This window comes from Ammospiza caudacuta, chromosome 5, assembly GCF_027887145.1.
Source record: "Ammospiza caudacuta isolate bAmmCau1 chromosome 5, bAmmCau1.pri, whole genome shotgun sequence".
NCBI lineage: Eukaryota > Metazoa > Chordata > Aves > Passeriformes > Passerellidae > Ammospiza > Ammospiza caudacuta.
The window spans coordinates 67,833,158-68,357,061 of NC_080597.1; the positions used below are offsets into that span (position 1 = coordinate 67,833,158).

Consider the following 523,904-nt stretch of genomic DNA (forward strand, 5'->3'; position numbering starts at 1 on the left):
TTGGACCTTACTTCAGTAGAAATGTTGTCTTATTTATATGGAGAAGAAATCAAGAATGACAATACATAATATATATTAACCCTTGGAAAACCCCTGTGTAGCTTATATGGAACTGACATTGATTAAAGGAGAAATCCCACGTGTGCTTTTGTCCTGTTCTAAATTATTCAGGCCCTGGCAAGACAGCGTTTCATGCACATCCAAAAATAAATAAATCTTTGAAAAACCAACCTATTTTTGAATGCTGGATTTTGAAAGAGGAAAAGAGAAATTGTGTGTCTATCCACAAAAAATAGGAAAATTAATTTATTGTTGGTTTGGAGAAGATTTGTTCCTTTCTGGAAAACAGAAGGATTTGCCTTGTTATCTTAATAAATTCCAAACCTTTAGAAATGTCAGAAGCACAGAGGGCTGCACTCTTCTGTTTAAATCAGTTTTAGCTTTCCTGCCTGGACTACCTTTACAGAATTCAATAATTCATATTTTTAAAAATCCAGTCATTTCCACTGAGGAAACATAAAGATTCTTAGGAGTCAGGCCCTAGGTAGACCTAAAGCTATTTACCATAAAACTGGACTAAAAGTCACACTTTTTTGTTTACAGAACTGCACAAGCCTTGACCTACACTTCCCCAAGAGAGTTCTCTCGTTGTCTTCGACTCATAGCTATGCATTTTTTTATTATTTTAACTTTAAATCATTCTCAGTGTTTCACCTCTTCAATGTGTTTGAAAGAATATTAATAAAAAAGTAGCTTGGCATTAAAAATTACTGCAATGAGCATAACAGTTCATAGCTCCAAATTGGATTGTGATTCTTCTTAATTGAAGATGATCACCTGCCCTGGCCAACACTCAGTCTAACAGGGCTTCAGACAGGGGTCTGAAAACCTTTCACTATATTGTGATTAGTGAAAGGTTTATATATGGCTAATGGGCATGAAATTATGAAATTATTATCTTTTGCCAAAGATCCTACAGGATGTCTGTGGCTGAACTGGGCATACAAAACAATTTAACTGCACGGGATAATTCTGAGCACAGAGTGTAGCCTGTGCTACTGTGAAAGTGTACAGCTGTCTCTTATGCTTAGAAGACAGAAGCAGGCATTTTTGGGGTCAATGTCCTCTCATCCTAAAATGAGACATTGAAGATAAGGTAGAAAATGCCTAAACCCATCACTTTGAACCTGGCAGAAAGCCAAGCATTGAGCTCAATAGTAAACATCTAGGATATAGACACAAAATTAGGGAAAATGAATCTCACCTCCTGCTTTTATATTACAAAACTGCTCAGCTTCAGCTTTTCTTTGGCTCTTCTTTAAAATTTCCATTTTAAAGATGAGAAATGGAAAAGGCAAAGATAAGGAAAGGAAAAAAAAAAAAAAGACAAGAAAATAAAAGAAATAATATGGATGCTGTTGCAATTTCTTTGTAGACAAGAAAATATTTGAATGACATCCAGAACCCTGATGGAGCAGTGAAAAGGCACAATTAGATTTCTCAGAAATTGTTTAAATCAGCTATATGGCATTGGGACCTTTTGCATAGCATGTATTTTTCTTTTTCAAGAAAGAGACCCCTGTATTCTCAGTGCCTCAGTCCTCTACACAAGGCTTTGGCTTTCTCAATTGCCATCTCTTCCACTTTCTTTGGACAGTAAATCTTATATTTGTAATGACACCAAAGTTCAACCATGGACCAAACTTTTTTCAGAATTCAGAGATCTCTGCAGTGGTAAAATGTGGGCCTTTAAATAACAAGTCCCTTCAAGGAAAAAGATACTCAGTTTCTACAAAACCTCCATCACCCTTAACTCTCCTCCCTATTAAAACCACAATCTCATTCTGCCTCATAACTTTTCTATTCATCTTGCTACTTGCCATCTCTTTCTGCCTTTCAAAAGCTTTAGGTAAAGTTGACAATTTTGGACTGCAGGCTGTTGAGGACATGGCTTCCAATTAAAGCATTACATGACACAAGCTGTGACCTTCCAGAATGCCCCTATATGACTCATTTCACAGAGAAGTGTTGTTACCTGGAACATCTTCATTTTCTTTTTTCAGTCATGAAGGAATAGATTGTGATAGCAGCTGATAGCACGAACAAAAAGGAGGTAAATTCCCAAGCACTTCCCACAAACTGTGCCTCTTGCTCTGTAGAATTGTTCTGACATAGGTTTTGTCAGGCTGCTGGTGTGGAGGCTCTGCAGAACATCAAAACATCTCCCAGGACTGCTTCTCTGACAGCCTGGCACTGTGTAGTGCTTTACTCGACTCAGATCAGCTTTGGACTGTGTATATGGCTGTGGAACACAGGCCTTTGAGTAAAACAGGACCTGTAAGCAACTTCCAGACATGTGGGCACTGTAGCTGCATGTCCTAATGACTAAATATTAAGGATTCTCAAGATTTCCTTTACTTAGTTTCTAATTAAGTGATTAATTTGAAAAATAAACATGACAAAGCATTTATTCCAATGGGTGTTTAATTTTGGAAGACTCTTAAACAAATGCTTTTCTTAAAGAAATAAAATCACTAAGGAATTCAATAGAAACCTGCATGGTTTCTGGCAGAGAAATAGGCTTCAGAGCTAAGCTTTACTCACAGCTCAAATCAAACCAAATGCTCAGCCTTTCTAACTCTGAGAAACTTTGGCTAAGTTTCTATTATGTACCTCAATTTTGCCAAAGATGTAGAATACCTGAATTTTTTTTCAACTGAAGATATTTTTCCAAGATAAAAGAAGCCAAACTTCTGTCCGTATGTCATGGCTGAATATCACCCAATTTTCCTTTCTCGTCTTCATGCTATTTACAGCATAAATGGTTAACATTAGAAGCAGCTGCAAACTAAAGTGTGTGTATCTAAGCCTTGGTTTATTGAATTTGCATTTTAAAAGCCCACAGTCAATTTGAATTCAAAATATGCAGTAAAGCAATCAAATTATTCTTTTAGCTTTCTTCTCCTCAGTCAAAAAACTGCATACATAGAAAACCAATGGCCTAGTGTTAAAAACTGACCCTTTTTTTTTTTAATTTTTTTTCTTTCCCAGAGCTTATGGGAAGTTTCAATGCCTTTGCAGCCTGGTAATCTGAAATGAGAAAGCCAAAGGACTGCTGAGCTGTTATTTCAAAATTAAAATCATGAGTAAGAGTCATGAGTGCTGGTGCAGCCAAGCATAGACTTCATCAAAGTTGTAAAGATTTATACTGAGAGGGGCTGTCTTTCTGTTTAACTGGATCATTGTCAGATAAACTGTCAAGCCATTTTTTTCTTTCCCTATCCATCTTTCCTTTTATACCCTCTGGCATAAACACTGAGTTCTCAGAGTCACCAGGGCACTGTTTTGGATGAGGGATGTTTCCACTTTTAATGACTGACTCCTCTTCTCTTGATACTGGTACCATGCTGACATTGTTGGAGGATTAGTGTGGATTTCACTTATTAATGGCTCTTTGGCTTTTTGGCTTTTATATCAAGACTAAAGTACTTGGAGCAAATGAGATGCCAGTCAAAATTTTGTGACTTGCATTTTCTTCGAGGAGTTGTGCCTAAATTGCTGAGATGCTGCTTTCTAAATCCTGCCTTGTGGCAACCCAAGTCTGTGATTTGCAACAAGAAAAACTTGCCTGTGAGGCTGCACTCACTGGGACGTGGCTGCTGTGCTCATGTGGAGTCCCAGCCTGTACCAGAGCAGCTCACAGCTCTCATAAACTTGCACTGCAGTTTGCTTGGAGCCAGCAACTCCTCAGTGTGGGTGTCACACTGCGAGTATTTATTCCTGCCATACACATCTGAAGTGACTTAGCTGAGCTGCCCGCTTAACCTTTTCTGTTCACAATACCTGGGGGAGGTGAATGGACTTGGTTTGTGCCAGAATGGTTTTATATCATCTCTCAGCTCCTGCTGTCTTTGTAGGCAGACTCAGACTTCAGCCTCAGGCCCAAACAGAGCTGCTAGGGAGATTCCTGCAAGTGGAGTTCACAATTGCTGTACATATTTATTTCCAGCACAAAAGATAAAGCAGCCCTGAGCATCCTGCCTGTAGATGAAAGTAGGCAAGCCCTGTGGGCAGGGAGTGCACTGTGTCAGCACTGAGTGTGAAATGGGAGAGAAAATACAGTCCTATGCAAAATACAAGCAAATACAAAAAAGCAGTAATTAGCTGTGTAGAAATGCCAACAGATTCTCAGAGAGATGCATTTTATCCCAGATGAGTTGTGAATATGAACTGGGAGTGTGACTCATACATTTTAAGGATAGAGAGCATATTATAAACTTTTGGGTCAGTCACCTGCCTCACTGAGGTTGCACTTGTGCAACATAGTCATGCATATTCACATGGTTGGGTTTGGGCCCTTTTTGGGCTTCTCTTGTTTCTTCCCTTAGGCTGATTGTAATTAGAAATGGGATCAAGGCTCTGAAGTACAGAGTTGAAGTACAGAGTTGAAGTACATCTGATGTACCCCACATCCACAGGGCTTTGCAATTAGCATTTACAGCTGGATCTATCCACCAGCTGCATTTTTAAATTCATTCTAACTTCACAGAGTAACTAGAGAATTGTCCCGCATTAGGAACTTGGCTGGTGCTACATGTCTGGTGAAACAGCTTTATCCCTGCAGTCTCCCTCTGGAGGTGTACTGTCAGCCAAGGCTGTAGCCTGTGGTGAGCCATTGATAATGGCTTAGGGAAATTTCCCTCCAATCTAGGAATTAGAAATTATTTGTTTTAATGTACAAGTTTTTGCCTGGACTACTCTCACCAATTCCTACTTCTAATTCACTGCAATTAAAAGAGCAAAATATTTGTGGTCATGAGGCCTAGACAAATTGCTTCTGACCAACAGAAACCTTGCAGTGCCTTGGGTTATATTAGGAGGATGCTGAAAGGACTGGGACCTCCTCTGCTGCTCTACACAGATGGCATTTTGGTTACAGACAGAATGTGACCATGCTGGAGAATTTTCCTCCTTTCCAATCTGCATGAAGCAGATGTCTTCTGATACATCCCATAGCAACCACTCCAGCCCAAACTGCAATGATAAAAGTTAGTTTTATGAAACTGCAGAAGTTACTGATATTATGGATAAAGCAGCATCCAATAAACAGTGGACAAAAGTTAGTTTTATGAAATTGCAGAAGTTACTGACATTATGGACAAAGCAGCATCCAATAAACACTGGCTTTTTGTTGGCAATGGCTCTTGATAGCTTAGCCATTCACAAGTGTCACACCTGTCATTTCTGAGTCCTACACAGGCACTTTTGCACTGCTAGGAGAAGTTGTCTACACTGTTATGGTTGGGGAAACATAGCAGCAATGTCATAAACCTGTCAGCATAGATGTAAACCAGAAAGGAGATAAAGGTCTCATCCAAAAGAGAAGAGCAAAATAAAATTTCAAATCTGCATAGCTTAGATTAATCCATATTATTTTGAAAAAACATTCAAAAGCACTAAGCTAGTGGAAGGATAATAAATATGTTTTTATTACATACATACATACATACACGTGAATTTTTTTTCTTTCTCTCTGTCAACAGGAGAAATTATCAGGACAGGACTGGAAAGGAGAATGGAAGTTGACTCTACACAACAGTTCCCTCAGTAATCTAACAGGAATAAGGTTTTAACAAGACAGGCAGAATTTACAGATAAACCTAGGTAGACAAGAATGGAGGTGAAGGTACCAACACATCCCCTGAGAGGTAGGTTCCTGCTATCAGGACCATCAGGTAACAAATTAGCAGTGATGTCCTTCTGAAGAGATGTCCAGGGAAGCTGGACAAATCTTGGCTGTTACCATAGTCCTTTCTGGCTTTAATACAATATAATGTTGGAATTTTGGGGTAGGATTTGGGCTCTTAGAAAGCTTTTTTTAGTTCTTAAGAAAGAATGGTCCTTCTCTGGTGTGTGTGCTGGAAACTGTGAGCAGCAGAGTTTTTGATAAATTCTGTGAGAAGAAAGGAAACTCACTGTAGTTCCCAGTTGACTATGAACCCTTTTCTTTGTTATTTTGCCATAAGCAGAATATCGGCAAACTGCTTTCTTAAACACTGCATGTCCAAACTGATGAGACACTTGATGCCACATTTGACAAAGCTCTGATATTTTCAAGGGAATGCAAAGGAATAACTACAAAAGGAATGATAAAATGCTGAACTTAAAGCAATGATCTCAAAAGTGTATAAAATAAATAGGAGTTTAATTTCTTTAAATTATTATTATTATCATTATTAATAAATTATTGTTATTATCTCCATGCATGAACTTTATAAGAAGCAGGAGTGCTCTGACCTCAATGTCACTTATGTAAAAAGACTCAGTCCGCAAAGAGAAAGAAGCAAATTATGCACTTTAAAGCCATTCCTGTGTCTAATGCAAAAATTTTTGTTTGGATAATTCAACAAATCAGGCAAGTTTTCCACTGAAGTCAGCAGGACAGCTCACATGAGATGCTCATGTGCCCTAAGTTGCAAGATACTGATCTCATATATTCATTATTTATTTATATATTGTCATGATGCTCTTCTTTCCTGCTCATATTTGTGTTTCCCTTGCACTTTAAACAAAACTCCACTTTACTCCACTCCATGATTTTGCATGGACAGCAAGATGAGTATTTGGGCTCAGATATGAGTAAGAAAAATGTGTCATTAGTCCATTTTCACAGGTCTCTGTAGAAAAGAAGAAACACCAATAGAAAAGACAATCACATATGTCTTGCATTACTCCTCATTTGTCTTCCTCAAACAGATTGTAAATGCTGCCCTGTGGTTATGAGTTATATTAATTTATTTGCTTAAAAAGTATTCTGAGAAACTTCATGAGTCACCCAACAACATCCAGTTTCTGGTGATCACTGGGTGATCGTTTGTTTTTGTGACAGGAAACACTTAAACTACCAAACACAGCTGGTTAAAAAACAGTGTAAAATGTGCAGGTGCATGGACAGAAAAAAGAAAAAAAGAAAAAATTAACTCCCTTCTCACTCCCAAAACTTTTATTTTCATAGAAAAATAAGAAGAAAATGGACTTTCAAAGCTCAGAAACCAAGTTACTGAACAACAGAGAATCTCAAATTTAGCTAATATTTTTTTATAAATAAAACCCACTTTGCTTTTATTGGACTAAAGTACTGGACCAGCACTCAATGTGAGAATGAATTTAGCCTAGATAACTGGACCTACTAATCCTCACAGACAACAGACTATTAAATGTTCAAATAAAGATCTGTGTTTTCAAGTTTATTATATGGGGGTTATTTTCAGCTGATTTACTGTCATTAAAACAATCGTTCCTGGTATTTGTCTGTAGTGGGTCTGTTCAACAGAGATTTAACACTACAAATCCCTTATTTATGAAGGTGATAATTTACATTTCTGAACCAGAACTGTCTTCTCTGTAAAGGTGGTGGGGGTCAGGCAGACACTTTAGGGTATGACATGGAATAACTCTCTGATACCAGGACCAGTCAGCAACTGCAAAAGGTGCTGATGCTCTTAAAAAGCAAACCCACATCCATCCTTTCACCTTCCACTGCATCAGGGGCTCAGAGCCCCACCCAACCTGGCTTTGAACACTTCCAGGAATGTTGTAATGTTGTCCCGATCTTCTAAGTTCTTTTAAGCCTTCTGATGTTTACATTCTTATAATGAACTTTCTCACACAATTTTATGTAAAAAATTATTGGTTTATATTCTTTTTTGGAGGAGTAATTTGGTGGACTGTCGGTTTGTCCAGTGTCATTGGAGAGGTGGCACTATCATCCTCCAATCCCCTGTCACTTTTGAAAATCTATAAACGCTGTAGTCAGAAATTAAACTTCCCTTCTTTTTACCTTGGAGTTTCCAGTGTGTGCGTCATTTTATTTCGTGTCCTATAGTCACACAGGAATGGGGCACCCACAACCTCTCTGGGAAACTTGTTCCAGTGCCTCCTCACCCTCACAGCAAAGAATTTTACTGTACAGTTTTATAAGTCCATTTTCTAAAAACAAACTAACAAGCAAGAGAACTGGAGGAGTTATTTCATGGCCTTTACCTTGCAAGTCACAAATGCAACAGCAGAGTTGTTGGATATGTCATCAGCGTTTCTTACACTGCACTCTAATTTCACTTGTTGTTTATCATCTTGCATCAGTGGATTACATCAGACCTCTGCACCTCATGCAAAGGAAAATACATTTACTTCTTCAGCTGTTGTAGAGAAAACACAATGTGATGGTGTTCACAGGGGTCTTAGGATGAGGGAAGAGATGAAGATCTGACTCCATGTTTCAGAAGGCTTGATTTATTATTTTATGATATATATTACATTAAAATTGTACTAAAAGAATAGAAGAAAAGGTTTCATCTCAGAAGGCTAGCTAAGCTGAAAATAGAATCAGAAAGAATGATAACAAAGGCAGCTGTCTCGGACTCTGTCCAAGCCAGCTGGGCTGGGATTGGCCATTAATTACAAACATCCAACGAGGGCCAATCACAGATGTACCTGTTGCATTCCACAGCAGCAGATAACCATTGTTTACAATTTGTTCCTGAGGCCTCTCAGCTTCTCAGGAGGAAAAAATCCTAAGGAAAGGATTTTCATGAAAAGATGTCAGCGGCAACACAATTTGCTTTGGAAAGTGATAGGAAGATGCGAAAGTGATAGGAGTATTTTCTGTACAATCTTTGCAACTGGAATATGGAATTTTTACAAAGAACAAAGTTCACAGTATTTCATCACAATTTTAACCATTATTTCATTTCCCTATCAAGGTTTGATGTGTTACCAAATGTCTCATAATTCTTGAGATGTGGTGTGATAATGATTCAAATAAGTTTTTATTGATAATGTTGTCATTTGTTGAAATTACTTCAAAAATTCTTGTAGAGAACACACTTTGTCCTTTTTATTACTTTTTCTTTTTGGCATTAGGAAAATTGCACTTGAGAGTTTAAGGTGCCATTCTTAAAACAAGTATTTTTACCCTTGTTTTTTAAGAATAAAAGTATGTAACACTAAAAAAAGTTGTAAAGACAAAATTGGCAGACATATCTCAAACAGTAACTTCATAAAGGAGAATAACAGAATTCACACTGTAGACAGAAATTCATAATTTTGTCAAATAATTTTATTCAGTGAAAGTATTCAAACACATACTTGGCCTCATGCATGTGCAGTGTTGCCCCCAGCAATATTGTGAATCAAGTGCTAAATGGTTTTCAGAAAATTGCCTGCAACTTTTTTTTCCTGGAGCAACCAGACAGCCTTACTAGAAACCTCAGAAAGCTTTTCCATAAATAATATTTTTCTTTCAGGACAAATATTTCTTGAATTTCTGCCACCAAAATTAAGAGGAGAACTTTGTCCTTTAATTGTTATAACTTACTACTAGTAATACGAAATGGGGAAAGAGACAGCATGCTGCATATATTCTACCTCTACCAATCACAGGTGTTGTGTCAAAAGTTGTTAATCTATTTGGCATAGTTATATCATCCACAGCAGGATATTAAAAGGACAAAAAATTCTTCAGCTTTAGCCTGCTTGTGAGAAAAAAAAGCCATCTAATTTTCTTTTAATATCTATAATTTATAACTCTACAGACTTTAATTCATGTTTTACTAATTAAAATATATTTTAAAAATACATTAAGCAAGTGATCTTCCTTCTCAAGCTCTATCAAGACTTCTTAAGGTTAAGTCAACAACAGTGGAACCTAAGATGAAAGATAAATAACCTTTAAAAATATTAATCATGAATTGTAAGAAAATATGAGGCAAAATATCAGTGAAGTCATTTAAAAAATATTCGGATCATTTTATAGTCTGCATCTGGTTCTATTTCATATAAATGCAAGTTGGACATCTATGACCTTTGGGTTAGTAACAGATGCTGTCATGAAGTTGATCATTTTTACATAAGGAAAAGCTAATCAGAATCATTTCAGGCCACCCAATGTTTCCAGAAGGCAATTGCCTGGCACAGCCAAGGATTGCACTGGTCCATGCAAAACTGTATCCAGACACTCTAGAAATAATTTTCAAACTTTATCATCTGTGGCTTTAATTATGAATTTCATATGTCAGGTTTTCTTCTCCCCAGTGGTGGGAAATGCCCACAGAGGCAAAGGCTGAGGGTGATGCTCTGTGTGCAGAAATGTTTGAAAGGTGCCTGCAGCTGCTGCGAGCAGCGCTGCTGGGCACAGGGGATGGGGTCTGTGAGCAGCCTGCATGGGCCAGGAGGAGGAGAAACAAGTCAGGCATGCAGGTGACAGAACAATTGTCATGGTTCTAAATGAAGTGAAGCATAGGGATGCCAACCTCACTGGATATCAGCATGAACCTCAAAGAGTTCCTGCTTGTGTAGGAACAGTCCCACACTGCGCATCACCCACACAGAGTCTGCATCTCATGGCTTTGTGCTCTTAAGTGACTCTTGCTGACATTGGCTCAGAGAAAGAGCAGCTATCTTCTCTAGTCCAGTTAGGATTCCCCCCCCAAGATAATCCTTAATTATCTCTGCTTTTTAGAAGTGGTTAATCCTTCAATCTGCTCTTTACGTTTCTGGTATTGAGAGGGAAATGCTGGGCAGTCTTGAAAATAATAATAACCCTTCCTTAAGTGCAATATGATGCACAACAGTGTCAGAAAAAAACCCCATACCCCAAACCCAAACCCAAATCAAAATCAACAAAACAAAAACAAAAAAAAAAAAAAAAAAAAAAAACAAAAAACCCCAAAAAACCAATCAGACAAACAAACAAATAAGCAAGTCAAGAAGTATTTAAATTTGGACAAGCAGACCTTTAAGATTAAATTGACAGTTCCTCAATCACAAGAAATATTAGAAGTAGAAATTGAGTCTCTACCAACAAAGTAAATACAACCTCCCTGGTACAGAATAATAGAATTTTTAAGGGTGGGAAAGACCTCTAAGAACATCAAGTCCAGCTGTTAACCCAGCATCCTCATGTTCACCACTAAGCCATGGCCCCAAGTGCCACTCCCACAAGTATTTCAAATACCTCCAGGGATGGTGACTCAGCCACTTTTCTGAGACGCCTGTTCCTATGGTTGACAACACTTTTGGTGTAGAAAATTTTCCCAATTTCCATCTAAACCTCTTCTGATGAAACCTGAGGCCATTTCCCCTCCCTTTTTCACTTGCTACTAGATAGAAAAGACTGAACCCTGCCTTGCTACAAACTCCTTTCAGGTAGTTGTAGAGTCTGAAATATATAGAGGGAGCAAAATACTGGTGATTGAACCACTTTGTTTTTCTGAGTCAATCAGATTTTAAAGTGACTATTTAGTTCAGCAAATATGACTTTAATTTTGCCAAGAATTAAAACTGTGTCTGATAACCTATAAAGCTATAGCTATAAATTCCCCATAAAAGGAATTTCAATAAAAGATTCTGTAGCTATTAGAGAAAGCTTATATCCTGTATAGCACTCATTTCATGTTGCACTTCAAAATGGAAGAGCCAGGCTTTGTTTTGATACAAGTTCATTACACAAACCTCATAAACTTTGGGAAAAAGCACCAAAACATAGTGCAGAAAGGTACTAATATGAAACAATGACAAACCTTGTGTTTCCTAATGGTAATCATTTCAATTATACATATCTTTTTGCTACCTTTTAAAGGACTTATAATCTGGGCGCTCTGAGTGAGTGGGTAGGTTTGGTGAGGGTAAAAAAAACCCAAACAAACAAAATATTTCCTCTGTTACTGCTATCATGCTCATCTACACTGTTTTGGAATTTAATTTTGGGATCTATTGGATTGTAAATCAACTGAATTGCAGGCAAAAGCCTCAGATATGGCGAAGACAGTCCAGGGTTAGTTACAGCTGGGTGAATACACCAAAGGTATAAAATAGAGCATTCCACACTATTCTGTTATTTTTAAATGGCAATTCAAGCTATTAAAAAAAATAAAGAGCTCTCTAGTAACAGAATATCCATTTACATGGGACAAGTTCTTCTGGAAGCAATAAAGGTGCCTATCTGCACAGTGCCCAGGATAGGTTTTCATTCAGAACAGGCCTATTTTCTATTTAAGGCACTTCACTCAACTAGAGATTCTAAAAGATCAAATATCACACTATAGGTTCTCCTTCATGCTTTGCAAAGGAGGCCTTACGTGCAAGCTGCTTTAAAGCACAGTTTTTACTCATGTCATCTGCCAGAATAAAGCACAGTGGGCTCTTTGACCTTGGAAAGCAAAGCACACTGACAGAAGCCCATGGGTAGCATCTAAAAGACATGAAAATATTTATGTCTGTGTTCACACTTCCTCCCAACATCCTAATACCTCAAAAACTTAGTTTAACACCTATATTCTCCAAGAGGTGTGGAAGCATTTGAAAGCTTTTGTGTCCGACCTACAATTTTTCGCAATGAAATTTTAGGCAGCTGACAGCTCAAATATTGTGTAGTTTGTTGAACTCGTAGCTGCTAATAAATGGAGACAGAGGAAGAGATGCACAAGTGTGCTCCACTTAGGTGGAAACACCCAACAGCCCCAACACGCCCAGAGAACTCTTAGGCAGTGCCAGCATTGCTCAGCAATCTCCTCGACCTGGGGAGAGCAGGAGGCACTACTGTGGTGCCAAGCGTGCCCTCTCTGCAGATGTTCTAGTTACAATTTACTTTCCTCTTGGCCATATTACCCTCACAGTTCTGGTGCAGTTCTGGTTTTTGAGAAAAAGAAACCTTATGAACTGTACCAGGATCCAGGAGATAAAACAATGTCCAACCTAAATACAAGCAATCTGTCACCACCGTTCTTCCGTGCTATTAGTTCAGCTAAGGGTTATGTAAAGTTGGATACCATCACAAGTGGTAAGAAAATTTTTTTATGAATCAAAGAGCAACATATTTTCCAAGCCAAAAATAGTCTACTAAAACCAAATCTGGGGTCAATAATACTTCCTACTTCTAATCCTAAATACTTATTTTTCAGCATGGCTGCTTTTCTTGTTGATGGTGAGACCTTCCACTCACTGAAAATTGAGGATTGATTTTAAAGCTTGGCATGGTATGACTTGCCAGATTAGACCTGGACATAAATATAAAAAATCTGAAAGTTCAAGTGATTAATGACATAAATACCCTTATCAGAAATGTCCTAGAAACACTCCATAATTTCAGAATCGCAAATCACAGCATTTATGTACCAAAATGTGACTTAGTCAAGCTTTGAGGCCCCAAACACACAAAACTGTGATATCTTGCACGTAGTTACAGATATTTAACTTTCCAGAACCCTCTAGAGCTTCAAGTTTATCTATCTCTAAATTTCTTCTCATTCCATAATGAAATAATAACAATTTCTATAAACTGTAATAAAATTTCATTAAAACACCAGACAAAAAATTATTAAAGGTGCTTAGTTGTCTTCTTACTGCTGACATATCTTCAACAGCCTGACAGCCAGACCATTCAAGGTAGCCATCCAACCTATAGGCTAGTGGTCATTGCTGCCTCTAAATGTAAGTGCTCAGATTCTCTCTCCTCTCTGAGAACAGATATTCTCAGACTAAAAAAGACTAGAACCAAACTTTACACTTTTGAGACACATATTATACGTGGAAGAACATGATTCAAAAGATGAGTGACATCCCCTTCACCCCCACTACTATCTCCCCTCTTCTCTGGAAGGCATTCAGGGTTAGCTCAGGCTGTGCTCCAACCACAGGCACCAAACAAGCTCCTCTCAGAGCCTGGAGTTTGGCATCTCCTCCACTGTGTCTGCATAGCAATGGCCTTTAAAGCAGATGTGGGTCTGTATCATTCCCTGGGAGCTCTGAGCCTAGATTCACATCTGCCTTGTCTCAGGGGGAATTTCCTGAGCCCAGGCATTGAACTGGGTTGATACAGAAAAACAGAAGAGTAAAGTTTTGAATAAATATATCTCCATTATTTGGATTTTCTCTGGATCTTGCACCCTCATGCCCCAATTTTGACAGAAATGTGTGTATGCTAACTTCAGTAAGACTCCCAGTGGCTGGTCATTGGGATAATTCTCCCTACTCCATGTCTATATATCATGGATCTCCACGGTCCAGCCCAGGAACACAGACATCTAGTGCTCACCTAGTCCATCCCACTGCATAAAATTTAGCCCCAAGTTCTCAAAGTTTCCCTGCCTGTTATTTCCCTGACTGGTATTCCCAAAAGATATCACAAGCAAACCCTACCACTATACGGAGTCTTTTCTCTTATGTGCAGACTACAGACAAACAGGACAAACAGCTCCTGACTTCCAACCCACTTGAAGTTAGGTACTACAGTATCTTTTTAGGCAGAGGGGACCCCAAGCATCTGCAATTTTCTCTTAGAGCTAATTAATTCCTGCAGATTAATTAATTCCTTAAGATCCCAGAGTTTATATGTCAATCTGACTAACATGTATCATAATGTGCAATACTTGGACTCCCAAAATAGCTAACAAGAATAATAAAGAACAAGCTGGCAATAATAATACATGCTAACCAGACATACCAAAATATTGTGCTGTTAGTCAGTGTTCCAGGCATGTTAATTAACATTTCCATACTGTGTGTATTACAATGCTCAAAAAAATTATTTTTTAATAATCAAGCCACAGAACGGAGGCTGAGATCACAAGAGTCTGGGTCACAAGAAGAGTCTGGGTTAAATCCACAGAAGCTAAAATGGAAATTCTGAGTGAGATTTCATTTCCAAATCCACATGTTTTATTTTGTTTATGAAAGAACTAATTTGGTGGCTGAAGAAAATAATTGAAAGATTCTCTTGAAAAGGAAGAGTGAATACCACTGAAATCCTATATTTCATATTTGCTTCTCAAAACAGCTGTCAGAAACTAGCAGTGCTAAGAACACACTAAAAAAAACCAAAAAAAAATTAATGCATGAAGTAGAACATGGAAATTTTGCTTAATATGTTAACTCTTCTCTTTGAAAAGGCATACAACTAAAATAGCACTAAAAAGTCTTTTTAAAGAATTCACTTTCCAATCATTAAGGCAGATGGTTAAAGCCAGTCTAAGTCTTGCAGCATGTGTAACCAGCTCCTAAACTCTGTTCACTCTTCAGTAACTTAAAAGCAATTGACAACAACAGCTAGGTGAGAGAAATCATAAACATGTTTATCACTTTCCTCAAAGGAAACACTGATTATCAAGTTCAAATACCTGTTCTACACAATATGGGCTGGAGATTTAGTCAAGGAAAGATTTATAACACACAGAGGAGAAAAAAGGTTAAAAACCCCAAAAGGAAAAGAGGGGCAGATATTCTCTTTAAAGGGAAGACTTCACTAAAAGGCATGTGGGTTTCTGAACAAGGTTTCAAAAGAAAAGGTCAGCTCCTGAGAATCTGATATTCTCAATCTGACAGAGAGAAATTATTAAATATTCAAAACAATTAGAAGAAATACAGTTAGAATGTAGATTTAGCCATTCTCCTGGAAGTCTCATTTTTCTTTCCTCTTCCCCCATATACATTTTGGAAAAAATATATTTGTATATTTCCAAATTATTGGAAAGAGAGACATTGTTCTCAATGTCTTAAGCAACAGAGAAAATGCTGTACCATTTAGGGTGGACATTTTTCAGTCAAGCATTACAAGGAGCAATGGACTAATAGATGTGACAATGAAGGCATTTTGTAATATTTTTGTTATATAATGTCTTGATTTCTGTAGATGGTTAGCAGCAATAGAGCTGCATTGGACAATGTGAAGTCATGTCTCAAAATAATTCAATATGACAGGCCAAGTGCATTCTGATTTGATTTGCACAAGGGATGAATATAGAATATCTCACTGCAGTGCAGCCATTCTCATATCAAACTGATGAGGTCAAAGATGCTTATAAGTTCCAGAAGTGTGGGGGAAAAACCTTGAAACCTTGTGTTGTCCAAGAGTGTCTTCTCCTTTACTTAATAACTCGTGCATTGTAATACAGCAATTAAACTAAACATGTACAAGAAAGGGATTTTGGGATTTATTTATTTCTACATCTCAATGGCAGTCAGCCTACAGAAATCATGGAGGAGTGCATTCAGCATGTGGGGATAATCATGTAATTAGCAAGCAATGTTTAATCTAGTTGAGGCTGGTAATCTCTGGTTGTTGATGCACAGTGTCATGCACTGCCTTGTAGCATTTCCACATGGGTGATCTATTACTTTGCAGCACTAGAATCTGCATTTGATTTCTTATTCTCTTATCTACTCCTCAGGGATCCAGTAAATCCATCAGAATTTTACAACTGCCATTCTCTCTAGGCTGTGTCACACTCGCAGTCAAGGATTAAATTCAGGCTTCTAAAGCAGTTGCTGCTTGCAGCTTTCTGCCCTGCACTTCAGAGATTGCCAGTGCCCCTGCAGGAAGTCTGAAACCCAGCAAAGACCTCCTGGGCACCCCAAGCCTGTTTATTGAGGTACACACCTCCACTTTAATTATAGTCCTCAGCTAAGAACAGCAGCAGCAGTACAGAAACTGACTGGATTGTGACTCAGTTTTGGTCAGAGGTGGGGACAACAGCTTGGGTAGGACCCATCTGAGCCATCTGATTTTGCTCTGCTTCTCCACGTGAATGAACCCTTGGAATTCACCAGTGTTTATAAGTTAGCAAATGGCAACCCTTCCAAAAGCAATTGTTTCAGGACAACAGGGATACTTCAGCTGTCTCAGACTCTTAATTGACTGAGAGCTTTACAGACTCTCAGTTTTGGTTTTCTTTATCTATTCCAATTTTTTTTTTAATTTTCAGAGTCACAAATTAAACAGAAATGAAGGTTGCTGCGCATCCTTCTCTGAACCCCATGAAGACCTGTGTTGTCACTGTCTTCACTCTCCTCAGACAATTAAGTTTAACTACATGAAACACAGAGGTATTACATAGCAAATAATATAGGCTTATTTACATGTTTTTATTATACAGAATAAACAATAAAATAGTTGCTGATTTTAAATGATAAACTTTTATTCTGAATATACTGTTTTTGCACAATAATTAACACAACAGTTCTAGGATTATAAACTTTTTATAACATTATTGTACAAATTTTTACAAAAAAATTATTTTTTTTCCAGGCTTGTCAAGTTCCACAAAAGTGTCAAGAGAACACAAGAAAAGGGAGAAAGACCTGCTTGCCTTGTGAGAGCAACCAGGTCTTTTTTTGCAGAAACGCACACTGAGCATTTCAATAAAAATATCCCAGAAAGCATGATCCAGACATTCCATACAACACAAGAAGAGAAGACAGCTTTGTCAGATCACAATCGCAATTTCATGGCATCTGAACAAGACAGTATCCCTTTAGCCTCAGTGAAATATTTCTTCAAGATGATGTTTTTCTTTTAAACCATAAACAGGACAGATGCAAGTAGCTGGGAACAGGGTGAGGCTAACTTTTCAAAAGTCTTGAATTGTATTCAGATGCTTTGTTTTAATCTTTTTACAATAGTGTACAATGAGTATTAACAATATTAACATTGTGGTATGAACAAAATAATAATAAATGTGGCCTTTGTTAAAGGCTTGGATGTCTGATGAAGTTAGGGTAAAATTTATCCTAAGAAAGGAGTTATTAAGATTTCACCTTAGGTTGACATTCCAAAAACACTCAAGTGCATTGCAATGCCTTTTTGGCATTAATATATTTCTTAATAACCAGTGTGCTAGCATCTGAATTTTTGGATCAGTGGTACTGAGGTTGTGTTTTGGAATTAAGTCGTGCTAAGCATGTTTGTTATGTGTTAATGGGAAAAAAGGTTTTAATGTCTCTTCAGTGACAGCAAAAAGCTCTCAACCACAGCAAGTAACACTTGGGTTGCAAAGGTCACTTAAAAGGGATACTGCCTATTTGAAACCAGTAAGGCCAGGTTTTAAGTTAATAAAAGGAATATTGTAGGAAAACTTACAAATGACAGCAACACTGTTGTTTTTGTCAAGTTAAGCAGTAAAGCCTCAAGCATTAGAAACATGAAAAAGATCATACTAAAGTCTTAAAGGTACAGGACCTAAAAATCTTGTCAATCAGACCTGCTATGTCATGTTAAAAACCTGTTACAAATATGGACCACGGTCAGTGTTTCGGCAGTAATGCTGGTTGTTTAAAAGAAAAAAAAGTAGAAAGAAACCTTTCATGTTAAGTCCTCAGATCATGTTCTGCACAGTACCATGCTGTAACAACTTTACTGGTGGTTACTTGTCAGATGTACAATACACTGCATGACTTTTGTGTGAACTGAACCAGTCCCAACTGTTCCCTTCATGCTACTAAAGGAGTTGAGCATCCATTGACAGAGCCTTGTATCTGACTTTAAAAACCACAGCTTTTTACAGTATATCATATCTTGAAATATTTTAATTTAAATTTTAGGCTCAAGCTTCTTCTTTCAAAGACAAGAGTAGATGACTATGATGCACTGTGAGAATAAGGATACTCTTCTGCATGAGAATTTAGTAATGCGAGTTATTTCTATCAGACTGGTATTGACATTTTGAGATAGCTGAAGTTCAGATTGCATTTTTGGTCTATGTTTTGAATTTTGCAGATACTGGAGTATTTTAAAAAAAAGTCTTGACAATCACTTGAATATACTATAATATATAATTTCAAAGTATTTAAAATACTACTTTCTAAAGTATTAATAAGATGGGAATCATATTGACTAAATGTTTATATACAACGTCATAATGTTAGCTGGAAGGCCAAATATTTATATAGAAACACATTTTTTCAGGTAATGTAGAGGGGCAAAGGTGAGGAACAAAGGACATTTCCCTCTTTGGATCTCCCAGGAGGGCTGAGTGTCTGTATGGCATGGGCTTCTCCCTCCTCTTGCACTGAGCACTCTAAGGGAAGTGGGATGAGAGCAAAAGCCACAGATGTTTCCTGCGGCAGCATGAATTTGTGCCATCTATCTTTCTTTCTTCCAACAAACTTCAATCAAATACTTATTGAGTCACTCTGAATATGGCCTACCAGCAAAGGCAAAGTGTTTTAAACAGTGCAACTTGTCCATGAAGGGTTTCTTTGGGAAGCTAAGTGAAAAATATAGAGAACTTATTATACTAACGTGAAATTAAAAGAGCACAACACAAACCAACAAATACTTAAAGTAACCTCAGAGTAAAAGCAGTGAGTGCAGTAATTATTGGCCTAATCCTAGAAAACTTGCTCCTCCCACAAAACAACAATTGACCACATTAGGAAAATCACTGGATGCAGTCTTGGCATTAGAAACACTCAAACCAATTTTTTATCAGGTGGTAATTGGTACTAGAGTGAACAGAACTACAGCACTAAGACTAGAAGGAAGAGCTCCAAGTTTATCTTCACCCTTATCATCAACATTAGCTCACCTTCCCTGAGGAGGACCTGAAGTCATCCAAAACATTTAATTGTACTTTTAACCCTATGACATTGCTAGGTATAATTTTTTTTAAACCTAGATTTTATCACTGATCAAAAGGTCAGGATTTCTGTTTTTCACTCACTGTATCTCCAAACATGAGAAAATACACAGCTGGAGCCAAGGTACATGAAAAACAATGAACCAGCCATGAGTACAACTACAGTAGACATCTGATTGTTCAAGCCATGCCATGGCTTGGAGTAGCTTCTTCAGTTTTCATAGGATATTAATGCATGCCCAATCATTTTTTTAAGCTTTTGGCATGATCAAAATTATATCAATCAATTGCCAGCATATACATACTGATGATTTGCATTTTTTTTACTTTTTAATGAGCTAGTGTATTGTGCCATATTAATATTTGCATATTGCAGTTGTTAGCAGAACTGTACAATACCAGCAGAGTTGCACATTCATTGGTTTAGCTGTCTTGCAATACTGTTTAGTTCTGAAAACTAGAAAAAAAAAGCGCAAATCATATTTTGCATCAACACTATGCTACACTGTAATATTGTAATTTACTGCACCAACCTGTATCACCAATGAGGTTGTATAAAAACAACTTCTAGAGTTATTATTCACAATCAAGTATCAATGTGCATACATATAGATTCAAGGCTCCCCATTTGTTTATATTTTTTCTAATCGCAGCAACCACGTAATTTTGCTGTTAAATACGCTATTTTCAATAATAAATAGCAACAGCATAAGTTTTAATATTATGGGTAGGTTCATATGAAGAAAACAAAGGGGGAACCTGATATGAACCTTAGAGAACATATACTTCCAAAAATAAATGTGTTAAATCTGATTTTTATATTCTTAAAATATCTGTACACAGGTTTTCATGAGATCACTATTCTGTAAAAAATCCACCTCAACCCTTTTGTTACAATAGCTATATTTACCCTATTTTCTCAGCTTTTTCATTGCACAGTATATTCAGAGCTCTGTTTCATAATATAATGTAATATGATTTGATTGCAACACATTGCAATGTTCAATTTCTCACACAATACAAGAATCACTCTGTTATCTTTTCAATGAACTATACTCTACCATCAAAGAAAACAAACTGAAAAACAATAACTTAGCATCATCATCATGCAAAATACCCCTGGAAACCAACATTCAAATATCACAAAGACATTTTTTATTCACAAGCATTTTTGTTTCAGCCTTTGAAGAATTTCTACTAGCTTTATATGTAACTGCATTGTGAAAAGGAGGTGAATATTACATTTAAATTAACATTTTTTTTCTGACAGAAGATTACACCAAGTTTAAGATGAAAATCACTTTTTTAGTTACACTCTCCAGTACCTTTGAATTTTGAAAAACAGTAGTTTTCTCCCTCTCCTCCTTTCTACATACAATATCAACCTACCAAAGCTTAGCTGGCTGTAGGATTCATTTTGGAAAATTAACCACTCATCATAAAGCATTCTAATCATGCTGAACTTCTGGTGAAGACTGGCCAATATTTTCATTTTACTCAACAAGTTTGGACAAAAGTGATGTTAAAAGCAGCCATTGTGGTGCTAGTAATTTATATTGGGGAGAACGTTTTCCTTTTTCCTTTTCTTTTTGGTTTTTAAACTATTCATGTAAAAGAATATAAATCTTCAAGATATCCAAAGCTTAAAAGAAACAAAAAACCATATACATCAGCTATTGTTAGGGGAGCCCTTTTACATGAAGTCATCAAGATTACAACAACAAACAAATGAATAAACAGAAGGTTTTAGCTTCCCCCAGTGGGGCAGGTACAGAAGTCAGTTTGGATGGCGTGGATGATGCAGCATTCACACACGGGTAAGGATCTGGCGCCCCGGTGAGTCCCACAACGCGCGGTGACCAGACGCGAGCACGGCTCTTCTGCTGCTCTCCCAGTGGCTGACCCTTTCGGAAATGGAACTGAGGCTATCGTTTTGGCCAGGTCTCGGTTAAGTTATGCAGGTTTTGGTTTAGCAAGGTCATAACTGGCAGTGTCTGCTGCCAGATAACAGCCAGAGCAGGACCAACTGAATTGCTACCATAGACCACAGTGATGGACTCAGACCAGAGGCCCCACCGCAGTCAGCCGAATCCTCCTGCCGACAAGAAGAGAAGAAATCATTTATTATTAGTTACAGGGAAGCTGCTGTAGAGGTAACCTATAGCTTAGTTTTCAATATTTTGAACTAGAATTGAGGCATCATTTTTGATCTTATATGTGTTATTTTGCTAAAACAACAGTAAAATAATCCCTGGAAGTTCCCCTGATTTTTGGTACAAAGACTGGCGCTATTACTTTAACTATAAACATCGGAGGATTAAATACTTTCAAGGTTTACAGCACAAAGTTATGAACTAGATGGGATACTTACACCATCCATCAAGAAATGCTATGGAACATACCTGGGGGCCCCAGTAAACATCATCCATATTGCTTAAAATTGCATTCATTTTAAGATTCTGAGTATGACTTTATTGTGAGAAAAGACAGAAGAACAGATAACTTTTCAAGTTTAGAAAACAAAGAGAAATATATGTTTATGACCATTTCATCAAATGATTGCACAATAAAATGAATATGGTCTGCAGGTGAAGATATGATCAAAGAGAATGAAAATCCTTTCTCTGCCTCTGGTGCTCTATTCAAGTACAACAAGGAAATTTTCCATTGCACTACTTGTACATGCTGGATGCAGTTTGAAGCTCTCTCTGATCTGCACTGCTGTCATGCATCAGTAACTATTCCTTATGCCACACAGCAGTCACACCACTCTTCCTCATTCCTCTCCAGCATTAATTGCTGATCTTTGATCTCTCTTTACTTATAATGGTTAATACCATTTACATTTTGGACCTATTCATTAGTCTGGCTGAAATACATTTGATACCTGTTCTGGAGCCTGTAACACCTTAAACCTTGTTTTTCAAGACTGATACAAACTCTGATTGGTACCTAAAACACCAGGAAAATTTTCCCCTCTCCACTTTGTCTGAGAAGTCTGAGATTCATGGGTAGCTCTAAAGGCTGAAAATATTTGGTCTTTCTCTTGTTTTCACAGTATTCTGCACCCATGGTATAAAAAGACACTTTCCATTTTCCAAAAGATTCCAGGCCTCCAAGGGCAAGAAAACAATGTAGGTGGAAAGGAATTTAGGTATGTTAGCAACTGGTGAAACTTCTTGAACAGAAGCAATATGTGCAGGGAAGGACAGACAACTGAATCTGAACAGTAACAAAGTGCATGCTGGCACAGAAATTAAAAAGTATATATATATATATATATATATATATAACAAAAATCAGAGGAAAGCCAACAGGCAGGGAAAAACTGGTTCAGACTGACATGCCACTGAGGCATATACAATTAATATTTAATATACCCCAGACAAGGCTGGGGTGGGTCTGTGTGTGTGGGGGTGTGTGTGTGTGTCTATAAAAAGTAAAATCATGATAAATAAGAAAGAGTCATTAAACAAGCTTTAATTTATTAGCAAATTTCCTTAAGCAAATTTTGCATTCCTTAAGCAAAACTTCCCAGCTTTGTAAGAATAGCAACGCCGGACATCAAGTTTAATCAAATGGGCAAGAACAAGAAAGTACATAAAAATGGCAGATCCAATATAAACAGGAAATGGACAGGGGGGGATAAAGTGGTTCTTTGAAACCTCTTTGCAGAATACACTGAAATGATAATAGAAATTTTTTTACTAAATTAAAAACACAAAGCCAAATATGATGTTAGGACAACTCCTTCATAACAGAGGTGTAAAGACATAATTTGGGAATTGCAGGGCATAGGAAAGACCAATGAGTCCTTTATACCAGCTTTAATGGGTGAGAATTATGATGTTATTTATTTTGCACACAATGCATTCTTTAAAGCTGGTAGGTTTCCAAAATAGTTTGGGAAAAAATATGGAAAATCAGATAAAGCAGACAAAGTAGACCCAGTGCATTATCAGGAGTTATAGCATTGACCAAGAGTCTCTTTTAGAAACTTGGATGCAAAAAACTGCAACAATCCCAAGCCCAAACACCCCCCCCCCCAAAACAGCATTCAATTTCCTTAGAAAGAAATAAAAATTCATTTTGTCCTAAAGCAAATACCTCATGTTGGTTGCCATTCTTTATTAACAGTAGCTTTTTCCAGATATAGCTCTTTCATGTGTAAACTTTATAATTTAGTTGTATAGTTTTGGCTTAGGCCTTTTGCTTTGTTTGGTTTTGTTGTTGTTGCTTTGGTTTGATTTGCTTTTTCGTTTTATTTCTTTTTAGTTGATTGCACTCTACAACTTCAAAATTCCTAAGATTTCTGGTCAACAAGAAGTCCTAAGTGAACTCTCCTAACACCAGATTTGTACAGGATGCTAAGATTTCAAGATGCACTGAACATTCTGGTTTATTTAGTTTGGCTCTGTCACTATTTGCATCTGCATTGTGTCTTGTCATGCAGCTTTATTTCTATTTAAAGCACTTAAAAATAACCCTGTTGCTTCTTCCTTACAGTGAATACCATCAAAAACAGAATTATCAGTAAAGGTTTCCTCTCACAAGAATTCAGTGAATCGTACTCAGTGTTACCTCTTGGTATTTATTATTCTTATCACTGAAATTACTTGGAAGAGTCATCTTTGAAGAAAGAGTTGAAAGTAAAGCAGGAGATTTAAAATTTCCAACAGACAGGAGATGTCTGGAGAGTATAAGTAGTAAACTGAAGGTCTTAAACAAAATTGTGCATAACATGAAGGGAAAATACCTTTATAGCAAAAATGGCATCCAGTATAGACAGAAAGCAAGTAGGCCTCCACATATAGAGTTATACAGGACTCAGCTTACATCATCTTGCATTAGGCCAAATATTGCAAATTATGTTGATAAATTAATCCTACCACCATATCTTTTTGAAAACACCTTCCATTCTGTTGTCCATTTCTATTTGCTCTATGAGGCTTTCTTTTAAACCACACCACAGTTTCTCAACCGCTCTTACATTCACCAGTCATACAATGTAATCCTATTGGGTTGAAATGAAGTATTTTGGTATCTTTTTTCCCCTCTCCCTAAGACTACACAGGGAAGTTTTTAAAGGACTCACAAGTCACAACAGTGGAGAATACCTTGGAAGCCTCATGCAGAACAGTCATCATCTTATTATGAACGACAGCATTGAACTGCACTACACAAAAGCATACAAGGCTTATACACATATTTAAAGCTTAGTGAGATCTTAACCTCATATTGATCAAAGCCACATCAAATTTCTGAGGTTTGTAGACCAATTTGCAGTGGTAAACCAGCAGTTCTGCCAAGAACAATTTCTAAATATTGTCTCTGGAATCACTTAATTCTTTTGTGTCGTAAGCTAAAACAAAAATACTTGTGGCAAAGAAGGTACAGTAAATCCTATCTAAATTAATTTTTTTCCCCACAGAATTTCACACTGTAATTTTCTTCTGTTCAGCTCTCACTGTTGTCAAAACTACAGGAAATGTGAAAATATAAAATAAAAAAGAGGACAAAATCTGATTTTGTTTATTTACATGAATTAAAACAATCAACAGTCCTCTTGAAATAAGCAGGATTCCACCCCAATTTAAAACTAGATTGAGAAAAATGTCAGTTTTGAATGGTCTTCAAAATGCCTTTTTTTAATAACACTTCCCCTCTACTTGAGCTTTAAGAAAACATTTCAGCTGTTTCATGTTAATGTTATTTTTGAGATTTCTTCTAAAGAATCTTATAACAAAGATATACAGCATTGTTTTATCTTCTCTTTACATTATCTTATCTTTACCTCTTCTAGTGCAATTAGACACTGAACTATTTTTAAGCAGTTTCACTGAAATTTTCCAGCACATGACATTAATCACACAAATCCTGAATAACAGATCAGCTGGGGATGTCCTCTCTTTGTTGTCTTCAAAATTATGTCTGTGTATAAATTCTCTTTGAAGAGAGAGAGACTTGTAAAAGAAATTGGAAAGAATTGTTGTAGGCTGCTTTCATTTCACCAGAAGTGTATGAGAAATTTCTTGCATTCATTACAGCAAATTTTCTTGCATGCTTGAGACAGAGAAGCGTCAGATCCAAATGTTATGTTCTTCGTGTCATGCCTTACTAGGACAAGTCTAGGTAAGGCTGTTCTACAGCATCACATGCCATGAAAATTATTTAGTATTTCAGAATGGAAATGAATGCTTTTATAAAACCATACATTAATTTTTAAGTATCAAAACAACATACTCATTGCTATACATCAGCATTTCCTTGAAGACACTGCCAGTCCAGTTTTAAAAATACACTTGGTACTATAAATACATATATACACTAAGGCTATAAACACACTTGTTTCTCCTTTAGAAGTGCACTATAACTATTTAATGTGCTAAAACTTTGGTTTTAAGTAATAATAATTCATTAGAACCTACTGCGCTACTCCGACTTATAAAACAACGTCTGCCCAAAGAACTTCTGATGTGGCCTTGATACCAATGGATTACCTCAGTCATACCTTCTCTAAGCATGTATTATAAATGTTTCATATTACACTGTGAACAGCTTTGCTTTTACTCAAGAGTAATTTCTAGGTCCAATGCATGGTCATTCACAAATTTTGGGTTGCCCTCCTTTGGACTACCAGACAAAGCTGTCAAAGGTGTGGAGCTCCCCATGCACAGACTGGGGACACAGGCAATAACATTGGGATACATCCAGTTGCCTGGACTGCTAATCACCCTCAAAGCTCCCACTGACATACCTGGGAGCGGATGGAAGGAAGACATTCCCAGTGGGGGCTAAAAACTTGTACATTTCCTTTCTTTAGTCTCAGGCATGGCAAACAAAACCAGTGTGCATGTACAAAGTAAGAGCAAGCCATTTGAGGCAGTGATAATGACTATTTTGTTATCCTTGATGAAAAGTAAAAAAAAAACCCGTCAGGTTAGTGAACCTGATCAGCTGGATTGTATCTGTGTTGGCTTCAGTGATTTTAATATAACTACACAGATTAATGTCCAGAGAGAACCCGTTTCCAAAATCACAAAGTTATTAAAAATAAGATGGATGAACAAAATTACCTTTATAACTTTCTGCTGCCAAAAGCTTATCAGCTAAAATTATATTCTGAAGTTTCCCACCTTCAGTAGAAAGCACATTTTGGGCAGAAAGAATTCAGCTCAAGGTGAGTCTCTGCTGCTTTATGTACATTGGACAGTATCTTTTTAATTAAAGAAACTATGTGCAGAGCAAATTGCATGAGCAAGAACATGAGATGCTAATCTAGATTTTAATGTAAATTACTACTGGCTTAAAGAAAGGCCTTTCACCTTTTCCTACAATCTTTTGCCATGGTTGTGCAAGTTCCTAGGTTTGCAAGAAACTACGTCATTTAAATACAGAATAAGAAACTTCAAAATTACTCAAAAAAGAAACTGTTAACCAGAATTTAAAGATTTTTTTTTTCATTTATGTTCAAGATATATAATTGAAAGTTCCCCTAAGTATAGAGAGAATATAAATTACTGTTAACATAACTGTTCTAAATTTCAGTTAATTTTAGTATTTAATTAATTTTTAATATTTCATTACATTAACTCAGAAAAATGCCCTGAAAGCTTTCAGCTCTGCCTCAGTTTGCTTTACTGTGATAGACATGTGAGTATCTCCCTCTAGTGGTTTTCAGGACAATGTTGATCAGAACCCCTTCAGACACACACTTTTTGCTCTCTAGCCCAGCAGTTCTCTCGCAGACATGTGGCTCGCACAGGGACTCGTGATGCAGCCCCACACCACCAAATGCAGCACAGCCCAATTGCCAAGGCTTTACTTGGAAACCCCAGAGCCTGCACTTGGTCAATATACAGAAACTTACATAGTTAATTAGAAGTAAAACTTCACCTTCTGCTGTAATCAGGCAATTAATATGTTTAGTTCGCCAAATATTAAAAAGTAAAAAAAAATATTATTTTACTGAATTCCTAGTTTAACCAAATTGATTCACACCATTATCTTCAATTATTTACTGTTGTGTTGGTTTGAATGCAGTGAAAACTCCTTGCGCTTCTCAATAACAACACACATATCACTCATCCTTTCCACCCCTAAGTAAAGCTTTACTTTCACAGGTATGCTGTCTCTTCTATTTGCTTTGTTTCTATTTTTATCTGTGAAAAAAACTTTCTTCTTCTGCTCATTTTAACAAGGACAAGGAAAAAATTCTTAGAAGTGAAGGATGCGGACTCAGCTGGTACATGTGCAATCTCAAAGAGCCAACCATGTAAATCCAACAGGTTCCCTTGTCTTTGTATGTTCTATGGGAGAGGCCCTCATGTTTAGTAATTGTGATTTATAAGGCTCCAGACAGGTTTTTTTCATATTTAATTTCCCTTAATATTGCGACAGTAATTTACTCCAGATTGCTGCTTTTGGGACTCGCTTCATTCTGTTTTCTTTTGTATGCTCAGTAAATAAAAAAGTCTGCTAATTTTTTAAGCCAAGAACAAAACAAAAATTAGAGAAAGTAACTGACCATCCACACCACATGAAAACTTGCAGAAAAATGAAGATAGGAGCGGACATCATGGCAGAGGCACGACTCGTTGTGCATATAGGCTGATCCTATTAATAACGGGCAAAGTAGCAAGTAGAGGAAAGGAAAGAAAACACAGAAAAAAAGACATACAAGATGAGATATCATGCAGATTGCTGGCAGTTAGCAGAGTTAATGTGAAAGCATCCACCCAAGAGCAAGAGATTCACAGCAAATTTTGCAAATAAACTTAATCAAAACAATCCACTGTTACAAAACACATGACTTACACATTGATCAGCACATCAAGCTAGTGAGCAAGAGTTGTACTTTCACACACAATCATATCAGGGTCGTTTGGAATATTTACAATGGCTGGATAGCTTTTGGATGGGTTTTCAACTTTATTTAATCTTTGTTGGCCAGTAAGAAGACTTCCTCTTTAAAATAAAATTCGGTTACCAGAAAAATGCATTGAATACCAGTTCTCTAAACTTTTTAAATACTACTGACATGACAGTAATTGTGCCTCGTTACAAGAAAAGCAGAGAAAATACTGGAACAAATTTTGGTATACAGCAGTTATAAACAATTAAGTGCACTGGTTTGGGACAAACTTTCCACTGCAGAAATTGCAGGATTGCATGAGGCATCCAAAAACGCATTTATAAATTTTTTATTGTAACAAATGCCAGGCACTTCCTTGTTCAGTACTATTTAAGATTTATTCTGAACAACTTGAATTCATCGTAATCTCTTGAAAGGTAACATAGAAATAAGATTAAAAATAGTTTAGATATGTGGCACAGTTATAATTTTTCTCTTTCAAAACTAATGCATTCAACACAGAAGTACCAAACAGCATAGTTTTGGTGATTTCAGTAAAGCAATGCACTTTTAAACCTGCTAAGAACATGACCTAAATTTGCAGAATTTGCAAATTACAATTTGCAGAATTAGAAACAATGTCCTAAACCATAATAAAAATTTAAATAATTTAACAATACCTTAAATAATATTTGGAAACATTATTATAAAAAATACTACTTCTAAGCCAAGATTATTGTATACTTGTGCAAGCCATTGAAGAACTGAATTTCACAGTACCATACAGAGATCAGCAGTTTTACGCTCACTGATGATATTTTAGTGGGAATCATGTGTGAAAGTGCAATGGTTATAGGACAGGCAGATAAGAAAGCAGCTGTTAAGTTTATGTTAATTGAAATAAAGTGGCTATGGTCTAGAGTGAACAGTATGTTTAGTGATAAAAAGGTTACCAGGCACCAAGGTACAGCTAAACACATTTTTCACTGATTGTCTAAAGCTGCTCTACAATTGTTTATAGGGATATTCTTAGAACCTTACAACTTCAATTTTACCTGTTTGGCTTCATCAAAACAGATTTCGGGACCCTTTCTGTATCTCGGTTGCTTGACCATTTCACATGGATTTGGCCCTTCATCTGTTTCTCAGGTTAAGGAGTCTCACTCTTTTTCATGAATTGTACATGAGCAGGATCAACATTCTGTTTTTATTTTTATGGCAGGAGAGAAGATTTACACTAATTCAGATAGTGCTGAAATAAACATCAATATTCACAGCTCCTTGTTTAAATTCAAGAAACCAAATCCAACCATTTAGATAAATCAAAATTAAATACCTTCTTTTATACTGCTATAATAAAGAAAATAAACCTTCTGCCAAACTTTTAATAACATTTTCAGAACTGTAAAGATAAATAAAATAAAAGCTGAGTTCTTTTAACATTTTCTGTATTTCTCTTTTATCATTGCATAAATATTTCAGAAAATATTTCATAAAACAGTAAACTTTCAACGGTGCTGATTAGTTATAATTTATGTTACCCTGCCATAATGAAGATACACAGTAAAAGCAATGAAACTTTTTTGGAAAAGTAATGTCATATACAGGTTGAAGATAGCAGTGAAAGCCTACAAAAACTATTGGTTCTATTATGGGTACACTTATATTACACCAAATATCGTAGAAAAGAGTGTGCAACTGTAGGCTTTGTAGTAAATGACAGGAGAACTACTGAGATCCCATTAGCATTTCAGTGATGAAGGCAGACAGAGAAAATGCTGTCCATACTACCAGCAGAACAGCAGGAGAGAAAGGGAGCAGTGACATGCTATTAATTAGCCAACTGAATATATGAGGCACTGCTTTAGCTCACATCTCTGAAATCTGTAATTGCTGGTGTTAAAGTGTTCTTCACATTGCACTTCATATGTGCCACTGGCTAATGAGGGGCCCAAGTCATTGCAGCAGATTTGAAAGGCATGGATATGGCAAACTGCAAAACAGCCTTTGGGTGAGACCTGCTTAAATTACCATTCAGTATGCTAAGCTTTCTTTTTGTTCCACTTGAGATGGTACACATATTAAATCTATTAAAAGAATAGAGTGCCAGAACATATCTTAGTAGCTCTAATTTACACTTGAATCAATCCTGTTGATGCACTACCATGGAGTAGTACAGCAGCTTCAGTGCAACAAGTAGAGATGCCAAAGCAAAGAGAGGGCAAGATGATGGGAATTTATTTCTGTAGTCTGCATCTGCCTTCATTCAGACATTGTCAGACTCATCTCCCCTTTTCTCAGCTGTGGCTCAACTGAAAGGCAAGTTGAAACACAAAAATGTTCCAGGAGGCTGCATAAGCCAAGCTGCACCAGCCAAAAGGAAGCAAAATGTAATAATAATCATCTAAATAGCACCCAAAGGTCATTTTGTCTGCTTGGGTGATGTTATGCTACATCTGCATTTCACTATGTACCTTAGTTACAGAAAAGAGTTGAATAGCTTAGTACTGCATAGTTGAACAAAAATAAAACAGTTCCTTTAGTCAATATAAGCCCCCCCAGCTGTTCTGACTGCCATTTTAGATAATTTACTTCTTTCTAGTAGTTTTGGGCTCCACAGGGAAATGCAAGTCATGTGCCCCTTCCCATCCATCATGCTTCATTTTCTATAGTGAGTGCTGTCCATAAATTCAGAAAGTGGAAACAGTTGATCAAACTGTCATGGACTGAAGCCAATTAGAATATTAGGCTAAGTTTACATAGCTCTGTGATGACACCCCAATGTAACTTCCTTTTCAGCCCAAGCGTAGATGGAATTCCCGTTTTATTAATGTGGCAATGAACCCATTGCTTGTGCCAAAGAAACACAGTCATCTGTACCACCATCTGCTTTTCTTTCAGGAGTGGGAGAGGCTGTCTCAACTAACTTCCTGACGAGGACGGAGGTATTACTAATTGTTTTCCTTGTTCTGTCACAGTAATCCAAATTATGGTTTGATTTACCACTTCTGGCATGCTCTCCTCAAGCCCACATAGAAAAGAATGGCTGAGGTGAATTTTTCCTGACCTAGAATTGGTTTTATGTATTTCCATTACCATCACCTGCAGTTATCTACTGCAATGAACAGCTAAAGCAGAGAGATTGGCATAAAGGTGGTTGTGAATTAAAACAGTCTTTCACATGCTTTTAACTTCAATGCTTGTGTTGCAAGAACTCTGCCTAGCATGTAAGCCACCTGTGTCTCCAGCCAGCTCTGAAAAAATTCTGTACAGCTGGATGAACTCTAGCCTTTGATGGCTGATGCAGTTACCACTAGAAGTAAGCTTGTCTTTGACACTGGCATACAATAAAATGCCTTCATCAATCAACCAACATGCAGCATCTCAACTTTTCATGGCCAAACACTCCTATCTGGCCTTTTTTTTTTTGTTGTTATTTCTCTAGACAGACATGCCCTTGTCTTTTCTTAAGGCTGAACAAACCCAGGACACTCAGAATTTCCTGCTTGCACTCTCAGATCCCAACCTCCCTGGTGACACTACCCTAGACTCCCTCCTGTATGGCAGCGTGGTCCTGGGGAGCACACAGAACTCCAGATGTGGTCTCACCAGTGCTGAAGAGTTGGGATGGATCAGTTCTCCCAGTCTGCTGACTGCACTCTTGCTGTCATAGCCTGGGATGTGACCAGCCCACTTCTCTGCGAGGGACAGCGCCAACTCCCATTCAGCTTCCTGCCCACCAAGAACCTCCACCTTTTCTCTGCAAATCTTCCTGTCACTCTGTCCCTAGCCTGTCCAGCTGGGCAATTAATCTGTCCTGGGCCCAAGATTTTGTATCTGCTTTTTTGAAACTTCATTAAGTTCCTGTGAGCCCATTTCTGTGTAAATATTTGTATTTCTCACAAATAACAGCTTTGCTCTCTACCTCAATGACTGCTGCCTCACGTGATTTGTGATATCACCCACAAATACCTGCTACTTCAAGTATTCCAGTGGCAACCATGGTAATAACGTAGATAAGTGGTTCATTTCTCCCCAAATAGATTCCAGCATCCCATGGCCAAAAATCAATCCACACTATTAAATAACATGGTTTTTAAAGGATACCCGGCTTCTCTGCTTGCATCAGTGGCTTTGGGTCACAGGAACGGCACAGCAGTTGGCTGTCACTAATAATGAACACTAGATTGGTGTTTGAAATCTTCTCTGCATGATAAAGTCTGGGAAAAAAGTCAACAAAAACCTATGTTTAAATTAAGTAAGGAAAATCATATTTGAGAAGGACACACAGTATTGGAATAACATAATCCAGCTTCACAGATTTAGTCTGCTTGCTACTGTGTATCTTTTTTATTAACAAACAGTAAGAAAGATTTATAATAAGTTTTGTAATCTTTTTGACATTTCCATCGTACCCTTTTTCAACTAGAGTTGTCAGTGGAAAAAATGGAAAAGAGCATAAAATGACTTTGAGTTAACAGTTAGCTCTGTACTGCTACCACAGTAGCTGTACTGAGAAATAACATCAGTTCAGCATCAATTAACACACACAAAAAACAACCCAACCACAAAAACAAACAAGCAAAACCCCAAAACGTAAACCTGTCTGTAAGAAGGTTGAGAGAGAAGCATGGAGTATTCATGTCATGTATTGGATGTGAATTTCTTGTATTTTTATGTCCAAATAATTCTGCAAAAGGTATTTAAGATAGTAGGGTCGTTTTCAGTTTATAAATAAACCCAATGCATACTAGAAACATGGAGGAGGAAGTACAGAGGTATAAAAAATGTCTGTGTGTTTTGACCATTCTCCAAAGCTCTCCCTCTTTCTTTCCTGGCTTGAAATACTGTCTTTTTCTTCTTTTTTTGTTTGAAATCTGGCTATTAATTGTAATTTCTAAGATGCTTTCAGAAGCTCAAAATGTATGCAACACCCCAGCAGGCTCTTGTATGAAACAGAAATCTAGGTCCAAGATGCTATGTCTCTGTAGAATAAATTTTTTTCACTTATTATTGAATATCATCTTCAATAGGCCTCCTTAGGGTGTCTGGAGAGTAATTCTTTTAATAAAAAGATATAATACCTTCGTTTGCTTTATACGACTCGTGGCTCTTTAATCATAAGCACTATCAACTAGAAGATAAATTAGAAGATAAATTGTATAATCTTCTTGACTGTCAAAAATTCTGATATAAAACCAGATGAGAGAAGATCATATCCCTTGGGATACTGCAGAATGCTTTTAAGTTGACATAATAAATTAAAAGAAAACAAATTGGGACAGAGATAAAAATACAATTTTCATGGAGCACAGACTATAAAACAAAAACTGACCAAAGCATTTCTACAATTCTTTAATGACTAAAATTAAAATTAATTCTAAACAAATAAAAAGAGAATGCAATTTTCCTGCCTCTATTCTTCTCTGTCCTGCTTATGTGAGTTTGGTGAAGTTTATCCAAAATATATCTTTGCTTTTTAAATTAGTGGCCCTATATTTTGCAAAATAAATAAAATCCCAAAGTAATTACTCATATTGAAGAAATTTTACCTGGAGCAGTTTATGCAGTCTACAATCCCACCAAAGGATTTATCATTGTTTTCAAAGAAATATTGAGTTTGCTCAGTGATACAGCTTGTTTTAGGCAGGGCAGCACCGAAATCATCATCTTCCATATCAGCTGATATAAAATAAATAAATAAATAAATAGATAGATAGATAGATAGATAGATAGATGGATAGATAGATAGATAAACAAAGAAATTACATTTTTAAGTCACAGACACAATGGGGAGACCCAAATATGTCCCCTGGCCCAGATTCTTACCTTCTATTTTACTCAAAGTTGACTCTTTAACATTCTTTTGACTTACCTGCTTCGAGGAACCGTGGAAAAGTCAAGCTCAAAAACAGCTGCTGTAAGATAGACCTGAACACAGAAAGACAACAGATTTATTATCAAAGGCTCTTTTCTTCTTTGTATTTTAATGCGTACTTTAATACTACTCAAATATAAGTTATTAACAATAATTTTTTTATGCTTTTGCCAGTTATCAAAGCTGTATTTCTTTAAACCTTCCAGCATGACTCTGGTTTTCTTTTTCCCACATTTTCACAGGTCTTTCACACTAATCTTTTATTCTACTGTTCAGATTTGCTGTAATGTGTGCCCACGAGTCACATGATGGAAATGTTATCACACCATCCCTGCCCCCCTTTTACACCTCTGTTGGAGGTGGAAGAGGCATGTTGGTGTTTCTCTGCAACTTAAGCCAACTGGAACTCCTTTCTAACACTCAGGGAACATGCTCCTGAATTAGATCCTTTACACTGATTAAGGTTCATTCAATCTCTGAGGAGGAGATCAACACTGGAATACTATATTTTAAAAAGCACAACTGTAAGAGTTGACTTTTAAAATCATCTCTATTCTCGCTCTTGATCTATGGACTACATTTTCTTCCTATATATGCTGCTGAAATACTTAGGCTTAAAGAGCTCTATTTATTGATTCCTTTTTCTTCACTGATGATGGCATTTTTTCCAATTTTATTTGCTTAAAGTAGGTACCAGCTTGCCACACACACAGACCTTTTCTCCTCCATCAGCCTATCAAAACAGGAAGTGCAACAGGAATATTCTCTGACTCCCTGCTTCTCCTTAACCTTACTAATTGTATTTTCCAGTTGCCAAGTTTTAGGCTTGCTTCTACCCACAAATATGACCCAATCTCATTCTGTTCTAACACTTGTTCTGTAGAGAGAAGGGACTGTATAACTTCATTCAACCTAAAAGTTTTTTCTCCTTTTCTAGCGTGATTCCTGTGTAAAGAAGCTGAACATGCCTATCATCTTCCCCATGGTGGCATTCCCCGAAGGAGTTCTGGATTCACATCCACAACTCTGTGCTTTGAATCATCAGAGGGACAGCACGGAGCAGGTATGGACCAGAAGAGACCTGATTCTATTAAATAGTAATGCAATTTGCTGACAGAAAACAGTAATCCTTTGTAATGGCTTACCTCAGAGTTTACAGGGAACTGAACAAAAAAGGCAGCCTGGGAAAACTCCTAAATCTCCTGACTTAAAGGAGCATGAAGGAGAAATGACACGCACTCTCTTAACCAAACGCTGATGTATCCCGTATAAATTTTGAAAATGATAGCTCACACCTTTATCCCACATTTTTTGCCTGAAACACTATAGCTCTCTTTAACAACCTGGTTTCTCTTATTTCCCTGTACTTGCTTTTGCCAGGTGCCTCACCGAATCCATTTTTTGGTCATATCTTTTCACTTTGCTTGCTTAATGGCCTTCTCTGCCTGCTTCTGACCTAGATTCCATTAAAAACATGGCCATAGTAAAGTACTTTAATGCTGTGCTTTCAAGTTAAACATCACACAAAATAAACCTCAGGTCTAAATTGAAACCAGACCGCTGAGTCTGATTTGAACACTGATAAACTGAAGTTTCTCTGTTTGAAAAGAACTCAAATTTCTCTTCTGGATTATTGCCCATCTCCAATTTTTGAAGCAAGAAAACCAAGATTATTTCTCTTCCTCTTCACTAAATGTAACCAACAATAAAAAGCAACATACTGTCTTCATAGTGCTTCTGTGGGAAAATTATTATACAGTTTTTCGGCTGCTACATGTTTTAACACTTCGCTTTGTAAAGGAGGTAATTTATTCCAGTTTGGTAGTTATTATTAGGAAAAAAAGTATCATGAGTCTTTAGAAGAAGGACCGGTCTCCAAGGGTGCAATTCCCACCACAGCAAAAGCACCATGTCCATGCCAATTCCTTATCCCCATAGGAAGGTGCTGAGGGAAGTAGCTGCTATGAGTGTCAAGCAACATGGCTCTGAAACAGGTAAAATGCCCCACCTGAGCCCTGTGCCAGCCCTGCAGTCCTCAGCAGAGAAAAACATGGGCCTGTAAGAGGCTGCAGATGAAGGCCACAGAAATGATCAGAGGATGGGAGACTTTTGCCATAAGGAAAGGCTGAGAGAATTGAGGTTCACTCTGAATAAAAGGAGGCTCCCAGGAGAGCACCTTCTTTGTGGCCTTTCAGTACTTAAAGGGGGTTTTTAAGAAAGATGAAGACAAACTGTAGCAGGACCTCTCCCAGTAGGACAAGGGGTGATGGTTTAAGCTAAAAGAGGGAAGATGCAGACTAGATGCAAGGAAGATATTTCTTACAATGAGGATGGTGAAACACTGGCTGCACACTGGTGAAACACAGGTTGCACATAGAGGTGGAGATGTCTCATCCATGGGAACATTCAATGTCAGGTGGGATGGAGCTCTGAGCAACCTGATCTAGTTGAAGATGTGCCTGCTCACTGTAGGGGAAGTGGATTGGATGACCTTTGAATATCCCTTCTAACCCAAATGATTCTATGATTCATGTGTTTTGTAAAATGATTCACTGAAAAGCAAACATTGATGTTCTTAGGACTTCTTGCTAGAAAAAGGCAGAGATTATATTCTGAAATAGGGAACCAAGTGATCAATAATTCAAAACATGAGAATTTAGACTTCACAACTGCTCATCATACTTAGGCCATTAATCCAAACTCTGCTTCCTTAAGCTGATTTTGTAGTCAGAACACACAATCATAAAACCTGTCAAGAGCAGTTCTTAATTGAACTGTTGACAAAACAGTCATGTTTGAGACATAGCTAAAAATTTTCATTATGAGAAACTGCAGAAACAAAGGGTCCAGAGAACTTTTATGGAGGAAAAAATCCAACTCAAATAAAGGTTCAACCCACTGAATAATTAGAGTTTGGATACAGAGATTTCCTACACACTCATACTTACCAGGCTGCTGCTGAAGCCCACCATCCAAGCTGCAAAATATCTGTTATTGTAGGCTGGGGAAAAAAAAAGCAAATAAAAGAGGTTATTTTATTTATGTAAACAAGTGCAGACTTTCAATGGATTGTCAGCCACTGCACATGGGACTACTGACCACATAAGCAGAACGAAGTCCAGCTCCTTGCTTTGGTTCTTCTTCAGGATCACAGACTGACTGATAGTCATAAGACTTGTTAAAGGCATACAGGGACATGTTAATCAGGTTTCTCATCAGGCCAGGATCAATTTCACCAAAGAATCTTCCAATCTGATGGGGGGGCAATACAGAGAGATAAGGTAAAACATTTCCAAATATTTTTCTTGTAACAAAGTGCACAGTTCTAAATTCCTCAGTTAGACAGTGACTCTAAAATGTAGTATCAATGAGACCTTGCCTGGGGAAGAGCAAGAAGAATATGAGAAAGAAGGTGTATGGATAACATATTACTTGTCCTCACCATCTTAAGTCCATTGGCAGCCTACAAGCCCAATGGCAAAGCACAAAGAATGAACCTTGGTAGCAAGTTTGGTGTCTTCATCTATAAAGAAAACTGTAAAAAACACTAACAACCCCCCTAGAACTTCTGATCCAGCAATATTTCTGTGATTCAGAAATCTTTAAAATTTTTAGAGTAAATTGAGAGTTAAATGCTTTTTTTTTCTTTCTCTCTTTGAACTTCTTCCTATTGGTTTTCATGTTCAGCTCTTATAGAATATACATACCTGTTGTGTATATTCATCTCTATTGGACATCAAAAGAAATCCACCATCATCAAGGATAACACAGTCCACATGCTATTGTAAGAAAGTGAAATATGTTTACAGGAAAGGTTTGTCAATAGAACACTCTGTAAGAAGCAACTTTTAATTTATTTTTTTTTCCAAGACATCTGAGTATCTTCAAATCACAAACCAATAGCCAAGGGCCAATTTTAAGTTATAATAATTAGCATTATCAGTATAATAAAAGTTTGAACAGATCAAAGGCTTATTTGTGGCTTAATTTCATAAAAGTTGTTTTGCAAATTCTTATTTGCTCAATACTTTGTTAGTTCCAAGAGTGCTATATCCTCACTAAATCTGATTATAACTGGAATTCAGTTCATAATAAGGGGCTACAACTTCTCATATGCTTCAGCCATGTTAAAGTACTTTTCCATTTGCAGATTTCAATGGAAAAATCTTAAGGGCAGGCTCCCAGCTTGCTAGGTGTGATTATTTTCACTTGTCAAGGACTGCAGTGGGATTATTCCAGGTGTCAGGTGCAGGAATGGGAAACCCACTGATTCCATCCATATGCTTTGCACTTTGTAAAAGATCCTTGCAGCCAGAGATTGGAGAGATAGCAGTGAGGTCAGATAGATAACTCCCCACAGTACCCTTTCTGCTGTAATTCTTGCGTTTAATGATCTTCACATTCCTCAAAAGAGCTCCGAAGACCTGAGCACAAAAAGCTTTTAAGCACATGGCAGAACCTGATCTGGTGACAGTCCCTGGATCTGAGTGCCAGCAGAGCTATGGGGTCCCCTGATCCTGAATGTGCTGGGAACCTGTGACTGGAAAGGCACATTATGGACTTCGGTGCTTCTAAGTTTGCACTTGCCCTTCTCTGAGTTACTCTTTTCTTTTAGAATTTTAAAAATTATTTTTTTTTTCCTCAAGATTTGTCTCTTGTTTTGCAAATTACTGGTATATTTTTATCACTTTTTTTGGACAAAATTCTCTTTTGCTTTGCCTGTATATTCTTCTTTACACTTGTTCTCATAACTTCATCACCATAACCACTTCACCTGATTTTATGCCCTCTTTCTCCTTTTCCCCTCCTGACCTTCACCCTTCTCAAGACACAAACAACTAAACCCTGTTTTCTGTGAAATTAACACTCAAATAATAATGATAGGATCTGTCTTACATAGATCGAGAGGGAAGGAGTGAATTTCAATACCCTGTCAGAAATTCATAAACTGAACATTTTCTTACCATGCTATTTCTTTCACAGCCACAGATCTCACTGTTGCACTAAAAAACAGAAGTATGATAATCTTCAAAAAAATGTTACAAAAAAACCTGTATTTTGAAGTTATATTAATCATTCAAGAAAAAATTATTCTATTTTCAATATCTGTATATAAACTTCAATTTTGAGTGTGTTTCATTTATCAAAAATATCTCTCTTAACAACCTGTATTCTGTAATTATCAATAGCACAATCTTGACTGCCTTTCTCAAAGACTCTGATACCCTTTAACAGTATGCTCAATATACATAAATAGTTTGGAGTTCTTGTCAGGATGTCAGTGATGTGAACATAAAGAAAACCAGAAAGAATAGGAGCGTTCCCATTGTGTTTGGAGTTTGGAAGGAAAGCCTTCAAAAGTATCTTTTTTGACCATGAAATGCTTCAAAGCATGGGAATCCTGTGTGGCAAAGGAAGCCCATCAACCCACCTGGCTTTTATGGCTTTGATTCCTGACATGTTTTTCAGTTCTTGCAGTATGGGTACACACACACAACTGTGTCCTTGCATTATGTCCTCAGCAAAACAACTCCCAGGTGATGCTGCAGTCATCAGTGTTCTTTCTGAAATATTCATCCTACTTTCCATCTTTCACTTATGTATTTTTGTCCCCAACTGTTCTGACTCTTAGGCAATGCATTTGCCTCCCCATTGAACTACAGCTCCAATACCCAACCAGCCAAACTCTCTTTTTGATTCCCTGAACATACAAGCAACATTGCCACACCCAGTAAGAAGGAAATTTCTTTAAGTTTCTTCATTTTGTGCCTTTCCTTCCACAGTTCACTATCAATTCCATATTTTCTTTTCATTTAACCTTTCCTCCTTCCCATTTAAACCTCAGATGCATTACACATCAGATGCATGGAATGAAATATTTAAGCACATATTTCACTAAGTTCTGCTAAAATGCTGTGATGTTGGATGCAATACAAATCCTTACTGTTCACTGCTTACCCATCCTGGATATTAAATAAGAAAAGATTCACCAATTGTTTTGCAGATTTTATTCACTGCTACTGCAGAGTCTTACTACTAGCTAGAATATGTCATTTTTCTTTGTCCCTATCCATGTCTTATAATTATGAAAGCAAGACACGTACAAAATATGGCCTATTTCGACATAGATTTATTTTGTGCATTTGGATGATTTAAATACCACAACAACTTGGCAACTATGCATCTGTGTGACTCTGGCACAAAGAGACAGTAAACCTATTTGCATCTGAAGCTTTGAGAAATGCAAATAAAGTTCAAAAAAGACTTGGTCAATTGCTTACCAGGCTCTTGATTGTGGTTTTTGTGAAATTGTCCATCCAGCTGTTTGCATCAATTTTTATTCCAACAACTAACAAGAAATACATGAAAGTTTTTTTGAGTAAAATGAAGGGGAAAAAAAGGTAACTGTATAATCCTAAAAACATGGGGGGGGGGGGAAATTATAAAGACAGCTAAATCACTGAACTGGAGAAGGATAAATTACGATTTTTGTTGCCTGATCACCAACATCATTCATGAGACTAATAAATTTAACACTCTTACTCAAATGCAAACAGATTTCCTCTAGAAAGATTAAAACTGTCTCAGAGAAAATAATGTTAGTGTAGAGTGAAGTTGCTTTGAAATCTCAATTAAATTTCCAATTTGCTGTTGAGCAACAACCAAATAAATAAAGTATTTCAAGTTTCAGTCCCACTCTATCTTACCTGCTGGCTTCAGAAGTTTCCCATCAACTTGTATTTCCACAGCCTTGCTTACCATAATACCTGATTCATAGCTATTGGCACCACTTTCTGACAGTACAGAAGAAAAAAAAAAAAAAGAACAAACAGAAAAAGAAGTTAGGGTGACATGAAAGCCTCTTCCTCTGGAAAATATATCATTATTCAAATACCAGGCTGATTTTAAAAAATCCTTTTCCAAAAGCACTGACCCAGGTGCATTTATCACCTGTGACAGCTTAGATCACTAACACTGGCATCACTAAGAAATATTTGTGTTTACTTTTCCTCTTTTTGTTCTTTTTTACTGCTTCATAAAGTTACTATAGCCTTTTCTTCTGCAAACAGAACCGTGAATACTTGTGCACATGTGAACAGCTCTGTTAAAACCAGGATCAGAACCAAAGATTTTATCCTGATGTTATCTGTGTATTTTTCAATGCACAGCATACTGACACCACTCACTAATGTACAATTTCTGCTCTGACTGACTTGAAACTGTTTTCAACACTGCTTAATTTGAAAAAGCAAGTTAAAAGTAGATTGCCTGGAGCTGTTTGAGGAGCAGCAAAGGCTTCAGGGAATTTTATTAATTAAAATCTTTACATTTTACTGAGAAAAAAATGTAATAAATAATTACGAAATAAAAGTAAAGAAGGATTCCATATGTTTAAGAGAGGAGTAAGTGATTTGTGGTCTATTTTTTGACATCTATTTTTTGACAAACATTTGTTTTTTGACAAACCTGAGAAGGGTAATGTTGCTCACATCAATAAGGAGCACTTGCTATTGTGCTTATGTCGGTTTTAAATGTCACAATATCTCAGACCAACTGGTTTCGGTGAATAAGTGCAATTCTAAATAGAATTCAAAAGCAAAGTTTAAACTAGGTAGTGGTGCAGTGGATGGAGTTATGGGCTCTGGACCCTCATGCCTGGTCCCCCAAGTCAGTGCTGGGGGTGCTGAGACATTACACAGAACTCAGCTCTGTTAAGACTTTAGGTAGTGTTTCTGTCTATGAGTGCAATTTTATTTCACTTTCTCTTAAAATAATTCTGCCAAAGCATCTCTCTAAAGCAGTGTTTCAATACACTGAATGAACACCAGTGCTCTCTATGTTTTCACTTAGGGTAATTCTGAGCACACAGGGCCACCAGAGTAGTTGACAAATTATGATGACCTTGTTTGGTGCCTCCTAGCTTTTCCTTAATAATGGAAATTATCCCAAGACTTCCTTCCTTGTGAAGTGTCACGCTTGAATCTTTTGTCAGTGACCTCATCTAGTATGGGGAACTTCCACTTGTACTGAACTAGCTAACTCTGGCATTTCTAAACTGTGATGACTTACTGTTGTAGTATGGAGCTGTGAAAATATAGTTGTCATTATCTAAACTCCTCTTATAGAAGCTGACTTCATAAGTTTCAGCATTTTCCAACCAGTCTTCTCCTGCCCTACATTTAAAAAAAAAATCAAAAAAATACAATTTAGAGTCTCATTAAATCTGTTCTGGGAGTTGTTTTCTTTCAGTGTTTCACAGTTGGAAAACATGAGATTTATTCTTAAAGTCCTCAGGATCTTCAGTTTTCACTGGTTAAAAGACAGGTGTAATCATTAGAAAACCCCAAACAAACAAACTTTTGAGAAAAAAAAAGAATTAGTATTCTTGGAAAACCAATTTAGTCTCATCACTTTTAGATTTGTTGTGACAAATACAACTGCAACACTACTTACAACAAAATCTAAAGGAACCCTTACAGCACATGCCTACTTTAAGCTTAATCCTAAAAGATTTAATATAGTGAATAATCCCAAAATAGGAAACAAACTCACTTGGGAGGTAAAACTCATTGCCATTTTCACATTTTGGGGAAACACAAAACAACCTAAGGAAACAGATAAATCTGCCATTTACCAGTAGATCTGTACTGGGGCCCTCACTATTCCCAGTCACTCGTGGGGAGTGTGTCTAGTTTCATATCTAATTTCACATTTCCTTTTTGTCCTCTGTTAATGATACATTTTTCCTCTCTTGAAGTCCCTGGACCTTTAGGTCTAATCTTGGTCTTAAAAAATAAAATATCACCCACTACTTTCCAGTATTTGCAGCCTGACAAACAACTGAGTGCTTGGGGGTAAATAGGAATTAGCATGGCCCCACTGCTGCTACAAAGGCATTGCTGTTACTGCTACTCAACCCTGATTAGAAACTTGGATTACAAGGGCCTGTCATGAAAATAATGGGACAGATTAGATTCAAGCAGTGACATGGGTAAAATAAAAGAAAATCAAGGCATTCCATCAATTTCATAGCTATGAGTACAAATTAGACCCTAGGAGACTGTAGCTTTTCATTCAATAAAGACACTCTTTAACAGTCCAGCCTCTCAGGCTTCAAAATATCACATTATACTATTTTGTAATAATTCTTACCTTTTGGGGAACACTCTAGTAATTCCACCATCTGTAACAACAAATTGTGCAACAACTCCATCTCTGTAAATAAAAATAAGATTTAAAATTAAAACTGACTGGAATTCTCAAAAATTTCTATGTCAAGGGTTGCCATTAAAGTGCATAACTGTGAATAAATACCTGTTCTCTGTAACACTACCTGCATATCTGTATATTCACACAAATGTATAAGATTTTGTTTCCGAACTCTGAAAGGCATAAAAACCCCAAAGTCAATAAAAAGAATACTTACAGCGACAGTTTACTCCAATAATTTTGGGCAAGTTCATTTGTAAATCCTGCATCCAGCAAAACTCTAATGACCATGTCAGTATTACCTACCAAAAGAGTTAAAATGTAAGTCATCTGAAACCATTAGAGATGGAGTTTCAATAAAAGCCTAAATCAAAATTCTGAGTTATCAAGATTCTCCTTGAATGTTAATAGTGGCTATTAATAGTTGACATTCTGCCTAACTTCAAATGATGTCAGATAATTAGAGCTGGATAGATGCTCTCACACTGTTGAGTTCAGTTAAACATTTTCTTTGTATCCTAAAAATGTCTTTGTATCTCAGGAATAAGGAAGGTGATAAGGGCCACAGCTTTGTAAAGCCCCTAAAACTGCAAATTAACCTATTTTTAAAGCATGTGTTCATTAAAACACTTTTTATCTCAGTTGATGCAAGGAAACAACAATTCCTCATGATGTTCAACTACATTTTAAATATATTTAGATCAATTAAGTCCCAGGCTCTCAATTAAAACACATTTGTCATCTGCAAATGGATACAGGGAAATAAACTCGTTTTGAATCAGTAGCTTATACAGAGATGCCATGCTTAAATTTCTTTTAAAGGATGGTTTGAAGCCAGTGCTTCTCAAACATCTTTTTCAGTAACACTTTAGCAGAGTTACTGAAGATTATTTCAATGTGGGAATTTTATTTGTTTTTTCTTCTGAAGAGCATTTTTAGCTGAGATAATTTCTATGGCCACTCAGTCCTTTAACTCTGTTAACACTGTTTATTTATTAAGGAGGCTATTTTTAAAGTAACCTAATTATTAGGAAAAAAAAGAAGGAAAAAAAAATTGCTGCATATTCCAAACTGAAATACAGCAATAGGTGGATAAAATTTTGGAATAATTACTTACTAAGCATGACTGTATACCAGAAAATCACTAAAAGCGTTCTCAATATTTGCTTAAATATTACACAAGGATTTTCATTTCTTATTAAATTTTATGAAATTATCATTAGTTGTTTTAATTACTGGAGGTGAATGTTTCCATTTCCAAGACTCAGTCAAGGTATTCAAATAAAATTTCAGTCAGTCAGCAATGTGTCAATGAATAAGATAATTCTATTATAACAACACCAAACACCCATACAAACACACAAAAATGTACTTTTCTGAGAAGTTATCACATCTAAGTGGACATTCCTTCAGTTACATGGTCTAGCACAGTAACAGAGATTCTTTCTAAATTGACCAGTTTTCTCTGACAACAACATGTCAAAAAGATGTCAGGAAGACAAGAAAAAAAAAAAAGAAGTTATTCCAAGTATTTATAAATTATTAATAAAGATAAACAGACGCGTATGTACCAAACTAAATTCAAACACTGATATTTCCTGGAGAAAGAGGCATTAGCACCTTACTGATGGTAATAGCTCTTCATTTATTCTAAACAGAGGTTAAGATTTATTCTAACAGAGGTTAATTCATCTCAAAATATGAATTAATCCCTTCCCAAAGGCCAGTGCTCACCACTGCAGCAGTTACATGGATTTGTGGTCTTCAGCTATTCAAGCCCAAGTGAGATCTCTTTAACCAGTTTGTGAACCACCAATACAACTTCCTTATCTTTTTTTCTGGTTATTGGGTATTTCAGCCTTGGACTTATTTTCTTTACTTTTTTTGGAATAAAATGTCAAGAAAGCAGGTTGAAGATTTCATTACGAGATTTTGCGTCTGTTTGAGACTGGCTGCTATGCTCAAGCAAGAAAATACAAACTCAAAAACATTTGGAGTGTATTTAAATGAACCAGTATTGTTTGATGCTTCAGCAAGATGCTGAGAGGAATTATGGAAAATATAGGATGCATAATGTCCTAAAAACTTTCTTAAATAATGCCAGAACTTGAAAACAAAGTTTACACTCTCTACCTTGATAGAAAATCCCAGCACTAGATAATTTCTACTGAAAAAGCAAACCCACAAAATTTGAGCATGAACTCTCATCCACGGGTAGGTATTTTCCTAAGGAAATATTTCAGTGAGGTGAGAAGTGTACTTACATGAGGAACTGGTTGGAGTATTTCTGTCAATGAATTCATTGAAATTTAATAGGAATTCAGTGTTGTTTTCTGATTTTTTTACATCGTTACAGTATTCTCTGAAAAACAACAAAACATCAGTTTTCTCTTTTTTTTCCCTTGTGCTACTAAAGCAGAAAATTTAAAAGTCCAAGCAGGCTTGCACAACTATTATGAAGTAGCTGGTATTGCTGTGTCAATTGGCTGCCATGATCAGTATTTATTGATTACCATATCAATCATTCAGACATCTACAGAAAATAAAGTGTTCAAACACCTGCCTAAGCATTTGTCAAGATTTGGATTGTAAGAAAACTGGATGCATGAAATAGGGATTAGATTCCCAGAAAAAAAGAAACTGAAGAGTAGTGTAGGACATATTAGGACATCATTATACACTAAAAATGATGTCCAGTGAATTTAAATTGCTTCTGGATTAACCTGTACTGGAAAGAACCTGGTGAAACACAGACACCCCCTGCTCAACTCAGGCCACATTTATAGCTTAAGGCCCTATCCTCGGAGAAGTTTTAAATGCAATTTTATTAGGGTACAAACCACATGAACATATGAACACTCTTTGCTTTGACATATGCAAAGCAGACAAAGAGTAAACTCCTGTCCCTGGTATAAGGAAATAAAGCAATATATCATTGGGCAATTCACTGAATGCAGGCAAGCAATGCAGAAGTCACTGGGCATCTTGGAGGCAAATATTATGTGATGAAGGGCATTAAACAACTTTAATTAAAATGTTAAGAGTGTTTAGCAGTAAAGCAGGGGGCTCTCTTTTTAAAGTGAGCTTTTATGTGAATTTAATTTTACACACAAAAGAAGTGTGTTCAAGTATTCCGTATGACTAAGGTATCTTATTAACCTTTATTTACCTTACCATAAGTCAGAGATACCACTGGCAGAATTTACCTTACTGTACCAATATTCACATTTAAGCAAAGGTACAAATCAAATAGACTTTGTTCTGTAGGACAGTAGGGACTTGCTGGAAGCTCTAATTGGTACAATTAATTCTCAATAAATTCAGTCTTTCACAAAAATTAAATTAAAGAGTTAAATTAGGATACATTTTAAGACAGAAGACTTTACATAAATCAATCTATTAATTGAAATCAATCTATTAATTGAAATCAATCTATTAATTGAAATTTAAAAGTATACAGAAATTTATCAGATAAAAAAGAATGCAACAATTCTCAATTATCTTGACTGTACATCATTCCCTTTCTTTATCATAATGATCTTTTAGAGGAACTCAATTTTTAGGAAGTCTTTTTCATATCAGGTTTTCCTTGCAAGCAAAATCTTAAGAGGGAAAAAAGAACTGTAGAATTTCACATGAAAAAACCAAAATCTCAGGAAACTAATGAATTTAATAAATTTTCAATTACTTAATAGTTTTTATGTTCAATTAATTGAAAATTTACTAATATTTAAATAATGGAGAGCTTTGAAACCCTTTGTCTTGAAGTTGGGAAATATGCTGTGGTCAGCATTATGAAACCTATTTTAAAAAAAATTGTAAAATCTTAGAAGTCAGAACCACAAGAAATGCCCAGATGTGAATAAGTTTTCCATTAAAATATCAATATCAGTTTTTGCAGTTCTCTGACTAATATGAGCAGAAATCAGAGCCTGAAGATGCTATTTACATTCCAGCATGAAAAAAGATTGGTAATTTTTTACCAAATGAAGCTTTATTGGTCAAATCAGTATTCTCCATGTGCTAATAATCAGATCAGATGCAGAAATAACACATTACTGGGAAATCCACCAACCTGGGTGCTAAAAATGTATAGCCAGATTGATCAAAATCCTCAGGCTTCAGTGTTTCTGTAACTAAAAACATGAAAAGTAAACACCAAGTAAGTAAACTGGAATTTTTGCCATTGTTTCTCCTATCAAACTATCTGGCTAACTTTTGCATGCATCCATGAATTTAGAAAGAAATGTTTTAGACACTTTCTCCCTAATGAATTCCAGGCTTCTCAGTATTTCACAACATAGAAGAAATTACTTGATTATTATATACAATGCACAACTATAAACAGTAAAATAATAGCTAACAATTTATTTAAGACATTTAATTAGAATCGCAACATGAGATATTTTCAAATATCAAACAAATATCAAAAAAATGAAATATTTTCCCTAGAAGTAAACTCTGATACAAATAAATGATGCTGAGTTTTTAGAACATGAAGAAAAATACTGCTAATATTTTCTGTAGCAAAATGTAAAACTCTCAATCGTTGTAGCATCACTGTAAATCCTACTAAAAAAATGGCTTTAATAGATGATATCACTGAACACTTATGGGACCAGACAAAGAAGCATTAGAGATCAGTAACATATTAAAATATACATGAAAACAGAAAAATACTTCACTTTTGTTTTTCCCTTTCTATTGCTATGGTACCCAATGATCATGAAGAGAATCCTGAGATGAGGAATACAGAGGAGAATATCCAGTAGGAATAGAAATATAAGAGAAAAATATCAACTGCAGTAAACAGAAGGAAATTGAGCAACAAGAATATACTTGCCCTTTTTGGATGTCACTATCCATCAGAAAGAGAAAGCAGGGAAACAGAAAAAAACAGGGTAAAGCACAAGGGGTCACAAACCAATATTTTATTCAAACAGCCCCTTGAATAAAAATATTGCACATAGATTCAAAGGTTCAATTTACAAACAGCTGTAGTCTGGAAAAAAAAAGACAAACATCTCTGAAGACTGAAGAATAGGTTCTTAGTTATTTCTCAGTACCTTCTATACACTGTGGCTATTTCAAGGGTCTGTTTTGCAGGTTTTATTGATACAAGTGAAAAAGCAGATGATCTAGTTCATCAAGAGAATCACACTCTCTGCTTAAAAAATTAAAATACTCCATATTGGAAAAAGTTACAAAATAAATCACTTATTATTAAAAGTTGCTCTATTCTTCTTCATTTGTGGGAGCAATGGTAGAAGAGAGTGATGCAGTGCTAACCAAGTTTCTCTAAACTGACAATATCTGTGCCTCTCTGAGGTTTTTTTTATGTTTTTCAAACTTTCTATTTAACTACATACTTTTTCTAAATTTATCACAACACCTGAAAAAAGTTACAAGGCTGTGATTGGTTCTATTTTGTGTACTACCTAGACTAAAATTAAACTACTCCTAAAAAAAAATAAAAACAAAAAATCCTTTGAATACTGACAAGTATAATTTTCAGCTATCACTTCAGAATCTGTAAATGGTTTAAAATCAGTCTAATATAAAACTACAATGCAAACATCCACTAAAACTAATTGTAAAATAAATAAAACCTAACTGCAACCCAAACCAAACAGGGCTTTCACATCATTCTAGCAGAGATAATTTGCTAAATATTATACTGTAACTAAAATACAAAAAAAAAAAGGTATACTCTTACAGTCTGTATCACTATATTTTACTAATAAAATAAAAAAAAAATAAAAATTTTTTATCCAGACCCCTGTTTTATCCAGACCCTTAAAATGACAGCAATAGAGGATACACAAAGCAATGATTCTATAGGCACAGAGCAAGGGGAAGGGGTGTCAGTGGGACTGACATGTTCTGCACATATTCTATTTTTATAGAATATTTCTTGCACCTCAGAGGTTACAACAGGTTAGAATCATTGCTGAAGATTTTGGGTACATCATGGTAACATCACTGAATTCCACAAAATTTATGAGTTTCAAACATTGCTTTTTAAGTGAATCTGAGACTTTGCAATACCAGACAATACCAGGGAATCTTTACAATACTTACATCTGGCTAGAACTATAGGTTCATCTATTTTGGCTTTAATATAATAAAAGCTGTATGATGGTAACACCAGTGCCAAACTGCAACAGAAATGAGACAAGTAAAGCAATTATGTTATTTGCAGCAGTTTTCTAGTTTCAGCTTCTTTGTGTTTTGAAAGTAATTAACAATTTTGTAATTTGGACTGTCACCAGATGAGGCACTCACACTGTGAAATATCAGCCTCACACTCAGTAATAGACACAAGTACATTTATGCCAATCCTGATCGTCCCTGAGTTTACTTTCATTCTTATTTACACTTATAAACACAAATATATCTGTAATGTTTAGCAGATACACAAGGCATTTCCAAATAAATATAAATAAAAAATACATGAATTTTGTATCTTCCTCTGACACACTTAACATCCCAATATAACATGTCATGGTAATCACTGACTGCAAAAATATCACCTAGGGCTGTGCTGATCTGCACACATCATATAACCAGAGACTCTCACTAGTAAAACAACCAACAATATTCTCCAGGAAATGCATCTGGCAATACTTGCATTAGCATCCATTGCATTCAGGATCCAAAAAAATTGTTTTCTTTAATCATGTAGTCACCACCAATAATTATTGGACATAATTGTAGATAATATTTAAAATTTGCAGAGCATTTGGAAAGTTTTCTTTTATATTAAAATTATTTTTGTTAAAAATGCAGGAATTATTTTTGCAGCTATATTCTACACATATGTAGAAGAGTTCAGTTCTAAAAATGCATGTAAAGGACAGGAGATATGAGTAATCATTAAATAAGCATCATCAACTCCTAAGTAACATCCTTAATTTTTACACTTGGATTACATCCATGCAGAACTGCAGCAGCTCCTAATGAAGAGCTGCAGAAATTAACATTAAAAATCTTGCACTGTTGACCCATAAATGAGCTGACCTTTAGTGACACATTTGCAATTTATACAGAATATGAGTGAGATTGCTGAATATTTAGTGATAGCTTTCTAGCAATTCTCCTCTAGGGAAATCAGTGTCAGTGCACCTGTCATTAACAGTTAATGCTAGCAGAAATTGCTAATTAAAATCTATAATTTTATGTTTAATAAGTTTTCTGCAAGGATACTCCGAGGATTTATTGCTATATCCCATGCCAGGAAGCTCAGGCAGAATTAAGAAGTCATTTAAATTTAATGTATTTCTCTAGTGATTGCTAGATGGCAGTCTGATGAAAATTTCCTTTTCTTACAGAGTATAAAGATAGAGGCAGTTCAACAGAAAAATGGGATAGTGAATAGAAGATCCTAGGTTTATGTTCTGTTGTTAAAATGGATTTGTTTGCATTTACATCCAAATTAGTGTTTGAATTCTCAGTGACTGTACACCTGTGCAGGATACAACAGAAATGGGAATCCAGCTTGTCTGAGGATTGCTATAATTCACCATAGCAGAAATAGCATTTTGGTCAAAATTTGACTCAATATTTATACCACTTAGTTTTTAACTAGAGTAGTTTAACTTTGCTGAGACTTGGAAAACCTTTCCTTGTTTTGGGTAATGTTAAGGAATGTTTCAACATTCCTTCTAATGCTACAATGTTGTGTGCTTAAATGAATTAGAAATAATATACACACCAATGTCACCTTAGCCAGTATAAAAATTGTAATGCTAAAAATATTAACCCAAATTAACCAAAAGGACACTTAAATAAACAAAGGAAGTCAGTGGACAGAAATGAGTTACCTGTAATCAGTGCCATTCACAGCAGTCCATGTATATGTTCTGTTTCCTTTATCAATATACCTCTACAAAGAGATTTTGGTGAAAAATTGAATTATTAAACTAAGGAGCTTCAATAATTGTGACCTTTCTTCGAAAAATACTATGTAAAATCAAGTACAAATCTTTTGTATTTCTATTTATTTTGCTAAAATCATGGGTTGAGCTGCAACTCTTTTCCTTAAATATATTCCAAACTTACATTTTGCAAAAGAATCAACCATATAATTGAACATGAGTAAACTTAAATTTAAATAAAATCAGACAAACCTGACCTGTATTTTTCACATTAGCCAGGCCTATACAAACCATTAAATGTGTGATTCAAATTTGATAGAAAATGCATTCTCTTTTATGGAGAATTTTGCACTTAAACTATGAAAAGACTGAAAAAAACCCCTCAGTTATAAAAAGTCTTTGTAGGTAAGTCTTTAAAAACAAAACCACCCATAGCCCACCCTTCCCACCCTTTCAGGTCACAGCACCACTGGCTTAATGAATTTCTATTTGAATCATATCTACAGGCACAGTCTGGTAATTCTGATTGTATAGACACCCCCTGCTAAACTTAACATGTGTTTCCAATCTATTTAGGAAGGTCTTGAATTTGGGAAAAAATGTAACATTGAAATAAATGTTTATTTTTAAAAAACTTAATACATTAGGATAATCTTTACCATTTGTTTTCTTGTGGTATGAAAAATAGCACGATAGGCACAGTCCCACAGTTCCCCATAGATTTAATCATGAATCCACCTGGCTGACATTGTTTTTCTCAGTTTTCCACTTTGAAAGCTGTACGATTATGCCAGCTGCAACATATTATTACTTTAACAATCAAATTTTTGTAAGTATGCCAGCAGTGAAGACTGTACAGCTGTTGCACTGCAACATTGCAAACATTGGTGAAAGGTACCACAGGTACACCTCTGGGTTCTTTCTTTCCCTATGGTAAAAGGATAGTGAGAAAATGACCATTTGGAAAAGAGGTGACTTGGATGACAATAATAAATTCAAAGTCTCTCATTACCTGGCTGCTGCTTTTCAGTAAAGCATGACAGGAAAATAATTTATTATTTTCATTTTTGAAAGAAAATTAAGAAAAGATGAAAGAAAATGAAAAAAAAAAGATCAAAGAAAATCAGAAAGAAGATGCATATAACAGTGTCTTGTACTCTGATACATTTTGTATTTAAGGTAAAAAGATGGTTGAAGAGATTCCTGTTGAAGCCTATTTATACTGAATGTGTACTTCAGGCTAAAGTCAGCCACCTGAACCTGGTGCCTCCAAATCAGGCACAGTGTCATGGGTAGCCCCACAAGAATAAAACAGTGCCCAAGGTGGGAGGGGAGGGAAGAGAAGAACGGGGCTGTAATTAAATCTTGTTGCCACCAGCATTGTCACAGTGCCTGAAAGCAAATTGGCTGAAAGCTCCCTCCCAAGCAGACCCAGCAGATAACACATCCTCACACCTCAGCTCCCATTCCCCTTTGCCAACTCCCTCAGTGGGCACTCTGAGCCCATCCCATCCCCAGCTGATCACTGCCAAGAACTCACACATGGCACTGCAGCTTTTGTGACCCTTCAGTTTTCACTGCTGCCCACCCCTGCTGCCAAATGTGGCAATGCTTTTGTTCCTATGGCATCTCCTCTGTTCCTTGGAAAGCCCCCGAGGCCTTGGAGACTCCAGAGCACCCCACCCACATTTGCTACGAGCCCAGTCTCTATGCTGTAGGATGAAGTCATCTCCCAAGACACTGCTGGGGCCAGCTGCAACACAAAAGGAGAGCGATGCAAACTTAAACCAAAAAAGCAAAACAAAAAGAACATCAATTTTAAGCCCGAAGACTGCAACTGTCAGTTCAGAGCAGCCGACCACATCAGCCCATTTTATAAGAAAATATATGAAGCTATCAAGTGCTAAGTGATGCATGGCTCATGCGTGGCCCGTGGTTTAAAGCAGCTTTTTTCTGGTTCTAGCAGCCTGGAGCTGGGGGCTGCAATGGCTGGAAGCAGTCATCACAGCCAGCCAGCTCTGGCTTCTCCTTTCTTCTCTCACAGAGGTCTGGGTAGAGGAAGAAATCTTGGGCCATGGTGAAAGGGAAGGTGAGGATAATTAATTTCATTGGCATTGAGACATCTGGGATCAAAGGCTGGGGATATTTTATTCCAACACAGATTGTGGTCTGGGCCGTGTGTAACTGGCACATTCTCATGCACCCAGGGATGTCACATCCTCCCTCCTGCCCAGATTCTGCAACTGACTTCAGCATTTCCAACACTTCCCTCCCTCTTTCTTTGGGCAAAGAGTTGCAGGACTAACTATTTCAGTTCTTGTGTAGAACAGAGCCTGAAAAATGTACAAAAAGCCTGAAATCTCTTCAAAATGTTTGCCATTAATGCAATTTCTTGTACAACCATAATAATATTATTGTATTTTTGTGACCTTCTAACCCTTCCTCTTCCAACCACCTACACAGAGCCTTTTTCACCCATAGATCTGGAAAGACACTCCTTAAACAAAACAACATAAATCTGAAAATGTGCCAGCATGGAGTCTCTTCCTTCAGCAGCAGTTTATCCTCATCTCAGATGCCAGCAGGGCTTTGGACTCCCTGACAGTGGCACAGGAATGACCCAGTTTCCCCTAAGGGAACAGACTGGTGGCATCCTAAACATCCTAAACTGCATGGGATCCTGACACAGGGGAGGGGGCAGAGCTGGCATCCACTGGGGCTTTGCCTCTCTGCCCCAGAAAACACCTATTTGTGCACCATCCTCCAACACTGGAACGCTTCAGGAAAAAACACAATTTTTTCACAGGGCAGGATTTACCCAGAGATTGAAAAGCAGTATTGTAAAGCTTGGTTTTAGCATTTTACTGTGAGAAAGCATGAAACGCTAAAAGGAGGCAAGGGCACTTTTCACACTGGGAAAAGGGGAAAGTCAGTATGAATTAACTGCAAGCCATTCTTCTAATTATTGTTACAGTGAGTTTATATCTGTGGGTTGTGCAGTGTCTGCTAAGTCATCAAATTAAATATCTTCAAACTGAATTATGGTCAGAGCAAAAGAGTTCCAAAAAGCTGTTGTGGAACTGTGACTGTGGGGCACACTCTGGCCAGAGCTGCTCCTGCAGCACACCAGGCATGATTTCTTCTCACTGAGGTCCCCATGAAGTAGGCACCCATGTAATGACCCATATCAAATCTGAGTATTTCCTATTGCTAGAAAACAGTATATTAGCATATTAGAGAAAACAGTAGCAATGTTTTTCAGGAATAAGTATTTTGGACAAGAAAATAAAGAACTCAACAAGCTGCTCAGAAAGTACATGATATAACTGTAAGATGAATTTGCTTATCCCAAAGAGTCTTCATTTATGGCTAAAAATATTACTTTATTATTTTTTTCTCACAATTTTCTTCCAATTCAACCACAATATAAACTACCAAACCCATCCTCACACATCTCTGCAAGCAAATTAAGCGCTTTGTTTTGGAATTCATGCACAGAAGTAGGCTGGGTCCATTTCCTGTTGAACAGAGTGTAAGACCTCATCAACAACTGCCTGATTAATGATGCACCAAAGAAACGAAGAAACAAAACAATTCTTTTTTTCCTAAGTACATATTTTTTTACTATAAGCCAGTAAAACTAGCAAATCTGAAAGGAAAAAATGGTACAAATTGTCATTACAAAATGAATATCACAGCATTTCACCATGTCACATTATTTTTCTGGTTTGGTTTATTCTTGTAAATGTAACTCTTTGGGTTCCTATCTTACCTCATCTTGGGACTTGACCAGTGTTTCAAATGTTTTTTCTCCACTTTCTCCATCTATCATTTTTTTCCGAATCTATTGGCAAGGAAGAAAAGGAGAAAGTGAAATAAAGAGAAAAAGTGTAGGTTTTGCATGTAACATGAATAATCATTCAAGTGACCAAAATATTTCTTAAAAACACAGAAAATGCTAATGCAAATGGAAGTCACAACTATTAAAAAAAAAGTTTTGTTTACAATTTTCTGATTTTTCCAATTAGAAGTTGTTTTATCCAAATATATACCAAATCAGTAGAGTTAAGAAGCAACAATTCTGATGTACTTTCAATTGCCAGACCATGCCATAAAACTCCTTGATGTTGGGCAGTGACAGAGAGAGAATGAATTCTGTGTGAAATGAAGTTTTCATTCTGCATGAAAAGAAGCTTTGCCTAGCGTTTCTTGTCCCTCCCAGCACATCTGTGTGATTCAGGTAGTAGCACTGATTCACAGAAATACTTTTGTACCAGTTCAAGAGTAACTCCCCTCTGAAGCAGCCATTTCAAAGAAACTTCAAGGCAGAATTAAACAGATACCAAATCAGGGTGATTACTGTCAGTATAAAAGAACAATTCCAGTCAAAAATATGTTAAAGATGTAAAATGTTTAAAAGCCTTTAATTTGATTTCAGAAAAATAACTAATTATCTTAAAAATTTATAACTTCTGAATATATTACAAAATCAGTAACTGAAAAATATACAGAGGAATTAATTTGCTGTCCACACTTAACTTTGTTTCTCAGTTCTCTTTTTTGTCACAGGAACAATATTGCATTAATAGGGAAATACTTTTAAAATATTTCAGGTAAATATTCTATTAAAAAGTGTTATGAAAAAGTGTTTTGAAAAATTTTTCTAGCTTCCTTCTCAGGAATTGGTACTTTAATGAAGAAGAATTTAAGTAGCAATCATGGTGGTTTTCAAAATGAGACGAATATAATACATTGCCCTTGCCTATGAATAATGCTGGGGTTTAATTTGTCTAAATATAACTTTATTTCTATATAAAGTTATATTTAGACAAATTTAAAATTCAGATTTATATTGAAATAGATACCTATTCAAAATCTAGAACATTGATTGGTTTGCAGTTATGACATGGTGAAACATGAACAGCAACAGGAGCTAAGAAACCAGGTAATCTCACCTCAACTTTAATATCATTTTCCAATTCAGCATCTAGAAAATCCAGCGTAACAGGTTCCTGGGATTTAGGATTCTGAAGCAGAAGATATTAAATGATCAAATAATAAAGACAGAGTACTTTAATATCACAAACCACTCTAATCCCTTCATTTCAAATTAGCCTACTTTACTGGGTTTACTTACCTGTCTATTTTAATCTCTTGTAGCATTACTAGTGGCCCTTTCTCATTTATTTTATTTTGTTGAACAGGGAGGTTAATTGGATAAGTGAAAATCAAATTAATACTAATTGCCAGTGTCTGTCTACAGCCTGTCATGTGTGGGGCTCAAGCAGAGGAAGCAGAGGATATGAATCTCTCACTTGATGTCCTGGCTCCAAGAAAGGAGAGAGAAATTTGGGAGAGTTTTCCACCCAACCAGCAAGCTGGGCAACTGTACTCTGCAATTTTACCAAGAGCAAAATACAACACAGGCTTGCTGATGTGAGGTGGGAATAGACTACAGTTCAAGATTCAAAAAGGCAGCAATTACAGCCAATTACTTGGGGTTTATAAAAAATAAACCCCACTTTTTTTGTCAGCATTGCAGGACTTCCCTGAACACCTTGGAGTTTCAAAAGCATTTCTCTTTACATCAGTACTGTTACCTCCGTTTAGAAGATGGAAACCTGTGGCACAGAAATACTGAAACCCAATCTTCCAGACCCAAGGAACATTGATGATGTAAACCCTCAACTGTGGAGCAGAGAGAACTTTGGTGATCTACATCTGTAGAAACCCTGGCCCCATAGGAGTTCTGGAAAGCCAGTGTAGCTCTGCTGAAGTAGATCAGACCACCCTCCAGCCCCTGCTCCTTTCTCAGCTGCAGTCTGCATTTACTTGGCCAGAGCCATCTTCCATATGAGTTGGAATCCAACATTTTTTTCTGGCAATTTCTCCTAAGCCCCATTGACTTTATATTGTGTGTGGTGTAAAAATAATCCATCCTCATCACCCAGTAGTTATTTAATGCACCCCCTAAAAGCAAGTGCATTTCTTTAGAACAAGGAGTATGGGGATCTATTACTTAACCATTCAGAGTGGAAGATGAAAAAAAAATAAAATTAAGGGATTTCAGCAATTCTCCTATACTGACATATAGATTAAAGGTAGACTAAAGTCCCTTCCTTCAAAATTACAATCATATTTCTCATATCTTAGCATTCTCTGGCAAAGCTAAATGACAAATGTACATGTGACTGCTCTATCAAGGAATGCATACATGTTTCATCACAATACATGTATGCACTGGAAGCAAGTAATATCCTGAACAAATGGTAAAAGATGCCTTCATGTAACAGTCTGGAGTACTAAGAGCTTAACAACAGCTCTTATTTTCAAGATTGTAATATAGAATAGTTCCAAAAGACAGAAGATTATTTCTTCTTTTTTTTGAGGACAAAATGTACATGTCTCTGGCTATACAGAATCATTCTTGTTCTTAACAAGACTTACTGTCTGCTAAAAGAAAAAAACAATACATTTATTCTCAGGAAGAGAATATGTACTGAAAAGACTGCAGACAAAGATTCTGGGAATATTCTAAATATTTCTTTAAAATATTTACTGAAAACTTCAAGAAAATTTTTGCATATCTATTTATATATGATTGATAAAACTAGCAACTTCAATATAATGGCATTAATGTATGCTCCCTACTAATTCAAAATTATTCAATTGCTCTGCAGTTGCTTTTCCCTCCCAACAAATCTACACTCTCAAAATAAGTAACAAAAGGCTTAAATGTAAAAATAAATAAAAATTTATATATCTTACATGCAATGGATAATGAATAGCATGGTCAAACCCAAACAGCATGCATGAAGGCATTGGCATGGCAGAGGAGGCATTTATGAAGTTCACATTCCATTCCAACACACAAAGGAACAGAGAAGAAAATAAATGGTAAAAAAAAAGAAAAAAAATAATAAAGCCATCACATCAAATCAAGGTCAATACTCATTTCAAATGATAACCTGGGCTAGTCATAGTCAAGGAGTCCCAAAGACAAAATAGCAAACTTTAATTCTGTAAAAATTCAAGTATGCATTAACTGTTCTTCTTTTTAAGATTTATATTATATCACTTCACATTTCTTATATGATACTTATTAATCACTTTTAATAGGCAAAAAAAAACCTAATTATGTATAAATGCATTCTTAGATGTGCCTGAGGCACAAAGACAGCCACTAAGAGCTAGAACAGAAAATTCCTACACTGCTACTTTAAAAGGGAAGACTAATTCCCCTTTATATCTCTTTTCTCCAAGAATGTTTATACCAGTATTTGGGCTCCATAATTTTTCTTTCCAAGGTTGCCATTTACTGGGGTTTATTCCAAGCCACGAAGAAACAAACTTACAGTTCAGTTTGTTCTTCTCTTTATCCAGTCATGCCCGTAACATGACTGGAATAAGCTCACCACCACCACCATATTCAGCAGCACAACTTAACAAAACAGAACAGAAATAAATCACCAGCAATGAAGCATGCAAACAAAAGGATTGCAATCCATTTTCAGCAGGACAAATAAAGGCAAGGATCTGTAATTTCAATGACAACTCATGAAGGAAACAAAGAAAGAAAGAACTGGTGCAGCAACATAAAAAAAAAGTTAACTAAAATGTTTTTGTGTGTTTTGGGAAGTCAGTTCTCACAAATTCTATGGATGACCTTGTTTGCTGTGTTGCAGGAGCTTAGTTCTTACTCATACCTGCAGTATTAGTGAAGACAAAGGCTACTAGGCTTTTAAAAGAATTTTAAAAGAAGTGATGGAAAAAAGTCACAGAGGTAAACTGAGGAGCATCTGGAGGGGATGGGAGCCCAGAGCTTTTGCAGTGCTGACCTCCCCGGGCAGCAGGCACTGCCTGGCAAACCCAGCAGCAGCCAGACACACCATGGCAAGCTCAGCAGCCAGGTGTGCTAAGAAAACCAAGATTTTTTATGATTCAGTGCTGATTTCTCCAGTGCACAAACAAAAACTCAGCCCTGAGGTGGCCTTCTACACGTGTTATAAACACAGCCACCCAATACTTGCTGAAATCACTGACCTGGATCAGGATTTTACACCATGTTTTACTGGTGTTGCTGTGCAGGCCACAAGTTTTGCATTACAGATTCCCATATGTGTAAGAAATCAAACTTGATATACCATGTTTAAGTTTATTATTTTTCTAGTTACATAGTTAATATATTCCTTTAGTGATTTTTAAATTTTCATTACATGTTTTTTGCTGAGGAATTGCATTACATAAACATGACTAGTTACACTGTTCAGGCTAATGGCAGTTAATTCTGTGCAGTTGGGTCTGCTAAATTGAGAAAATTTAGGATATAGATAAATAAATGGCAGATAGAACATATTCCCTACTCTGACTTCCCCAGGGGGAAAAAAAAACAACCAAAAAAAAACCTGAACAACTCATATTCTGTAATTTTATGCAGCATACACTGTACAATAAAACTTGGCAATAAAGTCACAAGAATTGTCCTCTGATCTTCTCTTGACTTTGGGTTTATGCAAGCAAAGCCAGCACAAGTAGTCTTTTTTTATTTCCACTCTTCAAATTAATTTCAAAATCTGAAGAAGAATTTTTACAGCACGACTCTAATTAGCACCTATTAGTAAAGCATCATAGTTTAATGGAATGCCCTTCACTACAGCCAATAGCATGTTTTCTATTATTTAAACAGGAAAGGATGCAAGCTTCATGCTTTGGAAGCTGTTTGTCACAATAAACAGTTCTCTAGTTAGATTTTTCCTAGTAAGCAGGGCAGAAGCTTTCTAATTATATTTCCAGGTCTATGCATTCTAATGCACTAATCACCTCCATCCAAAGTTACCTGTACATGGGGTCTCCTTTTTCTCAATTTAACTTTTGGTATGCCCACACCAATTTGCTGAAGTAACAAAAAAGCAGTAATTTATATTTTTGCACTCTTAGTTAATAGCCTACGTATAGAATGGGAATGTTTTCTCAACATCTGTGCTGTCCAGTGCATGTTTACTACTGCAAGCAGAGACCACCCCTCACCCTGATCATGAATTCTGAGCTCTCTTCCAGAATTAAACACAGTTTTAGGATAGGGAAACAAAAATCAGACATATGTTAATGTGAATAAAATTAACAGAGGGCTCTCCCTTCCACATATTCTGACAGAATAATATATAGAATGAGAATATCTCACTATTTATTTATATTTGATCCTAAAACCCAGCTCCTCCTAAGCTGCTTAAATAACCCTAAACAGTAAGAAAGAATATTGGGCTTCACTGAAGGCATATGGAGTTTTAGGTCTGCCATTAAATGGGTCTTGATCAGAACCACAGTAAAAATGAAGAGAAGGATTCTAATCTTTTCACAATGTAACTAAGATTTAGCTTGTTAATACATGCTTAATGGACTCACTTCAGTGACTACGTTTGTTTGGTGGTGCATCCACCTGTTCTCCCCCATAACAGTGGGAAAAATATATGCATATATGCGGACACACACAAAGAAAATTGACAATAAAACATAAAATTAAGTACTATAAAAACACTTGCTAATTACACAAACATAAAAATTATTTAAGCTGTTTAAAACTATATTAAGATGCATATTAAAAGTTTTCTTGTTATGCTTTGGCATAATTTTCACATATTTCAGCAAATAAGAACATGATGGGAAAGGTTTGAATTATTTTAATGTGCTTTTGAATTTGTTGTTTGTTGACTTTTCTCAGTTGTGCAAACAACGTTACAAACTTCAAGTCAATTTCTCAAAATATTGATTGTGTTGAACCAGTTGTGATTTGAGGAAATAGATTTTCAGAAGGAAAGCAGAAGACATTCAAAAGAAGGAAGAATTGGAAGTGTAAGAAGCCCTCACCTCTCCAAAGGTAAAGACGTAGTTATGTTTTATTTTACAACTATTGAAAAATTGCTGGCAAAAAGGGTTAAAATGATGTTTGTTAATAACTTAACAGCTACTGGGAGGTTCAACTAAAATTAATATGACATGTTAAAGAAAGTCCATGAATTCTAAATACATCTGTCTTTGTTGAGTACTTAGTTTTAAACTGTAGTTCCTGTATCAGCCTGAATAGCATGCACCACCCCACACAAACTGGGAGTGGAAAACTCTAGTCTGTGTAACTGTTAATAACAACAATAAAAATAATAATTCAAATGTTTAATGTTACATTTAGACATTGTTCTACAACATAACAATTGTTACTTATAAAACATCCTGTTTTACACATACTCTAAATCAAAGTTTTGAGCATTAAAGGAAAACATCTCAGGACTTCCATATCCTTTTAAGAGGAAAATTACACAGAGAAACCATGACAATTAGCATCCTAATAATCCACCTCAGTTTTCCTAGATTTATTTGGGATGAGCTGAGTTTTAAAAAGAATTTTTTAATCTTCAACGTTGTGAGGCAACAGTGCAGGATAACAGCACATCTGAGATGAACAGAGTCCATCAGTTTCTTAGAAGATTAGGTCTAAAATAAGACTATTGCCTTGCTTCTTTTTACATTACTCCTATGAATGAAAAGACAGTTTAATTTGCATACAAGGGAAAGATAAATAGGCCAATTACTAATAACCTCTAATTAAGAAAATATTGGGTCAGTAATGATGCAGATTTTTGCCTCTGAAGAATTCACAAAAGAAAAACTATCAAAACTTCCATTTTTTAAGACATGAAAATCAAATGCGGATAGCCAGAAACTGAAGTCCTGCTCAGTTATGGAGACTATATAAAACCCTTCTTTTCCATGGTTTTCCTTTCTATTTTTGAAGTGCCTTTTAAAATAAATCAAAAGGGATATCTCATTAAAAGTTACAGTAAAGTTATTCTTTCTCTTCTTCAGAAGCACTTTTTTCTTTCTTGTGTTACACACTTGGCAAAAGATTTCAAATGTATTAATTACTGCACCAGGAAATTAATTCAAATATTCACAAAGCTGACTTCTCCCAGAATAAGAATAAAATTAATCACTAAAATGATTATGCTAAGATGAATGCTTAATTTCTTCTTCTGTCTTGTTTAAACAGGTTAATCTACTAAAACTCTAGTGTTCTGGGAAGGGGTGCTCAGCTAAATCCATCCTAACTCTGAGATCAGGTTTCAGCTCTGGTAAACAAAAAAACAACCAAATAAATAAATACAACAATTCAAGTAAAATACATTGTGTTTTCCTCTGATTTCTTTGGTTTTGCAAGTACAAAAATTTCAATCTTTTAAATGAGAAAGCATCACAAAAAAAAGGTGCATAAAAGCTCAGTTTGCTTCAAGATGCTTCATAATGATTATACTGTTTTCACGATGATATTACAACTACTACTAATTGTTTTAATGTTAATAAGTATATTAAAACGCTTCACATGTATAAATATGCATTCAAAATATACATATTTTTATTTTATTAATAAACAAATTCGATATATGTTAAAGCTGGTGGATTTGGATGAAGCCATATATGCACCACAGATTTTCCTGACACAGACAAAACGGAGAATTTTCACTATTGCTGTCTTCTATCTTCTAATTTTTTCTGACAACATCCCCTTAATATAGAGAAGTAAATTAGAAGGTGTTTCATACCTTTGGTTGGAGATTTGGATGCAGTAGCACATACCCATTAGGATCAATTGCAAAATAGTATCCATTTGGACAAAGCTGGAATAAAGAAATGAAATGTAGCATTATATGGTTTTAAGTAATGAAGAAAGGGTAATTAATAGTTTTCAAGAAATGCTCACATTGTGGAAAACAGACGCCTCAGGCATCGTGAAGTATAAGATTACTAACACAGACAAAATAATTTCTTAATTTTTTACTCTTTTAGGATCATAAACTTGGAGAATGATTTAGGCTGATGAAACCTCTGAAGGTCAGCTGGTACAACCTCTCACTGAAAGCAAAAAAATGAAGTCCGACTTAAAAAATAAAGTCCAACTAAAAAAATCAACTTAGAAGTTGGACTAGGTTTCAATTCTTTGAATACCTCCTGTGCAAATTCCTCAACCTCAGGGAAGGGCAGTCTATTCTCCTTCTTCCCTAATTTCAGCTGGAATTTCCATTGGAAATGGAATTTCTAGTTACCTATGCTGGTAGCCTCTTTTTGAGGCAGTGTTAAGGTCCATTTTCTCCAGAATTCCCATTAGCTAACCCTTAGGCTCCTTCATCATCTCAAATGCATCTCAGCTTCTTCCAGGTACCAGGTACTGCAGACCCCCCAGCCAACTTAGTAGCTCTGCACTGGGCCTGAGTACTTATTACCATTCAGGAAATCAAATCTGGACAGTGTACTGATGCAGATGTTTAGTGCACAGCTGGTTTTTGCTGCCATGGCACACTGCTAATTTATGTGCTGTGTGTCCTCCACCGCGACTCCCAAGTCCTTTCCTGCCCTTTGAGGCAGCCTGAGCTGTGGTGGGGGATTATTCCATTCTAAATGTAGGACTTTGCATCTGCCTTCAGTAAACTTGTGATGCTCCTTTTCCTCCCCAGCTTTTGTTTTCCACAGCACCAGTTATTTTCATAGAAATTCCACAGCTAGATGTCTACATAAATAAATCAATCATATTGAGTAGGATACAGACAGACACCTATATTAAAAAAATTTTCTAGAAAGAGATGTTCTAGACAAATGGCAAATATTTTCAGCTGAAATGATCGTGCACTCTGCATTAAGAACCAAACATTTAACTAAAGAGCAGGGCCTTAAGATACAGGAAGATAATTACTTGTAATACATCCCCCAATGCAAAAGCTGACTTTTACACAGTGCACTCTGATGGACAAATCACACAGTAACACATATATGGCTGGAGAGAAAACCACCAGAAAATGAACAACAATAGAATAGAATATATGAAAAGAAGCCTGCTGGTATTTTGACTCAAATCCAGTCATTGCAGCATGACTTATGAAAGAGCATGCCCAGAAATCACACATTAAACACACGTGATGGGAAACCACCAGTGCAAGCAGCTCACCGTAAATCGGGGCGTCAGTTTCTTTATGTCCTCCAAAGAGACATCCACCCCCATTACTCCAAGAATCAGCTGATTCTGGCAAAATTCAAAAATGTTAGTATGTATTAGATATATTTACAATGCAGAATAACTGGAACAATCAGTAAAATTGTATTTCTGCCTTAATGTTTTTCTTGACAGATACATTTGTGAAGTTGCCTATTTAGTTATGTGTCTATTCTGAATATTTTAAATTATGTCAAAATGATTCAAAATAAAATTTAATAAATTTAGAATTTAATATAGAATATGAAAATTATTTCTGAAGATGGATTCCTTCCTAGATTAAATAATATATGTAAGAACAAAACAGCTAAAAGCAAAAGTGATGCAATAATATTGCCAGTTATGCAGATACTAAACTAGCAGCACCAGCACTTTTCATGTTGGGCAGCTGGTAAGTGAGACCTCAAAACAATTAACTCTTTGGGCTATAGTATAAAGCTCAATGAAAAATATTCCAATGCAATAAAAAACCCCAGTGAATAAAAGAATCATCAGCATTTGAAATCAGGGACTCAGGCAGTAAAGTTATTTTGCAAATAATTTCTTTTTCTACTACAAAAAAGGGAGGCAGTCATTTACATAGTGTGACCTGAATCCCTTTTCCATATAAAATAAATTTGTAAAATTTGCTTGAGGAGGAATCTTTCAGTCTATAAATAGATTAAGGTGGAGATACAAATTGAGTATCTCAATTAGAGATTGGAGTTCCCTTCTTGCTCATGTGTACTAGATCACGTCTGTTTTAATTCTCAGAATGACATCCTTTGATAATCAGTAGTCTGTCACTTTGAAGAGGACTGAGACAATTCCAGGCATTGTCTTGTAGATAAGATTAAGAAGCATTTTCTTTTTTTAAGGGAAGCTAAGAAAACTCTTCTGAAAGCAAGCTAAAGAAATGCCAAAACCTCATTGATTCATTCTATGTTATAGCTGAGAAACTGAATCAAATAATATTTGGTCTAAATTTCTGTATATTTTGACCTGAATGGAGTACACAAAAGTAAAATATTTTACTACACATTGTTCAAGCATATTCCAGGTCTGTTTTTTGTTTTGTGAAGAGGACACAGATTCCATGTTAGACAGTAATAGGAATGGGAAATTTTATTTATTCAACACTTAGAATTTAATCTAAATACGGTGCTCTTTTCCATTATCATTACTAATGATGTACTAATTTATATTTTCTACATCACTGCCTTTTACCCTGAAATGCCACAGCCTCAGAGATTTGCTAGAAATTTATCTAGACATTATTTCTTAGAAAGGTCTAAATAATATCATCATCTACTTCCCATCTATTGAGCACTTAGTGCATTCCCACTGCCACTAAGACAGAGGGAGAGACAGTGGAGATAGTGGAATGTCACACCCTGAAACTCAGAATGACAAAAGGTAAAATAATGCAGTGTATTTTCCTGTTCCCAGGAGGTGATCAGATAAGCAGATATGACCCCTTTGTTTCTGATGTACAAGACAATTACACTGCAAAATATTCTACGGAAATACACGTACTTCAAGGCATTTAATATTAAATTTAATTTATATAACTGCTATTTTTTTTCTTTGAATGAAAAGCTTACGATTTTCCCATTTTGTTCCCTTGTTAGATTGAAGACAGGCAGAGTTCCTGTAATCACAAGGCCCAGCTCCTAAAAAATAACCAGTAAAGAAGGGAGAAAAAGATTTTTAGTTAAAAAGCAAATGTTAAGACATGATATATTAGAACAATGGAAGAATGTGTGTAGCTAAGCAATTACTTTCAGTATTTGTAAAAAACAATTACTTTCAATTTTGTAAAAAAGAAAATAATACTTTACTGACTTGATGAATAAAAAGTTGGAATTATAAATTTTTTTGTCCACACATTATCTTTTTTAAAATTGATGATGGTCAACAACTTAGGATATAAAAGTTTCAAGAAACCTAAATATTATGAAAATATATTTGCAGCTACAGTATCCACTATGCATAAAACTATGGATAAGGAAAGGAAAGGAAAGGAAAGGAAAGGAAAGGAAAGGAAAGGAAAGGAAAGGAAAGGAAAGGAAAGGAAAGGAAAGGAAAGGAAAGGAAAGGAAAGGAAAGGAAAGGAAAGGAAAGGAAAGCTTAGAAATAGTAAATTCCAATTTGGAGTGATGGTGTTCGTGTTCCCAAGTCCCTTTCAGTGCAATGGGGCCCTCCTCTCCTGGAGATGGCTGAATTCCTGCTTTCCCATGGGAAGCAGTGAATTAATTCTCTGTTTTGCTTTGTTTGTGGGCACAGCTTTAATTTTCCTATTAAACTGTCTTTGTCTAAACCCACAAATTTCCCTTTTGATTGTCTCCCCAGCCCCACCAGTGGGGGTTTGGTTGATGGCTGGGGTTAGGCCACAACAGGTATATAACACATACAGGGAAAAACAACTGAAAAATACAACAAATAATTCCTCTACTTTTTCTATCATCACTGCTTTGGAGTGGTGTGCAATAATGTCTATATGGGCTTGGCAAAATCAGTCTCCTCTGGTACTGAGGCAACTGAGAAAAGGAATTTGCATTTTTTGGGAAGATATAAGAAAACTGGTTTTCCTTTAGTACTCTTCACAAATCATACAGAAAATAGGATCCAGAGCCCCATATGTTCAGATAGCCAGGAAAATTTAGTTTTCTATTCCAAACTGTCCATAGGGAGATTTCTACCTTTTTTTTATGTGATTGTTTAATTTTAAACTTTTCCCCTTCATTTATGCTTACTCTCCTTCTATCTAGTTTATTGAGGCGTCTTATCTCTTTTCTCCCTTTGTTTTACTTGAAAAGAAAAAAAAAGCTAGATCACCATATGAATGCACTGTGGTGTAATCTGTTCTCTCTTTTCCCAGCCCAGTAGCACCTTTTTGAATTTTACACCATCCTTCATGAACTCACATTTGTGTATCAAGTGAAAGGTCAGAGTTAGTAAAGCTACAAGCAAAGCGAAGTGGATTTTGTAGGAAAGTAAGAGAAATAGGGATGAATCAGTAGAGAAGACATTATTTAGAAGAAACATTGAATAGATACATAATGAAACAGGAGAGGGATGTAATATGGGGGATAATACCATCTCCCCAGTATTAAAAAAAAAAAAAAAAAAGAAGGTAAAGTTAGAAAGGATAGAAAGGATAACAATTATGAATAAATTTTGCCTAACTAGTAAACCTAAAAGTATCTGAAAATTCTTGGATTATCTTGAAAATGAAGCCAAAGCAACACAGAAATAGAATGTGAAGGGACAGGGCTAAAAAAGAGCTGTGAATTGCTACAAATACATTGAATTATTTAAGACAGTCTTGAAAGCCAGACTGAAATGAAAGTTCCTCTTCAGAATTTTATAACCTGAATTTATGCACTAATGTGGCCTCATGTAATAGACTTTGCATTACTTTAGTCTTAGCCACAAAAACAGTCACTGGACAGTAAGAACCAAATTATAGGGATGAGTCCTGTAAGCCATATGTGTGTTTGTGAGTATACAATTGTAAATATACAATTTTATACCCACAAGCACACACATGTAACACACGAAGGCAGAAAACCTTGAAGGAAAGACTGAATGAACCCACTGAGTATATAAAGGAACAAAAGAGATGCCTGCAGGTGTCACTTATTTTACTTGAATCAACAGATCTCTATTCCTAGTTACAAATTTATCTTTGGCTTTACAACAGGATATGTACAGAGCATAAGAACTTCTGTCATCACATCCTTTATGTTTCCAGTAAGTACCTCAAAAATAACAAACAAAACACAGTTAAGGAACTTCTGGACATTGAAATTTCAATGAAAAACTAGTTCCTCTGTGTCATGCTCTGTTATATTGACAGTAAAAATTATATGTTGATTAAAAAAAATAATTACAGGAATGGAAGATGTGCATTTTGACATGACGTTACACGGCTACGTGAGCATGGATAAATACGTGAGTCCAAATCACCATTTTGCAGTAATTTTTGCCTCAAAAGCAGGTTATTCAGAGCAAGAGATTAGATTTCCTCTAACAATACTTTTCCTCCTGTAGTTTCCTGAGTATGTTTGTTTTACAAGACCAAAGTGATAAATTCAGCACTAAGAAAGCTTTTCATAACTGTTTTTGTTTATATCCGCATTATTTACACTGTCCAATTAAAGGTTAAAGAAATCATTACCTTGAGCGAGAAAGCAATTACAACAACCCAAGTTCAAAGTTTGTGCAAATACTTAGTAATACTGATAGATTTAATTCTGCCTGGAATGTTCTTGGGAGGTGGAAAAAAAAAAAAAAAAAAGAGGAAAAACTAAGAATTCTAAGAATTCCTCCACACCAGAAATGTAACAAATGACCTTTACTGCTGTAGGTACAACAATGGAAAGCTATTTGCTTCTTTTTTTTTTTTTTTTTTTTTTTTTTTTTTTTGCTTAAGCTGAGAACAGCAGTGGCCTGTACTTCAAAGTCTGCAGAGAATAAACTGGTTTTCTCTGCTAAATTTCAGGTCACTTAGATGGATACTAGGTGCAAGTAAGACCAGCACATTATAAATAGATCTCTTCCTAGTGGCTGTTCTATTAATCAGCATAGATGTTAGAAAAACAAGAATATCATATTTGGAACTGTAAGAAATTGGATTAGTGGGAAAGCAGACCCACATAGTTACTGATTTTCTAAAATTCTTACTTTAGTAGAGACAAATACAGATCATACCAGAGCATCCAGATAGACATTTGTCCATTGGACTTGTTTGGCTTGCTCTCCAGCTAAAACCATTGGTCTTCCCAAAACATCCAGATATTCCTGTTAAAAAGTGTAATGAACTCATCAGAAGGCAATTCTTAGATCAAAGAGCACAAGCTATATTAAAATCAACAATAATTAAATAATAAAAATTAAAATATCAGGGGAAAAAAGGAAATCAAAAGTCACCATTACTACAGGAGAAGCATTTATTTACTTCTTAAAAATTGTACCACAAAATAATTAAGTCTTCAGTTTGCAGTATTTACTGAAGAGGTAATTCCTGTATTCCATTCCCAGTCACACAGAACTTACACACTCTTAACCACCACACTTTTTCCACAAACTGAGAATTACAACTATTTTTATTTAATTGCTAATGACATAAAGAAGTTGCAAGCAGATTACAGAACCATCAACCCAGAAGAAAGAGTGGATAATGGAGGGTGAGTGGTGTAACATCTGGGTATGTTAAGTTCCTAGAGCAACAATTTGTGTAACTTCTATTGGAATAACAAAAATCAGAATTATAAAACCTCTTTTTCCTGTCTTTCTTCAGTTTGCGAGTATGGCTAAAGCTGGTGATCTTATGAGATGTCAGGTTTCTGGACTTATTTGGGAGTGGATGCCATCAAACTTTTTTCAGTCATCAACTTTTTCTACTTGTCTGATCTTATTAGAGATATGTCTTGCCAGACACTGTCTGGAAGAGTTTAACAGAATCAAAGGTTTCTTATTCAAGCCAAAAAAGGATTCTTATTTTCTGCCAAAAAATGTCATGCCTGGCCTTGGAAGGACAAAGAACTGCTGTGATATTTCTCTGCTTTTCTGGACATGTGAGTATCTGGACTTTCAGACAATTGAAAAGAATAATTGTTCTTTTACACTGTCCATCTTCAGTCTGGAATTCATAATATAATCTCAGAGTCCTGTGCCTTTGTTTATCTACATGCAAGTCTGCTAAGATGCTCCTACATTCTTTTTGAAGGAAAGAAGTACAATCTCTTCTGAAAGAGTTGGATCCATCCAGGTACCTCTCCTATAAAGCAGGATTGTGGTGCAGCACCCACATGAGTTCAGATGCTCTAGCAGGGCTATCCCCTCACATACATCCACAGCAGTGATAAAAACCCTTTGGGTCATGCAGAAAGCATGGCAGAAGGTGAACTGTGAATGCCTAGACACTTTATAAAAAATTACTGGTTTTATAGAACTTTATGATGAAATTGCTGTCATGTCTCAGCATCAGAGTTTGAGGGACCATGTAAAACTTGGAGGAAAGCTGAGCCACAAGCTCAGTCCTTGTGCAGAGGCCTGAAGGACACAGAGCACTTCAGAACTTCAGACACTCCATGGTGTGCCCGTGGTCAGCCTGCTTTGGAGGAGGTGAATGTGAGCAGTGCTGTGACCAGGACACGAGCTGCTCTGGGCCAGGGTAACAGGGATAATGTTTTAAACTCTTTCTCGGCAACCACTTAAAATAAAAAGTAGAACATTTTAAGAGAATAATCCCTTCAATGTAGAAGAAACTCTAATTTTTTTATATTTTCTTAATGTAGTGTATCTTAAAATTTAATTGATTTTAGCAGAGGTGAAGAGCAAACATATCCACAAACATATATTACTCCACTTTCTGCATGTTAAAACTGCATCTGGATTTGGCCAACTCACTTACCTGTGTGTTTATTCTTATGGCTCCAATAGATGGGATTTCATAGTAATAACCTAAAATTTGAAACGGAAACAATGTCATTTTACCATAATAGATTAATGGCCCCTTAATCTTGAGGAATGTAATTTAGCTTATAATTTCTAGTCTAAATTCTATTAGAATTATTGTTTATGAATGGAATACATTTTAGTAGATGCTACCACAATGCATGGTCATATGATGGGTCACCATGTAATTCAGACCAAGGTAGTGACTCTTAAGTAATGACAATTATAATTTGTTTCTTTTGGCTGTTTTGTTTAAGGTTGTATCATATACTGAGTTTATCCCAGTTACTATGATGTGCAAGTATATTTAATGTTTGTTTTAATATGCTGTGACAGCAACATAATTACATGCTGAATGCATATAGGGATGTAAAAATAGCTAGGGTCTGCCACAAGAGTGAATTCATAGTATTAAAATATACGGCATTCTGTGGAATGAAAAAAAACTAATGGTATTTCTCCTACACAGAGAATGTACATCAGAAATGTCTTTATTTAGCACTAATTTTATTGCTCATTTGTTTGAATTAAAAATATTTAAAATACTGTCCATGTAATAAAACTGAAGCTGGGCACTGAGATCCATCTTCAGTCCATGAAATTTTTAAGTCAGATTGGAAGGAAGAGGCAGAGAATTAGAGAGGTAAACTATTGATATTAGTAATTTCCTTTGCTGTACGCAAAATCTTTTAATTTAGGAAAAAGTAAATAAAACTGCTTCCTGGGATGTGCAAACAAATAATCACAGGAATTTTAGACAGAAGATTAGGATCATTCTGCTTCAATAATAAGATGACATAGGTGGTTATGCTTTAAACCAGCTGGTCCTCATTTGTTTTAAAACAATGGCGGTCACATGCACACAGTATTTTGAGATATAAAGATGTTAAAAAAAATCTGTTCAAAACATAAATATCAATTTTCTGTTATTATCTAACAATAAAATCTGCTCTTCATGGTGTTGTAGTATCTTCTGCATGACTTGTCAGCATGCTGAGGGTTTCATGAGGTTGTGACACATATGTATGCTATTCACCCAGGCTATGGGTTCTTCTAGTTTGGTTTTTTTGGTGTTTTTTTTTGGTTTTTTGTTTTTTTGGGTTTTTTTTAATCTATGCCTTTCTCTCTATGTTACTCTTCTGCCTGAGCATGTCTTTATCTCCTTCCCTGGCAGTCCTAATTTTCAAGATCCTTTGTAATCACCTCTTGCTCACCTCTCACCTCTTGCTTCTCACCAATTTGTAAAATAGTTTTACATTTTCAGTCAGGCCTGCAAATTGCTCTATTTAAAACATAAGCAAATGTTTGATACATTATATATATTCCACTTATCTCTATTATTTTCCATTATTTTTTTTATTTTCTGATATATTTCTATATCTTATGACTTCTTGTGCAATTGTAAGACATTTGGGACTCATATTTTTTACACACTTAAAATGTTTCTGAGTACATTTTGAATGCAAAAATTTAATGTAGAAAACATTCTATTTCCTTACTTTCACCTTTTTTACTTTTTCTTTTTGTCCTACATAGAGAAAACATAATGAAAATAGAAAATATAAGAAGCTCTCAAAAACTAAGAAATCATAGCAAGAGCAATTTTGATATTTTCACTGAATAAGGGAAAAAAAATCCAAGTATCTTATCCCTTGTAAGTTTTGGAGAAAAACAGAAAGAAATGTAACCAGCCAACTAACCAAACAAAACTCCCTTTGTCCAGACCACTTAATTTAAACCAGCTTTGACTAATTTCTTATCTGTCATCAGTTCCAACTTTACATAGATGGCTATTAAAACAAATATTCTCAAAACTGAACCATAATGGCTTATTATTATAAAAACTACTGCGGTAGTTTTCATACAATATGAAGTTTTAAATAAAGTAATAAAGAAATAAATCTACCAGTTTCTCGTTTACATGTGATTTTTTCATGTATATATTATGTAATAAAATAACTTTTGAAAATTTTGATAACAAATATAATAAACTTAAAAACCAAGCTGAAAAATCTGCCATTTTTAGAGAGCAAAGATATCACCTAACCAAAGCTCTAGTGAAGATCAATTTAAAAGAAAGACACAGTACCTTTATTTTCACAGGCCATCCACTGTATGGGTCCTTTGTCATAATTATGTTGGCCAACAGAAAATGTGAACACGCGTACCTGTGCAAGTAAAAAACCAATGCATATAACAACTATTAATCATTTATTAGTTGTTACCCTCAAGGCAATGATACCTGATTTTTTCATAAATACGAATAGAAAAAAGAACACTATGAATTCTCCAGTTTTTGTATCCATAAAAGATATGAGAGATGCAAAAAATAAAAGATTGTGGTATTTTGTGTATTCCTATTATTTCTTCCATGATGTAGAATAAAGAAGAATGCTCTTTTACACAGTCTTTGTACTTTAAAAGTCTTACATTGGTGATTGTTCGTGAAGTGTTTTAATTTTTAGGTTCCTTATTCTAGGGTGGTAATTATAATTCTTCAGTTGTTGTTAAATTAGTTGACAAAACATATCAATATTAGATGCTTACCAACGGCTTAAAAAGAATATGTGTGGCAGTAGAATTCAAAGCAATGCAAAACTTGAGCTTTTAGGATTCAAAATATGAAATTTTCAGATACTACACAAAACAATTTCACTTTTTGCTCAGACTTGGTCTTCTTTATGTAAAACACTAAATTAGTTCAACAGACTTCCACTTCCATACAAAGGTTAAGCTTCTGATTTTTCACCTTAAGCTCTTGATATTCATTTAAGTTGTGGGTTTTTTCAGCAAAATTATATTATTTTTTCACAATGCTATACTCTAATCTGTCTCAGCAACTGTAAGGAGTTATGGTTTCAGAAGAATTTGCCAAAATCTCTTCAAGTTTTTGACTGAAAACAGACCTTTCAGCTGAAATTATTTTCCATGCAAATTTTCTGATTTGAATGAAAAAAATTTAAACCCAAAACCTGGTATTGCTTTAAAAATATTAAAAATCTTACCAGACAGACAGAAAAATTAGAAATACTATTTTTTAGTTTCTAGCTGAACATTTTGCTCTAAGTTTGAGTGCTTCTGTTAAAAGCTGGGAAAATTGTTTTCCGAACAGTTTTAATGAACTGCTCACTATATTCATGTCCCTCTGTTCAAGAGTCAGACACTTTTCCTTTTTAAGCATCCCTTTCTTTATTGATCTTTAACTTTACCACTTTAATGTACAAGTCATAAACCACAATTTGAAATCAGAATGAAAATTCCTTTCTATGGATTGGATGCTTCAAATGAAAATATATTACAATTAATTTGTATGCAGGCTGTGAGAAAGCAATAAGGTAATGTTTTTGTTAAATATTACACTCTAAATTTGCAGAGACTCCTTGTAAACAACTGATCATTGCTATGTTTGTTAATGACTATTTATAAAAATTTTCACCACATTATTTAGCATGTTCAATTAGTACCCAAATCTTCACTTCCAAAAGAATTGGTGTGATACAATCAGAGCTCAATTATTAACCAAGAGCTGTAGGAATGGCTTCACATCATCCATCAGCAGGTAGCAAATGGTGAAACTTTATTAGTGTTGACCCCTGTATGCAAGAAGGGCAAACAAAGCTTTGTGCTGGATGCCATTTTTAATTAACAATATGTTTTGATTTGCTTTATCCATACAACCCCTTTGTTTCTGCAGTTAAAAGGAGAATTAGAGTAACTGATTTAAGTGCTTGTTTTATAGTTTAAGACTACTCCATATAGGATCATTCCCCACTAATAAGTCATGCCAATTACATTTCTGGTTACACAGACAGGTATAGCAATGATTATGCCTCCATGATGGTAATTTTTTTCCTCATAGTTCATATAGATAAAGACAGATGAAAAATACCTTCTATTACCCTGAAAATATCAGTATTGACAGTGCAAAAATGACTTTATCTGGCATGTTTACATCTCATTTATTAATACTGTACCACAGTTGCCATTCCCCTTTTATTCTTGACATCTTTTAAAAAACGACAGCTATAATTCTTCTAATAGATCTTTCTTCTTCTACTTAATTAACATCTATTTTTTTCCTTTTCTGATTATCACCATGTTATTTTATATTGGCATCTCTCAGCTCACAAGTTCCCTGCCTCCTGTATTCCTGTTCTTTTTGAATTCACACTGCTCCCAGTCCATTGTCCACTAAACATTTGATGCAGAATAGATTCTTCTCAAAAAACTATGGAAAATCCCCACTGATGGTCAATAATTAGATACTTGAGAGACCTGATGTTTCTTTTGGATTAAAAGCTACCAAGTCATATGGGTTCTCTTGTGTGTGCAGAAAACATATGAGTCAATTAGACTGGACTGTCTAGCATTTGATCTCAAATGTAAAAATGAAACACTGAATTGGATTCAAGTTGCAAAATGCTGTGTAATTTAGGGAAAAACAGCAGTGTGTTAAATCTGCAACAAATCTATAAAGAATTTAGAATTTAAATTATTGACAACAAGCAGGAGACAATATATCTGATTTACTGTTCCTTGGATAATTAACAGAGATAAAGAACTGCAATGAAAATTGGAGATTTTAATTGTTACTTGGTTTGGCAAGAGGGTGGGATATTCAAAAGAGTATTCTTTTTCCTATTGCCTCATCTGGAATTGAGTAGGATGACAGACCAGCTGGAAAAATGAGTCAGCAAGTCAAATAATCAAGCCAATTTTAGCAAAAAAAAAAAAAAAAAAAAAGCTCTCTGCTAAATTTTCTGTGACAGGACCCAGAGTCAGCCAAAGTACTGAGACGTACTTTTCTATATGTTTTCCTTATCTCTCCAAAGAAGACAATAGGCTATTGATTAAAAAAAAAAAAACAAACCACAAAAAAAACCCCAAAAAACCAACCCTCCCCTCCCCCAAAAAACCAAAAACCCCAAACATTTAGTTATTTTTAATAGGAAATTTATGACTAAGAATACTTTAGGCAACCAGATCAGGCACAATGGGTACGAGCACCTCTCCCTTTGCCTGTCCTTTAAGCTTGGCTTCAACCAAGTGGGTTTCTGAGTTGAAGCAAACTGCCAAGTAGTCTTTGATGCCCAGAAGTTGTTTTCCATCACCACTGGTTATTGCTTCTCTCTGCAGCCTCTTGGGTCTGTGTAAGCTGCAGTTTTTGGGTGGTTTTGCCATGACATTTCCTCTCCACTACCCTCACTAGGGGATGGATGGACATTTGTGCTCCCCAACCCATTTCCTAGGGAAAGGGCAACCTTGGCTCAAGGCAGATCTATTAATCCTCTTCATAAAGAAACATAAGTTCCAAGGCAGTAAAATTAATGGAAAAATTAGATAAACAAATAGGAGCTGTCATGCTTTCTGATTTTCAATGGAACTATTAAAAGTAAAGTTCTTCTAGAAAACTTCAACCCTTAGAATTGAGCAAAACTAGAGATGGACACCAGCCTGCCCTGCCAGCCCATCCAGGCACTGTCTTGAAATTGTTCTGAAATAAAAAAAGTCCTAAGTTTTAGCAAAAGAGTTGAAAACTAATCCTCTGCAATTTCCTCACTGAGACTAACCTTAGAGAAAGAGAGAAAAAAAATCTTTATTATAATAATTTACAGTATATAGCAGAGGACTACACTAATTAGCAACAAATGTGAGTGGCACAGGCTGCCCAGGGAGGTTGTAAATCTGCTTCTATGGAGGTTTTAAACACCAGACTGGAGCAACCTGGCCTGTTCTTAGACCTGATATTGAACTAGAGACCTCTGCAAGTCACTTGCAACCTGGCTTATCCTAGGAACCTGTGAAGGACATCAAAGGAATACATGCAAAAATCCAACTCCTAAACAGAGCAAGTGATAGATAGAAAATAATTCTACAAAAGCAGAGGAAGATGTACTTTATTGAAGAAAATATAATTGTAGAATTATAAAATTAATTTCCTACTTGTTTGTATTTCTTTCTGGTGGAATAAGATCATAAGCACCAAGGTGAATAAAAAATTTTGACTGCTACAGATTTTTTGGGACAATGGCATTCCAGAGAGTTGTGGTGAAGACAAAAATGAAGGGGTATCTATGAAAAGGCTGCTTTCCCTACAGATCTCATTTGCTTTTCATGTATTCTATTTCTTCATTTTGGTATTGGACTAAAATTAAGAAAGATTAAATTAAATGCTTCCTTTGGGTATATCATGTTATGAGTATTACAAAAAAAAATAACTCTTGACTGAAGTTAATTCAAAGGGGTAATTAAACACAATGCACTTGCTGTTTAGGGTACTGACTATATGTGCAGACAATGTAGAATCCTTGAATCACTGAATGTTCTGGTTGGAGGAGAAATTAAAGAACATCTCATTTTAACTCCCCTGTTAGGCCTAAAAGCACTGCACCCACTCTGCATACCCCTTAGAGTGGAAGAAATTAACAGATAAATTTTCTGACAGAAAAATTATTTGTCTTGAATTCTGTGCTACTGGAATGAGAGAGCTCTCAATAATAATTTTTGTGCATCTCTTCACTTCTCTGTTTATGAAAAGATTAATTGACTTTTGGAGATATATATATTTATTTTACCAGATACCAAGAGAGCTACACAATTAATTCACTTAGTTGGATTCTACTTCATGCAGGCAAGATGAGTTCTGTCATTTTATGCCTAGTATGTAAAGAGTGCATCTTTCTGTACCACTAAATAAAAAAAACTGACTATGACCTAAAATTGAGCTCATCAAATCATTCAAATTTAGTTTTCATGACGGCTGTAAGATTTCAGGACATTTTACTCTGGCCTTTATAGCTGCAGGTAAAGATTCACAGATAATCATTTTTACTATACAACAAGGAAAACTGTGATAAAGGGGAATAAATAATTCAGTAATTTCAGCATGACCCAGGGAATTATCTTTCCCAGTAATGGGCTTACAGATTATCAGAGATGAGGAAAAATCGTTTGCAGTTTGTATTTAATAGGCACAGTTCTGAAATAAAAGGACAACATAAGAAGCCTTGCATTCTGAATAAAACCATAAAACTGCTCTTCTATTTTCCATTATGCATTCTGTCTTCTAAATCCCTTGTAAGTATAGCTTGTAAATCACTTAGTCAGTTTTGTGTTTTGCGGTGTAGGCCAGGGAGATGTTATGTAGTTTTCAAGCTGCCCCAGCTAAAATTTTGAACGCATTTTTTACCTTACATTTTTACATCTGTGGACAGAAATTTGAAGATGGTTTTGGATTTTGCTGTGAATTAGCTGAGAACAGATTATGACTGATTTGAACTGAGAAAGAGAACTGCAGAGGACAATCTGAAAATACAATATACCAATAAGGAAACCACCTAGGATTGGCCAATAGGATTCACCAAATACAGAGAGTCACCTAAATTATGCCTAATAATCTGTCATGCTGAACTCAGTTCAGGACATCCAGGGACACAGTCCTGAACTATTTAGGTTAGAGCTGTAAATGTAAAGCAAATTTATTTTTTTTTTTTCTTCCTAGAAGAGAAATAGAAGTTCTGAGCTTAACAGCAGGAGCAAGACTCACAACCGTGTGCTAGAGGACAGTTTTAAGATCCCTTAAGCCATCTTTTATGCATTATATAAAAGGGACATAACCCATTTTCCTTCTCAGGCCATGAGGGCAAGTGGCACAGTATGGCTCACATCTCAATGGCCACACCACAGTGCCATCCTCCCTCCCTGCCTGGCCCCATCTCAGGTCATCTCACTATAGGATTTTTTGGGAACATGCCCTAGCTCATGCCATCACTGAACTGAACACTGACATTGCTAAAAGAACTGACTGCCACAGGCCAGGAGCCATTCTGTTGGGTCTGTTAACAGCAGCAATTTTGGATAACTGGACATTTCTGCAGCCTGCACCTTGGCCCTGGACCATTTATTGGTTTGGACAGAGCTGTCTGGTTCACTCCTGCAAATAAGGCTGGTTTTCTTGTGATAGAGCCCTCAGGCCCAGCTTTTCAAAATTACTGGGACAGTGGTGCCACTAAACTTATAAATGACAGTTCAGTACTTGCACAAAAGGAGGGATGAGTTCATGATTCTCAGTTTGAGCACATTCTTAACTTCCCCAGCTTTGAATGCCAGGCTCGAGAAAGTTCAGAAGTTGGAGATTCAGGCTTTTGTATGTAACTGTCAGGCTGCTGATGCATTTTGCCATTAATAGTAGTTGGGAAAAAGAAAGAGAGATGACCTGAGCAGCAGGGAATGACACCTAGTCAGGTGCCAAAGTTCTGAAGTTTGAAAGGTCTAGAACTCAGAAAGCAGAATTGACACTTTAATGTCAAATTAGGAAATAAAAGTAATAGCATCACACAACAGCAGATATGTATCAAGTTATATTTTTTTTTTACATTTATGATACATTAAGATCTTTCCCTTGCTGTGGGTACTCTCCAAAAATATGTGTAGACTTGGGGTAACTGAGAAGAAAAACCCACATGAGAAACAATGAGAAGGAGAATTTAGCTCTCAATTATTTAAATGCAAAGGTAATTGCAGGCTGGACATCTTTGAATTTTTAGCCATGAAGAAAGTATAAGCCCATAGGATTTGAAAATCCATTTGACACCCCTTGAGTGTTTCCATAAGTGACCCTCTATATTCTGATTCAGCAAGGCACATGACTGTGCAAGTGTCCCCTTGAAACCAAAGTAAAATCTTTTAACTGAGGCATGTATTTAAAGAAAAATAGAGCACGTCCTTGGAAATACTATTTTAGACATTCATCCACAACAAATTATTTCTTCCAAACTTTCCATGTGTACTTGAAATCTTCCCTATCATTAATATCTTTCATTCACTACAATTAAACCTCAAACTTTAAACTGCAATGCTAGCTTATTAATTCATAGTCTAATTATAGTCTGTATAATTATAGCTTAATAACAAAAAGAAATAATGACACTCTAAAAATCAGCTCACATTACAATCTAATGCTAACCCTCCTTCTATCTTAAAATAGAAATTGCACTTATTGTATGTGATGAGGTTATTGGAGAATCTCACTTTGGATATATTTGGATATATATCAGCATATATCTGTACTGATAATATGGGCTCCAAACCATAAAAGGTGCATATTCATGGAAGTTGTGACTGCCATAAATCCATTATATATGTTTTGCTAACTGCAAAGTGTTTCAAAAAAGACAAAAGGGGGTTTTTTTGCTTGGTTTTTTTTTTTTTTCCCCTAACTTGTTTCATTCCCTCACAAAGAAAACATCTACATGAAAATGGGGATATTTTCTACTGCAGACTAATGGTCAAAACACTACTGTAGTTATACTGAAAAATTTCAGAACTAACATTCTCACAGAACTAAAAACAATATACTAATTCAGTCTCACTGTTCTACAACTTCTTAGTGCCACCTTGTGGAACCACAGCATCTCATTCCCTACTCACAGAAGGGCTGATGCGCGGTGCCCCTTCCTCTGCTGCCACACAGCTGCAAGAATGAAATTGTAAATTCCCTGCTGACACCTGCTAGCCTACCCCTGCTAAACTGATCCTAATTATATAGCATGGACCACTGATTATGTGATTCTTTAATTCTTTACCTAGTTTAGACATAATCTTTGATGGGCCTCAAGCATCACAGGAGTAGAAGCACAATTTCATGTGCTCACTGTAACACAGTTTTGGACTACTACATAATGATGAGGAAACAGTGTCCTCTGTACTGCAGAGTCTCCTCAAGTAAAATGAAGTTTTTGATCTCAACATTTTCTGGGTTTGGATATGAATCAGCTCTGTTTTATTAGCTTTGTGTAACATATTGCTTAAGAACAGCAATAAGAAAGAGAAAGGCTGTACTCCCAAAACCACCAGCAGGACTTCACATTGATGTGCTTGAATTTTATGTTTGAGTCTATGCCCATGCCAACCCTGCCAACAAAGTGGGGTTTGGTGCACTGCCCAGCCTTTGGAGCAGCTCTGTCAGCAGAGCTCATATGCACACACAGAAATCAACGCATTGCTCCTTCCCTCATCCCATTTTTTTGCAGCCACAGGAGCACAGGTGCAGTCCCAGCACTTTGTCTGGGACTGTGCCAGCTGGCACAGGCCAAAAACCTCCCAAATTTAACTCACTTAAACCCAGAAATTATTGAATAATTGTGGCTGTAGATAGCTCAAGGGATGTGGATGCATTGAGGGCACGTTCCTTCTCCCAGGATTTCCACCAGAAGGGCTGTCTTCATCACCCCAAATCAGAAATCCCTGTGAAGCACTCAGGTGCGTCAGGTGATTTTCCAGCTCCTCATCCTCCCTCCCAGACTTCAGATAAAGAACATATTGACATCTTTTTAACAATTCATCTGTTGAATGTTTTACTTGGACTCCCCATGTTCTATTTACTCAAACAGTTGATCTATTTTCCTCTTTGGGGAAATTTTCCCTGTTGAAATTAAAAACAATTAAATTCCTCCTTTCCCTAAGCTGCTTCTCCCTGACACTCATCATTTAGCATTCTCTGAAGAAAACAGGTTTTTTTTCTGAGAATTCCTTGTAAATTTGGTGGTCCATATCAGGAATCAGACAAGGGAGTTAACAAAGTAATTCCCACTGTACTCTGGGTTAAAAGAATTTCTGGCATTTCTTTGATAGTCAAAACAACATTTGGAGGCAGCTGAGCAGCTGGAAAGGACTGGATTAATTAGAGAGATATTTACAGTTCATATTGTGACACTAAGTCCTCTTTTCTTTTTTTTTCATTGTCCTTGTAAATCCCAGGGAAGAAGAGTTACAAATATCATCCAAGTACTTAAAGGAATATTTCAATGTGCCATTTCAAATATTAATTCTAATCATGTACTCTGCCTTTTTCCTTCCCACGCAAATAGTCTTGTATATTTTCTTCCTCAATTTTTTGCACCCATTTACTCCATTTCTTGTACAGCATGGAAAAGTGACTGAATCTTCACAGTTTCAAATGCCAGACAGTTTTACTAGGGGAGGGAAAAGAGTAGGTGGGAAAAGGAAGGACCCTAAAACCCTTATTTCCAGGAGAATCCACTTACAAGAAGTCTCCCTCTCTGGAATTATCAATTACACAAAATTCATGTCTACTTTTATAATTGGCTGATGCTCAAAGGAACATGAAAATTCTAGTTTAGACATAATCTTTCATGGGCCTGAAGTATCACAGGAGTACAAGCACAGTTTCGTATGCTCACAGTAATTTAATGTTGGACTATTACATAATGACGAGGAGACAATGTCCTGTGTACTGCACAGTCTCAGAATCACAGAATCACAGAAATTCTAGGTTGGAAGAGACCTTCAAGATCATCGAGTCCAACCCATGTTCTAACACCTCAACTAGATCATGGCTCCAAGTGCCACATCCAGTCTTCCCTTAAAAACATTGAGGGATGATGACTCCACCACCTCCCTGGGTAGATGATTCCAGTATTTGACCACTCTTTCTGTAAAATACTTCCTCCTTAATTCTAGCCTGTATCTCCCTTGGCACAGCTTGAGACTGTGTCCTCTTGTTCTGTCTGTTGTTGCCCGGAGAAAGAGACCGACCCCCAGCTCACCACAGCCACCCTTCAGGAAGCTGAAGAGAGTGATGAGGTCACCCCTGAGTCTCCTTTTCTCCAGGCTGAACAACCCCAGCTCCCTCAGTCGTTCTTCATATGGCTTGTGCTCCAAGCCCCTCACCAGCCTCGCTGCTCTCCTTTGGACACGCTCAAGCATCTCAATGTCCCTCCTGAAGTGAGGGGCCCAGAACTGGACGCAATACTCAAGGTGTGTCTCCTCAAGTAAAATGAAGCTTTTGATCTCAACATTTTCTACAATGAGTTTTTGATCTCAACGTTTTCATTTTTAGAACGAAAATTCTAAACACAAATGATTCAGTGAGCTTTAGAAAGGGTGTGCCACCCCAAAGAGGTGAGGGCACTTTGTCCATGCTCTCTTCCTCTTTCTGGAAGAGAATGGTATCTCTGAAGAGGAAGATTAAGGGATGAAAATGCTGCAAGTTTTCCTTTTCTAGGTGGAAAAAAACCCTAAGATTTACTGTATACTGATGGACACTGAGCACTGGCAGCCAGGGCTGTGCTGAGGGCAGCCTGACCTTGCCTCTGCTCGCAGGTCGGTGCCATCACTGGCCCAGGCAGGCGGCGACGACGCTGCCTGTCAGCAGCTGGCAGAGCCTGAGCAGGGCTGAGGGAGAGAGAGAGGCTCCTGTGCACCCATGGAACAGAGAATGTCCTTCACAGCTAATGATTAACGCAAGCAGTTCATGCCCACTCGCTGCACTTCTTGCCAAAGTGCGCCTGAAGTCTCAGGACTGTCAAAGAGAAGCATTGGATATGTACAGACAGCTGCCACCCACCCCGTGGGCTGTTAATGAGAAACACAAATTTAATCATGACACAGCTCACTCATACACTGGATGATATGCACTTTCATTTCTTTTCTAATCAGCTAAATAAATGAAATTTTCAGAAAGAAAATGCAAGTGATTTTTCCCCTGCAATCCACAGGTAAAACAACCTGGAGGGTTGGGGTGTCTATAGCCTTGGTGAGTTGAACAGTTTGTACCACAATGTTCTTAGTTAATTTAGATCTAAATTTTGCATTCCTAATGGCTGAAAGAGAAGAGCAGAGAAAATGTACTCCAATAAATCATACTTTATGTGACAAGGTGTAAGGAATTTCTCAGTCCATAATGTGACATAAATGGATTTTAATGATTTTTGAACAAATCTTTTTTTTTTGAAAAAGAAACAAGGAAAAAGGTCTTCAGCCCTAATTATAAATATGATTCTTACAGAGAAATTTATTGTAGACAAAACATTGCCTTAGAGGGTTTGTCTTTGTTTTTTGCTTTCAAATGAAATAGCATCTACAGACTAAGTTTGTAACTAAAAGCATTGAGCTGATTTTTTTTCCTGTCTACACATAGGGTTGAGAATACAGTATTGTCAGACTGCAGTATACAATTCAAAGAGATGGCTTTAAAAAAAAAAGATTTACAAATAAACCAAATTCTTCCCTGTAACAAGAAAGGGAATATAAATAAATTCAGAATTATTTAAAAAATACATTTTTAGCTGGCACTCCAGTTTCTGTGGTCATTATGGTTTAGATATTTTTGTTTGCACAAGATTTAGGATGAGATTATGAAGGACAGAATTCCCATCGAAGCCTCAGTAAACACTGAATATATTACTTTGAATTTGATACAAGGCTAACATGCATTTGAGTTAAACTAAAATTACTGACTTCAAACAGAAGTTGAATATAGAAACAGGAATGGAGATACATAATAGGATAAGAATTCAAAGACTACATATAGGAACTGATTCTCTTCTGAAAAAAAATGGTTTTGGGGTTCTTTTTTTCCCTCAATTTTTAGAGCTCTATTGTTTAAGCCTACAAAAATCTTTGTGAAAACCTTAAAATAATTAGAAGCTCATACTTCCCTCACCATGTAAGTACAAGATTGCAAAGTCAGTTGCTTGTTCTTCTATTATAGACAACCTATTGTTATAGCACATTCATTTCTGCATATTAAATTCTATCCTGTACCATACAAAATTGAGAATATAACTCTGACTTCCTGGAGATATGACAGAGCAGATTTTAGCCTTTTCTTTGAGACTAATCAGGATTCTGAATTCAAGTCTCTTTCTAAGCAGAGACTGGGGTATTTTCTATTTACCAGCAGACTCATTCCCTACTTGTAAGATTACTTTTTCCCATGTCTTTTCAAAATAAAGGGCGCAATATTTTTGCAAAATGCTTTAGAAAAAGACCTTCTAAGTGACATTTAGTAGTTCTTACTCTGGATAAGACTTCTCAAACAGAGCTCTTGCATCTCATGTGCTGATGTTCTCTCCTAAAAAGCAACCCCTCCTTACAACATCTGTATCAATCTTTAACACTCTACACTGAAGTTGCACAAGGTCTCCACTTGTCTGGGTGAAATGGGCAGTCCACCTACTTCACTTGCACTCTAACTTCTCATTTCACATTCCTGTTCTCTGTTATGCTTCTTGCATATATAAGCAGATACTTCTTGCTATCCAAATGGATTGTAACTTCATTTTTTTTTAATTTTTATTTTCTTAACTTCTTAACCTGTCACCTGTTTAGGCTGCTGAAAGCATTCAGCTTGTGCCACCCTCTGACTGTTTCAGCTGTTCTCTTATTCTCTTGCCCCCCAAAGAGATTTCTGTTCTGCACTTTCCCTCTTGGAGCTGCCCAGGTACAAATTCTTCACTCTGTCCACGTTTTCCAGCTGTGCATTGGCAAACCTTTCCATCTACTAACACACAAATCCTCAACACCCACCTACGGGACGGCCTAAACAACATTTATAAACTAAGATTTCTATCAAGTTTTAGAGTCAATAAATAATAGCTAATTATTTTTAAAATATTATTCAGTTGTACCACGTTAGCTACATTGAGTATTCTATTAAGTGGGAAAATTCTGCAATTTCTTCCCAGAAACTTGCATTTTAAACCAATGTTGTATAGTTAACCTTTGAAAAACTCCAGACTCAGTGATCATACAATGTCAGAATGCGCAATTTTAAATAAAAGCATCTCTTAATCTTCATAATCATATAAATGGATTTTTTTTCTTGCATCATTTTTGGCTTCTCTATCTGCAGAAAACAATTCCTAACTTTCAAATTTTTTTCACTCTTTGTATTTTTAAATGAAGGGGAAATGTGAGCCATTCTTATGTGGTCCTTACAGCAAAACAACTTAAAACTTCTCTGTCTTAGTTGTCTGCAACTGACTCATCACAGCCAGTTTTTACTTATTCCACTTCCCCTAATAAACACCCGAAGCATAGAAAAATATTTATAACTGTAAATATATAAGGTCATGAAGATAAACTTATAATTTGAGACATAATTACTAAATATCTTTTAGCAGGTTAGGAAAATTTCTTATTCTAGAAGATGCCAATAACAGTTAATTTATATCTGAATTTTAAAACAAAATTATCTGTAAATCTAGGAGAAAGAAAATAATTTGAGTGAAAGATCAAGAAGATATTTTAATTACAAGGGAAAGAAAGTTTCATAACACTAAAAAAAGGTTAAGAGACTGACTCCAACTAACACAGAGAATTAGCTAGCTGAATGAGTAATGTAGGAAGATAAACTAAAGAATGAAGGATTAAAAGAAAAATGGCAATTTAGGAAGAAGGAAACATTAAATACACAAGAAGAAACAGTTTGATGTAATGTAGGATTAAAAAGATTCGGAAAATCAAGCACAGATACTGAGACTGAAGATGAACTATTAAAAGCAAAAAACCAACAAAACCTACAACAAAAAATCCAAATATCTAGGGAAATAATATTCAGAATAAAGCAGATAAAACAAATATGGTTCAATAATATAACACAGTTCCAAAATGGTAAGTTATTCTCTATGATATATTTAACCAAATGCTGACATGGATTTGTCATGTATATATATGTATATATATATATATATATATATATATATATATATATGTGTGTGTGTATATATATATATATATGTGTGTGTGTATGTATATATGTATATAATGCTCTGTTCCCTTGATACCATTTAAGTTTCTCTCACTGTTCAAGAGTGACAATGTGCCTTTATACACAAAAGGGGTGTAAAGAATAAATAATTAATATAATCTAAGATACACAATTAATCTGAAAGAAATTAGCTTGTTTAGTTGACAAGAAATTAACTTGTTTAGTTGACAAGACAAAAGCTGCATAGCAAACTTGGATGAAAATTTCAACATAGAAATTGTTTCCTAAAATGTAAGGGATATTATTATGATAGGAATTAGTTGTTCTTGTTAAAGAATGTAAAATGAAAAGGAAAAAGAAACCCTAAACCCTCTAAGCCTACTTTGTCTTAAGGATATGGAGGAAAGCTTTCTAAACAGGTGGCTGTTGAAATAGAAGAATGTAAATACCTAAGGAAGCTGTGGAACTGGATACCTTAAATAAGCGGTTACATAAACATCATTAGGCATGGCCTAGGTATTAAAAGGCTTGTTGCAGAAAGTCCCAGACCTCCAATTCTTGAATTACAGGAGAACATAATCAAATGACAAGGCATTTCACAGCAATTGCAAATTCCCAGGAATGAATGCACAGTTAATGTGTGGGGAGGCTGAGACAGGACAGAGCCAGTGATGTCTAGCCTCAACCAGCTATGCCATATGTAGCATTCTGTTTGCATAAATAAGCAAAATGCAGTCTGACTCTCTTGCATTTGTCCCAAAACAAACATAATGTGCTTTCTATATTAACTGATATTCTCTCCCTGTTGCCTTGATTAATCATTTTATGCCATCTGCAGCATCAACCTCAATGTGATGCACTGAATCAATTGCTATTACTACAGTGTTTGGAATTGGAGATCAACAAAAATGGAAGTATCAAATAGCCTCCTCCATGCCAAATTTGAAGGGAACAAGCTGCCAGTTGGGTTTTATGTAACAGATACACATGACTTTAATAAAACTGATAAGGTTACTTTTCAACAAAGCTATATTAAAACTTTCATTAGTCTTCTGCAGTTCTCAACACTTCCACATGGATTTTTATCAGGCATGGGAGATAAAAACACCACGTGGCAACCTAGAATCATGCTCATAATGAAACAGCAGCATAAAGAGAAACTCACATCAACAGGAGATGTGTGTGCAGACACATGCATGTAAAGGTTCTGCAAGCAGATCTGCCTAAAAGAGCCCCACTCAGCCCTGCTGCACTTTCTGCTGCAGCTCTTTGGGTCTGCAGTGAGCTCACCCAGGTGTCCACACACAGAACAGCACAGGGGATGAAATGGCTGAATGGAAAATTGAAAAAAATACAAAAAAATATAATGGATATTATTTCTTTATTGAAGTCTCCAAAAAAGGCTTGGTGATGTTTGGTAATGTTTAAAGATAAAAGAGTCAGTGAATGATCCTGTAGGAAAGATGGGCAGGCTGCTGTAATCCAAGAGCATTGCCAGGGCATGGACACATGGTAGCCTAGCTGAGAAGATGACTGCTGAAAGAACAATGAATAGATATTTTTGAAAAAGAGTTTCTTAAAAATCACTGCACTCAGATTCCTAGCAGGGAAACAGATCTTCACAACCAAAAAAAAAAAAAAAACCCACTCATCTTCCCCCCAGACAGTTATTGCATGGATTTTGTAGTAGAATTAATTTATGTAAGGAATCCAGAAACTGGGACAGTAGGTATATTGCAAACCCTTAATTTATAAGTGGAGCTAAGAGATAAGAAAAAATAAAAGGTAATTTGCATTTAGAATAAGATTCTTCTTCTGTGAATACTCTAATAACAGTTTCCACTTCTTAATTTGACAGAAAAAGTAATGGATTATGGAAGTTTTGAGTACTGACCCAAGTTTCACCCAGAATATTTTAGATTTACTATTTGTGCATATCATGGAACATACAATAAAGTAAAATAACAGCTGGAAGGTGACAGATTCTTAAGGCAGAAGTGATTAGGAAAAGGTCTGGGGAGCAAGTTTAACCAGCCAGCTCAAGCTTTGTTCAACTGTTAATTTAATTACTTTGTGTTATATCCTGTGTCACAAGCCTACCACACACTCAGAAATGCCAAACCTGTTGGGATGCACCCTGACAGCTGTTCAGTTCTATTCAAAGCTGCCACCGGTGTTGTGAAAGATGCTGTTTCAATTTTTAAGCTCTGTAAGTGACCATATAAAGTTACATTTGGTCAGTCCGACCCCTGATGAGAATTCCACAGCTACCCAAAGTGGAAATGTCACTTTTTTGATGGTCCTTTGTAGTCATCTAGAACAATACATACACCTCTGCCTAAATAACATAATTCTGATTTTAGTTTTATTGACTTGCAATTATGCACTAATGGATTGAAACCAAAAAAGAAAATGGTTGCCTCCACTGGTAATGACAGGAGGAAGTTTGTGGGTTTTTTTTTTAATTTATTTTTTTTAAATGAAAGTTTTACAAGCTCTCTCTCATAAATATTTCATTCTATCACTCTATTGACATGCTGAATGTGTCCCATTTGGAAGAAGTCAGTGGCAGCTCTAAGCTTCCCAGGGGAGTTCCAGCAAGCTGGAGCTTTCTCCCATGGGATGTCTGCAACAGCAGCAATTCTGTGCCCATCACACACAGATATTCTTAATGGAACTGAGCTGATGGAAAGCTTCACATCATTTCCTCTCAAATGATACTGTCAGAAAAATCTACCAAAAAATGAGGTTGTATTAATTATGGAAGATAATGCTGTGAGAATGGGGCATAAGACCCAATTTATAGTTCTGCTCCCACCTGAGGGGTCAGACTAATCCCAGCTCTGTCAGGTCAGTTCATCCAACCCACAAACCTCTGCCATTCTGCAAAACTTCAAACGACTAAAAGTGCATGAGGTATGTTTAAGGTCTTTTCCTACTCACATAAATTGAGCAATCTTTCCAAATACAGATTCCAAGGGGAAAACTTGCCCCAAAGATCTGTGGTTTTCTATTTTCAACCTGGATCCAAAATTCTCACGATAAACGCCTACAGGGCATACATTTCAATTAAATTTATATTGCTATCTTCAAGTGAAGCCATCTGTAGGAGCAGTGCAAATAAAATGAAATTTAGCACCCTCATTCCTGAAATTTAGAGCATGTGTGGTATTTTACACATTTAATGTGAGTGCCCCAAATGTCACCATAAAGGTAAACATGCCAGTTTTTAAATATCAGGCTCAGCATGTAGTTGCAATATGTGACAATAAAATCTGGCTTTATAAAGGGAAAAAGGCATGCAAAGGTGAAACACAACTGTGATTTTCCTCTTCACACAGATAAGTGATCCTCCCCAAATCTGTGTTACATAAGTTTTATAATAACCCTCTTATTCACACTGTAAATTATTTATACAGACAGAAAACTATTATAAATATATCTGTATGCTATTTCAAACAGATTAAAATTTTGAATTTAAAAGGACTACTTTTCAGCTTCTAGATTCTAGGCTCTCTTTTAGTAGTTTTCAAGTGTTTATTGCATTATTTCACTTAACTTGAAGGTTGCACCAAGGACACTGCAAATGAGTGTACTAAATCATGTTACTTGATGGGCTGAAAATCAAGCTTATTTCATGGCATGGATTTACAAATTAATTGACATGAAAAAGAAAATACTTATATAGCTGAAGCCATTTCACATCAGGAAGATGGAAACAAGGATTAAGAGATTTGAAGAAATGGTCTTTTGTTAGTATAAGAAAAAGAAAGTAAGTTTACAACTCAGTGGTGCTAAGTGACTGAGTGTGACATAAGACAATAAAGATTCATCTTTTATATGCTTTATGCAAAAACACAAAGACAAGTGATCAAATAAATGCAGAGCCAGGCAAGAAGAGACATATGCTGATACACATTTATACCATGAACTGCTTCTTTGTAAAACACAGAAAAGTTTTTAACACCTTATTTTGAATAGTCCCTTTACAAATGATAAATATCAACATAGTCTGAAATCCACTGGATATTTATGAACTAAATTATAAATTAACTGCAATAAAGACAACAGAAACTACACCCACATCTCTTTAAAATCTGATCATTTAATATAAGAAAGCAGCCTACTCTGCAATCTCAGAAGGTAACACAATATTTGTGATTGTGTCTTAGCAAGATTAAAAGCGTATGTGTATTTTTCATGTTGTCTACCAATTATGCTATTCTCTACTGAAAATGAACTAACATTAAATTACATACAGAGGCAACAACAAAAGAGCTCACATGTCATCATTCTGGAATCAAGTGTAGCCTTACTAAGGAGAGCATTTACACAAGCATATTTTTTATAAGGCTTATTTTTAAAAATATTAGAATGTTATGAAAGATGTTGGGAGATTTCATTGTGACTCCTAAAAAAGAATTTAGTGGTGCAGTCTCATTAGATGTTCTCTAACCATAAATTTCCCTTCAACACTACAAGGATTGTTACTGATTGAAAGAGATAAGGGGAAAGCAAATTGTTCTTCACATTCCACCTGCATAAACTTGGTACTGCAATTCCAATGTCACCTTGGAGAAAACCAGCAAGGACTGATATATAGCAACCCAGTGCTTCATTAGACGAGTTACAAATTGGAAGTTAACTAAGATTTGAACTTGTAGATGCATAGACCATAAACAGATGTAGAAAATGTGCCTTGAATTGCATTGGCAATGCATTAAATTATCCATGATAATATAGAGACACACAGTGACCATTATTACCATTATACATTTGCTGTATGCAATAAAACCCTCAAAACTTCATTCACAAGAGGTAACAAGAAAGTGACTGTGCATAGTGTTGTATATTTAACATTATACATAAAGCCATCCCAACACCTGGCAGTGAAAATTTACAGTTTATAAGGTTGCAGTGAAATAATAATTTAAAATTAGCACATCCTACATTTCATTTATTATACTTCACAGAATAATCAACCATCAGGCATGATGTGAGTAAGATCAAAAATCTCAGCCCTCCAAATCTCTTTGTTGTTTGGACTGAATATTTTACTACAGTTTCCTCCTAACACAGTAAATTAAATGAAAAAAATATAATAAGAAATGAATCATACATCTTCCCCCCTATGGGGGTATTTCCAATAACTGATGGCTGTTGTTGTAATGTGATAAAAGCTACCACTATCTATCTACTACTATCCAAATTTGAAGAGGAATCTCTGTTTATTTTCAGAGTACAGCCATGTGCATCACACATGGCTATGACTTCCATTATCTTTTCTAACTGAGAGTTTGAAAAGTCCTTTCAGCTCAGACACAAAGATTACCTAAACCCCACCATATCATTCTGTGTGAAGCTGTAAAACAGCCACCAAATGATTACTCAAGACCAGTGATTGAATCACTGGTCAAGACACAAATTGAGCACTGCATCTCCAGCTCTACTTTTGAAAGGATTAATTCAAACATATGAAGATTTCCAATGAAATACTTCCACTGCTTCATGCATATACATCCAAGGCAGCTGCCTTCATGAATCACATTCTATCTTTCAGCTGCTTTTTTTAAATACAAAACAAAAAATAACTCACAAAACCCCACAGATGTAGGCACAACCCCAGGCACTGGAAAAGGTAAATGCCTAGTTGCAGTGTGAATCCAGCTAATATTAAATTTCTATTTGGAATATGATTAATCTTTTAATAATAATAAATAATAGTTTTCACTAAAATTTAATAGGAAACAACTTTATAATCTGCTATATATCAAGCACACATTCCTGCATTTTTAAATCTTTAAGTATGCAAAAGCCAGACCAGAAATTTGATTCGATTCAAAAATTAAATCCAAAACCAGCACAGCTAATAATCCAATTTTATCTAAACAAGAGAACTCATCCAGGGATTCTCATGTCAATGCCATAATTGTGCTTTAACCACAGATCAAATTTCATCAACAGAAAGCCATCCCACTTCTTGCTAAGACATTCAAAGGTATAATTAGCCTCACTGGGAAAAATGTGGGTTTGTTCCAGCCCAAATTATTCAAATTCAGATTCTAACCTTGAGTTCTCATTTGCCTTTGCCTGGCAAACAATAAAAGCACATAGAAGATATTTGCTGTGAGAAGACAGAGATACACATATATATCCTGTCATTTAACTGCCTATGTTTCTGCTGGATAATTCATGGATTACAGTACTGCAAGAAAAGTGCCAATAGAAAGTTGAGTTCTTTATGGCTTACAGTACAGTTCTGCATCACTTGAGACCAATGAGTCACAAAGTGTAAAACATTAAATATATTTTATGATTTTTCAAATAAATGTTATAGATTGAAAAAATATTTTAGTGTCCTGAGGATCAATACTAATAAGCTTTTTTAAAGTACTTTATACATTTATGCTGTTATGTTTCATACAATAAAATTTTTCATATATCACTTACTTTTTTGTCTTCATTATATTTGTGGAAAATTTCCTGTGCTCTTTCTTCACCACCATCTGTAAACAGCATAATAATCTTATTGCAGTTAGCTCTGGAGACACTGTGCTGTAGGAGATACAAACAGAAGAGTTTTTATATTTCAGGCTATAAGGAATAACAACTATTATATCTGATGGCTTTTATAGCTACACACTTACTATTTTATCATGGTAATGTCAAAGCATAAATCTTTTAGAATTTCATACAATACCCCCCACTGAACAAAAAATAAAATAAAATAAACCAAAGCTACTTTTCTGTTCTATAATACTTCAATATGAGTCACTTCAGACCTGGCCCAACAGAGTGGAATGGGGATTTGCTGGTTCCTGTCACCTCCACAAACACAAGAAGAGCTCTTTAGCTCATACTCATCACATCAACCCCAGTGTTCCTTGTCATATGTTCTGCATGACACTTGCACAGTGGGGATATCAGAATATTTTTTCTCTTTTCTCATCCTTACATTTTTTTTCCCTTATCATTACTTTCCTTGTGGAAATTAGGGAACAATGGACATGTAATCAATTACTGAATATGATTATTTTTTTCTGTTTAACTCCTACTCACAAAAACTTTCCAACTTGCTGATAGTCTGAATAAAAACTCTGTTAATTTAAGCATCTTACAGAATATCCACCTTATACCCTTCAAAATATTTTTGTCATATTTCCTTAAATTTGGCTTCATCTTCCAAATCTTTAATTCTTTCATGTTGTTCTTAAAATTATTAATACTCTCAAGTGAATAGCTAATCTTTAGAAATGTATTTTAGAATAAGGTTTACATAATATATTGTAGCCAAGATATGGCCACCAAGATTATTAAAATCTCTCCATCACCTACTTTTGCAACTATGTTGCATCTTAGAGCTGAAAAATGGAGCATGTTCCATTATTTCTGGAGAGCAAGCCTGAAATACAATTAAGAAGAAGCCTCTATGACTCCTAATTCATCAATGTAACTAGTAAAGCCCCTGAGAAAAAGGCAGTGTGTTTTGCAAAGAAATAACAACATTGCTCCACAGCCCAATCAATAGCAGTAAGCATGAATTTTGGCTCCTTTTCATTCTCTAAAAGTTAAAACTCTAGTCTAAAGCAAATTGCTTATTGCTTTTGCAGCCATTCCTTGCCCTTTGTGTTGCATACAAATGGCACCTTGATACTTCTGAGTGGCTGGATGTGACTGAGTAAAACCCTTAGAGATCCAGAGAAATAAATTCAACTTCACCTTCCACGAGCCTCAATTTTGCTCTATGAATTTACTACAGAATCAGGAAGATAAACAGGAGAGTTGTTCTTACAAAGTCCCCAGTTCCCTCCTGCTTTACTCTTTGTGGCTACAACAGGTTGGTCAGGTGTGATGATCCCACTCCCCTCTGCCACTTTTCTTTCTACTCATTGGTCTAATTTTTGCTAAATATTCAGTGAAGAATTACCTCTTTTCCTACTATTATTACTTTCAAATCTAATAATTTGTGGAAAAAAAAAAATTCAAGCCCAAAGAATTTAGCCCAGCATCCCTTACATGTAACAACATATAAAACCTGGCTATATATCAATACCTTTTCTCCAGCCTCATCAGCACGCTGTGTTTCAGTTGGGATTAAATAATTTATGACCATTTTTCGCTCATGAAATATAACTTGCAAGATACTGCTTTGGGCTGCAATTCTCTCGATATTAAAAATGTAATAAAAGTAGTGTTGGATCCCTCATAAATAAAGAAATTCACCTACATCTACAGTGATTTAATATATAGACCAAAATAATATCAGAGAGACAAAGAAGGGAACCAAACTATGCTCATATTATGGAAGTTTTCTAGGGATTTTGAAAGAAGCAGTACTATGGGCAATGGAAACTTGAGCTAGGCTTTGTTTTCACTGACTAAAACAGGACTTTTCTGTGGCTTACTGAGCGTATCACAGTATCACAAAAAAAGCAGTTTCCTCTCATTTCCTCATACTTAGAGAAGGACATTACTTACATTACATTGTTTAAACATTAAAGACGCTAATGTCACAGAAAAAAATATCCAAGATTTTAGCCTCCAAACATTATTGGAAAGCTGAACATGAATAAATTCAAATCATATTATACTACCCTATCCCTGTAACTGTTAAAGGCCAGGCTGAATAGAACTCTGAGCAGCCTGGTCTAGGGAAAGATGCCTCTGTCCATGGCAGGGGTGCTGGAACCAGATGATCTTTAAGGAATTTAAAACACATCTTCCTCCCCCCGCAGCCTCTTTTGGTCCAAAATAGAGATACTGGCTCAGGGAGTGAATCCATGACAGATTGTGAAAATCTGATGCTGTAATTTCATAATTTTTCTGAACAGTTTGCCTTAGCAGTCCAATGGGCCACAGTTGAATGGGAATGTGTTGTCTACACAGGAGCTCCCCCAGGACAAGAAACAGATTCTTAGCTATAATCACAAAAGAATAGAAGAGGAATTGAGCTATTAAATTTTTTTTTAATTCCTTCTTCTCTTTGATACAGGACTCATTTTTTCTTTCAAACAGGCAAGCAAGACATGATCCATTTTGTACTGCGTCTAAAATTGCTTTTGTTCTAAGCAAGTTTCACATCTTTAAAATTAACTCTGTAAGTGGCAGGTTACAATTATATTTTGTGACATGACACTTCAAGAATGCATTTTTCACTAATTTTTCTGTAGGAAACCATACATATTACAGTATGAGAGAAAAAATCCTCCTGAACTGCTGAAGCTGAAATATTATGATTTTCAAAGAAGCACCTTAATGTAACAAATAATAATATGAAAATTCTGTATAAACCTTATGGAATCCAGATTATTATTAATCACATGAATTATACTTATGCTGAAAAAACTTGAATGTCTATTTCCATTTAGAAACACATGAAGCAGCAACTTTTTCATGGTACCAAACATTAATTTGTTATACTGGAAAATTGTTCGAAATAATTGTCATCCAGAAACAGTACCCACAAAATTAATTTGAAAATTTGAGCAATACTGCATTTATATGGACCTTAAAGCAATTGGATTAATTGAATTCATATAACTGACAACTATCCCAAAGCATATTTTTAATTATTTATTTAAGCCTGTATTATACCATATTATTATATTGCCTTGTCAGCAGAGCCTTGGCCTGAACCCCTCACCAGCCCTTTACTCTTCCTCCTAAACAGATTTGGCAATATTTGGAGAGGATGAGCATACATCCATAAACTTGTGCAACCCACAACGTCCAGCCATAACTTCTAGTCTTGCAGAGATCATGTGAGGCCAATCAACTTCTGCCTCCAGCTACAAAAGAGATGGTCCCACGTTAACATTTGTCTCCAATTATTTTTTAATACTTTAGTCCTACAAAAGTTCCAGTTTGAGGCTTCCCCTGTGTTCAGCTTTTGTTAATGTTTCCTGTACACCAAGCATGTACCTGGTGCTGCACTAAATGAAATCCGTAACTTTAAGCAAATATCATTGTTAGGAGGAACATATTTGGCAAAATTTCTTTTCTTCCTGGTTCCCTCTGCATAAGATGTCAACAGGTGCAGAACAGGGGAAAATGCCACCCAGCCTGGTCCAAAATGTCCAACAGACTTCAAAATACTTTTAGTGGTTTTATATAAGACCACATCAGCGGAGGACACCCACTCATTTCCCCCACACCCTTCTGCTAATCTGAAAGTAGTATACTGAGAAAATTCTCATAAAAACATTGCATTTTCTTTTTCTCCATCAAAATTTTACAAGGCTATAATTTTTTTTTACATCAGATCTAGCTTTAAACTGCACACACAATGTTAGGGAAGTGTCCTGAATTTCAGAATCTGGCAGATTGGGGAAAAAAAAAGTAAAAAAACCAAAATAACCACAAATAAAAAACCCAAAAAACCCAACCAACCAAATGAACAAAAAAAAAAAAAAAACACCCCAAAAAAACTACACAAAAAATCCACAAAAAAAACAAAACAAAACTAAAACTAAAACCAGTAAGGATTAGAATACTTAAGCTATACCTTACTTGCTGTAAAGTGAAATAGCTTTATTTAAGCTAAGGCTTAAGATATAATATGCCTACTTCAGGAAGGTGAGAAGTAGAACTATTTTTTTAAACAACTACATAAATAATTTAAAATTTACTCATAAAACCCAAACATTTGCTATAAACGGGAAACATTGCTATTCAAAAAGCTTGTGCCTGGTTAGAAAGTGCAATGTATCTAAAAAATGGAAACAATGCTTTTAATTTTTGAGGAAATTATTCTTTTTACACATGAGAAAGAGAAAATAATTGGAATAGTCTCAGTGAGTGAGTACTATGCTTTAGGCATCATCAGGTGCCTAGAATTCCTCTATTAACTAATTCATTTTCTTCCCCTATCTTGCTCAAACCATGGTAAAGTATTTATGACTTGTAATAAGTATGAAATTGTAGGTTAACTAAGCATTGCTAGGCGATGATGAGGTAAAATTGAAATAATAACACAGTAACACAGATCTTTCCATTTTAAAATTAACTGCAAGTCAAGCACTACCACAAGTATGTGTCAACTGTGAATCACATGTCAAATGAAAAACCAGTTGAATGAATGAAGTAAAACAGCACAACAGATTGAAAACCAAATTAATTCCAAAGTCTTAGCAACCTGCTAGGGAAGAAAACATTGTTGGGATAAATTTACTTGCCAAATATAGGTTTGCACTTGTACCACTTAGTTACACAATGAAGGAGCATGCAGAGGCCTGCTGAATATTCCAATTCTCCTTCACTTGACAACAGACAGATCTTGCTTCAATACTTACATTTAGCAGCTGTTCAAAAGCATAGCTAAAGCCTTTTTTGTAATCTGTAATTCCTTTAGCAGAGATTTTATAGACAGCTTCTTTCAGTTTCTTCTTGTTCCTCACATTAGCTTGCACAAGATGATTAAAGCAACTGACATTCTGAGCATTGTTATTAAACTGCAAAATAAACAGAAATAGTATTAAAGACAGTTAATTTTCTTTTCTGTGTATTGTATAATTAAATATTTATGTTTTCTGGATCATCCAATAAAGAACGTCAAACCTAAATTTTCATTTCCACTATGCTGAGAGCAACCAGTAGTGACTGGAGAATCCAAAATGAATCTAAATATTTTAAAAAACAGGTATTTGATGCTTCACTCTGTGGCAACCCAAAAAAATCTACTATAGTGGAAAAATCACACAAATTTTGTTTCAAGTTTACATAAAGAAATCAAACTTAGAAATGCAGACTTGTGGAAATTTAAAAAAAAATAGATAAAGATATATTTTACCTTTTTTAACCCCCTGAAAAATATTGATTGAGTTATCAGATGATCCATATTGCATGAATTAGTTTGGTGTTTTACAATGTAACTTGCAGATCAGACTCAATTGGTATATATAAATTATGGAAAACAAAATACACTCTTGGAAGCACAGGAGAGTACAGCTGCAAATATGAGAGTACTGATGATAGCAATAGAAATTTGTGTCTCGAGAAAACACATATTTCTACTGTCTTACTCACATATCTATAAAGACTACTCCCTGAAAAGTAATTTATACGATATTCTGACATTACGTAAAAACATACACAGAAATTTAAGTGCAAAATGTTGTCTGCACAAGTGGAAATCAGTTTAAGGCTGCTTTTAAATTTGTCTCTGTATAAATATAGATGTATTCACGTATACTAAAATACAGATCTCACAATTTACATTCTGACTGAAAGCAGATTATTATGCCTCTTCCTGATTATGGACGTTCTGTGAAAGTAAACATAAATGTAATTTTATGCTGTCAGCCTGGTGCAAAGCTTTAAAATAACTTAAAAATCAAGCCTCACTGGCTTAAATCTCACTACTGCTAACTATTTCAATAGTGCTCTGTAGATAAAAGGTAAATAAAGTCACAGGTTTCAATAAATGCTCATCTACTTAAATGTCTAAAATAAATCACTGAGTACCAGGCATAAAGTACAGAAAGAGAAGTGTTTTCATCAGCAAATACCAACCTGTAAGTGTACGACACTTATAACAAACAAAACTTAAAATGATAAAAGGATTAATAATATTAAACCGCTTTTAATAACGCCTAGTATTTCAATTCATGTTATTAAGAAATATGAACATAAAGAACCGTATGTTTTTAATACATTCTGTATTGCCCAAAAATGAATGTTTTTGGGACCAAAACTACCCAACCTGTTTTGCTGCTTAAACAAAACCATGAGATGATCACACAACTGTAACCAGTTCACTCTGCTGCAAAACTCTGACACATCCAATGGTGCTTCCAATAAAAGTTTCTTATAGAACTAATCAGTAAATCACCTAATGATTATTGGAGACATAAACCATGTGGAAGTGAAAACAGTTATTGTGTTGTGGAATTATTTCAGTTTGCCTCAACCTAAATTTATAGCCGTGATAGGATAATTACAAACATAATGTAATTTTATAAAGACAAGGCCTGAAAACCAATTCAAATTTTGAGTTGGAGTAAGAGTACAGAAATTGTATCAGGAAAGTAAAAAAAAAAAAAAAAAAAATCTAGTAGGCAGTTCAGCCCTACAAAAGTCAATTTCATCTGAAAAAATAAAGTGAAAGCACTTCTTCAGTGTTTTCACTATATATCTAGTATATATATAGATCTCTCTCTCTCTCTATATATATATATATATATCACTAGTAGCTATATAATATCACTTCACCAGTGATATTATATAGAAATTATTTAATAAATTAATATAAAATAAATCCTAAGATCAATCCTATGGCCTGTACATGCCTTGTTTTGGCTACAAAAACAGCAGTTTAGACATTCAAGTGAAAATTTAGTGACAAGAGAAAATTTCTCCCTGGAATGTCACTAACATGAAACTGCCAATCTTCGTCACTTGCAAGCAGTCCTGAAAATATACCAGGATAATTATTTCTAAGAAGGCCAGGACGTATCCAGCACATGGATTGGTAATTATGGCTATAGAAATGATTTTTAAAATATTTTAAGGAATACTGGTTCAAACTGTGCAGGCAGCTGACAAGGAAACTGCTGTACTGCACTTATACACTAAACTGCATTGCACTCACACATTCTGTAAAGTGAACAAAGGGTCAAACCAAAGCATCTGCATCTGTAGATGCACAAATGCTGATGTAAAATGAAGGAGAGAAATGACACATTTGTAGCATGGAGACTTACATCAACCAAAGTCTGCAAATGCTCTAATTTAATTAAGCAAATGTATGAGCCAGCTGTTTGCAGAGGCATCAGTCAACATTAATGTCAGTGCCAGTCAGAGCGGCAGAGGAGCAGAGTTTGTGATTCGATGAAGGAATCACTCGATGGAACAGCAATCCTCCAGAATGAACATTTCCCTCTCTGCTAGGAGATGAAGGCAAGGTTCAAATCTGACTGATGAAATGCTGGTGAAGAAGGAAAGAAAATTCAGGGATGAATTTAATTAATCTAAACTCCAGGAAAGTACTGAAGTAATGGAAGGATTTCAACTGTAAACCAGAATATCCTTAAAACTGACTTTTTATACATGGCAAACGCCAGGACCATTCAAAACTCAGAGTTAGCCATACTGAGCCAGCTTTTAGTTATGCTCATATGAAACATAATAGCAATAGTGGCACTATTAATTTTTACACATTAAGATTTGTAAAATTTACACATCTTAATTTACAAGCCAAAATAACTCCTGTAACCCTTTATTGATTACTGGTCACATTGTCTGACCCTCAAGTACCATAATAGTGCTTATTTCAAGTTTACAAGATTTCTTGAAAACACAATCACTTAGGATTCAACTGAAGGAAGAACAATAAAGCTCTCAAAAACCAGAGCCATTTCAGAAAGTCCATGTTCTTACAAAATCAAATCCTATCAAAGGTGTAAAATTAATGTAATTACAATTCATACCTTATTGAACAAATTATTCTCAGTATATCTATATGAAATATGTCAGTTGGGTATTCATCAGCCTGGCATTCCCTCTAATTATTGCAGTAAATATGCAACAAAAGTGCTATCAGAAAGAAGGAAATGAATAGGTTTTTTTATGATGTTGTGGCCTCAGTGATTCATTTACAAAACAAAATATGACATTTGAGGGAAACCATTCAATTGTTCAAATGTAAAGTCACCCTATAGAGTCTGTCACCACCAATGACAGCTTCTATTTTTTCAAGTACATGAAAAGCTTATTCCTTATCTAAGCTAAAATAAGAGAGGCTTGCAGCATAACTGCTGTAAATCAAGGAAAACAGGATAACCTTGAGCTTTTTATTTTAAAGCTTCATGAAGTATTAATATAATTAAATCTGTCTTGTAATTATACCTGCAAGGTATAGGATCTAGATGCAGTTTCCACTGGCTTATTTCTCACTACCCCATTTATTTATATCCTATTGCATTCTCCACCTCTGGGATGTCCCAGAACAATCCTCTGCTCTGAGGAAATTAAGACCTTCTCCTCACAGGTTTGGGCAGGAATAACTAAGCCTGCTGCTGGGGCACAAAAAGTCTCAGGAGAGCTCAATCTCATTGACCTCAGACCACCAGTACAATCTCTGGGCATATATGGGGCAACTCAATAACCTGAGAGAGAAGAAAACCAATTCAGCTTTACATGAAAGTCCAAATGAAGGGCTTTGAGCCTATTGCTGCTTGAGCTTTGTCCTTCTGGAGAAGGTCTGAAACAGAAATACCAATCTGACAGTCTTACAAGGACTTGATCTTCTGATTCAAAAGAGGATCAACTTGAGAAAACCAAGTGAAAAAAAAACAGTGAAAAACTACACAGAAGTGCAGCATAAGATTTAAATGCTTGATTTAAATTCCCCTCCCTTGAGTAGCTCCACTGAGGCGTGGGCTCCTCCAGCCCCATGGATTCTGCAATCCCCAAGAGCTGAAATTATAGAAAATAGGAGGCTGTCATTCTGAAAACCTCTTCTAATTCCAAAATAGTTACTTAAGCACTGCTAAAAGCCTCCTCTTTTACACAATCACAACCTGGAAATCCTTCTAATAAAATCACTCAAATTTCTACCACAACATGAGGTTATTGGGGAATTCAAGGAAATTAAAACAGAAATATTGATTTATTTCCTATATCTGTTCCACTTTGTAGATATGCAGGTCCAGGTCAAAGAATGAATAACAAGACCTTACAGACAGGTGTTTTCATTAAGAGGGCAGTATGAGGAAAAAGATGGGAGGGTGAAAAAGAAAAAAAATCTGGAGAAAGCATCTGAAATGAAGGACGAAAGTATCAGAATTCAGCATGAACTCTGTGATTCAGTTGAAAATAACAAAATCTTGAAAATAACATTTGAAAATAACAAAATCTTCTGTAAATCATCTCATCACAGCAAAGTGCAAAACCAAACGCCAAAAAATCGAAAACTTCAAAAAAGTTTTCAAGTTTTAGTCACTAGGTGGCACTAAAACAAAAAGAGTTGAACTGATCTTAAAAGGACCATGAAACTCGGAATTTTACATTTCTGGTGGAGGACACTAGTGCTTTCTGTAACTAGCATAAAATTTTCATTTAAACTCAACCAATAAAATATATCCATGTTCTAAATGATTGAAGAAACACAAATATTAAAATCTAAGGTTCCTCCTTAAGAGAAATTTCCACATCTTGAACACAGGAGGTCCTGAATCTAGGAGGACAAAAATTATGGAAAAGCTGTAAACCATCTTTTAGAAAGCTGTAAACCAGATTTCTAAATGTTCTTCTGTGCCTCCAAAATCTGTAGAAGTGATTACATAAGGCATGTAGGACCAGATCTTTGTAAAACTTCAGATTTTCATAATTATCCTTATCTATTGCCTCCCTTTTCTGTCAGTTTGTTTACTTACATCTATTGATTCAACATATCATGTTTAATCAGAATCTTCTGGAATTGCATTTGTAAGTTAATAATAAAATTAAAAAAACAAACCAAATCAAACTTCAAACCAAACAAAAAACAAACAAACGAACAACCTAAAACCAAACCAAACAAAAATAATCTAAACCATACAAACAAAAAACCCAAACAAAAACAAAACCCCCAAACCAACAAAAATCTCCCTTTCCAAAATTTTCTGGCATGAAATGAGAACCTGACTTAAACTGCATGAAAGTGGTGCATTTTTAAACATTCATAAATCTTTATCTTTTACGGAAAATAATGCAAACTTGAACCAAGCAGCAGATTCTACACTTAAACTTGCTCTAGAAACAAAACACATTTAAGAAACGAAAATCCCAATTGATTAATAAATCAATAACATCATTCCAGGAAAACTGAAAGTTGAGGAAAATAGAATGACTTTGCTAAAGACTTATTCATAGTAGTGCTGTTGACTTTCAGTCTGCTGAGGTTTGGTTTGTTGCTATGCTACTTCTACCTCATGGCTAAATCAGCTTGGTGACCCAGTTGTATCCATATGTATTAAATGAGCAATAGTGAAATAGATCTGATTTCACCAGGCTTTCATTTTGTAGCTAAATCTGGCTTTGTCATTTTTTTTCCATTTTTTTTTTCTTCCCCTGCTGCTTTAGGCTTTCTAATAGGATTTCAGGGTTAATCCCAAGAATAACTGAATCTTGAATAAGGCCAGTTAGAATCTGTATTTGAGCAGTGAGAAGACATTATAAATATTTATCAGAACCCATTTAGAGAATAGCATGAAGGCAATTTGCCAAGTTTTATTCCCATGTAAATTCTCAGTACACAGAAAATCTGAGGTAGTTCAAGCAATAAAGGTTTGTAATTTGACGTGAGAGAAAATAATATGTGATATCAAAGTTCACCATTCATACCTTGCTATAGAATAGCTTATTTCTCTTATTCTATGATTTATGTACAGACAGTCTTCAGTACAATCCTACAGATACATGGTAGAGAAGTTATAAGAAGCCTATTCAAGCACTGAGAAGGAGAATATCTGCATTTGTTAAATTGTATTTCAAGTATCAATGAAACAATATTAGGATTATATGCCAATTTGCACTACTGGCATTCACTGAGATTTAAAATATATCACATTTCTTTTCTATCATTTCTTTTCATATACATGTCCATCATTCACCAGAATTAGCAGAATTCAACAACAACAACACTGTTAGATCAATAAAAAGCTGTTGAAAAAAATATTGCAGAATAACATAAGATAAATATTAGGGAAAAGACCAAATAGAAGGCCAAAGTGTGCTCTCAGTCAGCTTTTTTAACCTTTATAACCAATATTGTGTCCTGTACATAAATCAATGCAAAGCTCCCACTAAGTATGCGAGGATTAATGTTCAGACCATAAAGCATGATGCTGCACTGCCAATCTCAGAGTTACAGCACAGAATGTCAGTGTAGGCTTAAAGATGAATTTGCTTAGCAAGATGAAATTTATGGTCTTTTTTCTGCTGCTGTGGCTAAGTTAGCATGCATTATTTACTTGAAATCATGTGTTTCTGACTTGTACTGAAAAATTCAGTACTGTAAACTTCATCATCTCCCTGGGAAAGCTGGCTGATCTAAACGACAGCACTGCAGCCCTGCAGCCTGCCCTGCATGGCACTGCTCCCCAGACCCACTGGGGAAGAGAGCTACAACAGGAAGAAACTTCCCGGGAAATTATTTTGTAGACATTTTCTTGTTATCACTTGACAGGGAGAATCTTCCTTCAATCAAATTCAAGTTGTCTAAAACATGAAGCACCCTTGCCAAAAGGATGAATCATGAGAATATATCAATCTGGAAGGGATCCATAAGGATCATCAAGTCTAGCTCTCTACTCCATGCAGGACTACCAAACACTAAACCACAGGACTAAGAGCATTGTCCAGACACTCCTTGAACTCTTGGAGTAATGACCAATTCCAGGGGAGCCTGTTCCAGTGCCAGACCACCCTCCCAGTGAAAAATCTTTTCCTAATATCCACACTGAACTTCCCTGACATCCCTCATGTCCCCTCATTGGCCATCAGAGAGAAAGTTTTAAGTATTAAACTGTTACCTATAGATTGTCCTGATATGTGAGGTTGCTCCTCAGGGTATGAATGTTTAATTGGTGCAAGAAGTTACAAGACAGACACACATTTCAGCATTTTAGCATCAGCTCACAAGGCAGAGGGGCAGCAGAGGGCTGCAGCATCACCTCTGCATTCCCACATGTTGACTCCCTTGTGCCCGCTCCCCTTTGAGGGCAGAGCGCTGTGCCTGGCTGGGCAGGTGCCTGGAGGGGCAGGGCAGTGAGGAGGCTGCAGCAGCACAGTGCTGACATGGGAGATGCTGCTGAGGCAGGAACTGAGACAGGAGGGAAAAGGGAGAGTCTGGAAAGTGTGAGACTTGAGAACTCCATCACTATTTCATTCAGGCTTTGCCAAAGTTTAGAGATCATTTAGATTCACTCCAAACCAAGACACTGCCACACACAATTATTGCCTAACAAATAGATTACTGTTATAGAAAGTATGTTTTTTAAAAGGTGGATCACAGAACAAATAGCCTCCACCTTGTCTCAAAATTTATGTACAGCCTGAATTTTCTTCTTTTTTCACTAACATGGTGAGTCATCTTTCTCCAAAAGAATCATTACAGCCAGCCCAGCCCAGCCTCTTCTGAACTGGTAAGGAATGAGTTTATTGTTCAAGAAATCATTCTCCCATACAAATTTGTAATGATATTGTCACAATGCTTCCTGATGATAGTCTCCTAGCTGGAAAGCTGACTCAGCAATGCATTTTTGGTCCAGCATCTGACATGCCATAAAACATCCCAAGATCAATGATGTGTCTGACAAAGCAGGGGCCTCCTTAGTAAGATTTGTGATTTGCTGAAAATTAAGGAACTGGAAGGATTCAATGATTTATTAGCCAGGGGAACCATGAGGTAGAGTCATCAAATAATTTTATATACCACTAAACTACACATTTTAAATACTACTTTTTATATACTACTTTTTATACACTACTCATTTTAAATACTACTCATATCCTAGAGAGCTCAGATTTATTCTGGAAACCACAGACCCCCATGCCATGTGTTGTTAGAAGTCTGACTCCCTGACATTTGACAGCTATAAGAGGAGACAATAAAAATGTGTATTGATGCCCAAAGCAATCCCTCAAAGTAGGAATGGAGGTGACTTTTCTAGACATCTGGAGCTGTCAGCTATATGGTACAGTAATACATGTACAGTTTCCAGCAACATTCCTGCTCCTGACACCCTAATGTAGAATTTGAGCTTCTAATTTCCACTCCCTTTGGCTCTTCATGCACTCAAGCAAACTATTCCCTAGAACTAATGCTTTGTGACAGATACAAAATGAAACAGATCATGTTTTTATATTTGTACTATTAAATTTCCAAATCTTTCCATGTCTTTTTTACTTTCTTATATCCATTTTGAACATTTTCCTTCCACAGCAAGCTAAAGTTACAGTTAATACTGTAACGTGCATTTCAGGTTTGCACAGGATTTAGTATGGAATATTTAAGAGAAAAACCCTTATATAGAGTAAAGGAGATGTATTTAGTTGGTTTGGAGATTAAAAAGTTGTGTAAAACAGAGGTGCTAGTCCTAGGGTCTCTAACAGTGAAATTCTTATGTGTGCTCACATGAATGTTGTACATTTGTTTGTGTTACCTGTGGGGATATATATATATATATATATATATTTATATATTTATATATAAATATAGAAATATACGTGTGTGAGATATAGGTCTAGATATACAGATATATAGATAGATAGATATAGATATATAGATAGATATATAGATGATATATAGATATATGTGTGTGCATATAGACATATATTTAGGTATGTTTGTGTATATACATGTGCTCCATGCATATTGGACCAGTTGGGAAGACGTATGGGAGGAGACATGGCACAGAGCTGCAGCAGCCTCAGCTCTCTTGGGGTGTTGAATCTGGCATGATAAGCTTTCCCCTAGCAGGTAAATTAATAGATGTATAAACAAATAAATTCCAGAGTTCAGATGTCTTGGTTATTAATTTGTAATTCTAAAAGAAAAATAAAGCTTCTAAAAGTTTGTCAAGTTTATTTGTAGCTATGTAAGGCTCAGTGTAAATGAGAAGTTAAGAGAAAAACTGTTGAAACACATTTTTTCTTTCTAAATCCTGTAGCAATATATCAGGTATGTCCAGATGGCCTTTGAATAAAAACATGAGTAGCTTCTGTGTGGGCTCTGTCTGGCTGCAGCGTTTCAAAGGCTTTGCAGCTTGTGCACAGTTCAGAGGTGAACGTGGCAACTTGGCTTTTAGAGATGGTCCTGATCTGAGCTGTAATTCTCAGAGAGAAAAGAATTGACATGATTTTTATGTTATATTGTGTTTTTAAACACTGACATTACTATTTTAAGCCAGATATTCCAGAAGAAGCACAAGCAAGTACCACAAGGAATATTATCACTGGGATGGAAAAGTAGCACTTCATTTTCACCTCTCTGCCACAGGCTAGTCTGTATTTGTCTGCTTTATGTAAGCATTTGCCATTTGGTCTTCTTGCACAGACAGTATTGTAGGGCTTGTTAAAATGAAGTTAACAGGAAATTTTTACTTACACTAAGGATAAGAAAAAGCTTAACTACTGAATGTGTCTTTTGCTACATAGACATGGAAAAACTATGAAGTAGACAGAGGAAAGAAAAAAGGAATTGGTATGTATTTCCTGTTTGTAATAATGAAAGCTTTGCAATATTTCTTATTTTGAATATTTGTACCACACAAGGGTCATGAAGTACTTGCCAGTCTATTAATAACTAGAGTGGATGATGAACAACTACTTGGGACAAACATTTAAGTTGGCAGGACAAAACAAAGAGAAGAAAAAGCAACCAACAAAATCTTTACATATTCTTGATTTCAGGCGAAAAGGGACAATGAGACACTCCAATCTGATCTCTTGCCTACTGTCTCACTACTCACCTACCACTGGTCATTAAAATTCCCTTGGCTCCTTCTGCAATAAACCATAACAAATACATTTAGTGGCAGATGTTTGCTTAAAGTGCATCTTCCAGAAAGGCATTAAATATTGATATGAAGACAACAAGAATCTTTCCTTGGAATTTTAAAGGCATTTTAACTGGTTATATGCCATTCAAATTTATTTGGCTTCAACTCGTGCTTTTTGAAGTGTTTTTACCTGAAAGGTTTGAGAACCTATGGATAAAAGAGTTTCCCCAGAAACAGCATTCCTCATCTGTGATGACATCTGTCATTATTTATTTCTATACCCCAGAACAACCAAAAAAAAGCTCAAATTCTGTGAGTTTGAGAGCAGGCCTAAAACTCAGCTTCTCAGATGATGCACTCAGGTGTGTGAGAAGATGCTTTCTAGAGCCAAGCAATCACCTGTAAAACACTTTCAGTCCCCAGAGGAGACACCTATAGTATTTTTCATAATATCTGAGCCAATCAGTTTTGTGTTAAATTACTGATATGTTCCACATACATGTAACAGTATTCAGCCACAACAAAGGAGTCATACAGTAAAAATCTCAGTTCAAACACTTTTAATTTGCCTTCTAGTAGAGAAAGTGAGCCATCAATCCGTACACTATTTAGACAAAAAGTTGTCTCTAGCCATGTCACTGAAGCTCTACAAGCATTTCTAGTTCATCATGTCAGATGACAACTGCAAGAAGCTCGAGTCCTAGTGAACATGGGTTGGACTCGATGATCTTAAAGGTCTCTTCCAACCTAGAATTTCTGTGATTCTGTGATCCCTCACTTTTTCTTTTTCTTCACAAAAAACTGTGTAATGTGCTTTCCTGAGGATCAGGGTCCCACTGAAGCCAATCTTATTTTAAAAAAGTCAGCTTATATAATATTCCCCCTGCTCTAATCTTCCTCTCGACTCCAGCCCTCTCAACTCTCCCCCTGAAAGATTTCTAGCAGATCTTCACTGACTCCTTTCTTGACTTTCCTTTTAGAGAGAAGGTAAAAAGAAACATAATTCTACAAGCAGATAAATATTCCATGACACTGTTTATACTACTGTAATTCCTGTCACTAAAAATAAATCTCTTTCCAACTTCTTAATAATCCCTTGCTTTCCATAATTCCCAAATTTTCTCCAATTTTATTTGCAGATTACTCACCTTGATTACATTTGCTAGACTTGTCCTCCAGATATATTTCTCCTATATTTATTTCCATAGATACATAGCCTTTCTCTACCTGTAATTATTAGCAAGGTAGAAATTGAATACTAGATTTTGATCATAACTTCTCTAAGCTTTTCTTTAACCCTCCACCTACAGTGCTTATTAAATATATCTGTATTAAAAAAAAAAACAAAAAAACAAACAACTTTTTAATTCACTTGCCCCTTGAATATGGAAGATGCAAGATAATGACATACCATTTAGGAATGCTAATGATTTTCCATTAAAGAACATTGCTACCAAGATGTGTTTATCTGCAGCTATCATTGCTCCCCTTTTCCTGAAAATGAACCATTCAATTTAAGAGAAACTGAAAGGTCAGTGAGATGGATTGCTGTTAAGAGAATCAGGAATCTCAACACTCAGAACTAAACTTGCCTTTCTACCACTTTTCAGTGACTAGGAAAAAACACCAAAACATGTCCCCTGACAAAAGAAAACAAATTACAGGTATTTGTTTACTGCCTCACAGAGCTATGATGATGAGGATCCTGCACACTTAATTGCAGCTACTGTGATTCATTACCTGAAATGCTTCAGGATTAAATCATTAAGAGAGGCTCTTATGCAGACATATTTATTATAGAGAGAACCTGATTCTCTATCTAGTTTTTTATTTGTCAAATAATGAAAAAGATGGCAGGCATCTTCATATTTTCTCCTTAGTATTGTCCATTAAGGAAAATGAGAAATAAAGAACCAAAGTGCATTGGCAGAACCCTTCATGCAGGAGTCCTTCTCACTTCCTCTAGATCAACCAACAGAAACACTTCAGTTCCACTCATACCATGATCATGTTTAATTTCTCCCTCAAGTAGTGATGTTGTTTGGAAAAGACTAAACACTACCAAACTTTTCTGTTTCAAAATTCAAAAACACAGTAAAAAATCCTGTCCTACCATTTCAGTGCGCAATTTAATTTCACATCCACTAAAAATGTTACATTGAAATAATAAATGAAAAAAAAGTTTAAGTTGTTTTTAAATAAAATTCTTCAAGTTTTTGCCAACAGAACAGAAGTGCACTCCTACAAAGCTAAAATTTCTAGCGAAGCTTGTATAAACATGACCTGCTACCTGGCTGTAGAATCTAGCATCTTCCTCCCTCCACTAGGACTTCAGGTAAGGCTTCCACTCATGGCATGTTATTTAATTTTAAAAATAAACTTAATTTTAAAATTTTTAATTTTGCAAAATAAACTTCCTTCCCAGAAGGAAGGAACATCTCCCTGTATTTAAGAGAATACAGGTGCAATATGAACTGCAGAATACAGGATGGATCATGTTATAGAAAGGGAAAGGAGGCCTTTGACATATTGAAAACACTTTTAAAAAACTTTCTTTTCCCTCTGTTAGCATATTTAAATATTTTAATTAGCAAGGTGTAAAGATTTTACCAGTTTAGGAGTAAGAGAGACAAAGCAACAGGTTTGCAAACAATGAGCTGTGGAATTACATGAAAAACTTCTGTTAAAAATCAGTGGGAAAAGGGATGCATCATCCACAGATTTTTTTTTTTTATTCCCAACAATAATTTCACAGGCTGGCTGCACAGTTTTTTCTTTGAAATCAACTCATGTAGAAATCACCTTTTCTCTGAGTTTACTCAATGTGCAGAACTGCACAAGAGCAGGAGATGAGCTTTCAATTCTCCCAGAATATGATTCTGTTCTATCTCATATGCACTTGACATTTAATTTCCAGTTCCTAAGCAGTAAATACTAGTTTGGATTTTTACAAAGGCTAAGTGAATTTAAAAAGTACAGCAGCTCCTGACCTTTAACACATCTGTTGCAGTTAGGGAGGCTTCTCCTTTGTGTGGTTTTCTGCTCCTCTGCAGATTTGAAATCCATTTCTCCTGCACGCTACCCACAATCACAAACAAATTACACTCTCTGTGTCAGCATCTGAAACCAAGCCACTAAATCACGACGTGCTGGGATGGAATTGCTGCCCCCATCATCTACAGCTCGCTGCTATCAAAGCCTCTAACTGGATTAGTGGGAAAACAGCTGTATCACTCATTCATTTAAGCCCTTGCAAACAGCAGGTTTTCTCCCTGCAACAAAGCACAGCACTTCAGATAAGGAACATGCAAATCCCAAAGGAAACCATGATATGTTAACCCCTGGCTATCTTTTTACAATTCAACAGTTCATTCAACCTTTCTTTCCCTGGAAATAAATGCAGGAATGTCACCGTGATATTTTATGAAAAATCCCTTCGCCAGGATTTCTTCTCCTGGGAAGATGAGAAGCCTCAGCGTCTCTACGTTTTTCTGCTTTGGAATGTGATTTGGAGAATTGTTTACCCAGCATGTGAATTGTTTTATTTAATGAGCAATCACAGCCAGCTGTGTCAGACTCTCTGAGTCTGTCACAGGTTTTTATTATCATTCTTGTTTCAGCCTTCTGTCTGTATCCTTTCTCTTTCTATAGTATAGTTTTAGTATATGATATGATATGATATGATATATGATATGATATGATATGATATGATATGATATGATATGATATGATATGATATAAATAAATCAGCCTTCTGAGAACTTGGAGTCAAATTCTCATCTCTCACCTCATCCTGAGGACCTCACAACACCACAAAGGAACTACATTTATTCAGCAGAACTAATGTTTTTAGCACATCTACTTTTAAGCTTTTTTTTCCCTAGGATTTCCTCATATACAAGGCACAGTTCATGAAATCATCCTATCACTTTTAAGTGATTGACATGAGTTAAATCCATGTCTTTCAGTTGTGGGTATGAATCATCATGCACATGGGCTTTGTGGGACAACATCTTGGCAGAGGTTAGCACTGAAACAGCTCTCCAGCTAACTCAAAACCCCAGACCAAAGACTCCATGGTTATTAAAGCTAACAAGCCATTAAAAAACTGTCACATTTTAAGCCAAAAGATCCACGAGGGAAAGAAAAATTGTGGATAACTTATAAATAGTGTTAGTGTTCATGTAACCATATGCTAATGCTGTATTAACTTGACATTTTCACCTAGGTTTTTGGACTTTTTGATTAGCCTATCATGTCTAATACTGGGATGCTTCAGGAGAAAATGCTCTCAAGCAGAGACATGCAATATATTGAATAATTTTTAAAAAATAATTTAATTAATTTGCATTTATTTCACCTAGAACAAAATGTTTAAGTTGTTTTTTTGCCGTTTGGGTTTACTAAGAAAGCACTGGAATTGGACTTTAGCTAGTCCTACTCCATTATGGAATATTTTGTCAATCAAGATGATAGAATCGTGGAATTGTTTATGTTGAAAAAGACTTGAAAAATTATCTAGTACAACTGTTAAACTGATTCCACCAAATCTTTAAAAGCAAAAAAAACCTTTAAAAAAAAATCTTCAAAGACCAAACTTCTGGGTTCCTCTCTCTTGTATAGAATGTCTTATGAGCAGTACAACGATTTGTTTCTTATCTATAGCTAATTATTTCCTGTCTATTAGAGAAATAAAATACATATATGTTACAAATCCTCCACCACAATTCCATTCATAAACCATCTGAATGCATAAAAATATAGGTTATATCAAAGTAATTATAATACTGAAAAGTTTTAATAAGGACAATTTTAAATTATAAGGGAACAACACCAAATAGCAGTTTATGAAAGATTTAGAGGTGCCATTTTCTATTATGCACATTTCTGAGATTGCTGCCCTCCACTGATGATGAAAACAACATGACCAAAATGCCCTTTTTGGTTCAGCAATCAAATTTATGATGTGAACCTCTAAAGTTCATTCAAAGGGAAAAAATGCCCCTTATATATTGTAAGTAACAAACCCCTGGGGAAATATACTGTACAAAATACTGGGGGTTTCTGGTCCTTTTCTGACACAAATCCCAACCTCGAGGCCTCATTAGAATAATAGTGACCCTTAGCTAGTAAAATACTCACAGCCTAAGGAAGGCTTAGCATTAAGATGACTCTTTCTGGTCATGGAGAAAATGGAACAAAAGAGTTTGGAATTATGTGTAAAACAAGAGATAGTAGGGGTCTAGATATTCCAGCAGTGAAAACTGGCACAACTCCAGTGAACATAGTAATCAATTTCCATCAGTTTAGATTACAAGCTTTTTTTTTTTTTTAATTTAATTGGTGAAACTAAGAAGATTTTAATTCCCCAATATCATTACAGAGAAGCTTATTTCCTTTAGTAACTATAATTTAAAAAAAAATCAAGGTGTTTTTATTTTTATTATTTACTGCAATTTAGACCAAGGAAAATGGTCTTATCCACTATTAAAAACTTTAACAAACGAAATACCATTGAGAATAAACACTTATCTGCTCCTTGCAGAAAGTTCTAGCTAGACTGTCAGAAAATCATGAAGCAATAAGTAGTTTTAAAAAATATTTCTTTCAGTTAGATTCCAGGCCTTTCTCCTCCAGGCTAGCTACAACATGAATCTGCAAGTTGAAAATTATCTCCAAAATCATTCCAGTTACTCATCATTGAGGCTGTCTGTTGTTATTAAGAATATGCCAGTGTTCTCATCTTAAATCCATAGAATCAAAACTCTACAGTTGAATAGCTTAATTAAAAAAAAAAAAAATAAAAAGCTTTTCCCAAGGCTAGAACATGACATCCAAGGTATTCTCCTAAAAATGGAGAAGTTCCCATCCCTTCTTCATAGATTCTTCTCTCTATTTTATTATTTAATATGAGAAAAAATATTTTGCCACCCATCAAGTGGCGAAGAACTATAAAACTTTTCAGAAAAATTTCTTGGGTAGATCAGATAAATGGCTCCACATCTACTGTCATTATGCATCAAACAACATGAGCAATCCAAATATCTTCTGTGTAGAAAATCTGGGAACCAGCAATTATTTCAAGAGGATTTGCATACACCAATCTAATGGGAGAGGCTTTATACAGACAATAGAATAATATTGGAAAGGAGAATTTGGCTCTGCAGGAGTTTATTTAAATTACTTTTGCCCTTCACTCAAATGTATATGCAATATCATATCTAGGACATTCATTTTTTTATATAAGAAAGCAAATACAATATATTTTAAGTCTCTTTGCAGCTTGACATTCAAGTACCTCACGTCTGGTATTAAAAGTAGTTTGCTTTTGGCTTTGTTGACAATGCAAATTTTGTGGAAAGAACAGATACTCACTGAAACTACATTCACAAAGTCATCATCAGACAAGGTCTCCAACATCTCAATCACCGACGTGCGGATCAGCTTCAATGTCAACCCACTGACGCTCCCACTCCTGAAAAAATTCACAATGGAAAAGTTGAATTCATCAACTATTATGCAACATAAAAAGAAAATACAGAGCATCCACCTAAACACTAAAATTTTCAATTTTATAATAAATGAATAAAATTTATTCCTGAATTGTTCAACTCATCATTAGGGTTATTAAACTATTCATAATTATTAAAGTCCAAAAATACAAAGTCCCAGTCCTGTGCCTCGGATGACATCATAATGCTGCATCCTTTACTCATTCCCTTTTCAAGAAATCTGAGTTTAACACCTTCAACCAATGCATTATCTAAACATTTTATACTCCTACACTCAGATTTACAGCTCTGGATTTCCAGAAACACCAATGACAGCTTCTTTGATTCAAGGCAAAACCTAAGCTGAAGTGAAGAAATAACAAATGTTGATAAAACTCACTGCTGATATGAAAGCACTTCACCACGTGTGAAAGCATTAAATGCAAATTCTGTGCCTGAGAAGCTTTTCAGCATAAAGCAATCTGACACATCAGGTTCAATGCTCCCTTCAGTCCCTCAACTTTGCCTACACCACAGAAGCCTTGCTGAGGCAGACAGCAAGTTTTTATGCATTTCTTTGCTTGCTTTCTAGCAATTTTTTATAGCAACTGAACTTGGCATTTTTTAAATCTGTATTGTAAAACACATGAAGTCCACATACATTCTTATCTCTCAGGTGCATTAAATCATTGTCACATCTATTGAAATGCTTCTAGTCATTTGTTTTTAGGTTTGTGCTTTACAACAAAACCTGGCACACACAGGATATTCACTTGATATCAAATATCCAAATATTCACTTGATTGCTGCAGTAATTAATAAGTTGAAAACAGAAAAATATTGAAGTGATTTAAATAAACATTTCCTTGCCTCCAGTTTAAATAACTTTCATGTTTAGTTTAAGCTTTTTGGAAATATTTCCTATTATGTATTTATTTTGCTCATACCAAGATTTTTGAAGCTTGCATACAAGACCCCTTAATTGCCTCTCTGTTTTTCAGCATAGACAGATTTGTTCAATATAGCCAAGTACTTTTACCCCACTAATGTCAGTATTCAGACATTAAATACTCACGCATCCACTAAAATAAGCATGTCCTTGGGAGATGCTGCTCCTTGGATATACCTGAAATAAAAAAAATTACATGTTTGACACAAAATTGCATAAGCATTCTTTTGTGTGTGACGGAAGACACTCTGGGATCTCTAAACACAAAGCAGCTGGACCAATGAAATCCTCCTGTTGTAGCTAGTACAAAACCCATGTGTTGTTTTTTAACCCATGTGTTGTTATTTCCTCTCTTGCGGTGTCTCCCAGGTAAATCTAAGTCTAAACCACACTAGGGAAGTGTGGACATAGGATGCACTAATCAAAATTCACTGTTTTCATGCAACTGAAGAACAGGAATGCTGTTTCATAGCTACAGATCTTGATGACTGATGAATTATTACTCAGTCCAGCTTAGGCAGAAATACTTAGTCCTTTAGAAAGAAAATATGTCCGACTACATCCAAGTATCAATGTGCTTTATGTCTTGAGAGGCTTGTATTAAAAAACATGAGAAGTAATTCCACCTGGCTCCCATCTTTTACACACCTAGTGATTTTATTGCTGGTTTAAACCACTGAGGCATATTTTTTAAATATTTGCAAAAATCTAGAAGAATGGTTCAGTCTAATATTCAGGATTATAAATGATTTTGACACAAAATCAGATTTAACTGTCTTACACCTATTTGGCAGTTAGCCTCCTATGAAAAGTCTATTGTAATCCAATTGTACAACTACTATAGTAGATATTGCAAAACAAGGAGTATAATTTGAATTTTTTTTATTTAGAAAAACTAACTAGTTTAAAAAAGAAAATAACAATATCTAAAATGAGTACCGTTACAGACATACAGAAAAAATATTTTTACAGTAATATCTAGAAAGTAAGCGATGTAAATATATATATCTACTGAACCTTTAAAAAGAAAGCTTACCATGGTCTTCTGCGTACATCATACAGATCTATTTTGTTAGGTGTTCGACTTTTATCTACCCATGGTGAAGCTAAAAAGAAAAAATAAAAAATGTATGGAATAATATAAAACTTTATCTCAAGTATTTTAATTACAACATCATGAATCAGTATCACAGACTTTGCACTATATAGATATCAACATTTCATAGAGATAAAAAATAGTCTGTATTTATGTAATATGTTGTTGAAATATCTAGACATCCTTATACCCATTGCCACATAATACAATGCAATGAAACTATGTATGTGTGTATGTAAATGTAAATGTATATGTATAAATGTATATGTATATGTATATGTATGTGTATGGCCAAGTGTGTTGAAGAAACAGGTACTATAACTGACCACTGATTTCAATGGAACCAAAAACTCAACCAAAACACTTCAGACAATGAAACAACTTTTTTTAACAACTTATTTAATTAAAAAAAAATTATTGCTGTATATAATAATGGCATCTCAGTTATGAGCCTAAATAATTGTTCACTGACTCAAGAGCTTTACCTAAAAATGCATATTAGAAAAGGAACATGAAAATAGCATATTCTCTGAAAAAAAAAAGAGATGTAAATATTTATGTCTCTGTAAAGAAAATGCTAAAAATGATGGCCTTTTTCAAGTGCTTAATCTAGGCTTTACCATAATTTTCATCAAGGGTGGGAATTATTTCCTTACTGGAAGGTAAAATGACCCTTTCAAAACCATGTGGCAGCTTAATGAACACAAATAAAAATGTGAAAAGCTACAGGGAATGAGATAATGTTCCACAATTTGTTCTCTCGCTCTATGCCAAAAGCCTTGGGGGTGCTATTTCCTGACATCAATCATTTTTCTGTATAGGAAATAAAGAAAGATATAGGCAGCTCCAAGATTCTTCCTGAAAAATAATATACCTTAGACAAAATGGGAGATTTATATCTTCACCCATGAATATAAAAAAAGCCATCAGCTTTGAGCAGCTGCCTATTTTTGATTTTACAAAATGAATCATTTCCTAAGAGACCAAACCGTGATCTGGCCTATCACTTACTGGAACCTTTAAGCTGACTGTAACCCACATTTACCAGCCACAGATAACACTGTGTATTGTTGCACACCAGAAGAACCTCAAAATCTATACCAGTATTGGCTATGATTTCGGACTAGACCACTTGAAAGGTCCTTTGGGGCCTGACAGCATAAAAGTATTTGAAATTTTCAGAAAGGAGAGAATTTAATTTTTTTAAAATGGATATATGTTAAAATTCTAACTTAAGTATCATTACTTAGACATGCACAGGTTAAATCCACCAGTATTTTATTAGCCTACAAGGTTAGCACATGTTCAATGAGGGATTTTTTTTTGGTCTTTGTCCAGGCTATCCTTCCCATAGAAATTCCATCTGAAAATCCATCTTTCAGATACGTTCCCTGAGACTTGCAAAATCTTCACGGAATATGTTCATTTCGGTTTGTTTTATGAGTGGTTTAGGTAAAACAGCAAAAATAAATCAAGTTATAGACCAAGGCTGCCATATCTTTGCAAAAACTTCCAGTCATTTTAGTGACATCCAATAAAAAGGCTGTGCCCTACCAAATATGTCCCTCTTAATTGACACATATCTTGAACAGCCTTCATAAATACAGAATTATCTCAATTTATGATCTGGATTTATTTCAAAACAACAGAGAAAATTCAATTTACACTGGTAATGTTATTTTATTTCACACGAAAGATAAGTTCAATTCCTTAAGTGCAATCTGTAAAGCAAAAGGATGGTGGTTCAAAGAGAGTTTGAAGGGAGAAGCTGAATAAGGACATTTCCAACATCATCTTCATATACTACTGTGACAGCAAATGCTGACAGAGGTAGTCATTTAAAGCTGAACAAATGTTCTACAGGCAGAATGACAGAATGGCCCTTTAGCTAACATAAATTATCTACTGAAAACCATCATAGGAACATTTAGCTAGAATTCATCAGACATCACAATCTTCACATCTTAACTACAGGGTAATTTTTCTGAATCTAAACTAACATTTACAGAAATATGAGTTAAGATTTCATTTTAGCTGTGCAGCAGAAGACCATGAGAAATAATTCAGATACTTTTTTCTGCCAAATTTGAGAGCTGCCAATACATGTTAATGTAACACCACCTCATAGGTAAGCACATCACATTCTTAAGGCTAACATCAGTTTTCTCAACAATGCCCTTCAGAACCTTTAGACCAAACAGTATGTGGCAAACATTTCAGAAACATGAAGAAGCAAAATTTATACCCACTTGAACACCTAATAGCAAAATTTGAAATGCCTGAAATGTTCCCTAGTATTCCTAAAAGCACCAAATGATTGTATAACAACACTTGAGGGTTTTTTAACTGGAAAAATATCTCAACAGATTTAAAAATTCCTTTTCTTTGGTTTTGTTTTTTAAATACGGAGAGGATATTCAAAACTTCAGGTTGAGACAGTAAAATGAAGGATGTGAAGACAATTTTTTCCAAACTGATCTACAGCAGAATTCCTTTGGTAAAACCTTGAGCTGCTAAACCTGGGCTCAGTTCTACCATAGCTTTTCAGTAATAGCCAGGATTGCACTGAGGCCCAGACTGTCTCTTTTTGAATACATCTATATTAGCAGCTTAAAAAGAACAATGGAAAGGAAGCCATTCATGAGAACTAGGCTATAAACTCTAATAACAGTATAATTACACACAAAGTAAACTGAGCAGATCCCACTCAGCACACTACTTACAGCCTATCTGCTCCTTCTCTCATGGAGATTTAAATGAGATTGTGAATGGTAACAGAGCTTTAGTTTTGGGTAGATAGGCACAGAGGTGAGCACAACTAAATTCTACTTTTTGCTCATTAGCATGGCTCTTGCAGTGCACCCAGTCCTGGAATGACTGTCTGCAGCTTCAGGGCGATCTGCAGAAGGTCTTTAAAAGCATTATTTATTACCATGCTGTTAAACCACTATTTCCTGTGCCACGGGTCAATAAGTTTTGTTTTCCTAATAAATATATTATTTTCTTTCCAGAAAAAATGCAACAAGCTTCTATATGCTTAAGTTTCAATGACTGCACGATTTATCACAGGATATTAATGGCTGCTGGGTCACGCACTAATTAAGATATATAATGTATAATGAGAAAATTTGTTCTATTGATCTTTCTGATGGTTTCTACAACAATTTACATAATCTAGTAGAAAGTCTCTGCACAGCTCTGGCTCTGCACAACATAAATAAGGAGTCAGCCCTTAGTATCTGAAATTTCATTCACAGCAAAGAAGTGCTGAATTCCCTCTCCAAACTCAAGAATTAACATGACTAAATTACCCATTCCTCATAGTCTCTATCTGGAATAACACTTTTAATTTTAGATGGCTTTGAATGGCCTGATGTGTATTCACTGGTTTTAGTAACATTCTGAGTATTTATGGATATTGTTGAAATTGTTTTTAGTAGGAAACTGAAATTCCCTTACAATGTTTGATCTCCAGTGATCAATTTAAATTCTCCTGATTTAATATTTTTAAAACAACCTTTTTAAAAGATGATAAATTCTTTTTATGTAAAAATAAGTAAGTATGCATTAATAATTTTACAGGAAATAATTAGAAGGGATGGAGACAAATGAGAGAGATATGCTGTTTTTGGCCCATATACAGACCACACTATAAAGCCATTTGGGGAAACTGGCTTATACCTTACTGACAAAAGCTGTTATGTGGTCTAAAGTAAAAGCAAAATGAAAAACACAAAAAATATTATTCCAATTCCCCATCAAAAACTTAAATTGATCAAGGATTTTGAGATTTACAGTTTTGTTTATATAACATTTTTAATAAGGTTGTTTGGAACCTGGTTAACCAATATCTTCAAGAAATCAGCCTCATCACAGTTCATTGTTGCATATGAGCATTTTTGAGCTATGTCAACACTTCACAGTTCTCTGGTGCATACATCAGGCTTTACTCATGTTCCCTTTTGATGATTTTCCTGTTTGGCATGTGGATAGATTTGATACTTTATAAATTATTAATTAGGTTTGATATCCCTCCCATTTCTGTTTGCGTTATTGAGATACAAGGACTGGATATAATTCAAGCAAGAGCAAGCCTTGTTTTTCTGTTATTTCTGCACATTTGGAGTAGAAATCCTCAGGTTTGTTGGTTAAAAGCAGAACCAATTAATGCACTATAGAGACTGTCACAGCATAGAGCCTAAATGAAAATATTTGTTAGGAAAGGAAGACTTGGTTACAGCCTCCCATTCTGAATTCATGAGGTAATTCCAGAGGCATAGGTGAGTGTCAAGAGAGAAAATATCTTGAAAGTTCTGCCCTGTTCTGCTGGTTAGGTATGCATGTGCAAGGAACAGAGAGGCAGAGATGAATCATTAACAGCTTTACACCCCTTTACATTATTAACACATTTGAGAAAAGAGGCTAAAAGCTGATATTAAGATAGGTAACAAACACCAATTATCAATCCCAGACTGCATAATTTTATTTTGATTCAAACTCCAAATTTTATCTTGCAATGTCTCAAATTAACATTCACGTGTATATTCAAAACAACCAAAACCACAGATTATTCAATTCCCTGAGCCAGATTCAGCAAAGTCTTCTCAGATGGAGCAAAGGCATAAGATACAGAATATACTTTGTTGATATTTCATAATTCTGTTAGTGAACTTATGTGAAAAAAACTGATTGTAGATATGTGATAGCCCAGACTATTTGAGAAATCTGATACCCCTCAATTTTCTACTCAGAAAGAAGTAATTTGAATTTCAGTGTAGCAGCACCACTTCTGTAGAATTACTTAGCTGTTTTTCAGTATAAGGTGAGACATGGTAGCTAAAAAAAAAAAGCAGCCATAACTTTAAAAGCCCCTAACATTAATAATCATAAAGTGTTTTCAACTGCTATAATTAGTAGTCAGGATGTCTATATCATAATGGTGCCTTGGATTAATTCTGGTTAGTACCATCCTCCCAAGAGAGAGATTGTTACAGATCAGCTCTGTGCTACCACTCCAGATGTTCAGTCAGGACTGAATGCAGCCATTCCCTTGTGATTTTCTTTTCTTAGTGACTGAAATTGCCAAAACCTTAAAATGTGTTCAGGTAAAATCTATCTAAGTTATACAGGTCTGTGCAATATCTTCAGTAACAATACAGAAAAGAGAGGATAATAATAATGAGGTTTTGTAAATGTATTACCCATGTGATAATGGGTGATTATGTTATGTTATGAATACTGCACTCAGTTTTAACACAAATCAGTTAAGCAAAGATTTGATATGGGAATAGTCCATACACAAACAAATATATTGATTTTTGATCCCTATGTAGCAAAACACCCAAGAGTGATTAGAATGTGCAATACCTGCTGCAGCTTGCCACTTCAAATGAACCTCTTTCTGTTATCTTATTTCAGAGGCAAACATTTCTCTTTCTGTATGTATAAACTGAATTTCATCCTAAATGTGTTGTTTCCATTAGTTTCACCTGGACTACCAATCATCTCCCCAAAGAGGGCTGGAGTATCAGAGCTTGAGAAGAATAAGCAACAAGCTGTTTTATTTGGTCTGTTGTGGTTTTCCTTTTTCTCCTATAAAAGCACATTCTGGAGATTTAAATCTGTATCATAAAGACACAAAGATAGCCTGAATTTCAGCATGAAGGCATGGTGACCTGCAGTATGTAATTTCATTAACTCACTAGGAATAGCAGGTTATCCTGTAACTTGGTGGATCTGCCTGTGTAACTGCAAAATTCAGCACATCAGTTTTAAAAAATGAGCCATAACTGAACTCACTGTAAGATTTTTCATATCATGAAATGAGGTTGTAGTGAAGCAGTGTGTAGTGAAGGGTGTCAATCTCAAGTAACAAGGGACCAGGATGAGAAGACACAGCTTCAAGTTGTGCCAGGGGAGATTTAGATGGGATATCAGTAAACATTTCTTGCCAGAAAGGTTTGTGAAGCATTGATACATGCAGAGCAGGGAAGTGGCAGTCACCATCCCTGGAAGTTAAAAAAATGTGTGGATGTGCCATTTGAGGACATGGTTTAGTGGTAAAGGTGGTGGTGGGGCTGGGTTGATGGCTACACTTGATGATCTGAAAGGCATTTTCCACCAAAAATTCTATGAGTATGGTTAGATGCAAATCATGTCAGTTCCTGTTCCTCCCTCACAGATTTCAAAGGAAAAAAGGAAAAAAAAAAAAGTAAACAACACTCAAAGAGGCTTATTTCTATGAAAAAGTAGAAGTATCTGCCTCACACACACTAATTGCACTAATTGATAATTTATAAGCTGCATTACCAGGAAAGTGTTTGTGCTTTCACTTTGTTTGCCTACTTTAAAGGCTCCTTTAAAAGTTGAGCTGTTAACAGGAACAAACAGCTATAAAATATAAAACCTTTTGCAAAAAAAAAGTGACATTCTCAATTTTGCAAGGCTTTTGATTCATTTTCTATGGATTTTTTAGGCTTTCCAGTCTCTCAGTACCTGCTTCAGTAATTACTTTCTCTGGAGAGTTCAATATCATGGCCACAACACTATTGCTTGCCATTAATTGCTAACACAAGAGCAGCTGTGCACAGCAAGTTCTTCATTTTGAGAGATACCGTTTTATTTTATTAGAAATTGATTTTTAAAGCTCTTCTATTATTAATTTGTCTAAGCAGGGAATGCTCTAATAGCTAAGTGAAACTTGATTCACTAACATCTAGAAACAGGTTAAGGGTTGGTTTTTTGGGTTGGGTTTTTTTTTGGTTGGTTGTTTTTAAATGAAGGATAAGAGATAATCCTTATTCTGATAGCTCTGTTCTATCTATATTTTTAATCCCAAATTTTGAAGACTTTAGGGACAAGATTATTTTTCACTGATTATCATCACTGAAGTGCTGCTTTCTTTATGTGTTTTTCCATTTAATACCTCATAAGCTCAATTTCCATAGGAATACCCTAGTAAAATACTGGCATGAGCAATGCAAAGAGATTTTTTTCTAATTAATTAAAATTTCCATCATATTACACCTATTTATCACATAGATAAACAAAGGAAGACTAAGTAGAAGGCAAGGCTGCAGTAAAGAAAGGGAAGGATGCAATGGCTCTTTTCACTGTACTCTTCAGTACTGATATGACAAAGATCCAGTGGAGATTACCAGACCTGCTGATATTTAAACTGAATTTAAATATGAGTTAACATAAATGCACACTCAATGCTAAAAGAATTACTGCTATGCATACCCCTGGCTTGAATACCTAACCTTCAGAGGATCACTGAAGAGGACATTTTTTCTCTCTATACCTGTTTCTTTTATCTGCAAAATGAGGACAAAAGAATGTTTTTATTAGTTCTTTAACCAGAAGTGTTCTGCAGATGAAAACTTGTGTTTTATGTGCGGTGCAGCATGTATTTGACTTGTAGCTTAGCACAAAATAATCCAGGTGTCTCTGAGAACAGAAAGTCTCCTGGAACAAAACTGGAGAACTTTGCAGTATTTAAGAAAGAAAACAGCATTCAGTGCTGTCCATTGGGAAAAGCTGCCAGCACACGTCCCTTCAGTCACACCATGGGGCTGTCTAAAGAATTCCAATAAAACTCTGACTTACCCTGTTTAATAACACAGATACATCTTTAAGCTGAGGGAGTTGATGAACTTACAAATCACAGGTGTACATGATCAGATATACTTAAAGTAAGAATTCTTCTCTAATATAGGTAATACAGGTAAGTTCAAATGAAGAGGACAAGTGTGTGTGTCTAGGTGATGTGGTAAGGGAAGGGTGGGGAGCTGCAGGTTGGACTCTGCTTTCTTCTCTGTGAAAGACCCCAACAAAAAGACTCCACAAAGTCTTTTTGTGGAGAGAAGTCACAGATCCATGCAGAAGCCTGGGAGACTGGAAGACATATCTCTTGCCAGAATTAATTGCCAGAAATACCATATTTTGAACATAAGCTTTCAGCTGAACTTCCCATATGCCCTTGTTAAACTTCCAGGTAGAATTGGGAAGATTTGGGGCAGGTGGGAACAGGATAGTATTTCTTTCTCGTTTTTGTTTGTTTGTCTGTTTTGATTTGTTTGTTTGTTTGTTATGAATTGACTCAACTTTTCGGATCTTGACCAAGTGTGGCACATCCTCACCTTCAGACCTTTGGTCACTGTAGACCAAATACTGTCCCAATGTGCCGATGTTCAGCATTTCCATATAAAAGATGCTGAATCTACTCAAGCATCATCATGCCACTGTTATGGATATTTGTAACCCACTGGCTGAAATCTGAAACTATCAGCACTATCAGTCTCCCTATCAGTATTACCCTTTCTAAAATCACCCTTGGGAAAATTATTATTTAGTGTACTTCCCTGAGAGAGCTGAGTCAGTGCTGCTGATCAAACAGCTTTTACTAAACATTCATCTAAATCAGGAATGTGTTTTCTTTTCAGTAATCCTATGCAACCAATTTTTCTTAAGTAGATTTATTACTGTAGCTAGAAAGCCTCCTCTATCATATTTATCCACAAATAAATGTCTGCTGTCTGCAATCCAAAAAAAAACCCAAAACAAAAATACCCCAAAAAGACCCAACAAAATGAACAAAGGGAGAGATGGTATCTGGTAAAAGGCACATAAATACAAAGTTGTTTTTAAAGTTTGTTTAATTAGTATTTGCTGCAGTGTAAATAGTATGCCTCCCACTGCAGTATTTTAATGAAACATTAATTAACAATTATAATCCTACTTATGCCTATAATTAAAAAGAATTTCATGATTAAAAGTGGAACTGGTTACCTTATACCTACCCTTCCAAGTAGTCCACCAAAAAAATTTTATTAAATTGTTCTTTTAGATAGCTGCTTTCTAAACCTGGATAGATGCCTCACAAAATGTAAGTAACTTAATATCTGTCAAATCATATTAAACTACTTTAATTCAATTAATTTATTTTTGAGCAACAGATTTGACCAGTGCTCTGTGGTTAATTATAAATTAAATTTGAAACACGATCTATATTAAAATACCATGCTGTCCACACAGCACCAACAAAACACTACATATGCAAGCCCACAGGTGACAGATTCAATATTTATAAAAAAACAGAAAAGGTTTCAATTGGATTGGAATAAATTGCTAATTTCAATTATATTAATAAATCACTGCTAGATTACTGCTTTTATTTTGAAACAAAAATGACTGAAACCCTCTGTCTGGACTAGAATTAGTCAAGAGTCATCTTAAAATGACATCTTAAAAGCCAATACAGGGTTCTGGAATTAGACTCATAAAGTCAAATAATTAGGCAGGTAGATGTACATCTACTGCTACTACGGAGAAAGCAATTCAACATTTAAAATAATTTGGGCTCTCTTGCCCTATTGCAGAGAATCCAACTTCTGAACTTAGCGACTCACAGTTTTACCTAAGAAACTCCTCTGGTTTTGTTTACTGTTTTCATAACACTGCATTTCAGTAGTGTTTACGTAAAAGAGTCCCACAAAATACATTTCAACTTCCTTCCACAGCACTTTTGAAAACTGGCCCTGACTCTTGAGTTATACATTAATGATGGAAAACTGTCTGCTTGCAGGAAAAAAGGCTGGAAATTTCTAATATTATTAAATAATATTATTAAATTTAAGTTACCTAAAATTATTAATCAGATATTTTTAAAATAAATTCAATGAATTTACAATTTTTTGAGTCTGTTCACTTGTTATAACAATTTGACATATTTTAACTGTAATTAAGAATCATTAAATGTAATTTTAAAAAATCATAAAATACCCAAATTTTGTGCAATTGTTTATTCTATATTAAACTGGACTCTCTGCCCTTGAGGGGGTCGACAGCTCCTCCCAGTTTAGTGTCTCTGGAAAACTTACTTGGTATTCCTTTGAGTCCAGTTGTTTAAACATTTCCTAACTAAACCCTCCTCCACTGGCAACAAGGTGTCCTTATTCCAGAATTTCCTTTTGATTGCAGAGGCCTGTGATTACTGAGGGCTGCTCTTACAATGGATGAAAGACTAATTTGTGATTTGTGCCTTTAAACATATCAATGAGCATATATTACATCCTTCTTCAAAGTTTCATGGACTTTATATTCTTTTCTTTCTAGCTCTTTTATTAAATTGCTGTTTAGTTTTGAGTTCTTCAGAGTTCATAGAGTAGCTAATAAAAATGTCAAAATTGCTCTTGTCATCTTCTATCAAAATGGATGATTGCCAGTAGAGCAACATAGCTTAGCATTTCTCTTAAAAATATGCTGCCAATGAAACTAATGAGGATATTGATATTATTGTGAGAGAATGAAATGGTTAATGGCTTAAACATGCTAAAATCCTCTAAGAACAAGCTTTGCACAGCTGCAAAGGTTCTCCATCCCTGCCCACCAAAGCGCATCCCTCCCCAAATGTGGCTGCTCACTGGAATTGGGACTGCAGCAGGAACTGGGATAAGATAAAGGCAACACGATGGTCTCACCACCCCAGGTCTGGGGAGAAGAATGTACCCACAATGGTGGGGGAAGAATGGGGTGCTGGTGGCTCAAGCATTCATATTTTACACATTTTTCCTTCTCACAGGCTGCTCATAGAAAGATCCCTTCATACTGTTGGTTACTAATGTGGAAAGGACAGCCCAAGAGCAGAAGTGATGTGAGACCCTTTGGCCATGACTGAAAGCAGTGGGACAAGAGCAGATAAAAGAACATTAATAAACAAAAACTCTGTTTGAAAACACCCTTTGTAGTTTAGAGGTACTGAAATTTTTTTTTTAACATGGGAAGAAAGACTGGGAGAATACGTTCCAGATAATAATGAAAAGACTTATCTATGCATTTTGATTTTGGGTTTTGATATTTCCAAATTCTTTCACAAATATCATCACTGTGGAAAAATTCATCATTTTGAAACAGGCTTTCCAAAGGCCAATATAATGAAGCAATTTTTTTACAATTTATAATATAATTTTCAAAATGCAAATGTGAAAAGCATCCACTTCACCATATGAAACCTAAATTAATTTTTAGAACATCAGTTGTGTCAGCAAACTGAGATAAAGTTTACAAGAGAGGAATGGAGAGCCTTGCACAAAGATCTATTATACAAACCTAAAATGTAAAAGGCTGTTCAATTTGAGTTACAATGGGAAGCAGATGCACAAAACAACAGACATAACCTACAGAGTATCAAACTGCTCCACACTGTGTATGTATGTCCAGCATTTAAGAACTGGGGAATTACTTAGGAATTTATGAAGTTACGTTCTGACAGAATTGGACACCTATTAAATACTTAGCTGTGGAATAAATAGCAGGTGTGAGTATCTGGGTTTTACACTAAATTTAAAAAATTGTGTTTAGGTGAAGTATATACAAGTAACATTTGCACCTGCAAAAGAGAGAAAAGCTGCTCCCATTTTATACAGGTATTTTAAGGAAGAATGCATAGAGATTTTCACGCTCCTATGTTGTGTTGGTGAACTACTGGAGTAGACAGGTTAGCTAGATATAAGAATCTATTTTTAAATATATGGGAGTTATTTTCAAGTGAAATATTATTTCCTAGAGATTGGCTGAGAGATATATTTAAGAAACATTATTTTTCAGTACTAAAAAAACATCACATAGTGCTGGCCCCACACATGAAGGTAGATCCCCAAAGCATTGGAAGAGTTGGAGAACAAAATAAATAATACATTTGCATTTTCAATATTTTTTTCTGTAACATCTCCCTGTATTTATTTCACGATCATCCAGCATGACAAAACAAACAGGATTCAAGTGCTATGAAATATTCTTCCTGTAAACTAGCCTGAGGCAGTTTCCCTGCCTGTGCTAGCACTTGTGCTAATGATACAATAACAGCTTCAGAATAATCCCCTTCGCCCTCAGAAACACAAACAATCTTGTATAAACAGAAGAGAAAGGTTCTCAAAATTCTTCCTCGGGCAGTTGTAGGCATGAGTCAACATGCTTCACACAGCACGCTGTTGTGTGTGTAGTGGACACATTATTCAGGCTTTGATAAGAGCATCACTTAACAACAGCAGCAACACAGGTCTTGCCATAAAACAAGGCTTTCCATTACATAGCAAACAACAAAAATCAAATTCAGGCTACTCATCATCTAAATTCAGTAAAATATACATCTATTTAAATTAATTAGTGTGATCAAGTGATGAGATTCTTTGGTGAAACAGATGTTGGTTGAAGTAATCAAGTAGAATTGGCCTTAGCTCTAATAGCAAAGATGTACCTGTCAAGGGTTGTAGATTCTGAGAGAAATGAACATAGCATGGTGCACTCACATTTTCACTGATGTTAAACATGACTATATGTCTAATTTCCACATCACTATCTTTAAAACTAGACAAGTACAAAAAGGTCACTTGCAAATATTCAAGTGATTATTTACACAAGATATAGAAAATAATAGAAAAAAAATTAAAATCTTCTGCTTTTCAAAGGACATAATCTTCTGTACTTTTTACTTTAAAAAAATACTAATTACATATTTCACTCCCAGTTCCTTCCCCCTCATGTTAGCTTTATGCCAGAATAATTTTACAGTCCTTGAGTGTGTAGTTCTGATATAAAGAAACAGTGCCCATGTAAAAAAGCAAGATTTAGTTACATTTCACTGCTCATAGATAATTCAGAATATTTTCAATGCAATAAATGGCATAGCAGAGTTGTCTAGTGTGGAAACCCAGGGCACTGGGAATATTTCTCTGCCTGTTCTGGGGTGCCCTGACCCCCAGGGGAGCACTGACTTTGACCCGCATTCAGGGAGAAAGTTTCCTAGACTTCAAGATAGACTGGAATCCACAAAAGTGTGAAATAGATTGTAGAGAGTAGTGTAGGTGTATCAATAGGTGAGCAATATAGGTTTGGGGATTTTTATTATGTTGTGGATGGAAAAAAGATGGACGGCACAGGGTGTCATCCTGGGTTCCTTATTTGTGCTTCTTCTTCCTTCTTCTTCATGGGTTTGGGTGTCATTTTGTAATTGGGAAGAAATTATGCACTGTGGGCTCTTTGGGATCAGTTATTGGGTTAAAAGGAAAAATAATCTAGGTGTCAGTTCTTAATTGGATAATTTAGTCTTAAAAGACCTTTCAACAAGAGACTGTTGGCCATATTGTGCCTTCTAATGAAAGGCTGCCAAACTGACAGTAGTGAGGCTGCTTCACTGGTAAGAAATAACAAACTCTTGAGTCCAAACATGAATTACTGTCTCCAGTGCCTTCAATCCAGACCCAGAAAAACCAACGACTGGTACTCCCACAGTCTAGGACAGTTCAGTTACCTGGGTAATACCTTGCCAGGCCAGTGGCACTGCCAAAAACCTGCCATAATAACGTGGGGTCCTCTTCCCGGTTCCGCTTGAACACGTCATCCAGGGCCGCCGTCCAGTTGAGTTCATTTAACACGATCGTTGCTGTCAAAGACAAAGCAAATCTGCTATTAGAAAGTCACATCCTAACACAAGAAGCAACAGCTACAAAAAGCAAGCTGGAACATTAAGAAAGTGATAAGACTTAATGTAACTAATCCAGAAATTAAATAAGAAGCACACTTGTTTTCCTTGGGCATTTTCTTTAAATTCCTCACACTATCTTCTTCCTGTTGCATTATTTGCATGCCATGGTCCTTGGTTTATTTGCACAGACAACTGTCACCCTGTTCTTCTAAACTTCTTCTAAGTCTTCTGATGTTTACATTTTTGTAATGGAGTTTCTCATGCACTTTTCATGTAAATAATGATTGTTTTGCATTACTTTCTGGAGGAGGAAAGAATTGATGGTTTGACCAATGTGGTTGGAGAGGCGGCAATTTCATCCTCCAATCCAGGGTCACTTTTGGAATTCTATAAATATTGAGGTTTGGAAATAAACGTGCCCATTTTTGCCTTGGACATCTCAGCATGTCAGTGTCGCTCATTTCATGTCATATTGCAACAGACAATATCTTCTAAAATTACTTCTTTTCTGAGATGTCACTCTAATTGCACCTCCCAACCACAGAGAAGACTGTTTACAGAAAAACAAATGCTGGCTAATTACAGTGTACTGCAATAAGAATGAGTAGAATGGCATCAACAAATAGGTATAATATAAATGTAACAGAGATGTCCCTTTCAAAATGGATTATACGGGAAAAAGACACTGATGAGTTATTGCTACTATTAAGGTGAGGCTGTATGAACAGCAGTGCTCATTAGCACACACTAAAAAGATCTTAATATTCATAGATCTGGACTCTGACACTAAGGACAGCAAAGTGAATGTTAGCATTTATGACCTGGGTGAATTAACTTAAAATACAAGAAAAGTCACATTTCAGCTAAACAGTGTTTCTATGTTGCCAGTTACACGGAAACTTACATTCATAAAGTTCTCCTGTACCAATACTTGTTTTAATCAATGAAATAGTTTATATCATTAAACCAATATGGAATATTTAAACATGTTCTATACCTTCTTTAGAAAGACCTATATTGGGAAACTTTAAAACTGAACATTAAATGATCAACACTGTTGCACTAAAGAATCAATGTACTAGATTCAGTAATCAATCAAATTGCATTGTGAAACAAAACACCTTATGATAAATCATGCTTTTCACCTCAATCACTTGTAAGTATTTAATTAATTCTCCTCCCTCCCCCACCGCCAGTTTTAGGTAATTTCAAATGCAGAGTTATTTTTGAAAAGCAAAGGCTTTTTGATGGTTTGTTCACTAATTATTTCTTTTATGTTGCATACTGGATTGTAAGCAATATTTCTGAAACTGAAGCATCTAGTTCAGCAAGCCAAGAGTGGAAAGGAACCTAGAGGAAAAAAACCTCTGAAAAGAGCTAAAGATGTAGGTATAAATCCAATGAAAAGTGCCACTTGCCATAGAGATCTTGCTTACGTTATGGTATTGCACACAGGAAAGAAAATTCATCTTTTGTAAACGGGCAAGTCAAGCTGAAATAAAACCAGTTCACATTTAAAGGACCTGAGTGGCATTACAGAGAAAAATTTGGTATGTAGGTTCACATTCTAGCCCCCTGCTACATAGGAAAAAAAAAGATAAAAATAAGGATGGATTGAAAGTAACAGTTTACAGCCCATTTCCAAAGTAAGGCTCTCAAAAGGTACTAGAGAAATGAGATCACAACATTAAACTTTACAAGGTTGTTTTTAAAGGTTAAGGAGAAAATTGCTACACCATGTATTTTGCAGAAAGGTTTATCTGTTTTTTTTCAGAGTAGTTTTAAGATATTAACCTCTCAAGAGATAGCTTTCTGAAGAAATATCAAATGAAATTTCCAGCTCTTGAGATTTCCTGTAAGCAATAAACTTTTATTATATACCTCTCTTTTTGTCAAGTAGATAATTATAAATAAATATATATTTATGTAAAGAAGAAAAAAATCCCTGAGGCACCATGAGATGTTAATTATAATTTTTAAATGGTTACTGTTCAATTACATCTTAGATCCCGTTTGACTGTGTAATTAAAGATTATGCATGACTCTCTAAACTTGACTTTGTGTCAGATCTGGCCTCCAGAAGGCTCCATTAAGTCATTAGAAGCTTTGTCAATTTGGTAGACAAGATATTTTCAGCTTGATTTTGTTTCTTTTCATGCTACTGTTTTCTGTTTGGAGGGACAGGTACCAATGTCTTCACTCTTGTGACCAGTGAGGGGACTCAAGAAGAAAAACGGGAGCTGTGTCAGGGAAGGTTTAGGTTGGGTATCAGGGAAAGGTTCTTCATCCAGAGGGTGGCTGAGCACTGGAACAGGCTCCCCAGGGATGGGATTACAGCCCCAAGCCTGACAGAGTCCAAGAAGCCTCTGGACAATGCTCTAAAGGAACACAGGTCCTGGAGCCAGGAGCTGGAATTAATGATCCTGATGGGTCCCTTCCCACCTAGTATATTTTATGATTCTATGGTTGTAATATCACCCAAAAATTATCGCAAAGAATTATATCTGTATGCACACACCTCTGCACATACACAGTCATATATATGCAAATATGTATATCAAATAAATACATACCACAAAAAGGAGATAGTCTACAGATAGTAAAATAACTAAATACTGAAGTGTCAAATCCAAGAACCAGAACTGATAATTTTTGCACTTTATTAGACTTGTTGAGATTAGGCTATAAAGTAAGAGATAAGGATTTCTAGATCTTGTGTGTATTATTTGTGGGGAAGTGATGTTCTACGGTGAGATTTAAGAGTTTTATGATTTTATTTATGTCCCACTTTCCCCTTCCTCCTCCTCCTCTGTAACTTTCTCCTGGAGATAAATACAACAGCCTAGAAAAAAATCCAAGAACTACAGCAAAGGGAAAAAAACCCCAAAACCTTCAAATGGCCCAAGTAATGAAGCTGGAATCAAAAAAATAAATACTGTTGAATTCAAGAAAAGTAACAAGAACAGAGCATCTTAACAGAAGGAAACTGTAATAAATATGGAAAAAAGGCTACTAACAGTTTGCAATATATTCCTATTCTGCAATACTGCAGATATTCCTGCACCCCAGAAATTCACAGTTAAGTTATCAAGTGTCATTTCTGTAATAAACAATAACACGCGACAGGCTAAACATATATCACCTTCTTCTTAATTTACTTTCTCATTATGACCAAAAAAAATTGTATTTGGAACAGAAACACAGTTTATTTGGTGGGATTGATACTCAAATAAATGATTGTATGATCATCAAAATAATAATTCCTGCAGTGGTTTGCTATTTTTGTTTTTTGGTTGGGTTTTTTCATTATATCTAGAAGTATACTTGATATAGAATGCACCCACATCTGTGTTAACTAATCTAGTAATTAGTAAATGAGCAAAAGGGTGCTGGGAATTTTAGTTTGAATACTTTGTTTGTCTAAGTGTTTTTCCACAGCTTCTATTGTTTTCCTTCGGCTAAAGCATACACCCTGAACTCAAAAAAATGAGCTGTAAATCAAGTCCTCTTTTTTTCCCCTTTTTTTTTTTTTCTTGGAATGCAATAATAGGCAACTTCAATACATCTGAGTTCTGGTTTAAAGCCTACAGCAATGGATTTGAAGCTTTCCAAAGAAAAGCAAGCAAACCCAGTCCTAATCATCAAAAAACTACCCTTCAAATGATTCCTTATAAAATATCCTGATTCTCAATTGGCACATAAAAATCAAAGTTGTGGTACTTTCACTAGCTCATAGTACAGAACATAGCACCTGTCAGAATACCTTAATTGGAGAGATCGTTTATATTAACCTCATCTATGTAGTGAAAATTTATTTTCTGTTTGGAGAAAAAAAAGCATTTTACTAAAATAAAATGTTTAGAGGTGTTACAATCACACGTCTGTATATCTGCTTGTCTTTCTTTGAGTTAACTTACATACAGGAAAGAGCTCTTGACTGATAATTGGCAGAGAATCTACTTGGAGAAAACTCTCCAATAAGCTTATTTTCAGTTCTTCTAAAAGCAGTCTTTGAAGATGAATACTTAAGAGTACATCAGCTGCTACCTTTCACATGCTACAAGCAAGATGAAAAAATAAAATTCATCATCACACAATATGAAAGATCATTCTTTGTGGCTAATTTCACTGAACTCCATCCATCTTTTCATTTTTTCCTTCTTCTTTATGATATGAGGTTTAGGGGCCTTGACAAGGAATGGATTCAATTTTCCCCTACAAATGCAATCAATAAAAAATAGGGAGCACTGCTGTACCTTCTTTAAAAGAACTGGAACATGCTTCTGATGATTTATTCAATGTGGAGGCTCTGGCCTGCATGCAAGACAGGGAACAACTTTATTTGCAAAGCCTGAGAGTTATTTCCTATATCTGAAAATATGTGAGCTGCTGTTCCCTGATGTGGCAGGTACACAGACACTGGGGAGAAGTGAAGGGAGCTCCTTAGCAATTCATTTATCTTCTTTTAATGTCTGCAATGTATTACCCTTCCATACTATTCTTAATGAAGTTGACCCATTGATTTCTTCAAAATAACACTGAGTAGTAATTGTTATGGTTTAAATATATATTTTCAATCAATTATGGTATTCAAAAGTGGGCAAAGAGGGACAATACTTTTGCTAGTGCATATTTTTGTATATATGTGTGCAAACACAGATGCTTCCATCTGTAGCCATTTTCATCAGATAATAAAACTCTAATAAACTCTACTGAAGGTATAAACTAGTTTTTCATGACTTGTGTGTTTCACTAATTTTTAAAAATAATTTATTCCTTCACGTTTATGTTCAATTACACAGAATTTTATTCACCCCAGTGCCACTGGAAAGTTGCACTTCTGTCTTCTCTTATATGGGACTTAGAAGGAACAGATATTTTATGTCAAGATAATTTTAAAATGGATTTTTGCACTGGCTTATCCATATGTGTGTCTTTATTAGTATATGCATATACATGTATGTGTGTTTCACTAATTTTTAAAAATAATTTATTCCTTCATGTTTATGTTCAATTACACAGAATTTTATTCACTCCAGTGCCACTGGAAAGTAGCACTTCTTTGTTCTCTTATATGGGACTTAGAAGGACCCACAAACACATGAATTTTCTACATATCTCCCAAATATAATGTGAAGAACTGTTCTAGGAGTAACTTGAACTTCAACTCCTTGAATTTTGATGTGTGTTATAAGCCAGCTTCTTCTCTCTTGCAATAGCAAAAAGGCCAAAGCAAGGAAAAGATTTATAGTGGTTTAAAAGGAACATTTTCTCCAAGGTAAATGGTCCTTTGAGAAACCCGAATTTAGACATTTATGCTACTTATACAAAACCATAGGAAAGTGTCCAAGTCAAAACAGTCATCCAAAGAAATGTTACAGCTGATTAGAAAACAGGTATAGAAGAGGAACAGCAAAATTTCTAGAGATAAGGGAACTGGGTAGTATCCACCCTCTCTTTTAGACTCTCAAATTTGATCAGAACAAGCATATACAAATGCCAAGGCAACGCATCCTTTTCACTCAAAGCAAGGGAGCAAAAGCAAAAATAAGTCTTTGAATTCAACAAACAACCATTGTTATACAGCGGAATTTCCAGCTGGACAGTTCATTATACAATTCTCTTCTAGATCTTGCAAATATTACATTTCTTCAAATTTGCTACAAAATCTCACTTTGAATGAAGCATCTTAGTTTGAATGAAGCCCCTATCCCACCATATCATAATTCAAAATTACTGGATAATTAGAACTGTTTGGATAATATGCATTTAATGGTGAATAAAACCAAAGTATTAAAATACAGTTTTTAATACATGGAGCAATTATTGAATAAAATAATTTCAAGTTCTTTAGAGTAGATATTTTATGCTCACAATTACAGCAAAATGACAAAATGTCATGTACTTTTTTTTTAATGAACAACTTCTCCATGCCTCATTAGATATTTGTTATTATGTCTCAGACACTTCTATAAATAATTCCATTAAGAAGTCACTGAAGTCTAGAATACTGTTGTGTCTGTGCCAAATCAAGTAAATTAATTGGCAATGCTATATTTTGTCTGGTGTCTGGCTTTGCTGCCATATACCACAGGAAAATCTTATTAAAATAAGCAACAGCCAGGAGAGGGAAATGAGAATAAAAATGTCAAGAACAGAAGATGGAATTATGCTTCTATTATAATTCAACAAAAAGAGTTAATACAATGCAGAGACACAGACCCTTTAATACACAAGTTGTTTATCTCCACAAAACACAAAAGACAACCATATTCTAAACTATCAATCCATTGCTGGAAACAGCATTTGTGCATCTTACATGTTGTTGCTTCCTCTTATCTCAGAATATGCCAGGATGCATTTCAGAATGGAAAAATACACAATGTCAACCACATAGTGTTGTAAGGTTATTCTGGGAAGATGTCAAGAAGACAAAATGTGTGAAAAATACTGTTTATTAGAGTGGTTCAAGAGGACTTTTCAGATTTTGTATGTATTTCAGATATGCACAGTCTAAGAACCTTAAAAACCCTGATTATTATTTTATTATTATAAAAATAATAATTATAATATTCACTATTAGTTTTACAGAATACTTGAAAGTAGAGTCACTCTTTGGAAATAATTCCTTCTTTAAAAGTCCCAAAAACCCCAAAAACAAACCACCAGAAAAAATACAAACAGATAAATATGTTGTTTTTTAATGGAAATATAAGGGATTAATTATCAAAAAAATACACACATCTTTCATATATTAACTCTGCTCTTCCTTCATTTGCTCTATTTTTTTGTTAGCATTTCAAAGGATATCCTAGTGACATTGAAATTAAAGTACAGAGGTATGCTTGATCTTTAATGAAGATTCTCTCTCTAAAAAAAATTAATTAGGTGTTAACAAAACCAAATAAAACCAATCAAAACACTGTCTGAAAATGCTGTTCTAGAATCATTTATTAAGTTCTGTCATCATTCTGCCACAGTACCACCACTTCAATAACTTTCAGAGCACCTTAAAAGATCAGTACATCCCAAGCAAAAGTTGGCTTAAGTGAGAAGGAAAAGAACTAGGAACAGAAAAACTCATGTAAAAATGCTCTCTTACTTCATGCTTTCTGTATTTTTTAAACTATTTGGCTGTTTTCTATTATATTTTGTTTTAATTGTAGTCTGGAAACAGTTAATTCAGAACTGATGCCATCCTGTTTGGTTTTATGTAGATCACCTCTTGAAAAGTACTTAAAGTTTTTCTTACAACATGAATAATATCCACTGACATTTCCTTCTTTCCTCTCCCAGCCATGGCAAACTGGAAAGCACACATATGTCCAGCAAAAGCATAAGTGTGATAGTACAATAAATGAAGACCACTCATCATATTGGTTGGGATCTCTAAGTTTGCTTCATCCATCATGACAAGGACATGAACTGCAAGTGGACAAAAGGCTGAAAATGGCCACTAAGATGGGCTGTGAAGAACAGAAAATCTGTCCTCTGAAAATAGTGGTTCAGTGACACAAAAAATGAGTCAGAAAGGAAGCCCACCCTCAAAAATGGTATATAAGAGTAAGGGCAGAAACGGCACAACAAAAGGGTAGAAATGTACTTGAGAATAAATTAGAAAAGGCAGTTAGAAAGTCTCTTTTAGAGCAGAATGTCCTAAAATTGTCTTTTGCTATGAGATACCAGCAAGCAGCCCAGATCTTTTAAGACTGAGCTTGATCACTTTATTAAAGGAATGACACAAACTAGCTAGATAAAGGATTGGATTTGGCAAGCAAAAAGCTGCCCTACTCTGATGTGTCACCCTTTGTTACAAATAAAGAAAATGTCTGTTTAGAAGCTTAAATTTAGTAACCACAGAAATGCACTTTAATAAAGCACTAATAGCAGAGCAAGAATTGGAAGAAAAACCACTTCTTTATCTCTAATTAATGAATATTAAATGCTTTAAAATAAACTATGGATATCTATATTGACTTCATATATATTTCTAAATAGATTACATACATATATATGTTGTATATATTATAAAATATTAAAATCAATTATTAATGATTTTCGCACTGTGAAATTATTTTCCTATCTAGGTAATATATGGAGAACACATTTTTAAAAATATTAAAGTAATACAGAGGATTTGGGTAATGGATTCTAATCTAATTCCCATATATGTGAAATATTAAGGTATAGCAGGGTGGTTTATTTTATTTAAAATATATCTCTGGCAACAGAAATCTAAGACACACCAAATGTAGGGGAATATAGTGCACCAGCAGGAAACGTGAGAAAAATGATGATGAGACAAGTTCTGTTCCATCACCTGAGCTGGTAAAGATGTGACAGCTCCTGCTTCTCATCAATATTCCAATCAGCTCATGGATGAGTCCAGTGAATTAAAAACAATGGAATTTCTACAAGCATTATTTTTTGCTGTTTTTCTTCTTGTTATTGGTCACAGGCTGGTCCAAAGAGAAAGCAGACTGATATTTTCTGAAATTTAACTACCCCTCTCTCTAACAGATGAAAATGTTTACCATACGCAATTGCATTATGCGTTATCAGAATATAAGAACAGAAATTGTTACTCTTGGCCCTAGCATCATCATAGGTATTGTACTTCCACTGCTATATAGGTGTGCTTTGGTGTTGTTCTCCAGATTATATAGAGGGAGCATGAATAAAACTCCTCTCAAAGATTATGGGGCCATAGAGTACCAGCAAGTTCAAAGCTTACTGCCTACATAAACAGAGGTGCTTCTTGCTCTGAAGACATTTCTATTTCTTGCTATAAAGACTTTTCCTGTTCCTTTACAAAAGGAAAAACATATTTTTTTTCTTCTATAGTGTTTACACCATGTGGAAGGATACACAGGCTCCCAGTCCTGCTCTGGATGCCAAGCTGTGTTCCAGTGAGTCCTGGCCTCCCTGAAGATAATGACAAAAATTTTACTGCCTAGAGAACTGATTTCATCCCCCATCTTCAGAACACTCTAACTCTGCAGTGTTTAGCTACTCTTTCTGTACATTTTGTCACTCTGATCCAATAAGCAGATGACAATATTAGGAGTTGGGGCTTGTTGCTTTAGATGTTTTAAGAAAATTAAAAAAAAAATCCTTAAAAATCACTTCATAACAATCCAAATGCCTTTGAAATAATAAAAAAGAAAACCTCAAAAGGATCTTTGAGAACACAGTAAGATTAAGCTTCTTTGTAGTTGTTTTTGTCTGCTTCCATGTCATGGGTACTCTCATGAGTATATATTCATCTGAATTTTCTCTATTCGCTGCTTTAATCACTCAGTATAGAAGTTCTTTGTTCTACAATGTCCAGACCAAAAAAAAAAAAAAAAAAAAAAAACCAAAAAACTAAAATCTTGCTTGCTAAGGTCTCCTTGTTTTTAATTTACTTTGTCAATATAAAACCATAGGACAAGGCAGTAAAATTGCAGAAAACTGGAATGGGATGAAGAAAGACATGTTATCTTACATCTACTTTGCTGTTTAAGAAGAAATTTTATCTTGTTATAAATACCTACCCTAATGGCCTCATGTATACTACATTTTAATTACTGTAGCCTCCCATATTTAACTAAGGCACATAATCCTTCCTGAATGAGCAAATACTGCATAAACAGAGCTTTTAAAATGAGAGAAGATGCTGAGTTTGAGGTTTCTAAAGGCTTCTGTATGGATTGTTTCCAATTCTAGGGAGTGAACAGTGTGCTAAGGAAATAAAGACACAGCTGGAGCAATGGCTATGCAGTGAAAAAATGCATATGGAAACAAATTAGTCAAGAATATAGTATAAAAAAACTATGAAGTCATACAGCATTTTAAGCAGCTATTTTTTAACTGAAGTCAGAGAGTAAGGATGCCATATTTCCCAGGATAAAGGAGGAGGCTATATAAGTATGAACCTGGATTTAAAGTAAAGTGTAGGATTCATATGACATAGTGAAATAAACCAAACTTCAGATTCATTCTTTCAGGCATTTCGTCACATGTTTAACTTTCATATTTGATGAATGAAAGAAGCAAAACTGAATGCCAGCAGCTCAGCACCTGCTAAATCCCACTACGCTCTGACATTCTGCATCAATTCAGGTTGTACTCCAGGGAAATAATGGCCCAATCTGCTAACAACCCATTGCAACACTTGTTTCAAAAAATGAAGAAGACCTATTTTTTTTTTCATGTAACTTTCAGGAAAACAAACAAACAAGCAAAAAAACCCCAAAACCCAAAAGAACCAATGAAGCATAAGGAAAGCTTCTTGTAAGAAACTCATTATTTTGCTTTTCTAACAGTACCTTGGTTTCAGCAACTTCACCTGTATCAGCCTGAAGTGCAGGGCAATGGAATCAGCTATGTATATTGAAAAAGTTGCTGCTGGGGTTACAATTTTCATACAGAGGATTTGGAGATTTTATTTTCTGCTGCATCTGCCCTGTGCCGTAGTCTCAATGTCCATCACAGCAGATGTGGGCAGGGACACTGTGGGAGTGCATCTTCTCTTAGGCTGCATCACAGGGAAATCCAGCTGCACTCTCTGAAGGTTCAGCAGTGCCAGCTGCAGTAACTTGGGCCAAAATGTTCTTACAAAGGGCATTTCTGATCTGAACTACAGTCCTACCAGGGACAGATCCAGCTCTCATAAAGCAATAGTTGTCAAATAAATCAGGTAGCTGAGAATGAGAACAACTTGCTTTCCCATGGCAAAGAAGGTCACTGTCAACTGGCAACGCTTAACTTTGTACTCTAGAGTGTCATTCTGTCTCATGCACACTGTCACAGCACAATTTTCAGTTATCTGTAGCAGCAGATGTATTTGGAACATATATATATAATAGAAGATATTTGCAATAACTTCTATTATAACTGCAAGGAGAGTGCACTCAACTTACTTAACGAGATGGGCCTGAGCATGATAAAAAAACCCACAAAATATGTATTTTTACAGACATACAAACAAACTGTAACATTTAACATCAAACTTCTTATCTGAAAACCAACTGCTTCCTTTATACAAATATTCTGTTAGAGTAATGGTCAATTTTCCACCTGCTGCAAATGGACATATTTCCACTGAAGCCACTGCTATGTTATTCCAGAGTGTAACATGAAAATTGAGATGTAGAGTTTCTTTATTTCTGATCTTCAGGCTTCCTACCACTGGAAGAATGCAAAAACCCCCAAAAAATAACAACAAAAACAAACAAACAAAAACAAACAAAAAACCCCCCAAAAAACATACAAAAAAAATCGCAAACAAACAAACAAAAACCCAAAAAAACCCACCCAAAAAACCACTCAAACTATTTATTTTGAAGTCAGGAAATAAAAAATAGTAAATGTCAAAAATACTTATTTTTATTAAAATAAGGCATACATATTTTTTTCAGAAACAAACAAAAAACATTTTGTTCATTCAGCTATCTACAAGAGAGAGACAAAAAACTGTCAAGATAAAAATATTGTTCTGAATAACAAGCTCCTACAAGCTTGCTTCAGGGACGACATTTAAAGAAACATTGTAGGACTAGCCAAAGAAAATCTTTCTTGCAAAATGAGATTTCAGGTGCATGACCTAGTGAGTAATCACTGGGTATCTATCCCTTGTCTCCTCTCTTGACAGCTTATGCCACAGAACAGCATAAAATACTGTCAAAGGCATCCAGTTCACACTCAGTGACAACATCCAACAAACTGAAAAAGCAGACAAGTTATCCATCATCTGCTGAGGAGAGCATAACCCCTAAGGCAAGGCAATGCAAGAGACAAATGCTGCAGCTCTGCAATTTGTCACAATTAATTAGTTCATTATTAATGTATAATGATTTAATTTTGTTAAGCATGATCTAATCAAATAAGTAGAAATATTTCATGTCTTGAAAATTCTAAAATGAGAATTAAGACCCAATGTATTAAGACAAACATGAGCTGGGGATTCATCATGAGGGAAGAGCTCTATCAGCAGCAAAACAGAATTTCTAGCAGAGTTCTGCCATGTCCTTCAATTCCCTGCTGTTCTCCCAGTTTTGGAAAAGTAAAAACAACTACTCAACATCCCTCTGCCTCTGACCTCTCTTCCCCTGTTATCAGGGAAGATCAAATTAAGGACCAGTTTTGAAAAGTAAAGGAAACTTTACTGACTACAAATGGAAGTGCTCAAGGAAAAGTGGCGCAGAAATGAACCTGCTGCAGAAATCAAGAGTCATTCATGAAAAATCAGCTGACCAGGTGTGTTCTGTGCAGATACGTACTGAGATACCAAAAAAATTAAAATAAATTTCTGGGAGATCTATAATTGGAGGGAAAAAATGCAAGGTTTCAAGAAAGTAAGTCAAGAATGATATTTATGAGACAAACAGAAAGGGTTTCATAAAATTACTTAAAAAAATTAGCTCTGATTATTCTGAAAGAAAATGAGAAATAAAACAGTAACTCTATACAACCAACTAAAACTGAGCTACTTGCAGAGGTGCAAAAAAACAAACTTTAAAAAATTATGTATTTTGTACTATTTTCCATCATCAATCAAGCAAAGACATATAGAAATTTATTTTAAAAGCATAGCTACATAATTTGCAGCTAAATAAATTTTAAATGTTCAATCTCATCTGGATTATATATTAAATAATTTTGTAAATACATTATAAAGATATGTGTACCTATGCATATAATATATGTTTTCAAAAGCAGTCAGTAAGCAGTTCAATGTATGGATGAGACAAAAATTAGTTCTTACCCTGGAGTGGGAAGAAGCTGAGATAAACAACTACTTTATTTTGCCTCAGGTTGTGTTCAGCCCTAGTCTAGGCTTTCATTACCCATTCCAGCAATTTATATTTTGCTCATGATCTTGTTTCATCTGCCTAGAGTTTCAGCGCTTGCATCTACCCTTCAGTGCTAAGGATAAAATAAAATAAAAATTAAGAAAAAACCCCAAAAAACCACAAAAAAAACCCCGAACTAAACCAAAATATAAAACTGGAATGTTTGCTTGTTGTCTCAAAAAAAAATGCAAAAAAAACAGGTGAACCATTTTACTTTTTTAGAATTTTTTGGCATTGAAATCAGGACATAATTCACCATTCCATCCAGTGGTTATATTCACTGATTTAATGAGCATTGTGTTACCCTGAATATTGCAAATAATGCATTCTTCAGTGGGATCTCCTAGTTAAAACTGAATCAGCAGATACATCAGCAACCTAAAAATACAGATTTAGTGATGTGAGTAATCTCCCTGATATTAATGCATGTGGAATGCTAGGTGGGAGGACTTTCCCTCCAATGTGAGTAGCGAAACTGAATACTAACACTTTCAGGCACTATGTCAGCATTATTACTCTTTAATTATCTGTTAGGTCTATAGAGTATATTTAACAGAAAAACAGGCCAAAATTATAATGCAGAAGCTCTGGTTTCTCTTCTTTACACTGCTATGGAATCATGGGATGGTTTGGGTTGGATGGGGGCCTTGAAGATCCACTGGTTCCATCCTCTTCCATGGGCAGGGCCACTTTTTCCACTAGACCAGGTTGCTCAAAGCCCCATCCAGCCTGGCCTTGGACACTGCCAGGGATGGGAAGTGTCAATGTTCATCTGCCTCATGGTTCCGTTTAGTGACTTCATGGTGACCCCCAGCTCTGAAACACTCAGGTAATATTTCTGTCTTTTGAAAGTTTAACTGCCACAATGCATGAAAAATGCTAATGGATCACTCATGAGACACCATAAATTAAATAACTTATCTGAGCAAGTAGAAAAGGAATGTCAGCACTGCTACAATTCCAACCTTCAAGGATAAAAGATTAATTTAGCTCAGTGACAATCAGTCCCTTATTGAGAGCTCAACAGATTTAACTCTATTACCTTTTTTCCTTTCTCTGTACTTTTGTCTGCACATATTGGTGATATTTGAATTATTTTCAGTTGTCTATACTAGTGTTAAGAAGTCAAACCAACTTTCAGAGAGTGTGCTTGAAACATGAACAGCAAATAAACTACTTATCAGTGAGTGCCATAAAGAACTGATGCACTTTTGTGGAAACGGGCTGTGTCATTACAGTTATGGCTCCAAAAATCCAAAATACCACCCCCTCTCGAAACACAGAGAGAGATGCTGTATTTTCTAACAGGAAATTTCTAGAGCATCCTTCCAAAAGTCTCTGCAGCAGCAGATAGTGTGGTAGAAGAAAAGCAGACATTCATTTTAGTCAATATTGTCTTGTGACTTTAATAACATGGAACATCTTAAATTTCTTCAACTCCACTGAAACAAAAGGTCCAGAAAGATTTCTCTTGTGCTTTCCACTCTCTAGTCAGTACTATCAAACAGTGTATTCTTGCAAGACAAAGGATTCAATTATTTATAAGCAACACAACAAAGAATTGTCTAAGATTTTTAACTCTCAAACTGTGCCTTCATCTTTGAAGACACTCAAAACCCATCTTGGATTGAAGTTTAGCCCAGAATTTCTTGAACACAGCAGGTGTGACTTTCTGCAATAATGTCATTAAAAAAAAAAAGTATAAGCCACTGAAAAGAGATGATGTGGAGAATAAGAATGTGGATCTTCCCCTTTCAAGGATCATACAATATAATTTAAAACTCTATACCAAAATACTTCCTTCACCGCCCTTGCACCTTCCTGTGACTTTCAATAATTTACAAAAGCTACACAAGAAAGAAGAGAGAACTAAACATTTGCCACAAGGTGACCAAATAACAGCAGATTTCAATGAGCAACTTAAATTAAAATCACAATAAAAGAAACAAGCACACTAACATAGCATTATTCTTATTTACATGATCACATGCCTATTGCAATGATCTCTTTTTTACTTATTTTGCATATTCCCATATTATTCTTGAAAAAAACCCTATTTTAAAATTTTTTTAAGTTTTTGGGTCATTGCATTGTATTTTTTTACATATTGATCATATGCATTCAGCAATCTTTCATTTATGGGTCAGATTTAATTTGTCTCTTATTTATATTCATCTTATTCTAGCAAAAGGCTTTCACTTCTCTTGTCAGTTTCTATTGAATGTTGTTGTATTGATCTTCTCAAAGTAACTGCTTTCCAATTCTGTATCATTTTCACAGGTATCATGTTCATTTTTACATTGAAGTCATCATTTTGATTTTCCACTGCTTTTTTCCACACTATAGCCTTTCTGCTGCTAAAAGCACTTTAAACACTTGATTTTGACATTATTGTTATAACCTCTCAGGAGGACAATCCAAAAACCTGGTGATAACTTTGTTCAGTGTCTCTTACAGTGCTAAATTCAGAGTGCTCTTGGATGATACCTTTCTACCTTTACACCAAACACTCTCCCCTCTTCCAGGTAACACACTGATTCTGAGGAGAGGAAAAAAAACCCCTACAATTTTACAGTAGTATAACCTTGTCACACAGACACATCTGTCACACAGAATTGCACATCTGTTTTATGGTACAAGTAGGTTAAATGGCTTTTTTTACTTATTTATGAAGCCTTTACACAAGCAAAAGTTTCCACAAAGGTCAGGAAATACGTCTCAAAAAATAATTGATGCTTCTTCCCAAGGACTTCATCTCCACACCTCTTCACTTCCACCTACCTCATTGATAACACATTCTTCTTGTGGCCTGAAAATGCTGATTCTGACTGGTTTCCAGATCTGAGCCTTAAATCTTCTCAATTCCACTTCAGCCTAAAACAATTGAAAACTGTAGCAGCGCACAGCACATGTGCAAGCAGCACCACAGGTGAAAGAAGGATGGAGCAGGTGTCACTTTCTCTGGGTTATGACCATTGTGGTGACATCCCTTGATGAATAGTAAAAAAATCTCAGCCTGGCTAGATATTGTTACTGCAAAACTCATTTTTTTTACCATATAATAAATCTCAAACAACAAAAAATAATGACTGGCATTTAGAGGTTGCTACAGTGGAGAAGCTCTAGCCTAAGACATAACTGCTGTTTTCTCAATAAAGTAAATTCATCACCAAATTTTCTGCAAGTTAATACTAAAAGACCACATCAGGGTTTCATAATAACTATGTCACAGAGTCCAACATTTTAAAACAAGTCTATCTATGTATTTAATGAAAGACAATTTATTTTTAATCTAAAATACCACAACAGAACATTTTCTATCAATGAATTTGACCTCAAATTGTTTAATTCTCAGAGTATGACTCTTAGTAGCACACAGCATCTTGAGATGAATTCTTGAGTAACAAATAGAATAACAGTTCAGAAACATAAAATTAGCAGAAGTGAACAAAAAAAAATTGATAAAATTGGAAAATTAATAAACAAGCAGGCAACTCTTCCAGGTCACGTGAAATCTCAAAACAGCAGAACATTAGGGAGCAATTAATGTTCTAGAACAACAAATTTCAGTCTTGCTGATAGTCAAAAATGCCTTCCTTCAGCCAGAAGTTATCTATATAAACAGAGTCAATCCCACAATTAATCTTACCAATAATTAAATCAATATTTTCCCTAAAAAATGTCTTAAAAATTGTAGAAAGTAATTATTCACAATGAAAAAAATCAGTAATTACCGGGCTACATTAAAAACATATTTAAAAGAGACACAGGGAGAGCTACCCTGATTTAAGAGTTAAATAGTTACATTCACCATGATTGGTGACATAAATGGAAAATCTCTAAATAATTTTATTTCATACACTATAAAATGGAAATAAAGGAAATTTTCTTTATTTCTCATCAAAATTAACCTCACTGTAAAGTTATTGGGACAATTGGTTCCAATCCAACAAAGCAGACACCCATTTTTACTTCTCTGGCTGCACGTTGCACCTTAAATTGACATTATACAGTAATATAAGGCTTAGGTGCAGGAATGTAGTTTCTAAATCCTGTATCTGCACAGGCATATAAGGAGCAGAGTTTTCATGGGAAATACAATAATGCAGCTACTTCAATCACCATTCTTTCAGAATATAATCAGAAAGTTATCAAAACGAGAAAAACTAATCAAAGACCAACAAAAAAAAAGAAAAGAAAAAAAGGGACTTGGCCTAATGGGATCTAGGAGATGCTTTTCTATTTTATTTCTTCTTCTGAAAAAAGGTGATAAATAGACCAGTGTACAAATTTTAAGCTGCTTTTATTCCTAATGGAACACTGTTTTCATGTTTGAAGGTACATTGCACTGACTTGACATATTAGTAAGCACTCTGTATGGTTCAAATGATCCATTTATAGTGGAACCCGAAAACATTCATTTCCTTGCTGAAACTAGCACCAGAAGAGTATTTGAGCCAATTTTCTGCTTACTTGCAGTGAACATGCTGTTTGTTACAAGGTGGCTGTCATTACTGTTACATACACATTAAAGCACAAAAGGCAGTTTCTGTTCTTCCAGAAATTTCAATCACGGGTGCTTCTAAGCCACAGCATTTCCTGTAACTTTAAAAGGGGAGTTTTCTTCATAAACATGTACATCTCTGCCCAGAAAATAAAACAAGGAATCACCTCTTGTAACAACTGTCTACATTCACAGAATTTCAGTTACCAAAAACCCAAGCAGTTTTCTTCTGAATTTGTTTCTGATTGAAGCCAGCTACAGATGGGTAATCTATATTAGGCACATATATATGGTATATATATAGGTATAACATGTGCAGGAGTTATAACTTCTGGCTGAGAAAACCAATCCTTAGATTGGAAATGTCAGTGAGAGCAGCGATTAACATCAGGCCGGAATCACAGGTGTGATGGAAGGAAGGATGAATGGGACTGGACATAAAGCTGCTTGTAGTGGAACAGCTAAATCAAAAAACTGCGTGGTGCATTGGCAATCAGCAGGAGAAATGAATTACAAAAACAAGCAGAGAAAGACCTGCAAGTGAAAAAGCAACAGTATAAATCTGATGTCTTCGAAGATACAAAGGAAAAACAAGCAGCAGCAAATGAAGGAAACAGGAGAAAAATGGACAGTTAATTCAAAATGGGTGGATGATACTGTAATTCCTCTGATACTGCCCAAGACAGCACTTCTTTCAGTATGAGAGATGTCAGGATGATATATGCTTATATTTAGTTGAAAGAATTGGAGAGAAAATTCTGGAAAATCACACTAACATCACTAAAAGTCTTTGGAAAGCTGTACTAGAGAAAATAGGCTTACTATAAGTTCTGCAAATCAGAAAGGGTTCCTGTCTCCTGGGAACTAAATATATATAAAATTGGAGAAAACCCCAACAACAGCAAAACAGAGATTACAGACAGTTTTTCATGCTGGAATAAGTAATTAAGCTTTGACCTCCTTCACATTGATCTAAAGCAAGTGTCACAAGTGACAAAAGATGCTCAGACAAGTGAAGGCTCAGGTAATCCTCAGAAAGGAACCTTGCCCACAAAGGAAAAAACAATGGCCCAGATAACAGAGTCATCAGAGTTTGCTGATGTCTGACCACAATAAGCGCAAAAAACATGTGGGTGAGTAAAGATCTCAAGAGTTTACAAAATATCACTGAGAAAAGCAGGGTCAAAGTCCATACAATTTCTCAGCTAAAAGAGATGTGAGACACTTGTGCACACACCTAATGCAAAAACACAGAGAAGGAATTATATAATATATTATCAGTAAAGATAAGTAATTGAATATGGAGAACATGAAATATAACTAAAATTATGACGAGTGCAAAAGAATATAAAGTTATAATGCAGCAGCATTAAGTGACCAAACATTAAAATCTTTATTGATTTTTGCATTACTAATCCTATTCTGAATAGACAAAGCAAATATGGCTTCAAAAACCTATTGACACAGAGAAAAAAATTAAGGAAGGAATATGAAATACAAAGACATTAACCTTCCTCAGGAAGCACATGTAATTTCAGCAAATTGAAGATATATTAAGGGTATATGCTAGGTTTGCTTTGAACTCTTTCCTGGGAGTCTTCCAGTAGCTACTGTTATTAAAATTTTTTCTGAATAAAATGGTGATGTTTTCCATTTCACATTTTGAACTTGCAAACATACTGCTAGTGTGGGAATAATATGCTCTTAATCTTTCCTGCATTTTTTTCCTCTGACAGACTTTAATGGTGGCACTGATTTTCTACTTCTTAAGTTTACTACAAGTGGAAGGCAACTGGAATATACTTTGTGACCTGTATCTCACAGTGCCAAAAGTGTAGATAATTTTCGGGATGCGGACGTTTGAACTGGAAAACTGTTCCCCTTGGTGACATCAACATAGGTGACAGAGAACTAAGGCTGCAGGAAACTGGCCTTGATTGTTCATTTTGTCCCTTCCAGCAAAACACATGAATTATTTGTACATATATACATCATTTTTTAAATAGAAGCTTTAAATATTTCATTTTTGAAACAAGAAACATAAGTTGCCACCTCAAAGCTATAATAAAGTACCACATCTTTAAGTATCAAAATTCCTTAAACATCAGAAATGATTGTGTGCTTGCTTCTCCGTTCCTAGAAAATATTATTAAAATAAAATGGAATTATTCTCCATTATCAATCTGTACCTTCATTCATAGTAGCAATAATGAATTAATCTAAATGACCAAGTGATCAATAATTATTGACCTAGTAGTCATGAAAATAGTAGATTGGCTGTGATGTAGAAAATAGTAGGAAAAAAACTATCAGCATAAAGTATTTGATGTGTAAAGCTGTTTAAACAGTACCTTAAGAGGAGGACACTACAATGTAGTTAAGTGTTTTATCAACTATCCCAGTAACAACTATTTTAAGTGGGCAGTGAAATATATTGCCTTCAAAAAAATTCAAGCAGTTTTTCTCATTTTTAAATTGTAGGAAAACACACCTTCTCCTAGTAGAACATATAAAATAGTAAATATGCTCTTGTTAAAGAAAATTTGTGATACCAAATACTGCACTTTATGAAGTTTAGTGTTTGGTACAGCAATACTGTACCTGATCAGAATTATATCCCAGAGCAAGAACTGGGTGTTTTCAATAATCCAGCTAATGAAACATGACTCACCTCTGCTTACTGAGAATGTATTCTACCTCTAAAGAGAGCTACAGATGTTCTTTAATGGCCATCAGTCTTTTCATTAACATCTTCCACAAAGCAAATCAAAGCTCAGGATGATATATATTGCTTTTTTCTGTGAAACTTAAAGTCATGTGTGTTGTCTTGTCAATGCCATCTGAAACACTGCTTGGTTTTCTGGTTGTTTTTAAGCAAACACCAAAACCAACCAACCACAAAAAAACCCAAATCAAAACTAAACAAAAAATCATGGGAGATAATTAAAAAAATTTAAAAATAATGATGTTTGAAATTATGATGTCCCTACTTGGTATTAGAGCACAGAAAGGAGAAAGAACAAAGCCATTGATATGTTAAATATACATGCAGTTTTATATGATATTAAATAATACACTGCCTGAGAAATGAGCAGGACTAAATTGCCTCTCTGTGAATAAATTGATGCTTTAACACAATGCTTAGCCAGCACTTTGGCAGAGACAAGCTACCAGAAGGTAACTCTCCATATATACCTAACTAAATATCCTACATACATTTTTCCCTACGGCGAGTGCAGCGGTGTTTAGTGCTCCCCGCAAAAGGCAGATTACCTTATTTCTAGCGTGGAGAGCAGACAGCTCCATTCAGTAGATGGATTACTTTATTTTTATAGTGCAGAGTATGCATTCAGACAACTCAATTCAATAGATGGATTTGATATTCTGACCAGAGCTTGCCTTCTTTCAAATGTGTTTCAAAGGTGTTATCCTTATTTGCAAGCCCTCTCAGGGCTCCCTAAAGAGAGATCAAACAATGCAGTTGCTTGGCATAAGGAAGAAAATATTACGGTGTGATCATTGTGCCAAAGGCTATTAAGTCAAGATAAAAATACAAGCTGGCAAATGCATTACAGCTGAAGTTTTCTTTCCTACTAGTAGCTCTATTTCCTACAACAACTTATTTTTTTCTGTTTTCTCCTTTTCAGAAACACATTCTCAACCACTGTAAATGAGGATGCAGAAATACAAAACACAACACAGATAAATAAAAGTGTACCGCATAACAACCAAGGGAATGGTTAATCTTCATCAATAAATTCTGAAAGAGAGGGAATTTACAGGAAGGATTTCTAACAATAGCACCACAGTGCTTTCCAAATACAGGGCTTACACTTGGGAAGAAACAGGAAGGAGTAGTGACACATTTATGGAGATCTGTAATGAATGCTGTTAGAATGAACAGTGAAGGAGGGAAAAAAGAAAGATGAAGGGAAAATGTATAAATTCCAAATATATATTTATTTGATGTTTGGGGGATGGAGAGGAAGAAGGAAATTCAAATAATCTATCAGGTTGTCAGCAAAACATCCAAAGCTATGTCCATAGAACAACCATCAGTTAAAGTGAAGTGTGAAGGTGGATAATGACTAGCCAGGAAACTACACTGGTAAAGTGAATATGGGGTTAAGAAGACAACTGAAACTTGTAAATAATGCATTTTAAGCACAATTTCAATATTTTATACAAATGACACAATCTAAAAAGCCCTCTCAATGAGGAGTCATCATCTGAAAGACCTGTGAAGAGACTAACATCAAAGAAATGAGTGGTAGAAACAAGATTATATTTAACTGAATATTCTCTTAGAAGGTGCAACTTCTGACAGTCCAAAAACTCAAAAGCAGAAAGGGCCAGAGGTATTTCAGCTGTAGTGTCATTGCACAGATACTGATGCTGAAAGAAGATGCTTGTACCACAAGTAGAGCTGGTGAACCACTAGTAGAGCTGGCGAGTACATCTACAGGGATTATACAAAAAAAACCAAACAAAAAAACAACAACAAAACAAAAAAAAACCAAACAAGCAAACAGAGGGGAAAAAGGAGTCCAACATACATCACATCAGCAGAAATACAAGTGGTATGGAAGCAGGCAGAGCCTGACCCCATGAGCTGAGACACAGCATTGGGAAACTGCAGCTCACCTTGCACAGGAGCATTTCACAGATCCAGTCTGATGAACTGGAAACTCAGCAGTCAAACAACTCATCTTAACCCAAGCACCAGCCTTGAACAAATAGGTGAACACCCCACACATCCTGAAATCCATTCCACAATCTTAAACTTCAGAAGATGTAAAAAAATAATGTTTCTACAAATAAACCCACCCTCATTAAGGGGTTTGGGGCAGGAAAAAGAGATCAGTTATTGTTGCTGGTTTTTGTATTTCTTCTAGGATTAACAAAATTATAAAACGGTGTCTGAATGTTGATTTTATTTTAATTTTTCATTTGATTTTAAAAAGTTTTATTGCAACAATATGCAACGCATTATAAACCACAAGATTTTTTGAGATCTTTTCCACATTGGTAGAGAATTATCCTTATGATTATCCCTGTTTGTATCATGAACAGGTTTTTTATTTTGTCTGTTGAAGGACTTGGTATAGTCACCCCAAGCGTAATTTCCAGAGGCCTGAATATGAAATCATTGAGAACAATCATCCCCTCAATGACATCTATATTCAAACTCAGGTCCTGGCAATGGATCTGTGATACGTCTTTTGATCAAATTAGAATTTTCTTGAATATGCTGAAATTGCATAATTTAAAAGCAACCTTTTTTCTTCCTTTTGAGAAAGCAAACATCCCTATTCCTAAGGAGCTCTCACTATAAATTGGTTCTTTCAAAAACAAGATGTTAATGTCCAGTAATCAATAACAGACTGCAAGTGAATTAATGGGAACTGTGTAATCATCAAGGATGAAACAGCCTCTGGAAATGGAAAACTGAATTTTCTCTCAAATATATAAAGACAGATTTTTAGATGTGATGTTTCTGTCTACCTCAAATGTAGAGGAAGTGCTCCTTTGAGGAATTTATTTAAATATCAGCAGAAACCTGAAGCTTCTCATGACCTACAATATTTTTCAACTGATATATAAAAGCATGCATAGAATATTAGCATATGAGGGTAAGGTACAGGTAAAGTGATAAATCTTCTTAAAGCACTGCTGCATCATGTCAGATTTAAAGCTGCCCTGGATCAGGGTGTAACTTTTTCTAAGATATGAATATTGCTGGAGGGAACTTCCAACTCTATGCTGCCTTAGAAAGACTGTTCAAGTTTTGTTTCAATATTTAATGAGTTCTCTATGATATTTCAAAAGAATTACTAGAAAGAGACCATTACAGAAGTACTCTTTTATGGGTGACATGAAAGGGATATGGATAGTTAAATTAACAGTTAATCAGGGCTTCTGAGACAAGTCAACTAATGCATTTATCATTAACATTACAAACATCTCTTGCAAATCAAGGAGGTTTTTTTCTTTTCTCTTCTAAAATAGGATTTTGGTACATTTTTTCATTCATCAAAGGAAAAGGTTCTTGATACTTCTCAAGAACCCTTATACAGTGGAAAAAGTAACTCAGTTTTTTTTCTTTTTCTGATAGAAATCTTCCCATTACTGTCTATTTATTATTATGTAATTTTAAAAATATTTTCTGGCAGCTAAATTAAAAAAAAAAAAAATCTTCCTAGATATTTAGTAGGACTCCATTTGGAGGTACTGAGAAATGACAGCATAGAAGTAGTTAAAGCAGGAATGAATCATCTTTTAATGGACTGTTTATATTAGCTAAAACCAGATTCTGGCTCTTCCCTTGTACTTCTTGAGGAAATCTGAGATCAAAAGATGTTCTGTCAGACCAGGTCTTAAAAAAAAAAAAACAACAAAAAACTCACACTAGGAGAGAAGTCCTTCAAAACCTGCCACATGCTGAAAACAGACTTGTGATAATTCAAATTCCATTACAAATTTACAAAGAAGAGACAAATCCATCCTCCTGAAGTGCACTTGGGGAATGGTTTCTGATGCATTGCTAAGGGTCTGGGAGATTACCTGTACACCTTTTATTTTGAAGGCTGCAATTTCTCCACCAATTTTTGTGGGTGCATAAAATTTCTAATACTGTTAGCCACAAAGATTCTTTTTAAAACAGAAAAGGCATGCTTTGTTTACAAATAAAAAATTCAATCATATTAAAAACCCAAGGTCTTATATTTGTTTTATTCTTTTAAATTCTACATAAAAATACAAAATAACTAACATATAAAAATGCACACAAGTGTGCTCTCTATAAACCGGAATAAATTTATGTAAACTAGCTATTTAAAAAGAACACCAAGGAGTTTGACTTGTCTACTGTATGGAATTTTAATTCTCTGATTATCATTAATTTATGTAGCTCTACAGAAGTTCATGGTGTTTCAGCAAAATGCATTATGAAAATGTATTCAAGGAATGGTATCAGGAAATTATTATAATAGAAAATTCTAAAAGTTAAATGTTTCTAAACTGATGATCCATGACATAAAAATCCAAAATCCAGCATACAAGGTAAATGCTCCAAAAGGTTTTCTTCTCTGTAGAAGATAAATATGCATTTGGAGAATCTCCCATACAGCATTTCACACCAGAGAAAGTCTCTCTGTCATTTCTATATGGAGTAGGTGAATCCTCACCCTTTCAGAGCTTTGTGCTGTGTTACCCTAAAGGGATCTACCTGGATAACTCAATGTATTACTTTGAGTAGACTAAAAAAAAAAAGGTGTTTCCCAGTTTTCAAGGCTAGAGAAATCCAAAAGTTAATGAAAACATGTTATCTTCTACATGAATAATTTACATTTGTTTAGGAATTAGGCAAAATTCAAACAAACCACCCACAACTCCTGCCCAATTCCCCCTTCCCCTCCTTTATTTTCCTAGTTTATGTAAAAATTCTGCTCTAACTTCGAGCTGGATCTGACAAAGGCTGATAACCAACACACAGAAATTAAGGTTTATATGATATGGATCACATCTTTACTGTCTCTGATTCATTTTCTCTCTGCTTCCAAAATGTGCAAAAAAGTTGTCAGAGATTGCACTAAAGAAGTTACTTGCTGGATTACATGCAACCAACATACTATATCAATTATATTATTATATGCACTCAATATATACTGAGTTACTTTTCATATATTCCTTAGAATTTTGGATCAATTTACTATATATTTATGTATATTTATGCATTATGTATTTTGCCACACCTCAGTACTGTTTCAAACAATCCAAGAAACTGCAGGAAGTTACCAGGCTCTGAGAAAGATTCCCATTTTGACATTGTTCTCCCCCTTTCTCAGCTTCAACAGAATAAGCTCACTCCACAAAGAAAAACTAGTAGAAATAACCTTAAAATAAATACTGTAAAAAGCATAATTTTTTTAATCATATCTAAAATGAAGGAACAAAGTTTTTCTAGACGGGTAACAAAACTCTTGATAATGAAAACAATAATAACAAGGGATGAGATACTGGAAAATCATAAGGCAACAGATCTGTTTTATTACAATTTCCAGAGTGTGCATGTTCCCAGCACATCAAAGAAAAGAAAAAGGGAGGGGAGGGAGGATGGGAAAGAAAGAAGCACACTCTTCTACAATAATAACTGTGATTTTATATTTCCTGTAAGTGTGGTCCATATTTTAGATAGAAAGCCTGTTATTGGAGTCAAACAGCTTTTAGCTGCTGGACCGTGTAACTCATTCTGAACACACCAGGCTGCAGCAAACAGGGGGAAATGCTAACTTCTATATCAGTAATTTGCAGTAATATAAAGCTGTTACTAAATCAATGTCTCATCTGGAAAACAAACGTTTCCATTTCACCTTTCACTTAAGCTAGTGGCAAGAGGCTATTATCCTGTGACTTTCCATTAGGCCAGCACGATCTCAGACACCCATGTGCATCAAACACTGTCTAAAACACTAGACAGTATTTGCTAAGCTTGCCCTAAAAAAACCCTAATAAAGTAAAAAAAAAAATAAAGTAAAAAAAGAAAGTAAGAAACAAACAAGAAACCCCAAACCCAGAACCAAAAATCAGGGAACAGAGGTTTTTTTGCTGGTGGCCAAGATTTTTACTACAGTCAGACTTGCAACCTGTCAGCCTGGTAATGCCCAGGTAATTCCATATCCCCACATCCAATTTGTTGAAGGCAATCTGGATGCCTTCTGCACTACCAAAATTCTTAAAGTAATTAATTCTTGTAGTACAAATATTTAATCTAAGAACAGATGCCACATAATGTTAGATAACTGCTTGACTTCATGGCAGGCTTTCCCAAGATAAGGGACAACCACAATTACTTTAAAGATGGGCAGTGACTCCCCAGCATCATGGAGCTTGTTGAGGGGTTCCATAATTGAGACTTATATTTCTCAAGGACTACTAGAAACAATTAAGCTTAAAAAAAAAAATAAATCTGAGGAACAACTCAAATTGTGAAAAACTTTCCCACTTCTGTAATCAACCATTCATTTTTGCATTTTTTTTCCTTTTTTCAAAACCATTTTTCAGAACACAGAGAACAAGCTAAAATCAGCAAAAGTACATACAGAGAGTGGATAAGATGATGAAATTATAAATATGCCACAAATTGGCACTCTTACATACCATTTCATCAAATGCCTTGTCTTTAAGTTAAAAATGACAATATTTTTTGGAAGTTATTATCAAAAGAACAAAAGCATGACAGATCCTAGCAAGAGCTGCAATTCATTACACTTGACAAGATTGTAAAAGCAAAGTGATATATAAAACATCTTAGCACACTGGCAAACACATTTATGCAAGTATCTGGGAAAACTCTATTTAATTCTCAAATATCATACCATTTCCTCTGCATGTGAGCAAAAAATATTTTATCAAGTCAGATACAAACCCTATGATTAAAATCAAGTCAACAACCATCTACATTTGTTGACATAAGACTACATGTTGCAACTATCCAGACTATATGCCAAGACATGATTTTCACATTGAAGTAAGATTTGTAAAGCAGAAAGATTTTCCTAGTTAAGTAATATATATTTCTTGTGCTGATGAGAACTTCAGGAAACAAAATTTAAAGTCAATAAAGAATTAATTAAGCAGGGACACTATTCCTGGGCTGATTTTTTCTAGATATAGAGCAGGTATGAAATCTCATTTATTCACTGTCCATGCTGTTACATTTAAGCTAAAACCAATGAAATCTCCAGGACACAATTCTGTCTCACATATAATCACTTGATCACTTGATTTCACTAATATTTTACTGTCACAAGGCATCCAGAACTTAACACAATACATAATTTCAATACTAATTTAGGATGTTTAGTTTAATTTTTTCTATAATTTTACCTACTAATGTGACTATCTTAAAGTTCTCATAATATTCATATTCCTATATATTCATAGGAAAAGTGGTTAATATGCATAAATAGTATAAAAATATTAGCATCGTTTTTTTTCCTATTATTTAGATGCTTCAGGTGAAATACTAGTCCAAATAAAATCTGTGTACTGATTCTAAAAAGCTAAAGGGAATTTGAAGTAATTAGTTACTGTGTTCTATCTACATTTTTAGGTTTCCTTAAAAAAATCAGATTTAGTTTTACATGCGGGTTGAAAACATGTTAAGATCAGCAATTACCTTGACCTGCAATTACTGCTGAACAAAATCCTGTCAAAATGCAAACTCAGATCAAGCTTATGTAAAAAAGCAAAGCAACATGCCACTTGACTACAAAGCTGAAAAATCAGTATATATATACTAGATATCTTGCAAAACATGCAACTATCTGAGAGATTTAGAGAGCTTTTGCAAATTAGGAATGAAACCAATGCTTTTTTATATTTACAATGCTGTCCAAGGAGTTGAGCACTTCTATTTGGATTCAACTAAATGAGCCTGAAGCAATGTATAAAGTATGTATTTGGTATGTCCAGGTTTACAGTGATGAAACTTCAGTCAGATTCATAGTCAAGTGCTGATTCCTGAGATTTTTTTTTTTTTTTAAGTAAAGCAAAATAACATCCCAAATAACTAAGCCCCCTTTCATCCCCAGAAGATAAGTTACTAGGAAACACTAAATAAAACATCTCTTGGAACCAAGCTGCCAGTTCAGTAGCCCCTATGTTCCATCCTTCTTAGATCATTTAGTTTCTACTGTCTCACAAAGGCTTTTCAACTGTTAACAAGGTTCACATAATCCCATTTGGTCATTTCTAACAAGGAATGTAAGCACTGCTCTTCCATAAAGGACCATAGGGATATAGCATTATCATAGAATCACACAGTCGCAGAATGGTTTGGGTTGGAAGGGACATTACAGACTGCTTATTTCCAACCCCCATGCCACAGGCAGGGACATCTTTTCTGCAAACATGTGTAACAGGCAGTGCTGCTACCAAAATCTCCTTCCATCCTGCTGAACACGTGCAAAACAGAACACAGCAACAGGAATCCACCTCTTTAGACCTCCAGAGCTAACCAGGAAAACCTCAGGCTGCTCCAGAAACAAGTTCACATGAGTTCTTGAATTGAAAGGCTCTAAAGACTTAATTTATTTTGGCATTCCCAATCTCTGTTTCTTCTTCTTTGTCTTTGCCAAGCCCTATGTGCCATTTTTTAAAAATTTGTTTTGATCAGTGTTGTCAGCCTGCTGTGGAAGATTTTCTAATTTAAGACTTCATTACCATCTTTCCTTCAGCTCTGAACAGTCTGTCACTTGCCATACCCATCATGCTGAGCTACCCCAGTGTGCTTTTGATTTTCAGCTGCCAACTGGGAAGGCCAAGGTCTAGATTTGTTTTTTTCCCTCTTTGTTACTCTCTCCCTAGTCAGCAACTATTTACTGGTTTTCAACAACATAAAGTAAGGTGCTGACCTAAATGAGCCTGAGTGATTTCAAATGCAACTGAAAATAAATGGATACCACGGACATTGAGCCTTTCAAAGGAAAAGACCATAAAGTTAAAAATGTAAATAGCTTACCATGAAACACTTCTACAGATTGAACAGTTTTACAGATAACGGTTTTGAAGAGTGGTGTGTCTAACTGCAGAAATCAAAATAATTTAAATAAACAGCTTGTAAGCTGAAGGTTGACTTGCAATGAGATGTTTGACATTGTTAAAAGAAACCAATCTTATCATGTTGATTAATGGAAAAGTCCTGATCTAATTTTATAACAGATGTTTGAGCTAAATGTTTTTGTTGAAAATTTGAACATTTACTTGAAGGAGGTCTGACAGGCTCCAATGGCAAGGGCAGCTAATGGTCTTGAATGAAATGTTCTGTATGAACTTGGAAATCCTGCTATGAAATGGGTCCTTCAAGCACAAATGTACTTTAACACATACATAGCTTATTCAATTTCATTCAACTAACCCAAAATTCAGTGCAAATCCATGTAAACATATCCACTGGGTAATGTTCAGTGTTTTGTCCTAGAACACTTTTTCCACTGAAAATTATCTTTCTACAATAAAAATTATCAATATTTGTACAGAAAAAGGCAGAAATTAATATTATTTTTAAACTGATGGTATTAATTTTCAAATCTCTATATTATGGAAAATAACTAATAATAAAGACATTCAAAAAGACAGATGAAGCAAGAGGGCACTCCAGGGGCAAAGGACACACTGAAAATGACAGGATGCCAAAGCTGCAAGATGCCTATTATCTTAATCAGAAGTATGGCAAAAGTTCTTTATTATCCAACAGGGATATGAAAAAGCACTAGGATGCAATTTGAGAAAATAATAGAAAAATCCAGTATGCAATAAAGTGAGTCTGCAGTAACAAATAAACAGTATTCATATCCTTAAATTATATTCTGTATGTTAGTATCTTTCAAGACTCAAATTTTAGACATAGCGACAAAAAGCCACTAAGTGTACTCAAAGACACATATAACTACATTATCTTTTTTCTAGTCTTTCTTCTTCATTATCTTTCTCACTTCAAAACTAAAACTGAACATACTGTTTGTGAAGGTGATACTACTTTAAATATAGTAATAACTACAGTGCTGGATACTTCAATAATGCATGCACAAAAATTATATTATAGAAGATATAATTCAATCCATTAAGCTGCTCATGATTTTACATGTTATTTCTTGGTAATCAACCGTGATACATTTATCAACATGGATATCCCAGTAGTATCCAGATTTTTTACCTTTCTTTTTAATAAATAATCTATTGTGGTTATTAATTTTCAGAAAAAAATACTTTGAATCTTTACTTTTATGCCCTGTCTACCTAAAACTTAACAACTTTATTTCACTTTCTTCTGAAAGAATCAAATCAATGAAATATTTTTAGAGTATAGATTTATAAGGATTCATCATGTAAGTCTTCTAAAGTGCAATAACACAGGGATATAATTTTTAACCAGTAGAGGTTTTAAAAAAATTATAAGTTAGAGCTAGGCTGCTATAAACTCTGCAAAATTCACAGTTGTGGTATTACTGGCTGGAAATACAAGACATTCTTAAATATGAGGACCAATTATTAAAAAATTAATTTTACAGAAACCAAATTTCTTTTGCAACATTGCAAAGCTGAAAACTAGATTTCTTTCCAGGGGGAAATCTTTCATAGCTCTGTTGAGTATATCCCCCATATTAAGCATATTAAACCTCTTAGATATTAAAACCAAGACAAAACAGCAAGACAGTCATAAAAATTTTATGAGCGGAGGGATGGTTCCATACAAAATATTTCACACTGCCCAAGTGAAAAAAATTGATTGACATCAACAGATATTTTATTTCAATTCCTCATAATTTGTGCAGGTCAAGTATAGAATAAACTCTTGTTATTCGAATACATTATTTTTGTGTCATTTTTTGTCTCTGCGTGTATCAGGTACTTATTCTTGGCAATACACGTTAGTTATTTTCTGCAGCTTATATTTTATTACTGGCTTTAGATTACCTTGTCCTCACCTTTAAGGAATTGCACAAGTTTTTGCTTGGCTCATCTTTTTCCAGCACCATGAGATGGCACAGGGGCACAGAGGTGGAGGCAGGAGCTGCCTGCCCAGTTACATTTGCTGTTTGCACAGGGTGACAGCGGGTGTCACCTGCACAGCTCAGAGCAGAGCTGGCACCTTGTGTCAGACCACAGAAGGAAGGAAAAGGGGGAAGGTCACGGTTTCCCTTCTCTTCTCCTCTCCTGCCTCATTTAGCTCTCACACTGAACTGAAAAGAACATCTGAGAACAAAAAAAAAGGCAAACTTGTTTGAGGAGAGGAGAAAAAAAGAATTGACAGGCTCTCAGAGCAATCAAGGAATATTCCAAAGCTTTTGCACTTCCACTTAAAGTATGTTTTAAGAAAGAACATTATTAATTTTCAAATCAATTGGCATTTTCTTGTTAGATATAAATTACTTCAAGCAATTTAGCACTTTTTTTTCATAGTAGTTGTTGTATTATCGTATCTACTTGTTTAACAATCTGAAGCACCCCTAAGCATTTATTGGTGGATGTTTAAATTATCTTATATTTTTAATAAGTGGAATAATGAAGATATACTGATATTTGGTGTTCTGCTTAGCAGTCTGTATTGCAGAAAAATACAAAGGCCACCATTAGCTATTTTTACCATAAAAACATTGCCAATCATACTGCAGAGCCAACTTTTCCCTCTTGGTACAAGAGGGTTCAATACTAATTGCTATTCCAAGCTGTGCATAAGAGAGAAAATGCAGGAAAAGAAATGGAAAGGGATCTGAGGAGCAGCAATCATCTGTTCTCCAAAATAGATTTTGGCAGTATGTAGAGTTTAAACAATTATTACTCAGTCAAGCAGCCTAACAGACACTGGAATCTCAGGACCTGCTATAAAGTCCAAGATAATTCTGGATGCACACCATATTGCTGGTCAAGAAATCTGCAGAGAGAGGCAGCTATGCTGAATGCTAATGATAATCACCACTCCATTATTAAAAAAGTGTTTTTCACACTTCTGCTTTTTTTACAAACTCTACAAATTAATGTTATACATTTTGGGAAAAGAAAGTATATAGGGACACAGAGTTGTTTTGGCATCTTTGTGTTTAAACTCCAGAGTTTTCACTATCTACAGTAAGGAAAATCTCTGCATTGCATGGTATTCTAATTTGTTGAAGGCACATCACAAAGACCAGCTTAACCAGGTAACACAGCTTTGGCTTCTGGTATGGCTTGCCACACCTCACTGTGATATTAAAAATTCTAAACATGTAAGAGATCATAGCCTTTGAGTATTTAAGAAGACTGTATCATGTCAGTGGTCCATGCAGATAAATTTTTGGTTATAAGAACAGGAAAGACATGATATAGAAAGTTTGGCATTTGATGGTGCCCAGAGGGGTCACTGTGAAAAAAGCCCACAGCCATGGGTTAGAGCCATGCCTAAGGCTGGTATTGCTCTATTTAAAACTCAAACTCAATATTTTTTAGGTTTGCCTTTTTTTAAAAAGAGCATGAACAACAATAGCAAAGAGGAAATAAATTAACCATTTTCTCAACTTAAATAGAAAAAAAATTAATATATTTTATTCTATTTAAAAATAAATAAGGGCTAACACACCAAAATGTGATTTGTTTTTGTGGAATGTGGTTTTCATGGGGAATTGTGCGTCAGTACAACATCCTGACATAGTTACATTTTAGCAATATAGGGGTTCGTTGTAATTAAATCTATCTTAAAATATTTTTTCAATGAAAGTGAAATAGTCTGGAAAAGAGGTTTTTTTAAAAGATATCAATTAGAAGGTAAATTTCTGTATCTGACAAATAGGGACCTAGAAGATCAGGAGGCAACTATTCAGTGGCTTTCTTTAATGAAGTACAGATGTTAATCATGAAATTTGGTATTCTCTGGAAGCATGCTGAATACTGAAACAGAGAAAACTAGGATGTCTGCATGGGTGCAGATATGCTGTGTTAATATGCTCACTCATAAAAGAAAGTTGGCAGTGGAAATGAAAATATTATTTCTGCCAAGCTAGATCCATAAGAAAAAACCTATTTGGAAGTAAAAATAGCACCTGGTAAGAGAAGAACCCTGCAACAACATGAAGAAAATTTATTTCCTAAGGATCATGAAGTAAACCCTGTAACTTCTTTTCATCCCTATAACAAATAACTGTATAGGATTAAAGGCTTCATCATGATAAAGAGAAAATTCCCATAATGAATTGCTAGTGAGTTATGACTGTTTGCTTGAACGTAGTATTTAATTTCCCCAGGTTAAATTACCAGAATAGATGTAAAATATTTAAAAAACAGCTCTAAGCTGTAAAAGTCAAACTTTTATCTTAAAACTTAAAATGTTAAGCTTAAATAGTTATTTGAGAAAACTCTTCAACACAAAATAACAGAGAGAAATGTAAAAATTAGTATCTATTGTTTCCAACTAGAGACAAAAAAAACCCCATAGTGCAATTAAAACACTAGAAAAATTATTTTGGGCATAATTTATTCTGTTATATAGTGTCCTTCAAATGTGTCAAAATAAAAACTTATTTTTCAAAAATATTTAAAATAAAATAATTGCTATTTCAGGAAAGTTTCTGAGTGTTAAGTATCAAGACTCACATTATGATCTTTTTCAGTCAGCTCTCACACTAATATATACAAATAAATAAAATCAATCATACTGTTTATAAATAGCCAACACTTGTTTCATTTCAAATAAAGATTTTTCAGTTCAGGGGTAGAATATTTCAGAATACCCACTTTTAGTAGAAACTTGTGTTTAGACAACTGTGTCTCTATGAAAGCCTAAGGTATTTAGGTTCTAAATTTACTACTGAAAAAAAACCCCTTATTTTTATTTTGCAGAAACACATGAAAATTTTTATCAAACACCTTAAGACAAAGCAAATCTGGAAGAGTACCTGGAATTATAATAGAAGTGTGTTTTATTTCTAGTATATACTTTTTAGGATGCATCTTTATTAGGTAGATTGCTTTAAATCTATGCTGAGAATTCCTTACTACATCTGTATTTTCCAAATAGCATGTACCTACCAGTTCCGTCTTTCAAAGAGGAAAAATTTACCTTTGGCCACAAAAAGGTCTTTCCCTATTTTAGCTTATTATCTGAAATTTTGATAACTTTAGACAGAAGTCATGGTCAGCTTGATGTCAAGTGATTATGCTAGACCATCCATCAAATTAAATTAATGGTACTAATCCCAGTACCAAAATATAAATGCCTCCTTGCTATGGAGGATACTGTTCAAGTTGTTTGGCCTTCTGGATTGTGACAGAAACAAGCTTTTTCATCAAGTTAGAAAAGCTATTTCTTTTTGCTGATTATTCAAATAAGAATTTAATTCAGGGAGCTTTAGCAATCTGCCAGGGGCGGAAAAAATCCAACCGTAATTGTAGAGCATAAAAAGAAATACTGACCCTAGAGTTCTTTACTTAAGCTTCTGCACTGGTATTTTCCTTCCAGGTTTAATATTGAACCAACCAGGCAGTACTTGGGGACTTAGCTGCAACTAACATTTGCTTTATAGTTACCCCAAGCCATAGTCTTTGGTATTTAAAACAGGCTGACACTGAAATTCATTTGAAGGTCTACTTCACTCATTACATGTTTTCACAAATAGCTTTCTGATTAAAATAGCAGAGAAACAACAACAACAAAAAAGAAAAACCAACAACAAAAAAACACCACACAGAAGTTACAGTAATCTCACATGCTATTTGCATGAGACATCCATAATATCTATTTCCAAATTTAAAGGTGTAAACACACTCAAAATCAGAGACTTGAAACAATAATTTTTCAATCTCTGATGTAGTAAGCATGCGCTATTCATTTACCCCTTACAATAAACCAAGAGAAGATCTTCAGTTTGTCAGCTATAACAAAAAAAATATATCAAGACCACTAAGCTTAAAATAGGCTGAACCAATTAATTTAGGCAATAAAAGTGACTTGGCTGTTTGTAACAGCTATTTAAATTATATAGAAAAAAAATGTCCACAAACATTTTATTGTCTTTAGATATTTAAGGAATGCGGATGTAGCATGTAAAAATATTTACACAACCCTTTATCCATATCTGGATTTCTTAATAAATCTCATTTGTTATCCACACATAAGACCTTCAATGAATAAAATGATAGCACACTTTCTCCTAGTTTATTTAAATTGGGGGTTTCTTTTGGAGGGGTAATATTGTCACACTCATGGTTTCATTTCCCAGTATTTCTGAGGGTTTTATTCACAGAATCATAGAAAGGGCTGAGTTAGAAGGGACCTTAAAGATCATCGACTTCCAACATTCCTGCCACATGCTGGACCTCCTTCCACTTGACTGCTGTTCCCAAATGGCATTTCTTTTACTTTCAAGCTCTTAGGCTGAGATACACAAGATTAGCAGAAACTAATTTTAAACAACATTTTAAAAATTCACCAAGAAATAATATTATGGTCAAGATAAAAACCACTGTAGTATCTAACTCTTTTTTTTTTTTTCTAATTAGTTCTAAAAGTTTTTATTACCCTTGAGTGATATACTGGAGTACCAGAATGTCAAAATACTTTATCCATAACTAATTATTTACATATACGATGCACCACTAGAAAGACAAAATTTATATCCACTGTCTAACTTGATATCAAATAATATATAATAAATACAAGGCTTCAGACAACAGAAAAATTTTGACTGCCATGAAAGGGGAATATGAAGCAACAGTATTTATATTTTATTATTACTAAGGTAGATGAACCATCAATTACTTTTAACTCAATATTTATGCCTCGTTTGATGGCTTTGGAGACAGGAAGCCCTTTTTTCTTGCTGGTTGCTGTCCAAATATATTCAAAGTTATGTTGTCATGTTCATGACATATTACTTTCAACTTGACACTTTAATCACCTCTTCCACACTAATCAAGCAGTGAGTGACATGTGGAAACACCATTTCTGATTTAAAGGGAGTAAAGTAGGAATAACCACACAGAAATAAAGCAAACCTGGTATGTGTGCTTTGTCTAACACCTCACCTTGTTGTCATCTCATTGCAACAGTTCCCATACCCACTCAGTGATTTCTCATGGCACCTCCTCATAGCACTGACTTCTGCTTCACAGCAGAAGCCCCAACACTCTTCACAGCACAACCAAAAACTTCCAACCCTCTTCACCACCAGCCAACAAACTCCAGCTCTCTCCTCACCCAGCTAAGCCACTCTTTTGTAGCACTGTTCTTCTTACTGGACACAGCTGTGGCTGTTAAGGGCAGGCCTGTTCCTGATCTTTGGTGATCAGCACAGCTGCAACTCCTCAGGTGTGAGACTGCCTTCTGCACTATCTTTATTTTCTTACATTCTATCCCTCCACATCACCTCAAACCATAACACCAGCACAGACATAGACCTGGAGGAATCACTGCGGCAGATGGGAAAAGTGGATCCCAGACAGCCAGGGCATGTGGTATATCCACTGGGAAGATTCACTCTGCTTTCCTTGTGCCAGGGATTTCCTCTTCTGGCCTGCAGTTCCTATATTCTGCTTAGGGATAAGCAGGGTTCAGTTTTAATGAGGATTTAGAAACAAGACTTCAGCTATTACTAATAAGAGATGCATGACTAATTCCTAGTGCATGTGTTAGAAAGAGGACCTGAGGGTCTGTTCTGTTTTCAGCTGCAGATTGATTTTACTTCAAAACCTAAATGGGCCTCTTGAAAAATACTGAATTAAAAGTCTGATCTGGTTCTATTTTATTGGGATTGCCTCCTTGCTTCAATCCTCAGAAACAGGCAAGTAAATTAACTCCTTAGACTCTCTCCTGTCTCTGCATAGGTTTTGGCACAAGATCCAGGAAAAGAAAATAATAATAATAAAAAAAAGAACAGCTTTCATAATACTTCTTTCTACAATCAAATAACTCACAAAGTAATAACCTGGATGTAGTAAATGGATATTTTGTTATGATGCATGTCATATTTTTATGGTGAAATACATGAACTACTTCACAAGAAGCTCTTTCCTATGTTTCAAACAAAGCAAATCACTATACATAGAGGAAGAAAAGGACATTTATTTGTCGACCACACTAGATTTTAAGTAGTTTGTGTACCATTACAGAATTACTAGACAAAAAAGTTTCCCGATTTCAAAAATATAAGTGGACAGAAATTCATTATTTGATTCAATTTTAAAAATCACTAAAAATCATAAGTAATAAGTACAATATAAATGAAACATAAATAGAAAAAAATAATGGACAGCATATTGATTATATTAAAGGTCTCTTCCACCCCTAATGATTCGATGATTCTATGGTTAAGAGTTGAATTCCTTGCTCCATACAGAAAATAATTATTACATGAAAAAGCATGATTGGCAAGCCCAGCTGAAAATCCTGATCCCATGTGGCTCTAAAAGTAATTGTCCCTCTCCCCTAGGGACAAGAACCTGCTGCTGCAAGAGGCAAGAGAAGTGAAAACCAATCTCAAGGAGGAATAGGCAAGTCAAATATCTATCAAATCAAATATCACTGAAAACTGTTCTGTGAGATTCAAAAAGCAATTCCTTGTTTCTCTTGGCCACCTGCAAAGCATATACAATAAAGAAGAAAAAATGAAATCTGCTTGCCAAGGCATAATTCAGTCCAAAAAAATTGGCTTCCAAGCTGTAAAACTTTTGAACTGTGTCTCTTCCACTGATTTTCAGAAGGATTCATTGTAATGCCTGTTTTGCAAATGATTCCAAGCAGAGTGGGATTTAGACATGGAATTGCAGATAGCATTTTCAAATTTACAGCTGCTCCCTGTTATAGTGGACACTGAAACCTCCCAAGAAATGACAGGTTAGCTCCTGTGAACAGGCAGAAAAATGATAACAGTGTTCAAGATGCGTTATCTGTCTTTCTACAGTTATAAAAATTGCTTGTAGATCATAATGTGAAAAGAACAACACTACATTCTACTTTTGGAAATCTGTTGGTGAATGACTACCTCACAATTGCTCACTTGCATTTTCGATGACACATGAACTTTGTAACTATAAAATAGAACCTGGTGAACATTTTGTGTTTATTGACATGAAATCTGTCACTTTTAGGTATTCTCAAGCTGTTATCACTGAAAATTCCATCTGTAACACAAAGTTACCCAGACACACAAGAACATGATTTTTCTGACATAGAATTGTAGACTTCCTGGTAATTTTCTACACTTCTACTTCTCTGGTAATTAATATAAAAATCAGATCCAATAATCACAGACCATATATGCTGCACATGCGCATACATTTCTCCAGAAATGTACATTTCTTTCTGCTATCATCATTTTATTAGATACTAAAGTTGTACATTTCCTGTGGAATTCATAATCTGTCCTCCTTTTCAGATTTATGGGCTGTACAGGAACATTACATAGTATACATTTTTTAAGGGATATGTGTCCTCAGGAATTCCATTTAAGATGTTAAATTCAACACATCAAGGAAACATTTGATGTACTGTTATGATGAAAATCTTATACCAAAGTTCACATGGCATTTACAAATATCCTAATAACTGGAGTTTTTCCAACATTTTAACAGTGAAGTATCAATTCTCTTCCAAAAAAATGAAAAAAAAAGGAAATGGCCTGTCACTTCTCTGTAATCCTGCAATTAAGGTGCACTTTAGCACTTATTAAAGCCAGAATCCCAGAATAATCCTTTAGGTCTGTCAGTCAAGCTCACCATATAAGAATACAAGCTACTATGATTCTTTCCCCCATCACAGTGACATTTACATTTTCATCCCTCTGCCATTTATGGAAGCTGCACGCAACTGTGGCCATGAATTTTAAAAAGCTCAGGTCACACTAGGGTCTCTTTCCTCTTGATGAGACTTTAAAAGAGGAAAAAGACTGCATACTTGAAATTAGGACCTTAAATAAAAAACAATCAAAACTTAAAAATAGAAATTCTATTTAATTTTTCTCTCCGCCATTTAAAAAATATGCAGCTCCTTTGAATGCTGAAATGTCTTTTTGTTGTATAAAGATTTTTGCTTGATGATGAGCACAGGGACTTTTTTCCATCTTGAAAGATAAATACTTAGTTTTGAAATACAATTAAAGAATCCTCATCTGTATAGGCATATATATATATATATTTTTTATTTTTTGCATCGTTTAGAAAGACTTTATGTAAATTCTCTGCCACTCTGTTACTGCAGTTCTAGAAATGCACGGGATGAAATATTGGTACTACCAGCTCACACAGCTTGTTATTTCCCTAAACTGTACCAGCTCATGACATACTTAAAAATGTTTTCAGAACTTATCCCTGCCTGAGGCCAAACTGAGTGTAAAGAAGAGCTGTCAAGAATTGTTTGTATTAAATGCGAACAGCACAGACAAAGAATGGATCAGATCATCAGAATATGCAAGAGTTTTGTTTCACCTCCAGTTACATTTGTGAAACTCAGATCCAATCCTAACGGATCTCTTTAACTGCAGCACCTACCAATTCACAAAATTAATCATATCCCTAATACGACACATCTGTGAAGTAGCACTGAAAGAAGTAACGGTAACATTAACAGCAAACCTGTACTAAAAATGTAGAAAAACATTGTTTTAAGAATGGGAAACAAATAATGAGCTTAGTTTTAAAATATAAAATCACTTTGTTCACATGCCACTTACAGCCTTCATAAATATCTGTTGGTATGTGGACTGCTGCATGTTGGTAAGATGTTTGCCGTCGGAAAACAGGATCGTCCTCAAATACTGGTCTGATTCTCTGGCTGCCAGATTCAGTTTCATTCTTTTCAGGCTTTTAAAAGAAAAATATGTAAAGAGCAAAATATTAAAAAGTGTGCTTAAAACAATGCCACTCAGATTTTCTCTTTTTACATAAAAAAATCATCATAGCTTTTCTTTCACTGCTAACATTGAACACAATATAACATTTCTATATAAGCACAATTAGTTTCTCCAGGTCAAGGAATATTTATTTATAGTTTGCTTTCAGTTTTTATTTACCCAATGCTTTCAGTGAAATGAAAACCTGCAAAAGAAAAGTATGAGCCTAAACACCTTACACACTTAAATTTCATAACTGCATGGAATTTTTACACCTATAACACAAGGCAAATTAATTACCTTTTATTACATGTAATAATTTGCACCAAATCTTAAATGTTACTTTTTTTTCCTTCTGCAGATTATATCATAAATCACAAATCTGAAAATGATACCACACATAAACACTGCATAAACAGATTTTTCAGAAACAGAGGTGTGCATCCAGAAAAAGCAAGGAAATGAAGCCTTAGAATTTCTGATTGAATCAGGTTTCTTTCATTGATTTATATTAAGCACATCTCAGTGAAATTCCATGTACTGGCTACATCTATCAAAGGGGACAGGTCCCAAACACTCAGGTGCTCACCGTCTGCCTTGGGTTCTAATCTTTTCTCACCTGTCTGCACCCTTATACACATTTCTTGACTCCTTCTAATTCATTCAGTCAGTTTGTACTAGTTCTTAAACATTTTGAAAATCTGAGATTTTTTGAAGTGTGGAACCAAGGAGGTAGTGAACGCCAAAGAGGAGGTAGGAATGTTTTCAGCTGGAGCTGGAACAAGAGGCCCCATGCCATGGGTCCACTGCCACTTAAAGCAGTAATATAGCAACTATGATACCAAATGATTACTCAGGTCAGCTATTGGAGGCAACTATAAGGATATTTTTAATACTATAGAGTCATCAGTTTTTGAAAATGTGCTATGCTTGATAAATAGTGCTGACAATGGTCAGTAAGGCATGTGTGTGCTGAGGCCACTCTGTTTATTATCCTTTGTTTATCTATTTATCTATTTATTTATTACTTATTTATGCATTATCTATCTATTTATCTATTTCTCTATTATCTAAGTACAGACAGATAGACTTTACCTTATCCACAATGCCATATAATGAAATTGCCTGTTTTCTCATCTGCTTCATCTCAATGTCACAGAACAAGTATATGCCCTTTTAAGTAAAGGTTCAAATGCTGCCTGAAGTAAGCCTAACAACCTGGGTGGGTTTTAAAGAACTGATTTCCTTTAGAAATACAGAGGGCAGAACTCTAGCCAGTGACAGCCACTGATTTCAACAACCCAGCAGTGTTGTGCTCATCACTGCAGGCTGCCTTCAGAGTGAATGAAGAGGAATGGGAATGTTTAGAGTGCAATTCATCTTATCCTAATTAGACACCTATTTTCCCATGACATGAATCATGCTTTAGAAGTGCCTCCTAGTTTTGATTGATTGTAGAAGTAGCTCTAGTGCAAATCACCTGGATGTAGAAGTCAGCAATACAGCTGCCTAGAATTAGGTGAGATGAGTCTCACAAGTCTACTAAACTTCCAGAAGAAAAGAAGCTGGATACTCATTTTGATTATTTTTATGCAGCATAGCTACTACATCTTATGCTGACAAGCTCAATTTGTTGTAAATGATTTAACCCCATTCTGGGAATGAGTAAGAGTTTGGGAGGGTCAGCTGTGAAGATGATCAAAGAGATATTCCTTTCTAATGATGTTATGCTTAATACTACAAGCTCAGAGAAATGAGGAGAGAGGGACATTCATCATGAAGGTGGAGTATCTGTGGAGCAACTGCTGTGTGTCCTAAGATCCTACTTCCCAAAAAGCATTTGGACATTGCCTGCTGGTGGGAAGTAAAGAAGAAATCTTTTTTATTTCCATTGCTTTAATGTTTGGAACTTGCTTTTCTTTATTAAACTGTCTTTATCTCAATCCATGAGTATTTTACGATCTTATTTTCTTACCCCTCCACTGCTGGAGGGGGGTGGTACAGGAGAATGTGACAGACAGCTTTGTGGGCAGCCAGCAGCCAAACAAGGCTCACAACCATTCTAACTTACTTGGAAGGGTGCAGACTAAAGCCAGGATCAGTAACAGTTTATGCATTGTATGATTTGAAATGACACAGCATTATGACAGCTTCAGACAAGGCATTTTGGTTCAATTTTTCATAGGTTTCTGTTGTGTTGTTTGTTTGGGTGTTTTTTTGCTTCTATATTATCCCACAGGATTTTTTTCATGCCCCAAAACTGGCATGCAAAACATTACACAAATTCTGGAGTTCTTTCCATAAATTAACTTTTAGCTTCAAGTTGCACAAAGTAATGACTTTGTCTAATTATGCAAATACAATCTCAATAGTCAATCATTCATGTGGCAAAATCTCCCTTCTGTTGGAAAGTCATTTGATTAAAAGAACATTCTAACACTCTTATTTCTAAAAATTAGTAGCAACGACTACAAACCCTCAAAGCTTTCACAGTATAATTCAGAATTTCACTTCAGAAAATAATTGAGGACCATGAGGCCACAAAACCATACTGAAATACCTGAATGAGTGAATGTAAAAAGATTTATTTCAACTAAATTTCCGCAAGAAATACGTGGGTAGGAATGGGTATGGTAAAAAAGAAAGGGTGTGAACATAGAATCAAAGAATATCCTGAGCTGGAATGGACTGACTAGCCAAAGTTCATCAAAGTTCAGCTTCTGGCCCTACAAAAAACAATCTCAAGGATCACGCATTTTTCCATCCAGTCCATCTTCCATCTCAGCAAGTCTTGTACAGAAGTTTTTGTATTACAATACATTTAGATTTTTGCTTGAAATTCCTGAAGCATCACAACATAAAACGATCATGTTTCTTCTAATTGGTATTTCAATTCCAATAAATAACTACATCCTTTCAGTCTTTCCATTCATTCATATGCTATGAAAGAAGCTTTATGTCTACCGCCAAAATCTGATTAAACTTTGTTGAAATTGAAACCACTTAATTAATTATGACCTGAATGCCTTAAAATAAAATAAAAAAATCTACTTCTCACATTTCTAAGAGCACACACACACACTGAGGTCCCCCTGAAAAAGACTGTGACTCACTCTGTTGTTATTCCTACCAATATTCCATGATATAAAATCAAAAAACATTAATCTAAAAACTGTTCTCAACTTCATTAATGCAGGCAATGGATTTAAAACTACATAAAGTAATGTAGATGCTTTCACACTGCTCTCGTTGACCTTGGTGGCAGTATTTTATGATGTACAGCTCTGACACTAAAATAACACATCAATCTGCCCAAATATCAAACACAAAAAATAACAAAATCCTTTAAAAATTTTGACGCTACCCTCACACAGGAACAATTTGTTCTGTAAATCTAAATGGTGTCTGAACTAGTTCTGTACACAACAGGTAAGTATCAGAACCATTATTGGTAAATTAGTGCTGAACTCCTCCTGACAAGACAAAATTTATACTATAGTGGATTCTTCTACAGAAAATAAATCTAATTGGTTTTAATTTGAAAACTTTTGAATTTCAAGTAGCTTATATCAAAAAAAAAAAAAAAAGGAAAAAGGAGAAAAAGGAATGATTAAAAAGGAAAACCTCAATGTTATTGAATATTTTAATCTTGTATTTCTATGAAAAGCCTGACAGATTGTGGTGTCAGTTGGTACAGTTTTATACCCTGTTAAACTTTCTTAGAAAAGCAGCAAAACACCTATTTTGATGGAAAATGATCCAGCATGTGAATATAATTAAAACCCAACTCCAACCAATTTCTCTCTCAAGTCAGGAGCTGAAATGCAATCAATACTGGCACAGAAAAATCCCACAGGAGACAGTGGCTGAAGATTAATTTTCTATCCATTCAAACCTGGCCTTCACTTATTGCATTACATTGTTACCTACCACTGACAGTCAGCAAAATAACTCACTCATTTCGCTGCAATGAATTTCCAGACCAATTTCTTCCTCCCTTGAGAGGTAGATAAAATTCATTTCTCTTTTCAGTTCACATTTGCGCCATTTTAAGGCTTTTTTTTTTTGTTGTTAATAAATAAAGTTGGGGTTTTTTATGTGTCTATCATTCACCATCAGGATAAAAGGAAATTGATACAGCAGCTAAAACACAAGAAATGAGTTGTTTTGCGGCTATTCTTTGTGATTATTTCTAAATCTTTCTTGGCACGATGTCCAATAAACTGAAGGATACCTTCTGCATCATTTTATAAGCCAAGTACACAACAGAAATAATGCAACTTCTCTCTAGAGGGCTTTCTGAACATAAATTAATGTATTTACATGAGTTAACTGTAAGCTTTATGCAAAGAAGTTTTACTGAAATATTTGTTTAAAAAAGAAAACATCCCTTAAAACAAAATTGACAAAGATCATTTCGAGAAATTGTGACATAGTCCAGCTGCCCATTTCACTGCAGCCAAACTTATCCTGATTCCTGTCCACAGAATTCAGTTACTTTCCATCATCACAGCTGTAAAAAGATGAGTGGATTTTCTATCTCTACTAATATATTTTCATTTAGTTGAAAAATACTGGTTATTGTGGAAATGAGAATGCTTTTCCATTAGTATAAAAATGATTTTTGCTTTTTGCAGATGTTGAAAACACAACCAGAAAGCTGACATTATTTACAAAAAAACCCCAAAACATCAGCAAAACACAGAAAAACTCACCACCAAAGTGAAGCAATCTTCAGTTGTTTTCTGAAAGCAGATTTTTTTCAGAAACAATTTAGAAGTTGCTCAAAGCATAACAGTAGATTTAGCATCATGATGAAAGAATAAAAGTAGATTTGTTTCAATTCCTGAACTGATATTCAGCCATTAACAATGACACCTGCCTGCTTTCATATTTATGTAAAACAGAAAAGAATTGGTTGCGGGTATTTTCCATTGCCTTCATATCCAGGGACTGTGTTCTGCATAAAATCTCACTCTCCCTACCACCACCATTTTAAAAAATTAATGTAAAGATGGAATTATAATCATTGTAAATAATAAATACTCAAATTTCTTCCTCAGTGAAATTTATTTCTGTCTTACCTTGCAGAATTCTGGAAGTTTTACATTTCCATCTCTAGCTTTCAGCCTGTGTTTTATTTCTGAAAATCTGCTGAAATTTCTAAATGTAAATTTTTAAGCAATTGGGCTCACTTTTTTTAATTAACTCACAGATCTACTCTGTACAAATGAAACTGTCACATACAAAATAAGCACAGAATTTCTCCTAAGCTCAGTTCTGTACTCTTTTATTCTTTTTCTGTTTTCCTGGCTTTTTTCCTCCCTGAGGAAAATAATCCAGTAGAACCTCATACAAAACCCCTCTGAAAATGCCTGTGGCCCCATTAACAAGTTAAAGCTGGACCTAAGAGAGAGAGTAAAATGGGACATGGCTGGAAGCACACAGCTCAGCAAATGCCTGCAGCAAGCAGGGACTGGGGGCAGCTCTTCTAAGGACTAGGCGTTAATTTTCAAGAGCAGCTAGAATGAATTTCTAATTGCCACAGCACTTTTACAGCATTTTAGATAATGTAATGAGAGCATTGCCTTCTGATAACATTTTTTATTTCCTTTTCACTGTGATTTCCCAGTTGTGGGAAGATTGCTGAGTGCATTCAGGTGGTTGTGATGGAACTGTGAAGAGTTTATTTTGTTTTCACTCTGTGTCAGTGGGGGACTCAGGTCTTCCCTTTGCAACATGATGATTTTCAGTGACATCCTTCTGCCTACTCTTAGGGACAAAACAATTAAAAGGCTTACAAATAAAACAAGAAAACAGTTGGCTAAGAAGAACCAAAATATTTTTCCGTCATACAACAGGGAGGTGTTAAACATAAGAATGTATGCATACACATATTCACATATATAAACATAAGCATTTTTTTTTTCAAATATAAATAGGTCTGGGTAGCTTCAGAATAGGAACTAGGAGGGAATTTAGTGAGGAAATAATTTATATTTGCATCTCTCAGTGTGCCATTCTCAAGGGTCATTTTATTTAACAGAGATAAGAGTTGCTTTCACTATTTTCAATGTTTTCATATGCTTCTAACTGGTCAATTGATTACTCATAGTCAATGATAAAACAAATGGAACTCTGGATTGAGTGTTGATATTTAAAACAAATATAAATTTTCTTATAGAAGTAATTTAATTTCCAGCATTCTGCCAACTGAGTACGTACCAAATACAAAGTCACAATAATGTAAAAGTATTTATTTGCCTCTTCGGCTAATTTTATAATGCAGTTATCTTTTGTCTATGATAATTTCTGTACAGCTACTTACAGGCTTGTCCCTGTCTACTGTATACAAGACTATATCATATTTTATGGCTAGCACAAAACCATGTGGGGAGGTTATGCATTCATTTATCTAACTTTTATGGTTCACAGTTTCTGATCAGAACTTTTAGATAGGCACAACATTATTATATATCTCAAACATAATAGTGTTTTCTTTTTATTTGCATTTTGAACTATTCACAGAATTCAATGCTTCATAACTTTGGTTTCATGAATTAATGAATCCCTGCTGAAATTAATTGATCAAATGTAAAGACCTGAAAATTTGAGGACTTTTTACTTTTTTGTCTCTTGATACAAGACAAAGGGCAATAGTTTGCAACAAAAAAAGGGTAGATTCAGACATGATATAAGAAATAAGTATTGAGAAATTAGGGTGGTAAAACACTGGGAAAGGTTGCCCAGAGAAGTGGTAGATACATCCATCTATGGAAACATTCAAGGTAAACATTCAAGAATTCCACTCTATGGAAACATTCAACAGGCAAACATTCAAGACCTCCATCTATGGAAACATTCAAGGTTGGGTTGGTTTGGTCTCTAAACAACCTGATCTAGTTCATGATGTCCCTGCTTATTGCATAGGCTTGGAATAGATGAACTTTAAAAGTTCCTTCCAATCAAAACTATTTCATGATCCTGTGAAAATATCGTAACATTTCAGTGAGTTATATTCTATAAAAACAGAGGAAAACATCTGGGTTTTCTCAATTTCTTCAGGTGGAAAGATTTTCAGAATAGAAATCTAAGCTTCTGGAAGTCTTCTGTTTAAAAGCGTTGACAACTATGAGGGTGCCTTAAATACCATAATTCAGGTAATTATATACTTCTATAATTTTATTAATTTCTGACAAAAAAGGAACATTTATAAGGTATAATTTTTCAATAAGCTAAAAGAAACCTTTAGGATTAAAATATAGTAATAAAGAAATTGATGAAAATTTCTTTTTTGAATTATTACAGATTGCATGTGACCTTCACTACAAAGCTACACAGAGTCTGCTGTAGTAATATCAGTATGCAAAAATTAATTTCTGTCCTGTCCTATTTTCTCTTGAGCTACAATGACAGGTAAAATGAAATGTGTATTTAAATATTTAAGCACATAAGAAATGTAAGACTTACTTATCTTCCCAAAGGTAAATGTGACTTCCCCACCCCGAGGTCACTGAGAACCTCTCCAATTCCCGGAGTGTTTCAGGGATGATGGAGAGCTGCCTCACAATGATATGACAACCACTGGATCCATCTCATCTGCTCCCAAGGACACACACATGTCTGATTAGCCTCAGTGGTCCCTAACTCTATCCCTTCCATTCCTGAAGGTTCAGGCAACATCTCCATATTCCTCCTGGGTTATATATCCTGGTCATGAGATTGGGGATCGTGATGTGTAACCCCACCTGGGTGTCCCAGCCCAGTCCTCTTCTGTGACAGTGGTCACAGGGGTTCTTGGATGAGGGAAGAGACGAAAATGTTGACTTCATGTTCAGAAGGCTTGATTTATTATTTTACTATATATATATATTACATTAAAACTATACTAAAAAGAAATAGAAGGAAAAGGTTCATCTCAGAAGGCTAGCAAAGAATAGAATAGAAAAGAATTATAACAAAAGCCAGCTGTCTGGGACTCTGTCCGAGATAGCTCATCCTTGATTGGCCATTAATTGGAAACATCCAAGATGGGCCAATCACGGATGGACCTGTTACATTCCACAGCAGCAGATAATCAATCATTGTTTACATTCTGTTGCTGAAACTTCTCAGCAGGAAAAATCCTAATGAAAGCACTTTTATGAAAAGATGCCTGCGACACTCTTCCACATGGGGTGATGGTCTGGGAAAATTCAGGGCTTTGTGACCAAGGTGCTCACCAAGAGTGATCTTCCTGCCTGCCCTTAAAAATAATCAGGTGCTGCACAGATCCATCTACTTCAGCACTGACTGTAACAGTGTCTTGACTGGATAAAACCATTGGACAACCGTGGGAATAGAGAATCATACTAGAAGAAAAGCAAATCTCCCTTTAACTGATTGCAATGCTACTAAAAGTTCAGAAAAACCTAGTTAATTCTTAGTCAAATAAACAAAAAAATCCTTTACATTTCATAGCCTCCTTCACTGAACTTCCACATCCCATGAGTGTACTCAAACATATGTAATAAAATAAAAATATCCATTGTTGACAAAAGTCCTGTAAAATACTTAGTCATCTAAATTTCAAGACCAAAATGCACTCTAGAGAATTTCGATTTTTCATCACCCAATTAAATTTCAAACTAGGAACTGTTCCTCTCTCATTGGAATAAATTACCCTGTCCACCTTTTACAGTCCCCACATCTGATTAAAGATCATATCCCTGGAGAACAAGAACTGTTAAATCATCTTAATGCTTCATTGGGAATTAGTTATAACACCAACCATCATCTTAATGCTTCATTGGGAATTAGTTATAACACCAACTGAATGTGAACGCTTAATTAATTAGATTTTTTTCATCTGATGCAGTTGTCTTTGCCATGCTTTGCTAAGCCATCAACTGATCCTGTTTCACAGTTCATTCTTATCTTCAGTCATACTGACTAGGTCTAGATTTTTTACATCCTGCAGGATACTAATTTGTTATTGCTCCTTTTAATTTGTACCTTCTTCTGTGTCAATAGCAACATAAATAACAGCACAAACCTGCTTTAAGAAGAAGGTTGGACTACATCACATCCAGGAGGCCTCCTAATTTTTTAATTTTTAAATCTATTTTTTTCTCCACTAATGGAGCTTAAAACACTATATAAACATCATTGTCTAATTCATGGTCACAAAAAATGCAGCTTTTTACTAATTAAATGACAGCTGTATCAGGGCAGACCAAGTCTGTAGGTAACATTAAACCATGCACAGACCTATGGACCACAGACTTTCTCTGCAGACTAAACACCATACCATAATTTAAATAAAATGCCATAACACTATTGGGCTAATATATATATATTAGACTATAGTCACAAGACTATTTATGTGACTTTAAAATGCTAGTGTGGTGAAATCCATGTAATAATGAAGAAGAATGTCATTCACAGAAACTAAGGGAAGTTTAAGAAAGATAATCTGCCCAAGTAAAGAATCATATCAAAAGCCAACAAAAAAAAGAAAAAGAAAGTAAAACCAAAAGGAAGATGACACAGGTCAATCTGTAGATTTTGAAAGAGTTTTTAAAACGTCAGCAAATTAAAATACCTATGTAAAAGGTCACCTGAAGTTTGAGTTCTAAAGTTTTTAGGTCTGGGCAATGTGATTTCCCACTGGATTAAAATTTATTTTCAATACACACCATAAAGAGAGCTGCAATAATTCCTTTAACACTCTGTTTTACACACCAGCATAAAAACTCTGGAAGATTTAAACTCTGTTGATGATAATAGATATGACTGTCTCCTTCAATCTGTTTGTTTTGGTTTTTTTTTTCCTCCTATTCTCCAAAAAACAAAAGGACAGAACATGTTGAACATGGCTATGTGGAAGGGCCAGGGAATGTTTTCTGGCTCTTTTCAGATTGCATCAGCTGGTTCAGAAATGCTCCTGTTTGCAGTCAGGAGCAGGGCAGGGACAGGACCTGCATTTCATCACCTACACTACACCACACACCACATCACCACAGAGAACTCCATTTGAATATTAAAATATTGTAAGTGGTCCTTTCCAGGATTCTTGATCTGATTTGGAATTTTCAAAGCCTACCTCCACCTTTGATCAGTCCTACGAAAACATCAGACTGACTAATTTGTTTTGTTTTGTACAACTTAAAAGTGTCAATGTGACCCACACATTTCAAAGCAACACATCAGAACACTCACAGAACCCTGGGATCTGGCAACAAAGAGCTTGCTGAAAATCACTGCCTCAAATGCTATAAACATCCTGTGACAGGTTCAGATTTTGGTCCTGCTTTTATTTACCAATAAACAATTACACTGCATTCACTGCAATTGTTATCACTCATCCATTTGATATCAGTAGGAAATATCCTGAAGCAAGAAATCTTCCATTAAAAACTGATGAATCACCAGCTTTAGGGCTGAATTCTGATCTTTGATGTGGCATAAACTCAGCCTCCATGGGGAGACTTCAAGCACTGCTCTTTTGTGCTCTTTTGCCTTCAAGGTAGGACTCTCCACATTAAGAACATTCTCATCTTTTTTAGGACACTGGCAACTACAGTTATCATTCTTGCCATTATTATTTCATAACTCTGTTTCACAGATAGGTAGGAGATAGCTTTGGGGCAGTCATTTATTTCATTATCATGTATTTTTCAGTTCAAGCTAGAACATATGTTCATCTGGGAGAAGGGAAGACTTGCACAAATTTGAATAAAGGAATATAAACCTGACACCTACTTTTTTAATCATAATACTAGAAAAAAAAGAAAAAGAAAAGAATAAAATAAAAGTAAGATTTTCTGCTTTCTGTGGCAATAGATCACTACAATTGCAATAGGAAGCTCAAAGGAATCCCATTTCTCCCCTGTGGGCTGTACTCAAGCTTACCTGTAAGAGCATGAAATGGAAAGACCTGAATGTTTCCCAGTGATACTTGATAAAAGGAACACATTCCCTTAAACAATGTAAAAAAGCCTTGGTACTAAGGCAGACAAAGTCAATCATGCCCTCACTATCAGTTCCAATATTTCCAAAGAATGGCATCCAAATCACTGTCAGATAACACAGGATTCCTGATGTGAGAGAGAAATGAGTTCAACAAGAACACTCAAATTTTCCAAAAAAATCTGGAGGTCAAAATACAATGAAATTACTAATATTGGTAAGTCCTCTTGTATATAAAGAATGATGAGCAACAGATGAAAGATAAAACCATAAAAATATGGTTTTCCTGCTTACTCACTCCTTCCCATATATGAAAGTTAAAATCCTGTGCATTGTCTTGTAACAGAATTAATTTCTACAACAGAACTTTCATTTCAGAAAGAAGTGTGTATTTTAGCCATAAATACAATTTTATTGTACACCACAATGCACAAGAAGCAACACTCTGCAGTACAAGTAAATTAAATACATTTTAAAAAAAGATAAAATATGGATCTACCTTTTCATGGCAGTTCATTTGAAAACAGGTTAATCAAATTAAACTGTTTTAACATAAGTACCAAAGTATGTTCTATGCTATCTAGGATACTCTAAGTTATAAAATCTATGAATATGTTGCATATTTGGGAATCACAGGAAACAGGCTTGGAATACTCTCAGCAACCAAAAAGCCAAAAAGTACAACAACTAGGAAGTTCTTTTTTAAATGGAACTAGTAAAGGAGTCTATGTGAATATATCAAATTTTCTGTCCTCATTTCATAAAATGTTAGGTTTATTATACACTTTGAGTATTAATTCCAAGCAATAAATTCCAGTATCAAAAGGTTCATTTTCAAGATTATATATATATAATTAAAATTAAAATATAGCTGAAAAATATGACATTTACTACAGATTAGAAATTTTTGTTCCAATGAAACTTCTCTAAAGTTATCAAAATGTTACTTACACTGGTCCATCAGCAGTCCTACTCTGACAGTCTTTCATTATGAAAGATATAATTTACCTGCTCCAGGTCAGTTTAAGAGCAAACTACACTGACAAAATGTGTCCTCTGTCAATATTAAAAAAAGGCTAGAATAAGGCATTTTTCTGTGCAGCTAATACCCATTACATCACAATGAGGAACCAGAACAAACAAAAACTCCATAGAATCCATGCCATATTTCTAAGAATCAGAGTACCTGGCACAGATGCAGCCCAAGTTCTCAAAAAATTCAAATTCAAAATATCTCCATCAAACACCATCCAATTAACATTTCAGTCTTTTTACAAATTTAGTCACTTGCCCATTTTAGTATCACCATTCTCCAAGAACATACAAAATTTTGTCTAGAACAAGCAGTAAATTATGTTTTCCAGTGAGATTTTCACATGCCTAATTCCACCTCATACCATCAAGAGATATGACAAACAGAAAGTATAAGAACTAGGTATGTAAATATGTATAAATATTCCTTAATATGGGCTGGTAAAAAACCTTAGTAGGTTCAAAAGGAGAAGAAATTAAATCTAAAATTAGGTGTAAGTTAGACACATGAAGAACAGCAATCATAAAAAAAAAGCTCTAAAGAGAGATGCTGTGTGTACAACACCTACTTGTTGGCAACTTCTTGCCGGAGTGTCCAAATCACAATTATTATAGTGTTATCTAACTTGATTTTCCCATCTCTATGTCATAGACTTTGCCCATTTACTCATCATAAATGAGAATGGCAGCAATTCTTTATGACTAATTTTAAAAATTTCTTCAGTATCGAAGCAGTAAACGACAAAGAGAAGATGAAAAGAAATACAGCACATCATAGCTGTGACAGTAATGTCAAACCCTATTGGTTGTCATGCAATGAAAGCAGAGGGAATAAGAGACCTAAGGGAGATAAGAAAGTTAGCTGATTACTCTTCCTGGGCTGGATGACAAGAAGTTGACTAAAAACTTTCCTTATTGCAAAAGGAATCTAGATCCTCTACATCTTAGCACTTAAACTCATCCTAAATGATTTGAGACAAATTTCTTATTGGAAATACTATCCTTCACTGTCTGTGAAATATTGGAAAGTTAGTAGCTTTAGCTCAGAAAAAACCTGATGATTTGTAGTCCACCTCTTAGCTAAACCCAGGCAGTAGGATATTGATTTGGTTATTTGCATGCTGGCATCCAGACACAGGGAAAGCACAGAGACAGAACTACTCTTACATATGAAGAACAAAGGGAGCTTTATAAAGGTTTTATCTTATCAGAATCGGGTTTAAAAACATTGAAAAGCCAGAGAAAATATGTATCTGTTGGATAAGATGAAAAGCAGTCCCTGTCCCAGCTTTCTCTGTAGTGTCAGGGCCAGTCATTACAATCAGTCTCACTTTTCAGCTGCTGGACTTGCAGAGATCTGGCATCACCCTTTCAGTCTCTGGAAGTCTTTCAAACCTGTCACCTTTGAGGCTGGACCACTGGGGTCCCCCATCGGCCCCACCTCAGCTCCTGATCCCCTTCCAAGCTGACCATATTCACGTATTCAGGTGCCATCTCCCCCCAAGGGCTCCACCTGACCCAACACAGAGATCCTGAAACACTGCTGCACAGAGGACACTTCTTTTATTTTCTATGTCCAGCTATAGCATACACAGAATATCATACTTGTATAAATTCATTTTTCTGCAATTTTCAATGCTTGTGACTGGAGGGAAGAAAAAAAAATCCCAAAAAACAGCATTTCTTTGATCAAATCCATGGTAGATTCAGACTTGTTTACCAGCGAACCTGGGATATTTCATAAATAGACTTATTTTTACTAAATTAATCATAGGTGCACATATAAGAAGATTTTTCAACCTTGATACCATGAAGCAGTAGAAAAGGCAAGACTTGGTTCTAAGCAGAGACTCACTAAACTTCCAAAGCCACTATCAATGCCTTTTAAATGTCTAAGTGTCTTCCTGGGAAGAAGCAGACCCACACGGGAAATGCCTTTTAGATAACCATTCTAGTCTCTGCTTACTTCTGCCCAATATTTATTCTTCATTTAATTGTTAAAAAGGAAAAAGGAAAAAAAAAAATAGAAAGTTGAGGGGTGGAAATTATTTTGCTTTCTAAAATTTTTGTTAAAACGCACCATGATTTTTCTGAAGAATTTACATTCACGACCAATTATCTTTTCATGTTTTTACAATAGTTTTCAATTTGCTGTAGATGTAATTTTTTCATCAGTATTTATAAAGCCATAAAGTCCCAACTTGATAGCTTTATGCTATCAATTTATGCTGCAGTTTAAGCTCAAAGAGAGCTAACGTTTCACAAATAATTTCCAAATAACAAGACATCACTGAATTAGGAAAAATTCTTAAACCATGTGGCACAGACAGCTTATTATTTTAAAGTTTTCTTCTTTCTTTATTAAAAAGTAAATAAAAATACAAACACATAAAAAATGTATTTGTTTTAAAATCAACCATAGGAATGTTCTGGATTTTTCCCTGTAGTGGTACCGACACATTGACTCCCAGTCACATTCTGAATTGACACTTTGTGCAGACATTTACTGTCCAAAGGGACTCATAATTTTAGAGCCTCCAAGTTAGTCCAGTAAAAGAAAATATAAGATGCTATCACTGAGTATGTGATCAATAATTGCACCAGGAGCACAGCTCTGTTAGCCATGACTGCAAGCCCGTGTGAGACTACAGGGAGGCAGTGTCTAATCAATCATTTGTGCTAACCAGGGACACAGCTCCTGCCAGGAGACACCACTGGCTGCTCCAATTAATGCCCAGGGATTACAGGGAAACTGCAGACTTCCAATGATGTGTGGCTGGTTTCGTGTGAAAGACATTTATTTATTTGTTTTACTTAGTTCTTTCCTTCGAATCATTGAAAAAATTATTTTCTTAGGCTGTTGTAGCTTGTCCAGGAGCAACTTTATAAAACCATGACAAGAAATTATACTAAAAATTTTAGCAAAGGAGCAAGATGCAAAGAGAAAATGAAAGAAACATTAGGAAAGGAACTCAGGATATATGAAAATTAAGCAATTGAGCAATTCAGTGTACAGTTGAGTTGTTGATTACTTGAATACAAGGAAACAGAAAAAAAATAGTTTTAGGAATAAACTAGACACGGAATTACTGGAAACAAAATGGAAACCAAAATAAAGAAGAGGAAAGAATTGAGCAGTGAGGCAAAATTGCTATCAATAAGGTGGGGGTACAAAGGACAAGATGATAAAACAGGTAAAGCAACATGAAAACTAATGGGAAAGAGCAGCTTAATGTGGGACTACTCAGCTGCCCAATGAAAGCACTGCAGCATTTGTCCAATTACAACAAGCTGTTGACACCTGCAAATTAAAGTGCACAAACAGGCTGCAATATATCAAACTGAAAGGGCTCCTGGGAAAGGGACAGTGAATAGAAACCTGAGAGACCTACACTAAAATACATATTTGGCCATCATCTTCCTATAAGATATAAAAAAATGGAAATATAAAACCTCCTACCTTGTTGTGAGGATAAAACTCATTAATTATCATCAAGTGCTCACACATTACATGGAGCACTGGGGGGGAGGGGGAAATAAGCAAGCAGAAAATAATTGCTGTTGTAAGAAAAAGAGTACAAAAGGTCTATTACTGATTGATGGACTACAGGGTTACAAATTGATCATTTTATTTGAGAGACTGAGAAATCCAAAGGCCAGAGAATGATTTGCCTTCATGTGCTTCTTTATTTATTTTATTTTTTTAAGTACAAACAAGTCCAGTCATTAGATTGGAAAAGGCCAATATAGACAGCAGATTAAAAATGAGAGAAGGATCTCCTGAATGTGTTATGGGAATGGGAAGAAGGAAAGGAAAGTGTCCTGCAGCACATAAACATACACCAGAAGCATACACAGAATTTAAGGGGACTGCTCTTCTGAAAAGGCTTTAATATTCAAAGGATGAGTGGAGACAAAAACTGGCAGGCAAGACCTGTGAGATTGATTTCTTCTGATTCTTTAGCATCCATTAAGTTAAGATCTAAAAGGATCTGTTACAGGGACCTGTTCACAGAGAAACACACACCTAGAAATGATGCAGTTCAGATAACCTCAGACATCTGTCTCAAAACAAACTGAACAGCTCCCTAGAGATACCCACAGTGATTAGTTTAGATGTCTAATTTTAATAAATTAATTTCTGCTACTAATTATTCTTGATTGTACTCAAAGATAAATATAATATCATTTCCTGTGAATAAATGAAGGCTTTCAGCATGGAAGAGGAAAAAAGTGTGGACTTGTTAGACACAGAAAAGAATAGATTGCAAACACAGTTTTACTAACCAGTGCTTCAGAGATTATTCTATTAAAATTTCTAAATATATTAAGAAAAAAGCTGTCTAAAGCATTTTTTTCCAGGCAGGACAAGGGAAGAACCTGTGGTATTTACATACACAGTTGAGATCTAGATTAAGGTCTTCTCAAAAAAAAATCACTATCAGATCACTGACCATTGTATCCTTATTACTTCTCAACAATAAACATTATTATAAACTTCATTCTAATAAATGTTCAGAAAGACATAAAAAAGAAATAAAACTGAAACAGAAATAAAACAGTATAACTGGTCTAACAAACTTTGTTTGTTTTGGCTTGTGTGTGTACTTTTTTATTGAAGGGAAATAAATGTCCTGAAGAAAATAAAATATAAATATAAAAACCAAAGACTAAACTCTGAAATAGTATTTCCTTTCCTGCCTTGCCTAACAGATTTGTATTTTGGTTGTAAAAGTAGCAATCTGAAGACCTGTCCTAGTACTATTTAATCATAACAGACACACCACAGTTTTTACTTCACACCACAATCTACCATTACTATCTGGTATATTGAGATTAAAAATTCAATATTTCAGCTTTGTATTTCTGTTTCCAGAGAAGATTAGCACCTGCCATCCAGTGAACTGAATGAGAACAGAATAATATATCTCAAAATTAGGTTACTTCTAATGAATTTTACTTCAATCATACAAACTTTAAAACTCAGGACAGTAGTTTGTGGTATCTGAAATGAAGTACTCATAACTCTATATAACCTTATAAAATAGTTCTGCTTGACATGATCTATGTACCTTCTTTAATTGCCTTACAGGAGAAGCATCCATTAAATAGTGATGCCATCAATCTCTAAAGTATACTTGATTAAAAAGTGCAAATGAAGCATGCTGGCAATTCTGATTAATACATTTACAACATTTTTCTGTAGTCTTCTAAATTAAATCTATAATGAAGACAAGCAGTTGTATTATCTCCAGTGAAGGTGAGGATAGTTTGTATTGTCTCCAGAACACATAAAGATTTTTAATAGTTAATGTTAGATAGGAGATTTCAACCTTTTTAAAGTAAGAGTTTTAGTAAACCAGGAATTGAAGTATCTTACTTTTAGTCTAAATCTTGTGATTGGATTTTCAGTTTTCACAAATCTTATTACAGTCACATAAATTATCACAATGTGAATGAAAGCAATTATTCAGTAACATTTCACATCTTTTCCTCCTCATGCAAAAGATTTATTACAAAGAATACAGAAAAACACCACATGATCTTGGAAAATAAGGCCAGAAAATGATTCCTTCAAAGTGAACTGAATTATTTACATTTATCATTTTGATTCTCCAATCCTAGAATTATGATTTTATTACATTTTTAAAAAGTGAATTATACTGCTGTCAGGATCTTCATTGTCCCAGCACATTTTCTGCCTGACCAGTAATTCAAACTGTATGAAAGGAGACAGACTTTGAGAATTAAAACATAAAATATTGTCTGGCTCTTGAGGAAACTTTTAAAGACATTTTTAAGTTTCTTGCATTTTTGCTTCTGCCCAATCTTTAAATGATATTCTTAAAGTTTCATTAATGTTTTCATTCCCCTAATTTTCTGAGATTACAGGCAAGGAAATAAAATGAAACATATTACTTACATCATTCTGATCGTCTTTTGCATTGTAATAGATTATATCATTATTCTGTAAGAGAAAGAAAAGTAATTCTGTTAGTTTGAAATGAGAGAATAAATTTAAATAGCAACAATCTCTACTGCAAGATACATTTTTGAACTAAACCACCAGTTCTTTATGTATTCTCTTTGAAACATGACAAACTCTGATCTTTGCTTGCTCTCTGTTGCATGCGCAATTTCCCATGCTCGTGCTAAACTTCATTGATTAAATGCTCATTCCATGGGAGGCTGCATAAGTCACTCAAAACACAGCTAGAAAAGTGCAGATAACATTGGACAAACTCCAGAGCTCATAAAAGGCTTCCATGAGCTGTGTCTGTCACAGAAATGTGACTTTACTGTGCAATTAGGGGATTTACGCACCGTGGCATCCAGCAGATACAGCCAGGGACGGCCTTTGCTAAGTGGGGTAAGTGCTTGCTGCACACACGTTTATTGTTTTATTCACCTCCCACTGCGAAAATAAATCTGTGAAAATACATCACAGCAGAGCCTGGCTGTTGGAGTGTGCAGCAGATCCTGCCAGCTCTGTGGAAACTCTGTACCACGTAATTCAAGTAAAGCATAGAAGGAGAAGATTGCTCGTTCCCATTCTAAAATCAGTCAGAAATTCCATTCAGTGCTAGCTTCTACAGTTTGCTGAAAACTGGGGTACATCCTATGCAATACAGGTTCTTGTGTTTTCTTTTTTTTTTCCATGTTTAAATGTAACTGAACCATTTAAAAGCCTTGAAGATTTAGGTTCACTGGAGTAGTTTTCCACGAAATAAAGTGCTGCAATGTGCCCAAAGTTTTTTGAATAAAAAAGCTTTTAAGTGCATTTCTGTATGAAATAGAGACATGCACGAACACAGTCTTTTTAATTACCCTTACTGATTTTGAATAACTAAAGAAAACAAGAGGTTAAATTTTTTCATATCCAGCAGTGTGTTTAAAATAAGTGATTGCTATTGACCTCCAAAAATTATCTTATTTTTTCAGCTCTATTTATGGTAATACCTTTTATGTATCTAAAAAGTTGAACACACAACAAAGTGTTTTCTTTTATAAATACCAACAGGAAAGAATGCTTTCAGTAATCATTTTTCAAGTGGACAAGCCAACAACAATTTTTACTTTCACTAAAAAAGTATGGCATGTATTACAAAGTAATGCAGTTCATCTTTAAAAATGATCATTTTACTCACTCCATAAATAATGACATCATTTATTTTCCTTTGCGACCTTTTAGAAAGTCAAACATGAAATATATTACAGATGAGCTAAATGCCACTTTGAGGGAAGTGCTATTAACACGAATTCATCCTTTTCCCTCAAAATGAACTTTTCCACTTTTCCATCAAGACACTTTTCTATCCATAGGTCAGTTGGTTATCTCTATCTGGATATAAAAGCCAGACCTCCAGGCATTACAGACACAGGAAGAAATCCTTTTCATCATTAAAGACTAAAGCTAATTGTTTATTCACTTGATTGTTGTAAGGAAAAGACCATATAATGCTTGTGGAAGCCTTTGAGTAAGTCAGAAGAGGCAAAGGTTCCATTTCCTTGGTTCTTCTTCGCTTTGTAAACAACTATGTACAAAATAACTGTTCTGTAAATAAAGTGATTGGTTCAAAAGCCCCTCTGATTCTTTAGCAGGCAACATTTGAAGCTGCAAAGGATGCAGCCACAAATATTAACACAAGTGTTTTCATCACATGGTGATCTGTTTAGTTAAAAAAAAATTAAAATTGTACATTTTGTTCACCACAACTCTTGATATCAGGTTGTATTAGAGCAGTTCCTATGCAATCTCATCCCTAGAAGGTTTTGCCCAGGAAAAATGGGAGCAGGAAAAGCAAAATAAAAAGCAAAAAACTGTATTGTTTTTGTTGACAGCTTTTGTTTTTAAAATGAACATTTTCAGAAAATACAATTTCTATTAGGCCCTCTATTGTGTTGACTCTCAACTAGACATGAGTTTATTTCCTGAGTTCGTCTCCACTGCTCTTGTTTATCCTACTATCAAATCATTATTGTATAGGATTTTGAACACTGTCATCACCAGACACAATTCTCTTGATGCACTTCAAAGAAATACCTCTTTATTTTCCTTGTCTTTTATATTTTCATTTATTTGTTTAAATTTTTCAAAGCTGCCACAGCTTTACTATTTATCTCCACTGGACTGAACAGCATTTTTAAAATCTCCTTTTAGAATAACATTTCAGGAACATGATATATTTACAAGTTAATGAAAATAAACACTTCCTGCCCAAACGACTTAGATATTTTTGTAAGGTTATTCATATCTTGTTGTCCATTACCCTGCCTGGAGATATTACCTATATAATGAATAAACTGACACTGACATTGGGCATATCTCACTACTCTTAATATAGAAAATATGAGATACCCAGTGCTACAACAGACTGAATGCAGTATGGTTCACAAATTAGATTCATGGATCACTCAGATCTTTAGAGGACAATTTTTCATCATTTAACCACTTCCAGCTGGCAAGAACAAATTGCTTTGTTGCTGGCTCTCAAGCAAGTAGTTTAGTTATTTATTAACTGCTTGACACAATGAATTTGAATCTTCCCACTGCTGCACACTTTTGGCACCAAGTAATACTGCAAACTTGGTCAGCAAACTGTAGAGTGTAAATAGCCTAAATTTTACTTTTGTTCTTTATCCAGTAATTCTGTGCAAAAGAGGAGTAAAAGACTCACTATTACTTCTGTTCACCAAAGAAGGGATTTGGTAAGGCAGTCCTGAAGCTGAACTTTTATAAAAGAATGACTTTGGAAGACCATATGCATATAGGAAAAACTGTAGTGTACGATCAATATATGATTTTATGGTTTTCACCATCTTTAATTCTCCTTTCAAAGCAAAACTTTTTAGTATCTGCAAAAAACATCAGGAAAGCCATATAAAAAATACATTAAGGACCAGGTCATAAATGCTTTATTTTTGACTCTCACTATTTTCTTTTCTTTCCTAATCTTGTTTTTTCTTCCATGCTTTCATAGATAGCATTGTCTGTTGAAGCAAGATTATTCCACTGTCTTTAAATTGCTTTTCATTTCAATAGTTTCCTGTTTTCCAGATCATGGTATAAAATAATTCAAATGAGAAACATTACATATTAGTTGCTATCAATAAATTCTTAAATTTCAGCACACAGAATCTGAAGTTGATGGTCTCTATAATCTGTGTCTAGAGAAGAAAAGTGTGGGAAAACATTGGCTTTCAGAAAACCTGCAGATGAAATTTGAGCTCACACCAACACTAACTTACACTCATATTTTGCTTCTCTACAGAGCAAGTTCACAGACAGTCAATTGATTCAACACATAAATGCCAAGGTTCAGCTCAGGATTACATGAATGAAGCTGTAGTTGGCTTTTCATCTCAGGAAACAATGCTATTTTCAATCTAGTTCTTTCAAGAACAACAAGGGATTATATTGCAACAAGACATATGGACACTTAAGAGAAATATGTATTGCAAAAATTGTAATAGTATATCTGTGCAATTTTGCTGGTAGGAAATCTACATCCTCCTTTACAAAGTGCCAAAAAGAAAGCTCCAGGTCATTGCTGCCATGTAGTGGAGTCTACAGGAACCCCTCCTCTCCAAATCCTAAGCAAGAATTCCAAGAACTTCACACGCAGTTTGTGGGCCACCAAGCAGTCTAAAGATTCATTTTTGAAGTCTTTTTCAACAGACATTCAATGCAGTCTGTTCAGAAATGCTAATTTCACTGAAGCTGTGGTTAAAATTATATAAAACCTCAGATCAATCTGTGGGCTTCCTAAAAACCTTATAGGACCCAGAGCCTGTGATGCAGCCTAAAATGGTGTTAGACCTACAGGGGAGATTGGCTTGAAGTCAATTCTAGAACTTTATGAGACTCTATAATGAACCACAAGAAAATAAATAAATTATATATTTTTTTTAAAAAAGGGGGAGAGGGAAAAAGGTTTGCTGCAGCTTTTCCTATTGTAAGAAATTAATATAATGTATTAATTTTGAAATATATCACAGTTATTCTTTTTTTCCTCAAAAGCTGAACCTCCAGAATTGTAGGTAAAATGTTAAAGAAAAAAAAATTACACTTTTAGCTATTAGAGAGACACTAGAAAATCATTAACTCCCTCATAAAAGAAAACAAGAGCTTTAGTTAAAGATTTCCACAACTCAAAGATTTTCTTTAGCAAACCCCTGGAAGTAAACTTCAAATTATTGTATCAGATTCTATTGCAAATACAGATTACAGCATAAATATATGTTTTAAAATCTGAAATTACAACCAAATATGTTTATTTGGATTTTGTTTTAAAACAGGATACTTCCCATGACTTATAAGTATTTTACCCAAGAAGTTCTAAAGCACTCAAAGTGAGTCAATGTAAAAAAGCTGCTCTAAATTGCAGCTAATCTGCAAATAATGAGGATTCTTTTAATTTGCAGGTAAGAAGTAGAGAAAGAAATAAAATCAGGGAGAAACCAAACCATACAGCAAATAAAAGTCTGATCTTGACTCTTCAATTTTTTAAAAAAAGGTCTTAGAATTACAGATAGAAATTTGGTCAACATTTTAAAATCATATTAGCTCCACACACTTGGTAAAGACATTCACATTAGTGAAAACCTGGGAGTCCTTTTGTTTAGCATAAAGCAATAAAAATATTAATAATACTGGTTCATTTCATTCTTTAGGCAGACCAAAGAAAATTATTGTAAAGGCCTACAAATGCTAAAAAAACATTCCATTAAGTGTTGGTGAAACATCCATTTTAATTAAAAAAAAATAAATTCATTGTATCCCCTTGGATTAAAACGTGTGTTTAAAAAGTTCACTCTAATACCTTTGGGGTAATAAAGGTTTAAACCCATCCTCACAAATTCCATGAAAAATAACCCAGCAGTTTTAGTTTAATCCCTTACACAGTCTGACATGCAGTTTAAAGCACAATAGACACCTCAGAAAAGAAAGCTAAATATGTCCTACCACACATAAAAAATTACATCTGTTTGCAAAGAGGAAAATGTCAGGGAATAAAAGCCTGCAAACAGGAAAAAAAAAAGAATGTCAACTACTACTATCTCTTTTGTTACAGCTTTGTGATTTTACATAAAATTACATATAAAATAAGGAGGTTAGTTGCTAAGAACTTCTTTTTTGTCTTCAGTATCCATATGTAAAAATATTGATTTATCACTTGTCCTTAAAGTGAACAAAATTTCAGGAAATTCAGTAAACCAGTTGCAATTATAATTACAGTGTATGCATGCAATTAAAGTGCCTAAATATGGGCTGTAAGAAATTTTAAATTCATTTAAAACATGAAAACTGGACATAGAATCAAGATATTTTAAAAATAAAATCATTAAAATAAAAACAAAACTGTGAAATAATAATTGATCAAGAAATATGTCATTATATTACCCAAAATACAGACAAATGAGTCACTCGAGTTAGACATTTTTCCCCCAAACTTGATTTGATTAAATAACTGCTTGGTCAGAATATTAAATTTCATACACTAATTAAAACCTTCCAGGTCTGCACCATAATTTATGACAAGCCTTTTTCATCAGATTTGTGTAAAGGACTTTTCTCAAGATTCCACTGAGACTAATAATTGAAATGAAAAGATGAAGGTGAAGATTACAGGAAATAACATAAAGGAACATAAAAGGGGCTGCACAGTCTTTGTCATAGAATATTCTTTCTTTTAAATGGTGAGAAAGATCAATTTTCCAGCATTCATTTACAGGTAATTCCTTCAGTGAAATTATCAATCTAGAAACTTTCAAAATTTTCTGACAGTTTTCATGAGGGGGTCACTTGACCATTCACAGATGCATCAGAGTGATAAATAAATCATAATTTATCAATCACCAGCATGCTCAACAGCAGGACTAAAACATACATGCCTCATTTAAAAAGATGTTAGGTAAGTGTAATGCACACATACAGAATCCAGATAGAATACACTATAAGAAAGATATTCTTACAGGTCCTTTCCATGGATTCTGAGGATTTTTGATCTGAGATTGGATCCACAGATTGCAGCGTTGATGGTGGCCAGATTTTAGGCATCTGAGTCAAAAACTGAGATCTTGAAAGAGTGCACTGAAGTCTAAACATGGAAGAAACTTTTGAAATATCTGAGATTCCACCATAAATATTCTCTAGGTATGCCACATTACATGGCTGGGCTCTGCCAGCCACCAGTGCTGTGACCAGGACAGGTCTCAGAATCTCTCTGAGCAGAGGTGGAGCTGTCACCCCTCTGCTCAGGGTCCCCTCAATGGCTTGACCTCCACAGTGACACATTCCTTGTGCCCTTCTGCTCACTGTGACAGTATCTGATTACCTGCTGAATTTAACCACGCTTGATTTAATTTGTCCTGTGCAAATTATAATTAGCAAAGCTGAGTAAGAAGGTTTGTTTTTCTTTGTATCATATTCAAATCTCAGGGGGAAACCCTCCTAGTTTTCACAGGACACAAGGAGTAGGATGGTTTTTTTTCTTTGCCTCAGTGTCCATATTATGCTACATTATACATTCACTTCAAAAAAAGGGAAGCAGGGAAGAGCACTAAGGTGTACCTGCATAAGCTCAAAAAGGATAACAAATATTAGAAAGAGTACTTATGTCCTCAGATCCCTAGAATTCATCACATAAATGGTAAAAAAAAATAGGCAAAACCTCTCCATGTCAAAAATTTTCCATAATTTTAAGGTATTTTTCACTGCAAGAATAACTGTTAGACACTGCCATTGGACTTCTTAAGCTGCCAGGACGATACTTAACTTCATTTAAAAAATAGTTAAGAATACATTTCAAGTACTAATTGAACTTTGACATAGAATTAAAATCAAAAGTTGTTGAATGTGTGATGTTAAATGTAATAGAGCCCAAAAGATGAGAAATTCAAGTCAGACAAACACACACCCAAATCAAAATCTACAGGGATGTCTGTTCTGAAAGAATACAACATACTCCACAAAAAACTTCTGCCGAAAGACATCCTCTGGCTCAATGGCCTGCAGTGAAACTCCAGCCTTTGTTGGACATGCAATTGTTATATAATTGTTAATATAAAAATGGAATTTTGGCAATTTGCCTACTGGTAAGTATAGTCTATTTTTTTAATGAATTGTTTTTATTTTGGGGACTTATTAAATTTACTTCAATTTTTTAGTGCAACTGATAAACTAAGGAAATTAAATGTGGCAAACAATTAAGCACTTTGCTGGTTGTAAAGCATCAAAGGCCAAATACTTCATGCAGGAATGAAAAATTTAGTGACTGAAAATTTGAAGTTGCAAAACCACATTGATTTTGTTCTTTGGTACAGTTGCCTATATCACAGACAGACTCCTTTTAGTTAATCAAGCTGAAAAATTATTCTCAAGAATGGTAATTTGATCCATAGTAAAACCTAGGATTTTATGTACTTGCACGTGTGACAAATGACCAAGAAAGAAAATCATAAGGGAGACTCTTTTGGAGCTACCAAACTTAAAGAATCAGCTTTAAATTTAATTTAAAGAACTAGCTACCTATATAAAAAGATAGGAATAACCATCCTCTTCATTCTTCCTCCAGTACTCTAAGCCAAAAACAAGAGAGACTGAGAAACAAAAGCATTTCAAATCCATTTTAATTTTGGTAAATAAATTCTTCCAAAAGGTCCAGGAAACTGATAATTTTCTCATCACAATAGCTTCCTCAAAGTATAAGCAATTTCTTTTAATAAGGCTAAATGCAACTGATTACAAAGCAGATTTCCAGGTGGGAAAATGAAATTAATTTGTTAGCAGCTAATTAACCTCTATATCACACTATCTGATCAGTTTAATTAAAGCAGCAAAGTATGTTTACTATAATTTATTCAGCATTACTTTTAGTTGATGAAAGAATATAAAATAATTTTTTTGAAAATTGTCTATACTAATTGCCTATTTTTTATATTGTAAATAGTGCAAATTTAGAGTACAGGAGCCTAGTTAAACACCTTGGACATAAATTTCCTTTGGATTCACAAGAAATTGGCATTCTGAATTCACATCTGTGTAGGTGCTGGGATGCAATGAACCACTTCCACTATCATAACTGAATATAGAAAATATGCCAGTCCTTCAAGTCCAACAAATCTTCAAAAGCCTTTGAGAAAATTATTTTCTACAAAGCAAGAGGCAAACATTTAGTAGAATTTGTTCCCCCCAAAAAATGTGTGTGCATTTGTTACATTTCTTCTGTGTTCTATCCACTACAACCAACAATTAAGACCATGTTTAGCAATGCTGCAATCAGTTGTTACAAAAAGGAATAACATTTTAGGCATATGACACTACAATGGAGTAAAAACTCAAGGGTAGCTTCTTGGGGATCCATGACAGTGGCTGAAGTGTGTATAATTCAGGGTTATCTTCACAAAAAAAAAAAAAAAAAAAAAAAAAACAAAAAAAACCAACAAAAAATTGCGTTTTACAAGAAATGCATCACACAAAGAGTCACTGTAACTAAATGCTAAGCAATAGTACAGAAAAAACATAAATGTATTTTAAGAATCTCATTGGAATAGTAAAATGCCAAAATTTTCCACAACTTTCCTTAAATTGCAACAGCAGAGAGCCTTATACAGCTTTTTATTTACTCTTTCATCTACATGTAAAAACTAAATTTATAAGAAGATTTTAGGATACTTCTATGGGGTATTATGATACTGTGCACCACAGGAAAAATGAATTTTCATATATAAATTATGGAAGTATGATTCAAAATTTGAATCACGTTTTACAATGCTGACACTGACTTGTAATTTTAATGATCTCTAAAGTTTTTAAAAGCACTGATTTCTTTTCCTGTCTGGACCAATTCTTCACTGAGTTTATTCAATCACCCAAAATGTGTTCTTCAACCCCAGAGGGCTATAACATACCAAAAAATAATTTTAAAAATCCTCAAAACAATTGCTGTAACTCATCTTACACAATTTTCATGAAAATTAGGAAAAAAACTCAACCAAATATCTCCATTTCCTCCTAAATTGAAAAGTGAAAAGTGCCCTTACAAAAAGTAACAAAGTTCAAAACATGTCAGGCTGTGTTTTCTTTTCAAATTGCTTTGGCTTACCCGTGTAACAAATGCCTGGCATATTGATTGTTGATTTTTTTATGGGTCTCTTATAAAGACAAATCTTTCTTAAGACTTTAATCTAAAGCATTTTTCCTCTGTCTCTGATGTCTTAAAAAGAAAGCAGCTCCGGACAGCAATTCCCAGGTTCTAAGAATTATCCCAAGCTCACCTAATTAACAAAGAACAGAAGGAATCATAATTTAATTATTCAGCTTTGGCAGCTGTTTTATGCATGTCTTGCACTCAATCACTGCAATAAAGCAAAGATTCAGGAGCACACCTTATTTCAGAAGTAGCTCAGTAGCATGAGACAAGCCAGCAGCGGGAAAATATTCCTTTTACTATTTAGTATGAAATGATGAAAACTTTTCTAGTTAATCACTACAAGTAAAAGGTTCATATAAAAAAATAGAACAAAGTTATTTTTCCTCTTAATTATTGATGTTACATTGGTATGCTGGAAGTCATGCAGAAGAGAAATAGGATTTAAGAGTTCTATCAATATCTTGCTGTTATGTTTCTCATTCTTCATCTTAACAACAGCACTAAATGAAAAGGGGTTTGTGTTTCCGCCCATGGATCACAACAGGGGTTTTCATTCATCAGATATTTGATGTTTATGCCAAAAATTGCAAAGAAATACAAAGAAATCTTTGAAAGCCAGACTGATGGCTGCTGGCTGTCAGTGGGATGGGAACAGCAGTCTTTCCTGGGGAACAATCCTGGGCTTTACAACTCAGAGAAGGAAACATCTAGTTATGGATTTGCACATCCTTCTAGTTCAACAACTGCACACAATTCAAAAAATATTTTAAGCTTTTTATAAATGAATCTTATTATAGGCAGAGACTTACTAAGTTTATAGCATTTTAGCATTTCCATCAAAGTCTATGGTGACACATATAAGTTTGGGCCCTTACACTGTATTGCTCACTTTCAAATTCTCATATAAATCAGAACTTTGAAATTCATCTCTTTTTTTAAAATTCAGGGTGGACAGATACATCACAGAAGTGTGAAGACGTGAAGAAAGAGACAATGTGAGAAAATCTGAACAAGCAAAATAGCTCTCTCTTGTTAAAATAAAAAATGAAATGAAGGCAGGTATTTGTTAAGAAAAACAGAAAAGTTCCTGCAAACCTAACCAAGGCTACTGAAAAAAGAGCTTAGCACTGGAAGATCACAGTGAAAAAGAGAGAATGAAGTAAATTGCAAAGTATGTATTAAACTGACTTTAGTTTGAAGAAATGCATCATTTTGTTCCCTGAAATTTATGCTGAGTTGTTTAAAACTATCTCAGCTCAGCTCTCCACAGCACCTGCGCGAGGGCGTACGCGGCCCTATGTCCGGCTAGCAGAAGCGGTACGATGGCCAACGCCCCTAGAATCTTCCTCCTAGGGTGCTGAGGTTGAGACTCCAACCCCCGGGGAGCGCTGCCCCTATAACGGGGCCTGCTACTACCCGCGTAGCGTAGCGTCCAGAGGATCACTGTAAATCCAATTCCGCAGGGTCCGGTCAGTGGTCAGCGGTCAGTTGTCCACCTTTCGGGCCCCACATTGGGCGCCACGCTGCGCGAGGGCCCTGTGTCCGGCTAGCAGAAGGGGTACGATGGCCGACGCCCCTACGCATCGGAAGCCAACCCCCCTTGGCGTCGTGGCCTTGGGCTGGGCTGGATCGCGGACTTGGACTCACGCTGGACGGGACGAATGAGGAGGTGACCACTTGCTGAGGGTTAACGTCGGTTTATTGAGGTGCCAACAGGTGGAAGAACCAAGCAGCAGATGGCACCCAACAGATGGAAATGCCCACAGCAAATGGCCCCGATCAGGAGGAGAGATAAGGTCTTAAAGGGAAGGGGTGGAGAAGGGAGGGAAACCCAGCTAACCAATGGGAAAACAGGTGGGGAGGTACATGACATAACTGACAAGAGAACGTATCCAATAAACATGAAGTAAAGGAGGGACCCTGGGACACCAGCCAACCACAACCCCCAGTGAGAAGAAAGTTCTCGAAAGCAGGGAGGAGTGGGGGTGATTGACTGGGCCCAGGGAGGAGGGAAAACTAACTTATAAGGTAGGATAGGGGAGGGGAAGTTACATAACTTAAGTGATAGACAGCCATAGGGGAAGGTAGCCATAGCAACATAACTGTAAAAAGCTCTGTGGCGGGAAAACTGGAGAGGAGGGAACCATTTATAAAGAACAATAGGGGGAACATACATAAAATGGGGGAGCAAACTGCGAAACTTAAAAACACACCACAACAAGCACCACCCCACAGTACTACAGAAGTGTGAGATGAGATTGCAGAAAGCACCAGAGAGAGAAACTGCAAGTGTTTATAAAGGGATTTGGGAAACTCAGGCTGATGGGGAATGAAGAAGGAATGCTGCAAAGTGTCATGTCAAGGATGGTGTGATGTGCTCACCCACAGAAGACATAGCAATGAAAACTGGAGAGAAGGGCAGAGACTTTTGCAGCAAAGCTGTCATTCCAAACTGCTGCCATCAATGACCCCTTTGATAACAGCCAAAACTTCCTGGGCCTCTTTTCCCTTCCCTTCCCTTCCCTTCCCTTCCCTTCCCTTCCCTTCCCTTCCCTTCCCTTCCCTTCCCTCTTCTCATTTTACAAAATTCATGTTAAAAACTTTGCAATCCACCTTGCTAGAGATTGTTTTCTTTTGGTTTTACTTTAGGAAGTTTACTGAACGGGATGGGCTGACAACTCTTACAGCTCCAGAAAACTGTATAAGAAAACATCCTAAATTAGCCCCTCTTTGCCTAGAAAAGTCCTTCAAAATTATTTCAGCAGTTGATGTTGAACTAGTTGATGTTGAACCCCACTCTCCTGATGAGAGTAGCACAGGCTGTGTGTTATGAGCTGGAAATCACAGACCATGGATTCCTGCACAGAGTGAGTATTAGCCAACTGTACCAATTGACCCCAAGGGCTAGGATTTCTTTTTTGTAGTAAGCCACTGTTCACACTAAATGTGAAATATTCCTGGGGTTTAAAACATGAAAGTAAAATTTCAAACGTATGAGCACATAATAGTTTAACCATTTGAGCTACTCAAAGTATCTGAGCCCACCAGAGTCAGTCCTTTGTAGACCTCCAAAGGACTCAGCTAAAAGTGTGTTCCTGTTCATAGACATAAATACACAAACACATTAGATGATCTCTTTGAGAGATATTATATATCTCTCAAACATAAATATAATTACATGAGGAAGTATAAACACAGAGGAAAATTTATACAATTGATATCTGCATATAAACAACCCCTACCCACTTAAATAGGCCTGCCACAATCAAAATTTGTCTGAATCTCAAAATATCACCTAAATTTTGTTTGTGAACACTGAGCAATAGGGAAAAGCATATCTAGTACCTCAGATATCTGTAAGCTTTAATTCATTATCTAAAAGCAATAAAGACTATTTTGTCTGTTTCATATTAAAACATTTAAAGCTCTTGAAAATATAGTATTTTAGAGTGCATGCAGACATAAAACAATTTCATTAATTCAATTGTATTTATCTTAACATTTTCTTATCAGTATAGAAATTACATGAGGAGTTGAATTACTTAAGTGCATCCTATTCTTGACAAACATACACAAGTTCAATTAGACAGATGGATTTGCACTGCTCTACTCTTACTAGCACCTGTAAACACTTCAGAGAATTAGTACAATTTCAGTATTATAATTTCAGTAAAGCCTACTGATGTTAAAGGAAGTCCTGACCTGTCCATATCATAGTTATTTTTCAAAAAATCATCATTCATAGTTCACAATATTGTAATATAGTGAATATAACTATAGTTCATAATATTGTAAATATTTTCACAGAAATTGTGGGATATTTTCCCTACTGCTGTTAGTTGAATGTCTGAAGAACTTACTAGACTTCTGGATTTTGCCTTCCAATTTTCAAGGTTAATTTATCTATAACTGTTAAGTATCTATTGCTGCAAATAAAACTTATTTTATCTTGAACAATATTTCCTCTTGGTGCTTGTTCTTGACACAGGATGCATACTGATGTGTAACCATGGGACTTTTTAGGATAGACCATGCTTTATTCTTCAAAGAGAATATGATGTATGTGTTTCAAAATAAAACCCAGATCACTCTGCTTTCATCCAAGTTGTGGTTATTACATCTGTCCCCAAGACACCTAAGCAATGTCCAAACACATCCTGTGGTCCAGCATGCACCAGGAACCCTTCTCAACTCATCTGGCAGGTCTCTAGGAGGTAACACCCTGTCTGGCTTTCTGCATCCCTCCAACATCACCACAGCAGGTTTTATATGCTCACATACTCTTACATGTCCTGATTTAATTAATGTAGACCCAAAACATTAGAGAGAGACTGGAAGTATTTGGAATTAAATCACCCATTTGGTGTCATCCCCATATATTAAGGAAAGTAAGTAAACCACCAGCAGAGGAAATGGCAGCCATCACTTGGGATTAACAAACATATTAATGACATGGGTTTGAAAAAAAACTTCAGTCTTAATCCAGCTTTTCGGGTATTTTGCTGGTATTTCTTACCACAAATGAAAATAAACCAAACCATCCTTTTCTGCACCAACACAGCTCTAACAGAAAATATCTGCAAATACTGGTAAAATAAAACTTAACAATTCTATCTGAAAGCTGGAGAAGTACTATGGCAAAACTTCTATGATAATTTAGAATATTTTAAGTCTAAGGGTGATTTAAACTATGATGCCCATAGGAAATTAGATAAAACTTGCCTATATGGAGCATATTCGTCTGGTAGAAAACTTTTGCTGGAAGTTTTCTTTAAACTTTTATGTAGGAAAAAAATCTCACAGACAAAGCACAAGAAGTTTTATGAGGTGAAAACACCAGAATTTTGTGCAAGCACAGAAAAATATCAACTGAGCCAACCTTCTCAGTTTTACTGTACTCCTGTGTAACTCTTAAGAAATGCAAAACTGAAGTTACCCTCCTGAGAGGTGGAAATGCCCAAAGGAATAAGACAATCCTACCTGAATTAATAATTCATCAGGGATTATTCATCCATTTTTAAATGTGAGGATCTGGTCTGATCATTTTTATAGTTATTCTCACATTTTCAAGAAAGCTACAATTCACAGTATTTCAGTGCAATATAATTTGTGACTAACAAATGGGAAAATTAAAACAGAATGGTAGTGTGTTCTATAAACTCATCAATCACAAACATATAGATGACCCAGACTTCTTCAGACTTGCTAAATCCTAATGCCCCTTCAATGAGACCTAGACTTTGTGCATTTATTTAAAGAGTTCTAATGTGCTCATAGCAAGAATAACTGGAAAAAAAACAAAGCAAATGCTTAACAAATGCTTAATTTCTGGTCAAATAAGGTAGAATTTTTAAGCATTTCTTTGCATGATGTTAGCACAGGTTAGGATATTGCTAATTTTGAAGAATTTCTCTGCTCTGTGTTATGCACATCTCTTGCTTTGTGGCCAAGTCTACAAGAAATATCTGACAGTATTTCAATCACACATCAGCATTTGCAGGACATAAAAGAGACACTTTCACCTTTTGTTTAAATTCTACTGAGAATTACACTATACTCAGGAGATGAAAAGCTCAGAATTCCCAAATCCCTCAAGCAAAATGCCGCTCTTAATAATAGGATTGTCTTGCACTCCCAGAGCAATTGATAGTCTATGTAAAATGAAATAGCTATCAAAGTTTCTACAGTATTGCAACTGCAAAAAGAGTGCAGACATCAAACATTTTCTGTTCACATCTGCTGCACAAGCCTCTTTTCAAGGAACAGAGCTTCTTGGGAGTGCAGAGGTCTGCAAACTTTTCAATATGGAAACTTTCCAACTCTGCTCTTAGGTCCTTCTCTAAAGGTAATGAGCTTGGGCAAAGATAAGCTGAATTTTTATTTGGCATCTTACAGGAATCCTAGGACATAAGAAAAAAAGTAAAATATCAAGCCTGCATGACACCACTGGTTTTGTCATTTGAAAAAAAAAAAAAGTAAATGGAGTTAAGAAACCCACAAATATCTCCATCTCCAAAATACAACCCATTCAGTTCAGACTTTCAGAAAAGTTCTATTTTTAGTATGAAATAACACATGTAGAATCCCATATACACATATTCACAGTATTTGCTCTTTCTGGCAGGAAATATTTTAAAAATATCTGGGTTTAATTTCATTAAAAAAAAAAACCAAACAAAAAATTCCAAGGTTTGCTATTATGAAAGGAATTCCTTCTCTGAAGTAAGACTGAAACCTGTGTAATATTTTCTGAATTTCTCAAACTTGGAAGTCTGACTCCATTATGAAAAGCCATATTTGACTCTTACACCATTGATTAACTTCCTGTGCATATTCAATCAGGGTTTTTTATTTTTAAATTAAAAAAAAGGAAAAAAAGAATAAGAAACAAAAAGGCAACAAAAACAAAAAATCCCTCTCCCAATTTGTATATATAACAAAAAATTTCAATTTGTAAATATTGACAACAAAGTTAGGTTAGTTAATACTTTTTCCAAAACATTGGCACATTTCCTAAATTCAGTGTAAGAAGGGTCAGAATAATATGTGATAATCAACAGAAAAATGAGTTTTCCTGGGAAAGTGAGGAAACTTGTCATATCCTAGTTATACTGGCAAGGACAAAGCATAGAAAAAATATATTGTTAGTTTTGAAATTAAAATATTTGACAAAAAAAGCTTGCAGACAAACTAAACAGCAGCCTTGAAGTCCATTTCTAATTGATTTTACTTATTCACCAAAGGCATTGAAACAGTGCTATGAATTACTTATCCCCGAATGTGAGGGTGAAAGGTAACATCAAAAAACCAGTTAGCTTCATCTGATTCAATAAACTCTTAGAAAACGTGCACAATAGCAGCCAGCAAAAGCTTTTCTTGGCATATTGTACTTCTCAGTTTTAAACTGAAGAACCTACAGGATGTTAATAAATTGAGTACAATAGTATATCTTGCTTTTAATAAGGTGTTTGTTCTGAAAGCATATTAAAGCTTCATCCAAAATGAAGGTGATAATGCATATGTATGGCAGCTTAATAATAAAAATCACACCTTTCTTTCTTTTCTTCTTACCTAGATCCTTCCCTCCACCTCTTTCAGAAGCTGCACATTTTTTAAATGAGTTTCCTGGTCATTAAGTAAGAAAAGTGTATTAGATGTTTTTAACATATTTGATTTTTCAGATAAAATGGAATGCTTGAAAGCCCTCAACAGTGATTGAAGGTGTTTCTTTGCTCTACTCTAAAAGCTTTTTTGGCAAGTTTCCAACCAGTGAAGCACTTCACTGCACAGATGAGATCCGTGCAATGATTTATATTAAAAAGTTACACTCCTTTAAGGAAGGTAAGCGTAGTAAGAGGTGGTAAATAACCAGTATCTAAAGACCAAACACCAGCTGCTCTATAGCTACACATTTTATATCCCTGCTTATATATAATCTTAATTCTGATTATGCTGCTACCTCATCAACTCTCTAATCAGTTAAAATTCTTAAAGTGTGAAAAAGAAAAAAGAAATCAAGGATTCCAGTATGATTAATCAATCACACTAACACCCACTGGTGCAATTCTCATACAGGATTGTATCAGATATACAATGGAACAGAAGCATGGAAGAGCTGGCCTATGGCAGCCCACATTTGAGAGGTAAATCAATGATTTCTAGAGTGAAAGACTCATCTGAGAGACTGTAGGAAGTTATAAAAATCCAGGCAAGGTAGCAAGTAACTCTACTCTTAAAAAGATTTCTAATGACTTAGATTTTTTTTTTTTAATTTCCATTAAGATGTTTTTCTTTTATCTAACTACTACCTGCTAGATATTTGTAAACCAGAAGGCACACTGAGACTTTTTGAAATGAGAATTCAAGCATTAGTGGGAGGATGTTGGGGACAGACAGGCAAACAGAAGGATCTTGTTCCCAGGAGGGAATGCCAGACAAATTCTGCACTTACATGGTGAGGCTTATGCCACATCTCCAAAGAGGCTTCAGCACGGACATGTTCAAAGTGGATTTCTGCACTTAGATGAAATTCGATGAAATTCTCCTAACTAATGATGGAGATCCTGGGAAGGTGAAATCAGTGTGTTCCAAAGGCTGTAACTATCATTCTCCTGTCTCACTTTGACAAATATTATAGAGAACTGCAGATATGTTTGTTCCTGGAACATTCGCAGTGAATTTCCATGACTCCAAAAGGTGTGAGAGATTTGATAAACATCAGCTAAACACCAGAACAACCCTTAAACCCACCCAATTTCAGTAAACAGTATTTATCCTTATTTCCTCTTTACCTCACCTTCTTATTACTCTCAGAGTACACACACAGAAATTCATGCCCTGGGTAGAAAAATATCCAAGTGCAATCACTGGAAGAAAAATGGTACTTAATTCCTTTCAGTGAGATAGGGCACATTTAATTTAAATTATACACAAATGAAGGCTACAGGTCCCAGAAGGGGTGGCATACAGCCCTACAGAGAATAAAATATTGCCCTCCCTAGAACCTGTCAGTTTTAATTGATCATTTGGATGGGTTTTTTTTTCAAATCACAGAGGCTTTTGAAATGTGAGGCATTATCCAAAATGAATCAAAATTAAAGGAAGATTTATTTCACTCAGTTTTGGATCAAAGCTCTGTGTGAAGACACTGACAGGTTTGATACTTTGCCTGTGTTTCTTGTTATAACTTTCAAAAAATTATAAAGTGTAATTTAGTATTATAACTTTCACAAAATTATAAAGTATCCATGACTTACGAGGAAAGGATCCCACACCTGGTTCCCTGCACTGCAGCTCTGGTGCCAAACCTCAGCTGCATTTCTCACAGATGCTCTTTGCACAAAAAAGAATTATCAGAGGTACAAACCATGAGAGAACTGAATCATATCTCTGAGGAGATGAGAGAAAAAGGATTCTAGCTTGTTTTCTTCACAGAGTTTTTCTTCTTTCAAGAGGCAAAACATGTTTAGTAAACTGCTTCTTTATAATGAAAGCATGCCAAAGCTGAAAGTTTCATGTTTTGTTTGTTTTCCAGCTGAGGCTTTTAGGATACAGTGTTTTAGCATTGTTGTAGCATCCACAATAAACTACAGACAGTCCTGAAAATCTTCAAACTGCAAGATACGACAGAGACACCTACTACTGCTCTGCTCTGGTAGGTCACCTCTTGGATCAACTCTGGTGATAGGAAACCTGTTTTATCTTAGTTATCCTTTGCATCTTTTGTTTCTTTGCTGAGCGACTTTTCATTGAGTTTTATGCAGCCAAAATTTTTACTAGTAAAAGATAAACAAAAAAAAAAAACTCCAAAGGATTATTCCCATGACCTTTTGTCATTATTTTTAAGCCCAGTTGGTACATGAACATCAGCCTACATATTATTATCGGAGAAAATGCTGTCTCAAAATTACCAAGAGGTAAAAAACATCATTTACACGGAAGAAAATAAAATTACACTACTGGTTAAAAGATAAAGCATATTGAAAGAATTTTTCATGTGGCATTTTCATATGATAAATAAGTCTTAAAAGTTTGAGTTTCAGTCTCCGTATAAATAAGTGGATGTTAATAGGACATGCATACAGACTCCCCTTTTAAAATACCAATGAGATGTCCCTTATGTTTTTACATGTGTAAGTACAATTAATCCAGCAACCCAACTGGAAACAAAATTGCTTTAGTTAACCAACCATTGCAAGGCAATCAAGTGTGGTATCAAATGTAATTGTAGAAGATTCATTTGGGGAATAACAGCAATTACTTCACACAGAATTCTTCCTTTCATTCTTTCAGCTTGCATATATTTTTTTCATGAGTCTCTATCTCAGAAAAATAATTGGACGATCACAACTGTCAAAAGCATCCCCCTTTCAATCTGTAGTGTACAAGACATTTCAAACTGACAAGGCTGTTTCATTTAGATTTATTGGTTTGTACCTCTGAGTTGTAACTGCTTTAATCTAAAATATTCAGGCTTAATTCCTCCAGCTGTACAGGCAGCTGGGGAATTGGGCAGTACCAATGCAGTGGGAAATAGAGAATGGGATTTCTCCATTTGCCTGAAGCTAGGCATTTTTGATTTGCCTTCATAAACTTCACAAATATTCTCTTAAAACCTAATAGTTTTCTAACAGGTAAGTATTATTTTTGGGCCATACAAGTAAACTGCAGTTCAACTGTTTTAAATAACTTTGTGCTTCATCAAGAAATAACACTTTACAATCCAATATTTCTTTTTTTCCCTTTTTTACTAAGAAGATATTTGATATTCTTAGTTAATATTATTAATGTTACTTTGAATAATTTTGTACATTTAGTAAATTAATTAGTCATTTCCAAAAGTATTTGTCTATTTAATGCCCATATCCAAAATTATATTTTTTCTTGTCACTTAGTTAGAACTAATGGTAAATATGTAAGATGGATGCTCTTAACTCATTTTCGATTTCCAAAATATCTCTGGGAATAAATATGTTTTTTTTTTCCTTGTAGTAGCTTATTTCAAAAGACCGTATCTAAAATGCTGAATTTTTATTATATGGTGACATTAATCTGAAAATGAAATTAATGCTTGCACGTTTCTTTTGCTGTGAACTGTTCACAACCCACTCATATTTAGAGTAAGGTGTTAGAACAGGCACCCTGGTGTATTTGATTGACACATCCCTTGTAGCTCTGCGCAGACCTTGGTCTCACAGTCAGCCTTCTCTGCCCTTCCTTTTTTGCATATGTTCCACTCAAGGCAGCCCATATACACTGCCCCAGGAGGAATGCTTGGGATATTTTCTCCTGAAAACTCCATAGGCTTTTATTCGTCTGCAATCTGACTGTCAAGGACATTGCTGATCACAAGCTCATTAGAAGCAGAAATAGCTTGTCCCATGAGTTTCATTCTACTGTGACTCATGTGCAATGCTGCTGGAAGGGCTTTCATCACCCAAACCCAAATCCTGGATGAGAAATGAACCTCACTCAGCCTCATATAGACCATTCATAATGCTATCAGAAGAGCTTTAAGAACCTTTAACTGCAGAAAGTTGGACAGCCTATCTTCTATTTTCCATCAGAGCCATTAGGAGAATGATTCTTCCAGTGAAAATTAAGTTTATCATAAAGATCTGTGTGCAAACTAATTCAAGCAGGCATTTTCTAAAAAGTAGGCCAGAAGAGAAGAAAGATTACTTCTGGCAAAAATGGAACAAATTAAATTATAAGAGGCTTAATACATTTATTTGAAATTTAATTGCATAACCTAATGTCAAGGTTATTATATGGTGCACACTGTTCTGATCCAAATTCAAAACAGTGAAGTACAATATCAGCTTGCAGTTACTTTATTATAAATCCAACTGCATTTTTTTTTCAATGCTGACCATAGCCTTTCCCTGAACTACAACATCAATATAAAATCACATTTCCAAAATATTTTGAGATGTCTCCTTGGAAATGAACTCAGGTAAAACCTGAAGCCTCTTTACTATGACTGACTTGTACTGTGAAAAAAAGGATACAAAGAAAAACAAAAGCTGAGGCGGTGTTGACATGATGCCACAACATAGCAGAGAAGCAAAATGATTAGAATGAGATCCTGACTGTATTCACACAGCTCTGCACTGAGTCCATCAAGCCTGCAGGTTTTGTTTTCCAGTCACAAGAGACACAGATCAGCAGAAAAGGTCGCTGCAGCATTCTCGTTCCAGCACCTCCATGGAATATGCATTGTGTGTTTTGCTGCGTGTCGGAGGCTGTGCCTGTGCAGAGAGCACAGCTAAAAACATCCAGGCTGTGTCCAGACTCTCTGCACTCCTCAAATCAGTCACTCCTCTCTGAATTACATGGCCTGACCTCACCAGCTTTTTTGTCTGTTTTCAGATCTTCAAGTGCCTGAGTAACACTGGATCAGAGTGAACATTTCTGCAGGCTTTCACTGGGTTAGAACTAATTTTCTTCATAGTAGCTAACATGGGCTATATTTTGGATTTGTTCTGAGAAAAGTGTTGATAATTCTGGTGTGTTTTTTCTAATTTATTTATTTTTATTGCTGAGGAGTGTTCTTGTGCAGCTGAGGCCTTTTCTGTTTTTCACAGTGCCCCACCAGGGAGGAGGCTGGGGGTGCACATCTGTCCCCAGCTGACCCAGGGATATCCCGTGCCATACAGCACCCTGCTCAGTGTATAACATGCAGGAAGGAGAAGGAAAGGGGTAGAATTTTGGAGGGATGGTGTTTGCCTTCACAAGTCACCATTAAGGGCAAAGGAGCCCCATTTTCCTGGGGATGGATGAACACCTTCCTGCCCATGGGAAGTGCTGAAGGAATTCCTCGTTTTGCTTTGCTACTCCATGCAACCTTTGCTTTAATTATGAAACTGTTTTTATATCAACCATGAGTTTTCTCATTTTAACTCTTGCAATTGTCTCCCCTGTATCCTGACTGGGAGTGAGCAGGTGCCTGTGCAGTGCTTACTTGTCAGCTGGGGAAAAACCACAACAACATTGTTAGAAAACCACTGTGCATTTAACTGTGTGCTAAATGATTCTCATGGATGTGCAAACACAGTCAGGGTTTGCAGCAGCATCATGTAAAAGCACCATCTGCTTTTATTTCTGAAAGAACATGGAATAAAGGCATAATAAATAATTTTGACACTTAGCCAGGAACTATAGCCTAAAATTAAGAGGCTTAGAATCATGCAGCAAAATATTAATTTGGCTAAATTGGTAATAAAAACATCAAGGTACATTTTGAAATCATGCCACTTATTTTTTCAGTAAAGCCTGAAATGATTAAAGAAGATAATTTAATGTTTGACCAGGTTGGGCCTCTTTCAGCAGTACTAGAATATAGAAAAAAGATATGCAGTTATTAAAATACGGAAAGATATTCTATAGAAATGTCTTTGACTCCCAAGTCATGCAGAAAACCAAATCCTTCTGTATTAAGCTTTTCTTGCTTGGGTTTTTTTTTTTTTTTTTTTTTTTTTTTTTTTGGTTTGTTTGGGGTTTTTTTCTCTTTACACAAGAAAAAGACAATTTGTAAAAATCTTTTCAATGATTCTGTTTCGGTGTTTGGAATAAGCACACTTTTAACTGATAGCAACCATCACTCAAATGTCTTCTCTGTAATCATTCCTTGTCTGTCAAAGCAAACAGATGTCTTGTGTACAACTCAGAGCTACATCTCTGGGCTGTGAAGCTCCCTATGAGCTTCTGAAGGGAAAAGTTCATTTTATTCTCTAGGCACCCTGACAGAGACTCTGTTTACTGAATTAAATAACTGTCTATTCATAGTCAATAACCCTTTCTGTAGGAGATACATAAACAACATATTTGTAAGACTACAGTTAACATTTCAAAGAGGAAAAATCGAAGAAGGTTAAAAGGAGAAAAACTGAAGCTTACCCCAAACTCATCCCTCCACTGATGTGATGCTTGGTACTTCTCTGCTTCTTTAGCAAGGCGCTGAAGAACAAAGAGAGAGAACATAAATTTTAGTCTTTATTGATTATTTACACAAAAAAAAAAAATCTTTCTCTTTTACTTTTTTCCTATGCATATTTTCTCTCTAAAAATTCTATATCTATGCTTTTTTTCATTTGCTTGAAAATTATATGCATTTGAGTAAAGGTGAGCCATGTCATATAAAAATGCTATTTTCTGTATTATTTTATATTTAAGTACCATAACGCATTTGAAAATTTAACCCTCACTCCAATATAATTTAAAAAGTTCTAGTTAAGTTCAAAATCCATCAACATCCTGCTGAAAATACTCTCTCTTTACACACACTATCTTGTCTTATGTGCATTAATTGAATCTATTATCTAATGACAAGTACATATTAAAATAATAAAACACCATGTTATGGACATTTATTTCTCTGTTATATCATTTAGCTTCAATTATAGAAACTCCTGACAACCCTGTGATTACTAGGGATACATAAAAAGTCAATAATTTGGGACTGGCTGGAGTCTGATCTCATGGATTGAATTAGCAGCTGGAGAGTAACAAGCATGTTCCTAGAAGGAATTCACCCAATTTAATACTTTGAATAAATCCAGTCTTCTCACTTAGCCCCACAGAAAGAAAAGCACTGGAATTTGCTCTTTCAAATCAATCTCTTGTACAGATACATCCATTAGATTGGACCATGTGTTCCTCCTCATAAGTCTGAAAAAAACCTGTTTGGACACAATTCTTAGGACTTCACGACAATTTTGCAAACAGAATTTGCCAAGGTAATGCATGTTGTCCAGCAAAGCTGCACACTCATCCCCCATCCCACAGGTGCACCCATCCCTAAAGCAAGCCAGCTCACCCTGAAGAAGCAGCCACCTGATGTGAATGCAGTTCATGTGGACTCAGCCATGTCCTAATTGGTGAGTGACTTACTTTTAGACATAAATTATTTTACAGCCCAATAAAAATTTTAGCAACTGTTTTTAGGAGTTATGGTCCCTTTCTAGGAGACACAGCCTCACTATGTCCACCAGATAAGTAGGGATGAAAATGCTTACTGTGTAACAATAAATCTGATGACCCTTTTGTCCCTATAGGACACGAAAGAACACAAGCTCACACCGCTGTTCTCAAGGTGTAGAAAAAGGGAAGTTTATTCTCTGACTCCAACATTTAGAGTTTTCTGAGAGTGACAGTGGATTGGAGGGTGACAGTGCCACCTCTCCAATGACACTGGACAAACTAACAGTCCATCAACTTTCTCTTCCACCACAAAGGAATGCAAAACAATGAGTTATTTACAGAAAGGGTGTGAGAAAGTTCACTACAAGAATGTCAACATCAGAAGGCTTAGAAAATCTTAAAAGAACAGGGTGACACCCTTTTAACATTCAGACCAATCCTTACACAAGATGAACTGGTGTCTGGTTCACATTTTCAGTTGAGTCACCTTGTCAGTTCTTGCCAACAGCAAAAGGAATATGGCCAGAAATCCAGGAAAGCTGGAGTTCCAGACATGGATCTGTCAGAACCTCACCTCAGACCGTGCCACTGCCTGTGCTGCCTTATCCCCTGAGAGCAACCCTTCCTGCTCTACAGCTACCAGGATGATTGGCACATTTCAAAAGTCAGAACTTAGGATCTTTTCCTTACTTTAAGGTTTGGAATAATTCTTTAAAACCAGAAAAAATGTCAACTATGTCCTCTACTGCCACAAAATGTGTCCCCACTCAGTTGTTTTATTGTCAGTTCAAATGATCCCTATCTAACAGAAAGCTACCAGCATCTTACAGGCACTGCTCACTGGAGGTGCATCCAGAGTAACCAAGTACCACATTAACCAAAGGAAAACTATGATATCATTTCTTACATTATATTGGAAAAAAACACAAACTCTCTCTTGACTGCACTGGACAAACATGTACAGCATTTCACGTTTTGGTAATACACTAGAACAACTTTGTCCATCCAATTTATTCACTTAATCTAGCCCATTCTATATCTAAATTTGCATATCCTTTGATAAATTCAAGATGATTAAGTCATATTTCACCAGATTGTAGCAAAGCAAGATATAACACTTGCTACATGTGTAAATAGCTGCAGTTAACACTGTCCTCAGATTTCCTTCACACTCTGCTCCATTGCCTTAAGGAACTCTGAGAACCACAAAAGACAGCAGAACCCAGATGCACAAAATGATAGATGGATTATGGAGAGAAATATACACTCATCATTAACACCACTAAGAATTTTCCATGGAAAGAACTGAGGACATGCTTGAAGTTCCTCAGTTCAAATGGTAGATTTCTTAGCTAATCTGCACTATGAAGTGAAAACGCTTAAAGCAAATTAATAATAATAAAAAAAGTTGGTTTGGGTTGCTTTCTTTTGTCTCAAATGAAGGGGAAAAAAGAATATCCCTCACAAAATTCTAATCTTATTCTCCTTTGGAATTTTGCAGTCAGGCTTCAGCTAGAACCCATCCTAAGCAACCTTCTAAAGTAACAGTACATGCAATAGCTACAATGCTTTATATCTTAAAATAGCCTCCAAAATGAGAGGCTGGCATTCAGGGCATGTGTACAGAGCTTTGTTAACGGTGATCAAGCTCATATGAAAGTGAAAGAAAACTGTTTAAGAAATAGTAATAACCAATGAGAAAACAGTTGTTCCTTGTCTCCTAGAACCCCAAACCTGATACCATAATGAAAGTACACATGACAACAAGACAGGACCATGCATACAGGTTCCAGCAACAGGTTGAGATACCTTTTTGATTTCTTCATCACTTTTTACCTAAGTAACCTTTTGCTCTACTGTCCAAAATCAGTATTTTTTTTGTTGATGTTCCAGTTATTTGATCAATTAAAAAAAAAATTATCTGCAATATATCCAATACTTTAGCTGGAGTGTATATTTAGGATGTACCTCATATTACCCTGTGTCAACACTCCTTGGCCAAAAATAGCCAGGCAGTTAAGCAAACTCAAGTTACTTGTGCCTTTTACTGTGACACAAGGAGACTAATTTTTCATCTCAAAGAAACCATGAGATTTCTGCTTCCTTTTGAGGTATGCAAATGCCAGGTCTGGCCTTCCCTGTGTTGATGGAGCAGTCTCTGGGGAATGCTGACAGAGAAGCTGCACAACAGCTGGCTGGCACCTGGAGCTTCCCATTTTCCTCTCATTACAATGAGGGTTTAATAAGGCAACAGCTTCTTTAACACCATGACCCACTGCAGCTCCCTGCAGGTTTCTCCAGCAAATACTAAAATCCTGAGATATTAATTTTTATGTGTAAAAAAATAAGAAGAAATGGGCTTAAACAATATTCTTGTATATTAGTTTTTAATAATTTTTTCCTCCATGCTCTCTGTATTGCTTGTTGTATAGATGAAAGCTGAGAGATGTTTTCATGCCTTGAACAAACAGCATATTTTGGATACAGAGTAGGAAAAGAAGAAGAAAACTAAAAATGAAAAAAAGAAACAAAACTAACATGTAACAGGAGTGTTCTGGCTTACTTCATGATATTTAAAGAACTGTACTTCATGCAGTCTGCTGGAGAGCACAGATTTACTCTGAATTAGTAAATAAATTGTGGAACCATGACCAGGGAGAGAGGGCTGCAAAGGCTAACAGAATGCTGTAGCATCTCTTCATGTCCTTTGGAGGATGCCTGACAGCTGTGTGATGGTGCTTTTTAAGTGAGGGATCAGAGGGGCTGCTGCCAGATTTAGCCAGTGTGATTGACACAGTAGATGATGCCAAATTTAAGGTGCTTGGAAACACTTTGATTAAACATGCAATTTGTTTACTAAATTTTCCTAGATTAAACAATTACTTCTACGTATTTTTTTTCATTATTTTTCAAATTTTTTCAAATTATTAATGATAACAAATTTCTCCCCCCTTTTTTTTTTTTTTTCCTTAGCAGGGTGCAGAGCTCATTATTTTCAGGAATTTCCAGAATACTTAGCTCATTAATAAAAAAATTTTTAAAATATCCTTTATAAATCAGTCACTGCTCACAAATAAGTATTTTTAATCAAACTTTAAAAGGAGTCAAGAGGCACCTGCCACTAGATTTCCTTATATGTTTCAAAGAGAAAGGTGATCTTCAAAGGAAAACAGCTATTGAAAAGCTAGATAAGGTGCAAGTGCTAAATCACTCCACCAGCCTCTGAATCTTTCTTTAACTTTTAAAGGGATTATAAAAGATTATACACATACAAACACACACACAAATAATAGAAAAGGAAAACAACTAAAAGAGATCCAAAACCCAGCTGCTTAACAATCTCAAAACCCTCTATTTCCAAAGGTCTTGTCCCCAGTTTCCAAGTTCACGTTACTATCTCTGAAAGGCAGCCTTTGATGCAGTACAGACAGCAAGAATCTTTATCTGATCTGTAAAGATCAACTCCCTAGCCGGCCTATTCATCTTCCAGCTTTCATTTTTCTTACATTTATGTCATATTTTTATCTTGCCAGCACAAGATTCTGTCAGCAAACGGCCCAATTAAATTTATATTCAGTACAATGAAATAATTTTCTTTTGTGCTTCCCATTCTCCTTTAAGTGTTTTATTTGAAAATAATATTCAACTAGTTCCTGATGTATTAAGCTATTATAAAATGTGTAATCTTGAGAGTTAATAGATATCAGTAACCTCACAAACTTTTTAAAACACAAAATCTAAGGGTTTATCGGTTATTTTAAGAAAATAAGTACCATGGAAAAACATGTCAATATCAAGCTTATAAAGAACAACATAGAATACAGAATGACCTTTGAGCCTGGATTGTAGAATATTATCCAAATACTCAAACCTGTTCTTGGATGAAGGGCACAAAAGCCACAAGAACTATGTGTAAAAGTGGTGTAATACACAGTTTTCATATATGTGTCTGAAACACAAATATTTTTCTTCCATAGTTGATTATGAATTGGACATGAATTACAAGATGAAGAAGAGATTTTGTAAGACTCATGTATTGTTGTCTAAAGTGTCAATGCAAGACTGATACTGTTATTTCACTACAGGTTTAATACAGACTGACAAAGTCCAAAAGATTACATTCTCAGCTCAGTAAGCTGTTACATTCTATATTAAAACAAATTAGAACTATTTTCTTCTAGCTTGATTCTGTTTTCTTTAAGTGCGTAGCGTATGTTATATTTTCGTAGGAATTCTTGGTAATGAATTATCCAAATACCATGAGTCACCCTATTGAATAATTGTACCCAACTCTATAAAAAGACCACCCAGGTTATAACAGAGAGTTTGAGCTCAGCAAACAACTGTAAACTGGAAAGTCAATAACCCAAAAGTGAGCATAGATGTACTAAAGATGGCAAGACCATAACCCTCACATAAACACATCTGGATTTTTTTTCTTTTGTCTTATTTCCATACTTCCAGAGGGACACAGAAGGAGTTAATAGGGGCTTACTACCCTTTTACATGTCACTTATAAAGATATTTCCTATATGATCTTTCTAACAAGTGGGCACTGATAACAGTTATCACGACAAAGGCTCTCTAGATTTGATGATGCTGAGGCATGTCAGTTTGGGTAGGACAGTCCCAACCATAAAACAGTGTCTTAGATTGAACCAAAGACATGCTCAATTATTGTGATTTGAATTGTAACCATGAGTTTAAATGTTTCTTCTTTCAAGTAAATTCACTTGCTTTTAAAAATATTGTGATCACTAACACTGAAGCACAAAATTTCCCATGATAATTCATATTTCCCTATGTCAAATAAGGACTTTTTTCCCTAAGCTTTGCTGTATTCCATTATATAAAGGCCATAATCTTCAGCAGAAGGGTAACTAGAACTTTAAACATCTTCTTGAGAATATTTTTTTAATATAGTTACCAAATATAGTTTTTTGGGTTGTTTTTTCTTTGTGTGATTTTTTTGTTTGTTTGGATTTTTTGGTTTGTTTTTTTTTTTTTTTCTTTTTTGCTGATCTGCAGCTTGGTTACATTTGAGGTATTTACACTGCAAAGTCACAGCTTCTCTTTACTCTGACATCTGCTGTGACACATGATGGTAATGTGAGCTGTGCTCTGTTAATGAGGATCTCTGAAGCATTTAAGGTCACAGAATTACTGTGTTTATAAAAGGTCTCCTATATTCTATACAGAAAATGTATGTTGTATGCCTCAGCTGCTCTCTGGGAACATTTGAGTCATATCCATATGTCCATATGGGAAAAGGGTATACCAGGGGTCTGCTGACATTGTAATACTTACAAAAAGCAGTCTTCATATAAAATTACTGGCCTAAATGTCTATGTATTTTAAGACGATTGGGAATTAGTAAATTTTTTTGAAAAGCTAATGTTAAAGATAATGTTACAACTCTGGAAAACTGTTCAAAGTAACAATTCAATCCTGGTCTTCTACTTTATAAACAATTAGCAGCAACCTAAAATGCTACATTTATTTTTTTCTAATTCAGCTGTAGATTACAAAGCTCAACTTTAATTAAAAAGTAAGCAGAAAAGTATTTCCCACAGTTTGTCTGCTTTTCTAATGCATTTCAAGACATTTCTGCTTTATTCATATGAAAAATAATTCTATTTCAGACCTTAGTCAGTTTTTCTAACAGGATTACCTTATATACAAAGAAAGGCTGTCATGTTGGTTACAAAGTAACTTAATGGAAAAAAAAATCATCCCCTTCCATGTATTTAGAAGACAGAGCTTTAAAGGTTTTCAGTATTTGCTAATTGTTATAATGAAAATCATTATTTTTCATTCAAGACAACCTTTATTCCTCTTGTTTACTTAAATAAAAGAAGAAAAATTAGGGCTAATTCTCTACATAGAACTTTTACTCATGGTCTTGTTCCTAAGCAAATGAAGCCACTGGTCAAAATAAGATCAGAAATCAATGGGAAATAAAATCTGAACTAGAGTACTTGAGATTACCATATTGTAGGTAAAGTTAACACTTTCTGACATAACTAATCACATTTATTTCAACAGGAAAAACTGAAATTGGGATGCCCTAAATAAATGCATCCCACACGTGCTTTTGATGACTAAAGTGAAATGTGCAATCACCTGTCACTGACAAAAGTGTCATATAAGGAAAGTAAGAAAGGAAAAAGCCCAAAGAATATTTGTCACAGTGACACTTCTCCATTACATAAAAGCAGCCCTTCTCAAAAGCATGAACTAGAAATAGGTCTTCACTTATATTTGTTCCTAGCAAATTGAAAAAGAGAAGGAAAAAGTGGCATAGTGGCAGTACTTCAAGGCCTAAAAGAGAGCTGAAAGAGTATTTCAAATATAATATATTAGGATTTTCAGTTAAGTTTTAGGAAGAATCTCAAATCCTTCAGAAGTAGTCAAATGTACAGATATTGTCACTTTTTGTTTCCGTCCTGAAAACAAACCACAGAAATGCTGGAGCTATATACAATACTAAAAGTCATCCTTGGAGAAAAAATAACTAAATAACAAATAAATAAATAAATAAATAAATAAATAAATAAATAAATAAGCTAAACCCTATACATTTAAACTTCTGGAAAAGTGGTTTAGCTTGATAGGCACTTAGGTGAGTGCGCAGCCTGCAGAAGTTGCAGGGGATGATGTCAAGTACCAGTTTGTAGCTGTGAGAAAAGTCACTGGTGTCACCTCAGCTTTGTATGTAATGTCCATAATCCTTACTAGAACTAGCAAGACCATTGGTACATGATGAAAAGAAAGCTTACATGAGCAGTCAAAGGGAAAAATGAACCACAGGTCCCAAGGCACTGCTGGAGGAGCATCTGAGTCCCAGAGAACAGATCAAATACAGGCACAATGAAGAATGTAGGGAGCATAAAATTATTTTCTCTAACTGATGCACTGAGTCCTGCCCATGAGGCATGAAATATTATTTGTGTGAAATACCTGACACAATATGATGCAGTAGGGGTGTACAAATTTATTATATTCAACTATTATTAAGCAGCAAAAAGGAGAGTAGCAGATTCACATCAGAAGGTAGAGAAGCAGAATTTCCACATTTACAGGGAGAGGGAAAGAGGAAGGAAGTTCAGTTTCCAAGACAGAGTATATTTCTAGGATGTGTGCAATCAGGAGATTTGAGAAGCTGGGAAATGTTATGACAGCTTGATACTGCCAGAAATGTTTCAGTAGACAAGGGAGCACGATAGAGACAACTGTAGATAAAGGCATGAAGAAAAACTATTAGAAGAGTAAGATAGCCTGTCAAATGCATCTTGACATCTAGCAGTGAAATTTCACTAGAGTGGTGTATAAAAATAGCAGAAGACCACTTCTCTTAGGACATCATTCATCCTTCTCATTTGCAGAGGCTTAAACCCCTTAGAGATTATTACATTTTCACTCTAATAATTCATATGGCTTAAATGTAAGGCACATTAGTGTTATATTTTTAAACAGGCTCAAAGTGAAGGACACACACTGAAACCATTAGACTGAAATGCCAACTGCTCCAACAAATCTCAAATTGCATAACACCACCAGCTCCAGCTCACTGCCTGCCTTGGGAAACTCTTTTACACAGCTGAGCTAGTAACTTCACAGGCATGATTAGAAAATGACATGGATATTGAGTAGACATGACTTGTTAGCCTGTTTTTTTTCACAAACTTCCTATCAGCTCAAGGAGAAATCATAACTATACAAATGTGGGTTTTTTTAAATATCAAAATTAACTCATTAAAAAAAAAGTGTTCTAAAATGTAATAAGGGTAATTTTCCTCTGACTTAAATTAACTTGACGCAGTTCAGATTGCTTTACAACTCCTTTAATACCTCCTCAGTAGTTATGCACTTAATCATAAAGGAAAATAAAATTTACGAAAAAGGCACAAAATATAACCTATCAATTTATACATGTTGGCAAATTCACTGAAATCTGACCAATATCCAAATAGAAACAGACATAACTGAAATATGTACATACAACTCCCTTGTTATAAAAGGAAAAGAAGAACAAAAACCAGACAAATCAATTAAATATATCCTTGAAAAGTACAACGAAAAGAAAACATTGATACAGACTGGCATCACTTATGCAACAAAAACACCAAAGTCATTTACCTTTAATTCAATAGGGGATGCAAGAGCAGTTGCACTTTCTCTCATCATATAATCAAACAGAACAACAAATTTCACAGAATGCTAAAGCTTTATGTGAATTTAGTAACAATGTATCAAATAATATAATTTTACTGTCAATGGAACTCAATAACCATATTAAATATATACTGATTATTCAAAACACTGGAGTATTTTTGTTTAAAATGATAGCTTCTGATAAAATTAGAAAAGTAGAGTTCAGCTAGGTAGGAAACAATATAGAGAAGTGTAGTGAGTTCTAGATTTAGTCACACTTTCTGTGCTACAAAAGATGTTTAGATGTAATGCTGTTGTAATCCCAAAAGAGGATCATAAAGCTGGAGATTTAAAATCTCTGCTGAACTGATAAGCAAATATCTCTTTTGGCCATGTCACCAAAATTAAGCTCTCAGAGTCTGATGGGTATTTATAGAAAGAAGAGAAAAATCCAGAATTTCCAGAAATAACAGGAGTGAACAGAGCTCATTTATCATCTATTCCTCTGCAGAACATGACAGAAATGTTTTATTTCATTAAGACACATTTATAACCTAAACTATAATGATTAATTCCCAAGTAGTTAATGATTTATAATAAAATCAAGGCAGCACTGAAATCTGCAGCAGCATTTCCAGAAATGGGCCTATGAACAACGCAACTGTATTAATAATTAAATGTAGAGCATGAATAGTGGAACCAATTTGTGAATTTTAGAAAAAAATCAGCATGTTCACCTCAGCACTCCAATGTAGAAAACAGAATAACGAATTTGACTTATTGCAAGTCTGTTCAAAAATGAATCCACTTTTTAAATACATATATATATTTATATATATATATATATATATGCTTAAAAATACAGCTGAATACCAAATGTAGCTTTAACAAGGGAAGATAGTGTCTCAACAGCTTTGCATGTCAGGGACAAAAAAAAATATAGAGCAGGTGGTGGGCTATAGCTGCTGAATAATCAACTTGATCTTATCAGCAGTCAGGGGGTGAGAGCCAAGGAAACGTGTTACTGTTGGCAACAGCAGAAACAAAGGATACATTAATACTGCATGCTTTTTTTCAGGCAACATTTCCCTCATGGAAGTAATTCTAGTCAAAAGAAACAGAAAGAGTTTAATTGTGAGTCCTGGAGAAAACTGAGTACAAAGGGAAGGAAACGACCTTCCCCCTGCAAAGTGTAAGAGTGATTTTTATTTTCCCAGAGATGCTGTGCTAGCAATGCTGGGAACACAGCCCTGGTTGTGCCTGGCTTTGAGCTGGGGTAACAGGACACCCAAAGCCTCTGCATTTCCCTCTTATCACATGGGGTGTAATAGCATGCTGCTTCTAAACTTTCCCAATACGTTTTAAAAGAAATGTTGCACTCCCAACATTCTCTCTCTACTGGACAGGCTCAAGCTTTAATGTTCAAGTGTAGATACATCCAGTTTTATAAAAGCAATTAAGGTTCTTTGCTACTTAAACTTTTTCTATAAAGGACTAAATGGGATTTACTTGTTCTTATACACCATTCTTCCAAATTGTAATGTAAAAACACCTTAAAATTAAAGTAGACAAAAATGTAAGGTGAGAATGCTGAAAATGGTTTATTTTACATTTCCATGCATTGTGTTGGTCCTGATTTCTCTTCAGCATCTTTTGTCATGCACGTGTCATATACTGGACAATTTATGACCTCTTTGTTGCAGGCAGAACAGTCTCTTTCAGAGAATTCTTGTGATTATGCAGAAAATACAATCTATTCAAGGCATACTATTAACCATTAATCATATTTCTGCATTTTAAGACTTTAAAAATGGAATTATATGGGAAAAAATACTATTTTTCATTGTAAAACCTCCAGCTGTAAAACTAATGCATATTGTCAGAAGTATTTAATAACTTCTCCCATCCATTAAGAAGTAAATATTGCTAATTGTACTTAACACATAAGGGAAAGTAAAGCAGAAGGGTGACATAACCAAAAAGCATGACCAAAGTCACACAAAACATTAGTGTTAGGTGCTTAGTAACACCACAGTCCATCAGATTTATCCTCTGGGTGAATCCACTGTATTTTCCTTTCAGTTATTTTCCTCCTTTTTCTATGATTATGTACATGACCTATAGCTATGCTTAAGACATGTATTTCACCGGTTGTCTTGATGAGTAATGTACAGATCTGAATTGACATTCTAACAGTAATTCTCTTACATTTTTTACAAAACAAACAAGCAAACAAACAAACAATTAAGATTGTTTTTAGTATTTCTCTCACAGGTGACACATTTGATAACTACTACAAGAGGTTTGTGTTTGTGTATGATGACTTCCACCAAAAGGTGTTTAATTAGGATGTCTCACACTTTTCTCTGTATGAAAATCTAATTTCCACCTTCTAGCTCAAATAACACAAACAAGAAGCATTATCACATCTCAAAATTAAGTATCTTCCTCATGCCACATTCACATCTGCTGTTATTTTATTTTTCAGTCTTTTCTATAAAGGTAATATACTGAACCATGCCAACACACTTAGCCCCCTGCAAAAAGTGTGTTTTCTTTTATTCTGATTACAGCTACTTACTGAAAATCATCATCAGAATCAAACTGTGAATGCCAGAAAGAAATAAGAAGCAGCTAACCCAAAAGATAAAATGAACACACATCAGGAATGTCACAGGAAAAATAAAGCAAAACGTAGCAGTACTTTCCTGGACTGGATGTTTGATGCACCTAACTCAGGATGATGCAGTTGACTGCACCTGATCTGAGTTGCACTTAAAAACTCTGCCCAAGAAGGATTTCTTCCACATTTGTGTTAAACTGGCACATTCGATAGCAGAGATGATTTTCAGAAATCAGTCTGAATCTTAAATTAGGACACCTGATCTGATACTTAAGGGACTGGCAGACTGCTAAAGGTTTAGAGTTTTTTAAACACTGCAGGATGCTCTTGTAGGATTTAATGGAATTTCTTTCGAGCTATATTCTCAGGGAATACAGCAAAACAGACAAGTTCTATAAGTGGAAAGGCTGATTGTTCTGGGCACTTCCCTGTCATATGAAGCATTAGGATTTGAAAAATCAGATACTTTGTGCCCTCATTTAGGCAGCACTGAAATGCTGAATCTCCACTATCTGAGCTGAAAAGTGACTCAATGCCCAGGAAAAAAAAGGATCTTGCACTTTTATATGAAAACAACTATAGATTCCAATATATCTTTCAAATCTATAGATTTTGATGGGTTACTATACTGCATTAGTAAAGACAGAAAATGCAGCTTCACATTCCATCAGACAATGACTTTGACTCACTATTGATCAGTATGGCAAATAAATGACCGTAAAACACATTCACTTGCATATACAACAGAAGTCTCAAGCATATAAACCCTGAATTTAAAGCCTTATTAAATTAAATTACGGCTAAATTCAACCATACAGTGAACTCTTCACTGTATCCTGTGCTCAGGTGGTTTTAGCAAAGTTGAACAAACGGTGTAAGGAATTAAATAAAGGATTACAGGGCAGAAACTGGGAGACCCAGGTGAGAAGTGGCAACATGAATTCCTTCCAACATGCTGCCCCATGATAATCTCACTACTTAGAGCTCTGGTTTACAAAACCAAACATCTGGACACTACTTGTCAGTTGTGTTAGATTAAAAAGAAGATGAAGAAAAAGGAAAATCAACTTTATTTAGTAAATTATAACTGCAAACTGTATTTTCAAGATTTTTGTGTTTCTATCATTAGTCACTTCCAAGCAATACCTTTAGCAACACCTTTCTCCAAAACGCAGATCTTGAACTGATTTTTATCTGTGTTCCCCATCTTCCTACTCCACAAAAAAAAACCCCAAAACGCCAAACCAAACCAAAAACAAACAAACAAACAAACAAACAAGAAACCCCACCACCAACTACAAAAAATAAACCTGAAAGAAAACCCCTCAGATATATACCCCAGCTAATTCTGTGTGGAGTATATAAAAACAAACCCAAAACCAAGACCTCCAAAAAACCCCAAAACTCTAAAACAACATCACAAAGAAAAAATTTCCAACAAAACTTCAGATTTTTTAAGATTACAATCTTACTGAGATCATAGGATAAGTTTGATGGCATATGACTTTTACTTAAAATAACTACAATTCTAAGAGGTGCTACTTAAATGCAAAGCTGCTGTGGTTCTCAATCCAACAAAATCTTAAGAGGTTGCTCACATAGGTACTCAGTTGCTGGGAAGATCCTAGCTATGATTAGGAATTTAACAGGAAACAAAGTCACTGATATTCTGTGTAGTGTAAAAATAGTGAGGAAGGAAGATTTACTTGCACACTCTGTGCTGAGTTTTACAGGTACTGTATGCTCAATAAACTGCAGAACGTAGCACTGAATTATACTACATATGTTTGCTGAGCTTGTAGGAAACGTTCTTATATTTTATTTACATAATAAAGTATGAAATGCATCATGAAACATATGCTCATTTTTGGAAATCTACATGTGAGCACAAATATCTTACTCCAAGTGCTTCTTCACATAAAAATATATACACTAAGTAATGAAAAAACAAACAAACCCACAAATATTTACAACAGAAATAGTTCGATGTATCATTTTGAGCCAGAGTGTATAGTCCAGACAGATTATGCTTTTTTTACAGTAGCATAATGGGATTTGGTGATTAGAGGTTTATTAGCTGTTGAACTGTTCAAATGATTAAATAGTTTATTCATTTGTACCTCTTTTAATTCTTGTGCTTTTAGCCTCCTCAAAACATAAAGGAAAGAGAGAAAAAAGTCAATAAAAAACTTCAAAAGTCAAACAGAGAAAAAGAAAAAAAAAAAAAAAACCACAAAACCAAAAAACCACACCTTTTCTAAAGTAAAGAAATTTGAAGACTGCTCAAGTTGATCCTAGTGAATCCCTGCCTTCAAAAGATCATTATATTCTAAGATTAATATCTCTTTACACCCTGATTCATTAGTCATTGTCTTTTGTTATTTTCTTGCACAGGTAATTTTGTGCATAGCTTTTAGCCTGCTATTACCAAATAGGTTTATATATATTTGTGTTTAGGGTGATGGAGCATTCCAAGGTGAGCTGACTGCAGTCATTATAGCTATCTATGGTTTTTAAAATGGTAAAACTGCTCATTCTAGTTATAGCAAACTTTTTGATCCCTTACTTACAGAGAAAAACAAACAAAAAACCAAAACCAACAACCTTCACCTGGATTTAAAAACCCTTTACACTTTGAACAATACAAAGGATGAGAGGTTTATGAGAAACTTGAGAAAATAGGGTTGTAAAAATGTGTGTTGAATAAAAAATGTGTGTTGAATAAAAATCTCTTTTTAAACACCTCCTTGCCTCTGCTATGATTTGTACCAGTGTTTCCCAGATATAGTTGTGCTTATTTTTTTGTTAAGTATAAGCAAAGCTAGTTCAAAAAATTTTTTTAAGCAGAAGTTGAAGAAAAACTTTCCTCCCACTTTGGGCAATACTTTGCAATGTTTGCAGAAGGCTTCCCACCAGTCCCCGCCAATCCAGAATAGAGAATGTACCAAACAAGAATTTTACTTCACAGCATGTAAGTAAATAAAAAGCCTTGCTAAACCAAATGTTTTCCAAGGCTGATATAAAGTTGCACAATAATCAAGGTTATTTCAGTGGAAGGACTTTTGGCTAATCACCTCATGTATTTCATGTGCAACCAGAAAGGAATTTGTATTGGATTGGTATTTATGGGCTTGCTTTTACACACAAAGAACGATTTATCCTTTCCTTGAGCAGTAGCATTTGCAGGGGGCTAAGAGCTGAATCTTCAATATACACTTGAATTGTCAATACATGTTTTAGTATCACCCTCCCTCTCTTACTATAAACCTCGGAAAGAAAACATGTTCCACTTTAGAACAGGAGGTTACGTATCCTAAAAATACTTGAAATGTTTGTTTTTTAAATATGCAGTTTCTAGGTATAGCACATTTGGAAATGTCATAAAAATACTGTTCTTCCTTATTTTTGAACAATGAAGTTGTCAGATTTGTTTTAAGTGGAATCCACAGCGTTGCACCAAAATCTTCTCAGTCAGTAGCAGCTTATTAAACAGATCTAGATGTGTTTGGGTTTTGTTGTTGTTGTGTTTTGTCAGTTGTTTTCCTTGTTTGGGTCTTTAAGTTATGGAAATACTGCTCAGATGAGACCGTGAATCCCAAGCAAAGTGTGTTACTGCTGCAATTCCTAGGTTATCTCTGAGGGGCATGAAAGGCAAATCTGGGAAGCTGAAGGACAAGACAGTCATGACTTTCTTGCCCTAGACATCCAGGTGGCTTTCAAAAATCAGTGCCACTATTAGATACCACTATGTGGCATCTATAGACAGTTTAATTCTGGTCCAAACATACTCCTTCTCAAAAATCTAAGCAGAATCTCCATGGTTTTAATTAGGGATGTCAACATTTCTTAGTACCTTAAAACAGATGAGGTGAGCCCAGATCCCGTGCTCACTGAAACATCATTTAAGAGCCTGACCTAAGGAGGTCTGTGAAGAAGAGACCCCAGAAACTGATCCCCTACAGAACTATTTTTTTTATATAATTATGATCAAATGTAATTGCTCCGCATTATCCCCTTGCAACACTGCCTTCTCTCCTGCCTGAGACAAAGCAGCCCAATTCAGGTCCAAGAAAAATAGATCAGATTTTTAAATAGCACAATTTTACTGATGCTGTATTCAAAATACTGAATTAATCTTTTAGGGGTAAATCCACAACACCTAGCAACTGACAGTGAAGGAGGAGGTACATGGAGGTCTCAGAGCCACCTCATTTACACTGCTATTATTCAGTTTTACTCCCTTGTCAACTATCATTTCATATTCTGCATTTAGAACTCTATCCTCCCTCAACACACAAGGATTTGATGTCTGGCACAAAGTCTCAATAAACCGTATGTGTACATGTGGATACAATGCCATTTCTATCTCAGCCAATATATGCATGCTAATATATCTGGGTTTGAGAGCTCAACAGCTCTCCAAAGTACCCAGATTCAGTACTTAAACAGCTTTATGAAATCCAGTACTGCCTTACAAAAAAAGTAAGTACTTTTATGCATATTAGAAATGCTCCTTATTAGTGTATGCTAACAAAACCATTCTGTGCTATAAAGGAACCTGTTATTTGTTTCTACAGCACGTGAGCTCAGCCTCATTACCAGTCAGGGACCCATTTCTGTGCAGGCACCACAGCAATCACTGCAGAATTGGCATGCAACAACACAAAGCCAACTTCTTGTGCAGCCAAAGCCTTTGGATACCAGAACAGAATAGGAATCCCTGAAGAACAAGTGTTCAAACACAATATTAGAGCCCATCTTGAAGTGTAGCTTAGCTAATAGCACCGACTGAGCTGAATTGATTTTCTTCAGCTATTTAAATCTCATTATGTATGCTCTATTTAATTCCTTCTCCACCTAAATTGATACAAAATATAAAACAACCTCCAAATAATTTAGTGTGAAAAAAACATACAAGCTAATTAAAAGCTAAAACTGGAAACCCAAACACATTCTAAACCTCTCTTTTTTTTTTTTTTTTAAAGCGTCATCTTTTTTTTGTCTTGGAGTTGCCTTTTGGTTTCTTTGTTTTGGAGACAATGAGTGTCTGTAAGGCTTTTTTTCCTACAGTGAAAAATGCTTACAAAGAGGGCCCTAGGCTTCTGTTGCTTTGATTTTATGCCACCAGTAAAGGTTTGTGATTTTTGCATTTCTGCTGAAATTGCAATTTAGTTAATAAAATTTAAATGATGTATTCTTTATCCATATAATGCAACTTTTCAGAACTGCAAATTAAAATAAATCTCATTATGATTATTAATCACTCTCCTTTAATTATAAAGTGAAGAGTTAAATGTCACCTTACAATACAACAGTAAGGTCAGACTTTGCTCAGATGTCAAAAGGAAGGTTGGAGGGGGCAGCAGAAAAGGGAACATTAATGCAGCAGTGATTCCATGAGCAGATCTCAGACACGTGTGCCTCAGACATGTAGAAGGCAAAAAATAAAAATTAAAAATCAACTCCTGTCATTAATGAATTGCACTACTGTATACTTCTTTCTTGTGCCAAATAGGTCTTACAATGGATATTTAAAAATTCAGAGCTGAAGCTCTTTTTGGTCTTAAACCATTTTCAGTTAAAGCTCTTCCTGAGAACATAAGAAATGTAAGTAACACCTAAATATTATTTCCAATTAACTTCTATAATCTAGTTTCAAATTTAAAATAGTTACCACAGAAACATTACTGATCTTGTGTTATTCCGACTGAACCATACAATCCTCAATTTGTTTTCTTTTTACTTTTGCCTGTAATTTTTAAAGTAATTTTTGATCCTTCAAAGAACTAATTTACAAATGCATGCCATGATACATATTTTCACATTTTTGCATTTTACATTTCACCATGTATAGGGTTCTGCAAATACAGAGTTTCAAAACTTGCCAGTTCTATTTCTACTTTCCAATTTCTCAAATCTATTAATGGAAAGTATTAATCTATTACTTAATCTAGTAATGAAAATCTCTTTCTGAAATACGAGCCATATTTTCAAATAAGTCACAGTTTCTGATAAAATAAATCTGATAATTATTTCAAAGAAATAAAGGGATGCTTCAGTTACATAATTCCCAATACCACTATTCTTACTTGGCTTCCTAATTAAGATCATCCTGAAAACAAAGCTCTTCTTGAACCCATTCTCATTTATTACTGAAACTATTCTCTGACTCTTTCTCTCACACATACACACAGAAATTGTCACCTGCAATTGTCTAACCTACAAAGCCAAATCATGCAGAACCTGCCATCATCCCTGCTTTGTGTTGTCAATTGGAGCCTTAGATCTCAAATGGGAGAAGAGCCACCTAACATGTTTTTATTTGGAGAAGAGTTCCTTCATAGCTTAATTAAAGCACTGTCTGACAGTTCAGAAGATGAGAATTTGCTTCTTCTGCAAGGTTTGACAACATACTCAGCTAAAATGTGATAATATTGTGAAATATGACATTAAACCTTAGCCTCCAGCTTTAAAAAAATCAGCTTTAATAATTTTATCTTGCATTTATTTGCACTAATTTGCTTAACAGAAATACAAGTGCCTGCTTAGCAAGTATATCTAGAATCTTTTAATTGAAATTTTAATATACTTTAAAAGAGTGCCCACAGTTTTATAACTATTAGCAAACACCGAAAGAATTCTTTTCATATAGTAATACTATATATGCTATATATAAACTTTGGATGCATTTTACACATTCACAATTAAATATCAACTATAATCCAAGAGGCTCAGAAATTTTTTCAGCAATTCTTTGTGGGAGTTTTTGTTTGTGGTCTTGGTTTTTGTTTGGTGTTTATTGCTTGTTAATTTTGCTGTTGTTGTTTTAATTTTAAACAAGTCATTTTCCTGAATGAGAATTTTTTAATTGAAAATGGCAACAAATGTTATTAAAAAAAATACTTCCTTAAATCCATAATAAATTTATTGGCCCAAACAGGCATTGAAGAAAGGAAAAAAGTGGAAAGTGTGGCTCTGACAGCAAGCCACCTGCCTCTGAAAGCTGTTTTGTGTGTTGGCCAGATTAAGCAATAGAATGCATTTCACATGGATGCTTCCACACCCTTCAGTGTAACACAGCTAAACCAGAGCTTTCTTCCCTCTGGCATGTGTGACAGAAATAAATATGAACTTCCATTTAACCCAGTTCATATGAAATGAGAAGAGACATTCTGTACCAGTTTCCACAGGGAGAACATGGTGTGTCTAAACTTTCAGTCTCTCAGGTGTGGCTGAGAACAGCTTAAGGATACGCTCTGGCAGCAAAAATGGAATTTGCTTCCAATTGACTTCAAAGGATGACCTGAAGTAACCATCCTACAGAACATACAATTAATTATATTCCTTTTTTTTCTCCTCCAGCTACCTGACACACTGGAATACTGTAGGGAAAAAAGGAAAAAAAAATTAAATAAAAGGAAACATTTTTTTCCTGTCATATCTGCTCTCAAAACAGTTTTGATATTTCACCTATTTAGGTTTTCCAAATCCTGCAATTTTTCTGGACTAAGCATGTGCTCACTTTCAGCTTGCTGGCTATTGAGGGATGACTCCTGGATCTCCAGCAACACAAGGCACACAGTTCTCTTTTCCAGAAACAACAAATGGAAAAAATGCTGCAGCCCAATCCCCTGAGCTACCTGCCAGCCCTATAACTCAGAGACCCACAGGGCCAGACCTGTGCTCCTTGTCAAGTCTCTGTAGTCATCTCAGGGCTATAACAAGTGTAAAAAAACACCTGACAAGCTCCAGTGAAGTGTAAAAGGTGGAAATATCACCAAGACTGCATTTTGTCACCCCTCTAATGCTGCCTGGCAGAGGACAGACATGGTGAATAAGGCTTTGACTCTGCTCCTTCCAGTCCCTTCCACAAGAAAATAACTGGCAGCAGGCTGTCAGTGTATAGCTGTCCCTACACACCACAATTCCAGCCAGGCCAAGGCTGTCAGCACAAGAAGGCAAAGAGTCCATCACTGCTTTATGCTCCACCCTGCACAGCTTGATGAGCAGCAGGAATTTGCCTTGCTTTAAATTCCATGCGGCTGTCATTGGAAATGCACATTTGAATGCTACCGGGTTTTCTGAAACAAAGATCTCTTTTCTTAACATGCATGGATGGAGAAACAGGACAGATTTAATGTGAGATTAAATTATAATAAATTTCCCATTACTTTTTTTTAATTAAATATTTTGTTTATCAGTAAAACAACTAGGGATAAAAATCATAATGAATCTGCCTCTCCTGCCACATGCAATCTTTTGGTAGAAAATAATCCAATGAAAATTAAAATGAGAGATGGAAGATGCTCAAAACCGCTGAAGGCATGCTCTCTTATTTCTTTTTATTCAGCAAAACCTGTCAAAAATCCACATCCTCTGATGTACTTGCATTTAGCATAGGGACTTGTCAATTATTTATCGCAGAGAGTTCTGTCAGACTGGGATTAAGATGTCCTAAAACTCCCAGGAGGGTAATTCATCATAACACAATATAGTGTGTGAATAATGGACATCCACAAAGGCTCAGCTGACATGAGGGAAGTGAATGATAGGTGAATTGAGGTCATGGGCTTGATGAGAGGACATGGGACAATGCACAGCCAGGCTGCCAGGCAGGCCATTCAAAGGGAGAAAGTGCATAAATATGAAATAGCAAACAAACAGATTGGCTTTTGTTTCCTTGCTCCTAAGAGCTCAAAGAAAGGATGCTGGAGGTAATGAACACATCCATGCTGTGAGCCAGTGCACTCTACAGTGGCTGCTACAGCTCCAACGAAAAGAGAAATATACTGTAAAAGTTCCAGCTATGGATTAATAAGGCCAAGTGTCAGGTTTTCTTTTGCTTGTTAAAAAGTGGTTTATTTCTATGTTTTTCCACTCCCAACATACTTACTATGTTTCAGTAAAGAAGAGCATCTTGAATCAAATTTACATTACATATGCTTTACTACCTATTTTACTTCCACAAACCTGTAAATCTAGAAATACATTTGACCCTGAACTATTTCTCAAAAAAAGGAATAGCAAATAGCTATAAGGAAATAGCACCTGTCAAAACAACAGAAGTGAGGTGAAATTTTTGTCTCTTTTCAACCAAGGTGACAAAATCCCTGGTGTTCCAATGAGAAGTATCACTTCATATAGGAAGAGAATTAATATTATTCCACTTGTAACTGTAATACACTACTGGTGCACTACTACTACTACAACTACTGTTCTACACTACAGTCAGTGCACTCCTCCCCTTCAGGTGCTTTTGTCCAATAACAAAGACCTTCTCTAGTGCAAACACTAAGTACAAGTCTTCACAGGATCCAGCTGCTGTTTTGTCCCTGTCATCTCACTTCATCCACTTATGTATCTCAGTGATTTAATCTTTGGAATTAATAACACATTTCATAGAATAATAAAATGGTTTGGATTGCAAAGAATGATAGAATGGTTTGAATTGCAAGGGAACCTAGAGATCATCCAGTCCCAACCCTGCTTCCATGGTTCTGGACACCCTCCATCAGCCCAGCTTGCTCAGGGCCCCATCCTGTCACTGACACATTTTATGAAAAAATCCTTTCCTTGGGATTCTTTCTCCTGAGAAACTGAGAGGCCTCAGGAAAAAATGTAAACATTGATTATCTGCTGCTGTGGAATGCAACAGGTGCATCTGTGATTGGTCTCATGTGGTTGTTTCTAATTAATGGCCGATCACAGTCAGCTGTCTTGGACTCTCTGGTCAGTCACAAGATTTTATTATCATTCCATTCCTTTCCTTTCCTTTCCTTGCAAGCCTTCTGATGAAATCCTTTCTTCTATTCTTTTAGTATAGTTTTAATACAATATATATTATAAAATAATAAATCAGCCTTCTGAAATATGGACTCAAGATTCTCGTCTCTTCCCTCTTCTCGGGAGACCTGTGAACATCACCTCACCATCCAGCCTGGGCCTGAACACTTCTAGAGACTGGGCATCCACAGCTTCTCTGGGCCTGCTCCATGGCCTCACCACCCTCTCAGTAAAGAAACTTTTTCTAATATCTAATCCATACCTATATATTGCTACATACCCTTGTAAGAAGTCCCTCTCCAGCTCTCGTGTAGCCCCCTCAGACACTGGGAGGTGCCCTAAGGTCTCCTTGGAGATTTCTGTTTTCCAGGATGAACAGATCCAAGTGTCTCACTTTTCCTCATGGGAGAGATGGCCCAGATGGCCTCTGACTATCTTTATGGCCTCTGACTATCTCTATGGCCTCCTCTGGACTCACTTCTGTGTCCTTTTTTTGGGTGCCCCAGTGCTGGATGCAGTGCTCCAGGTGGGGCCATTTACAGACAGAGAAAATGCACATAAAAATAACTTTGCATTATTATAGTAAGTTTAGCATTGTAACAGCATAGCATAGTCTAGTCTACTCCATTAGTCTTAAATTGTATTCTCAAAATGCCTTATTGTTCCTGCTCTTGTGTAAGTTAGTGGGTCAACCAGCCAGGCAGGTGTGACAGTGTGTTATTCCTGTCCTCAAAGTTACTGCAAATGAAAAATAATTCAGTATCAATCAACGCTGGCGAACCAGCTTCCAGCAGTATCTTCTGCACATAACTTGCCTTCAGATTTTCCTATTTATCAGTTTCATACCAGAGCCCACCTCCTCGATCTGCTTTGTATCTGAGGATCCCTTTCAGCAGTCTGCACAGCTTCCAGTCCTGCCTACATCAGCCTCTAGCAGAACTAACCTGCTCCTTTCCACAGACAAATACTGTTTTCAGCTTTTCAATCACTCACAATTCTCAATTTCAGACACAAAAACTCTAAACTACCCTGAGTAATCAGCAGTCATTATGCACTATGGCCAGTGTTCAGAAAAACACTTACATAAATTATACCTTGATATCTTTTTCTCAATGGGCTTAATTTAGGATTCCAGGTCTCCCCTTTTGACTGCACACTTGAAAAACCCTAGTTCTCAGAGATCATAAAAAATTCAATAAAGCTTTGCCTTTCTGAGAAAAGTAAATTGTTATTAGTCTTTTCACTTTTCTTGAATTGTTATTGTTTATAAGTGCAACATTTACCTTTCTAGGACCCTCTTTTCCATGTGCATTGATCTTAACAAGGAGGGCAAGAGAAATATGAAGAAAACTGGATTAGAGTAGTGGAAGTTGGTTTATGCTTCACCCCAGCCTAGGGAACGGTAACGCAAGACTGTAGATATTTCCGATTTATGGCAGCCTGATGTAATGACCTGATCACATGCAATGGTTATGAAATACTCCAGCATGGACTCTGACAAAATGCTCATGGATAACTTAAATCCCATTTATATTCCATATGCAGATCCCTAGTTTTGTTCTGGAGAGGGACCAGGTTTAGATTACAAAGATGCCTGCTATGAAGTTAGAATGAATAAGAATATGAACTCTAGTGGGGAGATTTCAGTTTGGTTTGGTTTGTATTTTTTAATTATAATTCAAAGGGAAAATTACAATATTTTTGTCTTTCCTTGTGAATTGTCCTTGTTCTAAGAGATTGGGCTCTTCTGACAGTTTAACTTTGATTCTGTATTTTCTGCTTTGTGAGTCTTAGAGGTAATATTGATCTGAGACTTCGGAATTTACTTTCCCTAACAATGTTTGATATTAATCATTAAGCTGAGACCATTTGTCACTTTCTTTCACTAAAGTGAGTCATCCTCTGAACATCTCCTTTGTTGTTCCTAAGGTCTAATACAACTATTGATTTATTGCCAACAAGTTACATCTCCTCTGTTAATGGAATCTATAGACTTTATCCTTCTCACTCTTGTCTTCAACTGCCATCCTAGAAAGCTGCAGTCTCTTAATTCTGAAAAGCAAATGCCTATTGTGATAACCATGACATTTATTTACTTTCTTACTCCTGTCTGTGTGTTTTGACATCTTTTCCCACCACATACTGGATAATGGTTCATTTTCAGGTGTTAGAAGAATTCCTTCTGAAGGTGCTATTTAGTTTGTTTAAATATTTTAGTGAGCAGAGAGGCACATTACACACAGCCAATTTCAGGCTGATTTCAGGGGTCACAAAAGAAGTATGCTTACCCAAAGCAGAGTCACTTCAGAGTTAGATCAGGTGTCTTGGGCTTATACCCAGTTGTTTTTTTTTGTATTATCTCCAGAATGATGATTTGAAAATATGTCTGAACAAATTATTCCTGTTGACCATCCTTCATCTTAAAATTATTTTTCCCAGTTTCTAACCATAGTTTCTCCTATTGAAAATTTTATTCATTGCTCTTTTTCCTTTTTCTGTGAAATTTTTTGAATAGTGAAAATGAAAGAATTTGCATTTCAATAAACACCATGAATTTGTTTAAAATTCAAATTAAGCAAGAAGCCTCAAGAAAAGCAAGCTTGCCAGTTTTGTGTAAGTACCTTCTACAACAACATTTTAGGAGATCACTTTCTCCTTACCCACATTCTCAAAATATCCTGCTTTATTGAATTAAGATTTTTTGATTCTGGACCTTTTAAGGAGACAGTTTAAATACATTATCAAACAACTAACACTGTAGAAGGAACAAATGCAGATTTACTAGTGATTTCAATAATGACAATATCTTCCTCTTAGAGACTTCAACTAAATTAAGATAAGTTTGATACATGAAAATTTGAACAATCAGAAGAAAAACTGGAAGTTTTCATATAGAGGTTTACAGAGTATGTCTGTGACCACCTCTCCATAGGAACAGACATGTAACAGCTGTTTATGCCAATTAAAACTTTATGGACAAATTCCTTGGATTTTCTATAGAATTTGCATTTGCAATTTATTTGAACTAATTTAGTAAATTAATTTCAAAGTCATGATAAATAGACACCCGTATTTTGTATCTCTGAGTATGGTTCCTATACACACCAAAGGGAAACAGGCACTGTAGCATCTTAAAAGACACACAGCTTTTAACAAACTTGTTTCTTTCAAGGCAAGGATTTTTAAAAGGGAATGAAGAAATCTTCCTGGTAAATGATTCTGAGTACATACCTCTTCTGATTGATACAACTGTTCCACTATGCAATACAGTTTGGTGATATATCAGTATAAATTAATGTATTAGTAAAATACTAAGCAATAAAAATATTTATATCATCTTTCATGTAAATGGGGGATTTTTTGTATGAGCTCAGAAAAATCCTACTGGCAATGACAGCTAACTAATCATTTTACCAGTTCCATTTTTTTGTCCATGTAAGAAAATGAACGCAATTGTTATTCTTGATTTACAGATAGGTTTCTTGTAAAGCCCTAACAAATGCAGGTCAGGAGTAGAGCTGGGGAAAAACTGCTTTCTTGATGCATCCAAACTTTGTGGCATTTAAAAAAACAACCACTTTCCCCTACTGTTCATCAAAGAATCCTCTCTTCTGTGTCCCAAGGCTTACACTTACCTAGGATTCTGAAAATTTAGTACTCTGCAAAATGTTTTCTGGGAGACTGGATGATATCATGCTATGAGGAAAGAGGGATTCAGTAGCTCAAGTCCCCAGCCTGCATGAGCGTTCAAGCATTTTACTCTCAATTCATAAGAGAACTGGCAGTAAAAGAAGCCAATGCTTCTTCCAAAGGCGACTTATTACATAATTACCCATGACAGGATTCACATTCTAAATCATTACATTAAAACACTTTATTAGAAGAAAAAAAAAAAAAAAAACAAAAAACAAAACCCTCTAGAAAATAAATGAAGAAGTTAAAAATTCCAATCCATATTTCATACTGTGAAAACAGGAACTCACCAGATGCATATTTTATGAATATAGCAATAAAAGTACAGCCAGTTTTCCATATTCATGAAAAGTGTTGCTGAAAATATTCATCATATTCATCTCCAGGAAAATGCAAATTATCTGTATCACATTGTGCAACTTCTATAAAGGGAGAAAAGTAAAGGCTTTTCTTTACATGACAGTTTGTCTTATCTGGGCAATCCAGCTTTTTCCTCTTCATCTGACTTTATTAGGCTATTTCACCCTTCCAGTCTGTTCTCAGCTTTGTGTGTGCAGCTACTGACTGGCAGCAGTGGCCTTTCAAACAGACTTTGTGAAATTATTTGAAATATTTAATGACAGTAAACTGTTCAGAAGTTGTGCCTAATAATTGACCTTACGGTACAGTTAAACTTTTTTTTTTTTTTTTTTACTTTGCCTTGGGACTTCTAGCTGTCCAGGATATTCAATCATTGCCCCTAATCAGTGTTTAATTTTTAATATGTTAAGCTATTTGACACTTTAACAGGAAAGTCATTGAAGAAATTTTTGCTTTTTATGTGGCATGAGATTTAATGGAATCTCGCAGCCACCCAGGGCACCTCCAGTGTGTGGCTGTTCAGCTGGTGAGCAGCCACCATCTACATGAGGGGAGTCAAAGGCATCACTCTGAGGAGGCAAATCCTCATTTCTGGATGCTGCTTACAGGCTGAACTGACAGTGTCCTCCTCATGCCAGGCCATGCCACTCAAATGTATGAAGAGAGACATTCCTGTGAATCTTCTCCCTCTGTGGATTTCAAGCCCTTTTTCTTTACAAGATGATTCCTGAGATCTCTTTCCTGCCTGGTATACTATGATTCTCTTGAACCATCAACCATGATAAAATGTGACTTCCAAAGAAAGGCATTACTTCAGAAAAAAGTCTGTTTTCAAGGAGACCAGTCCATTTTACAGTGGGTTTGATAGACATGTTTAACTCTTCTGAGAAGTGAGCTTTTTAAAAATTCTCCTATTTGTGATACAAATCAGCAACAAAAATTACCTTATCATCTGAATATTCCATAACTGCCCATGAGTTTTCCTCTGAAAAAATTGGCATCAAACACAGTCAGAGACAGAATTCTGCAGAGAACAACCACTGACTCACCCAAGAATGGCCACTGCTGCAATATGGTTCAGACATGTCTTAGTCTGCCACCCAGAGATTTCCACTACAGCTCCCATATTAGGACAAATGTCCTTATAAATGACGACTTGGGATTCATCCTAGCAAAGGAATATTCCCTTCCTTGATGAAAAACTAAATGTTGACTTTCCCTGAAGATTTGCACACATTGTCAGTGGAATCTTACTCTTATCACACGGTTTGCTTATTTCAAAAAGCTTGGTATCATCTTTTGTTGCTTTGTTTTATTTGGATGTAGCTCTAGCAGGCAGCACTGCTGCTGAAGCTGCTGGTCAGAGCCCAAATTAATTGTGCTTCTCTGTCCCTCACTTGATTTACAGTAATAACATGCAAAATGGAAACACCATTTTGCATTGGTCAGAACTCTTGTAACCCAATCACCAGCCTGTCTGATTTATGTGTGAGGCTCCTGTCCAAATTTTGCATTTCTAACTCCTCTAAAAGAGCCTCAGTGGCACTGTCATTTTCCATCCACCCAAATTCAACCTTTAAAGACAGGAAGGTCTCAAGTCAAAGCAAACCAGAAGACTCTTGGCACCTGTGAAAACTGCTGTATTTCCTCTTCACTCATGGCAATGTCAGATCATGCAAATTGGCTGACACTGAAATACATCTAGAAAATAAATTTCCCCTTTCTAATTCTTCCCAAACTTTATAGAGGAGAAATATTCCAACCTTGCACTAAGATTAATATTTGCATTAGTAATCCTGCTGACTAACTGCACTACACTAATTCTTCCAGTAAAGGAAGTTGTTCCTCCTTTGAACCTCAGAAAAGTACCAAGTCAACCTGACTCCTGCCAAATCCTCATTGTGTTAAAAAATTTCCCCTAGGAATCAAAGCAGAAGAGATTGCAAAAACTAGATTTGACCACTAAAAAAAAAATCCATTCTAAATGGTAATGCAGTCAAAAAAGACCCAGTTGCATAAGTTTGCTGCAATTATTTGTAAGGAAAAGAATTAATGCAGAATAACGTCCCTGAGAAACAGCAGGGAAAAAAAAGGAGAATGGAGTTACCTGCCACCTGAGAGTGTCTGCAACAAATTTCAGCTGAGAAAAGCTAAGTTCATCTTTGTTTAGAAGCAAATAATATCTTAGTTATCCATGCTACTATTTACCAATTTTATAATTATGATGCTTCACACAGCTTTTTTTTTTACTGTTTTCATTCCTCAAGTTTTTTTTTTTTCACTGAAAATTTAATTTTCAAGTCCATCTGGTACAGTGGGGTGTTGTGAACATAAAATAAGCCTCAGATGTAACAACAACAATGCCTTTATGTGTCTTCTATGTACTAATCTTTGCTTTAACATAGTCAGGCTCTCTAACACAGTTTATTCTTATCCTGTCATTGTTTATTCATCTAACAGTTCTGCTCTAGAAGCATCTGATTTGGAAGTCAGAAAACAAAGACTGTTTCACAAGTAAAGCACAAGTTGAAGGCCTATGCAACAAATAAAACCTGATATGACTGAATTGGCAAGGACTGTCTGGACCCTGCATCTAACCTATTCTCAATCTTCTTTACAACGCGCATACATAGAATAAATATTTCATTAAATTAATCATTATCGCAGTGCCTCAAACAGAGCAGATTGTACAAGCTTCTACACACAAACCACCATCCATCCATGTTACAGAAATGGGCCCAGTTCTGTTTACTGTATATTTCACAAGTTTCAAAAGAACCATCCTCAATTTTTACCTAAATTTATACCTGAGCCTTATTCTAACCTTTTGTTCTGTTGGAACATATTGATTCCATAACTTCGGGCAGCAAACTGCAAGTCCCACTAGAAATAGCCATTAGGCTGGACAATAAATCAGTGTCTTGACAACGGCATTGTATACTCATCACAGTAAAAAGAAAATAAAAATTATTTTCAGAGTCTGCCAGCATGGCTACAAGTTATTTAGAATGTGCAGTGATATTAACTCTTACAACTGAGGGGGACCAAGCTCTGTCAGACCAGCTCAACCATCTCAACTTTGACAGAGAGAATGCTTTATTCAATAATAGGGAAATTCACAGAACTAAGTCCCTTTCTAACTCAGGCAATAAATAAAAAGAGATGGCAAAATGCACTGGAAGAGAAAGGTGGAGAGGGCACATCCTCATACTCCCTGAGCGTTCTTCATGACTGAATTATTTGTGTTTTTTTTTTTTACTTTTCTTTTAAACATGCCATTATTTAGTGAAGTTTCTGAGTTTCCAGAGGTGGCTCAGGCACACACTTAAGCACAATCTCTTTGCTTCCTAGGAAACAGATCTTGAAATCAGGATGAGATACCACATTTATTACTATAATGTCAGCTCATTTGAGAGAGAAAGGTATGTTTGTTCTGTATTTAATGCTCATGATGAAACTCCAGTCCCCGGGATACTCAAGAGTGGAGTTTTACAAACATAAAGAACAATTTCACATTTCCTTTAGCTGCATGATAGTCTACTGTCTTATTTTGTTCCAAATACAATATTTACTATAAACATGACTGGTTCAATCCACTCTTGTTGTGCTGCTCACATCTTGTTTGGCCCTGCCACATTCCAACTGGCACTACTGACACTTTCTGTTTCTTTGAATTAAGGACATGATTTAGCTGGAAGTTTCTATCAGGGGAGTGAATTAATTGCACTGAAGGTGCTAAGTACTGCAATCCTGGTGAGCCATTGCTGTATGTTACACATCTCAAGAAAAATTAGTTCAAAAACCACCGCTGAGGTGGACAGCGGAAAATCACACCACAGATCTCCCTTTACAAGATGTGCAGAAAACCAGCACGGCGTATTTGTGCCTGAAGAATGTCCCACCAGCCCAGAGTCATTGTCCATTCACAGCAGGTAGCACACATTACACATCCAGTTGGAAGCAGCTGTCGATAGCTCGGGCTGTGCGGAGCGGCCGTGGTTTATTGGCGAACCCTGCCCGGGAGGGCTCTCCAGGGAGGCTGGGATATTGCAGGCTCCTGTTAAAAATGCTGCTGGAACAAATACATTTCTGCTTGGCTGCAATATTAAAAAGTGATGCCTGACCAGTAATTAAAGAAGCTGCCAGATAACACAGAATGCGTTGGGCTAGTTAATGTATGCAGATGTCACTACAGAGAGTGATCTCATAAACAAAATGGGAAACAAAGCACTGGTGTGACAAATTAACCTTTATGGGTTAAGCAGCCTGTGAGCAATGAACAGGGATAGGATGTGCCTGTGTTGTTTGGGTTTTTTAATTAAGCCACAAATAGAACTTAATACTTTTGACAAACAGGATGAACATGAGCCTGCCATTAGAGCTTGTGACCCCTAATTGCTCCACAGCCACTGTACAGCAGCCATTATTCTAATTTCTGTAGCTTAGGACAGGACATTCTCACTGAAAAACTGTTTATTTTGGTTTGTGCTGAACAATGCAGTTACTTTTTTTTTCGTTTTAATCAGATGCCAGGTAATGCAAAAACTGCTGATAATACAGACTACCAGTTCTGCTTTTGCATAACACACATCAGTGTGACTGCTAGTTAGACACTGCCTAACTGATATGAAAGAACTTTTGTTTTCCTAGAGATAAAGCCAAGACTTGGCACCCCAAAGGGTTCAGATTAACACTGACCACAATTTTAATCTGGAAAGTTTACAAATTTGCTGCATACATACTAACATTAGGGTTCTTTTGAAACTTTGCTAGGATGTTTGCCTTCCATGTCCTCCAGCTGTTAATTCTTTAGGTTAATTACAGACTGTATCTGTGAATATTCTTCTAACAGTCATATGAAATAAATAGCAAGTCTGATGTGAATCATTTCTAGGAGCTTTCTGAGGTGAGAGACTCTTGAACCAATATATCATTACCGTCTGCCTTGTCAACTCTTCTTAGCTCATGCATTATTTACCTGCTAAACCATGGTGACAGTGGTGAAGCAATAATGCTCTGTTTTGAACCTCCAGCTGCCATCTATGCAAAACAGGTTGAATGCCAAAGAGATATGAAATATTCATGCTTTCACTTCTTTTTGTAACTGGCAACATCCTAATGCATAGGTGACTTTAAAGGCTCAAAATGTTGGTCATTCATTTACCTCTTCCACTCAAAATATCAAAAAGAAGTGTGAAGGGCAAAATGGGTATGTTACTTTCTGATAATATCCCTTTATATAGAGGTTAGTCTTCATGGAATAGTTTACTCTTATTATTTTTGTTATTAATTTAACTAGTCTTTAATTCATGGATTTATCTGAACAAGTCATGCTTTTCAACAAAATCTGTAACATCTGCTTGTAACCTCTTCTATGTATCAAATTTAAAAAAATTCTGAGATGTGCAGATTTCATATAGATGAACAGCACTTTCTTCAGGTTTAGTATTTGCCTTATCAGTCACATCCTATGGCATACTGAGAAATCAAAACCTGACTACCCTCAGACATTGTTAGCATCATTCCCATTTGCTCATCCAACATGTTCAGTCTTTCTCCCTGGTAAGATGTTTCTTTGTGAAATTCACTGTGCCACAGAGAGCTTCAGCAAAACAGCAGAGGATGACAGATGTCAATGAAGTTGTGCATGTCTGTATGTTTGTAACATGAAAACAGCTTTATTTTTAGCATATTCCCCTCCTCTTGAAATAAATATTTTAAATATTTCAAATATTGGCTTACCAATTTTTTCTCCATATAAAGAAAAATTAATGCAGCTTTTGGTTGCAATTAAAATGTGCTTTATCTTACTCCATTGTCAGTAAAAGGACTCTAGTGGATTCAAACAAAAGACTTCTTTGGAACAGTGTAATCCACAGTCTACAGTTAATCTTCGTTTTTTCCTGAGTTTTGGAATTGATGGCATTATGGACTTGTAGCGTTCTCATGTTTGTTTCTTGTATTGAATTACAAAAACTTTGAACAGGTTCCATGCTCTATTCTGAATTTAGTGAAGTATTTTGGGTTCATTGCTGCAGTGCTTATAAATAGGTTTCATCTTCTAGGGAAGTCACAGTTCCTATCTGAATGCAGATGTAGCAGAGTGAAATGCAAACCAAAAAAGTATCTTGTGTAAAGTGAGTTTAAATTTATAAGTGCATTAACTGTTATTTTTATAGAAACACTGAAAGAATTCTTTTACTATTTCATAAGCAGAAAAGGATGCAATAATTACCACTTACTATCAACCTCAATGTTAGGACTGTCAGACAGATTTACTGAAACATTCTGACTGCATTTAGCCCTAAATGTTCCATTTCAAACTCTCATAAAAGATTCCCCAAGTCACTCTCACAGAGTTGATATAAATACTCTTAAAGGAGCTTTCAAGGTTTAAGAATGTGAAACAGAGGACTCTAATGAACTATTCTGATTGGAGATACTTTGTAAACCATACCTTCTTTTTCTCCTCTAAGTTAGTGACATTTTTGAAAGATCTGAAAAGGTCAATGATCTGATAAGAATATATCCTACCATATTTACTTTAATTGCTAAAGTTCATTATTCTGTGAATAGTCTCTCTCTTTGGCTTATATCCTGTTTTGCTCCATCAAGAAATTAATTTACTGAAATTCTTTTTCAGCAGTGTTCCTTTGCTGTTTTTCTAGTTAAGCTCTGCAGATGGTCACATTTAAAAGGGACCATGGAGTCACGACAAGCCTCCCTTCCCTGTTCTAGTAATAAAAAATGACCAGAACTATGAGCAACTAAGAGGATTTTATACTTCCTTGTACCCCAAACTGACAAAAGTACTTCTGATAGAGAGAAGAAAAGCAACCAGTGAATGATGGAGGAAGTTCAAAAGCAAGCAAGGCCAAACAACAGCAAGAAATACATTTCAGCAATAAACAGTTGAAATACCAAGGTAACAAGAAAACATTACATGGATAGATAGAAATAATTCAACACTGCAGACTAAAAAGCAAGAAAAAGTTAAAAAAGCTGAGTGACCAAACTGAAGGAGAGGAGGAGGATAGTTTTCAAATACTATATTAGCGATTTTCAGTAATCACTGATTTTATATGTGGGGCAGAATCAGTACAACAGGAAATAAGGAAAGGAAATAAATAGAATTTAATTATTCTAGAGCTGATTTCAGTCAATAAAATTACTGCATTTTCTACAGAAATGTAATACTGCATATCCGATAATCACGTAGCAGTTAGCATGCACCAGAAAATAAACCCCATTTCTGCACTAACCTCACTGTATCCTCATTTGTATCAGTAAGCATTTTAGAAAAATGCATGAGGCAGGAGTCTGATAACAAATTCACACAGGAGGTTTAAACATTCAGCAGTAAAAGGGCACTGAGTACATTTAAAGTTGCTGAGTGAATTCTCCTGTGTATAACCCACAGTGGCTGCATTGATTTCACTTAGGAGTTTATGGACTCTGACATTCACTGAAGTCAACAGAGCAAAACCATTTGGTATCATCTACAGGTCTTGGCCTGTATGACTAAAAATAAGAGTTGGACTTTGCCTGCTTGTGTTCTGCACTGCTGAAAATATTACCTTTCTTTGGACACCTTTGATGTACATTGGTGGACCCAAAATCACAATCAGATATGCACGTTTGAAAAAAACGTGGTTGCTCCAACAGCAAGTATCTTCAAGAAGGCATGGGAGAGAAAAAGGGAAAGAAAATGGAGAGTGGTTGTATCTCTGAACCTTCTGTGGTCCCCAAAGAAAGCCTTGCCAAATCCAACATCTCATTTATTTCCATCTGCCTCAACAGGACCAATTCCAGAAGCACTTCAACGTAACACCTTCAGCTGTCAGGGAATTCTTGGGTTTGTGCCCTAACCTCCTCTGTCAAAATTTGGTGGGATGCAGCCCCCAGAGAGGAAGGTGACCACTCCATCTCTTATGGATCAGCTGAGCAGACTGAGAGGGAAAGGTGCTCAAAGTGAGCACTCTCCAATGGCAAACCACCAAGAGAAGCAGGCAAGAGAGAAACAGCATGAAGCAGTGGTCATGAACGCTCCAGAAAAGGCAGAGAAACCTCACTGAGAAATAGGAGCAGCCTGCCAGGTCTCTGAGACAAAACATATTCAGGAACCAGAATGGACTAACAGAGCATCAACAAAGCAAAGGGATGCCAAGGGAATTGTAGCTAAGCATAGAAGAAAGGACTTGCCTGTAGGAGTAAAAACAGGCAGGGCAGCAGATGTTAGTCCTATTAAAAAAATAATTTTTTCACTATTTACACATATGAAGTTGGACTTTTTCAAATGTAGAAGCCATTTGGATTTTTTGGAGGGAGTATTCAGAAGGAATTAGAGATTAACATTATAGATAACAAGGGATTCTTCCATTAGGCAAATAATTTTAACTGTAAATGGCGTTGGTAGAAAAAACCCTCAACAAACTGATACTGCTTCTGTCCTTTCACAGCTTTTCCCTTTAGAAAAACGGTAGGCAAGGAATCCTGCATAAGCAGAATCCTCGAAAGGATATCACAGTTTAGTCTGAAAATTCCCACCTATAATTCAAATCTCAAAGAGGCAAAGATTATAGCACGAGGGAAATGTTTGGAGCCACTGACTGGTTTTAAATATTTTTTTTCTTTTTTTTTTTATTTTTTCCCCTTCCCTAGTACATGGAGGAACTTACAACCCAATTTTGGAGAAACAGAACCATAAAACTGGACCCACGTGGCTCCAGGTCCCCAGACTACGCTTTATGTAGATCTGAAACTGTATCCTTCTCAGAGCAACTTGTTATCCATCATGTTGTTACTATTTATTTATCACAAGGCCATCTGCTCTACTCACTGATCTGCATCCTCAATGTGACAAAATTATCCAAGATTTACAATGAAAAATGAGATCCACTTCTGCTTCAGAAAATTCAAAATTCCTTGGGGACATAGCAGAAATGAACAGCTTTGTGATTGCACTGGTATTGCATTCAATGGAAGGTTTTTAATGTAGGTACAATGTGAGGGTAAACTGAGATGGACACTGTTGCCATAATGGTCTGGACCAGCATCAAACAGAAAAGTTTAACTGTCTAATACGATGAGTTCTGTAGATAGGAGTGGCATTAGTCATATGCTTAAACAACTTTATTTTTCTGGACTACCACTAAGTAATCAAAAACTGTCCTAATCACAAAAGAAATAGCTCAGCTAATGCAAGATACTAACCAGTTCCATGCTCACATACAAATTTCTGTATCTGTATCAGTATATCAGTTTATGTATAAATAATAATAATAAATTATATTTATTTATTTTCCATTGTATCAGGTTTGTGTTTCAAGGGTTTTTTTGGGGAAAGGGGGAAGCACACTTCTGCTGTACAATATTGTAGATGAACTAGTAAGGGGAAGGCAAGCAATAGACATAATCTGATTATTCCCTTCTGGAAGCTTCTTTCTGTCTCACTAAAGCAGTGACAGGTGTAAACTGATTTCAATCTGATATTGAAATTGTTTCTATCACAAGATTCTGTTGCAACCTTGGCTTTTTTCACACTGTTTTTTTTTTACCTGTCCCTAGACATGGAGATATTGACACTGGAGAAAAAACAAACTGGATGTTAGTGAAGTACACACAGTACAAGTACACTAGTATGTAAAAATGTTAGGAATAGAAGTTATTTTTAAATATGTACGTCTACATGTATTTTGGAATGGAATAACAAATGTATAATAAAAGATAATAAAATAACCCCATGTACAACCTTAACTTCAAAACATGTCACTTCACATTGCCCTCGGACTTCATTTTCTGATGCATTACTCAGGGAATTAGATTTTCCTATTCACTTTGGAAGTTATTAATACATGGCCTCATTATTTAATAATTTGCCATTTCAAAATACAATCACCCATATCTCATTATATAACAATCAGAAGAAAAACTGATTTAAAAAAAGGAAAACTAAATATAAAATCAAAGCTTTGTTGATTTTCTTAATTGCTAGTAATGCAGATCTTGTGCAGCAGTTATCCAAACAATAAAGTATTCAAATAAAATTATAATTATTAATATAATTATAATTAAAATATTATTTTAAACTAAGAAGTCTGCACAAATTTGAAAGAAACTTTAAAATACTTTTAAGTGCTGTAATTATACTATAAATAGAATATTCCATGCCAAATTTTCTAATTTGGCACAATACCAAGGGACACAGGGACAGCAAATAAACAGAGAGTAACATGCAGGAAGATAAAGATTTATAACTCCTCCCATTGCAACAAGCCACTGCCTCATTTACATCTTTCAATCTGTAGATCTGAACATAGACATGGAGCTCACTGGGAATGAAATTAATTTATCTGACTGTTAAGTGATTAACACTTCATTCTTCATCAATTATCACCTGATGATGGACTATGAATCCGACGGACAGAAGAAAAAATAGTATTTATTTAGCCATTTAGCCATATCTCTATTTCATATTCATAAACCCTGGAATAGATATCTTCATGAATTCCATGCATCCTAAGTTATTCCACATTTCTTAGAAAGGCAAAGAAGTATTTGACTAAAATAACTTTAAACGTCTAAAGCTTTTGAGTACAATCAAATTTGAAAAATATTCAATTGGCAAAGATATTGCCTATTAAATATATATAGAGAAAGATCTCCATATGCCATTCACTGAATTTCTATCTTAATTATGTGTCATATGAAATCAATGAAGTATTATCTGTGGAATAGATAAAATATTAATATTTCTCAAATTTGCATAAACACTGACACCTGTGTAACATTAGTGCCAAGAAATCCTTCTTCAATCTGACTTCCAGGTAGATCACTAGTCCTAAAAAACATTGGTGTTTCACATTAAAAAAAGGCAATAAAAAACCCAAACAAAACCAAACAAAAACCATTTTCAGGTTTTCTCTTTTTTTTTTTTTTTGTATTGACCATTCCTATTTTCTGTTCAAAGTGATGTTAAGGACAGCAGTTTTAAAAACAGAGGAAGAACACATGAGTAAAGAAAGCCAGAATAAATTGTACAAACCATCTGCAAATCCATATCTCATTTATATAAAATCAATAAGAGTTTTTTAAGCATACACTTGCTAGAGCCAAAATAATTTGGATTTTACAACAGTTTTTCATCTGATGGTTCAATGAAAATGAGGCAGGTTTAGGAAAAAAATGTTACTTTCAATTTTATCACAATTTTTATTTTATTCAGTATAATTTATTCCAGATAAGAGCAATAACCTTATTCTCTGCTAGTCCAGGTTAAACTCATGAAGGAGTATGTCCTGTTCCTCAGATTTATAAATCCGTCCTTTTCAGCAGTGTCACCGTGTAATGCATCAAGCCATGACAGCAATATCTTCTGATTTGCCTGTGAGCATCTATTCTCCCATTTTCAAGTGTCACAAATGACACCATAATATTGTGTTAAGTATTTCACTGAATTCTGCATTTCTTTATTTTTGATACAAGTCAGAGCAGGAGAGGGTCAGGACCAAAAAATACAAATACAAAAATACAAATGTTATGCATGCAGATGGTTTGACACACAAATATTTTAATTAGACAGCTACTCAGAGCCAGACTTTGGCAATGCATAGGAGAATAACTCTGAATGTGAAATTAGTGAAACGTGGACAGTGTGTAAGTACTACAGGAACATTCAGCATGGTTTATGATGCACAAAATACCAAGCTGAATACTAGGGGAGGAAATTACCCAAGGTAATTAAAGACATTGTTCCAGAACTCAAGAAGCATGGAGATGAAGTGGCTTTCAGCAAGACCTGTTTTATCCACCATACAGCTTCCCTGTGCATGTTTTCCTTTTACATATATACCCAGCTCCATTAGCAGCACGCCAGCTTTGGGAAATGTAAATACAATTGTTGCCTTAACAGCAAGTTATATGATGGAATTATTCTTTTGTTAATGATTGTTCTCCAGCAGCATTGAATAGTAGAGAAATTGGCAATACTGTGTGAGTATGAAAGATGCTTTATTCAAGTGAGCCTCATGTATTCTGTTGATTTTTTAAGTATCTAGGTGGCAAATCTAATGGTGGAGGAAGCTATTAAGAGGTAAGACAACCAAGTTGTTTTTTTTTTTTCCTGTATTTTATTTTAATGTCTTGAAGCAAACCACCATGAATAATCCATCTGTGAGCCCAGCTGACAGCAAAAGAGCAGCTCCCTTGTTTCAAACTCTGCCCTTGGTAAGATACTACTAAGGATGATATTGTTCAGCCTTTAGGCTACATGATCAAATAAAGAGGACCAGGGTGAGCACCTGTACCTGCAAAGCCACCATAACACAGCATCCCACTGCTTCCATAATTCTGTTGTCTAGTTTACTTTTATTTCTCCATCAATAGACAAGAACAGAATGAAAAGCTTCTCTCTGAACAACCAGTTTTCCCAAAGGTAGAAAGTGCTGACTTCAGTTTGTGTTAACTGTGGAGCAGCTGCTCTGTTGAAGAATCAGGTTTGGAATTTTCTGTGTATCTTTTCATTCAACTTTTATGGACTTTGAAAAGAAAGGGAGACTTTAATACTTTTTCCCATACAAAGAGCTCAGATTAAGATCACCTTGTAAAAAAACAATTTTTTGAGTGTTTAGGACCATTTATTTATGCAGTTTAAATACACATGCATTTGTCTGCCAACATTACTTATCAAATGAAATTAATCACATGAAAATGAGGATAGCTGCTGCATCAACAGCCTCAATTCAGAGGCAGAACCTACTGCAGATGTATTAAGCCTCACGAAACAGGCTTAATAAAGGCTTAATCAGACACTCATAAAATATTATGCAAACAGAACCAAGCATAAATTGATATAGTGGCTTAGTAAGTAAAGCACTCATTATAAATAAAATTTCCCCTTCACCACAGGACTTTTATTCAGATATGATAAAATCAGATACACTGTTTATCTGTGACAATTAAAAACTAAATAAAGATCCTTAATTTTCTGAAAAATCAAATTTTTTTCCAGACTTTGTCTCTAAGCTATTCCTTCCTATTCCTTTACTATCCTCCAGTTTCTCTTTAATTTGTTACTAAACATCCTCTGGCTTTTGATACTCTTTTGCAGCCTGTTGTAAAAGGATACATTGCTCATTGACTTTCTTTATAGAAGATAAGATTTTCCATGTTGTCACCTTTACAACCAAGGCCAAAATTTACCTAGTATTAATTATATTTCTTACTGATTAAAAAAAAAAAAAAAAAACGAAACCCACAAAAAAATGAAACTCCAAGTGCTGCCTTTCCTTTCATTTTTATTTCCTAATAAATTTTGTAGAGAATCTAAGCTAAGTAGGTAGAACTTAAATTTAGGGTTTTTTTTTTTAGTAAGATCAAGTGATGTAAAGCTGATAAAACACTGAAAACACAAGCCTAGAAAATAACATACACTCACAGTGACAAGAAAATGCCTATCAAGCTTAGCTCTAAAAGAAATATTGTCCCAATTAAATTAATTTTCCCATTCTCCTCGACAATGACAAAAAGCTTCGAATTGCCAAGTCATTAAATGTTTCTTAGGTGCTCTGCAATGCTCACACAGTGATTTTTTGCTGACAGTTACAGCTTATTTTCACTGCAAACTTCCTTCTTCTTCCAAGGGACAGACAAGGATAGAGTGACTGCAACAAACCCAACTCCATGAGAGCAGCATGGGCAACTTAAATTCATCATCATCAGGGAGCATTCTCCCATAGCAGGGAGGGAATCCTGAACTCCTAGCAAGGCTTATTACCACTTCCAGAAGTTTTTCAACCTTTGGGTTATCATATATTAAAATGGAAAATAACCCCAAAACTTTGTGAATTTAGCTTGTGGTGATCAGCATGAGTATTCAGCCACAATCAGGGACACTGGTAGCACAAATACCCTGTGTGTTTTTAGAACTGTTCGGGTTCAGTGCACCCTTTGGAAAGGTTGTGCTACAAGGTTTTAAATAAGGAAAAGACCATATCGAACCTATTGATAAAAGTAATAAACTGCAGAGAAATCAACAGCACTGATAAGCTTTGGGTCTTTACATCAGGCTGTGCCCTAAAGCATAATACAGAACCCTGGAGAAGCCCCATTGTGATAAGATCTGAGTACATGCTTTGACTGTAACCCTCATCCTCACCAAACCAAATTCTGTAATTAGTCTCGAGATTAGTTCTCAAAATCCTGCATCGTGGTTTTTAGTTTCAGCTGCCTTCCATCCAAATCTTACACCATTATTTTTCCCTCACTCGTCTATTTTCAGAGTTAATCATTACTTGCACAGTTACCCAAAGATATATTCAAACATATGAGCATCACTTTTGATCAGACGAAGAATCCTGGGCTGTTAATTACAACTCAGCCCATGAATTAGTGGCCATGTTGAATGAGAACAAGTCCCCTGCCAGAGACTTGGCTTGTTTAACAAGTTTCATTTTCATATCTGCCTATATTTCCCCTGAAACCCACTCTATCATTAAGCATCTTCCAAATAATCTCCCAGATCTAATTCCAAATAGATATTTATTATTGAAATGTCTTGTTTATTTTAATATGGATTGCAAGCTCATGCTATATTTAATTTCAAAGTGATTTACAATATCGCTTACAGAAAAAAAATGACATATTTCATGAAGACACACACACAAGCCTGGTTTCAAATTAAAACTGGACATCACATGACACTTCAGTGAGCTTTTCTGTTTGTGTGCTTATGAACTGAAACCAAGGAAAGTCCAATCAAAAACTGCAAGCTATCACCTTGCAGAAGATAACTTTAGGGATGCTGTTATAAAGCTAATTATGTATGTGTTGTTACAAACCTGTAAAAGACAATTAATTAGACATATGATCAAAGTCTATAAAAATATGGCGGGGACAGAAAGGATGGCCACAGACTGTTTGACCTCTCATTTTTTCCACTACAAGCTTAAAAGGGGTGGATTTGAAAGAAAGAGAAGTTAAGAATCCTTCTTCACACACCAGACTGGCTGCAGAACTTGCACAGAATACTGAGCGAATGAAAAGTTTACATCTGTTTAGAACAGACCAGACATGGGAGGAAAATCTACTGAGGGTTATTAATACAATTAAAACCATCTGTGACCAGAGAAATTCCTGGACTGCAAATGGCTGGAGGTGAGAAGAGCATTTTGAGGAAGTACCACAGTGTCTCTCCTGGTTCTCTGTCCTTTCTGGAATATCTGCTTTTGACCCTTAGAGAGAAGCTATTGAGGGATGGGCTGTGGGACTGCTCCAAGATGTCATTTTGGACTGAGAGAATCAAACAGACATACCCTGTATTCCTATCCTTCAGTGGGGTAAAATTTAGTAAAAAGATACTTCTTGGGAAATTTAGCTGAATGGAATGAATTCAGCTGAATGAATTTAGAGAATGGAAAAGTACAAGGCCGTGGCTAATTCCAAGTCCTGCACCTGCTAGATAGCGTGTCCTTGGGCCTAGCTGGGTATGATAACAAGCGGTGAAAGAGACATGAGAAAAGAGAGATGAAACCCCTAAGGAATGAGGAAGAGTTCATGGTATAGTTTAACCAATAGATTGCTTGGCTTACAGAATATTCATAAGCTTATTATTTGCTGTATAAGTGTTTGAAGCTTTCTTCAATAAACTGGACCTGTGATGAACCAGCTGGTGTCCTGGTCCCCTTCCTACGACAGATACTGATAAAAATTATGTTGGTCAAATGTATGTGTCTTCGTGCTCTCAAAATCTTTTCTATACAAAAAATTCCAGAAGCAAAAAAAAACCCCAAATGAAACAAATCTCTTTTCTGAAGACCTTAGCTAGGAAGACATGGGGCAATTCTGTCTTACAATGAAGAATTTAAGCTCTGGTCAGCTCTTTTCCAGTAGGAATTAGTTTTATCTTTTGTGCACCCAGGTAGGAAGAAACAGGCAAAATAAATACACTGACAGAAAAACAAGACCCATATTATGTCTCCTTGCCTCATTTCTACACAAACTAGTAATAGTTGTTAACTAACAATATATAAGCATGATGTCACATAAATAAATTCAGACCTCAGCATTCCTAAAACATTGCCACAAGCCTGAAGATTTGCAAATTTGAGAAAAATATGAGAAACAGCAAAACAATAAGTGCCTCCTGCTTTATTGACTGAAGATTTTTGACAAAGAGATTAATTCAAAGTCAAGACCAATGCGACAAGTTCAGGACAACAAAAAGCTGTCATACGCTTCCCATAAAGCACTGCTAAGGCCACATTCCAAATGTAACTCTGGTCTTTGCTTTGGCTTCCCCTTGCTTTTATGCAACATTTTACCAGAGATTCTAAAAAGAATTAACCAGTAAAACTGTTGTGGGAACATGTTGCTAAGCTACACTATGCTGTTTAGCTTGTGACCAATGAAATCCTGCAATTAGCACATCACTAATTTTCCTAAAATATGGATGCCTTAGTTTTTAATGCAATAAGTTGATTATTCTCATCCCCAAACCTTTATGCTATTCTCAAGTGCAAGCATTTTTGAAATAAAAGATAGATACCTGTTGCTTTGGTTCTCAGAAACCTGTAAGACATAGAGCAGCAAGTGTGCAAAGAAGCATTTCTCCAGCAAGCATGGACTCAGGAAGCTCAAAAAAGGTTCAGTAAGGAAGAGGGAAGAGTCAATGACCTGAGCCTGCACTGTGGCAATAGAGCTCTGCTTGTGCAGGAGAATCCATTGGCCTCTTCAATGCCCATGGTTTAAATTACCTTTATTAGTCAGATCTCTGTGGTGAAGCAAGAAAATGGTTATTTCAGAACTGCACTGACATCCTCAGTCACCTCAGAGCCACAGCACTGCAGAGTAGCAAGGAAATGTAAATATACAAACAAGAAAATAATTAGTATTTCAGCCAGCCTATATGCATTTTCCAATAATTCTCAGCATGCTCAATATTGTGTATAATGAACCTTGTAGCCTCTGGATAACAATCTGTTAGCTCCTATTTCAGGACTCTGATTTTCTAGTAGTTTAAGGCCCTCTGCTGAGGCTGATTTTGATTATATACATTATTTCCCACCAACAGAGGGGCTGCTCTGCTCCATCAGGTTCTCACACAGTATGCTAACAATGATAGAGATTTGCCTCAAACCACAATGTGTCTCTGTTAATTAACAGGGGGTTTCTACATTTTATTGAAGACTTAACTAGCTGTTTGTTTTACAAATCATGAGATTAGCTAACAGATAACAGATGCTGATTTTGCCAACTTTATCCTTCCTGCCATTTGTTACATTGCATCTTTTAAGACCAGTCATTGATTTAGCAGCAGAATACTGAGTCCAATTTTTAACATTTCATTTGCACAATATCAAGCATAGAAATATCTCAAATGCAAAGTGAAATCTGTTTATATTATTTAGACAATTTCCTATCCAAAACATGCTTTACAAGAGATTCTTAATGAAATGTTTCTGACTCATCTCAAAATATAAAACCTTCCACTCCAAGCTCTCCATGAATTTTGCAGGAAAAGCCTTTTTTTGAGACACACTGAATCATTGTTTTTTAATTTATGTGAGAATTTAGACTGGGAATTGAAAGAGGACTCAGAGTGAAGGCCAAACACCTCTTATTACATGAACCAGAAAACAAATTAATTCAAGAGCTGAACAACCATTCCATGGCTGTAGCACACAGTCAGTGAAATGCATGTGCATCATAAATATGTAGATGAAATATAAAATTTAGAATATCATGGTAATTTATGAAATGCTAACAGTGTTTTGGAACACATGCCCAGCACATGCTTAATAACCCTATTCCTCAGATGCAACGACATAATAATATGCTTAGTATTATTCTGTCCTTATTTTCAAGATGCAAACAAATTTTTAAAAATGCAATTATAGCTTCTGAAGCATTTCTTCATCATGGCTTTTTCTCCAAGTTATACTCTTGGATCAAAATATTACTTTCAGAATTGTCTTTCTCACATAGGTGCTTCACACCTAGAAATACATATTTGTACCTAAAGAATGAAAACAAAGCCCAGAGGAAGAAATTACTCTCATTCTGGAGGACAAAGGTAGAGGAAGAGTCATCTCTCACCAGCAGAGGCCTGACCCCAAACCAGTGTCACTCCCAACCTGGCTGTCCCATCACATTATCATATGCCAATCTTTCCAGGGTCTGTGACTGGCAATCACAACCTAAGAATTGTCTGCTTCCCTAACTGTCTCTGACACTTATGAATAAATATTTTCTTGTCTGACCTTGCCACATTTATCAAGGATGTAGGCTGCAGGACGGTGCTTTTTTAAAGGTTCTGGATGCTCAGGTTTGAACATTAAGAAAAACTCCACATCATGTGAGTCAAGTGCAGTTCGTTAATGGGGTGACCAGACAGACCTAATCAGATTTTCTCCTTGAAATATGCTCACCATAACATCTTTAATTCTTCTAATAATTTCTTAATAGACAGTCTGAAGAATCCATCTTCAGACTTTATCTTTCAAATGCATCACTTGCAGCACAAAGGGTCTCCTTAGACTATTTTTTACCAGTTTCTCTGATATCATCCTTTCCTAGTTCTCCCCCCACTACACTGATCTTTGCTACATCAAGATACACCATTTCTTCTGCAGGACTTTTGCAGGAGTTTTGTGGAGATTTGCAGTATTTTTACTATTCCCCTCTACATTATATCTCCTGGTTACATTATTCATGGCTGCACATTCCACTGTGAATCATCAGCTACCACTGATTATTCACAATCTTTTGTGTTAGTCACAAACCTGTAACTTGTCCAAACTTTCTGTGAGTGACTGACAACTGGCTCAATCTCAGTGCCTAAAATCAAATTCAAGCTTCCTGCTTCTTAGTAAAACAAAAGAAAAAAGCCCAAACCCTGACAAATGCCAGACTCGGGCAGTATCCTGAGGCAACTTCCACTGTCCCCGGTGGCACTGGTTTATTCATGCTTCTGACAACATCTGCTCTCCTTAGTTTATGCAGCTGGGCAAATGCCTTTATTGGAGCCGTGCGTGCAGCTCCTGCACCAGCAGGGTGTGAGATGCTCCAGGGTGTGACTCCTGGGATCATTCAGCCTGCAGAGCTCTCGGGCACCGCGCACACAGCGACCGGCACGGCTGCACGGGGAAAGCCCATCCCGTGTCGGAGCTGACACCGGGGAAAGCCCATGCCCATCCCACTCCAGAGCTGACAGTGGGGAAACCCATCCCACTCCAGAGCTGACAGTGGGGAAACGCATCCCATGTCAGAGCTGGCACCGGGGTGCGGGCATCGCTCACCGCGCCAGAAGCGCTGCGGGAAGCCGCGCGGGAGGCCGGGAGGGGATGCGGGGACGGGCAGGGATGCGGGGCCGGCGGGGATGAGGGAATGCGGGAATGCAGGGTCGGGCAAGGATGCGGGACCGGGCAGGGAAGCGGGGCCGGACAGGGATGCGGAACCAGAGGTGATGAGGAGCCGGCGGGGATGCAGGAATGCGGAGATGTGGGCCGGCGGAAATGTGGGGCCGGGCAGGGATACGGGGCCGGAAAGGGACGCGGGCATGCGGGGCCGGGCGGGGATGCGGGGCAGGACAGGGATGTGGGAATGAGGGGATGCGGGGCCGGGCAGGGATGCGGGAATGCGGGACCGGCGGGGATGCGGGGCCGGGCAGGGATGCAGAGCCGGGCGGGGATCCGGGGATGCGGAGCCGGGCAGGGATGCGGGGTTGGGCAGGGATGCGGGGCCGGGCGGGGATCCGGGGATGCGGGGCCGGGCGGGGATGCGGGGCCGGGCAGGGGTGCGGAGTTGGTCAGGGATGCGGGGTTGGGCAGGGATGCGGGGCCGGGCAGGGGTGCGGAGTTGGGCAGGGATGCGGAGTTGGGCAGGGATGCGGGGCCGGGCGGGGATCCGGGGCCGCGGGGCCGGACAGGGATGCGGGGCCGGGCAGGGATGCGGGGCCGGGCAGGGATGCGGGGCCGGGCAGGGATGCGGAGTTGGGCAGGGATGCGGAGTTGGGCATGGATGCGGAGTTGGGCAGGGATGCGGAGTTGGGCAGGGATGCGGGGCCGGGCGCGTTTTTGGGGCCGCGCTCCGCCAGCACCACCTGCCGGCAGCGCCCACGGGACGCGCTCCGCGGAGCCCCCGCGACATTGGAAACAAATAATAATAATAATTATAGTGAAAATATATTAAAATTTTAAAATTACAATAAGTATATTTAATAATAATATTTTTAATAATAATAGAAATACCACAAGCCAGACCACAGCAAGAGCTGAATGTCCCTAGTCCGTGCCCTGCCCCGGTCCCTGCGTGCCCTTATTCCCAGGAATGCCATGGCAATGAGCTACCCCTACTTTTTCTCTCACTGATGGAACCAGAATAAATCACAAAGGCTCTTACTGTCCCCTCAACCCCAAATTTCCGTATTAAGCAGTTTTTAAAGGTAAAATACCACCCCTGGTCCTGGGTGTTTCAACAAAACCTCAGGCTGCTCAAGCACTGAAACAGGCTGCTCAGAGATGCAGGTGCTCCATCCCTAGAAGTGTTCGAGGCCAGGTTGGATGAGGCTCTGAGCAACCTGGTCTAGAGGAAGTTGTCAGATGTTTCAAGTCCCTCCCAACCCAAACCATTCTCAGTTTGTATGAAAATCTGTGGCCAAACCCCCCCATCCTCACACTGCCACAGCTTCAGAGGGCCAGCTGCCTCTCCTGGTGCTGGAGGGGGGTGGAAAAGCAGCCTGGACACTGCTGCTGGAGAGGGAGAATAAAGACCAAAAAAAGATAATTTCAAATTTCTAAGAAAATCACAAAAAATCAAATCACTTAAAAAATAACAAAATCATTAGTAAATAAAACACTGTAACAGATAAACAAACAGGCAGTAACACTGCAAAATAGCATTAGCAAAGCATCGTGTATACACACAATCACTCTGCAAGCAGTGGAATCAACCCAAATCATTGCTGTGCATTTGATTTTTTAAAGTCCATTTTAAGTATGCTTACCAATGTGCTCTAATTCAAATATGGCCTTACAATTTGTTTAAATACATAGTTTCAGTTAGAACTTTTCATTAAAACAGAACAATTCAGCTGTAATGCCTTTTTCTTGAAAAATAAAATGTACTTATCATGTTAAATTGCAACTTCATGTCTAAAATTGAAAACACCATTATATGAATGATGCCAAAAATTAATATACAATCTAGAATTATATATACATATATTTTTTTTCCATTAAGAAACACCAGAAGCAACTTCAAAATCTTATTTTATAATTTTATTTTCAATTTTATTATTTTTTGTGAATTTTTCTCTTCTCTAGAAGGTTTTATTACTATCTGAGTCTCAGTGCAGTTTTTATTTGACAACAATTTTTAAGTAAGCACTCCAACAGTTATGCCTGATTTCTCTGCATTGGGTAGGAAAAGAAAATTCTGATTTCTGCATCATGAATAAGCAGCAGTAGCACTTCTCTGAGTTTGTCCTTCCTATATCAAGCAAATACCAGTGAAAGTGCAAAACTTGTCCAGCTATCCCTTTTTACCCAGCAGCATTTATTTTAGCAGTTCAAACTCAACAATTACTACATCACCCAGATACTCTATTCCCATTAGGTTTTAGGACTATAATAAGAATTCTGAACTACATTAATGTATCATAATTTGAATTACACTTTAACTGCTATTAAGTATATAGTTTTTTCATAATCACTGCAAGCAATAAAGAATATGTGCATTTTAAGGAGCAGCACTGAGAACTCTGAGTTTAATGTTAATGCTGCACACAGGGATGCATTTTCCCCTTGTGTATAAGCCTGCAACAGGTCAGCATCCTGGGCAGCACAGTCTGCATTCATTACTTCATTTCTTCCCAGGCTGGACATTTTGACTTGGCTATCCCCCAGTGTAGCCTGGCAGAGCTCTTTGCCCTCAAGACACAAAGCCACCACCTGAGGACAGACCCTTCTGCTTGCTTCTGCTGTGAAAAGAGTTGGAAAAACATGATACTCACACTTTACCTAACCAGTAAATAAACCAGTATAAATTACCATCTACATTGATGACAATGCTGTTAGCTCAATTCACTCTAATGGAAAATTTCGTCCTGGGTGTGTTCCTGGGTACAAGTTTGGGTGGATGTTTTTATAATTTTCTTTTTAAGTCAAAGTTTCTTTGCAGCACTACTTCAGTGACCACAATACTGTGGCACACCTGCAACATCAGGATAAATTTCTGACACATACCTAAATAATCACTTTTACTAAATGAAATGAGCACTTAGAAAACAAACAAACAAAAAAAAAAACACCCCAAAAACCAACAAAACAAACAGAAATAGAAACCAAAACAGTTGTAAAAGCTACTGAGCCTTTTAAGCTCGTGGCATCACAAAAACCACAAAACCACCTCTATCAGCTAACACAGCTCATTGCATTTACACTTAATTTGTGAAAGCACAACTCTCAGAATTTGGGGAGTAGCACATTAGCCATTTTACATATCAGTTTACATTACTGGCAGATTATGTTGGTATTTGTTTTAACTTGGTGATGAAAAAGGTTGAGATTTAATACTGTAGCTATAGACCAGTGAGACACTTTGCATACCACCACATGATTTTTTTTTCTCAGTTTTCATTACAGTGTGAAAAATTTGTGCAAAATTATTCATTTAAATATCTTTAAAATACTTTATCAATGCTATGATCTATGCATGGCTTATAAAACACAAAATACAGTAAGTTTAATGGAAAGGAAGTATTCAAGAATTGAAATAAAGCAATGAATGTTTTATCCAGATAGCATTATAAAACCAATAGTATAGGTTAATTATATGATAAAAATCCTCTTAATTAATAGCAAAATCAACACACATTAAAAAGCACTTCACAGTAACTGGTCCTACATCATCAAAAATTAGCTGATTGTAAGGCTTTAAACAGCAGTGGGGCTGCTCTACTGATCTAAATCTGAATGCTGAACTGCTGAACCCATTTTCCAGGATAAATTTAGCTGTTCTTTCGTGTTCCACTTTTCCCTGGTACTTGGATCAGCTATGCAGTGTATAATTATGCCAGTGCAGTTAGACAGTGCTTTCCATCTGAATGTCTCAACACGCTTTTCAGACTTAATTACTTTGGGCTTGGAAATCCTTCATGACGTAGATACAGTGAGATCCCACAGGGAAGGAAACAGAGTCAAGGAAGGTGGGAGTGCCTAGGAAAGGGCTGAAATGAAGCCTTGGTCTGCTGGAATTTGTTGCCATCTTGGTTTTACAGATATATGAAATCAAGATGCTCTTCAAGTTAACTTCTGGACAGATGAGGAAACACCTTGCTTTTGGCAATGGTAAGTAGCTTGGCACACACCTTACAGGTAAGTCCAAGTAAAATCCACATATTAAATACTTCTTTAGCATCCTCACAAGTACTTTAACCCATCTGCATTCCCAAAGGGAGCCCAACAACTACCTAGGAGTCCAGGGCAAGGCACAGGGGTATCCTTTCCACTCTTAAACACACAGCATCACTTAGTACTGGGAATCCAGCACTTACACAGAACATGAAGACAAGCTCCATCTTCTCAGATCATGACATAAAACTCACACTTTACCTTGCACCTCTCTGGAGAAAGTCCTATGATTTTATTTTATATTAAACACCTTTCTTTTTCAAGCTATTTTTCTTAGCAGAAATAGACAAAAATGTTTGGGTTTTTTTTCTGAAAGAAATCTAGAAAACTTCATTCAGCATTATTTCTTGGCTGCAGATGTTTTTACTTTAATAGTAAAGAGAAAAAGCTTTTAGATATACCTATGTTGCCAAGTTAAATGGTGAAATACACCTTTTAATTGTACATAAACAAACAAGACAGTTGAGACACTATGAATATACTTGAGGACTGAATTTCCTTATCAGCTGACTACTTTTAGGACTTGAATGGAAAATAAACTTCACATGTTCATTTTTTTACACATTTTATCACTTTCTTTATGCTGAAGAATTCCTAAAGCACAACATAAACTTGAGAACCGGGGAACCCTTCTCTGCTCAGCCCTAACCTCTCACTGTTTTAGCACCTTGGTTTATTAGGGGGACTGAAAATTACACCTCTGGCACCTGGAACCTTGAAACTGGTTTGTCAAGATTAGGGAGCTTTTTTTGATTTCCAAATCTGTTTCTCTGGGCTGTGGGACTTGCATTCAGAGGACGTGGCCCAAAGTCAGAATAGATGCTGTCCATAACAGCCATGCCCAAGCTAGGGGATGAACTGAACACAGGAACAGCCATTAATGCTGCACACTGCTTGTGCTAACAAGCCTAGCTGAAAGGCAGGGCTTATTAGGTGGGATCCAGGGTGATAAAAAGAAAGGATATCTGCATGGCAATGTGCTGTTTTAAATGATAAATCAGCCATGCAGAAAGAGAGCAGAGAGGTAAAATGCTTATTAGCATTTCCCAGACATATCTTGCTTATCTAGGTCACTATAACATAAGTACTCACTACTTTGTCTGCCAAAGCTTTAATTCTTTTCTGATTTCTAGAAACACATAATGAAGTAAAATAATTAACTGATTGTTAACATATGAGTAGCATTGTGTTTTTCATATGTATTTATGTAGTTTTGTGGTACTACTTACAAAGATGGATGTGGTGCAGTGCAAGAAAAATGAATCCAGAATACACAGCCTCCTTCTCATCCATCTGCACTTGCCTCTTTAAACCATCTTGCATTTTGCTTTTGGCCATGTATGCCTAAAGTATGGGCTGTCACCAAAACAGGAGTCCAGAGGCCAGAATGCTGGCAGGATTCAGCAACACAGACAAATAGAGCTGCAAAGAGAATGTGTCCATGGGAGCTGCAGGATACTCCTCCAGCAGGTGTTCCACAACACAGGAACACCTTTATTGCTCCTCCTCCCTGAATACAGCCATACAAGGGTGGGGATGTCTGCAGGATCCTTCACATCCTGCTGTGCCAGGCAAGCCCAGCATCTATTCCCTTTAATTCACAGTTCTAGTTAAGAGTTAGGGGTAGCTCAGAAGAGACAGCATTGACTCCTCAAGGATGTGTGAAGAAAGTCCTCTAAGCACCAGTTATATAGACATCATTCTCATTGCTTTTATTGTTTAAGTGCTGATTGCTAACTACAATTCTTTTGATCCCTGCAATAGTATTTAAACTCTTGAATATAACAGCATTGCAGGAATACATGAAGAGGTAAGAGAAAACTGGGTGTAGTGATAGATGCCCTTAATTCAGTAGTGCTCAGCTTATCCTTTGACTCCTGTGGTGCATGTGCACATATAATGTTCCTCCCTTATAGCCAAGCAAGTAATTCTCAGTGACAAAGAGTAATCTTATTACTGTCTTCCTCCATGCTAGGATGGAGAAGATTGGGAAACACACAGAATGTTTAATGATGCATGTGGCATGCAAGAGAAGCTATGTAATTTACTGGGAAAGACGCTGGAGGAAAGAGTGCTCAAATGACACATCACTGCTCCTCTTTCAAGAATAAAAAGAAGAACAAATTGGGGTTTGCTAATTTTCTTGGCTACACTTCTTTCACTGACTAAGAATTCTGCAACAGAAAAATTTGCACTGCTCTGAAATATTTGCTTGAATAGTGAGAGTCATATGAACCATCATAAACTTACATTCTTTTGGCATGGTGATATCCCATACTGAGACTGAGGTATAGTTTGCTACAAGCATAGCATGTGGATCAAACATTGTTAGCTGCAGTTTGTGCAAATTGTGCATGTTTCAGGACCACTGAACATTATCTATAAAAAGGATTTAAGGTAGATAATTCTGTGTCTCAAATCGTTCACACACTTCTGAGCACCAAAGATAACTTGTGAGTGCAAAGAGCACATTCAATAACACAGTGGTAGAAACAAAACCAGTCTGAACCTTGTGTGAAGTCTGGAATGGAATTTGGTACAGAGACCATAGTGGAAGGCAAATTATATCTCAGCTGTCCTGCAGAACTCTGCCCACAGATTCTGCAAAATGAGCTGCAGGACCCAGGGAAACTTCCTGAACATCCCTCCAGCCTGACCAATTAGAGCAGTCTGCAAAGGCTTTAACACAGTGTTTCATCTTCTAAAGGAGGGAACAGAACCTCAGGTAGTATAAATTACTCTTGTCACTTCAATTCCAGAACCTATTTAAATCAATTTACACCATTTGCCTTAGTGAGCAAAGCAGAAATTGACCCAGAAGTAGGTATTATGCTGTATTTGCAGCATTAAACCTCTTCTTCTCATGAAAGAATTGTGCCTGTAATATGTAACCCATTTTGTCTCTGATCTAGCTTAGACAGCCCATGACAGATGTGGTTTTTAAACATGTAATAGCACTACTCACTATGAACACTACTCACTTATATCTATATACAACAATAACAGAACTAGCAGACATGAGATACTTCCCATCCTAAATAACACTTTTGTTTAAACACACTACTTCCTTGGAAAAATGAAAATCTTCTGGATTAATCTTCAATTAAATAATTAATACCAGAGTTAACTATTTAGAAATTAAGTAAATGGAAATTTCCATTTTAGAGGAGTCATGGCTTCTAAAGCCCACTCAATACTATTTCTGAAAATAACCATTACAGATCTACAGAAGCCAACTTATTCAAGCATTAAGTCTTGCTTGCCAGGATAGATGCAGTCAAGTGTTATCACAAGGATATAATCTACTTTCAGGACTATTAACTTCCCAAAGCTCAAGTTACTTCTTTTAAAAGAGAAAAACAGCAAATGAACAGAAATCAAAAAGGCAGAGAAGATATTTCCAAATGTTTTGAATTTAGAATGAAAACTACGACTGCTATTTCATTATAAAATTGAAAGCATCAAACCTGACACACAGGCTAATTATATAATGGACATATCATGATGTGATTTGTTTGAAATACTTCTTTTCTGCTTTTTTTATTATTGGCATACAGGCTTTCCTTTCCTGATAGGCTCAAAAAACTTTGTAGACACATTTTCCTCCCTGTGCCTGCACTCAGCATTGCCAGCACTTCACAGCAGGCATATGAAGTCACTGATAGAGTGACTATTTTAAAGGGCTCACTGTCATCTTAGATTTCATTTCAGAGTTGACCTAAAGCAGTTTCTGAGCTGAGATGTTTTGTGTTTCCACAGTTACAGCCAGGCACAACTGTTTAGAGATTCTGACAAAGAGGCACCTGGTATAAACAAAAGACAAAGCACTTTGCACACACCAGTAGATTGACAATAGTCCCTTCCACTACTCTTGCTACAGAGTTTGAAGGCAGAAGAGACCACCTGAAGTGGAGCACAGGGCTGAAAAGAGGTGCAGGGCTCCAAGAGGATGGGTCCAGATGCTTCAGTGGATCACAGCACAGGACAAGGGGCAAGAGGCACAAACTGAAACACAGAAGTTTCACCTGAACATAGGGAAAACTTCTTTACTCTGAGGGTGGCAGAGCACTGAAACAGGCTGCCCAGAGAGGCTGTGGAGTCTCCTCCTCTGGAGACATTAAAAATCTACCTGGACACATCCCTGTGGAACCTGCTCTAGGTGAACCTGCTTTAGTAGGGGGTTGGTTGGACTGATGATCTCCACATCCCCCTTTCAGCCCCAACCACCCTGTGACCCTGTGATTAAGTGAAAGTGATTAATTCAATTACAGTGTTGAATAAATGACAGTATCTCTGAAATTATCCTGCTACTGGTGCCACACATTGCTGACACTCAGTTATTAAGTGCCTATACAAATAAAGGTCTCCAGAGTTCTCATTCCTGATACAGTAATTACAGCTTAAAGAGGTTAGAAAACAATTTATAGGCTTTAAGGAGCATGTGAGAGCAAAGACAAAGAAAATTTATTTTAGAAACCTTAAAGACAGTGAGTAATAGCTGCTGTTTTGATTTGCTAATGTATTCAAGCTGGGGATCTCAAGCAGGAATTATATCCTTAACTTTCATCAAACCTTCCTAAACACTTAAGTTTTCATCACTGAAAACTTAACAGGAAAATTAATTGAACTGGAGCACACAGACAAATTAAAAAGACTCACTAAATTCACTACAGCAGTTGATGAGGCCATCACCAAACAGAAGATACTAATGAAGAAATGTTTCTTGCAATAATATCCATCATCCTGAAATTGCTCTGGAATAAAAGAAACACTGGTAGTTTTCTTCTGAAGCATTTATTCCTGATTTCAACAAGATTAAACAAAAAAATTCCTGTTTCTTTCCAATAAAAATGATTATTCAAAAGAAAAAGCAAAATTGGACACTACAAGGTCATACTTGAGGCAAAGCAGTTCCTTAAGACATCTAGTGCTTTGAGACACCTGCCTCATTCAGGATAAAATATAGTGAAGTCAACAGATTCTCAATCCTAGAAAAGAAGATTAAAAAAAAGAAAAATTACAGCACTTCCAATTTGAGGCTGATGCAATTAATACAAATAGTTTAATTTGAGAATTTGAGGATTCATATTGGGAAAAAAAAAAAAAAAAGAACAACCAAGCTGAAGCTGAAGGAACATTTTCTTCCCTCTCTTGCAGGGAAATGTTCCCAGACCCACTCTTTGCCAGTTGCAGCATCCAAAATACTCAGTCTCAGTGGCAGCATCTAGAAGCATCCTTAATAACCCATCAGGTAAATGGGATAATAAATAGCCTTTGCCTGTCTCACAGCACTTTGGGAAGAAAGATGTAAAGAGAGGCTAAAATGCACAGAAATGTTAAATCTTAGCTATCCTTGAGGAAACTGTTTTCCAGCTGAACACATTTTACTTCCAAGATATTTTCCTGGCACTGGATTTGAATCTTTGGTGCTGTGGTTCCATTCCCCTCTCTCCAGTGATGTTACCCTGAACACACATCAGCCATTTTCACACGTGCACCACAATATTTCCAACACCTTAACTCCTGGCTGAAAATATATCTTACCTCTCCTACTTGGTACAAACTTTTCTAACCTCTGCTCTGAAATAAATCCCCTTTCACTTAATGCTATTGAAGTATTTGTAAGTTTTCTTTTGATTTCCTTACAATATCTCAATATTTTAACTTTTCCAGAAGCCTACAAAGTATGTCTCCCTGTTTTAAAAAATCAGAGGTGTGATTCCACTAATAAAAGAGTGCAAACATGATTTTTAATCTGTTATTATTATTTTTGGTAGAGGAGAAATCTTTGTCTCCCTCTGCATTACCTGAACTTCTCCTTCCTATTCTATTAATCATTACATTTATCAATCTACATTTTGCTGAGCTGAATCTCTTCTTTCTAGTTTATTTGAGGAAGGTTGGGGAGCTTTTGGTTGGTTCATTGGTTTATTTTTTGTTTGTTTGTTTGTTTATTTATTGGGTTTGTTCAGTGAAGTCTCCTTTAGCCTCATAGTGATTTTTTACCTTCCATAGTATTTGAAACCAATCTTGACATCACATGCAAGTTTAATGGACATGCTGCCTGCCTCCTTCTTCCAAATCATTAAAGATGATGTTAATCCAGGCCAAAATTAAAATCTATCTGTGCTACTTTATTAGACACTTATTAACAGTTTAACAAACATGGTCAAAATAACTCTTGTTATAAACAAAGGCTAATTTTAATGGATAAGAAAACTTGCACCAAGGTATGCAAGCAAGGACTCATGCCCATTTCCTTCTGTCAATAGCCTTTATTTGTAGGCAAGTGCTCAATTTATAACATTTATTAAAACTGTCAATAATTTGGCACTCAGTCATAGCCTGAGCCCATGTGGTGCTCTCCTCTTAAAGAGCCTTGATAGGTTTATAATACACAAAATAACCCCAAACCAACAAAAAACATTTTATCCAATTATCAGTATAATTATTATGAAAATAATTGGCTCTACAGCCCAAATAACTTTTAAGTTTGGAAATCCCTTTAAAGTTCAGGATGGGACTTTGAGCAATGGGTCTAGTGAAAGATGTCCCTGCCATGGCAGAGGAGTTGGAATCAGATGAACTTTGAGGTCACTTCCAACCCAAACCATTCTACGATTCACAATCTTTCTCCTCACTTCTGCCCATGTACTGCTTCTTACTTTACCTCTTCAAGGACTCTAAAATATGTACTCTAGGCCAAATACTAAAGACCAGTAGTGTCCAGAGACTAAAACACAATGAAATAGTTCTCCCTTTCCTTTAGGAAAAGCATTTTGTCCATTGTCAACATGGTAATGCACAAAGCTTGCCGGGCCAGTACATGGAGCTTTCACAGAAACAATGAATAATCTTTTTTCATTGATTATAAGAAGAGAAAACGGTTATTCAATCTAAAGTGAAACACAGAATAGATTTGCAGATAGAAGAACCAGCTGTAGTTCTGAGCATAGTATCTGTTTCAATTAAAAGAGGTGAAGCTCTAAAGCACAGAGGCTTTCACTAACCACCAATTAAATAGTTCTGCCAGAGGAAAAAGGAAAATGAGGAATGAAATACAAAACATCACCCATGCCCTTTGTTACAGAGACATTAATTTCTTGTACAATGAAAGAAGATCTATCTCAATGCAAAGCCACTGTCCAGCCCATTTGCAATTATTTTGTGGCTTCTTTTGCTAAATACAAAAAGGAATAGATTTCTTGAAGGAGGGAAAAAAAAGGGTATTTCTTATCCACTCTCACAAAGTCTATAATCTGCCTGTACACACCATGGGAACTGCATCTCTTTTTGAAGGGTTTACAAACTGCATCACAGTTTGTAAAGTGTAAAGGACACTTTAGGTGTCAAATAAAGTGAATTCCTTTTGTTAATCCATTTCCAAGGAAGTTCACACTTAGCTTCAGTGCTCAAGGTCTTTGATTTTCTGCACACAAATTTTTGGCCTGCTCTGTTAGTAGCACAGTAACCCCTATTTCATCCTATCAGCCCCACATCCAATTGCTTGGAGCCAATATAGAGATATATTTATATTACTCTCCTGTCTCATTTCTACTATTTATTTTTTTTTCCTCTGTCAGTATGTGCAGGGCTGGCCCCTATATACTTAGTCGTGTATTTCCCTGTCAGATTAACTTCCAATTAGTGATAATTGGATCTGGCAAAATTTTTGTTGATTGACATGTATCTGCTGTGAGACTGAATGAGAGTACTAATTAATTTCAGATAGGTCACTTCTGGCTGTCAGTTTTTCTCTGAACTCTAGATGTGTCCACATAACACTTTCCTCAAATTAAATTGGTTGGAAGCTATTTATTCATAAATGTAAAACTGAGAATAGTTAAACCTGCTGTATTTAAATCTGAAAAACAATGACTTTCTATGTGTGGATAGGTCCAGTTGACAGCTGGAATCCTTTTTGGTTTTTTTTTCTGTTCATCTACTCTGGAAGTCAGTGCTCAGGGATGAAACTACCTGAGTGTTTGCAGGTCCTTTCATTTCTCAGTTCCTCTGCAGGCTGCTGCAGCATTTGAACTGCAAAGACATCAAGGCTTAAATCAAATGATGTGGTGAGAAGGAAAAAGGCTTTAATTTCTAGTTTGACAGATTCTGCACAAATATTTCTACTAGTACTGAAATATCAAAGGCTAAACAAAACTATAAAAGTTAAACACCTTTAACAGTTACTGCACTCAGGCCTCATACAAGTGAAAGAATGAACATGCCAGACCCTGGAGACCCCATAATACTTTTAAATAAGCCTAAAATGTAGCTAGCCATCTTTCACTGGCAAATTTTAAAAGCTGTTTCAAGAGGAGACACTTCTAGTTCTGCCAAGCTCTTGCTGTTAGTACATTTTAGATATGATTCTCCAATGTCAAATTGTTCCTCTCCCGTTAAATCCTAAATCAGAGGCATTTTAGCACGTGCTGTAGTTTTTTCTTTCAGTGAAATATTAGTCTTTCCTTGGACAGAAGAGTATTTCAATCTTCTCAGTAATAAAATTTAAGGTAATTTCACCTTTCTGATCAGGCTTTCAATAAAAGTCATAAAAGAATTCTAGCAAAAAGTAAAATAAAATTAAATGACAATTTAAAAATATGATAATCCAATACCATTATTTTAGCTGATTACTAGGTTTGGCCCCTAATATTTTGAAGTCTAGTACATTTTACTAGATGCCCAGAAAGGTTTTTCAGCCTCTAATTATTAATTTACTTTCAAAAACCAGTAGTGACACTTTAGCTGCAACAGAAGTTAACACCATAAACACAACAAATTCCAATACAAATGTTAGTACTATATGATATTTTATGGGATCTCATACCTTTTTCTTGTCAGCCATTTCAGTAAGTATTTTGACTTCTTTTTAGAAGTAAATATGGTTAATATTGGAAGGCTGGCAACCAACATCATACTTAAATACTCCCTAGAATGAAAGAATAAAATCTCAAGCTTTTAAGTCAAATAATGCCTGCAAAATCACAATTCAATATAAAACTTGAGATTTTTTTAAATTATTTTGAATTTTGACAATCTATTTCAATTTCTATCTTTTATCAGGTAGAAGAAAAGTGCAAGTCCTAAATTTCCTCTGCAGAGAATTTCACTTTACCACTTCAGTGGTCTTGAGTGAATGGTGAGGATGGGGAGAACTTTGACTTAGATATTTCCCAGGGAAAAAAAAACATAGCTAATAAAAAAATGATTGGGTTTTGGGCTTTTTTTGTTTGTTGGTTGTGTTTTTGTTTCTAGGTTTTTTTTTGAGAGGTTAGGGTTTTTTGTAAGTAGTGATTTTCTTCTAGTGAAAATAGGGAAATATGGAAGTGATTCACTTCGCTTGTCTTGCCTTCTTTCACTGCTTTATAAATGTTTCATTCTACTTTATTTTGACTTTTAACATCAAATATACAAAATACATTTGATGTTCTGAAACTTTCTTCAATTTTCATTCACAGAAACTTAAAGGGTTTGGAAAATTTGAGACTTAAATATACAAATAAAGACCTTGATCTCTTATCAAATTCAACAAGGACATAAGACATACAGTTAGGTGACAGTCAACTCTACAGTTTTCCTCCCTCTCCTCCTCCAGGAAAAATGGATCTGTATTTTGCTGCTCCTTCAGTGACTATACCAAGCTGACAAAGTAATTTGATTTGTTTAAGAACGTGTATCAACAGAGATGATGGGAGCCACACACCCTGCAGAATTTATGATGTAAACTGATGTGCATGCATCACAGAAGATATGAAGTGCAGCAAAACAATTGTTGAGTGATGAAAATGTAATCTATGTTTCACTTTGATCCATTTAAAGCTGTTTATGTCATGTCATTCATCCTTTCCCTGAGAAATTAAAATAAAAATCAAAGAGCACAAATCTTCTTTCTCTGTTTTCTTTTTTGCTTAGAAAATAAGCTTTTCCTGATATATGGTTTATTATTTATATGTTAGAGCTAAATCGACCTGCACTCAGCAAAAAGTAGTGTAAGAAAGAAGAAAGTGGGGATTTTTTTTTTTTATTTCATTTCTTTACTTTAAACTTGGAAGATTTTAGTTCTAAACTTGTATCTATAAATCTGTATAAAACTCCTGGATGAAACCCAAGCCACTCACAATTCACATTCTACTTCATTTTAACTTTGTAAATCTGAGCTATGAGGATGGGGCAGGAGATCTGGACTACCTGAAATTTCTGCCAGAAGTCATTGCACACACAGACAAAAAGAGATGGGCAAGCAAAGAACTCTTGAAGGACATCCACCCTTTGCAACAAGATTTCCTTGCTGCATTGGCTGCACTGTCATCTCTGGAGAGCTGAACACTTTATTTGGATAAACTGTGCTTGCCTGCACTGAGAATTTGCCTCCCTGCTTATTTGGGATCCAGCATCCTCAGTAATCCGTACAGGGACAAACCCACACATCCCATGACTGCTCCATTCTGCCAAGGTCCACCTCAAATGAAGGCACTTTCTAATCCTCCTCTTAGGGATGGGAAAAGCCACAGGCACACATCCAGGAGACATGGGGCCCAAGCTGCAAAACTAGAACTCATTTTTATCCTAAGAACTACATTAAACATAAAGGTGAAAAGAAAAAGCTTTGGACCAGAAAGCACCCCACACATTTTTGGTTTATTATCAAGCCAAACAAGAGACAGGGAACCTCCTCAAAAGCCTTGCATAACTTGTTTTTGTTTGATTGTTGAAAATAACCATCCATGCCAGTCTCCATTGTTGGAAATATTCAGAAAACATCTGGCCGTGGTTCCAGTCAACCTGCTCTGGGTGGTTTTGCTGCATCAGAGAGGGGAGCCAGACAATCTCCAGAGATCACTTCCAGTTTCAATCATTCTGTGCTTCTGTGAATCCCTTCTGGATGCCCATGTCCATGGAACTAATGGATGCTGATTAAATTGAAGAAGATAAAACTTAGTTCATGAATGTCTACAGAAACTCCTTAGCAAAGTCATGGTGAATTCTCTATATACAAGGTTCAGATGCCTTCAAGTAGTGTGGGAAAACCTTGGGAAACAAAAAACAAAAGTTCCTGGAAAAAAAAGAACTCAATAAAAAATAAAATTCTTAGTGAGAGGCAATACCTTGTCACATTCCTATTTTCATCATGAAAAATCACAAGGCTTCAAAAAATATTAAATAATCTGAAAAGAAAACACAGCAAAACAGATGTCACTGCACAACTAGAGCTCCACAGGCAAATACACAAAAGCCCTAAAATGCAAACCTAAGTGTGTCACTTCACAAGCTCCCCCAGTGGACACCTCTGATGCAGAATACATTTCCACTCAATATATAATTAGCTGTTGAAACTCGTTGCACCAAATTAAAATGAAATTAAGACCTTGGCCTAATTCCAAAAGATACTGGGCATTCCTGTGTAAGTATTGTCATGGACCATTCAACAGCAATGCCCCGCTAACCTGTCCCAGGAGGCAGGAAAATAATATTATTCTTCAAGCCTCTGAAAGGCCAAATATAGAGCAAACGAAAAGGGCTTGCCCAAAGTCAAATAGGAAACCTCTGGAATAGTGAGGAGTTCTCAAATCTTGTGAGTGGCAACAAATAAACACAATTTTTCTGTCATTTGCATGAACAACCCTTTTTAACCTTTGGCAGCACTGCCACTGAGGGTGCAAGGACACTGATTACTTGAATGTTCTAAGCACTGGCTGCTGTGTGGGAAGTACTGAGCACCCAGACAGGAAAAAGCAGGGAGAGATGTTTGCAACTGGGCATCATAACCTCACGGCCACTCCCTCTCTCCTCCTACAGAGCCACCCTGCCATTCCCATCACCCTGAAGCAGCCCACTGTCATGAAACCTTTCATTGGTAGGGTTTCAAACCCTCAATTAGAAGGGCCACTATCACTGAAATTTCACCTGCTTGGCGAGAGGAATGATGAGGAGGACTCCATGATATTAGAAGTCTAATTAATTACTTTATTATACTATATTATTCTATACTATATTGCTCTATATTATACTACATCTAAACTGAAACTGCACAAGCACCCAACTCAAGAAAATCTCGTGACTGTCTCCTGACCGACAGCCTGGACACGTGCTTGGCCCTGACAGGCCAAGGAAACAAAACCCCATCACTGGGTAAACAATCTCCATATTGCACTCTGCTTTGGCACAACACAGGCACAGCAAATGAGATAAGAATTGTTCTGATCATTCTCTCTTCTGCTTCTCTCAGGTTCAGAGAATGTGAATCCCACAGGCCACCTCTGACTCCAGCCTTGCTTTCAGCTCTGCGCTGCTCCCATGTCCTTCCTGTGCACACACCCAGGGAGCACCTGGAAAGGCCTTCCCTGAAGGACATCATCCCACCAGCAGGGGAATAGTTTGTGATGAGCTCAACCCTTTCTCTTAAAACAAAATGGGTTTTTTTTGATCAATATAAATTAAGTTAAGGATTAACCAAATCAGCAAAGCTGCTGAATCTGGAGAAAAGATCTGCTGTGGGGCAGCCCAATACAGTCTGCATCAACAAACAACAGGCATGTCCCCAAAGAGACACCTGAGCCACCTTCTTGGAGTTGTTTGAAGATTCAATCTGGAACCAAAAACTGAGCTTACTGAGTTATAAGCAATTTTGCACTAAAATATTTTTTTTTCTATTCATAACATCAAAAAACATTTATTTCAATTTCAACTTGTGCGACGTGTTTACAGGGTCTTAGGATGAGGGAAGAGACAAGAATGTTGACTCCATGTTTCAAAAGGCTTGATTTATTATTTTATGATATAAATTATATTAAAACTATACTGAAAGAATAGAAGAAAGGATTTCATCAGAAGGCTAGCTAAGAATAGGAAATTAATGATCACAAAGGCTTGTGTCTCGGACAGAGAGTCTGAGCCAGCTGACTGTGATTGGCCACTAATTACAAACATCCAACATGGACCAATCACAGACCCACCTGTTGCATTCCACAGCAGCAGATAATCATTGTTTACATTTTGTTCCTGAGGCCTCCAGCTTCTCAGGAGAAAAAATCCTACAGAAAGGATTTTTCAGAAAATGTGTCTGTGACTAACTTGTACATCAAAACTAACCTATGAAATCTCTTAAGCTTTATTTGTAACTGTTTCAGAGATTATTTTTACAATAAGTTCTCCCTGGTCACCAGACAGTCTACGGACATATTCAAGTGATTACTAATGAAAGTTCTAATGCCATTAGACAGTAGCTGACACTCAGCCTTGCACACTTCAGTTGGGACAGCTACAGAGTTTATAGCATCTACATCTCTTTTCAATTTTCCAGAATAAATGTCTAACATACTCTCAGAAAAAAAATATGGTTCTTTTTATAGAGAGAGGGAAAAAAACCCAAAAACCACAACAAAAACTAACAAAACCAACCCCACAAGCAATGTAGTCTAATTTATAATTGAAAATCAATCATCATAAAACTGGTAACAGCATGAAAAATACAGGAATATTTTCGGGTTCTCTAAGCAAACCATATAATAAAGGCAACCTATAATGAAAGAATTATTAAGAAATAACCAATAAAGCAAGTAAATTTTACTTATGCAAACTAGCAATTATTCTTTTTATTTTCTGTCTGCTCTAATCTCAGGGTCTGAAAAAATAATTCTACAGAAACAGAAGGATATAGGGATAATCATTTGTCTGCAGAGTGAATTAAATGTAAGTACTCCTATCTGACAAATAAAATTGAGTTTTTATTCCTGCATTATTAGGTATTATTCCAACAAGCTCATCCCTCCCTGCAATCCTATTTCCCATCTGAACTCACCTGCAACATCACTCTAACTTGCTATTAAACTGCCTTTTCCCTTTCTGTGGCTTATGACAGATTATGTAAATTTTCTTGATTTCTCTAATATTTTCTCTCAGGGATTCAAGTGACTAAAGTAAACCATCCTACAAAAGTATTTTGTTCTTTCACTCATTTTTTTTCTTGTTAAATCCTTGCCTTGGTGAATAAAATTTTTATTCCTTCTTGCTGCATTCATCTTTTATATTACATCATGACTGTAGGGAAAGCACAACAAACTCATAAAATTCATTTATATAAAAAGCTTTGCTCAGTTTTATAGTATTTTTTTATTTAGATCTAATTACAGAGCACTCAAAAAAGTGCGAGCTTATAATGAAAAATATTTCATGAAACAGAATAAGGAAAGTCAGAGAAAATGGTTTATTTAGTGTATACAGCATCCCCTATTGGTTTCTTTTACTGAGGCTAAACAGCCCAAACTGTCTCATCTTTGCCTGCAGGTAATGTGCTTCTGATTAATTTTAGATTACTTTCTGGTTCATTTTGTTTAATTTGTTTTTGTAGCAGCCATAAATACATATGTGTGCATGTGTGAATACATATGTATGTGTGTATATGTATATATATAGATACACACATATATATGTGTATATGTATATACATATGTACACACACACATATATATGTGTGTATATATATGTGTGTGTGTGTGTATGTATATTTACATATATAAACACATACACACACATACAGTTTTAGTTACATACAGGTTTTAATTACATACAAGTTTAAGTTCCAGGAATGCCAGAATACTCCAGCATCAAAAACAAAGGTCATTATGGAACTGCAAGCTGTCCCTATATGCATCACTACATGCTCACATGTGGAAACAATATTCAAATTTTCAAAGTCTTCTACTTCAGGCTAGGCAACACTGGAAGTCCAGAAAGAGCCAGGTTATAACCTCACCCATAGTAAGAGACAGCATGGAGATGTCCCACAAAATGGGAAGAAAACTGGAAATGAACCACTATTTCATCCTATTTTTTAAGTCCTATCATTAAGGGAAAAAATTATGCCAACACTTTTCATGAAATGGATTTTCTTTGCATCTGGTTACTCATCCTCTGTAGCAAAGGTGGGAAAAGCATTCAGTGATTTTCCTTATCCTGTACGTTTGTCAGAGCAGGATGGAGCAGCAAGGTGGACAAGCAACACAGAGCAAGGTGATAAAGGCTTTCCTGTCACCTCATCTCATAGGAAATGCCCCATATCAGGAGATATTTACCTGTGGCATAACTTCCCTCACTGCCCTGTATTCCCACAGCATAATCCTGCTGCAATTGTAGAAACTGTCAAGCACTCTCTACAACTTCCTCAAGGGTGGTTGTGCTCAGGTGGGGTTGGTCTTTCTCCAAGCAGCACTGACAGAACCAGAGCACACAGTCTCAAGCTGTGTCAAGGGAAATATAGGTGGGATACTAGAGGAAAGATTTTACAGAAAGGGTGATAAAGTTCTGGAATGGTCTGCCTGGGGAGATGGTGGAGTGACCATCCCTGAATGTGTTTAAAAAAAGACTGGATGTGGTACTCAGTGCCATGGTTTAAGTGAGGTGTTAGGGCTGGGTGAGACTTGATGATCTTTAAGGCCTCTTCCAATCCAGTGATTCTGTGAATTCTGTGAAGAAGCCACCACAGACATTCACAATCAGCAACAGCCTGAGAATAATACTCAGGGATGGTTTTACTCCCATTTACTCACTGAGGATGGGGGAGTAAGGGCAAATGAAAACAGGAAAAGGAATGCAAAAACAAAGCAGCCCAAAATGAGACTGGTTTCCATGTCACAATGGAATACAGCATTTCCATGGTTCACAAGTTATTTTGTGCCACTACATTTGGTGCCTCTTTTCTGCAGCTACAGCTGAGAAAATATGCAACTGAGCTGGAGAACCGGGTAGGTTCCCAGCAAGGCTTGGCATTGCACACAGGAGCGCTCTGGCAGCGAGCCGACAGCAGACTATGTTTAACAACTAATGATATACATTACCATAGCCCTGACTCCAAAAACACAGATCTAGTGACAGCTATTCTGGTGCCATTTAAATTCATATACGTCTTGGGATGGCTTCCATCCACGCTGGCAGACAAACTGTAATGAATAAAGAGGCTGCGCTTTGCAGATAAATAAAAGCAAATGTGGGATGTACCTAAATGGATTTGACAGATTGCAGGAATAATTTAAAAATATGAGTATAACACAGAAATGTTGGCATTATCTGTAATGAGGACAAGAATTCCTGAATTATATACTATTGCTAGACCAGAAAAACAGGAATAAGTACTACAGATGTTCAAGTCCTTCCATTTACATAGCAGTAAAGTAAAAAATTCCTCTTGTTTCATATTCAGTAAGTGCATTTTCATTGCAAACCCCTAAGCTTCCTCTTAAAAAAAGGTGATTCTGAGCATGAAATATGGAGCAAAGAAGCAGCTGGTTTTGTCTCACATGGAAAACCAGTGCATAACTAGAAGAGATATGGCAAAAAACATTGTAGGCCATATCCCAATCTCTGAAAGAGCAATGCAATTCATGCTGGGACTGTCCCTGAGGACTCCAGGGACTGCATCTCATTAAGCAGCACTGTGCAACCTTCCTAATATCCACTACTTGTCATCCACTTGTTAAAGGCACAGTTCTGGCACAAAGCCTGGAAAGGATGAGCTAGCTCATAAACAAAAGCTAGAAAGCCTTTTCTAACATGTATAAATTTATTACTTTGCTTACGAGCAGGAGTGACATATTTAAAGGCTTGCTAGGTTGGACAAGATACTTTACACAGCTCAGTACCAAAACCAGAAGGGTACTAGAATAAAAACACAATAAATATTCTAAATCGATATCAATTTTTGTTAAAATAAACCTGGAAAACACCTTTAACAGCCATCCCCAAATTACCAACCTTACCAACCAGTTCTTAGAATATCCTACTGGTTTTCCTTGTACTTTCTTCTCATCTTCTTTTTTCTTGTATCTTTTCCTTCTGTAACAATGTCTTTTCATCATTTATTACTATTAAACTAGAAAAAAGGACTACAACTTTTGGACTTAGTTTTTTTCTAGTACCATCCAGTATGTCCTTTCAAGAACACAAAGGTAAAATCTTGGGGAAAAAAACAAGAAAGGTGAAAAACAAACACTCTGCCTACTTGTAGTGTGGCTCAGATTCTTTACAGATAGAAATAACATTATTATATTTACACAACATCAATATATTTAATGGATATTAGTGACCCCAGAAGGTAAATGTGGTAAAGGTAAGGTAAACCTGTGCTAGTCCAATAACAGGTAAATAGAAGAGGCTCTAGTTAGTTTATTTAGTTTTGCATTTTAAAGTGGTTATTCACAGAACCCTGGTTTAGGGATAACCAAAGAGGTTCACCCTTTGCAGGTATGTGGCTGTCAAGAGGATTCTTCAAAGTATTTTTGAAAATCAAGTTCCTTCAATGCTTTTGCATGTGAGACACCCAATGATCATAAAGACTCCAAAGCACAAACCTTTCTTGAAAATGTTGATTAGCTGCAAATAGTAACAGCTTGTGAATACTATGGGAACACCTCACTGATAAAATGAGTACTACACCACCTGAGCAGGAAGTGACCTTTTAGTTCATTGTGGCAATTACTCATTAACATAGACTAAAACATTAATTACCATGGGACCATTCACAGTAAATCATTGCAAACCATGAGCAAGACCATCAGAAATTATTTCACTTATACATCCCAATCTTGATTTTAAACAATTTGTATTAATATGATGATTTATCTCTGTTCTTATTGCACAAAATAATACTACTTTTCAGCTATCATGGGCTTAAAGCCCCATGCTGGAGTCTCTTAATTTACATGTACACCATACACATCTGCCAGTATAATGACAGAAGTACATTTGAAATGGATTTTAGAGGCTTACAGCTTGTATCAATCATGGCTCGAGAAGGAATTTAAAAACTGATTAAAGAAATAGGGGCAGTTCTATACCTTCTGGCCAGCCTACACATGCATATGGATCCCTGCACATTCAAAGAGGAATGAAGGAAGCCTGAACTACAAGCACTGAAGCAAGCTATTCACTGAATTGTATCCCTTCTACATGATACCATGTATGGTCCATTTTCCTGCTCACTCCAAACACCAGCATAGCAGGTCTATTGTTTCCATAGGGAATGGACTGTAATTATTTGCCAGGATGACCAAACTCAGTATGTAAAATCTGAGAAAGAGGGAGAACCTCATGGAAAGGAACTCAGCTCCTCCCTATGCCCTTTTATATTTGTTGGTTTTGTTGTTATTATTATTGTTGGTGTTATTATTAACTCTGCCTCAACAGGCTCAGAGTATGAAAATGCATAAAAAATTAAAACCCAAAAAAAGGTATGCAAAGCTATTTACTACAGAAATTAGGAGAAAAAGTTTATTCTTGTTCTCTTTTCATCCTTTCACCATATACCCAAATCTAGTAAAGCTATGACTAAGGCCACAAGCACCTCTAATAAAAGGTAGGGACCACTTAGCTTCATTAATTTAAATGACCTGCAATTGTGGCAAAAAAACCCCCACGATTTCTTACACTTTAAAGAACAATCTTTGGGAAGACTAACAGCAACAGCCAAATTGCACTCAGAAAATAGCAGGAAGCCAGCATTAAACAGACTTTTTCAATGGCTTCAATGTGTATTTCTCAGAGCACCCTTGGATAAGTAACTTTTATAAAGACAAAAATAGGAGGGCAGTTTAAAGATTCAACTTGGTTTGCCTTGAATCACATTTATTAGAGGGATAGATCTTATTTTCTCAGAGATATGCCCTTAGTATTACAGCAGGAAATATATAAAGGCCTCCTATGTTATTTTTAGACATACTGCTCATAACATTAGTTCAATACTATATGTCTTAGTGCTATTCAATGAGCTCCCACTGATTTTAAATTTCATTAAGCTCATAAACTCCTCTGTTTGGCAGAGAAATTACATTTTCTGGTTTCCAAAGCTGAGTCATGACCTATCCCTTCCCTTGTTGCCTCCCTTTTCTTGGTTATACTCCTCCATATTTTCAATTTTCCCCAAACACTCAGACAGATATTTACAAACACACAAGGTAATATTGCAGAGCATTCAATTTTTTGTTACAGAACTAGGAATGCTTTTGTATAGGCTTCCCTGCAGCCACTATGAGAGAAAGCAGCAGAGGAAAAGGCAGTTTCGTATCATATGTCTCCTGTCTTTGATTCATCTGCAAGCCACCCATTTTAATGAGACCTCATAAATAATTCAATTTCTAATTATGCTCTAAGCCCCCTAGCCTGGAGAAGAAAAAAGAAAGGTAAAAAGGTAGGGAAAAGTTAGGGAAAAGGGAGGGGAAAACTGTGCATGTTGGATCAAACAATGCCTGCAGCAACTGAGCTACTCATTCTTATTCTGGCCCTACAAAATGCACCTCCTGCCTGAACCTTGAAGTGATTCTCTAATAAAAATGACAGGATTGCATAAAAAGTTGGGAGTTTAAGACAATAATTGTGGAATCTGCTCATTTTCTCCCTTCCTTCCCTGTTCCACAGGGTACACACGTGCTTGAGGCCTGTTCCTACCCTGGGTGAATGGAGCATGCCTCAACTCTCATCCTCCTGTGCTGGTGGGACCAGCACCCTGAGCCTGTACATGGCCCTGACCACTCTGGCAGGGAGTAAACCAGACCCAGAAGAACCTCTGCTCTTGATTCTTGGTCCTTATTTCTCCTCTTTGATAGGGACTAGGGAATCCAATATTGGCTACTCTGTTTTCCCCACAAATTTTTGGAACTGCTCCTCTGCCCTCCCCCAGGAAATATTCATCTCCCCCGAGGCACAGATTGGCCAGGATTTGGGAGGAAACCATCATCAGCACATGAATGACACCTGCCTTCTCCTCACAGAGAACTTCTGGAGTTCCCTTTGCACCCCAGTCTCACTTTGTCACTGCAGAAACACTGCTGCTAAAACTCTTTTCTTGCCTCAGCCAAAATGCATTTGACATACAAAAAGCTGGTCAAGGTACAACTGAAAGCACACAGACAGCTGAATGATCTCCTCCTACCTACAACTATTTTTTAATTGCAAGGAGGTCTCTCAATACACAGCAGAGCATCTGCTCATTAGCACTACAGCACTATTTCTCATACTGACACTTCCTACCCTCCTCCTCTCCCATCTTTAACAACTACTCCTAAAACACATGCAAATTGCAAACTTGTGACCTGTGGGGTTGGATTTGTATTGTGCATATTAATGCGTTTTTCTAAAACTTCCTTAAAAAAATAACAAGCGATCCAAACTCGCTGTGGCTTTTGTCCAAAATCAACAAGATTTACTTTGAATGGCAGCTAATTTGGTTTGCCTTGATTCCTTCCTGGAACAGTATTGAACATTGTTACCATATACAGAGCTCCTGGACTTCCACGATTCTAATTTTAGAATTCAGGTTAGATAATTCAGCCAACACTGTTACACAGGCCAAAGCTCATTGTGACAAAGCTGCTGAAATGGTAATTTATAGAAGATAATGGTAAGGTGCTACAATTGTATTAATTATTTAGTAATCAGAAGGTCATGGGAATGGCCTCTATTAGAAGGCAGTGCATTTTATTTAGGATACACAGTTCATTTGAGACCACATATTTTGACTTCTCCAGTTTGTTTTACAGGCAAATACTGTAGTAATAAATAAAAGGCAGAAAAAATATATAAGTTAGTTATCTTTAGTTTTACTGAATCTTGTGATACATATGGCCAATCATCCTAGCAATTAAAGCTGCAGCTAAGCTGCTGACAAGGAACTCTTACAAATGTCCCATTTCCTCACACAGGTCCCCATGCAACACAAGTTCATGTATTAACACATGCTTCCATTTTTTGTATGTTTTACATAGAATTTGTTAGGACTGTTCATAATCATAAAATTACCATAAAGCACATTGGGTTCTTTTCAAGTCCAGGACCCAAGTGAAAGCCAACAGAAAGAAAAAAGCTGTAAGCTTTTAAAATAAATATTTTTTTTTTTAAATTCCATAGACTATGTTCAAGTCATGGCTATAAATATTATGTGTGTCAGATGGTTTCTCCTGGGCTAGATTCTTCTCAGATGCACATACTAAATAGTCCTAACCACTCTGTGCTGTATTCTTGAAGAATTAACAAAAAACGAGAGCACTCCCACAAGCTCAATTAGTATTTTGCATGTTTTGTGCACTGGTAATGCCCCAAACCAATGAATATATGTAATTCCAAGTTTGCACAAATCTCATGTCATTTTAAGACTTCGCAAAACCCTCCTCTTTCCAAAAAAACACACTTTAATTCTGAATTTCAATCAGGACTGCATGCCACTGGAGGCAGCTCATTTTTCTAATATTGTTCTTTCACTGCATGGAAGCTTCTACCCAAGATTGCTCTTATTGTTAAGAAAGATCTGTTCTGGACAGCAAAGGAGCTAATATGTTCTGCATAAACTTCAAGTCTTCAATCCCTCAATTTCTTTTGATTAAAAAACCCACAACAAAAGAAACAAAGCCAAAAACAAACAAACAAAACCAACTAAACAAAAAAAGACTCCACCAAAATAAAAAACAACCTAAATCCCAAACAAAACACCAACAAAATTCACAAAAAAATCCTCATGGAGGAGAACAGATACCTTTTAATCTGCATGTGTAGATTTGACCTGACACAACACTTTTTTTTTTCCCAATAAATGCCAGCAAATAAACACACTTTGTTTTTGTGAGCTGTCTCAGTGAGTCAGTCCTGAAAGTTCATTACAAACATTAAACATTTATTGCAGTAAAGGTAAATATAAACTTTGCACTCTGGAAGAGCTTGCTCCAAAGCTCAGTGGCTAAACCAGAATATAAATACCAGGTGGCTGGAAGACTATGGTCCTGAAAAAGTTCCCCTCATCTCACTATTAAAATATGAGAACACTCAAGACTGTTATGTAAATCATATAAAGTGAATATGGTGAACTCTATGTGTGTCCTCCTTTGTATATGTGAACTTTCCCAGGAAGCTTCGGATCCAGCATTTGAATTTTTGATTTTCCACATGGGTCAGGTTTACCCAAGGCTGAAGTCTCACTCACCATCTGTTCAGAAAATATCAGCTTTAAATGGCAAAAACTTTACATTTTCAACTTTTCCGATGGTGAGGGAGAGTGCAGCACCCTGGGGCCATGTATCTAAATCAAGTCCTCTCTCTCTCCCCAAAAAAATAGTTTTTATTTAATGCGAAACCAAAATCTGTAAAGGCAGATCTAGAGCTTGTTTACACAGACACAGAAAGGAAACTTGACTCCAGGGTATTTTAAAGTGGATAAGTTACACTATGCTTAACATCCATCCAGAGAGAATTAAAGTAGGCATGGTTAACATGGCTTTTTATTTTTCTTATTACTTGATTTATTTATTACTTGGTGGGTCTTTTAAGGCAATTACACCTATACCAACATAAGCCTGGGAAAGAGTATATTCCTCCCACTAGTGAGAACACACTGATTCCTGGGATAACTTCCTCAGTCTCCTTGGGTTTACCCACCACAGAATGACACTGAAAACCACAGCAAGCCAAGAAATCAACCACCGCAAACCCACTTGGCTGCTGCTACCCCTCATCAAGGCTCCCTGGTTTCAGATAAGCTAAAAGGAAAAAATGTAACTCAGATCATATCTCACAGTAACGTGAGCATTTTAAATGATGTCAGTATTTACCTAGAATGTCTGCCTCAAAAAAATAATTGAGGATTTTGCTAGTAAACATTTTGAAAAAATGGAAGATAAAATACATCAAAATTAGAGAGAAAATAATTAGGCAGATGAATTAAATTTTTTCTAATGACTTTTCAGTGTAAAAATATTTTCTAATGACTTTTCAGTGTAAAACATTAAACAAAAGCATTTAAACAAGAACCTTCTTTAAATGGTTATTTTAATTTCTTGGCCCTCCTAAAATGAGAACAATTTCAGAAGCAGGACAAAACACAGCCACAACAAAAAGATGAGACATTTTGGTCCCTATTCAATACTCAATTTTACATGTAGAGTGGCAAGATGATTATGAGGGCAAAACATACTCAAATGTGTACAAATTTACACAGGAAGGGAGGCTTGTGGCAGTGGCAGAGCTATCCCTGAGCTAAAAGCCTCAGAGGTGGAGATTCTACCAGAGCTGATGTTCTTGCAGGACTCACACTTCAGAGGGATTTCACCTCTTCAAACTGTTCACAGGTTACTGACTGTGAATTCTGGAAAGTTCCAGCACAGGTTGTCAGAGTGGTCTGTGTTGAAGCAGCTGCTAAGAGTTGAGCTGGCGCATCAACTCTGGTTTTAGGTAACATGCAAACTGAAGAAAAAGGAAAAAAAAAAGTATGTGCGGTCACTAAGAAGCTATTATAATTTAGTGGAAAGAAGATTATTCTTCACAACTTTTCATGTGCCTAAGCCAAAAAATAAACCTGGAATTGTAAACACATCTCCTAAAACAAGCAAATAATTTCAGACTTCATCTGAAATTCACAAGCACATTCCCCATCTGGGTGAATCCTGTGCCATCGGTCAGAGCCCTATCTGACAAGGCATTAGCACTTAGAAGAACAATAAGTCTCCTTTTCCTCCATCATCTAATTGGTGTCTAAACAGCTCAGACTGCAGCAAGCAGGGCTGAGTAAAACAAGAGCACGGCCGCCTGCCTTCCCCTGCCAGGACAGCCTGCACATTTTCTGACATTTCAGATCTCATACAGTGACCAGAGCCTCATAAAACTGTCTCCTGCTTTCTGCCCTCACCCATCTTCCCAGGGCAGAGCAGTCACCTGCCTCACAACAGCAATCTGGGAACATGAATCCCCCAGCAAATGAATCCTTCTCCTGCTGTCCCTGGCATTGGGAGCGCTCAAAATCATCTTGCCACTCTACATGTAATATTCAGTATTGAATAGGGACCTAAATGTCTGATCTTTGTGTTGGGGCTGCATGTCACAGACATCTTTTCATAAAAATCCTTTCGTTAGGATCTTTCCTGCTGAAGCTGAGAAGTTTCAGCAACAAAATGTAAACAATGGTTATCTGCTGCTGTGGAATGCAACAGGTGCATCTGTGATTGGTCTCCTGTGGATATTTGGATTTACTGACCACTCACGGCAGAGCTGGGTCTTGCTTTCTGCTGAGACACAGACATTTGTTATTGATTCTTTTCTATTCTTAGCTTAGCTAGCCCTCTGAGAACTTTTCCTTCTATTTCTTTTAGTATAGTTATAATGTCATATATATCATAAAATAATAAAGCAAGCCATCTGAACATGGATTCAACATTCTCGCCTCTCTCTCACCCTGAAGACACTGTCACAGCTGTGTTTTTCCCTGCTTCTGAGATTGTTGTCATTTTGGGAGGGCCAAGAAATTCAAATAACCGTTTAAAGAAGGTTCTTGTTTAAATGCTTTTGTTTAACGTTTTGCATATTTTACATTGAAAAGTCATTAGAACAATTTTAACTCATCTGCTTAATTATTTTCTTTCTGATTTTGCTGTGTTTTATCTTACTTCCATTTTCTTACAGTGCATTGTCCTTGCCATGTCTCACATGGGAAAGAATGCACTTGAAAGATCTATATGAACAGATCAGTGAGTTCACGTCCAAAGTTAAAGGTCTCAGTGTATTTAAAAAAAACACGGAATTTTTACAGATTTCTACCATCCTTCTCCTTGATCTGTTGCTTCAGTAAACAAATGCCTTGCAAGACCTTATTCTCATGAACTCACACAACCCCATTTAGACTGGGAATGACAAACGTACATGTTCTGAAGAAAATACAGACCACATAGAAAAAAATGCCAAATTTAAAAATCATTTCACTAGAACTACTTCCTGTAAAATAGATGTAGTAATTAAATTTGAATTTTATGGAAAAACAAATTCAGTTTCTTTATTTCTCATTCACTTTAATTCAGTTCCAGAAGCTCGAGCTTATTATCTGCTCGATCTTATTCTTTCTGCATAATTCTGCAGCATAGCCTGCAGCTGGGACATATTCCAGGGTACTCTTGGCCTCTGGCTGTGAACTTCATTTGGAAAATGTTAAGGGAGACCCTGAAGCTTCTGCTATGAGCTGGGCTGGGACCATGCCATCAAAAAGGACTGATTTAAACTCAAAACCAGTGAGTTATGCCTTTTCAGAGTGAAATAAAATATAAAATTTATTCTTATTTGCTGTTTGGAAGCAGTGATAAATTCAATTCTGTACTGAAACAAAAAAGGACTATTTAGGCTGAATTTACAAAGGAGAATTCCTAAGATGCTATACTTTTCATCTTGAAAACTGTAATTGCTCTCTCTGCAGCATGGCTAGCTGTCATTAACCATGGACAGAAAGGCTTTTGAGTAAGGTGCAAAATAAAAGCTTCCGTTAACTTAATATTTAATGATCTCATTCATTAATAATTTTTTGCAAAGCTGAAGTAAAAGCAATTGTATTTTGTGATTAAGTTCCAAGCTACACAGTCACAGCAACACCTTGGGAATGAGCACCAGGTATTCTCTTACCTTTGCAATTCAAAACTGAGTTTGCATTCCTACATGGAACAAAATGCTTTATCAATAATTCAAGTAACAAAGTCTGCTGGGTATTAGCTTACAACTGGAAGAGTAAACAAGCACTGAAGCTTAGCAAAATTGATTGACACTCCATTAGCAAGAGGATCCCTTTCTACTGTATTACTGTGGCTTTATTTTAAGTGTGAGATAATATCTCATGCAATGAGATCCCGGAAATATAGTGGTTCCAAAGAATGGAGCTCACCTTTTCTGTGGAAGGTTGTCAGATCACCATCCTGTGAAACCATAGATCACTTTGAAACAAGAACAATTCTTTGCATCAAACCCTTCATGAGTAGACACAAAAAAATCGGAATTTGACCTAATGTGTATTGTATTTGTGTGGACCCCTGTGGCAGGAAGGAATGATGAATGCGACTCCATGTTCTCAGAAGGCTAATTTATTATTTTATGATACTATATTATATTAAAGAATACTAGACTAAACTACACTAAAGGATACTTACAGAAGGCTAACAAGATAATAATGAAACTCAAGACTCTTTTCAGACTCTTGACACAGCTTGGCCCTGATTGGCCAAAGAGTGAAAACAATTCACAGAAGAAACCAATGAAACAATCACCTGTTGGGAAACAATCTCCAAACACATTCCAAAGGAGCAAAACACAGGAGAAGCAAATCAGATAAATATTGTTTTCCTGATTCTCTAAGGCTTCTCAGCTTCCCAGGAGTAAAATCCTGCGCGAATGGATTTTTCCAGAAAATGTGAATGCCACAAATGTGCTCTCCAGAATGAGCAGCCTTGCACAGCAGCACAATCCCTTTGCACCTGAGGAATGTGGCAAAATGAATGACTCAGCTTCATAAAAAGAACTTAAAAGGCATTAAACAATCCACAACATATGCACTGCAGAAAAAAAGTCAAGGACTGAAAGTTGCATTAATTGCAAGAAAAAAAGGTGGATTGTGAACAAGAAAATTACAATTTTGATGAATGCACAAGAGAGAGGTTTTGGAACCTAAAGCTTAAGAAAACCAAAAATTGAGAATCATTTGGATGCAGGCATATAAAAAACTAATACTAGTCTAATCTGCTTTTCCAGGGACAGGGAAGGAAGACAGAATAATTTTATTTCAAAGGTTGTTACTTGACTCAGTGATATAACCAAAAAATTAGTGATCATGAATGAAAAAGGCTAAATAATTCATACTAAATTCTCTGTGAATCCCAACATATCTATTGAAACTTAAGCATACCTCTTTGAGGGTTTTATTCACTTTATTATTCTGTCAAAAAAAATTTATATTGAGCAAGATTTTTAGAGTGCTTTGGGCTAATAACAGCTTGATCTGCTGTGGACATGAAGCCTATACTACCTTGAAAAATGTCTCTAGATCAATAAAAAAACCAACAAAACAACAAAACCTTGTAGTTACAATCTCCTTGGGGGGAAAAAAGGATTGTTCACTCTTTGCCCTTCTTATTATATGTAGAAATACAAGATTTGGGGACTCTGCTTTCTGTCTCTCACAAGTTCTCTTCAAAACTTCTTTGCATTTCCCTTGTCCATGGGGATTTTGCACTTTTCCCTTCCTAAAAACAAAAAATGAGCGTGAAGAAGAGAAGCACAGTTGTATTGTATTGCTGGGCAGCAAAGAGAGGGGCTGCCATGCTGAAAGCAAGAATTAATGCTTGGATCTCAGTGATGGCTGATAACAAGCAGAGCACATAGGTGGCTAATAGTGAGCCAAATGTTGTTTGATACCTTCACGGACAGACTGGATGATGAGACAGAGTAGATCCTCAACAAATCCAAATTTGACACAAAGTTTGGCAAAATGGCTGACATGCTGAATGGCAGAGCCTCAAACCAAAGAAATTTGAGAACTGAATCAAAAGAAACTTCCTCTGGATCAACAAGGAGAATGTCAAAGGTCTGCACCTAAAGTGGGATGATGCCATGCAGCAGCACCCTGTGGGTGCTAAAGAAAAGGACTTGGGGCAGAGGGCACACCAAAACCTCACTAGCACTTGTCTCTCATTGCATGGAAAGCAGCCTGGCTGTCAGCTGCACCAGCAGCAATGTGGATAGTAGAGGTAAGGAAGCTTTTGTTCTCCTCTGCTCAGCAAAGGTGAGGCAACACTTCAAATTCTGTGTCAACCCACACACTGCCCAGTCCAATAGGGATGTCATTTGTAACTAGAAAGTGTTCAAAAGAGGGGTACCAGGATGATCACAGACACAGAGCACATGACCTAGAAGAAGAGAGTGAGGTGTTTCAGTGCAGCAAAAGAGAGGCTGAGTGGTTTTGTCAAATCCTACAACCATTTGCCATATTGGCAGAAAACAGGGGACAGTGAACACAAACAGCAGCTGGGTAAATTCAAGATAAACATGAGGGGGAGGCAGGTCATTAAGAGAGAAGTGCAGCTCTAAATCCAGCCACTCAAAGAAGCTACTGGATCTCCATCCCTGGAGGTTTTTGAGACATGGCTGCTCTGTTTGTAATACTGGCAGCAGTCCTACTTTGAGCCAGAGCCTGGATTAGATGACTTCCAGAGGTGCCTTCCTACTAACATTTCTGTGATTTGATAGTCACTGCAACACAGATATGCTGGCATATGGCAGAAGAATTTAATCTATGAATTATTCACCCCCAGGGAAAAGAGCCAATGAGGTCTATATTTCAAAGCAGCATTCACAGAAATACGCAGCATTCTCACTCTCGAGCTGCCACCTGAGAGTGGCACAGAGAAAAAAGTGGGACTGAAGGGGCAACAGTGCCATGGGAGTACTGATTCAGACTGTGTGAGTACAAAGGATGGAAATCTCTAGGAGAAGAAATAGGGGAACAGAAGTCCAGGGAAAAAAGGGAAAAGATAAGAAGATAAGCCAGACGGAAGATTTGGAACTGCTGATGGAGGCAGATGGAGGGAAACCTCTGGAGATTCCTTCTGATCATGAGGACTCAGGCTAGGATAAGCAGCATGAGAGAGAAAGGCAGGATTTTCTATACTGGGAAACAGAAATATAATGAGGAGGCAGGTTAAGGGGGAGAGAGAAAAAATAAATAAGGACAAGCAGAGCAAGGTAAGTGCCAATTATATCTGGCAGTAATTAGGCAGAAGACATTCTACCTAAAGTAACACATTTCCCTACAGAGCCCTAAGGAGAGTTCAGGATTCACAAGTTTCACTAATCTGCTGTGAGCAAGGATTTGTGTGAAGTAAAGTAGCTAACTTGGAGAGTGAAATCTGAGAGTGATTTCCAGAGAACTGGTTTAAGAGAGTGACTGAGATAAAGAAAAAAATTATGTGGCAAGACACAGATGGAAGCTGATGCTTAAAGACAAGATTTGTGTGTTCACCTTAAATGCTGCTATGGTCATGATCAATGAATAAATACCTTTCAAAAAAGCTCAAAATACACAAACAAAAAACTCAGAAGAAGCCAATGCATAATTAATGTGTCAAAGCAGATACTGAGGAAAAAAATTTTTTTTCGTTTTTTGTAATATAAATCAACAGACACTGATGCAGAATTAATTAAGAACTACTGCTGACTGCTAAATTACTTCTTCCTAAACTCCTAAATGATCAGTCAGAATTTCTAAGTAAGTGAATCAAAGAGAAAGAATTTATTTTGACTATTAAACTCTTGCCTGTAGGAAAGGCCATAGGATCTAATCTTTCCCACCAAATGATCTGCATATGAGACAGCCCAATTTTACTCAGCAACAGAGATTTTATGGTGTATATTTGTTCTATATCTATGTATGGAAGAAGATTCTTTTTTTAATTCTAAAAAAAGATTGGCTAAATCAATATGGCAAAAGACTGGCTTTTTAGTGTGATTTTACTAAGTGTAAATTTTTTTTTCAAGACAGAATAAGGCTTGTAGAAACTCTGCATTACCTTTTTTCCCTAGACTCTGAAGTCACATAGCCAGTTGACAAGCTTCTCAAACTGCTTTTGACAGCCAAGATTTAAGTACTGTTGAGAAGTTTACCAAAGAATGTCCCCAAAAGTGCCTTTGCTATTTTCAGGGGCACAATGCCATGTACTAATGTATTGCAAAAGTCTTTGATAATATGGTGTGGGAGATCTTTTTCTCCTCTCCTTTTTCTTTCATTCTTCTGCTGTGATGAAATAAACCCTATAGATTTGTCTTCTATTTTCCCTTTTGTTGGATTCCTTCAGCCTCATAGGAATTACAGTAGCAGAGCATTTTGTCTGCAACTTTTCAATCATCTTTTCTATCCACCTCCCATCTCCTTGAGGTGATGTGACAGTCTGAAGTCTAGAGAAGCTACACAAGAGGCAAGAGATGCAAAGGCCTGAATTAACATCAGATGATCTGTCATATGTCCAGTGATTTCCAAATAATTGTATTCTTCAATTCTGAAAGGTTCTTTGCCACATTACTTGGAGCAGCACTTGTGTTGCCTATTCATCTTTTCTGAAGAAGCTTAAACTAATACCAAATTAAGAAATCTTACACTTTTGCTAATTTAAGAATTCATTTAATATTAACATTTCAGCCCCAAACAACAATTTCTGCATACAATCACATCTTTACACCAAAGTTTTGAAAACCTGAGATGTGCATCTGGCAAAAAAACTGCTCTTGGGAGGTGCAGGATGCATCCATATAAGAGCCAGGACCTGCTGTTTTGGCTTCAACAAAAATGTAAATCTACAGTAACAGATCCTAATGCTTGAGAATCACATATGAATTCAAACAAAAATATTGTAATGTAATTAGATTCAAGGGTCAAGTTAAGGCAGCATTAGGTATGGATCTGCAGTGGCATTGATTCTTTACTAAATATAAATATTCCATTGCCATTTCAAACCAATTAGCCCTGTCTGGCTCTAAATGCTGCCTGTTCTCTCCCCTTCTCTTGTCATATGCACTTTTGTTATTTCGCTTGACCTGACATCTTGTCAGTTGAAAAACCTTGCTAAATAATTCATGAGAAGATTAGGGTAGAGATTGTTCTTACTGCCCAGTCTTCTTCTCCAGACACATACTCCCATAGAGTTGTCCATAATGAATATTTTTATCACACTTCCTTCAAAATAAGCATTAGCAAGATAGGTAAGATCACAAAATAAACAAGAGAAGCCAAGGTTTCTATAGCATGAATACAGATAGCACAAAGGCCTTTGCAATTGTTATTAGATTCCCCTTTCTTGTGCATTCCCACTTCTTCTGGTACAAAAAGAACCAGCAGCAACACATTATTATCTCTCTGGATTTGCTCAAATGCAGGTTGGCAAGACAGGAAACTTTTATTATCTTGTGTATAGACTGTAAATAGAACATCTGTCTTGCACACACAAAACCTATCACTTCTCCCCACCCGAAGAGACAGTCTGTGAAAATTGACAACTTGTCAAACTAATAAGATTGCTTCTGATTTTGTTGCCATCTCATGTACTCTCAAAAAGGGAACTTCCTGTCTGTCTCTCCAGAACTGAGAAGTCATTTGCCAGCATTCATGCCAGAAATGTGCAACCAATTCATCCAGGCACTGATTCTTTTGATTTCATTTCTTGAGTGTTGGGTTTTGTTTTTGTTTGTTTTTGTTGTTTTTGTTTGGGTTTGGGGGTGTTTTTTTTGTTTGTTTGTTGTTTTTTTCTTGTCCTTCCTTCATTGTAACAGATTCCTTGAAAAAAATGCTAATCATTGGTTCTCAAATTCTCTATTTGTATACTCATAATTTCTGTACTGATTCATTCCTCTTTCATATTAAATTCATGTATGCATTCTGAAAGCAAACAGAGCTGATAAATTATTGATATATAATAATCTGTAGACAAATGCTCAATCCTAAAGAGAATTTTACAGGAGGAAAGCTGTACACTTACAGCCTGACAATTTTTCTACGTCTCTGCATTTGTGGCAACGACAGATTTTCAACACTATTCTGTATCCTCTACTCAGAAGATTGTAAGAAATACTGAAAACATAAAATGAAGTTTACTCTTAACTTGAAAAAAAAATAGTATTTGCAGATATTTTCATTTGAGGGTCCAATCCCTAATGCAATAATAATAAATACAGAAAGACTTTCATGCAACTTTGAAAGGAGTTCTCTGCACACGGACTTTAATATCCCCTAAAATTTATGGGTCAGTTCCAGAAAGTTCCACTAATTTCATTTGTCCTGATATTCCTCAGCTGAAGATTTGGCTCAGTAACCACATCCCTGCAGTGTGATCACACTAACAATAACAAATCAGGCTTTAACAAAGTCACACACTCAGGCACAAGCACTACACACTGTTCCAGCCACCAAGCAGGCAGCTCTCAATGGCAAGACCAATTAAGAGGCAATGTAAACCTTACCACATTAATTAAACATGAGAATTTACAAAGGACCTCCAGCAAGAGACTTGTATCTCTCAGAGCAGCTTTCTGAAAGAGCAGTGGAGAATGTAACACTTTTGGATGCTTCCCAGAATATCTCCAAGCCAATGAATCCCTTTTCATCAGAGTTTTTTGGAAGGCAAAGATCCCCCCCAAAACGAGGAGCTGGTACAGGCTGCCTGTTGTTCAGCATTTCCTTTTCAACCCTGCAGCTCCCTGGAAAGGCTCACACAGGCAGTCACACAAGCTAAAACTACAGATCCCACACCAGGATCCTAACCAGGTCCATCATTCCAACACAGAGCTCTATCATTATCCCTTGTGCAGAGAATACCACAGCCACTGTGTGTTTTTGTGCTCTCTCCAGTGAGACAAGTGCCATCTAGCAGGGTTTAACTCTGCCATTTTTGTTGAGAACCTGTAATTATCTTCCAAAGGCGACACTTCAGTCTATTTAGCTGATGAAAGGACAAAGACTCTCAATGGCACAAAGTGACAAGTCACAGGCAGCAAAGGGAATATCTCATCAGGGCTGACTCACATAAAGACACAGCATTTAATGGTGTTTGCTCTGAAGTTTAATGCTCTTCTTTGACTCTGGCTCTGCACATGTATTTCACTTATTTAATCAGTTCTACTCTACTCACTTTTTTAAGATATTGCTAAATATCCAATGCTATTTTCTCATAATGCTGTAGGAACCTTTATTGCTCCAGACCCACTGGATTGTTCTTAACAATCAGCAGTGGGAACTGTAGAAGAAAGGTGAAGTCTACAGGAGATTAATATTTATCAGGATCATCCTTATTAATAGAAAATTGCCATACAAATTCCAGGAAGACACAATAGTATATTCTCAGTCGTATTATAGGAAATAAACTGCATCAAGTTTACAGGTTTTTCACTTTGACAACACTTTGAGAAATTTGTCTGGTTTACAGACTTTACTTTCTGCACCAGAAAATGCTTTGAACCTTACTGCCATACCATGGTACACCATGATGGAATTTTTCAGGGTAGAATAAGAGAAGGTAAAAGCAGTGTGGCCAGCATTCAAGGGAGGCAATTCCTCCCCTCTACTCCACTCTGGAGACATTCCACTCAGAGTGCTTTGTCCAGCTGTGCAGCCCACAACATAAGAACCAACGGGACCAGTTGGGGTGGGTCCAGAGGAGGCCATGAAAATGATCAGAGGGCTGAAACAGCTCTCCTTATGAGGAAAGGCTGCGAGGGTTGTGGTTGTTCAGCGTGGAGACTCAGGGAACATCATACTGTGATCTTTAAGTACTTAAACCCAGTAATTAAAAAAAAAAAACAGTAATTAAAGATGGAGGGAATGCTGATAGCAGGACATGTTGCAATAAGACAAAAAGGTAATGGTCTAAAGCTAAAAGAGGGAGTTAGACTAGATACAAGACAGAAAACTTTTTTCAATAATGGCAGTTAAACACTAGCACAGGTTGCCCAGACATGTGGTAGATGGTCTAACCCTGGGACCTTCAAGGTCAACTTGGACAGGACTCTGAGCAATCTGATCTACTTGAAGATGTCTCTGCCCAATGCAGAGGGCTTGGTCTGGATGCCCTTTAAAGGTCCCTTCCAACCCAAATTATTCTATGGTTCTATGCTCCTATGATAAAATTGAGCTTGCCCTAAAAAAAAACAAAAAAAACCAATCTGGAATTTCTTCAGACAGCATCTAATCAGACTGCACATGAGGACCAAACCAATACAGTGGGTTTACAACACGAGCACAGTCTGAACAAGTCATTCACATTTTTGTCAGTGCTCCTTTGCCAAGACTCCAACTCTGACACCTCACGTTTTACCCTTGATAAAGCAGCATCCATAGCATTAAAAAGCAGTACCAAACAAGTTCCCATAGTCCTAAAATAAAAAAAAAATATGACTTTCAGTGCCTGATAATCATCTCTTTCCCTATAAACTCTCATGAGGAGTTTTAGTATGGAAAGACACTTAGACTTACCTGCTGGCTCATCTATTGCTCTTATAACCTCTCCTCTATGTGGACAAAGAAAAAGAGAGGAAACTAGAGTCAGTTTCTAAACTTTTGGGCTGTAGTAGTGTCCCATCAAAAACTCCCCATCTTCCTGATTTACAGTCTACTAGTAGAGAAAGGAATGGATAAAGGGAAGAGACCAAAAGAGAAGGTGATATCCATCTCATCATGGATCTACACTTGAGGCAGTCCTGACTTTATCTGCTCTGTAAGTAAGCATCTAAACTGGACCAAATGTATCACAGCCTAGAAAAGGCTGTTTCTCTCCGCTGCTTGCAAATTCTCTGCATACAACTAGCTCACAAGTGGACAACTGTAGAGCAGAAACCAGAATTTCTTCACAAGAAAGTGTAAGCAACAGTCCTGATCTCCCTAAGAAATGAGGCTCTGCACTGGCATATGCACTGTAAATCCTGGACCACATCAAGAATGAATGGCCACTAAATGAATGACCATTCAGATGACCATAAGGAAAACAATGAAGCACAAGTCCCACTAAGTGGGCATTAAATGGGCACTGAAACAGGATATACATACATATATAAACTCCTTGCTGGAATTTCCACTAAAAACCTTTGATGATTTGTGTCTCCATAATACTGCTCACATATTTTTGTGTTTCTGTATTTTAAACTTTCTGAGAAGTTTTTAAATTCAGCTCTGAACTGAGCAGGACTTTTTGTTTCTCTGAATTCAGAAAAAAAATTTAAAACTGAATGCAAGAAATAGCTAGAGTAATTATGTTTCCCTACAATACATTCTCCCTTGAGGGACCAAAATGCCCACTCTAATGAAATATCAAATCCCGGTAACATTTACTTTAGGAACTGAAGTCTTACAGCATCAGTCCTCGCTTCAGAAATCAATAAGAAACTATGATGTTTAATGTTTTATTGCTTTTTCCAGTAGTGACTTTCTCAGTTTTGAATGAGTTACTAGCTTTTAGTAAATCACAAAATCCAGAAAAGCCAAGAGAGGATTTAAAGCACTGTTTTGGTCTCTGGTACCACAGCCTTCATCTAAGCTGCAGTAGAGAAGACTATATCAAAGTCCTGCCTAACAGATGATAAATAAGACTTCCAGTTCTTACCTCTTCAAAATACGTTTGCTGAAAGAGCGAGCTTGCTGGGTGTTTGATGTCTGTTGTTAAAAGGATCAAAAATCAGGTAACATGCTAAAGGCTCACTCACTGTTAATGAGATTTACAGTTCCATCAACTAAGTATTGCTATCCCATTTATTCTGCATGACAGATTCAGATTTTGGTCCGTATTTGGAATATACTCAGATTTAGTGTCTAGTCTTATCAAATTATTGTGAACTAAAAAAAAATCCTTAACCTGTAGGGTATAAAACTCAGTTTATTCCTCAGAAACACCAATACAGACAGTATCTACTCTATGCCAACAGAAACCATGCAATTCCCTGATCCATCACCTCTCATCCTCCATGAAGAGTACATCAGTCAAGTCAACCAGCATACCATGGGGCACCCAGCCTTTCTGGTGTACAAAGCACAATTTATTCAGGCACCAGTTTGCCATTGCCAGATTTTCAACTGTTGGCTGCTGCATTCTCTGGTGTGAAGTTTCTCTTCAGAAGCCCCCTGGTTGCCAATCTGCAGGCAAACCACTAACAACCCTTCCCTATGCCACACAGAAATTACTTTTTTACTTTACTTTCTGTTCTCACCCATCTCACTAAGGTTTATGCGCACAGCCCCAAGTCTGCTTTCTTTCCAAGTCCAAGATTCAAACCTAATGATAATATCTTTAAGCCTGCAATCAAAAGTTAATAAAGAATAATTTATTTATCAGTTATAAAAGACAGAACATGAGGATCAAGACGACTATGAACATGGAGAAAATAATCAATTTCTGTGTGTTTTCTTCTTTTCCTTTCATCTTTAGGATTGATCTTTCCTATTTCAAGTCTCATCTTGCTCTCCTTGCACACCAATTAACTATTTTTCTACCCAAAACCACCACTGCTGTCTACCTTCTTTTGTAGTTTCCTCTTTGCTTTTAGTCTGTGTTTCTAGCTTCTCTTCTGGTTAATTTTCTCTTCTTTTCTTTATCCTGAGACAAATTTTAATAACATTTAATTGGAGATTGATATATGAAACCACTGTTGTCTAAGAGCCAGGTGTTCTGCCATTCTGCCACGGGATTCTCTGTTTACTTGACTCCTATGCTAATAAAATAAATTTCTTATGTGACTTTAAAAAAAAACAACACTAAAGGTTGAATTCCTCTGTAGAACAAAAGACTACAGCTTGATACTTTTCTGTAATTTATTTAATTAGCATCTTACTAATTTTTGTTTTAATTGTCTGAACGCACTTCATCCTTTTAATGATAATGCTGCTCCTTGACTTCCATGAACAGAAGGTAAACAAATTACCTGAAGGTCTCTGGTGTTGTTGTAAATGTCTGTTTTATTCCCAGAACCCAGATCTTTATTTCAATTAAACAACATTCAAGGTTTTTACTTTTATATAAGATTGACAAAAGTTAACACAAATTGCTGCAGTGATAACAACTTTGACCTTTTCTTTTCTCAATTGGTATTAAGGGCTTTCAGAAACCAAAGAATAATTTAGAGGAGTGAAAAGTATTGTTTCTTTCAACAATAACTCATTTTATAAGTTCATACTAAACACACAAACAAAAAAAAGTATAAATGTGCACATTTAGGGAACATGCCATTTCTCCTTTCTATTCCCCAAAATAAAGAGAAACATCCAAATGACAATATTAGCTCATTTTCCCCATATCCTCTCCGTAAAGTTATTCTGAGCAATCTGAAAAATACAAATGGTGAAGGACAGAAATATAGTCCTCAGGCTGGAAAATATCCATTTGAGTGTCGTCAGAGCCAGCAGAATAGAAAATAACACCCAAAAGCCCCCTCCAAAAGAGAGGAGAAAAAGAAAGAAATACGTAGAGAGGAACAATGAGGGGAAATGAGGACTAGAAATACTTGTTGTGATCTGGTTTTGAACATAGAGATCATTCCTACCTCCCTTTCCTCCAAACAAGGATGGCATGATGTCCCTTAGGCTAATTTGGGGAATCTGACCAACCTACAGCTTCCCACAGCACAGGGAGATAGCAGGGACAGCCTGGCTAGCTGGGAGGGAGAAAGGCAAAACCACCAAAATGTCAACTAATTTACAACCCATTTGCTACTTACTAAGCCTGTCCTTTACCCACTTTTTTTTGGTTTTCTTTTTTCATTTTCACTAAAATACCACCTTCATCTGAGGACACCAACAATAAGCATGAATACTTGTTTCTGCTTCCAGAACATGGCCTCAAGAGCAAGTCCCCAGGGATTGTCTGACGTGCACATCAGTGTATGGCTGTGCAGCCTTCTCTGATTTCCTGCATCCCTGCCACAGCTAGATTGCTCATTTATAGAGACTAATTTGCTATTAGCTAAATTCCTATAAAGCAGGCAGATCCAGACAAAATTTTCCTTTTTTCCTTTATTTCTGTTCTCTTTTATTCAATACAAAGCAGTTGTTATTGGGTTTGCCCCATGGATATTTTCATCCATTCCAGTTAAAACAGCTGAATCCCTGCTGAACACTGTTTGTGTTTCTGTGTGTGTTTGCTGCCTTTTCAGACCAGAACATCTGTGCAAGATACTTCCCTGCACCATCCCCATTGTGGATTCCATGCTTCAGAAGGGACTGAAAACCAAAATCCTCATCAGGAGTTAACCCTGCCTCTCAAATAGTAACACATGCCACAGGGAGTACCAGTGGATTGCAATACATCCAATGGCTCCATGCACTTAACTAACATGCCATTGCAAATTGCATCAAACCATTATTGTTTTTGAAATGGGAATAATCTCTCCTTGTTTTGTGACCATAATCTTCTGCAAAGTAACTTGGTCAGATTTCCAAGATTTTTGATTCTGAAAATTAACATCTGATGCCATGCACAAGTGTAAGAAGAGTTTGGATGCCATTCCCCAAATTAAAAGGACACTCAAGGCCAAATTGTATTCAGTGCTTTGAAAATCCCATTCTGTATAAAAAATCCCACTTCTTGCATATGTGACTGTTTCACCTTGGTAAAAGGCTTTTGGACCTTCTTTACAGCCTCTGCAGGTGAACTCTCTTCCATGAAAATCTCTTGAAAAAATGCATAGGGTATTGACAAATAAAATCCTTATTACTTGATCTAGTGCAATGTGTCCCTGCCCATGGCAGGAGGTTTTGAACTAGATAATCTTTAAGGTCTTTCCAACCCAAACCATTCCATGACCTATTGTATGATTTTGGCACTTCTAAGCTACCTTTTGCAGTCTTCTAAATTTGCCTCAAATGGTTAATGTCACATATATATATATACCAAAAAACCTCCCAAGAAGACATTGTCATAAAAGTGCCTTGACCCAGACCTACACATAAGAAGCACATTCAAGTTTAGCCAATAACAGATGAAAAATCTGTTGTAATTGGCACCATCTTTATTGGTCAATAGGGGAGAAAAAAGACAATGCTTCATTTGGTTCTGCCAGTGACAGAATTGATCTCTGATTGGCAGGACTTTATAGCTTTCATTCTCAATTAAAAGGGGAAAATATAATTCTGGAAAGCCTAATGAGCATAGGGAGGTTACAGAGATGTAAATGATGCCCAGTACCTATCAAGATGCAAATGAAAACTAATGCTGGGTTGGAGTTGTTTGACAATTTGGATAATCCATCAAATACATGAAAAAATTGGTATTTATACTTGAACATATGAGCTTGCACTTTTCAAAGGGAGTAAGGGTTTGCAAGGGGTGCAAAAGGGCTGCAGATCACAGCTGGCATTAAAAAAATTCACAAGGTAGGTGAGCAAAAAGGAGCCAAGCTGTGAAGAAATTTAAAAGCATCATACATTTTTCTTTGCCGCAAAAGAGGAAATAGCACCAAAGGGACTGAAAGAAGGTGAAATGAGTCCTCCACTCCATTGTGGCAGAGTCTATTTTCCAAAAGGCACAGAGGAAGCCTAGCTTAGACTCCTAGCTTAAACTTCACAACTATCTCTTAATGTAAGCAAAATGAATCATGCCACATGCTTTTTAATAATTTTTTAGTTAGCATTTTAGAGATAGAAAAACCATAGTGAACTTAAGGATAGCTTATGGGCAGTGCTGTAAAAATGAACCTGTCACTGGCACATCCTGTGCCAGGGATTTATACTTGCATGCTGCTCTAAAATGTATTGCAGAGGCAATAGATACATCACACTTAAACTGCACAATATAATGATGGTTCAGCAGGGGCACAAATACTGACACAACTGGCGTATCAGGATCCATTCTGAAAAATGTGAGAAATTGAAAAGTATCTGTAATCTTCCTCTCTGTCAGGTTCTCTGAGTACCCTGCCTTTAATATGCTGTGGGCTGCTGTGAAATGCTTCCAGGAAAAACTGCTCATGGGGCCAAGAAAGCAGCTAGAGACAGTTTCTAAGCAGTTGCCAAGCCCTTGCCAATGGAATTTATTTCCTGATGACAAAAGTTTTCCAATGTCTTTTACTGTAGTGCTCCATTTTTATTGTGGCCATTACAACTGCAGATAAAAAAAAACAGGTTGCGAAAATATCAGTGTCAGACTTTTATGTAGATGTTGTAATTGATTCTCAATATAGATCAAAAAAAGCTTCATTTCAATACTCCTTAATCTTTACATTTCTATGTATATTGATTTTACTGGCATTTTCCCTCGCATTAAGTGCCTTAAAAGTTAGCAAGATTACTATCAATTTATTTTTTATTTATAGCATAGGAGACTTGCACAGATGCAGAAATCCCTCTAGTACAGAGTAATATATATCATTGCTCCATGCAAACACTCTGCTTATAGGAAATAAATGAAAATTTGCTTCCATTAACATCTCTTACCTTCTCCTGCCTGACCCTTACAAAAATACATCAAAAAGAAAACTTTCCTGAGACTAGAGGCAATTTGAAAGGGCAGGAGTTTACCCTGACACGGTAAAAGAGCTTCTAATTATACAGTTATTCACTATCACTCATCTAATTCTATAAAATAGAATGGAATTCTGTAGCTTTCAAGCTGACCAATAGTTGTCAGTAAAGAAAACATCAGCAGCTTAATGTTTGTGTGAACACAGTGGGTATCAGAGAGCACAGAAACAAATGTAGAACAGTCTTTTCTGGGCATTGAGGCCACTGCAAATGCATTGTTGAAGCAGTAGCAGCATGTAAGGAGGAACAACGTCCAAGTCACTGCACAAGAGTAGCTTGACACACAGAGATCTCAAAGGAACCACGGGAAGAAGAGCTCCCCTGCTGAACTGAACATAGCTCACAGCTAAATAATAAATCAGAGCATTCTGCAAAAGCACATCTTGTTCCCACATCTCTGCCCCCTTTCTGTCCTTCCTGGAAATTCCAATCCGTGGCCAATAGTTGATGCAGATGTAGTTACAGCTGAGACCACAACGAGGATGTTTTAACAGAAGTATTTCAATTAAACAGCATAGCCAAGACTTTTACCAGTAATTCATGAAACTATGCACAGTGCTACTAAACATTGAGACCAAAAAAAATAAATCTCCACCAACCAGGAAAAAACAAGCACAGTATTGTCTTGTGATGAAGCTAAGAGAAGCACATATCTGATGAGCTATTTTATAGCAATTTTTGCAAGCCTTCAAAGCTCAAACCTGCTCTAAAGAATGTGAGTGTGTCACAGCACCAATCCTGGTAGAGAACAAGAAGCATTTGAATACTCTAAGGCCCATGGTGTGACTCTTGGGGAACAGTCCTGTGCAGGGCTGGGAGCTGGACTCTATGATCCTCATTGGTCCCTTCTAACTTAGCTAATTCTGTGATTCTGTGATATGTATAAAAATCTGAACCACTTGTTCAGTTTAGGTACAGACAATCTGACAAGCTTGAAAATAAGATGCATTTTGAAAATGAAGATTTGAGGTTGTAATATGCAGAGTACAGGGAAAATATACAGAAAAACCAGAAGATACAAAAAATAATAACTGAGGGTAAAATGACACAGTCTGGATTTCTACTGTGGGAGAAAAATAGCAATAAATTAATGAAATTTTTTTCAGATTATAACCTTAAAATTGAATTTATTTTACTTTCATTCTATACACATATTTTTACCTAATATTACATTACATTTGGATATAATGCTATTTTTTTACATAGAACTGATGCCCATGAAAGGTGTCATGATATGAAATACTGTCCCTAGAATTACAAAATGCCATGCTCTAGCCCTTTGACTTCCATTTTCCTCCACTGGTTATGAAAGGAATACCCTTAGGATGCATGCAGGCCTTGGGGAGGGAAGCAGGGGGAGGAAGGATAATTGAGGGGCCAGAAGGGACAGACAGCTCTGTTGAGCCAGTGGGAAATCTGGCATGTCATCAATGCTGTGGAAAAGAAGAGGGATTGGAAATGCTGAGGAAATGCCTGGTGGGACCACATGGTTTACACACGTCAGTATATTCTACGTTGCTAAAGGCTGATTCTATTTGAAATTGACCTGAAAATACTCACCCCTAGGATTTCAACTCAATCTGCTTTTATCACCTTGGGAGCAGGTAAACATGCTCCTCTAGCATTTTCTGTTCATTCACATTAATTTTTTTAAACACCTGGTAAAATATAAATACATCCTGACAACTCCAGAGTACGTGTAAACCTTTACAATAAAGAAAAAAAAAGGGGGGGGAAGGAGGAGGGAAATGGCACAACAAACACCAAGGGAGATTGCTCACTGCCTGCCCAGCAACGAGCGCGTTACCGCCGCCCACTCCCGCACCATCCGCCCAAACACATCCAGCAAAAACAAAATCACTGCTCGCTGCTCTGACTCAGGGAAGGCTCTCGGGGAATAGCCTCTGAATTTAGCAGCAGAGCCTGTCTGGTTAGTGCTTTCCAGGGGACTGAGCAGCAGTGAGTCACGGCTGCTGTAACACAAACCAACTTGGAGACGGCGTAACACGCCGAGGAGCAGGAACGCGGCCATCGCCAGCGTGCAGGCAGCAGCTGAAGCTGAAGGATTATGTAAGGGCTTTCTGCACAAGAGGGCAAGACCTAAAGGATCTTCTTGACCTTTTCAGTTTTGGCAAACACGCCCTGCTAACTTCTTGGTGGGGAAAAAATCCCCTTCACGACCAAGTGCAACCTTGCTGACTTCTGCAACAGGTTGCGCCACAAAAATAAAGAAATACCCTTGAAACAGCCACTGATCAATTTCAGTTTTGTTAACTGAATGGTAAGAAAGACATATTTTTTTTCCTCTGAAATGTCAGAGGTGGATGTAATGAAGGTGTTAATGGAAGAATCTAGAGGGGAACACCACTGTCATCCTCACTGGACCTGCCAAACTCCAGGACTGAACCCAAATGCCCTCACTCTTCTCCACCCTGCTCTTGTGAGCCCACAGCTGCACAGAAACATCTTCCCTGTACTATTTCAAGAGGATGCAAACCAAGAACTTCCTATCTTTGGTCTGAAGATAATTTCAGAATTCAAGGAATGAGGAGTGGGCATTATGAACCCAGGCTCAAGGAAAAGTATAAATTATGTAGCTCTTTTTTGTTCTGATATTTGAAGGGGAAAAAAAATCTAATTACTTCATCACTTATTTGAACACCAAATGAAAAGGAGCAATACATGAACAAGTAGACTTTTCCATAATTATACCTGTCATATTTTCATAGAACAAAATTTATTGCCTAGGGGCAGTTTTAATTACAATCAAGTGGAGGGTGATTGAAGTTTTAATAAGAAAAAGTGAATTGAAAATAAATTAAATCCCCAAACAATTCTATAAAAAAGTAGTATTTGTTTCAGGGTAAATTGAACCTAAAGATTAGCAGAACTTCTCTTATTATTAGGAAAGGCAGCCTTGAAATAGGTTAATGATGTCACTGTTAACTAAACATAGGCAAGGTGATAAAACCTCTGACAATGTATTTCTTTTAGTTTGGAGATAATGGACTCCAGAAAGACAAGGAAAAGAAAAAGAGGCAAACAAACCAACCAAAACACCCAAAACCCCACTAGAAATTTAAACTGCTTTTTATGCAAGACACAGACCATAAAAGAGCTATTAAACAAAATTACAAAAATTTGTATTTTCTCATAGCTAAACTACATATCATCACACTTTTTTTTTTTTGCTATATTCCGTAATCACCTAAGAGCAGTGGCTTTTAAATTATTTCTGTTTGTGAGACTAGTTTCAAATCAATATTGATTCTTAAGAAATTAAAAAATTAATATTAAATAAAAGTTAATTTCTTTGACAGTCACAATCTAATGCAAACCTTTGAAACATACTTGGGTATTCATTTCCCCCGCTCTTGAGAACTTGTGCTCTACACCTTCTGCTGACAGGAGTTTTGTTTGACAAAGATCACATCCATCAACTTCAAATAAGAAATTGACTGGCTTTGTGTTTGCAAAATATTAGCAGAATTTTGTAAATACAGTGTGAAAGACATAAAAGACATAATTTATAAAGGGAAAGAATTAATTTTTTTTTTTTTAAATAGAAATTAAGATATCAGAACAAGAATAAGGAGAAGGTGGCCTAAAAAAGCCCCAAACATTACTTAGAGGAAACCTAACATCAAAGGTTGAAAGAAGCTGAGCAGAGGCTTCCCTAGGTTAACTGCATTCCTGATTTTTGGGCATTAGCAGAAGTGCAAGAGCAGTTCCTCATGCTCCAAGTACCCATCTGCAGTGCCTAACACTGAGGTGCTCTGCCTCACACCCCTCCTGACCCACTGCCATCCTTCTTTGAAGCATCCTGCAATATAAAGAAGATGGTCATGACTGAAACAATACAAGACCAATGGGAAAATATTTTACTCTAATAACTGAGGGCTGTAAAAACTAAGATCCAAGCAATTCTGGTCTACCCTGCCTTCTTGTTTTGTGAATCCTCCATTCCTCTCACTGGCTCAGCACTGGGAGGATGAAGGAATAACCAAGGACAAGCAGGGCATTTTCATTCCATCTAGCTTGTAAAAGAGAAGTCATTTAGGAGGACAAATATAAACTTTCTTAGACTGAAGATAAATTTCATCTCAGATCCCTGATTCCTTAAACAGCCTTTGAGTTATAGAATCCTCTTTCAAACATATAAAAAAGAAAAAACTACCAAAAAAAACCTCTGACCAAAACAACAATCAAAGAAAAAATAAAAAAAAAAAAAACCACACACATGATCTCTGCAGCTACCAATCCTAAGCAGAAAATTTCAGTCTCTGATCCTAAAGAAACTGAAGTGTCATCTTGCAGCACTGACCCAAATGCAATGCTCCAGACAGAGGATTTCAGTTTCATCCATGTAAGACATCTTGTGCTTAGCACATATATATCTGTCCTTCAGCTGTGCTCCTCGTATGTCCAAATGCCAAAGGAGGAATGTGGACCTAGGTGACTCCCCAAGGACAGTCAGCTGTGTTAAAATCAAGCATGCATGGGAGACTTTTCAGCTTTTGGAGCTCATGCAAAGAGTCTCCTATCCCACTGTGCTGTAGGAAGAGATAGGAGTGAACACATTCATAGAGAGTCCACTGAGGATCCCTTCCAGCTCCATGCAAATTCACAAATCAAATCCCAATATATAATAAATCTGATCTCTTTAGGAGTTGAAGAACATCTATTTGATTCTGTTAAGCAACTTCATAAAAAGGGGTAAAAAATATTCCTGGGTAGTCCTTGGACTTTGAAGAAACCTTCATCACATCTTCATCACATTGACACATGATAAAATGTGTCATCACCTTGTTTCTTGAAGCTTCCCCATCAAAGAGAATCTTTTAATCCAACAAAAGGATTAACATGAAACACATATGGAGTACCTCAGCTTTTACTGATTAATAAAGCTTTTTGAAGTTGAACATTTGTTTATCAGCAAATTCACAGTTGGATCACAGAAAATTAGACTTTGAGAAAATAGCAAAAAACAGTTGATGCTTTCCCTCAGCATATTCTGCTTTCCAAGTTTTGCCACAGAGACTTCTGGTACAAAGAACATGCTGGGTTCCTGTGGAATTTTGCCTTTTGTACTAACAACTACATCAAAAGTCAGTGTTGCAAAGAAAGCTGACAGGAGCTCTCTTAAGGAAAGTTTTAACATGGAAATTTCACTACAAAGCCCAAAAGGTGTGACAGAGGTGACAGGTGGACACCTTAAACTGATAAGGAAGAAGAACATGAAAGAAAGATGCCAGGTGAACACACTCCATGAAACAGCTTCATACTTTCATGAAATTCAGTATTTCTTCTTAACTAACTGCAGCAAGCTGTGTCCAAGCATTGGGAACAGCTGATCTGATCCCTCTAAAGCTCACTAAGAAGAGCTCCAGATTTACCTGCACTGGTTCCTGAGGGGTCCAATTAACCACACTCCCAAAATATTGGAACAAAGTGTGCTACCAAAATGCTTGAAGAAAAACTCAAATATTCCAAGAAATGTATTACACGACTGAGCATACTGTTATCCAGACCTAACTGCATTTAAGGATACTGCAGCTAGAGAATAAGCATTATGGCCATGCCGTAGATAGGTACCATCACACTCAGAAAACACTAGCATTTACAGAAAGGATAAAAAAATATATGAGGAAGCCTGTTTGAAAGAACATATTGTTTATACTTTTTTTATACTATTGTATATACTTTTTTATACTATTTATACTTGTTTATACTATTGTTTTTACTCATTCTTGAATGCCAATTTATTAAATTATATGACCAGAAACCAATGCAAAAGTGAGGATTTATATTTTTCTTGTGCAAAGGACAGATTCTGATGTTCACTATGCAATTCAATAGGTTTTTTTATTGCATCAAGTTTTACTGAAGTCGAAAGTCTGATGCTTTTACATACTTCATCAGTCAAAACTGGCATTTCTAAATTCAATCTTACTCTGGTGCCACAGTAACAATTATTGCACTCAGCTCAGAGGCACTAAAAACTTGACCAAGAAAAGGTGGGAAATAACATTTGAGCTTTTTATCATGACATGCATATAAACAATTAGGAAGGGATCCATTTTAAACAACACAGCTTTTGTTTTGCATTTGTGCTTTAATTCTGCTCTCTGAAGCGAAAATTGAACTGAATTACAATTCAAATGTTTTGACAACTTTTACTAAAACTCTCTAACCAAGGAATGCACAGATTTTGTAGCATATTTTAAAAACACTGGCTCAGACACAGGTACCCTGGAAAGTACTTAAGTTGAATGGGGTGAACAATTCAGCACAGGTTAGTGTGATGTGACAGCAACACAATCTAATCTGAACTTTTAATATGGAGAATGTGGAAAGATGATAAAAGGGTACAAAAAGTTCCACTGAGACAAATACTGGAATCATGCATAGAGGCAGGTATCAATGCCCTAAAGCAAATATTCTGAAAGAGGACAGAAGTTAGAGTCACAGATTTAACCCAGTCGTGGAGGTTAAAAGGCAGAATGCAGGCTTGGGGTTGTGTACAACACACAGCTATTGTACCACAGTTTGTGTAGAATGTGTGTGTGCAGGTTTCCATCTCTGAAAACAACACTGGCACTTCATTCTTCTCCATGTTTAACAGAGCTTTCAGAAATTAAGTGGAATTTTCATTTCACAGAGGATTTAAAAACTTTTGAATTTGATTTTATTCTGGTTGAAAATGTAGATTTAATGACTGAAGAAAAAATAAGGAGTCTTGAGAGGGTTGACTAGAAAGCATAAGGGTATGGAAGCCAACACTTACAAATTAAACTACCTCTATGCAATATTATATTTTGAAAAATGTGGTTTACTGTGGAAAACCACTGTTCTGTAAAATTTTCAACCAGCCACAGAGAAAAACCATCAGTGTGTTTTTTGGCCATGAGCTGAATGGAAGGCATCAGAGCAAGAAATAAGGAAGATAACATCTCTTTGCCTATCAGCCAGAAGGTCATACAAGGAAAACAAAAATAACTTCAGGAGAAGAAGCTGCCTGAGGGTAAGAAGGCTAGCAAGGCCCTGGAGACAGAAACTCTTGGAACAAATCCAAGAAAAAGAACTACAGATGTTTGGGTACATTGTTTTATTTTTAATATTGAGCCTCCAAAGCTGAAAAAGAAACTTTAAAACCAAAAGAAACCAAGACTTGTTTGAGCAGTATTTCACCTTCCACAGTCAAACTCCCATCTCAGGGTGATGCTGGCCATGAATAAATGAGGCCATGAACCTGCAGAACATCTTTCACAAATGAAATTTCAGTATCCATAAACCTAGACGAAAAAACCTGCTTGTAAAACACTTATGAAGAATTTCTCATAGAGAGTAAAAAAAATCTGCAACAAAAAATCTGCAACAAAACTTCTGCAAAATTAACCATGGCCATTTAGTTTGTAAGTGAATTTGTGCAAGTGAGTACATAAAGGGATCTAAATGGGAGAGATCTGCTAAACCTGTCAGTGCGCCATATTTTTCTCCATATGGAATGAGAATGCAAAACAAAACTATGCTAACAGTGAAAATTTACTGGATAAGGAGAAAAAAAGTCACAATGAGAAGCTAGTCATTAAATAATATTATTTGCCACAAGCACTTTTTAGCTTTCTTTGTCTCAGTCACAGTTAAAGCTCCAAATGCAATGCACTGTGCTGCAGGATGGAGATTCAGCAGGTGTCTCTCTAAGCTTGCAGACTTGATGCCATTGCAGCACTATGTAGAGTTCAGGGCCACAGAAATCAAAATTATGACTGTGGCTCTCTATGAGGGCATGGGGAGGTGAGGGGATGACCGCCCTCTCTATCTGTCAACAAGAATACAAGATTTGCAGAATGCAGATCAAGTCAACTGTGAAAAGAAAAGCATGTAAACAGGCAATATTTGTAGGAATTTTCACTGCAAGCCCTCTGATTTATTTTTCCAGACTTTTATGATGCCTTGCAAGGTATGTGAGTTATGTGAATCCATCCTCTGAGGCATAATGTTGCATCCACACAACCTGGATTTTGGTTAAAAAACAAGACTCAAGGCAAGACAAGCAAAACCAAATTCAAACATCTGACATGTGGACAAGTTGACAAATGTTTGACTTCACAAGTGTTGTGTCTCACTAGCTGTCATTCCAAACCACTTTTGCTTCAGCAGCTACAGCTGACTTTCAAAATAGCCTGTATTTACATCTGGAGATTTAAACAATGTTCATACAGGCTAATAGATTCAGTACTGGAGTCTGAAAGAGAATATGTAAAACTTTTTCTGCTGATGTGCAAAATTCTAGTGAGGGTAATTTCAAAAATAGCAAAGCATTAGTCTTAAACTCACCTGCAAAGTTCCTGCCATATCTGAAAATGCTATTTAGACCAACTCTAGCAACAGACTGAAATCTAAATCTAATGCTGCAACAAGGAGTTGACAATGCCTATTTTAAATACTCACAGGAAGCATCCAGAAATAAAATTTAAAAATTTTCCACCTTAGTGAGCTACTTAGTATGTGGACAATTGATGGAGATATAAAAAGTAAACATGTGAATAGACCTGCAGTCCTAACACTGTAAAATTCTGCCAAATACGTAACAGAAAAAAGTTAAAGAACTAAGACATATTGTCATGTAAAAACACATGGCATGCGTGTTCTTACAGTCCTTAGACAGAAGAAAGTGTATTTTAGTTGTATTTTTTCCAAAGTGCAAGCATTTTTCTGGGAGGATCACTGCAATTAAAGCCATTTGCTTTATGATGGTGGTACACAGTTTGTTTAGTCTTCTCCTATAGCTAAAGAGCAACGCCCAGCTTGAAATTAAAAGTCAATAAAATATTTTGAAATATTAAAGAAAAGACATAAGCACAGCCAAACCATTTCAAGGGGAAAATTAAAACATTAGAGTGAAAAATAACATAAAACCTCTGTGCATGACACAAAAATATGCATAGACAAAACATTATTCATTTTTTTAACTGATAATTTACTCCAGTTAATTTGTTCTTCTGCATTTTTGCAGACTTCCTCTTCTTAGAAATCATACCTGAAATTATTTTGGCAAACTCAGCATACACAGTCCACTGCCAGCTTCCTTATAATGTTCAGTATTTCATAGAACTAATAAAAAATACTAACAAAATGTGGAAAACTCTTTTTGCTAGAAGACTAAGCACAGTTCAATATATATTCCTTCTCTGAATTTCTCCAATTTCAGCCCTTTGCAATAAAATTTTCTAACATTGCCTGCAACTCGCAGAGTCAAAGGAAGAAAAACGTCTGAAAATCAAAAATTGAACAGCAGCATATCTACCAAGACAGAGGTGATGCTTCTTTTTGTACTGACACCAGTTTTCAAATCAATTCTCAACAAGGCTTATGTTCTTAAAATCATCTTGGAGAGAGAGGAAGGCAAAGACATTTTATCCAGATTAACCTCTGATATGACCACAACTCAAGGGTAAAACTCTCTGTGGATTCTATGGGATATCACACACACATGTAATAATGAACAGAAAACATCAGAATCCTCCATCAGCTCAAGACCTTGTCCATCAGTGTCTCCTCATGACAAAATCACAGTATTTACTGTGTCACTGTTTGCAAAGCAAGGAGGGAAGTCAGAAGCACAGACTGCCACCAACTTTAGGAAAATACAAACCACACCACTGAGAATGACCTTGTTTACAGGCAAGGACTTCAGCCCTCACAGGCTGAGAAAAAAAGTAAATGGTTTTATCATTTGGAATGGAAGGGAGTCTGGAATTTAGTTAGGAAGCAATTTCAACACACCTGTTAAAGTGTGCCCATATCCAGATATGTATCCACGTGTAGTCACAGATATTTGCAGTTTAGAGACCTGGTCCAAAGCATCACAGATTGATCAGCTCTAAACTTTAGATTAGCATGCAGGAATGGTGGACTCAGCTGTGAGATGTGACTATTTAGGCCTCGTGGAATTCTTAGTGGAGCTCAGGAGACTGAGTTGTAACAGAGCCCAAAAGCAACAGATGTTGTCCAAAGTTCTGCTAAATGAGTGGAGAACTCAAATTTATCTACAGAGTATTTTTAAAGAATGGAAAGCTATCTTGTTACTACAGGCAATTTAAGATTAGCAGACCAGAAGGTGAGTGTCCCAGAGCGGTTTTGAGAATGCTATGTTGGTTTTAGATATCAAAACAAAACTCAAGCCAGACTGATGATACCTTTCAAGAAACAGTAGTATCAAGCACACCTACAAAATTTATTTTGCTTTTATAGGTCTTTCAGGATACGCAAAAATTGCCAACCCTATTTAAAGTGCACAGGATCTCTGCCTGGGAACCTCAAAATATGTTGTAACACATTTAAGCTTCCCAGTTTTATTGTGAGACAGTGAAGCCTTATTTCAGGCAGGCAGGGAAATACTGAGAGATTTGGACACACTTGCACAGCTGTGTTGAAACTGCATCTAAACCAGCAGATAAACATTCTGAGCTCCTCATTCAGGGACACAGTTGTGCACCTTGGACATTTCCCAACAGCACGTCGAGGGAACCGGTCTCCTAGCGCACAATCTGCGCCTCAGTTTCCATGGAAACCCAGATTCCTCGGTTTTCTTAAGACATCAAGGCAAGGAGGCTGCAGTGAAGATATTATGCCTCTGGTTGAGATGTCTGAAGAAATCTAGGCAATAAGGTGCGAATGTGCATGGAACCCATCTTTATCTGCACACAGCTCAAGGAGCCAAGGGTCCTGACTGGAGCCTTCCCTGAAGCCACCTTAACATGAGTTAGTTAAAATGACCCCAAAGCAAAACAAATAAATCACAGGCAGGAATTTGGCAGGGAAAATATGACTGTCATTCTCCACTGAAATACATTTTAGTGGAGCTTAAGTGTTTGCTTTACACTAATGGCTATGCTGTTGCCTTACAGTGTGGGCAGTAATGGATAATAAATGCACTGTGAGTGTACAACATAGGGTTGAATATCCTGACATTGAATCTTTCCAGAAAGAGGTTTTCTTTTTTTTGTGGAAATAACATTTTATTGTGGAAAAGACTTGCAGGGGAATATACATAAATTCTACTTTTGGATAAAATTATAATTAATATTAATTTCAAACTACTGCACAAACAGTAAAACATTAAATGATTTTCTAATGCAGAAAGGGATCTTAGCTAAGCAAGAAATAGGATGTTTTGATCCTTTTCCCTAAAGCTTCTGCAGTCTGGGCTTGAAAAGTCTGTTACTGGGTATCTGTTATTCCTAATTTTCTTTCTTCAATTTTCTTCTACCTAAAAGGTACAAATTGCTCACTATCTTCAACTCAAACATCTGAGCAAAAAGGAGAAGTGGTAAAACTTCAGATTTGCCTACTGTAGAAAATTCAGGATGCTTCCTAAAACATACTGATCAATGGGCAGAGGAAGGCCAAGGGCTCCACAGCTACCAACTTCATACTGGACAGGAGTGAAGCTGATGTTTAAATTGGTCTGCAGCACTGAACCAAATATTACTATTTATACACTCAATACATTATATAAACAAAATTTGTTTATATAACATTGATTGTATTATATAAACAAAATTTTAAAATATACTTAATTCCTCTCATGATGCAATGCATAAACTGTAAACAAAGCCTCAGAAGTATTTAAAATATACCTTTCTAATTTTAAAGTATGACCAAAAAAATTAAGATCTTTGCAAATCTTAAGATTACTACAGTACTTTACAATAGTAATAAAAAAGTATTAGTAATCCATATTTTATATTAATAACTTTAAAAGGGTTTAATTTTGTATAGTCAATGAGGAAATATTTGTAACTCCTCAAATCATGTTTTATAAATATAGTCCAATGCCAGGAGCTGTACTTAGTATTTCTAATGATACTTATCAAATAAGTATTAGTATCTTCCAAATTTTCCATTGGAATTAAAAGACTCTGATCTATTAGCATGGTCTACATATATCCAGAAATCTAATGCACTCTTGAATGAGATAGGAATGCTAAAACTGAAGCCAAGTCCAGCAAAAACGAACATTTTGGGTGTCAGACAGCCCTGTGGGCTAGGCATACTATTTGTTGGTATCCCTGGAAAGGCTTTGTGAGTTTTGCCAATAGTTATTGCAGGGTACATTTTCAGTGAACCCTCCACCCAGTACACACCTGAGGCTGCAGGCTGCAATGCAGCACAGCTCATCTGTACCCACCATTTACCGAGGCACACAGAGACTTCTCCAGAGTATCATAAAATTGCAGAATTACAGAATATCTTGAGTTTGAAGGGACTCATAGGAATCATCAAGCCCAACTCCTTGTTCCTTGCAGGACTATTTGCATATGGGAATCCATTATATTTAAAAAGAGGTTGTTCAGTAGGGTTAGGCCAGACAAATACAAAATACTAAAGAGCAGAAAGCTAAAAAAGAAATGGTCACTATTTCAACAACAGGCTCCACTGTAAAACAGTCTTTGACATGCTTCACTAGGAGGCTGTCGCCTCTCCCTCCCTACTACTCATACTACTCTCTTTGTCCACTGCACTTTGCTAGAAAATATTCCATTTTCTTTTCATTCTAATTTTTTGTTCTATTCATTAAATTTCCTAGTAAGAGTAATCTAGGAAAGCCCTGTGAGTTCAGATCAGGGTTTCCCCCTTTCTCCTTCCTCAGCTAGGTACCTATTTCAACCACCAGTTTTAAGCTTCTGTCAAGCAGAAACTCGTACCCATTTACCTGGTAATTTTTTCTCTCATTGGTAGAGATTTTTTTAGCCCATAGTTACATGAAAACACAAATAAGTCAGAATTCAAGAGATATTTCTCATTTAAAGTTGATCTTATGGCTCAAGGGAAGGCAACTTATTATTAGAAAATTCATCACTGATATTTATTATAACCTTGCCCAAAGGTTGTTTGTGTCTCATGCTTAGAGGAAACCATGACATCCCTGAGGTATGATAGTCTCTGAACAATAACACTGTTGTTGTAATTCACTGGCACCTTCCTCATGGCATCACTGGAGGATGCCTGATGCCCTTGCATCACACTCTTTTCAGGATTCAGGTCTTAATTAACACTTTGACTCATATTAGCCCCAGTGGTAAAACCTCTGTGCAGTCATTCTAACAGTTGCATTCAACTCCACTCCTGATTTCAGAGAAAATGTGACCCTCAGACTTAAGAAGACTGAAACTTCAGGTAAATAATTCAGCCTCATTACATAAAGTTTATGAACTGACAGCATAAAGGTAGTCCTTGTAAAAAGCAGAAAGAGAAATATATAAGGAAGGTGAAGAAATCATCTTAGTAGAAATCAATAGCTCAGGTGTAGGAGATAATAAAATAATGTGTGTATAAAAATAAATCTGTGTATAAAAAAATGTACAAGAATGTTTAAAATCAGAAGTAATCAAAAGTTCTGGCATACATCTGGGATAATTGCAAGAAGAAAATTCAGTATAAATATCTGAGCTGTTAGAACCTTCTGGACCAAAGCATCATCCTTCTCCTAATTTAGTCTTCTTTTACCTCAGGAAACTGAATCATACTGCCCTTTTCAAAATGTGACCATGTGCTTGCCTAAAGTGAGGTAGCACCTTTCTTCCACATTCACAGAAAAACCTGTTCTGGAATATTTCTTTAAGTAAGCATGAGATAATGATTTAATTTTCTTAAAATTTTAAGATCAAACCACCACAAACCCATATAAAAACTCCTACATTAATCTTGTGTCTTGAGAAAATATAAACTTTTGCTGTGATAACTTAAAAACATGAAACTTATATGGGTTGAAGAGAAAATGGTGGGGAAAATTTTGTATTCACAAAGTCTGCAAATGACTTACAGTATTTTGTAACAGTAATTCAAAGTCCACAGAATGCCACACAAACACTGAGGAAAACAAGAAAAATATTGAACCTATTTTCAAGTAATTTGATGGAATTAGAGAAGCTTTGGCCCAGATAAACCTGATGCACATTGTGCATTAGGTAAACAGTGGGAACTGCAAGAATGAAATTCTGCTGAGAACCAAAGGCAGGACAACAGGTACCTCTTGTGGTACCTATGCACAGACAACAGACTGTGCAAAAAGAAGGAGAGTCCTCAGGGCAGCAGCAGCAGCTTCACTCACACTGATTCTTCAGCTGCATGAAACTGTACTGATAAAAGGACTCTTTGGGTGGGACTCATCTCCCCCAGCTTCACACACTCACAATATAGACATTTAGGTTTGAGGCTTCTCCAGCTGAGAGAGAGAGAAGTTCTTCTCAGCTACAGTTCACCCCATTTTAAAGTCTTGCTCAGAAAATGTCAGGTCAGTCCTGACTGAGGAGTGTCTGTTTTATTTCATCGAACAAAAACTGAGCTTAGGACAACCAGCAGAGTAGACATCTACAGTTAGGTGAATTAATCTCAATTTCTCCTCTCTTTCACTTTAAATGATACATTCAGATTCATCTGCAAGCCTATTTGAATATGTAATTGCCCAAGGAAATCCAGACTGCTTTTCCATCCTTTAAACCTATTTTTAATAGTTCTGCTCTGAATGAAGTATGTTTATTAATTTATCCAAATCCCTCCATGTGTTTGGCCAGTAGGAACCAAAGCAATTACCCGGGTCTGGTGTCTTAGAGAAGAGAAAAGAAAGGGACTGCTGGCAAAAGCACCTTAAAAAAACAGATATTTTTAATTTAAATCATAAAGAATTATGAGGTCACAATGAAGCGTGGCCTTCACATAAATTACAATTGAAATACAGGTTAAATTAGCAAATTAGGAAAAAAAAAGAGAAATAAAGCCCTGTTTCTTCTTTCCCCAAGCTCATTTCTGACTATAAAGTACAGTGATCCTCAAGCCATAAACATTCATGTGCGTCACCTAGAGGAATATTTTCCAATCTATTTATAACCTAATTTCTTACTTGGCCCTGGTTCCTATCTGTCGGTCAATATTATAAACATCTGCCCTATGCCAACAAACGAGTTCATTTTTACCATGAAGTCAGGAGCCATCTTTCTACGTGTCATGTCTTATTCACATCACACTGACACTGCCTCTAAGTGTATAGGCAGTAAAAATAACCATGAAAGCTTGTTTCAATAGTAAATAAAGATTTTTTTAAAAATACTAAATAGAAAACTTGAATCATTAGTACTCACCACCAAGGCTTTAGATCTGTTACTGAGAAGTTTTTCAATGTCTCTGGCTGCAATTTCCACTAGCTGACGAGGGTTGTTTGCTTCTACAGTATACATTGCTGCATTTTTCAAATAAATCTGAAAAAGAAAAAAAATGGAAATAAATCAAAATGACAGTGCACATTCAAAATAAACCAAATGACTTGACAGAAGAGGCATCAAGATGTCATCTGTTCTTACTGGAGCTTCATAATGACTACTGCTAGGAAAATCCAATTGGGCCCTGTGAAAGAAGTACTTCACCTTTTTGTCTGAGAGGTAGAGGCTGACACTAAAAATCATTTAATAAATCTTCAAAATTGACCAGTTTTAGTGACAAACTAACCAGCTGCAAAATGCTCAAGGAATCTGATTCCCATGGTGTGCTAAGAGAGCAGTAAAATGGTGATCCTTTAAAATGACTGAATTTCAAATGAAATAGTTTTTGCTGAATTGCATTCTTCCTTGAAAGATGAAATACAAACATGCCAACTGAATTATTTAATTTAAGTTATGCTTAATCAGTTTAGTCCCTTATCTATTTATTCATATGATAGCATTAGTATTCACAAGGAAAGAGAAGGAGGAACAAATAGGAGGAAAAGAGGGAAAAGCACAAATACATAAGGGGAAATGGGGAAAAAAGATGAGGGGAAGAGGGGAAATACAAATTGTGAATAAAGGTTATCTCTGAGGAGCCATTAACTGTTTCCAAAGCAGAACATGTATATGAAGAAGATAATTTTATTTGTTAATCAAAGTCATACAGTGAAAAGCATGTAACCATAAGAAGGAAGAGAGAAAAAAGATGCAAAAAGTGTAGTTGCATTTGTACTACTAGAACTCAGTAATGAAAAAATTACTATATTTGGAGTAGAAAATAAAGGAAAAAAAAAAAAAGTGGATACCTTATAGCTTGATGGGCAAACAGGGAAAACTAATTTATGCAGCCAACAGATGGCCCGAGTTTACCCAAGCACTTTGCCTGTGCAGCAGTGCCTGGTGGGGCTGTGCTGTCTCCTGGGGAGCCATTCCAGGCTCAGGCAGGAGCGGGTCCAGCACTGATGCTCTGGCTGCCATCCAGCACGAGAGAGAGCCAAAATCTGCTGAGCAGACTGAGCCTGCCAGCCCCGCCAGCTCTCGGGGGTCAAACCTTTGGGGACCTTAAAGAAACTCACCACGCTACACCTCTGGTGCTTGCAGCTGGTAAGCAACACAAAAACTTTCCTGGCAACTGCAGTTATAGATGCAAATTGTTATCAGGCAGGTCCCATAAGCTGCCACAGATTTCAGCACTTACGAATTTTACTAAATTTATGTTGGGTCTTGGTTTGTTTATTTTCCTTCAGCAGTCGTTCCTTTCCACCAGTAACAGAGCAATTGGAATAAGCTTTATTCCTCATATAGGAATGATTATTTAAAAAAAAAAATCATTGCACCATGAGCAGAAAATTACTACAACAGATGACAGATCCTAATCAACTCAGATTGTAGTCTGGATACTTTTGAGGTGCTCGATTTTCAAAACAGCCACAGAAAAAGTTTATCTCTAGATAAACCCAAAAATCTCTTTTTAAGGGGTTTCTGGGTAGTTTTATTTTTGGGCTTGTGTGGGGGGGTTGGTGGGGGGATTTTTAGGACATATCTTAACAGTAGGACTGGCCTATAAGCCAATTATTAATCAAACAAATTTGGAAATAAAACCATTTTATTCTACCATTTATCACTTCAGAATTTCATTCTTTTTTCTCTGAAACACATTAAATTTGTAGTCAGCAAACTATTTCGGAGGTAAATTGACTGTTGTGACCAGTCCTACAGACCAGAGTAAAAATCAGTTTTATATATGCAGATGGTTTGAACCAAGACTGGAAATTTCAGAGGAATATCTAAATTGAAATGGCCTTCAAGTCTTGTAAAACTTTCAGGTTTTCACATTGTCAACAAACATTCACCCTGATCACACAAAGAACAGACACTGCAATATACCAGGTGTTGATGTCTTGGTCTTTAAAGAGATATGTAATGGCAAATTCTTTAAACTTCACTTGTGACTGCATGTAGTACAGCTTAATCAAAAGTTACTAAATTTACAGAAAAATAGAAACAAGATTTTGTAAATGGTGCAAAAAATAGAAATAAGTTTCACAGAAGTTTTAAAATAATAATTTTAAAAATAATTGTAAAGGGTTCATATGCTTCATTTTTGAAAATGTTTGATTGTTTGATTTTCTTTGTTCAACTATTTCTGGTCTCTTTTTTTCCAGATTTTTTTTACACAATTGCTGTTTATTTCCTACTCAATGGTGAAAGCAATAAGAAAAATTTAGTATAAACCCTTTCTATTTGGGGTTTCAATTAAGCAAAAAACCTAAAATTTGGAGAAAGAATTGCAAAAATGCCATTTCATAGTAATTAATCTTTTCACTAAACATGACAAACACTAAGCAAGCCACAAGAAATCAAGTAGAGGGAGAGTGAAATATGTGTTCAGTTAATGCAGGTTTAAAGCAGATGGATGACAGGGATGACCTGGAGATTGCACTGACCAGATATACAACTGCAAGTGCTGTAGTGCTGATCTCTGATATTTTAAAGCCCTTAGTGAAATTTGGTTTCTAAGAGGCTGTGAGCGAACAGCCTCAGTAAAGTTAAGGGTGATGTCATTTTGCATTCACACAACCACCAAAAGGAAAGACAATCACTTATTTGACTTAATCACAGAATCACAGAATGACCTGAGTTGGAGGGGACCATAATGATCATCTGGTCCCAACCTCACAGCCATGGGCCGGGACTCCTTGCACTAGACCAGATTGCTCAGAGCCCATCCAAGCTTTTCTTGAACACTTCCAGGAATCCACAGTTTCCCTGAGCACCCTTTGCAAGTGTCTCACCACATTCACAGTAAAAAAATCATTCTTATCACCCCATCTAAACCTACTGATTTTCAGTTTAAAGCCATTCCCCCTCACTCTGTCAGTACATGCCCTTGTAAAAAGTCTCTTTCCAACTCTCTTGTAGCCATTTTTTGGTACTGGAAGCTCTCCTCAAAGTCCTCCATGATGAACAACCTTTACTGTCTCAGTCTTTGCTCATAGGAGAGATGTTCCATCTCTCTAATCATCTTTGTGTCCTGCTGGACTGGCTCCAGCAGGTCTGTGTCCTTCTTGAGTGCGCTCAATGCAGAGCAAAGTCACAGTGAGCCATACTGGTAATGCATTGAGAACCTGGATGGAAAATTTCTACTTTTGTCCCTGTGTCTAATTTGTTCTTCCAGAAAAGTTTGACCCTATAAACCCCAATTTGAAAGCACCCACATTTTGCACACACCCAATTCCTATAGGGAAGTTATTCCCATATTCCCAGTTTGAATGGTTTGAAAGCTGCAGACTATCACAGCATTGGACAGTGGGACATTTTCAGGAAAAAAATGAACATTTTCATCTTTCTTCTCCAGGACCAGCTGTCAGAGAAAATTCAAAAGTCTGAATCACATAGCAAGGAGATCATCACTACAAGAGATAGGAGCTTCATTAAAAACTTTAAAACAGGCATTGTGAGTCCTACCACCAAGCAAGCCTGACTGAGGCTTGACAAATACAACTTGTATTTGTCCATGATTTCAAGAAAATAAAATTCAGAACAACTTCCACCCAAGATAAAACCCTTTGAGATTTACACAAGATTCACATACAGACCTGAATCAGTGATTTTCGTTCTCCCCTTCTTTGTTTTACCCTATGGCAAGGCTGGGAGCACCAATCTACCCTGCATCTACTGCCAGTAAAAGATTTATCCTGCAAGCTCCTGAACAAACAGCATCAGAAATTACTTGGAACTTCACACACTTCTTTATTTTCCTGAAGTGTGAGACCTGTCTCAACTACCAAGGAACAGTCTAATATTCATTAATTATTTAGGAAGTGTGTACATAATTTATTTGTTGCCTACTACCCTTTTCTTTAATTCACTGTAGCACTGCAGCAGTTCAGCACAACTCTACACAGGGAAATACACACTTCAGGATATACACGTCAGGATTTGGCACCCTGGAACAAACTTTTCCTTTTCCAAGCTTCCCTCAAAATTAGCAGTCTAAGAAAATTAGCAAATGCTCATCTCAAATAGCCATAAAAGGTGTTATTGGCAAAGGTGTGCTCATTTGTCTTACAAAATACTATTTGGCAGGCTTCATAGCTTGTTAAAAGGAGCTAATTTGAATACAATTTATTAAATTACTTTAACTAAATGAGTGCAAGTTTCTATTGGTTTTTAAATCTAAATTATTTTTTAGTACTTTTATCACTAATATTTTGCTAAAAGATCTCCAAACTGCCAGTAAAACCCTGTGACTTCTCACAGAATAAAGCCTCATTGCATGACTAAGCAAAGCCTGTAACGTCACAGCACAAAAATGCTTTAATTCTTTTCTGAAGTCAATAGTCATGCACTTCTTTATTCAAGAAAGACTGCATTAAAATTGCACATAATGAACTGCAAGGTTTTAGGGGAGAGAACACGATGGAGAGAGTCACATTAAGGTGAAACAACACAACAATAGTTGAATGTGACAAAGATTAGAAAAACTGCCAGCTCCTCAGCAGAACGTGCCCCTCTCTGTTCAGCCTTCAAGGACATGTTTATAAATCTCTCACAAAGAGACATTCTCCTTGCTTCCCTCAAAGCTCGCCAGGGCAAGTCAAGCACTTCTGCATAAATTGAGAGAGAATGAAAGACGTTATTACACAGCTCTTGCTGTATTGTGGCAGGCATTTGGGCTGGCCCTAGCACTGAAAATTTATTTAAACAGCCCTCATGCTGTAGCACACTCAGAAAAAGAATTATTTTCAACTGCAGTAGAATTCCTTTACCTCTTTGTTTGTTTGTTTGCTCTGCACATGTGAGTCACACAGTTTAAAAACAACAGAGCCTCTCCTTCAGGCAGTGGTAACTTGGCTGAGGGCCCAAACATAGGACATGAACATGCCAATCTCATTTCCATCACTGAATGCTTCCATGGACACAGAAATCATATCAGCCAATGTCCCCATAAGTTCAAACCCAGTATTTCAAAAGTTAACCAAAATCACTGTAATTTTTCCAGCTTTGGAAAAGAGAAATGAAATAACTCAACAATTTCAGTTATCTTTACAAGGTAAATCTATGGATGCTTTTATGATTTCCATACTCCTTTCAAGACCATTTAGCTCAGCTGGGCTGAGACATCTCTGTCAACAGTCACTGCCTTATCACCAAATGTTTTTCTGTCAGTCTAGACCAGGTGGAGACTGCCATGATGGCAAAATTTACTGCTCAAAAATAGTGCTGACCTTGCAGTAAAATCAATCAAAACTTTGTGCTGGGTTTTCCCCCATCTCTTCTGCAATCAACCACACCAAACTACTAACAGTACTTGTGAAATCCTGACCTAGGTTTTACGAGTTTGTGCACTAAAGTAATTAACCTATTTAATTTTCTTTTAATCCTTCTGAACAGAGTGAAACTTAAATAATGGCTGACTAAAGTATTCTCTTTCTGCCCACTCCTCATTCCCCCTGGTCCTTCCAATCTCTTGTTTTTCCACCACTTTGTGGCACTACCAGGGCTGAGTGATCCAGACCTGTCTCACCAGGAACCTCTGCCTGTACCCTGGGCCATCAACTCCATTTCAGTCTAGTCCTCAGCTGAAAAAAAAAGTTCATTTCTTACCGAAATTTTGGGTAATGCTAAAATAAAAATAAATAAATAAATAAATAAATAAAGTTTTTTAAAATAATATCCAATGTTTTAAAGTTTAAAAGTTTCTGTTCAAATATTTTTTTAGCTAAAAAAATATCATCTAATTACACACATATATTTAGTAATTTAGTTGCTGTTTTTACCAATGCCATGAAGTTACATCATGATCTCATTTCTGAGAGAAAGGCAGAAAGAAGAGGTCATGTGACAGACATCCAAAAATATGGTGAGATCCTGGGAGCAGGAAAAGTCAGAAAAAATAAATAACCACATTCTAATTTTATATTAAATTACATTATATCATTATTATATTTTCATATATTATACTATACTATATTACATTATATCATTATTATATTATATTATATTATATTATATTATATTATATTATATTACATTATATTATATTGCATTATATTACATTATATTTTTTATTTTTGTATATATTCTCCTTCAACTGAAATATTAGTAGCCAAAACCAATATAATCTGCCCAGCATAAGAAAATTCTACCTTCTTACTAGTGTATCTCATTCCCAAAGTTATATTTATAGTTTCTATTTATATATACATGCCAGACTAGTTTTCTTTCTCACAAGACACTTCTTTTAATCAGAAGCAATTCATTGAGAAACTCATTGAAAAACGCTCATTTCTGAGAAGCATTCTGTGCGTTCAGTGGAATAAGTCTGAGTATTTTATAGGTCTCACTCTCTGCTCCATATAGTGTATAAATAAGATCACAGCTGCTCCCTAGCAACTCACAGATGCCTTCATTCCTGGGATTCACGGCAACAACACAAAGGAGGAAACCACCCCAGTGGTTCAGTGTAGCTGTTGCTTTTCGGTCACTTGCCTGATCGCTGAGTGCTCTGAGGGTCTGGGGTGACAGTGACAGGGCAGCTGCTGGGCTGGAAACCATGGCTTACCACAGCAGAGCGTGTTAGGGGGGAAAAAGCCATCAGAGCAAGTTCATGCTTAAGCAAAACACTCAGAGTGAATTCTGCAAGGTGCTGGGACCACTCGTGGCTCAGTGCACAGCAGAGAGAGGGTAAGCAGCGCCAGAGCCAGCGGGCTCGCTCAGGTGCCTGCTCAAAGGGAAGCACATAATCAGGCACACTCTGCAGGAGTCATCAGCCCCTTTGGACTGCTGATAATTAAGAGAGTAGTCCAGAGGACTTTCAAATTAAGAAGCAATTTTTGTAATTGCCACTTTGTATTTAAACCTTTATAAAAGAGGAGTTCAGCTTTGTACTTCTACTTTACTCAGGAAAAGCAGATTTTACATCCCTCCCCATTTTTTTTTTTAAGAAAAACCTTTTTGAAGGTATTCAATTTTGCTTCCTAGTGATAAAAATACAGTATTAAGTAACAAGATGACATCATTTATTGGTTTCATAGCAGTTTTAACTCAAGATTTTAGCTGAGACTGAGTAAGAAGTCAAAAATGCCAATTCATGAGGACAAGTAGATCATTCTTTTAACAGAAGAACAATAGGAAGAAAATGTTTCACATTTATCCAGCACTTCTGGTATATCTGGAGATGGGCACTTATGTAATTTCTAAAAACTCATTGTTCATAGGAAATTTTGGCCTGCCTTATCAATTCTTAATGCAATTTGTCATCTACTGACTCTCTCCCCAAAAGTAATTTTAAATCTCAGAATTTAACTTGAGCTTTTTTTTTTTTCTTTTTACTAACCACAGGACTTAGAAAATACTTGCTCTAATGTTTGGGGTTTTGTTTGGCTTAGTGTGTGTGTGGTTTTTTTTTTTTTTAATTTTTAATTTTATTCTTAGTTTCTACCAAAAAAATCTGAACATAAGTACCAATAGGACAGAATTTATTACTGTTGAAGCCAACAGAACATCATAAATTAATCAAGAACAGTGCTTTGATCAAAGATTACCCAGATCATCAAACAGTAATTAAAGCTAGGGTAATATTAGGCCATGTCTTCCCTTGAGCTTGAGCAAGCTTTGTTAATGCAGCCACCTATTCTTAGTGACTTACAGCTGCTTTTGTTTGCTGGGAGAAGGAAAGCTTCAAAATGTCAATTTATTGCTAAGGGAGTAGAGAGAGAGTGGCAACTGCAAATACCAAATGAGGCTCCCTGTGTTTTGATGACCTCTTAATTTCCATTTGGATTACAAAGAAAGCTTGCAGATATGTATTCAAATTTCCCAGCTTGCATTTTTAAAAGCGATTTCATTTTCCTGACATCTCATCACTGGTCAGCAATGTGTAAACTCCACAGAATTTAGCATATACAAATCAAATCCAACTTGATACATACTTAAAAATAAATAAATAAATAAATAAATAATAGAGCTGGTAAAAAATAAATAGAATTTTCACCTCCATGTATCTGTTTAATGTTTTCAAAATATAAATCCAAATTTTTAGAGAATTCTACTTTTAATGGCTGCAGCTTTGGTATTTGGTTGCACACAGAAACAGAACATAGCAGTGGCAGTGGTACCTCAAATGGGACATACATTGTTTAAAAAAACTGTGAATAACTTTGGGAGTCCCTAACCAGGCTAACCCATCTCATACATTATTATCATCCTGTTAAATGGACTCTGACTCCTCAATAAATATCTCAATTGACTGCTTTTCTCTGTAGCAAACCTGTCATAACTCTATTCTAAAAATAATCCTGAGCTCCCTTCCCTTCACCACACCCCTCTCAGGGACAGCAGTGGTGTCCTCGCCTTAGGAATGAGGGAGAAGACAAATGTGAATAGTGTGCAATAGCATATTTGTGCTTAGAAAGAATTAATGTGTTTCAGAGGTTGGCTTCATACACTCTCACTCAGCCAAACTTCCTGATATCTATTTTATTACACATTACTAAGTTAATTAAAAAAGTTAAATAGAGTTGCTCTCTTTTTATCAATTTTTTTTTCCTTAGAAAAACAGCAAAACTGCACCTTAGTGAAAAACTTCATTTGTAGACAACCAGAACCACCCATAAATATGGCCTGAACTCAAGGATCTTTCAGCAAATATAAAACTGGTGACCCAACGAAGATAAAAGTGCTTTGACAACTTCAAAACAGTTAACTTTGAATTTTCATTTCAAGATTATATAAAAATGTAGTTTTGCTTTATATGGGTAAAATTCTTCTCCATGTTTCAAAATAAGTTGCTTAGTATTTTGTTTCATTGAGGACAACAAAAGGAGACAGAAGGAGAAAAGTAGGAATATAACACATTTCTGAGTTTTGAGATCAGTCATTGTGAACCTCACTGAGTAGCACAATTTGAATGAATAGAAAACTTTATTTATTTCCCAAATTTAACTCATTTAAACATTTGCCTTCCTTTCTTAGTGCACTGGAGAGTACACCCAAGATATACAGGAAAGTATAGTTACACCAGTTGTGTCTCCAAGTGTTGTGGTATCAGTTACATTTTACATTTTCAGGGTTGAAGAAAGATGGACTGCACAATACATTATCAATTTATATGTCAGAAGTATCTTGAAATTCAGGGTCAAAATAGTGACAAACTCCTCAGAATCTATGGCATTCAGAACATTTCAATCAAAATTTTCATTTTCTAAGAAAATTCAATCTTACAAAGTCCACAGCCAGGACCTCCAGAGAAATGTTCACCAAGCATAACAATTTGGGTTGTTATTCTTAAAATCAACGATCTTTAAGAAAAAAATCCAGTTCTTGCATTTTTCCTTTTTACTTTTCCTAATAATAAAACTTCTTTTTACTTTTCTTAATCATAAAACTCTCCATTAGTTCAACCTTAACAAGGGTGAGTGTAGCATGTTTTGGAATGTGTCCATTTATCACCTAGGTCCATCTGCTAGCTCATCAGAGAATAGCATGAGCTAAGAAATTCTTTGCCTTTGGGTGAAGCATACACAAATCAAATCCAACTTGATACACACAGTAGTTAAAAAAAATAACTAACTAAATAAATAAATAATAGAGCTGATAAAAAATAAATAGAATTTTCACCTCCATGTACCTGTTTAATGTTTTCAAAATATAAATCCAAATTTTTATAAAGCTTTTGCTAATGGGTTCATCTTACTTTATAAATGTAAAGAAAGAACCACGTAAGTATGCCAATCCTAGAGAAAAATAGTAGTAATTAAATGGTTTACTGCTAAATTATCTGCCAAATCATCTTCTTAAGCAGGATTGCAGGCTCTTATGACAATAGGGAAGATCATCCAGATACAAGTGTTATATGAATTTTAAAGCTGTTAAAGCCTCCCTTGCACAGACCTCTACACAGATAATGAATGAACAAGACAAGCACTATATCACATCCTCTCTATTTCTAAAGTCAGTGGTGCGTCTGTAGGGTTTCTAGAACACAGCTTCTAAGACTAATTAAGTTAAAATCTGTAGAACCCAACAGAAAGTTACTCCAGGTTATAATTCCTTCTGGCAGAGGGAAGCTTTCCTGAACATCCCTGCTCCAGGGCAGCTCAAATCAGAGATCAGTCTCTCTTACAAGCCATTCATCTCAGCTAAACTCCAGAGGCTGATCCAAGACCTGGAAAGCTCAAAGTGTGGCCTGGGAAGCTGCTGCCAATGTGAGTGCCTGAGCAGACTCGCACCATCTGTGCATGAGGCACACAGAGCTCGGGCTGAGATGTGCTCCTGCAGGATCCCAGCTCACTACAGAACAGCTCATTATTATAAAACAGCATTCAAAAGACAAAATAAATAAAAAACTTCTAACAATTGCTGGTGGACTCATTTGGTGAATGAAACGCATCACCACATATCATACACCCACCCATACCTCTTTTTCTTCTGTAGGATGAAACAGTAGGAATTTTTATCTCAGTAGGAATATAATTTACAGGCCAAGTCAGCCTATATGGATTCACCCTACAGCTCCTGGAACTGTAATAGCAGCATGCCTTATGAACATCATGCATGGATTGTTTTTGCAGAGATGTATCAAAAAGGAGACAGATTCAGGGAGTGGAGTTCCTTGGAGCTGCCTCTCTATATGATGCTTCATTCATTTCTGCCATTGCCTGAAAAGGTTACTCTGCACAAGATGGCAATTTTCTGGTGTAACGGCCATAGAGAAGCTCCCGTGTTTTTGTCACATCAAAGCTCTTTACACAGACCCACATTTTTTAATTCAGCGTGTCTGTAAAAGAGGATTCTCTTCAATCTGTTTGGAGCAGACAAGCTCATGCACTGCTATGAGGCAGATTCTCTAATCCAAGCCTTCCTTTCTGGGTACTGCAGGGTTCCCCTCCTTCTCTCTCTCCTGTGCCTAGAGCTATTTTAGAGCTGGATTCCACAAGCATACTTGTAGTAGTTTATTAGATTAAATGAGCTGTCAATTAGCTTAGTCATGAGTCTTTGCTGTGAACATTCTATGTAAAAATGGAAGTTGTGCATACTTTCATGAAAATGGAACTATGTACTTAAATCTGTAGTTCAGTAGGTCCTTCACCTTTATTTTTTCCCTGCATACTGCTGAGGTATTTAGTTTTTAGACCAGAATGTGAATTTGAACTTTGTACATATTTTTGTCTTTTCAAATACCAAATACCTACTGAGAAACGCAGCTAGTGAGATCAATCTCAAAATTTATTTTGCTACACGGACTTTAAAATTCTATTAAGCTGCTGTCTCTTCCCTTTTTTTTTTATTTCTAACAGTCCATTTGCTCGGTAGAAACCACGTGTCCTTCACACCAGAGCAGCTTTGCAATGCCTGAATGCACAGAGAGTTCACGGGTAAGACAAAGTTACATGAACCTTCTTAAGCTGAAATGACAATTACATGACTATTTGTTGCTGTTGCTTTTGTTGTTTTGTCTTCTTTAAACATAATACTTATAAAACAAAAAAATATACTAAGTTGTGCTTTGTTGAGAGACAGTTAAAAAGAAGCACACAGGACAAGATTTTCCTTGTATTCCTGCTTCCAAGTCTCAAGCTGTACATACAACACTTCCTTATAAACATTCCCTTTGCTCTTATAGGGGAAAAAATCCTTAGGAAGGACTAAGGACAGTACCTTCTTCAGCTGGGCAACTACAGCAGCAACAGCCTGTGCTTTTTGTATAAAAATCTGTTGAGGTTTTTTTAAATACTTTTTACCTGCTTGGCTTGTAAATCAAATGTTGTTAGTCATGATTCTTAGCAAACGTAAATGAGTGTAATCCACTGCAGTCAGTGGAGCTCTGCCAGCTTTCAACCAGCTGAGTATTTTGGCATCTTGAATCCCGACTTCCTGCCTTGTTGAAGCAATAATTGCATTACTGTAATGGGGATATTACACTGGTATTACGTCCAACTTGGAGTTCTCCCAGATCTCACCTAAACTCATAGTAATGTCCAAAAAAGCAGGATTTAAATATGTGCTTTAAATCTATTTTTGGAAGACTAATTTGAGACCATTCCCAGAGAGCATCCCAGAACCAGAGAATGTGCTGACTTGGAAGAGGCCCACAGGGATCATGGAGTGCAACTCCTGGACCTGTGCAGGACACTCCAATGCCACTGAGCCTCCTTTGGGCATCACAATAAACAACTCTCACCTGCCTCTCCACATCCTAGTTGCTTTTACCCCAGTTATGCTACTTTGCCCGGTTCAGCCTATGGATAAGAGTAGCCCCAACATAAAACTCTTAATTTTAAGGGCATCCAAACTTTCTTTTGCAGTTTTTCTTATTTACAGGCATTATAGGGCTGTCATCATTGCTAACAAGAGAAAATGTGTATAAAATATGCATCAGCACAAACATATTCCTATTTTCAGAGGCAGAATAACTAATGAACTAATAAACTCCCTAATATTCTGGTTTTTTAAACACTATGTGGAATGTTCATTACAGGTATTTTCAAAAGTTGTGATCAGTGAGAGTTACAATGGCTACATTATATATGCAAGAGAAAGAGTGATTAGTCATTAGGATAAGATTGTGATTCCAAGTCACTGTAAGAAAATTGTCAATGAAGAAAGAAAAGGGAATCCTCTTCTGAAGAGATTCTCCTTAAATATAATTCCATGAAATTTAGTACATGTTGAATTCAAACACCTTAAATGCAAAAAATTACTTTCCCTGGTTATCTACATCCACACTGCAGAATAAATTAGACTCTTGCTAAAGTACTGAAAGTGGACAACTATCCACTTTCAACATACCTCACCTGACTTTAATAGTCATCTACATTTTTTTCATTCCTTTGTAAGTACATATTACACTCTGAGTTTTATATCCTTTCTGTTGCAGCATTTCACAGTTGAGATGGCCATGATACACAGAGGATCACCATCCAATTTCAGAAGGGTTCAAGCATCTGCCCATACAGAGTAACACCATATCACTTCAGAAGGCTGCAGGCATCTGCCCTTGTCCTTTAGCCCAACATTTATATCTCCCATGTTGATGCCCTGCCCCTGTGTCCCTCTGTTCCTTTGGTGTCGGTCAGTGCCCCTGGGCACTCCCTGGCTCATTGCTGTCAGTGCTGCTCACCTGCTGCTCACAGCTGTGCCCACTGGGGATGGGGCTCAGCCACAGCCCCAACCCAATCACCACCTACATCCTTCTGCTCAAAAGTTCTCCCAGTCTAAAATCAAAATAATTGAGAATTAAAGTAGTACTTTATCCCTCTCCCTCCTGGTCATGAAAAAAAATATTTTATAGTTCTGCAGAAGAGATCATTGTACAGTGTTTGCATTGTACATTTCCCTGCAGCACAAAGACCCCCAGACATCCAAGGCACATCCAAACACAAACAGCACTGATGAACCCCAAGATACTTTCAGCAAATTATGGGAGCACCATTAGCACTGCAGCTAATTGAAAAATTTATGGTTTATGTTAATTCACTCTAGATGAGAACATATTAATTGTGCTACTTTGAGAGCTGTTTAGGTCACTTTAGAGATCTTCATAGAAGACTTAATTGCACAAAGCAGACACAGATCCTGACTTCAGCTGAATCACTGGGAATTCTTCCCCTGAGTCCAGGGAAAGATTGACCAGGCTGTGAAATGGTTATAATCTGTTACATGTTCTTGCTAAGAGCTTTATCCTCACACTTGGCAAAATTAGATATTTCTCCTACCAATCTGATTATTACAACTTTTGACAGAAAGTCATGTTTACTATTTTAAAATAGGAGCAATCTGCTCCTTCTTTTTAAAATTTTTACTCTGCTTTTAGAGAAAAAAGAAGAAGAAAACCCAAACAAATTATTTCTTTTTTTCAAGTTTACATGAAGACTACAAGTTTGGTCCAAATAATTCTGGAGCTGGAAGAAGAAATAAATCAGAAAAAAAGCTGAAAATTCAGTCTGACTGTAAGCATTTTTAAAGCTTGAGCATCTGAAGGCAAATTTTGTGAATAAAAGTGACAAGCGTGCAGGCATGCTGTTTTTCATGTCTTGTAGTCTCCATTTTTCCAAGATTGTGGTTCATTTCAGAAAGATCTAACTAAATGTTAATAGGCAGTGAGCAAGAAAAAAAAAAAAAAGATGTCATTCAGAAATAGAAATGGGCAAGTGACAATAGCCTGTAAACAAGAAGAATGGGAGGGTGCATGGGTTACACCTTGCAGGGCTTTGTGTTTTCCCTTGCAGCCAGGAGAGCTAATTAAAACCTCCTGTCTAGAAAAAGACATCGTGCCACATAGGTCAAACACATGGCTTTGATACAGTGGGATATTTTACATGGAAACATCTCCCTTTCATGCTTTTAATCCTGGGATTACAAGCACATATCGACCATCTTGTGAACATCATCTGAGATAACACTATTTCCTTCAAGTCTATTGCAAATTCTGGCTTTTCAAAAGAAACTTACCTATAGTATTCACACACTCATGTTTTTGTTTTTATCCACATGAATGGCACTGTGGCAAAGCTGGTAGCACTACAGATTATTAGGCTTGCCCAGTAGTTTTCATCATAAGACTGTTTAGTAGCTTGTAAATTTGCCAAATATTAACAACATAAACTAACATTTTCCTCAGGGGAAAAAAAAGAATGAAACATCAGTCTCTTGGCTTTTGATTATCTATTTTACCATATGGTCCTTGCACAAGAAGGCATAGCAAAATGGTTGAGACATTTCCTCATTGTTTTGGTCCAGTTAGAAATCCTATGTAACTAATTTTCCTGTTACCTATTGATTGTAGATTAAAACCTCAATACTGTGTTTTTAAAGATATATTTTAGTCTTTAGTGTTAAAAAAAAATTAGCCTGAAAAGGACCTGAAGATCACTGCAGAGATTAATCAGCTAAATTGCTGAGAACACAGGTGTATTTTAACTCAGAAACATCACTCCTAGAGAATGTCCCACCTCCTCTGCAGCTCAAGATCAGACTTGGCTGTGGTCTCTCAGGTCTACACAGCGGGGCAAGGAGGAGAGGAAAACTGAATGAAGGACAAAGGGCAAGAGACTGGAGATAACAGACTGGAAAAGGGCAAAGAGTAAAGAGAGACTGGAAGAGAAGGTGAGATAGAAAAATGATACAGGAGAAAATTACAGGTCTGGGACTGAGAATTAGTAATGGAGAAAAATGTGAGAAAGGGGAAGAGAAATTCCTGTGGAAGCAAAGAGATGAGCATATTGGAACAGACTGGCCACACACACCTGTACAGAATGTTTTGGAAATGCTGAGAAAAATGAAGGAGTTAAGAGAGAGGTGCTGATCTGGAAAAAGCTGAGGAGAAAGATCCCAAAATAGAGACAAGAAAGTACTGTAAAATAGAAAGGCAGACTGGTGAAGCAGCAAAGGCAGGAGCTGAGACAGAAACATAGCATAGGTTGAGGAGAAATGAAAGACAGCCAAGCATCACAGCAGGAAAGGAATGGAAAGCTGAATGGTGAATCAGTAGCAAGATGCTGAATGGAAGGGAAAAAAGAGACTCAGCAAGTGCAGAACAGACCAGTTCACACCTAAATTAAACAAGCAAAAAGAGACTTGTAGCAGAAAGTCCCCACCAGAACCTGGAAACTGATGGTTTGTAATTCTTTTTGTTCTCTGTCAGCAGAAACATGTGAAATCCACCTGCAGAAACTCCGATGAGAGTTCCATGCTTCCAAACCTTGCATTTCCTCTGGACATTTCTGTGCTGGAAACCAATGCTTCTACAAATCTGATGATTTGTGTTAGGATTTCAAGATTTTGTTTTCAGTTTTTTTATGTTTTTTAAAGATTAATACATGCATGTAAAGCATCTGCCTTAAATTGTGTTGCAATATGATGCAGTCAGATATTAAGAAAGGCCAGAACTAAAATGAACTCTGCAATCTTCATTTATGTTCATTGTGCATGCAGTGACACAGCCCTTCCTTTTATAAGACAGTGGTGATCTCATCTGAGCTAATGGACATCTGAGCTAATCATCCAACCTCCTCTTATAGCCAGTAAAGACAAAATGTCCTTCTGGGACAGGATACAAACAAGACATGAAGGTCATTAAAGTCAAAGGAATACATTAATACACAATGGTAAATCTGACAACTTCGCACCTTATTTTTTCTCTGTGTTTCTTAACACTTCAAAAACCTTTTGAAGCAATCTGCTCAAACCTCTGCTATCCATTTCATGGATTATTTGGAATCATTTTCTGAAAACCAAATTTCAAGGCTTCGCATCCAGTTCCCCAGCACCAGGGGCTTTTGCTGACAAACAATAGTTCAGTTTCCTGATGCAGCAGCAAAATTCCCTTCACCTTAAATCAGACATCCATCAGTTCAAATAAAGAGCCATAGCTCTTGTGCAGGGATAGGGAGAGGTATGATCATATGGTTGTATACTGGATTGTGATGTATACACACAAAATTGTATAGACAGTGTAATTATGACGTTCTTAATTGTGCCTTCATTTTTCTGCAATGGCACATGTGTTGTCACCATCTATGAATAAAAGAATAACACCAAAAAAAAAATCTCAATGAGAGATTTGTAAATTCCTCTCTAAAACAAACTTGGTGTTAAATCGAACAGCTGAATAAAAGTAGTTTTCATTCTCATCTGTGTTTCTGCTAACAAAAAGTTGCCTCAATTCATGAAATATGTGTCAGAAAGATAGGTGCCCTTGCTAATAGAGAGCAGAATTCACCACTGTGAATGGTTGCTTCCTGGATACCATATTTGACAAACAGAACATAAAAGTGCTTGCTTCAGTGGAAGTCTTGCAACAATGGCAAGCCTTATGTCAGATACTGCAAAGCTGATTAAATATTATCAATGAGGAAGTGCTGCAACACTGAGAGTGAATTGATGGATATCTGTTCTTCATTTCTCTCTCAGTAAGCACTACAGAGTTAAATTAATCCCCTAAAACCATTTTTGTATGTTGGGATGAAATGACTGTAAAGCCTGGAAGGTGCAAGCCCTTTAGTTTCTAGTTACAGCAGCCTAGGACACCTCTCCTTACTTCAGCAAGCTGGTCCACCCCACTTGCAGTTCGTGCGAGCGTCACGAGATCTTCTTGCATCTTATCCACCCATGCTTTTATCCTGCAGAAAACAGAAAACAAAACAGAGGCATCCAATCAGACAAGTGGAAATGGCATACAAGCATATAGCACAGAAAAAAATAAAAGGGATAAAGTTGAATACAAAACATAAAAGACTTGTCTTTGAGGTTTTTCTTCTATTTAGCTTTGCTGACCTGAATCTATTCATACAGCTGACTGTGGTGGCCACCATGCTGTGCCACCTGTAAAAACCCAAGAGTGCCATCATATATCTGTAGCTAAGCTGCAGCAAAGATCCCTACAACAGAGCTGGCACACTCCCTGCCAGTTAAACCCTTCTTACCTGCTGAGGAGAGGTAAAACCAGCGAGAACTGCTAATTCATATATCTGAGTATAAAACCTCGGTCTCCTTACTTTCAAAGGATAGCAGTAATCCAGTGGTCTTAGGAGCCACTCATCTTGGTGCAAGTCCAAGTAAAATAATGGACCTCTCATTAGTCCTAAACAAATTCATACCCTTGACCCTAGTAACCCTCTCCATGCCCATCCTATTTGCACTTCTATCCAACAACCTCAAGAACGCCCCCAACACAATTACAAACGCAGTCAAAACCTCCTTCTTAATCTACCCAATCCCAATAACAATCTACATCCACTCTGGAACAGAAAGCCTCGCCTCCCTCTGAGAATGAAAATTCATTATGAACTTCAAAATCCCCATCAGGACAACCTGCCTGCCCTGCAGCTCACTCCCAGAAATTCCTCTCCTGAGTGCCTCAAGGCCCTTCTCCCAACAGTGCAGAGACAAACAGCAGCTGGAAGCAGGCTCACAAACCACACCAGATTTTCTGGCCTGTAGCCTCTCTTCAAGGAAGGAACAGCAGGACAAGCAGCAGTGGCCACGAGCTGCTTTGGAAAGGCACGTTTGCTCCTGGCTGCTGTCACCAGGGAACAAGTGATTTGCTGCTGTGCCTGCTCCCCGTGCCCAGTGAACCTGACTCTCTGGAAAAGCATTGGATCCAACACAGTTTCTGTGCCACGTCATGTTCTCTAGCAGGAAAGGAGCCATGGTGAAAGTTTATTCCAGCAAGATCCATGTTCAGAAGGTTGTCTTGCTTGCCTAGCCAGAAAGTTTCACGTCCAACTCAACTCTCACATTGTCCCTGCCATTATGCCTGCTTTCTGCTCTGAAACCTAGAACAGATAAACATATTTGTCCCAGCCATTTCCCAGCCTTAATCTCATACCCCAGGGATGACAGCTTAGAATCATTCATTAATTAAGACAGCAAAAAGGAAAATTCCATTTTTGCTTCAAAATGGAAAATTTGGAAGACAAAGAAATAAGATGGAAGACTGATTTTACTCCTTTTTTCCATGTCTTTAATGAATAAATTTTCTGCTAATCCACAACCAATATGTCCAAAGATTACCAACTCTATTATGGTCTCAAGTTGGTTGTTTTTTATTAAAGGACCCTTCCTCATGCTTCCTTCACACATGAAAAATCATATTTGCATTGACTATAGCAATTAATTCCATTGTTGGTGTACTGCTCCCAAACCTTCCCTTCTATATTTTGCTTTCCAAAAATTGAAATAAAATAAATTAATTTCCTGGTTCAAATCTCCACAAAGCCCTATATTATATAAACATTTAGTTCTGTATAGAAATCAGATTGTTTAAAACCATGGTGCATTATGTTTACCATGGCTTTAAGACCGTCACCTGCATCTGTGTGAAGCACATTGACTCAAAAGCACAAGTACAAGCACAAACAAGAAAATGTTACCATTTTCCATTTTTAAATGGTTTCCGTTCTCCTGAGTGGAAGAATGAAGTAAATGAAAGGTGAAAAAGTGAAACCCATTACCCAAAAGTGTTTTCAAAAGCATAAAATAAATAATTGAACACTCTGAGATTTTTTTTTTTTATGATCCATTTCAGTTATAAAATTGTGGGTGTTATTTCTAGCAGGAGTCGATGGAAAAAATCAGGGAGGATTGATTTTTAAATTGACTTTTTCCATTTCCTACTGCTTTATATTTTTACTAGATATGTTCCTCTCTGTCTTTAAACAAAACTGGAATGGTGAAGACACATATTAGTTAACTAGTTACTTAGCTAGTGAGTTATTTAAATTCGAAATTTAAGAAGAAGCTAAACTTAAAATCAATATTTACTTACTATTACTTGCAAATGAAATATGCATTATATTTGCTCTTAAACATGAAAAAATATTGATTTTTCAATAAATACTTTTTATATATTGTCTAGAACTCCTGCCTCCACACAATTAGCCCACACCTTGCCTTTTGAAATTAATCACCATGACTAGTTTTTGTTTTATTTTGTGTTTGGTTTGATTTTGTTTTAATTTGTGTTTAAGCTAGGCTTCTGCTTCAATGTCAGTGGGAAAAGGCATGTCCAGAGCTGACTCACTGTCTCCTCAGCCAGGTGAGCTGAACCTATCTTCTAAATATCTTCTAGTGGGGCTCTGGTCAACTCTGATTCCAAGTCAGAGTTCTCCAGCTTGACTTTTAGTCAGGTAGAGTTTCAGTCTGTAAACTGGAATAGTTGGAAGTACACCTTCTTCCTAACTTAATGGCAATCTCCCTCCCCAGCTGTAATTTTAATGTAAATTATAAGGTTTCTTCCAATATATTCACTATATATTTACCTTGAGATGATTTTCTTGCATATTGGAGTTAGTCTGTTATACCTTCTCTAGTGAAAACTCCTTTTTTTTGCTTTCCTGTACATCAGGGTGCAACATTGTCACAGAATTATGGAACCATAGAATAGTTTGGGTTGGAAGGGACCTTTAAAGGTCATCCAGTCCAATCCCCCTGCAATGAGCAAGGACATCTTCAACCAGCTCAAATTGTTCAGATGGCAAAAAGCAATAACATCACAAGTGTTGAACTAGATTACTGTCAAAAGTAGAAACGATAAAACTACATTCCATGACTTTGAGGAAGCTCAGTATAATTCCTCCTGCTTTCTCACAAGAATTTGAATATGATTAGTAGTATTTATAAAGTCTAATGTCAGGATTTCTGCATCTCAATTTCCTACCTTGCTACCAGACAAAAGTGTACATTTGAGACATTTCATGCTCCACATAGGCTTTTTTCTCAAAAATGGACATACTCACATTCTATATGTGAGTATATGTTCTATATTCTTTCACAAGAAAATTGCATATAGCATATAAAATAAAATGGTTTTTGTTTCTCTTTTCCAGTGAAGGACTTGTAATATCTCATTGTGGTTTTGGGTTTTTTTTTAAAGTGTGTCTTTAAAACAAAATAAATAAGGGTCTTTAGGCACTGAAATGTTGTCTGGTGCTCCTTTTAACTGAAGCCTTCAGTGCAATATCTGTCTGACAGCTGCTCATGGTCAGAGTTTATTTAACAATTGGAAAGCTGTCACAGAAAATGGGAGTCCCCATGACTTAAAGAAGCAGCAGCAATTTTTTTTTCCTGCAAAGGGCACCAACAGAAAGCCTGCACAAAAGGCTGGTTTGTTCCTACCATTATTAGTTTGGCACAAACATTGCACTGGATGTATCACCTATTGTAAGGTGATCATGTTCTGCAGGACAATTGACAAACCCCCCTCTCCCACACACAAGCTGTCCCTGCATGAAGCAGTGACAAGACAAAAGGAGTGTGCACATGCCTTCCCACAGCAACTTCCCAGTGATCTGGATGATGGAGGGAGCTGTCTGATCGAAGGTAGACAGACACAGGTCATTTACTGGGGCATTGGAAGGTACAACGCTGCTCCTGTCACCTGGGCTGTGATCAGATTGATGATAAAGTAGCCAAAACACTAAAGAGCCACCAACCACATTACATGATAAGCCAACTTAGTGAAACATCTACTTTGACAGCACAGGAAGATTTTGTTTTCTTTCTTTTCTTTTTGTATTTTTTCTCATTTTTTAAGCAATTATATTTGCTAAAGTCAAAGGATTTTCACAGGTACACCCCTAGCCACACTACAGGTAGAACTAAATATAGAAGGTCCTAGACTAAAAAAATCTTTATTTTCATTTCATTAAAACCTATTTTTATATTAAACCTGTACTTGCAGAACAGAGCACTGCTCAATTACAAGGGTAAAAAACCAAGACATCTTAATGCAGAGTAACCTGGCTATAACTATAACCTTTTTTTTCCCCTACTGAAACTGATGCAGTATTTTTCTGCTGACTTCAGGGAAGGGAGATTCATGTAATGATATGCCAGATCTTTCTTGACCACTCACACTAATTTAAGGTCCATTAGCTGACTTCTGCTTGGATAATATGTTATAATCTAAAGAGGCAAGGTTAAACCTTAACTCTGAGAATTGAAGTCATGTGGTATGTTGGAGATCCACATCCAGTTCTCAACAGTTAAGATTACATTCAGCTCAAGTTCCTTTATAGCTCTTTTATATAAAAATAGCAACAACTGAAGTAATGAAAGCTGTCAGTAGTGAGAGGAATAATTGTTTTCAAAATAGGTCAATATTTCTCTGATTATCAGAAAGGAAAAAAAATACATAATACACTGCTCCTGATTCAATTGAAAAGTGATGTTCAGAAAATGAAGATAAATGAGATTAGTTTCGGAAACTGGGAGACAAAGCTTTCCTATATTTTTTCAGCCTAACCCCACTTTATTTTCTTGCTCAGAAAAAGCCTTCACTTTCACATTTAGATGTTTTTTATAAGATTTGCTGTTAGTGACGGAGGGGGAAAAGGCTACAAAATTATCATAGCAGCAGGCTTCATAGCTATTTTTTGTCATTATTAGGCAACACCAGAGGTCAAATAGAAATTCTTATAGTAATTTATAGAAGGCATATGAATAGAAGTCAAAATAGAATTACTAACATTCTGCCCAGAAATTACCCATGTTCTGCATTTACACCTCTCACTACTCAACTAGTGATTTTAAATAGCATTGTATTTTTTTAATGACCTAAGCTGACAGCACTCATCTCTCAGCATTTATGGGGATAAATGAATAGGTTATAGACAACCAGACTTTTGAAGAAGAAATAAAGGCAAGTTTTGTGAAATACTGAAGAAATTTTTATAATGTACCAAAATTCCACTGATTCTAAAACAGAATGAAGGGGCCTGGATATGAAGAAAAGATCACTAAAATCCCATTGTTATCACATTAATCTCGCCAATGTCCACTGTTCCCATAGCCAGAAAATGAAAAAAAAGAGGGATATACAATTTATATGTGACATTAAAACACAAGAAGGCAAAACAGTCCATCTAAGGTTTTGTGAATTTTCCAGATCTTACTACAGTGTTTGTAATAGTGCAGTTAGATTGCACAGAGGGGACTCAATTTCATCAGCCAAAGACAGGCTCACCTCATTCTATGACTTCTATGGTTATGAACACCTAAGTGTGATGCATAGTCCTCCAATACTTATTTCTCTGTTGTTTGAAAGTTTGCTAATGTGCTATTTAAAGGTATTTTTAACTATAAAGTAAAAGTACTGTACATAGTAAATAACAGTTTGAAATTAAGGTGAGGATTCAGAAAATTAGGTGAAAAGTTGTGTTCTGCAAATGTTGAAGACCCTTTTATTCCAATGCAATAATGATACGGGAATATATATCAAGTGCTAACTATCTGTTACAAATATATCAACACAATTTTGTATAAATGTTTGGAAGAATGTTTGAAAAAGCAAAGCAAAGATTAATTCATTATGTTTTGGCTGCACTGAGCGAGGAAAATACAGAAGCTATGCAATCTCTGTGCATAAGGATGGATGCACAAAATCTTCTGCTCCACAAGAAGATATATTGCTTTTGTTGGCAAGAAGAAATATTAGTACTTTGTTTCTTTGCCCTCTTTGACCGTCTTATCTTCCCAAATGTGACAAGCTGTTGGCCCTGCAAGGAGCTCCCAGAGATAAGACAGCCCCAGTGATCAAGGCCAGATGGCCCCTTCCATTCTTTCCTGTTTTCAAAGTGTAAAACCCTTGCTTGGAATAGTTGTTTTACATTTCCCAAATGGAAACATTTGGGAAGCAAGACATAATTTCTCTGTCATATCTGTTATTCTATAGCAAGAAAATGTCAATGTAGACGGAAATCTCTTCAGGATACATTTGGTTCTTAGTAGCAGACATCCTAATGTTCAGACTTGGGGGTTTAAAGCTTTTAATTTATGTAGTTAGGCCATCCAGTGACAGAAGGTATAACATTTTTCCATTTTTTCCCCCCAGCACTCCTTTTCCATATGAACATAGTTCATCTCAATCATGGTCTTCACAGAACAAGTTCTCAGGAGCATTCCAAGTTGACTGCTCTACCAACTGCTCTTTCAAGGACTCCCCCTGGACCACAGATAATTGGGAACAAGGAATCCAGCAATGCAGCATTGGTACAGACACAAAGAGAAGGAATAACCCTTTGACTGGGCCAGCAGCTCAGGATCTTTAAGTTCCACCACTGGCTTCCATGAGAAAGTCAGCAGCAAGTCAATTGTTCATGGCATGCGAAGGGCAGATCCTTTTCTGTGCACTTCTTTTTGAGAAAATATTGCTTTGAGAAGAATACTGAGTCCCAGTGGCAGGTTTCAAGATGGAAATGGTCAGCTGTGAATGGCACCATGAGCTGCTTAGCTTTTGTCCCATTGCCCATAGAAGAAGAAACCTTTCTCCGTTCTCAGCCAGGACCTCTAGGCCAAACTAACTCCCTCAGCCCAACATCTCTTTTGGAGCAAAGCCTGAATGGCTGTTTTGGTCTCACCTTCCACAAAACCTTGCCTAAATACCCCCATCAGAAGGCTTCACAGATGGATCTGGGAAGAATCTCCTCTGACCCAGTGGCTGGACCTGCTGACTGCTGCTCATTCTCACTGAAACAACCTCTCCTCATATTTCTACTCTTCATCTGCAACTTCACCTTACATTTTAACAGGTGTGTAGCAGATTCTTCAAAGCACCCAGATGTTAAGCAGAAGTGATGAAGCAATTCCTTCAATATGGTGTCCACTTTGAAGAGCATGGTCCTATTATTTTACAACCTTGTTCAGCATGAGCCAAGTGCCTAAGAGGTTTAACTACACATGTTCATAATTATAGTTTCTGCTTCACAAATATTTCCCTTTACTTTGCCAAAAGTGTTCTTTAGCAGTCTAAAGCTTCCTAGCAAATAACATGAAAAAATATCCTCTCACGGAAATTACAGTTGCACGAAATATCATTTAATAATTTAAGATCAATCTTTAATGCAAGTCTGACAGAGTCAGCTGCAAAATTGCTATAAGCTGTGAAAAGAACTCCTTAAAAATGATTGTGCTTTAATTATCAGAGATTATACTGCTAAAGCAGTTCAACAGAGAAGACATAACAAATTTTCAGCTCCTAATGACTGCCAGTAGAGCTCAGATATGTTTCATTAAAGGCTTTTACAATAAGATACACGTGTAGTACCATTTATTGTTTACCGTTAAGGAAGCTTTCCAAATCTTTCCAAATCTAGTTACTGTTTTTGTGACTGAGAAACATAAATTCAGAATGAAGACTCCCTAATTTGTTTCTCATCTGTACCAAATTAAAAGCAGTCATTTAATTTTAAATTGAAAGGGTCTAACATCTGGCCAAGGATATAGATCTCACAGAGGAGCAGGCATTGCTGGAGAGACCTGGATGTACTTGCACCCACCAGAGATCCCCTAAAAGAGCAGGTAATATGCCTCTCATCATCTCTTTGCTTCAGCTCTGATAACTGGTATTTAAAGAGTATCCAATGCAACTGGACACTCTTTAGTGCAATCTGGTCTCAGTAAAATTTCCCCAGTAAAAACACAGATATTCCACTAAAATTATACATGAAATGTGTTAAGAAGGAGACTGAAATTGAATCTCACATACATCACTGCAGTTATTCCAGCACTTTAACAATGGAATCTGGATTAGAACAAGTCCTTATGCAAATTAAGATGTAAATGCTGCTATTTTTGATGGTTCTGTATTATGTGGTAAATCTGTTAATAGCATAATGCCTTTGGAGAATAAAAAAGCATGTCTTAAAAAATTATTGAAAAATAAATCTCAGTTGTAATGGAATTTTACAAAGTGCTTAACAGCACAATTTTGCTAAGACATTTCAAGCAAACAATTACTTTATCAGTAGTGTTTAACATATCACACTCATACTTTAATCATAATTTATATTGAAATTACTTCTTCCCCATGCTAATAAGCATTACACTTTAACATTAGTAAAGAACAAAAAAAAAGAATATAAAAATATGATACCTTGGATACCAGTAAAGAAAAGATTAAAGGAAAGAAAACCCTAAGATTCATACAAACCAGGCACATATTAATAATCATGTATGTGCACTGATTCAACTGCATGTGTATTTCATCTAAGCCACCCAATTTATGCCCTAACCACTTCAGAATCTTGTTTTCACTCCTATTTAATGCAGAAGCTGCACATATGCACTGGACTTGTCTGTTCTTCATACTGAATAAATTGTACAGGCCACCACAATAAGACACATACATTTATCTCCTTAAAGCCTGCAGTTAGTTTGATCTGCTGTTTTGGTTTAAGTTATACTTACAGAAATGCCAAGATAAGCTTTGAGGGAAATGACCCTGTGTTCACCTCATTTTGTCATCACCTGCACTTCTGAGGAACTGAACAGCAAAGCTTCCCCTGAGTTTAGCAACACATGGATGAAGCCTTCAATCAGTGTTTTTCACTGAGTTTCAGGAAATTGAGGTATAAATCAGCGTCCTTATTAAAAAAATAATAAGTTTGTTTGTTTTTCAATTTTTGGAGGTGGGGGGAGGTTTAGTGGTAAAAAATAGTATTAAAGTACTTTGCCTCTCAGCATATATTAGGCAAGTGCAACTAAGGCAATGACAGCATCATCAGGGAGCTGAGTTACTCATTCCTCTATTTTTATCTGATTGTCTGATGTAGGTTTTGGCTGTAGCAGAAAAAGTCCAAGGCCCAGGACTGACACTGACACCAGCAAAACCCTGAAGTACCCAGCCTGTGCTTTGCTGCAGCAAGGTACAGGAGCAGGTGAGCAATTTCCCCTGTGCAAGTCACACTAATCACAGAACTGAAGCACATAACAGAACTGGGATGCTGCACTCAGAACCTGGACATCAAGTCTATTTTTTCTGAGTTTGCCACTTGCCTAAATGTAAAAGCCAAAAGTAAAAACTGAGAAATTTTTAAAAACAAGCAGGTGTTTATGTGCTCTGAAAGATAGGCCATGATTGTATATGGAGAATCTTACTTATAAATTTGTATGAAATTGTTAACACTATCTAAAAGATAAATTATTTATAACAATTCTTTAATATTAAATTCATACTGAGAATATTCTATGATAATTTAAGCACTAAAAAAAAAGAAATAAAGATTGGTAAAAAGTTGTAGGGTTTTTTTACACAACTATAAGCTGTTTGCTACCAAGCTTCAAATTTTATAACCTCCTTCCCAATGCATTTTTCTGTGGTGTTGATCCCCCTTGTTTAATAATGTCAAGGTTTCATAAATAAAACATCTATTACGTCAGATATCAGAATGCCACCTTCTGATAAACCTATGTAGCCTATGAACAAAACCCCACCTGACTCCAAATATACACCACCAATGTACAGCTACTATTCTTCTAATTTATTATATTCTTTTTAATTAAATACTTTAATTTTTTTGCTGTACAGTGTACTCCAAAGCATATAACTTGAAAGCTGCACATCCAAATTAATCAGCTGCAAAAACATTTCCAAATATTTCCTCTGTAAATATATTCTTTCTTTCAAAGCCTGACTGCCAATGTGCAAAATTGTCACCACCCTAATGTGCCACTGCTGTGGCATGTGTAGTAATAGAATTTAGAGTAATGAAGAGACTTTTTTTTTTTGGAAAGACCTGAATTGACTCCATATTCTGAAAGATCTGCACAATCTGCATTCAGTGTTGCCATTTAAAACAAAAAGTAAAATACCACGCCAGAAGATGCAAAGCAGAGATTATTGCACAGGCAAAAGAATGACACAGAATATTAAGTTCCTACAGAAATTAACATCAGAATTAGCATAGCCACACTGTCTTTAAATTCTTCCCATTTCACAAAGTCACGCTGAATTACACGGAGTTTTTGCTAAAGGCGCAGCTGGCACGTCGTTGTTCCTGGCATGCAGATGCATATTAATGGCTGCGTGAAAAGGATAATAGTACATGAGAAATAACCAATGCATTCTTTTCCTCCTGGTTCCAGAGACTGTCTGTGTGTTTCCCCATCTCCCCACACTGCAGTTTTCTGTCTTGAAAACCTAAGGTCAGGACTCCTGGTCACAGGATCAGGACAATGCCTGCACAGGCTGGTGCAGAAGAACCTTAGATGAATTAAACCCATGGCTGTTTCTCCAGGGTGTTAGGGAGAGCAGCTGTGTATCAGAAGTGCTAGCATACTGTAAACTACCAGAAAATTTCAATGCAATTACCCTGTAAAGAACCAGCAGAAACCAAAGCCATATTGCAATCTTCTGCTTTAGAAAATAAGCCTTTAGAAATGGCTGGTGTCAGGTGTTGCAGGCCAGCTCAGTCATAAACAACTGTGCAGGTCTTATATTTCTGCTGCAATCCTCCATTTGTAATTTATACCACTTTTCTTAAATCTGAAGAAACTGGAGATTGAAGGACAGTGTGTAATGTCATTGTTTGAGTGATACGAAAGCCTTGGCTTCATTATTTTTCTTTCAAAGAACTCTTGTAGACAGCTCATGGATTACTTACATAAACCCTAGAAAAATAAGAGTTCACATTCATGATGTTTGGGCTTCACTTTTGAAAGGCTGTTTGAAGAGACTGCAAGTGTTTGATTCAGAAAGCTCAGGCACAGAAATGGTTTCCAACTGTGCACATGGGGCTAAAGGGCTGCAAGGGTCACTTCACAGTAAAGCTGAACAAGAATGACACTAAATGTAATTCAGCTCTAAAACAATTTCTTCTCAAAGCAGCTTTGCTCTCCTTTCTCAGGCAGGGGTAAATGCTTGAAGGTCAGGAGGCCACAGTGCTTGTCAGTGCATTCAATGCACATTAAAAAGACAGGCTATTAAGCAAAGGTCTCTGACATTTACTTGGGAGACAACCCTCCCCTCTTCCAGTTGTTCCCATCCCCATTTTCAACACATTCTCTAATTAAACATCAATACAATGCAATATAATTGATGTAGCAGTCATTACTGGGAATTGCCCATTCTCCTATCAAATCAGAGTGTACAGAAAAGGCCGTGTCTGAAAGGGGTGAACTTAATTGCCCAATGGTCCCCAAGAGGCTTGTACAAACAGATCAAGACATCACACACACACAACTGATCTCAGCTGTGACACAAGCTTTTTGTCACTCCCTCATCCATCTTTGCTTACTAGGGATAATGGTGGCTGGATTCGACACTGGACAATTTAATAAATAAGAACATTGGATGTGTTTCAAATGAAGCATCCCAGAATGCAGGATTTAGTGACATTTTGATTAAAGGTCCATACATAACAAAGGCTTTTCATGAGGCAGCTGCTTAAAAGACAATCTATTTGAGCAAAACCAGAGCAGAGTAGCTGGTATCCCTTGGCAATTTACTGTGAAACATTTGTTTGCTGCACAACGATCTGGTTCACAATCACTGTGCTTGCATGGTTGGTTGATTAAATCAGTATCTCTAGCAGTCATTACACAGAGCAAAGGAAAAAAAGTCAACTGCTAAAATAATGTCTTTTTGTGATACACAAAACAGACATGCCAGGAAGGTGCTTTCCTTTTTCTATTCCAGCACCTTGTTCTGTTTCCAATTCCCAGTAAAAATCACTGGGGTTTGAAGTTTCACAGTCATAGACAATATTTGATCAAGAAAAGTGTTAGTTCTTCTTGGCTAACACAAGAACAGTGGTGTTAGCCGTGCCGAAGGAAATGCACTATCAACAATTTAGTAATCAATTACAGATTCACTGATAATGATCTAGGAAACTACTGGATTCATTTTAAAAAAGGGAGGGAGGGGGTTTACAAATAGAAACAACAGTAATTTCAGTAATTTGAATGTGAACATGCAAAGAACACAAACCTCCAACACAGGCTGCCTCTCCCATGCTGCAATCTGCACTGTGACAAGTAAAGAGATGCCTTGGTTCCAACCTGGGTTATCAAAAGTAGGTACAGAATATTTAAAAGACACAGATAGGAAGTATTCAAGCAACAGAAAAGAAAATAATAAGAAATACCTTGCCAAGCAGGGAAAATTTCAACTCTGGGGGGTCATGCAGCATTTATTTAGGCTTGGCTGAGTGTTGGTAAGTAGAAGGGAGTAATAGATGGCAGAGATAGAAAGTGAGAATGAAGGAAATGAAGGGACAGCCCTTATATTACAAAAGCAAAAACCAAAAGATTGAATTGCCTAATTTAGATACACCTCTGTGAATGAGTGCATTTCAATTTTTTTTTTTAATTTTATTTATAAAATGCTGCCCTAGGCAGTTTCCAAATTGCTTAGTGCAAAAGCTGTCGATGGCATTAAAGGAAGATGAAGAAATCTTTTAAGCTAGGTGCAGTTTCTGCATTTCTCTTCGTTGTCAGGACTGCAATGCAATTTTGCTGTGACAACATACAAGATTCCAAGGATACACTGAATGCCTCAGGAGCTCTGAATATGTAACATTCTCCAGATGGGAGGGAAGGCAAAAACTTTTGTACAACTGTGTTCACCATGAAGATAGCTCTGAAACAGCAGAGCCATCCATATCTTTGCCAGAGACTCATTCACAGTGTCACAATCTGTACCTTCTACATAAGCATAATTCTCCTAATTTTCTTTTTACTTCTCTCTGCATCTGACATGTTAGGCTAGCATTTTTTATATTAAAGTTCTTTCTTGCCTCTTCCATTATATGCAGGTTTAAATAAAATTCACAGCACGGTAAGGTGTGAGCCACTTGCTTATTACAAAATACTCTCTCACACACAAGTATTATTCACGAATTTGTAGTACCTGAACACCTTACACAACATGTGTAACTGATATAAAACTTTCTCCAACCAAGCACTAACCCAATTAGCTGAATTTTGTCAAAGATTCTAGTTAGATTGCACAGAAATTATCAATCAGGACTCAGATTCAAGAGGTTTGAACTGTATTTATATGACATGTAATATTCAGAATATTTTTTATTTTATCTTGACTTTTACTGGGTTATTTGAGAGAGCTGATAACAGTTTTTTAAGCATTAGCCCAGCTTCAGGAGGCACTAAAGGCAGCCAACCCTCTCAATGATTTTACTGTGTGAAAGTTAAGCAGCAGTAACAGGCAGGTGCTTTGTGCAGACAAGGTATGTTAATCTGGCAAGAGCTGAGTGGTTTGTTTGGCTGATTTAACACCTTTAGTTCTCTGTTACATGATTATAGATAGAGGCTCTATCTGTACTGTAACTTTACACAGTGCTCAGTGCCATCAGAGCACAGATGACATCTCTGAATGCTTTCCTAGGACGAGATATTTTTCACTGTCTAAGCAATCTGTGTACCCAACCTCCATTATATGAACAATTATTGAAAGCACATTTGTGTCATCTACTTTAGATTTTTGCTGCAGGTTTTCTGAGTTTCCTATTTAGAAGTTTTTGCCTCTTGCCATTGTGGGGGAAAGTTGAGTGCCTGAAGTGGGATTTCCGAGCTGTGCCTCAGGATTGTATCATGGGGTACAGGGGCTTTCACAGGAGTCTAAATTCTCATAGCTGTTTTGCACAAAAACCTCATTCCTAAACTAAATTTTCAATCTGCCTCTCTCAACAAAATCCCCCTCCCAAATTTAAGGGAGAGTTCGAGAATGGGCCACGGGGTACATAGCACAGGAGCTTTCACAGGAGCCTAAATCCTCATAGTTGTTTTGCACAAAAAACTCATTTCTGCACTAAATTTTCAATCTGCTCTCTCAACAAAAACCCCCTCTCAAATTCAAGTTTGAGGATGGGCCACTCTGCCACATCCCCAACCACCCAATCTGTGTGGCTACAGGAGAGGGTAAACAGAGACATCTGATCAGCCTCCATTTGCAGAATTAGCACATCCTTTCTGTGTACCAGCAATCAAGATTGCAGAAGGGCTATCCTGAAAGCATCTTGAGAACAGCTGATGCTTAAAAGGCCTTGAGCACAAAACAAAGTAGCACGATCAAAATTTTATCAATTTATCCCCGTTCTAAGCATGTTGGTGAAACATAACCTCTTTTCATTTAGAACAGAGTGCTGTGCTATGTGGGATCTGTTGCCTGCAGTACAGCTGATGATACTTTAGATAAGAAGGATGAGATAGCTTTCAGTCTTACAAAGGTAACAGACCACTTCAATGAAAGTTTAGAATTTGTGTTTAATATTTCATCAACTTAATACTTTGATTTATGTAGGCTACTGTATGTCCTCAAAGGGAAAGAGGAGAGTGCTTTCATAGAGGAGCATTTGGGGAGAAAAATGTTGACATTTCTACTCAAGTTAAACCCCTAATTGTGTATAAATCTTTTATAGTTCTCCTGTTTCTCTGAATAAATTACTTTCACATTGCAACAACAAAATCAGACATTTATAAACCATGGTTTATGATAAAAACTCATCATAAAACACTAGCTTCTCATCATTTCCAATACAGAAACAGCACTAGTGTCAAACATTGAGAGAAGCATTACTGCACACACAATACAGGTCTATTATCCTGTTCTTTGACACTGTAGAAATCCTTTATTAAGACAGTTAATAGCAGTTCTTGATAAAATAAATGGAGGCAAAACATGAAAAGGCCAAAGAACAGAGTAATAGACTTCAGCACAAAACTAATGAAATTCTTAGAGATGGTGTCATATTTGGGTACCTGCACCCTAAGCAGTGTTAGCTGAGAAGAAAGGTCCATGTACACAAACTTTAATATCACAATACAAGGGGTTTCTCCATACACACTCTCTTTTAATAGTGTACAACAATGAGATATTGAAAATGTGCTGTAAAACATCTGATGGCTATCAGCTTTCCTATGCAAACAAGGCATTGGCAGCTCAGTTACCATACCTTTGCCAATGCTAGATACAAAAAAAAATCAAGTAGCATGTTCTTGACTAGCAAACTGTGAAACCTGAATCACTGCTATAAATGAGATTGCAGTATTCTCTCTTCTCCACTTCTGATGGGATATCCTTAAGTTCCCTCTTGCTCCACCTAAAATGATTTAACATTTAGCAAATGCACGTTTTCACCTTTCACTGATGACTTTTGCCACATCCTTTCAGATGCCAGTCCAAAAGCATGTCAGCACAAGGAGTCACATCATCATTCACACAGTCCATTGGTAGTTGTCTCAAGGAGGGAAAGTGGGCAGAGTGACTCTGTTCCCACATGAAAAAAGTAAGTGACCTATGAAATGTGAAGTTGACCTTTTATTTGTTATCAGTCATCTGGACAAGTGAAAGGGACCTCCCTCTTTGTTATGCTTATTGGCCTTTTATCAACACTACAAGCTCCAAATAGGTATTTCCTGAAAGGCTAAACAAATTACAACTAACCTGCCAAATCATAAAGGAAATCATGGCACAACCATGAAAAGAATCACCATCCTGGTCATGGATCCACAAGACTGCTGGGCAAATAAGTGGGAGCAGAAATATCTTAGTTCTGCAAATCTCTAACCTCTCCAATTCCCTATGTTCAGAGCAAAGTAGGAAACAAAACCATTCAGAGCAGTTGTATCTCTCCACATCCACTCAAATCAGCACTCAGTTGATGCAGTAAAATAGTTATCTTATGCTACATTATTTTGCAGTGTTTACTCTGGCAAAAGTTGATTGGGTTTAACAACTTCCACAGCAAGCATGATGTGGCAATACCAAAAGCCAAGTCCTACTATTCCACTGTGAAAAAACTCACATTAACCAACAAGCCATTTAAAATTTCAAAAGAAAAGCCAACAAACAGCTTTGTGTGGGGCCATATTTAAATCATAAGCCGTTATTGTTTTCTAAATCTATTTGATTGCAGATTAAACAAGATGGTCCCTGCTCCTTTCCAAGCCTGCCTCTCCCACAACACAGAACAACTCAGAGACAAACAGTTCTCTCATTTCCCCATGCCACCTCCAGGCACTCCAGGCCACAGGATCTCATGGAGTGGTCCCAACTAATTCTTCCAGAGCTGTGTCTATTCCCACCTCTTCTAGGGAAATATAACTTCTTATGCAGTCAGAAAATTTAACCCTAGTTCTCACATAGGGCTTTTTGTAATTCATGACACCATGCCAGAAAGCCTAAAACTTGGAAAAGTACTGAGATTACCCATCTTGTAGCCTGATCTGAATAACCCAAATTATGGCTCTATTGTACACAAAAATATGAAGTTTCTCATTAATTGCTTCATGGCCTCTTCCTATAGTTTTCAGCTTCTATCATGTGGATACCACTGAGTTCATTGGTTTAGCCAAATGCCAAACACACTCTCAAGCTCCAACTACAAGCAAAAAGCATGAGTTTCATTTGTCTGTGTGCTTTTATATTCCTACTGAGATGTCTCCTGGTCCACACATCCTCTGCTAAAGGTGATTTGTGCTACAGGTGGTTTGTGTGGACTTCAGTAAATCCTTTGATACTCATTTCTCTGACTGTGCACAGTCTGCTCCATGGTGTAACTGCTTAATCAGCCACAAACTCAAGCTCCCACCACCTAGGAGACACACATATGGTAGACTTTGTATTTTTAAGACTCACATAACACTGTCTTAGCCTTAAGCAAAGAAAAAATGGATGATATGACAGGTTCCTTTCAGCCAAATTCTATTGATCCAGTAAAAATCTTACTGCAAATAATTCCACCGTTTAAGGGCTTAAATGAGAGGATTTTTTCACTGCACTCACTGAAGGGTAACTAAAGAGAGAAAAAAGGAATTACCAGTAGGCATTTCAGTAAATTCTTCTTATTTTTTTAAAAAATAATTTTGAAAATGATAGAGCAAACTAACACATGTACCCCAGACAAAACCCAACTATTCTCATTCTCCCTAAAAATTCTTTAAACAAAGTGAAAGAAAGAAGATTAAAAATAACCCTCAAACCTGGTAACAGAGAGAAAACAAAAATGTTGTTGAAAGCAAACATATCATTTCTCTGTTGTGTGTACTTTTTTCACATAGGTCTTTTTCCAAAAGATGGAAAGCTGTAAAATGCTTTCACCAACTGTCCACTTTTACTGGTTTTCTACTGCCTTCATAATCATTATTATTTCCATGTCTCTATATAATCAATTACTTTAAGTAAAAAGCCGCTCTGACTAATGATGCACATTAAAATTGCATCACTAAATAAGGAAGCACCTCAAGGAAAATCACAGCACATACCCAAAATGTTCAGCATAGTCTTTGAGTGTTAGCAGTAAACAACCAGAATTCCTTGCAACAGAATGAACACTCTACTGCACAAAGTGAAGACATTTATAATATGGAGCTTGACATGCTGGAAGCAACAAAACAACAGTAATTGCAGCTTCTGTTTGAAATTCTTTTGGGGAATTTGATGAGCTCCTGTTTCAATACTGTGTGCTTTAAGATAAATTATAGTGATGGATATTTGCACTCAAGCGTTCATGCTGGACAGTGGCCACTGGATCCATATAAGAATTCAGCAGACAGTGCTCATTACAAAACCATAAACTGGTTCATACAGCAGTTTTACAAAGGTTTTTTAAATGTAATTATATGCAGAAAAGTAATAAAATATTTCTAACTTTCAGTAGCAAAAAGAAACTACATGAGAAATGTTAGTATTTTCACAGTAGTTTTAAACAAATCTCAGAGTTCTTTAAACGGCTGCATATGTCTGTGAATGTATCTGTATATACACACACAACTTTACATATAAACACAACTTTACATAGAGGTCTTTTGCAATGATTCATGAATATATCAAAGAATTAATTCCCAAAACATTTCAGCAGTAACAGAAGAATGTAATATTTACACATCTCAAATTCACAGTTATTCTGGAAATTGTTTAGAAATAAATATGAGTAGTTAATGGATATAGTTCCACTATTTTCTCTCTCTGTTTTAATAGAAGAGTTTTTCTCTACTCTCATAAAAGATACTTAGCAACCTCATGTCTTTATTACTTTTTAATGTGTGTAAAACCACTGCTGCAAATAAACCCACATGAATTTCTATGGGAGGAGAGAAGGAGATTTAGAGACATACCTAATGAAATCTGTCACTCTATCAAGAGAATAAGGATCTAATATTTTTGTATTAGATTATTAAAAATCCATTTTAATATTTCCCTGTCCTTAATTTAGCCCTTAGTCCTGTGAACCATTCTGTATAAGAAGCCTCATGTATCTGCATGGAAACCACAAAAGGTAATGACAAAAAATAATCTGCACCTTCCCACATGGAACTCAATACAGAACTACAGACCAAATCTACAATTAACAGAGCAAAGAAGAGACAGTGGCAGCATCAGCTTTCCCTGACTAGCTAATAAAAATAGCCAAATTTCTACACTGCAGTGCATGTATCTACTCATCATCCCACTGTGTATTTCCTATTCATCCCATACACAAGTTCCACTCCAGGCATTAGAAATCCAGTGCAAAGAAAAGCTCCATGGCAAGCCCTAGAGACCTGCAGTGCACACTGGTGAATGGATTTTTGCTGCTGTTTCAGCCTGCATTTTCTTATGTAGACACAGATCATTCTGATAAGCAAAAGAGTCATCTAGGGGAAAAGTCTGAGCTGTGATAAACCAGCTTAATGAAGAAAAGGGAAGATCTCTTACAGGCTTCAAAAGAACTAGCTTTGCAAAGGTGTTGAAGCATGCAGGAAATTACCTATAAAAATATTGCTAAGAAAATCTCTAACACACTATTATAGAATTTGTATCTATGTAAGAAATCAGAGCGGTGCTCCAAAAAGCCAGAATAAGTTGCATTTGTATTACTGCTGATAAAGCTTTGTCAGATAAGGAAGAACCTAAAAACCTCCTTTTTTTTTTTTTTTTTTAATTGCCTCCTGAAAAGAACAAGGATATTCCATGGCCAGGAGGGTCCTTTAAATCAATGCAGGGATTTTAAGCATTATCATTATCTTCCACATCTAGTACTGAGGAGAACCCATGGCTGATTTTCATGTGGAGAACTTAAAAGGATGAGGAACTTAAATTCCACATCAGCAAAGTACTGATAAAAAGACTGACATCTTACAAGATTATCAATCTAAGATAGTGAAGCAGATAAGGTGTGCTACAAGAAGGTTGACCACTTACATGAACGAAGACCCAGTATTACACAGGGTTTGAAGATAAGCCACAGAAATCAATGAGAGATGAGCTGGGAGAGGGAGGCTTGGAGGAACCTGGCAGTAAAAAGCAGCTTGCTGACTTGGACAGAGATTGTTCCGGGGTTCTACAACATGCTACAGCAGCAAATCCTGAATTTTATTGGAAATAATTATTTCTTCTGCAATAATATGTGGGAAGCCATAAACCATCTTATCTGACAATAAAACCAGGGAGTACAAAGATCATCTCTGCAGCAGCAATGTGATGGTGTTCACAGGGGTCTTAGGATGAGGGAAGAGATGAGGGTCTGACTCCATGTTTCAGAAGGCTTGATTTATTATTTTATTATATATATTATATTAAAACTATACTAAAAAATAGAAGAAAGGATTTCATCAGAAGGCTAGCTAAGAACAGAAAAGGAAAGAATAATAACAAAGGTTTGTGGCTTGGACTCTCTGTCCAAGCCAGCTGACTGTGATTGGCCATTAATTAGAAACAACTCTATGAGACCAATCACAGATGCACCTGTTGCATTCCACAGCAGCAGATAATCATTGTTTACATTTTGTTCCTGAGGCCTCACAGCTTCTCAGGAGGAAAAATCCTACGGAAAGGATTTTTCAGAAATTGTGTCTGTGACACAACAAGTCATCAGTAAGTGTGAATCTTCTTGGTAAATTCTGCTTCCAGCTGGCTGGGGAAGAGCCATTTCCACCCTGAAACGTGTGTCATCCCTACCTGGTGGCCAGGCTGTCCCAGCCTGCCTCCCCATACACCCAGTGAGCCAGCCCAGCACCTCTGCAGCCTGGCTCTGCTCACTCTGCCTGCCAGGGAGCTCCAGCAAAGGGAGCTTGTGTTTGCCCACACGCAGTCACAGCCTGAGGAACACCTTGGTCTGTGCAGAACTCTCTTGTTTCTGTCAGCTTCTCACAGCTCAGGTGCAAAGCAGAAGTGCCAAGTGCCAGGCATGAGCCAGCAATCCCTGCCGCAGGCCCCGGCCTGACAGGGACACCTGAACTGCTCTGGCAATACAACTGTCTCTCGTCATTCCATCCTCTCAGCAGAGGACTTCGGACATCTATCAAAGCAAAAAGAATCAAACAGATCTCAGTAACAATGCAGGTGTTAAGCAGTTAGGAAAAAAAAAAATTAAAACCACACAAAACTTAATCCTTGCAAAGGGTTGGATCAGATCAGAGTTCGGCCTGCAGGCTCACAGCTTTGTTAAATATTACAAACATGATCAACCTTGAGAAGTGATGTCTGGCCTTACTGAGGATATTCATGATGTTAAATAGAAACCCAGTAAGTTTTTTGTTGTTTTTTTTTTCTCCTTAGTGAGTATAATAGAGTTCAAAGTGAGGAAAAAAAAATTTAAAAAAAACCCCAAAACTCTCCTGCCAGAAATCTGCACACCAAGCCAGCTAACTACTCTGCTAACAAATTAGTCCACTGGAACCTCACCATATGTTGCTTGCACAGTACCTGTTGATATTTAGGCTTCGGGCAGCCACAGGGAGATTTAGAGAATCCTGACACTGCAGCAGAGGTGCAAAACTTTCATTAAATACCATATTTAAGAAGATGACCTTCAAGCAAATTGCCTGGCACATATGCTCACCCTCATGCAGTGTGGTAAAGTGACTTGGCAAGCCAGAGCCCTGAGACTGAAATACTGAGTGCAGAATAAAACTTCAAGAGCAATATGAATTTTTTTTTTCTTTCTAGAACCGTGCCAATGTTTTACCTGCCACAGGAGAATAAGTGTGAACATCACCTCTACCCATTTAATTGCATCTTTCTGGCATCAATTCCAAAGGGCCTGTAGTTCAACCACCTCAGAAACCAGCAGCTCCTTTATCAGTGCAGACAGGACACTGTGACTCTCTAATATGGGCCCTGTCAATGTCCCATAAAGTGTGGCCTGAGAAACCATTTCTAGAAGCAAAGAGACACTCAGATCACAGCAGTGCTGGTCACTCCTTTGTCTATTTATTGAGAGAATCGTGCCCTCCAGGTTTGGTGCCGTCCGTTCTGGTGTGGCACTGCTGGGTGGAACCAGCAGGGATTCAGCACAAGGACCAACAGGGCTGTGGTTCCCAGGGAGAAAATACCCCCATGTCATATGAAACAGCCAAACCTTCCATCTTCAGCACATTCAGAAGAGCAACATGCTCTCTATTCCTACACGCAATCTCTCTTTGCATTTCTACCTTCAAATAGTAATTTTCCTAAAAGCGATAAATCAGGTTTGCTTGGAAAACTGTCACAAAAATTTATTAGCACACTATTAAAAACATGCAATACTTGGACACTAACTTCACCAAAGCCTTTGCACAGAGACATTTCTGAGTTATTTAGGTTTAAAAATTTATTCTAAGTCCTTCATTTACAAATAATATTTATTCAATAAGGACAATTAAGAATTATGAAAAATAGAATGTCTCAGCTAGAAACAATATTTTAAAAAAATCTGATATGTTTTTAAATCTAAAAATTTCTTGTCAAAATTTCTGTTTATTCATTTCCAGCCTCATTGATTTTTTGTCTGTCCCACTTATGGTCTGCTATATGCAATGTAAAGCAAAACATATCAATCTAAAGAGCAGTCTGTTTTTGGAAACTTTGATTAAAAAATTACCTTACCATATTTATTATTTTCAAACAAGTATCTATTCACCTTCAAGTGTCAGCTTGGACTGACCATTTTCATTTAGTTGGGGCTTTTTTTCACTAAGGAAGGAAAACCTCAAAATTGAATTGGGAGGGATAGCTGAAGATAAAGAAATCCTTACCAAAATTCTTTGGACAACAAAGTCATTATTTTCAACTTAGTATTACACTAAGTATTACAGATTAACTCCTATGCCAGTTGATACAAAAGATACCAATTTCATAATTTGTCAGAAAATAAAAAACAAATTGCTTCTGCTTATTTTTGTCCATGATTGAGCAATGTGATGCAGAACTTAGTTTTCTGTGGAGAAAAGTTTTTGTCTTTACTGTGAAGATCCAGTAATTTCTAATTCCCAGAATTAACTTTTGTTACTTAGAGAGTCTAACACATAAAGCTTTGTGTCTTACACATTTAATGCTTGTCTTGTATAAAGCCCTGTGGTCAAAGTCAAGACACATTTACAAGTTAGATCTTTCTGATTCTGAGGACACTGCAAACTTGTACTATCATTCTGAAAAGGACATCTATAATCAGCTTCTGTAAGGCTCAGTGACAAATAAAAGAAAACCTGCTAATAAAATAGAGGCAGAAATAAAAAAAAAAGGGATAAGTAGGGGCATTGTGGTGCTCAGGCTCCAACAGCCAGATGAACAATCAGGACAGATTATTGGCCTCTTCTCTTTCAGCCTCTTTAACACAAGACTGGCTTGAAAAACTGATCTTATTTAAAGAGGTTGAATGGAAATAAAATGCCTACTTCATGTGGGTAATCACTGCTCTCTTCATCCTTTGAGTCTGAGTCTTTACTGAATTATGTCCTTCTGCTGGTCAGGAAATTCTCTAATGAAACACAGCCCCAGAGCTGGAGGCGGGGTTATGTGCTGACTAGAGAAATTCCTGTGCAAGGTGTCACATGAACCAGACAGTGAAATCAGGCAGCCACACTACTCTGTGCTCCAGGTCACCATGCTACCTGCTGCAAGGCTTCAAAGCCTCCTGGTACAAGTAATTTAAGTTCTTTATAATTTTTTATAGGAAAGGACAAAATTCAGGTCATATGATAATGAACTCCACCATCACACCATAAATACATCAGAGTGAATTTCGTTCCATCCTCCAAGAAAATTATTATTAGGGGCATTATGATGGTGCAACACCAATCTCCACCTACAACTGACTCTTGAACTCACATGAAACACATGGTCCAAGGAGAAAATTATCATCTGCCAGCTAATTATGTTACTTTTGTTATCATTACTGGTGTTTTGTGACAAAGTCACACTCACAGGCCCTGAGCCATACTGCTGCTCCCTGCCTGCAGCTCTGTCATCTTTGTGGCACCCTGTTCCACAGCACCCACAGATGGCCAGGAACTGTTTTGATCTTGCAGATGGGGGATAAGTCAAATAAAATATTGCAATAATAAAGATGACGATGGTTGCTGGAATTTATTTTGCATAATATGTAGGTCTTTAGAAATTACTCTTGCCAGTGGTTGTCTATTCCACTCTCTATTCTCACTTATGATCCTAAACCTTTTTGTAAATATCTTTCTCCTCCCTCCCTGCTCCTTAGTTTAAGGATATAATTGTACTACTTTCTTCTGGGAACCTGTAAACCCCTTTTCCATGTTTATATCATTATCTTGAAGGTGTTTATATAGAGAGCATGACTGCAGTCTTCCCTCTTCTGAACTACATACACTTCGCTTTTTTAACCTTTTCCAAAGACCTATACTCCAACTGTTAGAACTTTAAAGATCTTTTAGATCCTTGTCTTTTTCTAGTTCTTTCATACTCACATCCTTCCTAACAAGCTGCAGAGAGAAATCAAATGCAATATAAAAGGTATCTACAAGTCTACATTTAATGCCCTAAATTTACATGTTTTATGATTATGACTTTTCTGAGAGCATAATTATTCTACACTAGTATGCAAAACATGGCAAAATAGACTGATTTCCAAACTGGCTGAATGGTTACTTTCACAGAAGTCTAACCCCAAACACAGAAGCCCAGAGGCACTTTGGGAAATGCATAGATGCTTATCTAAATACTTTGTTTCATCTTTGAAACTTTTTCTTTCTTTCTGAGAGGATGTTTATTTCCTGTAATGTGGCTACTTGTCCACCTCATATCAGCTGCCCCCTTTTTTGCCTGTCAGTAGTTTCCAAATAGCTCTTCTCCCAAAAAAAATTTATATATTCTTCTATCTTCTTCTCTCAAAATCATTATTTTTAATGAATTAGCAATGAGAACATTGAACAGATATTTTCATTCAAAAAATATTTTTATAGTCTTTATCATAGCAGCACATTCATATAAAAACCTTTTTGAATTCTGTACTACAATAAAATCTGAATGCTTCTGTGTAATGGTTAAGTCTTCATTGAGTCCATCGATCTATTCATTCTGAGAAGGGATTTTAGTTTGACAAAGCTCCTGGCAAGTTTTTTGTATTGGATTATATTTCCTAAGGAAATCTTTTTATATGTCAATTAATTGCTAGATCCAGGCTCAAATTTCAAGCAGACCAGATGAGTTGCTTCCTTAACAGTTTGACACTAGTCTCAATATATTTATAGTATTTTGTTAAAAAATGGCCTTATTCTCTTGACTGGACTCCACAGCCACCTATCAGTCTTGATCCATGAGGAGCTGTCATGAATTTAGCAGCAACAGCACAGCACAAGAAGAATTACCAGGACCACTGCATGCCTGAGGAAGATGACAAGCTGAGAGTGAATAAATCCAGAACTAGGTACCAGAACACTAGTTTTATGATCAACTGCCTTCCAGTGTAAATGGAACAGAATGCTTCTTCTCACTTTTATTTATCTGTGGAGAAAAGGTGCTTCATCTTTCCAGCTGCTGAAAGACAAGGAGAGATTTCAGGGAAAAATGTGGCAGTTTGTATGGGAATTTCTATGTTTAGTAACACCTGAATCACACGGTTTTCTGATTTTCCCCACTGCTAAGGAAAGCTTGAGTCATATAAATAGATTTTATGTTGGATTTTTTTAATGTTGTTATAACTGAATTGAAGAAGAAAAATATTTATATATATACAGACAGTAGTCTATGAAACATTTAAGTAGTGCCCACTATTTTAAAATCTTTTTGCTTTACAATCTGAAATGAATTTAGCATCCCTTTATTTTTAGTCTTTGCAGTTCAGAAGAGAGACTCAAGGAAACCCAGTTCCAGTCTAAGCCTATAGAGGAAGCACTCAGATCTCTGAAGATTCAGGCAGTTGTCATGACTCCTTCCTTGCAGAGACAGAACAAATATGTCCTTACAGCACAAAGGAAGTGCATGACTTTTTTTGTCACTATGCTGGATGTCAGAACTGGGCAAGAGCAGTCGCTGTGAAATTCAACTTTGTACGTCACAAGCTAGCTCAGGAATGAATCTCATCTGCCAGCTCCCTTGACTGGCTAAGTTGCATAACAAATGCACTGAGGACACAGCCAATGCTCATCCCCTCAGCCCTGCATGGGTTTATGTTCCTTGTGCAGGAGAAGGCAGCAGCATCACGAGGAACAGCAAGAGCACTGCAGAAACAGAGTCCCAGTCTGGCTGGAGTCAGCTCACATCTACAAGAGGTGACAAAGCACATTAAAAAGGACAGAAAAGATGCAGAGAGACAGCTGGTGACACCTCCAGCAAGTATTTAGGAAGGATGCCTCCAGCCATCCTTCAGAGGTGGCCACGTGCACGTCAGACACTGCAGCTGACTCTCCCAGCTGCCCTGGGATTGCTCTCCAGCAACATCAACAACACTTGCACCGTGTCCAGAACTGACACTTTGCTCTTGAAAGACTTCAGAATTACAGTGGGACTGGGGGCAACTAAAATTAATACTTTTGTCAACACTAGAAAGCAGGGATGGAAACAGCTGAGGAAGCCCTGCCCCTGCTGCTGTTCTCAGTGTGCATTTCAGCCCTCCTGGATGTCAGACTGACACTTTGACAAGCAGCAAATGTCTCCTGATGAAAACCATTAAAAACCTGGTGACTGTTTATGGAGTGCTACGTTCTGGCATGTCACCCTAAGCCATACTCTGTATCAACAGCTCCAGAAGAGATCCTCTTTGGGGCTCTGGCTGGAACTAGGAATAGAAAAATCTCTGACACCTCTTTAAAAAGTTGAATGTGCAACACCAAAAGCTAACACATGAAGTGCAGTTAACACAAAGCCGTACTGTCTTGCCACCCTTTTTCAGCTATGCTTTGAGAGCGGCACAGTTCTGGAGTGCCAGGGCTGCACTCCCAGGCAGTCCTCACATGGCCTGTGAGCCTGGGAGAAACATTTACTGTCTGTTTCCTGCTGTGACATGATGATGGATAGACAAATAAATCTTCCACAAAGAACATATATAAGGAGCATTTGCTTTGCTGGGCGATTTGTTTTAGGAATCTGACTTCTTAATGTGAATTCTTAAGTTGAATTACAGAAGCTACTTATATTTTGATCACTAGGTTCTTAGCAATTTCAGAAATCTAGATTAATTTCCTTAATGAAACAACCCAAGATTAGTTTGAGCACAATTGATTTGTTAAGATCCTACAAACCTCTTCTTAGAAAGACTAATTGCAAACTTGGTATTCTCAAGCTGTTGCACTGCCAGGTGACAAATTTCCTACCAAGTGTCCCTTGAATCCTCCCCCTCCTATCCCTAGACTTACAAGGCATGTAATAAAACTGTATTGGTTTAGATGAGCCACAGGTAGGAGTCTCTGTAAGTGCCCCACTAAGCACTCTGCAGAGACACAAGCCTGGCATATGCACCCTTCTCTTAAGAAGATCACGCTCTGGAGGATTTGCCACTCCTGTGCTTCAGCCACCAAGGGATTAATTCTTGAACTGCAAATGGGATGTTGTGGCCAGAGAAGTTTGCAAACAAGGCAATAAGCATACAGGCTATCAATGCTTTAAGGTGTGAAAAATGCATGTATTTTATGATTGGCTTTTCACAAATATTAAAATGAATATTATATGTGTTGTGTTAGAAAGTAATGCTGTATTAATTATCTTAAGTACTGTGTTAAATATAGTTCTAGGTTATAAAAATTGTTAACATAGAAACTATGCTATGTAAGATGCTTTGTTTAAAAGAAAGGACTTGCAGCAAGATAGCAGCCACAAGACACCTGAATCTTTCAGAGAAAAATAGTTTGTTGCCTTCTTATCGGAAGAAACACACTTCTTCCCGCCTCAAAGGAACTATTAGGATTAGAGGGAAGAAGTTGACACTGACCAGACAGAATCCTGTGTTTGAATGGAATTTATGCATCATGTATGAAGTGTATGAATATGCAACAAGCTGTTGCTTTTAAGGGTTAATCCTCTGTTAACGGGTGTCATTTTTCAGGCTCATGATGCCCAGAAAAAGGTACCCGGATGTCTGTAACTCTGTTTTTATAGTCTCATATTGTCCTAATTCAATTTGTCCAAATTGTTATTACTCATAATTATGTTACTATTCTTTTTAACCATTTTATTACTATTAAACTTTTAAAAATTTTACAAACACGTGATTGGCGTTTTCCACAAAGGTGAGTGGCTCTTCAGGACAAAGAGTGCTTTCCTGTGTAGTTCTTGATTTCCTTTCCTTGATGGAAGCAGGGCCCAAAAGGTTTATATGTGTGTATTTCAGTTCTGCATTTGTGTCTGTAGCTGATGGGTTTACAGCTGTGCTGATGTTGACACCTCAGTCTAGCATCATACACTGAGAAGTTTCCTCAGGACAGAGGCACACAGGTGTCAATTAAAACTGATGCCTGCATTTCTAGTTAAGTCTTCCCTGAAAAACAGGGTAGCTTTTCCTGTAAAATTCTGCTGGGGAGAGCAAAGTGCATTTGAGATGTCCTGGCCTATATGAACGTATCCTCACAGGAGAAAGCTGTGAACCTACACCAGACTGGCTCTGCCTTTTGCCACCCAAGCCTTCCATACCACCAACACACTGGCACAGCTGGAGCCAGCCACTCTCTGCCACACTCAGGGACACTTGGGCAGATCCCGCCCTCTGAGCAACAGCTGGTGAAAAATGCTGTGCATGAGTACATCACTGTCATAGGATTGAGAAAAATGTTTTAAATAAATAAATAATGGCATCACTGTCACTGGATTTAGACACATGTTTTAAATAAATTTGCAGGTAAATACTCAAGATTCTAGATCTGTAAATTGTTCTATAAAAGCACGTGTAATTACATTATATGCACACAGTTGTTTGCTGTTTTCTCATAATAGGGATTATAATTTCAATTTGAAAGACCTGTTTTCCTGGAGTACCAACTCTTTCATTTTCTTAGGAGAGGTATCTAAGTTTCATCTCAGAATGTAACAAGTCCTGTGTATGAATGATAACTTTAGAAAACAGAACAAAGGGAGGTGTCAGACCTAGGGGAGGGTTTGTTTCACCAAAGAGCAATGTTCCTAACAGATAAAGTAGTCTCAATCTTCAACACAAAGAAAAACATTTAGAAACAAGAGTTTGGAAAAATTCTATTTTTCCTGAAGGAAAGGAAAACTGGAGGCATATGTCTGACCTACAGGCTCTGAGAGCCTAAAATCCTAAGCCAGAAATGACAGAAAAAATGATTCTATGTAATTGCCACAGCGTAGGTTTGCACTCAGACATGGGGATCACAGTTCTCCCTTGCTTCTTAAAACCACCATCCAGCCCATCTGTTTTCTGAACCTTTTACTTTGGCAGCACTGGATTTGGCCTCTTCCATGCAACTCTTGCCATGAAGAATTCTATTTCATGGGATAAAAACCCAAAATACTGCTGCACTAAAAGTATGGGAATAGCGCCTCACAAGAGGATGATATTTTTTACCTTTAAAATTACCTTTAAAAGCAATGGCTAGAATTCAGCAATGAGGACATATATTACTTTCATGCTAACAAATAAAATACTTGATATTCCCCCAGTCTGATGGTGTGAAATTGCTTAAATATAAATTCTAGTAAAACAAGAGCTATTAAATGAGAATAGAGAACACCTTTTAAGAATGGTCCAGCATTTTGAAAAACAAGCACTTTGTTTGCCTAAGGAACTGCCGTGTAGCTTGGGAGGATAATTCTTATGTATCACAAAAGATACAAGATCTCCATTATTTATACAGCTAGCTGTTAGTCACAGGTCTGTTTTGAAAACAGTGAAGGGCTGCTTCTCTCTGTGGGAAAATCATAACTGACTGTGCTTTTGTCAAGATTTATAATTCCAATCTTTAACTCTGCTGCCTGAAAAAGCCTGAGGCTTGTGCGTAATCCCCCTGACTGCTCTGGACAGGTTCTAATGACCAGCATAGAAAGGGGAGGGAAAACCTTCCTTGTACCCAAAATATATACACAAAAGTGAGTGTCACTTCAGAAACTAGCTCAGCAGGACAGATTATCCACTCTGCTTCTAGAGTTTCTCCTCTCTTCATTTATCAAACATATTCGTGTCACAATCAGCACTGCAAACCATCCCTACCTAATGCTACAGAATGCCAGTGATTCTTTTTGTTCCATGTATTTGCACTTCAAGCCCAATGCCCAATATTACCAAGCATGTAACATGACCAGTTGGTCTATTTTTATCAACCATCTTAGTCATCCTGCTCACAAAGTACCCTTACATCCTCTTTTTAACCCTCTTAGAACCTTAATCCAGTTATAGGCACTGTTCCTTGTCCCCAACTTCATCCCAGTAAATAGATATATGGATAGAAATTCCAAAAGACAGGTAGGTAGGTAAACAGAAAGACAGCTAGATAATTTATTTTATTAGAAAGACAATTTCCTAACTCATATAAAATAAATTATTTGTTTTGGGTTTTTTTCCTTATCTTTTGCTAGAATCTCTTTTAGTATGAGCTTTTCTGAGCAAGCATTATTTTTTTGCTTTTTATGATATATAGTACAAAATGGAAATATCTTCACAAAATTCTGATATGGACCTGATTTAATGTTCTTGGGGGATAACAGAAAAATCATTCAGTTAAATTTTTTATTCTATTTATAAAATGTATCCAGAGTATGAAAATACAAATTTGAAAGCAGAATATGTGGATTCTGGCCTGGATAAAGGGCAAAGAAGACCCATGCAGACATAGAGCCACAATACAGTCCTGTATGTTGTGACAATGACCATGAGAGGAGACTACCACCTTTTCTGTCTACTAAACACAAGGCTGGTAAAATAAAATTCAGCAGAAAATTTCTTCTCACTGTATTCATTAAATGATGTGCCAAAGGCAGAAAGAACCTAGCCAGGTCTCCAGCAAGCTAAAAAAACCCATCATCCTACAGTGAAAATAAATTTGGAGGACTAAGGAGAGAATAAACTTCTAACTGAAAAACCCATGGTGCCAAAGTGAAAAATAAATTTGCAAGACTGAGGAGAGATTAAACTTGTGGGTATTGGAGGCACAAGGATTTTTATAGAAGCAGTTCTGCCTTCCAGCCTGGTGTCTCAGACCACAGCAAAGACATGTTTGCCTACAGATGTGACTGCTGGTTACAGCCAGAACTGCAACAGCTCTGGTGGCTGCATCATCAGCTCGTGGCAACTCTGGTTTGCTCCTTTGAGAAGTAACAGTCAGATTAGCTGGGTTCACATTGAAGAATAATCAGTTTTTTCTTAAATGCAAAACCTAAAGCTCATAAGCAAAACCACCAGGCTCCAATGAGTTCAAATTCTGGTCTGTGAAACGGAAAATAGCTCCACCCAGGAGGTGCATTAGATGCACTTTGGATAAAGCTTGACGCTCTCTGCACTAAGAGAGCTAGACTTATCCCAGAATCCCTCATGCCAAATCTGAAAAAGCATTCTTTTATTAGAAACACATTCTATCTTAAACCATTTTTCATTTTCTCAAGGCCAGTCCTGCTATTTAACCCAGCACCCCTCTTACTTCTCTCTGGGGTTTGAATCAGGCTCCACCAGCCAGCAAAGCAGATGTCCCAGACATGGCAGAAACTTCCAATAAACCATACCAATTTATAGAACAGTAAAAAAAGGAATAGAGAAACAGGTTGTTTCTCATGGCTGGGTATAGGGAGCACTGGTGGCCAAAAATAAAACCTTACATAAGCATAACACATGCTATATTTTGCTACAGAATTTTTCACAACCAGACAGACCACATGTAACCACTACAACTACCATAAAAAAGTACTACTGCCTTCCTGAGCTACATAAAGGCACTGACTTCTCTTGTGTCCATGTTTAACACAATGTTTAATACACTAGAATATTAAAACTGTATTAAATAATAGAAGGGTATCACTATCATAAAAAATACAAAATCAAAGCACATCAGTATCAAAATGGGTCTTCATCACATGCAACTCAGTTGTCACAATTAGATACTGAATTAGTACCTCCTCTGTAGGCTGTGAACAATTTCTATGAATATTAATAGCAACTGGTCACAAGGAAGAGAAAGAATTTGAGATGCCTGCCTACAAACTAACAGAAAATGTTTAAGTTGTATTTAATGCGGTGTTGCGGCTCTTTTTTTCCCCCCAAATATTCTACTAAGAACTTTTTGCAGTAGTAATATATTAAATTTGGCCAGTTAATTTTTGAGAATTAACAGTATTTTTGTGCTGACCTCAACTGCAGGATAAAGAAATTCACATAGAGAAAAATATCTCTTTGTGTTTAAAATACTTTTTAAGTCTGGGTTAAAAATACTTTTAGTAAGCACTATAAATATTCAGTGCCAGAACACCTCCATTTCTCACCACATGCCTAATTTCTGTATATAGCAAAGTAAATCCCAGCTAATCAGTATATTTACATTAAAGTGTCTTCTCATAAGGAAAAATTCATAGAAAAGTGTGCAGCTACTTATGTCTAAAAGTGTGTTCATCTCAAAATTGGAGACTGCACTCACACCTAGTCTGTGTCTTACCCAATGAGTTTCTGCACCATTAACTAAACTGCTAAAACAAGGGAGTTCTTTAAAAAGCAATTTTTTTTCCCCTTCCCATTGCAAGAGCCATTCTGGACAACCATCACTTCTGAAATGTGACTGCCAATTGTATGCTCCATGTTGTAGGATAATCAGGTTTTTTAGTAATTTTAAAGAAAGCTTGCAGGGGAATAAATTGATAAGTGTTTAAAAGAAACACCTTTCTGGAGCTTAGCTGGTTAAGAGAAATACTAAACCAGTGCTTGCTGATTGCTGAAGCCAGCTGACGGGTGGCTTCTATATTTAGGATCCTCCTTACACCTGTCAAGAGACAGAGAGAGACAGCCAGAGAAAAAGAGAGTGTGTGCACCAGAGCAAGCAATCCAGAGACCCATCTCCTGCAGCAAGCAGCTAAAAATAAAAGAAACAAAGAGCAATAAAGAAAACAGAGCGAAATCTTGTTATTTATATTACAGTGCTGCTCTGTGACATGCTGTCAGCAAGCTCTCTGAAAGGGTACAGACCTCATTAGCTATCAGCAACTCCAGCTTCTACAGGAAGGCAGTGATACTCCAAGCTGGATGCAATCCAACTGTGTCAAACCTGGGCTCCTCAGGTGGATCCCTTTCCCTGCTGCTCCCTAGCCAAAAGCCTGAAGCCTTTGCAGCAACATTTGCATTCCAAAGTGAGCTCCAGCAAGTATGCATCCCTGTGCTCAGCAATGCCACTGGAAATGGGCTTTCCAGCTTTGGTTGGCATCTGCCTGAATCCAGGATGCTCCTCCTCAGCTGATCTGACTGCACTTCTTCCTAAATTGATGAGTCATTCCGTTCAATTTTTTATTCTATTTATAAAATGTATCTAGAGTATGAAAACACAAAGGTGAAAGCAGAATATGTGGATTCGTAGGTACATACATGAACATAACAGAAGAAAAATCAAGTAGGTTTCTTTAAATAACACTATGCAACCAATTAATAAAGCAATCCTATTGCAAAGGCTCCAGATCCCTTTCTTTCAGATCCCTCAGTAGTGCATTTCAAATGGAAGAGCATCCTTCTATCCTGTAGCAGCAACTTACTTTCAATGCATTGATGCTACCTTCCTCCCACTTGAGATGCACCACTCCTTTCAAATTTTTGATCTCCCAGTAAACAGAAATATTTGGGTTTATACAGATTAGGGATAAAGAAATAGCATTGCTGGGAAGTAGAGAAAATAATGTTATTTTTACACATGTATCCCTTTCTAAATGCTACATGGCAATTACTAAACAAAGAAACCAAATGTGACTCCACCTTCCCTGACTCACAACAACCCAGGTAACCTTTTAAAAAATATCTGATTCAGCCTGCATTCTTTTTTGGAAAAAGGAAGCCAAATGGCCTTTAAGTATTCCCCAGGGTTCAAAAAACTATAGCTATTGCTGGCCAAGTTTAATTTATGCTTCAGTAACTATTATTTTCTCAGAAAACAAATGGAAAAGCCTTTTTTCCCATCAATAGCAGATGAAATCCATATTTATTTGTTAAAAATTAATGATGTGGGTGTATGTGTGTGAGAAAATGCTCAGTCCTCATGAAAAATGTTAAATTCTTCTAAATGTGGACGTTTCAGTTTTGACACAGAGCATAGAAAGCAACTGCAGAAAAACCTCTGAATCCTCTCATAAGTAGCCCTAATCATTTGCCTACCACCAGGGCTGGTTTTAACCACTATTCAGTAGTTAAAATTATCTGCTAAGTGTACTTAACTAATTTTTATGTAGGTAATAACTTCAGTTACACAGAGGAAAGAGGAAAATGAATATGAAAACACATGGAAGATAATGAACTTGCATTCAGCTCAATAAAGAGCTAAGGGCTCACAGAGGAAATCTGTGTATGATCCACACACACCTACAGCAGCTTTGTGTACTTTAATGTCACACCACAGGAAGAATTTAAAACTGTATAGGGTGAAAATTATGGTTTTGCTGGTATCAACATCAGTTTTACCATCTACATCCATGCATTTTCCCCAAAGTTTAAAAGACAGGATTCAATGATTCAGTACTTGGGGTAAAACAGATTCAGAGCAAGGGCATGTCATGGTGCCTGGCATGGTGCAGAGTGGCAATGATGTGTGGTGCAGACCAATTAGCAGAAGTAGAGATAACCGTGACATTAAGGTCACACAGTCACTAGCAGCTTATAAAAGGACTTTATAAATGTAGGTTTGAAGTACATTTTATATTTTTTAAATATTTTCTTTGTGCTTTTTTTGGTTTTTTTTCCTTGGCAGTCATGCAAATTAATATTTCATCTTTTGTAATTCTGCAGTTAAGACTATTCTACTGGTTGTCCCATATTTCATAATGGGGAAGCATGACACTGCTGCATAGTCTCAATATTACTGCCAGCACAGAGAAATACAGCAAAACAGGTATCCACAATTACAACATATCACATGCTACTCCCACTCAAAGCAGTGGATCTCAGCCTGCTCATACTTGGGATGTGAGCCTGAACAGCTGTCAACACTCCATTGAAACTGAGACACAGAAATTTAAGTCTCTTGCACTGATCACACTCTGAAGACAAAATGGGTCCATACTAGATGTAGTGTAAAAAGTAATGTAGCTCCTTGAAAAAGATTAGCTGTGCCCTGTCGAACAAATATTTTCTTCCTACCTGTTGCACAGCTTGACTGTTCAGAAATATTCACATGGAAAAACAAGTGCAGTGTAACAATGCTATGAGAGATCTGTGAAGTTTTATGAAGTCCTAAAGAGTGAAAATGTACATTCACAAAGCACTAAGAGCATTGTAGTAAATACTGGGCAAACTACTGCTCTGTCCCACCTGTCACTAATGGAATCATCTACAACAGACATTATACCATTCCCCTGGGTACTAAGCCTTGTCTCTCCTATATTGATAACTGTAATAAACAGAGGAGAAAAAAAAATGATAGAAGGATTTGGCTGCCTTGCATAATGTTAGTGCACAGGCATTAGCACAGATAACATTACCCCTGCCATTATTTATTCCCCTACAGGTATTATTAGGGAAAACCCTCAGGAGACATAAAATCTATTGCTTTACCATTACTAGGGATGCTGTTTCCCTGAAAAACCTTCTGTCTAAGGATCTCTGCCTCAATCTCACAGGTTTCTCACACACAGAATCTGGAGTGATACAGGGACTGTCTGTTTTGTTTGGAGGTTTCAAGCATTGTGCTAATGAGAACAGAGATGTACACAGTGTGTGCAGTGCTGCTGTTTGAGAGGTGTACATAGGAAATCTCAATCACCTGGCCTGACACACTTCATTCATGTCAAACTGAATCATACAGCACAGATTCAGCCCTATTAGAGAACAGATCCAGAAATGCACCAAAGATATTAAAAATTACACAACAGATTATATTCTGTACATAATTTCTATGATTTTTTGATATTTTTACCACCACTCAGAAAACAGGGGGTCCAGACCATTCCCATGGAGCTTTAGGATTATTTTTTTCCATGGCATGAGAATGGAAAAGGTCAAGCTTAATATCGCTAAAAGGCATTACCTAAGACAAAAGTGAAAGCTAATCAACATCACCGTGCTCCTCTGGAGTAGACTGGCAAAAAGATAACATCTATAGAGGCCTTTAAAATAATCCACAAATCTTCTACTAAAATAAAAATTCAGAAATAATGTAAAAAAAAAAAAAAAAACATAGAATAATAGAATAGTCTGGGTCAGGAGGAACTTTTAAGGTCATCTATTCCAACTCCCTGGAACAGGCAGGGACATCTTTAAGTAGAACAAGTTGCACAGAGCCCTGTCCAAACTGACCTGAAATATTTCCAGGCAATGTTTTATCAGCATCATTTAGTAATATTTTCTTCAGATCAAGCAGCTAATTCAGTACTTGATCAAAAAGTCTGAAAAACTAGTGTAGAAGTATTTTATTTCATCTCATAACACCATTTCATACTTACACCTTTTAAGTGAACTTTAAAATGAACAGGTTTTTAGTTTCTTCCTTTTTTAAAAATACACCAGTTGAAAATAAAAAAGTTGGGAAATGGAAAAAGTACTGTCCAGCTCCTAAGTAATAGAGAAGAGAGCTTTTGCTCTTTCAGATTTCTCTTCAGTACAAATTTAGAAGCTTAACATTTCAGAAGCACCACGACAGCTTTTGGAGAATGAATCCACAAGCTACTTAGTTGTAATGTCAAGGCATTTTGTATATTTAATCTGGATTTTCCTTACCTTAAGTTGGAGGCTAAAGTTTATGAAGTAGCTGATAGCCTGACTATACCTTCACAATTTTAATAGCAATAAGAATTCAGCTCTTTATTCTGCTTTGATATGTAACAGCAAAAAATGTAACAGCACTTACACAGCATATTACAAACAATTGTACAAGCAATTCTCCATGCCCCTTTGAAGAATTCACTGATGAAGGAAAAAACTAGGTAAGAATAAAAAAGAATCAGACCTCAAAACTGTGGTATTATTGTAAATAAACAGTTTGGAAGCTTTAATCCAGCCCAATTTACAACTTTGAAACCATGTAAATTTAAATCAAGTTTGGTTTGAGATGCATAGACTTGAGCTTTTCTTCTAAAAAGAAAAGGTAAGCAGCAATGATAAGTATTACATTTGTACAGAGGCAAACAAGCAGTGGTGAATTACTTGAGCTGAGAGAAAAATCAGGTGGTCTTTAGATTGCTGGCTTTAAAGTTCCTGAGATTTTTTTTTCTTTACTGTATCATTTCAGACTCTCAGAGAACTACCCAAACAATGTAAAATAATGATACTTCCCTGCAAATAGCCCTTATTTTTATATTGATTTTGTTTAGATAGACATTGAGTGCTAGAAAGATTGTGTAATTGCTACGCTCTGAAAACAGGCAGCATTATCAGCCAAGAAAACCTTCATTAGTTCATTATCCAATTTTCCCAGGTGAAAGAAACATTGCATGGAGAGTGTGTGTCTGCGTCAAATCACATAGTAACAAACCACAAACTGAATCTGTCTAAATTACTGTTGAATTAGAAACTCAATTTCACAGCAACAAACAAAACTGTGTACCTCGTGCAGCCTAGAATTGCCTGGCAAATATTTGCTTAAGAACTTTGGAGTAAAACACATCTAAAATACTCCAAATTTTGTGGGGTTTTTTTTTGCTGTGTTTTTATCTTTGGTTTTTTGGAGGGGTTTCTATTAAGAAAAATGGTTTAATCTATTGCTTTGCAGACACTGTAGGAAGGTTTAATTCTAAGTAATGAAGAACTGCTCTATTTTAAGCAGCCTTTGAGTGATATTGCAGATGATTCTGCTTTACAGGTGAACTTTTTGGCCATTAGGAAAGCCTTGAGTAAGTTCCATCCAAACACACATCCCTTAGTACCAGTGTAGGAAATCTGGATGTGGTACACAAGAAATCTAACATGTGAAACACTGAAATTGGTTAAATTTGGACATGGTTGCTCAAAAAAATCACTGCACAATTAAAATACAGAGCCAGACACAGGAGATGCTTGGGGTTTTTTTTCTGCCATGTGGGTAACTAGAACAGCAAGTATTTCTCTGGGATCTTGCTGATACTTCCTGTTTGCTAATTTTCAGAAAAAATTCCAGCTAGAAAGTAATTCCTGCCCAGTGAGAGCCTGTACCAGTTACTGAGGTCACACATCATACAAAACATGGCAGCAACCAGCACTCTCTTTCAGCAGTGAAACAAGGCCCTAGCAATACAAAAAAGATCTCAAAACACCTCTTTGACTAGGATATCTCTATCACAGCTTTTAAGTTCAGAGAACAGCTTTGGCTAATAGTTTACTTTAAATTCCCAAAGGCAGATGCTCCTACCCTCTCTCCATGTAGTTGCAACTGTTCCTAGTAGTTTTAAATTTCAAAAGACCAGGTATGTCCTTTGCAGCTTTACCAAAGTTATCTTCAAAATCCCCCAGGCTTACAGTGGGCTTGCATTTTGAGTAATATTCTCAATGAAAGGGGTTTTCAGAAAAAAAAAAATACAGTTGGTTTTGTAAATAAAGATAGGATCACAATGAAGGTATTATAAGAACAACAATTTAGGCTTAAGGCAGTTTCTTATCTTGCTATTCCTAGCTTTCAAGTGTTCAAGCTTTAAAACTGGATAACTTACTTTAACCTTTTCAGAGAGTTTTTCTAAAGGACTTTTTTAAATATTAATCATCATTTTATTCTATAAGCACATTATTCCCACAGAGAGTAATGGGACAATTGTTGAGTAGAACACTATTCACTAAAAAGAAATAGAACCCCAGTTCATGAGATGTGTGGAACAAAATATTCAATAATCAATGTTTTATCTGTATTTGCAACGCTGAAAGCACCACTAATGAATACACAAAGTGTTTGTGGAACCATGGATACCTACAAGAGTACCTGAGCATGGTTGTCCAAGACTACCTTGCAGGCTATAAAGGTACTTTATCAATAAATGGACTTATGAAAGGAAAGAAATGCTATCAGCAAAATACCTGCAAGCAAATTAATGTTCCATCCACTACAATATTCTTTATAGTTTGTTGAGCAAAACTCTCACCAGCCATGCAAGGAAGTGATGGGTGCTTTTAATCCTGATTTTGAGAGAGTGTGTCTGTACAAGGAACATATATAGAAGCTAAGACACTGGCCAAGTGCTCCTAATAGCAAAGCAGGCACCATAGCAGAATTTCACCTCATGTCCCCATAAAGCATCAGTATCACTTCTCAGAGTAAAGCCAGCTTCATTAGAAACAAATACAAAGTTTGTCTGTACTTTTCTTGCTGATTTTAATTCTAATTATCCAAAAATTCAAGACTTCATACCCAAGGATGAATTAATTACTCAGTTGTGCATAATGAGGGGTTACATTAAATTATTTCTATCATTCCTACCATTCCAAATTAAGCTCCAGAACTGATCACTTAAGAAGAAGAAAAAAACCCAAAACGTAAAAAAAAAAAACTACAATAAAAGTAACTTGGGAAAGCTGTTGCCCTCTTATTGTAAATCTTCCATACCTTCTCAGTGATTCCTCATGGGCATCTCCTCACAGCACTGACTCCTTCTTCTTCACAAAGTAGCCAACAAACTCCAGCTCTCTCCTCACCCAGCTAAGCCACTCTTTTGTAGCACTGTTCTTCTTACTGGACACAGCTGTGGCTGTTAAGGGCAGGCCTGTTCCTGATCTTTGGTGATCAGCACAGCTGCAACTCCTCAGGTGTGAGATTACCTTCTGCACTATCTTTATTTTCTTGCATTCTATCCCTCCACAGAAAGCCACTTAGAGCAAACCTGAACATTACTAGATGTTGCAGTACTTTGGAAAGGAAAGTATTTCTTCCTTACAATCCCACATTTTTATTCAATAAAATCATGTTTCTTCCTAATCTAGGGCAACATTTCTCAGTGCCCTCCAGCACATTAAGAACTTTCTTTTCACATGGACACTTGCTCAGTGGGGCACAGAAAATGAAGGGGTGTCAGAGCTTATAATTTAAAAGGAAGACAAATGACCACATCTGATATCACACATGGTTTCCTTGGGATATCTTACTATTCCCCTCTGCAAAGCCTAATAAAACCATGTATTACATTTTGTTTTATGTAATTTTCACAATCAGGCCTTGAAAGTGATGACTCATTCTGTTGCAATGAAACTTGTATGTGTTTAATCAGAAATTATTTTTTGTGGATTCATCCTTGCACTCAGGATTCAAATGATACAGGACTGATACTCATTATGCTGAAATTACACTTCTGGAAAGAAGGATGAAATTGGGTACCCAACCATTTCCAAAGGCATTAGAGTATATCCTAGACATATTCTTAGTCATGCACAGATCCCTCATGTATTTCTAATCAGTCAAAAGAGACCAGATTCTGCCTTCAATTACCACAAACCTGTTCCCCATGTGTATATTACAGTGAAATCTCCTTAAGATATGCTCCTGCACATATTAGTGATTCTCTCCCAGCTCATATGCCTACCACATAATCTAAAATATGTTAACAACAGATGAAGAAAATCTAATCAAGAAGATGCTAAGGCAACAAAAGTGGCTTGGTAAATAACAAAAAAATGGTAAGAACTACCACTAAACTTCTATTGCTACTGGCTGTAGCAAACAAAAATAATTGCATTGAAATCTGCGGTACTCCTGCTTGAAATCTTTAGAGTCTTGGTGATTGTCAGGTAATTAGCGATTACTGATGATCATCTTAGTGCTACTAGTCTGCAAACAGAAAAAATACTGTTTACTTTACTTTTCTTACCATCTTTCTCATAGAAACAGGACATCTTGCTTTATTAAACACATTGATTCAAGCAGGATGACAATGTGGGTGTCATTTCCATTGTGGAAGTGGAACAAAACCAGCAGTAGCCTGTGCTGCGAAAGAACCAGCAGATCACCTTAACGAGCTCGTGTCACAAGGCCTTGCTGTATCGCTGTATTTTTATCTGACTGTGGTCTCTTTTTCACCTACAGACTATCCCCAGCACAAATTTCAGAGGATGCAGGATCCCCAGCTCCCAGTGATGCCCGCAGTGGGAAGGAATTGGCACGGCTGGCGAAGGAGCGCACCGCGCGCGCGGCGCCGGCGTGAGTCACACCACGCTGGCTTCTCCTCACCATGCTGTCTGCAGATTTTTGCTGACTCCTCTTAGTTTCTAAAAATGCTGCTCAGCTTATGTTTTGCAATCTGTGTACATCCAAGAAGCACAGATCGTGGGGATTAACTTCTGCCACATATCCAGATCACAAGTTACCAAAAGAAGGAGATATGATGGTGACTTTTCTACAAAGATTCTGTTAAAAAAAAATCACTTTGAGAACCAGGTAAACCAGAGGTATCATCCATCCAGGAAAGGACTGGCCATGCAAGTTTCTGAGGTAAAGTGGGAATATAGCAAACACACATCTTAATAAATTAGGCTTAACAGCTTAACAGCACTTTTCAACTACAGAAGGCTTTAGAGGCATTAGCTAACAAATTAATCTTGACAATAAACCCTTGCCTGACTAAATGGTAAGATACTGAAGTTTCCTACTTTACTGAGAGAAATTAATATCGAAATCTAAGGTACAAAATTAGAGAAATTAGGCAAGGCAGATAAAGCAAGGCAGAAAATACTAAAGAGTGGAACTTAATTATAAAAAGCTCAGCCACGGTACACACATTTCAGGATGTACATCCTAGAAAAAGAAAAAAGAATATTTATGATTAAATAAATTAATGTATACTGCCTCTTTTTTGTCTTTTTTTTACAAAATTGGCGCCACTGAATTAATATCTAAGAAAAGTGTCTGATCAATAAATACTTCCTTTATTGGGAAACACACACACAGCTAACCAACCTACACACACCCAGCTAATTGACCTAACATGGGATTCGTTCAACAGAAGATGAGGGCACAAGAAGGTTCATTGCTCAATACACTTGGTTTCCATCCCTACATGGATCATTCTTCACTTTGACCCATCTTTGAAAAAAATAAAATTAAAAAACTTGTTACACCCATAGGTAAATAATATTAAAATTACAAGTCAGGCTAACAGGCAAAGTGGATTTTCAATAACTTCTGCAGAAACTACTCTATTTATGAATGAATAGTATATTATGTATTATATTATGTATTATATTCTACTTAAATCAACTGCAAGGAAACCATATACTAAAAAAAAAAAAGGGAACTTTTGCTTAAACATCTGCATAAGAAACAACCACATTTCTGGATTAAACTCACAAAACAGATTTTTAGGGGCAGAGCATTCCCCAATTCCCTATACTGTCTCCAGTATAGGGCTGTATTTAGGATACACAAGACTTCTACCAAATAGACTACCCCAATCCACACAGGGCAAAATGATTACTGTGAGGCTTCATTTAGCCATTTACAAAATAAACCATTATCCTCAACACTAGTCCACATCAGAATATCATTAATTAAAGGTTGCCTTTTAGTGGACTGCTGTACCTATCCCTCAACATTTTGACTGGTCTCATGGGACATTGGATCTACATGTGCAGGAGTGACCTCTAAGACTCAGGGAAGGAATAATAAGAACCCTAATTTTGTAATTCATACTTCCTGTCATCTCTTTTTCATTACTTTTCTCCTTCCTGCAGTGTTGATAACACAATTCATCCATTTCAGACTGCAAAATGTTTCACTTCAATAATCTTTGACAGAACAGCTCCCATGACTCAGTTCCCTCTTATAAAAAAGGTGACAATTTCTAATCAAGAGTCAACATATACCTAGCGTGGCAAATTTCTGCTCATTTCAAGAATGGAGACAACTTCCCTTTGACTGGTTTGTTTAAGACTACTTTAGTGTATAGAGAAAAATGCAGCACAGTATTAATAGTGACAATTTGGAACAGTGGCATGACTTGATTTAGGTTTTCATATTGCCTCCACCCTTAGCCACAAATCTTTTGTAACCTTATTTTTATGCCTACCTGGAAGAATATTTAGTCCTTGCTATCAAAATATAATAAAAATCCAAGTAAAAGGTGGGAGAAATATCACTGGGGAACATTTTAACCTTCAAGACCAGTCTGGTGGGAACATGCACAGGGAAAATAGGAACATTTCAGTTCAAATATTGTTTAGATGAATCAAGTCTAGCTTTTCTCTTTTAAATAATTCACATATAATTTATCATCTGATTGCTACAAAAACTAAACTGTGGACTTAGCAACTCCTTTGTGTTCTTACTTACTTTTCAAATCAGGCCAAAAATGAATCAGATGTTATTATAATGAATACATTTCAGAGACTTTGCTCACAGGTTTCAACTGAAGCATTTTATGCAGAGAAAAATCTAATCTAATAAGCACATCCATGATACATCTAATAAAGGCTGTACAAAAATTATTCTTAGTTCATATAATCAATAGGACACATTTTTCAAAAAATCATCTTCTTTCTTTATTTCTGGATGAACATTCATGGTCCTGGAGAAACAAAGGAAATTTCAAAAAAGAAAAATTCTTAAATCACTATGTAGAATATCTGTTACAAAATCAGCCTAGAGTTCTTACCCTACCCAGCTCTCAATGAGAGGGAGTGAGAATGTAATTTAAAGAGGGTGAAAATCCAATAAATCACTTTTTATAATAGTCAGCAATACTACAACTTCACATTCACATTCTGTGGTTATTTCAGGCCTGCCTCAGATTAAAAATAAGTCTGATTTTGAATTACTGTAATTAACTGCAAAAGCTTGCTGATTTGTTGATGCAAAATAATGTCAATCATTTTCATAAACTTGTTAGAAACTTTGTAAATAAATAGGAAAAAATGATACAAGGAGAAGAAATTCACTCTTTGTCATCAGTTTGCTGTTGGCATGCAGAGAAAGGTGCTGTAGGGATGGACATAGGCAAAAACCATGGTCCTCTCCCTGCCATCCTTAGTGTAACATTCCCAAACAGTGAGCCATCTCTTGTCACAGGGTGGCTGAAAAAGACAGTCTATTTTACATTTCACCCTGAAAACTTACTAAGTCTGAAAGGAAGGAGGGAAGGAAGGAAGGTGTGAAACACTGAGTTTGCTTAGAAGCAGAGTAGGTCAAAAAATAGTTTGGAAAGCAGTGGAGAAGGAAAAGAAAAATCCCTCCTGAGCTGAATAGCTGCAGGCACATGCCATTAATTTTAGCTATTAAAAAGTGCTGAAGTGTATTTTGAAAATCTTCACTCTTGCACAGATTTCTCTGAGAATATCAGTGGAACTTCTTCATTGCAGGGTACAAGCAGCACAGTCTGGCCCTAAATTGAGAATATACAACCCATGACCATTACTGAAGGAGAAGCGCAGCTGACAGTAATTTCACTATCAGTGCTATGTATTTTCACAGCACTACTGTGTGCAATGCAAGGTACTGTGTAACATAAAAGTCATATTCTGCAAACAATATTCAATCCAGTTCTGCTTACTAGTGGAAATCAGGAGGGAAAGAAGAATCAAGAATCATAACTCCCCCTAAAAACAATGACCAATTTGCTAAAGTATGCAATGGCACAACTGATGCAAAACTCAGCCTGTGGTCTGATCCTACAGAACAGAGTTGCCCTACGCATGTTTGAGGAAACTTGAGTGGGATCAGGCTCTTTAACAGACTCTGCAAGAGAGATAAATCAGAACTGTAATCTCAAATGCAAATCATTTAAATATTCATTGATACCTGTCTTGCAGCAGCTGTAGGGATAATGAAAAAGCTGATGCAGGAAAGGGCCAAGAGCGATCTAAGACAGAACACACAGGCACTGCCCAGGGCTGGGGGCACAAATGCAGTTATTGCTCTGTACTACAGGGTGCTAGCTCTGTTTCTTTTTGGTTTGTTTTTTGTTTATTTTTTTTTTTTTACCAGAACACGGCTGTCATTCTTTCCATCAAGAAGTCTGATTCAGCATCTGTAAAAGATGTAAATTAATTACGGCATCTGGCTTTACCAAACTGTGGCGTTGGTACATTAATTTTATTCCAGGGTTGTTTTCTGGTAACTTTTTTCTTCTATTAAAGGAAATTTGTTAACAAGGCACTAGAAAAAAAATTTCTGCCTGCAAAAATATCACCTTTTGTCACAAAGGCCCTTATGAGCACTCTAAACACAACATGAAGCTTGAGCACAGGGGATCAAAAGCCCGGGTACTGCTGGAAAGAAGCACAAAACAGTCTGGGCTCAATTCTACTTCTACCATGGTCAGCAACACAGAGAATGAGTCATTTTTCTCTACTAAAATGCTTCTAAACTGCAATCCCTATCTCACAAAGGTTTAAATCAAATATTGCTCTAGAAGATAACACTACCTTGGACATGGGATTCTCGCAGAAGGCAAGAAGGGAAAAGGCACAACCATGTCACTTACCAGTGGGCAACAAGACTCTGGGTTGTTTCTTTGTTACAAAACATTTAAGCAGCAAGAACTTGACCATGCTTCCATCAGTTTAAAGTGCTCTGCTAGATAAATATTTTTAAGATCTGTACAACAGGCCTTCTATTTAACAATGAATACATTTCAGGCTAATGTGCTGCCAAGCTCCAGCTCTCTTTCTAGCAGCTGAATTCTTGGATAAAATAATTTTGCAGGGTATGAGCAATGCAGTTCTGAAAATAGCATCACTGCAAAATGAAAGATGGCAAGAACCTCAACAATGCTGATTTATTTCAATGAAATTTCATCTTTTATTATTAGGATCTATTTTGATGCTTTCAGCGGAATTTTCATACTTAATAAAATGTAAATCTATAGAATTTGCTCATTCTGAGGCTCCAGCATAAATACCTAGGAGGGAAATAAACAAAGAAATTGCCCTTCACAATTTAGATGATAAAATATGTGAAACAGAAAAATGCTTTGTGAATCCAAATAATTTGCATTTATCACCACCATATTTACAAGAACAATAAAAAAAAGGAAAAAAGAAAACAAGCAAAAGAACCCCCCCCAAAGCACCAAAATAAACACCACCAATCAACAAGCTGTTTCACACTTATTCTAAATATGTTTCCACTAGAAGAATTGTTTGGAACAACATTCTTTAAAATATCAGTGGGTTTAAGCATCTTGCATAATGCTCAGCATTTAGAGATGTGCTGAGAAAACACTAAGAGGTGATATTGCACTTCCCTGATTCTAAGTAGATTACATCCTTTGGCTCTCCTTCCAATTCACTCATATGAAGGTATACTTCAGTGCTTTATTTTTTTCCTAATAGTGAAAATTTTTAAGTAGGTTGAGAAAAAAAACAATTTTAAATGAGAAAGAGCCTGATATTTTATAATCCATTAATACAGCAGTCTTTTCTAATTAACATCAACAGCTAAACTGGCATTCTTCTACCACAGATTATAAGCTATAAATGGGATTTCATGCATATGAGAGGTCTCAAAATCCCCAAGACTGACAGTAGAAACAGATGAAAAGAAAACTTCATAAATGTCATGTATCAACCTTTGGTCACTGGTGGCACACAGAAAATGATGCTGAGCCCAAGCCCAGGCCCATTCTCAGCAGGACCTACACTTGTTAGGTCCATGTGAGGAAGCCAAAAATATGAATGTCCCAGTTGTGCAAGCCTTAATTCATATGACTCATATAGACTTCCCTGAGTTGTCCTAATGACACCAAAACAGTAAAGATGATTCATGCAAGTAAAAACTGGGAATACACAGCTTCTTTTCTAAAAATGTCCTGTCTGCATACATACAGATATACGTTCATATGTATACTATTTTTATATTATCTTTATCCACCAATGTTTTACACCAAATTATGTAAGTGGCAGATCTGTCCTGATTTTAATATTTAATGTAATAAATACATACAGAACAAATAACTGAGGAGGAAAAAATGTTAAAGATAAAGGAAAGAGAAAAAAGGAATGGCAGAGGAAAATTAGAGGGGAATAAAAAGAAAAGACATGAGGATATACCCACAGTGATGCAGTAATTACAGAAACAGTTCCATTGATTTTGAAAGGCTTCATTTGTAGCTTTATAAAAATTAAGATATGCTTAGTTTGGGGTTTTTTTTATTTTTTAATCTGTACAAACAGGCTTATTATCAGAAAGGAGAATGTGTATCTTTATGTAGTACATTACTCACTATCAGTAACAATATCAACACATGCTGTGCCAAAAGGATACTCAGGAATTACAAGATATACTTAAACTTAAGACTATCTGTCTTGATGCAGTACAGAGAAAAGAAGAGAAATAAACTGAGATTTCTACTATCTTTATCAGGCAACATATAAACCTTCTATATTTAACAGCATGTTTTTTCTGAAGTCTGTACAGATAATAAATATATAAATATATATGGCTACAAAAAAGAAGTGCTTTGCATAATGTGATGGCAGTACTGGTATAGTGCCAGGAGTACTATATACAACATTCTCATCCAAATATCTGCTGTGTTGCAGGTGTAATCAAAGGACTTGGAGTTGCTGTGTTAAAAGTAAGACCATGGTATCTTGTACCAACAAACAGATCCCTAACACATGGCACAACTAATACAATACATTTATCTGGAATGCAGTATGCATCAATCAGCAGCTAAGCCCGGTGGCTCAGTTCAAGACACAATTACTACTATACTTTAATAGCTCATTAAAGGACAGCCTTCAGTATTTGCAGTGAAATATTTCAACACTAGAAGCAAGGCATGCAAACCTGCACAGACTTTCAATGAAAAATTAATGCCACCATTTCATATAACACAAACCTGCACCTGAAATTCTCTATATATTGCTGTGTAAACATACCAGGGCCTTTTTGCCTTATCCAAGAATTAAAACTAATCAAATTACTGAGATTCTATTACACAGGCATTGCATAAACCTTCAGCATTTCTTGCTAAGAATACTACATACTTCTATAATATTAAATTGGTGACAGTGACTTCTGAATGTTTTAGTAAAAGCACATGTTAAAATATTTATTAATGCAGAAGAAACAGGTGACTGAAGGAAAAGTGATTGTACAATAATAAGTTGTAGAAGAAACCATATACTCTACAGCCCTGAATATGCACATTTTTCACAACAGCTAGGAAATCTTGCTTCCTCAGACCAACTTTTTCACTAAGAGAAAAAACAGACTGAAAATAATGGGGAGAAAGCAGGTAGCTAAGCACAGAATACCAGCAAACCTCCAGTTCTTCAATTATTCATATCCTTTCTTTCCTTTATTCTCCTCTCCCATGGTTTTTTTTAATTTCTATTTTTAATATTCTTAATATATAATATCTTTTACATTAACAGCATTTGCGTCACTTCTCATTGTTCTTCCCCATTTGTAATTTTTAGTAAGAAGTGAAACGCTGCTGTCAAGTCTCAAAAAAGAATTGAAAAAAAATCTTTTCTCCTTCACCTGTTACATCATTACTTTTTGCTAAGCAGCTCTCCCTGCATCAACCTGTTGTGTGCTGCCTTCTAAACAAACTAAGCCTTGCTTGCACTTTGATGCTATTTCAAAGGAGAAACAGTACTGTGAGGGATGCTCAGTCTCTATAGATTGTTTCTGCAGTATTTCAGGGGAATAACAATGAGTAAAAAGCAAGTAGATTCTGCAGAACACAGATATGTTGATGACTAACATATTCTGAATTACTTTATCATAGGTATACTTATAATTGTAGTTACATGTTTCACTGTTGTCAATTTCTATTATCATCAATAAAGGTGAATTCGGAAAGAAATTAACAAAAATAGATGGGGAAACAAAACCAGTTTTAAAAGAATATCACATATCCTTATGTTAAAAAGCAATCTGGACTTCTATTTGAAATTATATATATATTCTTTTTATATGATATTATTTTAATTTCACTGGGTTCTATTTTTCTTTCTCTTTTAAACCCAGAAAAATCCACCTAGAAGATAAATTGTAATTAGTTGTGTATGATAACCTTAGCAGCTCAATGAGAAACTGTAAATATCAGAGCTCAAAAGATCATAAATACGGGAGCTCAAACACAAGAAAACAATGAATTAAAAAGCCCTGGGTTTGTTTGTATTTTGCTACTCTTGCTTCTACATGGCACATCTTTATACACTGCAACGCGAGAATGTTTTAAAAGATAATTTTCCCTACAATGGAAGACTGTATTTATTCAACTTAAAGGATACTAAGTGTATCTTAGTATCACATCTTTGTGTTCCTTTCATTTAACCGTGCGAGCATCCCTTTGAGTCTTTCACGATGGAACCAATACTCAGAACTGAATCCAATTATAACAACCTACCAGCAGTACTAATTGGTGAAAATGCATTGCTGGTAATTACTGCAACGCATCCTTCTGCCCAGGATGAGCGACACCAATAAATTCTACCCAGCCTTAAACAATAAGGAAAGAATACCATTAGCACTGTTTTTCTTATGTAAAATACATCAAAGTGAGTCATCCACTTAAAAGTTACCTACTGGTAGCTTTAACCCAGATTCGGGGACTAAGGTAAGTGCTTCAAAAAACCAACCAAACAAAAAGAATATAAAAATAATGAGGCGAGAGAATAAAAAGGAAAAAAAACACGATCACATAGTGCTTTCTCGTGGATTTTTTTTTTTTCCCTATCTGTAGGCGAATCTTCAATACGTATTGCCTTCCTTTTATTGCATCATTATTATTTGATCTTTGCACCGCTCTGGGCAACACTTTCATGCTAATAATTCTGCAGCGCTTTAAAGATTTCCATCTCAGGGCCAGGCAAGGCACCCGAGCTGCGCGCACCGCGAGCATCCCTCAGCTCTCGCCAAGATATTTCTGAGAAGCGACGATCTGCAAGGCCGAGGCTGAAGGAAACACATCTCCAGCTGTGTGGCTTTAACTGTGTGCGAAAGCCCCTTCGGGCAGGACCCCGTGGAGCCCCGGCATTCCCGAGCCCGGCCAGGCAGGAGGGAGCCGGGGCTCGGAGCTCCCGGCCGCGGAAAGGCAACGAAATCCGCCCTGCGTGGGCATTTGCATCGAATCGCCAAAGTTTTCAGGGTTTTTTTTTATAAACAGCGTTGAAACTCCATCCAGGGCTGGAATAACCTCTGTGGGAGGAAGGGGCGGACTCTGTGTAACTCGAAACTTTCTTCTCCACCAGGATGACCTGACGGGGTGGATCTGGGAGCCGCTGCGGAGCCTTTACCTCAAAAGTCCCGCCGCCGGCCGTCACCGGAGCTTCCCCCAACGCGACCGCCCCGGCGGGACCTTCGGCTACCCTGACTCTTCCAAGCAAAAGCTGCCGAAAACCTACAATTTTTCCCGATCTTCACTTTCCGCCCGGTCTAACTATATTTCCCTTTGTATCGCCGCTATCTCTGGAGCCGAGGAGCGCCCCCGCCCCGGCCGTGCCCCCGCCCCGGAGCCCCGGACCCCGCTGGGACTTACGTGGTGGCCGAGGGGAAGGGTCCCTCCGAGGAGTGGTTCATCACCACGGACTGGAAAAGTGTCAGGATAAAGAGCAGCAGCCAGCCAGCAGCCATCTTCCTGATCGAAGATCGATCCCCCTTCCCCAAGTCGGCGAGACGGCAATAATAATAAATTCAATTACGGTGTGTGGCGGTGCGGGGGGGGCCGTGGTTCTTTAAAGCCTCCTCCGCTCCCCCCACCCGCCCCCTCGCAGGAGGCGCAGCCCAGAGATGCGCGGAAAAGCGGGAGCGCGGCCGAGGGTGGGGAGGAGGAGAAACGATGGAGATCTGTGGGTGGAGTGGGAGAAGAGGCGAAACAGAGAAAAGGAGCGAGCGAGAGATACTCCACTCTCTGCTACTCCAGCGGCAGCTCCAGCTCCATCCGATCCGCCGCCATCAGCGCTACTTTTGTAACAGATCCCACTCTGCGTGTGTGCGCGCGTCCTTCCCTGATTTATTCCACTGATTGCAGAGCAGAAAGAGGAGGAGAGAGGCGGGCGGGGTGGCGGCTCCTGGGAGAAGAGGGAGGGAAGCAGGCGATGGAGTTGGAGACGGGCGGATCGCCGCCGCTCCCGCGCTCGCTGCCGGCAGCGGGGAAAGCGGCGGGGGCGGGCCGGGCCCTGCGGCGGCCGCGCTCCATACAAGGCTCCCGGCAACTCCGGGCCGGGCCGCCCCGGGGCCGCGCTGCCGCCCCGCCCCGCGCAGCCCGCTCGCTATTTTTAAAACCGCTTCGTGCCTTATTTTAATTCCAGCCCCCTCCTCCCTTCTCCGCGCACGGCCCGTGTGCCACCAGTCTGGGCTGCGATTTAAAAAGGCGTCTCATGGATGGAGCTGTAAACGCCGCTCTCCCTCGCCGCGGAGCCCGCCCGGCCCGGCCGCCGCCCCCGCCCTTGGCAGCAGCGTCCCGGGCCCGCAGCATCCCCGAGCGCCTCCGCGGAGCCGCGCCGGGCACGGCCGGGGCTCCTCGGGCTGCACCCCCGCCCCGCCGCACCGCTAACCCGGTCATTCATTTCAGATCCCTCTGGAAATCCACAGGACGCATTGCCTCTCCCCTCCTTTCGTTTGTTCACGCACACCAGTCTCTGTGGCAACTATACGCTCTCGGTGTAAATGTAGAGAGTAATCCAGGGAAATATTTCTTAGCTTATTTGTTAAAGCAGTTAAAAGTTCAGTGACAAATCTGATTTTCTTTTTGATCTGTGGGTCGGTTTTCTTTTTTTTTTCTTTCTATGTCATTTCATATTTATAGTTTAATATATTTACTTAGTTCAACAGGTGAAAATGAAAGAGCAGACCCAGTATTCATTTTGTTTTCACATCCTTTGTATTTAAGGATCACATCTTGAATGTATCAACTCACAACAATTTCTATAAAACAGGAAAGTGATGATCTCTGTTTTAAAGGTGGCAAAGGGATCAAAACTGAGATGCACAAATGAAGAACTGAGGGCTCACATTGCCTGGGCTCAAAGCCAGCACGATATTTCAGTTGCAATCTGTAAAGCATGCAGTCACTCATCCACATTGTCTCTGGATTGGAGCTGGCACTTGGGAGCTCGTGGGAAGAACTCCCAGTTGTCTTCACCTATCCACCTACCCATAGGTACGTAGGATTCATCAGGGTTTGGATGCAAGTTTGAAATAGCATTTTCTAAAATGGTTCTGCGGCCTTTAGACTCAAACTGTCTGAAGAGTATCTATAGCTCAGCTTTTGTTGGTCTCCATAGACCTGGCAGTTTTGCCACATGAAGTGGCACCTCTTTGGGCACTTACCTGTAGCTGCTGAGCTGAGCATCTCTGCTTCCCCATGGGGATGTCAAGGGTACCAGCACAGTCATGGCTGTGGCACAAAAGTCCTGCTTCACATGAGATGGATTGTGGGGAGATCTGGGGTAGAAAGATGGCAGGGAATGGATTAAAGTCTTGGAGAAATGCACAGAGGAAAGGGGCTAGAGATGTGAACAGGTTGGACAAGACCATGACAAATTTACTTAGATAAAGAAATTTACTTAGATAAAGTAATTTACTTAGATAATTTATCTTAGTAAATTACTTAGATAAAGCTCCTCATTTTTGCACTTTTGCACTAAGAGTAGCATTATCAGCATCAAGTTAACATCAATTTAGTTATGAACATGAATATTGAACAAAAACATTGATTCTGCTCCTTGATAGGACTTTGAAGTTTGGCTCAAGTTCATGCCTAAACTCTGCTGAGTTACCAGGAACCAGATGTTCTTCAGTTAGTTGTGCCCAAAAGCACATACGGTTTTGCAGTGGGCAGCACAGTAATGGATTAACACTGGCAACACCCCTCCAGAATAGATGGGAATGCCTCACCTGGCTCCTTCCCTACCTGAAGGATCAAGCATATGCCCATTTATTCTCTTCTCAGCAGGAAAGTGTTCATGTTAAATTCCCAGCAGTGCTGCCCCCAAGGGCCTGTTGAGCAAGCTGTGTGCACTGAGCTGGGAAAGAGGTGTTCTCCCAGGGGATAACCCTCTGGAGTGGGCAAACAGAAAAGTACTGACATGTTGGTGTGGGAAAGAAAGGGTGCAAGTAATTGTGCAAACACACAGAGGAAATTGTTTCAGCAGGTGAGAATAAACAAGACCACCCCTTACTCACAGGTACCATTTTAATATAATGAAAAGGAGACCAGAAGATCAGGAAATGATAATGTAAATTAATAAATAGATAACTAAAGGGCTACACGGGAATGTTTCTTTCATCATTAGTACTATTTTCTGTAAGCCTCATTTCTGATGCTTATAGAGCTTCTTAGGGCAATAATTATAGCTGCAAATAGTTCCAACAACAGTAACACATGGAATGGCAATGGAACTGTGCAATGCTTGACACCCCACCTAATACTATAAGGTCTGGATTAATCAGTACTAATACACTGAGCAACAGCTGAAAAGTGAAAAAGATTCTAGAGGAAATACTGCTATGATTTTTAATTAAGAAGTATTCAAAGCTTGCAATCTACTGTGCTACTTACAACTATATAACAAGACCCTCTGCAAGTTAATCCTGCTGTGAGCAGTGTGAGTGCCTGTGGAGCTCACTGAAACTTGGAGAGAAAGAGAGAAGTTGTCTATTTGAGGCTCCAGCTTGGAGGAGAAATACACAGGTTAGCTCTAAACAAGCTGGTTGAGGTGTGGAGGAGCAGCCAGGGCTGGAAAATGGAGCTTGACAAGGGCTCTGGCATTCTGTGATAGACAACTCAAGATCAACCTGCAAGTTTTTCAGGATTTACAAGTAAACTTGAACTGGAGCCCAGTTTTGAGAAAAGGTGGAATCAAATAACAGCTTTCCTGTAAAATTAAGTAAGGCTGGAAGTCAGGTTTTGAAGTTTTGCCTTTTTTGGAATCTGAAACTCAGGAATCCAGTGCCAGCCTGAAGCATGGGGAAGAAAAGAAAGCAGGATTTATTCCATGAACAATTTATTATTTACTAATCACCCAGTCTTTGACTCATCTAGTTATTTATGGCCTAAAAATTTATTAATTTTCCAGGTATTTAATAAAGATGCAGAATGTTTAGAAATGCTGACCTCATCCTACAGCTGTGTATGGACATGACCAATAGGCTTCAAGTGAGTTCCCACTACCTTCAACAAGAAAGTGTGATTGACATGAAACATTAAATTAGCAGAGTTCAGTTTCTTGGTATGTCTTCACTCTCCCATAATGCAGAAAAAAGAAGCATAAATGCAGTTTCATCATAAAGTTTTAAAAAGCCATTCAAATCTCCTAAACAATCAATTTCTTTACATTTGCTGATTAAACAATTTTCTTATACAGTCACTGTTTTAAATACATGGCTTGTACATCATAGTAACATTGCACTGCAGAAATTCTTGTAATTTATCTGCATTGAGATTCCTAAAGATCTATTACAGCAGACAAATCTTTTTCTTTAAGCACTTGAATGACAAAAAAAAGAAAGTAAATCTTCATTCTTACTTCATTCTAAATTTATTGCCTCTCATATCTGACTGAGACCTTTCTGTGAAGGAGCACAGGAGCAACAGGTACTGATATAATGAGGCATCTTACAGAAAGTTTTCTTTGTAGCTATTTGGTGGACTTGGCAGGGTTAGGCTTGTGGTTGGACTCTTGCCTTAAAGATCCTTTCCAACCTAAAAGATTCTATTCTATGATTGTACTGAAAGTACTGGAAATCTTTCAACTGACCATTGTAGTCCATATGTCAGAAAAAAATTCCTATTGCAAAAGTACAGCATTTTATTTGCATCAAAGTCTTCTTCTCAGTTCTTTTAATCAGTGGCAGGTATTAATTAATGATCAAGCTTTTCTCTTTTATGTCAATTTCTGGATATATTATTTATGTTTTCATGTCTTATTTACACCATTGCAAATCTAGCATAAAAGACAAAGGAGCAGGGCCCTCTGTCTCTTAACCATTTTTAAAAACTTCAAATTTTTATGTTAGCATCAGAATCAAAATTTTATTAATCTGATTTTTTACTTGTAAATAAACTCATTCTTCAGTAATCAGCATTTTCAGAAAGATTCTTGAAGCCAGTGAGAGGTTAAGACCACACGTGCAGTGGTTGCAGCACTTGTGTGAATAGATGAGGCACAATTACCAAGTGCCTTAAGTGTCTTTTGTGGGGGCATAATAGGCAATAAATCTGTGCTGGCTTTATTCTTGCCAGCCCTCATCAGCATTTTGCTGAGCACATTCCACCTTTGTGCTTGGTATAACACGTGCTTCACTAGATGGGACTCCCAGATGTTGCTGGATTCAGCCAAAATGTGCTTGCTGAAATATGGCAACAAGTGTGTGCGTGAGCCTGGAGAAAGGTGTAAAGCACAAATCTGATGAGGAGCAGCTGAGGGAGCTGGGGATGTTTAGTCTGGATAAAAGGAGGCTCAGGGTGGAGTTTATCACTCCGTACAACTGCCTGAAAAGAGGTTGTAGAAAGGTGGGGTCAGTCTCTTCTCATGAGTAACAAGTAATAGAACAAGTGGAAATGGCCTCAAGTTGCACCAGGGAAGGTTTAGATGGGATATTAGAAAAAAATTTCTTCATGGAAAGGGTTGTCAGGCACTGGAACAGACAGCCCAGTGAAGTGGTTGAGTCACCATATCTGGAGGTATTTAAAAGATGTGCAGATGTGGCATTTAGGGACATGGTTTGGTGGTGGACTTGGCAGTGCTGGGTTAAGAGTTGACCTATATAGACTTAAAAATAAATTATTCCAACCTAAATGATTCTGTGGTTCTGTAGTTCTATGATAATCAATGCCACATACCAAAATACTATTTTCTTCTTGGCTTGTAATATCTTCTTTATGTCTGTGTTTTACATTGGGAAGGGGGAGTAATCTTGCTGAATAGTTCTCATTCCATTTGCTAGTGCAGGACTGACTTGGGACAGCCTGATATCAATTTCTAATATCAGGGGTAAAAATGGTCTTATCGGAGTCTGCACCAGATGGAAATGGAAGATCCAGCCTGCTGCAAGTGGGATGAATTGTTTTACATATTTGAATTTGATAAAATTTATATTGCAAAAACTTTGTGACCTACATCCAACAGCAAGATAATCAACACTCTTTTGTTCTCATCCTTGTGATTTTCATATTTGAGTAAGCATGCTGGATAGATCTGGTAGCAAAACCTTCACTATTTGATAAGACTGTTTATGTTTCTCTTGTTATTGTCAGATTTGAGGAAAGCATTCATTCTAATTCTAGTCATTAGAGCTGTACACATTTTCACACTTGGGTTTTTTGATACTGCAGTTAAACCAACAATAACTTTGGGATAACTTAATATTGAAACTTGGAGTCCAGAACAATAAAATTTCTCCCAGTGAATAAAACTAAAAATAGTTTATAACCAAGTTACAGTCTAAAACTTCATCCATGGTGCTGATTTTGCTTGGTGTAGAGTTGATTTTCTCCAGAGTGGCTTTTATGGGGCTTTGCTGTGGGCTATGTTGAAAACAGTGTTGATAACACAGGGATGTTTTAGTTGTTGGTAAGCAGAGCTTACGCTGTAGCACGATATGGAAATAGTAGTTTGGTTCTGAAACATTCTGTGTTCATTCTAATATTATCATTAATATGTTTCTGAGTTTAAAAGGAATTTTTTTCATTAATCACTGTGTTATATTTCAGTGTAATGTAAAAGTGCTCGTTGTAAATCTCATATTGTTGTCGTGACACCATTCTCAGAAAACCATAAATGCCAGTCATCTTGCTGGAGAGCACCCTCAATTATAGATGTTAAACTGTGGTATGTTCTGAACTTGTAAAGAAATATAACTTCTAAACACAGTCTTATACAAATAACATATGTTTTATAAAGTCAAAATTGACAGCATTTTTGTACAACCTTGTCTATTTTCTACCAAGTCCCTAATCTATTTCAACTTAGTTTAATCCATCCCTTTCATTGACTTGAAGCATATACAGTTCTTTCTTGAAACCAAATATATATATATATATTTCTTCTTTAATCTCCCTAATCGGACAATTTTCTCCATTGTTTTCACCCTGTGAGATAAATTCCTATGCCAGTAAATGATTTTCTAAATGTAAGGATGGGCTTCTCCTGAAGTCTGGTCTCTTGCCACTTCATAGGACTAAAAAAAGGTACATGGACCCATGGAGATGCACTCTCTGTGATGGCAACAGAATAATCATTGCAGACCACTGTCAGCCAAATGGAATTAAGCCATCTCAGCATCTCATACTTACTTAATCCATTTAACCTAATTAAAAGGGTGGTTATCAAAGGTACATTCCAATGTTATTGATGAGATTTTACTGCAATATTCCTGCAAAAGAACAGGTGCTGTCGTGCCACCCAGCCACAGATGCTAGTTTTGGAAGTTCAACAGGGTAGGCTGAACTTTAGTAGGAAGGTTGTATTTTTGCCCCCTTTTTGGAGCATAGCTGTTGCTGCTCCTGTTCTGCGTTTGGTGAGATACTCATAGACCCTATGAGAAAAGGGATTCCTTTTTTTCTTACCCAGTTGAAGTCAATGGGCATAGACCAGCACCTCCAAAGAATGGTTCCTCCTGCCCTAAGATATGGATTGTTGAGTTTTGGTATCCTGTTTGACTTGCTTTATATATAAACTAGTAGTAAATATGAAAACAACCTAGAAGGAATACTGGGCAGAGAGATGGAGAAAAAGTAAGAATGAACGATTATAGAGCAAAAATAAGAAAAGAACAGGAAGGTAAAGATCAAGAAGGAAGGTTATGCATGTGGAAATAAAGTCATGCATACTGTCTTCATTATGTATCATACAAGGAAAAGAAATTTTTTAAAAGGAAATAAGTTAGAAAAGGGTAAAGTGAATCAGGAAAACAGGGATGAGGAGGAAAAGAAATCATTAGGAAGATGCGACAGTAAAGGGAAGAAAAATTGTGTGCAGATAAGGAAGACATGCCAGTAAGTAGGAGAGGTAACAAAGAGGAAAAAGAGGAACGAGCTTGTCACAGACATCTTTTATGAAAATCCCTTTCTTAGGATTTTTTCCTGCTGAGAAGCTGAGAGATTTCAGCAACAAAATGTAAACAATGGTTATCTTCTGCTGTGGAATGCAACAGGTGCATCTGTGATTGGCCCATCTTGGATGTTTCCAATTAATGGCCAACCACAGCCCAGTTAGCTTGGACTCTCTGTCTGAGCCACAGACCTTTGTTATTCATTCCATTCCATTCTTAGCCAGCCTTCTGAGATGAAACTTTCCTTCTATTCTTTAGTATAGTTATAATGTAATACATATCATAAAATAATAAATCAAGCCTTCTGAACATGGAGTCAACACTCTCGTCTCTTCCCTCATCCAAGAACCTTTGTGAACACTGTCACACGAGGTCACCAAGAGAGGAGTGGTCTACACAAGTGCACTTGTCCATTTAGTTGTAAAAGATGGCACAAAGAGTGGCAGGAAGAAGCCAAGTCTCTGCTGTGCCAGGGGAGCAGAGCAGAGGCTTTGCCCTGTGCTGGGTCAGAGCCAGGTCAGGCCCCTCTGCTGTGCCCTGCCCCTAAGCAGGGCTGCTCAGCTCGGGTGGCAAAGGGCACAGAGCTCCCTCCTGTATAACACGGCACACCTCAGTCTGGTAAGGCAGCTGCTGCTACACATTTTACACCAGCTGCAAAAATTATGTAAGGAAAATTTGAATCTTTTGTATGCTAATAGTTTCTAACGAGGGAAACTAGTGGGATGGATGGTAGATGGATGCCAAGTACCCTTAAGAGATAATAAAATAACAAATAAATATTTATAATACTCCTGTTTCAATAAAGCCTGAAGACATATAAGTTCTCTCATCTCTTTCATGATTTATTAAAAATCTTCAATTGGCTGTTCTTAAAAAATTCCACTTTGACTTTTAAAGTGAAAAGTCAAAAGATAAAAGCATCTATAGGTAAACTTCCACATCTGATCTGCCCATATCTCTAGAATTCAAATGAAGGAATGGATTTAAAAAGTTACATTTCAAGCTCCTGCTCTCATTTCAGCAGCAAGATTTTTATGTTGTTGTATTTGAAAGGATAAAGTAAAATGTTTGCATATGCCCATAGTATCTATATGGGTCTAATTCTTTCTGGAATCATGTGTCATTAGCTATATAATAATGATGTAATTTATTTATATAGGTTAATGCCTCAACAGTCCAAACTATTTCAGAAGCCATAATATATCACTATGGTAATGTTAAGCCCCCTTGTTATAATTGGGTCTGTACAGTCTGCCATTCCATGCAAAACAACAAAGGGCAGCTCTGCACAAACCACTCCAAATGTTGGAATTAATTGTGTTGTAGACTTCATATTGCACTTGCAGATGTTATTAATCACTGCTACTCTCTGTTTAATAGCTGTTTCTATAGTAACTTGAGTTACTATAGTTGAGTAGTTGTTTTGTTTGTTGGGTTTTTTCTCCCTACAAGGAGGACAAAGGCAATCTGACTATATATATACCTATATAAATATATATATATGTATATGTATAAATACCCAAACCCTAAGAAGTGCAAGAAGTATAAGATAAACAAAAAGTAATGACACAGAGGAACATGAATGCTTTCAGAAGATATCAAGCTACTCAAATAATCAATTACTGAAGTTAACAATTTGCTCTTACTGATCCTTTTAACTTTGTGATTTTTGGCACAATCTAGAAAGTCCAGTGAAGTGAGAGTGCAAGCAGTGCAAGCAAACACAGATCTGTGTTTATGTCTGTGCCCAGCATCACAGATTTACTAGATACAAACACACTGCCAATGATGCTGGCCTAGGACTAGAAGACTTAAAACATACATCTATGAAGACTTAATAATGAATTTAATATTTTATGTGAATTATAAACTAACCACAGCTGTGTAACCTGCATTTGCAATAAAGTTTTTTACATCCACTGCCCAGCATATTTCCAAGAACAGAGCAAAGTATGTAGTGTATCAGCTAACACATCAAGCATCTGTTAACTTTAAGTCATCTCTTATTTCTGTGTTCATTCAACACATGCTTTTGGTTAAGAGGTATTCTAAAAGCAGGTAGAATGTCCTGGTAACCGGAGATGTGGATAGTTTAATATTTACTCCCTACACATATCAGAAAATAAAGTGAAAATAAATTTTCATAAATAAAATTGCCGATGAATTAAAAATGATTGTCTCTTGAAACTAGCAGGGGTGGAAAAAAAAGTAAGTTTTATTTTGGTATTTCAAGGTGATACACTAAAATAACAGAAATATTTCCTTTTAAAGTGTAACATTTATAATATTCTAACTCTTAAAATATAATTTGAAAACTATAGCAATCTCAGCTTACTTCCATCAATAGCTATGATAGAAAACATTACTTTAAATGTCCAACTCTCCCTCCCTCAAGTACAGAAAACTGTTTGTCTACTTTGAAATGCAGATGACTGAGTCCAGGAGTTCCACAGAAATTTTTCTTTTCTATGGAAGCTGACTGCCAAGTGCCATGTGCACCCATCTATCCTGTGGGAGTAAATATAATTTAATGCTTTTGAAGCAGATATGCACTTGCCCCATGCGCTGATGAAATCCTGGGTTTACAGTTTAAGCGGGTCAGAGTGGTGCCCATTTTGGGACTGATCTTCAGAAGGGCACACAGCACATCAGCTGGTGTGCATTCGTAGCCCAGGGTTTGAAATTGTCATCAAAACATCTACATAAAGCACACAGTAACTAAAAATAATCAGGGTATAATCAATTAATTAATCATTAAAATAGAGTAATAAAAAAGAGAGGGATCTCAATGTCTTAGAGGATAAATCTGGACTGAGAGTTTTGCTTTTATAACACAAATCAGTGTTTGAAATCCTCATAGGACCCGACCACGTTCTGCCTCCCACGCGACGTTTTGCAGCAGAAATCCTCTTTGAGGAGAGGCTGCTCTCTGTGAGGTGCTGCTGCCGTGGTCTGGCTGCCCAGGCTCTGTCCCTGAGCCCAGCCTGCCCTGTGTCCTGTCACCACCATCCTCCAGAGAGTGGCTGAGACCAGCCTCAGGTGCCTGCTGAGAAAAACCAGCAGCTGTGCCAGGTTTGATCAGTAATCCATGGAAATGGAGTTTCTCTGTTACTTTTTCACTTTGGAAACTTCCTTTGCCCTTGACTAGTCCTTTCTTTTGGCCAGTCTCCTGAAGTCTGTTTTCTAGGCATGAAAAGAGATGAGGATATTCTCCTATTTTTTTTTTTAATATGAGAAGTCTATGGGAGACATCAAGTGGAGGACATAACCTTGAGAGAACAGGGGTAAAGGAGGCAGAAAACCTAATGCAGGGTCAAAAATTGAAAGGGAAAGGATTAATTAAAATATACAGAAGGAGTTTTGAAGATGAAAAAGGAATATAAGTGCTAAGTATTTTCCTTTGTAACAGAAGCTGTGCTGAGAATCAACAGGGAAAGCATGGCTTTTATTTGAGAGGCAATTTGCATATTAATATTGTGATAGCATTATGCAATAGTATATAAGACAGATTGGGTAAATAGAGGCTGTGACTAAACATTTCAGCTCCTTCCTCATGCCTATTGAAAATAAAAACTGGCAGAATGTCACACTGTAGGATTGTCCTTGATTTGTTTCCAGTAGAACATTAATTGATGTATTCCCATGTTTTGATATGTGATTTACAAGCTCAATAACTCGAAGGGTGATTGCAGCCAGGCAGGCAATCTGGATGCCAAGCCTCATTTCAGTGAACTGTCCTGGATATTTCACTCTGAAAATCATGGCTTTCTAAATGTGTGGGAAACAATATTAAGCAGTGGCAATCAGCAGTGCAGTTTTCTGTTGGTGTAGCAGGAGGGATTATTTTGAAATAGCTAGTGCATCTGTTTGGTAGCTATTTTTCTCTTTTGAACGGGAAAAATCTTCAATGTTTCAAACAAAATGCTTATGAAATACCCAGAAATGTAGAAATTTTTGTGAAGAACATTTTGTATTAAAAAAAAGCTGTATTTTTTTTAAAGCAGCCAAAATGAATGAAGAAGAATATAAACAACCAGTAAAAATAAAATAAAAAAAATTCTTCCCATAGGTTGTTTTGTAAAACTCTTGGCAACCCAGAAATTCTAAACTATAGTTTCATTCCAATACAATCTAAAGTTACTCAACTGTGACCCCTAAATATCAAGGCCATAATGGTAACAGTGAAAAATGAAAACTCATTATTGTAATACTCTGTGTTCCTAAAATATCAATCCATTTCATGTTTCATCTCATTTTCTAATATGGTTTCATTTGGTGAAATCTGCTTAACAGGAAAAAAATTGAACTTTTTTTTTTAATAACTCTGTTGTTAAATGAGTAATAGAGAATTGGTGCTTCAAAGAGAAAGTAAAGTGGTTCTGTGATGTAAGTTTATTTGAATGAAAGCTACTTCCAGAACAGTAGCTTTAAGGGTTAATATTTCAGCTCTCACATCAAAACAAACTAGGACATGGCATAAGTATTGAGGAGTAGAGTACTAGAGGATGGATACAGCACAATATAACTTTGCAGAGTGAAAACTGGCACATGTTGCCCAAAAATTTGTGGAAGCAACCATCAGCAGTAAATTGATGATATCAAAATGTTTACTACATTAAACCAACAAATTATAGTTTATTATTTCTTACATTGAACCTTCTGTCTGAAAACTGTGGATATGAAGTTTATCCAGCATTTAGGAGAGCATCATTGCCCTCTTTCCACCTGTGGGATAAGTTGGCATTTCCCTGGACCCTGTTCCAATGCCTTTCAGCAAATCCTCTTTGGATTTGTTTCACAGTTGCTGTTTTGGGAGTCTGATTTACTAACACCTTTTGCAACAAGTGAAACTGCCTCTGTGCGGGAGGGAGATCAAGCCTATTGTTCTTGTTATACAAACTCATTTAATTAATTCCTCATCATAGTTCCTCTTGACTGATTTTTTTCTAAATTTTAATGATATGAAGAATACTTATTTTTATTATATATTCTTTCTTCTTTTTCATCTATTGCTTCATCTGTTGCACTAGAAAGTGAAGCCCCCCTTACTCTGTGGTCAGGAGAGAAGAGCAGCCTTGCCTCAGGTGTTTCAGTCCAACAAGAAACATTTTTTTGATGTAGAAGCAAAGTGGCTTCTTAGCAGCTGAAAGAATTTTTGAGAGTATAAATAAGGAAAAGTAAATGGAAATTAGGAATTAATTTTTGCTGTGGCAAAAAGAAGGGGATAATTCCAAAGAGGTTAAGTTTTGAAGAGAGGGTTTATAGGAAGAAGGTGAGCCTCTGCAGATGTTTGGGGAGGAGAAATGAGACCAAAGAGTTTGCAAGAGGAAACAGGAGATTTTATCCTTCTCTCATAATTATAATAAGCATTTTATTGTGTCTAAGAAATGGCCATCATTCCAGAAATTTAACTGGTCATCAGATATCTTTGAACCTCTTTATCCAGAGATGAGAATGGGTCTATAAATATGGCTTCAGCCTTATGTACACTAAGGGTCCAGCTTCCCAAAAGCAAAGTTTTCTTCTGTTTGTATCTAGCTCAGCAGATGAAGATGCAAATAATCCAGAAAATAATCCTGTGGCTTGGAGCTTCCTGCCAACTAGAGATGATTAATTAATTTCTTCTCAATTTTTGCTGTACAAAATGAGATGCTAGAAGTTAGCAAAACATGCCTAGAAAAAGCAGCGTTGCTGAGGTCAAAAAGTTGAAGAATAAAGTAACAATTGTCAAAACTATCACTGATTTAAAACAAGGACCAGAAGTTTCACTGCTTTCACAAAGGAGAGATGCAGAGGCATCATGCAATAAGGTTAAGGAAAAATATGATTATGTCACAGTTCTGACATGGCCCTTAAGCAAAAAATTATTTTTGTTTGTGTTTCTGGCCTCATTTCGATAGATTCTAGATTTGGAAGGTAATTTAAGAAAGAAATAAAAGTGATAAAGTACAAAATGGATTTACAAAGGCTTACTTCATTGCACTGGATTAAGATTCTTCTTTACTTTGATTTTCTCGACAAAGGAAAGGAAATACATCTAATCTACTTAGACTTTTATAATGCATCTGATACAATTCCACAAGGAAAATTATTAGCTAAACAGAAAAGTCAGGGATTAGCACAAGAGTTTTAAAATGAGTAAGGAATAGACTTAAAAGAGAAAAAGTGAAATGTTGAAGCAAACTGTTGATTAGAAAATTGTCTTGAAAGGTAGATTAGAGACTTATTTAATCTAAAATTTACATTAGTAATCTTGGCTCATGGTGTGTGGTTGATCTGTTAAAATTTAATGATGACACAAAGGAATTGCCAATATAGGAGAGGGTCAAACATCATGCAGGATGAAAAAGATGAATGATGATGGCAATAACAGAGCAAGAAGAATATTATGATTTTAGGGACTAATAGGAAAAAATTACTTTGCTGCTCATGGTGGTTGTTTACACAATGACTATGATTCATCATTATTACATAGATACAAGATAACCAAATATGATCCTGTAATCTGGTTGTGTTCCCCTGTATTGCTTTTATATTTTAATTGCTTTCTGTTCCTCTGTATGGTTTAGATTGAATGTTAGGAAAACTTTCTTCCTGAAAGGATGGTCAGGGAGGGACTGAAATTGCCATTCTTGGAAGTGTTCAAAAAAATTGCAGATGTGGCACTCAGGGACACAGTTTAGTGGTGAATATGGTGGTGCTACATTGACAGTTGGACTCAATGATCTTAGAATTCTTTTCCAATTTAAATTATTCTGTGACCCTGTGAAGCACTTGACTCTGGGCTGAGTGTGAAAAAACTGTGATTTGAACCCTGTTTCTTACATCCCCATGCATATATACCCTGTGAGAGCCCATCCTGGTTATGGAATACCCCTCTGGCCAACCATGTGAAACAAATAAATCCAGACTGGAACAAGGGCTAAGCAGGGTGCCTGGCACTAAATGTACTTTGCTTTTACGAGCTGGAGGCACATAAGGTGCATGCTCACCCTCTGAAATTGTAAGAGCAGAGAGAAGAGAGAGAAGACACATTTTAGCTAATGAATAATGCTGGTACGAGGATAAACAGGCACAAATTAGCCATGGTTATGTGTGAAGAGGAAAATCAAGACCATCAGATCAGTGAGAGTCTATAAGGGCAGAAAGGGAATATTTGTTTCTAGCTCATGGAACAGAAATAGCAGTGCCCCTTTGCCCAGATCAGTTTCTCACTTAATTTTTATTATCACATTTCCCTTAACATCAGGAACACCATTCTTCACTAACAGATTGCTTTGCCAAGCCTGTCCAGGCTGTAGAAATTAAGCATCAGTGCTCTTTCAGATTTTGCATTTGCTGTTCCCTGACTACCCTCCAGTTTCTGTGTTTATGCTCTTTTCCACTGTGCTAGTTCACCCTTTTAGAGTTTCTGTCTGCTTCCTCACATGCCTTTCTCCTTTCACTCCATGATATTTTTAGGCAACTTGATATAATTGATTTTATTATTTTGTTTTCTTTTCTTCTTTTTTAGCCAAACTTTGCACCAAAACAGTTGAAACACCATTTCATGCTTTAAAAAGTAACTCTATTGCGAGACTCTCTGTCATCATCATATATAGCAGCCTTCAAATTTACAAACATAAGACTGGAAGAGGAAGTCAGAATGCATGTAACTTCCTGGACTGATACAAGCAATAGATCTTTTAAATTTCTTTTTCTCTGTTATCCTATTATCTAATTATAGCAGTGACTCAACATTCAATTTATTTGACAAAAACAAAAGTTCTCTAAAACTTTCTTTTTCAAGTATGCCAGCCCATATTGAGCCTACAAAACCCAAAAATTCCATCCCCCTTTAGATCCTACATAGAGTAACCAAACCCTTGTTTGCTCTTTGTAACTTATGATACTTGCTTAAATACAAGAGAGATACTGTAAACCACCTCTCCAAACTGGCTTTTGACAGGACAAAATGTCTCTAAGATTAGTTGTTTAGTCCCTTTATCCTGATTTCTTCTAGCAAAACATTTAAAACATTCGACTTTCAAATAGTTAAATTACCATTACTGCTCTTTTGGGACAGGACAGTTGTTTGGTGCACTCTAAGACTGGGTCAGCTCCAGGGCTGTGTAAGCAAAAGTTGCTTGAAAAATCAGCCATGAACTATTATGTTTTTCAGAGTGAAGTCAAAATGTTAAACTCAGTGATGTCAGATACAATCTTTATTTAAAGCCAATATACAAATTTATGCAAACCCAGATAAGGAAGATTTTTCTTTTTGCTTCACAAGGATTAGATGGCCAGAGAGGAGCTGCATGCTTGCTGTTAACACACTGGGAGTTGAAAATTGTTAATAACTCAGCGCTTGTCAAAGCAAGGTCTCTCCTCAGAAAAACAGTGAGGACATAGATATTTCTCTTCAGAAAGGGTTTTCATATCTGGTTTTGTTTCAGGTAGTCATGAAATCCTAATCCTTCTAAATGTTCCACATAAATAAAGCAGTAAATTTGGGCCAGCTAAACAGTGGTTTGATTTTAAGTCTAAAATGTTAACACTGGTAATAAATGCAAAGGCAGTACTGAGGCAGTTATCACAATTGGATTAAATTTTCTAAGTGCTTTGAGCATTTTGCTGAAAAAGAAAATAAATTGGAGGAGTACCTTTTCGAATATGTGTAACATTTAATTTCAGTACTTCACTCCATGCTCTATTACTACAAGAGCTGAAATAAAATCCAAGTGGTTTTGCACAAGACTTACATAATTACAAAATTAACTAAATATCTTTATTTAAATGAAACAATTAAAAAAAAATCTTAATTTGATCAGCGAGCTAAGGCATTTTTCAGCTTTGTCTCAACTAATTGGTTCCCTGTCAGTAAATTTCCCAGGTCCATTATTCCCTCAGCTCTTTCTCTGAAATGACTTTTAACGGTGATTTATGGAAGAAATGAAGCTACCTCTAGCCCTCTGCAGGTAGAACACACCCAATAAACTCAAGATCCTGAAGTTAAAGGAAGAAAAAATGAGCAGAGAAAATAGAAAACCAACCACTACCATCAACAACAAAAAATACAGAGGGACATCAGTTTACAATCAAAAAGTGCAAAACTCCAGGTTTTCTCTCAAATGAGAGGTGTGCTATTGTTCAGGCTGGAACTTCTTTGTGATATAAAGTTTTCAGGGCAGGATACCTTTGAGAAGATTTGGGCACATCTGTGCATTGTCCTTCTTCCACTGCACATGATGGGTTGGAGGTGGTGGAGAAGCCCATCACGGCATGGAAGGAAGAGAACTTGGGAAATTTGTGGGTTTTGCCAAAGTAAAGGCCAAAGGAGGAAAGTAGTCCAAGAATGACTGAAATATAATCTATAATTCACACAGATTCAGTGCCGTGAAAGCAAGTGAGTGTCTAATGTTTTGTTTTTCCTTGTTGCTTCCTCTTTTTTTCTACTTTATTTCTCTTTTTTGCTTCTACACTGGATTTTTTTTTTTTGACAGCTTGAGTCAATTTCTCAAATGAAAAATAAAGAATAATAAAAGGTAAAATTTATAAAGACCTAATAAAAGAATTCTGAAAATATTTTGCCTCACAAGCAAAAGGCATTTTATTTAGTCGAAATCCCATAAACATTCATCAGTTTTGGAATTTATTGTATTTGACTTATTTTTTTATTTCCTTAAGGTTTAAAGCAGTAAGCCTTGTGGAACTCTGAACCCCAGTCCTGAGGGTACTTGAAGGCTGAGGTTGAGGTGGTCCCAGCATTGTGGGTGGCTCAGACTGGGGTCGGGAGCAATGCTGATGCAAATGCCAAACTCCCCTTGGCAGGACTTTTTCAGCCCCAGTGTCCCTGGAGATGTAGGCCTGTGGAACTCTGAATGGCAGAGTTCCCAACCCTTGGGGAACAACACTGAGGTCCTAAAGACCATGGCTGGCCCAGATAAGAGAAGTTTGGAGGGAGCAATATCCCCAGAGTGTGGTGGTCACCACATAAATCTGAGAGGCACCAACTCATAAAAAATAAATCCTAATAAAAACTGAAATAAGGAGTTGATGTATCTAAATATGATAGTCTAGACCAAGGTTGTTACCTGTAAGAAAAAAGCTCATTAAGAAGACCACAGAGTGCTGTATTTACAGAGATAAAAATTTGATATGCTGAACAATGTAGTTATTATTAATAATCATAAAATAATTTGGGTTGGAAGGGGCATTTAAAGATCATCTAGTCCAACTTCCCTGCCATGTGCAGGGGCACCTCCCACTTGGTCAGGTTGCTCAAAGGTCCATTCAATTCCAGAGTTGGGGCATCTACCACCTCTCTGGGAAACCTGTGACAGAGTATTGCTGCCCTCATAGTGTGGTGGTGTTTGAAGGGGTTCTTGGATGAGGGAAGAGACTGTTGGCTCCATGTTTCAGAAGGCTTGGTTTATTATTTTATGATATATATAATATTAAAACTATACTAAAATAATAGAAAAAAGGATTTTATCAAAAGGCTAGCAAGAATAGAAAAGGAATGATTACAAAGGCTTGTGACTGACCAGGCAGTCCAAGCCAGCTGAATGTGATTGGCCATTAATTAGAAACAACGACATGAGCCCAATCACAGATGTACCTGTTGCATTCCACAGCAGCAGATAATCATTGTTTACATTTTGTTCCTGAGGCCTCTCAGCTTCTCAGGAGGAAAAATCCTAAGGAAAGGATTTTTCATAAAACACGTCTGTGACACTCATAGCAGATAATTCTTTCCTTATGTCCAATATAAATATACCCTCTTTCACTTTAAAACCATCATTACAGGCCCTGCTAAAAATCTGTCCTCATTTTTTCTTGTAAGCCCCCTTCAAGTACTGAAAGTCCATAGTGAGATCTGCCCAGACCCTTTTCTTCTCCAGGCTGAACAGTCCCAACTTAGCCTGTTTTCACAGGAGGTGTTCCAGCCCTTGATTTATTATTTTGTGATATATATTATATTAAAACTATATTTTAATAGTTTTAATGATCCCCTGTGGACATACATGTCTAACATGTATCTACCATGTCCATATCTTTCTTGTGCTGGTGGCCAGAGCTGGGTGCAGCTCTCCAGCTGGGTCTCACCAGAGCAGAGCAGAGCAGAGCAGAGCAGAGCAGAGGAGCAGAATCCCCTCTCTCAGCTGTCCCCACTGCTTGTGATGCAGCCCAGGACATTTTTGGCCTTGTCTGAGTGCACATGGCTGGCTCATGTCCAGCCCTCCATCCCCCAGGGCCCAAGCCCTTCTCCCCAGGGCTGCTCTCAATCCCTTCATCCCCCGGTGTTCATTGCCACTGGGAATTGCCCTGACCCACGTGCAGCACCTTGCATTTGGCCTTGTTGAACTTCTTGAGGTCAATTATCAGCTTTCATAGTGCCAAAAATAGCTGCCTAATTCCTGGAGCCTTTAGTTGCAGTGGAAGAAGGCAAAAGCTCCTTTAAATCAAGGTTCTAAGGCATAAGTTTCCAAGCTCTGCTCTTCCAGAGGGATGATATCACAATATCATAAATCAGAAGGAAAAAATGGCTTAAGTAGATACTCATTTAGTAAAATCTTTTGACAAAGATGCTTTGATTTATAACCATTAACATGTCCTCTCTTTCAGCTTTTGGTCTTCCTGTGGTTTTGGTTTTTGTTGTGTTACAAAATTATTGTGACCAAATATTTCTGCCTACAAGTTATTCTCAGCTATTGTTTATTTGGGTTCATGGACTAAACAAAATTTAAGGCAATTTTGGTTACCAGAGCTACCAGACTTGTTCCCAAACATACCACGAGGCCTGAGGTAAGAATTCAGCAGTGTCCAGCTGGCCACAGTTCAATCTTGGAAATATAATTTTTTTTTTTTGTATACAAGAGACAGATTTGACCTAAGAATGCCTGAGAAAGTGGTATAAAACCTCCAACAAAAAGCCCAGTCAGGAACTCAACCACATGTTAGAAAAAACCTGATTAAGTGAATGTTCATGGCTGCTTTCACCAGTACCTGTAGCTTTTGCCAATGGGTTTTCTGTTCAAACACTGGTTGTGTTAAGAAAGGCTTAATGATAGAAATTTATTAATTCTGTGACTTCAGAAAACCTGACCTGATGACAGCTCCCTTCCCAGAGGATGCAATTAGGTTATAACTATGGCAATGCTTGGCTTGTTTACTGGCTTACAATGGAGTTTCTGATAGCAGTAAACATATGGCAACACTTATATTGGTGCTAGTTGTGGCAAAAATAAAGCTGAACAGGGAAGAGAATATACCAGTGCCCATTTGAATGGTAGTAGACTTACTTTCTCTATGATTTCAGATTTTTTAATTGAAATTAAGGCAATTATTTCCCCCCTGTTTATGTGTCTCTTTACTGAGGAGGTTTTCTGGATTCAGAACTAAATGGCAAGTTACCACTTTTACCACTTCTATCTCCCTGTAGCTGGAGTTAGTCTTTCTATTGCCATGGAGAGCATAATCTCTGAATTTGGGTGCCTCACTGAGACACCTAAGGTACTCTTACACTAGTTGAGTAAAAAAGGCAGGGATTAGTCTGAGCAGTTTGCATATTGTTCAGCAAATATATCCTGGGACCACGTATTGAACCATGAAGATCAAACAAATGGTGAACAGATAGTTACTGTATAAGCTCATCCATACTCTACATGTAATATTTTCTACAAGCTCTTGCCCACTGTTGTGATAAAGTGAACAAAATTTACTCTAAGGGAAATTTTTGGTGTAGAAGCCTTAGGGAGAGTCATGGGAAGATGGAGAAAACACACAATGGGGACTGAATTAAGGCTGCAGAAGCAGCTTTAGAATGCTTGACTCTGCAACCTTTGAACCCTAATAATGTTATTTTAATGCATACTATGTTTTATTTGTTTAATGCCTCAGAGTAGCTACATTTGGAATGAACTCCATCACCTCCACTGAAGGAAGCAGCTCAATAGGTCCTGACCCAGCATGGCCTGTTGTGATCAGCCTCTGTAAGGTCATGAGCATCAGCCTTAGCCCTGAGAGCTGATGACAGAGTGCAGAAAAATTCTGTCCTCAGTTCCATGAAAGCCTAATTGCTCACTTTGTCATGTTGATCTTGTAACATGTCTCCTGCTCCTACTGCTTCTCAGCAATTTTCTGCATAGAAATACCCTCTGTGCACTGTCACCATTCACTCTGTGACATGGTGAAACTACTGTACAGGCTGTTTCTGTTAGATTTCACTAGGGAATGTTGTTTCTCCCTGGAGCTGCTCCCATCAGCTTCATGCTATTTCTGTCTCTCAAGAAACAATTCTAAGCAGCACCCTTTCTACTGATATCAGTCCTTTCCCTCCTCCTTCTCACAGCTGGCAGTCATAGTTGACCATGTGCCAGATTAAAATTTGAGAGGGTTACTATCCAAAGAGTTTGATATATTCTGGTGCTTCAGGAGCCTTTCACTGTAATGTCATCCTATACTTCAGCAATGCATTGCCCAGCTCCTGAGCTCCCCAAATCCAGTGTGCCCAGAATCCTGGAGCAATGCACTTGTGTCAGGGCAGCTCTGTAAATTACCATATCAGTCTGCAGCATGCTGCTGTGACTCTGTGATCTTGGGTGTCCTGGTGAGCACTGCAAGGCTTTAATGAGCTCTGTGGGCCATTTTTCATAGCCCTGTGGGACATTTGCTTGGATGCAGCAAGCATCCAAGGGTGGGGTGATGGGGAGGACAACACAAAAATCTTCTCTGTGCCTTGGATTGTCCTAAACTCTGAATCTAAACTCTAAGTCTGAACGTAAAGAGCATCATTTGACTTTGTGATCTTCTCACTATTGTTTTCAAGGGCATTTTACCTAATTAGAAAAGTGCACCCAAATTATGTCCACATCACTGGCATCATATGTTACCCTCAATTGTTCCATGGAAAAGAAACATCATTAAACATAAACTCAGCTCACAAATGCTATCCTGTCACCAGTTATTTCATGCAATGTTACCTTCCTTTCCTCCCTGTTTACCTAATGACTTGGTGTTGTTATTCATACTGTTTCTGTGCTATTTGGCTTACCCACCATATGTTCACTCACTTTAGATCTTGTGATAATGATCTTTTGTGTTACATACACTTCCATGTATTAATTATTGCTGAGATTCAGATGTTTGGGCTTCAGAAATAGCAAGGTGTTTTCTATGTATTTTTTAACATTCAGAAATACAGGCTTCTTTTGCAAAAGTAGGTTAAAAAAAGTTTAAGTTTTAAATAATCTTTAAATTAGCATAGAACAATGGCAGAAATAAGGATGTTGAAAAAAATTTATTTGACAAACAGTTTCCATTTCTACAAGTTTTCTTTTATAGTTCTGACTGTTAAATGGGATTTATATAATATTAAGGATATCCAAGTAGATGGATTGCAGAACCTGGAACAGGAGGAAAACATCTAGGCAGATGGAAGAGGATGTCTAGAGAGCTGCACATACTTAATGCTGAAAAGTAACTTCACTCCTTGCTGATACCTGCTGCCATAATTCCTGTGTATCATGTACTGTGTTATGCTGGTATGTTAGGAATTGTAAGCCAGCTGTCTCATATAAGAGTCACAGTGGGTTTTGTTGGCTGGAAATTCATAATTAATGATTTTCATGGGTTTTTGTGTTCTGCATTGGTCTATGTTGCAGGATAGAGTGCCAAAAATGAAGATTTTAGCTGTATAAAAAATGAATTAATTAATTCACTTGTAGGTAACACAGGAAATCTTTGTTTTTTCACAAAAAAACACATAAACCCTGAACTTTAGTGGAACAAGACATCAGAGATGAAAGTCATAGAAAGCCATCCCCTTCCAAACTTTCTGGTGGAGCAGGGATGTTGCTTTGGCTAATCACACATTTCTGAAGGATTTGATTTGTATTGCTAATTTTGGTTCCTTCTGATATTACTTGAGAGTTTTAAACTGCTCTGCAGCAGTTATCAGAACTGGATAATCCCTGATGGGGTGTGACGATGTTCACAGGGATCCGAGGATGAGGGAAGAGACGAGAATGTTGACTCCATGTTTCAGAAGACCTGATTTATTATTTTATGATATATATTACATTAAAAATATACTAAAAGAATAGAAGAAAAGGTTTCATCAGAAGGCTGGCTAAGCTAAGAATAGAAAGGAATGATCACAAAGGTTTGTGGCTTGGACAGAGAGCCCGAGCCAGGTGGGCTATGGTTGGCCATTGATTCCAAACATCCACATGATACAACTCACAGATGCACCTGTTGCATTCCACAGCAGCAGATAATCAATGTTTACATTTTGTTCCTGAGGCCTCTCAGCTTCTCAGGAGGAAAAATCCTAAAGAAAGGATTTTTAATAAAAAGATGTCTGCGACAATGGGGAACTTTCCTTCACTGACCCAGCATTAAATGAGTTGCCTTTTGTACACAAGACTACACCACAATATATACATTAATACCTTTACGTTGAAAACAGTACCCACAAAACATAAAAGAATCAAAACAAGGACCACAGGGAATGGCGAGAAGTTTAGGCTGGATATCAGGAAAGGGTTTTTCAACCAGTTGTTGTTTGGGCACTGAAACATAAACAAAAGCTCCCTGGAATGTGCTCAGAGCACCAAGCCTGACACAGTTTGGAAGCATTTGGACAATCCCAGGCACAGGGTGGGGTTCTTGGGGATGGAGCTGTGCAGGCCCAGGAGCTGGACAGGATGGTCCTTGTAGATCCCTTACAACTCAGCCTATTCTGTGATTCTGTGACTAACTGAGCAACCAAACCACCTGCCTCTGTTCTGTCAACAGAAAAAGTTTAGAGAAGAAAGAATCTACCAGTCAAATGCACATTTAATCACAAAATGGTTTAGGTTATTTAGCTTTGATCCACCAGCCGTGCTGAGAAACATTGGAATATATTTTTATTACACCCAACTGAAAAAAAATATTTCTTTACAAAAAAAATCGTATAAAACAATGGAACATTAAAGTTTCAACTTCTGTTTTATTTCAAAGTAAAGTTAAACTTGGAAAAGGAACTCTATTAATTTTGTGCATGTTGAATAGAAAATATTTTAAAAATTAGCAGGGTGAATTTACATATCAGGGCTGAAGACATATCTTCCATGCAGACACATATCAATAATTGGCATATCTGAACATGTAATTTTTGAGAATTAGGTATTTATTGATTTTTTTAAATTCAGGTCTCTTATAGCATAAATTTTACATGGGCAGGAATTTAAAGTACCTTTGAAAATGTGAGAGTAACAAGAAGGAATTTTCTTTTAAGAGGAGTAAAAGATTTAATTTCTTTTTAATCTTCAAATGAGAAAAAAAAAATAAAAATCAACTTTAGTGTTTCTACTTGCAAGGATTCCATATCCATCTAGTTTTTTAGTCACGGCCCGTAAGCTGTGCATTTACATTATTGTTACAGCTGAATCAATACATTTCTGCGTATAATATGATTACACATAAGTTGTAATCCAAATGTTTAAACTGTTGTTCTAAATTTAAACGTTCTCAATGCTTAGAACTTGTGTGTTTCACCTGTCTGATTTTATAATTTTCAGTTTGGCTCCTTGCAAGAGAGGGAAGTGCCGACTTTTCCAGGAGATGAGAGAAGGAACTTCAGAGCCCAGAAAACCCAGAATGGAACTTTCAGAGCCCAGTATCTCTGAAAGAGAAGGGGAGAACAGTCAATATTATTGAGGTGTCTGACAGCAATCCCCATCCAGATCTTTGCAGAACATTTTTCAACTGTAGCTGGGAAAATGCTCCATGTGCTTCATGCTTAACAGGTGTGAGAGTCTGCAGGAGAGTAATGCTTCAGTGTTGAACTGGACCCTGGGTTTTCCATTTTTATCAATAAAAGCAATCTGTTGGAGAGATGGAGGCTCTGTAAGGCTGTGTTTTGTCCCTCCAAACCAGCTCACATGTGGTGTATTTTGAGAGCCAGCAAAGCCTGGACTGAAAAGACATGTAAATTGGCCTTGCGAAAATGACTTTATCATTGAAATATATGCATATCCGAGCACAGTCATTTTCAGAAAAAAATGGTGGTTTGGATACTGGAGGTTCTAGTATTTGTAGAGTTTTTTCAATAATGGTTTTGGAACAAACTTCAGAAATAATTCTTTCTTCCATAAAACCTTAGAAGAATTTTCTTTCATAAAACCTACAGGAGAGTTTCCCAGTCTCCCAGTTTTCCCATACAGGGAATTGGAAGGAGAAGACCCTCTACTGAGGTATGATAACCAAGACACCTTTAAACATGAAAGTTCCTAAAACAAGTATTAATGTGAATAACATTTTACAGATATTTCAAATCAAGGATGACATATTTTTTCTTTTGTGCTATTGATATAATTTTTCATTTTTTTTCACTTCTTCATTAACTAACTTAGAGAGGTGTTGAAAGCTTTTTATAAAAGAGATGTACATCATATCACTTGGATGACAATGCTGAATTTCTTCCAGGATTTAATATAATGGCTGAATTTGGCACTCTGTTCGTTATCTGAATAGATAACAAGGCTGCCCCTCAGCCATCACAGATCTTGCATATTTGAAAATGTTGATGCTTGAAAGATATCTCAGAATATCTATAATGAGTAAAAAGCCTGATTGAAGAAGTGGGTGGTGTCCTATTCACTGAGGTGTTACAGGCACATAATCAATAGGCCATGGAGGAAGGAGATCATTTTTATTTCCTAAATTGTCTTGTTCATTTATATGTGAAACAGACATTCATTAGCATTTAAATGCTTTTTTGACATTTAAGACACTCCCCTATTTTTATGAGATTTTGACACAGTTTCATTGAATATATTTTTATAACTTGATTTAGAAAATTATTTTAACAATTTCTGCAGATTCTGTCAGCCGTGGGTGAGCTGTCAAGAGGCTTGCTTTTATTTAAATTCTCAAATGTACACATTTGCAAGGAGCTTAAGCCCTGATTTGGGCCTGAACAAGGCATTTGCTGTCACATTTTTTGAGGTAGTTAAGGAACCCTCTGGAGAAGGTGGTCTAAAACGTTCCCTAATAGTGGCTGCTGCAAACAACATCCAATACCAAGTAGGGAAGAAGGGTAAAAAAATAATTAAATGTGGAAGGAACTATAATACTGTGTCTGTATTAGAGGCTGGAAGCTGAAGGGAGGGTTTCAGCTCCCCAGAGGTCAGGAGGGGGAGCCTGCAGTAGGCTACTTAAAGGTTAAAACTTTTATTTCTAGATATTCCACTCTTTATGCAGAATTAAATTTTACTGAGAGACATGTCACCAACAACAGAAAGCAAGTAAAATCATGGAAAGGAACATGACAAGTTGAATCTTTTAATCTAGATTGAATCTTATATTTTGGCTCTGATCTCAATTTGAAAATAATGTTCTTCAACGAAAGAGCTTCTGTGGGTGTCAGACTAGTACCTGTGTCGTAGACATCTTTTATGATAAATCCTTTCTGTAGGATTTTTCCTCCTGAGAAGCTGAGAGGCCTCAGGAACAAAATGCAAACAATGGTTATCTGCTGCTGTGGAATGCAACAGGTGGATGTTTAATTGGCCCATGTTGGTTGTTTCTAATTAATGGCCAATCACAGTCAGCTGGCTCGGACAGAGAGTCCGAGACAGAGACTTTGTTATCATTCCTTTCTATTCTATTCTTAGCCAGCCTTCTGAGGAAATCCTCTCTTCCATTCTTTTAGTATAGTTTTAATGTAATATATAATCATAAAATAATAAATCAGCCTTCTGAAACATGGAGTCAGATCCTCATCTCTTCCCTCAAACCTGAGACCCCTGCGAACACCCTCACAGTACCTGAGCAGAATTGTTGTGCCAGGTACAGTTTACATCTGGGTTCCTAAGGAGTGAGAAATGTCCAACTATTTTAATGGTGATCTGCTACTCCTTCATTTTATTTCAGCCTGCTAAATTACAGACCTCCGACAAGCATGAGTATCTACTTGAATCTCTATTTGCACACACCTGAAGGCCTCTGCCAGGGCTGGCCCAGGACACCCAGTGCTTGGTTTACAAGGCTCTGTTATTGCTTTTCCATGTTAGGATCAGCTTCCTTTTTTTGCAGGGGAAGCAAAAATATGTAAGGAGAACACAATCCTTTGTTTTAGAAGGACAAAGGAAACAACTATGGAATAATAGACCTTGAAATACATTGGCTGCAGCATCTCTTGAGAGCGACTTCAGCATGTTTCCTTTAATCAGCAAACCACTTCTCCCCCTCTGCCTCACCACAGCTGTATGAATGAAAGGATTCTTTTTTTTCCTAGAAGTTCTGAAAATGACAAAAAAAAAAAAAAAAAAAGAGAAGAAAAAAAGCACCTTTTGAGGCAAGCCAAGATTTATTTTAGCTTCTCAGTGATTTAAGAGGTTTTTTGTAAAAAGCCACTTTGGCTTAAACAAAACATTGCTTTTGACAGGGAATAAACCTTTTTTTTTTTCCACAAGAGAAGGCTTGAAAACAAAAGTATAATAATGAAAAGCATTTTTAATATTAAAAAAAAAGAAAAACCATTGATTGCTTTTGTTTATTTCAAATCTCAGATTAGATTTCTAATCTCATTACTTTTTTTCAAGTATATTTTAATGAAGTTAATTTGTGAAATCAGTTAACCTTTTAGAAATATTTTTATGTTCCCACAACTGCAGTTTTCTTTAAAAGCAATCCATTTATCAGCCACAGGTTCCTTTTGCTCCTCCTCCACTCACTTGTACTTCTATAGGCACTTTTTCTAACTGATCCAGTGACTGAAAGTATCTGCTCAAGAAAGCCCCCTCTTCACCCTCTTTTTTTTTTTCTTTGTTAAAGGAAAAAAAAAACCCACCCAAAATCCTTTTGTTTTCAGTACTTCAAAGAAAATCATGAAGTCTCTGTTCTAGAAAAATAGAGAATTTTTGGTCCATCTTCTGACCTTTTGCCTCCAGTAACTGACAGTTTTTTGATACTGAAGTTCCTGCAGCATCTTGGTGGATTTCTGCACATGACCCTCCCTTCTTCACAGCATTCCAGCAGCTCAGCCTACTGAGCTGAGTGGGATTATCAAAGTGGGCAGCTGAATTCTCTTAACTCATTTTAAATTCCCAGTATAAGAGCCCAAATATAATGTAGGACAGTGTAAAACAGCATAAAACATTTCTATTTTTAAGGGATTTTAAATGAAATCCTAAAAAATTAGAGATAAATTAATTAGAGGGCTGATTCATTCTTGATTCTCCATAAACAATGGCTACCCACCCATACTTGTTTCCAAGCCCATATACTAGGATTTGCTTCTGTCTGAGGTTTAAATACACCCTGCCTTGCCCATTTTCTTCAGGTGTGGATCTGTGAAAGCCAGCATAGGCTTTTCTATCATCCTTATTAGTCTTGTATGAAGCAGCTGCTGCCTCTTTCTGAGCAGCAAGCAGGTTGCCAGACAGCCTGAGGGGCTACCATCTGACACCCATATTTTGTTCTCAATAGGTCTGTGACTCATGCTTTCAGGGGAATACAGTAGTAGGTAGGGTTTGTCTCCTTTTGTGCTGATGATAGATGCAGGTTCATTTCCTACTGCAACTGGACAGCCAGTGCAGTTATATTTCTTTTTTTAAACAGCTCACCCTCAAAAAAAAGCATTTTGTGGATCTGTTTCATTTATTGGTATTGCGTATTCATGAAACATTGCAGAAATAACACTTCTGTTTAGTACCTTAAAATGAAAACAAATACAGCTAGATTAATTTGGGAATAAGAAAAAAACTGACATGAATGATCTTCCTGGTTAAGATCCTCGGTGATTTTTAACATGCTAAGACCCTGCTGGCTGAGGAGAAAAGGACATTATTATTATTTGCATTGTAGTTGTTTCCATGTGCCCCAATGTGAATGGACTAAACCTGGGGTGGATGCTGTGGGTTTGTTGGTTTTCCAGACAGCTTTCAGCTGTGGCAGAAAAAGCAGGGTGAGAAGCAGGTGAGAAATGTGAAGAGATGTGCCAAGGGGCAGTCAGCAAAGCCAAGGATAAACACCCGGCTTTTGATTCCTCTGCCTCATGTTCACTGCCTGGGAAAAATTTTCAACAAAAGGGATGGAAAATGAAAATGCTGACAAATCTAAGGAAAAGGTAGTTGAATTCTGTAGAGAAACCACCAAAATCAAAGCTGTTAGAATTGTAAAGGATTTTTTTATCAGTTCCTAGTTTTGTGCGAGCTCCTAAGTTATTGTCATTACTTCAGATCCATCTAATTTATTCTTCTCAGAAATAATTGTTAATTTTAGGAAAATAAAATTCACACCCTTCTCTACTGAATTTTTTCACCTCTGACTAAATTCTTTTGTTTGTTTTCATTTACTCCCTATGTACTTCATCTGTTCTCTGGCCTGGAACCTTTGTTGTCTGGATTATATCATCTATGTATTGCTCTAAATTAGCATAAGCAGTGTATGCAATGTAAATTTCACTGATTAATTGCTTCTAAACAGTCCTTTTTGGCTAATGAGATATGCACATTGAAAAAGAAACCAAGAATTAGTTTTGACTTTCAATGTACCCAACTCTGTTCATGTGACTGAACTGCTGAGAGTTGTACTCAGCTGTGGGATTGCACATTCACCACTGATATACTGAAAATGAAGCAATAAAGCAGCCTCTGCAGTGCATCCCTGCTCTAAATTAGTTCAAGAGAACAAAAACATCATAAACAAATCACTGTGAATAATAAGGTACTTCAAAGCATTGACAGGTTCATTTGATTTTTTTTTTAAACTGTGTTAATTAGAAAACGAGGAAAGCTAATGATGGCTGCTATTTTAATACAAGCTCCCAGTCCCACGTCCACCTTGCCTCTGAATGTCTCCCACTCTCCCACTGCGTCAGAAGAATGAGTGGGTTTATTCAGTGTGCTACTGTAGAAAAATACCCATTTTCTTCTTTTCTCCACTTGCCAGCTGTACATTTGCACGAGTAGCTCTGAGCTTTGGTGAGGCAGACATTTAGAATACAGACACTTCACTACCCATCTCATCATATTCCTTGAGCAGGCAACAACTCTCAGCCCTTTTTTTCAACTTGTGGTTAATAAAAATGATTAAAAATATTCAGGGCCTCTTTCTTAACCTTCTCAGCTTTAATTTCCAACATCCTCCTTCCCTCCAGACAATGATTTTTAAGGTGAAATGGGTATAGCATCATGTAAAGCATCAGAGTTTTAAAAGCTGAATGCATAGCTTTCAGCTATGAAGAACTGAATTCTTGGTATGTTGTGATTGAAGCTTTCATTTCTTTTTCAGTCCAGCCAAACATAACCTAATATCAATATTAGATAACTCTCTTTGTGATTTTCTAGAGAATACTTTTATGCTCAGTGTTCATTGAACTCTGTCCAGTAGCTGCATAAATATTTAAATTATTAGGATCCTAGGTATGCTTATAGGATAGGAAGTGCAATGAGATTTCTGATAGTCTCTGCTTAGGGAAAGAGGATTAAAGGTCCTCCACTGGGACTATTTCCTAAGAGAATGAAGCTTTCCTTATTACAAGCTCAAAGAGCTGGTAAACCAAAAAATAGCTATGGGCTATTAGCTGACAATCATCTTTTTCTGTCCACAAGTGAAGTATAAACTATTCCAATTCAAAGATAATGGAGAATTCCATTGATTTTAGTAAAATTTACATGCATCTCAGGACAGCTGGATCTCCAGTAAGCAGCACTGAAAGAAACTCTAAAACTGGGAGAAGGCAGGATCAAAGTTTTAAAGAGTGAGGTATAAAAGCATGTGTGTACAGAAGTGTAAGTGGTGCAGGAATCAAAGGTTTGACCCCAAATTCCTCAATACCTAAATGATATTTATGATAACCTATCAATGTGCCCTCAGCATCACAAGTCTGCTTACAGTACTGCATCTAAAAAGGGAAAAATAACCACATCTTATTATTTAGATCTCTGCCACAAATGGATTGCATAAAAATAAATAAAACTGCACTACACTCTTCAGGTATTCTTTCCCAATATTTACTTCCCCTCCATCCTTCAAACTATAGCTGATGTAAAATTGCTGCAGCAAAAACTCAGGATATGACCTCACATGAGCTTTTTTGGATTTCTTTCTTGCTATTTAATGTCTGAAATCAATCTTTCATAGTGCAGCAAATACAGGAAGGCCCAATGAGTCCAGTTTTCATAATCCTGAGCATTTTCTCTGTGCTGTAGATGAAAACACTGGGAGTCTGTAACGTATGGTGCTTGACTGGTGGTTTCTGAGAGAATGCTTCATACGTTATTAAACTCTTCATAACATTTATAGTAGTTCAGCTGCTGAAAGAAAATAAGTCTTGTAACGCCCTGCAAATGAGTAAAAATGAAAACTGAAAAGGAAAAAGCAGCAGCTGTGAACTGTGGTTGCTGTGTGGCTGGGAACTCCCTGAAGTATGACATGCAGACATGCCAGAAAAGGCTCCTGCTCTTCTGGATGGTTGATGTGTAGTCTGCATTGGGAAAGAGCAAGGCAGGGATCTGAGCTGAGATTTATCTTGTTGTGTGTCCAACTAAAACACAGTGTATGAACAGCTTCTGATTAAGCAGCAAAATTTTTCATGGGACCATTCTGTAGTTGTGGAGAAGTACTTGATGCATGTCCTAGCAGCCACTTAGTTGTACTTCCAGCTAGCTTGCATAAGATATAAGATACCTCCCTCAACTCCCCATTGTAATCAGAAGAATGAAATTATGAGATTCTAAAACTTCTAATAATTTCCATCCATCTTAGCTGTACACAAAGAGAGGCTTTATTAAGCTAATAGGGTAGGGCTAAAAACCTAAAGCCACCTGGCAGGAGTGTATGGCTGTCACTGCTCAGCTCAGCGCTTGGTGCTATAAACTGAGAGATTAACATATCAGAGAGAAAAAGAGAACAGTTAATGCAAATGTCCTTACAGCTCAAGTGGCAGCAACTGCAGATTAGTGCCTTTTTCTTCAGGAGTAGAGGGAGCTTCTGAATATACACACTGGCATATAAATACATTCATTACATTGTTATAATGACATTCTGTGACAGTTTGTTTGTCTGGAAGTGCAGAACAGAGTATTTTAAATGCTCATTAAAGAGGAGATGTGACAGCTCTACCTCCAGCCTGGTAGTTAGAGCCCTGTTCTTGCACTGAAGCCTTGTTTTGAGCAAACTAGATGGACAATGATTACGGAATTCTGAGACAGGTTCCCTAAGCAGCCTTCATCAGGCCATGCAGCAGAGCAAAACAGGTCTGTTTGAAATACTCCTAGGTATAAAATACAAAAAATATTCACTGACAAAAGGCAAAAGAGAATGACCCTGTGAGTTTTTCTTTGAATTCAATCATGAGAAAATATTTTTTCTGGAGTTCCATCCCCATCACCAATTGATAGAGCTACAGCTGCAACTACCCACCCTGAGTCCTTGCTCAGGTACACAGAGACTGGGAATTTCACTATCCTCATTCAGACAAAGGAAATAACCTTTAATTTCTGCAATTAATAAATTAACTATGGTCTTTTCCAATAAAAATAGAATGCTTCCTCACCATCTTTCTTATTTCCTTTCAAAATACTCAACCCAAAACCTTTTAAATTCAATCAAAGGAAATGTGTAACTTGTAAAATCTGTGATTTTCTATTTTTTTTTTTTTTTTTTTTTAATGAGAAGACTGTTCTCTATTTCTCTCTGAAATCTCAGGTCAGACTGGACTTAAGTTCTTCTGATTTCTCTTAGTCAAATGGGATTTGGAGTAAAGTGATCTGTTTTTCAAGACCTATCTTGGATCTTGTAATTTGGGAGAACGTGGTGGAGACTATTGTAAATTTGCCACGACAATTATGATCAATAAAATCAACAAAATGACTGCAGCAATCCCCTGCAGTGGGAGCAACTTCAGTTTGATGGGAGCAGATCTGGAGGGATTTTTTTTGACTCAGAAACGAGGGTGCTGTGAAGGCTCTGGTGAATGCATACAGAAATCTCAAGTTCCTGTTCATGAGACTTGACTGTCTGGGCAGAGCCACTCTTTGCTCTGTTTTCTTCTGTCAATATTTGAAATTATCTGTTTATCCCTTCGGTGTGTAATGGGGCTTTGTGTGTCCTGTGTTTGGTTCTTTGGTTTGCTTGATTGTGGGCAGGATGGGTGCATGGACACCTATAGTTTGTGGAACAAGTGCACTCATGCTCAGTAAGATCTCTGCTCGGTGAATGGGCTTCTTGATTGCTGGATTTATTGTTTCATGGCTGGACACAATACTTTGTTTTGGGGATCTACCAATCCCAACTTCCCTTTGAAGGAAAGGAAAGGAAAGCAGCAGCACTTGTAGCTACTCTGATTCTCCAGGGAGTCCATGCTGTCAGATATGGTTTAAGGAAGTTCTTTCTGCTTCCTTCGTTTGTTCCCAGATACATAAAAAAGATTAAGGAGTTCTAAATTTGTCTTAGGATAAGGTCCAAAGGAGAACTGTTCAACATAAACTCCAATATCAACCAGCATAACTCTTCCTCTGAAGAAATTGATGTCCATAAAGGCACAACAGAAGTATGTTTCCTCCTTTTTGAGGGATCTCAGGGAGAGACTCAGTTGATCTAATGGTAACCTGTGTCTAAATCTTTCTCCAGTAGCTGCAGAAGTTTTTTGCAGACAGAATTGTTGAAAAAAATATTTATTCTTTATAAAAAATTAAAAATTAAAGTTTTGGTTAAAGCTTTAACCAAAAGATCCTTTTTTAAAGCTTTTTGAAAAAGGGGTTTGTGAGGTTTTTTTTTTTCTTGGTCTGCTGGTTTCGAGTATTTCGGGGGTGGTTTTTTTTGATTGTCTGTGATAGAATTATATTCACTGTATGAACATACCTCTTTTTATCCTGTTGTAAAGATGACAAAACATTTACCTCCCAAGCCAGGCTAGTTGAAATGGGAGGTCATTCTCACCAGAACACAGTAAATAACTATGCAAAACAGAACTCCAAAGCCTCTAGAGTTGCAACTGGACACGAAGCTTTTTTAGAGGAGATGTTTCACCCACTCTAGACCTTACAGTTATTTTCTGCTTCTCTCTGCCTTATATTCTGCAGGCAATTAATCTACAGCCGTAGAACTAAAAGGTGAATAAAAGCAGATGCTTTCCTTTCTTACCACCCAGCTTGGCCAAGACACAGAGGTTTCCTTGTGCATGCAGTAGGTCCACTTTTATACATACCTGGCTCTTATGGGTAATATTCTAAGGTAATACTATTCCTATGTTGAAGTGTAGGCTTCATTAGGTATTATCATACTGAGAAAAAAAAAAGTTTAATTAAATGCAGACAAATTCGTTGTCCTTCTGAACCAGCATCCATTTGGGCAACGTTTTGAAATATCCGCTGGTAGGTACCCCCCTAACACAGCCATCTGTGTATACCCTGCAAGCATTAATCAAGACTGAAATTTGTCTCCCTAAGATATAGGATCCCGGAGCTGTCTGCAACATTTTTGACACCTTCACCCTAATTTCATTTGCCTGTTATAATTTTTTGAACCAATATTTTCTTTTCTTTCTCTACCCCAATAAGCGACCTTGAGTCCCTGTTCAAGATTTCTTTAATTAATCTGGGATTGAAAAAGCAATGTCTGCTCTAGTCTGCTCACAGACTGAACACAAAAAATGCTAAATCAGAAGTGGACTCATTAGCATTCAGAACCACCACAGATGAACAAAGGAGGAACATTACAGAAAATAAAAGGAAAGGTATTAAAAGAAGGGCATTGCAGGGAGAAGAACATAATTTCTTAAGTGGGCTGGATAGAAGGGGTAGGCGAAGGAGGCCACTCTGTATCAGAACATCTTTTCAGTGGTCTGTCATTTGGCAGGTAGAATGAGATTGCCTGTAAAAACTTTTCATTTTAGCTTGAATGCAAGGACATATTGAGAAGAATATTTAAACAGAATGAAAAGCATACACTAAAGTGCACATAGCCAATGCCATCATCTTAATGGACAAACAGTGAACTGGTAGATTTTTCTCCATAACATGGTCAATGTTTTGAATATTTTTTCCCTAATGGTATATGTCTCCTTCTTCCTTAACTTAACAGTTTAGCAATCTTTCACTCCAGTAACTTGCTATAGCAGTCCTCATCATTTATATAGTTAGGTAGCTCTACTTATTATAGCACCTGTGGTGTTCCAAGAAATGTCTGGGACCATAAAAGGAGCTTTGATTTTGGTTACTTGCCTGGTAGAGAAAGAAGTGTGAAAAGTGAATCGACAAAGTTCATACCTCATGATATGAAATGAGTAATTAGATTAATGACTAAAGGCTCATTACTGTTGTTTAGTCTGAAGAACATTGCAGGAGTACATTGTACACAAAGTATTCTGCTCCAGCTAAGTCAGGGATTGGAATCATTTTAAAAATAAACCAGCCTAGTTGCTAAGATATTCATCAAGGAGATGACAGGAAGCCTGAATTCCAGATTCCTGCTCTCAGAATTATTTTTACTTTTACCAGGGACTGCCTAATATAAAATGTATAAACAGAGATGGGAACATTACCCAGAGTTCAGGACTCTCCTGCTGACCTCAGGAGAGGCTACATTAGGCCATCTGTGCAGAGTGGGAGTTTTCTTCCCTTCTCATACTTCCTTTTTTTTTTTTTTTTTTCTTTTTTTGGTTGTTGTTGCTTCCATTCTGTTCCCATGAATCCTTTGTTAGTCAGTAGGTCGAATTTCAGCAGGAGGGGTGGAAGGGGAGGCACTGGAGCCATATGGTACCTAAGGTATCTTGAGGGATGCAAATTACATGAATTTGAATCTCTTAAGCTGAAGATAGATGGGAGTGTAAGGCACTAACAGATAATACCCAATAGACATTGTTGGCAACACTGCTTCATCTTCCTCCAGTTGGAATGAAGGTGTCTCTGTCTGCTGCAACTTTTACTTTAACATTTTAATTAAAACAACTGTGATAAAGCAAACAGGCCAGATCCTATTCTGTCAACCTTTTCGAAAGTAACACAACAGGATGTGTGTCTACATGGCAGAATTCTCTTCCCTTCCTTGATCAAGGCAATTTCTTCCATGCTACTTTGTAGGAATACTGTAAGGTTATGGCATTGACTGCACCACTCCTCAACAGCGTGGGGTTTTAGGAGTCCACAGCTATGGCTCCTTGCACATTTGTGGCCTCTTGCTATTGCTTTACTTGTAAAGATGTCCCATCAAGGTGGGTTTTGATGGGATCTCCTTCCCTTGCTGTTCATGACACAGCTCTGGTAATGTATTGGTGAGCATGAAGGAGTGAATGAAACCATTGAGGCAAATGCAAACGGTCAGGTTAGTCTCTTTGTGTATCAGATTTTTCAAAACTCTACCTAAAATAATATTCTTGAAATTAATCATTGTGGCTATTTTTTTCCTTTATTTATTTCCAAAGTTTTCTAATTTTTTCAGGAAAATAAATAAGGAAAGATTTAGTCTAGGCTTGGATATGCATATATATTTAATTTTAATGGTTTTTTACTGTGGATAAATCTCTCAGGGTGGATGTTTTCTTTAATCCCAGAGGAAAAGCCTCAAGCTACATTTTGCAGTTTGTCTCCTGGGGTCAATTATGTAAAGGCCATCAACCCTTTGTTTCAGAGGCTAAAATTACCAGTTGCCAAACTTGCTCACATGTTCAAAGGAGGCTCTGCACATGTGCTTGTGTTAATTTTCAGCTCTCATCAGCACCCTAATTCAAAGAAGAGCTGTCTGAGTCATGGTTAAAGCCTATATTCACTCACCCTTTGTATGCAGCAGATTGGCTTTACAAATCTGTAGCCGGCATTTTAAGTCTCCTCAGTGAGCAAAGCACATGATATCCATTAATAATTGTCTGTGGTGGTCTGATGGACTCCAAAAGGGTGTAGGAAAAGGGAGTTTGAGAGAAAAAGTCTCAGCAGAGTTCTGTACTTATTCAGTCTCCTTGGAGTAAATGTAGCTGTCATCATCTCTCCTGTAAAAAATAAGCATTAAAAAACCAGCTGGCAATTATTTCTCAGGACCATATTTATAGCACAAGGGGATTTTATTTCTAAAGCGCTGTTATTCTTTACTAAAAACATTTTGTATTGTTTGTGTATTAACTTCTGAAAAATCATAGGAAAGTGCCATAATTGCTAATTAAAAAACAGTTAAAGAGACGTTAATGAAACCCCTACACTGGTCTTTTATGCAAAGAATTGATGAGATCCTGAGCAGACACAATCCTCAGACAGATTCATTAGCTGGTCTGTAACATGTACAATTCAGTTAATGAGCAGAGCATACCTGCCATTTATCCAGATATATCAAGTGATATTTACTCATTTGGGAAAAAAAGACTGATTATTAAATATAGTTATATGAATGGAAAAAGTTATAAATTTTCAGTGGAGATGACAGTTAAACATTCTGTTCGTTCCAGACTTAGTTTGGCACTTAAAATGTATGCATGTGCCAGGGAAATTAAACTGTAGAAAAGGAGATTTCATATCTAGAAAACTTTTTTTTCCATTTTACCCTTTTTATCTTTTGCACTTTTGACCAAATGGAAATGTAACACTTCATTTCAGAAAAACTCTTCCACTTTTCATAATATAATTATTTTTAGGGAAATAATTATTCATTGGAGCAAAGACTGAGAATGTCAGGGTCGCTACCTTGGAGGCCTCGATCCAGTGAGTAGATAATTATGCACATAAACCCAGATTCAAAGCAGCACACCTCCAGACCAGTACTCATAGGACTCTTCAAGCAGACAGAAATCAAATCAAGAATTTGCTCCTGATCTCCCTGGTATTACTTGTTTGCTAAGCTGCTATTCAGAACAAATCTCATGTTGCTATCATTTTGTTATCTGTTGTACAAGTTGAGCTATGGATCATTTGATGTTTTTTCTCATTGTGTGCTGACTGAGAGAGATCTAATTTATGAAATCTGCTATATTTTCAATACAGCTCTTTGGACTGTCAGTATGATCAGTGCATGGCCAAAGGCAGAAATATAGTTCCCCAAAAGGGTTTTTAATTTTCTTCAATGTACTGCTGAATGTTTGGGGTAAACATTCAGTTGTAAGGGTGAGTCTTACAACTTTCCCACCTCATATCAGCAATTATCTCATCATATTAGCTCATTGTCTGGTTCCATTGAGCTAGGCCCCCCATTTCATTTTAAAATTCTGGTGGGACTAGGGGTACCCAAAGATGTTGGCACTGCAGTAAATAGCATTCATGAATAACAAAAAATTGAAGGCATTAAGTGAAATTCAGTCCAAAAGAGCAGCTATACTGACATGGACCCTGGCACCAATTTCATAGTGACACCCAGCCATACCCATGCAGAAATTAATAGAGTATTAAATAAAGTCAGCTGATATAGCTTCATACATGTTGCTTCAGTTTCACCAGGTATCTATTGGTTTAGACAATGCCTCATCTTCTCTCATCCTACTGAGCATTAAATCTGAGATGTTGTGCAGGAAGTCTCTATAACTGAGGAAAATGCAATTATCTGTGTTTCTACTTGAAGTCACTGTAACACTGTAACACATATATGCACTCTTTTTTCTTTTTCTTTTTCTTTTTCTTTTTCTTTTTAAGTTTGATGAAATGGTGTCTGAACAATTCAAAACTCAGCACAGATCAAGGGAAACAGCATGGCTAAAAATATTACAAGTCCTGGAAACATACATTTGACAATGTGAGGTGTGACTTCAAAGTCCATCTGGTGAATCAGCTCTGGTCTAAGGGTTATTCAACCTTTTTAGTTCTTTTCCTTAGTACTAACTAGAAGTTAGTAAAACTTGAAGTTAGTAAAAAGTGCAGAAAATTCATTGCCAATATTTGGGGCTTAATGGATGTGTTCAAGGTTTTGCCCACAGGTTCTTGTTGCTGACAGACATGGGTAAGATTTTCAACAGCAGCTGCTAATTGGAAATGCTGTAGATTTTGGTGTGACTGTTTAATATATAGAATTATAGAGTTCTTTGGATGGAAAGAGACCTTAAAGATAAATTTTAATCCCCCTGTCATGGGCAGGGACATTTTTTACTAGACCAGGTTGCTCAAAGCCCCATGCAACCTGGCCTTGAACACTTCCAGGGATGAAGCATCCAGAAGTCTGGGCAACCTATTTCATTGTCTCACCACTCTCATTGTGAAGAATTTCTTCCTAATATCTAATCTAAACCTGCTCTCTTTCCATTTAAAGCAATTAGCCCTTGTCCTATCACTCCATGGCATTGTAAAAAGTCCCTATCTATCTCTCTTGCAGCCACCTTTAGGTACCAGAAGGTGCTTTGAGCTCTCCCTGGAGCCTTTTCCAGGATGAACAGCCCCCAGTCTCTCAGCCTGTCTTCATAGGAAATGTCCTCCAGCCCTCTTATCATATTCATAATCGTCCTCTGGAGTCACTTCAGCAGGTCCATGTCCCTCTTCTATTGAGGAGTGAGTACTCTTTATCAAAACCCTTGACAGTTTGCTTTCTGGTGATTTGCCTTCTTTAAGAAATTATGTAATAGCAACATTTTTTCCTGTTATTTTCTTTTCTATTTGCAGCTTTTCCATATGAGATAAAGTTGCCATCATCTTTTTTTGGTTTGATCTGCACAGCTTTAAAGAGACATATGTGCTATTAGCTATGTCTATCAGATGTTTGGATCTCTCTCCTAATACCAACTAATGGTCAGATAATGCCATTGATTGCTGAGCAGAGTTGTCCATTGATTTTGCTAGCCTGCTGGAAAATCGATAAAATGATGCGGCCCAAATTTCACTGACAATGTCTACACACCATTTTTGGAATATAAGTGACTCTGTAGGGCAGACAGGGTATTTTATGTGCCTGTTCATTGTGAAATGAATAAATGTGAAAGCCATTAGCATTCAAATATGGAAAATAATATAACACACACAGGGGGTCTAATTTGCTTTCTCCTTCTCTCTCATTTTGTCAGTCACACTGTTGTAAAGTGGGTACAAAATGTTATTACTCTGGTCCATTTTTTTTTCATTCTTATTAGTATAAATGACTTGGGGTTATGTAGAGCAAGGGTTAACTGAGAAATTCTATTTAAAATTGTATGCTATTTCTATGATAGTTTTATAAAGGAGGTAACATTTCTATAAAGTACACCTGCTGTGCTATTCCTATTCTTCTTAAGTAGTGATGAGCCCGAAGTTCAGCTACAAAGCTTCTGCCTTTTGTTATATGTCCTTGGCATAATTCAACACCTAAAAAGGGAGGATGGCCCAACAATGAGGATATTGACTCTCTCATATTCACAGCCCCTGCTCAGTTCCCTATTTTTGTGTAAATTTGTGCCACTAAACCTGTGCAGAGCAAGACCCCACAGAAGTGCTGCACTGTCTCTCTGAGCTGGTGTTTGGAGGCTGGCAGAGTTGTGAATTTGAACCCAGGAAAAGTTTCATGGCACTTTTATAGGCCATGTGTCCTAATTACCCATGGATCTTGCCATGCTTGAATGTCAATGCACAGACAAACACCATCTCATCACTCTGAGCCTCAGTTTCCATGTGTGGAATTAATAATGTCTTGCTCTTTGACTAGTGCTACTGGGAACAAAATACATTGAAGACTGTGAAATACCCATATCTTAGTTAATAGGGGTGCTGGAAATCCTTGGAATATTTAATTATGATAATTGGTTATTTTAATTATATACATCACTTGAATTCAGGAAAAGATATAGAGAGTCTTAATCCCTTTTTTAAAAGTGGTGTTTTCAGGGCCTGAACTTCAAGCACTTGTCTTGTCTTTATTTTTTTTTTTTAATTTGAGGCAGGTTTTTTTTTTGTTTTATTAGTTTAACTAAAATTATGCTGTTCTCTTGCAACTAGAAGATGCTATGCCAGTGTGGGGTAGGGGTCATTTTAGCGACAGTCTTTTATTTCCCTCCCAGTGATGCAAGGCAGAACTTAGTGGATTGAAGGCCTTTAGATAAAGTCTGGCAGACAGACTTTTTTATTGCCAAAGAAATCCCAAAGAAAGACTTCTAGACTTCTAGAAGCTTCTAGGCTTCTTCTGTCTCTGCTAGAAAGAATGAAAGAGGTTGAGAGACCCAGAGCAGAAAGGGGGATTCCCTTTCATGCTGTCTGTGTAGCACAGTAACACTGCAGATCAAACAGCCTACTAGGAACTGAAAAATGTAGAGTCATTCCTGTTTTTCAGACATGCTGAATCACTGACTATAAATTATTTGTTTTGCTTTGTTTGACCCTGACTTCTTAATGATTTATTTTTGCTTTAGCAGAAAGAGTTGGCAGATCCGAGAAGTCAAACACAATCTTCCAAGAAAAAATCACTTATGACAACAGTAAAAATAAAGGCAGGGAGAATAAAAAAAATCCTAAAAGGTGAGATGAGGTGATGACAGAAGGTGTTTGGAGTAGAGAATATGGTGCCAGAAATTGTGTATTCACCTCCTTTTCCTTAAGAGAATTTCCATATGTTGCCGAGGACTCGGGTTGGAGCAGAATGACATTTTCTCATGCTAGCCTAGTGAAAGAAGACAATTATTTAATCACAGGGGCTTGGGCAATCTGAAGACTACATCTGCTGCATCCTTTTGCTCAGAATTTTAGCTTTGAAAACTGTCCTTTGCCTTCATTCAAATACTCATCAAGAGCAACTGAGCACTGAAGACACTGCCACAGACTATGAGTTTTATTTATGGCAGTAGGTGGATACCAAAGGTGATGTGGAGTTCCACACTTTGATGTTACTAATTAGTCTCTAAGTTATTTAAAAATTAGCCTCCAGCAAAATATTTTAAATGTCTGTATCAATGCGGGAGACTTCTTCAGATTCAGACTCAGACAATGAATAAGTAAACTTAGCCTGAGGCTCAAAAGTGCAACATATTTTCTTAATTTTAAAGTCATTACTGGATGATAATTACTTTGTATACTCCTGTGTGGGTATGCATTTTGATCCTTCCTTCTAGGCAGGCACATTTTAATCATCTTTACAGAATCACAGAAGATTGGGAGACACCTTCAAGATCGTCCAATCAATGCAAAATCAGTGTAAAAACAATTATGAGCCAGGTGGATGATATGAAACCAGGCATGGAAGCCCTGCTGCACTCCAGTAAGATGCTGGGTGAGGGAGATCAAGTCTGAACAGAAAAAATGGTAAATTCAAGACTCTACAGCAGTGATAAAAATTAAACAGAGAGCCAGAGCAATGTAGTCCCCCCTGAGAACCTCTCCAGACTAAACCCCAGATCCCTCAACTGTCCCTCACAGGACACGTTTTCTAGACCCTTTCCCAGCTTTGTTGTCCTTTCTAGACACACTCCAGCCTTTCCATGTCCTTTTTGTAGTTAAGAGCCTAAAAATTAACACAGTACTCAAGGTTCAAATCTTGTATACTTTCATGTAAGATTTCCTAACAAGATGCTAATGTCACATGTGGGCTTTGGTAAAATGCTTCTAATTTGTGGGAAATTATTTTCCACTTAATTGGTATGAAGGCAGGTGAGCTCAGGGGGGTGTGGTACCTTTCTAAGCTGGACACCTTGGCTGAAGAGCTTTCCCATCTACAGAAAATGCCTGCATAATGCCTTTCAAACTTAAAACTGGAGATTTTAAAAATCCTAAACTACTACAAGATTTTTTATGAGAGAGTGCACCATTTTACCAATGGGAAAGACAACATCAGACATCCCTGAGTTGCCTTCAGAAATGTCAATGCATTTGGTATAACCTGGAAGAAAAAAATCAAAGTGAAACGAAGAAAATTTCCATTCAAAGACATTTCTTACAGAGAGAGAGGTCAATATGATTGAAATTCATATCAAATTATTTTTCTGTCAATACTAAATTATATTTCTTCAGCATAGGGATCACTGACAATCAAGAATACTTGGTTTTATTAGTCTGGTACTGTTCAGAAAGTGTATGATAGCACAGCTTTGCAGATAAATATGTGTGATATTTACAGTGGTTGGCTCACCTTATATTTCCTTTTATTAGTTTTAAGCTCATACTTACTGTTTGTTGGTTTTAAGACTGTTTTATCCATCTCTATATCCTTCCTAATATTAAGACATACTAGTCATAAACCATAAATCTATTCCTTGCTTTATTACAAGTTGGCCTCAGAAAGGTAGATTTTTTTTCTAAATAATGAAAAAAATCAAACTTCTGATCTAAGAACATTTTTTAAAAATAGTGACTGAGTTCAATGACATCATAAGTGAGGACACTTCAAGAAATAAAAAAGTCAATAGTCATTATAAATAACGTACTCTTTTTTTTCTCTTTTTGGAAGGTCAGCAAAATCACAGCATTGGATTCAATACCAAAGATGGCATCAACCTGCAAAATATATGAACAGCTTGTTGGAAATGCTCTGTGTGCTTCCTTTCACCTTTCACCAAGTCAGTACAGAAGGAAGCTCCAAGCTCACAAATGTGTATTTTTTTCTGCTGCTGTCATGGTTATTTTCAGATGCATTCTTAGATCATCCATTCCACAGGGAGGGTCCTTTCCTCATCTAGCACAAAGCTGATCGCTTTGCTGCTGTCCTTTTGATTTAGAGAGAAAAATCCCACAACTGATGTACAACTTTGATTTCCTGGTAATTAAAATTGCAGTGTGGGAGCTCATCCCTCCTCCTCCAGTCCACCCTGCAGAGATTCAAGGCTACCTCTGGAACATTTCCATCCCATGGTTTGTTAATATTGAAGAGCTGTCTATGTTGTTGTTTTCATAGTTCCCCCAAATTTGCTAATGCTTTCTGCAAACAGGTGATACTTAAAAGCAGGAACCATGGCTAATGGAACTTGTATTTGTACTGTGTTAGTCTGTCAATGGGTTAGTCTGTTCACCTTTATATGGAAAGTGACTGGTTTGACTTTTCTGTCTTTCAAGTTCCTTTTGTTCTCTCTTTCAAAAGAACAGTGTCATGGGAACTTCAAGTGCTATGAGGATCAATAGGAAATTTCCACCTCTGTGTTAGTTTTGGAGAGGTGAACCATAACAGTTAGTTTTTCTACAGTGTTATTGTCACTGAACTGGAATCAATTCCCATCCAAGTTACAGAAAATTTTCCTCTGTCAAAGACAGCTGTCTGTGCTGAACAGGTACAAGAACAGAGATCAGTAATGTCCTTCTACAAAATGATTTGGGGGGCCTCAACAAGAGGTTTTTAAACATATTTTTCAAAGACAATTATAGAAGTTTATCATTCCACAAAATCTGAAATAATTTTTTCTTTCTGCATCTTCACCCAAAAATCTCTTGGTAGTTTCAGATTTGTACTTCAGGCCAAAACTAAAATTGACACTAGTTTAGAAATGGGCTGCCAAATAGTATTTACCTCCACATCTTTCCTTTTCTATCCCTGCAGAGTTACTGTCAGTGAGCCAGGAAAGGCTGCAGGTCAAACATAAAGCCAAACATTTGATTCACAAAATTTCTTTCCAGGGATGAGTACTAGAGAAGCAGGAACTTGTGATGCTTAGCTAGAAGTGTCCTCTTTAGATGGATACTTATTTTCAGTTTTGCACAATTTTCTACACACATTTAACTATTAAAAAGACCCATCCATGAAGGTTCCATCCATGTCTTCAAAATATTACTGTAACAGAAACTAATGAGAAAACCCTCTGGCACTCATAAAAGTATGACTTATGAATCAAAATTCTTTCTGAGGCAGATGACTGGAAGTTTAACTTTAAATGAAATACTGATTTTGAAAATTTATATACTCTCGTCTGTGTTGTATGTGTACTTCTATGCTTCTCAGGGTGGAGCAGCTACATCTCCATGCCTCACGGAAGCAAATAAAAGCACAGAATTTTATTAAGCACTCATTTTCTCCAGTGTACCAGCGCTGAGTTATTTAGCACAGTCACTTTTCTTATTTTGACACGTTTGGGAAAATTCACAGCATCTAACTGACTTTCAAACTCCCACTTCTACCTATGTGGCTCGTTAATCTGTCATTAGTACACATGGGATGCAAAAGAAAACATGTAGCATAGGAATATTGACTGTCTCAAGAGCTGCTAAAAGGTTTCTTGTTGAACTCTGAGTGCCTTTTTCATCTTGGCTTGGTCTTGCTCTTTGGTGAATTTTTTTTTTTGGTGTATGTTTGCAAAATAAAAAATAGATCTTTGAGTCTTTACCTTGTTTTCCATAGACATCATTCTACTGAATTACCATGGTTAGACAACCTCTCTCCTTTATTATTGGAGGGAAAAACATTATTTTTCCTGGCTGCAGCAACGATATCCCTCTCTTTGATGTTGTTGGGTGATGTATTAAGGATGAGTTTGGATGGTAATCTGACTGCAGATACTGAACCTGTCCATCATGAAACCAGGTTTCTGATCCAGAGAGGCACAAAATGTTCTATATTCTGATTGCAAAGCAGAACCAGAGCAGAGATCCCAGAAATTTGGAGCTGATTTAAAATACTCCAATTTTGTTTGCAGAATGTACTTTTTTTTTTCGTTCTGTTTCCCAGCTCTGTTATTAACGACAAGAGGAATTTCTATGAAAGGCCCAATGCTTTAGTTGTGTGCAGAATGTTCTTTCAGTCTGACACTATTGAACCAAGCACAAAGCCCAGAAGCAACAGTTGTAACATTTTCCTGAGGTCTGAATATGATGCTCCTTTTGTCAATTGATTAGAGCTCCCCACAGAGCTGGAGCCTTGCTTTCAATTTTCCTTACAAGTCATTTCAGCTTCAGCTCCCCATTTACAAGATGCACAACTTGACAAGAAAGGGAGCTGAAGGAATACCTGCCCTGCTACCCAGCACCTTGTTTCAGGCCTTTTATATATTTCACATTGGTCAGTTATTGGATAAACCACATGAGGATGGCTCATGTTTCCTTTTCAAAAGTCAGTAATTTCATCAACAATCTGTACTATCAGATGCATCCTTTTGTATGACTCTTGAAGTGAATTATGTTTCACAAACTATCTTTCATGACTCTAGGTGAAATTCCAGTTTGTTATTAGGAAAAGAGAAGTTATCACAAGGGTCTTTAGCATGTTAACTTGTGCATTTCCTGAAGTGAGTGATAGGAATTTGATCATGGTAAAATTATGGAGATTTTGAATTAGCTGTCTTCCTTTTGGGTTTTTCACTGCTATGTAATATATCACTGTGGCTAAAATAACCAGAGATCTCAAAATCATGATGTGGCATCAGTCCTTCTGTAAAGACTCACTGTCTGGAATGTCTGGTGGGCAGAAGGGATAAATCTGCAGCCTCATGTGTGCCATGTATGTCAAAGTCCTCCTGAAATTGCCAGGGCAATACATTAGTCTGTTTGGGCACTGCTGTTCCAATAGCAGAATTGGCAAAAAACACAGAAAACAGCTGTTGTATTCATCCACAGAGATCCTCTGCACTGCCTTGCACACTTTGAAGCTCTTCACAATGTGTTTAGTCTTTAGGGAGAAAAAAACCCGAGGATCAGACACTTTCACTGTCTGATACTGAGGAATTTTCTGTTTTAATGACCAATGGTGGATCCTCTTAGCAAGTTGAACTGTCATATTTCAGTAATCAAGTGCCTTAAAAGCAGGAAATGCAATATTCTGTTTAATTTGGACATGATGAATTTCTAAGAAAACATCACATAATTCCTTGTTCTATAACTATATCTAGGGACTGTTTCTAGATCTTACTGCTTCAGTCAAAATTACAGAAAATATCTTCTTGAGACATTGTAACAAAAACAATTTTATTGCCTAAAACTTAACTTTAAAATTTTGTGTTTGATATAGGAGACACAAAGACCAATCAACATCTACGAGTTACTAAAGTTTCTTAGTCCACTAGCTTGCAGTAAGGTAACTGACGTATATAAAATTATCTCAATATTTTGTATTTATATAAATATAAATATGAATGAAAACACCCAAACAAGAGTAATAGTACATCAATTGTCACTATCAGCAGTAACAAGACATTGATTATATTTAAGTAAAAATAAACAATACAGCAATGCAATCAATATCAAATTAGATAATTAGCAATTTCACCTCAGCAATTCAAATGATGCTCAAGCAAAAATAATTATACCAAAAATAATCTTTGAGTGCTGAAAAGTGATCTTTGTTTGATTATAAACCAAACTAAATTTAGTTTCTCAAGTTAATTAGGCATTATTCCAATTTTTAAAAATTTTAATAATGCAGCTCTACTGTTACTTAATTACTAAATTGCAGCTTAGAAGCAATTATGATCTTTCTTTCTTAAGTTTTTGGTTTTACCTAGCAGCTATTCCCCTACTTCCATGACCCAAGATAGATGGATTTGAGGAAAAAAAGCTCACTTGTTTTCCATCAATATTTACAAATGAAAATTTCAAATGTCTTATATAGAATGTATTTGAGTTTCTATTTTAATGAAACTGTGGGATTTAGGCAGCATTTCTTTCATAACCCTTTCCAGCAGTGGATCTTAAGGATGCACTTTAGTAGGGTACCAAGGTACACAGCTGTATTTTCACACCTTAAAATGAGAAGTTTAACCTGTCTCTCAGTTAACAATAAAAAAAAAATAGGAAAATCTGGAAGATAAAATACTTGGTATTTATTGTGTTTTCAAAATGGTTTCAGCTATTTCAATTTCATGGAATCATAGAACAGTTTGGGTCAGAAGGGACTTTAAAAGTCATCTGGTTCAAAGCCCCCTGCCATAGGCAGGCACACCTTCCACTAGAACAGTATCCCTGGACTTAGAAATCTCAGTGCAAACTGAAAACAGTGGGGTTTTTTTTTCTCTACAGATCCCTTTCATGAGCTGCAAAAAACTGGTGGATTTCCAGAATGTTCATATAAACATAGAAATATAGAAGTAAGACCATCACAATTTGTGAAAATACACAATATAAAATTTTCAATTCAATTTTATGAAGTTCGTGAAAATATAAAGATCAAGACATTACAGTTGTGTTATTCAAAATAAGACACAATTTTAGTTGCATGTGGTTTAACTGAAAGTGTAGATTAGCAGTATTTAGAAAAACATGTTTTAAAAGGTGTGTTGTTTCAGCCACATGATCAAAATTCACTGTCACACATTGTCTATGGAAAAAATTACTGTAGAATACAAGATGGCTGAAGTCATGCATTACTTATGCTGACTTATGGATATGAAATTAAAAACAAAAGATGATTATTAGCAAATATTCAAATAGCTGAGAGAAGCAAACTGGCCAGTTTGTCATATTGACGGATCCTAATGGGTTTATAGTTGAATAGGATAAAGATTATAATGAGAAGAGAATGCAGAGTGCATGAAGTTCTGCAGTAACAAGATGAGTGCTGTAACAACACATGGCCTTGCACCCAATATTGTCCATCTTCCCCTTTGCAGAACATCTGCTGATCAAACAGTCTGTCCTTAAGAGAATAAACCTTTGCTCATTTTCTTATGATTTGTAAGAGCTTGGAGTAGAAACAGTTACACACTGTATCCTTTTCATCAGAGACACAATTTTCCCATTTCAAATCATTGCAATATAAGTGGTTATTGCAATTGAGTAAATTAAGGGATCTCAGTTGAGCTGCAATACCTGACTGGCTGAGCACTTACCCCACTACAAATGCAATGTCAGACCCCACCTTAAATCAGCCTCTTTCATGGCAGGAGACTGCATGTAGCTGCTGCAGGAAGGTTGAGAGGTACTTCCATAGGCTGCATGTGCATGCAATTATTTTTCAGATTCTCAGTGCTGTCATGTATCATAAATTATCAAGTGTTTTTTATTTTCCCAGTATTTTTCATTTTCTAGAGTCACTTGTTGCTTGCATAAGGCTGTACTATGTTCTGCTGCATAAGGGGAACAAGCAGAAATTAGCAGCAGTATTTTAAGATAACCTGTTTCAAAGAATGAGATGTTAAAAGCAAGCTCTAGGTATGAGAATGCTTCTCATCTGGTTAAAACTGCTTCTATATCTGGTAACTATGAAAGGGAACGAAAACAAATGGATCATGGCTCACGCTTGAAATGCCCAAAAATCCTTATGGAAAAAAAAATCCTTAGCAGATATTGTAATTGCTTAGAAAGACTGTGGTTACATCCTTGCCTCAGTGAGTAATCTAAATGAAAAAGAAAAGCTAAATGTCTTGCCTTTCTATCTAAAAAGTGAAATTAAGCACCTTTGAGCTTTCAGCTTTTTAGAGGACTTTACAGAATTGAAAAGCTTTCTTCTTCTTGGATGGAATTGACTTTCCTGACTGTTCAATCTACATGCAAAATTCTTCATTTTCTCTCTTCTTGGCAGGGAATTTCCAGAAGACATACTGAAGACACAAGAAGAGATTATGGAATTAACTGTCAAAGTCAATAGAGCCAGCCTGAAAAGAGTGTGGAATGTTTAGACTGTCTGGAAAAAATCAGAGATGGAGCAGCTGAATTAATAACACTGATATCTAATCTTTACAACTTTGCTGAAGACTGGGGGATGGCAAAGAACAATTAAAAAAAAATCTGCACAACATTTGCAGATGTGCTCACTTGTAAACGTGGTGTCTACAGCAGGAAAATTAGGAGAAACTAGAATTAAGAATGGAATTGGTGTAGGTGTGAATAGATGTACTTTACCTTGGAAATGCCATCATGGCTTTTGCAAAGGGAACTACTGTCTTGGAAATTTATTGGAGGTCTTTGAAAGGTTCAGCAGGCATATGGATAAAGTGGATGTGATTGAAATAATCTATTTGGATTTAGGTATTAAGCAGCCACACATAAGAGGCAAGTAGGTTATAACTTAGATAAATAATTTGTTATAAAACAGGAAACAGAGAGTAGAAATAAATAGTCAATTCTCCCAGTGAAGGAAGATGAGCAGTAGAACTTCACAGGAATGTGTGCAGGGGATTGTTCTGCTTATTATGATTATCAGTGACCTGCATAAGAGGGTGAGCAATGATATAAGAAATTTGGGTGATGATAAGAAATTATTCAAAGTAGGATGAGAAAAAAAAGGCAGACAAAATTCAGCAGTTAAATGTAAAAGGATGAGAAGAAGGATAGAATTCTGTTTTCATATACACGGTGCCCTGAGAGAACTGTTGTCAGTCGGGAGCAATTTTTTGTTGCTGAGAAAGAGATTTGCACTGAAATGCCAGCTGGTGCTCAGTAGCCATCAAAAAGCAAATATTAGGAATTATAATGGAAGTAAGAACAAAACAGAGATCACTTCTACCATATAAAGTCATGGATTCAGACATATCATGGAAATTTCTATGCAGTCCTGAGCCTCTCATCTCAAATTCATGAAGAACTGAAAAAATGCAGAGAAGGTGACAAGACTGATCAACTGTCTGTAACAGCTTTCATGCAAGGAACCCTTGTGTGAGCTACAAGTCTTCTGTCTGGAAAAGAGTTGACATGGGGGAAGGATGTGACAGAAATTATAAAACCTCTTGAGTGATATGAAGACAGTGGGCAGAGATTAAACTGTTCACAGTCTCTTCTAGCTGAAGAACAAGAGACAGTCAAATGAAACTCACAAAACCCACATTCTTTTTTTTTAAAGAGGAGAGTGATGGTTGATTATACAAGACACTAGATGCGATGAAGTTCTTGCTGAGGAATAATTTGCATGTGAAGCATCCTTGTGGACTTAATAGAAGATGGGACAAGTCTGTGCAGAAGAAACTTATCAAGATTTACCAAACACAGAAGTCCCTTATTTGGCTTGGAAGGCCTCTGGAATGGAAGCACCTATAGGAGAGAAGAATGAAAAGAAGAATGATAAGATTGCTGCTGCTCATTGCTATCATGTCCTCCAGACTTTTGTTAATTGTTATAATCAGTTTACTACAGTAGACCCTAGTTAGTTTGACCTAATATGGATATTTTTACATTCATATATGTCACTGTCATATTTTCTGAAAAATCTCTTTTCCCAGGATTTTCTCCTGGGAGGCTGAGAAGCCTTAGAGAAAAATGAAAACAATAATATCTGATTTGCTTCTCCTTTGTTTTGCTGCTTTGGAATGTGGTTGGAGATTGTTTATCCGGCATGTGAATTGGTTTTACTTATTGGCCAATTGGGGCCAAGCTGTGTCAGACTCTGAAGAGAGAGTCACAAGTTTTCATTAGTGTCTTTTAGCCTTCTGTAAGTATCCTTTCTGCATTCTTTAGTATAGTTTATTTTAGTTTTCTTTAATACAATATAGATCATAAAATAATAAATTAACTTTCTAAGAACATGGAGTCAGATTCACCGTTCCTTCCAACAACTGGGGCTTCAGAAAATACAACATATATTCCAACCAAGTTTTCTAATCAGCATGCCAATTGTCACCTCTCAGAGCTGAATTTCAGGGCACACCGAAATGCAGGCAGTGTGGTGGATGTATAAGCTGGGACTTATAATGAGCTAAAGTATAAACTTATATGATAGCATGTACATCTGTCCAGTGTCATGCCCACTGGAGCTGGGTCAAGTGCATTTAAAACACAGGTACACCACATCATCCCACACTTCTGTTCCACTATTTATAAACCTTGCTCTGAGGTTCAAAAAGGAGAAACACAGAGTTGAAGAGAGCCTGCAGATGGAGGGAGGATAATTGGGGGTATCCAGTGAGAGTAAAACTGTGTAGACACATACACAGAGAAAGATCCATCTGCCTGTTTGGCTCCTGGTAAACCCTGAGCACTTGTGACTGTACGTAGGCAGTTTTCATGAGCTGTGATGATGACAGCTACATACGTGCTTTGGAGACCATGAGTGTGAAACTTTATTGCAACTATGATTTTTTCAGGTTTTTGCATATTTAGATTTCTTTCCTCATCTTTCCCACCAAATAAAAACAAAAGCTTCTGGATATAGATGACTTATAACCTCTTTATAAATGTGTAAATAAACTATGCATGAAAAAACCCCAGATTTTTGGTGGTTGTTTTGATGGGGTTTTTTTCATGTTTTGCCTTTGTCTGATTTATGATAATTGGTTTATACTTTTTACAGATTGACATACGTGGGGCATTCTATCCATGACCCACTTAAATTAAATTACTTTATCTAAACTAAATTTTTTTTGAAAGTATGGCTTACACTGTTTTTATTAATCGCTTAGATTTATCATATATTTTTATTAATCTTTGATATTGTTCTACTGTCTTTCCTAGAAAGTACTCATGTGTCTATGTACCTTATAGGGTAACTTGTAGTAAGAGCTGCACTGTGACGTCAAACAAGAGAATTTTTGCAACATTAATTATTAAAGACTGCTGCAGTAATCTTGACGTTAAAGAATAGGGCTTAAGACAGAGGTAATAAGGGGTCCATTGCAAGCCATATTCCTTACATATTAGTTATGAAATTTATTCTAGTTTCTAAGAAAAGAATGTAAGAAATAGTAGCTAACAATTTTTTCTCCAAAAGTAAATGGAAAATCTGCACTGGAAGGATATACTTTCAGCAAATTTATTCATGTTTTCCTATCATAATATACCCATTTTTTTCATTTGAAAGACTAAAAATATGAAGGACAGTAGAGATGGCAATTTGCAGCTGAAATTTTGGAATGCCATAGCTGTAATATTTTTGTTTATAGAGTTAGTTCCTGCCATAACAGTGACTGGGGACAAAGATAAAAACTTGGAATGAGAAAATATTTCCATTCTATCCAGTGATGTGAGGGAGCATTTAGAAGCAACCAGGAGACCAGACTTTGTAAAAAAGAAAGTGCCACTTTCATTACAGTGATATATAAGAGCTGTGACTGAAAACCTAGCTAAGACTATCTCTGAAGAGGGCTCAGAGATTGTCTGAGGCTGAGAGGAGTTATGCACCTGCTGCTCACAATAGCTAGAGCACACCAGGATGATTGAAATGTGCTCCGTTCTAATTTATTTTGAAAAATAGCCAGTGGATCAAACACTAATATAAAGAAAGAATATTCCACTTCAGTTACCTCTACAGCAAGAAATGAGATAGTCCTATGTCCTAGCATCTGTGATATTTTAAGGTCTTCAAATGTTAAAGCAGAGCTCCTGTGGTTTTGTTCATGCTTTGTTTAGTTTCATTTCATTTTCTCTCATTTTCCCATCAAGAGAAACATATTTCTAAGGGAAGGATTAATTAGGAGACACAGAGATAAAAAAACCCAAAAAATAAGAAACCTCATTTTCTTGAAGATCTATAGCATTCTCTGTTTGCTTCTTGAATAGATTATTTGTAATGTCCATACTGTTACAACTCTTTCAAACACAGGATAGAAAATTTAGAGAGCACGATACACACAAACATTACAGTTATTTATTTAGATCGTCATCCAAAGGTTCCTGGTGTCACTGGAAAAAATACAATAAATACATTTATTTCTATATTTGTATGCACATGTAAACATGTTAGTTAATGAAAGGTGTTGGTGAAGAAAGTAAACTAAGAAAGCATGAGAAACTGAGAAGGAAAATGAAAAAAATCTATTCAACAATAACAAATAGAAATAGGACCGTTCAGTGGCTCTTGATTTAATACTCCTGGACAACTCCCCACTGGAAATCAAGAATTACAAATCAGTCATACGTGTTTTGTTCATCTCCTCATCAATGTGCTGAGCATGAAAATAGGATTTAATTTAATGCTTACCCTATGAGCTGATTACATGATATGCACACAGAGTGCCTGTTCATATATTAACATAAAGACCTGAATATGAAAAAAATAAAAACCACCTATGTTACCAAGCCTTACCTTTTTTTAGAATGAATTATTTTTTTCACCTTATGAATCTCTGTCCTGTATTTGAAACTTAATGAATGCAGCACACATTTCTACTCAGTCCACAGCAGTAGGTAAGTTTGCTTCAATTTTGTCTTGTCCTATTACCTCAACCCCAGAAGATTAAGGCCCACTAAAGATATTTTTTTTTGTGTTTTAATTTTTAAAAGAAAGAGAAAAAAGGATTCTCCCCCCTCACCCCCCTTCTGATATGGCAGAGGTAATATATGCATCCTGGTTACAGCCAGGGCAGGGTTAATTTTTGCAGTGGCCAGGAGGGATCATAGTTGGACTTGGAGGTTTTTCTTTACTGCCTTGTCATTGCTGGAGCTAGGGAAAAGGGGAAAGGGAATGTCTTCCAGGGAGAAGGGGTCCCTTCCAGTTGAGACTCAGTGGGAACACTGTGTGGTATCTACATTCTCTGAAAAAATCCCTTCGCCCAGGATTTTTGTCCTGGGAAACTGAGATGCCTCAGGAGAAAAGGAAAACAATTCTTATCTCATTTGCTTCTCCTGTGTTTTGCTCCTTTGGAATGTATTTGGAGATTGTTCACCCACAGGTGATTGTTTCATTGCATTCTGCTGTGAGTTGTTTTCACTCATTGGCCAATCAGGGCCAAGCTGCGTCAGGACTCTGGAAAGAGTCAGGAGTTTTCATTATTATCTTTTTAGCATTCAGTAAGTATCCTTTCTGTATTCTTTAGTATAGTTTAGTATAGTATTCTTTAGTATAATATAGTATTATAATGTAATAAAATAGCCTTCTGAGAGCATGGAGTCCGATGCATCATTCCTGTCTTCATCAGGGCATTCCCTGCAAATACAATAACACAGCTAAACCATGACAACATGGCAGAATGTATTCTGGGGCCATGTTCTTTGGACAATAAAATCTTCTGATAAAAGAATAAAGACTAAGTCAGATAGAATGCTTAGTGTTCCAGAAAAAATGAATCGAGTGGCCCAGTGAATGAAAAGGTCTTAAATCTTGCTAAATAGTTGATAATTTTTGATTAACAAAATGGAATGTTAAGTCCATTGCAATAAATGTTTTGTGTACCTGCGCAGTGATGAGGTCGGGACTCCCTGATCTGTTCCTCAGTGATTCTCTTACATACTTTGCCTTCACAAAAGAACAGCACATAAGTTAAAAATATGGATAGCTTTTTACATAATTCTGTTACATTTTTAATGTCAGGGCCTTAAGCTATTATTTAAACTTCTGTAGGCATCCTATTAAAAGCAATGACAAAGAAAAATGAGCAATGAGACATCCACAATCAGCCTTCTAACATGCTCTGATTGGTGCTACATGTTTGGGGGTTTTTTCAGATTAGTGTATTATAGATGAAATTCAGTCTATTAGTCTAGTGTGCAATACATTTTGCCCATACTAACTGCAGCATATTTTAGACATCTTCCTGCAGCATATTTTAGACATCTTCAAAAGTTCATCAGTGTCACTTGAAAAAATATGATAAGTTCATTTTAATACTTTCTATGAGTGGACATTAAGCATGTCTGCACTTAAGTCCTGAACTTTATATTTTGAGAAAATCTCTGTTTTATAAATGCAACAACTACTTAAATGATGTAAAAAGTAAAATGAGGGGATTACATACTCACAGGTCTTCACTGTGAAGAAAAGATAGTTCAACTGTTTTAAAAATAGGCACAAAAAAATCAGAAAAGGGGAAAAGCTATTATAGAATGAGTGGGTAGATTGCTAACATCATAGAAAAATCACTCCTTAATTTGATATGTTTATTGTCATGCCCTTTAGATAACAAGTTCTCACTCGGCCTTGATGCTGTTTTGGAAAGCACAACACTAATTAACAGCAAAACAAAATCCAAACCCCAAATCCACAATGATGCAAACTCCTCAGAACCCCTACAAGACAAAAACCCAACAAAACACCCCCAACAAAAAATAACCCAACAACCAAACCAAAAAGCCCAGGAGTGAGGGGGAAGAAGTGATATATTTTTCTCAGAATAAACCTCATCTTCATTAGTAAACCAAGGAATGCATGTACACTTTCCTGTGTTTTCTGTTGCTTAGAAATAAAGAGCAGTGGTAGAAAGCCCTAATGCCATTATAGTCAATTTACAACACCCTATTTACACCAGCTGAGAAACTGGCTCATACTGTTGTTTAAATAGGATGACAGCCCAGAAAATTTTCTGATGAATGAGTCACCCAATTGTGGAACCAAAATTCATTCCTGACCCACTATGGCTACTACATTTATATTATTAAGGAGGTCATGGTTGTTTTAGGTTAAATATAGTACCCTGAGGATTTAATTTAAAGGGATTTAAAAATATGAATACTGACACCAGACAGGTCATATTGGATAATCCAGTTTTATTTTACAGTAATTGGTTACACAAGTTATTATTACATTATTTAGAACATCCTGATTCTCAGTGGAAGTCCTTGTGCATTTAATTAACCATGAGTACAAAATGACTTTAAAAACTGAAGTCATTAAGCCCTCCTTAAATAGCCTTTTCAAATGGAAAGTGACAACCACATTTTCATTTAAATTCTTATAATTTTGAAGTTTTTAAATGAAGAAACAATGACGGTAAATAATAGTGGCTTAATTGCTGTTTTAGTTATTAGTTTTAATTATTACTTTTAAGTGGATATTTCGTATTTGTATTTTTATCTAAGGCTGTCATAACTTCATTTTAGCATATTCTGACCTTACAGTCAGCTTGACCTAAACTTTGGTAAGGTTTGCAGAACACTAAGATTCTAAGCATGAGAAATTCTGGCTACTGATCACATGTCTTTGCTGAGGTCTACAGATTTTGATGCATTTATAAAAAAAGGTGGAAGACTTTTACTGTAAGAATGGTTAATTTTAAAGGACAAGAGGGAATTTAACCTTTACTTAACTGGAAGACCAAATGGCCAGTGTGCACCTCAGTGTGACTGTCAAGAACGATGGAGCACTCAGTTACTTCTTCTGAACCAGGTCAATGCTTTTTGTTGCTTTTGTTAAGGTTTTTGAGATTGATTTTGAGGTTGTTGTGGAGTTCCCCTCACTGGAGATATTGAACTGTCTGGATGCAATCCTGTGCTATGTGCTCTGGGATGACCCTGCTAGGGCACGAGGTTGGATTGGATGACCCAGTGTGATCTCTTCCAACATTGCCCATTCTGTGATTCTGTGAGATGCTGGGGGTTACAGTTTTCAGTACCACTCTGGGGGAAACAGGATTTCCAGGCTGTGACAGCAGGTCAGCCCTGCCTCCAGAGACTTGGCTGAGAGCACAGACTGGGTCAGAGACAAGCCCTTGGCAAGAGCTCATTTCCCTGCCAGCCCAGAAGCCACAGGGATGCAGACAGCTGATCATAGTATCAGTCCAGAGTTCCTTTGCAGCAATTCTTTCCCTAATTGCATCCTGCTTCAGCCTGTTTTGGTATGAAAAGTGATTTATCTGGGTTACCATCAACACCATGGTACAATGGAAGTGCTCTCTGGCACATCAAAATGGGCAATATTAAGCAGTGTTTATCCACACATTCGTTTGCATTGCTGGTCTGGGCAATTGTTAAATGCAGCACATTCAAATCTTAATTCAGCAGGGACGATAAAAGGCAGGTTGCTGTTTGTGCTGTTTGCTTAATTGTTCTATATGACTGAGAACTAGAAGAGAATTTACTGCAGGCTTTTGATATTCAGTGTTGCTGTGTCACAGTACATTGAGAATAATGAATAGGACATTCACTCTGGAGCAAAGAACATTAGTTTTCTTACCTAGGAAACACGGAAGACAGCTGGAGAGGAGAAAATTGTCAGGTTGATTGTCGACATAAAGGCAAAAGTAACATGCTGATAATAACCAGGGGAAATATGAAGATAATAACAGAGGATGATAACAACCCAGCTGAGGAAGAGAGGGGGGTCTGGAAGATCAAGTGATCCCAAGCTGTGCACAGCTATTATGCAGATGGAGGGACACCTCTGCTCCTGAAGAAAGGAGATGGTTTATTTCCCATGCAGCAGAATGTGTTAACTCCAGCTTGTATTACACAAGATCAGGCCTTGCTTCCTTCCTATTATGAGAAATGTTTATTCCCTGACAGATTTCCACACCACTGCCTTGTTACTGCGGATGTATCGTTATTTATCCCACTTTGCCCTGCCTCCCCCTCCTCCTTGGCTGTGGGGCTCTGCAAGTCGCAGGCAGCTGTCATGTCAGATCTGTGTGAACCTGTCAGACTCAGGATGAGGAAAGATGGAGTGATCCCTGCTTGCTGCCGTGTTCACTCTGCTCTCTGTCTTAGCAGGCCTGTGTGCAGGGAGACGCTTTCCAGAACGCTTCCCGTCCAGGGCAGCGGGAGGAAGGAGGGAGCCACGGCTGCTGTGCTGCTGCCCAGCAATGACAGAAACCTTGGAGGATCTCCCTGCCTCCAGCACCTCGTCCTGGAATACCTTTCCTCTGTAGCACCCCTAATCCTTGCAGCCTGCTCCAGCTCTCACTGCCATCTGCCCTCACTGGCGGGTGAGGAGTGAGGAAGAGGAGCTGAGGAGTGGGAGAGGAGGTAGGTCAGGCATGGGAGCAGCAGCAGTGATAAGCTGGGGGCAGCATTTTGTCCTGCTCTGGAATCAGCTTGCTTTTAGCAAGTGTAGTTTTCTATTTTTCAGATTCTCCAGCACTGGTGGTTATGCAAATATTTTTTTGCACCTTTCTTTTCCAAGTCATAATAATTTACTTAATAGCAGTTTTGAAATTGCAAATTCCCTTCTGCTTCATATTCTCTTTTTCTTCTTTTTTTCCTGCTTCTAATTCTTGTTCACCTATTCTTTTTTTTTTTTTTTTTTTTTTTTTTAATTACTTGGCTGGGATTTGCAATCAAGATATTTTCTGGGCTATGGTTAGACCATTGTCCTAAACAGAACAAGGAAAGGAAAACAATCTTTGAAATGTGATAAAAGTCATAGTCATTAGACATTATAGTGTATATTTATGAATGTGACTCACCCAATGTTTTGAGTCTCAGTAACAGCAAATGTAACATAGGATGGAGTAGCTGAAGTAATATAGCAGGTGACTTTATTGATTGCTATCCTAAAATCCTGATGTCTTGCTTACAATCCTATAATTCTATTTTACCAGCAACTATGTGGTGGGGGATTTTTTTTTTTTTTGGGTTTTTTTTTTTGTTTTTTTTTTTTTTTTGTTTTTTTTTGTTTGTTTGTTTTTTGTTTTTTTTTTGTTTGTTTTTTTTTTTTTTTTTTTTGTTTTTTTTTTTAGGGTCAAACTGTAAGAGTTTCCTTCTCCCAGATAAAATTTCCATTGGAGAAAGGATCAAAGTGTTGTCCTTGAGCAATTTTCCATTGTTGGTTACTCGCTGTTGGCATTTTAAGAAAAATAGTAAACTGCAACTACCTAGGCAAAGACTTTCATTATCCTGTTCTGTTTTTACTGGAAATCTAGGGAAAATTCAGGTCATTGACTTTGTAATGATAAGTCTATCTCCTCTCACACAACTCCTGCCTGTCAGAAAGGATGATTCAGGAGTGGTAGGCTCTGCTCAGAACCCCTGATACACTGAGAAAGATACCCAGAGCAGCAGGAGCTCAGCAATGGCCCAGAGCTCAGATACTATAAATATTTTTTAACTGAACTCTTTATTTATTGCTTTTTCTTTCCCCTTCTAATAGTTTAAACAATGAAATTAGGGTATGCAACACTTGCTGCAATGGATTCTCTAGCTCAGGTAATGCAAGGGCTTAAAATTTAATGCAGAGTTCTGTCCAGGGCTCTCCCCACCAACCAGCATTATTTATATAATCTGGTTATAGAAATTCTGTCATCACCATGCCTCTCTGTCATGTCTCTGATAGTGAGAGCTTATTAACTTGTGCTTTATTAGACACTATGCCTTTACAACCAAGTCATTAGCCACAGCCATTACCCTGGTCTCTCCTTTCCCTTCTGTCTCAAGATCCATCTTCACCGTGATACCTGTGGTTAATGAGAGTCCTTAAGGACACAGGCCCCAAGTGATTCATTTGTAGCTCTTGTCGGCTTCTTTCATGGAATAAAAAAAAAAAATCTCTAAGGCTTGGGGCTGAGTGTTCAGCCAATAGATTTCACAATCTTGTGTTCCAATTAGCTGCCCTCAGGTTCAGCATCCTTCTTCCACACTGCTTCCTGCGAGCCCTGATGTGCTTTGCTGATGTCTCGGCTGGAGTCATTTTGAGGGAAGGAATATTTCCTGTTTATGCTCATACAATAATCAGCACAGTGAGGGCTCCACACTCACTGGGGACTCTGGCTGCCTCTTGCTTACTGCTGATATACATTATGTATACATCCCAACAGTTTGAGGAGGTTAGTGAGGGGGATTCTGGATTTTGCATTCTTGTCCAGTTTTGCCACTATTGCAGTTTTTTATATTACCTTCATTAACAGGCAACTGCAATTCTCAGTTCAGGCTTCAGATGTGACAAATGCTTACTTTTAAAGAAGATCCTCATCTCCAGACAAAGCCAGATTAGATTTTACTTAGAAAAAATACACAACCAAAACACTCTGTATACAGTGAAATTTATTTACTACAAATCAATGAAATTATGTTCTGAAGAATGGATTTTGGGGGCTGTTTGTTTACATTTCCTGCCTTCACTTTTACCTTCATATGTGATAATTAATACAGATTTTTTTGCTAATACTCTGAGCTTACTCTGGCATCACACTGAAACATTTATTAACTTAATTGCTTTACAGGGTCTGGATTCTGATACAAGTCAAAAAGGCAGCCTCTGACTTAAAATAATTGTTCTCAATTATTTCTTTTGTTCTATTGTTTCTATTTCATCTGACACTCTTCACTGAGGGCCCTTACCTTAGTTTGGTAGATAAGACCACACAACTAAAACCCTCTCAGAGGGAAAATCATGTGAATTATGCACGACTGCAGCTTTTCTGCTGGTGACTTTTTGCATGAACTTTTGGTTAAGGATGTTCACGATCGTAGCAATGATTCTGGAAATAAGTAAAATCTATTGGTACATGAAATCCTGCTTAAGTTGTGCCTTACAAATATTAAAAAATGAATCTGTCATAGAGCCATGAGTAGAGCTTTTTACAAAGCATTTGTTTGATGTATAGTTGCTCCTTGGGGAGAATAGTATCCAAGAATGAGCTCTGAGTAAATGAGTGCATTTGGCACATCCTAGAGTGATGTCAAAGCTTCACTGGCTCCAAGGGGTAGTTTTGTTTTGACAAACCTAGTTCCAGTGCCTTTTGCTTAGAATTGATTTGAGGAATTCAGAAATATATGAAAAGAATATATCAACACAATGACACCTACAATGAGCAGAAGGCATCCATTAGCAGGAGATGGAAAAAAAAAAAAAAAACCAAGACAAAACAAACCAGCTCTTGTTGCTGTTTTATTAGAAATGTCTTTTGTTTTTTCACCTGAATGTATTTATACATCTGTCTCCCAAGCAAACAAAGAAAAATACTCCAGCCGAACTCTGTCAATACAGAATGATTTTGAAGTGCATTTTCAGAGGAAACTCTTGTTATTTTTTGTATTGGTTGTGCGGATGCAGGATGCTCTGTGTAAGGTGAATTCCTGAATGGGAAAAGCAAGATTGAAAGCTTGTTTTTGAGTCCTGCAGCCTTCAGGAGGAGTTAATGCCCATTTTCCTCCAAGATAACCTCTATTAAGATTAGCAAAGTTGACTCTGCTGTGGAGCTGTGTCCTCCCAGCTCACTGCAACATTAAATGGAAGCAGCTGGTGGGTGAAGTGTTTAGTGCAGACATATTTAGGGTAGTAGGGACACATGGCCAAGCCTCCATTTGCCAGATCTGGGTTTTAATTGTGCAGCCAGGTGGGGGCTGTGAGCAGGTGTGCGTGCCTGTGCAAACAGCCTGGGTGGGGATTTACTCCTTTGGAGATAGGTGGGGACAGGACACAAATGCTTATACTCCCATGGCACTCCTGGCCTGTCAACTCCTTACAAGAGTGAGTGTGAGGTAAAGGGAAGACTTTCTGATCCAACACAGACACAGGGAGGAAACAAGAAATAGTCCCAAAAAGATTGTGCATCACTGCTCTTGGATATTGGGAGGTTTAACTTGTATGGACATGATGCGTCAATCCCAATTGGTTCTCCTGCATAAAACTGTGCAAATTATAAAGCCTGACCCAGATCTCTGAATGACCTTCAGTCCCTATTGAATTTCCTTCCTTGGCAAACAACACTCTGGCAGGGTGACCCATGGTGGCCTGTAGGATGAGGCCACAGGTGATGATGATCTAACCAGGACCCATTACCAGAACTCCTCCAGTCTGGGCAGATTAGCTCCAGAACCTGGAAACAAACACTGAGAAAGTGGTATTAATGTCCCATCAGGCAAATAAAGATTCTGAAGTGTTCCTGGGATTTTATTTTTTAGTAACTATCTCATGATATAAAAATGTACAGGTTATCCTAGAAGAAAGGATATCAGTTTTCATCACCTGAGCATGTTGCATAGGCAGGCACACCTACTCTTTTACATGACTTAGGAACCACTTGTGGCTCTAAATTAGAGGAGTGCTTCCTTCAGAGGGTTCTTGTAAGTGCCTGCTCAGCTCTGGAGAGAGCTGTGAAATCTGAGCAATGGGGATAAACCTGTCACTGCAGCCTTGGTTCCTCCTCGGAGGCCCAGAAAGCTGCAGAAGTAAACAGGCACAATCCTGCAGATAGCTGCCTACCTTCAGCTAGATTTATTTCTATTCAGAACTTCTGAAATGCTGGAATTCAGAGCATCCCTCTGGCTGTCCTGAATTGCCAGGGCCCCTGCCAGGGGGCTCAGAGACCCTGGCACAGAGCCCAAGACACCTGTGACTTTGGTTATGACCCATGGAAAAAGTTACCAACCTTACATGAAGATCTGCAAGCCACAAAAGTATAAGTAGAATAATAATCAGTTTGTTATAGGGTGAAAAATGGATTTTTTTTGGTTTTTAGAATGGGGTTTCAGGGGGCAAAATGGAGGAATCTGGGCATGTCCAGCCTTTCTCCTTCTTCTTGGCCTCCATCTTCTGCTTTGATGTTGGCACTTTTAGATTGGTTTAGAGTAGAAGCTCACTGACTAACATAGGTGACAGGTATTGGAAAGTAATTGTAAAAATTGTACATGTAGTTTTTTGTACAAAAAGATAACACTGCCCCGGGGAGCAGGCAGAGTGCCTGGAACTGTCTTGCTGAGCAGACCTCGGCAGGCCAGAGAAAGAATTTTATAGATAAGAAACAATAAACAACCTTGAGACCGAGAAATGAAGAGCCCTGACTCCTTCTTTGACCACCAGGCTGATAAAGGAGACTTCCTAATGTATCTCGGGGTCACTCTGACCAGCTAAAGCCCTGAGACTGAAATACCTTTCTCAGATGCTTGAATTGATTAAAGATGCATATTGAGGTGAGCAGAATAGTTTAAATGGCAGTGTCACTTTAGTCTGGTGGAGCTGCTGGGCAATGCAAAGTCCTGTGGAGCAGCTGGATATTGCAGGGTCTCTTGGATTGAACAGAACCAGAACTACCACACGGGGTTTGCTTACAGTACATGCAAGACTACAGAGAAGAGATCCCAAACCCAGCTGTGGCTGAGGCAGTGATAATATATTCTTCCAGATCTTGATCATTGCAAATATAACTCTGACGTTTTCTGAGCTATAAATTACATCTGAAACTATTTTTACAGCCATGGTGCTTGGAGAGAGTATAACACATGTATTTTTGTACTGTCTTGCACTTAAATAGTCTCAACCAAATTAAAAACATTGGAAGGAGTAGTTGGTTTCTGTCACACAAAAATGAATCTCAGGCTAACTATCCAGAAGCACAAAGCATACCAACATCTAGCAGACATTGCCTTGCTTCTGGCAGTACTTTCTTTTGCAACAGTATTTTATCATATATATATGTATATCAGGTTATAGATCTATATATATATATATAGATATGAGGTTTTATATATACATATATGAGGTTTTATATATACATATATATATTTATAGACATATATACACCATTACTATATAAATTTTATTTAAAATTATTAAAAATTATAATAATATTTTAAGTTTATAAATTTTATAAAAAATTGCAAATTTTAAAATTTATGAAATTAAAATTATTTTATAAATTTATTTTATAATTTTTATAAGTTTTGTAAAAAATAAGGGACTAAGCTTTAATTTGCAAATTAAACACTTATTACCACTGTTAGACTGCAAAATACTTGGCTAGTATTCACAAGTCATTAAAGAAAGATAACTTATGAAGATAGAGTCTGTTTAATTTTGAGGAACAATTGAGATGTTATAAATTGTCCATTAACAGAAAGTTGTTCTACTTCCATGCAAATTATCATAGGAATTTGCTATCATTGTCCTGAGAGTTCTGCTTAGTCATGGCTTTGTATAGATTCTGTGGACCTTTTATTTTTTTCTCATTCTAAATTTTTTCATAAGATCAGAATTAAAGTCTGGTGTGAAGATAAGAGTTGAAGATCACCTGGGGTGTGTTCTGCTAGACAAGAAATCAGAAAAATTACATTTATTACAGATTCCTGAGTAGCAATAGACAATTTATTTTCTGCATTTTTTATCTATTCTGAAAATAAGTTTTCAAAAGTATTTGACTGTCACAATGTCTGTCTTTGCATAAGCACTTTCCCCTTCTAAATGGTGTACAAACATCAGCTTAAAAATGCAATTTTAAAAACTGTTGTTGGTGCTCTGCACTGATAATGTCACATTGCATTAATACATTTATTATATAAATCTTTTCAGTCAAAAATATTATGCTGATATTTTCATGCTAACACATCCTTGTTAAGCTGAAAAACTTGTTTATAACACTTGTGAGAATATAAGTACATTGCAACATGATACCAAAATAAGTTTTTCTGTTTGAAGAAAGTGTTCCTTTCTGCATGTAGTATCTGTGCACATCCCTCACAGATTTGAATGCTGCTGAAGAATTGTGTTCACTTGATCTTCATTCATTCTTCTTGTGCTGATCTAAATCCTGATGAATTCATTGCTCATTCTGACTTTGGATCAGGTTCTTTTTCTTTTTGCTGTCTTTGTCTACTCCTTACATTTTAAGAAGCAATATAGTCTTTCTCACCAGTTTCTCTAGACTGGGGAAGTGCTGAAATGTTGGACTTCTGCAACACTGCTGCTGTCCTTTCTGTTAATTAGGTGTCAAACACATTTGTCTCATCTAATAGAATAATTAAATCACAGCAACTTGTGTTCTAGAAACAATGAATGTTTTTGTTCTAGATTGACTAACTTATTTTCTATAAGGAAAAGGCTACGATTTTTAAATTTTTTTTTAACACATTGAAGAAACTGAGCATATATAATGATTAAGAACATTTAATGGGAATTTTATTTAGAGGATAAACTTTGCTGACATCAAAGCCTCAGGACACTGAACTTGAGATTTCCTTAAAGATGCTTTCTATATGTGTATCTTCAAAGAGTATTCATATTCCTTTTTCATTCTGTTTTTAACTGCAGCACCCAAAGCTGCATAAATATATTCAGAAAGTGCTATAAAGAACCATATGTATGGAAGCATTTGCATGGTCAAGTCATTAGGTTATACAGTAGTTCGGCCTATGAAAATTTGAAAATATAGTAGTTAAGTTCTGAAAACATTTCAGAAAACATCACTGTGCATTAATCAAGATTTTTCCCCCATATTCTTCATTAGTAAGTTTTATTATATTCTTGTTATGTGTGGCATTTCCACTGAGAAATGTGGTTTCTGCTGATAGGTAACTCTTATTTTTGACACATTTTACTGTCAATGGAGAAGCCTAAGAACAAAGTCTACTAATATTTGAACTGCTTAATATTAGTAATCATTGCATTATTCTTCTGGTTTGATTTGTATTAGAGTCTGACATTTAAAAAAAAAAAAGATAAGAGTCCCCAGAAAAGTCAGGTCCAAATAATAATGCCATCAGATCAGATTTATATTCTTTAAAAGTCTAAGATGCCAACAATATGGAAGTATGAGATTCTCCACTAACCTAATTCTGCCAGTGCTAGAAAAATTGGCATACATATAGGTTTTCAAATGTGCAGGTATCAGGAAATTTTATATTTTAATGTAGTTCAGGGAATAGTTATATATAACAGAGCACGATGTGTTCATATTTCTTGCTGAAACTCACATTGCTGACATCAGCAGTTGTTGGAATTGTAAGTTAAACAGAAAAATCTGCCCTGCAATGGTGTGGAATCACTGCAGCAGTGAAAAGAAGGGGTGCAGTCAGGAAAATAAGAAGCTCTCAGACTAATGCCCCTAAAAGCGGTGAAAAGACTCCCACTGCTCACAAGTGAGCTCTAGATCGGGGCCCAGGAAAAAGATTTTGGGGTTATGAGAAGAGGGTAAGAAGAGAGATAGCAAATACCAAACCACTGGGGTAAGGCTGTGAGCTCAGAACCCTCCTTGCCTCAAGTGACTTACTGTATGTGTGTTGGCATCTGCTTGTGATTAAAATTAATTTTTTTAAATTCAGATTTATTAATATTGGTTGCTTTTTACAGGTTTTTCAGTGCAGATGGGTTTGGGGCTTTTTATTTTGCATTTTGGATAAAATTTTCAGTATACTCACTGCAAATGCAGACTCTTATATTTTGCCTTTGAATAATATTAGCAAGTCTATTTTTTTTCTGGTTAGATAAGTGACAGGTACCTCCTTGTCTATCAGTGCATGTAAAGAAAAGTAAAACCTGGTTCCAAGCCCAGGCTGGGGGTAGCTGCTGATCTGGATGGGTTCATTTCTCTGTAGGGGAGAGAAGCCAGTAAAGAATCTAATTTTTGAGCTGTGCGAATTATTTATGTCCTCCAGCATATTTTATGCAGCTTCTGAAGAAGATGACTCAGTTTTAAGTCTGCTTGGAGACAGGGCCCCAATGCAGATGGCTCTTTGCCTCGTTAGGCAGCCTATGATCCCACATCCTCCTGCACAGGGGAGAGTGGGAAGGGGCTCTGGTGTGTCTGCCTCTGAAAGGTGGTGGGAGATGGAATAATGTGAATAAAGCTGAGAGCTGCTCCCATGCCTTGGTGTTGCCATGTGAATTGAGCCCAAGAAAGCTCTGATGCTGTAAAAGGAAAGGAAAAGATTATTTTTTTGAAGATTTAAGAACCCCTAAACTCCTCAGCTGATGCACTGGGGAGTAAATAACTAGTTTGGACATTGGTAGCATAGACTTAATATTTGCTAGATATAATGGAGTGTGATCTGTATTCTAGGACAAGTTGAAGGAACAGCTGCCACAGAACATCTTAGAACCCATAAGCAAACATCTGAAAAGTGTAGCTGTCATTGACCCATGGTAATTTGAAAACAAACTATGAAAAGAAGCGTCTGGAAAAGATTAATTTTCTAAAATGAAAACTTAGTATTAAAACATATTTTCTGGGAATGGCAATATTTTGATGCAATATGCTAGCTATTCATTTTTGTGATGAAAACTCACAATCATTTGTGAAAGGTATTTTTCACAGCCGTGGCAATAAAAAGAAATCTATCAGATCTTCTTTAAAATGTGTGCTGATCAAAATGCTTAATGTATTCTATCTCCCTGTTTAAGGAAAAACTGATTGTATTTCTGTTTGTAATGGGTTTCTATCTTTCTCTGCAACCACCTGGCATTCTGGTTTCAATTTGATTCAGGCTTTCTAAAACACACAGCTGATAAAACATGTAAAAATGTGAATTAGACTTGAAAATTTTATTGAGTCCAGTGTTCACTGGAAGCCGTATGCTGACAAAACATTTGATAAAATGTTTTATTTTCTCTTGATTTACTGAGTTTATCACATATATCAAGGCTGATTGCCATATCAAACCTTTGTTTTGATGTCAGAGAGACCTCCATGATACTTTGAAGACCTCATGACCAGCCAGGAGACAGGAAAGAGCCTTGTTGCCAATGCTTTGGAAATGTAACCTGAGTTTGCAATTTTCTAAATGGAAGAAGATTTTTAAAGGCAACGGTACCTTCTGGGGATGATTAGCTGAGAATAAGGTGAGCCTTCATCTTTATTAATAGATAAGTATTGAAATTAATCTGTCTGGAAAGGTTTTGTTTGTTTAGTGAAATCCAGGAATAGGGTTCCTTAATAATGTCCTAGAGCTACTTTGAAATGATGGTTGTGCCTCAAATGCATAATTCTTAAAGAAAAATTATTTTCATGTATTTGTTTTATATTTGATGTCAGTGGAGCACCTTTTGAATAAAGAGAAGCTGTTATTTTTGTAATATGATTGGGATTCCAGTCATTAAAAAGGCTGATTCCAACTAAATGAAGCCTCTGCAAAAAATATTGCAAGTCACATTTTAAAAATAAGGAATGTTCTAGTTTTCAATAATGCTGTTCCAAAAGCAAATCATCAATTAAATAAAATTTTAAAATAATTTTGAAAGTTTGTTTTTTTTCAAAAGGGAAACAAAAACGGTCATCAGAAGTTTCAGTGTGGTGTGATATTTCTCAAAACGGATATTCCAGCCACTGAACTGTTAGACAAGGGATGCCATGGAAGGCCATGTCACTTGTAGCAGACTAAAATCATCTAGGAGACCAGCCATGAGGAACAAAGAAGAATGTTTATTCTTTGTACTACATCTAGAAATGAATTTAGTAATTACCTATCCAACCCAGACAGCACAGACATTGCCAAAGTGAGGCATCCTGACTGAAACAAATATATGCAGTGGAGCATTCAGGTTCTTTTTACATTCGGGATCCTTACATAGGAGTTTCATTGAGCCTATCTTTATTTGCAGTCAGGCAGTGTTTGCATGTTCAAGTGTGACAGGAGCAAACCAGAAGAGAATATTTTCTGATTAATGATTTGCATAAAGAAAAATGGAACCTTAAAATCTGAGTTTTACAGTCTGAGTTCCTCTTTTGGTATCTTCCCTTGTGAAAGGTGAGAGCAAGAGCGTTGAGAAGAAACAAAACAAGGAGCATTTATTCCAAGGCAGGAGTTACATAAAGCACACCATGTAATTTCTGCTCAAATTGTCATGCCATAAACTAGGAGAATAATAGAGCATTTCATCTCTCTGCGGACAATGTGAGAACTGAGTGTATATTAAAGACTAAAAAGAGATCAGGCACTAAGTTAATAACAAGAATTTAATGCTGGCCCCAAATTACTATTGCACCACTTTACAAATATGAAGTGGTGAGGTGACAGAGTGGCAGCACCACAGCATGCTGCCAGTGAATAGTTCATACAGATAAAAATAGATCTAAGGCTAGAATTAGGCATTTGATTTAATAAAATGTAAAAAATCCAATCCTAAAATAATCTGTGTGACTCCTTTCAAACTTAACCTAAACTGTATGGTCCTGACCATCCTATATAGCTTTTTTTGTTTTGTGTGGGTTTTTTTACTATTGAATTTATCTTCTATTCAGAGAACCTACCGTCCTGAAAGGGAAGATGAAGAATGGGTCCAGAAGAAGGAACTAAAATTCAAAGACAGCAAAGTTGTCTTTGTTGCCTGCTGTGAAATGATGGATATTACTGGATTGAATAGCAATGGTGCTAATGAACTCCATATAAAGTCACAGTTTACTTATACCCACGTGTTCACTTGACAACATAAACATAAGCCCATTCAAGACCCACCTAATTAGTGGCATGACAAGCACAAGGAAAATACAATTGTATTTTATTTGAGAGGGGTGCCCAGAGAAGTTTGTGCCTGCCTGACCTGCTAACACTGCTGTCACCCACCTTCACAGTGTCTATCTCTGTCTGGTCACCTGAGGCTGTTTTTGTAATCAAGAGGGAAACCCAAATAAACTTTGAGGGTGGGATATAATTGTTTGCATTGCATTTTAGAGTGCCAGTGTTTTGTAAACTGAGTGCAGGGTACACTAAATCCATTTGCCCAGATGCAACCCACCACCCATAAATCTCTAATCTGGTTTGACTTTTACATACAGGTAGCAAAAAGTTGATCTTTCTCTGAGAAAATTGTGTCTAATTAGATCAAGAAGGAAAATAATAGTTTGGCTACTTCAAACATGTTAAAATTTGTGCTGAATAAAAAAGACTCAGAAGTATTGTGATATTTATTTAAATCATGTTCTTCATAGCCATTTTTTCATCCAACATCTTTTTCTGGTATTGTCATGGAGACCAAGGTTGTTAATGCCATGCAATCTTATAATATATACATGATGAATACTGCATTTCATAATTCATAAACCCAAGTTTATACAGTGTCACAATCCTCACCTCACAAAGCAGAATTGTGTGTCTACCTTTGTTGTCAGCTTTGAACTCCAGACATTTACTGGGTATGTCACTGGCAGATCTGAGCAAAAAGATTCAGTGCTCAAGCTTACTTATGCATGTTCAATATGCATTTGTTTAGCAGGGAAAAAAACAATCCACTGCAGTAGGTTTATTTTGGTTGTGATAAAGAATACAGCCTGAGTAATCTCAATGCACAGAACAGCAGTTTAATTGACAGCTACAAAATCAGTCTAAAGTGTGCTTGCTAGGAGGGGTCAAAGTCCTTTGGGAATCCAAATGAGGTTTGGATGGCTTCTGCACTCAGTGTTTTGCTACTTTGCATCACAGAGCCTGACATCAAGATTTTACATGAGGAGGAATATGACAGAAGCTCATGTTGCCAGTGTCCATTTGTGGAATGTAACAGATTTATATTTTTAATTAAAGAAAAAACACAGTTTTGAAAGTTCAGCAGTCACAAACACATGTATAGAAGATGTTGCTTTTTTGAGTAGCCCCTGCAATTTCAATCAGACTGAACAGAGTCCAATTCTAATAGGGGTGGGAAATGGATGGATGAATAATGGGAACTTGAGCTCTGGGCATGAATAGTGTGGCCTTGCATGTCTAGTTATGGTGATTTAATATTCTACTGCCCAGCTGTTCACTTGTATTTGCAAAGCAGACCACATTTAGCCTTTACTGTGAACACTGCTCATCCTTGATGAAAAGTTCACTCACATATTTACAAACATCCTTTAAGGCTGACTGAGACTAAGCCATATGATTTTATTTAGTGTTAAGAATGCACTAACTCATGCCATTGACTTGGCTCAGGTACAGAACTGGTATTCTCAGGAAAGAATCAGTAAGAATGAACCTTGGATGAAAACTTAAACCACTATAATTGCAGAAGTAAGACCTTATTTAGATGTGCTAAGACACCATAAAAATGTTGAGACTACTTCCTCTTCAGTGATGCAGATGTAAGAGTAATACACTGCTTCATTTGCCCTTTTACCTGAGACATACACAGCAGAGAAAGATCCAGCAGCTCCTTTGCTACTCTGCCATAAAATGAGAAGTTTCAAATTTCCTAGGTTAGGACTTAAGGCAAAGCACATTATAGACCTTGAAATGCAGCCCAGTCATTGTACCAGCTTTATGCCTAAATACCTGATCTAGCTGAAGATGTCTCTGCTCATTGCAGGGCAGATTGGAATAGATGACCTTTAAAGGTCCCTTCCAACCCAAACCATTCTATGATTTTATGATTTTATGGCTATTGCCTGTATGAAGTCGTGCTTCAGAAAGGTTAGGAAACAAACTCCTGTCTCTGTGGAGAAACCAGGTATATTACTTAGAATGCACTGGATAAACCCAGATGAGCCAGAAACAACCATTCACTGTCTTTAATACTGCTTTTAATTCACTCAGCTGAAATACATTAAATGAGTGAGTAAAAGGGCATGAGGTTTAGAGAGAATAACAATGAGCATTCACGTTTGCAGACATGTCTATCATTAAAAAAGCATAGATAGTTTTTTCTTATATTCAAACAATGTGATCAGCATTGTAAAAGGCTCTATGCCAAACTGTGTAAGTTCTGTGGGCAGAATGAACTGGAAACCAGAGGAGATAATTAATAGGAGTATAAACATGAAAAAAAAAATCACTGCTAATTCATTTCAGGAAAAAAGGTGTATATTCCAGGGGTGAATAGATACAGTTCCCAGGCTCTTTTAAAGCATTACCACTATTCACAGTATCTGAATAACATTGTTATATTACTGCCTTGAGAGTCTTACAAATCTTGTGCAATAGTTTCACCCAGTATTTATCTTTTTGTGTTTTTTAGCTCAATTCAACCTCAGCCAAATACTGCTTTTTACCATTCTTTTAGTTACACACCAGAACATGTGTTTACATTCTGCAAACAAATTAGGAATGCTCATTCTCTCTTCATAGTAAAATTGTACAGGATTCTCGAACTGTCAATGAGTAAAAAACCCCATTTGGGTTTATTTTATAGAAACCATTAGAAACCAGTAAATCAGCACTACCAGCTCATTGGCTGGTACTAACATTGAGTTGTGAGGGTTTTAACAATTGTCTTTTCCCTAAAGGCAGCTGAGGTTTTGTTGCACACTTTCACAAGTGGATTGCTATCAAGAGTTTTGAGTGCTCAAACCGTTTAAAGCTTCAAAAAGCTAGGCTTTAAAACCTAACTATTTCATGTAATTACCTAAAGGTAGAGGTATTTATTTTGGCTGAGTGATCTGAGATTATAAAAAAGGAGATTAAGTAAAATCATATTGCCCATACTGTGTTATGACCAGACTGAGAAAAATATACCCCACTTAGCAACACTAGAGAGAATGTAAATTGGTATGTGAATTGCTCTGGTTTATGGTGCACAATCCAAGTAACTTACTGCAGTGTCAGAAAGATGGCTTTGGTGATAAGCTGGTCCAATAAACTTAATTCTGTAAACAAATTTTAAGTAAAACTACTGTCAGGAATACGTGAAGTGGTTTTCTCCCTCTCCTTCTCCTGGAAAGTCTGTCCTTTGGCAGGCAGCTATGTGCACAGGGCTGTTCATCTGTCTGGAAGGAGAGCTGAGGGGACAGCCCCCTGGCCAGCTGGCAAGGTGTCACTGTGCACACAGATGCCAGGACGCTCCTCTGAGAGGGAATAAATCAGACAACTGACACCTGTGGCACTGATGGCTGTTCCAACATCTCTCCCTCCACGTAACTTAAACTGCAGTGGAAGGGCACAGTTAGGATCTCTCTCCTTTGTTGTAACCCTCTGCCTGTGGAATTTGCTCTGTGAAAATGCTTCCCCGAGGCAGAGTGGGCTGGAAAGTTGGGTCATCCCACACATAATTAACCAGGACTAGCAACTCCTCCTTGGAAAAATGAGATAAACAATGGAATCCTAGGGACTGATCTGGTTGTTCATGGCAGCAATACTAAGCAACAGAGTTCATTTTTATCATGTGGGCTGTGATCTGTTTTCTTCTTTTATTAGAGTATACCTGAAGTTGTGTCTATTGGAGGAGTGCCCCTCCTACCTTGATATATAATTAACAGCACAATGGGAAATAGGGTTGTTAGTACCCATGGTCTGGTACAAAATGCATTATCATTCCTTATTTTTTGACTTCTTCCAGCTCCAGTGACCTCTGTAAAGGTGCATTATACTGGAGTGAAGCATATCCAAATACACCTGTCTACCAGAGCCCTTCATATATTTCTAATACATAATAGCTAGAAGCTGGCAAATGAAAGGCAGTGCCTGAGGGCTCTGCAGCTCAAACTAAGCCCAGGTTTTTTATTCCACTTACATGAGAAATCCTGATAATTATCACGTACTGGCTGAAAAGATTTGTGCAGGGCAAAAAATCCCATGAGAGTGTCTGACAGCTTCAACCAAAGACCATGGCTTGAAATGAGAACTACTTACCACCTTTTGTACCAACGATTTAGTGTTTTACATTAAATAAATTTTAATACGGAGAAAACGTATCAATAGCTGCTTTACGATTTTGAGGGATCATTTCATTTCTGCAGAGACATAAACAATTCATAGGATCAGAAATCTAAAACAGTGATATGTGTTTGCCAAAAGTTCTAGCAGCTCCAGGGAACCTTCCCTGCACTTTCCTGTTAATCAGGGTAAGTTGCTCTTGTAACACAAGTGCTGTGCTTCTCCTCCACCTGTGTCTGTACTCTGCTGTAGACATCAGGTATTTACAGTTCTGAGGTAAGGGAAAATGTAAACCTTCTTTAATTACAATCAAGTCACATTTTCCTTAAGCTGAGTTCATGTGCAGGGAGGGTTACAAAAGATTCACTGATGTGTGTGAGCTACAGCACTTTCTTATAAGGGTATAAGAAAGAAAATTACTCGTGTGAAAATGTGAAAATGTGAAAATTTCTCCTTACTGCAATCATGGTCAGAGGCTACAGCACTGGTTCAAACACCAGCTCAGCTTGTCCCTTCACACAGTGGTGTTTAAATCATCACATTATGGTTATATACACTCTGTCTGGCTTAATGAATACTCAGTCATTCATTTCGAAGACCCCCTGCTTAAAGCACAGGAAATTCAGAAGTAAGATTCCTTCACAACAGGGAAATTGAGCTGAAGACCAAACCCCTAAGCTCAGTGGGCAGCTCATTCCTAGTGCTGGCAAAAGAGGGCTCACTGATTCCTGGTCTGCCAGATGCATGGGACATTGTCAATGCATGATCCAATTCAACAAAAATGCAGATAGCAGATATCAATGAAAAATATTGATTATCTGCAGGTGATCTACCATGATTTTTATTTGTGACTCGTTAAATGCATAGCATTGGTGTGTTATCAACATCATTCTAGCCCCAAATACAGAGCACAGCTTGGAGAGGGCCACTGTGGGCAAAGGTAACTCCATCCCAGCCTGACCAAACACATTCATAAAAATATCTGATATTTCTGGGGCACTCAGAGTGGCCAGGTGATTGACAGCAGATCTTTCAGCATGCTTTGACCTTCTGGGCTCCTTAGGCAGCCTACACTTTTGCCTTTTGTTTAAAAATGCCTTCATACTCCAAATGGCCTCCCAGGAGCTCCATGACTCTTGCTTCATTAACTATCACCCAACTGCAGCATTCTAATGTTGGAAATGTACAACACCTAAATGGACTTTTCAGTCTTACTCCTTGTTTCTTTTCCAATTTAGTGTGTTCCAGGTGTGCCCCAAAGCAGATCTTTTGTTTGTCTAACTTTGCCCCCACTCTCCCCCTCCTCACTGCCACAAAACTCTATGGGTCATATTTAGAGGGACTAAAGGAAGATTTTGAACTACATATTCCCTTTTCTCTGTCAATCAGACCATCTACAAGTTCCATCTTATTAACACTGAAGGATTTTTTTCATCCATTCTGTGATTGCAGGACTTTTCCCTTATAATTAAAAGAAAATGTTACCCTCAATATATTCTTGGACATTGTATATGTTTATCCCTGTCTCAGTATTGGTTAGAAAGTGAAGCTCTTCTTCCTTGGTGGTATTTATACTCCTTTTCTCACTTCTCTCACTCTGCTTGTATATTTTTAGGAAACAATCAAAACTGCCTTCAGCTTTTACTTTACTATGCTAAATAAACCAGGCTCTCATACTGTCCTTTCTCATGGCAGTGCTTTCACCATATTGCTACTACTTGCAGTTCTTTTTGAGGCTTTCTCTACCTTATCTCTCCCTTATTTTTATCCACCACTTACCTGTATCATTAAGTGATGAGCAACCCATCCTGCGCCAGAGCTCTGTGTCCCACCAGATGAACCTGCACAGACAGTCTAACATTAGTAGTAATTAGCAATAATTCTCTCTATTGCAGTAACATTTGCATTTGCCTTGAATATCTACATTATACAGAAAGGAAGAGGGTGAAGGAGCACCACAGAAAAGGAAGTTCTCAGTTCAATAGGTACAAGAAGATCAGTCAGCAGGATTAGATTTACTAAGCTCAGATAAAAGGCAGGAATAGAGAATACACTGATAATGCTTTGTTCTCCTTCCCCCTCCACCCCAGTTCACCGCCTTCATCCAAACAATAATTTGAATTCCTGGCTTCTGGGAAGTAAGCCCTCAACATATCAACATATTCGGGGGTTTTATTTAATATATATGCATACATACATACATATATCTATATCTATATCTATATCTATATCTATATCTATATCTATATCTATATCTATATATATATATACCATTAGCTGCCTGTTTTAGGTGCTGCATGAAAGAAATATTTCTGCCTCTTTTCTGTTCTTAAGGCCCTCCAGTAAAATAAGGAGTGATCTCCAGCAGTCTATTTTCCCTTCAGGCTGCAGGGTGCAGCACGTTCTTCTGCACTGTCCTAAAGACAGCCCCTGGGCTGATTTCAAAACCAAACCCATTTATTGTGCAGTCAATGATTCTGCAAATTGGGCCTTCTGAAAAAACAGGACACATCCTCTGGAGTGTATAAAACACATGGTTCCCATCATCATGATGTATTCCCCTACGTGGTGCAAGAATTCCATAGACATGCAAATATATGGATGGGCAAGGAGCTAATAAAGTCCAGAAGATTCTCTTTGGAGAGCATCTAGGTGAAGCAGTTAGGCTTTGGCCATTTTTCTCTTTTGATTTTCTTCTTTGTCTGCCTCTGTTGCTGCTCAGAATTTCCTGAAAAGTTGCAGCAGCATTTGGCTCATGTAATTCTTGACTGTTTGCCTTCTGCCCACATGATTTGACAGTGTAACTGTGAAGTTGAACACACTTGCTAAATTCCTTTCTGAGGATTCTCAGCAAAGCTGTGAGCAGGACCAGAAACTCTGGGATTTCTCTGAACCTTAAAACTACCCTGTATTTGGTTTATATTTGTTTAATACTTAGAATCATATGAGTTAAAAACTACATTTCAGCAAAGAAATACTGGAATTTTAAATCTGAAAAGAGATGGATGCTCTCAATCCTGTTGCTTGCCAAGGCAAATTTCTGAATTACCAATAGAAGAGAATGTCAGGGATTTTTAAGCTCTGCAGTTGCTCTATGAATACAGATTAATTGGTGCCTACATGGCCTTCATGTAAACACACACTAATCTGTTAAAAAGAGAAATAGGAATGATCCTGCTCACTGATAGAAATTTCCTCAGAGACTTCAATAAGAGCTGGATTCGACAATGAATGCTTAGAGGGGTTCTTCTTTCAAATATCAGCACAGGCTCCTTACTGGGGGATGACATTTTTCTAATAGTAATATAGAGCCAGTGCTTTAGGTTTGTTAAAGCTTTTCTTTTCCCAGCAAATATCAAAAGACAATGAGATTGTGGGAGGGTTTTGGTTTTGGTATTTTTGCCAGATTTTCAATCTATTATTTCTAGCCTACTACAATGTACTAGAAGTGCTGCCATCAGTGAGGTGGCTCTGACATCCTGACATCCTCCAAGGCTCAGGGTGTGCTCAACAATCTCACACAGGGGCTGGACCAGGGCACCTCCTGTGGTTCCTTGCAGCATGAGTTATGCTGTGATCCCACCATGCATGCACTGTTCAATTTTTACACTGGAAAGTGATAGAGTTGCTCTTGTCTACCCATGAAACCTGTAATATCTGTGTATGATGCATATCCAAATGGGAATAGTGAACATGGGGGAGAGGAGGCCTAGCAAGTTAATAAGACACCTTCCTTGCTAAAAAATAAAAGGATTTCAGAGTAGAATACTGGTTTGAAGTAGAATATTTTTGTTCTGTGACTTTGAAATTCTGTCCTGATTTCTGCTGTGATAGAGTTAACTTTCTTCCTATTATATAATACAGTGCTGTGTTTTGGATGCAGCATGAAGAATAATGTTGGTAACACAGGGATGTTTTCAGTTGTTGCTAAGTAGTGTTTATACTAAGTCAAGAACATTCCAGCTTTGCGTGTCCTGCCAGGAAGAAGGCTGGAGGGGCACAAGAAGTTTTGGTGGAGAGCCACCCTGGATAGCTGACCCCAGCTTCCAAAGGGATATTCCATACCAAACGGTGACAGGCTCATTGTATAATCTGGGGGAAAGGTGGCCAGAGACCATTGCTCAGGGACTGGCTGGGCATCAGTTGGTTAGTGGTGAGCAATTGCACTGTGCATCGTTTACTTGGTGTTGTATTATTATTATTATTATTATTATTATTATTATTATTATTATTGTTTTCCCTTCATTTTCTGTACCATTAACTCAAGCCATGAGTTTTCTTGCTTTCACCCTTCTGATTCTGTCCTCCAACCTGCTGGAGGAGGGGAAAGTGGCTGTGTGGGGATGAGTTGCCAGGTGGGACTAAACCATGAAAGGTACTTTTGCAATATTAATCGTTTATATCTCAAAATATAAACATTTATTATTTCATATAAAAAACAATGCAAAGAAGATAAGCATTGGCTTATCTGTTGTAGAGGTGGGAGAACATGGATGCGGCAGATGTGTGTGATGCAGCCGTGTGAGTGAGGATGACGCAGCAAGGTGGGGCCAGATCTTGCAGCCTCAGGCCTTATCTCTAGACAGGAAATGAGCCCTGGAAATAACCCAGTCCAAAAGCCCAGCAAAATATTAGCAGTCTATTCTTTCTCTAATGATACCTTTCTGTATTTACAGATCCAGGGTTTAAAGCATGGCCAGAATGTCTTTGCACCATGAAAAGAAATGGCCACGTGCTCAGTGAGAGTTTTACTGCTAAAACAATGTTACATTCAAACGCCATTATGATAATTTGAAGCAATGGATATTTCAGAGAAATTAATCCTGCCAAATACTTTGTTAAAACAGGTCTAAGTGACTCATAAAATCACTACATTGGCCACAAATGAAATAAGGAAACCTGACCACTGTATGGACAAAGAGAACAGTGGGTACTTGGCCTGTTTGTTACATTTTCCTGCTTGCTGGGAGAACAAGTTCAGAATAAAAGTGCCTGCCTTTCATTTAATCCATTTACTGAAGCATACTGCACAATGCTTTCCCTTCCTGGACAGCTTTAACATTATTTTCCAGGCACATTCTTTATGGTGGCCTGGCTGGTCGGATATATTTACCCCTGAACAGAAAGTCCAAAAAGTAAATAATTATGCTATCTGACTTTGAGAGAACAGATTGTTTAAGCTCAGTGATGAGCAGAGCACCTGAAACTCTTATGTCAGTTCAGACAGTAGTCAGAAAAGTCCACAGACAGACATAATTCAAATAAAAAATATTTGGTGTTGAAAAGAGCAGCTTTGTTTCTCTACTTAAAAAATGAAGAAAGGACAGAATAAGGACTCTAAAGAAAGAAGGACTCTTTGTACAGTGTTAGTATCTATAGAAATAGGACTGCTCCCTACCACAGTGTAGGGTAAGTACCTCTACTTTGAACATACATAAACTCACCTCCCTGAAAGGAACCCTGCCGTAATTGATATTTAAAGCTCTAAGACATGAAGCTATTCTTTTTACTTTTTTTTTTTTTTTTTGATGCATTAGATTCAAAAAGGTAAAATCTATTTGTAGATATTGCAGTGTTGAGAAAATCCTCTCTAGGTCAGCTTTCTTACTGTTAAGCTTCCCTAATACCAGTATTGAGACAAAGCAGTTTCCAGAATATTTTACTCTCAAAGAAAAAAATCAAACCCTTGCTTCCAGAATTTTGAGGACATGAGTCTGCATCCTCATGTGGAAGATAAAGATTAAATTTAGCAAGTCTTTCCATTTTAGGTATAAAACACTGGGCCTTTGTGATGTACAGATTCCAGGTCTAAAGTTCACTTTACTCCCCAGCTTCTTGTGCTCATGTGACAGAGACCAGATGACTTAACTGGAGCTCTATTTATAAGAATAAGGTGCTGCTTTGAGCTTTGCTCAAGGAATGGAGTTTTTGGATTAGAGTCAGTGGAGGTCCAGTGCTGAGAATAGAAGATCAAATTAACATATGTTGAAGGTACTTGGGAAGAAATCTGTGTTGGGAAAAAAAAAAAAAAAAAAAAGAGAAAGAAAGAAAAAAAAGCAAAGTCTTTAAAGTTAGGCTAAATGAAAAACTGAAATGTAGTGGATAAGGCCAGCCTGTCAGCTGGATTTGTGGCATGTGCACAGGGCAGCCTTGGAGTTCAGCCAGAGTAATGTCAGCAGTTATGATAAGAGGACTGAAAAACAGCATGGGAAGGACTTGACTTCCTCAACTTAGTGATGAGAATAATTTCACCAGAAAGGAAAAGATTAATACATACACATACACAAATGGCTGTAAAGCTGTTTTTATGTTTTATTCATATTTCTTTTATTTTAGGAAAGGTAACTAACTATGCTGTGAGGGTGACCTGGAAAAAGTGCTCAGTCTGCAAGGACCATGGTACTGTGGAAAAGTTCCTAACTTTTTCCTGGTCCTTTTCCAGCTTTCTGTGGCCTTTCACTCTTGCATTCTCCTAGCATTTCAAGAAAGTAATATTTGCAGGTTTTAATTCCTCCAAAGTTTGTTTATCCCATAATCAAGGTTTTCTGAAATATTTAAATCCTAGATTATTGAATATATTCTGTATTCATTAATTGCAAGAAAAACGGCCAGGATGTAAAATGATAGTGACCAAACAATACACAATGGGTTTGAATGTTATAGCAGCAGCTCAAGATCAAAGTTGTTGAGTCATGCTCCCTGTCTCATATACATTTAATGAGATACCTCCTGACTGACAACCTTCCACCACTGTCAGAACACACAAAAACAATATTAGATGTTTTTAAATTGGTCAATGATTTTATTCATATATCTAGCAGACACCAATGGCCCAGTTTTATCAGTGTTGTAATTTCAATTCCTGTGTTCAGGCAAATAGCCTGCTGTGCCAGACTTGGATGTGTCCCATCTGCATGAGCTGTTGTGCTGTGCCCTTTCCAGGACTGCAAGTCCCACCACTGATTATGAGAATAGCTGCTCATTAGTGTTTGTTGGCACACAGTCATCCTGTTCTGATTAGCCTGTGATATCCTGACCACTGCAGTCACCCACTGAAATAATCCATTACCTACTTACAAGCAGCCAGTGAAATATATCATGGTTCTTTTTTTGATAGTGACAGTGCCCTGTATTTGACTATTAGCTCAGCCATAGAGAGATCATGGCTGATTTTGACAAGCTTCCTTTTTATTTTTTTTCTTTTTAATTTTAAACCTGCAGCTCATGTAAGACTATACATCAGCTGCTTGCCTTTGGCATCAAATCACCATTTTTGTCTACAGCCAATTGCTGAGTTGTGAGATGCTAACATATGTCACTCTCTGTGTCCTTCATAACTGAGTTAGCAGTTCCCTTCAAGATGAAATTCTGTGCCTTAGTGGGAACTTATCTTAAAATTTCTCTTTGTTTTTGCCAGACAAGCAAAGTATGATTTTCCTGGTTCAATCAATCATCTAGCATGCAAGCTGATATTTCTCATTGAAATTAGAACTATTACCAGAAATAAAGACATAAAAATTAGAAAAAGATATTTGTGCTGATATTTTCAAACGGAAGGCTGAATTTTTTTGTGAGAACTATTACCTATCATTCAGTTTTCAGGCCCACCACAGAGACACTCTTTTTTATTGAAGATCATTGTAAACTTTGTATTGCCAAACAAACTTGCAGATCTTTCAGATTATAAGTTTTCTTTGTACCAACATCCTTGAGTTTTTTCCATCCCACCTAAATTACTATGTGAAGAAAAACCCTGTGTGTAATCTCGATGCTTTCATTATCTGGCTCTCCTCCTAAGACATCGGATATTAAATCTCTTTCTTAGCATTGCCCCAATATTTGACATTTACCATTGCAGAATTTATCTTTCAGAAGCTACATCTTTGTTGACTTTTCTTTTAGAACAAATACTTATTGTACAGCACTTACTGTACTTATATTTAATCCTACCAATCTTTCCAACTACAACATCCAGACATTATTTTTCAAAAACCTTTTATCTTTACACTAATAAATAAGGATCTAGTGAGTTCAGTCTATCCCTGCCATTGGTGCAAGCCCTGAGAGTCCACATAGGTTTGATTAAAGTCCCTTTATAAACCATAAATGAGTAGCAGCTGTGCCTGACATCTCTGGGAAACTTGGCAAATTAGACCACCTCACATTTGACAAAGCTGCAGGTGGGAGATGACAGGTTTCGTTTGTGGTCCTCACATCAGCTCCCTTGGATTAATGTTCTGCATCAAAGCCAATCCTATTTTTAACTTTTGATGAAGAGAGAAAAGGAAAGGAAGAAAAGATGAATGCCTCTTAGATAACAGAGTTACCTGGATAACCACTACACCCACAACAGTAAATATGATGCCACCACTAAATAGAACCCCTATAAACACTGCTTGTGTATTTACTGGAGCTTCTGATTCCTGGAACATGTTGAAAGATGGGCTGCATCAAAAGCTCTATGAAATAGCAATATATCACACACACAATAAGAGACAATAAATCACTTTTTGGGGAGTGATGAATGAATCAAAATAAGCCAACATTAAGTTATGGGAGAGAGGAGCCATCCATACATTCTGCCCCACCCCTGGGCCAGACAGGTGCAGTAACTACTGGGTTTGATTTGAAATTCTGAACTTAAATTTCAAATTTTGAATTTTAAAAAAGGGCTTATTTTTGTTCTAGACTTATTCCTGCTTTATTTTCTAAAATAGATGCAAACTCTGGATATTTGGAACTTTTCTCTCTTTTAAATTCTGCCTGAATTGCTATGATTTAAGTAACTCCATTTCAGCCATTTGTATGCATTGTTTATATTTGGCCTGAAGAAATAATCTTCACTTAGATTCCTTGCTGCTTAGAAACTGAGATTTAGAATATAGAAGATTAAATTTATGCATTAAAACTTGAGAAATTGTATAAAAAATTCAATACCCAGAAAACTTTGTTGAAAAATCAATACGGCCTTCAAATTTTTTAGTTCTGAAAATAACCACAGTCTGTTCAATGATTGTTCAGCAGCACATATAAATTTAAAGAGGCATTTAAGAAATAGTTACTCCTGAACTTGGTAACAATTGTAGCCTCACTGGCAGCTGAATATAAAACTTGAGATATGAATGTGATAAATAATTGTCCTTTTGACACCAGAAACGATTTAAACAATGTATTTTTTTTTTTTTTATTTTTCTGCATTGGACTACAATGGGATTACATTTTTTTAAACTTATTCCATCCACTTTTTAATAAAAGACTGGGAACCAAATTTTCTTTGAACACAATTCACAAACAGAAAAAATACTGATTCCAATCTTACTTATTAACCAAGAGAATTCCTAATTGTTTAGAGAATATTGTCATATCTCAAAATGTAGTGGGCATTTATATTATAACCCTGCAAATTAAGGGAGGCTATAAAAAATAGCCCAAAATTCAGTGCTTGTTCAAATGTCACCTCAGTCACTTGAGTCCTTTGACTGGAGTGGTTTGGTGCACCATGTAGCAAAGGCAACCAGCACTGGCTTAAAAGCATAATCTTTCAATTAAAATCATATGGCTATCTTCACCCCTATTTGATGCTCTGTGCAGGCCAGAGTTGCATGCCCTGAATTGCATAAGCCATTTGTTCCCTTGGAACATTCCCCAGGGTATCATATTGTGGTTCTTTAACATTTGTTATTAATTTCTTTTTAAACAATCTGCCTTAACATTGCGTTTGTCTGTTTTGCTGTGTACACGCCAACAGTCCCTTGTGAAGCATATTTCATGGAAAAGGACTGAAAAAAATGGTAGAACAATGATTCTTGGTAAACACATTAAAAGCAATGTATTGTTTTGCATTGACTTTGACTGGTAGGATTTTTTTCTCTAGCTCTCCCTCTGGAACCTCCAACACACAGTAGCCTAGCTCCTTCTCCCTGACAGCAGAACAGCTTTGCAAATTTACTTTCTATGAGATGAATTAAAACAGGAGTTGCAAGAAACCTCCTAGCCAGGGACATTTTTCTGAAAGCACCAGTGTCTGTAGATAAGTAGCTTTAAATGCAACCTTTTCTTAGTGTTGCATGGGCTCAATATTTAATTAAATCACAGCTATGTGGACCTTTTTGCATTTTGAATTTTTCTGAAAGAGAAAAAGTTGGGAAAATAAATGAACTCTTCTCTCTTGGAACAGCAAGTGGAGCAAATATCTCTTCCTTTACTAAGATGTTCTATGTGCTGCTTCAGGCTGTTGCATCAACTATTTACTGTTAAAGCCTAGCTGTGTAGAAAGGCCAAGGGAAAAAGGCAGACAACTTGTCTAGATCATGTTTCTGCTGAGATGTAAACTTGTGGCAGGAGAATCCTGGAAGTCAGTGCATCCAAAAAGTTCCTAAGGTGTTGTCATTGCCTCTGAAAACATGATAACAAGTTGCATTTGCAGCACAACCCATTGCAGAAAAATCCAAACACCTGCCTGTACTGTCTTCACATTTGGCGTTGGTGGCAGCACCTCCTAGAACTCTGACTTAATTACTTCCAAATTATCCATATCCCACAAAGTTTAAGACAGGATAAGAGGAAAGTGCTCTTTCTTTCTCTTTTTTACCATGTCTAAGTTTAAACTGAGTGACCTGGAAGCACTTCTCTGCTGTCCTCAATTTTATGTTCCACTCCCCATGTCAAGCCAATCTGGGTATTTGAGACAAGAGGTGCTGCAGAAACCAAAACACATCATGGTGGGTTATTTCCATGCAAAAGGAGTGTGAGAGACTAGTTGGCTTGTCACAAATCAAATGAGAAATTGTCATCAAAGAAAGGAACTTTTAAGCTTCTAAACTTTTAAACTTACTTTTGTATCATTTAACCATTAGTGACAGCTAATTGGAGGACAAGTTAAAGGAGGAGGTGGATATAATTGCAGCCCATGAGATCCTTTGACCAAAGGAAGTAGGAATGGACTGGAAATCCCAGTCTTTAACTCTAGGTTTGACTCAATTGTTTTGTTTCCTCACATTTGAGACACAACAGTAGATTAGAACTGTGGCATCCTAGTTCTCTCCATACCAGAGCACTAGGAAGCTGCTACCTATTGTTTGCTGGGAATGTCCTGACAAAGGGAGGAATGATGAATTTGATTCCATGTTCTTAGAAGGCTAATTTATTACTTTATAATGCTATATTATATTAAAGAATACTATACTAACTATACTAAAGAATACAGAAACGATACTGAATGCTAAAAAATAATAATGAAAACTCGTGACTCTTTCCAGAGTCCTGACACAGCTTGGCACTGATTGGCCAATGAGTCAAAACAACTTACAGCAGAATGCAATGAAACAATCACCTGTGGCTAAACAATCTCCAAACACATTCCACATGAACAAAACAGAGGAGAAGCAAATGAGATAAGAATTGTTTTCCTTTTCTCTGAGGCTTCTCAGCTTCCCAGGGGAAAAATACCAGGCAAAGGGATTTTTTTCAGAGAATGTGAATGCCATAGCTACCAGATGCTGCAGTTTTTGAATTTCATGCAATCTTGCCTCACCAGCATATCTCATCCATCTGCTTCCAGTATTTTCCATGCCTCCAGTGAAGATACAAATCCTGTTGTTAGCTCTGTCCTACATGCTATAGTCCATGAGAAAAATTAACTGAGAAATCTACTGAGAAAGTCATTCAATAATGTTATTAATATATGACTGCTGTCAGCCTGGGGACAATCCAAGTCACTGCCATAAGGTATTAGGGGTGGAAGATTTCATAGGGCTCCTTCTGTGCCATCTTGTCTCTCAGAAAAAAAAGAAACAAACAAACCAAGAGCTATTAAGAATGCAGTTTAAAACTGTCTAAAGGTCTGACTTCAGAAAAAAAAAAACAAACAGCAAAATCCTCATGCACAATTATGTCATTAGGATTCTGTCTGAAACTGGCATTGTGCATTTCCATAAGAGAATTAGGCATTCATTACCTTCATTACACTCCATTCTGCTAATATGATTCATCATATATTTAAAAATGAAGTAATTTAACTACTATTGGCCATAAACCATAATTCTAATAAATATTAAGCCATTTAACTACTGTTGGCCATAAACCATACTTCTAATTACTCACTTCACTAATGTTCATTTGTCATCTAATTTTTTTTATTTTTCTGCATTGGACTATAACAAGTATAAAAAAGAGACCTTTGTCTGATACCAAAGGGTACTTAGCTATGATCAATGTAATCCATCAAATGTCCTAGTGAGTAAAAATGGAGTCTGCAATCCTCTTGACAATCATTATTGATTTGAAAATGGTGACATTTTGGGTAAACTGCTGAGAAATATCATTCTCATTGTGTAAATATGGGGAGTGATCAAATAAATGCCTCTGTATTCTCTCATAACAAATGATGAAAAAGCAGGAAAAGAAAAGATGTGACTTCAGCACACAGTTAACCCAGAGCAGGTTTCAACATAGGAAGAAATAATTCTGTATGGAACACTTATGCCCTATTAGCAAAAATCAAACTGGTAGAACCATGGTCTTAAATCAAATCTTAACCATCCTGGCCAATTAGAACTCTGCCTGCAATGTGCTGTAAATGGGTAGGACATAATAAATCTTTCTTTTGTACCAGACATATCAAGATACAAATGTGCTTGGCTGAGTACTATTATCTTACAGCTGAGTTCATGACACTTCATTTCTCATTCTGCAGCAAGATTTTAAGCAAGCATATGCTAAATGGCTTAATACAAGTTCCAAAGACATTTCCTGCAAGCTGCTGGTGACACAATATTGCCATCTTTGTTATTTCAATCTTCAAAAGAACAGAACAATGAGTGGGAATAAACATCATCTATAGCTAGAATCTGCATTATGGATTGCTTACCTCACTGCACAATTTTATTTTTGAAAAAAAAATAGGTAAAATTGAGAGGATCCTCAGATAATAGCTGCACTATTTGCAACATAATATTCCAAATAAAATCTCTCAAATCTCACTACTTCCATGTGGCTACCCTTCTCCAGCCACTATTATTGAGGCAAAGCTATTGCCAATTGATGTAATGTGTGATTTTTATCGGAAATGTGACGTGCTTTCTAGCTTTGTAAATTGATTTAAACCTCTGCAAATGACTATTATAAGATGCTGTCATGGCAGATACAGAATTAGGCACTGTTCTGAAGAGAATGGCACAGTTAAAACTGACAGGGAGAATTTACAGTCATAGAAGTTGATGGCTTGCCATTCCCCTAATGCCCTCTCTTCAATCATTGCATACATTTCCTCTTTAATTAGCAAAGCAAAATAGTGAATTGTTGTTAAATACAAGAAGATGTTTTTAATGTTGCTTAGAATGGTAGAATGTGCTCACCTAAAACACAAGATGCTCACCAGGATGCTCATGTAGACATGCCAGTCATCTGTTTCTGAGTAAAACTATTACTTTCATTGGCTGAGTTAATCTGATTCATCTTCATTTGCCCTCTCAGCCATACAATAAGCAGAGCTCTGTTTCTCAGAGAATATTAGTATTTAAAGCAGTGGTCTGGCAAATATACAGGGCAGAAATCATCAGATCTTTTAGTGGAATAAAATTGCTATAAATCCACTTTCATTACAGGTTTCCTAACAGCTGAGAGAAATATTGACATCCTGACTGCCTCAAAACTGGGCCCATCACTTCTTTTTTTTCTCCAGTGGGTCAGAGATGCTACAGACTCACATGAAAAAAAGAACTAGCATACATATGTTCAGTGCAATATACCAGGAAAATTGGGAATGTAGGGGGTTTGTTGGAAAAGCTGACTCATTTCTGAGCTTTCAGCAATGGAAAGGGACAAAATTGCAATGTCTGTGTGGATAGACTTTGCTAGAAAATGGAAAGGTATAGCCAAATGCATATAGAGCAAATTCAAGAAGCATTTGACTGATAAGAATTGAGCATGTGTAATGTTATTTTTATGATAAACATTCTGGCCAAACAAGCATTTGGCAGTTTTCCTCTGAGGCTGTTTTTTAATGTTTTTGTTGGCCTCAATTTCATTAGTCTAAAACATGTTGGTAGTTTTGCAGGGAAAAAAGCAATATCTGTAAATTACTCTTGTATCGTAGTTGTCAGGGTAATAAATGAAGAGAGATTAATTAAATGTATATTCAAATGAATCCTTCTGACTGCAGAGGTTTTTATAGGCTGGGATTTTACCAAGACTTGGGAGTGGTGTCATGGTGAGAGGAAACTTTTGTCTGGAAACTTCTGAAGTTAAAGTGTCTGGAAATACACTTGGGAAGGCAGTGGAGGATTGTGGATTTAAATGCAGCATCTGGGTGCCCCTTTGTGGGCTGTGGTGTTACTGCACTGGTGAGGGCTCCTACAAAATACCTGCAGGATTTCATTACCCTTGATTACTGATATCTGTCTGAACTTTATGCACTTTGCAAACCCATGTCATTTTGAAATTAAATTTTACTGCTCCAGTACCTTTTATTATGTGGTAAAAAGTATGCACCTGATATTCCAATGCAACACAGTGCCATACTAAATTATAAAGCATGAGTCATTTATTAACCACATTTGTGGCAAAGCACAGCCACAAGAGCAGAGATATTACCATGAGTATGAGGAAACACAAGGAGAAACTAGAGTAACAGGAACAGTTAACAACAGACATGAGAGGGGTAATCTTCTATATAGAAAATGACCCAGAAAGTTTAAAAAAAAATCTCTTTTATCTCAAGTATTTGCTTCAGGAGGCGAAGAAAAGGAGCAGGGGTTTGCAGAGGGCGAATCACAAGTTCCATCTCTGCAATTACAAAGTATTCCATGTCTCAGTGGCGAAGTCTAGGGTGAATTTTGCAGGGAATATATTCCTTTTTGGATGAAGTTTTCTGATAATTTAGAGACTATTGCAGATATATAGATACAGAATAGATATATATTCTCAATATCTATATATATATAGATATAGAGAATATCTGTTCTGATAAAATAGAGAATCTGTACCACTATTATTATTAAAGAAAATATCTCCAAGTATTAAATGAAAACTAACAACAGTGTCTCTTAAATTCTCTTTTTTTTCCCAATATCTGCCATGGGCTGGAATGCCATGCATTCCTGTGGCCCACAGCTCTGCCTGTGCCAACATTGTGTACCATGGTGTGTCCCACAGGATATTTTAGTATATTTCTCTCTTGTCTGAAACAAAACAGGCATCAAAATATTTGAATTTCCAGTGAGACAGATCACCTACATTTTTCCAGTGTTTGTCCTTTCCTTCATCCTGTATGCCAACCAACTTTGTAGCTGTCACTTGTCATTTCCTGCCAACTGGTTTCCCGCTTTATGTTTACTTTCACAAAAAAAAATTTCTTGCCAAGATCATACCATGGAGATCAGTTGGAAATTATATAAGACACCAATAAAAATCTGAATATCAAGCCAATAACGAAGAGTTAAATATCTCAGTAACAACTCCAGGAAATCTCTTTACTTCATGAGAAAACTCTGGGGTTAGACAGCGGATGTTGCATAGCAGGACATCCTTAAAACTCCACTTACCTTCCTAGTTGGATCAGTGTGCACAGGAGGCAATCTCCTTCCTTATTTTAATAAATGATTAGTCAATAAGGGATACATGGAAGCAGTTGCAGAAATGGACACCAGAACCTGACTGTCCTAGCTGAGGGCTGATAAAATACACAGAATCACAGAACCACAGAAAAGTTTAGGCTGAAAAATCCTTAAATATCATTGAGTCCAAACATTAGGCTTGCATCTCCAGGTCCACCACTAAACCATGCTCTCAGTGCCACATCTACATGTCTTCGAAACACCTCCAGGTATGGTGATCCCACCACTTCCCTGGACAGCCTATTCTAGTGTTTGACAACTTTCTTTTGCTCCATCTTTCTTTTTCTCCTGTTTGGTGTTTATTAAACCCCTTTTTCTAAGTCAGTATTGTTAAACTGCAGAATCACATTCCCCCTTTCTGCCTTTCTTTTCTTACTGCAATCCTTTTTTTTCCTGCCAAATGAGACCCCTTTAACTGGAGAAGTGCAGATGATCACAATACAAATTTTATATTTAAAAGTCCAAAGGAAAAAAAACAACATTGTCTCTTCCACTAGATAGGGAGTTACCTGGCACACAGGACTCCTAAAACTATTTTCTGAAGCCTGCAGGCAATAAACAAGCATGGCGGCAAAAGAAGTCAGGAAATCTGAGCCATTGAAACTGTATCACAGCTTTATCATGGTGTTCTCTGGATTTTGAAAGAAATCTCATGAAAGAAACACCTCTTCTCCCATGTTCAAATGTGAGTCCAGCATGTGAAATGCCTTTACTGCAGCTCCTGGCTCCTGGCAATGTCCTTGGCCTTTCTCTGAGCCTCCCTCTGTCAGACTAACTCCCCTGCCTGCTTTGTTTCTTCCACTTAACTTCCTCCAGCAACAACAGCAAGGTCCCCGCAGGTCTTCAGTAGGAGCTTTATCTTTTCACTTGGTTCACATTTTAAATGTTGCTGCAACAATAGCAGTGAGAAGAGCTTATTTTTAATGGAAACAGTATTTCTGTGGACAATGTTGTTTTTCCTACAGTTCATGGCTAAGAGCATAAATGAAATTTTCAAGTTTTCTATGTATTGTGTAAAGTGATTCAGAGCCTTGTTTATCCTTTTTTCCACTGAAACAAATATAACCAAAATAACAAAGGTTCAAAGTCAACGAGTTCCTCTTGCACAAAACTCCAGCAGCACAGCTGTGTACTTATCTTTATAGAGAGCCCTGTCAATGGAAGCAGATAAAGTGGTCCATCATAAACCAGATTCTCAAAAACATTGTGTCCTGGACACAGTGTCCACAACACAGAACATCCTGAGAGCAGTGTGTTTGCCTTCGTTACAGAGTAAAGTTCTGGTGACAATTGTTACTGTAATTTATCTGAGATTTTTTTAAAAAATAAAAGAATGTGGAAGCAAATTCACTTGGAATTCAAGGAGTAAGAACACATGAAAAAAAATTAATTTTTAGACAGATTACTGAATCTATGCTTGTCTTAATTCCCCATTTATAAAATTGAGATTACCTTTATCCTTTATAAAATGGGAACTACATTTTCTGGCCTAGTAACAGTGCCGGTATTAATAAGGTGATAAAGAATAAAAAATTCAAAGTAAAATTTAGTTGTGCAACCCTAATTCTGTGTTTATACATTTACATTTAGACATTTTAAGCTTGAGGAGTGGGGCAATGATGTTCAACACCTGAGTCAGGACAACCCCTGGTATCAATACGGGCTGGGAGATAAAGGGCATTGAGAGCGACCCTTACTTGGGGGCTGGTGGATGAAATGCTGGACATGACCCAGCAATGTGCACTTACACCCCAGAAAACCAATTGTATCTTGGGCTGCATCACCAGCAGTGTGGGCAGGAAGCTGAGGGAGGTGATTCTGCCCCTCTGCTCTGGTGAAATCCCACCTGGAGTTCTCACCAGCCTATCTCATCCAGCTCTGGGATCCTCAGAACAAGAAAGACACAGGCCTGGTGCAGCAAGTTCTAAAGAAAGTCATAAAAATGAGCAGAGGAATGGGACACCTCTCCAAAGAGGAAAGACTGAGAGAGTTGGGATTGCTCTGGAGATGAGGATTTAGGGAGAACCAACCTATTGTGTTTCAGTATTTGAAAGGAGCTGAAAAGACAGAAGAGGACAACCTTCTTAGCAGGGCTTGTTGTTTTAGTACAAAGCATAGTGGTTTTAAATGAAAGGAGGGTATACTCAGACTAGATATAAAGAAGAATTTTTTAACAATACAGGTGGTGACACGCTGGAACAGGTTGCCCAAAGAAGCAGTAGATGTCCAGTCCCTGGAAATATTCAAGGTCAGGTTGGATGAAGCTCTAAATAACCTGGTCTAGTTGAAGATGTCCCTAAGCATTGCAGTGGGTTTGGATGACCTTTAAAGGTCCTTTTCAACCAAAAACATTCTGCAATTTTATGACTGTAGCAATTGTCCACAGTTTTTATTTAAGCAAATGTTTTAAGGTCTATATTGCATCTAGATTCTTGGGTAGAATTTAAAACTTCTGAGGCCATGCCTGTGTTTTGTCTAACATAGGGATTGCCTCACAGAAGTATTACATACAGACTCTCAGTCAGGAAACCATGCTCAGCCTAATTTAATACAAACATGTGAATGCCTTACTCAGCTGCCTCTGCAGGAGATCTAGACCTCTTAATTTACTATCTCTCTCCCTCTTCACAAGAAGATCCAGTTTAATTGGCTCCTGGCAGTTCAAGAAACTGTGCAGAAATGTCTGTCATCTTCAGTCTTGGGAGAAAACATCACTAACACTTACCAAGAGCATGTTTAATAGTATGGTGTATGCCAATGTCATGTTGTTTTAACATAATTGTCCAGAATCCAAATCAGGCACCCAGGAACTGAGACCATTGTACACACCCACAGGGACTGAGCTCAGACTGCAAAAGGAGGATTTAGTCATTGATTATCCTGGTCAAAGTGACCTAACCCACACACACGTTGAGGGAGATGCAAGGTTTCAAGCAATGTTTAGTTTTTATTAGAGTTTTCCTGGGTTTATTAAAATCTTCCCTCAGGGCAGGAACCAGATTTTCCTTCCCAGTTGTTGTCAGACCTTTTGTCTTGCCCTGGCTGTTGCACACCTGACTGCACTGGGACTGATCTTCAGCAGCACAGAGATGTTTAGTGCTCAGAGCACTCCATGGTGCTCAGGGCACTCCTCTGGGGTGGCAATAGAAAGGGTCACATCCCTGTTAGTGACGGTGGAACAAGACCGAGGTGACCTGGTGCATGTGTGAGAGCTGACCAAAGCTGTCACTTTGCCAGATGAAGGAAATTGTGGCCTTGGCTCCTTCTGTGCCTTTGGACATTTCCAAGGAACTTAAACAGAACAGAAACAGCTGTCTATCTAACCAGGACTGTGTTAGAGCTCCCATCTTCACAGAGCAGACAATTCAGAGCAGTCATGAGTGACTGAGGTGACACAAACTGAGGTTGCTGAGATTGCAGAGAGCAGATGTTTGTTCGGGAATTCTTCTCTGCTGCTGTGCCTTTTCACGGGCTGGGATTCTCTTCAGTGGTCCAGACTTGGGCCCCTTGAGTGGAGCCCACCCAGGGATGCCAATGTCAGGTTTGTTGTTGCTGAAATGGCTCCTGAGGTATTAAAAAGTTTTTTTTCCCAGCCCCATGCTTGAAGAAGTTGAGATTCCTCAGCTCTGGTTTTCAAGGTTGTTTATTTTCTCTTATCTTTTGCATTCTTTTTCTGACCCGCTGAGATCTGTCTGGCAGGTCAGTTCATGGGACACTGACCACCCCCAGGGCAGTGTTATCTTTTTATACTAAAAACTACATGTACTTTATTTACAATAATTTGCCAATACCTATCACCTTTGTTAGGCAGTCTGTCTCTACCCTAAACCAATTCAGAAGGGTCACCAGCATAACAGAAGATGGAGGACAAGAAGAAGGAGGAGAAAGACAGGACACGCCCAGACTCCTCCATCTTGCCTCTTGAACCCCCATTCTAAAATCTCCAAAATTCTACTTTTTCACTCTGTGATTAATTCACTATCATTCTATTCAAACTCTTGTGGCTTGTAACTCTTCACGCAAAGTTGGCAATTGTTTCCATGGGTTGAAATGGAAGGCACAGGTGTTTTTGACTCCATGCCAAGGTCTCCGAGCTCCCTGCCAGGGTCTTGAGTCCTCCAAGGCAGGCAGAGGAATGTCCTGGGTTCTGACACTCCCATCTTCACAGAGCAGACAATTCAGAGCAGTCATGTGTGATTGAGGTGACACAAACTGAGGCTGCTGAGATTGCCGAGAGCCTTAAGCAAAGTAAGGAAGCAGACAGAGTAGAAACCTATATGGTTTGCCATAGCAAGATTGCTGTTTTACCACTCTTGTTCCAGCCCTAATTTGAGAATACTCCTATGCATTGTTTTGTGAAGTCATAATGCCTTTAAAATTTATATATTATGTTGGTTTTTTTTTTCAAAAACAGCACTTTCTGGTCACTAAAATGACAAATAATTCACCTGTTGATTTTCTTTCTTTATGCAACAAAATTAAATTATAATAGTAACAATAATAATAAAAAGATAGAGTTTTTGCAAGTATATTCCTAGCCAAAATCTGCTTTTAAACTGGCATGACTGAATTAGCTGAAGGTTCAGTGGGCAATGGAGCCCAGCTCATGGAAGAAAAATTAAACATGAATTCAATTCTAGTTTGAAATTACTTTAAAAGGTGTGGGTTTTTTGGTTTATTTGGGGTTTTTTTGGGTTTTTTTTTTTTGGGGTTTTTTTTTTTTTTTTTTTTTTTTGTGGTTTGTTGTTGGGGCTTGGTTTTGATTTTGAGGGTTTTTTTGCTAGCAAATTCCCCAAATGATCAAAACTTAATAATGAGCAGATGAGTAAAAGACTGAAGGACATTGCAGCTGAGCTGTTTATCTGCTTTGATAGGATTCATTTCCCCAGCCCTTATTTGACACAAAACCAGATGTGTCATTCCTATGACCTCTGTGGCAAGATGAACAGCTAGGCTGATACATTTATTGATCAGAGAAAGAAGCAGTCCAAGGGAAATAAGCTATAGATGCCTTGCTGTGAAATTGAAGATTTAACATCTGTCCCATGCAGATGGTAATTAATCTTGAATATGTAATGCCCACAATTGGTTGGTTGACAACATTACTTTCTTAATCTGGGAGCATGGGTAAACAAATGTATTGGATTGCTCTGTGGGTAACATTTTATTAATGTGTTATAATTGCATATGCAGCCTATAAATCAGATAGATTTCTCATTTACATTGCTAATTGTGTTTATTATTGGAAATGCTTCTCATGTTGCTTGGTATTCACTAACTGGTTGATTTCCCACAGTTGCAAACCCACACCCTTATAGGATTTGAAATCTTTACTGCTGTAAATATTTTAGGAACTATTAAATAGTCTTCCAATCTAATTGCCTGGTAGCTAGATACGTATAAAGATATCTTGAGTATTACTTTTGATTTTATTTTAGAGCATCTATAATTATGAAATAAATTATATTGCCTAGATAATATATGGATGATGAAATGCTAATTGGTTGGTTTTATATATCTGCCTTGTTACTGCTTTACACTTTGCACCTCTAAAATTCAACTTTTCATTTGAAAAATGAATTATTCCCCTTCCCCATAGCTTCCTTTAAGGATTTATGCAGTAGTATTCTGCAGATAAATCTATCTCTTGGGCAGGATCCTACGAATTCCAAATCTTAATTTCTCAGTTGTGCTTATACATGTAGTTTACTGTAACTAGAACAGCTACTAGTGTAAAAAAAAAAAAAAAAAAAAAAAAAAAAAAAAAAGTTGGATTTGCTGAAATTAAGTTGGCAGACTGCACCAAAAGATCTTCCAGAATCAGGAAGAATCTGTGTCCCAAGTAACTACCTGTAGGAGGGGAATTTTAGAAACATCATCTGAACCTGGTTAGATTCAGAGGTTTCAAGTCACAAGTATCTAATATGAATTAACATGCTGATTTAGGAAAATAAGGATTCATCTGTCTATTTAGGACCCAGTGGTAAATTGGGAACTCCTTCTTTGATGTATGTGATTAGCCTAGGGGAACTGGATAAATTCTTAGAGTCATGATAGCACATCATGTTTTTTGAATTAAATCTCAGCTCTCACGTTCTTGTGTAGGATGATTAACATTGTGGTGTAAGGGACAGAAAGAACTTTTCCATCTTGAGTTGTGTAGGCAGTATTTCTCACTATTCTTTTTTCCTCTGTACTGGCACAGGGTGGGCTTTATCTCAGATCACTGCCTGCACCACAAACAGCATCAAAACCCAATTCACCAACAATAATTAATTTCATCTTGGCCTGTGAACAGACACCAGCAGATGTCTGCAGTTTTTGATTTTCAGTTGTAAGTTAAAACCCTTTGAAGTTGATAGGAAAACTGACATTAACTTTAATGTGCTTTGAATCAAGCTTTTAGTCGCTCACAAACGAGGGGTTGATTTAAACTGGCCGCTTGTTCATGGAAGAGCTTTCATTTGCTGCAGTATTTTGAATGAAGCTGTTCCCTGAGAAACATTTGCTCCTCATTTTTCTGGGGGAATGTGTAGGTTGTAGAGGCTGGTCTTACATCTCGTCTAACACAGAATTTGCAGTGCCTCCACATTTGTATTATTCTGACTTTGAAGGGTAAGTTATTGGGAGAAATTATGAGCTGATGGCTTTTGTTGTGGGTATTTCCAAACATAAAGACTGTACTTAGATGGTTTTGAAATATTTTGAATTGAGTCATCAATCTTTTGAGTGAATCTTGAAGCAAAGTTTGCCCTTGATTCCAACAGTCTACGATTTTAAAATTTATGTTCCAGCTGTAGCAATCAGCATTAACCATGTCTGTAAGTTTCCTAGACATTTTTCTGTTGAGTAGAAAAAATGTCAGCATGAAATGTGAAATGAAATTAGCCCCATTATGCAATCTTCTCTAGTCTTGTATTTAGACTGATTTCAACTGATGGGGAATTTCTAGAGTTTGTGGAAAGATAAAATGTCACTACATAATTCTGATAACATAAAATGAGGGAATTCAAATCTAATAACCAAAATATGGAGAAGAGAAAATGTTTCTACAGCTACTAAATCACTGTAGCAGCATAAATATCACTGGAATTGTAGAATTATTTTTCAGCAGAGAAGCTAAAATTCCCCACTGGAAATTTTAGTTCTATTATTTTTGTAACAAAAGTACTCCTATCTTTTGGTTTTGACTATTCCTTATGTTCATTTCTTGTTAAAATACATTGTGTGAAAACAAAAGTGTTTTTTCCCCAATTGCTATTCCTGTTGAAAAAAGCTGCACACATGTATCTATGCATAAGGAAGTCAATCCCTTTAATTTTCATGGTTGTACTAGACAATTTTAAAAAAATTTACTATCTCTGAGAACTTCTGCTAATAAAACTCCATAACAAAAATGTCTAAAGATGGTGAGCATGACAAAAGTTGTGGATAAATATTTGGCTCCTGTGTTAGAATTAATGCTTGGCAATGAATCTAAATTCTTTTGCAAAGGTTAATACTTACTGTGGACAATTTATTATGGAAAATATAGCATCTTCTAAATCCAAAGCATCATGCCAGTTACTTTCTCTGTCCATACCTTCATAATAATTATGCATTAAAAAAAAAAGGCATTTGAATTTATAATTTTCATTCCTGATAATGAGAATTGAACCATCAGCAAATACCCATAATATGACAATCATTATTTCAGTATTTCAACCTTAACTAACTTATGTCCCTCTGTCTTTTCCTTATTGGTATCTGTTGCTTATTGTAGTTAATTTAGAAGCAAGTTCCTTAGGGTACGAATCTGTCTTTGTCTGTAAAGTGCTGTGAAGACATGGGAATAATGTGTTGTCTTTCACAGTAGTTGGCCTTTGGTATATCAGATGAAGGTCAAAATCTCCCTGCCAAAATCATGGCAATGTCTGAGATCCTAGACTTGACAATTACTATTGAAGAGGTTATTCCTCTCCAGCATCACACTAAATTAACACATGAGGAACCAGAGAATTTGGACAACCTTTATCTTCATCTCGACTGCCATTCAAACTATGATGACAGCTCTGGAGGCTAGTATCATTTTTCACTATGTGCAGAAAATTATGTTTTATTTCCCAAAATATATCTCTTAAATCCCATAGCTTTGTTTATGGTTTTTAATAAGATCTAGAAGTAACTATCAGTGGGACTGAGAAGAGCATGCTTTGGGGTATTAATTAAAGCACAGAGACAGTCACGTTGCTTTGCCTCCTGGCTCCTTGGTGCATGTGTTTCAGTTTTAGAAACCTAAAGTGTGCTGAGCTCTGGCTAGCCTAACATATTGGCCTGGATGTTGACACCAGATTCAGATTCAGACTTTCTCACCAGGAGCACAGTTCAGCTTGCAGAACACTGTCAGACATTGCTTTCACCTGAGCTCTGGAGCATTTTTTAGCATTAACCATGACAATCTTTCCACAGTCTAGAAGAATTTAAATTAGTCTTCAAGCAAGTGCTAACGTTTGCACAACATGGATCCTTTAAGTAAGAAATGAAGTCAGACTGAAGGACAGCAGTGTGACTATCTGTGTCATGGATAGTGGTGCTTGATATTGTTCCAGAAGCCCAGCTATTCCTTCTAGAAAAATATCAGATTTCATTATTTACTACCATGAGAAAATGGCACCTGTGGAAACTGCAAGTAAAAAAAACAAAACCAAAAACAGACGAACAACCCACCCTCTCCTTTCCCCCAACCACAGATTTTAATTCTGAAATATTGAACATAAGACAAGGCTTGAGGAATACTCCCATCTGTCATTTCAAAATACAAGGAGCTCTAGGGTTCCTCTCCTCTGGAATTTCATGGGACATGAAGACGGTAGCAACACTCAAAGCATTAGAATATGCATTTCTCCCTGCAGACAGAGTGAAAATATACATAATAGCTATGTAAGTGCCACAGGCAAAAGTCTTGATGAGGTTAAATTGGCATTAAGCCAATGAGTTGAGCTGAGCTTTTCAGTTCACAATAGTATGGCTTGGAATGGATAAGTTACTGTAAATACTTTCTTTTTCACCTATTACAGGAATAAACAGTCACAAATTGCTTCTCATTTGCTCTGTTTTATTTTTTTTCCCTAAATCTGCATGTGTACAGTAATAGAAGAAGGTGGTACAATTTATTCTTGAGAATTGATTTTCCTGTTTCCTTCAAGCTTGGCTTCATTATCTCATTGAGGCCAGACTTTCCTAGCATTTATTTGAACCAAGAAGAATCTATTTGGAATGCCTTTGCCCTCAGAATCCTCTTAGCAATAATTTTAGAGGTTTATGCAAGGCCCACACTCTCCTTCTCTATGATCCCATATGTAGGTAGTCTCATCAGCAGGACAGTCAGGGATTGCAATAAAACACTTGAGGCATCAGCCAGCAGCAGCAGAGCCTGGATGTAGAGTAGTACTTCATGAATCATGAAAACATGGAAGACAGTGACATTATGCTATGAAATTAATGAAAATGTATGTTTTATTTCAGCTAAAAATCCTAAATTTGCTTTAGTGTCAATATAGACAAGAGGGCTCCTGTGGAAAAAGTACAAGAAAGACAAAACTCAGTGAAGGCAACTTAAAATCCAATCCACCTATTTTTAGGAGCCTAACTTAGCCAGGAACTGATTGGATTTTTAGTTGCCTTCACTGAGTTCTGTCTTTCTTGTACCTTTTTCCATTCAAGAAGTCTTCATCCAATATCATGACTCTCAATACATTTAATCCGTGCGTATTGGAATTTACATTTATTTTCTGTACTTTGTGTTGTCAGTAGTGGCTTGCTTGCTTGCTTGCATGTATGTGGGGTTTTTTTGTCAGCACTGAGGAAAGGCAGGCTGGCCTGTACCAGGAACAGTGTGACCAGCAGGACCAGGGCAGTGATTTTGCCCCTCTGCTCAGCACTGGAGATTCCATACCTCAAAACCTATGCTCAGTTCTGGGCCCCTCACTACAGGAAAGACATTGAGGAGCTGGAATGTGTCCAGAGAAGGGAACAGAGCTGGGGAAGGGTTTAGAGCACAAATCTGATGAGGAGCAGCTGGGACAGCTGGCGGTGTTTAACCTGGAGAAAAGGAGGCTCAGGGGGACCTCATCACCTCCTGAAAGAGAATTATAAGAGGTGGGGGTCGGTCTCTTCTTCCAAGGAACAAGCAATAGGACAAAATGAAATGGCCCCCAAATTGCACAAAGGGAGGTGTAAATTGATTATTAGGCAAAATTTCTTCATGGAAAGGATGATCAAGAATTGGGACGGGCTGGCCAGGGAAATGGTTGATTGATCATCCCTGAAGGTATTTAAAAGACATGTAGTCTTAGGGACAGGATTTAGTGGCAATATTAGGTTAAACTTGATGATCTTAAAGGTCTTTTCCAACCTAACCAATTCTATGATCCTATGAAAACCTTTACAAAGTCTTGCAAAGGGCAGTGTTTATGCATTCTTTCAGTGCTCCACTCATACTGTGCTCAAGCAATGCTGTTTCATGCAGCAATGCTCATTGAATATTCTTATAGAGAGGGGAAAACAGGTTATGATGAGTGAGGTAAGGGTGTTACTAAAGCCTGGCAGAACTAACCTGTTTCATAACACAATTGCTCTTTCTTGCAGAAAGACACAAACTAGGGAGACCAATTTGCTGTTTGTTTCTTTTTCCTCCCACACCAAAAAAGCCCTTTTTTTCCTGCTTCCAGAGTTGAAAGGAGATTGCTGACCTCAGTGTGCTGAACTGTGTATTTCATATTGTTGAAGTGCCCAGGAAGAGAACATTCTTCTGTAAACAAACATGAAACAACCTGCCTGAGACTGCTGCCCTCTCAGAAGCAAAGCAGATGTGCTCTAATGAGCACTCTTCCAGTACATCTTTCTGCATATTCTCAGTATTTCAGATGCAGATTTTCAAATGAGGCATCTAAGGCAATATGCTGAAAAATAAACAAATGTGTTACAATGTTTTTTATATTGGAATTGTTATGGAAGATCAGATGGACATAAGTGCTATTCAGTAAATGACTTGAATTAAAACCTATGTCAATAAAGATAATAATACTGAATCATAGCTCTTCAACAAATTTATAAAGGCTATATAGCAATGTTTGCAGTCATGGCAATTCAACCTTGGTCAACAAAAGACGTTATCAAAATGAAATGTGAATCTGGCCAGTGTATGGCCTATAATTCAGGAAATAAATGTGCAGGATGCATGAAGCTATTCATGGCAGAGTGCTGCACAGGCTTTGACCAGGAGCAATTGAAATGCTTGCTGGAAGCCATTCCACATGAGAAAAGATTCTATGACATGACAGCCTGACATTACCAATACATCAGGAACTCAGTGGAGTTAAATTACTTTACCCTGCAAGAAGTACCAGGCTGTCCCTTTGTGAAGTGTTTTGGTGTTTGAGGCAGCACAAATAAAATGAAAAAAACGCGTTTTGAATTAATGAGCAATTCACTCTGTGTCAAAGAATTCCACCTAGTTCTTGGGCAATACATACTCGTTGTCAAAGAACACCATGTTTTTTCTGGGAATGTACACTTAGAAGGGAAAAAAGGCCCCAAAAATAAATCTGTCATAAAAAGTGTCTATAGGTGTTAGATCTGACTGCAGCCAGATAAATGTACTGTCTGTATATTGAAAATTTCCAGAGGTGTGTAGGTCAGTGTTTGTTTTGTTCCCTTTTTCAAAATAAGCCAATTTTTCATTTTGTTTAATTCATTAACTATTCATTGTCTAATGAATACAACTGGCTTTATCAACAAAGGAAAACTCTCTTTTGTTCTTTATGAAGAAAGAGGTGCAGTTGGAAGACTGGATAATTAAAGAAATATGATCTGATTTGGATTCATCCCAGCACAGTGACTGGAAATGATCATTATTTGGTACCTATTCATGAATAATAAAAAGAAAGGCTCGTTGGGAGCTTTTATGATTTGTATATGTGTGTATGAGATATGTATGTATCTCAATGGTCGGACAAAATTAAACTAAATTGATCTAAATCCGATCAGATCTGAGGGTAGCTGTGGATTAGCTAAGGATGCCCAATGGAATTGTCAAATATCATAATATCACTTTCCTGATATTACAAGCTAGTCAATCTGAGAAAATTTTGGCTGTAACACCAGGACCAGAATATTTCAGAATTTATAACTGAAGCTGCCACTGCACCAGAACTACTTGGCATCAGTGAGGAGAATTAAATTTTAGAATTCCCATATTCTGTACATTTCTGATAATGTTAATTTAAAGCAGATCAATAACCAGAGAAGAAACTTACATTACTGTAAGGAGCTATTTTGGTAGTATGAAAAACCTCCCCTCCTTTTAGATATTCCAACACAGTTCAGACAATAAGCATTTTATCTCAGCGATTTCCAAGAAAAAAAGCAAAAAGCCTAAAAATTTAATTATAAGAATCTACTCAATAGTCCCTCAAGGTAAGCAAAAAGTTTCTTATTGACTCTGAGGGCCTTGGGTCAGGAGAAAAGATTTTATATAAGATTAAAGTTTATAGTATTTCACTTTTTTCGTGTCTGTTTGAACTAACATGAATCCTGGGTATCCTGCATCAGTGAGAGTGCATCAGGAAGTGTGGCCTGCATCAGGAAGAGTGTGGCCAGCAGGTTGAGGGAAGTGATCCTCCCCCTCTACTTGGCCCTTGTGAGGCACATCTTGAGTGCTCTGTCCAATTCTCAGCTCCCAGTCCGTGAAAGATGAGGCAAGTTTGGAAATTGCTCAGTGAAGAACCATTTCAGAGATGATTTGGGGTCTGGAGCATCTCTTGTGAGGAGAGACTGTGGGACCTGGGCCTGTTTAGTCTGAGAAGACAGAGGGGATCTCACTAATGCATATAAATGTCTTGAAGGCAGGTGACAAGAGGATCGTGCCAGGCTCTTTTCAGTGTGCCCAGCAACAGGGTGAGTTACAATGACCATAAACACAAGAAGTTCCACCTACACATAAGGAGGAACTTCTTTACACTGAGTGAGGCAGAGCACTGGAACAGGCTGCCCAGGGAGCTCATGGAGCTTTCCTCTCTGGAGACGCTCCAAACACACTTGGATGCATTCCTGTGTAATTGCTTTAGGTGACCCTGCCTTGGATCTCCAGAGGTCTCTTCCAACCCTAGAAATTCCATGATTCTTTGATTCTGTGAATGAGACAGGTTACAGTCCATTTATAGCAGTATAACATGCACACAATGAAATGGTAGACTTCTCACATAGAATAAGACTCTTGTACTTCATATTTTTGGTTTATGACATCGTTTTTGCATGAGGTTATCTTCTTAAAGCTGGAATTGATATAGGAGAAAGATCTGACATGATTTTGTATACTTTAAAAAGTATACAAAATAAAGCTCCTCAAGAAGGAGTTCAGGAAAAGTTTAAGTGTAAAAATTCAAATTATCCATTTCAGACAAGTACTAGTGAAGGACAATGCAGAGCTGGTGCCAAAATCCAGAATTTACAGCCAAAACGAAATGTCCTGGATAGAACTGAAATAGCAAAATTGCTATACTGAATTGAAACTCAATTCTGGCATGTGGGTTATATAAGAGAAAAGGGAGGTTAGATCGAGGAGGTTGACAAGTTAGTGATTGCTGGTCATTAGAACACTCGGAGCTTATTTGAATGCAATTTGGCACACAGCTGAAGATGACCTACCTTGCCTTAGTGACTGCAGTGGCTTCCTGATAAGCATGACAGAATGAAATATCAAAGATGAAATAAGGCCATTTTTTGGATTCATATCAGAACACAGCATGATGATCAGAGAACTGGCATCTGAGTTCTTTGCCCTGAATAATCTAATTATTACTTTTTTGGTTTTCTATTTCAAAGTATAGCTTTGCTATAAGTTTTCCTATTTCCTGTTTTAGTCAATAGCACTCTCTCCAGATCATAACTATGTGTTCTCTCTATTGCAGTATGTCTAAGGATAGAATTATTTCATTTTCTTTTGAAAGCAAGAGGAATAAGTGCCTTGTGTGACTTGACAATTAGTCTATGATGTGAATTAAGAAATATATATTTTACAGACAGCAAATTGCATTCCAATATTCTATGCATCTGACAAGAAAAGAAAGTATTATTTTAAAGATATGTAATTCAATATTGATTCAGAAATAAAATAATTAAGAACAAATATTTAATTAGATTCTGTTTCTCTCTTTCTTTATATATATATATATATATATAAAATTGTAGGATATTACATAGTATTCAGTATAGACCCGATCATGTATTGATGAAGCAAGACAATGCAGCCTGTAAATTCTACCTTTTCACTTGAAGAAGCTTACTGCCTGGGTTTGAACAACCCATTTTATGTTCCTTCAGCCAAAAGTAATTTTACAACATGCAGTAATGAGAAGATTAAGTAATTTGTCCTAGTATGTGCATGTTGCACTCTTTTCCAGGGGAATTAAATCCTCAGCAAGCTAAGCTACATGATTTATTTAGCCACCTTTGTTTCTGCTTGTATCAGAGAATTTAAACATGTCAAAGCAGGAGTACTCCTATTCTACAAATTTCTACATCCACAATGGATTTTCATGTAGATTTGTTGCCTAGAGAAACTTCTGGACATGTAAGTGCAAATCTGATCTTTTCCTAAATAACTTTGTTACCACTGATAAAGATAATTCACATGTTCTTTGCTGTGTCTCATTTATTAAGTAAATTCTAAGTGCGAGGACACAAAACTGGCTTGCAAGGCCAAGCATGGATACAGCTCCAATTGAAATTCATTTCAGTCATGGTGGGAGTTAAAATCCATTTCATCCGAGATGGAAGCAATTCTGGCCAAAGAAGGAAAGGAGGAGGCAGTTGGGAAGTTAAAGAGGTTGCACAACAGGGGGAGAATGTCCCACCTTGTGACCCCCAGTGCAAGTCACTTTCCTCATGAGGCACTCAGTATTCCACCCTCCAAAAGTGCAGATGTCAAAAGAAAGTACAATTTGGGAATTTGGGCCACATAAAGAAAAGAAGAATTAAGAGGTTGAATATATTTACGTGTGAAAGAAATATCTCCCTTCTGTATTTTCTGAGTTACATCTGCTTTTCATGGAGCACTGCAGTTGTTAAACCAAAACTTAAAGAACTGTTTGAATTTGTGTTGACCAAGAGCACAAGAAGAAGAGTATTAATGGATTACATAATAACCATGGATTTCAGAAATAATTTTAAGTAGTTTCAGCTGCTTCTCAGCCTTCTCAGTTTTGTTCCTGCCCTGTTATTTAGGGTTCTGGGTTTTTTGGTTGACTTTTTTTTTTGTGGGTTTTGGGATTTTATTTTTGTTTAGGTTGGGGTTTGTTTCTTTGTTTGGGTTGGGTTTTGTTGGCTTTTTGTGTTTGATTTCTTTTCTTCTTTTTTTTTTTTTTACTTTGCTGGGGGAGTTTGCTTTTTAGGTTTTGGTTTTTTTGGGTTTTTTTTGTGTGTGTGTGTATTTGTGTTGGGGCTTTTTGTTTGTTTATATTATTATTATGATTATCACACAACCATGAATCTGAACAGTAAGGAAGTTTGGTTGTTGTTGTGACACTGCAGTTTTGCACTAGTCAGGCTCCTTTGTTTTCTGGAAGGCATGGATAAAAATGCAAGTGGGTTGACAAGCCTGTAGTTGTTGAAGCAACTTACATATGGATTCAGAGCTGGGGCTAAACTGGTGCAAGACTTCCGTGGAACTTCACAGGGGACTCTGTGAGGTTTCCAGCACCCTCTAAGGGCTTAGTGAGGGTGGCCAGCAATAGTGTACATGAACAATACCAAACTCCTTCAGCTATGCTTTTTATTCTTTTGTAAGTGATAGTAACCAAAAGCCTATGCATAGAATTTAAATTGTTTTCTCTCTCTCTCCCTTTTCATTCCTTTCAAAAATTAACTTTTGAAAACTATTAGCCAGTAAATTATTGGCAGGATGTTGGAGCTGTTTAGTTTCATAAGCATCAGTAAAATATTGTTTTAATAAACTCTGTAGAAGTTCTGCAAAAATTACCTGCAGATTTGTCTGCCTTTTATAGAATACACAAGTCTATCACTTTGTGTGTACTCATTAAAATTTTATAGAGCAGCTATTGCAAAAAGCTCTTTAAATCATTGCAAGATGTTGTCTGGTTATTTTATGTTGATTCACTAAATATAATTGCAGTGAAAAAAGAGTGTAGTTCATGGCTGAATATTTCAGTCAAAGTAGCAGATCTATAAAACACAGTTTATTTGAGACAGCAAAAATTATCACTCCAATAATGTTTTCCTTTAAATATAAGTAATTGCTTGGTATGTGCCATAAATGCTGTTACATGTAGTACTTTAGAGGTCTTACCCCAGTAGCTCTCTGGGTTATGGTTGATAATAATGAACAAGCTGCAAAATCATGGTAAAAAGCCAAAAAAATGATAGAAAATACACAGAAAAATTTTATTAGGATACAAGTCAAAGTCTTAATTTCAGTTCCCTTTGGATGAGACTTTGAGCAGCCTGGTCTGCTGGAAGATGCCCTGCCCATGGCAAGGAGGGGGTTACAATGAGGTGATTTTTGAGGTCCTTTCCAAGCCATTCTGTGATTGAAATCTGCATGCAGTGCATTTCCTCTGTGAATTTGTAGGGTGATGAATAATTACTCCCACAGCTTTTCTTGCCCTTTGGGATTTATAATTCCCTTTTTCTGGAAATAGAGGAGGGTTGGAAAAAGCACACAGCTCATATTTAATTGTATTTTCCATTGGGATTATGGTATTTGTGGGCTTTTTCTCTCTGGCTTTGTATGCGTCCCCATTTCTTTGCTGCCAATGTTGAACTAAAGGAAGAAAGATCTTATTTTATATGTAATTCCAAAAGAAATGTTAAATAATGCTACTGTGAGACTTTAATAAATATCATAGTACATATGAAATGGTCAAGTCCTCATTGCTAATTTAGCAATATTCTAAATTCTAGCCATTGTGAAATGGCTAGAAGTCAAAGAGAAGCAGGAAAGAAGGGCCTCTCTTGAAGTTCATGGAGTTCATTATCCTTTCTAGATATTGCCTATGCATATGTATTGACCTAATCAAGTCACTGGTGTAAGAAATGGCAATATTTGCAGCACAGAAGTCTTAGCTCCTCAGCTAATTCAAGCCTTTCAAATTCAGGGGAAGATATGTCTGGTGCCCCTTACAGTCTGAATAAATGTGTGTTAAGCAGAGGCTGATTAACATTCTGAGCTGTAGTTTAAGCAGCCAAATGTCGTACAACAGAGCTTTATCTGACCGTGGAACTCTTAAGGATTCTTAAATTAAACCTCAGGGAAAATCTTAAAAGTAAACAAGATCACTAATAAAGATCAAAATCCACATATTTGTATCTCCATTGTTAAATTATGAAATCAAATTTTGACAGAAGTATTTTGTTGTCCTTTTGGATGTTGAAGCTAGTGGAAAGAAAGAAAATACTACAAGCTCTATGTCCTAACAATAACTCAAAAGATTGCATGAGTCCAAAAGATTTGACAAAGACTCTTGATACAGGAAGTCTGTTATATTTCACAAATCACTTGCTGATGACTACTTGAAGTAGCCAAATGGAACCCCTCATCAATATGTTTCAATATGATTTAAAAACATAAAAAAACACTTGAGACTTTGGTCCATCATAAAAAAAGAAAAACTCCATGCCTCCGCTTCTTGAGTACCTTCACTGGATGTTGCTCACAGTAGGTAGGTCCTAAAGGCACTAATTAAAGCCCAGTAAATAATTGAGAATAATGTTCCCTCATGCTTTTCAGAGGGATCTGAACCACAGGAACACAGACATACCTGGAGGTCAAATGATGTACTAAGTATCTCTAGGCATTACCTACAGAAGCATCCACAGCTGTGAAATCTCAGTAGAAGACACAGTCTTTCAAGCTAGATCTGATTCATGTCTAACTGCCCTTTGATGGAGCCTTCATTAAACTGAGTCCCACTATTTTCTGAGGAAATGATTTTATCTTGAAATATATTATTCTAACAATGCTACAGTTCACTATTAGAAATGCTGCACTTAGAAAAAAATTTGAGTTTTTGTAAGCTGATCATAATTTTTCTAATTTTTGTGTAAAAAAGAATATTTGCAATAGACTTTCATACTTTTCCAGCTGCGTCCTGTGAAGAAATAGCATCATAATATTATCCCAGCTAGTATAAGAGTGTGACTGACAAGACATTTCCATGCCTTTATCCATCAAAAAGGAGAGACTCAATTTGACCTGAAGAAGTTCTTCACCCTTCTGTCAACTGTTGAGTTACTGTTTTTTGGGGTTTTTTTATGTCTTTCTAACCCTTCTAAACTTGCTTTTTCTACCTTGATGAGCCTTCATTGTGATAGGGAGGTGAGAAGAGATCTGATTTCAACAAAGTAACTTCTCATCCCTGTCAGTCTGAAAATCACCCTGAAAACACACAAAAGAGTAACCTTAACATTCAATGTGACAACCTTGATGAGTCCTAAAGTTCCAGCTTGGTAACCTATTTTTATTTTGACAACTGAAATAATAAAATATAGAGCAAATGAATGTATGAAAACTTCAAGAATGCTGTTGGGTCAGATGTCATCTGGATGACAGAAAGAATTTTTAGTGATAAGGATAACACTAAGGATAACACTGTCTGTGTCAGGTATTTAAATATTTGTTTCAGTGGCCTAGAAAGATTAAGGTACTGGGGACTATCATGGAGGAATAGCAACATGGAGAAATGGAGAAAAGAGCAAGATGGGATCTTAGGCTAAATGGAAAAAATCCCAAGAACTATCCATGTTTCAGTTTTTAAAAGATCTAATGCACTACTTTCTGTTTATTGTAATTGATAAATTAATACCGAAAGCTAAAATTAATAAATTATTTAACTATTCATCTCTGCTATTTCTTCTTTACAACATAAATATTGCATAAACAATACTTAGTTTTGTTCATACCCATTCTATATTGACAAGCGCCACCCCATTTCTTTACAATGTGATCCTCAGCAAGAAAAATCTACTGGGACAAGGGATGAGCAGAGACAAAAGATAAAAGGCCTCTAATTTTGATCTAAGTTTTTCATATCTTGAATTGCTAATTGCTGCAACAATTTCCAGCTATATAGACTCATGCTTGGTTTCCCAGCACTCACACTTCTCCCTGGTGATTCACTGCAGCAGACAGCTCCAGGACACTCAGCACGGTCCAGCTGCCCAAATGCAGACACTGCAGCACCCACCTGCAGCTCCTGTGCAGCTGAAGGGCTGCAGGCACAGGACCCAGGTGTTGCATTCACCTGTGGCAATGCTACCTGCTCATTTGTCTGCTCTTCCTGTCCACTCATCATGCTGACCACTAGAACTGTAAGTTCTGGAAACCCCACACATCTGCAACTTAAACCAAATTACTCAGCCACACAGAAAAAGCAATTCTTGCCTCTGGCAACAAGCTGAACTGTTGTCTTTTTATTACCAATATCTGGTCAAAATAGATAATTTCAAGGCATCTTCCTGTGTTTTCTGGTTGACTCCTTTTGGGTTGGGCTGTTGGATGTCATTCCTTTTAAGTGAGAAACATGTTGATTAAACATGTTGATTATAAAGGAAAACAGTCCATATGATAGATGGTGGGGAAGTAACTTAAAAAAAATGAAGGTGTCAACCATGGATACAGGAAAATTATGAAGTCTGTCTTCTGGAGGAAAAACTAGAGAAAACAGATTGTAATAGGAGAAATGAGAAAAGCAGAACTTTCTCCAGTGTCCCTGCTGATCTACATTTATCCTTTAAGAAATTTTATTTTATTTATTAAACAGTTCAAATTTAAATTTAGAAGCTCCTTAAAACTAAATATTCACATTGCAGACTTCCCTTCACTGTTTTTTGTTTGCTCTTGTGTGTTATCTTCCAGTGCAAATTCCAGATGCTAAACTCTCTGGGGTTTGCTCCTCCTGGCCTGTGCATTTTTGTAATTCTCCTTTCACTGTGAATTTGAGACAGATATAAGTCCAGGGTTTCAGCAAAAAGGTTGATAATTCCTTAAAAAGGGTAAAAATCTTGGCTCCCTGGATGACGTTTCAGGGTCTGGGATTAGAGAGTGCACTGATGTATGATCTGTCCTCTGACCCTGATGCATTGTCACTGTCATCACCCAAAGGTTACTGTCCACACTGCATAAAGGCAATTTTAGCTGTTCATCTCTGCAGGCCCTTTCACCTTTCTGGCAGGAGACATAAAAGATCTTGTAGAAAAATAAGATATGTTACTTCTACCCATACATTTTTAATATTGGAAGCTGTAAATCTTTTTTGAACTATATCACCTTAGAATCAGTCTAGCACAATGAGTTTCTTTGATTTACAGAAATATGCTGGTATCCAAGGAAAATAGACAGGAATATGCCAATTCTGCCTATAGTATAGGTGCAACATGCTTATTAAAGCCCACACAGAAAGAAAACATCTTGAGCATAGTAGAGTGGGCCTGATTTTTAATCCACCAGTTGCCATCTGGTTGCATTGGCAGAGTGTTTGTGATCATCAATGCTAGATGCAGGTCTGCACTCAGTGTGCCAGCCAAACCAGTCCCTCCTGCTCACACTGGACTGAGAAATGTGATGTTAAATAAAACACTTCACAGGCAACAGAATCTGGTACATAACAGCTTAATGAGTTCCCAATTAAATCTAAATTTAAAGCTTTTTGTTTATCCTGGCCATGCTCAGAGGCTTATCAAAGCAGTTAAAATCATAATAACTAAAGTAAACTTAAATTATTTCATTTGTATTGCTTCTGAATCCTTAATTGAACCCATTATGCTTTTTTTTTATGTTATTTCTTTCTCCTGAAATTTTAACACTTAATTTGCCACAATTATTTAGTCACAATGAGGAAACAGAGTCAGGATATGTATATTTCTTAACAGTGGTGTTGATGCCACCTCAAAATACTCCCAAATTCTCCAAAATCTCTTATTTCTTCAGCTTCACATATTAAAAAAATATTGTTACTGATTTCAGTTTTATGCTACTGGAACTCATTCTCTCTTACTTCTCTTCACATTTTTTCCTAGTTTGACACTGAAAATGCATTTAAGATGCAGACAAGGTTGTTAAGATTCTTAAACAGCTATTTAGTTTGCAACTCAGCCCCATTTTTTGCTATAAAATACCACACAGCTGGATGGGCTTTGGTGCTGCTTTGTTACTAAACTAGCAATCCTGAATGCTGACAGCCACAGAAATCACAGTAATAATTCCTGCTTCATTTTGTTTGCAGGCTTGCATTACACATGTTGATGTGGTAAACATTTGTCTCAGTTTCATCCACTGAATTTCTTCATATGGACCCCATTTATTTCCATTTGTTTGGTGAAAGTGTCCTGGAGGTATAGGAGGTTGTCTTTGTTGTAATACATAGAAAATGCCTCAAAAGATTATCTATATCTATCTATCTATATCTATATCATCTATCTATATATCTATATCTATATCTATATCTATATCTATATCTATATCTATATCTATATCTATTTGTTTTGGGGTTCTTTTGGTGGGTTTTTTGTTGTTGTTGTTGTTTGTTTGGGTTTCTTTTGCCTTTTTGTGGTTTTTTGTTTAAAAAAAAAACTATCAGGTCTCTGATTTTAACGGAGCCACCTCAGATATGCATGTAACAGAGGCAGGCAGAGGACAGCACACTGCCCATGTCCCTCCAGCATCACCTTCAACTGTAGGTTAAGAACAACAGGCCTGGGTTTGTTCTGGGTAAAATAAGTCTACAATTGAGATCTCTAAATCAAACACCAGTTTCCTTGGTGGTAAACAGACAGACCTGGTTGTGTTGACTATAGGTGTGATGTGGGACTTCTGTGTCATGCAGATTTGACCCATGTAAATTCCTAATATTATGTCAATTTAATCTGCTTTTTTTTTTTCCTGCCATTGCCATTGATAGGAAAAAGAAATACTTTCATGTTCTCAAAATTGCCAATTTGGGAATGCTAAGTGTAATGGGAGTCATGTCTAGGCCTATTGTTGTATCTCAAGGAACCAAGTTGCATCTACAATGGTCTTACATCAATTTATAGCTAATTTACTATTGATTTCAATAACTTGGTCCATTACAGCATCTTTGTTTAACATACTCTTTTTGTCGTTAATTTCACTATTTAATATTTCATGTAATTGTCTAAGAGCAATAAAGCAGAAAGCCACTTGAGGCATAGTCTTGCTATTTATCTTCTTTTCTCTTTTCTGCCTTCCTTTTCCTTGTGTCTCCTTGTTCCATGTCAAAAGACTAATTTATGAGCAGACTCTGAGTCATGTCTGGCCTGTTGATTTATTATTGAGCAGTGTTGAAATAAGACTGTCTCCATTGTGCATTTTCATCTTTGTGAATGACAAGCAGTTGCTGATTTCAATATATTAAAATTCCTCATTTTCTGCAAGTCTGCAGGTCACAATTATTTTAAATTTCCTATCATAATTTGTATTCCTCTATATCACATCACCTCTTCTTCTCAAATATGGTATACTATAATCTTAAATCATTTTCTTAATGACAAGAACTATGACAACAGAGGGAAAAGACTAAAATAGTTATAATTACTGAAAATCCAATTATGCAAAATCAGGTTTTAGTAGTAGTCTCTTGTTTAGGACATAGTTTAAGGAATTTAAATATATCTGTGTAAAACTTTTATGTAAATCAGAGTTGGATAAAGGAATCTTTGTTTTCTATTTCCCACTTTAGATTGTTATATCATGTTTTTATATGCCAAATTTGACACATGTTAAGTATGCTATTCTTTGTTATGCAAAATCATGTTAGCCTTCATGCTTTTTATATGTGCACAGGAAATTTTAATTTAAGCTAATGATCTGTGTTCTATGAACTTTGAAACATAGCAACAGGCAGTTGTAAAGGATCCATGTAAATCACCTTTTCCTAACCTCAGAAACCAGCAGATGCCATAATTTCTATGTTTAGATCAGTAAAATACCCTCAGACACAAAAAATGCCATGTAAGAAAGGGCTGTGATGTATAAGAATCCCTTGCACTGACTGCATTTCCAATGTGGCTGTGATCCATGCTCAGGGAGCATTTATATGAGAAGATATAATGTACTCTTTTTCTCATATTTACCTAGTGAAGTGCTTAAGTACTTAAAATTAGTCATATAACTGAAATCAAAATATCTGCACTGTGAGATTATACATGGATTGGAGAATGGATAAATTAACTTAATTCTCTGACTTTTTATATTCTATCTACATTTGTGAGGCCGTGATGCATTCACACAGAAGAGAGAGGCTCAGGACACCATCTCTGGATTGTCTGATGTACTATTTTGGGAAAGAAGTCCAGATTATGTAGACTACATAATAAGGATCTGGAATTCACGAGAAGCCATCAGACAAACTCAGCCATCCTGCTTTACCAGTGTGTTATCCTCTGTTTCAGTTTTACCATGTTTTTGTTTTAATAATACGTCTAAATGTGATGAAACACAATAAAATGTGGTCATTTCATTGAGCAAATCTGATTTTGACAGTTGCCAGCAATATTTTTAATTCCTCTGCCAGAAGTTTCAATTGTATATAAGGGTGGACAAAAATGAAAACTGGTCTTCCAGGGAAGTGTGAGAGTTCTGTGCTTGATGACTCTCAAAACAACTTGACAAAGACTCTAAGCAATCTCACTGATCTTTGAGGTAAACCATTCTTCCTGCAAACACTTGGACTAGATGATCTTCAGATCTTTCTCCCAAGCTAAATTGCTCCAGGACTTTATCAGTCTCTTTCAGTGTTCATTCCATTTCATGCCCTCTATCCTTTATTTTGCTCTGCCCCAATACAAGAGAAATGCTCTCCAGTTTCTGTAGGACATGCAACATGTAAGGAGATGCAAATGCATCTTCTGATGGAATCCATGGAATTGAGATGCTACAGTCCTTGCTTCTTTGTCAGCCTTTTCAATTCTGCAACAAAACTTGCCAGGGAAGAAAGGATATTCTAGAGGAAGAAGGAACATCCTTTTATCTAAACTTACAGCTCTTGTGTTCCCTGCACATTAGTATCCTATATCTGATACTCCTTCTCCCTTCCCTCTGTTGTCTTCTGGGATCATTATCTTCTTTATGATTTTCTAATTTTTTTAACCCTTAAGAAACAAACAAACAAACAAATTTGAAATTTCTGCTGTACTTGCTATTCCTTTGTCTTCTCATTGCCTAGAGTTCTTAGGGGCTTTTCTATAATAATGTTACTTTCACAACATTACTCATGTTTCAATAGCACCTTTGAAGTAGTGTTAGCCAATAAGTTCTTTATGTTGTTTTGTTAGGAAGAACACCAAATTCAGGATAATAGACAGAATATAGTTTAATATTCTTTGAATATTTGCAATTTCTGATTAAAGCTAGAGAGAAGAGAGAAAATAATATTTTTTCTATTAAGCTACACATTTTATTGCAATTTTGTGAATGAATTAGTAGAGAAAGAGATGGATATGATTTATGGTATTCTGCTAGTTCAAGTTCTTTTCCCAGTGGATCTTAAAGATTTGCATATATGCAGAAGAAAGACTAAGCCCCAGATCTTTTATTTTTTAAATTAATAAAAAGTGTCTCCCCTATATCCCTCAAGCAATATGGGTTATTGTGTTGTTGAATGAACAGCTAGAATACCCTCAGTCTTCGTTCAACTGATTGCTGGTTTTAAATTTGAATTAAATTAAAGTAAAAAATTCTTTGCAGCTGCTATTTTCAGTAAAGCTGCTTCTCTTTAACACTGTTCTGCACAAATATTAAAACAGTACTGGACCTTCATCAGTCATAAAGATAGACATAAAGATCTATGTGCATCATTCCTTCGTTACATTGACTCCACATCTGAGGTTATAAAAATTACAGAAAATAGAGGCACCATATAGGATCACCAAACTCAAATATGCACAAGATAAGGGGAAGAATTAGAATATACAGTTGTGTGATAAATAATGTTTCTGTTTTCTTGGAGAAATAAAAAGGTAAGGACAAAGAAGAAACAGACAGCTTTATTCTCTCAAGGTGATGAGCCTTTAAAGTAATTAAGGTAGGGAAGAAAAATTGAAGGCTCTAATTTATATAATTTACATATGAATAATATTAAATTTTAAGAACTGTGAGAAAGGAAAAAAAAAGAGAAATGAGACTATCAATAATTGGGATGTTGAAGACAGGACAGTTGCACTTGTCATCTTCAGAGGGAAATGAAGAACATATTTTGAGACACTACAAGCCACTGTGGGATTCAGCTTGTTTTTTCTATATGAAATTGACTGACTGAAAGGAATTCACTTATATAATACTGCATTCAGGAGATAAAAAGGAGACATCAGATACCTACATGATAGAAGAAAGGATTGAACAGAAAACACAGGAATAATGAGAGCATCTACTGTGATGCTCAGATTTTTTTACATATTTTTTTACATATTAGAAATTATCTAATGTCTTATGCAAAAGACATGTTTCTATCTAATCTATGGAGTAAGTGTTTTGAATGAATTTCATAAAGATAAATGTGGTTCTATCAAATCAACGAAAAATTCTGCATGAAATTTTCTTGGTGAAAATATGATTGCTGCTTTAAGTCTTACTTTGTTTTTCATGTTGTTATCTTTTTTCATTTTTTTTCTTGTAAGAAGAGAAAATTCCTTGAGTTTATGAAATAATCGCCCTTTTTTACAAAGTCTTCAGTTTTATTAGTTGAAATTAAAAAAAAAAACAACAAAAGAGCGACTTTTTGCTCATATGTATGTTTCCTTATTTGGTGCAATTATACATGGTTTATAAGTATAATAAACAATAAAAAAAGCCATTAAAAACAGCTGCTCATTGTTATTTCAAGCAAATTTCCTGATCAGGGTCAGCAGGATAGATCAAGACAGGTGTTTCAAAAAGCACCTACCTCTTGAGCTTTTTATAGATCATTAATTCACTTGAATATTGCACTGGCAACTTTATCAATATAAATTTTCTCTGCAAACATGTACTTTTTAGGATAATTAGTTTTTTATGAAAGAAGAAGTAATTTTCTACAGGAAGTCAGTAACCATAAATCACCAGAGCTGCATTTCAAGCATTAGTTCTTCCCACTTGCTCATTCACCATATGGCACCACACACTGTGCTGAAAGATAATCACTTTATTGTTGGCTGCGTTTTTAATCAGCTACATCTCATACTGTTTTGTTAAACATTGCCTTGCAAATAAAACAGCCTTACAATACATTTTTGCCTTGGAAGAAAACATAAATAGGAACTTGTGAAACACAGGAAGATCTGCTGAAATTTGAAACCCAAAATTTAATCAACAGATCAGGCATGAAAAAAATCAGATTCATTATTTAAAGTACCACAAAGATCCACCAAGTGGAACTGAGCTGGGAGCTGAGGAAACCACTGTGCAAGGTGTCTGTTTTCTAGCAGTAGTTTGCTGGCTGAATTAAGCTTGACAGCTGCTGTCAGACTGTAATCTGCCCTGCTCTGAGCTTGAGCAGCTAAGGGGATGCTGTGGTCCACCCACACCACAAGTGTGCACAGGCAGTGATTTTACACAGTGACACTGTTGCACTTCTCTTCTGCTTTGTTCCCACAAACAAAATGCCCCACAGATTGTTTCTGGGTGTTCTTTAGGTAGAGGTTCTTTCCTTTTGGTTTTATACTGTGCCCACTCCACCAGGAGCTGTCTGGCTACTCTGGTTTAAGTGCTCTGCAACTTTGAAGAGATGAGCATTCACAGCTTTTGTATTTGGTTTGCACAGCAAGGTTTGGGTAGCAGCAGGACAGGAGGGAGGGTGGAAGCTGCTCCACAATAGCAACCAAGTCAGAAAGAGGAGTGAGAACATTTGAGAGCCACAGCCCTGCAGATCCCAAGAGCAGTGAAGAGGGAGGGGTAGGAACTCCATACTTGGAAACAGCTGGCAGTAAAGACCATGGTGAAGCAGCTGTGCTCCTACAGCCGTAGGAGATCCATGGTGGAGCAGACCCCACACCAGAGCAGGTGGATGCCTGGAGGATGCTGTGACCCTGTGGGAAGCCTGAGCTGGAGCAGTTCCTGAAGAACCTGTGAACTTGTGGAGAGAGGAGGACTTGTGTCTTGATGGGGAACAGCCTGTTCCTTAAAACGAGCATCCCATGAGAAGGGACACACCCTGGAGCAGCTCCTGCAGAGCTACAGCCCAGGGAAAGACTCCTGTTGGAGAGAAGCACATTCATGGAGGACTGTCTGTAGGGGCCATTCCCTTAAGAGTTGGACTTCATTATTATTGTAGGTCATTCAGGTCTCCTCCAGCTCAGAATATTCTGGAGTTCTGTGAGATGTACTCCATGCTGGAGCAGGGGAAGAGTGTGAGAGTCTGTCCTGTTTCAGGGAAGAGGACAAATTTGGAAGAGAACCCCCAAAGGGGCTCCTCTAGGAAAGCAGATTCAATCGGCCCCTCCCCAAAACCGGTCTGGGAGAAAATACCTCCTTGGAGGAAAGTGAAAAAAACTTTTTATTAAACAATAAAACCTAAACAATGTTAAACAATTAAACCCCTTGCTGCTCCAAAAGAGATGACAAACTCAGAAAGTCCCCTCCCTGGGCTGCAGCTCAGCTCACTCAGTCTCTGCTCAGTCCCTCAGTGCTGGAAATGTCGCGGCCTAGGCCCGGCCCGGTGGGCCTCAGGTGGAGCTGCTGGTGCTCTGCTGGTGTTCAGGCCAGAGCAGGGCTGAACAGCTCCAAAGAAAAGGGAAAACAAAGAAAAAAACCCCACAGTCCAGGGAACTTTGCCTCAGCTAGCTAAACTAACTAAAAGCAAAGGAGAGCTCTGTCCTGCTGTCTGTCCCTCCGCAGACAGCACAGTCCAGGAGCAGGAATGTGGAGGAGCGAGTGTCTGAAAACAAAAACAAACTGCTGCTTCTTCTCTCCCCCTTTACTCTCTGGAACAAGTCTTAAAGGTGCAAAACTTATTATTCAGCATAAACAGAACAGACAATTGGGGATGAAAGCATCGTATAGTCAACCTAGGACAGAGTCCTCCTGCTGAGGAGGAAAGAGCAGCAGAAGCAACATGTGCTGAACTGACGACAGCACCCATTACCTGTCCCCCTGTGACTCTGTAGGGGAAAAGAGAGAGAGAATAATTAGTGAAGTTTAGCCTGGAGAGAGTGATGAGTGGGGGAAGATGTTTTTAGAATTTGGCTTTATTTCTCATTATTATACTCTGATTTGATTGGTAATAAATTGAGTTAATTTCTCTGAGTTTGTTCTGTCCATGAGAATAACAGGTTAGTGATCTCTGCCTGTTTTTATCTCAACATACAAGCCTTGTATTTTCTCTCCCAGTTCAGCTGATGAGTAAAGTGATAGAATAGTTCCTGGCATCCAGCCAGGGTCAACCCACTAAAGGGATGAAAAAGGAAAAAAATTAGTATGTGCAGCAAGAGAAAAACCCCAACTTAAAACAAGAATTCTTAGTCTATGACAAGGTTTCCTAGGAGAAGTAACTGATGAGCCATTCCTCTGAAACAACTACAAATACACAATAGCAACAGCCTGAGATTAAAAAGAGTGAAATTAAAGGATCTTTGTAACTCCAATTTACAGAAAATGACATACAATTTAAAGAATGTTATGCTTAAGTAGTCAAATGCTGACATTAATATTAGCAGTGCAACCTTCTCTATAGCCTTTTGCATATGACTTGTGAAATGTACCCCATTTGGGTCTGTTGGAATCCCCAGACGCTCTCCTTTCTCTCATTTCCTGAATGCAGAATCAGATTATTCCTTGGGGGTGGGGGAAGTGGTGGGGAGGAACAGTTCCTCACTGTCTGAGGAATTTCTGACTCCCCTGGCATGGAAAATGCTCAGCATGGATATGCTGTTCTGTAAAACTGCACAGGAAGAAATCTTCAGATGCTCAGATAAAGGGAAAATCTCAAAGGATGCTAAAACATTTCTGAAGCAAGGAGAAATTCTCTGTCAAGTATTTCGTTTCTTTCCCAGATGGTGAAGGTACTTGAACCCTCAAAGATTTGTATGCTTCTTGGTCTGAACAAAACCAATACCTTTCCTTGTTTGCAGAAAGACTTGGCTGTTTATATAGAGATATTCACTCCAAAATTTAATCTGGTAAACAAAAAGAATTAAAAGTTTTGGAATGATTGCATAGTGGCTAGCTAAGTTTTTAACAAGTAAAACCAGTGTAGCTGTCTTACAGTCACACTTCTATATCTGCATGTATTTCACATTATGATTAAATAGTGCTTTTGTGGTTTGGAAGGAACAATCTGTGGTGGTGCATTTCTCCCCACACCCTTTCCAGGCTGCAGTGTGATCTGAGAAATATTTGTTAGGCTTCAGCCTTGAAAAACAGCACCTGTGCCCAGCTCTTCCTGAGATTATCAGAAATACTGTCTGCCCCCAGGAATTGCTAACGAGCTCCTGTTTGCTGTATAAAAAGCCTTGGAAAATACTTTTCTTCCCTGAACAGCACAACATCCCTGTACTCACCCTGGAAGAAGACAACCCTAGCTGTGGATAAAACATTGTTGTGAATAAAGCCCACTTCCTTGAGCCCCGATGAACAGTGGTCCAAAATGAGACCCTTGGGCTCTCCTGGGCTGCAGCAGGCTGTGACCAGCAACCTTCCTCTGAGTGGGGCCTCTCAGAGCCAGGGATCTCCCATTCTGCTGGGCTTGGAGGATCGCTGAGTGATGATGACTCCTGGGCTGATACCCTTACTCCAAAGTGAGTAGTTTCCTGACCTCTGGGGGGAATTTTTCACAGGTACCTTGCTTGCAGTGACTCTTTATGTCTGGATGCATAAACTTGTGCATATGCTATAGAAAATCTGGGAGAAATGCTGATTTATTAGATGTTTAAGAACGTTAGATGTCTAAGTAAGTTAGGCCTGTAAGCTTGTGACTTATCACTTGACTTCACTTAAATGCAGCTAAGTGTTGATCTTTTGCTAAGTTGATAAATATAACTTTGAAATTTTAAGTTACATTAAATGCTTTTAAGTGTTATTTCTCTATTTAATAAAGTATAAATTAAGGTTAACTTAAGTTAGATATAAGTGTTGCTCCTTTGTTCAATTGTTCGATTTAAGGTACAACTTATGTTAAAGTACTGTTAAGTTTGAAAGGCAGTAAACTTTAAGGCTGTATTCCTTTTTGTCCTTGCTCTTGTCCTTTTTTCACACATGCCTAAACACACACACACACATGCACACACACACATATACATACACCCGAAATAGTTCCCAGTTCATTTCTGTTTTGATTGCTTGGATTTTGTTTTGGTTTTTGTTGCTTGCTTTTCCTTGTCTTAACTTTCCTGAAAGTAGTTGTCTTGGTTTGGAAAGGCAGATCTGCTAAGGAAGGCAGGAGCCTCCCTTGAAATGGAAAATGTAAACCCTCTCCATCCAAACTGCTATAAATTTGAAATTAAGGGGCTCTCAGACAAAAATATGGGAGCAGGAATAAGATCTTTATTAGGGGAGAAAATTTTCAAAAAAGATAAAAAATGCAGTAAACCAAAACAACCCTGACAGAGTCAGAACACAACCTGACACCCTGTTGGTCAGAGCGTTGGTAGCCGTCCAATTGGAATTGTGGCTGCAGCCCTCCTGGAGTGTCAGGTGTGGTTCTGCTGGAGCAGGAATCCTGTAGAAAGGTGCAGTCTTCCTCTGAAGATCCAATGGAAGAGATCAGCTGTTCCTCTGGGAAACCCAGTAGAGAAAAGCCATGCTGGTGTTCCAGAATCTCCAGATTATATCTGGGTAGGAATGTTTGGGCTCCTCCCTCTGGGTGGAGCATCTCACAATGGGATACTGTCATTCTTATCAGTCATGCAGTGACATCTGTTATCAGCAGACATCTCCCTGGAGGATGGAGTGGGTGTGGAAGGGATAAGGAAATCTGCCCACTTAACAGAACTGCCATACAGATGGCAAATAGAATACAATTTGCTTGGCAATCCAGGACAGTAGTAAAGTGAATTTTGCCAAAAAACTTTGTTGTGTTGTCACTTAATATTAAATATGGCTTTTGTCATATCAGTCTTGCTGATGATTTTTTAAGATCTCCAACACTCATTCATAACAATCACAGACAGATACATTGCTGGGAAATCACAGGCTATCAAAAAGGTGACATTGGCTTTAATGGTTAGTCTATAAGGAAAAGAGCAGAGGAGAAATGCAAAAGGTTTTACTCTTTTATATTTATTTATTCACAGTTTCAACTTCTGTGTAAAGCATTATGGAACACTTGTTTTTTGTGTGTACCAGTGATGTACCAGGTTTTATTATGTTGGCAGGAATATGTCTAATTGTTTTAAGGAAGAACAAATGATAATTTTTTATGTTAACAAAATTCTTCAGCATTTTGTTTGGTATTTTTCTGTGTTCTTTCCAGTTTCTTTCTGGATTTATATAAATAGGAAAGAGGAATTCCTACTTGTTTTCTTTCATATAAACAAGATTTTTTCCTGTAAATAAATTTTCAGTTGTTTTTTCTTTTGTTCACAGCCTGTAGCTGGTCCATCTATGAAATAAATCCTGATGGGAAAGAGAGGATAGTGCACATGTTTGTGCATACTATATAGACATTACAAATGCAACCATTAGGAGCTGATTTTGCATGCTCGTTCACAGAGGCAGGGGTGGCACACAATATCCTGGTGGTTAAAACCCTAGAGAATGAATAAAACATGGATTTTTTCATTTGGAAAGCTGAGACACTGGCATCAGGGAATGGGTAACATGCCTTCAAGTTTAAGGGATGTGAGAAACATGTGGAATTAGGGAGGAACACAGGAAAAATGAAAGATATATAATCCTGAGCATGTGTGTTATCTTCCATATATCCTGAGGTTCTGGCAATTCTCATGGCATTAACCATAAACCACTTGTGATAACAGCAACATTTGCCATGACATTTAGATATGTCTGCTCTTTATAAAATGTTTTGCCAAGCAGGAGTTTCTGTGTACAATTTGATTAGTCATTTATTCAAGGAAATTTGATGTCAGTTGCCAGGAGACAGGAATAAAGTGCTTGGCTCTGGGAAAGTTCTCTTCCCATCATGTATATTCGAAGGGACTCCCAGGCAGATTGAGCCTAACCTTTTCTGCTCCCAATAGCATTTGACAGGGGGGCTCCTGGATATGCTCTAATCCATAAAAAAAAATGCTGAAATCAGCCTTATAGCTGATGAAGGTTTATGGTCAGATCTTCAGCTCTTTCCATTTCATATGCTCTGAGTGTTTCAGGGGAAGGAGTAGTGGCAGAACAGCTGATGAGTTTGATATTTGGGTTTAGGTATCCACTGATGCATTACAAACTTTAATTAAAATTATCAGAGCAATGTGTCTTTCTTGTGCCAATTTTTCCTTCAAAGGGAATCTAGTAAACAAAGGCAGAATAAACTGTGCATCTCAAATGTTTACTCATCTCTCTGTAATAAAGCTACCACATTTCCAGTTAATTCTACCAAATATTACCTACAACAATAGGCCATAGCATGAGCCTAAGCATTTTCCTTCAGTCTCTAATGCTGAAAATTTTAGAAATTGATATTTTTTTTTTAGTATCTACACACATTCTCAGAATGAGAAACAATTTGGTTGCTGTTTCTTGGTTGTGGTGTGGTTTGTTGTGGGGTTTTTTTGGTTTTATTTGGGTTTTTTGGGGGGTATTTTTTTGTTTTTTGAGGGGTTTGGTTTTGGCTATGGTTTGATTATTGTTTTCTGTTTTCTTTCATTAGCATGCTTTTGTTCTTTGTTTGTTTGTTTGCTTCAATGTTTTCATTGAAAATTTGGGCTGAGAACTGTTCTGAGCCTATAACAAACTGATATTTGTGTCTCTTCCTTGGATTTGTCTCAGGAGTCCTTTGACATTACCCTGACTGTGGCTGGGGATTGAGTGTTGGCCGTGGTGGGATGGCATGAGAAATTGAATGAGTGAATGGCTCTTCTTGTTATCTTCAGCAGTCTATAGGCTTTAAAATCTGGATGGGTACAAAATTATAGAGCTGTTTTTGTAAGGGAAAGATTTTCCCAGGAAAAAAGGATGACATTTCACTGAAATGTGAAGCACAAGTAGAATTATGCCATTGAGTATACTCATTGTCTGGGGTGGATTTACATAGTCTTAGTCATGTAGAGGTGAGTAACTATGTGAGTAATTCCATTGAATTCTGCAAATTTAGTCAATGCTTAAGTAGGAGAATTGGATTGTTTCCTGACTGCGGTATCATGAGCAGCTGCTCACAGTTTTCCCTACCTTTCTTTATTCCAACACAAAATCTAAACAACTGTTTTTCTGGAATAATTTATCCTCCTCTTGTTTAGTTTTCATGAGACTTCATAGTTGAAGTCTTTCCAAAAAAGATTGTGTGAAACATAACCCTTTTATCTGAGGAGATTTTCCTGTATTTAAACCACATAAAATAGTTTTTTGTCATTTTAGAAACACCTCTGAGGGAGCTGCCACTGAGTTACCACGTTCTGAAAGCCTTTCTCATCACAGAACATAAAATGTCTAGACTGGGGAATCCTCAAGTGTTTCTTACCCTTCCTTATTGCCTTGCTTCTTTGCCGTGTCTAAGTACATCCAAAACTTTGTTCACTTTAAGAGTGAACCTCTTGTAAACATGGGTGATTTCTTGGCTTGCCAAGAGAGAACATCCTACAAGTAGTTTAAGAATATTTGTAATAACAGGATTATTGCCTAGCTGGCCAACCATAAAGCAAAGCAGTGCAGCCAGAATCAATATTCAGCATCTTGGTTAAGACTGGTTTCCTTTGATTCCAGCTAATCCTAATGAAATTTCAACTAAATCCAGGCTAAGAGAACTTCAAATTGCCTAGTAAGCATTTCTTTCTCAAGCAAGGCGCTTGAAATCCCATGTAGTTGGTTATAGATTTCCTCCTGTGTTTCATTTCTGGATGCTTAGTGCATTCCGGCATTTGCTTGATGGTTTGAGAATACATTGTAAGAACTCATCAGAAAAAGACTCACCAAAATTCATTCCTTAGTCTCATTTCTGACTTTTCCTTATATTCTTAGTGTATTTTATCCACTCTTCTGGATCCTGCTTTTGGCCCTCTCTTGTACCCAGGGTGATAGTCACCTACCTATTGGTAAATATCCTTTTACTAGACCTTAGCAGCCAGCAGCCCATCCTGAGAGCTACAAAAATGACTCTTCTATGAGAAAACATGAACTTTTCCTATCCCTGAGTACTTTTGTTCCTTTGGAGATATTTATCTCTTTTTCTGCAAGTACTGTCTGTCTCTTGTTATTCTGCAGTTCAATTCTCCTGAGTAGGGAGCTACAGACTTCTGTGCTGTTAAGCCTAAATCTTTAAATGAGTTTATCTTCTGCAAAATAAGCAAAATAAGAGGAATTAATTCTCTCAGAAATCTGTGACCTATGAGTATAGCTGAAGCAGAAATGAAATATCAGTTCTCCAGTGCTGCCTTCTGCTACAGAAATGTACATTCAGATTACTTGAATAAGATCCATTGCTTCCATGGAATCCATTGCTTCTTGAACGCTTAAGCATTCAAAAAGTACATGTTTAAAGTTCAGCTTGATTCTTTAAACTTTTTTAGCAATCACCAAAGAGAACATGCTCTTTAATGGATGTCTTGTGACATCTGAAGAAAGCATTTTAAATAGGTAATAACCTGTTATCAGAAGAATTAAATCCTAGAGGTGCAAAGAGGACATCAGACCTAAATGTTATTTTTGTGAGTAGGAATTACTATATTAAAGTGAGAGGGCATAATTAGCTTTGTTCTGGTTATAAGCTGTGATATTGGCTACTATATGACATTGTCTCACAGTAAAAAAAGGCACATACAATCTACTAAAAAGGACCATGCAGAATTGAGACAATATCGGGGAAATCAGGACTGACAGGAGAGTAATGGCATTGAAAATCAAAAAGGTAATGTGGTCTTTATGTGGTGGACAAAGATACGTGAAGGATGTGTAGCAGTTAAACAGCAGGAATCCTCTCAGAAGAGGGAGTGCAGTTACCAGTGCACTGCCAGTAACATGTGACTCCCTTTTTCCTTCATGATAAAGGTAGAAAAAATTTTACCTTGACTATTTTTTTTTAATTTAGACATTTTGGTGTTTTAGACATATTTTAGAAGCCCATGTAAAATGGGAAGAATCCTAAAGTTGCCACTTAGAGAAATGAATAAAACATACAATGTTATTAATATTTATAACTGGTAGCAGGCTAATTAATGCTCAGTGGTATGAAAAGGTCTGTGTGTTATCCCCGTTGGACAGCAGTCAGGGAGGCTGAATTCTGAGCTGACTAGTTCAATGTCCCTCAGATGTCATGATGTTTACCTCTGTGATTCTGGCTCATTTCCCACATGGGAGATACACCCTTGGTGTAGGTTTTCAGAAGGTCTTGTCTTTTCCTAGATCATAGCTGTCCTGTGGTGTTCTGAGAAGGTGTGTTGGAACCAATCAAGCTGTGCTAATATAAACACTCAAGCATACTTGCTCGGTGAATTTTTTGTTACTTGTTTGAAATAATTATCATCTTTTAAGTGTTTTTTGAAGAACTGTGACAGAGCCTATGAAAATCTGTACTTCAATTTAATTTGAAAGCATTCTGTAGATAGAAGTATTCAATGAAGACAAGCATGCTTTTAAAAATTATATACACCAAGGAAATATCTTGTTGTTCCTTGCAAGTTAAAAATAATTAGGGGAATACAAAACTTCCAGGATATAGGCAGCAAAATTAACCTAGATAATGATATTTTACATTACAGTTATTGAATTTATCCAGTTGTAGAACTCAGACGAAAAACATCTTAAAAATGCTGTGATTAGTAAAGTGCTTTGCCTGTAACTGATATTTAAAGAGATAAAGACACCAGAAAATATACAAAAGACAATACAAATCATAACCAGTAGTCTCCTTTCATAGCAAAAATATCTGTTTGGCTATAGTGTAAGGAAATAAGATCAGAGCCATGAGACATACTCAGGGAAAAGAAACCATAAGAATGTGTAACTAACACCCTCTTTCCTATTATTAAATCTGTCCTTTGTCTTTTTTTTTCCTTGCTCCTTGGCATATAAACTGCTCTCACTCAACCTCCCACATTCATCATAAGGCAGATCTGAGTAGGCTTAAGGGAATAATTTAAAATATGTTTATAAAGATTCTTGAAAGTATTTTTATGGCCATTCTGGAATAAAGCAGTAAGGATTCAATTTCCCATGGAAATGGGGATCTGTTTGTAGTTTACACCTCATTTCATTAAACCCCCATTTCAAGTATGGTAATTTATTAGGATATATTTCTAGGTAGGAAAGCATGAGCTGGCATATATTTTATGTTCAATTTATGTTTCTTTATGCTTATCAAAGTGTGAGGTGTAAAGCATCTTGCTGAAGTGACAGAAAGTTCTGCCTCTGGAAGTTCTGCTTCCCCATGATACAATTACTCTTCTGAAGAAGATGTGATGTGTTTCAACGTGGAGGAAATCGAGTGGAAATCAGGAATCTGGAGTTCTTTCAGAACACTGCCACTAGCCAACTCTGTCATCTTGGTTTTGTTACCCTGAAATAAAAACTTTACATAAAAATGAGATGGAATTGAGATGTTTTTATTCCACATAGTCTTATAAATGCTTTGTTTTATTCCTTTTTCCCTCCTACCACATTTGCCATATCTTTAGCTAGAAAGTGGAGTTCTGCTTCTTCACATTGTAAGCCTCCATTTGTTCAAAGCAATATGGTAGTGCTTAAATATATCTGTAGCCTTCAGCTTATGTAAAATACACAGAACAGACAAAAGCCTGATGGTTACATAAATTTCAAAGCATCAAAGTTGGTTTTGTGTAGCCTAAAATGTAAGAAAATTAAAATTTAGATAGTAGTGTATATTTTGGTAAAATAGTGAGTATGACAGGTCCAGGGAAGATTTTGAGGGCTGTTTCAACACTTGAATAATTTTTAAGGTAACCTTACATTTTCTCTAGCATCAGTTTTTATATTTATCTATACATATCCTGTATACAAACATACTGAAGTTCAAATTAGACTTTCAAGTCCCTGTATAATGTTGGCAAAACTGGAGTTTTTCATATGGAGCTCTATTTATTTCCTTGAGATATCTTTCAAGCTAGACCAATATGATTCTATGATTGATTCTGATTTTTATATGGATTTATTCATACACCCTAGTGCAAATATGTATCTTAGTTTTTCTTTTGATTAGGGGATTTGGTGTCTGCCTAATAGGAAAGTTTAATATTCAACATGAACACAAACAACAAAAATTAAATGAATTGGTTTTTTCTACTGTATTCTTTGGATAATTTGAAAGTTAAGATTTTTCCCTTTCTACTTTTACACTTGCCTCTGGATATTTATGACTGTCAATGACATTCATTAGGTTTCATGAGGAAAGAATATTTTAATAAGGCCTTAGCTGTTGTGCTACTGCTGCTATTTCCTTTCTCACTTTTTAATATAATGGAGAAAATAAAACCTTAATCACTAACAATCACTGGTAAACTAGCATCACAACTCAGTCCCATGGGGATTATTTGCTCATAGCTTGCATACCTTATATAGCATTAGAAGCTTTAAAAAACTTATTGCTTGCCATCAATTTTAATAAAAACACCTCACATCTGCCATTTTAACTTTAATGAAAAGAAAATTTCATTTTTGTGTGTGTGTCAATGGAAATTAGGAATTAAGTTTTTCAGCACACACATTATCAAGGGGGATTAACTCAATGATTTATTCATTTTTTAAGTGTTTCATTAGAATTCATATTCTTTCTAGAGAGGACTGAAAATTATTAGGGTTGGCAAAGGTGGCAAAACTTTGCATTTAGGAACTGATCTAAAGAGGAATGTACAGATTTGTGGCATAATTGCTTAGTATTTATTACACTACATTTTTAAGTATTCAACTGAGGGCCCTTGCAATTCCTTTTATTTCTTGGTATGAAATGGAAATGGCTTTGTTAGCAAAGTGGTACCCATATTAAATCTCCAGGATGGACATCAAAATGTGTGTCTCTTATCTTATGTGGACTGTACCATCTCAAATTTTGGTCCTGTTTTCTGTTAGAATAATCTATAGTTTCATAGACTTAGGTAAATTTATGTGACATGAGGGGTTTTCATTCAATAGGAAATATTCTTAGGTACATCAGGTTTGACATGGTATGAGTCCTTAGTGTTATCTTAGGTTATATCAGTATTATGAATTGTTTAAAATTGTTGTACAACACTTGAGGAGTGTAAGCATTAAAGCAAAAACATGACTGCTGATAAAATTAAAGGTAGACTGAAAATATCTGAACTAGACTGTGTAAGGAATATATAAATTCACACAAATACAAGCAGTATGCAATTTATCTTCAATTTGTAACTGGTTTTAATTTACCTTTCTTGCAGGAGCTTTGTCTATTTGATCTCGTTTAATTGCTTTATTTTAAGCCCATTTTCATGTTATACAGCATGCTTAGCTTTTTAAACTTTTATTGAGAGACAGAGAAAATAGTATAATATTCACAATGTAAGCTCAGTCAGTTTTTTTTTTTTTTTGCAATGTTTTCCTTCTAAACTCCTATTCTGTGAAGGGCTAATACTTCTATTTCCCCTCATTAATAGCAGGGATACTAGGCCAGTGCATACACCGTGCTCATGAATGCAGGGATGAGCACATACTGTTTCTAAAAGGAGTTAAACTGGTTGGTGGCAATGATAGTCCTAGAAGTCTACACAGGATTTATAGCATCTGTTAATCTGTGATAAATAATAAAGTATTGGCACACAAAGGAGCTGTTTAATTTCTATATTTATCACAAGACTTATTCAATAATAGGGTAAAGTCAGGATCTTGGCAGAAAATATTCCTATTTCTTTTTAAAATTCTGGTGCCTTCAAGCAATGGGGCCTTGATAAATGAAAGGTAGATGGTTTTTATAATTCAGAAATGTGAACCATGGCTGGTCAAATTACTTAATTTTAAAACATGCTTTCCATAATTTTTTAGATTCAGTTAAGATGCCCTCCACTCAGTTAACAAGATATTCCTCATTCTTATCTGGACTGGTGCATACTGTGCTACATAGATGCTGCCCAGGGCACTCAAATGGAGAGCAGATACATTTACTAACAGTCAGACTTTCCTGTGTTTAGGTGGAAAAACAGAAAAGGAAGACTTCTAGTTCAGCCTTCCTTCTTGCAAACGTACTGTAGAGAGTACGTGGCTACAGAGAGCTGGGAACACTGGCAAAATCACTGAAGGTAGAGAAGAGGCCATGTGCTAGGATGGAGGAAGTAAAGGAGTATTCAGCTGGGAAGGAATTATCAATGAAAAAACGATTGTTAGCCAGGCAGATGATGTGAAAACAGGCATGGAAGGACTGCTGCACACCAGGTAGATGCTGGGTGAGAGAAATTGAGTCTGGATAGAAAAGAAAAAAAGTATATTCAAGACTCTACAGCAGTGATAAAACAGAGAATCACACAGAGAATCGTCAGGTTTGGAAGAGGCCTTCAAGTTCATCTAGTCGAACCATCAACCCAGCCCCACCATAATCACCCCTTAAACATATTCCCAAGTGCCACACTCAGACACTTTTCAAATATTTCCAGAGACTGTGACTTCATCACCTCCCTGGACAAATGATTCCAGTGTGTAACCACTCTTTCCCGTTTTTTCTAATCTGAACCTCCCCATGTACAACCTAAGGCCATTTCCTCTCATCCTTTCACTTAAGACATGACAGAAGAGACTGACCCCCACCTCACTTAGGTGGCCTCCTTTTGGGTAGTTGTAGAGAGCAATGAGGTCCCCCCTGAGCCTCCTTTCCTCCAGGCTAGACAACCCAAGTTTCCTCATCCATTCCTCATAGGACTCATTTTCCAGACCATTCACTAACTCCCTTGCCCTTCTCTGGACATGCTCCAGAACTTCAATATCCTTTTTGTAGTGACGGGCCCAAAACAATGCAGGATTTAAGTGACCTCACAAGTGCTGAGTACAGAGGGACAATCACTTCCCCAGTCCTGCTGGTCACTCTATTCTTGATACAGGCCAGGATGCCACTGGCCTTTTCGGCCACCTGGGCACATTGCTGGCTCACGTTCAGCCAGGACCTGCAAGTCCCTTTCTGCAGGGCACTTCCAGACACTGTCCCCAGCCTGTAGAGCTGCCTGGGGTTGTTTGACTGAGGAGCAGGACCCAGCACTTCACATTGTTGAATCTCATACAGTTTTCCTTAGCCCATCAATCCAGCCTCTCCAGATCCTTCTGCTGAGTGTTCCTACCCTCCAGCAGATCAGCATTCCCACCTAACTTGGTGCCAGCTGCAAACTTACTGAGTTTTCATCTAAACAATCCATAAAGATGTTAAATAGGACCGGCCCCAATACAGAGCCCTTGGGAATACAATTAGTGGCCTGCCACTAATGTATTTCTATATATAATGTAGTTTTTTAACTCCACTCACCATCACTCTCTGGTCTCATATATATATATATATCCATATATTTATACATAATTTATATCTATATATTATATATTATATTATATTATATTATATTATATTATATTATATTATATTATATTATTATATATATAATGTAGTTTTTAACTCCACTCACCACTCACCACTCTCTGGTCTCATATATATATATTTTCCATAAATTTATATATAATATATATTTATTATAGATATATTTATTATATATAATATTATATATTTATTTTTTAATATGTATATATTTATATATATAATGTAGTTTTTTTAACTCCACTCACCGCCACTCTCTGGTCTCATCCTTCCATCAAGTTTTTCACCCAGGAAAGAGTGCATCTACCCAAATAATGAGCAGCTAGTTTCTACATCACAGTGGATGTAGCAAAATTATTAGGCTATCTTATCCTTACTGATGATTTTGAAAGTAGTTTGTGATTTTTTTACTTATATTATTGCAACATCTCTTAGTCACAGCTAAAATCTGGCTCTGTTCTCCTAAGTAACAACTTGGGGACAATACTCCCCAAAGGCCTCCAAAGCAATAACATGTGTTTGATTGAATACTTCTTAGATCAATGCCTTGCAAGCACTGGTTTTGCCTTAATTAAAAGCTCAGGCTGCTTAGATAGGGTTGTTAATTAGATAGGGCCCTTGCAAGTTAGTGGGAAAAGCTTAGGTATGATGAGCCATGTTAAATAGAACAACATCTGGCGTTAGCAACGTTCTCAGTATTGGGTGCTAATTACACTCTGTTTTAAGGATACATATTTAATATTTGGCACTTTTAAATCCATTCAGCAACCAGATTTCTGAGTCATATATTTTATTTAGCTCTTTATTCTATACCTATGTATTGAAGTGTCTGTATAGGAGCACAGGACATTAATTTGGAAGAGAAAATTAAAATTTAAAATGTTGTTGTAATGGTCCTTTATGAAAGGATCACAGCCTGATTTTCTCTGTTTTCTTCTCAGTGATGTAATTGTGTCTTTTTTAGCTGGTAAAAAAACAGCTGACCTAATTTTGAGATTGATTAGTTGGTCATGGCAAATGTCAGCAGCAGATTTTTGGCTGCTACTGGTAAGACTTGTTGATAAGTTGCTGTTATCTCCTAACATCCCCCAAGAATACAAGCCTGCAAGGAGAGATGTGAGATGTGTGTGAATGTGGCAGAACATCTTACAGCCTGAGGCACCCATAACCACTGAAGCCTAAAACATTTCAAATTCACTGGGTAGAGATGACTACTCCTTAAACATCTTATAATCTTGGCTGAAATTTCTGTCTCAACAGCAGGTTAATATAGAAGATAATTTTATAATCCTTGATGGTATGGCTCTTTCTTTGTCTTTAAAAAAATAAATCTTGAACAACTTTTTCTAACAAAAAGTTATGCATCCATAATAAACCCTGGAGGAGACAATTCAATGAAAAGAATACATTTGCATCAGGAATTCATTCAATATTCTTGATTTCCCTTGGTTCCTTTAGATTTTTCTTCAAGCTTTAAACTCCTAGAACCAAATCGTTCCCAAATGTATACTGAGCTCCCTGCAGTCATTGGAGGTATGTTTCCAGAGTGTGAAGCTCGGAAGGGTGCTGTATTTAGTTATAATAAGTAAATAGTTTGTACTGAACTGCTGATCCCCTTAAATCTTTAAAGAATGATGCAGTGCCTCATTTTAGTGGCAAATACAGAGTATTTTGTGTTTATCCAGCTCTATGCTGTATATTTTATTCAGAGGGATACTATGGGAGACATGAAAAGCTTTACTGAAATCCAAAACTCTCATATTAACTGGCTTCCTGTGATCAGCTAGGAAATCAGGTTTGATAAGCTGGGCTTTTCTCTCATGAAGCTGTGCTGGATGTGACCAATGACTTCATTGTTCTCCACGTGTTTTTCAATATATCTCATGAAAATTTTCTCCATAGCTTTACCAGGCACTGCAGTGAGACAGGCCTGTAGTTTCTGCAGTCTTCCTTCCTGCCCTTCTTGAAAATCAGGACGTTTGCCAGCTTCCAATCATCTGGGACCTCTCCAGATTCCCAAGATTTCTCAAAAATCATTGAAAGACGTTTTGCAATGACATCAGCCAGCCCCTTGAAGATTCTAGGATGAATCCCATCAGTCTCCATAGATTTGTAGGGATCCAGCTAGAGCAGCAGATCCCACACAAGCTCAGGGTCACCTGGGAGTTGATCATTGCCAGTCATGGTCCTCCAGCTCAGGGCACTGGAACCCCCTTGGTCTATAATCCATGTTGAAGAGGCAAAGAATGCATTAAAAATCTCTGCCTCATCTCTGTCTCTGTTTATGAGGTGACCATCCTAATCCAGTAACAGGACAATGTTATTTCTACACAGCCTTTTGTGATTAATGAATTTTGAGAAACTCTTTTTATTGTTCCCCACTTTTCAAGGCAGCTTCAACTCCTACTGAGCTTCAGCTGTACAAATTTTCTCCCTGCAGTGGCAAGCAGCATCTAGATATTTTTCGCCTGCCCTTGCTTTCACTGGGCTTACACCTTCCTTTTCGCCTTATTTCCAAGAGAATTTCCCCTCTTCAGCCAACCCCAAGCTTCACCTGCTTGGCTTCTGACATTTTGGAGTTGCTGGTCCTGTGCTTTTAGGTGTTGATGCTTAAAAAGTGACCCACACTGATGGACCCTAGCACCTGCAAAAACATTTTTCCAAGGGTTCTTAATCACTAGTTCCCTGGGCAGCCTAAATCTGTTGTATTTATGTCCAGAGTTGAGTTTTTCCTTCTGTCAACAGAGGCTTTAAACTTAATCATTATGTGGTTGCTGTATCCACTCTGTGAATAAGCAGCAGACCAAGGAGGACACTTTTCTCAGTTGGTTTCCTAAGCACCTGGTCCATAAAGTTTTAATTTATATTTTCTAGGAGTCTTCTGGCCTGGTTGTGTCAGCTGTACAAGGGCAGTTGACTCAGAAGTGTCCCTCTGTTCCTCAAGGAATAATTAATTGCCATGATTTTCCTGGCTACGAAGTCTACAGTAGACTCCCATGATGACATCCACAATGTTTGTTTGTCCCTTGATTCTTATCCAGAAGCTCTCAATTCTGTCACTGACAATTGTGAGCTCCATACATTCTAAGCCTTCCATTACATACATTGCTCAAACTCAGGAGGTGCTGGAAATCTCTGGATGAATTCTCTGAGGTAGATCTGAAAAATGAATTTGCCATTGCTGATGGCTTTGCAAGATTAAAAGTTTATCATGGCCCTGCATGATGCTGCAGTCACAATGAGCATCATATAGTCAATTGTTTGGTGGCTTCTGTTCACAAGGGTTTGCAGAAAGCTTGTAAACTTTTCTGGTTTGGTGGTTTGTACTCCCAAATGAATCTGAAAGCAATGTACAACTCCAAATAATTCCCTCAATAAAAGATCAGGAGAAAAAAAACACTATTAAAATTCAAACTTAATGAGAAAAGAAGAATAATTCAGCCCACAGAGTCCCATTGGTTTCATATTTAGAAATCATAAGGGGTATTGCAGTGTAAGGGGAGCAAGAGTTTTCTCCCAAAGCTGCAAGATTTCCTTTAGAATGTTTTCCACTTCATCACTTTGAATCACAATTATTTCTGTGGAAAATCTTGTCTGCCTTTTTTTTTTTTAGTTACAGCAGGTTAATCATCCATAACGAAGCATTAGTTATTTTTGGACTCTAATTTTAATATAAGAAACAGTTCTAAAATTGCCCCAGAGAAGAGAATGGAATTCCCACTGTTGCAGCTTTTTGATAAATTTGTACCTTGAAAAATAACCTGCCTCATTATACAAGTGGATGCTCACAGGGCTTCCTTTTTTCAGTCAGGAATGGATATCTGTCTTGAGAGATACAGAGATGTCAAGTAAGTGAATAGTAGCCCATTTTATAATGAAAGGCCTATGGCACAAGAAAAGTATGTGACTTTAATCAGCTTTTTAAAGCAAAAAGAAACTGGTGTGAGTGTGAATTTATCTCCAAGGAGCCCAAATCCAGGGCACTGACATTTGGGTTAGGATTTTCAAATACTCCCTGCTCCCCAAGAAAGGCAAAACATATCAGATAACAGGCTAAAAAGCTGGCACTGCACAGGGCACGGCTCTGACACTCTGGCACTGTGTCTGGCATCTCCATTTTCTTCTCTTTCCAAAAGGTGGCCATGTTGAAGATGCCTCACCTCTGTGTGTGTCTTTTGTCCCGACTAATTCCTGAAATATGCCAGCAGATATTTCAGAAAGGGTTTCACATGGCATGGGCCAAAAACACATCTAGCCTAAAACTTTACCAGTGTGTAACAGGAAGCATTTATTTCTTGCTTAATTTATAAATATAGGATTGGAGTTTTGATTCTACCAGCCTTGTAGATAAGCACAATTAAATGAAATTACCACATTTCCCATTATAAAGAAAGTATGGTTCTTTCAGAAAGTTTGAATTTAATCTCTGTAAGCAGGACCACACAATTTCTGCTTAGTCCAACATAGAATATATGTATGTATTCATATATTATGGATAGAGAATAATGGAACAGCTTTAATATTTTATAGGGCTCCATAATCTTACATATATAGAGCCTTATGTGGAAGACAATACATTTTAATAGTCAGACAAAAAAGTGCTGGAAAGGTTTTCACAGAACCATTATGGCTTCTCCATTTGCTGAGACTCATAAAAGGCTACAACACATGAAGACGTCATACAAAAATCTAATATATATTTCTAATTTTCTTTTTGTATGAGGATGGGTGGCCTTTATTGGACCAATTGACTGCCTGATTTTCTATAAACACAGCAATTATGTAAAACAGGCCATTGCCAGCTGTAGAGCAGTAATGTCCCCAGTTATAATGCCTGACTGGCTGGAATAGGAGCCACTGTACCTCACCCAAATGCCTTCACTTGAACAGACCAAATCTCTCTTTGAACTCTTCAGAAACACCTCTCCCTTCCTCCCTCTCTTCTTCTCCCTCTCTCCCTTCCCCTCCCTCTCTCTCCCTCTATCCCTCTCTTTCTCTCTCTCTCCCTCTCTCCAACTTATTTTGGAGGACTGCTTCTAATCTTAAGAATCAGGCATTTAGGATGACTAAATGAGATTAACTAGAGTCCCACAATTCCTTTCTGTCATTTTAGACTTATTTTAATGTAAATTTCAAGTTAAGATATTATGATTCATAAAATCAAAACTTGCAGAGCTAACCAGAAGTCAGGCATGCTGTGTTTTTAGTCTCAAAATAGCTCACATTTACAAAAGATCTTATTACAGCTATGAAATTTGTGTAGGGCAGTAATGAAACTGTTATGCTAAGCATAAAATGAGCTGTTTTGCTTTGTTGCTAACTGCCTCTTTGTTTGTATTATATTTCATAAGTGTACTGTATCTTCATAAATATGATGGAATACAATAATAACTTTAGGAGAACTGCTACAACTACTTTGTTTTGTGAAAGGTAATATTTTATTTTGTTACCATTTGTATTGAAAGTTGTGCTGACTGTGAATATTGATAAAATTAGGAGGTTTTTAGAAAGGGAAGGAATTGTTTAAAATTAAATAATGACAATAATTTTAAAAAAGCTTAGAACTGTGCTGAATGGTATAAACATTTGTTACACAGATATGTAACCTGACTTTGAAATACAAAATTAAGCAAATAAGTAAAATTCTAGCCTTATTTTCTAAAGCTGGTAAACAGACAATATCTCATGGATTTTATTAGAAACTCTAATAGAATAGAAACTCTAATAGAATAGAAACTCTAACTCTAAACCAGACATTCAGTGTTTGCAAAAACAAGGAAATGAGTAAAGACCTCTTCACCTGCAAAGAAATGCGTCAAGTAAGCATGTTAATACAGGTAAAGTACTCTAGACCTTGAGAATTGCTTTTCTGGAACAAATAAGATTATAAAATCTTGGGAGTTTGAACAAATATGGTAATGAGAAGCACTGTCATAGAGTTAGATGTTAAGTGAAAATCACACTCTAACTCAGATAAATTAATTTCTGTAAAATTATCGCACCTCTGTAACAATGAGAGCTTGTTGTGAATTCAGGATTTGACTTAATGTAAACATTTTTTTGAAGGCTTGTCTGTGTTGTCAGTCCCTCCCTACACACCTGTCTCTGACTTTAGAAAACCCTGTTCATTTGAATGACTTAGCAAAGAAGGCTTGGAGACCTTACAGCACCTTCTTGTACCTAAGGGGTGTCATAGGAGTGCTGGGAAAGGACTTGTGACAAGGGCAGGTAGTGACAGGACAAGGAAGAATGGATTCAAACTGAAGGAGGAAAGGCTTGAATTGGATATTAGGGAGAGATTATATACTGTGAGGTTGGTGAGGCATTGAAATAGGCTGCTCAAGAAATTGTGGTCTCTCCATCCCTGGAAGTGTTCAAAGCCAGGTTGGATGGGGCTCTGAACAACCTGGTCTAGTGGAAAGTGTCTGGAAAGTGTACTGGAACAAAATGATCTGTAAGGTCCTTCCAGCCCAAATCACTCCATGATTTTATGAGTTATAGGAGGTAATTTTGCTATTTTCTGATAAACTACAGCTTCATCTGCTATCTATAGAACCTTTGGTAACTGTGCTCACTTATCTGGTCTTTATGATTGCCTGGAATGTTAATCTTCCTTGTGGCCCATTGCCACAACAAACACTCACTGCTTCTGGAACCTTCTCAGGAAGCCTCTGGCCCCATTGGTGCTTGACATCTGCTTTTTCATATCTTCATTTCTCCCTTAATTTAAATTACTAAATTTATTAAAAAAAACATTCCCATTAGACCTATTATTAGGTAAATAAGCCTTTAATCTCCTTATTTCCTGGATAAATTGTGGCTTATGTCTAAGAATGTTGCATCCTGATCTATCCAATCTAAACTGCCATCTTGAAGGTCTGCTCTCCAGGGTTTCTTATCTTTGGGGCTTTTATGTATGGGCTAAGGGTCTCCAGAAAGTTAACTATAGCTGTCCACATTAGATCAAGTGTGTCTGAGTCCAGAACACAGAAGATTTAATTTCTGAGTATGAAACAGTGACAGTTAGGTAAGATCCACATTAGCCCATTTGCCTGTGAGCAGAACAGTGTTCAGAATTGTGAAATGGAGACACTGCATGCAGACATGAGGGAAACACAGGACCAGTTGGAGAACTGGTGCCTGAGAGCCCAATTGAAGTACTTGTGATTTGGTGCCACAAGTCTTCTCTTAGAGGAGGCAAGAAGCTTTGAACCTGCCTCCCTGAAATGGGGTTTCATATCTTCATCATGTTAAAAAAGTCACTGCAGATCCTGGGAGCAGGGATCAAACACCTCCCCAACTCAGCTAGACATGCCAATGTCACTGTTAACCCCAGGATCCAATTTGGCTGCTGTTCTTGTGGCTCCACAACCCTACTATGTTAAACCCCACCTTAATCCCATGTTCCTTCCACAAGAAAATTTAGACCAGACTCCAGGCTGATCAGAGTCTGCCTTGTCCTGTTGATCTAGGAAAAGAGCTAGACATTTAACCACTACTCTAATCCGTACATTGAGTAACTGGATGAATTCAAATGCCCCCCACAGATTTTTCACAGGTATTTTTTTTCTCTCTGGCACCTTCATGTGAATTATATGGGGTAATAGAAAGCTAAATTTTCATGAAGCAGTAGCTTAGAAAAGTGGCCTCATAGTTTTCATTTCAGATGTGCAGATGATTCAGAGGTAAGATGAGGAATAATACAAGTTCAGATTAAAAATAACATTTTATGTAACTGAACATAGAGCAGTTTAATAATGAAAAGGTTGTCATCTCTGATTAGGTATCTATCTAGGTATGACATACACTAAGGTAAGGGGAAACCATGATCTTACTGCAGAGAGAATGACAAATTTTTCTCTCATATTGGTTGCTTCTGAAGTACTATTCCTCTAACATTTTCCTTCATCTATCACACTCTGTATCTGCAGGACTTGCATTTGTGGTGCCCTAAATGACCTGTTGATTAACTCCATGTGTACTCTGGGCAAAACATTAATGACATTCCTTTAGAACACAAGTGCCCATTATAACTGGAAGTGAGCACTAAAACCCAGGAGATCATCTAGAGTAACTAATGGGGTGGCTATTATGGACTGCAATGTAGCAGAAGATATTATTTTTTTCTTAATTACCATGAAAGTTGTTTGAAATCTCTGTTCTTTTCTACTAGCAAGTACAAGCAATCTAAATCAAATTTACAGTTTCTTTAATTAAATTTTACTGTTTGTAGAATGAAATCTAGAGAGTTAGTAAAGTATTCATGCTAATTGCCCTTGTGAGATTTTGAAAGCTTCATGGCAAAACCTGATTTCACTCATTGGAACATAATTTGTTTGTTGTCAAGGAACAAAAATAATGTAAAGATTATGTTCCCACTTCTTCCAGTATGGTATGTTATTGCTACATGAATAGAAAATATGCTGAGATCTTACATCATATGTACAGGTAAAATATGCTAACACAGTGCAAAAGTGAAAAGTAATCTCTCCTATTGCATACAGAAGGGCATCACAAAATAATAGTGGGGTAAAGACCTCTCAGTCCACAAAACAGTAAATAAAATTGTTTTAAGAGGACAGAAGAAATAAAATAGAGTAAGAGTAGAACAGATATCAATAGTTCTGTCTGAAAACACTTTACATATAGACAGAGAACCCTGCACTTATACTCACTCCTTAACAGTGAAAAACTGGAGACTTCCTTGTAAAAAATTGATTTGGGATATTCAGCTTAGATTAAGGACACATCCTATTGAGAAAAGCTTTCTTCATAATAAAAAGCTAAAAGCTTCCTCTGCTATTTGTGTGGATTATTGCTAAAAGAAAAAGAGTCATTAACAACAACAAAATCTAGCAAAAGCTGTGGCATCAAACTTGTGATAGCTACCTCATGAGGTGTCAGATGAAGGTTCCCAATACAATCCCCACTGGGTGACAGAAATGATATTTTCAAAAATTCATAGATTCATGGAGACACCGAATCAGATTTTCAGAAATATTTCCAGACAAGCTGATGAGAAACATTCATAATTCCAGCAAGTAATCAAAAATCAAAATGGTGGGAACCCTATCTAAGATACTTTTACAAAGGAATTGATATCTTTGCCGTTTCTTCAGCGTTTCACAGTATTCTTACACCTATGCACTCCAGTCTAGATGGTGTCTCAGATCCCATCTCAGTTTAATGTGAAAAGGTTCAGACTTCATTGTGTCTGTTCTTAGTTACAAAAGTTATCTCCAACCTGGCTGATTGGAGCCTTAGCAGGCACAGGGAGTGCAGTGGCTCTGATGACTGATGGCGGCTCAAGAGAGCACTTGAGTCTCTGGGTGCCAGAGGGGCAGTGCCTGTCTGAAGGACAGGCAGGAGAGCCAAGAACACTCTTCTGATATAATACCAGCTCCCAAAACCCTGCCACTGCCACAGCTGCTTGGTATTTTAGGTGGATGATTTTGCTGCTCTTATGTGACTTTTCATTATTCTTGAAAAATATCATGGAGATTTCCTCCTTGTGTGACTATCACAGTTTGGGAGATAATAGGAACTGGTCTTGGCTGCATCCCCAGGCTTACTGTGCTTGGAAAAGAACATGATTATGTATGAAAGCAGAAACACATAGTCCAAGCAGAAGGAAAAAGGAGCACAATAAATGCTCCATTAACTCTGTGTGTTCTTGCTTTGTTGTAAATTATGTCCTGCTGAGTTAGATTATAATCAAGGTAGAATTTTATAGTGAAATTAATAAATATTAAAACCTACCTATTATTTTCAGCTATTTTAAAAACTCTAAAAACATTAAATCTCTGTTGTAGCGCTGCAGTTGAGAAAACGGTGATATATAAAATTAATGACACTTTCCCAGAACATAAATAATATTCATATCAAAGAACATAACAGTCTGGAGACTTCTGAAAGGAAGTCTCCTTTGGAGTTCAAGCCTTCCTTTTCCAGCTTCACTGCTAAAAATGAAACAGTCCGTGAAAATATTTTCTTTATAGTTCCTTTGTTTTTACATTTTTCCCATCTGGTAGAGGCTCTAATTAGGACTTTGTTGCCTGAATTTTGGTGGGAATTCTGTAATTCAATATAATCTTAGGAGATTTTAAATTTTTCCTGTTGCTATTTAATTGCATGATAACCTGATGTAAACAAGACCTTTTCAACATTTCATTGTGCTACAAATAAAATCGCAAAGTAATAAATTCCCATTTCTGTCTTTAGCAATTCTATCAGTTCAAGGTAACATGAACACAGCAATCATTTCACTAAGCCCTTTAAATTCTTTTCTGGACAGGGCACAGAACTGAGCATTAAGCACTGAGTGCCATCTAGTGCACACATTGTACTTTATGGACAAAAGCAAAAGAAAAGAATCTTCTAAATACAGTTTCCAGGGGAAAAAAAAGGGGGTATGGAAAAAGTTGCTATGTCTTAAATATGGATCATTAAATTACAGTGTGTCATTTAAACAAAAATAATTATAAGAACATGTTTCAGACTAGAGGGAGAGATGTATGGACACAAAACTATTGGATAGTCATGTATAATATTCTGTTGGTAGACTGAGCTCTTGAAACACACCAGGAATTCCTTGTATCCTTTATTCCCCATATGGTTTCCCAGTGTGCCACCTTCTCATCCTACTTTATGTCTTAGAACAGTCTAAGCCATTTACAACTTGTAATTTGCTAAATTACTTCTGCTCTTTCCTTCTGGGAAAAAAGTGAATCTTAACTGAGATGTTTGGCAGGGTTAAAAGCTACGCTATTTCTCCAGCTCTTTGATCTATAGGCAATTTTAATCCCATTAGGTGACAAATTGATTTATCAATTGCCATAGCTTTGTTGGTCCCACATTTCATTCTCCAGTTTTCCAGTTTTCACCAAAATCAATAAGAACCTTCCCACTGACATCTGGCCCCATTTTTTGTATGATTGCACTGTGGTTTGGTAAACAGAGCTCTTTCAGAAAACTGTCACTAGTGTGAATTAAGTCCTTGCTTCACATTGGGGGGTACAGCCTGAAGAATTCAAACATTTAAAGTATTTAACACTTTATCAAAACTTTTAAGGTGATGAATATCTATGTAAATTAATAGCTGGTATGGTTTGAAATGGCAAAAAATGGAACTTTACAGACTAGTCCTATAATATAATATCTCAGAGGCATTTTTCCAATGTAAGCTCGATGTTTACAGTATCTTCATTTGCGTAAGTTAGTCCTCATTTTGTTTGCTAGATTTAGTATATATAATTTCATGTTACAGATCTAAAAATCTTATCTATGGATCTGGTTAATAACCAGGTAGAGAGACCCAGTAAGAGCATTTCCATACATAGCATCAGTTCATGTCACTTTTAGTTCAATTTTCTTCAGAAGCAAAGGTATGCAAGGTATGTATTTCTAGTTATCTCAAAAGCCTGGACTGGAATGAATGTTTTCAGAAGTTTCCTAACATGTTTTTAATGAAAAAATCTTTTGAGTGTTATTGTGTTAAAAGAAGAAAGTCAGAGCTCTAAAGAAAACATACATAAAGTCACTGAGGTCTCCAAGTGTATTAACAAAACATGAAAGTTATTCTTTAGAAGAAAAATAAGAGTTTTAAAAGATAAATGGTTCATGAAGTGCTTGCTAAGTGCTGTATACTGCATGCAGCTATGGGCGTACAAAGGCACAGAGACAGAGAGAAGAGGCAACCTGCTGCTGTCAGTAGAGAAGCTAATTATCCATGAAGTGTTGCTGTTTGCATATCTGTGGTGAAAAGGATAGAAAGGAGCAGCCTGAGGTGCATCAAGCACAGCATCACTGGGTGGTCAAGGCAGGGGATTTTCCCACTTTGCACCTGTGCCATACAAGGAGAAGCTGAGGTCACCTGGTTTGTTCAGCCTGGAGAAGAAGAGGCTGAGGGGAGACCTCATCACAGTCTACAACTTCCTCATGAGGAGAGGCAGAGGGGCAGGCACTGATCTTTTCTCCCTGGTGACCAGTGACAGGATCTAAGGGAATGGACCTGAAGTTGTGTCAGGGCAGATTTAAGTTGGATATTAGGAAAAGGTTCTTCATCCAAAGGTTGTTTGGGCACTGGAACAGGGTCCCAGGACAGTGGTCACAGCACCAAGCCTGACAGAGTTAGGAAGTGTTTGGACAACTTTCTCAGGCACACCGTGTGGTTGTTGGAGCTGTCCTGTGCAGGGCTGGGAGTTGGACTTCCTTGCTCCTAATGAGTCACTTCCAACTCAGAATATTCCATGATTCTATGAATTATTGCATCCAAGTTTGTTGACTCTGGATTGCAGTACCAATCATCTTACTACATAGGGAAGCAGAGGAGAAAACACAAACAACCACACACACACCCAAAAACCTGCTTTAAATTCTGAATATACTTAACCTAGTTACACAGAAAAAGACAACACATTAGACATAAGTGCTGAGCTGCAGCAGCAAAATGTGATGAATGGCAGATAAAAGAAGTGAACTTTGTCTACCAGAAGAGGATATACAAAACTGCACTGCTCAGGTGTAACATCTGTACCTGGGGAAGAGGGGCTGGAGGAATCCTGCTCTCTCTCTTCTGCTTCTGCCCCTGTTCCTGCTGGGGCAGTGATTTTCCTTTACACCTTATTGTTGTCTCCTTTGTTCTTTCATGCTTTTTGGGGTGTTTTACATGTAATTAGTACACAATTCATATTGTCTCTGCTGTGCCCAAGTCAGGTTCTGCCCAGCTCGTGGAACTGCCTTGCTTTAGTGAGCAATATAGAGCAGTTGAGATTTCTGCCATTCCCCAAGAACAAGTGGAACTACCCTATACTTGTACCATCAGTTCCTCTGCTATTAACCTAGTCCAGGGATGATGGTATGGATGAGGTGAACGACTGAAAGCTGATAAGCATCTACTGTTTTACACCAACAGATGCATTTGTGTTCATTGAAAGTATCTTTCTTTTGTTCTTGAGACGGATAAAAATTCCAAACTTAGAGATTTTCTTCCTTGAAAGAGGTACAAGAAGGAACTAAGAAACATAAGTGTTATAAATAAAAACCCCACTTTAGATTAATATTATATTCTAGACATATTAATAACAGGCAATTTTGAATACTTGTGTGTTTGAGGGACAACTTACTAGAAGTGGTTTAGTGCTAGAAACAGGCTTTGCAGCCAAATGAAAATCAGCATGTAATGAATTTGGAGTGGAAAAGATTTACCATAGGCATATCTAAATACCAGGTGTGAATGACTCATGAACTCATCTAATCTCAGGACTGAATCACGACTCAGTAAATACCATTTGCCTTCTTCACACAAACAAAACAGAAAGAATCCTTCAGCTTATGACCCAAAGCAGAACAATTTATAAACCCATTTGATGAGATGTTAGTTTCCATAGAGAGATAAGTAATCCATCGAAAAAGCATTGCTGACATTTAGTACCAAGCAAAAGCATTTTTTCAATGTGAAATAGTATGTCTCATCAGGGTACTCAGCATAGCTGGAAAAAATTAAGCAAACTTTTGAGTGCCAAAGCCCTTCTTCAGGTTAAAGATAGGCTTGGTACATTTAAAGTTAAGTGGAAATTGAAAACATTTGTTCAGGCAGTCA

The 523,904-nt window shown here is 36.7% G+C and overlaps 1 protein-coding gene across 1 annotated transcript; it reads right to left on the reverse strand.

Annotated features, from left to right (window-relative positions):
- Positions 1-21,241: 21,241 nt before the first annotated feature.
- Positions 21,242-381,543, reverse strand: CACNA2D1 (calcium voltage-gated channel auxiliary subunit alpha2delta 1). Its single transcript, XM_058804461.1, has 38 exons — positions 381,027-381,543; positions 331,125-331,206; positions 313,961-314,077; positions 209,954-210,013; positions 187,324-187,368; positions 169,260-169,389; positions 129,547-129,678; positions 116,178-116,247; positions 115,268-115,318; positions 114,077-114,176; positions 97,511-97,669; positions 92,670-92,774; positions 72,795-72,873; positions 70,662-70,711; positions 68,957-69,046; positions 65,845-65,913; positions 64,217-64,291; positions 62,820-62,894; positions 56,184-56,255; positions 55,001-55,072; positions 51,175-51,236; positions 49,433-49,509; positions 47,427-47,487; positions 45,616-45,713; positions 43,569-43,653; positions 43,295-43,357; positions 42,212-42,315; positions 40,849-40,935; positions 40,423-40,490; positions 39,106-39,144; positions 37,849-37,920; positions 37,241-37,393; positions 37,090-37,142; positions 34,139-34,194; positions 33,816-33,945; positions 32,371-32,483; positions 29,319-29,401; positions 21,242-21,504 (listed from the first exon to the last, which is right to left on the reverse strand). The coding sequence occupies exons 1-38, from the start codon at positions 381,119-381,121 to the stop codon at positions 21,388-21,390; spliced, it is 3,249 nt and encodes a 1,082-aa protein (XP_058660444.1). The 5' UTR covers positions 381,122-381,543; the 3' UTR covers positions 21,242-21,387.
- Between the last annotated feature and the right edge of the window lie 142,361 nt (positions 381,544-523,904).

Coding starts and splice junctions, on each gene's coding strand:
- CACNA2D1 (XM_058804461.1), bottom strand. CDS start 381,121: ATGGCTGCTGGCTGGCTGCTGCTCTTTATCCTGACACTTTTCCAGTCC. Junction 42,316..43,294: donor ACTAGAGTGTTCCCCAAAAG/GTAAGAATTATT, acceptor TTTTAAATGTAG/GGCAGGAGAAGACTGGTTGG. Junction 29,402..32,370: donor GATGCAAGCAGAGAAGCCGG/GTATCCTTTAAA, acceptor CCTGAGAAACAG/ATGAAGGGCCAAATCCATGT.